Genomic DNA, 566,270 nt, shown 5'->3' on the forward strand with positions numbered 1-566,270 from the left:
CAGGAATTATTGCTGTAGCTGTGTGCTAAGCAGTCATAAAAATGTTGCAGAGGAATTTATCATTCCAGAAAACATGGAGTGAGTTTGAGTAGACTGTGTTCTGCCCTACCAAAGTCCCTTTAAGCCAGCTAGAGAAGAATGGAAGGGAACTTTTCCTGGCAGCATTATTCCAGCTACCTTCTGAATCAGAAGAGCATGCTGAGACCTTTTTTATATGGAAAAACCCAGGTGGAAGCCAGGGAAAGGCAGTATCTGGAAATGCAAAGAGAAACTGCGTTAGCTGAACGTCAGCACACGAGCTACACAGACTCTGTGGTGCCCTGCTCTGTGTTAGTCAGTGCAGATAATCTAAGATTCATGCCCTTTATAAGCCTTTATTAATTATTTTTCCATCTTTTTTTTTGATGTGACAGAAGATTTCTGGAGACAAACATCATGAGCATTGATGTAGCACCACACCACGCTCTGCCTCATTCATCTGCACTCCTTTTCCCTGCCAAGCCTCTCATGATTTGTTCACTTTTATTTAAAGCTGGGGAAAAAAAAAAAGTTCAGAAAACTAGCTCATATGGAAAAGAAAAATCAGGTCACTCAGACTGGTCTGCAGACTCAGGTCATATTCAGTGACATGTTTAAATGGAAAAAAATATGGGAGAATCAGTAAAATGAGAAGTATTTTTCCTATTCTGTTAATATGAAACCTCACTGTTCTTTTGTTTCAAAAATATTGGAAAGACATCTTGAGTCCAAAATACTAAACGGGGATTAAGCAGAGAAGGAAATGAGCCAGAAGCAAACCAAACACAATCTCTTTGCAAATAAAATGTCCTATTAACTCCCAAATGTCTTTTTGACTTGGAGAAATGAAAGACATTTTTAATTTTTAAATTAAAATACAGAACCAGAAGGCAATTATTTGCAATTCTGTCTCAGATGAACAAGTGAAGATTTGTTTCTAACATGTTTATTTGTTTATTATATTAGACAGGTAATGTTATACACATCCTCATTGTGACTTTTCTTCCTGTGTGCATGAATTCCTTTCTGGCACACAAAGCAAACAGGTGTGAGCCAGAGCAAGGTGTCCCACAGGCCATAACCAACAAATAACTAATTGGCATCTATGCTGCAACAGGGCAAAGATCCAGCCAAATTATGATGAGGCACTGTGCCATCCTAATAGACTCACATTAACAAGGACGCCAAGATCCCATAAATTTGCATTATTTACATTTAGTTAGAGCAGGATTCCCAGCTGGGAAGTTCCACATGGTTGTCCATCCTCATCACATAAAATTATGATGGAAAAAGACCTCTCTGACTAATCCAGCATCCTGAAATAGCTTTCAGCAAGCATTTAAATATTAATAATTACTTAAAAATGCTCCCACTCTTCTACCTCGATAAATCGTTGGGAATTGTATTTTTGTTGTCTTTGTACAAAATGAATAAAAATTTTATACAATTAGATTTCCTGGTTGAAGATCTATGAGTCTTTTCAGCTTGGTAAAATGGAAAAATGAGTTATTTTTTCTGCAGGAGCAGCAAGATTCCTGACTATGTAATAGCAAAGAAAAAAAAACCCCAAACTTCGAAGTTGCTTTTGTGAAAAATGAATGCAGAAACTGGTAACTTAAACCCTCAAGAAATAATTTGTAAAGACAAAAGTGCCAAGAGAGTGTGAACTACTGAGATGGAACACAAGGTGATGATATCCTCTTACTACTCCTTGAGGTAATGAATCTCTGACGGTTTGTCTTTCCTGCTAAGATGGTGAAGTACATCTAAATCCACACCCTAAGAAGTGGAGGGGCACAGCTGGTGAACATTTTCCTGCAGCTCGGAGTTCCTGTGGAGGGATGTGGGATGCCCAGAGGTTCTCCCCTCTCCCGGCAATGCGGGCTTGGGGCTTAGATCCCACCGTGTCTTGCAGGAGGAAGTCTGTGGCATTTTTCCGATGTGACTGTCTACGTGTAACACCATCTGGAAGGTCCTGCACCCACCTGAGATTTTCACGGACAATTAAGAATTTATTGACAGGGAAGTTGGATTGTGCTGGACATCTGAGCTGATCTCGGATCACAATCACAGCGACAGGATGACGCACAGAAAGTTCTACCTGAAAACGAGGAAGAACTTTACTCTGTGGGTGACCATACATCTGTACAGATTGCCCAGAGAGATTGCAGAGTCTCCCTCCCGGGCCATGTTCAGAGCCGTCCGGATGCCATCCTGTGCCCCGTGCTGGAGCAGGGAGCTTGGAGCAGAGGAGCCACTGCGGTCCCGTCCAGCCTGACTCACTCTGCGATCCACAGAATGGCAGAATTGTAGAATCGCAGAGTGACAGCACGGTTCAGGCTGGACGGGACCACAGTGCCTCATCTGCTCCAGCCTCCCTGCCCCAGAGCAGAGGCACAGGATCCAGACAGCTCAGGAACATCTCCCAGGAGGGAGACTGATCCTGGGGGACACAAACGCTGCCCTCGTGCCCGCACGACACTCCCGCAAAAGGCATCCTCATTGCACACCACTCAGCCTCCTCCTGCGAGGCAGCCCGGGCACGGACGCAGGGGCTGTTCCGCCCGGCAGGGCCACCGCTGGCCGGGACAGCCCAGCCCGGAGCCCGCCGCGGAGCCTCCCCCGGGACTCCCGCACCGCCCGCCCTCCGGGCCCGCGAGTCTCGCTCCTCCTCCCGCAGCTCTCGCGATAGCGGCGGCGGCGGGCGGGCGCGGGGCGGGAGGGGGCGGTGCCGCGGCGGCCGCGCTCGCTGACAGGCGGCGGGAGCGGGAGCGCGCGGCATGTCCGCGCCCGCGCGCCCCGCGCGCAGGTGCCCGCGGCCGCCCCGCCGCCCCGGCGCTCCGTGACCGCCGCCCGCCATGGGGCCCCGGCCGTGCCGCCGCCGCTGAGGAGAGGAGGAGGAGGGGAGGAGAAGAAGAAGAAGCCGCCGCCGCCGCGATGAGGAAGGGCCGCTCTCGGGGGGACAAAGCGGCGCCGCCGCCGCCGGCGCGGAGGGAGCCCGGGCGGGCGGTGTCCGGCACCGCGGCGGAGCGCAGAGCCGCCCTGCTGGGGAGCGGCGGCAGGAAGGAGCCGGAGGATGCCCGGGCCGCGGGGGCGGCGGAACGGGTAAAGCCGGGGCGCGGGGCGGGGGTCGCCGTTGTTATGGAGACGCGCCCCGCGTGGCGGGGCCGGTCCGCGCCCGCCCCGGGCCGGGACCGCGGCGCTCCGGCGGGGCAGAGCGGCGGGGGGCGCGGGGCGGGGGCAGCGGCGGCGCCCGGTGCGGCGGCAGCCCCCGAGCATCCTCGCTTGCTCCGGGCGCTCCCGCAGGTAGATGCCCCCAGAAGGGCGGAGGGTGGAGCGGTAGCGTGCCCGTGCCGGTGCTGACGGCGTGGCGTGAGCGAGTGAGGGCTGCGGGAGCCGCGGTGCCGGGAGTCTGCCCGCGTGCCGCGGAAGGCGGGGGAGGATGCAGTGGAGCCGGGTGTGTGCTGTGTGCTGGCTGGTGTTACTAATCGCAGAGTACATCTTTCTAGTAACCCTCTGTGGGTCACTCCCAATCGCGATGGTAATTATGATGCGTTTTTCAGCATTTTAGGTCTTAATTCCAGGAGTGGTTTGTTTAGGAAACATAGCGTACCTTTGCAGAGACTTGAAAATGCACAGGCTTGTTACAAGTTCAGCATGTCCACTTTCATGTCTTTCATACCCACAAAAATAGGGTCTACTGATGGGTGCTTAGGATTACACGGACGAGAGACCAAAGAGATACTAAATCAAGTTTAGGATCATCAACACTTTGGTTTGATAGTCCTAGGGCTTTCTACAAGAGATAAAAATGGGAGATGGCACTTTGCAGTGGAAAAATGCAGGTGACAACTAATGCTATTTTTTTGTTTATTTGAAGAGAAGGAGAAAGTATCACAAGTATGAAGATTCCTGGGATGCAGTAGTTCATTGCCGTGTTTAGCCATTTTTTGGAGCAAAGAGAAAACCTAGGTTCTTTGTCAAAAATGTGTTTTAAATTTACGTCATTGTTGCGGATGCACAGGTTTATGCTGTTTAAAAAATAATTTCTTAGGTTTTTTTCCTAGAAAAGGTGCATTACATAGCCTTCAATTATGGGGGCCTTGGATTTTGGCTTTGACTAGTGGATATCTCTTGAATACAGATTTATCAGACTGGGCCCTTGAAGAGGAGACATCTAGCATTTTATTCTCTAGTGCTTTGTTAAGCCAGGTGGTTAAGAGGGGCTGCTGCTTTTGATGTTTATTCTTTCCTGAAACAACTAAGGAATACTGTAGTCTTCATTCGGGGAAAAAAAATCTAAAATCAGAAGAGGTCACTTGGTATCTTCTCAGCTCTCTGTGAAATAGGCAAATTTGTAGAGCAACCAAATGCAGCAACAAGGTGTTTCTTGTACTGTTTTGACGTATGTTTATGATATTGACATGGAAATTGAAGGAAATTATTTCCATTCTTGGTGGTGTGAATGAAACTTACAAGTGGTACACACAGAACATGCTGCATCTGAATAATGTATTGAACACTTGGGCAATTTCACTGGAACAACCCCAATGGTGCAAACCAGGAAAGGCTGCAAATTCAGAAGTGTCAGTTTTTGAGATGCACCAGGCTTTTTAATGGGAAATAATGCCAATTTGTGTTTAACTTGGGTGCTCTGACTAGGACCTGGAGTGACTTGTAAGAGCAGATCTTTGTGTGCTGGCAGGGATTCGGTGTGTTGGAGGAGGAATTTTTCAGCTAAAGTTAAGAAAGCTTCTACTCAACCATGTGTGAGATACTCCCCAAACTTCTAAGGAGACGCTCTCATCCCCTCTTCCCTTTTGTCTTTCATTTAAGGTTTTGTAAGTGTGGTAAACAGCTGCAAATAAATGGGTGTGTTGGACAAATGTGACAAACAGCATTTCTGTCTTGAATACCAATAATTCAGCGTTTATTTAAATGTTGTTAGTAGTGTGTGTGTGGTAAAAAAGGCCTTCTGAGATGCAGAAGACAGTGAGACACACTCCATTTTCACTGATCCAGCGTGTAGCTTGACAGGTATTTCCTTTGGGGCCCTTCTGATTTAAGTAGCCCAGTTGTTCCCGAGTCTGTAATGTGCCCTCAGCAGTGCCAGTGCAACAGTGTGCACAGCTGCAGCAAACCATTCTGGATTAAATTCACATCTCTTTGTTTGCCATACATTTGCACAAGTTTGTGGCTGCGAGAGGCTGAGCTACTCCAGTGTTGAAAAATATCCTTATCAGGCTGTGCCTGCAGCAGTTAATCGCTGTACTGACCTTAAGGCCTTTGAAAATCTGGTCCTTTGCTGTGCTCGTAGCTCCGACGTGCCCACGATGAATGTTTGCGCTTTCTCGTGCGTTGTGCAAGAATTAAGAATGGCTGTAATGGGCACATTAGAGATCCCTCTCGCCCAGTATCCTGCCTCTCCCAGCTGCCAAGAACAGATGCTTGGAGAAAAGTACAGTGTATATTGAGGAAATGCCTCTCCCAGCCTCCAGTAATTTGTGGCTCATAGGTTTCCTGAACCAGAGGTGATATTTGTTTTTAGAGCCCCCAGTGGGTTTTTTCTTCTATGAATTTGTCCAATTAAGTGTTTGAAGCCATGTATGCTTGTAGCATCCACAACATCCTGTGGCTGAGTTGTAGGGCTTAAACACATTTTGTGTGGAAAAACCACTTATTTTTGTTTGCTCTTAAACTTTCTGCCTGCTTGGTTTCATGCCTTGCTTGTTCCTTCTTGTATTGGAAGAGACAGTGAAAAGGAGAATCCACGTTATTCCGTGTGCCTTATGGGTTGATGACTTTTTCTTGTATTTACCGTCCCTTGCTTGTGACTTTTCCAGAGGCACTTCAGAAAGAAGTTACTCTACCCCTTTCATTCTCCTTGCTGTCTTCTTTGCACCTTTTGCAGGTATGTTTCTGAGTGGAGACAGTGATGCAGGAATCCAAGGAACAGGGTTGGGTTGTAATAACCAGGACCAGCTACAGTATTTCAGCATATGCCACCCAGTAAACTTACATAGCATATTAGATTTCCTTCTTTAATCCTTTGCATGCCTTTTCTAGACAATCTTTAAGCATTGAGTTGGCACTTCTGTGGAACTGTGATAACTCCAGTCACTCTTTTAAGTGGTAATAACTAGTTCAAAACTTGTGATTGTGTACATATTTTTTAAATACTATGCATCATTTTACAACTACTTGCTATTGTACAGCCCACTTAAACAGTATCATTACAGTCTTCTTCAGATCTTTGGTCATTGCTTTTGCAATCTTCAGTAACTTTAAGCATTGTCAGCAAACTCTGTAACATAAGTGTCAAACTTCTTTGCTAGATTTTGCTTTAAAATATGGAAGGTGTTGACTCCAGGAGAGATCCTTGTGAGACTCCAGTGGTGATCCTTCTTTTTTGGGCAAAAGGCCAATTGCTCCAACTTGCTTCCAGTTCATCAGTCATTAACTCATGACTGAATTGTCCTTCTTACTCTGTGACATTTTAGTTTCATTGAGTGAGGGCATCTTTGTCAAACACAGCCCACTTGGATTTCAGTAAAGGGTCAGTTTAATCATGGTATGATTGCTGACTGCACTGAAGAAGAAAAATGGGAAGTTGAGGTGAAAGTGAATTTTGTTCATGAATGACAGTCACCCTCATCCAGAGGCACATTTCAAGCACTAGGCTGTTTCCATATCATGCTGACATAGTTCGTTTTAGTGATATTTATAGTGAAAGATTTGACATGGATCATAGCCAATATTTGTCAGAATTGCTTTTATTAGCATTTTTTTCTTCAGGTAGAAGACAGTCCTGATAGAAAGGATTCTTCAGTTTCTAGAGGAGATGGCTGTACAGGTTGTGATGGAATTATACAAGACTGGGGTTGGTCTGCAGGAGGTGGGTAGCAAACAGCAACTCACTGTGTCCTCTGGTATCAGGTGATGACTCAGGCTTTGCAGGAGGTGGATCTTCATGCTCAAGGTAATACCTGTACTTTGTATTTTTTTTCCCCAAGGGATGCAAAAGATCCAAAGGAGGCGATTAAGAGTGAACATTATTTAATAGGTAGGCTGGATCCACCTGAGCAAAACACCTGAAATCAGCTGAAATCTAGGAGAACATTGGAATGGGGCAAATGCTTGGTGCTTGCTTTTACTTGTCTGTGTGGAATGTCTGTTATTTTTTCCATGAGGAGTGGGAGCTAATGTGTCCCTAACAAATCTAAATGCTGTCTTCCTCTAAAAGCAGAGGGATGATAAACAGAGGTGAGGAAAACTGAAGTATTGTCGCAGGTCTACTGGGATGGAGGTTGAGAGAGAGTAAAAATAGAGCGTACTGGGCATCACTGAATGATATTTTCTGCTCTACAGGCATTCAGGGATCTAGGGAGTGCAACCCAGGGGTGCTTGCTTGGATATGTGACAAGGTGAGGGAACAGAAACAGACCCCATCACTTCTGACAAGCATCCCACTCTTGCTGTGGGTGGCCAGGTGTGCCACCAATTTCTGCTTGGATGCAAAGTATTTCCTGAGCTTTTAACAAGCTAACTGAGTTACAATCAATTCATTTAAGAATGACTGTCTATAGGAACTGTAGTGCTACAAATTTTCTCAGAGTAACAAAAATATTCATTTTTTTTTTCCCCCACCTGTCTTTGAAACATTTTAGATCTTTCTGTCCCAAAGCCAAAATGGAGCGCTGAGGTGGAGCTTTCCTGAAAGATAAAGTGAAACATCTCTCTTAGAAACTGATCTTATCTTAGCATTAGATCATGGTGTGTTTGTCACCTCTTCTGAAAGCTCTGCCAATGTTTAATTATTCCTGCAGTTAGAAAACTAAACGACATTTTGCTTCAACGCTTGTTTTGTCTAATGGCCAACTTTCAGCTGTGGAATATGCTTGTGCTAGCACAGGCAGTAAAAATTCTCTACTATCTGATCTCTTTTCCATGCAGAAGTATTTGAAATGTAAAATTGAGCTTTGGTTGGAACAGAAGACACTGAGTTCTTTTGCTTCTAGAACCGTGTGCATTTCCCTCTTGATTGTTCTTGGAGTGTTTGCCAAACCCAGGTAATGCTCTGGCAGCAGCCTGGAATAGTGTGATTGCAGACAAGCTTCCTCCTTCACTACTTTTGGATACTTGTCTTTTTGCAATTTTTGGGATTGCATTACCACAGTTGGGTGTGTCATATGAGAGAAAGTTTTGTAACATTATGCATATGTGGATGTTTCTCCTCCATCTATGAGTAAAATCATGCAAATTTGTCCAAGACTACTTGTAAACGATAGGTTACAAAACTTATTACTCCTTTCATGTTGTCATTATATTTTGATTCTTTTTTTTTTTTTTTTTCTTGGAAGGAATAGCAAAGGATCTTTTCCACTGACTTCTCACCCTGTTCTTTTTTGGAGAGCAGTCAGTGACCAGCAGGGAGAAACTGGCCAAACCCCAGAGTGCTACTCAGATTTATTTTGTCTCCACAACTGCAGAGAAGCTGTTACCATGCTTTCCTTGCTGCGTGGCAAGCCTGGAAACTGAAGAGATCTTTCTTTTTTCCTAATTGGAACTTCAGTAGTTCAAATATACTAAGTGTTTTCTTTTCTTTTCCCTCTAGGTGACATCAGTGCTAGTAAAGGCAGTACCCCTGTTGTGATGAGCTCTGTATGTAGACTGCAGAACAGTTTGGTGTTCTTTGGTTATTTCTACCATGAGTCTTCCCTTTTGATTGACAAGTGAAGAATAAAGTTTTTGGGGTTCAGTTGGCACTTTGCTTCTCAGTTTTCTCTACAGCTCTGACTCTCAGGTTGCTGATCACACCTCTGTTGCAGCTCTCCCAGTCATGGACCCTGTGGGTAACAGCTCACAACACTCAAAGCTGTTCTTTATGTCAAAGCCTACAGGCTGGGATGAAACTTAATCTGAAGAAGATGAAGGTTTATTTTCAAAATTCAAGCACATAAACCAAATCAAATGGACTTACTGTTAGCCATGCAGATTGCATTTGCAATCTAGTGTAGTTTGTACTATTCACATTACATATTCTATAAAAGCAACCATAGCTTAATCATAGCCAAATATATTCTGTAAACATCATTGCTCCTTTTATTAAAGGAGGGATGGAGTGCTGCTAACTTCTAGAAGATCAGGAATCATCTGTTTATATAAATGCTTATTACCACCCGTTATGTGAAATTGTTTAGGGTTGATTTTAGGGTAGTTCTGACCTATGTCTGTTTTGTCAAGGGTGCTAAAGAAATTTCCTAAGGAGGACATTGATAAAGACTCCTTTATTAAAAGGAGTTTTATTACTAAATTACAAGTTGTGATTGTAACTTTCCAGTGAAAACTCAGTCACTGTTTGCAGACCTCAAACTTCCTTTTCTCATCTTCCTTTGTTGCTGTCTAGCTCTTTTCCTTATGGCAGGAAGAAAGCAAAAAAAAAAAAGTGCTATTTTCTAATAAAAAGCACAATTCTAGCCTGTGGAGCTTCTAATATGGTTAACCAGAGTCCAGAGTGCATGGTTGGCTGGCAGGCATTCTTACTTATCCTCAGACTTTATTTTCTGAAGTTTATTCCCTTTTCTATGGAGAAATAAAGGTAGTCAGGAGGCCAGGGTTTAGCTGTGGAGGAATCAGATGTTTTCTTGTCACATGGGTGGTTCTATCTTTGTTTTCTTCTTGGTCCTTTCTCTGAGGAGGCAGGAAAAGAAACCAGAAAGAACAAACCCCATAGGTGTGTCTCACTGCCTGCCATAAGCTGATTCTTGTCGATGCCAGAGCTGCTTCTACCTGACTTCTTCATTAGCCCCAGTTTTGCCTTTCTGTGTCCTCATCAAACAGAGATGGCAGCTCCAGGTGAGCTCTTCCTCTGGGTTCACTTCTGTGTTCATACCAATATTTAAAAATATGGGGTGCTGAAAAAGTGACTGAGGGAAAGAGTCATCTGAAAGCAGGCAGAGGGAAATAGAATCAAGGGATCAATTCTGTAATGTGCTTATTAGATAATAACAGAACTGAGCCAAAAGAGAAATCCAGATGCAGACAAAAGGCATGTGGAGTCAAGTGACCAGCTCTGCAATGGGCTTGTTGGGTAAGAGCAAAGTGGCACCAGAGGGCTGATGGCACTTCTCTGGCCTGAGAAAATGGAATCATCACTTCTCTCAAAGTTGAGCATTAATGGACAAATTTCTGTTGTGTAAATCAATATTTAGGAGGCATTGCATCAGCAGCTTAGATGATTCAGCTTGCCCATGTGAGATTTCGATTTCCTGTCACAAGTGAAGAGTAAGAGCAAATATTGTATTAGCCACATTAATTTCATATCTTGCTTATTAGAATAGCTAAGCAGGCAGTGGAAAGATGCAGTACACTGCATTTCTTGTCCAAAAGCAGAATAGAAGTGAAGGAGCCAAGAGAATTCTTCCAGAAGTGCTAGGGTTTGGTGTGGCACTGCTTTTCTTTAGAATAATTATTAGCCTTAAGGGGGAAGCTGCTGCTACTTACTGTTTGTTACAGAGCACTTGAGGATAACAGTGGGGTGCTGTCCAAGGCTAGGATTAGGCTGCTGAAAAGTACTCAAAGATTTTGGATATATTCCTGACTGGATGCTTTGGGAAACAGAGTAGTATATCCAAGTGTTATTGTGTTGGAGGAATGGGTATGTGTTATTGACTTTACACCTAGCAGTTGACTTCTTGAGCAAGCTCACCTGCCTTCTTGCAGCCCAGAGTGTAAATGTCCTGCCTGTCAAGGTAGTTCTTAAAAGTCTTTAGAAGGGGCAGTTCTTCATTTCGCTTTGGTAGGTATTTTTTATTGCCCATGCTGCCTGCCATAAACCAACATTGCTTTAGTGCTATAAGAAAGGCAATGGATTATTGTAGATATGATGATAGGCATTTATTTGAAATGAAAATTTTTTAAAGTATTTAATTCCTATTCATGGAAGCTGAGTAGCTGAAGCTAACAAAGCACTGAAGACCACCAGGCTGGTGAACTCTTTTGAGACTAAACCAAAATGCTTTATCCACCAGCAAGACATTGTTCCTCAAGAACCACAATAGATAAATGGACAGGTCATATAGAGTCTCAGTGATTTCATTTCCACATCAAATAATGATGTGCTGTGGTTAGTGTATTTTTGTAGTGATGTTTGAAGTCTGGTGAAAATGCTGCTCTTTGAAGGAAGAAGCATGAACACTCAAAAGACTGCCTTTGAAACCAGATTTAGAACTTTTTAATTTGCTCTTCCTCTAAGCTGTGTCTTTTGTGAGTTTTTTATTTATCTTACAATTAGGTTCCACGAACCCCAAATCTAGTAATCTGTCAGAAGTTATTTTCAAATGTTTTGTTATAAATACATGTTACAGTGCAGTGAGGGAAGAGGGTTCAAGACTGATGGCTTGGTCTTGCAATAATTTGGAAGTCTAGCTTATAATGTTTTTTCTATTTGAAATTGGTCCAGTGTTAATGGAGTCTATTCTGTACATGGAAAACAGGATGATGCTATGTTTCTTTCCAGGAAAAAATACTGTCTTTGCTATTGGACTTGCATCATAAATATTTTCACTTTTTGTTATACGTGTAGTAAACATTTCTACCAATAAAACCTTTTAGTTGGTCTGGATTTTTATGAATGTAAAAGCAAGACAGCAATTCAAAACATTCCATGTACATGTTTAAATTTCCAGAAGCAGATGGAGCTGTTGAGGGTGGGCTCTGGGGAGTGTAAGAATTTTTGAGATGTAATTTCTGATTTAGTCTTCATGAGCTGTTTATATAGGAAGATTTTCTGTAATGATTTTTGTTATAAGGTGTGAGAAATAATCCACCATAAACATTCTCAGCTGTTTGTAGCCAAAATAAGTTGATTAGTTAATTGATTGATACTTGGCAAATTTTTGTCTTGACATTTACTGAGTCATGCTGTGTTCTGAAACTCTTGTAGGTGTTTAACATATCAGCTAATTCAGCTAATGCTAAAAATACTGAACAAGGGTTATAATAAGAAGCTGATTTTCATTGCACTTTTAGAATGCACCTTCCATTATCTGCTCATTGTCCAAACACCCAGCAATCCATTCAGGACAGATTTCCAGTGAAGTTTTTGCTTCTAAGGGGCTCATTCAGCTGGTCCTGACTTCTTGCAGTGGCTGTGAGCTGTCTGTGGAAATTGGCTGGATATACTGTGTGTGTTTATCACTTGGATATGTTAGCTGCTAGCACAGCAGCATTGAAAACCAGTAATAGATTGTTTAGGTCCTGCCATCCCTGTTGAATTTCCCCTATGGGATTTGATGGAAGAGTTCAGAGAGCAGATTGTCTTTCAGGATGGAGGAGACACTACAGAAAGGTTACAGTAGTAAACAAATGCTGGCCTGCAGTGTTCAGAAGGCAGTTTTGCTAAAGACTAAAATTATGTGTGCAGTTAGACCCAAACTTGAGACCCTTTTGTTTGGATTAACAAAGTACAACAAAGCTGAGTGGAAAAGGTACATCCACCAAGGAGTGAGGGAGCTTCAGTCTGTGGGATGAGAACTTGAGAAAACATTTCAGCTGCATTTCAGGAAGCTTGAAGACTTCTATGAAATGCAGTACTTGTCAGATTGATTAATTGATGCTCAAGCCTGGCTTCCTTTTATCCTTTAAAAATACAGCTATCATGTTTTGAGCTCGATAATAATGATTTAAAAACCTAGTTTTCTAATACATTAGTTTTCTTATATGCCTTTTTGTTGCTATGTATGATGGGAACTTTGTGCTGCTGCCTCTGCAGATTGTTTTCATCCCACTCAGGGTCATACGCGTGCAGAAGGACTGCACAAACACCTGAGTTAGACTCTGCAAGGGTTTTGAGCCTAGGTCCATGTTTCCAGGATGTGCATGTGGAGTTCTTTTGGTGGGGCCTCTTGGGATAGGACAAGGGGTAATGGTTTTAAACTGAAGGAGGGTTGATTTAGATTAGATATAAGAAGAATTTTTTACCAAGGGTGTGGTGATACACTGGAGGAGGCTCTCTAGAGAGGTGGGGGGTGCCCCATGTCTGCAGGGGTTCAAGGGCAGGTTGGAGGGGATTTGAAACAACCTGGTATAGTGAAAGGTGTCCGTGCCCATGGCAGTGGGGCTGGAACAAGATGATCCTAACCAAAACCAATACACAATTCTATGATTTCCAGGTATCCCACGTGCTAAGCTAGAGATTTGCTTCTCTCTGCATTGAAGGGCATACAGCTCAGAATGATCCAACTGTGTTTCTCTGCACTCTTAAAATACCATTTGTCATTATGAAACAAGTACACAAATGACAAAACTACCTTTTTCTTCTATGCAGCTTTCAGAGAATACAACTTCACTAATGCAAGCAAAGTGTTAAACTCTGGCAGAGACAAAACTGAACAAGAGTGTGCAATGTCAGCGTGGGGTGCTACTTGGAAAAAATGCACTGATAGTGAAATGATTTCATGTCTAGCAATGTTTCTTTGATGTTTGTTCTGTTAATCTGGTAGCTGTGTGTCCTCTGTTCACTGAGGACTCTCAGCAGCTCTCGTGACTGTCTCATACTCCAGTTTTATTGTAAAGGAGCTTTTATAGTGCCCCAGAGCAAGGAAATATCATCTCAAAAATTGAATGCCTAGTAATTAAAACATGTTTAGTAGTTGCTAAAATCACAGCATTCAATATTTAGTGTATTTACAAACATTTTATTATCATAAAAATAACATTTTAATATGTAGCCTTAGTAAAGACCTTTGGAAGGAAATGAAGGAATCAAGTCAGAACTTTTGTCAAGTGTTCTGGACAGCACCAGAAGATCAGAGAACAAATGAATAAATTATAATCACTGTTTTAGAGAAAAGCTTATAAATGAGTTGTCTGGCTACTGGGGTGACTGAAGGCATTTAGATATTTAAATATCCAGGCATAGATGGATCCAGTGACATGTTAGTAGCAAATAGGTCTTTATTAAATTGCACCTGTGCAGTATGAAGGTGGCAAAAATATGACCCTGAAAGCTAAATTGTTCATTAATTTAATTATTTGTACATTCTTTGGCATTTCCATTAATCTGTTTTTAGGACAGAAGAGAATCTATTTCCAGGGTTGTTTTGCCAGTTTAGCAGACACTTCAGCAGGAGTGTCTGCTGACTCCAGTCTTTGTCTTAGCTCAAGGCACGGTGCTGTTCATAAACCCAACACTGGGCATTGTTTCTGTTCTCAGGCAGAAGAGAAGAAATACGTCTTGTCCTTGAAAAAAATTTTGGCTTTTGTTCCTTTGTGATGGAACTGTATTACCCTGCTTGGTGAGGAGAAGCTTTTGTGCAGATTATAGAGTTTCCATTTCTTTGTGCAGACATTGATAAGAATTGTGAATTAGCTTATCTTTGCCATTTAATGGGATCTGTGACGAGAAGCTGAGGACTAAGCACTTATTGTGTGTCCAAGGGTTGACTTAGTTTTGTTTAGGTCTAAAGGCCACTGGTAATTTTAGTCACAGTTTTATAATAAATGGATAATTTTTTCCCCTGTTCTGTACATGCAGATCTGCTGTTGAATCTCAGGGAAAATTTTTTCTCAGGAAAAACCTCCCACAAGTGCTTCTTATTTTTGGCTCTGAATCGATGTGCTTATCTCATTTGTGGTAGGAAGTGAGAAGGTTGCAGCTGTTTTATGGAAACAAAAATATTGATGCCAAAGAATTGGAACTTCACAAAAAAAAGTTTTTTTCATGGTCCAAATAGAAATGCTCCTCAGTGATGATAACACCAGATTAAATTGCATCTTGGTCTCTCTTTGTCATGTATATGAACAAATAGTGTTTTAACTCTTAGCAGTCCACCAATTCTTGTTATATTTTATTTTGCCAGTAATCTCTGTCTAGCTACAGATGGTTTCACTACTGCTGCTATTCAGGCCATATCTGTGATCCATAAAAAATCCTGGGCAAAAAAATTAGTGCTGCTGAAGTGGATTCCTATTGTGTTTTCTGGTTTCATACCTTGCTTTGTGCAATATTTGTTATTCAAGTGAGCTTTAACAGTTATGATCAAGTCTTAAAATTGTATTACCCATCTGTAAGTAGCCATTCAATGTCTGATTAGAAAACCCCCTTGAGCTCGCCTGAGTGCTTCTCCACCAAAGTTCAGTGTATGAGTTATTTTTTAAATTTTCTTTGTAAGCAGCTTCATTTGAAATAAGCCTTGGGATAGCAGTTGGGCATGGATTTCTTTCCTCTGGTCCCCTTAGTCTTGGGACATATTTTAAGGCAATATCTCATACTGGACCAATAGATACTTTTATTCGAGATTGTACTTCAAACTTTATGAACCTTAACATTTGTCTTTGGAAATTGCTTTTTGCAAAACAAGATTAGAACTCTGTATTATTAGTAAATAAGTAATTTTTATACAGCACAAACATTTTAATACACTGTTATTGTTCACTGGTCAAACTTTGTATTTTCAGCTAGTATTTTAATTTAAAATATGTTTTATTTGTGCCTTAGACATAGAAAACTCTATATTGTTTTGGGTCAGGAATCAAATATTAATACAGATAACATCTCCTAGGTTTTCCAACTCAACCTGGAGGTTCCTGTCTGAAATCTATAAAATCAGATGAAACTTCCTTCCTGGTTCTATTGCTATGAAGCAATTGTTTGTTCATGTAAATTAAATGAACGTAAAACTTACCATTAGGTTTTGTTCATCTCTGTTCCTAAAAAACCATGGAGTTTACATTCCAAATAAAAATTAATTGGCTTGTAACATTTTACTGGGCATTAAACAGAGTTTACACAGGTATAGGTAGGTGTTTTATGTTGATTTGTTCTTTCCCTGTGAATGAGACAGTGAGACAATGTCATGTGCACAAAAATCAATATAGTTTGAGTTCTGAAAGCTCCAAAGTGAGCCATCAGAGTTGCAGGGAATGAAGGTGCCCTGCAGAATCCTCTGGTAAGTCTCCTTTTTATAGCCAATAAGAAATCACAGGTTTCTTAGCCTGCATAGATGAAAGTGCAGCTGTTCCTGCTCTGGCTCCACGAGCAGTTCCCATTCTAGTCTGACCCACAGCCTAGGTGTGCTAACAGGGGTTTAAATTCAGTGTTTTCTGTGTAATAAATATCTGAATAAACCTGTGAGGAACTGACAAACCAGAAAAGTTTGGCTTGCTGATACTGTGGATTAGGGTCTTCAGCAGATCTAAACATGCACCTCTATTTAACCATGTAAAACCTCATTGACAAGAATAGGGAAGATAAATGAGATGAATTTGATAACACACAGGATGCTCAAGAGAACTTGCAGTTATCCTAGTCAGTGATCCTGGGACTCATCACATGCTTGGCACATCTTTTGAGTCTATTGAAAGAAAATCTTCAGAGAAAAGGTGTTTTGATGTCTTATAAAATCAAATTTTATTACAGATCCCTTTTTTGGTGGGGGTCATATTTCTTTTAATCCTTACAGCATATGAGTAAGGATGATGAATGATAGAGTTGTTTTGTTTTATCTGGCCAGGAGTTAATTTCCCTGCTCAATACGACCTTTTAATGTTTGCAATACTCATGCTAGAAGAGCAATGATAAAGGAATGAGGTGGCCTTTAATGCTCAGTGTCTTTGTTCAGACTGGTTTTGTTGTGAGTGCAGCTACTGAGCCTGGTGTGGGGTTTGGAGTCTTGATAGATTGATAGTGGTGTCTTTGAGCCTCTGTGAAGTCTGATACAGACTTTAGAGGCTCTGTTTCTTTTTCTTCCCCTGATGAAATTAATTTGGCTTTAGGCATTTACGAGCTGAATTAAAGAATTACTCTTCTCTTTTGGCTGTTGGGGAGATCTTGAAGTAGGGTTGAAAACTTTGTTTAACCCATTTGTGTTTTCATTGTTTGTAAGGACCAAACATTCAGGCTGATATAATTTAATCATCAATTACCTTCTTTTTTAGACTGTGGTTCCATTAGGAATAAAAATTCTCTATTTCAATAGGCCTCAGAAAAGGGCTAATAATGTACACAGTTATAAATATTTACCTTTTCTTTTTAAAAAGCTTTTTCATGTGATCCTGCAGCTGGGACACTTCACAACAGAGTTAACAGCACTAACTTCCCTGATGAAACATTAAATCTTCTAATTCATTTGTTCTAATCAAACATGCCATGTAACTCCTGAAGAGTTAATAAGAAAAGAAATCTCATTGAAGAACAAGATAAGGAGGGTGTATCTAATAGTATGGGCTTCTGATACTGGGTCTTTTAGGGAACATTGATTTATTTTTCTTGTTTGTATGGTTTTCATGCTGGGATTTTTTTTTAACGTGAAATTTTGAGTTTGTAACTTTTCTGTCATCTGTGATATAACTGCAGATGAGTGTGCAGAGGAAGCTGTAGGTATTCAGAATGGTAAATGTGTGCATGATGTGTTCAAAACATCTCTGTGGCAAATAACACTTGGCTTTGCAGTCATTTTGAAAACTTAATATTGACACTAAGTTCAGTTTTTATATTTACTGTTGTAGGAATGTTGGAATTTATTGCAAAGTTCTTCAAATAAATCTACTACAGAGAAAAATAGCGTAGAGCTCTTTCTGCCTTTAAATACTGACCCTTTTATATAATGCAATACATTCTGTGAAGCTTTTCTCTGCTGTTGATGTTGTAAACCAATATATTATAGCCACTAAGAGTCTATGTTGATTTACTGTAATTTTCCTTGATTCTGCTGTCTCTGACATTTTTCAGGGTGCTGCTGGCAAGTACATGAGTTAAGCAGATACAGTTAAAAAGAAACTTAGTTGCAAATTCTTATTTAACGTATAATTTTGGTCACATGTGGGCTCACCCCTGCTTCCTTGGAAGCTGCTGGCCCTCTCCTCTCAATGTGTAATGCCCAGACTAGAAAGTTAAGGCAAATTTCAGTTCTAAATACTAAAGCATAAATACTATGGTTCCATTGCACTAATTGCTACTTATACAGATAGATATTTGGTCTGTGATCTGTTGTTCAGGCCTTTAATTTTCAGTGTATTTTAGAGTATATTAGAGCAGGCCTAATGACAGGATCAGATTTATCTTTCATTAAGGGTATGCACACAGATCATATAAAGTGATGAGGAAAGGCTGAGAAGAAAAAGAATGCTTCTCAGATGTGCACACAGCCCTGACACAATAAGCTTTTATCTTTTAAAGGACAAACAGTACTGTGTTAAAAAATAGAAAATGCAGCTTTCAATGTTGACTATTTTGGGTGCTTTCAAAATAATCAGAAAGTATTAAGTTTCCCTCAAGTTACATTGCTCATTGGTTATATTCCTTACAAGATGGGCTAATAAGAGTGAATTCTTGGCCAGTTTATTGTAGTTAAATTTTCATTCTTCCTTCCAACACTTTGCTAGGATTCACTTCCAGATGACCTAAGGTTGTTATGCTCATTAGGCTTCATAAAAAAGGCTTCTCATTTTTCTTACTAATGGATTTCCTGTTCATGGAAAACTTTTGTGTAGATTCTCCACCCCCTGGCTAACAGTTTAATATATTTTGATCTGCAGACTTGAATATTTGTCAGTCACAATTGAGTGCTTTTGCTTGTTGTAGAGATTGTGAGGCAGTTTGTGTTTGATTTAATTACAACACAGTTACATGCAAGGAAGTGCCCTTTGCATGATCTGTTACTTCTTAAATATAGGCCATAAAAACAGGGCTTGAGAAGTTTTATCCCAGCATTGGTCTGATGCTGATGTATGAGTCTTGCTGACTGTGTGATGCTTCACCTGGCAGTCAAGCAAAACAAATCCACACTTGGAGTATTCACCTGCCTTTTGGAGATTAAAGACCTGTGCTGCTCTCTTGCAGCACCATTAAATGAACAATGGTTAAACAAAAGAGCTCCTGACAGTCCTTGCAGTGGTTTAGTGCTTGTTCTTTTATATCCTGCTTTAATTGCTTGGAACTCTTCCTGTGCAATGAGGGCTGAGGAGGATCCTTGTAGCTGTATTCTGAAATTACCAGATCAGGTTTTTAACAGGGGATGCAGTGATCAGGCAAATTGAGAAGCACTTTTGGCTCCTTGTCTTTTGTCTGCATCCCCTGTGACAATCTGGTTCTGCCATCCAGCTGAGTGTGATAACCCCAATGTGAGATTTCAGGCAAGAGGAACAGACTTATTCCAGTATCAGAACTCTTTTAGTGCTTTTTCTGTGCAAGTGTGGTGAGTAACTGAGCTGAGAAATTCAGAGCCTCTTGATAGTCAAGGAAAGCTTTGCCCATTCTTCTTCATATCCTGCTATTTCAAGTTACATGAGCAAACTTTTGTGTACCTTTGTAGGGAGTGATAGCAATAATCTTTGCCTAGCAAGTCAAGATTATGTGATGCTTTTATCTTCAGCCCTAAGCTTTGCAGAAATCAGCTGTCTGTTTGAACCTGATTTTTAGCTTGTGGCAAAAGCCACAAGCCCAAAGTAATTTAAGTTCTTTATCACCTTTGAAAAGAAATGAATGGAGAGAGGCTCACAGTCCTTTTCACACGGTGTGGGCAAAGTGTTATGTGCTTACTAATGCTTTCATCTTTAGGGCTGTCAAATTTTTTTCTTTTGAAAAGTGGAAGTGGAGTGCTTAAAATTATGGCAGTTTGTTATATATAATCTATTCTTCAACCACTTGCTCTGATAGATTAATTTACTAGTTTGAAAGCATGTAAGCAAAATTTTGCTCTACCACTGCAAAGAGTTTCTTTATTTATCAATTAGGAAAGTTGTGTAAGATTTTTGTGTTCTTTGTAGGTATTGCTTTGGGGCAAGGACAAGGAAAAATCTTTTCCACTAGTTTTTTCCTTCCTTGTTTGAGAGTAGTAATGTAATCTACTGCTACTTTCATGCAGTTCATCTGTGATCTGCAATATCAAAGCAGGGCTTTGATGGATGAGTGAAGTAAATTGCAGTCTCATGGAAGACAGCTCTATTGTTATCAAGCTAAAACTTTCCCTCTTCGTTGTTTTTCTGACGCAATATGGACACAGCTCTTAGAAAATGAAATTTTAAATTGGCTGTGTTGCACTTAGCATTTTTTAAAACATAATAGGATGTCTCAGAACAGTGCACTTTGAAAAAACCTTTAAAATATCTATTTGAAAAGTGACTTTAACAGTGTATAAGCCTGCAGAATTTGATTGGAAGTCCTTTCTTCCAGACATTTAACACTTATGTAGTCTTCTGAACATTGCCCAAGTGTTTAATGTGCTTAACAAGAAAAGGGTTCATGAAGAGGTTTCCATATGTAATATGTACCAAATCCTTCATTTTTAGAAGACAGCCTGGGTTCTTTGGTGAGTGTGGGAAGCTGATTTTACCTTTCTACGATTCCTTTCTTATCTCTGTAGTAGTTTTGGTGGAAAGCTGAACCTGGGGACAGCGGTCACAGGGAATGGCTTTTTGAGAAGTAGCTTATGCCACTGGGCTGACCTCAAAGGTGTGTGTGGGCAGGGTGCTGGAGCTGATCAGATGCTGTGCCAGGAGTAGTTGTGCCCTTCAGCTGGGGAGCTTTTGATTTAGATATTATCAGAGCTACAGGATTTGTGTACTGTAACTCAAGAAGACACATTGAGAATTTGTAATTACTTTCGCCAATAAAAGGAGACTGTGCACAGAGGGAAAAGGGGAAGAATAGGGAAGTGGGCACATTCCTTGCCTGGTTAGCATTGTCTGCAGATTGTGGGGAAAGAGAAATGTAAAACACAGAAGTTGCTTCTAACATGACTTGGAATACTTTTGTTTCTGACTTCAGTGCCTTTCCTTACCTGGTGTCCCAAGCTGAAGAATGTTCTTATTTAGTTGCAGCTCACTGAGAATGACTGGTGAGAGGTTTGTGTGTGTGTTTGTGTTTGTGTGTGTGTTGAAAGGGAGGTGAATATGCACCTGCAGGGGAAAAACCAGAACAACAAAGCAAATGAAACCTCCAAAACACCAACAAACACCCCCAAAACTTTGAAGAAAGAAGTCCCAGTTAGAACACTTCACTTTAAGTTAGTCTTTGACATTTTAATTTTAACTGCTGCTGATGTGCATGGGGCCTTTCAACACATGACTAGTTTCAGGGAAGTAGCTGGATACTGAAGGATGCTGGGAATATTTGGAATTGAAGCATAAGGAGTGTGAGAGTGTAAGCTGGATGACGTTCTTAAGTAATTTGCTTGTAAGCTGGAGTGCCCATGTTCATTTTTTGTTTTTTGTTTTTGAGGCATGATAATTTCAGACTGTCACAGATGGTAAACATGTGCCAGATTTCAGACCCTATAGGTGTAGGACAGGCCTTATTAAAAGTGTGTACATGTTTCTGTATGTCTACTTACAGTCATATACACAAATATAACCATGTTCTGCCATTCTGAATAGAAACAGCAGACTCTCTGCCCTTGGCCTCTGCAGCTTTCAGAGTCCCCTGTGCTGGGGCACTGCTAATGCTGCAATTTAATATTATTTAGCTTACTCCCAAGTACAGAGAGAAAGACAGGTAGATGCCTTTTCAGCTCTCCAAATGTCAGAAAAGGAGAAGAGTACAGGCTGCTGCAAATGAAGGACTTCAGTACCTTTGTGGGGAAGGTCAGAGACAAATGAAAATGCGATGCTCTTTGCTCCAAGATGTGCACAAGGAACCATAAGATTGAAACAGTTTTTCAGCTGAGCGGTTTTCTCTATTTCCCCCACTCTTGCACCAGCACAACTGCTTGCAGCTGTATGGACTGGGTGACCTGACCTGCTCTGGTACCCAGCTGTCTCTGTGATCTGGTGTAGACCCTATGGAGACTGAAAATCTGAATTGTATCCAGAGCAGCCTGGGAAAGGTGCACCACTGAGGCTGATGTGGAGCAAAGCACTGCTGTCCCTCAAACAGTAATAAAGTTATTCAGTATTATGAAGTGCCAAAAAATTTCATGATTAGAAGGAGATGGGGTCTAAGAAAGGTTGTGAATGAGTGACTCAGAGCTAAATGAGAATTCTATTTCAAATCCCAAATATTTTTTTTTTTTCATATAAAGCCACTTTATTTATCTCCTTCCCCTCCCCTCTCTTCCCCTTGAGGTTTTTAAAGTGTGCACTCCTGGTCTGGATTTGACAGTTTGAGGCATAACACTGTAGACTGAATAGATTTGAATTAATGACTTTAGAAATAGATTTTGACTTGAATCTGCAAATTTTAATTAAAAACCGTAACTGGTAAACTAGTTTTTGATTTAAACATAATTTAAAATTAAGTTAAATCATGTGGTCATGCATCATGCAGGCAAAGTTTTTTTCTGCCTCAGATGAGATATTTATGAGGATGAGCATGGCCTGAAGTGCTGTATAGCTAATGAGAGGCATTTGAAATAAAATGGAGGAGTCCATGAAAACAAGGGGAGTGTTTCACACTGCAGAGAAGGGAGAACTTGAACTATATGGGCTATAATGGAAAGTGTCACCTCTTCAAATCCATATCTGATAGCAAAGCTTGTTGTTCCCCTTTGGGTGTGGAATGAGAGTTTGACACTTCCAGAACAATGAAAAGCATGAGGAAAGCACTCACAAGTGGTTGTGCTTGACACTGCTCTGCCTACGCTATTTTGACTGAAATCTTGCTGTATGCTGTGAAAGGAATTCACATGTGTGGGAGTGTTTCTGACAAATACATGTCTAATTTTGTTTGTAGTAATAACAAAGACATGACACAAAGGCTGATCCTTATCCTAGTTATTATTTGGTTATGCATATAGTCTTTGTAAAGCTATAACTTGTAATAGCAGTTTTGGGTTGCAATAGACATTGCAACAGCTGCTGTATAGGTATGTTACTCATAGGCTGGATGGAAGAAAGATTGAATAAGATTGGAGAAAGTACTTCTGCTTTAGCAGGAAATAGCTTTAATCAAAGCTGAGTTTTTTTTTTAAGTGCCATTTTGTCCTAAATACTGTAAGAGAAAATAACTGCTGTAGCATAATTGTGTTTTTCTGACTATTATTAATGGCATTTCTTGCAGCAGTGGTGTTCACGGACCAGAGTTGACAGGGACCTTGTGATGTGCTTTCTGTGCAGCTATGGGGCACCAAAGAGGGGGATGTTAAATGTTGGGTTTGTTTTTTTTTTTTTTTTGTATTTTTTTGAACAGTCTCCTTTATGCTTTGGAGATTGCATGTTTCAGACAGGGGATCCTTGGCTGGCATTAACAAAGTTTTTGCATGTTTTTCTCTCTCCAGGAGATGATAACAGAGTCCACTCCACTGCGTTGCAGGAAGCTCAGCAATCCTGACATCTTTTCATCTGCTGGCAAAACCAAGCTCCACCGTCAGCTAAGTCAAGATGACTGCAAGCTACGAAGAGGTAGCTTGGCAAGTTCTTTGTCAGGTATGCCATTTTGTAGAGTATGACACTTGGTTAGTATTAAAGAAAATTCAGCATTGTTGGCATAACAGTCATAATAAAAGATACTGGTAAGTCACTGGTAAGGTGACCTCTTGTTGGCAGGGCATACAAAATTTGATGTAAGAGAAAGATGCAAAAAGAAATATCAGTAGGGAAGAGTGAGAAAGCCTGGATTTAGAATGAAATTTTTTATATTGCCCAGAGTGAAAAGTTAAAAGCCAAGATTTAGTATGCAAAGTTAAAGAATGGAGTTGTGGAACTTTAGGTGACACATTGGTGTATTCTTACCCCTTTTAACATCAGCACTGAATGTAAACTTGCCCACTTTGCCCTTTTGCTTCATACTGGGAGACCGACTTTTGTATCATGTTTAAATGACTATTTAGTTTCTTTTTGGCTTCAAAAGCACTGTAGGAAATTGTCATTCAAAGTAAAAAATCTTGCTTACTAACTTGATGGTTTTTTCAGTTCATGTAAAATTTGTTTTTTCTTGTGAACGTGATATTCAGCCTGGTAATTGAATTTAGTTTGTTAGCTGTAGAATCATTGGAGCGAGCATAGGCAAGTAATTACCCAAAAATGGACCAAGTTCAGTAGTTTTCTTTTTTTTCAAAGCCTTTGTTACTGGGCTAGGGGATGGTTTCACAACTGTTTAAAACTCATATCAGAGTCTGTGGTGCTGGAATAGAGCACAGAGAGCTGCATGATCAGTCTAGAATGAAAGAGCTGATATGCCTGAGTGCCACTGTTATTCTGTAGGGTTAAGTTGCAGCCCATTTCCTCCCTAATTAGGCTGCTTGCCTATTTGCATGTTAGTGCAAGAAGTGGAAGAGTTGAAAATTCTCAGTGGGAGAGAAAGAGGAAGAAGGTGAAACCACTTTTTTTGATTTATATGATTGTGAAAATACATCCATCTTTTATCAAGGGAAGATAAATATTTTCATATTTGAGGTGTTAGGTGTAATAGAAATAAATAAGCAGTAAATTATGTATATTTTATTTTGGCTTGGCCTTGGCTTAGTGTTTTGTTTGTAGTAAGTGGATAGTTTTTGAAAAATGGAAACATTCATAATGTTTTGTGCATGTGCAAGTTTGTTCTCCAAGGCAGGTTAATCACTAGAGGAGAACAGAACTTCATGGACCACACAGCTGTTGACTGACTTCAATGGCCTAAGTTAGTACTGTAGGTTTTTTTTCCCTTTAAGTAGAAGAAAGCAAAGTAAATAGGAGGAAGCAGGAAAACTGGACGTCTGTTCTCTTTTAAAAATAATTTTTCTGTTTGGAGATTGTAATTTCAGAACAAGAAATTCTATATCCTCCAGAACCTGTTGGTTCATCTTGGTTACTTTTCAGTCTACTATACCTGATTCAGGAAGGGGTAAAGAGCCTGAAAAAGATCAGTCTGACCCAGCTGGGTAGAGAAAATGTACAGGTTTAGATGCATATTTTCAGTGTAGGTGTTTGGAATGTGTGTAGAACTTGAGGCATGACAGGGAAAGGCTTTAGCTTCAAGTTCCATCCTTAAAATGATTCCTGCTAATTTTTGTCACAGAATCAAATAAGTTTGAAGAATGCAGATGACTGATTGACTGAGATTTGACTCTTGATGGAGTTCTACCCTCCTGGATTCAGGTTTTGTGGAACAAAAGGAGATATTGACAACCATATCTTACAGAGATTTATATAAAATTATTCTTGTCCTCAAGCATGGGTATTTTAGACTGCTGGATAATTATATTATTTGACTTGCTGTTACAGGATATCTTTGTTAGTGCTGTACAGGGATAAATACAGCAATGTACATTTCTGTGGTTTTAGGTCTCTGCTGATGAGTTGTTTTATTTATACATTATCTTGAAAATGATCAAGCCATGAAAATCATGGCCACAGCTGTAAGCAGCTTGAGTGGAACCAGGAAGAGGGTGCTAATATGTTGTCTCTGTTTGCTTGACAAAGTTGGGCCTGCTCATCTCTCATACCCTTGGACTCATTCTGTTGGTGAATACTTGGCCCATTGCCTGTAACTATTACAGAAAATGAATCTTAACAAGTTAAAAAAAGAAAATACCACACCACTTCCACTCCACACCTTTCCCCAGCATCATGGCTGGTCACATTATGTGGCAGCCTTCCAAATATTGCAGCCACTGTTATGGAATGAATGTAATAATTCACATTTAATTCTGAGGTGCAGTTGAATTAGTAAACACCTTTCTGCTTCTGAGAGAACAAGTCTTTCTGCAGCATATTTGTGATTAAAGGTGTAGCCTTCCTGCTACTTACAGCAATAAATGTCTCAGCCCCCTGTGATTCCTGAGCATGTAGTAATCCATTGAATGCAAGAATCTTTACTATGGTTGGAAGAGGGTGTGTTATTTAGTCCCATAGTCCTAATTTTAAGGAACAGAGGTATTATCCACTTCCATTTTGCAATGGGGAAATTGCAGTACAGGGCTTGGCTGACCAAACTTACAGAGTAAGTCATGTGGAAGCTAATAACTGAACCCAGATTCACAGACTTCTTCACTTATGTGTTTTTAACCACAGAAATATCTTCTCTTTTTTCTTTGTGGATGACATTGTACATAAAAGGAAGCTGTCAAGCTCTGTGGAGTCAAAATATGACCTACTTTGACTTTGGTTCTTTCTCATTGTGGAAATTTACTGCTTGACATTTTTCAAAAACGAGCGTTGCATTGACTAGAAAGTCAGTGTTGAGCAAAAAATATCCATCCATTGTTCAAAGCAAGACAATATTTAAACATACACTATATTATGTTACAGCTGTGTGAAATGTAGTGCTCAGTGTTCCAGTAGTAGGAGAAAGTGGGGATGTCTACATGACCAAGCTACTTAGAAGAGACAATATTTTACAATTAGGAATCCATTTTCAAAAGAAATTTTAAAATTATACTAAGGAGGTTTTGCCTTCTTTTAGGACAGCAAATATTGTTTACTTTTTAGGGTGAGTGGAATATGGAAACTTATAAAGTGATAGAAGTCTATTATTACAAGGTTTTTGGATTTCCCCATCTTCTCACAATGTAAAGTAGATTTTTTTGGAAATTGTTAGTTATCAAACATAATGAATTTACTGGTGAGGTGTTCTTACAAATTTTAACCTACCAAAATCTTGAAATTGCTTTTTTTAATAATTGCTTTTTCTTCCCATGCAGTATTTGTTCTCACCTTTGTACTTTGAACTTGCAGACTTGTTTAGAAACAAGCTGATGGTATTTTGATTTTATTTTTAAAGGAAAACAGCTACTTCCCCTGTCAAATAGTGTCCACAGTGGAGTGGGGCAGACGCTGTGGCAGCCTCCTGGAGATACCTCCAACCTGGTCCGCATGAGAAATCAGTCTCTGGGACAATCTGCTCCTTCCCTTACTGCTGGTTTGGTGAGTGCCTCTGGGAATGAATACTCATGGTGCTTTTGTGCTATAAAAAGTGATGGGATCCTGTGCTTTAGGTTTTACCTTGTTTCCCCTGTTCCTGCTCAGTGAAAGCAGCATTTTGTTCCTGTGGGACTTTTTAGGCTACAAGGTGAGCCAGGAAGAGAATGTGTTCATCTTGCTTTGGACAGAAAGTAGGAAAAGATGTGTGTTGAAGAATCATTATATCATTGGAAGTCTAGGAGATGTAAGAATGGGAACCCAACCATTTCAAACAAGTTTAATTGGGAGGCAGCTTTCTGAATATCTGCCTCTGCCTGCTTTTCTAGGGAATAGCTGGGGGGATGAATCTGAAAGGGATAACTCTTATGTCCAAGTAATTGAAGAGCTGAAATTGACAAATGCTCTTCTTTGTGGTTTCTGTCAAGAGGTTTTGGTAAAAAACTTTTGGGAAAATATTTTCAAGGAATGTTGCATCTGCTAAATTAACATTTTCTGTATGGGGGCACACACTCAGGTGGCTACAGTCAAGTCTGAACTGCACACAAAAAGGAACACAGGTTTTGTTTGTAAATTTTTCTTATTATCTATAAAATTCTAAAATCAGTGACGTGTGAAGAGAAGAAAAATCCAAGGGTAGGAAAAGACAGTTACTTGTGAGCAGGCATATATGCAACAGAAATTGTTGGTAAGTAGTAGATTAAAGCCAAAGTTGAATTTTTTTTTGCTGAACATCTACTTGTTATTTGTATAACACGTTTTACTCAAGTGAGGAATTTTGGTGTGTGCTACTTATAGTGCTGCAAATAACTGGGTAAATTTATGTTTTATTGTAAGACTGCTTAGAAGCAATGACCCCTTAAGTTAATTCTTTTTTTAAATTCTGGATAAAGCCCTGAAAATTTTTTGGGAGTTCCTAGACAGTTTGGCACCACTGGGTTATGAAAGGAAACTTAAATCTTTAAGGTTCAAAAAGTCACACTTCTGTGTTACAACTAATTTTGATTTCACAATGAAGTAATTGTGGTCTTGACATTTTCAGACTTGTTACTATATTGAAATTCTTTTGATTTGGTTTAATTGTGTTGTGTCTTAATGTCTTAATTTGGTGCCTGTTCAGTGTTTGCCTTAAATTTATGCTCTCACCAATGTTTCTAAATTCAGTGGTAACAGAAAGGGAGAATGCTCACATGAACTTGGCTGTAAGTATTTATCTGAGGGAGATTAGAAAAAGTAATATGTTAAAACACAGGCCTGTTCTCTAGAGGCAAATAAATGCCTTGAAGCTTCATAGCTTAGGTTAATGAAAATAACTGTGCTTTAAAACAAAGCACTAATTCTCAGATATTTAATTTGGAGTACTAGGCTGTTGCTTAACAGCTGTGTACAGCTCAGCAAGCTGCAGATGTTTGCATGTTACAATTTTGCATCTTACTCATATTATATCCTGTGTTTTCAATTTGTCATAGCAGTGTTTGTGCTGTCTATCAAATGTTCTGATCTCAGACACAATGCCAATGAGTTATTTTAAAATAATTTTAAATTCTCTGTTTCCTAAGTAAGGCAGAGAAATTAATCTCTAAATCCAGTTTTTGTTCCTCTGTGATGGTGTTTAGGTGTTGAAGAATATGGTCACTTTCCTATCTCTGTATATTCTATGATGGGCTGTGTGTTTCATTACAGTTGCACTTAATTAAGCCTAGACATTACCAATTTTTATGTGAAGTGGGTTTCAAAAGCAGTGACTAAAGAACATCACAAGATGAACACCTAATTAAATGCAGTGAGTCCTGAGATTTTGGAGCCACTTACATGTTTGCAGCTGTTTTAATATGCTTGTGGTATTGAAATACGTTTCACAAATTAGAATAGCAAAAGGTCTCTTGCCAGTATAATTAATCTCCTTTGAAGAACAGCTCTATTAAGAGATGAGTAAGTTCAGTAATGCAGAGTGTCATTTTAATATGCTAGCCTTGACTGCTAGAGCATTTAATTCTTCTATTATTTGTTATAATGCAGTAGTTGGATAGCTAGAGAGAAGTGGAATGTGATTTAGGAAAGCCAGGAAAGCTGTGTGCATTGTTTCTGCTTCCTCTTTCTGGGTCTGCAGGTGTCAGTAGATTTTCCTTTGCTAAATTTCTTTGTGGCATTCAGTAATGTGTTTTTTTGATTTCTAACCACTACTAATCCTATAGGTTGTTTACTGCGCTTAAATTGCATTCTTTCGCTCTTTAAAAATATTTGCAAAGTTAAAAGGTAAGTTAACAATAGCAAATCTACAGAAATAAGTTTTCAGCTTCTGAAACAAGCCTGATAACTAGACTACTTATCAACAATGATTCCAGAACTGGGAATACATAAAATTCTAACTTGCTAAATTATATAAACACAGTTTATCGTTGGGCAGGATCTTTCAGCTTGTACATGTGTGATAATCTGGATTAATGTGCCTGCACAGCAGTTGCCACTAGGTCCTTGACTTGAGAAAGAAGCCAGGGCAGAGTGAATGCTGAATGCTGTCATTGTGGAGTGGAAGGTGTTGATCTGATCTGTGTGCCTTCTAAATATATGTGAGGATTTTAGAGGATGACCTTCAGCTCATCATCTACCTTAAGACGAATGGCTCTGATCCTATGAGATTGAATTCTGCTGGGGAGTATCCTATTTAAGACTTTAAATCCCTAAGATAGCTGAGGAAGTAATCAGAGGAAAACACACAAAGCATCATTGTGGGCAGCTCAGTGGGATTTCCTGCTGTCAAGACCCAAACACACTAAAAAAATTGGGTGGAGGGAATATGTATGGAGTGCACATTTAAGGAACAGAAGGGTAATTTTATGGAAGATTTCTTTTGACTTAGTTTTGGGGGTTTATCTGAGATCTTACTCTGTCATAAAAAGAGTTAGACCTTGGACTGTGTTTTTTTTAAGGGATGTAATAGAATCCTAGAATATGCTGAGCTGGAAGGGACCCACAAGGATCATTGAGTCCAACTCCTGGCCTTGTGCAGGACACCCCAAGAGTCACTCCATGTGCCTGGGAGTGTTGTCCAAACACTTCTGGAATTCAGACAGCCTTGGTGCTGCATCTCTTTCCCTGTGGAGCCTGTTCCAGTGCTCATCCATCTCTGGGTGAAAAACTCCTTCCTGATATCTGACCTAAACCTCTCCTGACTCAGCTTCATCCTGTTTCATTGAGTCCTGTCACTGGTGATGCAAAAGATCAGTTATGTGGGTGCATTCTCTTATGAAATAAGGCATAGAGAACATCAGGGTTTCTAATTTTTGAAGGGAAAACGACCTTGTGAAGAGATGGTTGTGATTGTTGTAGAGGTAGATTGGGAGTGTCTTTCTTGCAACTGTTAATTTTGACAAAACACAATGTAAATGAAACTGATTGCCAGGAGCAATGCCATAAGGTGCTAATATTGCATAGCTGAGCATTTATTGGTGGGCTAGGGGTGACTTTCCCCTCATTTTTATTAAGGGCAGGATGCTTAACTAGAGCACTACACTAATGCTGAATATGTTTCTTTATTTGTGAAGACTGATTCTGTGTGTGTGTCCCATGTCCTGGCCCCTCACAGAGAGCATCTCAAGCATCCTCTCCAGGGTTTCGTGAAAGAAGCATCTGATAATGTGTAACCCATTAATTAGGACTACATCTCTTATGCATTGCTCACCATCTAATGCCTGGAAAAGTTTGAGATGTTCCAGGAATAAGAAGCCATGCATGTTCCTTCTGCCAAGTGTGGCGATAGGAAAACGTTTGAAGAAGCCTGTCAGTGGAAACTTAGATATGTTTGTGAAAGAGACTTTGAAATTCTTTTTTTAAATACTTATAAACTCGAATTTTCTGAGGTGCTTCCAGTACTGAACTGAAACCTGTGGTACTTCTTGAACTGAAAAACTGGACATAATTTTAAAAAATGAGGTTGATGGTTTCAGCTGGGTGGTTGCAGTTCTATTTAGTGTAAACTTTTTTCCTAATATTCTGGGATATATTATGAGATGTGGTCAGAGCTGTTTCTTCATCTTCAGAGATGAAGGCTGCTGACTAAGCAGTTGGTGCTCTGTTAATCCTCTGATGCCAGACTTGTAAGATTTCCTTGTAGGGTCAGTCTCATCTTCATAGGATAATTTCAAATGCCTTAGGATTTTATATTTACTTTCAAACAGAGTGAAAGTTGAAACAAAGTGAAATAATTGCATGTTCATTGTGATTGTACACAGTGCCAGAGAGTTAATCTTTCCCTCATCTTGTTCTAGAAGAAATGGTTAAAGACCCAAGCCTCTTAGATTTTGAATAATGATCTGGAGGGTAGAAAAGCACAAATGCAAAGATTTGAAACAACTCTCAACTGAAGTATCTCTGTGGAACAATACTCAGTGTGATTTATTGTGAACATTCAGTTCCCCAAAGCTGTGTGGATTAGGCAATGCTGAGTGGAATGGGGAGAATGGGTCATTCTTGTGATGTTGGGGCCTTGACTTGGCATGTGCTGGGAGCTGGGAACAGACATCACACTGGGGCGTGGTACCTTTGGTCTCCAAGTTGGGGTATGCTTTTTAGATGTAGGAGATGATATTGAGTTATTATCTAAATTTTTGCTCCTTCTTTTTTTAAAATTTATTTCGTATTAGATATATATTAGGAATAGAATCAATTGTACCCAATATATAAAGTTCCCTTAATGGCATGTTTTCCCTGTGCAGGATGCTGTATATTAAAAATAAAATTAAAATGTATTGTTCCTGGCTAATTGGCTACAGGCTTGAGTTAGTGAGTGAGATTATTACAAGGTGGATGATTCCCCTTGAATTCCTGTGGAAGTGGAATGCAAGGGCTGTGCTTTCCTAAGCCTGTGCAGGGCTCTGTGGAGCTGGGTTGCCATCTGCTGGTGTGCCATGGCTGGGGACAGGAACCGCGAGCTCCACGATCCAAGTGAGTTTCTGTCAAACGGTGTTAGAACCCCAGTAACCATCAGTGATTTTACAGCAGGGCTCTGTTCTTGCTGGGACCCTGTCCCACAGCAACCCCTTGTTAATAACTGGCCTTTTTCTTCAGCTGGAGCATGAATTCGCTTTGTAATGCCGTGCTGTGGTTTGCAGCATCCTTTTTCTGGTAACAGAGAGATGATGGTTAGGACATTTACGAATTAAAAAAGATAAAATATTATTTGTAGCCGATTCTATGAATAAAATCGTGAATTTTGGGTGGCAGCTGTGTGAGTTGCGCTGCGGCCTCTGGCCTGGCGGTGGCGCTGCAGCCCCGGGCGTTTCGCGTGCCGCGGTTCCCGCCGGGAATGTCGGCCTGGCTGTGGGACGGGCCGGGGACGGGGATGGTTCCCGCAGCTGAAGGAGACCTCAGTGCTGTGTTGTTTGTCAGTTCAGTTGATAATTCAAGAGGCCTGGTGAAGTGCAGTGAAGCCAGAAGTTCCAGCTTCAAACCCCCTCCTAGTTATAAAGGGAAATTCCATCTCCACAGCTCCTGCTTGGCCCCCAGTGCTTTAATGCATTTATTATTTATTTATTTGTTATATCCTGTTTATTATTTAGGATCACTGCGTTCTGCAGGCACCTGGGCAGTGGCTGTTAAGCTCAGGGATGAGGTCTTGGAAGGAATGGGGTGGGCAGACACCAGACACAGCATCTGCTCTCCCACCACACTCTGCATCCACCTCTCTGCTCCTTGTGTGTGCCGGCAGTGATGTGAGTGCATGGAGCTTAGAGTTCCACCTCCTCACAAAAGAATTAGATAGAGTCTTTTTTAATTGTAAAATACAGCACTAGTTCAGGGACAAATCATTAATGCCAATTGTGCATAGTGCCACCTCCTGTGGATACTTACTACAAAACCAGGCGTTTAATCTGATGGGAAAACTTCATTTACGTTTGTGTCTTCTAAAACACACAGCTGCTCTTTACCCAAAATGTTTTGTCAGGGATAATGTTACTTTTAGTTTGCATTTTAGGTGGCTACATGTTGACTATTTAAATGTTGCTCAATACAGATAGAAATAGTTTTGTTTAAGAATAATCCTGAAAGTCGTGGGTGATGAAGGTAATAAATTATTTCATTTTTAAATTTCTTATTAGGGAGTCAAGAACATTCAATACTTGACTGTACAAGTAGTATTTGATATTTTTATGTTGATAGAAAAGGAAAAGACAGCAGGAACTATGGCTGCATGAATGAAGGGATTTTATTACTTTATGAAGGCATGGAAATTGCATTTTAAATTGGCAGTTGTAATAACCTGAGTTAGGAAGTAAGTGGATTTCCAAATTAAGAACCACGTGTGAAGTCTAAGTTTATGCATACTAATTAGATATTTGCATGGACATATGCTGCAGGGTCTGTTGGGGAATCTTTGGGAACATTATCAATTTTGGAACTTGGACAAGTCCTGAGAAAAAAGTATGGAGCAAGTTCTAGACATTTGGCAGTGTTTAGAGTGCTTGCAGAGACTCACCTTTGTCACAGCTTTTAAGATGTCTCTGGCAGGAAACCAAAAATGAATGTGCTGTGACTGTGTTTTCATGATAGATTCAGGACACTTCCTTCACACTGGCATCCAAAACTGGTAGTCCTGATTGGTTTTTCACTAGAAAACTTAATTCTGAATAATTAATGTAAAGAACAGAAAATTTTTGTGATAAATTCTGTACTAAAGTTATATTTACTATATAGTGCATATTACTAAAGCACAGTCAGCATCTTGCTCTGAAGAAACTTCAGCATATTACTTAAAACACAGTCAGCATATTTTTGCTCACTTCAGTTAAGTGAATTCCATTTTGGAGTGGACTCATTGGCTTAAAGGAGGTTTTCATTTTTGAAAGAAAATGTGAACACCCTCCTGTGTAACCTGAGGCTTGTCATTGTAGGAAATATGAATTCATAAAACTTGCCTTGTGATAATTGTTAGGCACTAGACTGTCAGTTTGAATGATTGCAGTTCTCATTATCTTCAGATGCTGCATGTTATTTTTTTTGTCTGTGAATATGTTGAATTGATTTTTGGCACATGCAGTCACTTCTCTTCCTGACAGCAGCACTATTGTAGGTGTAAAGTGAGAAACTGCTGTAGTGTGCATGGAAAATTAGCTGTTTTGCTTGGGGAGCTATGGGGAACTTAAAATACAGTTATTCAGACTGTCTTGAACACACTCTGTTGAAGGGTGAGGCTTTGTTCCTTGAGTGTTGTTCTGTGGTTCTCAACGACCTCTCTATAAACACATACTGATGTACACAATAAAAGTTCTGGGTTTTAATTTAAAGTAGTTGAAAATCTGCTGTTTTATTTCTGGCAGATATTTCCATAGAAAGGCACTGTGAGATGTCTGTGTTTAGTGTTTTAATATGGCTGCCTTCTGTGACTGGTAATATTTCTTGAAATAGTTTCCTAGGACGTGATAATAGGAGGATGGGTCTTAAAACATGAAATAGTTTGTTTGCTTAAGTTTCAAGCTGCTTTCTTTCAGAAATGCAAACTGTTTTGAGCCTTAGGACATTTATAAGAATCCCCTGTAGCATTTTGACTGAGCAAAAGCTTTGGACATGCTCTGCAATTAGTAGCATAATCCTCCATGTTTGGCTGCCACTTTTTGTTTGGTCTGTTTCCCTGCACTGTGTCACTTTGGTTTATCCAAGCCTTGCAATGTGTCTTTCCAACAATCCTTTTCCAGCCCCAGAGACACAGTGATTGTTTATTTTACCACTTTCAGGACAGTGGGAATACAGAGGTTTGTGTGCATCGCCTCTGAAGAGCTGCAGCTCAGAATCTTTCCTAGGAGTTAATCTAAAATCCTTATTGCCTCGAGATTACCAGGGTGGGAGAGGTGAAATCACTTGGCAGAGATAAGGGTAGCCTTGTAAGTGAAACACAAGCCTGGGACTTATGCAACATGCTGATATCTGAACTTTGATAAGCTCAGGTACAGAGAGGTTCAGTCCCTTGGTCACCTCAAGAGCTGAAAGTGAAGCACGTCTCACAGACTTTCTGTAAATCTCAGTTTATTAATGTTTAGCAGATGTTTGCCGCTCAAATGGATGGCGCTGTGGAATAATTTATTGCTGCAGTCACTGTATATAGTGTGCCAGGATAATTTTCTTATTTCTGACTGTGTTCATATTTAGATTTTCAAGTCAGTTGTTTAAGAGCTCAGGCATGCCATGATTTCTTACCTGTCCTTGCTGGGTTATTATTGCAAACCCGAGCATTTCCACATTAATTGTGAGTTTCAGACTCTTCCCTAGTGGGAACTGCAGAGTCCTTGTGCTGTGAGAACATGAAGTATGAAGTCAGAATAACCAATACATTACCAAGCTTGATTTAGAGTCAATATCTCTAATTCTTCCCTTATTGTGGCGTTTTGGATTGATCAGAATTCTTTTCACTGAAAGCAGTTGTGGCCAACTAAGTACAAATAATGTAAAATTTGCTGAGAGGGTGCCTTACTGACTGAGGGGCTTCTGCTTTTGTTGTTTATTGCAGTGACCAAGTTTCCATTAAATAAACAAGATTCTGTGTTCATCATGAATATAAAACACTGTCATGTTGAGACTATAGTGTGAGTATGCAAAAATGTGTCAGTGTGAACTCTCAGCTATTTGGCAAAGGGCAATGTTTATAGAAGAGGATTGAAAGATGTGCAGGGTTTCAGATCTGTCATAAAAGGATGTGAAATGTAATTAACCTAAAATAACCTTTAAAATATTTTTAAGCCTGATAAATTAAATGAGCTGTTGAGATAACTTAATGAGAGATTTTAATTTTATACCTTAAATAATATCCTATTAAAATCCTCAAGATTTTGCTTTGTGATGGAATCCACTGGGATTTATATTTTCACAATGACCTCATGATTCAGTAACATTGTTAATATATTTGGTGCATATTTGAGGGGGAAGGTCTAGGTTAATGGCAGCATTTATTCTTTAAGTGCTTGAAGCCACAAAGCTCTAATTGAAGATTGGAATGTTCAAACCTCATTATTTTAATGTGGTCATACAGTATAGTGACACTTAAAGTAGTTATATGATGAACTCCTATGGCAGGGTTCATAATTTGTCCATGAAAACAAATTATTATGTGAAACTTCGAATTAAAATTCTCTGCCTTGGAGTTTAAATAAAACATGAAACTTCAGGTCTAACATGGTTTCTGTATTTGTCTTTGCTCAAATTAGCAACAAGCATTTGCATACCTTTAACACAGAGAATTCTGCTGTGAATTGTTTACACAAAGTCACGGTGCATGCACTGAATCTCTCACACAAAGCTGCCTCAGTAGGTGCAGTGTGATGTTTTTGTTTCAGGTGGTTCAGCCTGCAGAGGTACTTTTGGCAAATCTGCGTCTCAAATTTTCTAAATATTGAAGTAATTGGAGTAATTTAATGGATGAGCTGTTGTCAAGGAAAATACATGCAGTGCTTATCACAGTCAGGAATCCAGGGCTTGGAGACAAAGGTCGGAATGTTCATTCCTGCTTGCATTTCATCAGTGCTGCCAGCCTTGGTCAGGGCACTTTGCACACTGGGCTGCCTCCACTCTGAGCTAGACCTCAAAAGGAAGGTCTCCTTTTGAGACCTTCCCACCTCTTCAGTGTTCCCAAGCTCTGCTTTCTCCCCTGTGTTCTCCCAGAAGTGTTTATTTTTCTCCATGGCTTTCCCTACCCCCAGAAAAAGCCTCCCCACAGCAAAATTCAGTTCTTATTTCTTGATGATAGTCAGAAAATTCTGGCTAATTGTGAATTTGGGCTGCTTTATGCACACATATACTTCTACTGTGACCTCTTTAGTCCCTCTCCACTGTCAGTTCTTTGGGCTATGGGCTCCTGGTCTGGGAACTGTGAGCACTGTAGAGTTGTATCTTGTATTGCAGCTTTACAGCTCCTCAAAATTTGCACTCCCCTTTTCTACTGTACAGTTTCCAGTTCTGGTACTACCTTTATTTCTTTAGTATCTCCTTGTTAAATGAACAGTGTTCTGAGTCATGAGCTTTTGATCCTCAAGCTCTTTGAGTCTGCTCAAATGACAGTAATGCAACAAAAATGTCAAATTTGTGGGTATTATTAAATCTATCAATAAATATTTGTTTGGTTTTAGGTAAGGTTCTGATGTTTTGCCTTAAATTTCATCTATCAAATATTTTCTTTAAAAGAAAGTAAAATGTAGCATGTTACGAATTTCAAATGCATACATTTCTTATCAAAGTTAATTCTTGAATTTTATTAGAATGAAATAGGCTACTGAAAGGGAGGTTTGGCAAGATAAATGATTAGGTGTTTGAAAGGAAAGAAGAACAATGTTTAATATGGCAAACATGCAGAACTTTCTGAATGGAGAGGAAAAGAGCTATGTCAGCATTGCCAGATCGTATTGATCAGGTATCAGCATCAATCCTGATTAAACAGGCAGCTGTTAAAGTGGTATTTTTGACAGTGACATCTTTTATTTTCTGTATGATTACTGGCCTGCTGACATGTTTACTTTCTCAATATAATTTACATATTGGGTTTAAAATGTTGCTGACTGAGAAATAGTTGAATTATACAAGGCAGAGTAAAAAGAAAATCAGATCTTCTCATAGCTGATATGAACATGTATGAATATGAGGTAATGCCTACAAAGAAACCAGTTGATTTATGTATCAACTTAATTCTAGAAGAGCACTCTAATATAAACTGAATGGCATACTTATCTTCTTTTTTTTTATGATAAAGGTGATTTAGAAATCAGTTTATACACACACACACACACATATATATATATGAGATTTAAAAAGAAAATGGGAGCACGTGTTTGTATAAATGAGAGTTGTTGAAACCCTTGGGAGACCCTGTTCCATGTGGTTTATTGTCAGACAAATTTGTGATATCAACTTCCCAGGCAAAGTGTGAAGAATGGATTAAAAACCATTTAAGGGTGCTTGGCTATTAAACTTGGGTCTGCAATGAAGTGATAGATGTCCCTTACAGTTCTAATTGCTGAATTTCTCTATTTTTCCATAAGCAAAAGGTGAACTGCTCTTCCCCCTGGCTTACTATAAATTGCAATAATTCCAAGGGAAATGTATGATGGTGCTTAGCTTCTTCAGTGGAGTACATTAATGATGTATGCCTTTCCATCTGCTTTGGATTTCTTTTTGTCCCATTATCAACAAGGATTTTATCATCAAGCTTTGCCTCTATTGAGTGCAATCTCCATCTGAGAATAGTCATGGACAGCTGTTTGTAATGGTCAGATCCATTTTTCTTTGCACATCAGGAAACATCCCCAATAGTTTGGGTGTTCAGAGGTAGGTAACCACTATTTCACATTCTGGAGCAAGCCATGAAAGGTTGTTTGAACTCCATTTTGTGTTAGGTAAAAAGGATAAAGTTGATTTAACTCCATTTCACCTAAGCTATATTATTGAGCTTATGCTTTGTGTTATAAGCTTCTGTTCTGTGTTGAATCCCCCAGTTCAGAGTAGTGGGAAGCCTATAATAATGTTCACTGCCCATAAGTGTAATTACTACAATACTGTACGTTTTACAGATAATTAATCCCATAAAATGCTCAACTTCTGTCATGGCTATGCTGAGGACTGCCTGTCTCATTCACATGCAGTTCTGTGTCCATTATCCTGTCCTTAAACTGCATGGGAAAGGTTATGGAGGCTGGAAATGTGGCTGGGTGATGCTGCATGTTTAAAGACCCTGCTCTCTGCTCCCTTTTGAAACAGGCAGAGCACACACCACCAAGCCTTGAAGCTTGGGTCTCATTAAGATGTATTAATTGTGGGGCCTATATTACCCACTGCATGGCAGGGGATGCTGACTGCAGTGTGCTGAGGAGGATTGGGCACCCTGGAACAAAATTTTAGTGGGAGAATTCACTTGCTTCTGTGTAGACTGGGCACATGCCATGATGAGAGCAGACTTTACATGTTCAGTGATGGTTTCATAAGACAGATCATGCTCCAGCAAAGATCCCATGGGAGGAGGAGCTGTTTGTGTCCTTAGCAGTGCTCAGTTCTGGTTTAAAAGGTAATTAAAAAAAAAAATCACCCTAAGAACTGAAATAGAAATAGAGGTATGCAAAAACTAAAAACAGTAAAAACACAGCCTGCTTTGAGTTTCAAAAAGATGAACCAATTTAGAAAGAGATGCATGAAGAACAAGGAACATCAGTGAAGAGACCTGGATCTTTATAGTCTTCACAGAACTGAACTAAGGACCACTCCTTCAAGTTAGCAGAGGAATGCAGAGTTCCCCTATCCTACCTATGAATAAAAATTAGGAATGGTTAAAAGGAAAGCAGAATGTTGAGGAACAGACCAAAGTAGGTTGTTAATTCAGTGATTAAAAGGAGATAATGACACAGCTTTAAAATAATTCAAAGATGAAATGTGTGAACTACTATTTGTACTGTATAGGCAATTGCTTAAAATAGTCTGAGGACTGGAAAATGGCAAATTGAGTACCACTATTTGAAAAAAGGGATCCATGAGAGATTAATGGAGTTAGAATTGCAGATGTTCCCTTCATGCTGTAGGTGCCTAAATCCCAATTCCTGTGGGTGTAATTTACCATTTGGTTGCATTAACACGGTACCTGCACAGAGCAGGTCCTTCAGATCACCCTGACAGTGCTGACCTCACTGTTCATTCTCTGTTAGAATTCATTTGTCATCAGTGGCTTTACTTTTAGGTCACCCATTCATATAATGGAATCATAGAATGGCTTGTGTTGGAAGGGACCTTAAAGACCTTTTGTTCCAACCCCCTCCCATGGGCAGGGACACCTTCCACTGGCCCAGGTTGCTCAAAGCTTCATCCAGCCTGGCCTTGAACGCTTGCAGAGATGTGATATGCACAACTTCTCTGAGCAACCTGTGCCAGTGCCTCCCCACCCTCATAGTGATAATGATTTCTTCCTCATATCTAATGTTATATGCATGGCTGTTTTTTTGACATAGAAAGGTCATATTCCCTAGCAATTCCACTGACAGCTACTTTTAAAAATTCAATTGATTGACAGGTTCTTAACCCAGAAAGTTTTGCTGTTTCCTAGGGATACATTTTCTTTAGAAATGTAGTTTTCAGTCAAGCTGTAAGCTCTGAACAATTCAGAGCCTGATGTTTACATGTTTACTTGATCAGCAGAGACAGTCATTTAAACAGCCCAACCTCTACCTCTCCCATCCAAAAGCACCTAAGAACTCTTCTCAGAAGCCACAGTGATTTATTTACAGCATTTTTTTTCCTATGAAAATCTCAATAACTAATTCTATGATGCTTCCCTACTTGTTCTTTGGAAAAGCTGATACAGGACTGAAATAATTATTTTGCCTTGGACGTTGTCCTAGCTGCTCTGAAACCTCCTTGATAATCTGCTTACTTGTTTGACTGGGCAGGACTGGACTTTGGCTTGTCCTCTGCTTCCTGTTGCAAAAGCAGCTTTGGTGGCAGTTCTGAGAAGGAAAGGGAGCTGCTAGCGTGGGAAATTCAGGAGCACAGGACAGAACAAATCAACTACAATCAACTGATAATGCTGATGTCTGATAACTCAGAGGTATATTTAGAATGCTGCTGCTGTTTTCATGTTTGTCTTTTGTTGTCCATTGCAGCTCACACTTTCATTTAGTTGCTTTCTACTTCAGTGACTTCGAAGGAAACCTAAGGAGACAGGGGTTTCTTCAGCTTCATTAACTATTCTGGAAAGAGCTTCTCCTTGCCTTGAATTCCACCTTGCCTGTGGACATTTGTGCTCTGCTATGAGATAATTCTGTCAATATAGGCTTGTTTACTTTACAACTTCAGCAGTTTTGGGAGGCTCCTTTCAATACTGAAACATCCACCTTTTGCACTAACAGGAGCATGGAACTGTGAATTACAACTGGTGATTGTCAGTGTTTCTTTCTTCTAGTAAGACCTAATGGTTTGGTAGAATTGAATTCTCTGTTTTCTGATGTAGTTTCCTGTGTTAATTGGTTTCTTGCTGGATCCTGTCAGCCTCACTGTGATACCAGCCTTCTGAGAAGCTTATTTTGTGGATGCATTGAGAAAAGGCTCTCCTCCTTTTATAGAAAGAATTTTCTCTAGGGATGCTGCCAAGTCTCAGAAGACCAAGAAATGATATGGTTTTGTATATAAGTGTAATCAAACTGGCATCCATGATCATTTTGTCTCTTTAGAGCAGGAACAGCTCTGTAGATGAATGTATATTTTTGGCATTGGCTTTAACCAAAATTGAAAATAATGGTATAAATGATCCTGACTGCCAGAAACACTGAACAGTAGTAGGGAGTCAAAGTTTCTCCAATTGTTCCTTCTTTCCTGGTAACTTCCAAGCTGCTGGCCAATTTCATCCAGGCTTGAAAAGAATAAGAAATGTCAAAAATAACTGTAATTGCAATACTGTAAGAACTGGAAAGCGAGTGGGAGAGACCCCCTCACATTCTCTCAGTGACAGTCAGTTTGTTGTTTATTGTGGTTTGGCAGCACTGGTTGACACTCAAATATGACAGTGCTGGATTAACTGGGGAGATGCTGTCTCCAGCTGGGTGGAGAGCAGAGGAGGAGAGCCAGAGTTACCTCTGTCAGGGCAATGGGAGGGAGCGGGAGACAAAAAGCCAAACTCAAGTCTGTAAGAAATTGGGCATCTTCAGTCCTCATTGTTGAAGAAGCAGCCTGTTTATACTGCAGTAATGAAAGAATCTGGCAACCTTCTGTTTGCAAGAACATGGATGTTCATGGCCTAACTCTGGGCAAGATTGGGAGGGCAGCTTTTGAAATGCTTCCCTGTAGTCAATTTGCTGTGGGAGGAGTGGTGGGATGCTGCTCCAGCAAACTGAAGATCTTTCCATGTGGTGGCCTTTGCAGTGTCCTGTGGTTGTCCCAGCCTGGGACTGCAGGGTCAGCACAAGGAGTGATGGATGTCTTCCCTGGGCTGTAAACCTGACCTTCCAGAAAGGAGGGAAGGGAACCCTCACGGTTCACTTGTGCATATTGGAGCTGAGCATACTTGTGGCATCATCTGCAGTTTATTTCTTTGCTTTTCACTACTAACAACATTACAAAAATTAGTATTCTACAAGCTCGAAAGACAGACTATTATCTAATTGGCTTTTGGTTAGGAGGATACTGATTTCTAGGTCAATGTAAAACAAATGAGCATTTAAATTGAAGAGGAGCAGCTGTTCCAAAGCCCCTTTCCACAGTGCCTGGTTTTGTTAAGGATAATTATGTCTAATTTTAAATTATGATAGCTTTGAGTATTGAGCTTTGCCTTGTTACATCCACTAGCTCATTCTCCTTCATCAGTAAGAATGTTCTATCATGGAGCTGGGTTTCTGATTGGATTTATTTTTCTGGGCCTTTTGAATTATGAAGAGAAATACAGCTTTAAGGATAGGGTTTTCAACACTTTCATGCCAATGTTACCACACTCACATTTTATTTTTCGAGGTCTCAAAACTGATACAGCGTGTCTGATTCCTGTGGAAAGATACTGCTGGGAAAATACATATTTATGTAAATGTGTAAGATTTTTGTTCGTATTTTTAGCTTGACTATGGAAACGTCAGACTCTAGTGCTGAAAAATCCAAGAAAGCTCTTGTCAGCCTTGGAAGGAAACATATGCTAAAGATGTCCTGTGGATTACATACTGCTTGTTTCAATTAACACATTGATATTCTCTGACAGTTCTAGAGACAAAAAGCCCAGGTGACAATTCAAATGATGCATGAAAATAACATTTCAATTTTTACTGGTGAGCTCAGATTTTTTTTTTAAACAAATAAAAAAAGATTTCAACTGTTTTGGTCAATGTTACATTAGTAACTCAATAGTATGTCTGAACTCTTTAAGGAACATATATTGTAAAGATGCTGCAGCAATGAAGCACATTTGTTTTCTGAAACATTTGCTTCTGGACTTGTATTGTGTCACATGTAAGAGTTTTGTGTTTGAATTTAATTTGGAGTAAAGTGTAAATGTATCAAGAAATGCAAAACGTATATATTTGACTTTATTTGAAATCCAAGCATTTTTTATCTGCTACTTTTATGAAAGGAGACATGTTTTCACATGCCTTTTAAAATAATTATTGTCACACTTTTCTTTTGAGAAATATTCTTTGAGTCTTTTAAGCCAGCAGTTTTACTGTCTTCTGTTTCTTCTCTCATGACTGAACGTAAATGGTTCTATTGAAAAACACCAAAAATGTTCAAGAGATTGCCAAATTACTATTATGTCTCTACTCTTTTTAAAATGAAAAATAGCTTTCAAATGAAAAAAAAAAAACAACCATGAGAACTCATAAAAATGGGAGGTCTGATGCAGATCCTGGAAAAAAAGGGAAAATTGAAAAAAAAAGTTATCATTGTACTGTAAATCCTTGAAATCCTGAATGAATTTATTATTTTTACCTTTCTTCCTGGTTTTGTTCCAGTTTAGTGGATAAATGTCAGAAAAAAAGGATATCTATAAAAAAGCTTTTAACTTGTCCAGCACTTTAGGGAGATGACAAAATTGTGAGAAATCAATAGCAAAGTTTTGTCTGAGACCAGAAATGGAAGAATAAAAACCTGTCAGAATCCATCAGTAAAAAACTGCTGTGAGTTGTCTCCCTGGATATCGATGTGAGCTTAGTCAGGTATAAACAAGGAGAGTAGGAGAGAATAAAGCCCTCTAGTTCCAAATGTTTTGGCTTATCTTCAAGTATTTATTTCAAAGGTGGTGTTTGATGTATATTATGTCGGTCTTAAGCCAGCAAAATGGCACAACCTTTGGAGTTTTGTTTAAGCACTTTAATGTCAGCGGGAAACCAAGGTAAAATTCATGGTATATATAAATGAATTCTATGTGGATTAAGTTGGAAAAATATATTCAGTGCTGTAGACTCTGTTCTGAGCAGAATAATTAAAGAAAAAGCAGTTATTGAGTTTCATGGCATTTTTCCTAATTTTTTTTTTCTTAATGACAGCGTGAATCATTATTTGTAACTATTTTACCAGTGTAATAGAAGAGGTTCCTTGTGTCATGAAAAATCAAGTGTTTGTTTTGAAGAAATGAGTGTTCAAAATGACAAATATCCAACAGATACAAGTGGGAGGAAGATACAGTGAAATACAGCTCAGTTTGGTCTCACACCTCTGCAATTTCTTGTCCTTACAACTCTTTAATTGAAAAGCGCCATCTTTCTATTAAAATTGTCTAGCTTGTACTTCAAAGTTAAATGTGGCTTTATTGAAGTAAGAGTTGGAAGCAGAAGTTTGGGAGGAGTTCACAGAAAAGGGAAGTGTGTATATGCAAACCACTGCTGCTGTGATGAGGAGTGTGGATAGTGAGGGAAATCTTTTGTGTGCAGTAAAATTTGGGGAGTATTTATCAGTAAGTGTGTTTGCATGAGATATGAGGTAATGCATCTGTAATTTGTAGCTTTATAGAGCTAGTTTCTAGGGCAGAATAGCTTCTGGGCTAACTGGATTCAAAATGCCTTTCCTGTGGGATTCTTGAAACTACAGCCTTTGTTTCCATAAGCATTTCAGTAAATGTCAATAGCTTCATTTGGGAAACACACAAGTTGGTATTGAGTCCTTGAGCTTTGGGTTTGTTGCCGTTCTGATTGGAATTATTAATTGCTGAGGTTTAAGTCCTAATGTCTGAAACATGAGGGTTGTCTTATAATAAAGTAAGAGAAACTTGATTTTGGTAGTCATCAAATGTTTAGTAAACAGAAATTATATTTTCTTCAGGTTTAAATTTGCAGCCTATACTGAGAAAGGCTGAGAAAAAACCATGTTTCTTTTAAAAATGGCATTGTGTTTGAAAGGTGGCGTGAGAGAAGCTGCTTTCCATTCTGCTCTAATGGCAGTTCAGCTCCAGAATATGAATTTGCATAGTGAGTCTCACTTTTTCTATAAATATGAAATTTAATTGGAGATTCCTTTCCAAAGATGTTAGCTTGAGCCAAGGTTCTGCCTGGAAGCTGGTGTCTCTTCTGCATGTGCCTGCTCTGTTACAGTATGGAAGCAGTTGTTCTGTAGATGAATGAACTCTTTCCTCCAGCCCTGTCGGCAGCAAATTTACATTTGTATGGAAGATGAGTGGGAGTGCCGCCTTTCATAAGGCACTGCATGTGGGGGATGGGGCAGTCTGGCCCGGGAATCTAAACCTAACAAACCGGGAACAGACAGAAAGTGTGCTGTGAAAGCCTGAGTAGTGTGTAAACCTTGAGGGTTTTCCACATTTTTTTCAGTATTTCTTTTTCTGGGACCAAGCCTCGTAAGCCGTGGCTCAGGATGAGTTCCTGCTGTAGTTCATTGCTAATGCACAGCTTTGCTCCAAAGGTCTTACTTTATCAAACTGAATCTTGTAAATAGGCAAGACATCCAGAAGAAATTCAGACAAGCTGTCAGGCGAGTTTCCTTAAGTTGGCTGCCAAGTTGTTGTTTTTCTTTTTTAAAAAAACAAGTTACCTCATCAACCTTCCTGGTTTTAGTATTCTGTCAGTGTATCTCGAAGAGACACATTTTAAAATCTCCAGATAAACACAGCTTGATCAAAATAAATAAAAAAGCCCCAAGCACTTAAGTTTCAGTTTGACAGCGAAACATTTGGCTCATTTTTTTTTGCACAGATAAATGCTACCAGAGACTTAAAAAAATGTCACTAAAGTTGTCAGCTTTTAAAATTTTGGAAAGTGATCTTTTTTTCCCACCAGACAATATGTTATGTAAGGAAATGTTATAGCTTTAAAGTTTCCCACAGCTTGATGTCTTGTTGCTTTTAGTTTTGATTAAATAGAGTAAAAACTATAATGAATTAGGAATGATGAAATTCATAATTTACATTATGAAAAATGTAAATTTTGAATCTCAGTATTTTAGATCAGGGCATTGGTTCAAAAAACTCCTTGATAATACAATATGTAATTAAAACCATTGCATCTTGCTGCAGAAAATTGAAAAGCTGTTGGTCTTTTTAGCCTGATTTTTGGATGGGAGCACTCTTCTTGTGGCAAAATGTGAATTGGTGATCATCACAAGATCATCCTTTTGTGCAGTGCTGCTGTCCTTCACACCCCATCTCCAGTGATGGGGCCCTGGTTGTGTGAGAGACTTTCTGGTGTTTTTGTAGTTATTATGAAATATCAAAAGTTTCTAAGTGGTCAGTAAAAGTGGACTTGGACCTCTGGAAGGACCTCCAAATTCTCTGGAGTTATGAATTTAAGGAGTGCAGCTATTGTATTTACTTAAGCTATTCTAGACAGCACAGACATTTTTGATCCACAATATGATGATTTGATTGCCAAGATGACCTTTACTGGTTTTGCTTTTTTGGTAATGGAAGGTTTCAATTCTGATGCAACGGTATAAACCACAAAAGATGTCAGGATGCAGTGCCAAGAACCTGAAATGACTAGGAAGTCGTAGCAGAATTATTTGCCTTATTTTAATTTGTAGTTTTTTCACGGATGTGGAGTGATACCTGAAATTCACTGCAAATATCAATTACAATTTCAGATAGGTAGTTTATATTCAGCATGGAAAGTACAATATGCAAACTGAACACAGCTCAGAGATGAGCCACGTGATTCTACACAGATATGTCTTTGTGCATATGTAAATGCACTCTGATATAGTAGATACAGACTCCATTCTTATTTATTCCCCTTTGCAGTTGCTTTGGTGAGCAGAAAATGTGAGTAATAGGGTAATAGCTTATTCAGGAATTCTCAATTATGTTTCAGTAAAATGTATTGTACACAGGAGCAATTGCACAACTTCTAAGTGACTTCCTGTGGTCATTGCTTTTCTGACTGTGAAATTGGTTTGTCCTTGGTCATCTTCCACTGATGCTATTTGAAAACCTGTGGGCTGCAGAAGAGCTGAAAGACTTGTTGTTTTGATGATACTGGAGTTAATAGATGGAAAACTCGTGTCATTTTCACCTTGCAAATGTTCCTGACCTCTCAGATTTTTTTCTTCCACAAGACAGAGAAGTGATAGGTTTTGGTAGCAGGCAGTGGAATGGGGTCTGAATCAGCATGAATGAGAAGAGATTTCTTCTTATCAAAAGACATAAAATGCTGACCAGAATCCAAGTACAGACCCCTCCTAGAGACCTCTGAGAAGTAGGGTTGTTTGCTGTCTACTGTGTAAAAAGTAAAATTCTAGGTCCTCTTAATATTCTTCAATGTCTTGTCATACATGTGGCTTTTCCTGGGATAATTAAAGGAGATTAAGTTCTTGAAGTCTTTTAACACTGATGTTTTTCTACCCTGGAAACATTTTATTTTGGATCATTCACTTTATCAATATTAATTTCAAAATATAGGCCACAGACATGATTTTCCATGGTGATGTCATCAATATTGTATCTAGAGACAATACCACTAATTCATGATGTGTAAGTTCTCTTGGTCTGTTCAGAGCTTCCTTGAACTGTCATAGGTAGACACTATTTTTAGAATTACATTTTAGTTTACAAATGCTGTTACACCTCGTTCCTTTTTGGAGTTTGGATGCCTTTTGGGATGCAGGACACTCCTGTCTTGGGCAAGAACTGCCTTTGGGCTTCTTAAACAAAGCCACAGAATGGTTGCACTGGCTGAGGCCAGTAGCTTATCTCTGATTGCAGGTGTCTAAGGCAGAGTCTCTTCCCAGAACACTCGCAGCTGTTTGTGACTCTGGGTCAACTTCAGTGTGTTTCCCTCTTTTAAGAGTTCTTGGCAGATTCTTCAATGCATTTGTCCAAACACTTCTGCCCATGCTTGTGATTCTTTTCCCCTCCAGCCTTTTACAGCCAGAAATAGCCCAATGTGACTGTTGTGTAAAGCAGTAGCTCCTTTTGTTTCTTTGGAAATTGCTCTTAGCCTGGTTTAATTCACCCCAGTACTGGCAAGTGATAAACTGCCCTTCCCTATTTACCAGGCTAATCCTTGTAGGAACATACTGGAAGTTCATGGCTATTTCCACTTCTTGATGTCTTCAAATCAACATTCAATTAAGAACTTTCTCAGAGCTTTTTCAGAGCACTGCAGCTCTGAATTGGTTGAATATGAATCCAACAGGAATTGGTTGGATTATGTCCAGGAAATCCCAATGCTACACTACCCTTTCTCTTTCCCTATTGCTGAAGAGCAAAGCAAATTTTCTCCAGATTTGTAAATTTGGTGGAGAGAGGAAGAACTGAGGAGCTTACTAAAGTTGTTGGTTAACCTAAAGTCCCTTTTTTAATCTCCCTTCCCAATTTTTTTAGTGAAGTTGGATATTAAGGTAGGTACTCTCATTCTTAAAGGATTCAAGTATTACATGACCTCCTTATTTTGATTTTTTTTTCACCCTGATAAATAGGTTTTTTGTTAGATCCTTTCTTGGTGTTGCCTGCATCTGGAGACTGGGAACTTTCTTCTAGAACTAACTTTTTATATAATTGATAAAATTACATTTTGTGTCCTTCAGTTTCTTTAATGTCCTTCAGTAATATATCCTTTAATGGAACGTCTTATACAATACTTTCTCATCACTAATTGGAGACTTACCTGCAGGCCTTTTAGGATGTTAAAATCACTGTCTAAGGGTGGCATAATATTTTGGTGAAATGATGAGTAAATTAAAATTTCTAAAGGTAGGATTTAGTAGAAAAAAATTCCATGTCAGAGAGTTGCTTTGAAATTCCATTTGTCCTTCGCTTGTTTCAGTTTGATCCTAAGTATTTTCTCCCATCTTCTTTCATTGTTGATTTTCTGTGGTAGATTTTGCTGAATGAAGAAAAAAAGAGTGGATGAGTCTTAACAGTTAAACAGGAGAGTAAGAAAGGTTGTTGCTCCATTTGTGATGTTTTTGGTTGTGGTTTTTGATCTGACATTTAAGCAAGCACTGAAGAAGGGAAGGGGACAGGGAAGCTGGAGGAAAAGCCATGCCTGTTTTTTTTTCCAGCAGCCCCAATTGGCTTCTCTACCCCAGAAACTGGGTAAGTGTGGCAGGCAGCCAATTTGAAAGCATCCTTCCCAAGAAAGCTTGAAATTTGGAAGAGAACAGATGATTCTCATGGTATTTCAAGACTCATGCCAGGCTCAATCAATTACAAGTCACTTGTGAAGACATATTGAGAATTGGCAATGTCTGAATATTACGGTAAATAATCCAGGAAGGATTAGATGTATATGTGCCAATAAGAATGCTTCCAGTTATGTTATGGAAATAAGTTATGGTTATATACTACTGTTATCTGCCTGAAACATTTTCATTTAGTGGTTGATTTAGGAGGAGAATACAATGGGAATGGTGTTGCATGATTGTTAAGATGCCTTGATTCCTCTCACAGAATGTGTTGTTTAATGCTGGTGCCTTTAGAAGAGGTAAGATCAGTGATCTGGTTAGTTCATGGTCTAATAGAAATATTTCTAAAATCTATTGTAGACTAAAATAAACTGCAAAGTGCATGTAATGTATGTGAGCATGCATGCCAAAATGTTTTGTTTCTATGCGATTTTCTTAGGTAAAAATAGAATTTGTATGGCACTAGTGTCTGGTAACTGAAGTTAGTGTTTTGTATTTTTTCCTGAGGAAGCTTACTTCATGGCAAAATGCAAGAAATTATATTGAAATCCATCATGAACATTATCCCAGTGAAGTCCTATGATCATTTTACATTCCTGTGTGCTTTTAAACAGCTTATTCTGTATTTTTATGTCGCTGTTCCCCCCGGTGGCACATCCTCAAGTTCTCCCGCAGAGTTTTGTGACTGGCTCGCAGTTCCCCAGCCCCATTTGCAAAAGCAGATGCTGTTCCTTTAAAATGAAGTGGCTCATGGAGTTGTTTTCACTAGCGCAGGTTTTTATATGGTACAGTAGGCTCCATGCAAATGAGCTCTGCCCTCTCCGGAGCGCACAAAGGCGCTGCAGCCCTCGTTCGGCATTCGCTCGTGTAAATCGGCAGATGGATGGAGGCAGGCACGGCAGCCGCAGGATTTATTAGCTGCTCTCAATAAAAGACCACACTCGCTCCGCCGAGGATCAGGAAAAAGCCTGGTGAATGGGATTGAGTTGTATCTGCTTTCAGCTGACTTTACAATGATGTGTTCAGCTCATGTGACTGGGTCACTCAGCACGAAGATGAGCTGAAGATTTCCGTGTAAATCTCCGCTGCTGTAAGCGCGGCCAGCCCCGTGTGCTCGGCCGGAGGCTCCTTTTGGCTCGCAGCTGTCAGAGCTGCGGGGACAGCGGCGCTGCCCGGGCTGGGCACACTTGAGGATGTCTGCCTGAAATCCCCTCAAAAACACAGCTCTCGATGAAGTTTGATGTGTGTATCTCATGAAATCCTTCAGAAGTTAGGTTCTTTTTAAATACAGTGTTTATATTCAGAAGTTATAAATAGACTCTCTTCCTAAGCTTCTATCAGGAGATGAAATCTGTTGCTTTAGCTTTCTGCTAAAACATTGAAGGTCATTGCGGCAATAGGTTGTTCATTATATTTGCAATACTTTCTTTTTTCCTTTTTAATCTAGAAAGAGCATGTGTAGGACAAAGGCTTCTTGACATGCTCAGAAATTTAAATGATACTGGGATAAACATACCTAGATTTTTGGTTTTACTGAAATGGTGTTCGGTATAGCTAGAATCATTGTTGTTTCATTTTTCCACACATGCTGTGTGCTTGTGTTTTAAAATGGCATTAGCATTATGGACCTAAAGGGGCAAAGCCCTTTTTGACCTTGCTGGAGTTGTGTGTGTGAAGGTAGCTGGAAAGCAGAAACTGCAGGACAGACTGAAAAAGCCTCAGCTCAACTGTGCTTTTTCATTTTTTTTACCCCCCTGCCTTTTTGCTATGGATGACGATGAGGGAAGGGCTACTTCAGACAGCTCTGTCAGTGATGAATAGATGAATGAATTCTTAAATGTTCAGGACTTGCAACATGTGTTGCAGACCCTGCAGCACATGAGAGTCGCAGGATCTCAGCAATGAGCTGAAGAATGTGCCGTGCCTGCTGCATGGAGGAGCCCAGCATAGCTCAGAGATAGCAGAAACAAAAGAATGTGTGACAGTATCTGAAGAATCTCACAGTTGCTTTGTCTTGCAAAGGAGTAAAGGAATTTTTCAGAATTGGGAAAAATAAAATTTCCATGGTTTTCATAGCGAGATTTTTCTGTATTTTTTTGGTGCCAGTGTATCGTCCTGTGTGCCCACAGTATTGCTTTTTTAGTTAGCGTGACTGTGTGTTTTTTAAAGGAAATGTGACCTGGATTTTGTGAGCTTATTATGCACAGTAAATGAAGGCAGCTGTTTTAGCTTACTGATCCCTTATAACAGCTCGAGTAAATTGAAATAAAGCAAAAATGCATGTGTATGGGATCTGAATTAAATTCCACTCTTTGGCCCTACGTGGAGTTGTGGATTATTATTATTATTATATATTTATAGACAGTTGTGTGTATGAGGGGAGTGAGACATCCAACCTTGAAAAGATTTAGGAAAGTCAAAGAGATTTTTTCAAATGTGACCTGCTAAATCTGCCACAAAGAGGCAGACAAAATTACATAGAGATAGTCAGAGGCTGGGCTGCAGCTCTTCCTGACAGGCAAGTGAAAGACCATGTCCTATTTTTAGCAAGTGGACGGAGGGCGAGTGGGAGGGGGAGAAAAGTTTGAAAATAATGGACTTCTGTAACAGTTAGAGAGCAAAGCTAGTGAGAAGGAAGTGAGCTTTAGTGATCAGCAGTGGAAATATGGATGATTCAAGTATTCTTCGAAGAAGAGGGCTGCAGGTAAGTGTAACTTCAGTCTTATTTATTCTTCTGCTTGTAATGTGACAGTCTCATAAAAATGCTGACAGTTGTTTGGTGTGAATCAGGTTGACTGAGAACATAACAATGATACTAGAATTTGAGTTTTTCTGTTTTTACCTAGTGTATATTTTATAAATTAAAAGCAGGATTTTGTATACAGTAATAAAATAATATTTTAATGTCTTGGATTATACCCAATAGTTTTGTTACCATTCCTATGGTAAGAAGTGAAGTATAAACTATGAGGCTTGCCTTATTTTTGGGACTTCACTTTTACAGGTACATAAAAAAATCTGTTACATGACTTGTCAGATTTGCCTTAGAGTAGCCATTTTACTTGAGCATTAATTAAAAATTAAATGTCAAAGCAGATTGAATATTCTCATTTATTTTTGACATATGCTTCTTTACTGCTTCAAATGCACAGTAATCCAAAACCAGAATGCCGTTCAACAATGCAAATAGGATTTATATTTTACTTTCAACAACTATCATTGTTGCAATAAATACTTAAATTTGTTTTGACCCCAAACATCCTAGTGAAGTTTTATTTTGTGTTGGTGCTGTGGAAGCTGGACTGAGTTGCACTGGTCTGACAAGCAGTAGTCTGTGCCAGTGTCAGTGGTGTGTGATAACTGAACTGATGCTTATGGAACAAAACTGCTGGAAGTGAGTGAGCTCCAAAATCTTGTGCAAGATGGACAGGGAATACATTTGTGCTTGAGAGCAACATATTCTTCCCCTCCACCCCTTTTTTCATTGTAATAGGATGGTATATAGCCTATTACATACTTGCTAGCATAAGTAATTGTTTATAGACCATGAACGTTGCCTATTAAATTAACCATGTCTGTCCCATTGTTTAACTTCCTTTGAGGAAAATAAATTTAATAGTTTAACATATTGCTATTCATGCCTTGCTGATGCTTTAAGGCAATTACAAAGTAATTGCTGCCTTATGTGAATATGTTCTACATCTCACCTTTCCATTTATTTATTTATTTATTGCTTATTAGTATTACTGAAATAGCTTGACACAGTGTGCTGCATGTACCTTGGTGACAGTGTATTAGGATAGTGCATTTCCTCATCATAAAATTAGCTGTATTTACTTTCTGTATAACTGAGTATACAGGAATAAGTAAGATTATTTGGGGGTGAATTTTTGGATAAATTGATATTTATTTTCAATGTATCTAATTAATCACAGTTTCATAAGCAAGAAGATTGTTTCTGTCCACAGGTAATCAAATTTTTTTTCAAGCCATTTAATGCTTTTCTGAACCTAGCATTTCTCGTGGATGTTTTATCTGTTTGACATGCCAGGGAGTGGTTCTCATGGTAATTCTTTAGGGGAGTATTGGAAAAGGAAGGGAGGGTGGAGGAGCCCAAATGTCCACCAGTGTCAGCAGAAGACACTGCTGGGGATGAGAATGCATTTCCCTGATTTGACTGTGTAGCATGGTGAAATTCCCTCATTTTGGTGGCCTTCAGTATTTACTGTCTAGATGTGGTGTTGTGTCTGTCCACAGTTGGGTAGGTATGTGTAAATGCATATATATATATATATATATATATATATATATATATAGGTGTAATCAATATCTACATCAGGAAATAAGGCAGATGTCCAAAAGGAAGTTAATGCTGGATGATTTTTCCCCCCCTCTGTATTTTGGAGTAGAATTAATTTTTGGAAGAAATTGTGGCTTGGAAAAGTGACCATTTTATAGTCAATTTCAACTTCAAAAATCAGGAAAAATTAAAGAGCTGTTGGGACACTGCCAAGGCAATATGTTTAATTACTTCCCTTGGAATGCTGTGTGATACTAGTTTGAAAGGCCACTGATAAAAAAAATCAGTTTCTTAGTTCAAGCTGGATGTTGATGGCTTTTAAAATGAACATCACAGCCCAAATTAGGTTTTCTAATCCAACCTCTCCTCTCAAAGCAATGCTCATTCCAAAGTTAGATCAGGCTGCTGAAGGACTTGCCCAGGCTGGTTTTGGAGATTTTGTAGCCTTTTTTTGGCACCTGTTCTGGTACTCAATCAAGTGCACTGTGAAAATCTTGTTTCCTTTATGTTTCCCTACATGGCACTTTCCGAATGCACACATATGTTTGCCCTGTGCTCCCTTTTACCTCCATCACCTGAAATGCTTGTGATGCCAACACTGTGATAAATTTGTCTTCTTGGGGAGCTCTCTCAGCCCTGATCCCTGCAGGAACTAGATGTGGACTAGAGGGAACAGATAACCTAAAGGAGCAGGAATGTTATAAATATATATATACATGCAAAATCAATATAGTGGCATGTGGCCCTTCTATATCACTTTCTTCATTTGTTCAGTTCTGCTTTTGTTGCATCCTGTTTGGTGCCACAAATTTGGTCTACAAATTTGTAGTGGTGGAATTTGTGGAAATTTCAGGTCCAGGAAATTTAAGGGGAGGCAAATCAGATTTCTGTGTACATGTAACTGTATATGTTTATAATACACACACATATAGCATGCTCACAGTGTGATGTAGCTCTGCAGTAGTATTGAGAAAAGGCTGAGAAAGAGCTTCTAATAATGGAATATTCCTTTAATTTCTAGACTTTCATTTTAGGTAATGAACTTGGACTTTTGACATGAATTACTGCCTAGGAACAGGTGCTAAGTGGTGGAGCTGTTTCTGCTGCTCTGTACAGAGATGTGTATTTGGATTTCTGATTTGTTTGGTGATACATAAAATACATTGTGATGTAGCCACACATGTTAGGAGGCTACCTGGGTTTGTTATTGCTCCCTGTACATTTGTTGTAGCTGGTATTTTAATGCATATCATAGCAGTAGTACCCAGTGAGTCCCTGTGAAGATGAACTGGTATTTTGATCATCTTGCACTAGAAAATAGTGGGGTCTTTGGTTTCTTTTGCATTGCAGGAGCTGGTGCATGTGTGCTTTTACTCTTCTCACACATGCAAGAAATTGGAGATTCTACCCCCAAAATCCTGATGAGTGAATGCAAGTAAGAAAAGTAATGGAGAGTGTGATATTCCAAATTTCAGACACTTGCACGCAGTTTATATTCTGCATTTGTGCTATGTAAGCCGTATTCACATGTGGCTGGACATTATCACCACAGTTCCCTGCATCCATATTTCCTTAGAGTGTGGTATCTCCCTTTCATTTTCTGCTGAAACTTGGGCTAACTTCAACTAGGTAATTTACTTTGTGGGACCACTTCTGTGCTTGAATGTGCTTATCTTGGCTAGTGTTTCTACTGCACAGCATGTTTGGCTAAAATATAATATACCAAAAACCCCATGCCTCCTAGCCCACCAGAAGAAAAATTCATTAGTTTTAGAGATAAATCTAACATTTTCCTCCTGGGGGCAGGGGAGAAATAGGGCATAGAGAGTATAATCTGAGTATTTGGTGGACTTTTTCTTGAGCTGATTTATTTTACTCTAAGGACTGAGCACTTTTTTTGTTTTGTTTTATAGGGAAAGGGAATCAGAAAATCAGTGGAATCTCTAAACTTCAATATATTTAACAATAGGAGGCTGACTGCACTGTACAGTCTAAGCCTTCTCTGACACACCTTTGGCCATAATTTAGAGACCCTGAAACTTGACTAGCTCTTCAGTTTTGTCTCCTGAAGAGTGTCTTTTAGAATTATTGAAGACATTTTTTGCTGGCTACAAAGCTCATTACAAGATCTGATAAAAACAGTGTTAGTAAGAATGTTGCTTTTTACTGTATTTTTATAAAAAAAATTAAAGTAGAAATTGCTCACTAAAAGCCTGTAAGTTGTTCACAGTGAAGGGAGACGCTAAATGGGACTCAAAATTTGATTTTTCTGTTCTGCTGTTAAAAATCTTTTGAAATACACATTAACTAAATAATTAATATCTACATTTTAAACTGAAAGTTACCTTTGTAAGTTTACCATGAAGATAGATGCATACATACACATGTAATGATCTTCAGATGTTACCAGTCTCTTGAATTTGAGTTTTTGGAACTGTGTGCTACAGGGCAGCCTGCCATGGGAAATATATTAACAAGACTTATTTTCTACTGCTCACAGATTTACCAGGAACATAACTGAGCCCACAGGTCAGATATCTGCTGAAGAGCTTCCGGCAGTGATGATGTAGGCAGTCACCACATACACTGACATCTGAGGAAGAGGTGATAACATGAGAAGAAAAATAAAAATGATTTATTCAGATACTGAAATTTTAAACTCAGCATACCAGAAAGTGCATGCCAGTTTTCTTTTTAAAAGTACTAGTTAAAGAAAAATAGTTTTTTCAGGTTGGCTTCCGAAAGAAGCAAGATTTATGTTTAGGCTTGGTTCCTGTTCCCTTGGTAAATTTCCAACACCTGAAATTAATTAAGAAGACAGTCTGAGTTGTTTAGCATCTGTGAAAATTGGCAGCTGACAGGAGGAGTGGGATGTGCGTTGGTGTTACCTGTGTGGAGAAGGGAAATGACCTTGCTCTTGTGCAGAGGCTGAGGGCGTCCAGCCTGTCTGGGCAACGTGCTCTGTCTTCTGCTGAGGAGGAGAGCTGGGGAGCTCTGACTGCAGAGGAATGGCTGCTAGAATTCATTGACTAGATCAGTCATAAGCAACTGGTTTTGACTAAAGCCAGTGGAAAAATGCTGTGAAGTTTCATTGTATGAGTCTGTTGTAATCTGGTGCTGGGATGCTGTGTGTCACACCATGGGAAAATGGATTGTTGTGAAATCTGTGTGGTGTATATCATTGTAGCACTGAGAAATCATGCTCAGACAGGTGTGAAGCCTTGTGGGTTTTTGGTGATGTCTTTGGGCATGTGAGCTTTCCCACTGGTTTGATTTCTCAGGATTGGTGCTTGTGGTCCACTTGGCAGTGGGGTAGGGAAGGGAACCAAATTTGGTGGGCGACGAGCTTCTGGCATTCACTTTGAGGACACTAGAAAATGTACCAAGGCAAAAATGTGAAACCTTGTCAGAATAAAAAGTCCTTGAAACATGGACAAGGAGAAAAGTTTAAATGGTTTGCTCAGGCAGAAAAGATGGCATTTAGCTGCTGTCTTCAGGGTACTGTTAAATTGGCTTGATAATTTGCTGTAGTTAATGCTTAAATAAGTGCTTTCAGTTTGTCAGTAAGGACATTGTGAATGCTTGTATAGCTTCATGAAACTATTTATTTTCAGGCTGTGAGGAAAGATAAAAATACTGGTAATTAATATTCTACTACTTCAGGAAGAAAGGTTTTGTTAGCAGGTGACTGCATGAAAGAATGGATGTATGTGTGTGAACCTGAGCGCAAGGAAAAGCTGGATAGAGGAATTCTTCCCAAAAATAAACAGCAGTACCTGTTTCACACATTTCATTGGCTTGAGCATGTCAGCTGGACTTGCTTGTTGCCATGAGTGGTGTTTGCTGCTGGTGGCAGGGGTGGCTGTGCAGGGAGTGGGAGTTTCTCCTCCTCACCATCAGCCACTTGGAATGTTCCACTGGTGTTAACATCGCTGCATTTTGTACTTGCTTAATCTTAAAGGGAAACCAGCTCTCCAGCCTAGCAACACAACATAATGCTGCCATGCTGCAAGACTGGTGTTTAATCTGCTTATCTTTAATAGTCTTCACTGCTTACACAGACCCACTTACCTCTTTAATGAGAAGAAATGTCCTGCAGTGAGGCACTGTGTATTTTGCTTCTAGGCTTATGTCATCAGCCTGGAAGTTGAAATTGGTTAGAGCACATTTTATTTTCCTGCTGTCAGTTCTGCTGGTTATGGTTGCCTCTTCAGTTTCTCAAAGACATTGAAAGATGGTATGGAGTGGTTTTCTGTGTGGTGTGGGTTTTTTTTTTGGTTTTTTTTTTTTTTTTTTTTTTTTTTTTTTTGGTAAAAGGAAACCTAATTAAAATGTGCCAAGTGAAAAAATCTAATTTTGATAAACTATCACTATTCATTGGGAGTAGGCAGTGCTTTTGTGTTTTCAACAGGTAAATATTAGTTATCTTTGCATTCTAAATATTTGTAAATTGTGGGTAGTAGTCACATAAATTACAGAAGATATTTTAGGAGTAATGGTATTTAATAACACCTAGAAAAGGATCTCTGAAGTGTCAAGTGATATTTAAAGTCAGTTGTAAATATGTGGCAGTATTTCCCATGTGATTTATCAGTTGGTCTTCTTTTATTTTGTATTAAATTGCTTTACCCAAGCCATTAGTATTTAGCTGACCTGTAGAAGGTATGGGATTTTATAATTTCTGAGATCAAGACAGGATAGGCTTTTCAGGGTTGGTGATTCTTGAATTTCTAGAAGCTACTATTAAAAATGTGAAGTAAATTGTGGACTCCAAAGTGTTTCAGTGTTATTCTCTGAAGGAGCTGATATTAAACCTTAAGATTTTTTTTAAAGAATTGAATACCCTGGACTTTTTGATGTGCATTCTTAGCACAACAGTGAGAGGCAAGAAGCTGGATTAGTTACTCAGCAGCTACATGAATAGCAGAGTGGTTTTGCCCACCAGAGCAGTGTGCAAATGCAACTGTTTTACTCTTGGCATCCAGAGTGGGTCAGGTATTCCTTGTAGTTTGTTTTCAGTTGTGTGGATGTATTCTGAATTTTCTAATCTGTGACTATAGTTTAGCAGCTTTTTCTCTTTCTTTTTCACAAAATGTTTGAAGTTTACATAATCCTTCAGTAGCTGAAGACATGGAGTTGGCTTTGGTGGAGATGGACTTAATATTTATTAAATTTTGCTCACTGAATCTTCCTGTTTCTAGTTGTTAAAGGTTTTTCTTAGTTATGTGACTTCTGGCCTGGCTATCTGTGACATTCAAAAGAATTGCTAAACAAAATAAAAGCCACCTAAAACTACAGTAAATTCAAGTGGCATGAAAATTATTTGCTAGACTAGGTTTAATGTGAGCAGGTATGCTTCAGAAGTATGAATTTTCACTTTACTCATATCTTGTGAAAACATTGGGTTTGTACTGTAAATAATGCAGCAGAGTTCCTTAAACTTGGCTTATGAGCTTTGGAATCATCATCTCTATTTAAAGATTTGCTATGAATCACACTTTCTAGTTTTGTGATTCACAGTGTGAAATTCTATTCCATGTTAGAAAGCTAATTTCAGCTTGAATTCAATTATTGTATACTGTAGTAGAAATATATAATACATGACATTTTACATAAATGCTTCTGTGTGATTAAACCTTGAAGTTTCTTTTGTTTCAAGGATCAAGAATGAGATCCAGTAAAAAGTATTAAGTTGTTTCAGATTTTGATAGCCTTTATTCTAACATTCAGCCTTTCTGTCCATAACTGTTGTCCAATATCAATTTTATTGATATGTGTGGAGGTAATCAGGGCCATTTTTCCATGCATCCCCATGTGTTTTCTGCTGTGGGGCTTTGGGTGAAGTGCTGCACTGCAGGCATGTCATAATATAGTGAATTGAGGGTTTAACTCTTCCACTTTCTATGCAGAATGCTTCCTGATAGATGTCATTGCTGCCTTTTGAATGAATTTCTTAAATAGATAATGGCATTTATGGTTTTGTATTGTTCCTTTTTAGAGATGAGGTATACATAGAGATCTTTGAAATCTGGACTTTGAAGTTATCAGCACATCATCTGTGAATACATTCTCTGCATGGAAAGTGGTTCAGCTTTGTTTTTACCTGGTCAAATCTATAAATGACTCATTTTGCTAATAGCAATGCTCCCTTCAAATCAAATTGTTGAAGCACAACAGATGCTTTTGTAGCCAAAGGTTTCTTTTTCAAAATGCTCTTGGGTATTAGTGTGATAAAATCATGTTTGGAATGAGGATGAATATAAATATTACCTATTGTATGGCACAGCTTAAACAACTGTAACCTGATATAATTACTTTTAAATTACTTTCCTCAAAAGATGAAAATATTAATTGCCTCTGACATTTATCACTTGTTTTACATCAGCATAGGCTAATAAATGTCACTTGTACTGCCAGCCAAAAAAAAGAAATGCTATCAGATGTCACTGGGGTAGGTTGGTGTATTCTGTGAAAAAGGCCCTTTCTGCTCCACTGGTCCATGAGCTGTGGCTTGTTCTGCTGGGGATGACTCCATGGTCTGAAATGGAGCAAGCCAAGCCCATGGCCATCACTTCCCAGCAGATCTGTGGCCCTGAGAGTGTTTCTGAGTGCTTCCAGTATTACACTGTTTTTTTCCCCTTAGGTGTATGTAGTGATCTCCTTTTAAAAATGTGCATTGTTTTTTTGCCTTATTTTTCATAATTACAGTGAACAGTTTGGCTAAGGTGGAAGAATGTGTGCTGACTGATAGAGAGATCCCCCGGGGGAGCTAATTGTGAGGTGCCTGTTGGGAGGCAATTAGGATCTTAAAAAACCTAAACAATGGGGATAAATTTAAAGGCTGAAAGAGGAAAGAAGAATGGATTGTGGTGAGCTATGGGCAAGAAAAAGATTGGAGGTGACTTAAACAGGGACATGAGTGATTTTACATTTGAGATTGATTTCAGATTGCAAAGGCTGTGGGCTGACAGTTTATTCTCTCTAATAGTCCCCAGCCATTTACTGTTTGTTTTCCTAGCTTTTATCTTTTCCTCTTTCAAATGTGAATGTCAGGCAGCTTCCTGTTCTGGGCTTGTTGGCTGTTTTGGTAGGCCCTTCCTTAAAACTCTGTGGACCAAGTTTAAACCTGGCAGTTCTGTTGCACTTTGTCTCAAAACATTTATTTATGAAATAGCACCCAAAACTTCTTGTACTGAAATGGGCAAACATTGAAGTTTTTTAAAAACAATTTTATAATCTGGGATAGTTTTGCTGTATAGTGACTGCCTGCTTGTAAATTTTAAAAGTTTGACAGTGCCAAGCTGATATTTTTCTTCCAAAGTGGCTACCATGAAGAAAGCCCCTCAGGGACATGAGACTGCTGGAGACCTTCAGAAAGCAATGTTGTGCTTGATTAAGTTTAGACAGATGATGGAGTGATGTAGTAAAATCATTTTTGTTAAGGCATAATACAACATAGAATCCAGTGTAGTACCATTGGGACTGATAAAAATGAAATACTAAAGAAAAACCATGCCCTTACATACAGCTTTCAGCAGCAGATGCAATAGGTGTAATTTAGTTGTGTGGTGCTGGGAACATAATATTGATTTACCATGAATCAAGAGAAATAGCCTGTACCTTGCCTGGCTGTATGGATTGCAGCAATCTTGGGGAAACCTGTTACCTAAAAATGGTGCTCTAACAGAGTCCCTTCTCTTTGATAGTGGTGGGGAGGGAGTGTAGCCAGGTGAAAAATCCAGTTACATATCTAAATGGGGGAGAGGGGGTAGAGGTGCTTACATGCTGCTGCTGGGAATTGCCAATTTTCCATGTACTTAACTCACACTCCTTGAAAAGAACAATTTCTTGAAAGTAATCCCTTGCATAACTTGCATAGAATTGAAGGCAGTGGAATGAGAGGGGTTTGGGGTAGATCTTGCCTTGTATTACTTGCAGAAATAACTTCATCCTTGTGTAGCATTTGTGTACCACTAGATAAAGATATTTTTTCTCTGTTTAAACAAAATATCACGTAAAAAAGCATTTGAGTTAAAGCTGCAGTGACTTCACAGAAGGTCAGGCTGGTCACTGTGGCATGTGAGTTCTTTCTGGGAGGCAGTACTTCTCTTGGTCTTTAATAGGAGAATTACTGGATGAAGTGATTACTGTTTGTGTTTTTTGGCAGACAATATAATGCTACCAAAGGGTTTTACTAACTTCACCTTTCAACCAGAAAGAGCTGTATTATCTTACTGTTTGAGGGACTGGTGTATGGCTTTCATTCATTTACCCCTTAATCCTCAGGTGACCTAGTTTATCCTGTAGTGAGATGGCTTTAAACACCCTTGACATAGACCCTGACACTCAAAACAAAGCACACCTGTGTTGGTGTCTTGGGTCTCCTTATGTGCTCATGACTGATATCAGGTGAAAGTGAGTTTTTCAAGAAACAACTATTCATTTTTGGTTTTGGACTTAAAACAATTCTCCATTGTAGGCAAATTGAAGCCTTGTCACAAGAGGGCTTTGCCTCCCCTCATTATTCCTCATTTATGCCACAGTGCAGATCCTTCTGCCAGATCCCAGTTGTTCCACAGGTGAAGTCAGACAGAACTGTGCATATTCTATAATGGGACTCAAAAGGGGCTTTTATAGTTGAGTTCCTTCTGTTTTCTGAGAACTTTGGAGTTTAACAACCTTCATTTCAATATTCTCTGCTTTTCTTTCAGGAAGTGAGCTTGATTAGAGGGCTGCTAAATTAACGTCAGCAGGGTGCATTGTGCAAATGAAACCTGACCACATTAGAGCAGAGGGGATGTTTGAAATGGAATAGTTGCCTTTTTTTTTTCCCCAGCTGGCAACCTTGGTTTCTCCCCAAATACTCCTGGTGAAGAATTAGTGCTTCTAAACTCCTAGAAGGCAGATTTCAGAAAGCATTAAAATGATTCCTGTTGGTATTTCGAGAGCCCCCTGCTCTCTTGGAAAAGAACCAAAATAAAACCCAAAAAATCAAGCCAGCAAGATACTTAGCTGTAGAAATAAAAAGAGGCCACCTTTGTACCTGGGCTGGGTTTTTGGGTCTTTGCTGAAGGTTCTTATGAGAATGGTTGATTTGGCTTTTGTTAACTTTATAAAAAAAGAAATTAACAAATGCTGTTTGTTTTCAGGAGCCAATGAAAGGCATAAATTTACATTGGTGTTGTGTGGAACAGGTTGTGGTTAGGCCGGGGAAGGATGGGTGAGCCAAATATGTGTGAAAGCTGCAAGCACTCAGTTTGGGATACTGAGTTAGTTCTGATAGAACACAAAGCAAAGGGAATTCCTCTTTAATATTTGTGTAACAAGCAGGTTTAGGGAGTATATTATGCTACACAAAGGCAGGGGAGAAAAACCTCTTTGCCAGTTTTCATCTTGGGTGTGTGCCAATTTTAAAAAAGCAAAACTAGAATACTATCCTATTATTAGTGTAACAGATCATGATTGATAGTTGTTATGGCTAGAAATTGGTTTTAAGCACTGTATTTTGGAACAGCTTGAGCAATATTATAGGCTTTTACCTAACATGGCTCTCTTAAAATCTTGTTTCTGCTCTCAGTCTTTCAACCATGCAATGAGATGTATTTGGACAAGGTATCTATTTTTTTATCTGTTTGAAATAACACTCACTTTACTGTTCAATAATCAGCCCTCTTTTTTTCCCCTCTGAATCTACCATTTGTTATTTGTGTAGCTCTAAACTGCTCCATAGCAGCAAGAAAACCATAATGAAACTGAAAACGAAAACTGATTATGAAGACAAAAAAAATTTGTAAATATATTTGAAGTAGTAGTTGTAATAAAAAAATGTACTTAATTGCTTGGACAAAGATTTTTCCAAACTAAGGCCATTTTGAAGATTTATGCTTAAAAATGTAGCCAAAGGAGTCAAAGTAGCTGTAAAGATCATAAAATGCAATAAGAGAGAGAGAGAGAGCAATAAGGTAGAGATAAACATTCATAGTATTTGAGCAGGATATTAGTTTTCAAAGGTTAAAATATTAAATAAAATTCAGAGGAAAAATTTTTTAATTAAAAATGAGGTAACGTGAGAAAAAATGAAAGTTGAAATAGAAGTTGCACTCAGAGTTGTGGTCAATGCTTGATGTCCAAGTGGAGACCGGAGGTGAGGAGTTTGCTCAGTTGGGGCTGAGCCTGTTTAACAGCTTTGTTGGTGATGTTGGATTTGGGCACCCTCAGCACATTTTCTGGTGTCACCACGCTGAGTGGAGTGGGTGACGCGCTGAGGGGAAGCGATGCCATCCAGAGGGACCTGGACACGTGTCAGAAATGGCCTGTGAGAACCTCCTGGAGGTCACCAGGGCCAAGTGCAAGGTCCTGCACATGTGTTGGGGCAATCCCAGCCACAGGTCCAGGCAGGGACATAACAGCTGGAGAGCAGCCCTGCCCAGAAGGAGCTGGGAGTGCTGTGGGGAGAGGCTGGACATGTCCCAGCCATGGGCACTCCCAGCCCATGATGCCAAATATGTCCTGGACTGCATCCAAAGCACTGTGGGCAGCTGGGAGGGAGGGAATTCTTCCCCTCTGCTGTGTCTGGTGAGACCCACCTGGAGCTCTGTGTCCAGCTCTGGGGTCCCCAGCACAGGGGGGACACGGAGCTGTTAGTAAAAGACAAGTCTATATTTGAGCTTGTGTTTTGGCTGAGTGAGAACTTTGTGAGGTTAGCAGGAAATTAGGGAGGCAGGAAGATGAAATCCAAATACCAGGCTGGGGGAATGGTAAGAACCCAGAAGGTCCAGAGCCTTTCAGTGCCTTCCCATGTGAATCTTTATGCACAATGTTAATTCTTGTTACAGTGAAATGGGTTCTTGAGTCAGTGACAGGTAAACTGAGCAGTTGAAATCCCAAGTAAAAAGAGATACCTGTCAACCTGCTAAGAGTTGTTTGCCTTTGTAAATTTAACAGAAATCAAAGTCACGGAAACAAAAATGAAAAAGTAGAAACTATAGATTTCACAGTTTTAAGATGCTTAGAGGTTATTCACCATTGCTGCTGTGAGGTAAACTGGTAGGTTATTGAATTTTTCTGTTTGGAAAAAATTACTTTAGAAATAATACACCAACTTCTAAGGTCAGGCAGGCTAAACCAAATGTTTTAAAAATTGATTTATCAAGTAACTGTCAAGTTGTTAGGGAAAAACACAGAATTAAAAAGAATAGAAACCTCATAGGTAGAAACCAACAAAATGCTACATCCAAATAATTGAGTAAGTTTCCATGAGAGAAATGCTGAAAGGATTGCTCTGGAAATGTGCTTCTTGTGTTTTAATTGCTCTGTCACAGAAGACGATCTCATTAAATTTTGTTTCCCATATTAAAATCCATGTTTGGGTCCTGTAAGTGGTTCCATACATCATCTGTTTCTATTATCTTTTACTAAACCTCCGAGTTGGTTTCAAATTCCTATTATGGACGAAAGGTTGCAGTAAACGTTGAATCTAATCATATGGATATACTGTCTTTTGAACATTCCTGGAAGCAAATCTTATTTTGCTGCTTTAATATGTTTGAAGTCCAAATTAATCTTACACCTAGATTAGCATTACTGGGATGTGATAATGGATTAAGTACTGATCTTTTCTGCCCCCTGTTTCATCAGCTGCTTTCTTCTGCAGGAGTGGTAATTGCTTTGGAATGGAAATCTTCAAATAGTATTCCAGTTGATAAAGATTTGTGCAATATCCATGCAGATATTCTTTTGCATTAAAAAGGATTTTTCTACTATTTATTTTGACACATGTTAAATAGTGTAAGAGATATCAGAATGTGAATCATAATTCCTTAAAGAACTCATGTAATAGCTGCATGAGTCGTCTTGCAGAAATAAAAAATCATAACATGGAGATCAGCTCATGAAAATCTTAAAGTAAAAATATGAGTACCAAATAAGAAATAGAACACTTATCCTACAAAATACCTAATGCCACAGGACTGACAACATACAAAGTAGCACTATGATAAGGGGACAATATGCAGTATTAGCTCAATGAGAAAAATACAAACATTAGTACTAACAATACAAGAAAAGTGCTAATGTTGCTAATGTGAATAAGGTCTCCTGTTTTTTGTTACTGGTAAAAATTCATTTGTACTATTTTGATCTCAAGCGTTCAAAGACAAAACTGTCAATTTCATGCAGCTTCAAATTGAAACTTAACATAATCACAGTTTTGGAGTCCAAATAGAAATACAAGCCAGCTTTTAACTTCAGATGAATTCTCCAGGGCAGGCAAGTGTTAAGAAAGTTAATTAAGATAATGTGAGTAAGGCTTTTAATGGACTTGCAGCTGTGCACATGGCCACCACTGCATCTGACTGAGATGGGGCAGCTTTGTGTCTTTGTGTCTTGTCCTTACCTGGGCAGCTCCAAGCATTTAACCACAGCCTGGTTTCCAGACAGTTTGAGAATTAACTGAGAAATAAGACCATTTATGCTGTTCCTCAAGGACAGTCTTGAAACAATGGGAAAAACTCAATTGCAATATTTAAGGGCAGCCAGTATGCACTGAGGTTGCAATAATAAAATTAGCTTGCAGGGAAGAGATTAAAACTTCACTAACAGCAACATATTAAATATGATCACTTGCTAAAAACAATTTGAACTTTCAATAGAGAAAAGACATAATTGTACAAGAAATTGATTTTTGTGCATGGGAGGTTGCATTCTGATGCACAAGACATAATAACAAGCTAATGCTAAAAGAAATGCAGGTTAGCTCCTGTTGTCCCCTGATGCTGGACAAAGTAGAACTTTCTCCAAAGTACATAGAATTATAATTTTAATTTTTGCACATAATACAAGATGCTGATGCATTACCAACACTGCTGGCAATCAGAGTTAGATCTGAAATAATCCTTTCTCAGCTAAGAAAGATTGCATCTTCATCTCCAGGAGCTGTTCAGGAGAGACCTGTCACTCTCCTCCTGTTGCAGCATTAATGGTGGAGATTAATCAAGCAGTGTATTTCCAAAGTCCATATTGTAAGTATGTGCAGGTCAGAATTCAAGTAAATATTTTCTCTGATTAACATAAAGGTGCAAATTCCTTTTTCAGTGGTGAAAAACCTCAGTGATTAGAGATGCAAAAACCTGAAGTAACAGCTCTTAATAGTTGCTGGTGGAATGGCAGTCAAATGACAAAGCCTTTGGATTCTTGGTAGCTCTTCCTTCTCTTGGAAGAAATCCTGATCCACAGTGTCTTCAGGAGTTTGATTCCTATTCCTGGAGTGCATCCTCATGTGAAAAGATGTGGTGATGTAGCTCCATCCATCCCAAATGACACATTTGTGGCATAAGAAGTATTTCAGCTGAGACTTCTCTGTATCAGCAGCAGATGGATCCCTCTGTAGTCCTCATTTGCTGGAAATTGGGGCTGAGAGTCTTGCAGCAAATCCCTCAGAAGTAAACTGTAGTGCAGTAGAATAATGGAGTGGAGTAAAAAGCCAAAAAGGTTGATTGTACTAAAGAGGATTCACTGAAGGTGGGCCATAAAACAAACAAAAAAGTGCTCCCACAGAAAATGGCAATGGCAGCCGTAAAATCAGATAATAAAGGAATCCTACCATGAAGACAAAAAAGCAAAAAACAATTAAGCCCCCCCAGAGAATCAAACTAAACAGAAAACAAAAAGCAAACAGGCTTAGGACAGGGAGACACAGGCACAGAGCAGCAGCCATGTTGTCACTAAAAAAATCCTGTGCTTAAGCAGATTAGGAAAATTCCTCTTGCCTTAAGCTCTCACAGTTTGCCTGCTATATATATTGTAGGCTGTTTTTGAATACCTCCATAAATTGCACATGTAGAAAATGCATTCCAGAAACCTGTGGCTTTCAAGCCTTTTGTTTTCCAAAGAAAGAATTCAGTTGTAAAAGAAGGTGTTGGAAATAATGCTGTAATCTGGGGTGCATCGGAGCAAAATTTCCTTCTGTGGTGTCTTTGAAGTTTGTATATATACAAAAGAAAATGTGTGAACTTTCCATTTATCCCAGGAAAATAGAATTTATTTGTGTCTGTGTATTCATAGAAGTTGTGTGTATGTATGAAATAATGTATATATATTGTCCAATTGTACCTCTTTAGTACTTAAAGAATTTAAGTACTTCATTGCTACTATTTTACAAGCGTACCCTTCTGAAAATCAGAAACTTTTAGTTTCCATTTGTATGGAAATGGAAACACACCTATTTGTATGCATCATTTCTTGTGCCAGCATTGTCCTTTGTTCTGAGTAGCTTTCCTTCTGTGAGAATTCTTCCCTCAATTAATCCATGAGACTGTCCTCACTGCAGCCAGAGACTTCTTGTGTTGAAATGATGGCTGCCAGCATTTGAATATTCATTTTAGATAGACTGGAGGCTCTCCTTGCTGAGCTGTGGAAGGCAGTGCTGTCACACTGCAGGTGTTTGAAGATACTTCTCCTTTGGCTAGAAAGAAAAGTTATTTCCTTTCTGATGAAAACCTTTTTCAGTAGGGATTGGAGGTTTTTTTCTAGCTTTAGGCTCAAGTATGTATTCCATAGGAAAATGAATTTCAATAACAGTAGCAAGCTGTCTTGTCCAGGAGTCTAGCATTTTTCTTTGTGAACAATGTGCCCAGAACCAGACATGGCATCATAGCTGCTGATGTGCTTCTGATTGAGCTAATGCCATTTTAATAATTTCCATATTATGTTCCATCCCGTTCCTGATGCTGCCTAACAGCCTGTTTGCCTTTCATTCCCCAATTAAAGCTGTCCATTGTCTTCACAGTTTGTCCTCTGTCCTTTTTCAAATTAGCTCTAATTTGGCTGTATGTGGGTGGGTGAGGAGTGAGTTGTGTATATCTGATTCTGGCCCTCTTGCCTAATAAATTCCTCACATTGCCAGGGTTTACAGGAAACCCACATTTGTTTTTGTGCAGTATCTACTATTGCAGTGTAATCTGGAATTAAGTTAGGAAAACTCAATCTAAATGGAAAACTCAAATCTCAAATTTCTAACATTTTGCAGTAATAAAATAACAGCACATTTTTTAAACTTCTGCCTTAGTTGTTTGGGTGTTTTTTTTTTTAGTTCTGTATGTAATATTTTTGTCCCACCTACAATATTAGCCAGCTTTCTGCCTGATCATCTGGGATGCTGAGAATGCCCAGCCTGTTCAGAGATGCAGGAGTGAAAGGAAAAGAAATTTCTAACTTGTATGTAGAACAGGGGACAATGAAAAGGGTGGCTGTCATCAGCAAAGAGAGAATGCCTCAAGTCAGCATTTAAGAAGAAGCCCATAAACTCAAAAAACTGAACTTGCTCTTGGATAGATCTCACCTATTTTTAATTTACTTAATAAAAGTAGAATAGATTGGGAGGAGAGTACGTTTAATTAATACTAGAAGGAGAAGCTTAATTAGCATCAGGTTCTAGTACCTAACACACTGTTAAACATAAGAGACAGGTAGAAATCTGGTGTCTAAGTGAAGGCTTCTCCAGTTTTTGCAGAGAATGCAGCTGACATAATGGAGCAGATCTTCAGTGTGTTTGGGTGTGTGGTTCGGAGCTCTCAGCACTGAGAGCACAGGTTTGCTCTTAAAGTGCCTGAACTGGACAAACCTAGTAGAGAGGCTCAGAGGTGAGACCTGCAGGGACACCACAGGGGCAGCCCCTCTGTGCTGCTGCTGAGGATGGACCTGACATTTCGGACAAGATCCACCTTCCAGAGAGTGTCATTGCATCCTTCTGGTCTGAGGAGGCTCCTGCAGCAGAGATGATGTCCCCAGGGATAAGGGGAAGCTGACTGTGATAGTGGGTGATTCTGTGAATAAATGCAGTTAGCTCAGGTTCTGTGTGGGAGGTTCAGGGAGGGAGGCTTCCAGGGTAACTCGAGGTTGCTGGAATACAAGATTTCTGTGATAACATTCTCTGTAATACCTGCCAGTTCTGTGTGTGAGAATCTGTAGACAAGAGATTAGCAGCCCACATGTGTGGCCAACATAAAGGAGTAAAAAGGAGGAATTAGGTGTGATGGGAGCTGATCACCTCTTTGGGATCAAAGGCTTCTGCCCAGGAGGAACACTGCACCCCAGTCAAGACAGAGTCATGCTGTGGGCACTAAAAAGCAATGTAGAAGGCTGAGGACAAACCCAAAACAGCATCTTTTTTAGAGATCAGACTGCTCTTTTGTTATCCTGGTGAAGCACTGGCCCAGATTGAAAACTTCCATTGTTGTGACTTGTTCTAACTTTGCAGCTTCCCTGATCTTATTTAATGTTTCCTGATTGTTACAATTGCCTTGAACTGAGAATTGGTAGCACAGCCCTGGAACTGTATTTTTGGCTCTTACATGCTGGGTTTCCTGCCCAAAGGGATTCTGTGATGCATTTCTTCTGTAATATTTTTATCCTGGTAAATTTCATCTGCAGAGCATCTTCCCTGCTCCCACAGCTTAATCCATCAATCCTGATAAGTAAATACTGACAGCGCTATCCCACAGATTATCCTCCTGTGGGCAGGTGTGTGGGATGCCTGTTACAGAAGTGGCTGTTTGATGCCAAATATACTTTTGTTTTATTTTCCAGGCTTCTAGAATTCATGTAGAAGCACTTGTAAGTTCTGCTTTGCTTTATGCAGTATTGCACATGGTAGCTCCCTGGCATTGTAGCCAGATTAATTTCCCTTTCCTGTATCTTGCTATTATATTGTTTATTATTTGCCTGTTGGCTTTTTGAGCCCTTTTTTTGCTCTCTGCCTTTCCCAGGCTCCAGAGACTTATTTGCTTTGATAGGAATACCTGAATCTGTGAAGCAAAAACCTCCTAGGCATGAAGGAAACCATAGATGGAGATTTTCAGACTTTACAATGAACCTAATTTCTCACCTTTTCCATTGAAATGAATGGACATTTGTGTAGTGAGGTTCCAATACTGTTTTGAAAATACTGTTTTTTGGTCAGTCATTTGCTTTAATAGTTTCTAGGTCTGAACAGTGGAATGCTATTTAACTACACTGAAGTTAGGAAAACTTGAAGTATTAAGATTGAAGGTAAGGTTTTGCTCTCCTGAGTATGGTAATTTTACAAACAATCCTTTCAAGTTTGTATAAGAGTACAGATTCTGCTTCCTGGAACCAGTACACATTTAAATGCTCTCTATCCATTTGCATTTAATGTTAAACTTGGGTAGAGAGGCTATAAATATTCAATTAGAATAAAATGAAAATGGGAAAATGAAAAGAATATTTTATTAATCCATAATGTCTATTGATTTTTAGGTGAGTAGGCATAATGTCTATTGATTTTATTTTTGTAAGGAGCATGTACATAGCAATTTAAGCACTCTGGACATAAATGCTGGCAGCTTCTTTCAGGTGGGGGAGGGAATATGACTTGAGTTGCTTTTCCTTCATCTGAAAAATAACCCAACACCATGTTAACAAAGCAATAGATTTTCCCAGGGGCTCACCTAGTGAGACACCAAGCTCACTACATCTGAAAAACTGCTTTTAAATGTTTTTGTTGCCCACTTTCTGATAGTTCTTGTGTCCAGGTGAGCCATCCTAGAATTTTTCTTAAATAAACACTAACCTGACTTTTACATTTGTTTCAAAGATAAATGCTCCTATAAAAATAAGTGATGGGCAGAAAAGAAATATTCATTATTTAAAAAGCTACTGTGGAATTAAAAACAGTGAAAGTAAAGTGATACCTGTGACACACCTTCTTTCTAATAATGTAAGTGAGGAAAGATAATTTGAGATGTTAAGTCTAAATTGTCACTTAGCACATATGTAAATCTGGACTAACCCCAGGGGCTGCGCTGGGTTTGTTTTGGGTGTGTGTGTGTTAGAGAAATCCCCCTATAGCCAGTCATCTGTAATTCCTTGAGTAGATGGTGGGTTTGCTTCCTGGTGTTAAAATTCTGAATTCAACAAGTACAAAGTTTGCATTAAAAACAAATCTTTAAATCTCCAAAGTTTCTTTCCTCCTGATTAAACTGAAATGCTTAAACTACAGTGGTGAATTTGGAGCAATGTTTCAGCTCCAGGAATAGGATTTATATTGGAATTTAAGTGGGAATCACCATCTTACCTATCTTTGCTGTACTTTTTACTTTGTGAGAAACTGGAAAGTGAAACATGTTAAAAGAGCTTTGAGCTTGTTGCAGTCAGACCACATTGGCACTATTTCATCAGTTTCTAAACTGTTTTATTGAAACGAAAATTATAATTTTTCACAGAATTTCAATTTGGAGGAGAATTAATGAAATTAATTCAATTTTTGTGTGAGCACTGAATGATTTTGCAGGATCACTTTAATGCTTTTACTAATCCTTTGTTCTGGCTGCTGAAGTTGCACTTCTGTTTTGAGAATTTGGGAGCACCAGGACAGCTTGTGGCAGCACTGCCTGAGAGAAAACATTGTGGAAATGGGGATTAAGGAGTTAAACATCTAAGGGAAATAAACCAAGAATTTTCTTGATGAAGAAGATAACTTATCATACCAAGGAGCATGGGTAGATGGTTGCTATCAGGAAATGAAACCTTGAGTCATTTTTGAAAGCTATTTAGGTTAGTTCTTCACAGATGGTCCCTAAACTTCCATTTTTTTGTTATTTCTTTGAAGTTTGGTCCCTCTCAAACAAAAATATAACAAGTTCGGTGAAAAATCTCATAAGGATTTTTTCCCCATTAATTATCAATAAGAATTGCTTTATTGTCCACAGCAAACATTCTTTTTATAGGAAGTCCTCTAATGTACATAGCAGCACATCAAAATTGTAACTTCTACTCTGAAAAAAGCTGTTGAGTTTGGGCTGATTGTTAGTGAAGTGGGATAGACAAAAGAAAATTGCAACAAAACTTCAAAAACAGCAGTGGGAAAGCTTGTGCACAGGTATAGACCATTTGTACTTAAATGCTTCGATGTACTGAAGCTTTTTGCCTGTTAGATAGTTTGCAGTTTCCATGCTGCTTTTTCTTTCCAGTATGAGTAGCTTTTTTTGTGGCTTTTATGAAATATGTATCAGAGGAGCAGGGACTTTGGTTCTGGTATTCAGGTTCTCCTACAGTACATTACAGACATCGAGTTAAAAACATTGTATTAAAGACTTTTTGGCTCCCCAGAAGCTATTCTGAGCTGAATGCTTTAATCATGCATTGAATTCAACCTGAAAGTGTGAACAAGGCCATTGATTAGACTTGTGGTTTTGAGACCTGTCAAGTTGAGGAAAAGCCCCTTCCCAAATCCTCTTTGAAGAAAGAGACTGTTCAGTGACAGTTGGTGATGAATTTTCAGGTACTGCGAAGTCTTAGGAAATTTTTTCTGTACCCATAAATGCAAACAGGAATATACCTTAAAACCTCACTTTGAAGCCAACAGCTGAATTAAAAAAACCCTTGCAGTTTCTTCTAAAAAGAGTAGAGGACGAAGAGGAATGCACAGCAGAGAAATTACAGTGCAGACAGTCCTCAGTACCTGCAAGGATTTTCCTGGTGATGAAGTCAGTGCTTGTTCTAATTTGAAGTATGGTAAAGGACAGAAGGCAGAAGTTTTAGATATTGATTAGTATCTTTTGTCTTGATATCTTCAGGAGAGTCCATATTTATAATTTAAATGCAACAGAAACGATCCTTGCCAGAACATGTCCTTGTAATAGAATCAGCTGTTTCTGTCAGCCCATTACAGAGCACAGTAATCGCCCATCAGAGCTAAAAGTCATTAGGCACAGTCTGCACTTTCTCAAATCTATGGTTTGGGAGCGAGTGCCTGGATTTTACCACTGCTTTAATTGGGGATGAATTTTTCTTTACTCTCAAACAGATCTCTTGGCACTGAGTAAACCTGAATTATCCAACTATATTAAATGTAGGGTTGTTCATAAATAAATCTGTAAAAGATGCTTAGATGTATCCCATGCTTTTTCATAGGAGAAATCTGAGTGATCCAAAAACTTCAGTTCTCTTGACATTTGAGAATTTATGATGTAACTGTAGGACAGAGTTGGATGTGGTTATTTAAAAATATGCCCAGGGATGAGGTTGGTCAGTGTCTGTGGTTCCTAGCTCACCTGTCTTTCATTTTGAAAGCAATAAATGCTGCTTTTGTGAGATACGTTGTCTCTTCTAAGCCTGCAGTTGTTCTTACCTACATGAGTAGAAAACTTTCCCTACATTGGGTTTGATCTGTAAATGAATGCTGGGCTTGGCCTAGAACCACTTTGCAGTTTCTTATTTTATATTCCATCTTAGAGCATTGTCACACTGTTGAACCCTTGAAGTTAATATAAGATTGTGATTTTAAAATTAGAGTTCAGTTGGTGATTATTACAGTTCTTTCTCGCTGAAATGGAGTGGACAATTTAATTACTTTTTTCTAATATATTTTTTTTGTCTTTATGATTAATTTAAATATGCCTAAGCAGAAAAAGCCCCACCAACAAGTTTGAAAGTATGAGTGAGAGATGATAGGAAAGCATCTTCCAATTTAATGTTTGGTTTTTTCACTGAAATGATTGTTTTTCAGAACTAATAATAAAAAGTTGTGGTATAAAGGGTTTGTGTTATAACTGAAATGAGTCATGCTAGATGTGTAACCACCTTATATATCCAGGGGGTGAATATGCTTCCTATACAGATAATATGTGTAAATGTCAAATAACTGTGGCTTTTGCTTTTGGTGAAAAAATTATTTATTTTTGAGGAATGAAGCAACAGAGCCCTTTCTTTCATCACTTTTGTCAAGGGTTTGTGCTCCAGTGTGGAGCCTAGCAGGCATAAGCAATATCCGAGGCTATTCACTTCTGAGGGCAGAAAGAGAAGTTAAAATTCTCTTGTTTGCTTACAGAGGTGTAAATACTGTCTGGCTCTGATTATTCCAGGTTTTCACATGGTGCTCAGCATGTGGATTTCTTCATTAAGTGGATGATGGTCTGTAACTATTCCTTTGCAGGAAATGCTCAGAGCACCCTGTCTGTCCCTCCTTCCGTGGTTTTGTGAGAAGCAGTGATTTGAGAGGGGTAGGCTGAAGTGCCTCATGTAGCTTAGCTAAGCAGTGGAAAATTACATCTGCTTGTTCTGTAAATAATGTCCAGTCAGAGCAGATGTAATTAACTACTGAACTTAATGGATGCCACGTGAGGTTACAGATGCTATCAGTCATAAACTAGATGAAGGCAAGGGAGCTTTATTTGCTTGGAAATCCTTTTAGGACTAATTACTAAATATCTTTAAAATTGATTGCTTATGCTTTCAATTTCTGAGAGTGTTTTCCCATATCTATGTGGAATGGATTTGATGCAGGTTTAAGGAGGGATGGGAGACACCTTTATTGTTGAAGTTTTTTGAGGAACTAAAAGATTTCTCTTCCCTGGGACTTTCTCCTAGAGCTTTACTGTTAGGAAACTTGGTGTTATTTTAGGGCTGGCCAAGCTGTCCAGCTGTCTGGCAGCACTGGCCTGACACATTTTTCTTTTTGTCTAAATTAATTGAGAAATAGACAATTGTAAAGATAAAATTCTGTTGATGTGTCACAAGTCTTAGCCTAACATTGACAAAGCAATTGGAGACATGGGCAGTGCCTCTCAAAAACAACCACCAAATTTAATTCCTGCCTGTTTGCTTTTAAACACTTCACAACTGGGGAGTGAGTGAGAAACCAGCCTGACAGACTTTGGGCTGGTGGGAGAGATCTGCTGCTGACATTAACACTGAACTGACCATGTGCCTTTTGTTCCTTCAACTATGGTATTGAAGAATGTCCAATTTATTTTAATATAATATAATACCAATGTATCTCAATATAATTTTAGGGGCAACCTTTGAATTTTGTTCATAGTCTGTATTGACAGTGCACTGAATGAATATGAGCTGATGAGCCAGGGCTGGAGTTTTCATGAGATGCTCATTGTTTTATATAGATTTTTGTAGGATAAACCAGAAAAGTTCTTGTGGAATCCTTTTGTTAGGCTTGGTTATTCAGTTTTAAAGAGATATTTGAAGAGTTTTAAGAATCAAATTGGTTGTCAGGTGGCCTTGATGACAGTTAATTTGTCTAGAAACAGCCTGTTAAGGAGTAGATATGTGTATAGTAGAAATATCAACTGACTTAATCATAGATTAATATTAGTATGAGCTACAAGGGAGAGAATAACACTGGATTTGTTTATTTGTAATGCTCTTGGCATTTTTAGCAGCTGTGACTGTTTCCTTGTGACCATTGCATGCCCAGTCTTGAAGGAATTTTTGGTGCAAGTCAAGACAGAGTAATTTTAAGAGTGGTTTCTAACAATAGCATTACAGCTGGAGCTCTGAGATGAGACTCTTCCCTGCATTTTCTACATTTTTGCAGAATGTGACCTTTTGACTTAAATTTCTGAAACTGTCGCCGTCTGGCAAAATGGAAGAGAATTTTGAACAGTTGCTCCCATTATTGGGGTGAGTGTTCAGTGCTGGGCAGGCTCTTTCACCCATCAGGAATCTGCTTCATGGCCTTGTAAAACTAGAATTAAGTAATGAGAAAGATTAATGAGCTGTCTAAGCTGTGTGCTTTATTACTCTCAGTATTCCTTTGCCTTTAGGCTAATTTGTGCAAAAATATATAAGGAAGATTTGGAGCATTTATTATTGGTGTTATTTCTCAGGTTTTAAAGTATTACCTTTTATTTACAGAGGACTACCATGTGTCTCACTTTTTATTTTGTTGCTACGCACACACACATTTTGGGTTGCTGCTGTTGTTTAATTTGGGGAATAAGTCATCATAATGATCTTCCAGAGCTGCTGCTGTTGCAATTTATGGATTGTCTGTTAGGAGAGTAAATTCATAGGTTTTTTTTCTGCTCTGCTGTTTTTTTTGTATGCTTCTGCATCACATCTAGGACTCTGGGTTAAAAATTCAAGCTGTAATGTTTAAATTTCCTTTTTCCTGCTAGTGAAATTGCACCTTAAAAACATTGTCTCTTATGTGCTCTGTAACATTTAAAAGTTTGGTAAGTGTACTTGAAGAGTGCTGCTTCTATGGTTGGTTTTATTTTTTTAGCCTTGAGGAAAGCAATCAAATTAATAGTAAATTAGTTTGCTGATGTCTGAGGATTGAACAGCTGAGTTACTGTACCCCTGTTATTGTGGCCAGGGCTTTTAGAGGTTGTCTTAATTTTCAGAGGCCACTCTTTGTTTAACCACAGCTGAAAAGCTTGGGATCGAATATAAATCTAGGAATTGTCTTTATTATGGGAAGAAAGAGACTTCTGCTTGGCTGAGGGCATGAAATCAGAGTGACCCTGTGCTCGTGGTCCTGAGAAACAGAGACAGGAACGAATCCTGTGGAGGAAATGGAGCTGCAGGACTGCAGTCACTCATGGCTGTGGCTGCTGAGGACGTGTGGGTGCCCTGGGCTGTGGGTGCCCACTGAGCTGTGGAAAAGCTGTGCCTTGTCCTGGGGCTGGTCCCTTCATCCCTTGGGAATGTGGTTTGCATCCCTTGTTTTTATTGCCATTTGCCAGCCATGACGTGTGGTTTCAGTCCTGTTTGTTGCCATGAGCAGTGGCCCATGGTGTGCGCTGTGTAATGTTGTATTTTGGGCTGGAAAACATGATGTAATGTACAAAATATGGAGCAGACACTCCAGCTTACTAAAATACATATAGATATAGTGTGTATATATATACATGGGAGTGGGCACTGAAAATATTCTGAGGAAAGTGTGAATTCTTGCCTGTTTTGAGATGTATTCTGGAATTATTTTAGGTCAAGTAGCCAAAATCCATAATCTTATGGAAAGCCCTGAGGTTAAGTGATACGAAGGGTTAGTGGGAAGCTCCTGGTCACATATATTCTTGACAGGTTAATGCATAGATGTGACCTGGATGCTTAGCTTTACTCACCAAAGAATAAGTTTCTGTTGCCCATTCAGAAGGGCCTGTGGGGGAGGGAAAATAATTTGCTGTGTTTGAGAATTTTGCTTGAAGTTTAAAGGGCTTTTAGCTTTATTTCCTTCTACAGTAACTCTAATTTGAAATAAATCCAAAGGCTTTTTATTTTGCTGACTAGTAAGGGATTTCTAAGCTGAAGAGAAAAGAAAGACTGGAAGATCTGAAAGCATGAAATGCATCATTGGCTGATTTGTGACCTGTGGGTCGAAAGACTGATATACACTGAATATTTAGAGAAGTAGGGCTGCCTGTTAGTTAAACAGCTGAGAGTTTTTTCCCCATTTGGTTTTATATGTTAGTTGCAAGTGGTATTTTTATTGTCATGCAGCTTCTGCTGAGGTAGAAAATGAATCAAAACAATAACTTTCTTTTGCTTTGAACTTGTAGCATGTTTAGAGTAGCACTGGGTGAACAGATACACTATGGACTATTCTGGTGTCACACACATTTTTCTGGAGGCTGTGGCCCTTCGCCACCACGAAGTGAGATTTCTTAGGAAAGGGTGGCTCCAGGCAGTTTGGGTGGTACTGGGAATATGGAGGGATGCCCTGGGACTGAGCTATCCATGGCATTTTAGAATTTGTGTGATGGCAGACATAAATTCAGTAGAGTGCAGAGAAAGGTCTGGGAATTAAATCCATGTCCTCTGAATATTTTGAATGGTATTGGCAAGAGGCTGGGTATTCGTTTTCTGTATTTTAAGTATCTCTGTAGCTAAGCAGATGAGCTCACAGTATGATCCTGAATTTAGTTTCTAGAAAGTCGGTAAATTACAGAAAATATCTGCAGCATATTTCATAGGTTCATCTGACCTTCAGTACAGATACGGTTTCAGTGTTGCTGTTTAAAATTCTTCACTGATGAGTTTGGGAAACAAGTTCAGATGTAATCATTTCTAGACAGAGAAATTGAGAAGTGCTGTTTTGAATAACCATTTACAGTGATATGGTGAAAAGAAGGAAATTATTTTTCCTGACAGATTCTGATAGCAGAAAGAAAAGCTTAGCATGGGGCATTTTTTTTTTTTCTTAATCACCATGAAAAATTCTTTCCTGTTAATCTGATGGATGGATTACAGTTTGTCCTTGCACGGCCAGGTTGTACTTTCCATCAGAATTGGAGATTCCAACCCTCATTATATCATTTCTGTAATGCAAATGGTTATGTATAGAGGGAGATTTAATTAATCCCCTGCTGGTTGGTAGTATACCCTAAAGCAAACATAGTCAGCAAAGGAAAAAAAATTAAAACAAGAGTGCATGGTACCAGGTCACTGACTGTCAGTGGAATTTCATCATCTGTGAAATATTAACTTATTAACTGAAATGTATTTACTCTTATAGCTGTAAAAATATTTGTCTATTGTCCCAACTGGTATGATAGTGAGTACCTTGCAAGGGAGCCAAGGTCAAAAGCAATCTCAGGAATCATGCTGTCTGCTCTGGCAAAAATATGGAACATCCTGTGTGGTGATGGTTCTCATTTTAATTTGCAAGGACTCCATTTAAGCTGCCATCAGTGCAGGCTCCAGCATCCAACTTTGCCTGTGGGTCTGTGCCATATGTGCAGATACATATTCAAGGACAAATTACAAGACTGAGAGAAAGTGACAAATTTGAGTGATGGGTTCCTGTTTTTTCACACTTTTGTAACATAACGGATCTGCTGGAACGATGTGGGCTGTATTGTAGGTCAGTGAACAAATAAATTTACAGACTTTATTTCCTCTCCATATTGTGTGCACACACCTATGCAAAAAGCCAGCACTCTTCCTGCTGCCTGAAACATTCCTGTTTTCAGGAATGAATAGATGTTTCAGTATCTATGTACTAAACAGTGTATTTTACAAAAAAAAAGATCTTTCAAATGACTGGTATTTTTTCTCTTTAGCCTCCTTGCTGCCTGTAAAATGAGAATTGAGTCTTATTGTGAAACCTCTTCTGTAGCATGATATGGTGTCCAACTGATTTTATAGCCTCATGATTGAGGTGATGAACTTAAGATAAAAGGAAATATAAGGAACTCTTTTGAAGGCAGACATTTGAGTCAGCTTTTTATAAATTCTGCGATGCTGAATTTCTTTCCCAAGGTTCCTTTTTAACTGCTCATCTGAAAATCTGCTGCTTCTTTTGTCTTGTAGAGATCAAGTTGCATGTTTAATAATTATGCCCTGAAATGTGGAACTGGTACAAAAAATTAACTTTCAGAACAGTCTGTTCTTGTCATTTGGGTACTGCAAGATTTAATACACTCCTTATTTTTTAGGATCTGTGAAAGTAGTTCTTTATTTCCACTTCTGCAAGTTCTTTGTGAATAATGTGCACCAATATTTTATGGTGTTCTTATGCTATTTAGCACTTCATATAAATCAAATATAAATGTAAGCCTCTGTTTGGAGGGTTATATTGTTGACCTAGAGAGCAGGTGGCATGGAGCTGGCTGGAGTAATAATGGTAATATAAATATAGCTGCTGGCAGCACAAGTGCTCAGGGAGGCAGATGTGCTGCTGGGAGGGGCAGTTTGGAATCTTGCAGGTTCCTGTGTTGTTCTCATCAGAAGGGTGGGCTTTAATGAAAAATGTCCTTCAGGATAAACTAGCATATTGAAAGGATTACAGCTGTACCCTTTAAATAGTGTTTCTGACCAAGGAGTCACAGCTCAGCACTCTTTTATTAGTTATCTCACCTCTTAAAATGTGATTTATTTTTTCAGGATATATGGAAATGTAATGCCAAACTCCTTTGTGGTGTGGGTGGAAACCAGTTAAATCATACCACCTACCTCATAATTTACTAACTAAAACATTTAATCTCTACTATAAGTGATACTATATATGATTCTGAGTAGACTTTAGTCTTTATAGGGTGCTTGTGGAATGCTGTTGGACTTACATTTTTCATAATTATTGAATCGCTGCTTTTGTAGTGCTGCTCCATAGGTTTGAAACCACCCTGTCATTATAAGATACAAACTCTCTGTTGGTCCCATTGCACACATTGAGGTACTGAGCTGTCTTAAGACCCAGCTGAGTCTCAACCCTGTGAGTGTATCCCCATCTCTGGGGGGCATTTTCATTGTCCCCTTGATCCCCTGGAGATCTGCAGCGTTCTCCTGGCAGTGGCATCCTCAAACAGGAAATAGTTCAGCAGTGGTCCGCAGTCTGCTCCCTCCTTTCCATCCCCAGATGTTTTCTCTCTGGGGTGTAACTTCTTCACACACAGACTCTGGTGATCTGGGAAAGCAAATCTCATAATTACACTGCTCGTGGCTGTGTAATGTCCAGCTCTGGTGCTTTTGCCTTGGCCCATTTTGGGGGATTTTAGGGGCTGTTACCAGCTCTGGAGAGGCAGAGAAGGGCAGAGAGCTGGGGTAATGCATTGTCATTTCTCCAGAGGCCAGGGAAAGTGCTGCAGAGGCCAGGACATGGTGGGCTGTGTGGCTGTTAGGGTTTGTGAAGGGGATTTTAAGACTAACATGAACTGAGGCACAGTGGAACAACAGGTATAAAAATTGATTGTTTTGATTGTGCTCTTTGTTGTCAAGACCACAGTGGTATTAAATGGGAACTGCTGCCTATTGATTCAACAGCTGCAGTGTGTTTGTCAAGGTGGTGGTGCAGAATGAAGACAATTCCTGCATGGATAGGATAATATTTCAATTGCATTGAGATGTCATCTGCCAGGACTTTGTTCCTTCCTTATTTGGAAACTCAGTTTCCAAGGGATGTTTTCAGGAACAAAGCCCCAGGCAGTCCTCCTCCTAACCTTGCATGGATTTTATCCTGAATTTCTTACATTATAGGAAGTATTAAAGGTCATATTGTTTGAGTAAAGCAAGAGTTCTGTAAGGGAAAGGATTTGTCCATTCCTGTTCCTGGGCCATGTTTCTTGTGATGCATGTCTGGTAATTACAAGTCACAATTACCAGAGCTGTGCTGCTGCAAGGGAGTGTTCCCTCTTTAAATGACTTTTCAGCTCTAATGACTAGAGCAAAGCTTGTAAAAATGAACCCTAGAAGTTAAAAAACTAGAAGGTAGTTAGATTTAAAGGTCACTGTTTTGCTTTTTCATCCAGTACTATGAAATTCCAGAGTTTTATACATACATTCTAAACATTTCTGGGGCGTACTGTGTTGGAATCAACAGAAATACATCATTTGAATAGAAAAAGTGCCTTCTGCCAAGAGGTGCCATCTTCTTTGAAAAGCATAAATTAAATACAGCTGCTCATATGATGAAAGAGATGTATATGCATGTCTAAGTAACACACTATCCAAAGAAAAAGGATAACATATAATCCCTATATCTTATCTGGTTTTTTTATTCATTTGCAGTAGCAAAAGCTGTCCTTGCTACATAGGTTTCACAGTTGGAAACTAATTCTTTCTAACAAATGAGAGTGGAAGAAATACCTTTTTTAGAATATAAACCACACAACCTGTTATAGATGCTAATGATTTATTATCTTACACACTTGAAGTGTTTTGATTAGATCTTGACAAGTTTGTCTGACGACAGGAATTTATTTCTCCATGCTGTAAGCTGTCAGCCTTGAGATAATTCACACATGGAATTTGCTCGGCACTGTTAAACTGTAATGAAATTTCAAATTATGGAGAACTAATATTTGAAAAGAATAATGGCATGTGAGAGTTATTTATTCACTTATTTGTTATTAGTGACTGTAACTTTTTGGTATCTTTGAAAAACTTCAAGCCAAATCCAATGTGTTACTGATCAGACCAGTCACTGCCTGTCAATAGCATTGTTAGTCATGTCAGTCAGCACAAACACTGTGGCTAAAGATGGAAAAGAGATTACCTTACCAGCGTTATAGATTTGATTTTTTTTCCCTATTGATTTTTTTTTCAATATTCAGTGAAAACACTGAATTTTTTTTCTTAGAGGGGATGAAAAACACATCCCGTAGATCAGTACCCTGACATCCAGCTGGTGTTGGCCGTGCTGGTGCTTGCTGTGCTCAGCCGAAGCCAATCAGCCGGGGATGAGCGCGGCCCGTGCCGATGTTTTGAGGAGAAAACCTCCAGAATCGGGGGCCGGGCCGGCGGCCGCGGCTGCCACCTGGCGGTGTCCGGCGGGAGCGCAGCCCCTGCAGCCGGGCGGGGCCGGGGACTGCGGACAGGGGACAGTGCCGGGGATGGGGACAGGGGACAGTGCCTGGGGATGGGCAGTGCCAAGGGATGCGCCATGTCCGGCAATGTCCCTGCCTGGGGATGCCCCCGGGCTCTCGTCTGCAATAAAAACGGAAAAATCCCCCGTCTGCTTTTGCTTGTGCTGCTGAAATGCAAAATGCTGCTAAAAATCGGAAATTGTGTTTGGCCTCGAATTTTTTATGATAATACATAACACAGCTAATGTGTATGTTTAAAAAAAAAAACCCAAATCGCCCCCAAGTGCACTCTATGGCACAAATTCTTCCTTTTGGTGAGAGTGCGAGCCCATACTGCAGCAGCTGCAGGCACACCACGTTCCACACTTCTGGAAGTGGCTCGGTCTGGTGCTGATGAGGTATGTAGGACAGAATTAATTACTGCCTTATCTGTGCTCAGGCTTGAATTTCAAAGTTATGTTTGCTCTGTTGAGTACTTATGATTTTTAACTCCAAAGGCAATGATTGTTTAGGCAAAATGAGCAACCTTCATACCCCAGACTGTGCATTGTGAATGTGCAGCAGCAGAGCTGTGCAGTTCCACACTGAGCATGCGCTGGGAAATGGCCAGCTCTTTATCCATTCCACCTCAGTCATTTATTGATAAATAAATCAGTAATATATAATAAAAAGTAAAATTAACTCTAGGTTTTCTTTTTTTTTTTCCAGAAAGAGCTCAGTCTCCCCAGAAGAGGAAGCTTGTAAGTATAATTATTCTTTATTCATACATTGGTTTGTTTTGAACATATATAGCTGTTCAGTTGTGGAAGTAATTTAGATGGGCAGATGCTCTGTTTTCTCTGTTCAACATTTTTGAGAATCTGTCATGGGCTTGGATTTCTGTGAGACTGAAGCCTCTATTCATTTCCTTAAATGTAGCAGGAAAAGCAGTGGTAGTGTAAGCTTACTTCTAATTACCAGCCTGAGCTTGCCCTGATACCAAAGGAGCTGCAGTGTTGAGTGCTGCCCCTCTGACACGGCTGAAGGGACTCCAGAGGAGCTGCTGATTGTTTATGTGCTATGGACAACTCTGCTCACTGCTCTCCAAACAGTGTGTTGACAGAAGTCTAAGCACACAGCTCCTGGGCCACGCAGGTCAGGGGTTTGTGGAGCAGGCAGCCTGATAGAGGTGTCTCAATAAAGTAGTGCATGTCAGGAAATGTAGGCTTTTAAAACTGTCATTTAAACAAACAGCATTTTTTTTAATGCATTATGATGCTTAAAGAATTTCAGCGAACTAACTTGGTGTTTCAATGGTATTATAAGAGCTTAGCTTCTGCTATGCTTACAGATTTATGGTGGAAGAAATTGCATTATTGATTGCATTATATAAAAGAGAAAGCTTTTGTACTGCCTGCTATTGCATTATGATTTAAAATTGTTTCCCAAAGCTTGTGGACTACAGACATGAAGCTCACAAAAGCTTATAACCTTTCTTCCTCAGGTTTCTGGTTCTAATGAGAAATGATTTTCAGTCTTTCAATGTAAGCGATCCTCTTTGTAACAGAAACAGTGTTTGGAAAATGCTGTGTAGAGCTTGTGATTCAGGGCTGAACAATACAGAGGATCAAAAGGTCTTTTTTTAAAAGTGGGGCATGACCAGACCTTTTTGTTTAGTTCATATGACAATGATAAACCAGTCAGGGAGTTATTTAAAGAACATGAAGCACTGACTGGTTTTGGAGGTTTTTTAACCAGTATGCCTCAAAGGCTGGCTTAACGAGATTTGAGAGCTTTCTAAGACAGGTGGTGTTCATCATTTGAAGATTATGAAGGTTCTTTGATCAAATAGTGGAGCAGTGAGTTACCACTGAGTTTTTTTGTTGAATGTAATTTTTGCACAAAAGTTTTGGAATTGAAATTGAGGATGCCAGAGATATTCCAGCTCATTCCAGCATGGAGGTGGGTATGACACAAGACTAGTCATGTATTTTCATTTGAGCTGTCTGAGATACAAATGAAGTGCTGCAGATGTGTAATGTTTTAGTTACTGGTAACTAAACCAAATGACTGAATATTTTATTTCTGTATTACTTAACTCCTGCAATTTTCATTACTTCTCTTTAGTTTTCTTCCACGAGTGAGTGCCTTTTAAGCTGTCACTATGTGAAGTAATTTAGCAACCTGTGTCAAGAAGATCCAGGCCATAAATTTTAAGCACAAGGTTGCAGCTATTAGTGAGACTAAAGATCTATGAAGAATTGAAATGTCTTAGTTGCCTGTGTTGTCTAGCTGATTATTTGATTGTAGTTTCTGGAATTACAGATTCTCTATCAAGTCAAGTACCAAGTGCAGTCCAGAACCAAATGATGTCTTGTGGTTTGAGAAGTGTTAAGTGTTCATGAAGTCAGTGTGCATTGTGGCTGATATAGATCTGTGTTGATGATATACTATGAAATGTATAGGCTCAGTGAAAAGGCTCTTGTGGAGTTGATCTGCTTGATTTTGCATATGCCAATATCAGAGTGCTTACTTGATTTTAAAAAAATCCTCTTTGTTTTTGAATTAGAAACTAGACAAATTTACTTCAAGGGAATAATTATAATATATGCATAGGGTAAAAATATACTATGTATAAATTTGTTCAACCATTTTGTCAAAAATAATGGCATTTCAACTGTAGGCAGTTTTCACTTCCTCAGGAGACTTTTCCTCTGTTGGAATCAACTTAACTGTGAACCTCATATTCAAAAATAAATTCTGAAAATAAAATTTATTCTGAAAAGCTGCTGTTGTGCTGTGCCTGATGAGCAGGGATAGCTATGGGTGTAGCCATGTCCTGATTCATTGACTGTCAGTCACTGACTTTTGATCACCGACAGAAGCAGAAGCAGGAATGGACAGGAGGATGAAGTACCTGGCTTGGAGCCAGAAACCCTCAAGAGGTGCATGAATTTTCTTCACAAACTCCAGCCTTTGTAGCAGTTGAGTAGCAATTGAATTATATACAAAAATCAGCCACTCAGCATTTTTTTGTGTGCTAGTCTGGAGGTTGGGGTGCACTTCTGTAAAAAATCTCCTACTGCTGACTGGTTTGGTGATTGCTTTGCTGGATTGTGAGTTACAAAGGTTTTAGCCTGTGGATCAGCTTGGGTATTTGTCATTGCTGAATGAAAAAGGATGAGCTATTCCTGAAAATGCTTCTAACTTTTTCTTTGTGTGACTCGCAATATTTCATATTTCCTGAGTCAGTATGAGTAATCTCTATTTTATTGCAGGGACTGATTATAAGCAGGGACAAAAAGAGCTGCTGTTCTTATTTGTGCTAAGGAAAAGGAGTGGAGTTACATGTCTCACTGTTTTTGTCAGGAGAACATGAGAACTTTTGTCACCTAAAGAAGCTCTTGGGTGGGAGCTGAGGAGAATGAATGGTGGGATGGAGCCTGTGAAGTCTGTTGATGAGTGTTGATGACTGTTTCCATATTAGCAGAAGGAAACACAGGCACGCTGTAGGGGATGGGTTTGCAGTTGGGTATCTTGCAATCCTAATTTTGAAATAATCAGCACAGAGTGAGCAGACATGTAAAACAGATGGGGGAATTGTATGCAGGGTGACATTAAGAGAAATGCCTGATAATTTAGATACCATTTTGTTGTTAATGTGCTTAAAGTGTTTGTGTTTCTATGGGGGGTTATGTTTAATGCACTAAAGGAGATGATATTCAGCTGAGTTGTAGGCTGCTGAGAGACTGAATAGTTAGAGAACAGGAATAAGTAGTTATATTTTGTCTCTGGTGTGGTTCAATAATCAGAGTTCAAAATTTTCCTTTAATGAATTATGCATATAAATGTATTGGTTATGTTTTTCCCCATGCTTTGTTCACAAAAGAAATAATTATCATTCATGAATATTTCCTTTAGTTTCAAATAGTGGATGTGGAGTGATAGACTCAAACTTTGATCTCCAGCCTATTAGTCAAAGTGGTTTCATTATTTTCAGCCATTATCCTGTTCTGTTCTCTGTAGAGATTGGTTTTGGTATTGTTGGCTGCAGCTTCCACATGGTTTTGATGTGCACCTGCACGTGAATCACAGCAGAGACGTTCCAGACTGGAAGGGACAAAGGTGGGGACTTGGCAGCAGGAGCATCCCGTGGTGCAGCATCCCTGTGTGTTCATGTGTCTGAGAGCAGTGCAGCACCCACAAGATCAGGCTGCAGACTGCATTTCTTCCTGGCTGCAGGATGCCCAGCACCAGCCTGGAGCTCACTATTGCTCCTGCTTGCCTCCTTGGCTGAGCAGTAGTCACTAAATCCAGTTGGGGTTGCCCTTGAGCCATGTGGTTTCTTGTTTAGTACCCCAGTAATAATAAATTAATTATAAATTCAGTTCTTTATAGCATGAACTTTATTGACCTGTTCAGGCTTTTTAATGAAAAATGTGGGTTTATATTTTAAATCCTCATGGTTTCTAAGTCACTGTTCATGGTTGCTGTAATTTTTGTTCTAAATGTAAAATTTTCTAAAAAGAAAACACAGCTTTCCCATATTATGTCCAAATTTGAAAAGAGTAATTTCCTTAGCAAACTAAATTTGCTAAACCAGTTTCTAACTTCAGCTGTAAGTTTTTTTTGTTAATTATTTCCTGCTATCAACCATCTGTATCAAATATACTTTAAAAGGCTGTATACAAATAGAAAAAGAAACTGGAGGCATAAGAAACGTGAAAAAAATAGTTTTAGTCCAGAATATATCCAGTAAAAATACACATTTATATGAACCAAATACTACACATTGCTGTTTTGATGGTGATTGGTGCTGGTAAAGAGTAGTATTTACCTGAAGCTTTTGTGTCTGTCTCTGAAATATGGTAAGCAACATAAAAGTGTTTGTTGAAGATGTGTGCAAGCCTTTTATGGTGGTCTTTATTCCTTCTAATCACTTTTTAAGGCAGCTTATGTCCCCTGTGGGACTTGTTTTCTCTCATTCTCTCCCCCCTTCTCTGCATTACCATTTTACTTTAAACCTCTGAAGATTCTTAGTTTCTGCTGCCCTAGACATTTCTGAGAGGGTTTCATTAAACAAGTCTTCATCATAATTTGTTAAACTTGCCCCCAGCTTCTTGACAGTAAAATAACACACAAACACACCAAGGCATTTCTTTGGGGGCATGTGTTGAACTGCTTGTATTTTTTTTTTTGAATGTTTAGACCTTGGAAACAATAAGAAGTTTGATGGCAGGAAAGAAAATTTCTGGCCTTTAGTGGTTTACGTCTTCGTGCTGCCATGCTCAGGTGCTGTGGGAATTTGCTCTGTGTCTGCAGAGAAATGGAGTGTATAATTCAGTTTCTGCTCCTCTTGGTGGGTGAGTGTTTCTGCTGGTGATGGATGGATGCCGTTTCCCTGCCAGGAGCCAGTGCTACTGTCCCAAGAGTGGGAAAGCCAAAGTGCAGGAAGTGGATGAAAAATGGTTCTGAAAAGGAATAGGGAATTTTGCTGCTTTTGTACTCTGTTCTGATTTGGATGTGGAAATAAAGTAAGAAATAATGCCTCCACTCAATGCATTCTCCTTGTGGTGCTTTATATAGATGGGGAGAGAAAGAGGTGCACTCTTCTGACCACCCCATCCTTCTCTGAGCATGTAGAAGCAGCTCACAAGCAGTAGGTCAAAAATAACCTGCTGCTCTTAAGCTGATCCATGGGGCTGGTTCTGGAGGTGGAACGTGCTGAATTATTCTTGTGGAGCTCCACAGCATTGCTGCTATTCTTGTATTACACTTGAAAAATTATTTGAAAGCATTGTTTCTTTAAAAGAAGTGATTTGGTGAATCAGGAGTATTTTAGTGTTATGTATAGACTGTAATCTCAGAGACAAAGAATTTATGGAGGTTTTCATCAAGGATTTAAAAGTGGAAAAAGTATTTAGTGCAGTTTTTATTGTCAAGTTTCCACTACTTAATCCAGGCTCTCATTTAATAAGTACAATAGAATTATTTGTAGCATACCAAATTTGTACTTTTTCTTGCTTGCTGTGTTGTCTGAGTGCAGAGGCACAGTGTGGGGGCAGGGGCTTTGGTTGTGTAAGGAACAGCGATCCTGGCCTTTCCTCTTCAGCCTGGCACTCTGCTTTCCTAATTGCTGAGAGATTGGGATTTTGTAGTGTGGGGCTGCGATCAGAATCGTGGGAAGGTCTGAAGATCAGAGTTGTCACCTGGAATTTGACTTGGTTGATGAGAATTTGTGAATGGCAGCCTAAATACAGCCTTTAGCACTCTAAAACCTATATATAGGTTTTAGAGTGCTAAAGGCTGTATTTAGGCTGCCATTATATATATATATGTAAAACCATATATATAAACATATACACATACATACACACATATATACATACATACACACACATACATATATACATACATATATGCATACATATATACATACATACATACATATATACATGTATACATACATACACACACATATATATGTGTATATATACATATATTTATGTATATGGAGACTTTTTTGAGGAAAGTAACATTCTTACGAATACACATTTAAAAAATGTTGGGCATCGTTTGGGGGCAGTTTTGTTAATAGCACAGAATTGATTTTGAGCTGCGTGAAGTCGCTGTTTGCAAGCAGAAGTGTGAAGGGTACATTTTCTCCTGGTGAAGGTGTTCCCCGGCTGCTGCGAGCGCTGCTGCCCTGTTCTCGCTGCTGGAATCCATGAAGTCTCTGTGTGGAGCACAGTCTGGGGGTTTCGGGAGGCTGCTTTGAGCTGCTGTAGCTGAGGGATTGGTTTCGGAGAGGGCTGGTTCCCGTGTCCCGCCGCCGGGCGCAGCTGCTCCCGCTCCCTCTGAGGGCTCTGCCGGGCTTCGGGAGCGAGCGCCGCTCTGCCCCACCGCCCTGCGGTGTCCGGGCTGCTCCGAGAGCCCTGCCAGAGCCCTCTCACTGTGCCGTGCCCCCCTTGGCTTTGCTGGGGGCGGCTGCTGCCGCTGCCGGCAGCCCCGGCGCTGGTGGATCAGTGGGTGATGTGCGGGGCCCGGCCGGAGCGCGGCAGGACCGCGCCGCTGGCGCTGTGACGGGTCAGATGGCCCCTCTGTGTCCCGGGCTCCTGCCTTTCCTTCTGCTGCCCTCCGCTGCCTTTCGCCGCATGCTGGGAATAGCCTCGCAGGAGATTTTTAAATCTGAATTTTTAAATCAGATTTTTAAACCTGAATAATTTTTTTCTTATAAAGAATTAGGTTTTTGACATGAGCTGTGTGATTAATCTGGACCATTGCTGAGGTGTCTGTGACACGGGGGTGTGTGAAGAGCTCGGCATTGCACTGATTGTTCTGTGCTCTGCGCTGGAGTGATAACAGTGGCCTCTCCTGCCCAGCCCTAAGCCTCTTAGGCTGGGAAGAGGCATATCAGTGTATCAGCACAATGATGAAGCGGAGGAAACAGAGGCTCGGAGCCCCATCTCTGCGGATCCAGTAAGGACTGTTGTGAAAAAGAAATTGCACTTAATCGTTTCAAATGGAAGCTATGAAGAGGAAAAACTGGCCAGAATTTTCTGTGGCCAATAGACGTTGCTTTGATTTGTTAGAACTTTCTTTATCTGTCATGCTTATTTGGCTGTACATGAAATTTCAGCTTTAGCATTTTACTTTTGGGGAGTGATGACCATGAAGTATAGCCAAGAAAAGAGCAATGTTTCAGTGTTTTTAACTGGGGTACATTGTGGCTAAATTTTGCCCCAAACATTAGCGTAGTCAAACTAAGTGTTTGTAACTATGTCTTTCTGGTTTGATCATTCTTCAGATTTAAAAAGCACTTTTAATAATCTGTCAGAAAGCTGTCACAGTGCTAAAATCTTCAGAAACCTTTGTTACCTTTGCTGTCTTCTAGAATTAAGAATGCTTTTTAAAACTTCTAGATTTGAAGCAAGAAGTCTTAGCTACATTGCCACATGTATTTCTAGAGATGGAATTTTAACAAGCATTTCCTTTTTAAATGCTTTTCCTTTATAAATGCTTTGAAATCTACTAATGGAAACTGCTATTTATGATCATAATTATATTTATTATTTCTATTAAGTAAAATTAAGGAAATTGTATTTTTAATACTGTGTTCTTAAGTAGAGGAGGTGAAAAGAATCTGCCGTGTAGTCAGTGGAGGGAGGAGCAGGGTAAGAGGCAGGCTTAACCTTTCCTGTCTGCAGACTGTAAAGCTCATCAGCTGTTTAAGCAGAGATTGTTGGTGGGGAGGATTTCCACTGTATAAAGGTTGCATTAATGATAAGTATTTGGATTCACCAGGAAATTTAAAGCTTAGGAGCATGGATGAACATGCTTGACTTCAGGACCCTAAGTGTAAAATATCTGAATTATTAACCAAAACAGAAACATGCCTCAAATTTCCATTTTGCACACTTTTGTGTTTAAATATGGTAAATAGAAACTTTTTTTCAGCCCTTAGTCAAATATCAAAGTTGGAGATATAAGAATACACTGGCACTAATTTGTATTCTAACACATAAGCACACTGTGTAATACCAATAATTGTAAGTTAACTTTTACTTTATTTCTAGTGAAGGACATCTCCTCGTGTATAGTTCACTAAAGTAGGTGTTAGAATCTCTGCTCTGTGTTTATGTACAAGTCTGTTTGCAGCTTTTTGAAAAGCAGCTACTTTGAGACCTTTTCTGTGCCCTGTGTGAATACAAATGTGCCTTGGCTGCTGAGCCTGCAAAAGCAGGAGAGTGCACAGAGCTGAGCACAGAGCTGGGCACCAGCACCCTCAGCTGCAATCCTGATGCTGCCATGGATGTGCTGTGGACATGTCACTAAACTTCTTCATGCCTCAGTTTCCCCACTGCTAAAATTAGAATAAAGCCATTTTGCAGTGCTGCTTTCAGGCTTAATTGGTTGTTGCTCTAAAACAACTGCCACCGCTAAATGTTGTTTTCTAGTTAATGGTTTGTGTCATTCATATTTTCACAGTTGTGTGTTTTGGTTATTGCCACAGCTGTGGCATGGAACCATGGCTCCCAAATTGTGAAGGCAGTGGTAGAAATGGTCTGTGTTTGCTGATGGTGCCATTATTAATTTGTTCATTTTTCTCAATTAAGCACTTTATGTTAGAGATTGACAATGGTGTGTATTCCAGAAAGCCTGGAAATCACTGCAGGAAAGGATTTGGATAATTCCAGATTGGAGGATTTTTGTAGTGGAAAAATAACATTGAATAGATATTAAATTGACTGAAAAGTACATTTTGGTTTGGATGATAATGGAAAAAAATGACTTTTGACCACTTAGTTTATTGCATTTGTTTAGAAGTTATAACTTGTATTTTGAAATTATCTTTTTTCTTTATTGAAACAGATGTAATATTGACCCTGATTTTTTTTTTTCTACTGTGGTACCTTGTCAGAATCTCCTCTCCTTTGTTCTCCCACTGCCGAGGAAATGATGTTCATCAGCACATGTTCTCTCCTACATCTGCTCCAGGTCTGCAGCATCTTAAATTCCCATTTAGTGCTGACTGTGCACTTGTCACTTCTCCTCTAGTATTTTACCTGAACTCACAAGCCCAGAGCAATCCATCTAGTCCATGCTACAGCCATCCTTTTCAGTGGAGGTAAGGACAGGTATCAACTAGGAATTTTTAACAGTTTGGTGTTGGCATAACCATCTATGAACTTAACAGCTTTACAGTTCAAGAGAATAACACCTAACAGAAGGAAACAGCTTCCTACTCACAGCTTACTTCCAGCCTTTTAGTGTTCAAGTTGATGTTGCGTTCTGGGACAAGTTTTTTGTAGTTTGCATGTAGGCCTATGTAGGGAAAAAGATAAATTTGATTTGGGAATGGAAACCTGTCTGGTGGTGTGTGCATGCCTGTTCCTGGTGGTACCTTGCACAGCTTGTACCGTGCAGCAGAGGAGCCCTCACAGGTATGTCTGGTGTCAGGAAAACCAATTTAAAAGTCAAGCAGCCTAAAGTGGGGTCCCTAAAAACCCCTGTTTAAGTAGTGAGTCTATGCTAAATACTGCACCCTCTTCTATTCCCTGGAAATCCACTCTGCTGTCTTACAGAGGCTGGCAGGCTGAAGTCTCCAGGCACAGGGTACACAAAGGATAAGGAGTAGAATCAAGCCTGTTGTTAGCAGGCTTGAGTGAAGGATACAAGAGTTTCCAAATCAAAAATAGCCCAAACCTGCTCAGTTTATATTAAAGCACTTAACAGCTCAACTGATATATTTTATATTTTCCCTTCAGGATTAGCTCTTGCTCCTCGCTGTGCTCGTGTAGGACAGGCACAGGCATCAGCCACCCCAGTGGAAACCTTCAGCTTCTTCTCTCAGGGGAAATGTCACCAGCTCTCAGGGGCACAGTCCAGGCAAAGGCTCACACACGCTGGAGGTCTTTGCGTGTGTGGTTATGAAACTGGAGCTTAGTGGTACCTACTTAAAACTTGAGCCAACGCAGCACCAGAGGGCTGGTTTTGAAGTTCACATGCTGCAGGGTGGATGTGGCTGGTCAAATTTCAGTTACTCATCAGGTGGTAATGCAATAGCCCCTGAATCGAGATGTTATTTCAGAGGGAGGTTGGTCTTGCTGGCCAGCTCTGGTGGGACTAACCAGAAAATGTGAAGTTGAACTATTTTAGGCTTCTGCCCCTCTAATGCAGAGTAATGTATACGACATCTGTTGAGTGGAAATCAGGTTGTCAGCAGAGGAAAGGGACGCTGCATGTGTCTGTCCTCACTGTGCATGGCCATGGGGAGAGGCTTGCCCAGCCTCTGCTGCTTTCCCTGCACGTTGGGCAGCACTTGGTGACAATTCTTAATAAGGTGCTCACTTTGGCAGCACTTGGGGGAAGTGAAGGGCAGCAACTACAGAACAGTCTCCTAACATTTCAATGTCATGGCTATCAATCTAATTTTAAATGAATTTTTATTATTTAAAGGCTGGTATTGGGTAATGTTCCTTTAAACAAGGGTGATTAAACTCGATTAAATGCTGTTTAGCCTTGAGGCTAATTAACAGACTGGTAAGTGGCAATTAAATATCAAGATTAGATTATTGTTAAAGTCAGCTGAGAACTGTTCTTTTTGGAGATGAGATGCTTATTGATTATTTTCAAAAACCTTTTTTGTACTTACTGCTTTTTCTTCCTCTGAGAAACCTTCAATTTTCAGAGTTCTGACATGGGTCAGTGAATAATTTACTCTTTAAGAACAGTTCATATAAAAGTCTTAATAGCAAGCTTTATTCCACTGTTACTATGGACTCCTTGATAATAATGTTTTTCACATATGGGGACCTTCCAGCCATCTGCTCTTTTAATACTGAATGGTTGATGATTCACAGATACATGGTTCTGTGTGAGAGCTTAGGTCGACTATAATAAGTTTTTATTTTTGTCGTTGTTGCTTTCACCTGTGCAGCTCTTGATCCTGTTTTATCCTGTTTTTCTTTGTTGTAGTTCTGTTTACTTGGTTACAGTGCCAGTGATAGCCATTCCTGCTTGCTTAGAGCAAAGGTTCATCTTGGCAAGTTCCCCCTGTCATTGATCTGCTCAGCTTAGCACCTCAGGTTAGCCAGGCAATGATTCATTTCCATGGCTATGCAGGGAACTGCTGGAAAATGTTACAAGAAAAACTTGTGCCTTCACTTTAAATTTTCCTCACTTTTTACCTTTGGTACATTGCATTTGCAAGAATCTGCACAGATTTTCCCTCCTTCCCTATATTTCGTGGTGCCATTGATAATTTTATGTTGACAGATGAACAACTGCTGGTGCATCTGATGTCAAGACAGATGGCATGGAAGTTCATGGCTTCTGAAAGAATTAATCTAATTAAGATTGAAAATATTTTATACATAACCTTTGAACAAATGAAAATAATGTAAACCTTGCAAAAGAGTAAAAGGAAATGTGGGCTGATTACAATAAAACCAAATTGATAACAGGTGGAATAAGACTGCTATAGTTGATGGAAATGTGGGTTGGAATTAAGATCATGCATCTTTAGGAAGAAAAGAGAATTATGTCCAGAATTAAACAAGTTGTGATTTCTGTCTTTGGGATCTGGCTTGCACTCTTCTGGGGGTAACAGGAAAGTCAAATTACTGAAGAAGAAAATGAGGCCATGGTTCACAGCTGGTCCTCTTTATGAGCTGGCAAATCTTTGTGCACCCATATTTGTCCTTTAATTTAATCAAAATATGAATTTACAGCATTTTTTGCTCTCAGGTTGCTTAAGAGATGTCATGAATTGATTGTTCTAACTTGGAAGTGATGAACCGTGAGATTAAAGGAGAATGCAATTACCCCCATTCCAGAAAATGTTACATTCTGTGTAACACCCTCAGTGAGATATAAGAAATTTTCAGTCATTCTAGAAACAGTTTAATTTGTTTGTGGTAAAAAGGATGAAAGTGTCCAGGTGCTGTTTTTCTGGCATCTCTGAGTGCTGCAGCTGAGGTGAAGTCTCAGTGGAAATTTGCTTCAATTTCCTAACAAACCAAGGGAAGAGTTGGCTTCAGCTGGATCATTCCAGGGGCATTTTCTCGTGCTATTTCAATTTCATGAATTCATGCCAGTTGTGGAACATGTTCTTATAGGGATGTATGGTGGAGGTTATTTTTATAGGAATGTTTTCCCTTGGAAATTCTAGCTTTAATGAAGTCTATTGGAAATAGCTATTAATTTTTTTATAGCTTTTCAGAAAAGTTTAATAGAATTTTTTCCTAGCCTGTACAAAATCTGGTCACCATTTGTGTATGTGATGGTGACCAGACCCTTGCTGTCTTATTTAAGTAAAACAAAACGGGAAACCTAATGTTGCTCCAAAATAGTCTTTAAGCACACTACATAATTACTTGATCAGTGTGTAATTACAATGTTATGAGTTTTATATAATTAGGATTTTATGGACATCTGTGATATAATTTAAGAATATATTAATTTATTTACATAAAAAGGCTATTCTAGGAAACAAGCCTTTCATCAATAATTGTGGTAAGTAACAAGAATATATTATATATAGGCATTCAGCAAATGTCCTGGAGGGCTGCCTGCCTTTATTTAAAGCCTTTTTTGTACAAGCTGTTGCAATGGGTGAGGGCAGACCTATATTTAGAGCTAGGGCCTGTTTGGGTATATGAGTGAGGTTGGGTGGGCAGTGTCCTGGGCAGGTCTGATCCATGGCAGTGAATCCAATGGGCTTTCCAGGTTTGCAGGGTGCTGGTCAGCAAACCCTCACCAAAGGGTGGGGATGGGACATCCACCTTCCTGGAATGGATCTCCTGTTAGACCATGGCTCTTTATCGTGTGTGTGAGGATTGCTGGTGTGCCTCGGTGGGAGCCTTGTAACTCCAGTCCTGCTGCTTCAGGCAGGTGCAGAAATCCCTTCCATAGCACAAGGATGTAATCTGGGCACACACATCCCCAGATCACCTGAGGTCTGGCTTTTGAAGACTGCATATATTTTACATCAGGGCCGTAGCTGTAAACAGAAGTTCCTTATTTTTAAGGAAGATCAAAAACATTTCAGAATTCAGACTTGATAAGTTTCTTTGTTCTTATTTTGAAATACCTCAAGGCTTATCAAAAGTTGTTGATGGTTTCCCATCTTTGCCTAAATTTTGCTTAGTGTAAAGTCATGTAGATTTTAAATTTTTTTTTTAGTTAGAATTTCCTATTTGACAAATGCTAGAGGATTAATGAAGAGGCCTATGTTCAGTTTCAATGACATTTGGAAATCATTCTTGTTTTGCAGTAAGTGTTATCCTCCTGGTTTAGTGCTTGATTTGGTACAGGTTCTGCTTTCTTAAATGTGCTAAATAATTGGTCAGAGTTGACTGCAAGATGGCATAATGTCACTTTTGGAAACAGTGTAGATCAGCAATTCAAAAATAATGAGAAACAGAACAACTTTGTGGATGTATCATTATGCATAATGTGAAATGATGAATTTTGAGTAGGTAGGCTTTTGGCAACTGAATTGTAATCTACATCTCACATTGAATGAATGAGTTTCCCAGAATTAATTTCTTTTTTAATGGAAATTTTTCTCCTTATTCCTTTTCCTTTGTACTGGTTATTATTCTTGGGAATCATTTTTCCCATCTAAGAAACTACATGGGAGGGACATACTGTTGATACTTGAAATGTGACAAGCTCAGATAACTTCTTGTGCATCTTGGGCTGACAGGAAACTGTTTGTTTAATATGGTTGGCAATATTGAGGCATGGTGGCCTGCATGGTATACTTTTTTCATGTGAAGGCATTATGCAAATGCAAAAATCCCTGCATCCTGCCTGGAGCTGCAGTAGCAGAAGAGTTAAACCCTGGGGTTTGGAGCCCGAGGTGTGAATTCTTGTCTCCTTCCAGGCTCACCATTTGGCTGCCCTCCATGGGACCAATTGTAAATCATAACCTGGTGGTTTGACCTGGGAAATTGGAGGCTCCCAGAGGGGAGCTTGTACTTGTGACTTTGGGAGTTGGAGAGCTTTGCTGTTTGTTGGCCATTTCACCTATAAACCGTATAAGGTTATGGTTCATAACTTGTTTTTCTGTATAATCATGTTTGAGGGCTGTGATCTGCTGGTGCACCTGTGTATGAGCTGACTCATTTACTCCCCCTGCACTGTTCAGAGTTTGGGATGCTTGGGGTAAGTCAGCAACTTCCAGGGAGGAACGAAGAGCTCAGAAGGTTCTTAAAAGACTGTAGTAAATACTGAAGCCTTTCTTTTTCTGTCCTTATCCTCAAATAACAGAGAGTTCCTCAAACGACAGTGGTGTGCTCCTTCCAAGTAGTCTCTCCTTCAAAGACTTTTTGATCTTGAATACAGATACAGAAACATCCAGAGCACTGAAAGATTCCTGGCACGGGAATAGTTCTGAGAAAGAAATAAATTCTTAACCAGACAGTCATGTGTTTATTATTGTTGATAGACAGGGCCATGCATTTTCCAAGATTTGTTTTTAATTGGACTATGAGGCAACCAGGGCCTATTTTTAGTTTTAATTTGGAAAATCAGTGAGTATGCAAAGAGGGCTGTTAATGTCCTGTGCTGAAGCACTGATAGTAGAGATGTCCTAACAGTGAGTAGTTGGTGTCACCTTCGTGGCCTGGAGCTGGAGGGAATCAGAGGTTATTTGACACAGCTGTGTGTGTCAGCCCAGGACTGTTCCTGCCCAAGAGCAGCAGGTTCCTTTCCAATGCGTTTCTTTAAAAAATTGCTTTTTGAAGATGTGTTACAGATTTTATTTAGTTAGATAAACCATTTAGTCGATCAATATTAACCTGAAGGCTTAAGGAAGGTTTGGGAGGTAAAGAAGGAAAGAGAATCTCAGGGTAACTTTTCACCAGTTTTTGGAATGGCAACCCATTTCAGCTATGTCTCGCTATCCTGAGCTATGGTGAACTTTTGTGTCAAATTTATGCTCTTGTTTGAATATTCATAACTACCATGCCAGAGAGCCTGCAGAGCTGCTTCTGCTGTAAATGGACCCACTCATGCTCTCTTTTCTACAGGCTGCATCTGTTCTCCCCTTTTTTCCAGTATCTCTCTATTCCTGTTTTTGTTCATTCATCTCAAATATGCTTCTTTTAGTGCTCTAAGTTCCCTCTTCCCCTCATTTATCTCCTGAAATTTTGCTACTTTGGCTACTTGTTATTATTCTGTCATTCAATCCCTTGTGTGGTACTTGAGAGCATAATCTTCTAACCTAGTTTACATTACACTGTCATTATGAATTATTAATGTTCTAAAATAAAATCTTCAAACCGTAATCTTTGCTGTGGTGAAAGAGCTCTGTGTGCTTTTGTTTCCTTCCTGTTCTCCCTGTCCTTTCCTTTCTTCAGACCTTTAGGTCTTTAGAGCAGGGATGTTATTGATCCAGCCGTCTGGGAAAGACTTGCTGCACTTAGAATTGCATTGTCACATCTCAGGGCTGAGATGGGCATTTATTATATAAACACTAAAAAAGCTGCTTTTGGAAGTAATTCTTTTGATTCTCATCAAAGACATGCTGCAAAAGTAGAAGTGATAATGTATATTTGGGTTATAGCTTGCCTGAGAAGGTGAATATTATTTTTTGTACTCTTCATTAAAATTTTATTTTGTTCCTCATAGTCTCACTTGTATTTGTGAGCAGAGGAGAAATTCAAAATAGCAGAACAGGTCAAGTGATAATTCTCAGCAAATTTTTAGGGCAAAATCTTCCACTGAAAGACAAAAGGTCCCTACCAGCTTTCTTCCACACTTCATTTAATGCAACTGCTTGCCCATTCTGCTTCTGAGAGAGTGGAAGATTCCAGAACCACGAAACGCCCAATTTTCCGAGCGAATCAACGCACAAATATTGACCAGAAGCGTTCCTTTAAAACCACGAGTGTCTGCACTGCCCTCGCAGGGAACTTGCAGTGACTTGGAGCCAAATGCAGTTGATTGGAGCTGCGTGTGTCTTTGGCATGGAGCAGAGGCCGTGGGGACGTGTCCCGGCCTGCGCCCCACAGCTGAGCGCGCAGCCTGGGCCGCCGCCGGCATGGATCCCGCAGCCGGGACGGATCCCAGAGCCGGGACCTGCTGCCTCTGCAGCCTCCCACTCCGCGTCCCCAGCAAGGACAGCTGCAGGCTGGGCCGCAGGACGCCGCACTCGCTGCTCTACATCGTGCTCCTGTGAGTGCCCTGCCTTTGGAGCTGTGCCGGCCTGCAGGGAGGGCTTGGTGTGCGCGCCTCACCTGCGCTCTGCCCGCTGGTGGGTTTGTTCAGGAGCCTCTGTGGGGTACTGAGCACTGCGGCCAGCTGGAAATAGCATTGGCTTTTCTTGCTGGCTGCATTTTAATCGGTAGCAAAGAAAATAGTTTTCTTAAAAAATATTTTTTAATATTGTATGTATTTGTGCTTAAATTTTAATTTTTTTCCCTTTCCGTAATCTCTAAAATCTCTATAGTGCTACATGTCCTAATAAAAATTTGAAAGAAAAGAAAAGAAAGTGAATACAAGATGGATATTCCCATTTATTAACACCTTCTCTTTTTCTTTCTCTTTTCTATCTGAGATGGCTTAAAAGGTCATTGCTGAGGTGGGTTATGAAAGTAATTTATTTAAAAACCAAGCAATTTTGTTATAAATTTTTGTTTCTAGCTGTATTATTTAGATTTATTTGTGCCATTTTTAATGTTACAGTAGAGTGTAGTAAGATACAGCATTGCAAATGGATAAATTTTAGTTTTAGTATTTATGAATGTTTCTCTGGAGACTGCGGAAATCATTACGAGTTCCATATCTGTCCATCCTGTACTTTATTTCAAAGCTGAGAATTCAGTTTGAGTCAATTTATCTTAATTTATTAAATCTGCTTCTGTGTTCTAACACTTATGTCTCCACTTATATATAGGTAGACACATTAAAGTCATATATAAAATGTCTTCATTCAAGACCTTCTAAATAATATGTGTATTTTAGGAAACCTTGGTTTTGTAATGAACCACCTTTGTGGGTTTCTCAGAATTACGGTAGAACAGTTGATAGAGTTGTATAGTTATTTAGAACTGTATAGTTATTTAGAGTTGTAGTTATTTAGAAATCTGTGGTCCATGCTTGTTCTTATGTTGGATCTGTTTGTATGTTTTATATTTTTCTGAGGCTCACAACCTGGAGTAGTTTGTTTGTCTGACAGTTGATGATATCTTATCACAGTTTTCCCAGACTTTAAGACTAAAAGCTAAGCTTTTGCTGTGAAGATTCATAGTATTCCAGAGGAATGGCTAAAATAGGGACCAATTTATCTTAAAAATGCATATCCAAATAAGGATGTAATTCTGCCTTTAAAACTAGATAAACTTTTTCTCCTTTTTTTGTGTGTGTGTCTACTAGCACCCCTGATGTTTCCCAAGCATGGTTTTGATTTCTCATGTCTCTTTTGTACCATGCTTATTTTGTAAAGTCTATTCTTATCCCATGCTCTAACTTCATTAAGAATTTATGCTTGAAAATGTAAAATTCATCCTCTTCGTCTGTTCATTACATTAGCATTCCCCTTGCTCCCAGAATAACTCTTCTTAGCCAACATCCTACAAAATAAGCTTTTTGTCTCAGAAAAGCCATGGTAAATGCAAGGGCTTTACAATATCCTTAACATTTCAGCTGAGCCCAAGTGTGTTAACCAGGGAAAGAGGAAACGAGCTGTGGAGTGGAACGTCCTGCACCGGAGATTTGGGTTGGAGCAAACAGCCTGAATTATACTGAGAAACAAATCAGATGCCAGGGCTTGTTTTGGAGTTCAGGCTTGATTTGGTCCTCAGGGTAATACACTGTGAAACAGGTGACAGCTCTCCCTGCTCGCTGCTCACCAGTGTGCCCTGAGCCCGGGGGCACCATGGTGATCCTTGGCACAGGCTGCTGCCCTGGGATGTGCTGGGGGTCTGTGGTCCTGCATAGATGAGGGGAACCCTTTTTGCTTTTGTGAGCTGGTAATTGAGAGTTGAGTAACTCAAAGCCCTCTAATTCACTCACTGAAATACAGCTCAGTTCCCTCCCTTTGTTGTTTGCTTTGTTCATTTTACCTTAATGACTTGCCTGTTGTCTTGGTTTAGTTTTAGCCATCCTTTCTTCTTCAGTCCTCACTCCCTATGAAGACACAAAGTCTGCCAGCCACCTTTGCTGCTGCTCTTACCCTAATTTCTCCTTTAGGCTCTACCCTGTAGCTTCTCTGTAAAATGGGGGGGAGGAATAACACCTGCTTTTTCAAATCTGCTTTGCTGACATAGTTTTGTTGGAGTGGCTATGGATCCTGTCTTGTCAAGGACTGTGTGTTACAGCTCTCTGGGATATGTACAAACCCCGTGTTACAGGAATTAGCAGTAGCCTGGTGGCGTTACTCAAGTACAGGGAGTCAGAGGTGGAAAAACTGCAAAGAGCTGAAGTGCTGTACTTCATCATGGAGAGGCTGCTGCAGGCTGGAGTGGCAGGAGAAGAGATTAAGCTGTCTTCCTGTTTGCAAATCCAGTTGCACAGTGAATTAATTAAGACTGTATTACAGGTTAAAAAGGAAGTTTTAAGTGCTTTGGGATAAATAATACATGAGAAAGATGAGGAAATGCTATGGTGGCAAGAGGAGGTTCAGTCCGTGTTTTTCCTTTGGATAAATTTTGGCTGGTGAAGAGGAAGAAGAACCTTTGGAGGAAGATGTTTGGGCTACAGCAGCACTCTGTGATGCTGTGTTTTCTGAAAGTGCTACTGAATGTCCTTAACTACATTTTGGATAAAGTGTTAGAAGACTTCTGTGTAAACAGGAAGTGACATTTTCAGATCTGATATTCAGTATTGTTGTTTTTCAAATAACATTTTTCAATTTTTATGGCATTTGAATCACATATGGAGGTTACATTTGATTAAATTGGACAACTGACATTTGAATCACACATGAAGAAGGCTGGGCTAGGGAAAGAATGCAAGATCCAGTAACTTATTTAAAGAGGATAATTGACCTTTCCATGGCATCTGAACCCAATTGTCAAGTCTGTGAGTTTGAAATTATGTTAGGCTTGTGTTATATTGGAGTAGCTGAACGTCTTACTAGTGTTGCTTGGGAAGGATAATGTTGCATGGAACATGAACATACTAATAAATGATATTTTTGTAAATAAAAATACAGAGAAAGAATATTTCTTATTAAATATTTATAGGATTTGGAGCACAATTAACTTGGTATTTAGCACTGCTCACTTATCACTTATTTAGTAGTGTCTTCACTTAAAGGCTGTGATGATGGAGCTGTGGTTGGCATCCTCTATATCTGAGTACAATTTTGTGAGGGTTGTTTTAGACTGAAATCAGAGCAGTTACTTGTGCTTAACTGTGCAGTGATATTGTAGTGCATTAGATAGCATTTCAGGCTGTCCTCTAGGATGGCAACCCCTGTTAGTTCAGTAACTGTGCCCAATTAAAGTTACATGAGGAGCTGGCAGCTTCCATGCAGGTGCAGTGCCTGATAGCTGCTTCAGTGAATGTTTCTGGTCCTTTGAATCATTAACTAGTGCAACCACTAGGCTGTTCCCTGCTTAGGGAATACACACCAGAGGGAAGTTTCGTTGTTCTTCACCCCCAAAACCCTTGGCCACAGCTGTTTGTTGAATCTCACACAGATACATCTTTGGGAGCCCTTTTATACAGAGGTAGCAACTGAAATCCTTGGGAGCCACTGTAGTAAAAGACTATGGCTCTTTAGATCTTGGGTGGTGGCTTGGTGATTTCTGCCCCAAAAGGGAGAAATCTGTGGTTTTGTAACTTAGTAAATGATAGAAAAGTGAACCTTGAAGATGCATCCAAGCTGATGTTTTCTGTCAGACTGTTGCTTGGGAGTCTCGCGATTGCAGGCGGCTCAAAGACAGTCTGTTCTTCACTTGCTTAGGTCACTGTTCAAATAATAATGATGCCCCAAATAGCTCAACACACATCTCCCATGTAATTTTTTTTTAAAGGAACCTTCCCTTTTTTTTTTTTAAGCATAAATGAAGAACTTTTTCCTCTCCCTCTATTGCAAGGCCAGTTTTCTGCTGAGGTTGTTACACGTTGCACAATTTTCAGTGTACAGTGATACAGAGTGGGTATCTTCACCTGTGTTAACTTCTGCTTATTTACAATGGAATAGTTTTCTGTGCTTGTTGGGCATACAATTTAAAGTTTAAAATCAGTCAATATGCTGTTTATAGAGATGGAAGGTATCTACTTATGTTGTGACTTCTCCAAAGAATTTGGCTTTGCTAACAAAATGGTTTTAATTTCTGGGTATTTCTAGTGAATAATTTGTGTACTTCAGTCTAATTACTGAAAAAAAAGTTACGTCCCAAGTATCATGTTTTTATGTGAAGCTTAATATAATGTAAGCATGCAAGTGATGGTGTAATTAGCAAGAGGTATGTTTTTCCCAGTGGCATTTCAACTGGTTTCCATTATAAGTTTTCCTTTACCACAGTGTAACTTGTGAAATTCATCTTAATTTGAAAACTACTGCACTATTACATGGTTCATCCTGGTTTAAGTGTTTAAAAATGTAATCAGTACTTTGTGGAAACTTTTCCTGATACATAGTCAACTTAAAATGTAGTCAGTCACAGGAGTTTTGATCTTTGGGATATTCTTTTTCAAAATTACCTCCTTGATCTGCTTGGTACCGCTTCAGACTTTTCAGGGAGTTCAACTTACTTCTAAAATGACAGATTTTATTTAAAAGATGATGATCTTATACCAAGGAAATTTATTTAATGATAAATGTAGCTGCTATAAAAAAGTCCAGAAAGCAATGGGTTTCATGTGGACTGTTTGCCTAATTGCATTCTCATTTAATGTCAGGCTTAATTAATGTCCTGCGTTGGTAATGGTAAAGATGAGAAATAGGGAAAGTCGTTGACACTGACTATTTATAACTGTCCAGTGGATGCAGTGTCATTAGGAGGGCTCTGGAAACTGTACATTTGGTTGACAGAGAAATACTCCATCATCACAGGAGCTGCTGAAATGTTCTGCAGGTGGTCTTTTCAGAGAACAAGTTGGGCATAAAGAAGGGAAGGTGCATTAGGAAGATTGATGGAGACTAAATATCCTGAAAGGTGAGTGAGAGAATGTTGTAAAGGAAGAGGTTTCTTCAGGCTTGGAATAATTCAGGGCCTGGAATTCACAAAGAGGTGTTAATGTTATTATGAGTTAAATAAAATAGAAAACTCATCTTGTAACCTAGTTGTGTGAGTGTGTTGTTGACATGTTCTCTCATATACAGATATGGTATATTTTTGAATCAGTGAGAAGTTTCTGGTCCAAATTTTCCAAAATGTTTTGCTGATTGTGCAGACAGTAAGGCAGTTCCTTCAAAGGATTTCATTTGTCATTGTAGGTGTGAGAAAATCCTTATGCTTCCTATATTTGTCGCTACTAAAGACAATTCTGCAAATGTTGACACTGTCATATTTTAAGACACGACTTATATTAAAAGCTTTTTGACAGTTTGTGTTCTTCTGTTTTGCTAGAAAAAACAAGTGCTTCTGCATCTCCAAGTGTGGTGTCTTCCCATTTTTTTGGGTACTCTGAATTTCTTGGGAATCTCTGGGTTCCAAAATGAGCACTTTGCAGGTGCTGATTTGCAAGATTAGAGTCTGTGACTTCCATGTGGAACAGGCATTTTGAAAAGCAGGAGTATAAAGTGTTAAAAGAAATTTCTGCTGGTTTTGAACCAGTGTTATGTAATTCTCAAAGTGCTTTTTGCAGTTCTTGGGTAAAAGCTCTGCAGAATTGTGTTAAATAGCGAGATGGGTAAATGGATGGGTTTCTGATGATAGCAAACAGGCCATCCCCTTCCCTGCTTGGGGTGCCCTGTGTTGCCCAGGAACAGCAGAGGATGGGCAGGGTTTAGCTGGATTAACATTGCTGTAGGGCTGTCAGTCACTGATGCCCATGGAGAAATGTTCTCCTAAAATGGCTTCTCCTTTTTGTGTCCTTCCTGCAAGAGATGTGAAAGTGCTGCTGCTGAGTACAGTGATAATGAATGATATGTCTTCAACTACTGAGTTTTCAATCATTTTTGTAAAAAGTGTGACTAATGCAGATTTAGGGGTGTTAGCTGATTGTGATCTTATTTGCTAACTATAAGCAGTCAGGAATTTATTTCTACTGTGATAGGTTTATTTTGTTAGTTAACTGAACACTTTTATTCCACCATTATTGCTCATGAATTTCAATTCATGTTTTAGCTGACAGAGTAAAATTTTCATACCTTTTCAAAACCAGGGTTTATTGGAATTGGAAGGTCACATAATGTCCTGAATATAATTCCAAAAGGCTAGTGTTCAGTTTCTACTTGATTGGTATATGATATTATGTGGACCAAAAAATGAGTGTGTTTATTCTTTCTCATCAGTAGTAGACAGTGGCAGAGTTTGGTTCACTTGTACTCTAAATTAACTTTGTGAAATCAAACCACTATGTGATGTAGACTAACTTTTTAAAAATGTTTAAAAGCACTAGAAAAGACGCTCGTGTTATGCGGAGTCTAAAAATCCCATTTGCCTGTTTGGAATTCCAGATGGAAGGGAATACTTTGCTCAACCAGACACTGTGATTCTTGATTAATGTGTGTATTAAAAATATGTAATTATTTAATGGAAAATTATGAAGACCATCTAATTCTTCCATGAGATTCTGCAGAAAGCTGAAATCAATCTAGTGGGATTTCTTTCTCCCAGACATTTTTGTGTATTTTTTTAGGGCTGTATTGTGCTTGGAAGGCTGTGCCAGCTGTTGATTGTCATCTTTCTCATGACTGTGATAAAAAGCCACTCAAGAAGGCTGAAATATGAGAACGTCATTAGCTTTCTTACTGGCAGAAGTGCTTAAAGAAGCCACAATAAAAAGAAAATAGATTGCATACTGAAATGAAAAAAAAAAAAAAAAAAAGCAGCTCCAGTGAGGTTTTGTTTAGACCCAAGAAAAAGGAAAAACATGGCAAGAAGGTTCTACAGGCATGAAGGGGAATAGTGAACTTGTGGCTAATGTGCAATGAGGGTGTGTGGGAAACGTCTGATGTGCATCACATGAGTCCTGCTGGTGTTTTGTTGTCAAAATTCAGCTGGTTGAGTTGTTTTTGGGTACCAGGTGCCACGTAGTAGTTTATGTTTACTGTGACTGACGTGGATCTGGTGTGGCTGACTTCAGGGGGAGGATGGATTTCTGTTTTTAAACTGATCTTAGGAGGCATTAGAAGCTTTTTTTTTAAATTAAAAATCCACTTGGGTTACTGAAAATGAAAGGTGGGATTTGTTTAAAGGTGGGAGATTAATTAAGAATAATAAGCAAAATGCCCCATATGTGCCTCATGTAGTTAGGAAAAGAAGAGCCACCATGTCAGAATAAAAACACAAACTAGGCAGGCAGTGGTGCTTTCTGTGCACACACAGCTTAAACCCCCCTGTGTTATTCAAGATTGCAAACAGTGCCCAGTTACGATTTTGAAAATACTGAAAATATTTTGCTTGTAATTAGATGAACACAAACAGATATATAGAAAGCATGTATGCTGTGCATTCAGCAAACTCCAGGTTTAAAGTGTATTAGGAAGAGAATAAATATCTCGTTTTGCACTGCCTCCTAAGGTGGAGGGAGGGAGGCAGGGATGGAGCAGGGAGAAAACAGAGGCAGTGGAAACAGCAGCAATATGTACGCTTGCCTGCCTGTCTCACATTAATGGAACAGCTTGCAAGGTCTACAGGGAATTTGCATTGGCTCTGTCACTGGTATTATTTAGTTCCTTATTTATTGCTAGTGGCTTGATTGTGCTGTATTTTCCCAGCAATGAAAGCTTTTAAAGATCATGTCTGACTCCTTTTGGACAGTGCTGTCCAATTTCTCTCTGCCTGCTACCAGCATGTTGAGACGATCCAAAAGGTAATCTAAGGATTTTCTGAGTTATTCTTACGATGTTTTTCTAAGCTACTTGTTTTAATACTGTTTAATCTTGCTTCTTTTTTTCCTGTTTTAACAGATTGAATCATATTCCTAGTACGTTAGATATGATTTCTTAATTTCTGAATGATTTGTAATTGTATTCATTGTAAAAATCATACTGTGCAGATCCACCGTTCGTTCTTTTTAAAGGTATTTATTTAAAGGCATTGTTCCTTCTCATACTATGTGAATATGATAAGGGGTTTGTTTCTGCAAAATGATGGATAGATGCTTACTGGAAGGAAGCTGCTTTATTATTTGAAGTAGCAAAACAGTATTATGTTGAAATAGGCAGCAAATGAAAGACTTGCAAATATTTTGACTTATAGCACTTACGGTCTTCACAGAGATATGCATAACCTTAAATTTTAAATAATGCTTAATACATTTAGCATCTTTCTTCTTATTATAGATGTGAATATGTTAATGTAGCAGTTAGTAGGATGAGTGTTTGCATTTACCTTGCTCTCTGGATTTTGATAAAATCCCATTGAAGTGTGTGAACTAATGAATGGTATCAGATCTGATGCTGTACAGGGTTGTCCCTTCAAGACTGGGAAATATCAACATAATTATCACTCATCAGGTGCTCTGTGAAGCTTAGCATTTGTAGCCTGAAAACTTACTGGTAAGACTGGTAGGTAGCTAATCCTGACTGAAGCAGTATATTCAGATTTATGAGTAAACAGTTGCAGCTGGTACCAGAATTTTGCAGCAGCTGGTTTGTTGATACAGTTAATAATCTGTGTAAGACTCAGAATATAAGCTTTGGCTTAGGTTAAGGATGAATTTTGTTCATCAGCTATCAGAAATTATATTAATCTTTTTTAGAGGATTAGCTTCTTACCAACTAATATTTCAGGGGACTCTTTAAATTTTGTTATTATTCCATATTTGTGATTTAAATTTTATTGAGGTTCTGTGCTGCCACCGACTTTTAGAAATCTTAGTGGCAATGAAGAAATATTTTGTAAATAAATAGGGATCTTAGTTGCCAGGAATTGCATTAGCAATGTTATTATTTTCAGAATTGTTGCCTTCAGCCTGTTTTTTAAAGTAAAAGAGCTCCTTGAGATTCAGGTTGTGTGTTGATGTCTCTCCTCCAAGCAGTAACTTTCACATCCATTGACCAGTTGTAGGAGTGGTTTCATAGAGTGACAGAAGTGACAAAGATGAAGCTTCACATTTTCTTACAGATTTCTTGAATTTGGCTGGGGAGAGGAAAGGGAGGCAAATTATTCTCCTGTGCCTCCATTTGCACAGGCTGAGGTAGGTTGGACTTGGCTTCCAGGTGCTCTTGGCCACCAAGCTGTGGGATGGGAGCAGCCTGGTGCAACGAGCCCTGGCTCGCTGTGGGAGCCAGGGGAGCTGGGCAGAGCCAGGAGCACAGGAGCTGCTTTGGGGCACGTGGGGAGGGAGCACACCTGTGCATAAGGAGATAACCTGTGTTAGACCTGCAGGTTCTGGGTCCTTTTATTATTGCTGCTTGTGCAGCTTTGGTTTCCTGAAGCTCTTCCACTACAGACGGTGTCTTATAGGTAGTATTTTGTGAAAATTTAGCAATAATAGTCTTCCAAAGAGAGTAGACACCCACAGTGTCTCTCACAACAAAAATAAACCTTCCTTGTCTTTCAATATCTTGTTAGTGTGCCATTTTGAATTTAAAATTACGCATCAAAGTCAGAAACAATTTAGAGATACTAACAAGGTTTCAGGTGTGATATTTTGTCAGAAAACTCCTACTCAAAATTTACAATTCCATTTATTGTTAGTAGTTGGAGTACAAAAAGAAAGAAATTGATCTGTAAATCCGCTGAGCGTCTTAATGGAAAAGAGATGACTTTTTATTGATTTAATCACATAAACGAGTATTAGGTATTTCAAAATGATCAAACAGCACTATGAGTATTCAGAGCAGAGAGCTGCTGCACGAAGTCATGTGGTGGAAATCCTATTTTGCACAGGATGGAAACTGCAGCCTTCAGCCAGCCTCAGCAATGAAATATTTGAGCATGTGTGACAGTTTGCTGGGAATATCACCTTCTGCCGAGCCAGGCTGGCCGCCTGCCAGCTCTTTGCCTGTGTCTTGGGGGAGATGGGTGGGCAGGTTGGGCTGGTCTGAGGAGTATTGTGATAAATCACTGCAATAATGTGATTCTTGCCAGGGTATCCATCCTGAAATCCCATGTCCACATATGCACTGACTGCTCCTGAGAGTATCTGGGCTGTGAGAGTGGTCACTGCACATGGAGTGCATTGCAATGCCATGACCTGGGTGGGTTTTTTTTTGTGCTAAGGTTCTCAGGATTGTGGCATCTGGACACTAAGAATGGAGTAGTCTATCACTAAATAAATAAATAAATATTTTTCAGTTTTAATTGGCCCCCTTTCGAAGCACAACGTTTGCTTTGTGCACTTCCTTTAAAAATTATGATTTCAATTTAAATTTCTCCTGTAACTTTGCAATCTTGGTCATTGCTTAACAGTAGAGAATTTTTTACTGTGACAAATATTTGATACGGTTTTCCCCTACTGCCTTTGTAAAACTTCTGTGCCGTCCTGTTGCATTAGTGATAGCTTGTGTGCTCTTAATTCAGGGCTTCTCCTCTTTGGTTTTCTCTCAGTTTTAATTTGGTTTCACATTGCAAGAAAGGGTTACTTGTGGTATTCTGCCTACTGAGCTACGGCACATTTCTCTATAATGGCTTCTGATATGTACTAAAAATCCTAGAGGGCTTGACTCCCATATGGCTTCCCCTGCATTAGGAGGCAAATGGGAAGGACTCCTCTTTCTGCTCGGTGCATTTTGTGGAAATGAGCTCTCCCTGCAGCTGGTGGGATTCTCGCCGCAGCTAATGGCTCTGGAAAAGTGAACCATCTGCTGCTCCGGTCAAAGTGCCTGCCTTGTTTCTTCTCCAGCCTATTCCCAGAAGGATAGAGAAAGTCAAGAGCAAACTGTAAATACATAAGTTTCTCATGGGAGGGGTGACATAAACATAAATCACATTTACCTGTCAAACTGGTTCTGTATAAATATTTATGAGTTTAAACTATAGGAGAAATATGAGAACTCCTCAAAGGGTTCAAAGGGCATATGGGGCTGGTATTCTGATATCAGCTCTACTGAGGCATTGCCTATTGAAATTTGATTATGGAAAGATAAAGCATAATTCTGATGTATTTAAATTAAATGTCTCTGCATTTAAGTCCTTTTGTTTCTTTACACTTTGGGCGTATCTTGAATATACTCTTGCAATGTGATATTAAGAACACTGTAGAATTGTGCTTGTTGTGTTTGCTGGTCTTGTAAAATTGACTTAGAATGCTGATTTCTAATGTTTCCTCATTTTTTCATTTTAATCCTCTCTGGGGTGAACCAGCTGTGGCTGTGGGTTTTAATGATATCACTTCTGTTTAGTGGCTTTCTCTTTGCAAAGTTAAGATGGGAGATTTGTAGGTTGAAGCGACTTGAAAGATAATTCTGGAGGATGAAAAAGGTGGATTTTTGTGAGGAAGGACATCTTGGATTTGTATCTACAATTGCCATTGATGCTTTAATTCTCTTTCCTCTTCTCCTTTTAATGGAAGGGCTTTAGCAGAACAAAAATTGGTTAAAATCACAAGAATTAACTGCTTGTAAAGTGTAAAGCAATCTTTAAGTAGCAAAATACCTCGAAGATCAGTGATTCTGTGGAAATCATCATATTTCATACAAACAGTTCCTTGGTAACTAAGAAAAATGTTTTTCATTATTGATATAGTCACCAACAGTAAGAGAAACCAGCTTTCACTGGGATGTAAATGGGTGAATGGCAATAATCAGGTGGCCAAGAACACATAAGTGGTGCTTTCTGAGGCATTGGTGTTTTTCTGGTAACTTTTCAGTTGCCATAACAGGACCACCTTAGACAGTGAGTCCATACATTTTTCCTCCAAATGTATTCAGTGTCTTTTTTATGCTGATTCATCTGGATTGACATTAAAAGCTGTGTGTGTCAGAAGGATGCCACCTCCTCCATATATACATTGTCACTTTGAAGAAAAACAATTAGTTTGATTCTAGCAGAATACTTACTTTTTTGTGGTAACATAAAACTAGCATTAAAAATGTGAGTCTATACTATAATTAACTTTAAAGTGACAGCTGTCTCACCACACATTTCCTTGCTTAAATGAATAACATAAGAAATATTTCCCTTATGTTGGGAAGGATAGGAAAGACCTGGAAATCTGATGCTTTTTATAATACTTAGCTCAATTCTTTTTGCCTAGCTCAGCATATTAAATGACCATCTGACACTCATAATTGGAGAGGAAATTTCATTCAAATTACTTCTGCTAGGTATTTCAATATGGCCTTAGGACAAAAGCACTGCTTGGGGGAGAAAAGATCTCCACCTTATCTTCTGAAAATCTCTTTATGACAATAGTCTGTTGGATTGCATGGAAATGTAATGCATATTTTGCTCACTAATGGATGAGTTTTGGGGAGCTTCCAATACACTCTCCATTACAGGATATTTGCACTACTTAAATACAATGAAAGAGTCTGGTCCAATGAACGGAAGGGAGGTCCTCCTAAAACCCCCAAACATTTGTAATGATTCAGGCAATCTGCCTGGACTGTTTGTATTTTCTAGTTTATGTGGGATTCTGTGTAAATCATATTTTATGTTGATTTTGAATACTGTTGGCAGATTCCCTCTTGACTAAAACCCAGGGAAAGGGTCTTAGAGGGTTAACATTGAAGTTTTGAGCCTTGAAAGCTTTTTGTTCAGATCGAAACTCTCTTGTATGCACATTTGGCTATTGCCCAGGACAAACCAGTTTTTCAAGTCAAAACCTTTGTGGAGAGGAAATGAAGCAACACACAAATTGCAGACAATTTCATGAATTATTTGGATCCTTCACATGAACGAGACTGCTGAGCATAAAATAATTTTTCACTGGTGTTTTAAGTGAGCTAAATGAAATAGTGGGGTAAAAGACTGGTTTGAGGAGAGTTATGAGGAAAAAGGAGATCCTGAACTTTACAGAGGACGTTCAGATCAGGTCAGTTCTGCTGTGGAAAGTAAGACAGAGAGTACACACTGGCACGTGATTGGCCTGGAAATGTGCAGTTCTTGTGTTTAATTGAAGTCGACACATTTGGGTGTTGGAATCCTTACAGAGTCTGTGCATCTGCTTGTTTTGACTGTTTTTTGTCTCTGACAAGCGCATTTTAAATCTGAGTGCCCACCAGCCTAAAGCTCTGGGATGGACTTGGAGATGTGTCTGGATGTGAGGAACCCCTGCCCATGCCAGGATGTCACTCTTTGCAGGCCCCTCTTCTTTGGGCAGGTGTGAAGTTGTGGTCAGGAGCAAACTAAGAGACATTCTCTGGTGCACCTGGGATTCCTCTTATTTTACTGCCAGCCGGATGTTGACCTTAAAAAGAACCGTACACCTTAGAGCAGTTTTTTTTTTTAATAAAAATGAGACTTTACTTAAGGAGTCAAGAGACACATTGCATGGCATGTCATCTTCTATCACCAGACACCTACGTGGCGAGAAATTACTTAGTTTTCAGCTGGGTGCTCAACACTTTGGATTGGCCACCATTTTAGTTACTATATTCAGCAAGTAAATATCTTCTCAAACTATAAGGAAAACACCTTTGAAGTGATTTGATTCTACATTTGTAGCTAATTATCAGATAATCCCTGAATAGTTTTTCTCCACTCGTAGCCCAATTATCTTTTTTTCCCTATTATTTTGAGGACTACAGATTAATACCTAATATTGTTCTTTATAATACCTAATTAATGTACCTAATTAATATCTTTATAATACCTAATGTTTTAATTAATGCCTAATAGTGTTCTTAGAGTAATTTGCTGATAAAATGAAACATACTTCTGTAGTGAAATGTCATAGGTTATTCCAGGCCTCTTAAATATTTAGTTTTAGAGTCTGTTTTTGTGGTTTTTGGTTTGTTGGGTTTTTTTTGGTTCTATGTCAGCTGAAGGTGGAAGGGTACAGAGAACTGGGATTCAGAAATCCAGTTCTGATCCTGAACAAATCAAATCCTGTGCAGGGGAGTCCTTGTGCCAGATATGAAATCCAAGCCACTTGATACCAGTCTCTTTTGTCTATCATTTTAGGCAATGCTATGCAGCAAGTTGGACGTGTTTTGAGATTGTAAGCTTAATCAATCACTATCTTCCCACAAAAACGCCTCAACTGTCATGTTTTATATGAGGACAAAGCTTAGTAACGTACTGAAAATCTAAGCAAGTGTTATACATCAGTATGATGTCTCCCCATATTCATTGCTGCCTGCTGTGTTTACGTAGCACTCAGCACATAATTTCAACTCCTTCAGAATTTACAGAAGATGTAAACGTCACTTGCCGTGTTCTGTTTGATGTTGAAGGAGTTCCTTGTGGTGTCATGCGACACTGGCAGTGAGCATGTGCCAGAGCAGAGGCTCTCAGTGACGTGAGGTAAAAAATCTTCTGCAGGCACACATGAGAACGGCCTTGCCCTGGATCTTTGTTCTCTGAGGAAGCAGGCTTGGATCCTGCGGTGCCATTTGAAATTACTTATTTCCAGTACATTGTGCGTTTTCCTGTCCTGTAATTTTTTTTTCCCAGTCTTGATTGCATGGTAAATTAGGATGTTACAATTAGCAGACCTAATTTAAATTAGGCATGATTGCTATGGAATTTGAATACCTGACTTTCTCTCAGTGTTTGCATTTGTCTTCCTCTGTGTCTTCATTTGTGTATGTTCTGCAATTTTCATGGGTCTCATTTGTTTTCCTGCTGGCCAAGCTGGTTTCAGTCTATGTGCAGAACAGAACTAGGGCAGCAAGAATGCTGGGATTTCACAACTCATGGCTCCCAGAAATGAATTTTACAACAATCTTTTACAGAAATAGGCTAATATTATTTAACAGCCCTATCTTTCCCCACTTTGTCTCACAGAAAATTTGGGCTGTGTTTTCCTGTGCTTGTGAGTTTCTGCTGGAGTTTGTTAGACACCATTTGTAAAAATAAGGCACAGATGTTCTTAGTTCCTTTAGTTATGAATAAGTATATAAAGTATTCAAAAATCTTTTAGCAGTTTCTTTGTTTGCATTCTGATCCAATTTTGCACAAGGTACATTTATTAAATATCTGCTTTTTTGAACAGTTGTGTAAATTATGGCTCTGATTTTACTAGGTTTTGGTTTTTTCATTCTTTTATGATTTCTTTTTGTTATCACTGCTACCATCCATTTATTTTTGATACAATAATATATTTATACGTACTGCTCTCTACCATCTTACTGGAAATGATTTTGATTTTACTTTTTAGCCTTCTTAAGTAGAATAGCTCTTAAAACAAGCACCCCTTCTTGACAGTGATGAGCTGCTTCACCCTTTGGATGTACTGCTGGTACAAGCTTTAGCTGTCAGCTTGTGACTTCTAATGTTTGTGTTTTTCTTCTGCTCCGTTTTGTGAATGGTTGTTCCAGCTTCAGTCCTCTAAAATTTCAAAACCCTGTGTGTGTGTGTATCTATTTGCAGTACACATTTGTATAGTTATTAAACGGGAACAGCCATCCTTGTATGAAAAATTGATGGCTGTTGGATAATGAACATTTGGCTCAGCAAGTAGGCTTTACACAAAAGAATGAGGTTTAACATGTAATCAGGCTTGATTGTTCCAGAAACTTCCCCTTGCTGCAGATCTGAGGGCTGCTCTGTGTGCCAGGGCAGGATCTGCACTCGGGGCCTCCCCTTCTCCTCCTGCCCTTGGTGGTTTTGTTGCTCCATTAACAGGAGATGACTTCTACAGGTGTATTTTCTTATTATTCTAGTAGTCAGCTTATTTGATCTGATATACACTGCTGTATAGCTGTCTAATGTGTTTTTGTAAATAATTTTTTCATGTCTTTTTAAGTGTGTTGTTTTTATCCAGGGCAGTGGTTTATTGACAGACCTGTCTGTGTAAATGAGTAAGGACCACATAAACTGAATGCTTTACTTCAACACTGCAATGTATCTCTCTACATGAATTTACACCAGTTTTAGTTGCTGCACTGAGCATTTTCAATGTCCACAGAACTTCAGCTCCTGTCTGGCCCCTTCTTTGATGTTTAGAGCCAATTCTTATCTCAGTAGCCTCTTTTCCCTCTCTGCCATTCTGTGAGTGCATTGATTAGAGAGGTCCCAAGCAACATTTCCCTTTCCAAAGCTGAAGGGAGCAACCTGAGCCATCTGTATTCTCTCTCTGTATCTGTTTTGAATTAAAGCACCACCTTGGCAAACACATCTCACCTTTGCCTGCTCTGGTAGGAACTGCTCTGCTCAGCCCTGGTGGAGTCCAGGCAGGCAGAGCATGGCATTTTCCTGTCTAAGCTTAGTCCTGGACAAATGTCAAAAGTTTTGTAGCCTGCCCACTGAGATTGCAGGCTTGTTTGGCCCGGGTATTTTCCTAATATATCCATTGGACTATTATCAGTCTACCTTAGTACACTCATGCTTTGCTGTTATTTTTTAGAGATGTTCTTGAGGATTTTTCTCCCATCTTTGTGTGTGTCTGTGCAAACATGAGCAACAAACTGTTTTCAGTGTTTCTCTTTGAAGGCCTTTAGAGGCTGAATTTTTGTGTGTACATGTGTATACATATTTTAATACTTGCACAGAAAAGTGGTTTTACCCTCTTGAGGAAATGAACCTTTCTTCCTTGGACTGTCTTTTAGAAGGATCCTGTTCTTTTTTTTCAAATTTTATTAAATTGATGCTGATATTTTTCTTTTGATTTTATTTTGTAAGAAACTGCTAAGAGTTGGAAAACAATATTGCTTTAGGAAGGAGAGGGTCTTGGTGATGAAAATAGAAAGCACATTCTCACCTTCTAAGTTTAGAAGCAAAAGTATAAATGTAAATGGTAATTGTAAGGTAGGCAGATGGAGACTGATTTTCTGCATCTATGTCATTACCTACTGCACCTTGCAACTGGGGATGAATTTGAGAATTGTTTACCTATTCAATGAATATTTTTCTATATATTCAAATTCTGCAAAGTTAAGAAAGGCAAAATGGAATCCCAATAAGATAAAAGAGCATGATTCTCATAGCAGGTAATGGTTAGGGCAGTGCCTGGGTCAGAAAGATAAGGAGGGATGAGAGTGTTGATGTAGCAGTGGTGCAAAGCATGGTAATATATATTTTGCAGCTTGCCTTGGTTTTTTGGGTATTTTTTAAAAGGTTAGATATTTTGGTCCCTTTAGCTTCTGTGTTGAATCCAAAATATCTACAAAGCCTTTCTGTTAAAAGATATGTAGAACTGAAAAATTGAGGGATGGTGGTTTTACAAAAAGCTGCCTAAAAATGGTGTGGAATTAGTTGCTGATGAAGAACCAGGGGAGTGGGTTTATTGTCTAACAACATGCTCTGTTTGTTGTCTGCTCTTCTGGCACATTTGTCCACATGTGGTGCCGTGTTCTGTTCAGGATTTTCTGTGCTCTGGTATGCTGGAAGCTGCTTGCAAGTTAAATACGCTGGGTGATGCTTAAGGAGGTTGATGTCGCAGAGCGGAGGATGGCAGGAAGTGAGGCTCATGTGCAAAAAGCAGAGGCACCAGGGCTGGAAGCACAGCCCAGCACTTGTCTGAAAGCCACAGCAGAGATGTAGTTCCAGCTGGGAGGAAAGCACATCACAAGTGTAACATTCTGCCAAGCAAGCACAAACCCTGACACTCTTCAGTTGGTCTCCATAGCTGGAGAAGATGAGTCTTACCAACAGAGCCAAACCTTTCCAGTGGAGCTCAGGAAAGCACCTTAAGAACTTGTATTTTTAAAATGTGCAAATAATTTGATTGCAAACATCCTAGTTTTGTTCAGAATGTTGCCACCCTGGTTATTACTCTACTGGTTGGCCGTGTGAAAATCTGTGTTCTATGCAGTAGAGGCAACTCCCTGGACAGTCTGGAGATTAATTCTAGAATAGTGTATTGTTAGAATAGATTTAAAATTAGATCAGTAATTAATGCTCATGCTGAGGTTTGGAACTGCAGGTAGCTGGTAATGAGCTAATTTGTAACATTTTTTGATTCTTAAACTAAGAAAATGCTCTGAAACAAAATGAAGAGAACTGATTGTGTTGCATGCTACAAAACAACCAAATGAGTTTTCTTATTATGTTATGTAGCATTTACATTAAACCTGAAAAACTTTCTTTCCATTTTCAGCTCATTTGCTTTTTTTGCTGGGTGCATCTTTGGGGAGAGTGTTTAGAGTAGGTTTGTTATATTGCACACCTGTATAAAATTGTACACTCCATGGTTAGAGGATTTGAAACAATATAAAATCACTTTGTCATTTCATTCTGGAATTTGTTTACTTGTATTTTTTGGAGGAAAAGAAATGTGATAAACCAGCTTCTGTGAGAATTGCCAAGTAGAGACTTATTTAAAAAGCAGCTATGCTATGTGAAGCATTTAATAATAGATTTGGAGGAAATGGGAAATGAAAGTATGCGGTTATGCTTAGCATTCATTCAATCAGCCTTTCACACTTTGTGATGTAACTTCATGGCAGTATAATGCATAACACAACTGAAGTAGGAGATAGGAGTGCTTGAGAAGGTTTGTTTTATGTTTTTGCCCATTAAATAATGTCTGTATTTGTTCTGAGATCTCTCTTCCATAATCAGAGATTTTTTTTCTTACTTTTGTTCCTTTATGCTAAAACAAAGATAGGCTTGGAGTGTATTCAGAATAAAGTGGATTTACGTAGTTGAGAACGGCTGTACCAGTCACTGTAATTTGTTGTGACATCTCATTTTGTTTGGCCTTGCAGAGTTGTTCCTGTGTTGTTAATAATGCAAAAGGTCTGGACTATACAGAGTGGTGTAAGCAGGTGTGCACCAGCCTCAAGCATTAGGCAAATTAGACATAAATTTGGTGTTCACTGGCAATTCCAGCCTTTTCTTTTGTAATTTCTTAGCTTGCGGTGATGCCGCTTCTTCAATTCGAGCTGTAAATGAAGTAGGAGGGCTTGTCTAACTTATAGCTTGGTTTAGATGAAAGGAAAATGGCCTTTCATGCAATAAGTTAATTCCTAAGTACAAAGATGTTAATTTTCCTTAAAACAAAAGAACCATCTGCACCCATTTTACTCCTTGCTTTGTGAGTCTTGCATTGCTTGACTCTGTGTTTACCTCGGTTAATGTGCTTGGTAGCAGGCTGAGAGATGTGGTGGCATTGTGGAAAATGATGTTTTACCCCCAAGCACTCTGGATATCTGTACAGAAGCACAACCCACACTTCAAAAGCTGACTGCATCTTTTTCCTCTGTGCTCTTCTTTTTTTGTCCAGTTTATGCTGTCTCATGGGCATCAAAACAATGGGCAGTGCAAATTTGAGTGGAGCCTGGCCTGCTGAACAACTTGCATCTGTTACTATGCTTGTAGTAATTAAATTGTAGGAAACGTTTTGTGGAAGAGGACCCTGCACTCAGGCAGTTGGTTTTCATTCTTGTTTTTATTTAAGTTCCAAAGTTAAATCCTATTTGAAGTTCTTCAGAAAGATGGTGGAAACAGGAATACTGTAATCCAGTCTCAAGATCATGGGAGTTAGGGATTGATTTTATAGAGGAGTGAATGGCAGGTACAGATTGTCCAGAGATGCACTGGATAAAGGCTCCTTACTTCTTTCGTCTGGCCAAATAACCAGGAAGGAATCCAAATTCAGGATGTTTCCTTCCTCCTGGGACATTATTGACAGTAAATAAAAAGCAGTTTTCCTAGGTGATGTTGTGAAGAAGATAGTTCTGTGTCTGTTGTGGTGGAGACTCTGCCTGCAACCTTTAAGAAGTTGCTTGTTGGACTCGTGCTTCCATCCTTCATATCTTAACCATGTGTAATTGTTTTTCTTTACAACAAAAGAAGTGTTTATTGTAGGAATGTGCAACCCCCCACACCTACACCATGAATAATAACACTTTCCCCCCCCCCCCAGTTATTCTAGGATGAATAATTCTTAAACTATTCTTGAGTGTGGAAAAAAAAAGAAATCAGTTGAACCAGATGCTTACTTATCTATTTTAGAGAACTAATTATCCCTGTTGTTGGTAGTGCTAAAGCTTACAAAATTGCTTCCATCTTTGAATTACTATAATTAAGACGATAACTTCCACATCTAGTTAACATTGCTGTGCAGCTGCTGCATTCATTGACATGCAGATTTTGGATTTTGTAAATTTTCTGTCATTGTGAATAAAAATTTTAAATACTTATTTTCATTTCCAAAATGTCTGTTTCTCATAAAGAACTCTTTGTAAAGCAAATCAACTGAAACCAAACTTCTGTAATATCAGAGGAGAATCTGGTGAAGTTTGGTTAGGTGATATTACATTTTAGGAAAATATGTAACCACAAATAACTTTAGTGGATATGACTGCTCTGAATTTGGATCCCGATTCATAGGGATTTGGGGTCACTAAATGGAGTGTCGAATCTGGAACAAGTCTGATGTTTGGCTTCTGAAATGCTATTTTGTAAGAAGTTAGTGCAGGAGTTAATCTGGCACTCTGACAACCTGAGGTAGTTCAAGAAATTTTAAAATTAAAATTTTTGGTTGAAGATTGGTCTTGATGATCTTGTAGTTCTTTTCTAATTTTAGTGATTCTATGACAAATCAATAATATAAATAAAATGCATTCATGAACAGTAACCAAAATGTGATTTAAGCTGTACTTTTTCCAAGTATCTTATTTCTTCAAGTTGATTTCTGCCCAAGTCAATGAGAAAGCTCATGCAATCAGTGTTATCAGTGTTACTCTGTTTACTTACATACTCCAGCAGTTTCAGCTACGAGAAATTCCTCAAGGCCTGTAAATTCAGATGGATTTTGAGAAACTTCCTTATCATTATTCATTTATAATAACCAGCATCCCTATGAAATTGCATGATGGTGGTTGGTTATTTATATTTACATTATTTTTTTCTGTGGCCCTCGCTTTCATTACACGGATGCCTCCTGGGCATTAATCCGTTTTGCTCAGTGAGTTGAAGATGTCCTCTGAGTAAACTGCTAAAACAAAGAATCAAATATCGATTCATGCTGAAACTGAGTCATTGATTTCTTTTCCAAACTGAGTAGGCACAAGAAACAAGGTGCACTCGTGTTGCTCATTTCAGAGGCTTGCCCTGGGCTTGGCCATGGGTGAGGAGGAGGAGGAGGCTGGTTGGGGTGCAGATGAAGAGCTGGGGGCTGCGTGCAGGTCGCAGGTACAAGGCCAAAAGTGCTCAGAAATAACTCTGGGCAAGGGTGCTGCCTGGGGGCACATTGCAGTGGGTCCAAAGGCAGTGTCCAGTTACCGGAGCCGTGCGATGTCCTGCGGGGTTCAGTTTCAGGAGCGCGTTGGGGACACTTCAGTACACGTAACAAATTATATTTTTACTGCAGGCAGAGAAGTTAACTCCAGAAACAGAGTAAAAGCTCTATTTCCATAGCTGTCCAAAGGCATTGTTTCAGCTGTTTCAATGTAAGATATCCATTTTACTATTTAGAATTAAACCGAGGTGCTGCTGTGATCTCACAGGTTTCTGGACGCGGGTTTGGCTGTGTGCGTGTTTGACCAGGGGAGGGAGGGCAGCACCTCCAGAGCTCTGCATGGGCTGGAGCTCAGCCCTACAGCTTTGAGCCCTACGGAAACGCTGTGCTTTTAAAATTGTGTTTTGCCTAAGCTGGAAGACCTGGAGGGGATTTGGTCTCTGAAATGATGAAGTGAGATCTGAGAAAAAAAAACGGTTAACAAGACCCATAGCAAATTGTGAGAGAAAAGGAGGTTCAGGGCAGGACTCACCTTGTGTTTAATGAAAGCAGCAAAACTTTGGCTTATAAACAAATAATAATGCTTGAAATCTCTGTGGACTGGTTAAAAACTGATTTTTTTTTTCTAGTTAAAAAGTAAGCTGTAGCCAACCTTCTCCCCTTTTACTTTCTCCTATTACTCCTGTTTTCTTATGTAGATTGAATTAATTTTTGAGCAAGAAAACATACAGTATTGTTTCAAGAATCCACAAATGGTAATAAAAAATAATTAATGCAATTTAAAGGATTAATAACATGATCTCCTCATTATCTTTGGCCTGGTAGCTCACTTTTGAGCCGAGCACTGTCTGTCTGGCTAAAATGAGCCTTCCAGGAAATAATTTTTTTTTCCAGTGGAATTGCTTCTGCCAACACTTAAATTGACTAGTTTGAATTTCTTTGGCACTAAGCCCTGCTTAAAGCCAGCTTTGCTTCCTTCATATTTATCTGTTCTTTAGGAGGTGCTCAAATGCTGTCATAGTGACTTGTGGGGGGAGAGCTCATCCCACTGAACTCTGCTCGTTACCTCCTCCCTTCACCCTTTTTTGTTTTAGTGCCTACCAGAACTTCATCACTCTTGTTCTGCATTTCCTCTAGGATTCCTACATCTCTTAAAAGCTTTTTCTCTATATGCAGAGAGCTCTCTTCCACCAGTAGAGAGTGTGATTGTACTTGTGTATTTTTCTCAACATAGAACATGAATTTGAGAAGCTGGGTGTTGTGTTTTTAGTCTCTGTGTTTAAGTTTTGCCTTATTGCCAACACACATAAGTCATAGCAATGGCTAAACAGACCCAAGTGATGTTTCTCTTTTGCACATGAGAGATCCAGGAAAATTAAAAGTTATCCAATGCTAAGGGTGCAAAGAGAGTAATGTTTTATTCCAAACTTGGGCTAGGCTTTCACTCCAAGCCATCCCCTCCTCTGGGTACATTTGTGTAAACCTGACCTATTTTAAGGGGTCTCAGCTGTGCTTGCTCTCCATCCCCTTAACCCTTTCTCTTTTGGCTCCTTATATTGGCAAAGACAGCAAAGAAAATGGGTTTATAAAACTCTGTTCAATTGGGAAAATGCAGGCAAGCAGTTAAAAAGCTCTGAGGCTCTGAGTTTGGGACAGTTCACTTCCCCTGTTATGCTGTGGTTTAAATATACCAAGTTTCCATAGTCAGCTCCAGACATTGCTGTGGTAAAGTGTGCTTTAGGAACTCTCTTTAGCAAAGAGATAAAATTGAAGAGAATGGAGCTCTGTTTTCTCACTGTACTAGTGGTTTTTGTTGAGCAAGATCTTAAATTCTTACATTATATTTGATACTAAATACCCAGGATTTTTTTATTTCTTACATAGTAATATATATTACACTAGAATACTAAGGAATTTCATGATTCAAGAAAGATTTTGTGCTAATGTAAACAATGATTATCTGGTATTAATGTTGGAATTGAATATTCTGTGGTTTTTTTCGGCAGTTACTGGAATAGTGTAACTGAAAACATGTTAAAAATATCTGTGAACTGGGATTTTAAGCTTCTTAAAATCAGGCTGTTAGTTTTTCCATGAGATGTGCACAATGGCAATCAGTTTTTGGATGGACTGCTGTTGAATAATACATGAATGTAAATGGAGATTGTATGGAATCAGTTGGATAATTCTGAGGAATGCTTTAAGTACACTAAAGAGCCTGAATAGCAGTTAATGGTGCTTCAACTTTATTACTGTTTATTATAGTTGGCAGTTCAGTTGTATTTTTTTCTGCGTCAAGTTCTCCAGTTTCCTATAGAACAGCAATAAAATAAGCTTACAAATAATAATAGTCAGATGCACTGTATCCTGTGGCAGCAAAATACTTTTGCATTAAATTGTAGCTCTTGGCAGGCCGAGTGTGTTTATTGTTGGGCAGCTTCAGCAGATCAGTCAGTGCACCAAGGACCTGGCAGGCGTCAGCATTTGGGGTCTGCAAGCAAAGAGACTTTTCCTGTGCCTGGGGAACCCAGTGTGGAGCTTCACAGGGCACCCCTGGAGCGGGGCCAGAGAGCTCCTTCCTCAGCCTTTGCTCAGCTTTCCCTGCTCCTGGCTGTTCTCCCACCCCCATCAGCACCAGTGGGATTCTAGGGACCTGTTTTGGGAACTGCTGAAGTGAGCAGGAATGTTTGTGCCATGGGGGAAGCAAGCTGGAGGCACAGAGAATGGATGAATGTAGCTGTGGTGCTGGGTCAGTTCTGAGATTTTGCTGACAATTTCATTTCTTCTGTTTAAACAGCAGGAGAAGTGGCAATCACAAAGGGATTTAACTGTCTAACTGCTCTTCTTCACAGATCCCATGATTTAAAAATGTTTCCCTCACCCACTGTGATTCCTTTTGTCATCTTCAGAGCTAAATGTTTGCTACCAGCAGTCACGAGCTGGGAAGCAAATGGAGGAACACATCCTTCTCTTCACTTGGCTCAGCTTTCCCAACAGGGGAAAAATAAATCTGAACTGTCCCATAAGAAGTGTCACTTTCCTTGCTGGAGCAAAGTCAGGGCAGTGAGTGGAGTTGATGTGGTGGAGGCGTGTCTGAAACTTGCTTTGCAGAGTTTTCCATTGGTATTGCCACATGTGTTCACAAAGAGTTTTGGATCCCAGGCTTTAAGTTTGATTAGTAATCCCACTCATCTTCTGGGTTGTGCTAACACTTTGCTCTGTAATTTTAACTCTGCCCTAAGGAATATGCTCTAGTTTCTTATAACCGAGCCAATAATTGTAACGGATTTATTTGCTACGTTGGGTATTGGTAGGAGTATCCAGAACACTCTGGGCTATATTACATTGTTTTTTGCTTTTTGTGCAAGTTGTAAAGCATGAGTAGCACATATTCTGTGAATCAGGAATAAATTACCAGCTATCTCCAGTGGCCTGTGCAACAAATGCTTCCAGAGTGTTGAAACACTTGCTGCTGACAAAGTACCTCTCTTCCCTGTACATTTCCTTCTTTGCAGGATCACTACTGAGGCCAAGAGTATGAGAAAATCCCACCCTAAATACAGAGAGATTCCTCCTTAGCAGAAAGAGATTCTGCAGGACCTGCCTTGAGGTGCTGTTGTTCATCTGACCATGCCTAATGTTTGGTTTATTTTTTTTCTTTCTTTCAGCTGTCGGACAAGCAACAGGAAGAGTTTGATTGTAACATCCAGCACATCTCCAACTCTCCCACGGCCACATTCCCCTCTTCATGGACACACAGGTAACTCCCTAGGACTGCTCCACCTGGGAAGCATCAGCAGTCACTCACTGCAGTGAGTTTGAACATACTGATACTCAGCATCAAAGTATGCCCTATGGAAATTACTGTCTGTGGTTTTTCACCTTATCTAACTTGTAAGAGGGTCCTTATAGTTTTAAAATAAATGTTTTATGTTCTGCACTTTCCATATCCACCCTCCACTCTTCCTGGGAGATTCAATCCTCTTACATCCTGCAAAAGAGCCTGAGATGGAAAACGAAGCCAAATAAAATTAGATAAATACATTTCAGTAAATCTCTTGTTCTGAGTCTCTGAGCATGGTTAATTTGTGCCAGTGATTTAACTGCAGTTCTCATGAGGAGGAACATCCTGCCTGTCTCCATGTGCCTCTGGCAGCCTGGCAGCTGTGCAGTGTGCCATCTTATGGTCTCTGTCTGCTCTTGATAGCAGCATGAGGTGTTTGGGAGTTTTATTTCTTTTTGACACTGCTCCAAATTTTACCATGGCAGCAGCTGGGAAATGCTCATTTCAGAGCACATGGGCAGGGGCTTGTTAGTCATTGGAGTGAAGTGTGTGGAGATGTTCTTCCAACAGAAAAAGAAGGAATAATTCTTCAGAAGGGGTCACACATGCAGATTCAACAGCTTGCCTGAACAGCATGTTCCCTTGTTTTTATTGCTGAGGGAGGTAGATGGTGTGTGACAATTTTGGTTTTGCTGTTTCAAAATGCCAGAGAGGATGACTGGGCTCCAGGTAGGTCCCTGATGGGCACCAGTCAGTAGCAGGAAACAGCTGGAAGGTTTGTGGCACATCACCCACAGTGCAGCCTCTCTGCAAACGCGTCAGTGCTGCGCGTGAGACAGGAATGTTGTTTTCATTGTAGTCACACTGCCTTCCTCCTACATGGCAGTATGTTCTGTAAATGCTTTCTGGAGACTGAAACTGAGGCAATGCTGAGAAAGAACAGCAAACTGATGGGAGCTCAGCTAGAAGGAGCCATCTGCTTCTGTTTGCAGAGCTTTGCATCCCAAAAGGTGATATCCATCCTGTTGAAAGGAAAAGGAAGGCTGAAGTTATTGTTCAGGGATGCCCATAAAAGCCTCATTCACTCTTAAGTTTTCGTAAAAATCTGCCACATTTTCTTGGGATGCTATAAAAAGCTCAGTCATGGAAAGCTAGGAAGATACTTTAAGTACATTGTTATTCTAAAATGATCCATGATTTTCAAATTAAAATGTTAACAAAATCTTACAGATGGTATATTAAAACCGTTTTCTGCTTCAGAATTTGATAAAAAATGCAGGGCCAAAAATGTGTACAGGACCGTCTCCTTCCACTTCAAACTCCTTTGTTGCTGTTGTGTGTGGTTATGGTAGCAATAATTTTGTAAAATTTAGTTTAAATGAGGCATTTTTCTTGGTAGAGTTTCACCATTTAGCTACATTGTGCTTTTTGCTTTGAATTCATATACATATATAGGTAGTTGGTTTCACTAAATTCTAAATTAGCTCTATAAGCCTTTTAACAGAGAAAAATAAATACCTCGGAAATTGCAACAAAATATTGACATGATCATTGGTCAGAAAGCAAATGCAGAAATGTTCATAATAGAAACATGTATATTGTATTTTCTTTTGATTTGCTTTTCTTCTCTTTTTAAAAATTTAAGGTTTTTTTGGCCGTTTTGATGCTGTTTCAGGCTTTATAAGCTTATAATTTATTAAAAGTATGTGAGTGTCTTCTGAAAGGAAGAGTACTCAGTGGTGTGCCACCTTACTTTAGCAGTAATTTTCAAATATTTCCTTTTTTTCCCTACTGTTGCATATGGGATTTAAAATTATTAATTGAAAGGGCATCCTTTGCTACCTGCAAGAGTAGCCAGTAGTGCAAAGGAAGATAAATTTATTTAATTTGGGTCCTCTACCAGCACTATATTTAGGAGTCTTCCCTGGGAAAAAAAATAATTTATTCAAGAGGCAAAAGTAGATGAAATTTAGAGTAGAGTTACAAATATTTTCTTAAGAAATATCATATATGAGGAGTGAATTTGAGAACAGGCTGTGATATTTGTTTAGTATTTGAACAGAATCTGTCAGTCTGTTTGTTCAGGCACACGCAGTGATGAGTTACTAAGAAATGCTGGGGCCTCTCCCCGGCCTCTTTTGTCTTGAACTTTTCTCTTGTCTTCTTAATGCCTATTCTGAGCCTCTGCTACAAATCAAAGGAACAGTAAGCATGCAGAGAAACCAGAGAGGCTTTCTAAATGTTTCTGTTCAGACACCATTCTAAAATAAATTCCTAAAATGCTAAAACAAATACACTAAAGTACAATGCACTAAATACACTGAAATAAATAAATGGCAGTAATGTCAGGAGTTACTCTGTTGTACATGATGTAAAAGTCAGTGGGTGAGGTCTAGGAGAGTTCTTTCTGTCAGGGAAACCTGGCTCCTCATGAGCACTGGTACAGGCAGAGGCACTTACTGTCCCAAACAGCATCCCAACAAGATGCCAGGCAACTTCATGTCCCAGAAAATGTAGAAGAAAAGTGTTACTTAAAGAGCTCTGAACATTTGAGAAAGAAGTACATCCAAACATTTTGAACCCTGCCATGAAATCACTTCTGAATCAAGAGCACTTAAGTGTGCTAGTTCAGTTTTCAGACTGTGTGAAACAGCATTTTCAGAATGAGCTGGTACTTTGGCATAAGGAGCTACAGATCGTGGGGAGGTCACTCTGGTGGTTTAGTCTCCCAAACTTGTAGTGGCCATTTTTAGGAATGCAAGTTTGAAAATTTTGCCTTTCATTCTAAATTCTTTTTGTTTTGAAATGAGAGGGGGAAGTAAAGAGGTACACATGTGTACTCCTTATTTTTTTTTTCTATTTCTTTGAATCCGTTTTTTAAAATCTGAAAATTACAAAGAGGTTACACCATAAGGATCATAACTAAATTGCCATCAGATTATATTTTAAATCAAAATCTTAAAATCAAAGATTGTAATTTAGTAGTAAAGAGATAGGTGATTACAGTGGGAAATTGAAACTCAGGCTATTTTAAAATTTAATTTCGACAGCTGTAAGTTACCCAGGTTGCTCTCTGGCTTCCAGTGGGGCACCTGTCACTGCTGGGACCTTTGCCCTGCTCCCCTCTGTAATTGCACATGGAGGGAGCTGCTCACAGGCAGCACTGTGATTTAAAGGATTCTGCTATTACACTGCAAGTTCAGTTCCACCTTGTGCAGAAAAATGGCTATTGCTGAGGTGCCTATTTATTTATTTATTATTTTTAGAGTGTGCAGAGTATGTAACATCCCACCCTAGATCCTGCCCTGGTTATCAAAGCTGAGGTTCACCAGCACATCTTGCTGTTATCCTTGGCTGGTCTGAGAGCACCACGGCATTCATTGTTTATGAGACTGGTGGTACACAGGGTGCTTTAAATACGGTCATAATTTTGAAATTTGTGTGTGCTGGAAGGCATCTAATTCTGTAGCATGTGCATTATCTTTAGCTGCCTGCTTTAATATTCAGCAAATAATTTGAATATCCTGCGTAGCAGACCACAGAAACTTAGCTTTTGTGTTTATTTATGAATTTTTATGGCTCTCAGAAGCAGGTTTTACAGCATGTTTCTGATGTGAATTTTGCGGTTCATGACCTGCCTGATGAATGTCATTCACATTTGTAGGGGATGTGTGAGACTGTCATTGCCTGTAAGGTCCAGTTTCATATTTTGAAGGTAGTGGATTTACAAATGCTTTGGCTCCATCCTTCTTCCTGTGTCCGGAAGATGTGAAGGTTCCTGCCTGAATTATTGGCATTGGTGTTGCTGTGTTGATTTACCTAATGGGCAATCATTCTGTGTAAAAGCCTCCCTTGGGACAGGTATTTCAGGTTCAGTAGTAGCCAGCTATAACCCTGGAGCAACAGGGGAATCTACCTTTGCTGCAGAATAAATGGGGTTTCGATCAGCCTTGGTGAACAAGGCCATTGCCTTGTTAAAATACCTCCATCTACAGCACTTGCAGCAGTGCTGGGAAATTTTAGGGAAAGTAGAAATTCCCCTTCTCCCTGTTGTTGTTTTAAAAGCTTCACCCAGACTTGAATTGAGTAGAAAAACTAATTGCTTTTCATTTTAAAACTAGAAGCAAATCACAGGGGATCTAATTAAAATTCCAGTGTCTGAAAGGAAATATGCCATATACATCTGAAAAAGTAGTTGCTTAAAAATTAGTAGTATCTCTGTACCACACAGTGCAGGCTCAGAACAGTTTGAACACCCACATACTTAATTTCAAAATTTAAAAACTGTCATTACCCAATTTGCTCAGTTATTCTGAAATTTCATTTTGATCATAGCCCAGAAAGTTCAAAGATTGATGAAGATGTAAAAAGGCAATGACAGTTCATTGCTTGTTTCTAACAACATTGGGCAATGAGGTTTTTGATCAAAACTATCATCTTGACACAGTAGTGTTCATTGCCAGTAAAGTTTGAAAAATGAGAAGGCAAAGACCAAGGTTTCCAGCAAAGCTGGCAGCCTTCCTTGCTTTGTCAGCTCATCTGAGTCACCATGGAAAGGCCTTACTCCTGCAGCATCCTAAAACGCTCCTTCAGCTTTCTGCTACCAAGTGTTTGGTGACCCTGACCCTAAAGTGTGTGCTGCTGCCAGGACATGAATTGTCATGCATGACTCAGTTCTTCACTTGGATTTCCTCAATCTCCTTGGAAGCTTGCAGTGCCTCCCAGACTGGAACTGTCAGACCTCTCCATCTTCTTGTGGTTCAAAAGCAGCAAAATGGTTCTGGTTTTCCACTGTGACCATAAGAATTAAAATGAGTACAAGCTTAATAAATGAAACAACAGAAGTTATTTAGCTATGGGCCTCTGATCACTCTCTCCCCTCTGCACTTGGGATATACTGGGAATGAGTTAAACAATGCCCAGTTTTGGATGAAGACTTGAATTGTTTTGTATTCAACTGTGAACTTGTTGTTAGTCTTAGCTAACAATATGAAAGGAAACCAAGGCAAAGGAAAACAAACCTGTTGCTCAAACTCTTTGTTTTTAATTTAGTTTACTCTTGATGAAGCAGATTGTGGAGTGGTCTGGAATTCACTTACCTCTCCAGTTCTCTCATCACCCCATGACACATGTTCCATCAGCCTGGGGCTGGTTTAATCTCAACCAGCTGCTATTCTTCCCCTTGCAGACTTGCAGACCAGATGGAGTTTTCTGGGCTGTGCTGCCCTGTGGCCATCCCCCTACCCCAGGAGGTGCCAGCCTGTTCTCCCTCTCCTCCTCCTCCCTCCCTGCCCCGACACACGTGCCAGGTGTGCACACCTTGCCCGCAGAAGCTGTGCAGAGATGCTGCTGCAGACTTTTGTGCCCCTTTTGTGAGGCTGAAGTGGGAGGGAACGTTGCCTTCAGCTGAGCACTGTGCTTATGTTCTGCTCCTGCTCAGTGGAACAGCAAAGGTGTGTGGATAACTTGGATTGAAATGAATGTGACTTAATGATAAGCTTAATTATAAGCTTCAGTAGGTTGCTGGATGGGACCGTAACCTCAGGATCACTGCTGCCCTGAGGGGCAAGCCGGGCAACTTGAGCTTCTGAAACAGAGACACGTCCTTCGCAGATGGCTCATGCTTTCGTTTTGACTTTTCAACATGGCTTTTAAAATAAAACCATTTTATATGGGATCTAAATTTAAAACCATTTCTGATGTACCTTGCAGTGTATTGCTTTTCCAGAATCTATTTCATTTTCCTGGTCTTATTTTAGTGCTATATTTTTGTGTTTGCACAAAGAAATTGCTGTTGACGCTTTTACTATGGATAGTTTCTCTTCTGTGCCTGTATTAATGATGGGACAGAGCAAACCACTTCATGCCCAATAGAATGCACACTCACTGATGTGGAGCTTCTAAATTCATCCATATCTTTGAAATATTTCTGTAGTTAGTTTGTAAATGATCCTGGCGTTCAGAAGGGCTTTCTGTGTGATGGTTGTTTTTATTTTGAAATAAAATACATTGCAATAAACCACTCACCATGATTACACACCATATGACAAAGCCCAGAGAAAAAAACCCACACCAAAAATTAACTGTTTGTTCTTCTTGTCTGTATAGTTTCACTGGTACTTTCATTTTCATGGTAAAGTACTATTTCAAAAAAGTGGTATTTAGTGTGAATGCTGATAGGTTTTAGCCCGATCATCTTACATATAGATAGTAATTTTATTATGTGCAGTTTTCATGGTATATCCCTTTTTTTTCTCAGTGCATTTTGCATTCAACCTTAGCATACATTGGGAATAAATGTTTTCTTACTGTTTATTTTTCCTGAAACTGTCATGTGTCTCTTCTAAGTCAGGTTTTTCATTGACAAGTGTTAGGAAAAGCTTGTAGATAGAAATTACTGCAAAATATTACACGACTCTATTGTCTATAGGTGGTACATTACTTACCTGAAAGTGGGAAATGAAACGTACCCTTTAAATTATTTTAAAAGGAGAGAAAATACTGGTAAATCTGTGTCAGAACATTTCTTTAGCAAGCTAATGCTCAAAACTCAAAGACTCAAAGCTCCATATTTCCAGTTATTATTGACTACAGTGTACAGTTCAAAGTCTTTCAGAAGACTGAAAACTTACTCCATTTGTTGCAAATGCGAACAAAATGGTTTTGAACTGTTAATTTTTGCTTTCTTAAACAGGTAGCAGCCCCTTGGACAGTCCCAGGAACTTCTCTCCAAATGCACCTGCTCATTTTTCCTTTGTTCCTGCCCGAAGGTAAGGCAAGATCTGTTCTCTTTGGGCTGGCAAGCAAATAGTCTGTGCATTTTATTTACTAAGGGCCTATGGGTTAGAACATTTTGATTGTGTTTTACTTTCTTTGATGTCTCCAATTTTGTTTTATTTTACTCCTTATGGCTTACATCTTGGCAGCACCAGAATGTATTAAGGGCTTTTCAGACCTAGAAAAAGATAAAGTAAATGAAGCAGTTAATGCTGCCTGAGGAAGAGGCAGTGTTCTCCCAGAAGAACGACATGTAGGGCATGTGATATGACGCATTGTTTAGTCAAAGTGACATTAAAGCCAGTCATGATTAGGGTAATTGTAACTTAGTTGTAGTCCTAAATGTTGCTCTCACTGAGGTGTATTGAAAATGTACTGATCTTCTTTGCTGTGTCTGCACAAAGGTATAAAAATACCTTAAATTAGGTGTGCACCACCCTGTGTCTTCATTCCCTGCCTTCTCACTGGTAGTGACTCCTGACTTTTCTCTGCTGTCTTGGGCATTGATGTCAAGAGAACATTACTGCTCAATGAGGAAAATAGCTGATAATTGAAATTGCAAGTCTAAGAGAACCTCTACAGGAGCAGCACTGAGAGACCCCAGTGTGGAGCTGTCATTTGTCCTGCAGCAGGGCTGGACAGGTGCTGCTCATGCTGTGTGTCAAACTGCTGGGAGGAAATCTGATCCCACAGTGGTGGATTTAGTGTAAGGAACAGGAATGAGAGAATAGGGACAGCTGGGAAAAGCAGAAAAATGGTGATTTGAATGTTGAGTCCCAGCAGGTAGGCAGAAATGGATAATGACACAAAGTTAAATTTTGTGAGAAAGAAAGAACAGGGAAATTAGAGAGCTCCAAGCAGTGCTTGTGCATAGGAGGTGGGTTATTAGATGAAAGTGTGAGGAAGGTGTTTTGGATTTATTAAACTCTGCCTTAGTTGAAAAAAACCCCAGTCTGTGTTAAAATGATCTGAAAATGGGAAATGTGTGATCATCCTGAGAGGAAGTAAGTTTTCTGAGAAAGATTTAGCTTGAGGACTAGTTAGAAAAAATGATAAGTCTCAAAATTTCAGAGAAGAATAAAGGGTTAGGATTTGATGGAATAAGGTGCATTCTTTATCTTAATGGTAGGAAAATCCTGGAGCATTTCTCCATTGAGCTGATTTGCTCGAAGACCTGGTGTCCTTGAATTCTGTGTGAAGCAGACTTTGGGCTTCTAGTCTTATGTAAGAAAATGCTTTTCAATAGCACATGAAATGCAAGAGACGGGATATGTACTTTCCTGTTGCCTCTGAGGGAAAATTAGTGCTTTACCTGTAGCTTAAACAACTCAAGTGGATTCATCCACATTTGTTTTTAAAGCCTGATCTGGATGTATTCAATAAGCTCTGTTGAAATCAACTGAACTCTTACCAGTTTTCACAGTATCTGAAGTATCTCACAGGAGTTCTGGATCCTGGAAAACAGTAGAAAAGTTGCAGCAGAAACAGCAGCTATTGTCAAACCTTAATGTAATTTTTCAACATCATGTTTCAACTTGATCCTTCAATATGGCTTTCTAAAACTCTGAAGAGTGCTCTTTCATACTTTTCCACTTTTAAAATCTAATTTTTAAAGAAATAGGTGAATAAAGGTTAAGCCTGTCCTGTTGAGTGCCGTGGTTCATTTTATAGTATTCATGTTCCTCTCTACACTTTTCCTGCCAGGGAAAAGAACACTTAAGCACTGCTTGTTTTAGAAACCTGTTTCTATTTTCTGCTTGCATTACAGCCTGAATAGCTATGCCAGCAGTAACAACAGATACACGCTGGATTACCCCATACTGGTATCAGAATAACTTCTATATGATGGAATTAAGGAATTACAAGTGTGGTGCCAGAGAAATGGATATTTCACAGTACCCTTTTCATTGGCATTGTGTGGGGCTTAAGAGATCAGGCCCTTGCCTGATTTCCTGCCTTTGCCATCACAGGAATTACTTGTTGCTGACTTTCTGCCTTTTTTAGCAGTATAATTTCTTCATTTATTATCCTGTTTGGACATAATTTGTGAATTCCATTCTTTCTTTATAGTCCAGTGATGAGTTCTTTCTTGAGATGGAATAGGAAATTTGTTTGGAAAGCTTGTGTTTTTGTAAAGCCACTACAATTTCCTGCAAGGTTGTCCTTAGTCTGACTTGTGATTAACCATAAATCCCTTGTTAGATACCCTTTCAATGATTGTGTCATAGCCACAACGCTATGGGCAGGAATGTATGGTTAAATCTGCTCATACTCATTAAAATTGATATTGGAGGAATACCAGTAACAGAAGATGAAGGGGTTTTTTTTTCAGAAATCACATGCATCATTTACTGCTCCCTCTCTCATAATTATTGTACAATTTTTTCCACACAGCCATGGACACAGAGCAGACAGGTAATGTGGATCCCATTGCTGCTGTTTGTGTGTGTGTGTGAACTGTGCTTCTGTGCAGCTAAGCTCGTGTCCCTAACAAGTTCATGCTGTAACAACCCCATTTAGGCATTCAGCTTCTAGTCTTTGTAGTAGAAACAGAAAATCTCGACATTTTGGCTTCAAATATGATAATCAGGTAGTGCTCTGGAGAAGATGTGTTGTTTTTCTAACTCCTTGTTTGAAATTGATCTGCTTCTTCATGAAATAGCATTTAGCTGCCATAAAAACACCTCCATAATTAACTAATTAAAATATCATTTTAGAGGCAAAATTTGTTGTTTGCATGTCTTTGTTGGGCTAGCAAAGCATCTATATTAAATAAAAAAACCTAAAGTTGTCATTGCAAGTGTCTTATCCTGAAGTAATATTGCACGTTGTCTCACTAAAAGTATGTTTATTAACAAATCAATAAAGTACTTTGAAATGCTTTGCATAAATGTAGGAGGAGTTTGCTTTAAAGGTCTTTTCCCCTCCCTTGATTTGGAAGATTTTCACTCTTGTCTCACTTCTTTCTGCTAGAGTAGAGCTGATATGTTTGTCCTGACTCTTAGCACATTGCTTGCCTGGATTGCATCAGCAGAAAACAGCCTAAGCATGAAGGGCTGTGCTGGAATTTTCTAATTGAGAAAGATATTTTCTTTTAACTTGGTAAAAATGAAAATTCTAAAGTTATTTCAATGCACCATTTAGGTAATTCAGTTTTTTTTAAAAAAATCAAGCTTTTCTTTTGCAAGAAGTGAATAACTTGTGTAGCAAGAAACAAAATGTTTTGCTCTGGGACTGAGGATCCAAAGTGAGGTTGAATCATTCACATAAATATTTCCCCAGAGCCCCTGTATGTTACAAGAAACTCAATGAAGATTATTGAAGTTAGATGTTCAATCCCTTACCACAGCATGCTACAACTTTGTAATGTGGATAGTTGTTGTTTTTCAGGGTTAAGAAAGGAATTCCATTTCACTTGAAACGATTTTGAGATTGTTCTTTTACATTTAATTGTCTTGCCAGAGAAAACATCACCTGTGGCTAAATGGGGTTTAACTGTAACGTAGGCATGCAATAAAAATCTGCATTACAGACTTATTATTTTTTTAATGCATGAAGCATGAGTCTTTTTAAAAATCTATTGACATAATATTCTTTCAGTGATGTGGAACAGTGAGTTTATTTCCCTCTCATTCTAAGATAGATGACAAAGAGAGGTGTGCACCAGTGCCTGAAAATAAAAGGAACTAGAGCTGGAAAAACTGTAAACAGGGGTTTTTGTCTTGGTGGGCACAGATAAAGGCACCTTTATCTGGAGGCTTCATGGGTATGGATAGTGGATGAGAAATATTACTGTGAAGATAACAGTTGAAGTTTTTGTAATCACTATTTCAGACCTGTACCAAATATTCTATTTTATAATGCACTTGCATAAATGCACTGTATCTGTGTGTACCAAAACTTCCCATGTCTCTCCAAAGTGAGTTAGAGCTGTTCTAATTCAGCTTCATGTTATGACCAGTTACTGATAATCTGCTGCAAGAAAAAACCCAAGCAAACAGAAACTGACGTGAGGAGGAGGCTTTTAACATCCATCCCACTTTGCAACAGGACGTGGTTGTCCATTTTAAGGACACAAAATGTGGGAAAATAGATCAGAGCTAGAAAAAGTGCTGTGAGACTGAACTGAATGTAGTTCAGTTTCCATCCTCACTGAGATTGGGTTTGGGGGAAGAAGAGGATTTCAGGGAGGACAGCGCTGATTCTTCTCAAAGCTCTTGTGTAGTTCCTCGGTTTTGACACTGGCAGAACAAGACCTTTCTGCAGTGTCACCACAATGTTTTGGATGTTTTCCCTGAGGAATCAAGATAATCAAGGAACAAGGAACATGTTTATTTGGCTACAACAGGGAAGTAACTGCTGATGTTATAGTGACTGGAGGAGAAAGGACCCTAGGTGAGATTTCTGTGATTTACTCGTGTATTTGGAGTGGGCCCCTTGGCTCTGTTCCTATCTGCTGGGTTTAATTTTCCAGCTGTGCCAGGCAATGTGCTGGGCAGGATGCCCTCTGAGTAGGTAAACAAATTAATCTGCTTTTGGTTGATTCTTGATCTAATGTAATTTTTTTGTCCTCAGTCTGAATCTTCATTTGGAAGACAATGAGCTGCATAAGTATGATAAGCATGAGTGTCTTTTTCAAAGAAGTTTGCAAGGAGCTGTTTTTATTTGTCTGTTTTAGGAACTCCAAGTCTTGTACAAGTACAAAGCATCCACTTAATGCAGGATTCTGGTGCCCCTTTGCTTTAGCTTTTCCGAGGTCACCTAGTTTTGCTTTTAAAGCTTACTCTAATTGCTTTTCCACAAGTGTGATTGTAAATAGGATACCTGATTTACCTGAATAACTCAAGGCATTAATAAAAGCGTGAGGTTAGGAGATGCAGAGGAGAAGCTTGCTTATTTCTCTCCAGAATTAGCCACACTGTGTTCCTGACTGTGATTTCTCTCGTGTTTTCCCCAGAACGGACGGACGCCGCTGGTCCTTGGCCTCCCTTCCTTCATCTGGATATGGCACAAACACTCCCAGTTCAACAGTTTCAGTAAGTGACACTGATTTTCCAAGCAATTCAGTTTCTACAAACACACCCTAACAAATCAGCTTCTGAGTCTCTACTAAAATACTGGATCTTTCTTCATTGTTTTGCTAACATTATTTAATATACTAATTATTTTTAAAATTGTTTTAATTATTGGTTCTGCTGCTTTTTTCCTCCATTTCCCAGCTCCTATCATCTTGCACTTTGCCTTCAGCATTGGTGAAATCCCAGTGCAGCACTTGGCTCAAGTGATCATTTGAGAGGCACAAAGTCTCCAAAGTGGCAGGACTCAGAGATAGTGCACAAATACCTTCCAGCTCTCAGCTTTTTGTAACTGGGGAATGAAATTCTTGTCTGCTTTCAAGTACTTAGTCTGAAAACCTCTTCTAGTAGGCTAGCAGAAAGAGAAATTGATAATCTGTTATTCAGCCCCAGTAATTTGAACCTCCTAATGAAGCTTTCCAGTTCTTACACCATCATTAGAAAGGTTGGCTGCAGTGTGCTTGAGTTCTGTGAGTAATACCACCAAGCTGGTAGCACCATGTTAACCCTTGTAACTCCGACATGCTTCCTAAAATGAATCTTATTTTTAGTTTAAGTCAGCTCAGCATTGTGGTTATCCCCATTAGAACCTTGTAAAGACAAAGATAGAAATATTGGAACTATAAAGTACAGACTTAATGTAACATGCTTTTGTATGTTTCTTATGGTGTCTTCAACTGTGTGGTAACAAATCACTGCCTCTTTCCATAATACTGATCATTTGGTTTTGTATTAATTAGTTAGAGTGTGCTCCTAATAATTGTAACACCTTCATTAATTAGGGCTCATTACTACACGTTATGCAAATCTTACACTGTATCGTTGTTTTCCTTGTGAACTGTTCTGAGTTCATCCATAAACTTTCTAGTGCCTCTCAAACACAAACTTATAAGATTTTTTGGGGGTGAGTGTTAAATTCAATCTATATACAAAAAGAAGAAATTGGGGTCAAAAGTTTCCTTTCAGTATAAATTGATATGATTAAAATTTGATTCTGCAATGTTAATCTTATCTCTATAACTTCATTTCTTCAGACACATTCTTGCAAACTCTAGTTCACACAATTTCTACCATTTGTTACTTTCTGAGGTTCAAGACATTTGTTTTCTTGTTGAGTTTGGGGTGCTTTTGTCTCTTTGGAAGGCAGGTGACCTGATTTCAATGTGCATACAGATATGTGGCCAGGAGCACAGAAAAATGTACAGGAAAAGATGTCCCTGGTTGCACTGCCACACATTATTATACATTCAAGCACTTAAGAGCAGCTGTTAAGAAGGGGCTCTGCTTTGGCCTTTATAGTCTTAGGTTAAATCTTTATGGGCATAATCCTTGTCTAAGTCCTCTTCAAGCTATGGGAGCATGGAGCAAGCACAGTTACTTTCCATGTAGATGGCATCCAAAATTAGCTTGGTCATTGGTAGTCACTGTGACAGCTTCCAGTTTGCTTGTGAAGATGACACTTTTGGAGGCCAAACTGTAGTTTTTAAAGAGTTTGTAGTTTGACCAGACTTAAAGTGGATGCCCATGGAGAGAGAAAAAGTAACAACACCAAAAATCTGTTGGAAGCATCAGTTCTTACTTTGAAATTGGGACATCAAGGCCACTTTTAGAAAGCTCTTGGCTTTCTGGCATGAGAAAGCTGAGAACTTTCTAAAGTTCTGTATTTTTTTCTGTACTCAGTCATCATATTTGTCTCTTTTCATGTTCTGAGAAATAGATAGGCCATTTTGATTAATGTTTTGCAATGAAAAAAACAAACAATTCAACAAATCTGAGATAGACATGTCACATAGAAAGCATCAGTTCAAATAGTAATTTTTCAAAGTGTCAGTAACAGGGAAGTGTAATGAGAAGCATAAAGTGATAGTTGTAGTTAGACCTGAATTTAGCTTCATTCAAGAAATTGGTTGAAACATGTAATTCCAAGGCTTTTATTTTTTTCCCCTAAGTGACTAAATTCCTCATCTCTAGACCTTTTGCTGGTTCAGTAGTAGAAAGACTTTGAAATGGGCTGTTTAGTAACAGTGATGCAATTGTTGGAGCTATTAAACCTGGTATTACATTTCTAAGCCAATCCTATTATCTCAGTATTTCACAGATTAGAATTAATTTGAATTGATCTGAATAACACCTCTAAAGTTGATAAGCAGTGTTATTCCTGCATAGACTTGGTAACTGAAGTAAGAGGCAGTGAAGGGGCTTGTGAAAAGGACACAATGAATTAGTGCTGCAGATAGGAATTCAACAGAAGTTTGGGTTTCCATTTCATATCATCAGTCCTCAAGATTGTTTCTCTCTCAAGCAAGAAAAGGAAGCCAGTAGACCTTTGCTCTGGTGGATGTGCCAGTGGGAAGTGAAATATCAAGAAGGGGCCAGTCCATTCTGTGTCCTGCTGGTTGAGTTTTTGTATGAGAGCAAGAGCTGACCCTCATCTATGAGATCAGAGATCGCCTGCTGTACCAACCTACTGAACAGCCCAAGGCATTTACCTGGTCCTAGGTCAGTGAGTGAGAACCTGTAGATTCTGCTTTACTTTGTACTTCCAAATGAGGGATGACACTTCAATCAAAACCAAACCACATTTACCCTTTTCTTTACAAATCATGAAGACCAGATGTAGCATCAGACCAACACTGAAAAAGCTGAAGAAGACCTTTCTAGTTAGGTGAATCAGTTAGATGGCCAGTATACAATTATTTTTAAACAGTTAATCTGCTCTTCATTTTCTAGATGCAGAGTTAGTTTACAATCAACAATGACATAGATTGATTTTTTTTTTTTACTGGAGAATAGTTGGCTAATTCTGCATCTGTAATTAAGACACCAGGGGGGTATTTGTATTAGTCTGCTGCAAATATTGAGTAGTGTGATGTGATTACCTGCAAATCAATACTTCAGAAGTGTTTCACTTTGCTTTCATGCTTTTTCACTGAAAGGTCATATGCCTTAATACTGCTAGAGAAGCCCTTGGCAGAGAATGTCCATGGTCTTTATCTTCAGGGCCTTCATTAATTATTATCTGGAATTCTAAACTTTGTGATCTGATTGCTTTTAAGGAGAGGAAGTGGAGGGAGGATTTTGCTGTGCTGTCCATGGGCTGACTAGCACTACTTCCCCAGTGATTGTGCTGTTGGGAAACATAAAGTTTTTAATGATTTTTCTAGATTATAAGTTTTGATTTTTTTTCTTTCTAATTCAAGTAACTATGTGCTAAACTAATTTGTTTTGAATCAGACATGCATTTCCAATACCAGAACTTGGATATCTGTTAATGCAGATTTTTAAGTGTCTTTAGTACGTCCTTTTCTGTAAAATGCCTCTGTGCAGTGCAGTGGGAGTGGATCTGGAGCCAATTAAATTTTTGTCTAAAATAGGATCTTTAGGCTGATATGTTCTTATATTACCAGATTTTCTGTTCCTTACAATACTTGGAATATCTACACCATTTGAACATTCTATGTGACTTGTTCATCTCAGATTTGTTGGTTGATTGGGTTTTTTCCCTCAGAAAATGCCAATCCAAATGATCTAGCTGTATGACAAAAGACAGATATGCTTTCTTTCCCATGCTAAGTGAGTTAAATCTTTGGTCATATGTGTTATATCATGTATAACTCCCTCCTACCAATACTTCTGTACTAGGATGTAGTGCTTCCAGTGCTTCTAAGTGAGGGTTGTTGTAGCAAAAGGAAAAGTTTTCCTGCTGGAACAGTGTACATAATTAATTTCATCAGATAATAAGGAGCTGTGGAACTTAGGTCAGGATGATGTTTTTAATAAGGCCCACTGGTGTTGTTCAGTGCTACTCTGATTATTCAGCACCTTTTTTTTTCATTTTCCCTTTTGTTTTTAAAGAGAATTTTTAATTTGTCCTTACGTAATTTATTTTCTTCTCTAAAATGGAAAGGGACATTGAAGAATCACACACAAAAAATACATTTGTTACTTGACCTTCAGCTTTTTCTTCTGGAATGTCTAACTTTGATGTTATTAGTATTTTCCACTAATATTTCCACAAGTACTTCTTTTAATCTCAGGTTTTATAAGGTTCACAAAACAACACAGTTTGTTTCATGTCTGTTATTATCACAGAACGTGTCATATAAATGCATCAACTTGTTTGCAGCAGAATAAAATGTTTAGCTCACTGATGAGAAACTTTGTTAGTCTTACAAGTCAGATACTTTATTTATTATTGCTTCCCTGGTTAGAGAAGAAGCCTGATGGGTAATGAAAAGGAGAAATAAAATCCTGATCATTTACAATAGCAATTTCCTGTGAGAGCCAATAACCAAAAAAATCTGAGGTCTACACAGCTCCATAGCATTTTGCATGCCATGAAGCTCCTGAGCTAAGAGAATATGAGGGAAAAGGAAAGAAAGTTGCTCACCACTCCAGGAACCTCCTTGTCCTTTCCTGAGTAGTGCTGGTACTCACGTGCCTCCCTTTCTGTCTCCTGATAGTAAATTATCTGCATGATCAGATGTGCTGGTTCCAGAATCAGATGCAATGGTTCCCTAGCCCTCTCCCAAAGTTTTCCTGATCTCCCCAGCTCTGTCATTGAATGTAAGGGTTGGCTTAGCCCGATGAGAGCAATAAAAAGAGGCACCTGGTCTGATAAATAGCTTTCTTTTCCGCTGGAGTGCGCAGTGTCTGGCAGAATCCGTTCCTCTTCCATTCATTAGCTGACCCCTATGCATGCGTTTAGTGCATTTCTTTTCTGTATTTTTTTCTGTACTCAGTCATCATGCTCATCTCAGGAGAAGCTGCACCAGCTGCCCTTTCAGCCCACGGCAGATGAACTTCATTTCCTGACAAAGCATTTCAGTACTGAGAGCATCACTGATGAGGAAGGGCGCCATTCTCCAGCCTTGAGGCCTCGGTCTCGCAGCCTCAGGTGAGCTTTGGATTGCTCGTGGAATTTTTTAAGATGTTGGACACATTTATTGCGTTTCTATATGTGCTTTCAGATCTAAGAATAGTTACTTGTAGTTGCTTTGTTACATGTGTTTGAAACTTTTAATCAGCATTTAACTCACCTCATCTGATCACAAAGGATTTTTTCTCACATTGCTGAGCTTCTGGATTGCAAAGTGGTTGGTATGCTCTGCTTTTGTATTTTCACAATAACTCTATGAAAACATGATCAGCAAGTGTCTCAAACTAAATGCATAGGGTGTAGGTTTCCTTTAGTGAAGTTTCTTCTCAGAATTTTGCTGCAATATCATAGGGATGTGGTTATAACCACTTTTAACAACTTTTCTGGCAGTGCTTCTGAGTAGATAAAGTCAAAACCTTAAATGGAGTTGCTCCCCATCACGATTTTTTAATAGTGCTGAAAATGTTTCTGCTGCATTAATAATTGAATAATTTTACTTTTGGTTCAGAGAACTGGTTGTTCAAAGATAACTGTCCAGGTGATTTCCTTGTGTAGTTGATTTCTCCATACATAAAACCAGAAGCAACTAGAATTTCATCTTCCACAGAATTACAGAATGGCTGAGGTTGGAAAGAATCTCTGGAGGTCATCCTGTGCAAAACCCTTTTCAAGCAGGCTGCCCAGGATCATGTCCATATAGCTTTTGAGTATCTCCAAGGAGAGAGATTCCACAAACTCTCTGGGCAATCTTTCTGCAGATCTCCAACAGTTATGTGGAATAAATCCACAAACATTTTCTGTCATGGCAAAAGCCTCAAGTTTTGCTGTGCCTTTGGTGCTGGACCAAGTGAACAAAAGTCTAGGGAAAGTCTAGACACACCTTGTGTCTAGAAAGAAAAGGATTTTTACAAGCAGGGTTGAAGGAGGTGAAGTCTTCATTCATCTGAGGATACTGGAGGTGGATATCACCTTTAAATTAATGGACAATATTCAACAACTCTGCCAGCAGGAATTGCTGAATCCGTGTGCCCAGCTCAGGACTTGGGTGGGAATTTGTAAAAGTAGGAAGTGAAACAGGCCAGGATAGTAACAAAACCCATGGGGAATATCATGTCATGGCAGAGCTGACCTTTCAGGATTATTTGTCATTATTTGTGTGTTCTAAACTTCAGTGCAGGCTGCATGGTAATTGCACATGGACCTGCTAAGTGTAATTGCACAGTAATAATCTACAGGAGCAGGTGAGTGCTGTGGGTAGTGGCACACTCAGCAGAGACCTCCTCAGTGCCATGTAGTCAAGACTAATTGTGAATTCTGTACTAAGTCCCTTTGAACCATAGTCCTGCCACTGATAACCCTGACCCTGCTGAGCAGTGGAACTGCAGTGGCACCAGTTCTCTAGGGGTGAGGCAGCTGCTGCAGACACACATGGTAAAGTAATGATTGTCCTCTAACACAGGTGTCAGCCTGGTGTAGGAGACACTTCTGCTAATGCAAGAATGATATACATGACCATGTAAAGAGCCCAATTTTATTTTCTTCCTTGTTAATATGGGTTATCAGGTTGCAGAGAGTTTTGCCTCTGTGAACCAATTTGAAGCAGACTGATCACGGAGTAGGTTTATAATTTGTGGTGGGATGAGATTAATTCAGTGTGTCATATAACTGATTAATCTTCTTCTTCTCTTGAATACCTTTTCTGGTTCTCTCACTGGTTTTCAGTGTGAAAATGTCCACCCTTATTGGTATTCCAAAGCTTAGAAAGAAGTAATTTAATTTTTTCAACTCACTATGCCTCGTTTGGTTTCCATTTTGCTTATTGCCAGTCCTGTGATGCTGTGTGACTCTGAAGCGCCCTTGCCACTACCAAGCATTCATGCTGGCCCTTGCACCTCCAAGGAAAATGGATAGGTCACTCCAACCAACTGCAGCAATGTTTGCAGGAGCAAAAACCCTTTCACAGAGGGCAGCCTGTGCTTGTAAACAAACACTGAAACACATGCAGACCAGACATTGTTCACTGCACAAAGCTTGCTTATTTATTTGCCCACACTTTAGAGTTACCCCACTTGGTGAGAAGATATTTTCACTTACTTAAAAGCTGAGAACAGCTTTTGTTTTTCAACATTGAATTCAATTAAGCAGTAATTTCCTAAAAATGTATTTTTTCACTCAGTGGTCTTGTTTGATCAGCTTTAATGAAAATCAGATGAACAAAATACATCAGACATTTCCCTTAATTGGCAGCCATGGCTTCATAATTTAAAAGATGGTGTCATAGTTAATGTGTATTCATTTTCCTTCCTATATGACTGCAGCCTTACATCTGTTTTTGAGAGAGGAAGTGGCATTTTGAGATGTCACTGCCAAATGCTGAGATTGTTTTTTTGTCTCTGTAATCCAAGATGTTTTTTTTAGAAGTGCAGATGATCCTTTTATGCTCCTAGGTATAGAATATTGCCTAGATGTAACTTTTGGAAAAATATATGTACTTTTTTGGCTGGAAATGTACCATTTTCTAGCTGCAAATGTTCTGTTCATACAGAGCACTCTTAATGATCAAACTGGATGATAAAACTTACAAAGTGTGCAGTCGTGGAGGGTGCACTGACAGATTGGTAGCACCTCTGCTTTGCTTGAGGTGTTCTGCCAGTGTGCCTTGAGGATACTCATCTTTTATTTAATCATGCTTTATTTGAAATGCCCAGAATTTCTGCCCTGAAGAAATGGCACTGGTTCTTTCCCAGCTGCTTCCCTCTGCAGGGGGAAAGAGGGAACAAGAGACCAGTGCTGGAATGCAGAGGTGTGACATCCCTATAAAGGTGCTTGCAAAATCGAGGAGCCTGTTCTCTCATCTGTCTCAAAAAGATCCAGTACTCACATGCTCAGTCAAAGAACATATTTCCATGTGACTCACCTGTTTAGGTGCTTGTAGTGTGTCTTCTGTAGAAGAAAAGACTTTGCCTGCGCAAGTAGTTCCTAAATATCATCTCTCAACTGTTCTCTCTCTTTTTTTTTATTTTTTTAAATAATGCAACCTTCAAATTCTTTACATTATTGACCAGCAGGGAGATCCCCAGGCTACATTTGTTTTGTTCAGATCAATCCTGGCTTCACCTGAACAAGATCTTTTCTCCCTGGAGTAAAATGCGTGAAAAGTTGTGAATACTTGTGCTAAACTTGGCATCATTACTCTTTTTAAGTTAAAGAGATGCTGCCTTCCATCTTTTCCCAGTTCTCTTCACTTGTCATCTTTAGCAGTTGCTCACATGTGGGAATGTGTGGATAATGTCAGAGATAAAAGTAAAGTTAACTAATAAAGACTTTTTCAGGAGCTGCCTTTGTGCAGTCACTCAGCCCACCAATCTGCCCATTTTCCTTGATCTCTTTTTGTATTTCAGAATAATGTTGTCTAGGTAAAAAGGGCAGAAGATTGTTGCAGTGAATTTTTATGTAGTTGAAGTAGATGAGATCATCCTTCTTCATCTCTTTGCTGGGTAGTGCTTTTAAAATGCAATCCCCCAGCCTGACTTTTAGCACACTGGATCCTGCTGTTAAGAATATACAGACAAAACAACTAGAAAATACCAAAAAAGACTCCTGATGATAAAATGCCCAAGAAGCAATAGGTGCTGTGAAAACCAGTGGCCCACACAGTCCATTTTTATCTTTCATCCTGCAGGCTCTGGGGCTCTCTCCTCTCAGTGCACTTCAGAGGCAGCTTTAACCACTTGAGTAACCGTGGTGTGTTCATCCCTTCACGCTGCTCTCAGGCAGGGCCATCCACCACAAGCTGTGGAGCAGGGATTCAATCCCCATGGATTTGGGGAAGGATAATAGTTTTATATTCTACAGCACAAGGCATCTGTTCCTTCTGAAAACACATTCTAACTGCATTACAGATAATGTTGGTCTCTTTCTTCCTCTCTCAAGACAGTGTGTCCTGTGAACTTGACTTGAAAAGGTTTTTCAAAGTGGTCGGTTTTATATTTATTAACTTTTGGGTTCACTCACCTTTTTCATGGTTTTCTGTTATGAAGAAAACTGGGTATCCTTATTTATTCTCTTTGCACTGCTCATTACTCCAACTTTGTGTTTTCATTCTAAAGCAGTCTCAGTCTTTGCTGGCATGCATAAAACCCCTGAAATACTGGAAAGCAGAAGTTGCAGCCCCTGCTGCTGGGGAAGTTTTCTGACTTCTAGTATTAATGTAACTTTCATTACCTCAAAAATTTAAATATTTATTTCTTGGGAGAAGAGGAAGGCTCACCTTCAGCAGAAGGCTTATTTTAGTGCCTACTTTATCCAACTTAAGCTCTCTAGTTTTCAAATTCCTTATTTTGTGTGTTTGGAAATGACAGAAAATTAAAGCCTATAGTTCTACATTTCCCATGAGAACTGACTTCGATCATATCCTGTAAATACAACCTAATTAAACCTTTATATACAGTATGAAAGCAGAGGGAAACACAGTGCTTTTTTGCTTTTTCCTAATAAGTATAGCTGTCATAGTGAAGGAAAAATTACCTATTCATAAACATCTCGGTTTTATTTAGTCATCCTTAAACTAGATTTTGTGAGATTTAAGTTATTGCGTAAACGTTGCTCCTCAAAATAGCTCTCTATAAGCTATTTTCACTTTGAAGCATCAGATAAGGAGACATGAGTTTTGACAGGTTGAAGGCAACAGAAATCTTTGTGGGAGATAGATATCCCTGAAAATCCACCTCCACGTTGTCTCATAAAGAGGAGGAAGCGTGAAGGAGGGGAAAAGGGAGAGTAGTTTTTCATTCTGCTGTTAAGCTTAAGGGGACAGATATTATTCTCCTAATGTCTGCTCTGCTGAAATGAAAAACTCACTGACAATAATCACTTCTTTGACCTACCTATCTGCACCAAGAAAAGGGAAGGAGCCTGCCTTTTGTTTTAAATTTTATGCACGTGCACAGCATGTGTCCTCTGTTTTGCAGAAAATAATCTGTTCTTCTCTGAGGCTTGAAATGTTAGATTGGTTTGGTTCTGCCTGTGAAATTTTTTGGTGCTGGATAGATGTGTGAAGCTTTTGCATTTGAAAAGATGTCATGCCAGTAAAATGTCTTAGACTCCTTTTATCTTATTTCTAAATTTCCTTGTGTTCTCCCTTGGTGGCATTCAGTTATCTGTCCAGTCCTTGTTCCTTTTTCACCTGGTTGTGTCCTAGAGGTGCTGTAGAGAACCTGGCAGTGCTTGGCAGACAGCCTTTAGTTAGTTAGGTATCCAGCTAATTAGTTCCTTAGTTTCCCAACCTAAGAATCAACATTAGAAATTATGGTGCAGTATATTATGTTGCAATCTTGCTATAGTCAGCTAGACATTTAATTTGACCTCGTATATTGAGCAAATTTTATTTTGGGTGACAATGTGCACCTTGATCTAAAGTTTTATCCAGAGATTTTTGGGTATTCTGTTGTTTTGGTTGGTAGAAAGTGGTAGAAGGTGAGAGATAAAACTGCAAATGCCCAAGGAAGCACTTTCTTACCAATTGGTGTGCACAGAAATTGTTTTGTAAACAAAAGCAAGCACAGTAAATTCTCCTATCATGGGTCTCCCTAAGGAAATTCTACATCTGCTGGCAGGACAGCTCAAGTAGCCTGATTTCTGCAGAGCTCTTAATTTCCTGTATCCATATGAATAAAGTGCCTTGAAAGCAAAAGGCAAAATCCCTCATGTTTTATTGTAGCCCTAAGACAGCAAATACTTAAGCATGTGCAAATTTTAGTGTTAAAGTGAAGTATGTGTGTGCCTTAGTATTTCTGTGTAAGTATCAAAGGGCTCATATATACTTGTAATTTATACCTCACTTAGATCACACAAAGAAGAATTACATCAGAGAAAAATAAATTCTTCAATAACTGTGTTCACCAAGTCCTCCAGCTCCATATGAAGTACCAGTAAACAAGTGTGGTGTTTGTGTCAGCATGTTTGGTCTTAAGAGAAAAAAAGGATAAGGATAGCAGGCTAAATGTGCAGGGGAATTTGCTTATAACTCTGCAATTTGAATGTTTTTACCCGAATGTTTAGTTATGTCGTACATTACATATGAATATAAATGTAAGTTTCTTTTTAAAGAAAATTCTTCTTGATTAAAAATAGCTATCTATGAAGCTAAGGGAAGTTGATGAAAATGTCTTTTTACTCGCTATTCATAACATCCAAATCAGTTTTCTTCTTCTTCAACATAAGGATTCAGTGACAGATTTAATCTGAAGTGCATTTTCTCAAGCTAAGGGATAAGCAGTAATAAAAAACAAGACATGATGTAATTCATGGAATTTCAGTACAAGGCATGAAAAGAGTTAGGTACTGCTGCAGTCTATGACACAATGAGTTAAATTTTCTTTGAATTGTTAATATATGTTGCCAAAAGAATGTTTTTTGCTCTAAATAGGTTAGCAGGAAGGTAGTAACTGTAATGCATTCCAAGTTTAAAATGCATTTATTCCATTTAGAGAGATCGATTTCATCCTTCACTAGCAAGTTTGAAATGTTTGAAGGCATTTAAGATAAAATTGTATCTTTTGACATAGAGTATTTTTAGGAGTATTTACTTCTCTTAAAATCATGAAGGCAATGATCATGTAAGATGCCAAATAATTGAAGCCCTTGTTTGTTTTGAACACTGAAACAAGGTAGCTGGAGCACTGAGCTGCTGCAGGCGATCTGTAGCTGGGGATTATCTGCATTACCTCATCCGCCTGTCCTTGGTGGCAGAGTGAGTCAGAGCCCTGCATACCATCAGATGTGATGAAACAAGATGCAACCTTTCTTTAAAAAACCCACCCAAACAGTAACATAAATGCAGCTCGTCAAGATTTACTGTCCTGTTTTTTTATTTTTTGAGTGCCTTAAAGTTTCTTGCAACCTGTGCGTAGATGCAAATGGATCCATGGTGTAATGTGCATCAAGGGAATGCAGCTTTCATAAAAGTACTCTGTCCCTGTTGCCTGTGGGATTTATTTTATATGTAAGATTTAGCTGAATAACAGTGCTTGTGCAGTATCCTTCAGACAAAGCAAAACAAATCACCCCAACTTCCTTACTTCCTATTGCCCTGCTCCCTTCTGGCACTGGAGACTCCAGAGCTCACTGTGATTTCTTTTGGAGTAGGGCTGCTCCTGCTGCCATGGAGGGCAGTCACAGGATGAAGGGAATAGCAAATGTATCTGCAATAAAACCACTGGGGTTCTGCAAGCTTCTGTTTTAGGGTTTGCATTCACTGGAAATGGAATAGGGGGATTTCTGCCAGAGCCTGTGTGGGGACAGGGATGTCAGCATCTCCAGGAGACTGCAGACTGCCACTGCTTGCCAGGATCTTCTCTGAGGTTCAGCATCTGCACAGCACTGAAGTGAACTCAAAGCTTTGGAAGGGCTACAGTCAATGTGGCAGCATTATGATCAGCACTGGGTTTTGAAGTTTTGGTGTGATATCTGTAAATGATAACATGATTTCTTTTCTCCTCCAGCCCTGGTCGCTCTCCAGTTTCCTTTGACAGTGAAATAATAATGATGAATCATGTGTACAAAGAAAGGTTTCCAAAGGTAAAGAAATACTTTTTGAATAATGCATTCAATGAACTTGTGTCCAAGCTCAGAATTAGTTTGTAGCGCTGGTTGGTGAAGGAGTTCAGCTTTTCAAGCAGTGATTGAGAGTTTGAAGCTGCCTCCTCATCTTCACATCTTAATTCTGCAGTAGAAGAAATAGATTTGTATATGTGGAGATTAAGATGGAAAAGGTTGAATTGTTTTTTTTGTTTGTATTTCATATTTGCTAAATTTTGATGTTGTCTATTGGCACGAGAAATTCTCACAAGAGTGAGAAGAAAAGCCATGCCTTGGCTTTTTAAAAAGCAGGATAATGAAACCTGTGGAAGCAAGTTAAAAGACAAAATCTCATTGAAATGAGTGTAAAAGATTGTGTATCCCACAGCTGTCGATATGGCCATTTCTTCCTGTTCCACCACCAGCAAAAATAGATGTTTCTCTGGAGACAGGATATCAGGGCTTATAGTGATAGAAACGCCGCGTGTTTCTTGCTTGGGGCGACGATTTTCAGCTTCCACAGTCTTGTCTGAAAGTTCTGAAAACTGCCTCACATCTTACATCCTTACTTTGGAGACCCAGGGAGGAATACAGCCTCAGGACCAAGATATTTTTTATGGTCATTTACATTTTCAGAAAGCATGTTTTGATTAATTTTTGCTGTTTGCTCATGTGAATATAACTTTTGCCTCTGATGTGCTATCTTGACTCTCAGAAAACACTACTGTATTTTGGAATATTTTTTAAGCCTCATGCCATTTGATATTGCAAATGTTTTTTTAGAACTCTGCTTGTTTATGCTTTAAGGTCTGCCTTAGTAAAATTCAGGAGTAATTTCTCTTTATTCTGCACTTTCAGGCCACGGCACAGATGGAAGAACGGCTGGCCGAGTTTATTGCCTCCAATGCTCCTGAGAACGTGCTGCAATTAGCAGATGGGGTCCTAAGTTTCATTCATCATCAAGTTATTGAACTGGCCAGAGATTGCCTAGATAAATCACGTGAAGGTCTTATTACTTCTCGGTACTTTTATGAGCTGCAGGAAAACTTAGAGAAACTTCTCCAGGATGTAAGTGCCCTCTGGAAAGTAGAATATATTATTTTGATTAAAACTTTAACCAATAAGCCAGAGCTTTCATTTTAGGAGAGACAGTGTGGATTCCAGGGGAGGGGCAGCGGGTGGGGGATGTCAGGAGATCTGAGATGTTCCAATCTCCTGGAAAAGGATCTACTATGGGTGGATTTGAGTAAATCACTTCACCTGTGAACTTTGTTTGTACAGAAATTAAATGTGAATATGAGTAAGTCAAAGGCAGTCTTTACCATTTATGAAAATTGGGTTTATTCAGCTGAATAAAATTACTGAAATCTTTTCTCATAAACTTCAGGACTCTGAATGACTTATTAATTACAGTAGAGCCTTCAAGGAGTGAAAATACCATAGCTATTAGTGTTGCTGTAAATTTTTCACAAAAGATTTTCTTGAGCTGAACGTAATCCAGTTGTGGGCTTTTAATACTTGGATGTGTTTTGTGGCATTCAAATCATATGAAAATACACAAGGGGGCGTAATTTTAATGCAGTCTCAGTATGCTTCAGCTACTCATTAAAAATTGCTCTTTCCCTTCAACATGAAAACAATATTAAATTTCAAACATCTCTTAGAATTTATGCCATAACTGTTGTGAAGAGTCTGTGCTATTGCCAATTGCTGAGTCCAGACCCCTGTTTAGGAATATCTTCTTAATCCTCTGCTTTAATGATACAGTGAGCTGAAAAAACTGATTTTATAAATATTGCATTTTCAGATAGCAAATATCACAGAGACACCTGGAAACAGAACATCTAAAATACTTTTTTTTCTCTTATGATTTCAATTTTATTTTATCTTTATGGATAAGTTTGCCAACTCACTGACATGACTTGCACTAGATTGTGTACCTTTGCCACTCTTTTCAGACATTAGAAAAAGGAAAATGAGTAAAAATACTATATTAATATACATTTGTTGTATTAAAAAGCTTTGTGAAAGCTGCAGGAACTTCCCTTGTATCAGCTAAATTTTTTGGCTGCCCCATTTATGTAAGTGTGACTGTAATTTTTCTGGTATTTGTTATGCTTGAGAGAAAAATGAGTCATGTTTGGATCTGTGGTGTTCTGCTTGGATGGGGAATATAATTTTGACAGACCAAGAGAGGTAGGGAATATGTTTTCAGGGTCTATATGATTGTCTGCCTATTGGATATCAGAAACCACTTGTGGATCCCCCTTCTATCTCCAGAGTCTGGAAGCAGAGTATTTGCACATGTCAGCTGTGAAATAAGGGATCAGGTCTCTTTGGGTGATGGTTTGGAAGCTGGGAAGGTTTCATTAAAAGTGACTTTGTATGCTCAGCAAAATCCTTTATGTTTCAGGGGCACAGGGGGACTACACTGTGTTTTACTGCTTTTGGTAGCAGACCCTTGGAGCCTGAAATTCTCCCTGTCCCTGACTTTCCTCCTGTGTGTGGACAGTGATTTCTTACACCATAAGAAACTGAGAGAGCCATAAATTAGGGCTGGACACTTCCAGTCTGCATTTTCAGTCCTGTCTTCTGGCCTGAAGAGGTTAATCAGGGTCTCAGAGAAGGTGTGGGTCAGATAAATCAGCTTTTCCTTTTCTCCCCTTTCCCTCAGAACAAATCCTCAAAATACACTTCTTAAATGTCCCTTCCCCCTTGATCCTACAGGCATTATCCTGCTGCTCTGAAATTCTGGGAAAGGTGTCATTGGACTGTGATTAGAGGAGATGCAATGGCCATCCCTGAGCCTGCTCAGGAATTGACATTTGGGGCTTTCTTTGCCTCTTCCTCCTTAACATCTTCTGTGAAGTGATAGTGAGAGAGGGGTCTGCTCTTGAGTGTGATTGATTTACTCTGGGAAGTAAGGTGGGCTAGAGGTGATTAAAGCAAAGTTTAGAGAGGCAGAACAGGCTGGGAAGAAGAGAACAAAGACATTAAAGACATTTCAGGAAAGCCAAAGGCTTCATTCCACATCTTTCTCATTTGTTTGTTTTTTTTTTTTCCTGTCCTGTTCCTTAGCTTATAATCTTTTAGATTTTAATATTTAAGAACTACTTGTTTCCTCTGCTTGCCTAGTCTGTGCTTTGCACTTCAGACTGCATTCTGCAAGGAAATAATTGGAACATTTTAGTCAAAATATATAGAAATTGGTAATATTACTTCCTTTGGAGGACTCACCTGAAGCACAGGACATTTTGAAGTCAAGTTTAAACTATTCCAAACTTGATGGCAGGATCTTAACCTTTGTTTAGGTTGTAAAGTATCATAAATAATAGGTACATAAATAGTACCAATTAGAAGGTAATTCAAAGAGCTGTTCAACTTGGGAGTTGTATGGTCTGTGTAGGAGGCTATGGAGTTTTATGGCATATTTTTATAACATACTGAAATATTGGAAAGATGCTTTATTGGTGAATAATGAGGCCAGCAAGTGGCAGAAATATCCACAGATTTTCTTACAATTTTACTGTGAAAGAATGGATTCTCTCTCTTAAAAATTCTTTTTAAGGTATTGATTTTAATACCTGCTAACAAACTAAACTTGCACAGCATTTCAAACTATAAAATGGAAACTTGATTTAATATATTGTAGTTTGAGTAAAAATGTAAAACAGACTGTTTGGGTATGCAAATAATGAGCTGTTTAAATGCACCAAACCAGAAAGCTTTTGGAAGATTTTTAGATCCTGGCTTTTGTAATAACATGCCAACAGATCTCATTAGCTATGGCAAATGAGATCTTTTCCCTTGTTTGGAGCATGAAATACTGTCTTTTAGCCAGAAGAACTTATCACATCATTGAAATAATCATGAGGTAAAAATGAATTTAAGAGATTTTCTTCATTTTGGAAAACATGAACTTGAATGCTACACTCCACATCAAAGTAGAAATACAAAAAAAGAAGATAAAGCACTGCTATAAAAAAGAACATGTGACATTCAGTTCTTTACCTGTTACCATGGGTTAGAATCTCAGGTTACTGAGGAACAAAAGGTTATAGGCAGTTATTCCTTGGCTGAATCACTGAGGTAGAAGTAGCCAGTTGGGCAAGAGGGTGAAGGATTACAGGTGTTTCTGTGAACAAAAGGAGTAGGGGAGGGTATGAGCATTCTACAGCAGTGACTGATGCTGCATATTGGCAAATGGATATTCCGGCTGGGGTTGCTTTCTTAGTAGGAGCCTGAATGTAAATTCATCAGTCCTTGGCTTTGCAGGTCTATTGTTTTGGTTTCCATCAGTATATTAGCTCAATTACAGCGTTGTGACTTGCATATCCCAGTTATTGGTCCTGCTGAAGCCCAGGGGAGGACAGTGATTTTAATTTCATGCCCCAGCAGCCACAGTTAGTGACGGATGGGTCTTTCAGAGGAGGGAATCGGTTTGTAAATTACCCATCGCTGCCTCCTGTGCACGTGTCACCAGCAGCGTGTGCAGGAATGGCATCAGCCCCTGCCCAAAGCCCGCCTGGGGACCGCAGGGAGCCCTGAGATGCCACCAGCAGCGCGGTGTGTGGTGCTGGGGCCGCGCTGCTGAGGTGGCACAGCTGGCACCGGGCTCATGGGAGCAGCAGGTGGTGCTTGGCTGGACACACCTCCTGCTCCTGGGCTCTGTCCGTGGCACACTGGGGACGAGGAGTCCGTAGGGATGTCCGGGCTGTGCTGTGGGAGCAGCAGAGAAGAGGAGGCAGTTTCACTGCGGATCTTGGAAGAGCAGCGCTGTGCAGAGATGATGGCTGAGTGGCTGTTACAAGTTGTGTTTGGTTTTTGTAAATGCTTTTTTTCTTTCTCCTTTTGCTTTTCTGTATCATTTGGCAGTCATGGTCTAGCTTTTCATTTTCAAAACAGACACCTGATTAAACTAGCTGCATTTTTAAATTGTTTTGCCTGGATTGTCAGAGATGAGAAAAGGAGAAAACAAAAGGACTTGATTTAAAAGACTAAGTTCTCTTTAACAGTACAAATGGGTGCAAAATGATGAATTATATTTATTATATTATATTTTTTGCATAATATAACCTATGTGGGGGGGGAGGAAAGAACTTTCCAATTGCATGGCTCAAGTTTAAAATATTACAAAGTTGTTGATGTTTTATCTATTCATTTCAGTGTAGCTGACCTCTGGTGATCTGGAATGGCTTTTAAAATATGAAAGCATTAATTTCTTTCTAAAATTTATATTGTAACTTGTAAGTTTGCATAATGCATTACAGAACACAAGGTGACTTTATCATTTTTGTTGTGATTATTTTCTATTTTATAATTTAAAAATTCTTTTAATTAGGAAAAGAAATCACAACTTATTTCAATATTTTTAAAATAATCTTTTTAAGGCTCCATAGCCAGGAAGGACCTCTATTGTTGTTTTTAGATAAGGAATTAGCAGGTACATCAATCTCTTCAAGGTTAAAATTCTAGCCAGTGCTTACCAGTGCAGAAGGACACAATCAACATTTCTATTCTGACTGGTGTCGAAATGAAAAATAATGAACCTCTTAATATTTTTTCTTTGGCAGCAAAGTATCAGAGATATGTTATATAAGATGCTGCTTTTGTATTTCTAGTTCTGAGTTTCTGCTCCCTGTGTTTGTATTGCTCTTTTAGGTGGTCACCAGTGTGATTTGACTTCTCAGACATATAAAACATATAAATATGTCTTCTTCTTAGGTGATTATAATGAACAACATTAAATGAACCTTTTAGTTTATTGCTACTTGCACTGTTGTTGATAAAATATCACTCCTATAAGTAACTGGCTCATTGCCAGCAGAGGCTCATTTATTAAGTTCTGGACTCTATATTTGTGGCTGTGTTAAAGCACAATTTTTAGACCTTGGGGAAAAATAGCTGTACTTTGTTTAAGGGTTTTTGCATTGCCATTTTTTTTTATCACTCTGCAATGAAATACTATTATATTTCTGCTCCAGAACTCATCATGCAGCCATTGTGTGCTTCATCAAGAGAAGGGTAATTTCTGAGGGTTTTTTTGTGTTGCCTTTTTTTTTTTTTAATTGTTATTGTTTTGGTGTGTTTGGTTGTAAAAAGACATCCCATCACACAAATACACACATACATCTTGAAACTAAGACTTCAGTTTATTCTGAAAACTGGTGAAGTAACAGACAGGACTAAATCCTCTGAATTAAGTTTTTATATGCTCTTTTCTTTGCTTGGACCTACATAACATACATTGCAATGATGGAGTTACTCAACAGGATTGATAGAACTGAATAAGGAGAAACTGAGATTGAGTTTTTCTTGATGATGAAGAGAAATTCTAGTTCAAATTCTAGCTGAAAGTAAAGCTCAGAAATATGTCTGTTAGTGATTACCTAGATGTCAGTGTTGTGTGGAAAGTAAAATTGAAAAAATCAATATTCCTCTGCTCATTTTAAAAAATAAACTGAGCCCACATTGTATCTGTTATAACTGATAGGTGATATAATACAAATAGAGCCTTTGAAATATCTCTTGCATGATAATGTGAGTCAGATGTGATGGAAAAGCCACGGCAGCCCTGAGCTCAGCCTGCCCTGAGCCAGCCGTGCTTTTGCTGCTGGGTTGGTCACTGAGCTGGTGATTGCCTTCAGCATGTGAGGCAGAGAAATTCAGAGTTCAGTGCTGGGCCCTGACGTGCTGTGTGCTCCCCACAGGCCCACGAGCGATCCGAGAGCTCCGAGGTTGCCTTCGTCACGCAGCTGGTGAAGAAGCTGATGATCATCATCGCCCGGCCAGCGCGGCTGCTCGAGTGCCTGGTGAGTGTGGGCCTGGCAGGCTCTGACAGCGCTGGGCACTTGAGGAGATGAGGGACACAAAGCCTGCAAAAGAGACCTTTACATGCTCATTAAACACTGATGAAAAATAAATTGATAGTTAAAAAGAAAAAGAAGTGCTAAGTGGCTTCTGCATTAATATAGAAGTAGTTCTGCAATGGACCGTCAGCTGCATCAGCAGCTAAATTGTGTTTTAGTACAAAGTTTATGGCTGAGGGGCCAGATGTAGCTGTCAACATCATTCCATGCTACTTGATGCCACTGGATGTTCCTCATGTTGTTAATAGCTGCTGTAAGGAGCCTGTAAATGTCTGTATGGGGTGTGTCCAGTGTCCAGGGTGCTGTGCTAAGGCAGAGCTGTCACTAAATAAGAAGTTCCATGACATAAATGATGATAGGGCTCTGGGACTCAAACCCTTCCTGTAGACCCAGCAATTGGTGAAACCTGGTGTCAGGTTTTCCAGCTGTGAACACACAGTGGGATACCCCCGTGTGAGAGCCAAGGAGATTTGGAAGCCTGGGTTTGAAATCCAGTTTGGTGCTATTGGAATACAAACAAAAGCAAGTTTCACTCCTTTCTAACAGGAAATATGTCTGTTTTTTAATTTGGCTAATAATAATGCATTTTTTTTAGTTTAGTGCTAGAAAATTCCAAAATTGGCCTCTGTCCCAAAGTTCTGCAACTACAAAAATATTTTCTTGTTTTGGTGGAGAAGCAGCTTGAAAACCTGTATTCTCACTGTCGTGCCATAGCAACAGGGTTAATATAAACATTCAGTATATATAGAAAGAGGTATAGACAATTGGAAGGGCTCAATTCAGTGACTGTATTTCAAAAGGATGTTGAAAAATTAATGAGAATGTAGGGAAGTCACCAAAAGTTGTGGGGTGTCACAAATCTACAATGGAAATTTAGGTAATGACCTGTGCTCCTGGTGTGTCGGAGCATACTCATGGTGGTTCTTTCTGGATATAAAAGTGACAGAGATGCTACAGATGTTTGAGACATCAGAGAAGCTGGAAGGATTAGGGATCTGTGGCTGGCTAAAAAACCACAGTTAACATGTGGGTTATGTTGTGGTCAGTGTGTCCATGGGTGAATTTTATCCCTGGAGTCACTGAAAGATGAATGACTTTTGTGGAGCTTTCTTTGACAAAATGGTCCAGTCTTTGAGACCAGTTTTTGGAAACACCTGCAAAAGTTCTGAGAACCAGTGGACTTTGGAGGGTTCCTTATTCCTCCTCCACAGCTGTCAGATGGATCACTTTGCTGGGAATCCTGCAGTGCAAGGAAGGCCAAGGAAGGCCACTCTCACTGAGGAAGTTGGCTGCACAACCAGCAGGACAGATACCTTCACTTACTGATTCCAGAAATCTCTGCCAGACTGCACTGAAAATCCTGGCCACAACTCCATTCAAACTGGGAATTCCTTGGTTTTAAGACCATATTTGTGATTTAGATGAGTTTTTGTAACTCCCACCTATCTTCTTCCAGCACTTCTTCAAAATTTATTTTGGCAGTGAAGGCAATGGAGAAAGGAGATAAATTTATACTCAGTGTGTTTGTATTTGCTGCTTTCACCATTGTCATTTTTGCTTGTGTACACTCATCATGTAGGAAAACCTGGGACCTCAGAAAGCCTTGGGAACCCATGTCTGTACCTGCTGAGTTCCAAACTCAAGGCAGCTCTTAGTTACAAGTCAAGAGGTCTCCAGGTCCTTCTATGTCTTCTCCACCTGATGTTCTGCAAAATGAGTGGGAGCAGGTGGAAGCAGTGAAGTCATTGAGATTTGAGTAATGAATTCCCAAGTATGTAGTGACAACCTTGACAATCAAGTGGCCAGACTCCAAAGTATAGAAATAGTATCTGGATCTGTGGGCTAGTCTTACCTGTTTTTTTCAACCTGCATTGCCTTTCTGGCAATTTTTTCTCCAAATATTTATTTTAATCTGGTGACATGAAGAACTAAATACTAATGTTCCTTTTGTCTCATAAAACAAGACATATAGTAATGAATAGTCAACTGTTTAAATAGTTTTTGAGAACTAATTTTCATTTTTATCTTTAACATACTTTTTTTGTCATTCAGTCTTTGGCTTCAGTTATATGTGAATTTATAAAAAGTTTTTCTACTATTTAGTATTAAGGTTAACTTTAGTAACTCAGCTCATTCTTCTTTTTTCCTTGTAAATTAAGTAAATGACCACACAGACAGTTCTTGTGATGATTGTGATTGTTTTAATGCAGTCAAAAACGTTTAAGTATTCCAAAGTTCAGCTATTTGCTTTCTGTTTTTGCAACACCTGTTGGACTATGAAATGTTTATTGGCAGACAATCTCTGAGACTTCGAGAATATGATAGTGTGGTTTGTGCATCTCTGAAACCATCTTTGGGGAAAAGTATCTAATTTTTTTGTTGTTATTTATTTTTCCATAGCACCCACCTCCCCTTAGTAGGGTTCATTCACCCGTATTCAAATGATTAAACCTACCATAAAGAAGTCAGAACTGGGATCTATATAGTTCCTTAATGTTTTGTATGTTAGGGTTTTTTGTCACCAAATTGATTTTTCCCTCTCTTTTACTGACCAATGAATGACCTGCAGTTATACCTGGAGAAGTCCTTCCCTGGCTCCACCATCCCTCTCCCTGCATTCTGGTGACCATCTCTCTCTGTGTCCTCTCTGGTCTGGCTCCTGCTCTCTGCCACTCCTGGGACTGTTGATTAATCCTTTTCCAGAGGAGTTGGGAAGGAACTTTGTTTCTCACATTGTTACTGGCTTTGATGACAGCATCTGTCCAAGCAGCATTGCTTGGAGCAGTCATAGAAAAGTGCATCTGTTCTCTGTTCAGGTCTCTTCACATCATTACAAGCTCTAATTTCCTTTTCTTGTTTGCAGTTCAGTGCTCTTTTTCTCTCATGTTGCTGACCACACAGCAGTTCTTTACTGATGCCCTCACTGTTATCTGTGCATGCTCAGCTGTTTGCTGAAACTCTTCCCCTTTCACCCTCCCAATTCACTGGAGAATTTTTGAAGAGTGTTGGTGAAGCTGCTCATTGCTGGTGAATTATGAGGTTTGTAGTGGGGAGAGCTAAAGTTAACTGGTAAACTTGTTCCTAAGCAGAGTGCTCCTGCTGCCCAAAGCTTGTTTTTTTGTTTCCTGCTGTATCTCTTAGTCCAGTGCACCTTCTATAACCTTTTCTGGCCTGAGAGATCACATGCATCATGACTGAGTTGCTGAAGTGATCCTGTACTGTAGAGTACAAGAAACAGGGCAGCAGTACTTCTTATGAAGAAAGTTGTTTTATTGATAATTTTATTAGCAATTGCTGAGGTTAGGACAGTGGCAGGATTGGGTGGGCATATGGCTTGATCAGAAGTGACAACTGACAGCAGCAAAGGCTTATCTTGGTTTAACTCACCTGTCAGATGGAGGTGGCAGAAGGTGGTGCCTCAGTTCTCATCACAGACCTTTCCCTGGCACATCTCAATGTGACAAAGCTGGTGTCCACACTTATCACTTAAGTTAACAGGACCTTTTGAAAGTTTGGGTTTGGTTTGTAGAAAGTCCCTATAGTCCTTGTTCTGTTTTGATTTGCAGATCTAAACCTGTGGACACCCCGTGGGATGTAACTTTGTGTTGGTTTTGCAGAGCAGAGTGGGAAGCATTGCCTTGCTTGTTGTAACTGGAAATGTTCTGCATCACTGCTGAGCCCAGAATTACCTTTGGATGTTTCTGAGGATTCCCCTCTAAGGGGGAGAAACCTTTCATAGCTGTAAAGCTGTGTCATTTACCTCTCTCTGTGTCTCTCACTGCTTTGCTGTAGGAGTTTGATCCTGAGGAGTTCTACCATCTGTTGGAAGCTGCAGAAGGCCATGCCAAGGAAGGGCAAGGAATTAAATGCGACATTCCTCGTTACATTATCAGCCAGCTGGGGCTCACCAGGGATCCCCTGGAGGGTGAGAACTCCTCTTATGTACTTTCCAAACTGTTGAAAGGATAGTCAGATCTCCTGGTCACTACATAGCTGAAGGATGCTTTTGTTTTATTGATTGAATTTCTAGGCCATTTTTCCTTATTTTTCTGTTTGCTGTCAAATTCTAGACTGTCCTTTTCAGCCACTTGTCTCAAAGGAATGTTGCTGGGGTAAGGATGGCACATCAATAGTGACAGTTCTTTACTTATGATGTTAATAATGTGTCCCTGTGTCATAGCTGAAACAATGTTAGAAAATGGATTTAGGATTTAACTGTTTTCTCTGTGCTGTTGGACAGTAAAATAAATTTACCTGTTATTTTTCTGATCTGCCTGGCCTGCTAGTGGCCTGGTTGGAAAGTATTTTGCCATCCCGCTTGATTGTCCTCCCTGGGAAAAGTGTATTTTTTGTGGTTTTCCATGAGATTACCACAATGAGTATGAATTTTTAGCTGGAGGTGAGATTGAAGTTTTACATCTTGTGTAGCAACCAAGCCAAAGAGAGCAATGTAAGGACAGAAACAGCTTTTCTGCAAGGTGCCAGAATTGCATATGGTAAACTTAATATAGACATACATTGGCCCAGAAGATTGTAACTTTAGAATTAGTGAGTTAATATTTCTGCCTGGCACTTTGCTGGCTGAAATGACAAGTTTTCTGAGCATGCACAGCTTGTTCAGCAACAATAGAAAGTGTGACAGAGACTGGAGGTTACTGCAGAGTATTTCAGTGATTGAACTATGCTTCTTGGTACCTCAGGAGAGCATAATTTTAACATAAATTAGTAGTCTGGCTGGGACTAGTTTAACTTCTCTGGTGTTTACTGGAATGACAGTGACAGGTTGACTTCAAGTGAAGAGCTCTTCGGGAAAATTTCTACCAAAGATTGCTAAATGCAATTTAATAGCATTTGTTGAAATCTGACATTAAAGGGAAATTTCCTTTGATCCCTGTCATGGGAGAGAACCTTTCCGTTGCTAATTCCCCTTACTAAAGTCAAATTTTCTTTGGAAATGTGGGGAGATGTCAAGGTGCCTTATTTCCTTTCTGTAAGGAGGGCACCCAGAAATGTCAGTGATGTCTGTTCAGAGCCTCGTAGCCAAGGTAGGATTTGGGCTTGCAGAATTTACAGCACCTCCTGCAACAGCTGAGTAGCCCAAACTGACTTTCCCCAGTTTGCTGCTGCTCAGTGTTTTGCAGAATCAGCCACATCACGTGGAGGGCAGCTGTTTGAAATGTGATGCTTTTTCTTCTTGGAGCACAGAGGTGCCACCAAGCTACATGCAGGCATATATGTGTGTAATAGGTTTTAATATTAACTAGACAGCACTTTCCTCAAACATGCATTTATTGCTTTTACTTATTATAGAAACTATCTAGAGTAAGTCAGGCTGAAATTAGAACAATTAATTATATTCATCTTTATATATTATACTGCCTGCAGCATACAAGATGTTAAAGGTTATCACTGTATAATTAGGGTGACTTTTTACAGAGGGAGAAAATGTCCTTCGTCATCTACAAGCACCTCTTAAAATCCTGTTTTTCCTGCATAAACAAAGAGAATAGTGTTTGATTGAGATCATTAGGAGTAATCTTTCCTCTTTCTTTTCAGAAATGGCCCAGTTGAATAGCTATGACAGCCCAGACACTCCCGAGACAGATGATTCAGTCGAGGTAAAGCAGTAATACACTCACTCTGTCTAGCACTTTTTTTTCTCTCAAAAGAAGTAGTCTACAGTAAAGAATTAATTATAAGGCAGAGTAATTGTAATTTAAAAAAAAAAAAGTGCAGACATTTAAAAGCTCATATTAAAACTAGAGTACATGCTCATAAAAATGTGAAAATCTTTTTACGGTGGTGGTAAAATGCTTAAAATATGCAAATAGGCATTATTACCAAGTTTTGTGGATTTTTTTTAATTTTTGGAGTTAAAAATGAAAATCATCTGGAGGAATTTTTTATATTCTTTATATTTTACATTTGTAAAATGTGATGAGTATTGAAAAGAGTTGACTTTAGTAAAACCACTGGAAAACTTTAATTATGTAACTGGCTAGGTTTCAAAGATCCTTATTTTATTGCTTTTTAAAAAAATGTAATATTAAGGAAAGGCCTGAATCTTCCAGTCCACTGACTTTTTGTGCTAATAATTTGTGGAGGGAATCTGCAAACACCCTATGGATACAGACAGCTGTCCTAAAGCTGAGGACTCCAGAAATTCAGAAATGGATTGAGTTTGAGTTAATGAGTGCTAAAGGAGAAAAAGACAAAAATAACCCCATATAGATTTAAGTCATTCATGCTCCTGATTTCCATTTTCTTGTTGTCTTTCCCCAGAGCCGTGGGGCCTCCGTCCAGTCGAAGAAAACTCCGTCTGAAGAAGAGTTTGAAACTATTAAATTGATCAGTAATGGTGCTTATGGGTAAGACTTTTAGACTTTGAATTAGAGGAAAATGCTATTATTGTCCTACCCAGCAAAGGGCTGTAGCAAGGTTTGGCAAATGTCTGGGTTTTGTGGGGTCCAAAGCATAAAGTAATTTCACTTCGGTCTTAGGTTCCAAAGTTGTTGTATCTTCTGCATTCTTCTGGGAGATGCCATTTCTTTCATTTATTCAAATTATATATGTAACATATGTGGCTGTTTGTGAGCACTTGAAATGCTTAAAGAAGTGATAGAATTACACTGGGGTAAATCTACTGTGAGGAGTAATACATGAGAAAGGCTATTAGATTTTATTATCCAGTGAAGAATCAAGTATGAATTCAGTCAGTTACAATTTTAACCACACACACAAACCTATCCAGAATTTTAAAAGGCAGTTCCTGACTCTTTACAGTTCATAAATCCTTACCAGTGAGGTCATTAGGCTGTTACTGAAAGGCAGTGATACTCAGTAGGTCATAACAACAAAACCTGAGCATGTGCTTGAGTGTTTTGTGGAAGTGGGTGCTTAGTTAACAACAAATCACTTTTAAAAAATTATATGTGGAAAAAGTGTAAGCATGGGTTTTTAGTGAGTGAAGACACAATGGAGCATGTTAAAGAGTCATTATGAGACAAAAAGATTTTAAATCTCTTCAGTCACATTTCTGCACAAGCCCCATGTAACTTTGTAAAAAGGGGAGAGAGAAGGGGTAGTTTTGCTGTTAGTCACATGTCTTTATCCTGGGTTTATTTTATAGTCAGTGGCTAGTGAGACACAATACCATGTTAAATGTAATGTACTCCAGAGAAAATTAAACAAGTACTGATTCAATAAGGCAGGCAGACTGGATGAAAATTTTATTTGCAAACTGTATTATTAATGTAAAGGAATCTAATGATCTGCAAATGATAGAAGTGTAAGAGATACTTTACTGAAGGAAATCCCTGGTGACAGCACTGCATCAAATTAATTTTATGGAGCTTGGAAAGAACTCCTGCTGATTCCATAGATTTTGCACAATTTTTTAAGCAAAGTGGTCACTGTAGTGTTGAAAAATGCATGCTGCTCTGCAATGGTGCTTATGGAAATTTGGTGTTTGAGATATCTCCTTGTTTGTCACATCAGCAAAACTGCTGTTTTATTCTGCAGGGCAGAGTAGCTTTGGGAAGGGAGCATCATGGGGCTCCTTCTTTTCTAGGGAAGCTTGTCACTGAAACAGGATTTTCTGGAGCCATAGATAAGTCTGTCAGGATCCATTCAAAACACTAACATCACTGTTTGAATAAACCCAACAAAACCACAAAGAACTCCAAACCTGAGCCCACAACAAAGCAGTTTGAACTGAAAATGGACCTTTTCCTCTCGGTGTGGTTTTGCAGAGCGGTGTATCTGGTGCGGCACAAGACCACCCGCCAGCGTTTTGCCATGAAGAAGATCAACAAGCAGAACCTGATCCTGAGAAACCAGATCCAGCAGGCCTTTGTGGAGAGAGATATCCTGACATTTGCTGAGAACCCCTTCGTGGTCAGCATGTTCTGCTCCTTTGAGACCAAGCGGCACCTGTGCATGGTTATGGAGTATGTGGAAGGTATGGTTGTTGGTATCCACCCCTCCAAAGGGGCTGTGAATCCCTGATGCAACATGTTGGCAGTGAGCTGAGCCTCTCTGCTGAAGCCAGAAGTCAGCATGAACTTTCCAGTCTTCATTGGAAAGGAAACCCTCCCTTCCTCCTGTGGGATGGCATGGCTGGATCCATAGCACATTTGCTTGGCATTCCACTTAGAAAAAGATTTAAGAGACATAAGTCTTTGTTTGTTAGCAGCCTTTTTAAAAATAAAGTGCCATTTTATGCTGGGGTTGGTTTTCTTCATTGTTTGATTTGCTTATTCTTTGAAATATAATTTGATTTTACTTTATCAGTATATCTTATTATAAGCAATATCCACTGGTGGATAGGATTAATTTCTTATGCCTGGCTTGCTTGACTGAATGTTTGAGAAATAAGATTATAGTTATTGTATCAGTGCTCTTTCAGATAAATTAGTGGAATGAAATCAGATGTATTGACAATAGGAAATTTTAATATTAATTCCTCTTTGCAAGTAGAAATGAAGGTCGACTGAAATGTGTGGCCAGTGTTCCCAAGGAAGCTTCAATCAGGAGACCACAGACTTATTTTCTTCAAGGCTTTCTTCAGTTTGCAAGTGGCATCTGTACAATTCCTGTCCAAGCCTGCCCAACATATATGGCTCTCAATTTTCCTAGGATTTTAATATTTGTTTTAAGTTCCAGACAGAGTACAGAGAGATCTTCAGAATTCTTCCTAACAGGGTTGTGAGAGACAGCCTTTAGAAAACCTGGTCTAATCTTGTACTGCAGACCCATAGCTGTTGTTTCTTACTGATATTTGCCATTTCAACATGACACATGTGCAACTGTTTTGTTTCTAGGAGGTGATTGTGCTACACTTCTCAAGAACATTGGTGCCCTACCCGTTGATATGGCAAGGATGTATTTTGCTGAGACTGTTCTGGCACTGGAGTACCTACACAATTATGGGATTGTTCACCGTGACCTAAAACCTGATAAGTAAGTCTTGGGGCCCTCAGAGGGAACAGATCCAGTCCTTCAAGGGCTTTCTCTGTTGGTAGCAGGACATGGGGGCTGGAGACAGCACTGATCTTCAACAGCATCTGTCATGTTGGAGGTTTTATGGAGTCTCTTGCACCTGATGTAGAAGCAGATAGGCACTGAAAAGGGTGGAAGGAATGTCCTCAGGTATTATCCCAAAGATGTTGCTACACTGATGGTGTTTTGGCAGAAGATATCCCATTCCTGGCTACCTTGTCTGCTCTGTGATATTTGGCTGCATAGGAGGTTTTTTCCAGGTGTTTAATGGGGGTGTAACACTGAGATCATCCTTTGCATTATCTTTTTGTTTGAAATTGCTTTTGGGAAACAATTAAATGAATGTTGCATTGTTTTACTTCTCTTTCTTTTAGTCTCCTGATAACTTCAATGGGTCATATTAAACTAACAGACTTTGGACTGTCCAAAATTGGGTTAATGAGTCTTACAACTAATCTTTATGAGGGCCACATTGAGAAGGATACCAGGGAATTCCTGGACAAGCAGGTAAGCTGAAAAATTTTGTCTGTTGATGTGGAATCAGATGCAGGATTCTGTCATGGGATAGAATCAGAGTTAGTAGCATTCCTTCTCTGCCTTGATGTTGTGCACTGTAAAATGGGAGGAAAACATACAAGTCCATTCTCATGTTTGTACATAAATTGATATAGTTTGTTATTTCAGCTTCTTGTTTTGGAGTCATGCACTTCAGCTCTTAGTTTAGGATGCTGAAAGGATGGCCCAGGCAGCAGTGCAGGTGTAAAGAGAAGTTGGTTTAGGGATGTAACATGGATTGTGCTGAAGGTTGTTCCACGATCTCCCCCTTCTGGTGCTTAGAAAGTTCTTGGCAAGTTTCTATATGTTTCTTGTAATTTTGTCTAACGGCTTAAACATTGATTTTTATCCCCATGATATTTACTAAGGGTCATTTTTCTCCTTAGCCTTCATTTTGCTAGGCTTAACCAGCTAAGTTCTTGCAGCTAACAAGATAGATTTTCCTTTGATGAACGAATAGCTCTTGCATGTAACTCCTTCTGTTTGAGTTGATATTTTCTGGACGTGGTTGAAGGAACTGTTCTGGATGCAGGCTCACCAGTGCCTTGTATAATGGGATTAAAAAATGCTCCTCTCTTCTGAAAATACCTAGGATCACAGCTGAATTTTTCAGCTGAATTCTTACTTGTGCCAAATGTTGATTCATAATTATCCTGTGGTGTTGTCTTCCTGTTGTCTTCTGAGTAAGGATGCTTTTTCTAACAGAACTCTCCTAGGTCATTAGATCATATTCTTGTACTTTACAGTGGTACATTTTTTACAACTGTTTTGTTATTGTTGTTGCTGCTTCTAAGCCCCAGGCAATTTAGATCTTCCAAGGTAATTTCCTTAGCCATTGTCCATGCCAGCTGTACCTCCCAAGATTAAGGCTGAAGTGTGTAATCATGCTGGGCTGCTAATTCTGCATCTGTGAAACTAAATTCTGTTAGCACAGAGATGTGAGAGGTTTGTCAAAACTCAGTTCCTGAGAGCTGTAGCTGTGCCAGCAGACATCCATCAAGCTGTCAGACCCCAACACACAGAATATGCATTTTTCCCATATGCTTTCCCGTGCATGCACCAAAGCACTATTTAGCTGGCATGTCCACACTAGGAACATTTAATTTCACGTGATGTTATTTCTGTGCAGGTAATGTCTTCAAATATAGACTCTTGCTCCATGGAAGTAGTTCACAGCATGAAGTGGTTAATGGCAAAACATTAATAACTTCCTTGTAAAGGTCTGAAGCGGGGAAAGAAAGAAAGAAAGAAAGAAAGAAGAAAAACAAAATAAGCTTTGACATGCATTTGGCAATTTGTAAATTTATTGCTCTCTTGCACGTTTCTCTTGAGGTGTGTGGGACTCCAGAGTACATTGCACCAGAAGTGATCCTGCGCCAGGGCTACGGGAAGCCCGTGGATTGGTGGGCCATGGGAATCATCCTCTACGAGTTCCTGGTTGGCTGTGTTCCTTTCTTTGGGGACACACCTGAAGAGCTCTTTGGACAAGTGATCAGTGGTGGGTTTCTGCTCTGGCTCTGAAGGGGTTTCCAAATGTGCTGTGAAAACATTGAGGATTCGCAGTTTAGTCAGGAAGGACTAGGTATAAAATAATGGGGATTAATTTCAGTGTTTCTAAATTTCTATGTCAAAGCAGCTTGCATCTGATTTCAGCTATGGAAACTTGTGTTGCTTAACATCTTCCTAAATATTTTCCTAAATCATGGTGTGGGAGTCATACAAATCCTTGTGGGATTGAGGAAAAATATTTGGGGATATTTCTGTTCTGTCTTTTAACTTAAATGATGGAGAATTTGAAAGGAGTAGCCACCAACTGGTCTATTTCAGGCTGATTTTGGTTATTGTTTTTGTAGGTCCAAATGCTCGTCAATTAGTAATTTTGTATTAGTGAAATGAAAGGAAATTCTGGGCACAATACATTGAAGTTGTTTTACTCAGTACCCTCACATCTTGTGGCTTTTTAAACCTTTCTCATGCGTGGAGTTGGACAGACAATTGCTTTGTGTTCACTCAGTGAATATGCCAGTGAAATAATTTTCTATTGGGAATGCTTTCTGAAGCAGTAAGTTTTTAACACACTTGGCAAATGTCCTTTGTAAAAAGAAAATTTCATCAAAGCACTAAATATGATGCATGAAATCGTTACCTGTGAATTGTTCTCTCTGTTCCAAGTATAACGACTCTGGAATGTGCAGGCAGGAGATACAGCCACAGTATTGTCACTGCCTTTGTTTATGGATTGTCACGGAAGTCCCATTTCATACTTTATTAATAGAGTCCTTAAAGCATTTTTTTTTTGTCTCCACAAGCACTGCTTGGATTGACAGCAGCTTTAGCTGATGCTGAATTTTATGCATTTTGAAAAATGTCAATGCTTGAATTATATTAAGCTGCTGAATTCAAGGTATTTACGCTTCTGGGGCAGTTCTCAACGCTGCACTTTGAGGTGTAGGACTATGAATGGTTATTCAAATTAGTTGGGAAGCTGGTGGAAAATGTCAAGTCTCTTTTTGTCCCCAGATGAAATTGCCTGGCCAGAAGGAGATGATGCACTGCCCCCAGATGCCCAGGACCTCATTTCTAAGCTTCTCCGCCAAAATCCCCTGGAAAGAATGGGAACAGGTAAGAGCCTTGTGCACAGGAAAACACTGCCCAGAAGCAGGGGATGAAGGCACCTTGCCATGATGCACACCCACTCGTGCTGAGGAATGCTCATGTAGAGCTGGGGAGCAGTTTATGCTGGATTCAGTGTGGTGGAGCTCTGGGAATTGGTGCCACATATCCATGAGCCAGGCAGATTTTACTGTCCTGTCTGGGAAGCAGGAAAGGGGCACTGTCAGCTTGGCAACATCACTTCTCTGATTTGTGCTGTTCCATTATTGGCTTGAGGGTTGTGTCTCCATTTGAGCAGTGTATAATCAGATTTCTTTGAAGTTCTCTTTGAGTAGAAGCTTAATCCCTGCCATGGATGTGAATTCCTGGGTGTAATAAAGAAAATGAAAACTTTCCCATTCCTAGAGGCCTGTAGTGTAGAATTCTCCAAACATCCAGCAAAGTCTGATAATCTGTTTGGCAAAGTCAGAGATGTCTGTCAGTCTTTCTGTATTATAATGTCAGGTTGGAAGTTTTACAAGCCAACAATTCTCATTTCCTCATAGTAAATAATAATAAATAACCTCTAGCTACATTCATGTTTTAAAGTAATTTGTGCAACACTGTGGTTTCACATGACAGCTCATCTTTCATTGATTTGATTAGTTTAATTTAATTTGGGATTTTCAATTCAAAACTACACTTTAAGGATAAAAAAAAGGCTTAGAGATAAATATATAACAATTCCAAAAGGTACATGTATTCAGCAGATTTAGCACATGTGCACACAAGGGTGATGAATAGATCATGAATTAATAATGATATCAGATGGTTTTCACATGTTCTTCTCTACTTAAAATCCATGTACTTGAAAGATGTTGCTGTCATGGAAAAGATGTAGAGTTTCTAGCCTTATAAAAGGAGTTGATGGACTGATTTTTTTTGATTTCTTATATACCTGTAGTGCTGAGACTGCTGTTTCATTTTGCATGTTGTAGTGCCACTGGCACTCAGCAAACCTTTTATCTCTTTTCCTCTGCTCTTTTCTTTTCTAAAAAGATGGTAGCATCTGCAATGAATATTAATTTAGTTTTAAAAAAATGCATAAATGGGTAGACAGATAGTCTTTACTTTTTCCTTCTGGGTACCCAAGCTTCTGAGCTTAATAACAATAGATACTAATTCAGGAAGATAGGTGAGCCCTGTCTTGTTCTAGGCACATGAATGAGTTTATTCACAACAGTGGAGTTGTGAGTTGTCACTCACATTCTAAGTGGCTCTTAGAGTTTGCTCTCTTTATTCAGTTATGAACAAGATGGTGGTCAGAGTTTGAACATTTTAAATTAAGGTGTTCTGAATCTTGAACTCGCTGTGGAATGCAACAGCAGATGCTGTCTTCCAGTCTCTGTGTTGTTGCTGAGCAGGAAGAGGAGGTGGGAAGGAGGAAATCTTGTTCAGGTTTTATCCTGCATGACCACTTTGGTAAAAGGATAAATTGTTTCTCAAAATTCCTGGAAAATGTGTGACTTAAAAATACTCGAGTACATTCTCTTAGGCTCTTGATATTTTTAGCGTTTGTTTTTCATGGTATGCAAATGCTGAAAGAAATACTCTGCAATAAAAGGTGCTTATTTCAGGTAGTGCCTTTGAAGTGAAGCAGCATCGGTTCTTTAAAGATCTGGACTGGAATGGATTACTCCGGCAGAAAGCTGAATTCATCCCACAGCTGGAATCTGAGGATGACACAAGCTATTTTGACAGTAAGGCTCGAGATTTGGCCTAAACAGCATCATATTTCTTGTGCATATTTCATTTCTGAAATTGTTAGAGATAAGTAATTTTAGAAATTGAATAAAACGCTTGATGGGAATTGCTTTAAAAAGTTTCTTTTGAATGCCAAGGAAGGTTTCTTTGAAGGCAAATTAATTTTAAATGAAAAAATGTTGCTGCTGGAGTCAGTTGGCCTTTCACTGGTGCCTGTGCTCCTGCCAGCCATGGGCCTGCAGTGAGAGGTGCTGCCATTGTCATGCTGGGTTCATTAAACTTCGTCCAAAGCATTTGGTAAATCCAAATTCCTTGAGTTTTTGAGCAACATGATCTTTCCCTAGTGACTCTTTTCAGCCAATAAATGTTTAAAAAAAAACCCAAAACAAGCCCTAGACCTTGAAGACAAGTATGTGGGGAAAATTCTTAAGAGATTTGAAGTAATTTGAATTATTTTTGCTGCAAGTGTATAGTTTGATTTTAGTATTACTAGCTCTAATGAGATATGAAGTGTCTGTCTGGTGTGTATAAATGTCTGGGAACTGCCATGGTATCAGTGCTATGTAAGGTTCCTGGTATTTCAAGATAAGCACCAGACAGAGTCAGTGCTCTTGGGAGAGAGGGGAGGAGCATCACAGGAGGGATGGAGAGATCTCTGTTCCCAGAGCCTCTGCTCCCTAACTTTTCTCATTTGACTTGGGGAGCTGAACAGGTGGAAGGGACTTGGTCAGGCTGAGGTCTTTCCCCCTCTCCAGCTGCACAATGGGATACTGGCTGTTTCAGTTCCCTGAGAAATGGAAGTTTCTGCTCTTCATCAATGGAATCTCTCCCATCTTGGCCTGGTTGAATCTTTGTGAAGCACATTTTTGCTCTGCTCCTGTGCTTTGCTGAGAGTGAAAGGAGGGAGAGAGCAGCTGCCTCCAGCCCCTTGGCTGTCACACTGCACAAGCAGTGATTCCATTTAGTGCTCTTCCAGTTTGGGGAAGGGGCTTTTAGGCTGGAGGTTGTTTGGAGAGGTAGGATTGGGAGAGAGAGGTGGGTTGGGAAATCTCTGTGGTTGCTGCAGAGAGCAGCTAGAGTCAAGGTGTGCAGAGGGGGCAAGGTGGGTTTTCTGCATGTATTGGGGTTGTACTGGTGCAGCATGCATGGAGAAACTGATGTGGTGGGCTGTCCTCACCACTGACTGCACTTACAGGATGGGGAAACTTTGGTCACTGAGTTGGGTCAGTGACTGGCAGAGGCCCAGTGCAGCAGCCAGGAGCAGATCCTGGTGGATGAAAGCAAAACCACTGGGTCTGTCAAGCCAGAACCATGGGAGACTCCCCAGGCGCCCTGGCACACTCAGTGTCAGGGTAACCTTGGTGTGAGTCCTTTATAAAGGCTGGAATTCTCACATCAGGAAATATCTCACATAGACACTGATAGGAGTAGTGTTGCTGTCATAAACCCTAATGCAGAAAATGTTAGAATGTATAAAAGTAGCTTTCTGGCTGATGTGGTGCAGTAAATTTGGCTCAGTGTAGTTATCAGCTTTCTGTAGCCAAACTTATTAGTGCCCACCCTACAAAATCCAGTGTGGCTGGCTTAGAAATCCAGTGCTGCAAATCTCAAAGCACAAAATCTCTTTGGAAGAAGTTTTTGCATTAAAAATAGCTTTGCATATTGGCTGCTTGCCCATTTTCTTTCACAAAATCTAATCCTTTTCCTAGTTGCAAGAGGGAAAAGAAGAGATTTTCTTTGGGGTAAATATTTTTATTTTTTCAAGTAGGCTTGTATGTATGTATGCAGGATAGACTTTGTATAATCAAAAAGCTGTTTATTGGGAAGTTGGACAGTGAATTGTTTCCATGTTTCCTTCCACATCATTGTTTGCTGTAGGGAAGAAATATCCCTACCATGGAAGGTCTGCAGGATTAGGCACCTTTTGAGTATCAGCTGCTTCCAGAATGGAATACAGCTGACAGGATAAGATAAATTCAGTGCCAAGGAGATATTCTTCACTGGCAATTGCACGGGATGAGCAAAAACCGGCTGGATATGTTTCAGTATTAAGGGAAATACCCTGCATGGTGTATAAACATTCCAAGTTCTTTAAGCAGACCAGCAGCAATGCTTGAGGTGTGAGTTGCCAGCACTCCCCCACTGATGGAAGTGCCATGTCTTGTTCCCAGCCCGTTCAGAACGGTACCAGCACCTGGATTCAGAAGAAGAGGAGGACACTAATGATGATGATCATGTGGAAATTCGGCAGTTTTCCTCGTGCTCACCCAGGTTCAGCAAGGTAGGGACATGCTAACTTGTTGAAAGAAAACAATCTAGAGAGGAACACCATTTCTTTGCTTTGTATGGGGCAGATTTTAATCATGTGGATGCTCTGTGGGATCTCATGGTAGTATTCACTGAGGAAAGAAAACACTGCATGAGTTGTTTATTCAGTGGTAGTTTGTCACCTGTTAGAAGGTGAGTACCAGAATAATTGGAGAATGACATTTTATATATCTTAATGTTTCACTAATATGCAGGGCATTGTGTAGTTCTCTTCCGCATCTGATGCAGTCTGATGTTTTCACCAATGATCTGGATGCTGGCATAGGGAGTATCCAAAACTTGCTTTGAGCAGTGTCCTTCTGAAAGGACCTTCCATAGGTGACAAGATGATTTTGGGAAGAAAAAAAATTCTGACATTTGGAATAAGGTCTAAAATCGAAGGGGTAAGAACATCAGTGAAGTTTACATCACTCACTGTCTCAAATACAGCCTGAGGAGCAAAAGGCAAGGTGACAATTTCAAAGAGAAGGGTCTCAGCACATAGTCCTTCACAAGTTAGATGTGCCAAATTCTGGAAGCAATAATTTTCCATACTGGTCTTACCAGTAGGAAGGCCATAGCTGGAGTATTTTGGTCTGTACTGGGCAACGTTCTTGAAAAAATGGAGTCCAGAGGAAAACAATGAGAATTACCTGAGTTCTACAAAACATAAAATCTCGGGTGTTTTCAAATACATAACTAAAAGGAAGGGACTACATTGGTCTTCCTGATAAAATATAATATGTTTGGGAGGGGCAGAAGGGAGAAAAAATGCTGTTTTGAGGAGGCAGCCACTTCATGAATTGCATTTCCCTCTTAGTGAGAAGGGAGAAGGAATTTTACTTAGGAGCTCTGAAAGGTATTTTGGTTTTTCACAACAGTTCCTCCAGTTTTCCACTGCTGAAGTCAGATTTTAAGGACCAGTTTGTTCTTTGTCCTCAACCAGGCTACAGTGGTTTAAATAACAGTTACTCTTAATTTAATGGAGTTGCTCCTGATTTGCATGACTAAAAGTATGTTTAAAATTGGACCTGAGGATTAGTTGGTGTTTTGAAAAAGTTCTCATGAGTACGTAAGAGTTTCTTTTCTCTGCCTTTTCTCACCATGAGTATTACTCATTTGTTAGACTGAAGCTTTTCTTTAGGGTTCAATGTTTTTGCCACAAAAAGAAAAAGTTCACTTTTAATGAATTTATTTTAAGACCTGGAAAATTATACAGCATTTGTAATGTGGGAGGCATAAAAGGCTCATTATATTTTGAAATTCTTGTCTGACAATTCAGCCATATGATTTATTAATAGTTATCTTGTTGATGCTCTGAATTTTTAATAACATTATTTTCATTAATCTCTTCTTATGTAAATTAGGTCCACAGTCAAGTGTAGTTTTAAAAGGATGGATTTTTTTGCTTAATCATTTAATTATTTGAAGACGGCTGTAAAACCAAGAAAGGCACTTTCATTAAGCTGTCAGCATTATAGTAGATTCCTTGAGGAGGGCAGGACTTTTTTGTTCTGAAATAAGCTTGGGGCAATGCTGATAGACTGATAATGAAATGGGGTCATGAGCATGATGCCTATCACTGAAGTGAATTTGTGTAGTAAGGTTTCAAGATCCAGATGCCAGCCTTCAAGAGTTGTGCAGCTGTCTTTAGCAATAGTTCCTCTTGGATTTGAGAATCATTAAAACCAAAAATCAAAGTAATTTCATGAAGTTTGTCTGTATTTCTGTTGTGTTTGCAAAGGAGAGGCATTGGATGCTGTTGTAGAAAAGCATTTTAGTGTTTCTGAGGCTGGGCCTTTTCCTTTCCTCCTTGGCACACCTTGAGCATGTCACACGTGCACTGTTACTTGGTCAAAGAGCATTATCAAGCTCAGGCTTTCAGGGGGGAATTTCAAGAGGAGATTTTTCCCCTTGCTCAGAAAAGGCCCAGGGTTGGTTTTCCCTGCTCAGAAGGATCTTTTGCTGCCCACAGGTGTACAGCAGCATGGAACGACTTTCCATCCACGAGGAGAGGAAGACTCCGCCACCAACCAAGCGGAGCCTGAGCGAGGAGAAGGACGATCGGCTGGACAGCCTGGGCGGCCTGAAGAGCCGCGACCGCAGCTGGGTCATTGGCTCTCCTGAAATGTGAGTGCTCTGCAACTGAGTCTTCACTTCTCCCACAGCAGCTAAGAAAAGCCAGCCAAAACTTTCTATGACCAGTGTTTAGTGAGGAGAGCTTCTTGTGTTGTACTTCTGCAAGAGAAGCCTGGATTGGATAGCTAAAAGTGAATGTGTAGAGCCTCTACAGTCCTTGAATGTATCTAGTTAAGTACTAACATCTAATTCTGTAGCAAATACTTTTAATGAATTTAAAGGTATTCTAACCTTAAGGGCAGATTTTGTATGTTACGTCAGACTTGTACCCACATCAGTTTTGTTTTAAATTAATGCAAATTCTGGTGTTGCCAGACTTTGACCTTTTGTTACAAAGCAGAGAAATCATTAGGAAAGTTCAAAGTTTCAGAAGTTCAGAATATGCCCGAAAAATCTTGTGCTCTAATAAAAAATGTCAGTAAAATATATGAATACCCACAATTTGGATACCTGCCATGTTTCTGGCATTACTGAAAGCTTACTTTATAAAAGGGATGTCTCTCATTTTGTGCAACCCCTGTAAAACCTTTACACTAATGTTTGGCATTACAAAAAGCACAAAATGTGGCTCTGACCTACTCTGTATGACTCCCTTAAAAATGTTTTACAGATTGCACTCATAACTGAGGTGCACTTCATTTTGCATTAGGGCTTCCTGGCTTCTAATTTAGAGCAACTTTGAAAGAAAAATTCAATGAATTCCAAAAGGAACATGGAAGATGATTTGCATTTTGCAAGTGTGATTTTTTAAGAAAATAATACTGAATACCATGTTCAGATGTCACTCTTGCACCGAGGTTGGGGCAAGAACAGGCGAGAGGCAGGATCGTAGAAAAGGCAAAGAAGGCTTTATTCAAAAGAACGGTGTGCTTTTTATAGAGTGGTATGATAGATTCTATTCTATTGCCTAACTAACAGAAACATCTTTCTCACTCACTGTCCTTGAGAGGAACAGAAAAATAATGTAGAAAAACACCACCTGCAAATTGTTTATAATCAACAAGTTATCACATCTTTCCAGCTCCCTAAAACTTCTCACAAGCCGCTGTGAGAAACACTCGCCATTGCTCTCTCTCTGTCCCATGCCATCCACATTCATTGTGTTGTATTTTGCTTTGAGTTTATCCCTTCCTTTCTTAGAAGTTGGAAATCTAAACTCAGGTGATGCCCCAAGCCTTTGTTGTTTCAACTCCCAGGGTTGTAGCTTGGCCATGAAACTTGACCATTAATTGGTTTCGTACGCATGGGGTTGGGTCTATGTCCTGTTTTCACCCTTCCAAGCTGGTCACGGCCTGGCTCACCCGGGCCCATATCTGGTTCTGCCTGCAGCCTGCGCAAGCGCCTGTCCATGTCCGAGTCCTCGCACACGGAGAGCGACTCCAGCCCGCCGCTGACGGTGCGGCGCCGCTGCTCGGGGCTCCTGGACATGCCGCGCTTCGCCATCTCCGCCGAGGACGAGGGCGCCGCGCTCAAACGGCCCCAGTCCGAGGGGATGCTCCTGTCCACGGTGCAGGCGCGCGAGGGGCTGCCCCTGCCCATCCCAGAGCAGCCTGTGGAGCACGAGCTGCAGCTGGACGGGGATGCTGGAGCCACCACCCCCTCCACAACCGCCGGCAGCTCCTCGGCACTGACAGGTATGTGCTTGATGTGGGGCGTCCTGCTCCCCAAGGTTGTGTTGCCTTGCAGAGATGAACTCTGTAAAGCTGGCTCTGGGTGTCAGGGGATGTGAGTGCCTCATGCTAAGCAGATATTTTGGAGTAGTTTTGTGGATGTGCTTGACTTTGAAATAACGCCAGTGGTTTCATCGCCTCAAAATTGCATCTTAGATTTCAGTACTGTCACTTCAAATTGATTTTAGGTCTTAGGTAATTTAGGTCTTCTCATGCTTGAGATTCATATGATCTATACCTACTTACAACCACTGGGTGCCCACCTGAGACAGCATTAATTTAAGCATTAATTGGAACAGATTACTGCTGAGTTGGAGCTGGAGAACGTGGGTGTCAGCCATACCAACAGATCCCTGCTTCCTGGGGTTTTGCTCATCCCAAGAGTTTGGAGAGACTTGAAATATGCTGGAGAAGTGGGGCTTGTGTCAGGGACATGCTACTTTTTTAACAGCCAAATATGCTGAATTTCATCCAGTTATTGTCTTAGAAAAGTGCAGCCTAAATTTAGTAGTGGCTCTTAGAAGTCAGTGCTTGATTTCTCAGCAACTTTGACTGTCCTGGGGCTTTTCCCCAGCTCTGAACCTTCCTGTGGTGGTGCCCTGGGCTGCTGCAGTGCAGGGCTGAGCTCTGGGTGCTGGAGTGTTCCCAGCTCCTGCCCCTTTCAGGGCATTGAGAGGACAAGGGGGTGAAGCTGCCTTTTCTGAGAACAGAGGAGGCCAGAGCTGGGAACTGCTGCAAAGTAGTAAGGAAAGGAAAAAAAGGAAGTTTGGATCAATGGAAGAAAGAGGGGAAGTTGAAATGAAGGTTGGCAAAAGAAAATTTGAGAAAGAAGGCATAATTCGGGGAAGGACTAGATTGTAGGGTTGAATAACAAGGACTAACTGGGTAAGAAAATAAGGAACAAGTTGCTGGGACAAACTGGGAGCAAGCAGGCAAAGCAATTGTGATGCATTGAGAATGGAGAGGAAAGGGTACTGAGGAAGCAGTCAGAATGGCAGCAAGAATGGACAAGGTGGAGGGCACCGGGCAGATGTGATGGGGGACTGATAGCAGAAGGTGGAAATGCCCTAGAAGAAATTTGCCTTCAGAGTAAAGCCAAAGATTCCTACATCTTATTGCTCCTCTTCTGCAATCCACTCTGTGAAATTCCTTCAAAATTGTCCCATTCCCCTTCATTGCCCATGCTCCCTGAAGGGGCCTGGTGCTGCCATCATCTAAAGATGAATTGCTGCCATCATCTAAAGGATAAAGGAAGGAAGCTGCCTCATACTTGCTTGGCATAGGTGCCATAAGTGAAATCTTGTTCTCTCAATTTCATGCTAAGAGCCTAGAAAGATGCTGTTAAAAATGACAAGAACACTTCCATTGCTAATTTGAGTATCTGCAATGTGAGATTGGCAAAAATGGAGTTCTCCTGGGCAGCCTGCTCCCCTGAGCTCAATACATTAGAGCAGTCTTTGATCTAGTGCATGGAATCCAGGGATACCAGTGCTTCAGTGTCCCCAAGTCAGAGGCTTGAAAGGAATTTAATTCCTGTCACTGTCTCAGACTGCTCCTCTAATTTATGTGGCACCTTTTCCCATGCAGCCTCCAAATCCGGGTTCCTCATTTTCTGGGAGCCTGGTTGGAAACTCTGTGCCTCTTAAATGTTGAACAAGCATCTGGTCCTGAGGTCTATAGGAATAGTGCTTCGAATTTTTATTTCATGATACTTCCTGCTTCACTTAGTATGCAGAGCAGTGCTGCCCACTTAAATAACGATGATCAATGTTTTGTTCTGTCCTCATTGTTCAAAATGTGGCCCTTAGGCTTTATTTATTGCATGCTGCTTAAAATTTGCTTTTGAAGACAGAATGATTAATTTCCCTTGTGGAGTTGCTGTGATGCTCACCACTTTCATTTCTAAGCACCTTGTAAATTCTAATTACTGTATTTTCACAGTGCCCCCTTAAGGTATCACATTGGGGGCCTTGAGTACAGGACCCCCAACCCTCAGCATCTGCTGTTGTTACATGCCCAGTCTGATCTTCAAGATTACTTTGCATTTTATATATATTTGTAGCAGGTTAAGTAATTCAAGACTAAATTGCAACGGTGCACAGAAGGGGGCAAATTGAGATTGTCTTTGCAATCCACATTTTTACTTCCCCTGACTTAGTATTCTCTTAAAGTGGATTTTTTATGTGCAACTCCAGTAGAACCTGGCTCTTCTATTACAGGCAGTTTTAACTTAAAGATTGACAGTTCTTGCTGGTTGTAAAAATGCAGCACTTTCTATAAACCAGTTTTCATCTGTGAACGATCCCATTTAAATGGTGTGCAGAAGTGCACCACAGCTTTAGGATTCATGGAACTGCCACTGAGCAATGTGATTTCATTAGCCAGCTTTTCCACTGAACAGAAGCTGCTAATTTTCTGTGTTCGGAATAACACCATTTCTGTAAATAAAAATTCAAGCCCTGGGGTTTCTTCTTAGGAAAATTTACTCTTGGACTTCATGTAAACATGACTTTGATTTAATGTATTTTGCCTGTAGGGGAATAGACTGTTAGGAATTCCCTGTGGTTCTAATCTGTTTTAATTTAAACTGTAGCTGGGAGCACTGCAGATTTCACTGATCCACGAGCTCGCAGTAATAGCAATGAAGGCCCAGACTTTACCACTCCAAAAGCCATCAGCGATTTGGCAGTGCGGCGGGCACGGCACAGGTTGCTCTCTGGGGAATCAGGGGAGAAACGCACCTCGAGACCTGTCAATAAAGTGATTAAATCAGCATCCGCTACTGCCTTGTCTCTCCTGATTCCCTCAGGTAAGAAATGCCTCGAGTGAGGCATTGTCAGAATCTGCAAGCACTAAACAAAAGGTCTGCAGACTGATCCTCCCCCTCCTGGAATAAAGCCTTGGCTGGCAGGAGGGGAGAGAGCTAACTTTTACAGTGGGTTTAATATTTCCTGCTCGCAGGTTGATGAGCACTGCTGTGCCACAGACGGCAGCGCTGTGCGTGTGGTCTGACTGCAGCTTCTGCAAATGGCAGCTGGGCCCCGTTCCTCCCCTGGTTTTGTTTAAATTGACTCCTAGCTGGTCTCTAGACAATGGTGCAGCAAGGAGGTATAGAGACACAAAATTATTTTAACCCTCAAGGTGCTGTGTTTTGGGGCCACATGCTAACTACAGTGCTATTTGGGAATGAAATGTGTCTGGTGCATTTATACACAGGGAAGTTTCAGAAACTCCAGGTAACTTGGTTGAGATTCAGTGCTCAAGAACCGAACAGTGTAAGTAACTCACTAAGTCAATGCTGAACTGTTCACCTTCTTGGCCCAGCTATGTCTACAAGGAAAACCAGACCTTTACAATTCCCAATGCCAGGTGACAACTCCTAGAGAGCAGCTCAGCCATTCTGAACTGTGACAGACTGGTTCAGCAGGAGGAGTTTCTCCCCACAGGGTTTTTGTCCCTTTCCAGAGGATAAGACCATGCTGTATTTCCAGGGCTATGCCTGTTCCTGCCTAGATGGGAGCAGGGAATGCAGCTGGGCCATGAGCAATGCCCACCTGTTCCTCCCAGCAGTGAGCTGGAGGCAGGAATGCACCTGCTCTTGGCAGCCTTGTGGTGATGCACATCACATTTCTTGTGCTTTGGGCATCAGTTGCTTTTTTAACTACAAACTCCCTCATGAAAGCCTCTAAAATGTGTATTTAATCACCCAGCAAAGGTTTCTCCAGAGTGGCTCTCATCTGCCAGGTAAATATGTGCTGGGCGATTCAGCAGGTGTTTCTTAATGGATTAGAGATTACCTTCTACAGCTGCATTTAGTATTCCTGCTCTTTGGGTTTATTTTACTGATGTTGACCAGCTTCACTTTAAAATGAGAGTTCTGTATTTGCTTTGTACTTTAAAAAGTGGATGTTGTTCTACCAGCAAGCAGAGTCAGGTAGTTTATCTGAAAGTCCAGCCCATGGCTTTTCATTTGGGAAGCTCACTCAAAAGTAACTTGTGAAGTTGCTATTCAGTAGCAAAGTCCCTGCAGTAGCTAATATTTTAGATATTTTTGCCCCTGTGAATTTAAAACACTGCCTAGATGTAGTTGTTGTCTGATCACTTACTCATTCCTTTTGTGTTGATACTAACTGATTTGGATTTATCTCAGCACCAGTGTGTAACTTGCACCAAGATCTAGAGACATCTGATTTTCTGGAGGAGGATAATACATGATAACCTGGAAATGGGGTTGCAGGATTGTGCCTAAAGCAAATGCTCATTGTAAATCTTGGAAAGAGAAGTAGAGAGCACTGTGACCCAACCATAATTCTGTATGAGCAGTGCACTAAATGTACACCTCCAAATGTGCCTTTTTTGGAAATTCTGCTATTTCTGTTACAAAGCATGAAGTAGTTGAAGCTGCAGACAGACCCAGCTCTGGTGAAGGCCACCAGCTTTAAGACCAGTAGCAGATACGGTTTCGTAGCTGTTCTCTAACAAGAATTTTCTCTCTTTTGGAGGCCTGTTTTCCTAATTTTTGCCCACCTTTATGTCATCACTGTAGATCACCACACGTGTTCTCCATTGGCCAGTCCAATGTCACCTCATTCTCTCTCCTCCAACCCATCTTCGAGGGACTCCTCACCCAGCCGCGACTTTTCTCCTGCTATCGCAAACCTGAAACCACCAATCATCATCCATCGGGCTGGAAAGAAATACGGTTTCACTCTGCGCGCCATTCGCGTCTACATGGGTGACAGTGATATCTACACTGTGCATCACATGGTCTGGGTAGGTCTCTGCTTTTCTGCACACAGGACCCTCGGGCCACAGATGCCTCTAGCCAGGGGTGTGGGGTTTAGCTTTAGAGATTGTGTTTTGCCACTTTGTTTTCTCTCTCCTTAGTCACACCCAACGTTGTCTTTTTGGTGGGAAGAACCCTAGATAAATAACTAAATAAATAAATAAATAACATCACTTTGGGTTTTCCAATAGTTTTCAAGCCCATCACAGAACCACAGCAACCTTTCTTTCCTTCTTTTCTCCCTGGTTACATGAATCCACCTTCTTTCACCTGCAGCACATCCTTTAAAGCATGTTTCTGTGTACATACCCTCTTTCTCTTTATTGGGGTTGTTGCATGAAGGCCCATTATAGCTAATTTATTCAGGCCTGTGTTAGTGATTATAACCTGCTTCTGATCAGTTCAGTCTGCTGGGGTTTTCCAAGCAGTCGCTTGGAATTGGTTACAAGCCTTAAAGCATCACTGCTGCTATGCTGATTGCCATGGGATTTATCTCTTGGCTTAGTTGTGAGCTGTGCTAAAAGGTCTGGTTTCCATGTCTGTATCGCTTCCTTCCCACTGCTGCTGGTACTTGATCTCTGTGTTCCTTTTGTGTCAGTGTAGATGACTTTTAGGAGTGATCCATTCCCTGAAGCAGTGTTGTTAGGATTGTGTAGATAGGGACATTGCAGTCAGGGTAAAGGTGATTCATTTTTTCCCTTGCACTTCTGTGTTCATTAGGTAATATGGACTTCGCACCCTTTGGTCCTTATTTAATACTCATTCTGACAGAAATAATCTGAAACTCAATTTTTGCCTTGCCCCTCCCTTGCTTTTCTTTAACAATGCTGAATTTACCAAGATACTAATTTGGAATCTTTTCTGGCTAGAGGGAGAGATATGCATTCCCCTGCACATCTGTCTCCTTATGGTGAAGGAGGCTTACATTCCAGGGACAGGGGAAAGGCAGTGTGTTCACAGGGGAAAAGTCTAGCATTGGATAGGTTAATAAAGGATGGAAAGTAGAAAAAGAAACTCTGTTTGGGATGAGATGCAATTAGGCGCCTTAAACATATGGCAGAGTCTTCCTTAAAAGTCTGTTGGCTACCTTTGGTTCCAACATGTACATGGAAGGATGCTGGATTTGAGATGGCAGAGAAATTGAAAGAGACTGAATGTTTGTCTGGAAATCAAGAGCATCTGGGTAACATTCCTGAGTGCTGTAAAATTTTTGGACTTGTGTTAAGCCTTTTGCTTTGGGAAGAGCTGGTCTCTAGGTCAGCTTAACCATCCTGGCTGCCTTGGATCTGGATAAGACTGGTGGGATGCTGGGGAGGGGTGGAACAGCGCAGGGTTTTGTGCTTGGCCGTGCCAGGGGTGATTTCTTTCCCCCATCTCAGAAGCAGCTGGGGCTGGCTGTGGCAGGATGTGACATGGATGGGCTTTGAGTCCCATCTGGACCAGGGGCCCTGCACATGCCCTTTCTCAGAGCAGTCACCCCTTGTTGTTGGCAGCACGTGGAGGAAGGGGGTCCGGCCAATGAGGCGGGGCTGCGGGAAGGGGACCTGATCACCCACGTCAACGGCGAGCCGGTGCACGGGCTGGTGCACACCGAGGTGGTGGAGCTGATTCTGAAGGTAAGGGCTCAGCACTGTTACAGTTTGGAAAACATGAGCAGCTTGTTTAAAATGTGTGTAATTTTGGCATTGTCTGGAATACAAGTGTGCACACAGCACCTGGTGGTATTTAAGAGCAGCTTTGTACTGGTTGGTGTTGAAATTATCCAGTTAAATTGCTTGTGTTTGATTCCTCTCTGAGCAGAATCTGTTTGCAGAAAAAACACCCCAAAGTTCTGGACTGTTCCAAGAGACAGACATCTTTGGGATTGCAAATAGAGGAGCGCTCAGTATTATTATTTTTTTAAACATGAGTGAGACAAGCCATGCTCTGTGTTGCAGATTCATCATGATAGATGCCTGATATGCTCACATCTGCCATCAGTCAGAGCATTGGGAATAGCATTGGTGACAGAATATCACTTTGTTCAAGTTTCCAAGTATTACAAGTATTAAATTGAGTCATTTGGGATCTCAATGGGAGCGGTCAGATGCTGTGTTCTGCCTGCTCTGGGAAGCTTTACCTACCAGCTGGGGTCTGAGCTAATCATTTGTGAAAGCCTGACTAACGAGGGCTCTCTCTCGGCAATTCCTTAATAAATGATAGGTGGAAATGCCGAGGGGAAAAATGGAGTTTGACAAAGGATTACAAAATGGCAGACAGCAATAAACTAGCAGCCCACCTGCTTTGCCTGCAGATCTGCTTCAAATAACCATGTTTTAAGCAATGTCTCTCTGTCTTGTGTCTGACAGAGTGGAAATAAAGTGTCCATCTCCACCACACCATTTGAGAACACATCCATCAAAGTTGGTCCAGCTCGAAAAGCCAGCTACAAATCCAAGATGGCTCGTAGGAACAAGAAGAGCAAAACAAAGGATGGTCAGGAAAGGTTTGTTTTGTTGTTTCTCTGTTAAAATTAAAGGGTAACCAAGATAATGTAAAAGATCCTTGAAGAGATCTTGTCAAATCTTATCAATTTGCAGATAATATATATCAACAGATATGTCCTTTAGTTCTTCCTTTCTTCCTTTTTTTTCTCTTTTACTGTGACACAAAATTGACTGAAATGTGCTAGTAAAGGTAAATAAATCATTTGGTCTTGTAAACACCTTTTGAATGCTCTTCCCCAGTAAGAAGAAGAGTTCTCTGTTGAGGAAGATCACTAAACAAGCATCGCTGCTTCACACCAGCCGGAGTTTATCGTCCCTGAACCGGTCTCTGTCATCTGGAGAAAGTGTGCCTGGCTCTCCAACTCACAACCTGTCTCCTCGGTCACCAACCCAGAGCTACAGATCCACTCCAGAGTCTGTACACTCAGGTAAAAAAAAAAGACATGAAACAAAACAAAACTAAGCAAAAAAATCCAGTCAAATAAGAAAAGAAAATGCTGGAGGAGACTTTTGCTGATTGATTAATTTTGGAAATAAAATACACAGCAGCAGGTAGCAGGTCTCTCTGTGAAGCAAATGACAGCAGTGATGTCGATTACCTTAAGGATGGATGTGTTCTTGTTCATTGATTCTTTTAAAAATGAAAATCCATACGTCCTTTTAAGAATGCACTTGCTGTACTACAGCATCTTCCACTTTGATGAAAATGTGTGTTATAAGTCGCAATCTTTTCGTAGCAGTTTGACACATTTTCTGTGTTCAGAGAAAAGAAATCAAAACAGTGTGGCAAAGTCATATTTGAAAATTGAATCAGCTGCTGGAATAAAGAGATTTGCATCCAGAGAATAGCAATGAAACACGTGGTTTGTCTGATCAAAGGGGGTTTTTTCCAAAAAAGTGTTCTTCATAGCTTAGTGTTTCTTACTGTGCTCTGGTGTTGGGTGCTAATGATGTGAATTTCCATCAGAAGCCTGGCAATGTTGCCTTCAATATCACTGCTGTGCTTTGGAGTAACATGGCATTGTGTCTTCACTTATTTTCAATAACTTGTTTTAATGGCCAAATATGTATTAATCGTCTTGGTATTTTTTTTCTTTGTTCTTATTGTTTGTTTTTTTTTTTTTTCTTTTAAGTTGGTGGCAATTCTTCTCAGAGCAGCTCTCCCAGTTCCAGTGTTCCCAATTCTCCAGCCAGCTCTGGACACATCCGACCCAGCTCCCTGCACGGCCTAGCACCAAAGCTCCAGAGGCAGTACAGATCTCCAAGGCGTAAATCTGCAGGAAACATCCCTCTATCCCCGCTGGCTCACACTCCATCCCCAACCCCTCAGTCCACGTCGCCGCAGCGCTCCCCATCTCCTTTGCCAGGACACTCAATTGGCAGCTCCAGTATCATCCAGTCTTTCCCAGTAAAGCTACACTCCTCTCCACCACTGGTGAGACAAATTTCTCGCCCCAAAAGCGCCGAGCCCCCTCGGTCTCCTTTGCTGAAGAGAGTGCAGTCGGCCGAGAAGCTGGCTGCCTCTCTGTCCTCCTCTGAGAAGAAGCTGGGCTCCTCACGGAAGCATAGCTTGGATATCTCCCACTCTGAGTTCAAGAAGGAGATGTTGCAGCGGGATCCCAGCCTGCAGAGCCTGCAGGAATCTGCCAACGAGACGACGGGCGGCAAACTGGGGCTGGCGGAAAAGGGGATGCTGCAGAAGCCGGGCTCGCGGAAACTGGGCGCCATCCGGCAGGACAGGGTGGAGAGGAGGGAGTCCCTGCAGAAGCAGGAGGCCATCAGGGAAGTAGATTCTTCTGAGGATGAAACAGATGATGGTTCGGAAGATAGTCAGGATGGGAGGAGGGTGGACAAGCCCCGTGGCAGTGGAGACCAAGGCTCGGATTCTTTTAATGAGGAGAATAAGTTTTCATCTAAATTGGAAAGCAAGGATAGTATTGAAGATGATGCCTTTCTACCTGAGGATCCAAAAGGTACAGAAGATGTGCAGAAGGGAAGTACTCCACAAGCAAAGCCTGTTTCAGAGCCACTGCAAATCAGTGTACACCCCTCTCCACCAGAGCTCCCCTCAAGAACTGCTCCAGAAAAACTAGCTAATTCAGAAAAGCCATCCCTAAAATCAGAAACAACTGCAAAGGAGCATAAATTGCCAGAAAACAAAACTTTGGAGTGTTTTGGTCCAAAAGACAGGCCTTCTGAAGCAATCAAAGATCTTGGGAGAACTCCAGGTACTCAAAAACCAGTAGATCTCACAGAACATATGCAGTGCCCATCTATCAGACTCCTGGAACTTGAAGAAGGTGATTCCTCTGGGGCCTCCTGTGGTAAACTTGACTTGAAAGAGCCTGTGCTAACAGAAAGCAATCAGAAAAACCAGGATCCCAAACCTCTGCTGGCACTTTCCTCGTGGTGCCCTGCAAACACGAGCACTCCTGTCGCGGTGAGCCCCCCAGACCGCGGCGAGAAGGGTCACAAGGAGACACCTCAGCCTGTGGAACAGCACAGCTCCTCATTTCTGTCTCCTGGGAGCGCCAGTGAAACATCCCAAAGAATTCCCAGCCCCGACAAGCAGCAGCCCAGCTCATCCCAGGCAGAGGGTGCTTTAACCTCCAGCAAAACCAGCCCAGCAGGACCCGTGTCCTCCCCACTCCTCATCCCCAGTGCCATCTCCATGTCCCAGTTGGTGCCCCTGGCCCAGAGCGTGCTGGGCCCTTTGAAGCTCAGCATGTCTGGGTCTGCAGAGGTGGAAACGAAAAAGGATTCGAGTGCCTCCTCTAAAGAGGAGAGAGATTTGAAACAAAAAAGGCAGGAAATTTCACAAGTAGCAGAATGTCAAGAGAAAGCCAAATCCTCTACCACAGATGCTCTGACCACGACGAGTGGGTCCTGTGCAGAGTCCTTACACCCAGCAAAGCCCTGGGAGGCAGCGTGTCCTGTGGGGGCCAAAAAGGAGGCAGCATGTCCTGTGGTGGTCAAAAAGGAGGCAGCATGTCCTGTGGTGGTCAAAAAGGAGGCACTTTTTTGCAGTGCTAAAGCATCTGAGGTGTTGGCAGGCAGCTGCAAAATCACTCCGTCAAAAGAGCTGTCTCATGCTCTTGGACCAGCAGCTCTGAGAGCGTCTCCTCTGCCAGATGGCAGCACGAGGCCCTGTAAAGAAGGGACTCTGGCACAAGCAAAAAGCAAAGAGGTTGGAAATCAGTTAAAAATACAAGACTTTCCCCTGTCACATGATGATGCTGTAAAGAAAACATAGCAGCATCGCTGGTACTCATGGACTGGAGCGTTCTACATTCAAAATAGAGACTGCATGTTTGAATTTTGTAATATACACTAATATAAAATAGAACTTGTGTACATCTATTTTTGGGAGGGTTTTTTTCATACTGTTTTTTGTGTTTTTTCATCCTTGCTATTCTATTTTTGTACACAGTAGTGCTTGCTGTTTGAGGTCTCTTTAGAACAGGGTATCTTTAAAGCAGGGCTTAAGAAACACTTTGGTTTCATGATTTTTCCCTTCCATGCCTTTTATTTTGCCTGAGTTTAGGGCCTGATGTGCTCTTCCCTCTAATTCTGCATTTATTTGAGATCCCAAAAATTCTGTGTGCAAAAAAGGCAGCTTGTTTTTAAATTTCTGCTTTTCAGCATTCTCTTTGAAATTCCATTGAAATTCACAAATGTCAAGTTTTTGCTCCAGTTTTACAATCTGATGTCCCTTGACAAGAATAAGAGCCTACCCTCTTGTCTGCAAGTTATTCTGAAACTACACACCCTCTTTGGTGCAAGTAAAACCTCTTTGTCACCATGTGTCTTCACAGTCCTGTGTCCTTAGAGGATGTGGAGACAAAGGACTTGGCTGGAGAGACTGGACAGAGAGAGATCCCTGTCCTCTCTTTAAAACAAGTATGAGTATTTTTCAATGGAATTGTCAGAAAGAGAAATCTCCAATCCATAAGCTGGCTTTTTTGGGGATTGTTTTTACTTATCTGTGTGGGACACATGGCAACTTTTCCTTCTGTTTTTAAAATTTTAGTGATGTTTTATCTTCCTTTCTCTGGCTTCAATTCATAACTTGCCCTGCCTCAGAGTAAGTGACCCCAGGAAAGGGGTGCCTGTAGGTTGGTTTTAAAGTAGAAAAATTTGTAGTTGCATATTCTCCAGTGTGTCTGGCAAAGTTATCTCAATGAAAAACGACCTTTGGAGACTTCTCCTTCTCTTGGTGAGTCTAAATAGGTAGGGATTTTAAGGTGTCCCTTAACATTTCTGAATTGGGGCTTGGGAAACTTGCTGAGTTTTCTGAATCTGCCCGTTTTAAAAACAAACCTATGAAGAGTTCAGACTCCTCGAGTTCTGCGGTCAAGCTGCAAGCAGACTTTAAAACACATGTGATATTTTCAGATTTCAGCTTTAATAGCTAGATCATTTCCACTGCTGAGGTCACTTTGCATTAAAAGCTTACTGTTTGCTCCTAGGTTTAGACATCACTTTGCTCTAAGTGTGACCGACTCTGGGTGACAGTGCTCCCTGCTGAGGACTAGACCAGTAATAATGCACCAATAAATGTGTTGAGTGGTGATACCTGTAGCACTGTAAGCCCTTTCTTCATCCAGTTAAAGGTTCCTGTCAATGAACACTCCCATCATTTGTCCCAGATTGTGCTCAGCTTGTATCCTAGTCTTGTCTGAGTGGATCTCCCTGCGGATCACCCGCGAGGGATCGCTCCCTGCTCACTGGCTTACTCTGTTAGAGGCAGAATGACTGTGCAACGGTATTCCAGGCTAAAACCCATCTCTGTTGGTCTGATTTCCTTACACTGCTGCTTCCTTCACTGTCTTGGCTTTCTCTGAACTTGAAGTTTTGATTCGCTTCCCCTGAATGCAAATATCTTTATTATATAGGAATATATTTTCTCTGTCTCTTTCAATCTGATTTCGGTACAACCCACAGCTCGAAAAAAATCTCTGGAATCTCACCCTGTTTCTTTCTGTGTAGCAGTTGATTCTCCCCATTATATACTTGATTTTGGCTGCTTGGATTTCATTTCTGGACCAAGGTTTGGTTTGGTTTGAGCTTTTCTTTTTTTAAACATGTTTAAATGAGTGTTTACTCCGTGTGTCAGTGTGAACATGTATGGTGTTGCTACTACACTAACCAAAGCCTCAGCGCTCCCAGGTAACACCTTAATAAACCTGGTTGTGGTGGTACTGAGAGCAGAGCCTGCTGTGCTGTCTCTCTGCTCTTTTCCCTGGAATTCATAGGCTGCTCGTATACACTTGGTTTGCAATTACAAACCACAGTATTTCCACTGCCTTGTCAGGGTCCTGGGTGTCTCCAGCCTCTCCAAGTGCTCTTGGTGGTGAGTGTCATTCAGTGCTGATTTAGAGCAGTAGCAAGTAAGGAACAGACTTGGCAGGATCTGGTACTTGCCTGGCTGGTTTTCTCCCTGATGGGTTGATCTGCTAAAAAACTGTTGAGAAACAGCGCAGGATATTATGGCATGGACAGGAGTAGTGAAAAGTGGATTTGGCATCCTGAGTCTGTGGTAATTACAAAGACAAGCCTCCTTGACAAGCTGATCTCCTGAGAGCAGCTGACCTTGGCGAGATGGAAGTGTCTGTGTAAATTAGGGAGTTGTGTGAGGATGTGGTCTGACCTGGCTGTTCCCTGGGTCGCAGGTCCCCCTTTTCCCTCTGTGTTTAAAAACATGAGGAGAAGACTGACCATGCTCATAGGAGGTGAGCAGGGGGTGTGAGCCAGGCTGGGTAACCTGGCTCATCCCCACGGGCAGGGTGGGACCCTGTGACGGTACCAGCTCTAAGCTGCTGACTCCCTGCCTTTGCAGCCACTGCTTCCCATGCTGAATTGCAGAATTATCCTTTCCTGGGCATAAAAGGAGGAGGGAAAACCTTGCTATGTCACAGCTTTTGCTGCTTTTGCCTGTGTTGGTCATAGAAAAGGTGAGGTATGTGTTTTGTTGCCTCTTTTGTAGCTACGGTACAGAGAGTGGTCAGTGCAATTAAAAATCCCTGGGTTTTTGGAAGCCAAAGCCAAACAGCATTGCCAGAAAGGCATTCTAGTGAAGCCTTGTGTCCCCTGCTCTTGCTCAGTCCTGCAGTTTCCCTCAGTGTGCCAGGTGCCCCATCATCCCTGTTCTACCTGCTGTCAAATTTACATGGCGCACTTTAGCAAAGGGTTTGGGCAAAAACACTTTCTCTCTTAAATTTTGATAATAAGCCAGGTAGATACACCAAGACTTATTCCTTGCTCTGCTGTAAATTCCTTAAACACCTTCTCAAAAAAAAAGCTTGCAAAATGTGTTGGGAAGGACCAGGAAGGTGGAAAAGCTGTGTCTGAGGGGCACGGGTGTGTTCCCTTGGTCTCTGTGGGTGATCCCGAGTCAGGCAGGCCCAAGGTGAGGTGTGTGTTTGGTGAATGAGCCGTGCATGTCACCATCCAAATATGCTGCTTTCCTGCTTTGTTTCCCTCTTCCCTTCTGTCAGCTTGGATGTGTCTCCTGCTCCTCACCTGTGTTGGGATGGTGGCGCCTAACGTGGCTCAGCCTCTGCAGCTCCTCTCTGCTCCTGCATCCCCGCCCCATGCCTCAGTGTTATTTCTCCCTTTGTCTCTTACTGTTGCAAACTAAGAGAAATGGATGATATTTATTGTAAATATTAGACTTTAGCGTTGTCCTGGCCACTCCTGGGTCTGAATGTTGGAGGCCTTTGGCTGCTGCTGTACTAAAGAGCGCTTGTGGGGGAAGGGGTAGGAGTGACCTGTGGGTTTGTTTGCCACACTTGCATTAAGGTGTGATTTGGAGTAATTTTTTTTTTGTTGTTTTGTTTTTCTTCCGAAGAGGGGAGGATAAAGTCTTTCTCTGGTTTTCTCTTACTGGATGTGAAGGATAATTCTGTACTTCTAGTAGAAGATTTGACAGAAGTGTGTGTTTACGTTGTGTTCGATTACCATATCCAGGTGGCTGTGAGAGCACCTCCTGCGCTGGGCTCTGCCAAGCCGTGTCACTCAGCACTTAGCTAGATAAGAGAAAGTGTGGAATTTCTGTGTTTTTAGAAACTTGAACAATTGCCACATAATAGCGGTGCAATAATTTTTATTCATGTTGTACCTGCATGTCGATGTTCAAATCCTCCTCCAAAATAAATAACTTTTTTTTTTTACATAAATCCAGACTTGCGTTTGTCTCTTGGTTGCTCTCCCCTCAGTTTCTCCTAGCTCTGGTGGTGGCTGTGCTCCCAACCTGCCTGCTCAACCAGCTGCTTGATGGGGCAGAAAATGGCCTGTGGAGTGTCTGGGTACAGGAGTAACTCTGCCAGGCTGTTTGGGATTTTCTGCTCCACAGACCAGGTGTGTGGCTAAGCCAAAGCTTTCTACTCTGAATCTGCAGCCCAGAATTTACCATCCTGTAAGTTTATAGTGTTTTGTGTCCCTGCTGATGCAGGTTCCTGATGGTAAAAACATGTAAGGGGTAAAAGGGGTAAAAACCTGTCAGACGTGAAACTTGGCTGAGCAAGATGAGGATGTGACTGGCCACAACTGCACACTGTGGGTTCAGGAATTAGATGCACAATAAAATCCAGAGGGCAGGGGCTTGCCTTGGGCTTGGATTAGCCATGGGGCAAGAGCCAGCAGGTGCTACACGGCCCCTTTTTCACCCACTCATTTGGGCAGCTTTGATGCTGCACCACCCAAAACCTTTCCAGAAACAGATCTTTGCTTTTAACATTTGCAGGTGTTGTGTGCCCTCCACATGGAAAAGCCTTCAAAGGCTATTCCTGTCCTTGGAAATAGAGCTGGGGAGACGTTCATGTCTGGGGGGGGGATTGAACTAATCCTCATTCGCTGCTGCCAAGGATGCTCAAAATATCCCGTGTCCCGTGCTCCGGAGAGGCTGCGGAGCGGGAATGGGGGCGAAGCTCGGCTCCGGCCACGGGAGATTTGCGGAGCCTCCGCCGGCAGCCGCTGCCCGGGCGTCATCGCTGACGTGCGCTCATGGGAGAGAGGGAGACGGAGACGGAGACGGAGATGGAGATGGAGATGGAGATGCTCCTGCCCACGCCGAGGGGCCCCGAGGGACAGCGGTGCCTCCCCTGGAACAGCCCCCTGTGTGTCATGGCAAAGGATCCCGCTCCCGACTCCAGCTCTGCCCCACAGCCCAAACCCAGAGCATCATCCCCAGCAACCCACAGAGCAGCACCCTGGATGAGCACAGTTTGGTGCAAGGGCTTTTCAAATTGCATTTTCATGGAAACAGATTTGGTTTTCTCCTTTTTTAAGGCTCGCTTGCTGGAATTTAATTGTGGTTATTTTAGAGATATTTTTCTCCTTTTTCAAGGCGCACTAGCTGGAGTTTAATTAGGGTTATTTTGCAACCCTCCTGTAGAGGTTTCCCCAGCCAGGAATAAGTAACTCTCAGTCCACAACAGTTTATTCTTCCAGAGGATTGAGCCAGAACAACTGAGGGCCATTTTAAACTCCCACATGGAAGTGGCAGCCCAGCACACTTTGGTGCTCACTTGTCAGTGCTGAGATTTGACTCCTTCCCCCAGGATCAGAGGGTGTGGGTGAGTCTCTGGGAAAGTCCCACTGCCAGCAGCCTGGCTGCCTGCAGCTGACCTGGAACCCTGAAGGTGGGAACTGGGGGGAGAGCCAGAGCATCCTGCACAGGTGCACTGTTGGTCAGAGCATGGAGCTGATGGGTTTGACCCCTGTATGGGCCATTCATTAACAACTGGACTCATGGTCCTTGTGGATCCCTTCCAACTCAGAATATTCTGTGCTTCTGTAAACAATCTGCCCGGAATGGAAGCCACAGCTGGAATTGCTGTTGGATGCTCTGAGAACTCCAGAGGAACCTGGGGCCCCTCAAGTGCTGCACTCCACATTGCTGTTCCCATGTGGATCCAGGGCACCGAGTGCAGGGGCTGAGCTTGGGGGGATGTGCAGGTGTCCGTGGCTCCACAGGGTTTAACTCTGCCCATCTGCCTCTCTCTGTGCAGCCTCATTCCCTGTGGCCATGGCAGCACCCAGGGCTGGCCTGCAGCCACCCCTGCTCCAGCCTCCCTCATGTGCCAGTGGGCTTTATATTTTAAATGCTGATTAGGGCTGACCTCATATTTCAGAGCTTACTTCATAGTCACTAATGAGGGATTAGGAATGTTAAGCTAATTAGCAATCAGCAAACGAGGGCTCAGTCAGTCTCCTCAGCCTGACACGCTGTCAATGAACGAGTTATTTGATGATTATCGTAAACCTGCTCAAACGGGCGCCTAATTCTGATGGGCAGCAGGGAGGGAGCCAGGGCGAGCTGCAGCCCAGGTGATGGCAGCTCACAGCCTCACACAGCCCTGGCCACACTGGAGGGTGGAGGACCCCTGCTCCTGGAGCCAAAGGATTTAAATAAGTAAAGAAATTGGGGTGGGGTTCTTTTCCTTCTCCGATTTGTTGAGTTATGGTCCAAACTTCCCAGCCTGACTGTTCTGGGAGAGGCTTTATCTGATGGGTCACCTGAGAAGAAATTTGGCCACCCCTGGATGCTGTTCAGCTCCAAAAATACCCTCAGACCAAACCTTCCCTGCTGGGAAGCCTCATCCCAGGCCAGCCAGAGCAGCCTGGCTTTCGGCTGGGTTTCAGCTCCCTGTGTCATTTATTATCCCATTATTTTGATTTTCTCCCACACTCCACCCTCCACCCTCCACTCCATGAGGGAAGCAGGGCAGCCAGGGGGTGTGGTGGGGTGGGGGGTGGGAGGGTAGCAGAGACCTGATCAATATTTCACTCTGGAAAGGGGGAAAAAGCCCCAAACCCTAAAAATTAAACCCCAGAGTGCTCGTGTGGATGAAGCAAAGGGGGAAATGAATGGCACTAATGGGCTGTGCTGGCCCAGGAGGGATGCAGGGATGCTGGGCACTGTCCTTCCTGCTGTTTCTCTGCTCTTTTCAGGGTACTCAGGACCCAGGGAAGCTCCACACCTGCTGATGGCCCATGTGGATGGGGTGCTCAGCCATGTGCCAAGGACACACTCCAGCTGTGCTGAGGGCAGGATGGGAGAGAAAGAAGGTATGGGAACCAGTGGCATTGCTGCCAGCCCAGTGCCACTGCAGAGGGTTGAGTCTCTGGGAATGAGGGAGCTGCCTCTGCCCTGGGCACAGCTGTGCTTTTTGCTGGATGATTCCAAACAGGGCCATTTCCATCTCCTGGATGTGGGGCTGTGGGTGGTGGCAAAGGCTGGATGGATCTGGGGCAGGGATGCTCCTGAAACCCATTTTCCTGCCTTTCTGGGTGAAAAGTAAAGCTTTCTCTTCCTTTGCAGCCAGTTTGGAGAGAGGTTTCTAGCCCCCAGGGCTCAGTGCTGGCCAGGACAGGCGGCTGTGACCTCCTTGCTGCTGCTGGGGCCGGATCCATCCTGCCTGGCGTCCGTGCCCTTCCCATGTGCCACCCCAGCCTGGCAGACTGGCAGCTAAAAATAAGCGCAATGCAGGGGATAACCGGGTGCCTAAATATATCCCTTCTTTAATTAGCGCCAGGCGACCGCCTCGCAGTCACGTCCGTCTGCCCGCTAATCCCGGAGCCGGGCCCGCGTCACGGGGCTCCCCCGCCGGCTCCCGTGAGCGCGGGCACGGAGCGTCCCCGTGAGCATCCCCTGAGCCGGCTCTGCCCCTCGGCCAGGGAGGGCGACACCGCACAGGGGTCACAGCACAGCGAGGAGGGCCGGGGGTGAGGCGGGGGCACCGTCCTGCCGGTGCTGAGCTGTGCCCGTGGGGGACAGGGTGCTGCCCTGTGCCGGGAATCCCTCTGGCTCTGGGATGCTCTCCCATGGCGCTGTTGGATGCCCTGGCGACTCCTCCTCTTGCCTGGGGAGCTGCTCTGTGCGGGGCTGGGGCTGAACTCGGTGGGGTCAGGCTGGGAGCGCTCCCTCCTGCCCCGGATCTCACCTGGAGCATCCCTGGCTCTCCTTGGCGCTCACCCGAGGCTGAGGGTCAGGAGGATTTAACCCATCGCAGCTTCATTGAGATCCGTGGTCCTTCAGGGCCTTGGAAGTTGGAGTTGCTGCTGGATTAGCATCTTTTTCTGTTTCTAATACAAACATATCAATAACTCTTTCTGGTTTGCCTCCTTGCAAGGGCACTGGATGTCATCAGGAAGGGATGAGCTAAACTTGTGGGCCCCGTGGCTGCAAACCCTTCTCTGGTCAGTAGCTCTTCTGCTTTCCTAAAAGGCTGAATTTTCCCCCAAAACAGGCTTCTGGGGGGCTCTGTGAGCAGCACAGTGGGGCAGCATCCTGAAGGGTTTTCCTTTGGGGTCTCTCAGAGCGTATGACCGAGCTATCCCTGCTGCTGGCAGCGAGGACATGGGGTCTCACTGTGTGAGTAACTCTGGGCTTTGCTCTGGGCACCCCTATTAATCCTGCAGCAGAAGGTCTCTGGGAAAGGTGCTGCCCTCCCAGGTCACTGCAGCTGAAGGTGGCATTCCCCAGTAAACAATTCCTGTGCTCATCCTCTCATCCCCTGACAGCCATGGTTGTTTTGCTGGAGGTGAAAAGGAGAAGATTAAAATGTAAAATGAAAAAGATTTTCAAGATTTCCAGCCCCAGGTCGTTGGTGTGACACCCCAGCCACTTTCCTGCTGGATTGCTCACCAGTGATCTTAAAAGTACCTGGCTCCTGTTGCCTCCCTCCCACCCTCCCCTGCCTTTTGAGAAGTTGAGTGGGTGGTGGAGCCAGCTCGTTAATTCTGGAGCTGTCATTAATGAGGGTGCTCCTTAATCCTGCAGGTGCTGTTGGTTGGTCCATGGGGCTGCTCAGGGGTGCACATTCCCAGAGCAGGGGGGATGCTCCTGTGGGACAGGGGGACTGTGCTGCTCCCCAGCCCTGCCCACATTCCCTCTCACTGTTACAACATGAGCATATTTAGAGTGGTTAGAATGGCCCTTCCTGTCCCCCCAGTCCTGGCATTTCCATGTGCTTGCTTGCCTGGTTCTTCAGCCATGAAGGACTTTGGGCAAGGAGGAGCATTCACCTTCTTGCCTCTTTCCCAAACCTTGGATGGGAAAAAAACCCTGGATGCAACAACATCCAGCAGAAACCTGTGGGGCTGAGGCTGCTGTCCCCGTTTTGGGGAGCCAGATCCAAGGGAATGGTGCTGGAGCAATGCTGGGGAGCAGCTGAGCCCCTGCCCTGCCTGCATTACGGTGCATGGGCAGCCCCACATCTGTTTTGCAGCTGGATGAAGGCCCCACTTTTCCCAGGAGATCTCTGTGGGAGTCAGGCCAGTGCTGCCCATGCAGCAGCGCCATGAGCCCTTCTGGTTTATGTTGAACTCCTGACCCAGCAGGCAGGAAAAGCCCTCCTGCTGGAGGGACACACACTCCAGCCCTGCTTCCCTGTCCTTAGCTGGAGGAGCAGGTGCTGGCACTGTGACAGGATCAGATCTGTTGATTTGGAGACCAAATCTGAATTTTTGGGGGTCTTTGGGGTTTGGCAGCTTGAGCTGCTGTGAGAGTGCATTTGGAGTTGGGCTGGAATTCCTTTTCCCTCCAGCCTGCTTGGGGTAAGGACATGCACGTGTGTGTGCAGGCACATCCCAAATTCAGGGCAATGCACTCCATCCTTCTCCAGCTCCTGGTCTCGAGGGAGCGAGGCTGGGGCTCCACCAGCACGGCTGCAGACCTGAGGGTGCTGTGGGCGGGTGTTGGGGAAGCTCCAGGAGGTGCAGGTAACACAAACAAGGGACACCAGGGACATTCTGGGCAGGTGCTGCACCCATGGGAACTGAGGGATGTTTCTCCTTTGGGGTCTGTTTGCAGGAGGGGGCATTTGCTACTCAAGGGGAGGGGGTGAACCCCAAAGAGTGTTGAATGTTGCTCATTCATTGAATGAAAGAGCCCTCATGGGGAGGGCTGCAGGGATGTTCCTGAGGATCTGGGAATGCAGTGCAGAGCCAGGAAAGGCCCTGTGGCACCTGCAGCCCTGTGGCATGGCCCAGCACATCAGGCTGGCAAGGGACAGCCCCCATGGCACCTCCACGCTGTGGAGATACCAACCCAAACCTTGGCACAGCAGAAAAGCACCATTCCCCCAGCGTGGGCTGGTCTGGGGCTCCCCTGGGGCAGCTGCTCCCCTTCCCAGCCCCTGCTGCTGTTCTCCAGCTGAACTCCAGTGCTGGGAAGTGGGGGAGCCGCAGGTGGAAGGCCGGGGCTGCCAGCAGCAGGAGGAGCAGGCTCTGGCTGGCGTCCTGTGCACAGACAGTGATGGATTCCAGGCAGGGCTCACCACAGCGTTCCTTCGGCAGCTGGGCTGCCAGGGCTGCTCCAAAGGCAACATCCGTCAGGAGGCGGTGCTGGGAGCAGGAGGAGAGGGATGAGGAGCAAGGGGAGGAGGAGGAAGAGGAGGGGGATGGTTTTATTCCCTTGGCTGCCACAGTGACCTCTCAGGGCTGACTCAGTTTCTCCATCCCATCTGTCTCCTCCAGGCCCTGCATGGAAGGCTGGCAGCAGCAAAGGCATGTTCCCAACTGCCTAAAAATATTTGGGATGTGGGCAGTGGGCAGAGGAGGCTCGGCCTGCCCTGCCAGGGGTGTCAGGTGTGGCCCACAGTGTGTGGGGAACCATTCCCTGGGCTGCAGGAGGGAGAGCCCTGGCTGGGTGGGCTGGGGCATCCCTCCCTCTGCATTTGGGGTGGGGAGCAGCTTTAGACAGGTGGCAGAGGAACTGGTTGGAAGGCAGCACGTTTGGAGGCTGTCCCTGTCACCTGGGGAGTCTGGGAGGCCACCTGAGCATGCAAACCAGTGAGTCCCCTGGAAGGGATGTGGTTTGGGAGGGAGGTGCACAGCTGTGGAGCCGGTTCAGTTTCCCATCCTGAGTGAGGCTGGGGTTTATCAAATGTATTCAGAAAACAACCTCTGAGCTGAAAATGATGGTGATGAACACTTGTGCCTCCAGTGAATCCTGGAGGAGGATTTTTCTCCCTCAGGAGAAAGGTGAAAGGGCTGGTCAGAGTGTGCATCTTGCTCCCAGCAGAAGGTTTCTCTCCCCAGAGGGGCAAGAAAATTCTCTTTGAAATCGTAGACACACACAAAAATTACACCATGAAGTAGGAAGGAAAAAAATTCAAGAGCAACACAAAGCAGGAAAGGAAAAACGCCAACAACCCGCCCTGTGCCCAGGATCAAAGCTGGGAGCCGTTTGGGAGCCCTTGGACAGGAACATTCCCTGGTTCCTCTGGCCAAGCCGCTGCTGTGAAAGGCTGCTTTGTTCCTGAGCCCTCAGCCTCGCTTTTCCTGCTGCGGACTTCGCTCCCACCGGGGCCTGGGCAGGTGAGATGGGGCAGGTGAGATGGGCAGGTGAGATTGGGCAGGTGAGATGGGCGGGTGAGATTGGGCAGGTGAGATGGGGCAGGTGAGATGGGCAGGTGAGATTGGGCAGGTGAGATGGGGCAGGTGAGATGGGGCAGGTGAGATGGGGCAGGTGAGATGGGGCAGGTGAGGCTGGGCAGGTGAGGCTGGGCAGGTGCTGGGAGCAGGGACACTGCAGCAGCAGTGCTTTGATGGGGCAGAGGAGCAGGAGGAGGAGCCCTGGCTGCTCCTCTCCCCACCCAACACTGAGGGCAAGTATAAAACACCCTGAGCTATTTATTCCATGAGTGATGTACATCCAAGTGCCCTTGCACTCCTCCTCACCCCTTCTTCCACCCCGAATCCTGCATTCTGCTCAGGTCTTCACAAACTTTAGGCCAAATTAACATTTCCCTTTTATTCATTTATTTTTTTTAAAAATAACCTGTATTTGTTGTCCTGGCTTGGTGTTGAACCGCGCCATTACATGACACTGGAATTTCCCTTCCACAGCTCCTTCTAGGTTATGAGGCCTCACCACCTCTGTCTGCAGTGCTGGGACAGTTGGGTTTGGCCAACATTCCCCTTGCCAGAAGTAAGGAGAAGCAAAAACCCACATCCTCCAGGTCTCCAATCTCTAGGGTCCCACATCCCCAAATGCCACATCCCAGAGGGGCTCTGAGGCTGACTCAGCCCCTGTAGCTCGGATGTCTCCCACCAGGGCAGCCCAAGCCCTGCCCGGGTGCCGGCGGTGGTCGCTGTTCCCGGTTCGTTTCCATGGGGCAGGAAGGGCGGCTCTGGCCCAGCCCAGCCCCGGCTCAGCCCGGCACTGTGGTGAAAGCTGCCAGAACAGACCTGCCCTGTGCAAAAACGGGAACTTGTGCTGCCCATGAACAGGGCTTTCTTTGGGGAGGATGTTTGTGTTTCCTTTGGCAGGGCGGCGGCGGGAGCGTGCACAGCACCTGCCCAGGGCGGCTGGCCCTGCTCTCAGTGCACCCATCCTGCCCCTTCCCTTGGAAGTGTCAGCAAAGGGAAATCTGGGAAAGGCTCCGGCCACAGCTCTGCTTGAAGCAGGTTTGTGACTATTGAGTGCCTCTCCTGGGAAGGCTGGGATCCTGCCCAGAAGCCCATGCAGGAGCACAGGGACATTTTTTGGGATACAGGGGCACACTCTGGCCCCTGCCCTCCTGGCACCCATCCTAGTCTGCCTGAAGATGCTCCACCATGGGCCATGCCTCTGCTTGCCCCCGAGGCCTTGTGACAGCTCATGCTCCTCTTCCTGCTCCTTATCCCTCTTCTCAGACCCTGAGTTGCTCCAGTTTGCATCAGGGCTGGGAGGCTGAGCCAGCTGGATGTGAGGAGCTGCCTCCTCCTGCTCCAAGGGAGAGGTCAAGGCTTTGCCCCTCATCTGGGGGGGATTTCTTGGGTCTGGTGGGGCCAGGGAAGGCAAGGGCTTGGGGCAGGTGGCTGTGCACAGGAGAGCTGGAACCCACACTGGGTTTTGCCCTGAAACACGCCAGTGACTGGGCAGAGGTGGCCAAGGTGTTTCCCAGGAGCCACCACCACCACCAAGGATGGGTTTGGAGGCAGGAGAGTGGGCAGCAATACAGCTCTGCAGCCTTTTCTTCTTCCTCCAGCACACCTTCTGCCCAGGGAGCACAGAGACACCATGCAGAGGGTGCCCCGGCATTTTATCCCCTACCCATCACTTCTCTTCAACGTCAATTAGATGTCAGCGAGAAAGATTTGCCATCAGAAAGAACAGATTTGATGAAAATAACAGTCAAGATAAAATGTGGAGAAAATAGTAGCCAGGGAAGTGGATTATGCTGGTCAGAGTGAAGCCTCTGTCCTTCCAACCCTTCTGGGCTCATGGATAACATTGATATAGAAATGCTGGTGTGGGACTGTGCCAGCTCAACAAAAATCAGTGTGGGATGTTTTTTCTCCCTCTTGAAAGTATTTTCCAGAGTCAAATTTTGTACATTACCATTTTGTTCCAATTTGGATGAAGCCTGACAAGCAAGACGGTGAGATTGCCCATGAAATGGGGATTCTGGGTCTCTGGCCAACCCTAATCCAGCAGATCATTTGAAAACTGCTGACTGCTGCTCCAAGCTTGGACTTGATGCTCCAAGGAGGGAAATGCTGCCTCTCATGTCTCACAGGGATGAACTGTGGGATTCAGGCAGCTCCCTCTATCTTGGGTATCTTTGCATTCACCCCAAACCCAAACCCAGTGGGACCGGTGTGAGAAGCAGCTGCTCCAGTTGTATTTCCAGGCTCAGGTGCTTCATTCATGGCAGAGGCACCTGATGGATCCCACATTCCAGCTGTGCATGTTGCACTGGGATGGAGGGGACAAAGAACCACATCCCTCATGGATTTTGGGCTGCACACTCACCACCCTGCCCTTTACTGATGACTGTGGTACTCGGAGCCATGGCTGTGGTTGTGTTGCTCCTGCTGCCCAGCAACACAGTGTCTGTTAAACTAAACTCTTAGACTAAAATAAGTCTGTTTTGAGAGATGAAACCAAGGAGGAAAAGTGGAGCAGCTTGGAGGCTTGCTGCAACAAGCCCCAGGTTTCAAACCAAACCCTTATGGCTGGGGGAGGATGGGCTTTTGGAGGTGTTTGGGATTTTCCTGGCAGATTTTTTTTCCCATGGGCAAGATCCTCTCATGAATCTCCCACTACAGTGGGTTCCTTCATGGGGGGGAAGAGAATCCCATGAAAGCAGCCTGGGGACTTCTGTCCATCCACCCATCCTGCAGCCCTGCCCTGTGGTGCCAGGCCTGGGGGTGCCAAGGCACTGCCTGCCCCTGGGAAGGGTCCTGTGTGTGAGTGGGGGGAACCCAGGGGGCTTGCAGGAAGGTCTGTGGAACTGCTGAGGATGGAAAAATCCTCGGGATCTGCCCTTTCTCTGAGAAGACATCTGAGCTGGGAGGTGTTTTTCTTTCCATCCAGTCAGCAGGGCCGCTTGGAAATTTCCTACGCCGGCTCTGGCTGTGATGTTTTCATAACACAACGAGCAGCCTGGCAAGGCCCTGGAAATCCATTCGCCAATTAGTGACTTACATCTTTCCTGCAATTCTGCCTCATTAGCCCTTATTAAAAAGAAATAAATTAAATAACAATAAAAAAGAGCCAGGCCCCTGGAGCACCGTGCAGAGTCCTCTCAGCTCCTTGCCGTTTCCCCATTGCTCTCCTCTTGCCTGGGGGTGCCAAACCCCGAGGTGCTGCAATATGGGGTGAGCTCCTTGCTGGGTATAATGGCAGATGACTGAGTGAGCCCATCAACTCACCATGTGGGTGCTCCCAGCTCCCCTGCACCATGATCAGGGGCGTTTCTGCCCACTTGGGTGCTCCCTGCCTGCTGGTGGAGGGGCCTCTGGTGCTGGAGGGAATGCTGACTCAGCAGCTGAAAAGGCTTACATGGCCCTGTGAAAAATGCTGATGCAGCATTTTTTTTAAAAAAAAGATTGACTCAGGAGGTTGGAAAAATGTTGCTTGTTAGTCTGCGAAAAGGTCAACTCATGGGGCTGCAAAAACCCCGAGCCACACACAGCCACAGCCACTGCCCCTAAATTTCTGAGGATGCTCATGTGGCATCCCATCTGACTGCCAATTTAAGGGGCACTACATCCCCCCAGGTCTGCCATCACCTGTGTTTGTAATGAAAGAGGACCAGCAACACCACCCCCAAACTCACTGATTTTCAGTTGTTCCAATGCCTGGTGCTCATGAAGGAATTGGGGAAGCAAGCAGTGATTTCCCAAAGCCCTGCAAAACCCAGGTGAGTGGATGCAGCTGAGCCATGCCTTTCCTAGGTCTGCTCAGGTGGTGCATGCCCTCCTCTCCCCCCAGCAGCAAGAGTGGCATCACCAAAGGTGGTTTCCCTGCTGGCAGAGGAGGCAGTGAGCCATGCAGAACACTGCTGATGGCTGCTGCTCCCTCGGAAGAGGCCGTGAAAGGAGCGCAGGGAAGGCTCCATTAAGGAGCGCGCGTGTGCTACGTGAATTCCTCCCTCCTCCCAGCCCCAGGAGGGGCTTTCTCTCCAGCCTAGAGGAAATCAGACCTCTGCAAGTCTTTTTTTTTTTTTTAAAGCTTCTGTTCGAGATGATGCCCATGGCCTCGGCTGGGAGACAGACACAGCTACACCAAGGCAGCCCAACCACGCTGCAGTTCGGAATTTATTAGAAACAGCTGTCAGTACATCCTTCTAAAACATTACATGTCAATGTGCTTTATTGCAATTTTTTTTTATTGCATTTTTTTTTGATCTAGAGCAAGTAGGCCCAGGATGCTTAGTGTCTGGGATTTAAAAGCCCAACCATCTAGTAAAAGAAAGTACAGCAAAATTGTAACACACCCGGTGACAAGTACAGTGTTGCATTACTGAGCTAGAAACTACAGAATGACTTGTCAGAAAACACTAACATACACTTGGTTTCCTTATGAAGCAGTTTGTTTCTTTTCTTTAAAAGTTAAACTACATGAATTCCTTTTTTATTTCTTTTCTTCCCCCCACCCCCCTCCCCGACTACACCATAAACGACAGAAGAACAGATTTTACACAAATAACAAACAAGAGTACCAAAGTTACATGCTGGAATTCATCTGGAAAACAAAATAATTCAATAGCTTCTGGAGAAGCAGGTTCTTAACAGATGCAGTTTCCCTTAAAGAAAAAAAGAAGTCAAAGAAAAGCAGAAACATTGATGCAAAGGTTGTACAAAGGAGTGTGCTGTTATTTCAGCCCTCGACACAAGATCAAACACCCACTCATGCTTTACATTGAACCACACCTTGTACAAAGAGTCCACTCACAAAGGGACACGCACCAACACCACCCATTGCACATCAGCTCTGGACAGGGGGCACTGAGGGGCCACTGACACGTGCAAACAATCACTGCATCTCACACGAGAGCAAGAGGGGTTTCTTTTGCTAAGCCTTTGCCTGGGACACGGTTGAATGCTTTGTCCCAAAGTAAATAACACCCCAAATCAACTCTGCTTACAAATATAGTAGCAACCCCCCCGAGGAAATCCAGAGTTCAGCATTTCAGAAGCACATATGCAAGATGAATACAATAAACTCCTTTTCGTTTGACAAGAAACCAACCCGATTCTGCCTAAACACGTGGCAGAATGTGCTAACAGTGAGTTTTGTTTTATTTTTAAGGGGCAGTGCCACTTACAGCTAATGCATATAAATGTGTACGTGAATATATTTTACATATATCTATATACATACAGTACATATACACACACACACACGCGCACACACACACACGGATGATGCAGACCATTACAATCCCATGGTGCAATAAACAGCCAGATATACAAAATTAACAGGTTTTCATCAAACAGATCTTTGCTGGATGTAGAAGTCACTCACGAAAACAAAACAGATTCAAACCCTGACCCAGCTGACTGAAGGTGAGCCCCCTGCCCCTGCAGCCAGCACAGACCTGGGGCAGCTCAGGGCTGGCCCCAGCATCCTGCAAGCCCTGCTGGGGGGTGACAGTCACCCTTAGAGACCTTTTCCTTTGTCTTTGGATGCAGGAACTTTCTCCAAACGATCCCGAGCCTCTTGCTACAAGCACTTGGAGAGTGCATGGCAGCGGTGCTGCTGGACACAGGGAATGTCCCTCCCCTCATTGCCAATGCCAATCTCACAGAAGCAATCCCAAGGGAAGGTGGTGGAGGGGGCACCAAATTAAAGCTGCTTTCTCTAATGCAGGTTGATCATCGAAGTGGTTTTTTTTTCTACCAAAAAGGGTCAGTCTCACTTTTTTTTTCCTTGCCTCTGAAGCTCATGTAACATTTTTTGAAGGCAAACTTTAGAACAAATGGCAAGTCTAGTCATAAAATAAGGTGAGTCTATGCCAATAGCAATTTTAAAAATGCAAATTCTGCATTAATTGTATGGAGCCAGCCCCAAAGACCAGCACTTCAAGCACTGTCATCATCTAAACAGTTAACAAGCTAAAGCTCCCAATCTCCCCCTTTGAACAAACAGGAAGGAACTGAAAAGATTTCAAGAGAGATTTTCTTTTTCCCCCCCATTCGGTGGAAAGTATTTCTGCCCACAGAATGCAAGATTCACAAAAATGTTGGCCAAACTTCACGTAACCCCGTCCAAAGCTGCTGCTCACGCAGGGCTGAGCTGGGCCAGCCTGCCGAGGAACAGCCAGCGCTTCTTTGGGCTGCTCCTTCCCTGCTCCCAGTGCCAAGGGAAACAAGGGATCAGCAGTGCAAGCTCCCTTCCCATACAGAAAGGGCAGCAGCTCCTCAAGGACTTGTACCAATTCCCTAAACCTCTCCTGCATGTGCATTTAAGGAGATTACAGCTGGTTATTCCAAAGGGAAGGGTCTGCTCTGGCATCTCCTCTTATTTCATGGTGCCAGGCAGAGGTTTCTGGTTCATGGTCTGTCTCCTGCTTCAAACTACAACCAGAGGGATGCTTTAGGGTGCTGATCCTTCCTCTCCACTAAAGCTATTTGCTTTGAATGCTGAATTTGAGCGAGCTTGACCCCCTCCCTTCACAGCATTTTTGTTCTTCGGGAATGTTATTTTGATTCTGCTATTGCAACAGCAGAGATTGCAAATCAACCATAAGGAAACTACACCTAAGGAAAATTGATTTTAAACATGGTCTAAACAAAACAACCCCAAACCCATCATAGTGCTTTGTAAAACTGCATTTTGAACCTGTCTCTTACCCCTCCTGATCCACAAGCAGTACCTGTTTCATGTCTGCACAATGCAGCAAGCATACAAGACTCACTAACATTTCAGATTTTTATTCCCTGTTAGTGTAACAAAAAATAAAAAAAATAAACAGACATTCAAAAACAGAAGTGAGATTGTTCAAGTACCAAATAAGGGGCTTTTCCAAACTTAAAGTGTGACACTCCTATAGCAATTCTGCTGTTTTAAACAGCCACAGCGTTCAGTTACAGACATGGTGCCACCTAAGCCTGCACAGAGCCCAGGATTTGGGGCAACCAAGACCCTCATCCTTCTCCTGTCCTCCCCAAAACAGCACTAAGTGTCAACATTCATTTCCACAGTTCCATCACAGTTGCCTGGCTTTGCAAGGGAAAAACTTTGATGTTTGCCCTGCTGTGACTAGAATTCAGCTGTGATTAAATGCAAGTTTTTTTTCCTGGGAATGGCTTTTGGTTGTGGAAGTCTTGCTAACACTAGTATCAGCAAGAAAAGAATCAGGCCCATCACATTAAATGGAAAACTTCTTGAACATCTGCCACCTCAAGAGAGAGATGAGTGTGGAAAGAGCATTTTATTTTTGGCATAAGACAAAGGGCTATACTGGATATAACTCTAGATTGCAACTACCAATGGTGCAAAGCAGCAACTCACTTCACTGCTAATGGGAATGAAATAAAACCCCCCAAAACTAGAGCACTCCAGTATCAGAAGGTGGCAATTGCACATTACTGCTTCACACACTAGTGAAGCATCTGTTGGGGTATCCTTCTTGTTTCTAGGTTGGCTATTCCCATGCTCAGATTACTTGTAATTAACAAACAAACTAATGGGAAACGATTTTTAAGTTACTAACTTCAAAAACATGGCACTCGTGGCTGATACAATGGGGCCAATGGCAACTGTGGAAGCAGACCTGATTTCCATCCATACCAACACAAAATACTGAAACACCCCTAATTCCCTGCAAATATACTTCAAAACAGATTAGAAGAAACTGTGCATATTCGAGTTTCAACATCCCCTCCCCCCTCCCCCATTTAACACTGTGCAAAAGTTATTTATTCAACTCTACATATATATTTAATACAACATGGGTCAGTGAGATCAATGTTCCTTTAACTGCAGCCTGGTACCAGATGGCTGCTACGACAGTGAGGCTACTTCCCCCCTTCCTCCTGATGTTCTGACTCTTAAAATTAAAACCTTCTCACATCTTACTGTTTTAAAAGAACTTGAGTTTCTTTGTTTTGCCTCTTTGTTCACATTTCCTGTATTTGTTTCAGGCTTAACAGCTGCTTTTCATCCTGGGGTGTAATCCTGCACCTCACAGGCCCATTTCTGATTTCTCAGTCATGCAAGTGTAGAGCAGCTCCTGGAAGCTGTGGGTTCTCTCACAGGTCTAATGCTACTGAGCAAACAGAACTAGGCCAAGCACAATGAGAGGTGCAGGACCAAGCCCTTGCCCCATAGATCACACCAGCTACACGTGTCAGTTGGTTTTATAGCAATTTTCATTTTTTCTGTGAGTGCAAAATAGTTGCAGAAAGAATCTGTGCAATAGCACGTGTGAGTCAATGGGGAACTGTGGCAGCAACTTCAGGTGCTTAAACCACACACAGGGAGAGACAGTGGCAAAACAGCCTCAGGAGACTGCTCAGAATAATGGAGCCAGTAGAAGGAAAGCAGGCTTGGTCTGCCCATAGCCCTGCTCTGAAAGTTTAGGCAAAACAGAACTTCAAAGAACACTTCAGGATGGCTTATTGGCCCTGGCTCCATCATTCACAGCAAATACATCACCTGTGATCAGCAAAAAGAGCTCGGGGAGCAAAGGGCCAAGAGTCCCAACTCACTCACACCACGATAAAGCCAAGCTACCTTCACAGATGCTAATGGAATTACACTGTATTTACCTTGGCAGAGCCAGGGCTGGAGCCTGGACCAGACCTCACAGGATCAATCAGATTCCACCACAGGGAGACTTCAGACAGCCCTGCTCTGCTATCCTGCTGCTGTCAGGACTGCGAGGGTGTGCCAGGATTTATGAGCCTGGAAGTAGAGCTGTGCCTGTTTAAAACAAATCTGAGCCCTACCTGAAACTGGGGCAGACCTGAAATTGGGGCAGATGTGAAACACTTTGGCCAGGTTACCTCTGTTACAAAAGCAGGGATCAGAAATATGGGTCTCATCAGCCTCAAATGTTAACACTGCCAGGAAGAGAGTGCAGAGAGATCACAAGGGCAGGGAAAATTCAGACACTCCTCTCACACAGGTTATTCTGCAGGCATGAGGCACCTGGCTATCATTTGTGCCTTTGAACTGATTTCTTTCATTGAGCATTTGGTCTCAGCCCAGCATCAAGGGAATGCTAGATGCCTGAGAGGTGTGAGAATGGCAGCTGTACAGCTACCAGATTAGAACTGCAAATTAGCCAAGAAAAAATTCCATGTCCACAGACCACTGCGGAAACCATTCAAGATTTCCACTAACAGCAAAGGCTATGCCTCATTTTTCCTTTTTTCCTGGGGAAGTAGAAGGGACACACAAACAGATGTGGTTCATTTTGACATAGCAGCTTATGTGAATTTTATTCTTCTCTCACACAGTTTTGAGATTTGGTTAAGCCTTGTAGGGTATTATTTAAATGAGAAAAGTGGCACCTACAGAATTCCTTGCCTGAAGATTGCACTCTGGCCAATTAGGAAGTATCTGGGATGCGTCAGGGTCATTAGTGCAAAATAAAAAATGTCATGGCATGCCAGGCAACCAGACTACCCTTCCTGCAATGGCTGTCAGTGCTCCAGCCTTGTCACTTCCCTACTTGTGAATTCAAGACATTCAGTGAAATAATACTTCTAGTGTAAACAATATACATCAACAAGCCTGGCACTACTGCCCAGGCATTACAGAAAAAAGCCATTGGAACAGGAAATCAGCCCCAGGGTCAGAAACGGGTCTCCAGCATTCTCAGACCTGCATGACTGTCTGCTTCCTGTCCTGCACAATGGGTGCATTGCAAGGGAAACGCTTCCAGTAATGGGAACAAAAGCAACTTTCAAGGTTGCACGCTGAACAATTACTTTGCCAGTTGTGCTTTGATGCCAAGTGGTTCAGTTTGCCAAACTTAGCTCTTTTTCATTTTAGAAGCTTAAGGAATGGAAATAAGCTGCTTTGTACACTTTCCAGGGAGGGGATTTATTTGATGATTGCTGTAGTTGATGAAGCCCAGGACTACCCGCTCCAGTATTTGACAGCAGCCCTTGCCAAAGGATGGTACCAGGCATCCAGTAACTGAGGAGTATGGCTCTCATCCCTTCCTGTGTTTTGCATCATGTCTAAAATAACTACAAGGGAATTTAGATTACACCAGAGTAAAATCTTGCTTGGCTGCAGTGGTGTGAGAGTTCAGAACCCAGCTCACAAAGAACAAATCAGAGGAGATCTAGGATTAGCATGCTCACTTCTTACAACTGGGAGTAACTATACCCCACCAAAGAACTGGGGACAATAAGCCATCCAGGAGCATTTGATTACACCGACCCCTTCTGTACCAAAATCAAGTGTTACAAGAGTCTGTCACTGTTCAGCAAGAGACCTGCAGCAGGTCAGTGCAAGCTTCATTCTGGTTTACATTCTGAAGCACAGTATCATTAAAACTCTGGAAACAGAATCCCAAGCTGAGGAACAGGAGGGAGAGGGAGTGAAGAAAGAGGAGAGTGAGCAATTACATCAGATCAGACAAATTTAGTGTTTTGAAGCCAGACAATGTTTAGCTTTTCCTTTTATTTGTTTCAAGTTTTGGTGCAGAAAGTATGTGCGGATGCTAATGCAACCTCCCCTGTAAGTGCTTGATCTAGCAACAAACAAAGTTTTGGCATGTTCAGTTTGGTTATGTTTCCTTTAAGCGAAGACCTGTAGTGCCATTGAAACCAAAACTTCGTTACTGTTGGCAAAAAAATAAAGCAACTTTCCTTTTACAAGCATTTTTCCATTTAAATAAAAACCTGAAGCTTTCCCACAATTCCTTTGGTCTTCTCTCACCAAATTCCACGCTACCTCAAGACAAGCCCTCTTTTGGAAGTCCAGCTGAATCGCAGTGAAGCTGCTAAAAATTAGCAGTGAAGAATTGCTGTGGCAGAGTTTCCCCCTAGTTTGTTGGGAATTTAAGACTGAAAGACATTACCAGTGCCTCGGCTAGAGGCTTCAAATTGTGTCTACTAGAACAAGAGAAAACAAAATCCAATTAGAAGTTCCACTGAAGGTGCCTGGCAAAAAATCATCTCCATAAAATGATGCTCTGCTTCCAGTATTTTCATATGCGTTGCGTTGAGTTTATTCCCCTCATAAGGAAACAAAAGTATTGGTGTAAAAGCACAGCTGAGCTTTTAAGGTAGCACCAGGACACCTACACCCAAGTTGTCGTCTTGTTGCTGCTAGGCCTCTTTTTGATTCACATTCACAGAATCACTTCTTGTGCAAAACAAGCAGTCTAAGGAGAAAGAATGCCCTCCGAGTTCTAATAAAAATCGTAGAAAAGAATCCAAGATAAGCCAACGCTTTCCTCCTCCCCAAAATTTACCTGCAGAGAGAGGGGGGCATCTGTGCGTAGACAGGATAGGCAAGCCTGACATTTAGGGAATCATTGTGTTGGACAAGGGATGTCTGCTGGTAATGAAGAACCAAATCCTTAAGTGTGCTGTACAGGTTGTACGGTTCTGCAAACCCATAACCTCTTGGAGTGCTGTAGATCACACAGTGTTTCACCTCTCCATCAGCTCTGCAAGGAAAGGAAAGAGGAGAGTTTAACATAAAAGGACAAACCCAAAGTGACAAGTCTATTAACAATTAACTAATGCAGCATCTCAGCCAGTCACCGGATTACATAATGGAAGACCCAGTAGATGCAAGTGGAGAAGATTAATATAGTCTGTGAAGAAACAGGGCTTCAGGGCATGTGATTAAGCACTCTTGCATAATAATCCACATAAGAGGGCTCTTCCATCCCAGCAGTACAATTCCCTACTGCATTGTTGTCCAAATGGTCCTTGGGAAAAAAGTCAATAACTGAACCAGGAAGATAAGCACCCGAAGTCAGCAATGACTTTGTGCTCAACTCACCTAGAAACCTTTCCACTAAGCAAAGAAACCAAAACCCACAAATTATCAGGACTTACAAAGTATTCCATGAAACACAGGGGCTAACCTTCCATGTGCATTTTTTACTGTTAAGCATGGGACAGGTTCAAGCTGATTCATTATGTGAAGCCATAGCGACCGAGTCTCTAACTTGGCAAAGCAGCTACCGGAGCACAGCGATTCCAAAGCAGCTAGAAAAATGTATCTGCCAGAAAGATCAGGTATTATGTAATCCCTCTACTGGAGCCTGTTACAATCCCAGTCACAAGTAGGAACAGGTTACTTTGTGCCAGCCCTTTTAGAGCCTGTAGCATGATCCCAACCAAACAAAAGCATCTGATGAACCCAACACTTGAGTGACTGCAATGAACAGAACATGGAACACAGCAGATATTACAGTCTTCAGTTACCTTGAGGTGCTAAACCTTCATATATTCATTTCCCAGACTTGTGCTCAGAAGCAATTAACCTCATGTGAAATAAATCAGTGAAAGCCATTTTGGACTCCAGGACAAGCTTGAAGGATTTTTAGATAATGGAGTTGGAGTATTTCTGACCTTCATTACACCAGCATAAAATGAAGTGAAATACAAGAAATCAATGCAAGTCTGTGTGAATGTCATCAAAGCTACTGCTCACAAATAATCCTCTGAAGCATCACCATTGCCTTACACATACAAGGAAAAGATCTAGAGTTGGGCATGTCTGAAAATGAGAATGGAGGATGCCACACCTTTATAGCCCTGCTTTACTTCTTCCCATGTGTCCCTTAGCAGGGAAGAATATGGGAGAATTGGGCCCTAATGTGGGATTTCTGGGCTGTTCAGATGGTCTGGGGAAAAGCCCAAAGATGGCCTTGGGCCCCCGGGTTCGAAAGGACGAGAGGAAACTTCAGATTTGTTCTTGGTCTTGGTGTTTATTAATTGCTTATCTAAAAGATTTTCTCTTGGCCTGACAGAGTTCTGCTCAGCAGTCAGCCATGGGCACACACTAAAGCCCCTGGGGCGGTCACCTATCTTTATACCCGGAGTTACGTATACAATATTTATCATTTTTCTCCAATACCCTCTACCCTTATTAACCAGTATTCCCCTAGTAAGGTCCAATCCTGGAGTGCCAACATCACCACAGAAGATGGAGGCCCAGAGGAAGAAGAAGAAGGAGAAGGGCACGCCCCAATCCCTCCATCTTGCCTCTCTAGACCCCCCTGTACAGGGATCTTAAACCCTGTATCTCACACTCCAATTAACTTGTCCCTTCACCATTCACCCCAGTGAAATCCTCCCGTCCTCATACTGATGTCATCTCCCATGTGGGATCAAAGTCCAGCCACCAGACATCTCTGGCAGCATTCCAGGACTCCCGAGCCCCCCAGGGGGGGTCTTGCTCACCCTGCACCCCAGTTCTGAGAGACTGAGATCCCACACCCTAACTTGGCCCTTGCTACAGAGCTTCAAGTTGGGATACTTCAGAACTTTGTACTAACTACTGTGGGAAGTGCAGAGGCTGCAGGACTACAGCTATTGCACATTCAAAGCACATTTTTGTTACAAAGCTTTTACCATGCCCATCTTCCTGCAAACATGCAACACATTCCAATGGGTAGGCCTAAGCAAGGCCTGGCTTTTTTCTCCAAAATAAAGAGCTTTGGTAGAGATTTATGCATTGAGTAGTTGAAATAAAAAGGAAAAGAGACTTACACCACAGAACAAGCATAACATCCTTTCTTGCTGCTCTCGCGAATTAAAAACGCTCCGTCAGGTTTCCCACAGAGCAAGTCTTCTGCTTGGACACGGTTGAGATCCCCGACAAACCAAGTCTTCTCATCATGATGTGGCAGGTTTTCATCTTCTTCATTCACAAAGTATGTGCTGAGAGGATACATTTGTTAACCAATGATCAGTAAAGGAGTTAATAAGCAGAGTTATTTTCACAGAAATCATACAAAGAAATACCAGAATTGCCCAAATTGGGAGGTTGGGCTCCTAACAAACATATATTAAAGGCTTCCACTTAGATCTTAATTTTAATCCTACATGTTTCAGCAGAGTTGCTGCCTCACATGACATCACATGACTCCAGTCTTTTATTGAGAAACTGGTAGTTTTTGTTACCAACCCCACAAGAGAAAACACTAATGGAACACTTCTCAATAAAATCATATGTATACTGACACTTACTCATCAATATTTTCATTTTTGATCCCCAGCCAGTCATTTATTCTCTTCTGTCTCACCCCCTTGTGATTGAGCCATCTGCCAGAAGAAGAGAACATTAATACATTAGAGAACATGTATGGGTTTTCTTAGTGAGCAAGCTGAAGCTCAGACATAGGAGAAACAGTCTGTGTCCAGCCCAGGGACATCAGGAGCTGGATAACAGTGGTGAAATCAAGTGTGTATATAAACAACATAACAGAAAAAAAGCACTACCATCTGTTGTATTAGCAATCAAAGGTTTTGTTTATAACTAATTTTTCTTAAATTCTTCATTTACAGGAGTTGCAGATTGTGCACCTAGTTGTGGCTGGCTCTTTAAATAATGAAGTCATGAAGAGGCCAACCAGCTCTCAGACATCCCCTGCCAGACTGTAGTACCTTAACATCAACAGAACTTTGGTTATGAAAAGAAAATTAAACTCTTATTGTCCTGATGGAAACAGCCATTAATCAGATTCATCAGAGACACTATTCTGAGGTATGGGTCAGGCTTACTTACACAAGATACTGATCTCTGATTTTGCGGAGCTGAATTAGGTCAGGCTTGATGCTGTTCATTTTCTTATCAGTCTCCCTGTTGTCCAGAGCTTGTTTCTTCAAGTCTTGTTCCAGGCGCATTTTACTGTCATGGATCTCACCGAGGCGTGATTTTAATTTTTCATAGTTCATCATTATCCTGCAAATGGGTATGAGAGAAGAGGTCAAACCAGCCCAGAAGGACTGAACCTACTGGTGGCACTTACAGAAGAGTATCAAAGTGCTACCATAACAGCAACTCTTCCCTTTGACCACCTCATCCTCACATGAAAATTACTGTATGAGTTACAGGAAAGACCTCTTGTCAGAGGGCTTGGAACTTTCAGTTTACCTTAATATATTTCCTTCTGGCAGAGACGCAGGAAGAAATTCTCTGTAGGAAGGTAAACTAGAACAGACTCCTCCCTCACTGACAGATTCAGTTTTTGTTGTATCAATTATGCGAGCCCAGCACAGGCATCAGCAATAGCAAGATTTCAAATGCAAACTTCAATTACTATCAAGAGCTACAAGGAAGTAATGCTGCCTGTCTCTTCATTCAAGATTAGTTTGCAGGTTTTGTGTGACTCAGGAAAATTACATTTTTTGCTTCTTAATTGTCTTTACTCAGAATGAAGCACCCCAAGTGCACAGTGAGATTGTTACAGGTAACTGTTTCTGGTCCAAAAACCTCTTTAATGTGGTTCATAAAGCACTGTGTCAAGTGAGGCATTATACCTGGCCTTTCTTTAAAGGCCCAGATCCAGCCTTTTCTGCTAATACCCTCTTGGAAGGGCAGTTTCAAACAATGCACTCACTGAATTTGTTAGATGACAGCTACTAAACAGTTATCTTCTCTGAAAGTGACCAAAACCAGCTACAGACAATGAGATTTATCAGATTTATGTACATTTCACAGTTTGCAGTTTGCAAGTACAGAGTTCTCTGAATTATATTCTGAGCAAATCCAAATAGAAATGGGATAAGCAAATTAAATCATTATTTCCTGTTCTTTCCTGGTCCTCATCCCAGTATCTTGATTTACTGAAGTTAAGAGAGGATAATCCAGAGATTTCCCAGCTCTGCAATTCTTTGAGAGAAGAGAGCTTTGCTGAAGGCTGAGATACCTTGAGGGAAGGTCTCAGAAAACACTGAGCTTCCAAAGTGGCTTATATGATTTCTATGATGCTGTAATGGCAGTGCCAGTGTGGACACCACTGTTTCCAGGTAAGCAAACAGAACCTGAGAGCTCACCGCTCAATTTCTTTGTCGTTGCCCTCCCTGCGGAATCGCTCGATGTATTCTTTGCTGTATCGCTCTTGTGAGTGGCACTGCTCCTCAAATATCTTAATTGTTTCATTAAATGCTTCGATTGCAGTTCTCTTCATCTGAATTTCCTGTGTGAGGAAAGAGTCCTTCATCATTTGTTCATAATACAGATGACAATGCAAGACTCGATTATGTTCCCTAAACTGACTGAGAAGACGATACTTTTCCCCCCCACTTAGTTAAAATAGGATTAATCAGCTTTAAATTCAGTCAAATGTCTGAGCAGGGTCAGGAAAGAACCAGGCAGACTTACTCCCTGTAAGTCTACCCTCCTCCCCTACACCATGCTCTCTATTAGGCTGCAAACCCCTCAAACATTTTAGTCATATTTTCCATCTTAGTTTGCAGGAAGACTGCCAGCAAACCTCCTCCCCATATATGAACTATCTTATTTTTCAAGAAGCAGTCCAAATACTGTATTCACACTTCCTTAATGCATAATATCTGGTAACTGACTTGCATATGATTTCACAAAAAACCTGGACAAAACCCTCTACAACTCTCACTGCAGCATGTGGCAGCTGGAAATACTCAGCAGTGTAAAGCTTCTAAGTGTTGGCCTTCTCCACAGCTTTTACTTTATACTAAAAAGTTCAGCTCCTCTTCTTTGCCTCACACCATACCTCTAGGACTATCAGCAACAGCAATATTCAGTGTTTCCATCAAATATGAAACTTCCTTGCTGTATTCCACAATTTACTAAGATTTTTTTCCTTATACTGCCTTTATTAGCCCTAACAGGGTTAAAAAAACTCTTTGCTTTTTAAACAACAATAAACACACTCCACAAAGAGCCAAAGCAGTACCAACCTGGGATGTTCTGGTATATTCTTCATACAATTTATCATACTCTTTGCTCTTTTCCTGATACTGAGCATGGTATTCTTGAAGCTTTTTACCTACTGCATCTATATTATCTTCTTTCACCAACTGATCCTGCACATACAAAGAGCTGTTAAGTCTTCAAGCAAAGCAGCTTTTCCTTAAGAGTATTCATTTGTCCACTTATGCATATTTGCATTTTACAGATATTAGCATCATGCTTTATAATCCAGTTTTTAGAGAGCACTCTGTCTAAATCTGCCTTCCTTTGTGAAACATGTTCCACAGTTTACAGACACAAGGAACTGGAACTATGGGACACCAAGAGCTGTGCCAAAATCCTAAACTTCCAAAAACACACCACACCTTACTTTCAGGATTGCTATCCCCAGTTCAAGAAAGAAGGAAGGAAACTGCTTAGAATCTTCAGTTAAAGATCAGAGTTTGGGGTTTTTTTTTACTTTTCTAAAAAGCTTTGCAGTTCTTTTTCCTTAATGCAAAAATGTGTTTTGGGCTGCTGAATAAAAGTTTAAAAAACGTTCTTGAAAAATTTAGATGGCTATGCACAGAGTGAGCAGCTGCACAGCTCATATGGGTCGCACTGGTTACAGCAGTGCTCAGGGGGTTCACCAGGGTCCATGGAGAAATTAAAAAGTTTCCCAGAGGTTCAACTCTGCTGCCTCTCAGGGTTTAAATCCTCTGTTGGGCTCAGATGGAGACTGGAAACCTGACAAAATGTAGCAGCTTAGATGGTTAGACAATTTGGAAGATGCAAGTGAAGCCAAATATGAAAATTTTGGCAAAAAAAATTTCCTGTTTTCAAAAAACCAACCGACCAAAACAAATAAAAACACACACAAAAATAAACCACCAATTAAAAAAATGATACACATCTGCAATTTTTTTCTGGTCTGCACTAAAAGCCATTGGGGTCTGATGAAGCTCTTACCTGCTGGTACCTGGACACAGGATACATCAACTTCACGTCGAGCTTGGGGTTGTACTGAGCGAGGGACTCATTGCGGTAGTGGTTAATGAGCTCCACCACGGAATTAAATGTCAGCGGATCAGAAAAGCCGTATTTCCCATCCCGATGGTAGATCTTTATCAGTTTGTTGTTGCCACCCTTCCTGTAAAGCACAGTCATTCAGAGGTTTTGCTGTGTCCCTCCCATCCCTCATCAGCACCAAGGCTGATGACACCAGTGAGATTCCCGGGCGAGCGGCTCCCACACTGCACACCTTCACAGAGATTCTTTACACAGCAGCAGCATTAAGTAGTTTAAGAGTCAATACACACAGAATTATCATCAGATTATTTGAACAGGAACAAAGCCCAAAGTAAATCTCTTCCTGTGTGTTCATTCTGGAGCCAGTTTATGGTATTTAAGTCCTAGCTTTGCCAGAAGTTTTGCAAGGGAAAAGGAGACTTCTGAAGGCTGAATAAAGGAGCTGTAATAAAACCCAAACCCATAATTTCCTGCATTTCAGGGTCACTAACAGTATGCAACAGAATACAGATTTATACAATTATTAATGAATATTTTTGAGTTATGGGTGCTAATACAGGATACATGAATTTACAATATCCTTTGAGGATTACAAGATGGTTGTACATGTCGTTATCCAGATTTATATATTCTACTGGTTTCCCCAAATATGGTGCTTATTTTTTTCCTTTTTTTCCAACAACAGACTGTTTAGACACTGTTCTGTCCTTCTCCTGTACTTACAATTTTGCGTCCTAAAGACAAAAATTCAGTAGAATTCAGTAAAATAACTAAATCATGCCAAACCTTGGCACACAGCCTGTGAACTTGGAGGCAGAAGTTAAAGCAGAATTTTAACTACACCCTTGGGATCAAACCAACCACCAAGGCAATGGAATTTCAAGGCAGGATCAAGTACCTGTGTATCACAGTAACTCCCAAGGGTGTGCCACAAAGGCTGTGGCTCCTGTGCCTCACCTGCCTGTCCCTAACAATCAACCTTGGGAGCCTGTCAGAGGCAAGTGGCTGGGCAGGCTGGGCAAGGCACCAGAGGCAGTCACATGAGGCTTCTGCCTAACTGCAGCAGATAGGGCTGGGGCAGCTCTGGGAAATCTGCCACGTGCAGACATGAAGAAAAGAACACGGCTCCAAATCAATATTCCCTAAACTTTGGATCAGAAAGCACAAGATACTCTTTTTACTAAGACATTGTGTTTAGTTCTCCAGAGCTGCACGCTGATGAGGTATTCAACACTCTCCCATTAATCAAAGGCCTGATTTACAAACACCTTTTACCTTAGCAGTTGTGAAACCATGAAGCACTCCTGAGCAGCTCTCCTCCCTGAGTCCCATCTCATCTACACAGAGATCCTCAGGGTAGCACTTAGTGAGGCACAGGACTCAGTGCACAGAGCAGAACTGACTGTCAGACCTGGCTCTTTATTTGCTTGTTCTGTGATGTGCACAACTGAGAACATCTCTCAGCTTGAGCCACATGAGCTTCACACAGCCAGGGCTGCCACTGGAATGGCAACAGCTCCTCAGGGCTTTGCTGAGGGGACCACAAGCGCTCAGTGCTCACCTCAGTGTCAGAGTGTAGTCTCCCTGCATCTTGGTCGATGCGTCGCGCACCAGGAATGTTCCATCTGGCATGTCTCGTAATTTGTCATTGACTTCTTCCCTGGAGAATGGAAAGGGAGGCAAAATTAGAAGTGCCAAGGACATGACCACCTTTGCCACAGGTGAAACATCTGACCCAGCAACACCAATGTCTGCAGAGTTCAATCTTCTGTCATGCTCAGGCTCTCCAGATTTTTAGGCCACCTAAAGCAAGTCTGAGCTTGTGTAGCTCTGCTGAAGAAAAGTAGCTGCAGTCAACTGCCACTTAGGAAGGAGTCTCTGTTTAAACAACAGTGGCAGCTGTGACTCAGTTCACAACCTTTCCCTTTAATCTGTTCAGGTTTTAAAGTCCACACTGGAACAGGTGCCCTTTGAGAAGCCAGTCCTGACCTCTTAAGACATGGTCTCTGGAATCACAGCTCAAAGGTGCCTAGAGTTTAGCACAGTTTTAGTCTCAAGAGGCTCATTATTGGCTTAACTCTGATCTTATTTACAGCCCTTTTAAACCACTACAACCTTGCTAGCTGCAGTGCAACTTTTCCTTATTTACAACTGAGGCAGAAGGATACTCAGTCCAGAGCTTTAAGCTAAACCAAGAAATCTTTTAGTGAAAGTGAGTACCTGTAGGCATTAAGAAAATTATTTCAGCTGAGGAGATATGCATCTTGCTTATGAGCATTTCACCCAGATTATGCATCTCACTTTATAACAGCTCCCTCAAAGGTTTTGGAAGCCCTAAGCATTTTTTAATACAATCATTTGGAAACTAAAGTTTCTCAAGTAGTCTCAACAATTTTAGGTGCTGTAGGAAGCCTAGCTGAATCTTACAAAGAAAAACCAAGAGCAAGTTTTTTTTGTTCAAATACTAAGGAACAAAAGTATTCAAAAGAGTAACAAAAGAATAGCCTTAGCTTTGATTTAGCTACCTGAAAACTATTTTGTTAGTAAAACTGACTCCCACCGAGTATCACATGTTCATATCCATTTACTCCTCTCGGACCATTTTACAGATTGGTCCCAGTTAACTCCTTTTGGAATGCACAGATAATGACCTGCAGGTTTGGGCCTGCAAGCTGCACCCTGGAGCTCATGACAGAATTTTCAGCCCAAGTTCTTGACTGAAGAACATTGCTCCTGCCCTGCTAGCCTGATGCAGCCTGTACCTGCTGGCTGCCAAACCAGGGTCATAAACAATTCCATCTTTACATAAGCGTGTATCAAGTTTAAATCTAATAAAGCCACTCCAATGCGATTTGCAGTGCATTAGCTCCTGCCACCGTGGGCACTGGTAATTGAGGGACAAATCCACAGTCAATAAACTGATACCAATATTGAGCAGTTTTAAACAAACTGTGCTTAGTGGGTTTTGTGATCAGGTTTTGCCACTCTGCTTCAGCTTAAAATTAACAGAAAAATATCTCTGCCAAGGCCCTTCAAAAGCAAGATCTATGAGGGTTAGCTTTATAAAAAGATAAGGGTGATACAATAAAGATATGAAAACTTTATCTCCCTCAGAACGTCAGTGAGCTCATGTGGCAAACACACTCTTCATGCCTCTATCTGCCAAAGTGCTTCAAAGTACTATGTGCACAAGTTTGAGCAATTCCTGATCACACTCCCAGCACACTTGCCCGTCCTCTTACAGCTCCAAATTCTAGACTCTTCAGAAGTGCCTTAAGAGGGTAAGAGATGACTGAACATTTCAGTCCTTTTATGCAATTAAGTATATAAAAACAGGTCTTTCATTTTCTGAACCTAGCCCAAGCAATCTATTCTCTCAAGTGCATAAAAAAGGGTTTTCTTAAGAGGCAAAACCTAATTTGTTTGGTATGTGTCTCTATCATCTGCTCAGTATAGCTGGGATGATGGTTAGCATTTGTAAGAGCTATTTTTCATATCACCATGTAATAGAAATTAATACAGCTGAAATTTTAAACAAACATTAAAGAAACCAAAAATAAGAATGCAACTCCTTTTATCCTGAAGTATTATTTTTATACTGAAATTTTGCTGAACTGCATGCATTCCAGGATTGCATGCTTACAACACTTCTTTAAATATCAGATTCAGAAGCATTTATCTTCTTTTTAAAGACTATATAGGTGTGCAAATTTAGAAACTCAAAAATTACTGTCACCAAGACTGCCAATATCTGCAGTAGAGGAGCCACAATTTAAATATCCTGAATCCAGCTGAATACTTTCACTTAGGTGCTTTGTCAAGCATGGTCCCAAAGCATTCCCTTCCAGTAAAATGCTGCCTGAAATAGGTATGCTCTTTTTGTCTTGAATTCTAGCAGGCTTATCCTACTTTTAACAATATATATTAATACATTTTAATTAATATGTTCTAGCAATACTGCTTACCTTGAGATGTCCCCCCAGTACCACTCTGCTTCCTGCAGAGAGAAACTGGAATTGTCCTTTATTCCATTTGTATTGACTGGAGTCATTGGTTTGGGGGGCTTTGGAGGAAGAGCTGAAAAAGAAAAACAGATTAACAGAAGGTAAACAGGAGGAAATAATCACTAAACTGTTAATGAAATACTACAGAAAAAAAAATAAAACAAGAGAAAATGTGCATCTTGAACTCAGCTTTCAAGCTCTCTCAAACCAAATGGAACTTGTAATCTTAAAGGAAGTCTGAAGTCAACTGTTCCAGTGTGATCTGAGATTTTTTAGTATCAAACGCTTGAGGGAGGGGAAAAGTAAGGAGTATGAGGAAATGTGAGTTTTTGTTAAAAGAAGACTGGTGCAGGCACGACTACAAGGGCAGGTGCCGCCTAAAGCTCCAAACAAATGACAAAGGTGTATTGTGTTGGAAAGCCACAGCCTGGAGAGCACTGGGCACCACCATGGAAAAACTCCAGTTGCTCAGGCATCAGCAGCCCCGAAGCCAGCCCACAAGAGCAAACAGTGAACTCTTCAGAGGGCAAAACACTGCTAGAGAGCAGTGGTGGCTGGGCAGGGCTGTGTCTGTCACACACCCAAGGTTCATGTTTTACCTTGGGTTTGTCATTTAGGCTTCTGTTTGGAACAAAGACTGTGACATGAGGTGATAAGGGAAGGGGACAGGGGATGATAGGTAACAGAGTGTCTGCACTGCTTTGCTAAGTGCAAGCTGAAGTGTTTAGCACAGGAAAGGGGATGCTACAGATGCCCAGCAGACAGGCAGAACTGCACACCTGCAGGGCTGGTGCATGCCTGCCCAGAATTCCCCTATCTGAATTCATAGCTTTTACTTCCATTCTCAAAATAGGTTACAAATGTAAGGGCATACAAGATACCAAAGCTGTTTCTGTTTGGCCGGTTTTTGCTCAAACAACTTTATCATGAACCTGACTGTAAGCCCTGAATCAGTTAATTCAGCAGCCACAGGCACGTTCATGTACTGGGAGAGACTGGTCTGTGAGCAGAAATGTATGATACGTTTTCTTTTGGAAAGGTGTCCTGAATGCTCTCCCCTGTTTTGCAAAGACTAGACGCTTCACCAGGAACATTGCCACTGAAAAAGAGCATTTTTAAGGCATTTCATGAGTGTTTTACAGAGGGACAGGTCACATTCTCATTCAGAGTAAGAAAGCAGCTACACACATTGATTTGCTGCTAGCAGGTTTCTAAGTCAGACCCTGAACATCTGCTTGCAGCCCTGTGCCCTCGCCATCAGATTACACAAGCACCAGCGAGCAGTGACACAGTGACAACAGCCATCTTTCAGATGCACAATCCCCAGGTACACACAGGAACACAAATAAAGGCAGCAGAAAGAAGATTTTGATCTCCTGCTGCAGCACAGAATGGCTCAGCACTGAGAGGTGTGCTACTTGGCACCATGCAGCTGCTCACCTCCGAGCCACACCTCCCACATGAAAGAAGAGAAAACAGGCTTCCAACTGCAGCTCCAAATACCATTTCATGCTGAATATCCAACACAGTAACTTCACTGTTCTCTGACAAACCAGTAGATGCTTTAATTGAGCCAATCTAAACTAAATCTGAACCTTGACCCAGACGTTTGCACCCTGGGGTTGCTGACCAAACACCTGATTCAGATAGCAGCATTCATTCTGCGGGACCAAGCATTAAACCCCAGCATACAGGTTCTTTTTATGGGGTGAGCTGGGAACTTTCAGGTGTGCACACATCTAGTGAGGCAATAACAGGTCTTGTTGTAAAAGGAAGGTGAAAACCTTCAGATTCAGTGAAGCAGCTTCCTGGTTAGGAAGCTTCAGTTATTCCTAGCTTAACTACTGCAGTTGTTTGTGTAGTGCACAAGTATTTGCACAAAGCACCATTGAGAGCGAGACATGGCTCCAACCCTACTTTGCTTGAAGCTCCCAGCCTCATCCAGGGTGAGAGGAACACATATCCAGGCTAAGCCTGTGGAATCAATTGCATTCTCTGTGCTGTTCCATCTCCCCCTTACAAAGTTCCTGAATTAGGAAATGTCATCAGGTCCTCCCTGCTCCCAGCATCACATCTGGGACAGGACAGCTACAGCAGTTCTGAGTCTCATCAGTGTCACAGAAAATCTGAGGTCAGAAAACCTGTAGACTCACTCCAGAATCTTTTGTAGGCTCTGAGTCATCAAAAACTATATTAGGTTTTACATAAAAAGCACACAAGAGTGCAGAGAGTTCTTAGAAAAGTGCACCAGTACCTGCAATTATTTCAAGGAGACCTTCAAATTAAGGCCTGGACATATCAACAACTTCAAGGTATTTTACAGTGTAAAAATCCTGTTCTACACTGGTAGTAGGGGCTTTCCAGAAGGGGCTTTCAAGTGTTCTCTAGAATACTTAAATACTTCTCTAGTCCTCCTTGTAAGATTAAGTCTTGCTCCTTTATACACTGTGGGATTATTTGGCAGCTTTGTTAGGGCTCACTCCAAAGCACTGGGTGCAGAAAAGCAAACTAACAAAGACCAGAAAGGTAAGGAATGGGAGTTTGGACTCAGAGCACTGGACATTACACCAAGTGTCCCTACTACAGGTGGGAGTTTCTCCTTTCCCTTTATAGGCAGATATCAGTTCTCACTATCAGGACGTTGCCTACAGAACTTCATTCTTCATGAGAAAACTGGAAGGAAATTCTTTCAGGGAAAAGAACAAGGCTTGGACCAGTTCCTGTAAAACCTGACTCATGGAAGTCAGTCCTTTACACAATAGACTTTTGAAAAATGCTTTTTAATAGCTTGCACATTTCAAAAATACAAAACTATTTGCAAGGGTGGATCCTTTTTCCAGAGAACTATGTATCTAATTCTTTACTTTCAATGCTTTGAGCTCTTTGAATCACAATAGATTTCCCCCTGTACTGGATGCAGAACCAGGCCCTTGCTCTTGCTTTATCCCATGCCCATCCATTTCAGCATTTCTTGGCTACCCTCTCAGCCCATAGACTTTAGTCTGTACAAATGGAGAACACTCACAAAGGTGGTTTAAAAGCCTCACAGCCCAGCCCCGTGATGACAAAGGGGAATATTTTGTAATGGCATGGCAAGTCTACTGCAACAGAGCAGCATCCACCACATTGCTGCCCTCATAATGCTGGCCAACCAGCATTGCTAGGAGAGGCATCCTAAAGAAGTTTTTACTTAGTACCTAGATGGTAGTAACAACCCTGCTAGGACAAATCCTGTGCTGTTTCTGTGAGAAGCTACAGAGAGCCTCAAAGAGTCCACAGATTTTGATTTTAAATTCAAAAGAATTCACTTTTATATACCTTAGTCAATGAATATTAGAGATCTAAAATCCTAGAATAAAGTAAGATAAGACTGTCTTGAAGTCAACAGAAATGCTTTCAAGAGCAGCCGTGTTTCTTTCCGTGTCACTGAGTCCAATTCTGATCTAGCCACAGGCACAATTTTACTTTATCTCAAAACCAGCTCTGATTAAAGCGAATGATCCTGATGGTTTCTTGCCTCCTTTTTCCTGGGAGAGAAACACTGATCACAAGTGATTAACAGCACAACAGATCTATCTGTTCTAATAAAGAACCTTCTCTTTGCACCAGACACACAAGCATCCTGCCCCTAGCATGTCTCTAGGACAGCTTTAGAGCACAGTTCTTTCCAAACACCAAAAGGTGACAGCTCAGTTGTACCCTTCACTCCCACATGAGAACATTCCAAAGATCAGGTTCAGCCCTCAGTGACCGCCTGGCAATGAGAGCAGACTGGCTCTCCCTCATGCATTCACGGGCATGTCTGGTTTTAATTTCTTCAGCAACTCTAGTTCCCTCTTTCTAGCTTTCCCAGGCAGACTAGCTTGAGCTAAATCCCAATGCTAGCTTAGTGTCACTTAGAAGGGGGAAATAAAAACGAGGTGGTGATGGAGCAGAGGGATGGCAGCCAATGTGTGCTGGGCGTGGGATCGGATGTTGCTGACGTCAGGCCCTGATGGCTGCTGTGCCATTTCCAGCAGGTACAGCCACTCTGCAGGGCCCTGGAGAGACAAGCCCGTGGACTGGGCTCTGCCACAGGTAGCTCTGGGATGCTTTCTTGACTGTGCAGAATTGTTTTTTGAAAAGGTGACTTGTGACTTTAACTGAGCTGGCTCTCTGAAATCCAAAGCGCCTCCAACACCCGGGCAGGCAGGAAAGCTGGCAAGTGTCTGCAGTCCAACGCTGCTGTGTTTCTTTTAAAGTCTCTCGTAAAAAATCCTGGGCTATATTGGTCCTCAATTTAACTGCAGTGAAGTAGGCCGTGACTTCAATGAGATACACACATTCCCCAGTCAGGTTTTGAATAAAAACTTTACAAGTTTACATGATCTAAGAGCCACCGAGCCCTGTGTGTGAGGGTTTTCAGTGGCACTGATTCAGGAGGAAAACAGGAAGAGTGCCTCAGTTATCCAAGCGCTATATCCCGTGCAGTACCCAGTCAAGCAGGCTGTTTCTTCTCTGGCTGCACTATTTGCATACAAAATTAACCTGCCAGTTAATTAAACTCTAATTTTCACTTTTAAGGCAGATGCCACTAAGTCTAAGAATGGCTCCACAACTTATTTCTTCCAGTATTTTCCAAGAGCTTCAAACCACATACTTAAGAGCACTGCAGGTTTAGATGCAGCATTACATCTACCTTACTGTTACAAATAATCACAACTACCAAGTACTCTGATAAAGTCAATTTTAAGTCCCTCAGCACTTTCATGGGCTTGTTTACTAGCCTTCTTTCTGATGCTCTCAATCTACTCTCTCTCTACATTGTGACAAGCAGAAAACAGATCAGAGGATTTCCAAGACAGTTACTCAGCTTCAAAAAGGCTGATGTACAGTAGATACCCTGCAAACTGTAATATAAAGCTCTACAAAGTGTCATTGCTATGGAAACATGCAAGTAATCTGTGGTTAGGCCAGCTAACATTTTAATGACATAGTCCTTGAGGAGAGAAGGGCTTTCCCTTTGGAGACATAGATGAAGACTTGGAATGAAAATGTAGGCTAGCTTTGTTGAAAAGAAAAATTCACCCCAATCTTTAACTGCTCTCTGCCATCTTATTCAATTTCTCAAGCACTCTTCTCAATTTCTCTAACACAGTTCAGGCAAAGCCTCAAAATCTTTCCCTCCCTCAGGAGTCCCGCACTTGTCCCTGCTGCATGAGAACCCCTCAAAGATATCTGTGAAAAAGGCACAGGTTTGTGCAGAGGCTTTCCAGCTGGCAAAGAGGAGGGTGGTGCACACCTGCTGACAGCAGCTGATTCCCCACCCTGGCAGGTGAATGATCCAGGCAGCTCCACATCTCAGCTCTCCTGCCAGACCCCTCTGCAGAGGGTTGAGCATTCGGAGCTGCCCTTCCTCAAAGGGCACCGAATGTGCACGGAGAGCTGCTCTGGGAATGGGGAAGGAAGCTCCTTGATGGAATTATTGCTGGCCACAGAACCTCAGGCATGCTCACATTTTCACCCTCCTCCCCCAAAATAGGCCAGATGCCAAGGAGTAAGACATATTCAAAGAATTGAAGTCTTTCAATATCTCATTACAGAAAACAGCAGACAAGTTGGCAGAAGGCCAGGCAGGCTTCCAATGAAAACATTCCCATTATAGCTTTGCTTATGTTTCTATGAACTTTCATAAAAAAAGACACCTTTAAGAAATATTTCAGTTTTTATTAATTGGCTTTTTTGATAAAGATCTGTTTTGTTTGAAAACTCCCCAGCTATCCAGCCCTCTCCCACACCTCCCAATCACTGTTTCACCTCCTACAACCCAACAGGCTTCTGCTGCACTCTGCTCCTCATGAGCATCCACAGCTACTGCACAGGCTAAAATATCATCTGCTCTGGGGCACCTGCAGAACAGGGGGCAACAACAGTCTGTGAAGAGGCTGGATCAAATTCAGCATTCCTTTGGGCATTTCAAAAGCATCGCTCACTACTTTGCAAGCCCTGTTACTTCATGGGCTCAGACATAAGAAATGGAAGATATTCACAGTCAGATAAAGGACATGGGGATCTTTGACTTCCTCCCCTTCATTCCAGCCTTTACATGAAGGTGCAAAGCCAAAAGTCCCTCAGCTTCCCAATTATTTTCACTGCCCAAAGAAAAATTGTTTTCCTTCCAACCCAGAGCCCAGTGTGACTGCTGCAGAGCTACAGCAATGTCACAGGTTCCATGATCAACAGGGTTGAGGTGACTGTCCCAAAATTAACATGAGGAGGATAAAAAGGATAAGTCCTCTTTCACCTACTAGGCATAATTAGCACACTTTTAATGAACTTGAGAGGTTTTAGAACTTTTATCATGTTTCATCACTCAAAGATTATCACTACTCAGTGTCACATGCCTGGCTCACACAAGGAAGGAATAATTTTATTATATAAACAGCAGGCCCAGGCTTTTGCCAACTCTGGATGAAAGTCCATGACAGATATTTTATTGCCATGAAAATTTCAGATATTCAACAAGAATATTGTACTTTACAGTATCAAATGTAAGGTCTAGAAGACTATACAGCAAAAGTAAATGTAAAGTGCAAGGAGCAAGGAGTTTCCCTTTTTGCTTTCTAAGTAAAGCAGCTCCTCATCTGCCCTCACAGAAGAAACACCACAGCAATGTTTTCTACTCCTCCACAGGCAGAGTCTTCAGAACACTATTAAAAGTACTCTTTGCTCAACATGCGGGATCAGATTTTTTTACAAGAGCAAGAAAACACAAAATTCAGAATAAGGCAAGAAATACAGTGATTGAGAATGAAGAACTGGCTTTTCATTGTAGAAGAGAGGGAATGAAGTCAGGCCTCAGGAGTGACAGCTATGGCTAGGAGACATAGCAAAGCCAAAAGAAAAAGATCTTTAAAATAATAACTAATTTTAAATAATAAATAATTTAAATGAAAACAGCTCAGGGCTGTTTCCCCAAGGTATTTCAAAGACTAATCATCCATCCAGATGTCAGGTATAAACTTCACAGGGGATCCAGTTCACAGAAATAACTGGTGCTACTGAGAAGTTGGCTGCACAAGAGGCTATTTAAAAATAATAATACAGCTGCAAATGCATATGATTCTTGCTGCTCTAAGCAGCATTTTATTTCAGCTTACCACTAGCTCCAATCTTTCAGAGCAGTATGTAAAATTGTTCCTCATACAGTACCTGTCCTTGTGCTATGCCAAACCATTTTCCAGTTACCAAAGCACAAATATTTCAACACCACCTAAATTGCTAAGAGTGAGCCATCTAAATCAAGATCAAAAGGTGCATTTCTAAATCAAGACTCCAGAAGAAATGTGAAGGTAAAAAAGTATTCAGAGGGAATCTGTTGTAGACTTTGTCATGAGTCATCTTTTTTGAGAACCTTGATCTTGAAGGAAGCTCCAATGAGGCAGAAGTCCCAATCCACAGGGGGATCCCACAGCAGAAGGGGAAGTTCAGAGCAGACATGGAAGAGTCAAGCCTGCCCATTGCTGATGCTCAGATTTAATCTCCTTACTCAGTACATGGTGATTTTCAAAGTATTTTCATGAAATCCATTTCAGAGCAGCAGCTTGACTTCTCTCACTGCCCCAAAACTTATCAGTGAGACTGTACTGTACCCTTCAAAACTGGAAGGATCTTCAACACTCATCTCATTGACTCAAGCTGCCTTGTATCCTTCAAGAGCACTCTTGGAAACAGGAGATGAACCAGGGCAATGAAGCCAAAACCACCAAAGACTTCTAATTGGGCACTTGGGAGCAGCTCCTTGAGGGACAATGACGCAGATTCTGACAATGTCCCCAGGACAACTGCACAGGGCAGAGCAGCAGGAGTACTGGAACACAGGGCAGAAATACAGCCTGGGAAATTCAATTGCAATGTACAAATTCAGGTTGGAACAGACAGAACTTACAGGTTCAAGTTCAATATTGTCAATGAACTTCTCATCTATTTTATCTCTAAGACATTTTCCTGGGACAGGTGTTGAGTGCAAGCCCTACTGCTCACACTTAAAAAGCCCCACACATCAACAGTGAGACAAGTTCCCCCCATTATAGCAATTTTTCTTGAACTCTATTGCAGCAGCTGCACTTTCAGGGGTTTTGTTTGGGTTTTTAAGGGGAGGCATGCAAGGAAGGAAAGAATTCCTCCAAAAGAAAATATGATTGTGTGCAGCATCAGATTTTAGGAACTCCAGAGAAAAAGTTAGGATGAGGCTACAGAAGGTAAAAACCTAAAAAAAATGGCTCCAGTATTCTTCTTTCAAGGGTTAGAGGAAGAAACTAACAGAGAGTAAGCAGTATTAATAAAAGGAAAGGATTATGTTTGGAAGGAGAAAATTGACCTGAAGTACAAGACTCACAAAGTGACACTGAACCAAAAGTCAAGTTATTCTGTAGCAAAGCAACAAACAATATTAAGGAGTGGATTGGTATTTTTATAATTCTTCCAAACTCACCAATTTTTGTGCAGAGAAATGTGATGGTTTTGAAGCTACTTCTAGGTAACTATTTGTCGTCTTTGGGAATATCTGCTTTTAGAAGTAACATTCCTATGAACTACCACTAAAATCACAAAAACTGGAAGAGTCTGGGTGAATGCTGGAAGCAGTCACAGCCTGAAGCAGCTGAAGTATTTAATCTCCTTTTTCAAAGTGCTCTGGATGGAAGGCATCCATCTTGAGTGTGCTGCTGCACTCAAAGCCAGGGAAGATCCTGGATCCTGTTCAGCCACAGGAAAGCTTCAGAGCCCTTTGTGCTTCAGCATCAGGATTCACCAGGCAGCTGGAGTCCTTTTTGGAAAGGGCTACAAGAGGCACCACCTGCACTTTTGCCTTTTGTTTTTTTTGTACTGTATGAATCCTTGTAAAGCTCCCTGTGTACAGACACTTTTCTTCAGAACTATAAAAACTTAAGATACTGGAATATATTCACTGGAACATTGCAGAATCTTTGTCTGTTGAGTGGAGGACACAGCAAACATGAAGGACAATGAAAATATCTTCTAAAGAAGTTACATCCCCTCACACTGTTTGGGGACCCAGCACCAGCTCATTGCTGTAGTTTATATTATGTGGAGAAATGAATTCTGGCTTACTTAGCTATTGTGCAGACTTTAACCTGTCAGAAGAAATGAGATAAAAAGCAGAAGAAAAAAAGACAATCTGACTCATTTCCATAGGGGCACTTAGTACATGAGCAGAGATTGTTCCTTAAGCATTACTCAGCAACCTACTTTACAAAAATGAGTTTTCCAAAAAATCCAGTAGAACATACCTATTGCGTTAATGGGACTGAAGTTTTACAGCAAACTGTTTCAACACAGTTAACAGTCTTTCTGACAATAATAAAGCCTAAGCTTTAAAACACACAGGGCATGCTGATAAAAGTATTCTTTATTCTTTCTAGCTCTCTGCCCAAAAAGTGACTCACTAAACAACCAACATGAGGTGATGTAAGGCACCCAACTGTGTTCAGTCCTGGGTGCAGATGTGTATGACCAGCTCTGCCTCTGTTTTCCCAAGCTGTAGAGCAAAGATAAGCACAAACAGCTTCAGTCTGGAATAAGATAATCATGCAGGCAATGGCAAAGACAGCAGACAGCTCTGCTGCTTGGGAAAGCAATAGCCCCACAGAAAACTCCAGGAAAAGTCTTCTCCTTTTAAACATGCGAGACAGAAGGAACACCGTGATTAACCCCTGTCAGGTACAGGAATCATGCAATACACAAAACTGTTTGTAACAACAATTGCAGAAATAACATTTGCTGCAAAAACACATGTTGAAGAGCTTAGTTTATTCTCAGAATGTTCCCTTGTGTTTTAGTTTGCATAAACCTATAGCTTTAAGAACACAGAGCTGAAAAACTCCTTTTAGCAAGTTCTGCCTCCCCAGCTATTTCTACATAAACTGAAAACTTAGTAATAAACACAAATGTCAGCCTTTTAAGGCAGGCTCTCTCATCTTAAGCAAAACAGCATTTCACTTTCTATTAATGATGCTATTTTTTGTGGTCATGTATTTAATTGAAAGCTGATGAGTGATATTCTTTAACAGTTAGGGCCATCAAAAAGAAAATGAAATGCAAGGACTGCAAAACCAAGCCTAAAAATGCAATCAGAAATAAAAGAATGGTTACAGAAGTCATTAAATAAAAAAGACAGTAGAGAACTCTAGGTGAAACAAGAAAAGAATAGAAGCATTTCACACCACTGTCCTCATAGAAGCTGATACTCCAATCCAAACAATTTTCCCAGATATGCAGAATACAGTGACTGAGCCTTATTTACTCCCTGCTGTACCCCAAATCAGCCTGCACAAACTTCCCTTATGTAACAGGGAAACTCTCAATCCCAAACATCTACTTTTTTTGAAATACAATTTCCTGCAACACTTTAATTTGCAAAAAAAGACAGTTGAAGCTACAGTGCTGTTGTTTTGAATACGTGCACTAGGAGGACTATTTTTTTTTTTAAGATGTGCAAGAACAGAACTTTTCTTTGATAAGCTTCTGGAGCCAGATAAGCTGAAGGACAACACTGACAGTGCTATTCAAATTTGCATCTGTTCTCCCACTGGAAAACTAGTCAGGCATAGACAGGAAGTGTTCACCTACATCTGGCTACTGCGAACCACAAACCCACTTTGAGAAGCCACATTCAGCTTCCACTGTAACACTGAGAATGATACAGCACACCTGGTATCCCAGTAAACACTGCCCTGGAGCTCAGAACCCTGTGTTTTCCAAATTACAATTACAGTATCGCTCCCCTAAAATAAGGGTTGTCAAATTATACATGAGAATAGAAACTATAATGAACAAATACAGCCTTTCCCTTGAATACTTGGCATATTTATCTTACTCATACACTGGCAGTGCTGCCTAAACTAAGTAGCCCACAAATTATTGCTCCCCCTGTTTAAATATCGAAAGATTTTGTAGCAACAGCATTGTTACAGCACATGAGGCAAGGCAAAGTGCTGTTCTTGAAAAAGACAGCTGGATCAAGTTATAAACGTAGTTAGTCATAATTCAGGGTTCAAACAGGTAGTTTCCATATAGCTTTAGGTCAAAGAGTTATTGTACTATCTGTTCATAGGCAGAGCCCATTCTGCATTAGGAAGCCTGCCTTAAACTTGTGGTTTTCTTCATAACCCACACAAAGGAAACTAACCTCTAATTTGTAGTTGAGCCAAATATCTTTGCTGACATCTGTATTAGAAATCCCAGCAGACCACTCTTACTGATTTTCATCCAACTGTGACAAAATGTATTCAGTGATTACACATTTTATCACCAACACAACTGATAATGCATCCCAGATCTACAGAGGGAAAGACTTAGCCCTTCTAAGTAGCAGTGAGGCAATGCATAGGTAGTTGTGCTTTAGATACTCTGGTAACTTTTGCAGTCAATTTGAAATCCTCTGTTCTAAAACTTCTGGCAGCAACAAGTTTTCGCAGACCTGAACCATGTTGTCAAGTAAACTAAATTCAACCCAGAACCTATTTTCTTGTCTTTTCACATAGCAAGACCCACAGCAACAACAAACATATGAGTGAACACCTGACAGTTTCCTAATGCCAGAGCCAGCACATGATGCTGTTACAGCCACAATACTCTAACTTAATCCACATCAGAAAGTTGAGAAGCTGTTATGTTAGCTATATGCAAGTGATGGGCCCATTTGTGTATTTAGATACTGAAAGTTTCTGGTCGCATGTAGTATTATGTGCCATAAAGAGATCCTCCCTTATGCCAGTGATGCATGTATAAATGCAAAATTAAGTGTAAGCACGAGGAAAAAGCAGGAGGTAACAGGAGTCACCCTTCTGGTTGTCACCACTGTGGTGCCTGTGTTGGTTGTACTGCTCTAAATTATGCTTTGTGAGGCTGGCAGAGCTGCATCCCTAGTTACACCTCTCTGTTTGGGAAAACTGTCCCAACTCCTACATTTAGGATGGATTAAAGCCTAGCAGAAAGCTTGCAGTTCCTTGTTACTGGACAGCCTCTGCTCGAGTTGAGAAAAAAGTGAGACAGGGGTATTATTACTTTTATTTCTGAACTTTAGAGCAAACCCTGTAGCAGAGAGGCTCCAGGACTGCTCTGAACATCCATTTACACCTACAGCCTGAACAGCAAACACAAGCACACTGATAAGCTGGTGCAGGTGCACTGAGGCCTGACAGAAGCTCCGGCTGCGCTGCAGGCTGCCTGCCATCACCAGATTTTATTTCTGCATTATTATTGGGCAAGGCTAAGGTGGGTATTAAGACGGCCTGCCAAGATAAATTAAAGGTCTACCGGCCCTTAACGAGAAACAGTATCCCCACCCTCGGCTCGGAGGTTACGGGTGACACCGCACATTATGCTCACCTTGCTTTTGTCTTCTGCCTCAAGTTTAGACGCAGTAAAATGTAATCAGGGGCAGCCATGCGTGAGCACAGACACTCGGCTCCCGGGATCCGCCACTGCCCGGTGCTGCTGCGGCACAAAACACAAGCGGGGATGTCTCGGCTCAAGTTGTGCGAACAAAGGAGCGCTCCGGCTGCCGAGGCAGCGGGGCCGAACACCGCCGCTCCCGGGGGGCTGCCGAGGCAGCGGAGCTGCACACCCCTGCTCGGGATGCTGCACACCCCTGCTCTGAGGGTGCTGCACACCCCTGCTCTGAGGGGCTGCCGAGGCAGCGGGGCTGCACACCCCTGCTCGGGATGCTGTACACCCCTGCTCTGAGGGTGCTGCACGTCCCTGCTCGGGATGCTGTACACTCCTGCTCTGAGGGTGCTGCACACCCCTGCTCGGGATGCTTCACACCGCTGCTCTGGGGGGCTGCCGAGGCAGTGGGGCTGCACACCCCTGCTCTGGGGATGTCGCAAAACCCTGCTTGGGATACTGCACACCGCCGCTCCCGGGGTCTGCACACCCCTGCTCTGAGGGTGCTGCACACCCTCGCTTGGGATGCTGCACATCGCTACTCTGGGGATGTCGCACACCCCTGCTCTGGGGGTGTCCCGCGCTGCCACCTCTCATCCTCCCAGGAGCTCCGGCCACGCTGCACCGAAAAACCTTCACAAATTTTTGTTGGAAGCGGGCCAAGTGGAGCTCTGGTTGTTACCGGGTGCAAAGGCGGTGACTTTATCCCAAGGCACGCCGAGGGTTTAAGCCTTCCAAATAAATTCCTCCACACTCCCCTTAGGGATGACCTATCATCCCAGGGCAGAAAATGCCTTCCCACCCCGCCTCTGGACAGGGGGAAAGCAGAACCCACTCTGCCACACTCTCCCTCCCTCCCCCTGCAATTTAAAAGTTGCAATTCCACGAAATCAGGACATACACATGGGGATTATCCCATGCATCATTTCCAGCTCTGCCTCGTCTAGTTTAAAAATATGAAAGATAAAGTTACTGAACACTTCAGGGATCAGCCTGTAACATGAAGTCCTTTTGCTAACGGGTGTTTGGACTGTGCAGATCCTTGATCCCTGACAAGAGGGCTCCAGTGATGGAAGCATTGGCATTATTAATGATAGAAGAGCTGCTTCTTAATGTAAACTTTGAAAGGCTCTGTGAGAATTTCGCATGGCCAAATTCTTGCAGAAACACTGGAAAGTTGTTTTCTAGCCAGTTCATTTTGCCCAGCCCCTTTTAGCAGCCTCCTTGTACTAAGCCATTCAAGGGGCTTTATTTTTTTTTTTTAAATAAAAGCCCCACACTAATTGCTTTAAGTCACCTACAATGGGACTTGAGTTTTTGTTCATTTGATACAAGCACACACAAATACTTACCTCGTGAATAGTTAAAAATCAAAAGCATTTACAAGAAAGATATCCTTTGAAATTCACAGAAGCAAAGTGATTTGACTGAACTTCAGGCTTTCAGGAGTAACATCTAAAAATAGGTATTGTCAGCTGTGCAAGAATTTAATGAGTAGTGGCCAGTGCTGTGTGTATGAGAGATCTGTCCATTTTTTAAAGTGCCAGAATTACCAAAAGAAGCAAGTACAGGTCCTTGAGATCCAAAAATCTGAGGATGATCACCTCCTCCTGTTTTAATTAAAGTACCACATACCTCCAGAGAGAAAAATACAGCTCACTGTGCTGAAACAAAGAGAATAAACCACACTTGCAGATACATGCCACGATTCAGGCACAGGTTGAAAAGCACATTCTGAAAGTACGTGCCCCATAAAAGACAGCACTTGGAATTACTTATTTGCTATCAATTTCTCTGCAGGCTAAGACTTTTGGTGGCTATTTTACTGTACCTTCTGGCTGTACAGATCAGAGACCTGAGAAGATAAAGGCCCTTCAATTACCTCACTGCTTCAGCCTGTTTGACTCTCACAGGTATAGATACAGTTTCACCAGTACCCATTTATGCTTACTTTAATTCATTTACCACAGAAAGACTCAACCTCTCCTCCTCACAAGCCTTCCCTCCCTCTTCAGACACAAAAGAAACTTTCTGCCCCATCTAAAAACTTCAGGCAAACAAGGGATAATGCATTTCCCCATTTTCAGCACTAGCAATCCATGGAGGGGGGAGGGAAGAAAAAGTGAATCAAACCCTTTTGAACAAGGTTATTAAGTGTTATCAAAGTAACTGTGCCTCCAGGGGTGGATTCCAGTCCGTTCCCAAGTATTATCCCCCCACCACCAAAACCCAGCGACAGCACACACCTCATCTCTCACTGCTGGAAGAGAGCTGCGGAGAAAAGGGTCTTGGAGACTGTAAAAGCGATTAAACTGGAACTGAATGGAGGTGGGTAAATCACCACCATCAAAGTGTTACAGGCACATAAAGGCACACAGGTGAAGAGGATAATAAAAGCGCTCCTCTAGGAGCGAATACAGCCGAAATATACGCTTTTCAATAAAGGTTTTCAAAAAAGGAGACACGGGAGAGGGGCTGCGAGCAGCTCCCCTCCTCCTGCCTCCTTCCATCTCCCAAAAGACACCATAAATTGCTCTTCTCCTCCCACCTCCCCCACGAAAAAAAACCCCAGTATTAAAATACTTTTGCCCAGGAGACAGCGAGCTCAAGTCCCTGGGAAGTTTACACAAAGTTTAACTACAGATATTAATTTTCACCACCCCCCCCCCACCCTCTCCTTTTATTTTAAAAGGGAAAAGTCGGCAGGAGGAGGGAGGGCAGGGATGGACGGCAGCCCCCGACCCGCTGCCAGGGGTGCGGGGCCAGCTCGCAGGCTTCGGCTCCCTACCTGGAGGGTCCATTTCAATGTAAAATATCAGCTCAGTGGAATAGGGCATCATCACTTCCCTCCAGTCCGTGTCATCGCGGTCCATATCCCACAACGTGTTGTACATCGCGACAGCCAAGTCCCGGCAGGGTTAGAAATAAGAGGTTGGATAGCTCGGCTTTTAATCGAGAGGTGGAAAGAAAAAAAAAAAATGGGAGGGATAAAAAAAAAGGGAAAAAAAAAAAAGCCGAGAAGAATTCACCTCGCTGTAAAATAACACTTCTAAAAAAAATTTAAAATCGCAAAATTCAACTAAAAAAAAAAAGCCTCCACGCAAGTCACCTCAGCAGCTGCCCTACAGGAACTAAAGGTAGGTAGCAATATATATAATAATATATATAGAGAGAGTGCTTCTTTTTGTTAAAAAAGACACCTTTCCACAGGAAAGCCACTTTCCTGAATTCTTTCTAAAAATCGCCGTTTTCGGGGTATTTTTAAAACATCAGCCAAACAAGCTTCCCACAGGGGGATGGTGGGAAGAGCGGATAAAAAGGGGCGATTTCAGTCTCTGGATGAATTCTTTCCGCCGGCGGAGGACGAGAAAGGAGGCAGCGGCGGCGGGCAACAATACGGGCGGGCGCGGAGCCCGAGCGGGGCGGGCGGCGCTGTGCCCGCGGTGCGGAGCGGAGCACGCCGGCGGGGCTGGCTGCGCGGGGCTCAGCGGCGGGCGGGCGGCCCGCGGCGGGGCCCGCCGTGCCCTGCTGGCGGCGCGGGGCGGCGGGCGGCGGTGGCGGCGGGCGGCGGGGCCGGACTCGGGGCGGCCGCGCTCGGTGACATTTTAAGCGGCTCTGAGGGGCCCGGCCGCCGCCACCCGCCTCTTGCCGGGGACCGGGCCACGCCCCCCCGGCGCCAGGGGGGCGGGGCTTCGCGCCGGCTCTTTAACCCCTTGGAGGTGAACGGGGGTGTGTGTGTGCGGGCGCTTCCACGAGGCAGAGAGAGGGGTGGATTAAAAAAAAAACACATAAAGGGGAAACGTGCCCCTTCGCACCGACGAGGCAGACCCAAATAGAAAGCTTAGCATAGAAAAAAAGTCTGCTTCCCCCCTTTTCTAGCTTTTATCCGGCTCGCTTTCGCCACTTTTCTCGACGCATTTTCGCACTGACCCCCCCGTACTGAGGCGCGCAGTGGCGGTGGTAGGTCCCCTGGCTGGCCGGCCGCCAAGGGGCCGCTGCCGCGGAGCACGCGCGGGGGGCGGGGGGAGCGGAGCGCAGTTGCCAGAGCTGCTGCCTTTGTCTGAAGGAGCAGCGAGCGCCGGGATTGGCAGGGGGCTGCGGGCGGCCCAGCCAATCAGCGCGCGGCGGGGCCGGCCGGCTCGATGGCGATTGGCCGCGAGCGCCGGTTACTAAGCGGGACAAAGGAAGGCGAGTGCTGAGGCGAGAGCGGGGTTCGGGGGCGCGGGGTGACCGGCCCCGCATTCCCGGCCCCGCATCCCGGCCCCGCATCCCGGTCCCGCAACTCCCCGACACCGCCAGCCCCAGCGCTGGCCCTGGGGAAACTCCTCCTGCCCACACCGCCGGTGGGGCTGCCCCCGCCCCGAACCGGTGCGCCGCAGCGCCGGGGCTACCTGGCACCCTGCAGCCCGGGCCGGCCGCCGTGTGGGGATGAGGGAGACCCGCGCACAGGGGACCCTGTGCAGGTAGAGCCGCTGGCCACATCCCCGGCGGGAGCCGGTCCTGGCTGAGCCCTCAGCCGCTGCACTGGCCACAATCACTGACCAAACACTGGCTCCCCTCCCTCCTCTGCAGGGCCCTGCTGTGTGAGCCACGTAATGTACGTAATAACCTGTCCATCTCCGAGGCACCGTAACTAGCGAGTGTGACCCGCGAGAAAAACCCGACGCGCTTTCGAGTGACATAACCAGCGGGGAAAAAAAAAAAAAAAAAAAACCCAAAAAAACAAACCCAAAAAACCCAAAACAACCCAAACCCAAAAACCACAGGAAAAGGCACCAAACTGGGTGTCTGTCTGTCACCAGGTTTGGGATAAGTCTGAGCGGCAAACACGGCCGAAATGGAAGCTCAGCCTGCCTGGCAGCCGCATCGCGATGGGCAGCCACAGCCCGCAGGCACCGGCGGGAGGCAGGAGTGCAGCCAGCTCGGCACTCAGCATCGCTTTTGGCGCGGCGGAGCATCCTTAGAGAAAGGCTGCTGCTGAGAAATTAAGGAAAAGTCCTTTCCCGAGACTCCCGACCAGTGTCAGAGGCACAAGGGTGGACAACACCTTGATCTGCTGTGGAAATCTCAGGGAAGGTTGGAAAACCCAGCACTGAAGTTGTCTGCTTTATTTGCACTTCAAAGCATAGAAGAGCAAGTGACGAATAATTTGTCCTGCTCTGGCATTAGCTCCTGAAAACACCCTCCTGGCTTGGCTGAACCTTAGGGTGACTGCGACATTGAATAACTGAAAGGCTGTACCCGATGGAAGAGTGTGAGGGAAGATCTGAAGTTTGCTGATGTATCACAGCTTCCACAGCAAGCAATTTAGAGCAGCCTGCTCCAGGAGCAGAGCTCCTTGAGGGATGGATGGCTGCAGAAGAGCACAGGGCTTTGATTCAAGTCACTCACTGTACATAAATTAATTTTATAAACCCATCCACAAACTCTGATTAATCCACGATAACCAGATATGATTCCTTTTTCTAATTTTTAAATTTAATTATTGAGCTGATACCATGTATCAGCTCCAGCTTCTTCAAAGGGAAATGCCCTCCTTGGAAGCACAGCTGGCTCCTCCAGTGAAATTTAACTTCGTGCTTTGTGCCCAAGCCATCAGCTGCCCACTGGCAAGGTGTGGGGCATCCCACAAGGGTCAGACATGAAGTGGATGCTGTTTTGCAGGCCCTGCAGAGCTAAAAACTGGGGCTGTGGTCCCTATGGCAGCCCCCAAACTTAGATTAGCAGCTGTGGCAGAGAGGGGGAAGGAGGCAGACTCAGGTCGAAATTCATTTTTCCCCTTCCTGCACCTCATTATAAGTTCCACCCACATAAGACCTAATTACTTGGCTTTTATGCTGGCAAAGTGGATTTCATCCTTGCTGTTTCCCATGGTGGTTGCCTTCATTTTCATGGCGGCACTGATGGTTACAGCTTATTGATGTTTTCACTTTAGTGATTTAAAGCAGAATACATTTTGTTATTAGCACTGGTTTCTCTCATTGCTGCTTTAATCAAAGATGCAATTTAAGGCAGAGGATTGTGTGTAATGGTAAACACTAGGATAATGCCTTGAGAGAACAGAATATTAATGTGTTTTTATTTCTCAAAACTGTGCTTATAATTTACCCAAGATTGCTTGGCTCCCAAAACACACATAGGGGGTGCTCCCTTTCCTACCACACTGCCTGCCCTGCGCCAGGGATGAGCATGGTGTGCACGTGTGTGCCCAGGGGGGAGAGGGAGGCACATCTGCTGCCTTACACACTGCTAAAGCCCCTCTGTGCTAAAGCCCCTCTGCCTGTGCCTCTCCCACAGGTCTGAGCATCGGAGAGCAGAGACAAAACCGGGAGCACGCCGAGGGCTCGGGGATGCTCCAGGTCTGGGAGTGCTCCCACTGCCAAAACCTGGCCATGCAAACCCAACACGTCACCCCAAGATGGGAAAAGCTACATTCAAACACTGAAACAGAATAATGGTGATTTGGCAGTGCCTGAGCAGAGGTCAGAGTGCTGGAGGAGGGGACCTGGTGCCCCACTCTACAGCTGAAAGACAAGAAGTGAGCCCAGTGCCTGCTGCCTTCCCAGCATCCCCACATCCCGTGTCGATGGCTGTGCATTTGCTCACTTTCCTCTCCTTGGATCTGACAATTTGCATTTCAAGGCAAGATTAAATATTGAAGTTTTGAGCGCTTCCATGTGCTTCAGGAGGAGCTGAACAGACCTGCACTGGAGCAGACTGAACACAGAAAAGCCATTTGTGCCAAACTGCTTGGTTTCCTCTTTGCCGAGCCATGATAATGTGATATCCGACAGCTGAATGTAGGCCACAACAGGCTTTTACAGTTGGAGGGCTGCAAGAGGGAGGGGGGCTGGATCCACAATGCTGCCAGCCAAATGCATCAAAAGGATGAGAGACTTTTGGGGCAGGCAGGAGACTCCTGGACACTCCCAAGATCCAGATATTAGCTGCACTGTTAGCACGAGCTCAGGGCCTGCTGGAGGGCAGCTTGGAGAAGGCAAAACTGTGTTGACATCAGCAAGGACAACTCCCTGGCCATCAGTAGATGCTACATGAAATTACTGGCCTTTTGCTGCACAGACACTGGGATTTTTGGAGAATGTGCCAGCTTCCCATGGGGGCAGCCACACCTTGCAAGGAATAGCACAAAACAACCAGTTACGGCACTTTGGTTTAGTTAAGGGATTTTTTCTGCCTCTCAGGAAAATTTTTCCTGCCTCTCTTCTGTTTCTCAGCTCCTGGTGATGAGGAGATGAGGGAAGGCGTGAGGGCTTGTCTGCTTTGGCTCAGATGCTGCTGCTGGGTCTCAGCGTGGCTCAGCACACTGCAGACCAACCCTGAGGCTTGCTGGCAGGAGAAGAGGTGTTGGGAATGGCAGAGGTTCATCCTGCCTTCCTGAACCATGGGGACAGTGCAAGCACCATCTTCCCCTTCAGTTGTACAGTCTGAGCCCCAAAAGTGCCACAGAGACCACAAAGCTTTTGCTGCAAGATTAAGAGTATTAATCCCTGCAGGGGTGAAGCAGCAGCAGTTTGCTCCTCTGCATCCTCCAGAACCTTCATGTGAAATGTAATGGGTGTTTTTAACAAGGACTGTGCTTCCTCTCTCTGCTTTATAGTCATTTTATGTCCTAACAGGCTGCAGAACAGTTGCCTCACTCCACCCCAGATGCGGCCACATTTCTGTGGTGAGGAAAAACTCTGGCAAGTGTGCTGAAGTCGGGTGCTTTGGTTTGAAAATTATACATTGCATTAAAAACCTGTATTAAAGAATAATATGCGGTCTGCAAAAAACATTCAAATGAAACACTTCAGTGTTAGGAAGTGTCTTATTTACAGCAGGGAGAGCAGCTTGTGCCCTTTTCCCTCCCCTGTCTGCTGGGTAAAGAAGGAGTTTGAAATAGGGGCTCATGTCCATAAAGGTCGGAACACAAGGCATGCACATAGAGCTGAGCTTGTGAGGAATCATACATTAGGCATTTCCTAACTTAAAAGCACTTGGCTTTGCATTGTAAACAACATTCTTTTAACATAGGAAATAACATTAAAAAAAATAAATAAAGAAAAAGATCTTTTAAATAAATGTCTGCAGTGTAGGTTGTTGCAGCTGGACCTAAGGTATTCCTCAGCAAGGCTTGGACTGGCCTATCTTCACTGCTCCAGAGGCTTCTGCCCAAAAAATTTCAGGAGTAACGGTCTGGGATGGAAGCAGAGAGCTGCTCTCCTGCAAGGGGAGAGGAGGAGGTGTGTGTGGCTTTTGCAGCTGGACAGTGGATGCCAACCCCGTGCTCTGCACATGGGTGTCTGGGGTGGGCACATCTGCACCTGGAGAGTGCCCGGGGGTGGACGAGGGGGTGGGCACGGGGGGGAGGGTGAGGGAAAGGGCACGCTGCACTGAGCTGTGCTGAATTGCTGCTTTGGCAGACAGCACCGGGCCAGCTCTTTAGAAAGTTCACGTTCAGTTATTGTTTTGACAGGCTGCCAAAGTTTTCCTGAGGAATGCAGGCAGCAGAAGGGAAATGGTGATTTTCAAACTTTTTTTTTTTATAACTCAGCCAAACCAGAATGGAATTTCATGGGAAAAGTGAAAGGTACATCTCTAGCCTCGGGGCATCTTTGCTGCCAAGTTTCAGGGTCTGGCTGCAAACAATGGAGGTGTCGGAGCATCTCCAAAGCGGAGCACCCTTGCACGCACTCGCATGTGCTCACGCACACTCACACACACGCTGGAAGCATCTTCTCTAACGGTGACTGCTCCCAGAAAACTGACATTAACCCGCAGCGCTTTAAAAAGAGTATGCGCCGTGTGAAACCCGGCGACAAAGCAGCTGATGAAAGGTTTGCGGCTTGGGAGGACATTTCGGTGCTCTCCCCAGCCCGGGCCTGGCATGCGGCCAGCCGTGGGGGCACCGCTGCTCTCCACATGCTCTTCACTAGGTCAGTCCCCGAGCCACGGGGTATTTTTGCAGGTCTCCCTGCCCCTAGGAAGGGCAGGAGGTTTAAGCTCCCCTCCTCCTCCTCCTCCTCCTCCTCTTCCACAGAGGAGGAGAGCAGCCGGTGAGCCGGGCTCCAGCGCTGCAGCACCCCGGGGTCTGCGGGGCTGTGGAGCCGGGCTGGGGAACTGCCAGTTACCTTATATTTTCCAGTACACTAATTTCTCTTGTCATCTTGCCAGTGACAAACAGAGAGAGTTAAACAGAGCAATCCATTAAAGAAGCAGCCTGACAGACCGATTGTTAAGGGTTTCAGCGATCCCCATTTACACTGGCTTGAAAAAAATTTTGCCTCGAGCAGCTCCAATTACAGAATTATCGGACCACACTCTGGTCCCTTTGTGCACTTCGCATCTCTGTCATCGTTCCAGGCCTCTCTCTATTTTGTTGCTTAGAAATGGTGAGCAAAATGGAAGGAGACTTGTAACAAATTCAGAGAAATTAGAGGGGGGATAAAAGAGAGAGAGAAAAGCTCCTTCCCTGATTCTAATGTCTTAAGCCAGGACACTTTTAAAATGTAACACTGTATAGGAATTTGAAATATTTTTCACTTCCTCTATTCATTGCTTTAATGCACTGGAACTACTTTCTTAGATTTCCCCCCCTCCCCCGAGGAATGTACAATAACCACTCTGTAAATTCCTCAGGTCTGATTTTAAGAGGTACTGCAGAACTTTATTCATGGAGGAAAGAAATAATCCCAATACCTTCCTGCAGTAACTCTTTTTAATAAATATGGCAGTGTATGTTTTGATCCCAGCCAGTGATGCAAGCAGCAGGAAGAGGAAATCAGCATCACCTCTAGGAAAAGCAAGGTCTCAGCCCTGCTCTGCTGACACTCCACTTGGTGACCTTCAGGCTGGATTGCCAGCACGGATTGAAAGTGGCACCATTCCCGGTAAGAGCAATTCTGAAAAGCCCAGAGGATTTTTACTTCCGCAAAGCAAAGCTTGAACTCTGTAGATTTGTTATTATTATGAAAAAACCCCCAACACAATTGTTTCCCTACCCTAGGATGCACAGCTGAAGGGTTTCCTAACCTTTCACCTTTGGCTGAGTGAAGCATGGCCCCCATGATGCAGCAGCTACGTGATGTGGACATTATGCCCCCAACCCAGTGTGCCATCACCTATTTATCTTCCAGCAAACTCTCCCATTCCTGGCCTCCCAAACACTGATTTTACCATCCCTCTGCCAGCATTATTCTGGTAGCAGTACCCTCATAAGTCTGCAATATGTAAGAATCTCCTTCCTTTCCTTGCAGTGGAGATCATCTGGTTTCAGAGGGAGGGAAAGTGAACAAAGCCACCCCTGGGCAATGCCAGCAGAGGCTGAGATCAACCTTCAGTCCTAATGCACCAGGGAATGCTGCCTTCCCTCTGGCCCAAAACAGAAGGAAGTTTCTCATGGCTGCGTCCCCAGTCCTGCCATGCAAGTCCTTTGCCCCCATCCCTTTCCCTGGGATTTGATGGAACTGACCTCTTCATTTCTCTGTGTCCAGGGAACCTCACTGCAGCACATCCCTACTTGGAGCTCTGCACAGCTGCAGGAACAGAGACTTCCCACCCCAGACTTTGGGTGGAGATGGAAAGCAGGACAAAAACTCCCATAACAAACCAGGGAGCTCTCAAAGATATTGAAAAGTCCTCTCATTTCTTCTTAATCACTTAGGCCAAGAACTCAAGTGTCGGCAGTGTGTTGGCCAGGGTTGTTTTCCTTGCAGTTATCCACATGCAGTTCATGCCTTGGAAAATGACCCATTTACCATCATGCATTGTTGCTTAGCTACACACGCTTTCCCTCTAAGTTTTCCCAAATGGAAACATGGCTCTATTTGCTTTGGAGATCATTTTCCCTGGCTTTCTCTGCTTTACAGTAAATAAGCATAAGAAGAAGAACCTCTGAATGCTGAGTGGAGGAGTAAAACAAACAGCGCGGTGTAGGGTGAGCATTTAAAATCCGGCATGTGAATGCAATGCCTTCCTTTTCCAGCCAAGGTGATGGGCAGGGAGGGTTTTAGCAAAGGCAACTGGCAGGTCAGGTTCATTAAGACCTTTTTTTGTCAGTCATTTGCATAAAGGTTCTTTCCCTGCTGAAGATTTCCAAACAATTTGGTTGAATAATTCTGGGTTCTCAAGAGAAGAGTATTATTTCCCTGGAGGACAGGTGAGACTTCGGGGCACTGAGAACTCACTCTGTGTCTCTGCTGCCATGCTTGCCCTCTGGAATCCCAGGTATCCTCTAGAAACATGCAGGAAAACACCTCCCTTATACCTGCAAGCCAGCACACTACTTTGAGCCACTAGACAAGACTTTACCCATCAAACCTCAAAATCTCCCACGTTCACTAAGTCCTGACTGCACTCTCACAGTGCATGGTGGGCACAGGCTGGCAGATCAGCCACTGCAGCATGAAGTTCAGCTTCCCAGCACACCAGGTCAATCTTTGGAAATCCTGGAATTTGCTGGAATCTTGAGCCCACCAGTGCCTATGCTGCACAGATGTCCTCAAAACACGCAACAAATCCAGAGATTTTGGAAAGCACGAGCTTTACACCCCATGGACAGAGAGACTGTGTGGCACAAATTCAGCCATGTCCCTGGGATCACTGGTCTTGCTTAGCATATGCCTTAAGGCTGAGTTGGTGCTTGTGTCCAGGATTTCCAGATGTCCAGTAGTTCATCTGTTCCTCAAGGATCAGACAAAAGTTGCTGCATCTTCAGATTTTGCTAAGGACAAAGCTTTTGGGTAAAAAGGCAGCCAAGTGTCTCTCACAACACATAGGTCAGTAGAGAACTCAGGGAAAAACCTTTTGTTTCCTGGTGCCATGAATGTGCTGGCCATGAGCTCTTTGTGCAGAGCAGACACAGCCGTCAGCTGCCAGAGCTCCCAGGAGCAGGACGCTCTGAAGGGTGAGCTCTGCCCTGCCTTCTGCTGACAAAGCATAAAATCCATATTGTCTCTGAGCAGAAAAAGGGGGGAAACAAAGTAAGTCATGTGATGCTGGTTACCAGGCCAAAACACTGAACTGAGGTTTAATACAACAGTTTCCAGAGAGCCAGAAAGTGAAGAGGGATATTGTGCCTATGCAAATCCTGGCTGGTGGGCTGACACGTCCCAAACACTGCACTCTGTGAGAGCTGCCAGCACCTGAAGAAGCACCTTTACTCCCCTGTCGCTGGAAAGCTCTTATCTTGCTTCGACCAAGTGTACACAATAGAGCTTTGTTTTGGGTGATACCTCCCAGATGAACGGCCTCTTAGAAGTGCTTTGAGGAATTAAATGAGTGAAAACAGTAGGAGAGGGAGGGGAAGGGGAGCAAAACTTGCTGCTGCACTACAGGTGGCAAAGTCGGTGCATACTAAACCCACTAAATAAGGAGCTGGGATCTGTATCAGACTGAAAGAAGCAAATGTGTGACCCAGCTCCCTGCCACCAGAGACACCTCATGACAATGTCTTAGTCCCAAAGTGGGAATCCACTTCACTGCCCCCTGTGCAAGGGTGGGGATGCTGTTGCTTGCAGATGCTGCCCAGGTCTGTGGTGTTCCCCACACACCAAGCTCAGGCACCTCATCCTCATGGTATGGCTTCCTGGCCCCATTTCTCTGCAGTGGGTGTGCTTCAGCACAGGCATTTTGGGGTGCCCAGCAGGTGATGGTATCAGTGTGTCCTCTCCTGCCCTTTGCCATTGCATTTCTGCAGCTGAGGCCAAACCCTGCTTCTTGCAATCCTGTCTGCTCCCTTTGGTTGATGGGGGATGCCAGGTCTTTCTTGCCCTGGGTGAAAGGATCACTCTGGCTCAGGCTGGGCACCTGCCTTATGTCCTGGAGCTGAATCGGGCCAAGGGCAGTTTTCACGAATGGAAATCCCCCTGGTTTTATTGTCTTTGAAGCCTGGAAACACCTGCCTGTTGTTCAGGGAAACAAGGCAGTCAGGATAAGGGTCTGGCAGTACCTCCCCTTTGTTCTGCGTCCTTCCTGGGCACCCTTTGGAGCCCAACCCTGCCAGCACCCTGTGCCCCCCATGGTTGGTTAGGAGTTGGCCGTGTGAAAATCAAACATCAAAGGGCTCTTCCAGCAAGGGCTATTTCCACATCAAATGCCTACCTCCAGTCCTGAGCCATTGGGGAAAGAATTCTTCATAAAAGGAGAGGGAAGATTAATATTATTTTTCAGAAGTATAATGGGAGGTTTCCACTCCCCAAGCACTTCAGAGTTGGTTTTTGCACAAAGCTAGAATAATTTCAACCCCAAAGGAAAAAGAAAAATACATAAGAGAAGGTTAAAAATGCCTGAAAAAATAGTTGGTCTGAATAGAAATGTTCAGGTCACTGTCACTTCAGGGGCTGGAAGAGGCTGCTGCTGGGAGAGCCTGAATGCATGTCCTCCATCCTCACTCACAGAGCAGCCAGCTTGTTCTGGATGCCTGCTTGAGCAGGGGAAGCAGGGAGAGCCAAGGACAAGCTGTCAGAACTGCAAACTGGTGAGAAGAGGAAGGAGAGGACAAGGGGTAGAGAAGATGCTGGAAGCACTCTGTTGGGCAAGTGGAACAGGAAAAGCCCGCTGTGAGTGCAGCCCTCGCTGAGACTCTCCAAGAAAAGGCGGCACGGATCCGGCCGAGCGACGGGCTGGCAGCGTGCCTGGAGCGTGGCAGAGCTCTGCCTTGGAAAGGCACCTGCAGCCTCAGCATCTTCCTCTCACAAACATGCCACAGCATCACGGGGGAACCACAGTCCTGCAGCCTGACAGCCAGTTTCTGCTCTGTGAGCATGAGCCATTGGGCCAGACGGGTGTATGAACAATTATTTGATCATTTCCACTGCAGGAACCGACTTGACAAATACCTCCGATTCACAAGCTCGCAGTCTGCTTCTGAAAAACCAGACCAGAAGCAAGATTCCACCCTGGAAAATCCCTTGCCTGTGTCTGCTCTGCATCCTTTCCCATGCTGGGAAATGTTGGGCCAAATGCAGAAGGCACCACGGAGCTGGCAAAGCTGCTCTGGGGCAGTGTCCCCAGGCTGGTGGGTCAGGGGTGGCAGGGCTTAGCCCCTGGGATGTGGTCTGTCCTTGGGTGACTTAGTGCCTTGCTTCTTTTCTGCTTCTTGGTCATTCAGTAGAATGAAATTTTGCTAGTGTGTACCTCACCTTCCTCTGGATTTGGGGTACAGATGTGAAGCAAAGCGTGGAAGTTATTGCAGCCCCAAGCCTCACAGTCTCAGGTGACATGCACCCCTCAGTGATTTTCACTTAAAATGGTGGTAGGAAGAAAATATTTGTGGATAAGGAAATGCAACATATGCTCCTGAGGGCTCAGGAAAACTGTTGGTTAAGCCAAATCTTGCCTTTTCCCAGTGCTTGAAGTTACCCATCTGTGAAGACGGCTGGAGCAGGCATCTTCACTCCATAAATCCCACTTAAGCCCTAAAGAAAATGGTGCTTCAGGTTCATCTGCTGGCCGCCACAGGGACAAAGGCTTCACACTGTCCCAAGCAAGCAGAAAAATCCCCCAGCCCCTCTGCTGGAGATTGGAACTGATGGCCAGAGGGCATTGATGGGAGAAAGCAGCAGAAAGGGTGGTTGGGCAGCAGTTTGTAGGACTGTGCTGGCATCACTGTGTGCCCCAAAATCCTTCTTCACCAGCTTTCCTGTGCACCTGGAGCCAAAGCAGGGGGGTGATGGCGATGCTTCTCCCCTCCCCCAGACTGTTACCAGGAAGGTGGGGGAGCCCCGGGGCAGTGGCTGTGTGCTGGTGCCGGGGTGTGACACCGGCGGGGCAGTGCTGGGAAAGCCAAGGGGAGCGCTGGGAACGGGAGACGCCTGCGGCAGACGCCGGTGCCAGGAGGATACGGCCGGTTCGCTGCCTGCGGGACTGCCCAAAACAGCTCGCTCGCATTTACTGTAAGCGGCAGCCAGGCCGTCCGTCCGTAGCTTGTGGTGAACATACCAGCCCAGCCTGCAGAAAGGGCTGCGGAAGCCAAGCTGGCCCCTTGCCCGGCAGGCTGGAGGAGGGGAGCGGGGGGGCTCTGCAGCCCTGCCCCGGCACGGCACCCTCAGCCCCGCAGACCCCAGAGCCTCCTCTGGGAACACACGAGCTGGATTTTGTCTTGCCGGTGCTTTCTGTGTAAGGAGGGGGTGATGTTGTGGATGGAACCCCCTGTATGATTCCACTGCTGCAGCACTGGGGCAGCTGGACGAACGCAGGGAGTTCCTGACTGTGCAGAGGCCCCCTATAAGCGGCACCGCAAGGGACTCAGGCCGGGCTGGGTGCCGCTGGCTGGCAGCCAGCTCATCCCTGGGGCACCTGGGGCCACGGCCGAGACGGGAAACCCCCCGGCTGCGCCCGGCTTCCGGCCTTTGTGAGGGAGCCGCTGGCGGGGCGGTGGCAGCGGGATGGCTGCCATCGTGTCATCCTGGTCCTGTGTGCCTGCGGCCCGAGAGGTGCTGCCGGATGGCGGGACACCATGCAAGGCCTGGCCGAGGGGACCCTCCGTCCCCTCCCACGCAGCAGTGCTGGGAGGGAAATTTCCGACACTGCTGGCTTCCCAGAAGCCAGGGGAGATTTCATCTCTGGCTCTGCTGTCTCAGCTCATGCGTCTTTCCCAGCTCAGGCTGTGACCCTGGCATGCGAGGCTTAGTGCCAGGGTGTGGGGTGAGGCCGAGGGTGGGCAGCCCAGGCTGTGTGGAGCCAGGCACAGAGCTCCAGCCCTTCTCCTGGCTGTTCTCCCACTCAGACCATCTTTGCTGGTGTGTCCCCTACAGAGTTGTGTGCTGCCCAGTGCCAGCCAGCTCAGTGACATCAGCATGTGCCACATCCCTGTCCCCTTGCCCCAAAGCCTTGCACCAAAATCCCCTTTTGAGGCACCATGGTCCCGGCAGTGTTGGGGTCACTGTGCTGGGGCTGCCGTAGGGATGTGCTGCAGGGCCAAGGACCAGGGGGTTTGTCTCGCCCTGTCCTGGCATGGATGCAAAGCATCCTGTGAGGGAATGCCCATCAAGGGAGGGATTCTGCTTGGCACAGATCTCTGTGGCATGAGGGCTGGTGCCATAGGTGTCCTGGGCTCTGAGGGTCGATGGGCCTGGCCCTGTGCAGGCAGTGGAGAATGTGGCTGCTCCAGGGTGGGATGGGGGAGTCAGGGGACACTGGCCATGTGTCAGGTGACACTTGGTGTTGGGAGCATGATCATATCCTACAGCAGCCATCCCAACCTTCCCCAGACACCCAGCACTGGCTACAGATATTTTCTGTACTTACAAGAAATCCAGCTAAAAACAAGGGACTGTTCCAACCAGGTGACTCCCCCAGAGCTTTTTCCTCTGCTCTGTGTTTAAGCAGCAGTGATTTTTGCTCAAGAATGTCCAAATCTTTTCTCTGCATAGGCTCTGATTTAGTGCTCCCAAGGACTGAAGGGCTCCTGGCACCTTCCCATCCCCTGCCTGTCCTGACTGCAGGGCCTGTTGCCAGAAAAAAAACTGAGCCTGGAACTTAAATGTCCGGCCCAAACCTGATGTGCCTGAGAAGGAGGAGCTGTGACCCTGACCCTCGCAGCCCTCCAGCACCCGCTCGGGCTTAACTCTCTCCTCTGCAGGAAGATTTGAAGCCTTCCAGTTAAATCCGGGAAGGAGTTAGCAAGTCTTTGTGGCAGGCGGATTAGAGGCAGAGGTAAATGCTCCTGCTAAATGTAATCTGGCTGGTTAAAAGCTCAGCTCAGCCTCTATCCCAGCATTGTCCTTGCTTCTGATAAATACAACAGGCAATTCTGCAAACACAGGCTTTTCCTATTGCCACGCAAGGGAGTGGTGAGAACCTGTTGTTCCACCCTTCTCCCCAGGATATCATTAGGATTTATTACCAACCCCCAGTGCCCTCCTTTCTCTGGGATGGGTTGGACACTGGCAGCCTCTGATCCTGCGGGTGCAGCAGGAGGGGGATTACGGCTCGTGGGGCCACAGGTCAGGGCAGGTAAAGGCAGCAGAAGCTCCTGATGCTGGGGAAATGGGACTGGAAGCAGAAGCAGAGCCCTCTTTCTCCCCATAAACCAGGGGTTCCTCCAATCCCATGCCCTGGGGAGCCCTCTGGATGGAATGGGGCAGGAATTGTAAGGGGATAGGAACTGGGAGGCTGGGAGTTCGGGTCATTGTGGAGTATACAGCAACTCAAAACAGAAATGAAAAATGATCATAACCATGTAAAAATAATTTACACTTACTTGGTTCTCTCTGAAAACTTCTGGAGCTGGTGGCCCTAAGGGGGCACAAGAGGGTGGCAGGAGCCACTGGCCATGTGGCAGAAGCATCTGTATCCCTGCTGTTCCCTGCAGGTGACAGGACTCCCTGGGCAGTACTGGCCAGGACCCTGCGTGCCAACCCCAGGAGTTTGTGGGTGCCCTGGAGAGAGTCCCTTGCTCCCATAAATGGAGGGTGCACAGATGACCTCTTCCAGGGGATTATGGCTGAAGTGGGGGGCTTTCATGGGAAGCATGAGCAGGCAGGGATCAGGGTCTTACCAGGATTAAGGTATTTTCCATGCATTTAAACTAGTTGTCACGAACCCAGAGCTGACCCAGAGCACAGCACCTGGGGGACAGGGGACAAGAGGGGGGAGAAGCTCATGCCCATTCCAAAACCCACCCCAGGCCTTGCAGGGAGCAGGGGGAAGTTGGTCACAGAGGCTTGGAAGCCCCCAAAGCCCCAGAGATGATCTCTGGTCCCCAATTTGCAGAGGTGAGCAGGTGCTACACAACCCCAGTGAGGTGCCTGCTGATGGACGAGAGCCTGGAGGGCTCAGGGGGGACAGCACCAAGTCCCAGGGAGACAGCAGAGCCCTGTGCCCTCTCTGGGGCCAGGACAGAGGGGTCCACTGTGGGAGATGTGAGAGCTGGGTGGCTCCAGGAGCTTGGTAACCTTAATCCTCCCTTGGATTAATGCTTAGGGGAGCTGGGGACAGTGTTTAAACCTGCCAGAGTGAGCCCTCGTGTTGAGCACAGCCCTGTAGTGGGGTCGGAGGGGGACAGAGGGCACGGGGTGAGGACAAGAAGGGGTGCAGGCAGCCGTGTGGCCTGGTCTGACATGCAGCCCCAGATTTTGTGGGCATGTTCCTGGGCCCTGCCCTCGCTGGGAGCAGAGGGATGGGCAGTGTGAGGAGCAGCCCGGTGACAGGGTCACTTCTGGCTGCTGCTGCTCTGGCTCTGCAGGGCCACTGCAGGCTGAACCCCTTGAGCCTGGCCAAGGTGGAAATCATCTGCCCTTGGAAGGGTATTCTTCTGGGGGAATATCTGCCTGTAATGAAGTCTCTGGGATGAAATCCCTCTCTCAGGATAAATTGGCTTCCCTGGGGCTGAGCTTTCAGCCTGGCTCAGAGGAGCAGAGCGAGGATGCCAGGGATGCTCAGACAGCCCATGTTCCTGCCCACACAGACCCCAAACTGAGCCCAGACCCCAACAGAGGACCCCCTAGCTTGTGGCAATAGGAACCACCCTCCTCTGTAGCCACTGGCCATGCTGGGGGTTTGCAAGGCCGTGCAGAGGCAGAGCAGTCCCAGCTCCAGCTCTTCCCCTGAAGCACCTGGTCCCAGCCTACCACACCAGGTCCCTGTCCCCAGCCCCAGCTGAGCAGCAAATGCCACATGGATACCCTTAGAGGATGTTCCCACCCCTGGCAGTGTGAGTTCAGGTCTCTACCAGGCACCTGGATTCAGCATGAAGGTGCCCCTGGACCCCAAGCACCAGTTATACCTCCTCCACCACTCCCAAGGCTTGGCCCCTCATGGGAATCCCCTGTCCTGTGCCTAGTCCAGACCATGTCCTGCCCAAACCTGCTGCCAGTCCCAGGGAGCTGCCACAGGACATTGTCACCCGTCCTGATGTGGCCAGTGTCACCTTGGGTGTGTCCCTGGCAGAGTGGGACAGGCCTTGCAGGGGCTGCAGATGCTGTGTGCCTGTCCCCTGGGGCGGTGAGGCAGGATCGGGATGTACTGTCCTAAGTGGCATCTTAACTAGATCTGATCCAGTCTTGCAAAGCCACAGCGCCTTCAATTCCCTTAGCGCTCCAAATCTGCTACTGTGCATCTAAGCGGATTATTTTAAATACCCCATGATGGACTGCTCCTTTGTAATATAAACCAGCCTCATGTGTCCCATTCCCCTCCTATTTGCTGTTATTTAGCTGCAGCTGTGACAGCTAGAAGTCTCCCCTTGTCCCCCTGTTCCCTAGGAAACATCCCTTGTACCAGCCCCTTCCCCAAATCCTCTCTCCTCAGTGCTGCTGGATCCTGGGGATGCTCCCTCCACACAGCCTTTAAGCTCTTGGGGTGAGTGATGGCTGTGGGATGTGCTGCCCCAGAGCTGCTTCATCTCTGCCCAGAGTTGAGCCCTGCACCAGCATCTCCCCCACCTGCACCTCGGGGCCAGGCCGTGCCTCAGCTGCCTTCACCCACAGAGGGGCCATGCAGGAGCCCTTTTGGGTAGGTTTTGCCAGTTTTCAGGTTTTTGCTCAAGCTGACTTGCTCTGACACCTCAGTCCTCAATGAAGTCAGCCAAGAGAGAATATCCTGCCTCTAAATCACACTGGAGGGGGGTTTGGGGAGCACAGGGGCTGTCCTAGAGCCAACCCAACCCCACTCTCAGCAACGGCAAAGAAGCTGCCACTTTTCCAAGCACTTCCCTTTGGGGCTTGTCTGATTAATGAGGGCTTGTTATTTCCAAACTGTTTGAAATCGTGTTTATTTTATCTGCCGCTGGATTCCTCTGACTCAGGGCTCATCGTTAACTGCCAAAGATGAGTGACAGATCCTGCTAATTACAGCTAATGATGGCCTTAAAGGATCTCTGCACACACACATGTGTTTGTGTGCACACATGCCAAGGGCCATTTATAATTTAAAGTGGGGAGAGTCGTTAGCATAAACCATGCCTGGATTAATTGCAGAGAGCAGCCTCTCCAGGGAGGATGCTCACCATGAGGTTGTGGTTTCAAGCACTGGATGTTGAGGGCAGCACAGGCTGCCTGGGCAGTGGCAGCGTGGTCCTGAGCTGAGCGTCAGCCTTGGAGACACCAAATCAAATCCACCACACAGGAAGTGTTTGGCACAGAGCAGTTGGGAGGGACCAGAGGACACCAATATGTGGCATGGACATGAGTGGTGGCTCAGAGCCATGCAGGGATGATGGGAGCTGGTGTCCAGCCCCTGGAAGAGCTCTGTGGGGTGTTTTCCAACTGTGGGGAGGACCATGCCCAAGAGACCCAGTTCTGCCCCAGTTTCTGTAGGAACAGGCAACTGGAGGAATGGGAGACATTTTTTATGGCTTTACTGAGGATAAAGCTGCAGGAGCACCAACCCCTTACTAGGCATTAGAAACCTCACCCAGGGGGCTGGGGTGAGCAGTGCCCACTGCCCTGGACGTGCTCTTCCCTCTTCAGTCCCTGAGTAATCTAGCCCTGATGTGGTGACTTTGCTTTTATGTTTTTCCCCAGGAGGAAAAGAGAGAAGATGGAGACAATGAGGCTTTGTCTGCCCCTGGTCTGGAAAATGCAGAATGAGAAGCAGTGGCTGCAGGATCTCACGGCCACCACCCTGCCAAGGGGATGGGCAGAGTGGGCACATGCCATGGATAGCCTGACTGGGGGCTTCCACAACCTTCCACAGTGAGGTCTGTTCCAAGCCCTTCCCTAAATCAGCTCTCCATTTGCCTGGGATGACTTTCACCCACCCCTGTGAAGAGGGAACACAGGGACAGACCCATGTGTCCCCTGACTCCATCTCCTCATCCTTCCTCTCCCTCGGGGTCCTGGGGAAGGATGTGATGCCATTGCCCCTCTCCCTGTCCTGCCATCTCATGGAAGAGGTATCCAGAAGAAACCCAAAAGCTGTTCCAGATGGCAGAAAGACTCAACAGAGCAGAACAACTGTTCCCCAGTCCTTACATTTCTGCAAACCAAATCCACCTTTCTTGGAAAAATGTAATTCAAGCTCCTCAGCCTTCCTTGGAGCTGGTGAGCAGCAAGAGCAAAGTGCCAGCACTGGCTCCCTGGGGAGGGAAAGTGCCATCCTGCAGAGTGCTTCTATATTGGTCTCTGCCATGAGCAGGTCTAAATTGGAAGTGATGGCAGCAGCAAGCGCCAGGATGCTGAGATGGACTCCGAGGCCTGCACAAAGGGATTTCAGGGGCTGCTTGTGCTTGGCCTGGGGGATGCCTGCCAGCACAGGACACTGCAGTTCTAATCCCACTAAAAGCTAGGTGGGAACAACTTGGACAAAGGCTTTTGTCTTTCTTGCTGAAAAAAACCAGATTCCTGTCAAGACTGATGGCTTGTGAATTTGTCTAGGATTTCTTGAATTGTTCTGGTCCCCAAAACACTCAGGCTTCTCCTTCTGAAGCACCCCTAATGTTCAATTTAAGGCTCTTGCAGAAGCAGCTGTCAGAAGCTGCAGAGCAGAGCTTCCTTCAGACATGTGCAGCCACTCAGTGGTTGTGACTGCTCTTGAAACTGCCCAGGGAGGGTATTTGGTCAGGGCCAGCTCTTGCTTGTGCTTTTTTCATTACCAAACTCCTGTCACTGTCCTCCAATCCCTGTTCACAAAGGGTCCTGGGGGCTTGTGCTCTCCTGACCCCGTTCTCCCCCTGGCATAGTTTCCTTTGCCGTGGTTCCCCACTGGCATTTTATGAAGCCTTCTCCAGGCCACCTTCCTTATAGCTTTAAACCCCACTGTAGCAGGGTCAGGAGGTTACAGGAAAGATGCTCTGGAGGAGCCACAGGCTGGGAACACAGGAAGGACTGTCGTGGAAGCAAGAGCAGTGCCAGCCATGCTGGGCACCCACTTCACCATGCTCAGTGCCATTTTGCCACAGATGCAGAACTCTGGTGGCATTGGTGACCTTGGGGACATTAGTCTGCAGAGTCCATGTCTATGGTACATGGAGCTGTACAGCCCGTGGGAAATGGGTAGCTTTGAGGTCCCAGGGCAACTTTGGGGTGTGCAGAGCTGAGCAGTCACCCCCAAGCCCAGGTGATGTTTTTCCCTCTATGCTGTGGCCAGGGAGGGTCAGAGCTGTGCGAGGTGTGGGGCACATGGCAGGACAGGCCAACATGAGGCACCACACTACAAGCTGCTTGCTCAGCAGCATGCTGAACCCTGCCCAAATAGCCTCTGTGGTCACCATCACCCAGTGAGAGAGCCCAATTGCAAAGAAAATAGGGAAGCAGCTGAAAAAATAAAGTGTTACCATGGCACTGTGTGCGCCAGGTCAGAAATTTGGGATGGTGCCAAAGCACAGCCTCAGATGTTCCTCCTGCCCCAGGGTATGAGGAGCCAACACAGAATGGAGAAAGAAGTGCCAGGAGCCAGAGGGAAGACACACTCCTGATGGCACCAGGGTTGGCAGTCAGGGCCTGTAGGTCCTCCAGATACTTGGGAAGAACCAGGAATGCTGCAGCCACATCTGTGTGGTGTGAGGTGAAATGATCTAGCCCTTGCTCCCTGTCTCCTGAGCATGACACAGTGCCAGGCTGCTCAGTGAGGTGCCAGCCTCGGTGGGTACCCCAGCCCCTTCACCACCTTCAACCCTCCCCAAATGCCAGAAGTATCCAAAAGACAGAGAAATCTACTTAACCAAAGAACAGCCACAAGTTCCCAGAGACAGTCCCATGGGGCAGTAACTTAATTTTGAGTTGAAAGATGAACAGAGAAGAACTGAGCAGACACAGCTTTGCTGGGAGAACCGGAAGGTGATGCGGCCTCAAAATCAGGATCAGAGGCAAAGCCTGCCTCACAACCCTGCACATACAACTGCCACACTGAGACCACCAAACTCCTGCACCTCTGCCCTGTGCCTCTGGTTATCCCCAGCATCATCTGGCCTGTGCCAGGACAGGTCACAGCCCGGCTCTGTGCCCCTGGCCCTGCAGGCATGGGCAGGGTGTGGGTGGAAGCAGCAGTCCCTGCCCTATCTGCCAGCCTGTGGGATTAGCTGTGCACATCGGAGCAGCTCTAGCAGTGCCTGGGTAAGAACAGATAGACACAGATAAGGCAACCTGAATCCTGGGGAAGGCGAGCCAGCTGCATTAATCCCCGTGCATCCAGGCTCTGACTGGAAGATGCTATCATCCCCTTTCTCTCCCCAGCAGCTTGTGTGTGGCTGTCAGTCCTGCCTCATGCAAGGACAAAATCCTGGCGCTTGCATGGGTGGCCCTCTCTCCCAGAGCTGCTAAGTGGCTCCCATGGGGACACTGCTGGTGCAGGGATGCACAACCCACACAGGGATAGAGCTGGTACAGGTGTCCACAGCCAGTGTGGGACACTACAGCTGGTACCGAGAGCTATCCTGGTGCAGCCAGGATGGAGATGGCCAACAGTATGAGGAACACAGCCAGAATGGGGACCCAGCTGGCATGGGGACACATGCAGGGGGACTCTGTAGAGCCCTGGGACATAGTGATGCTGCAGGACAAAGGATGACCTGCAGTATCGCCCACCCCTGTGATGGCTCGGGGTTATCCCCACACCCCTCCCCAGGCTCCGGCTCTCCACTGCAGCGAGCAGGAGGGTTCAGCTCTGTGCAGGCACATGGAGGGAGGGGAGCCCTGCCAAGTCCCTGCTGTGTCCCCATGGCTGTCATGCTGCACGGTGTCGGGGGTAGCACGGCACTCCCCATCCCGTTAGCGCTGGCATGAAAGTGCCGCCGCTGCGGCAGCTGGGCCTGGCCACCATCTCCACTTCCAGGTAAACAGATGAAACAAGCGGCTCAAATTCCCTCCCCGCCCCGGCATTCCCGGCCACACAGACCCACCATTCAGCCCCGCCACCCCGAACAAACCTCCAGTGTTTGGGAGAGGGCTCCTGCTCCCGGCGGAGCGCCGTGGGGGGGGACACGCTGCGGCCGGGCCGTTGACACCTGGCCAGGATGGAGCGCGGCCAGGGGGCACAGAAAGAGGTGCTGTGTTTTTGGCCGGATCCTGCCGTGCTGGGGCAGGGGCAGAAAGGCCCCTTGTGTGCATGGACCCAGGGATGCCCCCATGGCTTGGCTGCAAACAGGGTCCCATTAGGCCGTGGCAGTGGGCACCAGTGACTCCTTGGAGTGGGAGCCCAAAGGGGTGAGGGAGTCAGAGGTAGGGATGCCCATTCACAGGATTTGCAAAAAGTCACAAAAAGCAATGGGGATGATTGGCCACATGCAAGTGATGGCAGAGGCAGGAGCAGGAGGCAGCTTTCCCTGTGCATCACCTTGCCATTTATGAGGATGTGAGAAGAGTGCCAGCTCCTGCCTCTTGGACTTTTCTCCTCCAACCTCCCAACCTTCTCCCCAGATTTTCTTTGGCTGGGGGTCCATCCTGCAGCACATTCTGGGATGCTCTGGCCATGGACAGGGCTCAGAGGGATGCCCATCCCTCCAGGGAGCCTGACACTGAGTTGAGCACATCCCTGCCTCACCCATGACAGTTACTGTGGGGCCAGGCTGAAATGGAGAGGGGAAGGCAGGAGGCAGAGCCTTGATGCTCCAGCATCCCAGCTGTTCTTTCTGCTACCTCCATCATCCAAAAGCAGCCGTCAGTGCTGTTCCCGGGGACGTTGTCCCCTCCTCCATGCCTGACACCTTCCTCCCTTGCTGTCCCTGAGAAGGTGGTTTTCCTCCCCAAGGAGTGCAGGGAAAGCATTTTCCACCATGGCAGATGAAAATGGATTCCAATCCAATTTTACCCTAGTACCACTTCAGTGATTTTGATGGAGCTGCTCTGGATGGGTGCTGGTTGGAGCCAGAGGACAGCTGTCGTGGCTCCATAGACCAAGGGTTTCTTATCTGTGTCACCTTTGATTACTGTAATTGAAATCCTGCTCTGATCTGAGCCGTGCCCGAATGTTTGTGCTGCCTGTACGGCTCTCGGCTCCAACAGCAAAATGACGTTAATAGATTTTAAAGCCAGGCAAGGCCTGTAAGAGCATTTCTGCCTGACCTCCCGGATGGCAGCCGACAGCCACCACTTACCCCAGTCCCGCGCTCGCTGCTGGCACAGCCCTGTCATCCCCCTGTGACTCATTTTCCCTCCTGGAAGCACAAATCCTGCCTTTCCCCAGAGCTGCTCGTGTGTCTGTGCTGGGTAGCCTGCCTCCTCCCACCCCTTTGGAACAGAGCCTGCTCTCGAGGGAGGCAGGGTCCAGGGGTGCTGGTGGGATCACAGTGGGATCGGCTTCCCTACTCTAGCATGAAATTCCCCATGGGAAGCATTGCCCTTTTCTGGCATCTCCTGGCCAAAAGGGCAGCAGGGGGACCTGCTGCCAGGCAGGAAGCAGGGGATGGAAATGCCACTGCACAGTCGAAGATGCTCCTGGCTTTGGTGCCAAGCTGGACAATTGGCTGTGGCTGGTGGCGTGGCCGGCGCTTTGTCACCCTCCTCATCTTCTTTTGTGAAGCTGCCCGTGGTGTTTGGGCAGAGCTGCTGCGGCAGAAAGGGTGACGCCAGCGCAGACAGCGTCTGAGGGCAGGAGCCGGGAGGACACGCGCGCTGGCACACACATTCCCGCAGTCTGGCTTGGCCAGCAGCCGGCACAGGGAGCGAGCCAGCCCTCACCACTGTGGGACAGCAAAGCTGCTGGCTCCCTCTGGGTTGGCGAGGTTCTGCTCAGCCAGCCTGGCCTCTGGGAGCTGCCCTCTGGGACAGGCAGAGGTGTCCCAGGTTCAAAGCTCCATCCCAAGAGGATGAATTGCAAATCCTAAGGGCCAAACCCTGCCCGTGCCAGACAATCTCCCTGAACCCCCAGGTTTTTCATTCTGGCAGCTTTTTTCATGACCATACATCTGAGAGCCAGTCAGCTCTCTCACACAGCAACCTGGGCTGGCACCAATCTGACAGAGCCATCCCAAACCTTCATACGCTGGCCAAAGGGAGAGCAGGCTGGCCAGACAGCAGGGCACTCCAGCACCCCACCACCGGCACACAGTCTCCCCCTGGATCCTGGCTGGCCGAGCAGCAGCGTTTCCTCTCACGCTGGCGGGTCATGGGCCGGCAGAACACACAATGCTGGGGGTTATCCAGGGCTTATCAGCTCTGGCCATGCAGTGCAGGCAGGAAAAGGGTTTCAATCTCAGCCGAGCCCTGTTTCCGTCAGGAGCCATTCCCTCTGTCATGGGGGAGGGCTGCACCATGCTGTGCTTTTGACATGGGGACCAGTGGAGCTGGGCTGGGGGGAGAGCAGGATCACAGGGCTCTCATGCCCCAAAAGCATTGCCAGGCTCTCTCCTTTGTGCTGGGAAAGCTGCCTGTCTCCTGTTCTTGCCTCAGTTTTACACACCAGAGCTGGTGAGTCCCAGGAAAGGGGTTGCCTTTAGGGCATGCACCAGAGGTCTGGGATGGCTGAGACATCCTTTGCTGGGGGTCACTGCTCCCCATCTCAGGGAGGCATTCCAGAGCTCTGACATGCCAGGAAAATGCCTGCTCAGAGCTGTACAGGCAACCCGAGAAATTCCACAGCAAAGGTCACCAATGCCAGCCACAGGGGGGAAACTGAGGCATGAGGAGATAACATCCTTCCCAGGGCTGCTCCAGCCTCTTAAAGCTGACTGGAGGAGAGGACTGTGGCACAGGGTCTCTCAGTTCCTCAGCCCAAACCCACAGGATCAGGGAGTACCTGGCCCCTGCTCCTCCAATCCCTGCAGCAGCACACAGGGGTGGAAAGGGGAGGCACTGGCAAAGGCTGGGCTTGCTGCAATCCCCTCCCACTCCATGATTAATTGAACACAGGCTAAAATTAGCCCGGAGGCAGCACCCCTGGGGTCTCCCAGCAGCATCCCACTGCCCGCCGGCTGCCTGCAACTGGGTCAGGCTGCAGCTCCCTCCCAGCTGGGCACCCTGGGTGCTTGGGGGACCCCCGTGCTCTGCTGAAGGTGGGAGCATCGCTCCTGGCTCCACGGCACAGCTCTGCACCTCTCACCTCCCCCTGCCGCCCTTCCCGGAGGCTTTTCCCTCTCTGGATTCACCGGGCAGGGCTGCGTTATGAGGAGCAGCTGGGAAGGCACAAGGCTGCCTTTTGGGATGGCAGGAGTGTGGATCCCCGTCATGTTCCTCCCCATGCCTTCAGGGATCTGTTATTTTTAGCCACTTTCTCTACCTCATGTTGCTAGCTCGGCTCTGGCTCTTTTTCCTCCCCTTCCCCAGCGTTAATTTGTTTTCTCTGTATTATTTGCAGATTCAGAGAGGCAGAACGAGGTGTTTTGACACAGGGGACCATGTGCTTCAGCCATGGCACAGGGGACCATGTGCTTCAGCCATGGCTTCTTCATGTTTCTCTCCACCCAGGGTTTTGGTTGGGTTTTCTCACAGCTATTTTTAACCCACACCAGCAGATCTGAGGGGATGAAACACCAAGGGGTAATGAAAATTTGAAGTTCTCTGTGGTCTATGTGACAAGCCAGGTGGGAGGATGCTCATGGTTGTGCAGGGGTGCTCCTGGGGAGGCAGGGCAGCACCTGGACACAGCCCCCAGCTGCACCCTCCGTGCTGGATTACATGCAATGCCTCCTGCTCCCTCCTGACCCCCCGCACATCTAAGTCTGCAACCTCCCCGTGCCACATCAGCTGGGGAGAGCGGGGAGGCTGGGCTTTTCCCTTGGATCCAGAAGAAAGCAAACAGGGAGAAAGTTAATTAAAAACTTCAAAGCCAGATCCTTCTAATTTGGCTTAACACGGCAGTCCTGCTCAGCATGGATGCTGTCCCAGAGGTGCCTGCTGGGGCTTGGGCTGGGAAGTGCCCAGAGTGTCACATCACAGGATGTTCATGGGATTGTCACCCACCACTGCCACCCCTGTACCCCTGCTGAGCCCTGGGGATGGCGTGCCACAGAGCTGGGGCTGGGCACCTGGGCGCCAACCTTCCCAGGGACTGGATTCTGAAGCCACTGGAAGGGCGATTCCATGGGGAGGCTGTTCCTCAGTTTCCCCATGGCTCAGGGCTGCCAAGGGGAAGATGTTTTCAAGGCACTTGGGTGGTGCTGGTCCCCATATCCTGGCATGATACCACTGCCCCACGTGAAGCAGGGCAGGGCTGGGGCTCCTGGGGGGAAGCAGAGGGTGGCCAGAGTCCAGCAAAACAGTGGCCCTTGTCCTAGGGTGAGGACCTGGCAGCACGGGTTTGACCCCTCCAGCCACTGCTCTGAAGGAGGTAGGGGACATCTTCCTTGCCCAGTTGTCACTCCTTTCTCCAAAAGGAGCCAAAAGTCCTCTGGTTTTTTCCAGAAAGCTACGTCACAGGACAGCGATGCTCCTGCCCAAGCACTCTGCCTCCTGCCCCTGCTTTCGGGATTTTTTGGTGGTGGGTTGAGGTTTTTTTTCAGAACTTTTGGCTGCATGGTGAGTAAAGGCATCCTGCTGTCTGAGGGCTAACGGCTTGTTGGAGAGATAATAAAGCAAAGGGGAGTAAATTAAAGTGACTATAAATAGCACCAGGAGAGGAAAAGGAGATGAAGTCATCTTCCTTCAGCTGAGCTGGTATTTGCATCACTCCTTCCCTTTGCCTTCCCCTGCCCCCTCACCCTGCTCGGGAAACAGTCATTCCCAGACACTGGGATCCTGCTGTGAGCTCTCTGTACTCTCCTGGGTCCCCATGGGGCTGAGAAATGTCCCCCTGGGGTGTCTGCCCAGTGCTGGGGACTCCCTGGAGACCACAGCGAGGTGCCAGTCACTTGCCCCAGGCTCTGTGGCAGCTTCCCTAGGATCTGTGGCTTTGCCCTATGCAAACCAGAGCATGGCCCTATGCAAACCAGTGCCTCCAGCATGACCCCAGCGCTGCATCCTAGAAATAGCTTTCAGGAGCCATCACAAACCCATTTTCTCCTTTGCAGCTCATAAAACGGGCAGCTAGAGAGACCCCCAGGAGCAGCGCCTGGAGGAACAGATGCTGCAAACCCAACAACAGCAAGTTCACCCAGAGAAGCCCCTCCAGGAACCAAATTCCATAATTCATATTTTTATTCTTTAAGATTTTAACATCCAAGACTCAAAAGCTCCCCCATCAGTCCCAGGACACATGGGAGAGGAAGGATCCTGGCCCTGCAGGAGCCTCACTGGAATCAGCAAAGAGCTTCAGATCTCTCCCCAAATCTCTCCATGCCAAGGAGGCCACTGTCCCTGCAGCCCCCAGCAGCCCCAAGCCCCCCAGCTGCCCCCTCACATGAGGTATATTTACATGAGTCAGAATGAGGTCACACCACGGTTTCCTTATGTCAGCTACCGACTCCTATTCCTGTGCTAGGCACACACACCCGTGTTATTGCAGGGTATTTATAGCTATTTTACATGTATAATTATAAAACCACAACTCCACACACACACAGAAATAATCCCGGTGCTGGGATGCAGGGAGTGGGGCCAGGCTGATGGCAGCAGGAGCAGGACCTGGACCGCACTGCTAATAATAATTCTTTGCACTTTATATATAGCCCCTTTCATCCACAGCTCTCAAAATCGCTTTGCAGGCATTTAATTAAGCTTCCCAACATCCTAATGTGATGACAGCCAAGTAATAATATCCTCGCTTTTAGGTACAAAGAGAGGGGGGGTGGCAGGACTTGCCTGAAGTCCCACAGCGAGTCCAGGTGTCCTGTGTCCTGCCCCACACTTGTGGGATGACCACAGGGGAGATTTTGACTCAGAAAGGGGATGAGGACCTCAAGATCCTGCTCAACCCCTCTCCTCAGTTTGGGGTGGTGACACAGATGACATTACAAAGTCTGGGGATGGCAGCAGTGACCCCAGGGACTGCTGGGCTGCAGCTGCCCATCAGCTGGATCAGCAGGTGGAAGAGACAGATGCATCCTGACAAACTCATGGGTGTGAGCTTGGGGGAGAGCAATAAATGAGATGACAGGTCTGAAAGGGCTGATTTATGAGGAATATTAAGAGTCGTAATCCAGCCTGGCCTGGCCATCCCCCAGGGAGGCAGGGTGGTGACAAGGACCCAGAGACATCACAAACCAACAGGATTCACTGGGGCCAGCGCCAACATATCTCCAAGCAGGAGGGCTGGAAGCAATTGTGCCTCTCAGGCATCTGGGCAGCTCAGTGTGGGGGAATAGATGGGTCTCAGTGACATCCTGGAGATGGAGGATCCCACTAGAATGGGTCTCTGTGTCCTCCAGGTCTGAGCTTTGTGCTCCCTCCCATGTACATCCCTACTTGGATGGACCAGTTGCCCCCATCCTTGGGGTGCTGCAGAGGGCACAGGGAGCATGGGCTTTAATTTTGGACCCTGATGGGATCACAGCTGCCACCCAGCAAGAGGGACACAGCAGGAGAAGGTGGCAGCAGAGCAAAAGAGTGAGGAGGTGCTGGAGACAAACACTGGTGTTGGCAATGAAAGGGGCAGGACTGCGGCCCTGGGGGTGAGGCTCACTAACATCTGCAGAAAAAGCCACTCTCCTGACTGCTGCCCATGCATGGAGAGGTGGGGGCAAGTGCCTGTCCTCATCCCCACCCTGGGGAGCAGCAGTGGATGCAGTGTGATTCTGCACACATGGGGACTAAATGTGAGTCAAAAATCATAAACCCTGATTGGATCCTGTGGCAAGTACCATCCTGCCATTTTATGGTCATGCTGCTATTTTTTTCCTCCCAGATTATATCCAGATCCCTGCTCTCTGAAACAAGCTGCACATGAGCCCCCCACCAAGAGCCCCCCGCTCATACCAAGCCCACAAGGTGGGGGACCAGAAGCTGTTTGCATCACAAACCCGGGGATCAGAGAGCAATGACAGAGACATGAAGCCAGAAAACATCTGCAAACCTTCTGAGGGGCTGCAAGAAATGGCCCCAGATCAGAGTCTCTGAGGAGAAAGGAGAGAGGGAAACGGGGCAGGAAGCCAGCACGGCCTGGGCACTGCCACAGGGACACAAGCACCTCCTCATCACTGAAACTGCCCCGTGGCTTGCTGCTGTCACTGCTCTGAATGCCACACCTGCTGTCCCCCCTCCACCACCAGCCAGATGTCTCTTACCAGGAGCTGCTGGCAGCTCTGCCACCTCGCTGGCCATGATGAAGGACTCGAGGATCCTTGCACGGAGCTCAGGGCCTGCCTCGGTGCTGAGAGGAGAAGGAGAGGGGTGTGAGGAACCAGCAGTTCCACCTCCCTGGAGACCCCCAGCTCCCTGGAACAGCAGGCAGCTACCCCAGCGGGTCTGCTGTGGGACTGAGGCAATGCTATGGGACCAAGGCAATGCTGTAGGACTGAGGCATTGCTATGGGACACAGGCAATGCTGTGAATCCCAGTGTGTGCATCGTGCCTGCTCACTTTGGGAACGGGTGTGATGTCTGAGCACCACAGCTGGAATGGCAGCTCCCACATCTGGCCTCCCCCTACGGAGAACGCTGTGCCTGGGGCACTGGTGGGCTGTCATACAGCAGAACCAGCTTGGCTGGGAGCAGCCTGTCCATGGGCACCCTCCTGTCACCCTCCCTGTCCCGTGCATGGCAGGGCACCTCACCTGGCGGCCCCAGGGCGCAGCAGCAGCTCCCCGAAGAGCTCCCCGAGCAGCCGGGCCGAGAGGCGGCTGCGGTGGCCGCCCTGGCACAGGTGGCAGAAGTGGCGGGCGAGCTGGCGCAGGAGCAGTGCCTGGGGCTGGGGCAGGGCTGGGGGGGCCAGCAGGGCTCTGGCTCGCTGGCCACACTCCTCCAGGCCTGGGGTCTCTGTAGCAGGAAAAAAAAAGGGTCAGTCTGGGAGGTTAGGGGCCTCCCCGTGCCGCTCATGGGAGCTCAGCACCTACCGGCACACAGGGCATGAGCTGTGGTAGTTCTCTGCTCCTCCTAGAGACCCAAAAAAACCTGACCTCAACCTCTCCCACCACTATTTTTTTACAGCCCATCCCTTCCCAGACAGGCCATGGGACTTGTGGATATCCCAGGGTCTGCAGAGATTATTTCTTCGGGGTCTTGGCCACTTCTTTTTAGGGTTTGCCTGCCCCATTTACCCAGTCACACCACCCCAGATCAGGCTGTCAGGTGCCTGTAGCACATTCCTTCTGTCAGCACATCCAGGGAGGGAGCTCAGAGGGCTGAGTTGCTCACCTGGTCAGGGCTGCACCTCAAAATCCCTCAGTGCTGCTCAAATGGAGAATATTCCATGGTGCAGAGCAAAGCCATACTAAAGGCAGAGGTGGGAAAAACGGCACCAGCTTGAAGGTCTGCTGAATTTAAAGGCTCAGCCCTCCACTGCACAAACAGTGAACTGGGAGGGAAAAGGGGTTTTAGGAATTAAAAATAATGTGCACTTGGGCTGCAGGTGGGGCTGCAGTGAGGCTCCTGCAGCCCCCTGCATCATGGTCTCACTCCCCATGAAACACAGCGCAGGGAGAGCTGACAGGGGTGCAGCTGCTTCCAATGATAGTGGAATTGCCCACATGGATAAAATCAGACAATGGCATTGCACATCACAGAACAAAACCCAAAACCACTTGCTGCCAAAACCACTGTCACGGGTGCCCTGAGCAGCCCACAGCCCACAGCCCCCACCATGTCCCCAGTGCCCTCTGGCAGATTTGGCCGGGGCTCTCTGGTCTTGTGAGCTGTGAGCTCAGCGCCCTGGGACTGCGATGCTGCCCCAGGCACAGGAAACAGCCACTCTCCAGCCATCCTCCATCCCTGCCTTGTCCCAGCCCTTTTATCTGCTGGGGACAGGGAAGTCCCCAGGGCTGGGCTGCTCCCAGCTGCCTGCAATGCCCGGCCGGGCCGGGGGCTGACTCAGCTCCCCGCGGCTCTTTGCACCAGGACTGAGGCTTGGCCAATGCCCAGCCAGCTCCTGACATCCATCCTTGGAGCCAGGGTGCACCAGAGCCGGAGGGGCAGGGGTCTGGGATCCCCTCCAAAGCGGGTCTGCAACCCAGCCGTGTTTGTGATGGGTGTTGGTGAGCCCTTGTATCCGACAAGCTGCTCCTGAGGGATGTTTAGCTTTGCTCCAGGGCCTTCCCTGCCGTAATTCCGCTTTTTTTGCACCTTTTTGCACCTAGAGGATCCTGCAGGAGAAGTCTCACAGCCAGAGGGGGAATTTGAGGATGTTTTCCCCTTCCTTTTGAAGGGGGTCATCTTGCTGCTCTCCCAGCTCTCAGCCTCAAGCAGGGCAGAGGAGCCTTGCAGGGCAGGCTGCCAGAACCCAGCACCGTCTCCTCAAAGACTTACATTTTAATTTTTTCTTTTAAGCCCCAGAGAAATCCTCTTCCCATTGGTTTCTGCACTGTGCTGCCCCCTCCTCCTCCTGCCCCTGTTGTGCCAGGAGCAGAGCCCGCTGCAGCACAGGCTGCAGGGAAAGGCGCTTCCCTTTGAAGTTGCTTAACGAGGCAACCCAGCTAATTGCTTCCTAATTGCGTTTTTATCCTTGGAAGGGAGACAGCCTTTGATTTCTCCTCTGACGGGTGAGGGGAAGGCAGCTTCTCTGTGCCACCAGCCCCAGGGGTATTTCTTCTGGCTCTGTGTCTCAGCACAGGGCAGGGAGGATGGGGTGGGAGTTATCCCTCACCTTCTCCCTGCGTCCCTTCTGCCTCGATGGAGGCCACAAAGAGCCCGTGGTCTTTTCCCATCAAGACATAGTAGGAAAGGCCACACTTGTCTGGGTACTGGTGATCTTTTAGTGCCTCTTAAGGCAGCCAAGAATATGATCTGCCCAAGCACTAATCTGGTTTAGGATGGGGAGGTGATGCTCAGGGATGGAGGGTACTGCAGCAACTGGCAGTGAGATGAGGGCTGCTGTGGAAGGGGAAGAAATTCTGGTTTCATGAGCAGCAAGAGGTCCAGGTCCTGTTGAACACAGTGGGCAAGGGTTTCCTGTGTGCCTGGTGATGCCCACGGGCCCTCAGGCTGGGAGGGATTGAGTGGCTCTGTGGGGACTCACTTGAGATGGGTTTTGGTCCAGCCTCACTGTTGGGATGGGCCATGGGCTCTGCTGACTTGGGTATGAGCCCCGCTCTGTTTATTTGAAAAGAAATCAAATAAAACCAAAACCTTGATGGTCTCCTACATTTGCACCGAGCCTCAAAACCTTGCAGGGATCTAAAGGCACTTCCTAATGGCACTAAGTTGAAAAAGCTGAGAATTTTTTGTGCCCATATAAAGCCAGGAGTTAATGAGATTACAGGAAAAAATTCCCAGGCAGCAGAGCCAAAATATTATAATAACTCTTTCTTCTGGGGCCAGCATCACCCAGCCTTGGCAGCTGCCCATCCTGGCAGGCAGCACCTCCTCCTCCAGGCACTGCAGAGGGAGAAGACCACGCTGTGGTGGGGGCAAAGCAGCCCCCTGGATCTCCCTTCTTTCCTAGAGCATCTCCCAAATGATGCTGTGCTGCTGCAGCACAGGTGATGTTCCCAATGGCCTTTCTTAGAATCTGCCTTTAGTACAGCACTGGGCAGGGGATGGGGTCTGAGCCACCCTGGAGATGATGGGAAGCCTTTTTAGAGGCTTTCTAAAGTTTCTCCAGCCCCACAGAGGTCCCAGGTGTGGGGGCAGCCCATGTGTGCTTACCTTGAGCCATGTGGACCAAGTCACTGTAGAGAGCTGGAGGGATGAGGGGTGTGGGGAGCTCCTGGAGGTACCACTTGAGGGCATCTGCCAGTGTCTGGGCCTCGTACAGGTCCATGTCCACAGCTGAGGCATCTGGGGAGAGAGACACAGGGAGCCCTGAGCCCGTGGTTCTTCCCTCTGGCACAGAACTCGGAGCTCTTCATCCCTGTGCAGACATGGGGGCTGATTTCTGTGCCCATGCCCCCCTCTCCCCAGTGGGGCAGTGCAGGATTTCACTGCCACCACTCACCCAGCAAATATTCCTGTCCCAATTTCCACTGACCCCGAGTTCCACGTGCCCAAGGAGAGCACGAGGCAGCATCTCTGCTCTGAGTGAACTGTGCATGGGACAGGGAGCCTCACCATCCCACTGGGGTCCCACTGCAGGATAGGACCCATGGGAAGAACTGAGCAACTGCCCCAGGAACCTTCCAGTTTTCAGGGCCAGGTGCCCTGTGCCAACCCCAGCCCAGCAGGACCTGCTTGGAGAAGGCATCCATGGAATGGGGTAATGGTTCCCAGACAATTCAAATTGCTAAAGGCCCATGTGACCCCCAGTAATCCCAAAATGGTGTGAATGTGCCCCAATTGGCATCACTTCTCCCAGGCCTGAAAGGTGCTGCCCTGAGGAGGTGGTGAAGGATGCTCGAGGAATGGGGAAAGCACAGGAGGCCACACAGCCTGGGCTCAGGGGCTCAGGGCTCAGGGCTCCTGGGATCAGGACAGGGGCAGTGCTGGGAGCAGAAATGGCCTGTCAGGAATCAGGGGGTGGGATGTGTCTGTCTGAGCCCCACGGCCAGGCCAGCACAGGGACATTGCTTCACCCTGGTCCAGGGGGAAGAAGCCTTTCAGCATCCTTTGGTATTGCCTCATGTGTTTGTCTTGGAGGTCTCCCATCCTGGCTGGGCTGGGTGGTGGCTGTCTGGAGGGTGATGGTGCCTTTTGCAAAGATCTGAAGGTTTCAAAATCTGGCTTTGGTTCAAACTGGACCCAAATGCAATGTTTTGAAATTCTTCTTCTTGGAGAGTTTGGAGGGCGAGGGGTACAGGAAGTTGGGAATAATTTGAAAAATGAACATATTTGAGATGGTCTGAAATGTTTAATTTTTAAAAAAAGGAAAATCAAATTGGTCATTTTCTTAAAGATGCTGTGTCAGGCCCCAAATGGCCTGGAATGACAGAGAAGAGTGTGGGCTTGCTCAGAGCAGGCTCTGAGCCCCCTTCACTCTGCTCACTGGATCTTTACCCCCTCAATGCACCTTCACTGAAATTGGAGCCATTTTGGGAGATGCTCCATCTCCCAGCCCAGCATCTTCCAGCAGAAAATGTTGTGAGCCTCCAACCACTCCAGCTGTGCTTCCTTCTGGGGCAATAAACCCAAAAGAGGGGAGCAACCCTCTTTCCTAGGACAAGGCTTTAGAGGCACACATTCAGCAGGGCTGGGATGGGGAGCAGCTGGGAAAAGCTGTTTTTGAGCACCTTGACCTTGATCTCCTCTGGCTGGAGTGTCCCTGCTGTGCAGCAGGCAGCCTGGGAGCCTGCCTGCCTGCGTGGGAACACCAAGCTGCAGTGGGTCCCTTATGGCCAGGGCCTTCCATTTGGCTCCCAGATGGAGAGCAAACAGATTGGCCAATGCCCGAAGGGAAGCCTTTAACCCAGCCATTGGAGACGCTACCTCACTGTCAGCAGCTGGGAGCTGTGTCCCGGGGCAGCCTGGGGACAGCCGGGACAGATGCCACCATGAGCCATCCAGCGTGGCCAAATGTGAGCTAGGGCAAACGGGGTGCTGCCCTTCTGGCACCCCAGGAAGTCACAGCATCTGCCCTTGGCATCCTCGAGGTGGGCAGGGCTGTGCCAGCTGCACCCTGGCCCCATTCTGGTCCGTGCTCATGCTCCCATCTCCCGGCCACACTTCTGGCCCTCCTTGGCTGGCCAGAAGGGTTATTTCTGCCAGGTTTGTGGGAGCATGACAGCCAGGTCCCCATGTTTGGTAGCAGTTCCCCTGGAGCTGTGAGCTGGCAGGTTGTCTCGAGCTGGGCAGGTGGAGGAGAGTGGGGTCAGGGATCCCACAAAATGCTCCAACGCCTGGTTTTGGCTGAACACTCACAGTGCATGGCTAAAACCCAGGGATGCTGCTGGGGGTCCCAGGGTCTCATTGCGCTGCAGAGAGCTTTTCCCATCACTGGAATGCACCGAGCAAACCCCAAAGCCCACCTGCCACGAGGGTTTCTGCAGGGACCTGTCACTCGCCTTAAGGATGCTGGCACGGATTGAGGAGAGCAGCCACAAGCTGTTCCTGTGCAGGGAAGGGGCCCTGCCGGGCGCTGGCCCCAGGCGATCAGCCCCGGGCTCCACCGTGGCCTAATTAGCTTGTTTGCCTCGTTAGGCATGAGCCTGGGGGGGTGTTCAAAGGGAAGGCTCAGCCGGTTTCAAAGCGAGATTCAAAAAACATCTTTACACCCGGAGAGAGGCGCGATGGGGAGAGCAGGGGGATTCACACGGCGCTGACAGAGACTGATTGCTGACAGCACCGTTCTCCGTGGCACTGCACTAGAAGTAGCCATTAGCCTGCTGTCCCCGTCCTCCTGGAAATGCAGTGGCATCCTCCTGCCCCAGGAGGAGTTCTCCTCCTGCCCCAGAGGCTGCCCTGCTGAGCTGGGCTCCCCATCAGGCTGAGAGCACCACGGGGATGCTCCGAGCTGTGCCCCAGCTGTCCCGGCAGCTCGGGGAGGCTCAGCCGGCAGCGGGGGAAGGGTTAACCCCGCAGCCTTCCCAGACAATTACCACCGGCCTGACCCCACGGATGCTGCTCTCTTCTTATCTGAGGGAAATGATAACCAGCTATAAGAAGTTAATGAAGCTGCAGGATGAGTCAATGCTCTCCTGCTGCTCTCCAGATGTTCCCATCCTTTCCCCAGGGGAATGATAGAGGAATGACGGAGGGATTCCATCTGCCTGCCATAAATAGAAGGAAAACACCCCAAAACCCCAACCTCGACCTCATACCAACCCCCTCCAACACACAACCTGCTTGCTGACCTGCTGGCAGAGCAAGCATCTGGGGACCAGCGGCCAGCATGCCTTGCCCATGGAGGGGTGAAAAGCAGGAATAAATTTTGGACTGGGGACAGGGTGTGTGGGATGACCACTGGCCCAGGGGGAGGACTCCCACTGGCATTCCAGACCCCACATCCCAGCAGAGGCAGAAAGGTGCTGCAGCTTTGGGCTGAGTCAGGCTGGGCAGGAAATCCAGGAGCTCTCCCGCAGCTGCGGCCGGCCGGGGAGGCGTGAGTAAGGCTGAGTTTCGGTAAACGAGGAGGATGTTTGGCCACAGGGCTGTGGGGGAGGCGGGGGCTGTTTTGAAGGAGAGGCTTCAGCAGGTCCTGGTAACCAGCTGTCCCCTGCATGTGGCCACAGGTGATGCTGCTCCCAGAGCCCTGAGCAGCTCGTGGGTGACAGGGTGCCTGCCCTGCCCAGCACCCAGGGCCCCCCTCCCTGGATGGGAGAGAGTCCAGCAGGCTGAGGTGGGCCTTGGCCACCGAGTGCTGCTGCAGTGAGATGCTCTCAGGTGTGTGGTCCCTGTGACAGAGGGGCACCCAAACCAGCCTGGGGCTGACTGAAATACCGACCTGGGAGTTTCCCTACCCCTTGCAGACCTTTTAGTTTTAGCTGTCCCTGCGTGCTAGAGAGATGTCCTTGCTGTCCAGTTGTGGGCTGTACGTTCCCATCCGCACGGATGCTGAGCAGGCACTCGCGCTCCTGGGCATCCCACAGTGAGGGTTTACTGGGAAACTGTGCACCAAATCGGGGAATATTTCCCAGCTTTGACTCAGCATCATTGTAACATCTCCCAGCCAGCCTGCTGGTACCTTGTGCTGGGACTTGGCAGCTGCCAGGACACCCCCTGCCCATGCACAGGAGCTCCTGCCAGCTCCACACACTCTCCCAGCTGGGCTTCACCCCACCATACCCTTGGCTTGCACTCAGCCAGGGTGGGGGTGCTGGGATCCCGTTTGAGGCTGCCCACTGAGACTGCCTTCCCCCACCTCACCTTCCCTAAGGCAATCCCCTTCCTCAGTTTTCCCAGCTGCTATGGGAGGGGATGGCAAAAACTCACCCCCAGTTCTCTCTGATGGGTCTGGCAGGGATGTCTCTGCTGCTGCCGTTTATTTACCCTTCTTTCATCACCACCAAATATAAGAGATGAGCTCATGCCTCTCGCCAGGCTCTGACGACACGGGGTTTATTTCCACTGCAGGTATAAATAAAAAGCAGTGCCGCAGGCACCGGGGCGCCTCACGCTCGGGAGGAAAGTCATCCTGGTGGAATGAGCTTGCCCAGGGGAAACCAGAGCCCTTGGGGGCCTCCGATGCCCTGTGGCATCCCAGGGATGAGGTTGGGGATGCGCTCCCTCCCCGCGCATCCAGGGGCAGCGGCGTGAGCCCCCCAAGCCGCTCCTCGCTCCCCGACCCTTTCTGCCTAGCAGCAGCTCCTGGCAGCCCCGGCGCAGCCCCGGGACCCACGGTGTGTCGCTAATCCCCACCGAGAGCTGACCTAATTCCCGGGCACGTGAGCGTGTCTCCAGGCAGAGCGCAGGGAGCGCGCAGGGCCGGCAGCGCGCCCGGCACGCCCGGAGACACCGGCTCCAATCGGCCGCGCTCTGCCGCCGCCTTCCCCGGCAGCCCCGCCGCTGCTGCCGGCCCTGACAACAGCGGAGCCGCTTCCCATTGCTGCGCTTGTATCTGGGGAAGGGTCTCCGTGTGTGTTTACAGCGTCTGCAGCTGCGCGCCAGAGCCCCGAGCAGAGCGCGGTTATCCAAAGCGCGGGGGAGGGTTCGGTGCTTCGCAGCCATCCCGGGAGGGCTCGGTCCCACCGGAGCCATGGGGAGCACCCACGGACCCCCGGGGTGAGCTCTCTGTGCACCGTTCCCCGCCAGGGAGGAGGGGTAAGGACGCAGACCTTCCCTGTAAGGGGTGGCAAAGCACCGCCCGGACATTCACACAGGACTTTGCAGCCATTCCCAAGCCAAACCTCCCCCAGCTTGGGTCCCTCAGGTCTGAAGGGCTCCAGCACCCACCAGCCCACCCACAGCTCTGCTGCTACCACCCCAAGAACGTCCCAAGTGTCCAGCAGCAGCAGTGAGAAGGCTCCCTGCCACATCCCAGGTGTGGACAGAACCTGGAGCAAGCCTGGGGGGAGAAGACATCAGGTCGAGCACTGAAGGGGCTCCTACACCTCATGTCCCCTGGCATTGTGGGGTTTGTGGGTGATTTGCCCCTTCCCCGTACCCCAAACAGCCCCTGAGCTTTGCGACAGCAGCCCAGGGACACAGGAGACAGCAGGAGTGCTGGCAGCTGGAAACTCTTGGGGTCAGTGTGAGGCCCCACACCACAGAAATACCCCCGGGCATGAAACAGCTCCCACCCAGGCACTGCAGGGAGTGCTGTGGGCAGCAGGGTGAAACTCTGCTTTATTCCTCTTTTTCAGCCCATACTCTTACCCTGACACTGCAGCAGGGCTCCTGGCTGGCTGATCACCTCCCAGCCTTTGCTGATCCCCTCCCAGCCTTTGCTGAGCTCCCCCCAGCCCCCTGGGAAGCTGCAGCTTTCCTTTAAGTCCCTTTTTGGTGCCACCATGTGACTCTGATTCTCATGTTCAGTGATGCTGCGTGCCCCCCTTCCCTCTCTTAATTGTTCTTGCAGCATCCATGATGGAAATACCAATTTTGGTGCACAGGCTCTAGACAGCAGTCAGATGCCACCGACCTGCAGAGTGTCACCAGTGCCAGCATGGGGACAGGCTCAGCTCAAACTGTGGAGCCATGAGGAGCCACTCTGTCCAATGCTGCCATGAGGATGGGAAGCCTTCATCCCAAACCTGGCTGATGAGCAGCTCAGGGACTGCGCACAGGTAAGATCCCCCACAGTAAGGGCTCTAAAAGGGCCAGGGATGGGGAAAGGGCTCAATCAGCACAACTCAGACCTGTGCCTGCACTGCCAGCCCATGGAACACTGTGCCCACGGGCTCCTAGGGACAGCCAGGACTGACTTGCACAGCTCCTTGTGTCCCAAGGTCCTCCTCTTTCTTCCCACTGGAAATTCAGACGCTCTTTTAGTGCAGAAAACAAGCTGAGTTCTCCAACACATTGAAATATGGGGGTTAGAAAACCAACATCTGAACTTTTCCAGCCCTTGCTCCTCTTCCCTTGCACTCTGTAGCAGCTTTCCTGCCACCCCTGCCAAACACCAGTGGGATTTGGGCATTCACAGGGAAGCTGAAACCCCCTGTGGGTACCCGGTTTTCCCCCCAGCTAAGATGTGGTTTGGTTCCAGCAGCCACCAGCCCTGGCTCTGATTTAACCCATTCCCTAGGATGAAGCCTGTCCTTTGCAGGCAGAGAGGGGAGGCTGGAGGGACAAACCAGCAGGAGCATGGGAGGAAGGGAGATGTGACTCTGTCTTCTCACCCACAGGGCAAGCAAACTCCAATATTCCAGCAGGGCTGTTCTACTCCACCAAATGCAATGAGGGTTTGTATGGGAGACAAAGCAGAGATGCTCTCCTGCCCTCCCCAGCCCAGAGTGGGCTCCAGCAGGGTCCTGGGGAAGCACCCCTGGCTCTGTGCTCTGCAGGAGGTTGCAATAGGAGCAGGCTGCCAAGCTTGGCCTCTGCTGGGATGCTTGACTCGGGCAGGAACATCATTCCCATCCTGCTGCAGAGCATCCCTCTGGCATGGCTGAGCATCAGCCCCTTCAGCTGAGAGCTAATAGGTGTGAGACCTGTCCTTCCCCCTCTGGGGAGCTCTGGCTTTGCCCAGCTCCGTGTTGCTGAGCTCAAGGGGCAGCTCCCTGCAGTGCCCAATTAAAGATTTCAGTCCCAGAGGAGATGTGGGCTTGGGAGTACCAAGTCTCCCAGGGCTGCTGGTGTTTTTTAAGGGCTTTCAAATGTTTTGAAAACCACAATGGCATTTCTCTGACCGGTGCTGGGCCCTGCCATGGGAGATGGACAGACCTGGACAGACCCACCAAGTGCCCAAGGCTCTGGCCAAGCCGGTGGGGTTTGCCCTGGGCTGGGAGGGTCTCCTAAGGCTGAGCAGGATTTTGGCAGTAGCTGCAGTGGTGCTGCTCTGTGGGGAGCCCTGGACCTGCCTGGGACGCTGCACCAGCTGCATGGGAAGAGCAGAGGACCCATAACTCCTTCATGCTTGGAAAACAAGGCATCCTTCTCGTGCTGGTACTGCTGCCCATGCCCAGCCTAGGCACCACCAGTGCCCAGGGCAGCCAGCCCAGGGAATTGCTCTCGGATGCCTGCACCTCCTCCAGAGCTCAGACAGTAAATCTGGCCCGGGCTACAAGGCTGTGAAGAAAAGCATCCACAGGAGAAGAGTGGGGTGGTGGGGTTAGCGCCCCTCAGCCCCCAGCCCCCATCACCACCGCAGCCCTGCTCGGGCAGTGGGGAAGGAGCATCCCTGCGAGCTCTCCTCTCCTCTCCTGCATCCCTCCTTCCCCGCCCGGCGGGACTCGGCTCCCGGTGCGCGGGAAGCGATGAGGTCATGGTGCTTAATATAGCGATTTCATCACAGCCCTTCTCCCCAGCAACACCGCCCGGCTCCCGCCGCCCCCCGGCCGGCAGCGCCCGGCATGCGGCGGGATGCGGGCCCGGCCCGGGGCTCGGTGGGGCCGCCCGTGCCTGGAGTCACAGTGCCGCCCTCTGGGCACGGCGGCCGCAGGATGGGGATGCTCCCTGCACCCCCGACCCCCCAAAAACCCAGATCGGAGCGGCACGCTGGATCCACCGCGTCCCTCCCGCCCCGCCGTGTGCCATCCGATCCCAGCCGCGGGTTTAGAAGCAGGTATGGGGAATTGTTTTTCTCCTTCCCCCCACCCTGCTCATGCCCCTAAGTCCTGCAAACAGCTTCCTATTCTCGTAAATAATGAGCGTTACCTTTTCTCTTTCTTTTCCCTGTCCCCAAGACGCTTTCTCCCTGCCCTGCTTCTTAGATACAAACCCTAGAGATTTAAAAATATCAAGTATTTTTGTCCCCCCCCCAATCCCCCAAAAAATATTCTCTTAAAGCGCCCCTGCCCTGCACCTGCATCACTTTTATCTCCATCACACGGGGAGAAGAGGGGGTCGGCATGCAGGCAGGGCCGCACAGAGCTGGGATTAGGGGATGTTGGTGCTGTAACCCCTCCCTGCCAGGACAGCATCGCCCCCACAGCCCCCTTCCCTCCGGGACTCACCAGCCAGGAGCGCCTGCTTCAGCTCCGCATCCCCCAGCGCGGCGGGGCCGGGCCTGTAGAGCACCTCGCTGTCGGGCCCTGCGACACAGCCGGGAGAGAGGGGTCAGTGCCGAGCCCACCTCGCCCTTCCCGACACGGGGCAGGCGGAGGGGCCGGGAACACCGCGCTCCCACCCTGCCCTGTCTCGGGGCTGGGCAGAGCTTTGGCTCCGCGATGCTCTTGGGGCGCTCTGAAGCGGGCAGGGCTCTGTGGGCACCCGGGTGTGCCCTAGGCTGTGCCCTGCGTGTCCGTACCTTGTTTTTCCAGCGCCTCGATGAGCCTGGCCACGGTGTGCAGCGCCTGCTCGGGCAGGGCCGGGTGCTCGCTCAGCTCTGCCTGCCCGGGATGTCCTGCGGTCAAAAGAACGGGAGAATGGGTTTGGAAATTCCTGCCCGCAGGAATTCCGCTTTCCTCAGCTGCCCCAGGACAGGATCAAGCTGCTGCTTTGGCACAGCCACAACCAACACTTTGGCTCATGCACGTCTAATTTTGGAGCACTTCTCCCTTTATTTTATCCTCTTTTTGCAATAAGAGTCACCGTTGGGGGCTCAGCTGCTTGCTGAGATGCAAAGACCTGCTCAGGCATGTGCCCTGCCCGTGGGGAGTGTCCCATCTTGGGCACGGAGATCCTCCAAGCCCAAAGCCCTTCCCCACCTCTGTTGCCAGGGCAGTGGGATGAGACTGCCCCTGCCATCGCCCACAGCCTGCAGTGACACGAGGCAGGAGCTGGGGACACAGAGCCATGCCCAGCACAGACAGGGCTCTCTGCAGCTCTCACCTGCTCGGGCTCTCTGCTGTGCACAGCAGGGTTGAGCACAGGCCCAGGGAGGAGCCAGCCTGCCCTTGGCTGGTGCAGACCCCCCTCAGCCCCTAAAAACCCTCCAGCCAAACAGGGGTCAGCACAGACCCCCGTGTGCTGCTCACTCCTGGCTTTTAGAGCAAGGAAACTCAGTGCAGACCATGGCAGAGAGGAGCAAAGCCCTTGGCAGGCAGGAGAGAAGCTGCCCTTACCCCAGGGCATGTTGTATCCATCCATCCATCCATCCATCCATCCATCCATCCATCCATCCATCCCCTGGCAGGGCAGTGCTGGGATTTCTCCCTGCTCTCTCTTGGGTGGCCTTGAACACCCAGAACAGCAGGGGCAGGGGATGACAGAGGCTGCACACACAGGGCCGTGTGTGGCTGCTGCACCATGGACAGCCTGTGGAAAGGCCAAAATTAATATGAGAGGGACTTTGGGCAGGGCCAAGCTGCCTTCAGTCTTCTGCAAAAAACCCAACCTGGCTGCAACAGGTAGATCCAGGCTCTGATCCTCACCATGGTGGTGCCCTGGTGCTCTCTGGAGAACAGATAATGATGCAAACCTGCCACTCCTGGGTGGCTGATCCAGTCCCCAGGCATGGCCACGACCCCCAAGCACAGCAAGGGGGTCCCCTCTGCCACCCGCTGAGGGTGTGTTGGTGCCTTGGGAACAGGGAAGATTTCAGGGTTAAAAGCAAAGTGCATCATGTGAAGCTCATGCAAAAATTCCCCACTGCATGAGTGGTTTCATAATTAAGGAAACTGGGCTTTTCCTCCAAACCAGTGGCTTGGGGAAGAGGTGGTGACTGCAAAAAAATAACTTTATCCTGACTGGGAATGGCAGGAATGGCCCCAGGCTGTGCCACGCTGGACCCCAGCATCCTGATGCCCCAGGGGAGGTGGAGGTGGTGCCTTGGGGCAGTGGTGCTGCCCAGGACAAGTCAGGGGCAAAACAGCCAGCGAGATCCCCTGGGACTCGGATCTGCTGCAGAGCCATTTTCGGGATGTTATTTAATTAAGAGAAGGACCATTCCTCCCTGCAGAGCCAGCCCTGGCTCGAAGGCATGGCTGGGACATGCAGTGTCTGTCATTCAGGGCTTCCTCCATGGCCTGAGCCAGCCCAGGGTCCCTGAGTGGCACCAGGGCTCGGTGGGAACTGAGGGCACTCGGGGGTGGGGGGAATGGGGTATGCTGCTGCTGCAGAAATATAAATTTGAGTGCTTTTTTGCCAGAAAAACGTCCCTCAAACCTCGATCTGGAAATGGAATCAGTATGGGAAGAATTCAAAAAAACCAAAACCCACCAAACCAAAAAACCACAAACCAAAAAATTCTCAAACCAAAACAAAAGTACCTTCTCTTCCAAGAGGACGTTGGAGATTTTTACTCGAAGGGGAAGCCTGTGAGCTGGGAGGTTTGGGTTTAAACTGACACAAAATGGCACACACTGCTCCTGTGCTGCAGGAAGACGTGGTTGTGGGACAAAACATCCTCTGGTGAGGAGCCTGCACACCCTGGCATCCCCCCAGGGAGGGGCACCCCATGGCACAGCACAGGGAAGGCAGCACCCAGTGTCCCCCTGACAGCAGGGCTGGACACCTGGTCATGGCCAGAGCACGTCCTGCAGCCTCCCCAGCCTACCCCGAAACCTGGCTGTAGGGCTTTTTTCTCTACTAAAAACTATGGATTTGACATTTTTAAAATGTTGTTATCCTTTCACCTGAGTGCACGCAGGGCTGGGGTGCCTCCACTGAGACATTCCTGGTGGGCCGGGCTCTCCGGCCAGGACGCGCTTCCTGCTGCGGACATCCCTCGGTTTGCAGGGAATATCCACATCCCCAGCACCTCTGGGCAGGGGTCCCTGGGCACATTTCCCTCAGAGAGGAGCCCGTGGCACCCCCTGTGTGAGAGGCAGCAGAGGCAGGAACAAGAAGGCGGCTTCACCTTCCCTGTGAGCAGGGCTGGAGAGCCCCGGGGTCTGCTCCGGTCTGCCCCGAAATCTCCACGCAGCACTGAGTTCTCCAGGGCTCTGCCTGCTGAACACTCAGAGGGCTCACCACTGAGCTGGACTGGCCAGGGGGCTCAAACCCCTCGTCTGGCAGGATAAACACCCACAGAAAGTGGCCTCCACCCTCCTGCAAATCCAGCACGTAGCTGCACATGGAGCCTCACCAGTGCTGCTGGGACTGCGGCTGCCGTGGCGCACTGGTCGGGGAGGAGCACCTGCATTTTGGGGAGGGGAGGTGTGGGGGGGCCCAGCATCCTTCCCATGTGGGGAGCTGCATGCCAGGAGCTGCATGGCAACCCCACACATGGACATGGATGGTGCTCAGCCCAGGAGCCAGGTGGTCCCCCCTCAAATCACAGTGACAAGAGGGTTCCTGAATCCTATTTTGGAGGGAGACAGGCTCCTCATCAGTGAGTGCCCCTCTAAACCCAGACCCAGCAGCACAGGGGCTGCTCCTTTGGTCACCACACTGGCCAGGAGGGTGTCTGGGGTGCCAGACCAGCAGCTGGGCAGGTTCTCCTGCCACGGCTGAAGGCGATGCCGCTCTCCCATCCCCAGGCCAGCACCGACAGCCATTTCTGCTCCATCCATCCCGAGCAGGGGAGCACCATGGCTTTGACTGGGGTCACTGGCAGGTGCCTGGCTGGAAGGGGGCATTCTTACTTTGGTTTTATGTTTTTTTAGCTCGTGTACACTGTGGAACTGCTGTGAAATCCCCCCTGGCCCCAACACTTGGCCACGGTGAGCGGCGAGGGCAGAGCCGGCTGCACGAGCTGGGCAGATCCAGGCAGAGAAATGGCTGCAGGCCCCTGTGCCAGGAAAGGTCCTGCCAAGTGTCCCCCCAGGGCTCTGCTGCAGCCCCCAGGGACACAGGAGCCCCCCAGGGACTCAGCACATGGCTTGCCAGGATTGTCCCCTGTCCCAGCTTGCACAAAGTGACAGTGAGGCTGGAGCTGGCCCAGGGCCAGCGCTCGCCCGGGCACTGAGAGCAGCCTGAATCAGGTGCCGCAGTGGTGGGGAGAGGAGCACTTGGAGAAAAGGTCTCTGGAGACCACCATGGGGCTTTCTGCTCCTCTCTGAGGGGCCAAAGAGGCCTTGCATCTTCTCCTGTGCTGTCATGGATGTGCATCCCCTTGGACACTCCATGCCAGCACGGCAGCCAGCCTGGGATGCTGGTGAGGAGCCATCCCTGCAGCATGTTTAGCTGTGGGGTAGCAACACTCTGGTCATCCCCTGCCCCTCCTGAGGCTGCCTCCATACACCAGGGCAGATAATTCCCAGCACAACTTCTTTTTCTGGGGCTGGATCCCCGTCCCGAGCGTGGTTTCCCACCAAGCCACCTCAGCTGCAAGCATCCACCCCACTCCACACCACCCTCACCATGAGCTGAGGGGACACCCACCCGTGGGCTCCCATCGTGCCGCTCCCCTCACACTCACCCCAGGGCGCGGGGGTCCCCGCGGGCGGCAGGGGCAGCGGCCGCGGCCGGGCCTTGGCGGCGCTGGCGGCGATGCGGGCGGGACCCAGGTACTCCACGTAGGTGCCGGGGAAGTCTCCGCGCTCCTTGGTGCGCTCGTTGACGCCGTGCAGCCACCCCTGGGGGTTGCGCTCGTCCCCGTCCTTGTAGTTGGGGCTGCTGAGCAGCCCGGCCCTGCTGACGGTCAGCACATCCCCGGGGCACAGCGCCAGGTCCTCCTCGCGGTCCTTCTGGTACTCGTAGAGGGCCCGGTACTGCAGCCCGTCCGAGGAGGCCATGGCGGGCTCACAGCGGGCCCGGCCCGCCGGGCATCGAGGCCGCTCGGGGCAGCTGCGGCCGGGCTGGGGCACTGCGGGGCTGGGAGCGCTCCCTGCCCTGCACACACACGGGGAGAACCTCGCTGGTGGCAAATCTGCGGGATGGAGAGCGGCTGCTGACCCTCCGAGCCCAGAACTGCTGTGGGGCCTCACCAGCGCCTGGGACTCACTGACTCAGGCGAGGGCAAGGAGCAGTTTCTTCACCGGGGCACACGGAGGGGAGCGAACGAGGCTCTTGGGGGTACAGGGGACGATCGGGGTCCTCGTTAGCCTGGCTTCATCCGCACCGTGCTGGGGACATCCCTCCCTGCCAACAAGAGAAAGGCAGCGCGTTAGTGACCGAAGCCGTGCCCTGGCCCTCATGCCCGGCTCCCGGCGCAGGGAGAGCCCCGCGGCTCCCTCGGCTCCCGCTTCCCGGGGAGCTCCCGCCAGCAGGGCTCGGCCACTGCACGCAGGGAAAGTACCGGCAAGAGTCTGGAAAGTAGGGCAAGAGATCACGCCACGGGTTTTTAAAATAGACATATGTGCTGAGAAACCTCCTGCCGCACGCAGCTCCCCTCCGGCAGCTCCAGCCTGGCACTGCTGCACGGAGCTGGCAAATGAAGATGTAGATTTTTCATATGGGTTTGGTTTGGGGTTTTTTTTCCTTTTTTTTTTTTTTTTTTATTTTTTTGGTGCATTTTTATGTATTCCTCCAAGAGTGACATCATCCCTGGGGGGAAAGACTGTGCTGCTGCCGCCCCACTGTCCCCCAGCTTCCAGCAGGACCCCGCGGAAGAGGGATGGAGGGATGACGAGCAGCAGCCGTCTGTCTGTCCAGCCATCCATCCGCCTCCCAGAGCCCTCCCGCCGCCCCTCCAGCCTTACCGGGCGCGGTGGCTCCAGCGGCGGGAGCGAAGAGCGGGAGCGGAGCGGAGCCGGCTCCCGGCCCCGCCGAGCCGCGCTCCGGCGGTGATGTCAGCGTCCCTCCTCCTCCTCCTCCTCCTCCTCCCGCTCGGTAGCCGGGTGGCCCCCCCGCCGCAGCGCGTCGGGGGGCGGGGGGCACCCGGCTACCGAGCAGGAGGAGGGAGAATTGTAGGAGTAGGTGGATGACTTCATTCCCAGATGCAGCAGCTCTGCTCCCAAATTGCATCCTCTGTAGGATGGAGATCTCCCATCTGTGGGTCTCCATCCATTCTCAGGGGTGCTAAAGGACAGGAGGGGACCAGCACCCCATGGACACCCCCCTGATGCCAGGCAGATCTCCCTGTGCACCCACACAGAACCCCATTCCTTAACCAGGCTGAAAAACACGCACAGGACAGGCAGGAGACGTCATGGAGAATCCCAGCTCAGGGATGCTCTGGTTCCTCACTCTCCTCCTGAGCTTGGACAAGCTATCCCAGTGTTTGTCTGTCTGTGAGGCACAGGGAGATGGATGTGATGTTCCCAAAGGCTTGCTTTGGTTGTTGTTCTTTTTTTTTTTCCCCTAAATCCTTGTTTCTCATGCTGACTTCTCTGAAATGGTCGTGGCTCCTTGTCTTTGCTGCAGGTTGGACATCCTAAAAATAGATGGTACCTAAAACACGGGCTCTGGGAAATGCACGCTGGCTGAATGCAAGCCACTGCAGGCAGCAGTGCAGGGGTGGCACGAAGTCCAAGGAGGAACACCAGGTTCTGGGAAAACTGAGGAAGCAGACTCAGAGGCCAGAGCAGTGCAGGAGATGTGTGACCCTTCTCATCCATAATTTCAGCAACTCCCCTTCCTTTTCCTGTAGTGCACAGCTGATGGTGCAGGGCAGCAGCATCCTGGGGATTCCTTCTCAGCTGCACTTCCTTGGGCAGCACACAGCCCCAGTGCCCAGCTGGATCCAGCCCACCTGCTGGTCCTTGGGGATAAAAAGGGATTTTTCTCTCCCTTATCCCATTTCTGCTGGCACCGTGCTGCTGTCACTGCTGGTGGGACAGGGTCAGAGGTGGCTGTGAACAGCCAGGTGCTGCTCTGCCCATGGTCCTGCTCCCCCAGTCATGATCCCTGTGCCCCACCAGGGATGAAGAGGTTTTGCTGAGTGTCTGGAGCCCTGCCTGGTGTCCCCAGCGTGTCCCCAGGGCTGTGGATCAGCCAGGCTGAGCACAGGGCCGGTGGTGCTCTGGGGGCTGCCTGGGGAAAGGCAGGGAGGTGTTTCCCTCCTGGGACAGGATGGGAGCTGGGGAGGCTGGTGGGCACATCCTGGTGTCACACCCATCCTGCCCCAGGATCCATCCAATACACAGCCGGGAATCAGCACAGCCCTGCAGCCCAGGGCAGGGGAGCAGCCTGGCATGAACCCCTCATCTCCCCAGCCCAGGCTGCTGATGGCATCCCTCCTGCCCAGGGCAGGTATCTCCATTTCAAGGGAGGCTCCTGCCTTCCTTAGCAGACATCTGTCTTTCCAAACCAAGACAATCTTTCCCTCCTGATGCACCCTCGAGGTCCCCAAACACAAAGGCACCATTTCCTGCTGGGGCCAAGCTCCACTGCCCTCAACCCTGCAGTGGTTGTGTGGTGCTGAGCATCACCCCAGCTCTCAGTGGCTGGTTCCTGTCTCAAGAGCCCCCAGAGCAGCCCTGACACCCCATTCCTGCTGCTCTGCGCCAGGATCATCCCCCAGAACTCTGCACCCTGCCCTCACTCTGTGTCCCCCTTACCTGGTTAATTTAAACCCCCTCACCACTGCAGCCCAGGGTGGGCACATCCCCCAGGGTGGGCAGCGGGCCCTCAGGAGCACCCTGTGAAGGCTGCAAGAGGTGCTCCAGACCTTCTCTGCTATTGATTGAGCCAGAGGAGCTGCTGGTCAGGCCCTGATTAATCCACCCTCGCTGGATTAATGAGCAGCACTCATGGCAATGAGAGCTTTGCCGAGGCTTGCCGGGCCTTGGCTGCTCTGTGGAGAGCGGGAGGAGCTGTCCTTGCTGCCTTCAGGCCCCCTTTGCTCCCAGTCTGGGCAGCCTGGGATGGCTCTGTGGGGAGGAGAGCAATGTGTCCCCACTGGGGTCCCCATGTCCTTCTGCAGCTTCTCCCCTCCCCTGCCTGGAGGGACAACCCTTGATGGGAGCATCTCCAGGGAATGCTCAGCTCACCTTGGCTGCCTGTCCTGGCCTCTCCAGAGTGGCAGGGGTCCCACTGCTCCCCTCTTTGGTTTTGGGGGCTGCCATGCTCATGTCCAGGGCAGTTGGCCACATGGCTGTGAGTAAATAGAGCAGAAATAGAGCTGTTAACATGCCCGGCTGCAGAAAGTGAGGCTGCAGAGTGGGCTGAGCCCTTCCCAGCCAGAAAAAACGTAGAGAAAAGGTTTTTGATTTCTTCTGACATTTCACAGTTGGCTTTTTTGGTATCACCACTGTTTCCTCAATTCGGAATGGGCCTTGCTTTGCTTTCTCTTTAGGAGCAGGAAAACTCCATGAATCTTGGTTTTCTTCCCAAGTGCCTAGCATTGAGCTCCGTGGATTCTGATTTAGGGAGAGCCTCTTCAAACTGAGGTTTCCCAGCGTGGCATCCATGGACAACCTCTGGCCACTCGCTCCCACCACCCCAAACTGCCTGCTGGGCTGGGGCTACCCCAGCCTGGGGAGGCAGCACAAAACCCCAGGGACACAGGAACAGGCTGAAGGGGCTGCTGGGGCTCTCTCCTGCCTCTCTGCAGGGCTGAAGCTTCACAGCAAGGCAGCTGCCAGGAGCTGCTGGAGGGGGTGCTGCAGGGCACCCCAGCCTGGGGACACAGTGCCACCTCAATGCCACCTCAGTGTCACCTCTCTGGGCAGCAGGAGCGGGGCTGGGCCTGGTCCCACACCCGACCTGGGTGGGAGCAGGAAGCTCCAGCACCCTCCAGGCCCGGACACCGTGTCTGGCGAGCCGGCACAGCCGGAGCAGCCCCGGAGCGGCGGCGCTCGCTCGGAGCTGTCCCGGGGTGACCCCTCCGCATCCCCGGCGCTGCAGCCGCCGATCGGCGCGGCCCTGGGTAGGGAATGCAGGGGGATTTGCCGGCCTGGACACGCGTGGGGAACAAGGAGATGGGATCTGGGCTGGGGGGGACAGGCGCGGGTGGAAGCCCAGCCCGGTGCAAAGGAGGGATGCTGCCATCGGGCCCCTTGTTGGTTATCAGCGCACAGCTGGGACAGCACCGCGATTAGCATCACATCATCATCCCTGTGAGGCTCAGGGACAGATCCTCCCCTGAGGGACACGCACAGGGGTGGGAGGCACTGCTGGCACACACTGGCACACACTCACACTGCTGGAACACACTGGCACTGCCCCTTTTCACCCCTGGGTTTACGCCCCGGCCCCACTGGAGAGGTGGCAGCACCAGATGGGGCAGCTCCTGGTTTTGTGACTCCAGCCGTGGTTTTGCATAGCCACAGGAATGAGGAGCGCTCCCCCGGAAGCGGGAGCTGCAGCCACAGGGAAATCGGTGTGGTCCCATTGCCTGGTCCATCCCAGGGCGGGGGAATTCGGATTTCCCCAGCTCTCCAGCCAAAATGCTTTGACTCCTTTCGAGGCTGAGAACTGAAATATTTCAAGACATCAAAAACTTTTGGCTGATGCAGATGTTTATTTCTCTGCATCAGGAGGTGGGAAGTGATGAATTCAGCACAAATCTGCAACATTCAGTAACTTCCATCTGCAAGCCCAAAGTCGGGTTCATCGCTGGCACGTTGCCGTGTGTCTGTCCATCCTGACTGTCCTGGTGTCTGGACAGACAGCTGGGTAGATGCTGCCAGCCCAAAACAGACATGGGAAAGCCCTTTGCAAGGGACTCACCTGGCTGGGGATATCCCAAAATGCTGTCAGTCACAGACCTGGCTGGTCTCCATGGCTGGTGATGCCTGGGGCCTTTTACCCAGTGCTTTACCAGGCGGGACACTGAGGCCACTTCCCTGCTCTCAGTGTCCCAGGGAAGCTGCTTGGGGGAGCTTTGCTGCCCCTGCCCTGGTGAGAGGCATCCCCAGGCTCCAGAGAGGGGATGCTGCGGATCCAGCTGGGCTGTGGGAGAGGATGGGGACAGCAGGGAGACAGCGTGGCCTTGCTGGGCAGCAGGGACATGGGAATGTCACTGGACTCGTCCTTCTGTGGTCAGGTCAGGCCTTCCCAAAGAACCAGAAAATCCAGCCCTGGCTGCCTAATGGGGCTCAGGGGGGGGGATGCTGGGGAGCAGCCGAACCCCAGGCTGTGGCACCAGGCGCTGGAGAAGGTGAGGGGAGCAGTCCATGTCTTGTCCTCGTGTTTCCCCTATGGCTGGCAATGACTGAGAGGGACAGCAAGTATTCATGTATTTGCCAAAATTATTTTTGTGGTGGTGTTTGTGTGCAGCAAAGAGGGCCAGGCTGGGATGGGGCAACTTTTGGGAGGTATGAGAGGGGGTTTAGGAACAGCTGTCCCCCTTTGGGAGAGGAATGAAGGTTTGGTCCCAACTCTGAGCAGCTTCCTGGCAGAAAGGGCTGAGGCTACAGGCACTGAGGGGGCGAGGGCCACAGCCCCCAGCTGCAGCAGGGGCTGTGCTCATGCCCAGGGTGCCTGGCAGGGTTAGAGGCTTCCCCCAAATACCACTGTGGTTTGGCTGGAGCCAGTGGGGCTGACTTCATCCTGCTGAAATGTATCATTACAGCCAGGCAGGGAATGTGCTCTGGGGTTTTGGGGGAGCTGGGTGTGGGGTGGAGCGTGCTGAGCACACAGAGCCTGATTTCCTGCAGGATGAGGTCTCCCCTGCCTCCTGCATTGTGGTTTAATGACAAGTTGAAGGGACACGCTGTGGGTTCTGGTGAGGGCACCAGCACCAGCTCCTGCCCCAAAGGAGCCCTTGGACGGTCAGGGACCACTGCCAGGGCCAGGCCTGGTGAGGCAGCATCCCCCTCTGGGCTCTGTGACCCTTGCAGTCCCCCTCTGTGGGAAACCAGCCCTTTTTCAAAGCGTCTTTCCAAACAAAATCACTTTTGGCAGCCCTTAGGCAATGGCAGGTCTCCGCTGACTGCTCCAGTGCTGGCATCTGTCATGGCTGTCACTGTGTCACTGTCCTCTCCCGCCTCACCCTGTTGTGTCCCCGCCAGCAAAACTCCACCTGGCTGTGCAGCATCGGGGACGGCCGGTGCAGCTTTGGGTTCTCCTTCGCAAAGCAGCTCCTGGGGCCGTTCTCCATTTGCCAGCTTCTCTTTTGGCCCAGGATATTGGAAATTTGGGGTTTGCAGAGACCCCTGCGGTGCTGAGGAGGGGGAGCAGCAGCTCACCCCCAGAATCGGCCTGCGGGGATGGGGTGTCCCAGCAGAGAGAGGCCGGGGTGTGACCCCATGAGTGCTGGGGTGCCCCAGCCGGGGATCCCCGGGCACGGTGCCCCAAGGACGGTGCCCAGGACGCGGCGCGGTGGTCGCGCACGGCCGCGGGGACAGGCAGGGCTCAGACCCCGCCGGGCTGGCCCCGCTGTGCCCTGGCAGTGTCCCACGGCACAGGGACCCCGCGGGAGCCGGAGTGTCCCGGGGAGGCGGCAGAGGGCAGCAGGGCTCCGGTGCGGCGGCCCGGGGGTGGCCCCGGCGGGGCGGGGGGCGCGGGCGGCGGGGGCGGCCCCGGGCGCGCCCCGTTAAAAGGCGGCACCGGCGGGGCGGGGGAGGCACAGCGGGCTGGGCAGGACGGGACGGGACGGACGCTGGGATCTGCTCTCCCCTCAGGTAAGTTGTGTCTGTGCCTCCCCGCCCGTGGGGACACGTGGAGGGGCGCTGGGCTCTGGGGAGCAGCGGCTGCGCTGGGCGGGGGCTCCCCCGGTAACCTCTCTGCTCTCCGCAGGTGCAAAGATGGGGTGCTTCACCTTTATCAAGGTCATGATGATCCTCTTCAACCTGGCCATCTTCGTAAGTGCGCCGTAAGGGGGCTGGGGTCTGCGGGAGGGGTCCCGGGGAGCCCCCGGAGCCGGGTGTGGGTGGGTCTGGGTCTGGCCGTGCTCTCTTGCCCTTTCTGTGGGCCGTGGGGTGCAGGTGTGGACAGGTAGATGCAGGTGGGACCTGCCGAGCCCAGCGGGCCGTGCCGTGCTCCGGGGACAGCGGCTGTTGCATCAGGTGCCCCCGTCCCTCGCTGTGTGAAGCTCGGCAAGCTGCTGATGCCCCAGAGCAGTGGGTTCGCTGTGTCCCTGCCTGGGGGCTCTGCCTCTGTACGGGAGCAGCCCCCGTGTGTGACTGTGGCTTTGGGGTCCCTGGATATCGGGAATTCAGAGCGCTGAAGGCTCTGCTCCCACCGGGGCAAAGGGAGTGGAGCTGGCAGGAGCTGCCCTGGCCCTGCAGGAGCCACCGGGAAGGGGCTGTGGGAGGGGAAGGAGGGGGTGCAGAGCCTCCCGGCTCAGCTCGCTCTGCTGAAACACCCCCTCTGTAAAGCCCCTGCCAGGATCTGAGTGTGGTGGGGAAGGTCGAGGGGGCAGAGGGGAGGGCTGGCACAGGCTGCAGGCTGCCCAGAGCTGACCTTGCCCAGGAGTACACGGCTGCCTGGGCTCAGGGGCTGCTCAGCTTCTCCCCTGGGTGGGCAGGCAGCCGCCCTGCATGGAGGAGCTCATGGCAGTGGGATGGTGGCCAGAGCCTGAGCTGGCCCTGTGGGATCGTGGTGGCCCTGCTGCCTTGGCTGCTCCACTGCTGGCACTGAAACCCCTCAGCTGTGACACTGCCCAGGGGATGTGCTGGTGGTGTTTCAGGGTGCTGACCCGTCTGGCAGTGCCCTGAGCTGCCTGCAGTGCCACAGAGTCTTGCTTTGGTGTGGTGAAAAACCGCCAAGGGGAGAAACACCTGTGCCAGGGCTTTGCCCAGGTATCAAATCTCGTGCCTACCTGGAAGCTGACATTGCCTTTCTCCTCCCAGCTCAGTGGTGGGACCCTCCTGGGAGTTGGCATCTGGGTCAAAGTGGACGGAGAGTCATTCCTGAAAATATTTGGGACGCTGTCCTCCAGCATCCTGCAGGTTGTGAATGTGGCCTATCTCCTCATTGTCATTGGTGCCATCCTGCTGGTCATCGGCTTCCTCGGGTGCTACGGTGCCCAGAAGGAGAGCAAATGTCTCCTGATGATGGTATGGACCTGGCTGACCTCCTTATCAACCTCATCTGAGCTGGGTCTGTGGTGGGGGAGGCCTGATGGGCAGATTTCTCTGGGGATGTTTCCATGGGGCGGCAGTCTGGGTGGGCCTTGGAAAGGCAGTGCTGGACTCAGTCTGCCCCAGAAAGGGTGAGAGGAGGCAGGAGGGTGTGCTGAGCTGAGGTCCCTCTCTTGGAGAGTGTGCAGAGAGCCCAGCCCCTTGCAGGTGGACGGCTGGAGGACCCCAGGGTTGTGCTGCTCCTGCCCAGGAGCAGAGCTGAGGGCAGTGGGGCAGGAGGGCTGGAGCCCTGGGGAGGCAGATGGGTTCCAGGGGTCCCTGAGGATTCCGGCTGTGGTTTGACCTCCCTCCCCTTGCTGTGTCCTAGTTCTTCTCAGTGGTGCTGATCATCTTCATTGCTGAAGTTGCTGCTGCCGTGGTGGCTCTGGTCTTCACAGGTCTTGTGAGTGCAATCCCTGAGTTTTGGGTTGGGCTGATCTGGGATGTGTCCTGCCCCTTGGGAAAACAGGAGCCATGGGCTGGCAGTGCTGCCCAAGGGTGTGGCTGCTCAGGGTGGTCAGTGCTGCAGGAGGAAGGGATGTTGGGATATTGGGATGTCGGTCACTGCTGCCACCAGCTGTGTGGGCAGGCTGGAGGGGCCTGAGGGTGGTGGGAGCAGGGTTCCTGTTCTACCATAACCCCATATTTTTAGGACAAGTTTTGCCCACTTTCTGTCAAGCCCCTCAGTCCCAAACCAGTTCAGGCCTGACACCTCCCCACCTCTGAGGGTAGGAGCCACTGGAGGAGGAAGTTCCTATTGCCTCATGCTGAGCAAACTAACCCTATTATTAGGCACCTGAGAAACCACCTGGGAAGAAAGGTGACTGCCTCATTAGGCACTGGAGAAGTCAGCCACAGGGCAAACTCATTCCTGGCTCCCTCACTTAACACTGCTTATCAGATGACTCAGGGCATAAGTGACCTTGTGCCATAAAGCTCTGCTTGGTGGGGAGGAGGAAAACTCTCTGTGGGTCAAACGGCCATGGTGTGACTGCTGGCCATGCTGGGTCTTCTTGGTCTTCTCTCCATAGGCTGAGACCAGTATGGGGGTGCTCAGCCCTGTGGTGCTCCCCAGGACCTTCTCTGATGGTGTTTTCCTGCCCTTTCTTCCAGGCAGAGACGTTACTGACAGGGCTGGTGACCCCGCTGCTGAAGGAGAAGTATGGGGCGGATGAGACATTCACACAGATCTGGAATATCACCATGACAGAGGTGTGCTGAGCCCTGTGGACCTCACCTGAGGGTTGGGATCCTCCCAACTTGGGCTCAGGTGGTGCACATCTGGGTGGGACAGTGAGAGGGAAGTGGGGACACATCACAGTCCTGGATGTGCTGAGCTGTCACCACCTCCTCGATTCCTCAGGCTCCTGGGAACTGCCTGCTTGGGGCTGGTGGGGTGGGAGCTGTGCGTGATGGTGTGTGGGGCAAAACCCTGGTGCCAAGGTGATACTGAGCAGGGTGGAGCTGAGTGACCCCTCCATGAGCCAGTGGGGTCCAGATGGTGTCAGAGCATGGAGGGAGACCTGAAGGATGCATCTACCCAGGGAGGTGGTGGAGTCATCATCCCTCGAAGAGTTTAAAAAAAGACTGGATGTGGCACTTGGTGCCATGATCTAGTTGAAGTGTTAGAACATGGGTTGGACTCGATGATCTTACAGGTCTCTTCCAGCCTAGAATTTCTGTGATTCTGTGATGCTCTTCCCATCCCTTCCTCTCTGTCCCTCCTAGGTTCACTGCTGTGGCCTGAATAACTACACAGACTTCAACAACTCCTACTATTTTGATACACACAACGGCTACCCCTGGCAGTGCTGTGACATGCAGGAACCCTGCAACAGCACCATGGCTGCAGAAATGGCTGTCCAGGTATGGGTGTGCTGCTGGCAGAGCCTGGCTTGGGGTGTGCCTGGGCACGGGGAGGGAGACCTGTCCTGTAGCTCCAGCCCCAGCTCTGCACATGGTGGTCCCACAGGCTTTCAGTTCTGGGGGGAGGCTGTGGTGGCCTTGGCTTGTCCCTGCTAGAAACAAGTAAAGCTGTTATGTTGTTCTGGTCCTAAAGGGAATAGGGTGGCATTCTTGATGCTGGCATGAACCCAGGCACCACTCTGCCTTTTTGGCTGATTTTCCTGCTTCTTCCCTTCCTTTCCTTGCTCCCCACCCAATATTTGGTCTGAGAAGTGGCCGAGTTGCCCCTGTAGCCTCAGACCTTCCCCATGGCAGTGTGCTCTGGGTTGGAGAAGCAGTCCCTCCCTTCCTGGGGGATGCTGTGCCCTGGCAGTTGGGCTATCACCACTCTTGCCATCCTCACCCGTGTGGTTGCCCCGTGCAGGGCTGTTTCAAGCAGATCCTGGAAGAAATCAGGACCAACGCGGGGGTAGCGGGCGGCGTGGCAGCCGGCATCGCTGCCTTGGAGGTGAGTGCCTGAGCCCTGCTCTGCTGCTCTCCTTGTGCCTGGAGGAGGGGCTGGGCCAGCCTGGGGGCCCAGGGGCTGGTGCAGCTCCAGATACTGAGCCTTCTTCCCTGGGCACATCCAGCCCTCCCCTGGTGCCCTGGGCATGGTGGGCTGTGCCCCAAAGCCCTGCTGGGAGCAGGAGGGGGACTGCACATCTGAGGGGGCTGATTTGCACCTTGCCACCCCCAGATTGCAGCCATGGCCGTCTCCATGTACCTGTACTGTCGGCTGGATGAGAAGTGACCCCCTGAGGCAGGAGATGAGCTGCCACCCCCCCCATGCTGGGGTGCACCTGTGACGTGCCATGCTCTCAGGGGGACCCCATCCCTCCCCGGGTCTGATGCTCTCCTGTGCACTGTGATTTGTAGCTGTATTTTGATCTACTGAGCTGGGATCTGTAGAGTTTGTGTATATTTTTGTACTGATATGGCGTACAGAGCCTGTACATAGAGATTTGGGGTGGGTTTTGATTGGGAGGGGATGTTGGGAGAAGCTGCTTGGTCTGTTTGGCCGATGCCAGCAGGAGGTAAAGCAGCACAGGGGCTGTTCAGGGCTGCTGATCTGGCAATGGCACAGTGATGCCCTTCCCTGGCATGGAGACAGCCCTGGTGGTCCCTGGCTCTGCAGGGTCTGAGGCTGCCCTGTTCCCCATGCCATTTTGTGCCTGAGCCCCTCTCCCTGCTGTAAAGAAATGCAAATAAATTTTTCATCTTGGATACAAATTATTTTCTGGAGTTGATCTTGGTGCTGCCTTTAATAAAGACCCTCTGCTGGGTTGGGGGTGCAGAGGTGAGGGCTGCCTCACCTCCCTCTCCATTCCCTTCCCTGTCCTTGCAGGCAGCACAGCCCTGCCCACAGCCTCCCTGCCCTCCTTGCCTGTGGCTCCCCACCTGTTCAGGTGCTTGGAAACAGAGCAGCCCTGTGTTTGCACAACAGACAGGGTGCGGGGAGCACACCAACCTTACAGCCCCTGCCCTCTGCAACAGCCACTGCTTGCTCACAGCACCCAGCCAGGCACTGAGCAGCAGCTTGGCTTGAAAGGCAGGGCTGGCTGGGGGGTTCCTGTGTCCCCATCAGCTGCAGGAACCTGGAATGGGGTGGTGGAGAGGTGAGGGTGGCAGGATCCATCCCTCTGACCATCTCCACCCCAGCGCTGTCCTGCACTGCCTGTGTCTGATGCACCTGCCCTCCCTCTATGTGTGGGGATGTGGGAGGTGTGGGTGGGCTTGGGGGGTTTCCAGACACCTCTACTACTCCTCCCTCTCTGCTCCTGAGGATACACTCACTCTGCCTCAGTTTCCCCATTGCAAAAGCACAGCCAGGGTGGTGTTCCCAAGGGCTCCTTCACCCTGTTTTTGCCATGGCTGTGGGGCAGAGCACCAGGGCTGTGGGGCAGGGAGGTGAAGGACAGGGGTGGTGGCAGGAGGCCAGTGTGCACACAGCCTCCCCAGCCCTGCCTCGCTCTGTGCCTGCTGTGGCACCCCCTTATCAGCTCCTGCCCGGTACGAGGCTGCACCGAGCGCTGCCGTGGTCTGGCATCTCCCTGGTGCCATCCAGTTCCTGTCACAGGGACACTGGGACAGCATGGCACCCACTCCCTGCACTGGGTCACTTAGCCCTGAGGAGAGGGCATTTGGCCTGCCCCATGGCAGGGTGTAGGGGAAGCTGTGAGAAAACAGCCTTGTCTTTCCCGGACAGGCGAATAAGTAGGTCCCAGTTCCACCATAAACTGGCGCCACCTCATGGGTGGTGTCAGGGCTTTTATACCTCTTATCCCTCTACAAGGATGCAGGAGCTGCCAGGAAGCCATTCCTGGAGGTGTTGTGGTGCCCAGGAACCAGTTGGCACAGAGCTGGGCACACCTGGCTGTGCCCTGCTCTGCCCCTGTTTTTGGGATGCCCTGCAGAGCTGGCTCCTGGCACACACCCCCTCACCATCACCCCGTGGGGCGGAGCAGGCTCAGGGGTGAAACTGCTGCTTCCACCTTTGCAGCTCCTCCCACCAGGGGTTTCCATGGGTCAGAACAGGCTGTTTCTGTGGAACTGAGTTTTGTAAATAGCCCTGCAACCACTGGCTTGGTCCCTCCCCTCCACCTGCTGGGAAAACTTGCAGGACCAGTTTCTCCTCGCGGGTGCGGATGCGATTCCTCCCAATTGCCCTCCGCGGCTCTTGGCTGCCCCAGCAGCCAAAATCAGAGTAGTGGGGGGTAAACTGGACTGGCACAGCCTCCCTGTGCTCCCACTGTGCCCCTGCCCTCCACTTCCACTGCCCAAGCACTGCCACAGCCTTTGGGCTCTCCAAGGAGATCCCGTTCCAGCTGCTCCCCCTGTGGCACATCCCAGCCCACCACCCACCCCACCAGCTCATGTGGGTGCCTCCAGGCACCTCTGCACTTTATATCCCTTAGGGCTGCCCAGTTCTCACAGACTGGCACGCTGGGACAAACAGAAACTGTCAGCACAAGGCCAAAAGGTCCCTGAGGGATTATGGTGGCAAACAGAAACTTCCTTATTGCCCCTGGACAGATGACAGGAGATGGCTCGAGAACCTGGCACATTGGGTGTGTGCCAAAGTGGGGGTTCTTCTTTTCCACCTGGGATACAGGGTGAGGGAAGGCAGGAGGGCAAAGTCTCCCTGCAGGGACCTTGGGCAAGCAGCCAGTGCCATGACGGGAGCTGCACAGAGACGAAAATTCCTGGAGATTTGCAGGGTGCAATCTCCACCGGCATTACTTGCCCCAGGGCACAGCAGGTGAAACCCTGCGTGGTGCAGGCGCCTGTGCTGGCAGGGAGTGGGCAGTGATCGGTAATTTAGGAAAGGAGCCGCCCCCTCCTTCCTGGGAATTAGCATCGATGGGAACAGGTACACGAAAAGAAGGAGGAAGGAGCTGCACCTCTTTGGGTTTGTGCTAATAAAGGGGGCAATAAGAAGCTAAAGCAAACTCATCCAGCATTAGTTGCCAAGGAGTGCCTGCTGTGGGGAATTACCCCTGCCTGCTGTAAAAGCTGGGACAGGATGTTCCCAGACTGGGGAGAAGAGGCTATCCTTGAAGGGCTCAGGCTGGTCCTGGGGAAGAAGTGAGGCAATACACTCTTTCCCTGGCACAGACTGCCTGCCTGACTCCCTTCTCCTCAGAGATAAACCGTCCTTATTGCCAGCCTGACCCCAGCAGTGCTTTCTAGGCAGCTCACTGCCCTAATAATTTAGTGGGGATATCAGAGGAAGCGATGCAAGCGCTGTTCAAGAGGCAGCAGGCAGGAGCTGCCACTGAACGGTGTGTTAATCATTAATGCTGCACCGGGCAGGGACGGCACAACAACCGTCACAGCAATCCTGGCACCCAGTTGAAGATTAATTTGCCACCTACCTTAAATGTGGGAACAGGAGGTGGCAGCCCTGTGTCTGCAGGCACAGCAGGGAACAGGGACAGGAATGGGCTGGGTGCAGGGAGAGGACCCCCCCTCAAAGCTGGGAACAAGGGGAGAAGCCGAGCAGAGCCCCTTCCTGGGAGCAGTTTGGGCACCTTGGCATTTATGAATGCTTTTTTCATAAATGCTTTTGGCATTTATGGCTTTTTATGAGGCAGAGGGTGCTGAAAATTTAGGATCAGTTCCCTGGGCTGGGATGCAAGTGGCTGGGCACAGCATCACTGACTCCCTCCCACGGAGGGAAGGAGACGGGGCCAGCACAGAGCATCCTTCTAGTGATGACATCTCTCCATTCAAGGGGACTGGGTGTGTTATCCCAGAGGACTCTGGCTGGAAGGCTCATCCCTCCATCTGAGGGGCACAGAGGAACCCATGTGCCATGGGAAGGGTCAGCCTAGACCTTGTCTCCCACATGCCAGCTCGTCATCGGAGCACAGGGACTTCCTACTTCCTCAGATCTCCAACAAAAAACTATGATGCATAAAAATAAACACCACCGGAAACTATGCAAAACTCCCCACCCCCCACAGGCTCTGGAAAGGTCAAGTTTCATGCCAACGCTATTTTGCTTTTGTTTAATTATCAGCCAGCTCCTGGGAGGTGGGGCAGCCCGGACAGGTTCTCCTTTGTGGTGCTGCACAAAGCCAGGGAGGCCGGGCTGGGGGGGCTGCAGGGGCTGGGTGAGAAATGCAGCTCGGGCAGCACGTGCTGCAGCTGCTGCTGCATGGGGCTGAGCCGGGACAGCCGCTGGGTCGGACTTCAGGGCGGGCAGGTGAGGGGAGAGCTGCCCAGCCAGCTCCTGGGATTGCCAGGAATGCTCCAGCACCAGCAGCGTGCACCAGGAAGTGAGAGAGATCCCCCCAAAAGGGCAGGATGATGAGTGACCCGGCTCATCTAACCAGCGCCCCGGGGTGATGAACCCTGGTATCACCAGCACCTGGAGGGCCGAGGCTCTCCATGAGCCTGCACAGGTTCTCCCCTTCAAGGGGTTAACCTGCTGCTGCTGTCATGCCTCTGTTTCAGGAGGGGATGCTCCTATAACCGCGGTTTGGAGGTGTCAGAGCTGAGCCCAGGTGCTCTGCAGGGCTCTGCCCCCAGCAGGTGCATCCGCCTCTCGCCCACGGTGCCCTGGCACAGACCGGGTGCCGCAGGGCTTGGCGCGGCAGGCGGCGGATGTGGAGGTGAGAGCCCCTCACCAAGGCCCTGGCACTGAGTAACCAACTGCTGCCAAGGGGTTGCCCTGCCAGAAAGGTCCTGGGGAGGGGCTGTCAGCCCGGGCTGGCTGCAGGGAGCAGGCAGGGGAGCAGGAAGCAGCAGGTCCATGCTGGTGGCTCACACTCTCCCCCTACCACTTTATTTCAGTCCTGTGGTCTCTGCCCCAGAAATGGGTGCATTCCCAGCCCTCCAGGATTCCCTGCCCCATAGGGGCAGACATTTGGAGTGGTCAAGAGTGTGACAAGGCCGTCGTTCTCAGGACACAGCAGCTGGAGGTGGCAGGAGGAACACGGAACGAGTCACCAGGCAGTTCGTCAGAGTTTCCATCAGTTGATGAAGATAAAAGCGATAAAGCTTGAGGAGGAAACAGCTCGTAAACCTGTGCCAGCCCTGCTGGCACTGCATGGCACCACACAGGGGACCTCTGCTGGCACAGCCCACAGCCAGGCCTGTCAGCCCTGGGCAGAGCAAGCCACCAGGGGACAGGGGTCTGTCCTTTCCAGGCAGGAGCCCAGAGCCAGGGACCCCAGCCCTGTACCCTGCACAGGGCCAGCTATGAAACACACGAGGCTCAACAGCTTTGCAATGTTTACTCTTGAAAAAATAATTCCATTCAGAAAGCATCAAACCCTGGTGATGCCACACACCCAGCCCTGCCACGGTGCCACTCCTGAGCTGGGGGGACAGGGAGGGATGGAGAACAGCACCCCGTGGGCCTGGCATGGTGTGTGGAGAAGGGGGAGCCTAAAGCCCACCAGCTGAGTCCTGCTGTCACTGAGAGCAGGGAGCCACAGCCCTGTTTGGCAGGGGAGGAGAGGGAACTCATGTTTAGCCATCCCCTATCCTTCGACCACCTTCCCCAGCCCCAAGAGGAGCTGGGAAGAAGCCAAGCCTGAGCCCTACCTGAGAAGGGCAAGAGGATGCATTTAGTTTCCAGGGGAAGAGAAACTGAGCCTTGGGAACAGAGGTGCCAGGGAAGGGCAGTGGAGAACCATTGGGAAGTTCTGCCAAAGCAGGGGATGGGGAGCAAGCTACTTTTCCTCAGAAAGAAGTAAAATCCCTTTTCCATCCTCATAAAAGCCCTGCCCTACCCTGAGGGCCAGCACAGGGGCCACCTGCCCACTGGCTGCCAGAGCACAGTCCCATGGAAGGGCAGCACTGGGGAGGGCAGGGCTGAGCCCCAGACCGGAACTGCAGCCTCAAGGCTGCCACTCTGCACAGTCCTGTTCCCTCTTGCATCCATCCCATCCCATCCCTGCTGCTGGGGCAGGTGTGCAAGGGACTGTGAGGGTCAGAGTCCCTGCAGCCATGCCAGAGCTGTGCTGCATCCACACTGGGATCCTCCTGGCCAAGAGGAGTTCCCTGCTTCACAAGTTTTCATTCCTATTCTGGGCAAGGGAGAAAAGCAGGGAACAGAGGGTGGAGTCAGGGGGACAAGAGACAAACATCTCATGGCTGCACCTGAGCAGGCTGGGGGCTGCCAGCTCTCCCTGCTGCTTCCTGTGATCCATCCCTTCCCAGGAGCAATAAATAAATAAGTTAGTGTAGTGTAGACCCCAATGCTCAGTTCACAGTGAGAAAATGAAGAGGAAGAGCCCCTGTTACCTCAGGGAAAGGGCAGAGGATGGGTCTCCTACAGCAAGGATAAGAGGAGGAGCTGCACTGAGCAAAGGGACCAGGACTGTCCCCCAGGGTGCAGGGACATTAGTACCAAATGGCTGGGGATGGGAGGGGGCCCTGGCACCTTCCTAAGGCACGGAACCCCCTCCCTCTCCCTCTGCACGAGGGTGTACCACAGAGGGAGGGCCAGGCTGCCCATCCCAGACCAGCTCATAGCTTCCCTGCCAGCAACTTACCACAGTAAGGGGTGGGAATTCAGGAGAAGAAACTCCCTCTGCCTTCAGCAGAAGCAGGGGGTTGCAGGGCAGGGAGGATGGAGAGGCAGGGTACAGTACCACAGGCAAGGACCATGCAGCATCTCCTGCTCCAGATGACCCTGGCCCACCCAGCCCCTGCAGCCAGGGCGTGATGCCTGCTGACTGCTCCATTCCCACTCTGCAAGGCACTTTCACCCCCTCTCCCAGCACCCAGGGGCAGGGCTGCTCCCCACACAGAAGGTGGGTGAGGACAGTCTGAGCCAGAGCACACGGCCTGGTCCACTCCACCTACAATCACCTCCAGCTGCCAGAACTGACCGCCCTCGTCCTGGGTGTGGGCGTCCCTCTGTGTCTGCAGCAAGTCCAGCTCCCCTCCAGCATTCCCCTTCCTGTGAGCTGGGCTGCACCAGTGCCTGCAGCCCATGCAGCAAAGCCAGTGTGCAGGAAGATGTCCAACCAGCACACAGTCTTCAAGGTGCATCCATCGTGCAGGTAACAGGAGAGATGCTGGAATATCCCCTCTTCAGCACTGTGCTCACCATGGGGCACAAAGCCAGCAGGCAAGAGTTAATAAATAACACCCAGCTGGCAGGCTGCAGCACTCACACCATGCTGCCTTCTCGGAACTTCAGGGCCAAAAGGGAGAGCAGAGGTGTTTTTTGAGGCCTCCTCCAGGCTGCAGTTGAGCATCTCCTTCCTCCAGCCTTGCCCAGCCAGGGGGCAAAAGGAGCAGCGTTAGTAGAGTGTTTGTGTTAAAAAAAACAAGTTCCTGGGATTGGGGTGCATCTACAGGGAAGGACCCTGTGCAAGGGAAAGGGAGACCACAACGGGGGGCTGGAGGGAGCCCAACATCTGCTTTTGCAGCCCAAAACAGGAGGCTGTATCCAGTCACCAGGCTGTGAGAGCTGCTGCCAGCTGTGTCTCTGCACCGTGGGGGTCTCTGTGCTCCCCTGGTCCCCTTTGCTTCCAGCTGCCAGCCTCACGTCTGCTCTGCTGCCACTGCTGCTGCTGCTGGCGCTGCCACCGCCCCCTCCTCCTTGGCAGGGGGCTCCATGTAGATGGGTGTCACTGACGAGGGCTTCTTGGACCTGCAGGTGAGGGGGCTGGATGGGAGCAGGCACAGCTGATGGGCCCCCTCAGGACCCCAGTTTCCAACAGCACTGCCTGGCATCATCTCCTTCCCACTGGGACATCCTCCTGCCCTGGGAATGTATCCCATCCCTCCTCCCACCACACTGATTAAGGAGTGAAGGTATCCCCCAAGGATTGGGCTGGGACAGGAGTGCAGGATGGTGTGTGCCAGGCAGGGGACAGTGCCATAGGATGGGGCATTGCTGAGCCCTTTGTGTCCCTGGTACTCACGAGTAGGGGGAGGCAGGGACCCCCACCACAAGGAAATGGTTCTTCTTGCGGAACAGCCGCCACAGCCCCTTGTGGTTCCCACGGACGTCCAGGTCCCAGATGTGGAGGCACTGGGATGGTGAGGAGGGAGGAAAAGGCATCAGAGCCTGGGGATGGACACCAGGACCAGGTGTCCCCTGGCATGGGAAGAACCACAATCCCTGCCCTGAGACATAGCTGTACCCCAAGACCAGGGTGGCACAGGGCTGCATCTCTCCAGCCACACCCAGAGCTTCATCACCACCCAGGGACAGCAAGAACCCATTTGGTGAGCTGTGTCATTGCCATGGGAAAACCCAAGAACAACAGCCAGATGTTTCCCAGTGACACAGAGATCAGTGCAGGGCTGAGGACAAGCCATGTCAAGGCCCTCACCTTGGCAAGTTGAGTCCAGGTGGTGAAATCTGCTTCCTGCTCCATCCTGATGAACATGACGTAGACCTTGCCCTCGGTGTCGGGCACGAAGGAGTCCTCACAGGGGTTCTTGCTGTGGTCCAAGACCTCAGCCTCACTGTGGAAACGGAACAAGGAGTGAGAGGGGACCCCACCTTCTCCCTCTTCCCCCTTCAGACATGCAAGATGTGGCTGGGGCCATCAGGGCCACCTCCATCCTTCCTTCTGTTCTGGTTGGTTCACCCAGTGTGTCTTGTGGTCTCTCCACCTTCCAGCAGGCACTCACCCCAGGAGCCGATGAATTTCAGTCTCATAGTTATCCTTCCTCAAGCTGTTGGAGGAGGAGAGAACACAGAGATCAGGGCAGAGTCAGATAGTTTGATCCAAATTTAAGACTGTCCCAGTGTACCACTAAAGGCAGCTGGAACAAATAAATGGAGAGCAGGGACTGCCACACATTCTTGAGATGTGGCAGCAAAAACCAGGGACTCTTGAACATGTCCACCTGGAGCACAGGGTAGCCAAACCCAACCTTGCAAAAACCACTGCCAGAACTCCCCAGCAGAGGCCAGTGTACTGATGCAGGAGGTTATGGCCATTCCAGATGGGAGATGACTCCAGCACAAGGAGACAAGGGTCAGACCAAGCTACTGTTTCATCAAGGTCTCATTGTGAGCAGCACTCACCTCTCCACATTTTTAAGCTGGACATTTGGAACAGTGTTGAACTTGTGCTTCTTGAAATAGGCTTCCTGGGAGAAAGAGAGGGAGTAGGAAAGGAAAACCAGGTTTGATTGTGGTCAGCAATCCCTGGAGATGACCTCAAGCATCCCCAGTACTGGGGAGGTGTGTGAGTCAGAGTCCAGCAGCAGGACAGGGCCTGGGGGCTGCAGAGGTCACTCACATGGAAGTAGCCGTTCATGTTGAGCCCCACGATGCCAAAGTGGTAGGAGCGCGAGATGTCCGGGATGATGCACTCCCGGCCCTTGCGCTGCTCAGGCATCCGCATCCACATGTCCCAGTCCCAGAGCTGGGGAGGGGAAACTGCTGCTCACACTCAGCTCTGGGGCCATCCAGGGACCTTTCTGGGTGCCCACACCAGGTCCAGCCCCTTTGGCCCCAGCGCTGTGGATGGTTATGTGCCTCCTCAAGTCACTGTCTGTCCCAAATCCATTCTGCTTGGGCATCCTCCCCAGTATAAGCACAGGGACAGTCCCTTCAGGAGCTGTACACCCCGGGGCTGGGTGAAGATCAGGGCCTGATGGTGGGCAGAGATGGGGCTGTAGATGAAAGGGTCATTCCAAGGTACTCACCTTCTCTGGGGTTGGCCACTTTGGCTCCAGCTCATCCTTGTACAGGCTCTTCCGGAGAACCCATCCCAGGCCTGGCATGGTTTCCACACGGTACAGGAGTGATGGGTCCTCAGCTGTGTGCTCATAGCCCTGCAGTGTTATGGGGAGTGTTCAGCACCCTGAATGCACCTGTGCCCCACCAGAAAAAGGGAGGCATCGGGCTCCATTGAGTTCCTCATTATGTAAAGAAAGGAAGAGCCACCGGGAAGCACATGGCAGGGACAGGAGGGTGATTTTCAGGGACACTTCTGAAGAGTCCAGGGCTGGCGGAGACAGACCCACTTAGGGTGGCCGTGGGGACACACACCCTGCTTTAAAGGTGGAACTTGCACCCCAGTCTGACACAGAAACAACACAAGGCAGAGGTGGCCCTGCTTCACCATCCCTCCCTGACCCACCTGGTCATTCCAAGCAGAGATGCAGTACAGGCTCTCATCCTGCTCCAGCAGGTGTATTGACTGGCTCAGAAAGCTGAGGAAAGAGTTGACGCATGTCAAACACCCTTCTACCATGCAAACCAAGGCAAACCCTCCACCAAGAGATGAGCTACTCCCAACTGCTGGAACTGCTTATCCCAATTTTTGGCCTGAGATAACTGATGCTGGTGGGAGACCAGGGGAGGAGCACCCAAACAAGCTAAGCTGCATCTCACCATGGGGAAAGGACAGCATTGTCTCCTGCCCATCAGTCTCTTCTCCTTAAGAAGGAACAGATGCCTCATTAGACACTGCCCCTGTCCTCTGACTAGGGGGCAGCTCCAACCATGTGAACAGATCAGTGTCCCCAAAAAGTCAACCAGGAAGAGATCCCCAGCCCTGAAGTCACCCTGCACTGATTGCCAGGACAGTGGCCTCAGACTCTGAAGGCAGAGCTCAGTTATTGCTTTTGCCAGGGGTCTGCTCAGCCTTAGCTAAGAGAGCTACAGCTGGCAGGGATCCAGCCTCTCCTGAGCATCCAGAGAGGCTCCTGAAAATGATCCCACACAGGAACCCCCAACTTTACCTGAAGAAGTCAACAGAAATGTCAAGATCTTCCTCCAGAACCACAGCAAATTTGGCATCCTGTAGGGCAAGGAGAACATCAGAAGGATGGAGACAAACAGGACAGAGCAGAGACACAAGCAGTGTGCTGTGTCTGTGAGGTTCCTTGCCCTGGAGGACTGATCCCAGCTACTGTGGGACAGGGATCACAAACACCAGGGGAAGGCTGTGCTGCAGCAGCCTCACTCACCGGGAACAGGTTGAAGGTTGCAGTCAGACTGGCTTTGTAGTGCTACAAGAGAAGACAATCATTGTCTGTGTTAGCATCAACCTGGCACAGGTCTGGGGCTAAGCCTGTCTCCCTCAAATGCTATTCCAGGTCCCTGGAAATAACTGTCCCAGGATTTGAAAGCTCTCTCACCTGGGAAACTCTGGCGTTTTTAATGCTGATGGGAGTGTGCTGTATTCCTGAGAGGCCAAACAGCTCCACAACATCCATTGGCTCCTGCAATGGAAAAGTGCAAAGCTCATCAAATGTGTGGGTCCATTCTCCTCTCCCCTGCCAGTGTCAGCTCCCCAGGAGAACAGGAGCATCCCCTGCATGTGGCTGTCTTCTTGGAGATTAGTGAGGCTCAATACAGACCCTGCAGCACAGAACTTGCCAAACCCTCGTGGCCCTCCAGCCCTTCAGTATCATCATGACTTTGTTAGCACTTTTTGCAGACACAAAGTTCTATCCAAGAATATTTGGGAGGTCCCAATTCCAGCCCCCCACAGACAGTGCAGAAAGCAAACAGGTATAGCCAGGACCTCCTAACAGCTGTTTAATGGCAAGACCACAATCAACCCAACTTTCTCTCACATTTGCCAAGAAAAAGACCTTTCTGACCAAGGACGGAGTCAGAAGTAATCCAAATTTGGGCTGAGGTATCCCACCCCAAGAAGGAGCCACCAAGGCCTTCTCCATCCCCTTACTGTGCATCCCACCTCCTGGCCACAAAAGAGAGAAGGAGCTCCCATTGTACCAACCCTTCCCCCTTCCCCAGGTATCCACCATGGCAGCTCGAGCATCCAGGCTGCCCCCTCGTAGCTAAGGGATGCTGCTCCAGTTGCCATGGCAATGGATGCTGCTATCTTTAACTGCTCTGATGTGGTGCAGCAAGAGCCTGCACAAACAAGCCAGCTCCCCCAGCCCCACAATGTGGCAGAGGTGGGAGAGACCTGCAAGGGAACAACTGTCTCCATCCCAAGGCAACCAGGCAGGACCTCACTGGATGCTGCAGAGATGAGGCCTAGCAAGCTCCTGAGAGCTACTCAGATCCCACAGGCCTGCCCCAGAGTACATTCCACTGCCAGACAGACATGGCTTTGAGTGGGACTCTCCAGGGCTATGCAGGATTGAGTGAGAGGAAGGTCTTTGCCTATAAAGGGCCAGTTCTCCACCTGGCCCCAGCCTTCATGAACCTCAAGCTTTGAGCCTTGGGAAAACACTGTTTTGTGTCTCTTCATCTCTTGTGTCTCTTCACTGAGAATGGTGCTGGAGTGGTTTGTTCGTCTCCATGTGAAGCAGCTGGACAGGTGGTGTTACATCCAGAGCCTGCTCAAGGGGCTGGCAATGCTCATCAAGTGAGAAAAGGGGATGGGGAGAGCTCAGCATGACCACCATGTGCCATTCCTGCACACCAACCCCCTCCTGACATGGGGATATCAGTCCTGGGCTTTGGGAAAGGCCAAGGCAGCTTTACCCACACCATGGCTTGGCTCACTTTGGCTGGCTTTGTGTAGGAGCAGGTGAGGAGCAGCGTGACACACAGCAGAAGAAAAGTGACGAGGCTCTCAACTTGCCACCCTCCAAGGACTGGGCCAGCACTGGGCTGGGGGAGCAGGGAGCTGGCCACAGGGATCTCTGGCAATGCTCTCACCTCGTAGTAGCCATCAATGAAGACTGTGATCATCTGTGGATTGACACCCTGAGCTGACAGCAAGGAACGCAGCATCCTGTGGAGAGACAGAGGGGCCTGAGCACAGCACAGCCCCAGTGGGTGTGGACCCCTTGGGATGGGCAAAGTGTGCACCATTAGGGAACAAGACCCACCTATGCCTTTCCTTCCCCTCCCCAAGGTCTGCCCTTTGTGCTCACACACCCCAGGAGGAGGCTGGACGCTGCCAGAGGAGAGAGGGAAGGGCCAGGGCCATGCCTGGTCTTGTGCAGGGAGCAGAGGAGCTGTGCCCTCTGGGAATGCTTACCTGTACAGGTAGTTGGGGCGGTTCCCTGCAATCACAGCTACTGGCACATCAAAGACTTTATTGTCTTTGAGCTGGAAGAGAACAATGTGTGTGAGTGGGGGTGGGAGAGGCCATGCAAACCAAAATGATTCTATGCCACTGAGAGCAGGATCCAGGGGGTAGGGACCCACTGGTAAGACAGCAGAGCTGCACAGTCCTTCCTCTTGGCTCAGGGCCACACCAATCAACCAACCAACCAACCAGGATACCCTCAGCACAACTGAAAACCCTACCAGCTTCCCTTCTTCACCTCACCTCTGACCCAGCTCCAAAATCCCAGTTTGCCTCCACTCAGAGACCCATGTCTGAACTCTCCAGCACCGTGCCAAGGACAGCCCAAAAGTCCCAACAGCTGCTGTCTGTAGATATTGAGGCTTTGCTGCTCACACTGATATCCCTAGAATAGGGTAACTATTCCTGGCAACTCAGAGCAAAGGAATTTCGCTGCCCCAGCATGACCTGGCCCCAGGTACTCACCCCACCTTTGCTGGGGCTAAGGGCTTGCCCAGGGGCAGTTTGCATCACTCAGCTAGTGCTTAAGGCCAGGGCTCTGCATCAGCTGCAAAACACACCTGGCCCAGCCCAGCCCTCCCTCCTGGAGCCCTCCTGCACTCACAGGGTCAGGGTTGAACTCGATGGGTGTGGGGTCCTTGCAGCTGCAGACGCTGCCGTACCCTTCCACTTTGCTGCAGAAGCGCTTGCGGCGCCGGTTCAGCTCCGTGTCAGGCCAGTGGCACTCAGCATCTGGGGGCACCAAGGAGGACAGACAGACCTGTCACCCTCACACACTCACCCTGGCTGCTCCAGGCTGGGAAACAACACACGTGGCTCTCCCTGGGCTCAGCCAGCAAGCCAGTCCCTGGCAGTGAGCAAGCAACGCTTTGGATGCCAGACACAACCCCAGGAGCCATTCAGAGCCCAACCCCATCTCTGGCCTCTCTGAGCAGCAGCAGGTTGCTCAAGGCCAACAGTCAGAAAACAGACCAGACCAGGTCTGGTTTGGAGAGGTGACAACTGGCCATGCTCCCTCTTCTCCATCCTCACCTTTCTCAACAACCATGCCTGGAATTGCCATGGAAGTAGGAAGAAAGGGAGCTAAGCCCATTTTAGAAGTTACCATCATCATCTCAAAAAGCCTTAAATGGCTTTGACTTAAAACCAGGCAGCAGGGAGATGTCTCCCAGAGACACCATAGAGCTGTACTTCTTACCTTCCACAGATGTCAAGTGAACTTCTGTCTTCAGCAGAACGGGGTCACCCCACGTTGAGAGGGCAGGTGACTTGGCATGCTTCTCCCCATACACTTCTCCTGGAGCAGGAACACAGGGTCAGGACTGCCTGGAAGGGCCCAGCCCCACTCTGCCATGGCATGACAAGGGGCTGTCAGCCTGGGGGACAGCTTGGCACCTTTTCCCACTGGCCTCTGGCAAACTGCTAAAGGAACACACTTTGCCTCCATACCCCCAGGTGTACCATCCTCACCCCCAGGAATGGAGCTGCCACTCTCTGGGATTTGTTCCCTGCTCATAGAGCCTGTTGGGGATGGGCTGAGTTTCTCTTCACCTGGCTTCTCCCAAAAAAAGGAGCCACAAAGCCTCTTCAAGACTCACCCCCCTTCTTGCCCACAAATGTCCACATGTCTCTCCAGCTCAGGAAGGGTGCAACTTGGCTCCCCAGGCTTTTCAGGACATTCTTGGCTGTCTCCTTGAGGTGAAAGGAGCCTTCATCCTGGAACAAAAGACAACCCTGCAGCTGAGGTCTGGCTCCTGACAGGGAAGTCTCCCATCAATACCAAAGGGGTACAGGGCTCACTCCTACCCTTGAACCAGTTGAGCCAGAAACCCTCAGAGTCTCTGTGCCACTAAAGCTGTCAGTGGCTTCATAATGGCCCACAGGCAGGTCAGAGGAATCATGAACTCCTATTTCCTTGAGACCAAATTGTTCTCAAGCAGGGCCATGTGTTAAGCAACACTTCACACAGCTAAACACAAAAACCTTGAAGCAGCACAGTGTTGCTTGCACAGCAGCCCAGACCTAGCACAGTCCACAGGGCCCCTGTAAAGCCTGGAACTGGGAGCCAGAAGGATCACATTGTTATATTTCCTCACATCCATTCTCCACCTAACCCCTTGCCTATTGCTGTGGGCTCTGACACATCTGCTTTTTGTTCTCCTGCTTAGCTGGGCACAGCAGTACCTGCAGCCAGAAGGGAGAGCAAGAGGACAAGGGAGGTGATCCAGACAGGGAGCCACAACTCCATGGGGATATGACATTTAGTCCTGGGAATGCTTGATGACATTTAGGAGGCTACTGCCCAGAGGAGCTTCAGGACATCCTGACTCAAGATGACTTTTTTTTTTTAATATAAGAGTCACACCTACCTTAATGGTGAAGATTAGGATCCGGCCCCGGGCAACCATGTTGAGGAAAAGTACCATGGCTTCATCTTCATGGGGGGAATAGGTGTCAAAGACCCTCTTGGCCATCACATGTCCCTGTTGGTATTCATACGTCAGATGGAGCTTAAATACTACATGGTATGGGCACACAGAATTATGGAGATCTGCCTGGAAGCCTGAGCAACACAGGGAGTGGCTTTTCTGGAATGCCAGGGAGTCAGTCCCAGAGTTGTCCCCAGGCAAGCTCAGCCCTCAGGCCTTCCTGCACAGAGGTCCATGGGCAGCATCACCCAGCCCCACAACTCCTGCCTGCCCGCTCCCCAAGGACAGCACTCTCTGGATGACTGTGCCATGCTCTGCAAGCTGCACACAAAAAGCATTCAGGGCCTTCCCTCCCTCCTGGCTGCCCCTGGCCTCAGGCAGCCAACAGCTCAAGACAAGGACAAATAGTTCAAGAGCAAGGACAAACAGTTCAAGAGCAAGGAAAAACAGTTCAAGAGCAAGGACAAACTGCCCAGTTTAGAAAGACACAGGGATGTTTTACCGTGGCCTGATTTAAGACAATGACATGGATCCCTCTTCCCTGCTCCCGAGCCTCATCTTCCAGGACCTGCAAGTGGATAAATGATGAGAATCATATGCCAAGACCTCTGCTTATTCCCTGCCCATTCTGTGCAGCAGAGCCCCCAGACAAGAGGCAAATCTCTTTGGCTTTGCTGATGGCAGTGATATGTGCCAGAGCAGAAGTCCTGGAAGCAGAACTTCTTGCCAGTCCCTGAAATGCTCTCACCACTGCTGTTTGTGAATTTATCCATTCAGCTCTGCCCACAGGACAGCCAGCACCTGCCACTCACCGTTGTCCCATCCACAGCCACATAGACCTTCGACCTGCTGGAGTACACCTCGACATCCAGGACCTTCTTGTTGTTGACAGGGTGCCTGGGGACCTCCACATTCAGCATCTCATCATCTAGAGCAGAGAAATTCCCAGTTTCAGCCAGTCAAGGCACCTCCAGCTCATCCCTGTTCCATGCTAACCCACCCAGAAGGGAGTGCCCAGCAGGCACCCCAGGCAAGGAGTCATGGGTGGGAATTTACAGGGATGTTAGGTAAGGGGAAATACCAAATGACAACAGCTCTGACCCCACAGAGATCTCTGCAACCAAATGTGCTAAAGCCTTCAGTAGACAGATCAGGAAGGGAGCAGTATTCTCTATTAATTTTTTTTTAACCCACATGTACAGACTTGTTCTTCATGATGTAGCTGGTCACAAGTTAGCCCTGACTTAAAGAAACCCTTGGTTTCCTTGCTTTCAAAGCACAGCAGGATGCTGCCCCTCACCATAGTCCTGTGCAGACTCCTCTTCCTCCTCATAAGCAGCTCTCCTGGTGTCCAAGATCAGCTTGATGTTCACAATTACAGTCACAAGCAGGAAGAGGACAGCACCTGTCTGCAATGCAGGATGTTCTGTGTTAGAAATTTGTAAGTAACAACCCCAAAACCAGCCTGCCTTGGCATGGGCTGCAGGGCATCCCAAGGAGATCCTGCATAGGATCACAAGCATTTCACACTTCCCCTGATTTTTTCTGAGAAAGAAATACAGGTGACTGAATTTCATGATGAAATGCATTCATCACCTGGAGAGCACTGACTCCTTGATATGTGAGAATTAACCCACTTCCATCCAACGTGTCCCTGCTTCCAGATCTGTGAGCAGATTGCTGCTAAATTATTGCATCAAGCTTGAGGGTCCCTGCAGGCAAAGAGTTTGGTAATTCAGAGTTACAGCTCCCAGGGTAACCTTAACTTCTGCCTCTGCTGCAGCATCACTACTCTCACCCATCCCTCTGGAACCAGAGGATGCATGCAGGGTGTTCAGAGGAGAAGAGATGCTGTGCAGCTGAATCAAACAAAGGGAAGAAGCTGAGGTCTGATTTCAGGAAACTGCACTGTACCACAGGCTGCAGAGAGCAGCCTGCAGCCTTGCTGTCTGCAGCAAACTTCAACTGCAACCCTTGTGGATGCTGACACAGAGGGCTTGGGAAGGTCCAGGGGCTGTGGAACAGACCCTTGATTCTCTGAGGTCATTAATGGGGCTGGGATCACACACTGGCCTACCCTTGGTGAGAGGCACTAAAAGGATTTCTGCCCTATCTGCCCAGCCACTGCCTCAGAGCTCTGTGCTGCTGCTATCCCTGCCAAGCAGGGCCAAGGAGTAACTGAGGAAAATGGAAAATCAGCAATAAGACAACACCATGGTAAAAATGTCACTATGGCATTTTGGCTTGTTAATTTGCTGTTGACTCAGGACTATGAGCACCTTTTGGGATCTGTGCACAGAAAGCTTTTAATTAAGCATGAACAGAGCTCTGGGCTCATGGAGAGGCAGCAAGGCCACCTCACCAACGTGTCCAGACCTTCTGCCCTGATGAGCATGAGGGAACAGCCCTGGTGACCAGAGTGAATAAGGCAACAAGGAATAAGAATTAAGCAAGACCAGCAGCCAGGTCTAGCAGAGCTGGCTTGGTCAAAGCTAACTAATGAATGCTTGGCTGCTGTAGACCTGGCTATTCCATACCTGCAGCACTGGTCTACTTATTTTAAGCCAAATATTCATCTGTGTTTTAAGCAATGCCACAAAGTACAGAGATGTGTGCAGGCTCTAGCTCATTGCCCTAGCATGGTGAGCAATGCCTGCTTGAATGACCAGACCCATTCCCAAGCCTTCAACACCCTATCAGACACAGAACTGAACAGACTTCTTGCCCAGGTAGCCCTCATGACCCTTTGTCCTCCCAGACACGTGCAAAACCCTCCCCTGCTCCCTCCCACAGCAAACAACTGCCAGATCTCATGAGCTCCTCTCAGGAAAGGCCCCTTTTTCTGTGTTTTGCTGCCATGGGGTCCAACCTTCCTGTCCTCACAGCCCCAGACTCCCCCCCAGGACGCCGTCTCCACCAAGGATTAGCTGTTTTACAGCCACAAGCAACCAAGCCTGAGGCTTTCCCAGACACCAGCTGCCTCTGGGGCATGAGATCCTATTACCAAGCCCTATTTTCTCTGTCCACCTGTTGTGCCTTATACCAGGCTTGGTTTGCAAATCAAACAGCTAAAGGCTGAGCCCTGCAGCAATCAGCATGGGTCCAGAGCCAGGTTTCTAGCTGAAAGCTTCCCAAGGCCACCTGGATAATTGTATCTCCTCCTATAGCCAGGCCTCAACAGGTCTGCTGGCTGCTGCAAGGAGCTGCTACACATGGCAGACCCTTCCACACACAGGCACTTGGGGGCAGCTTCGTGGGGAACAAGTTGTGCTTCCTCAGCATGTCAGGTCACCCAGACTGCCAACAGACGCACTTCCACCCATGCAGCTGCTCTATAAACTTGTAAATCCTGTAGATTATCCCTCCTAATCTGCCGCAGGGCCGCGGGTGACTCACCTGGCACAGCTTCCGCAGCGCACGCTGGTTCATCAGCTTGTACTTCCAGGCGAGGTACCAGCTCCGCTTCTTGTGGGGCTTCACGGGCGGGTTGGGCTTCCACTCCTCCATAGTCCCGGGGCTGGCAGGGGCAGCCGTGAGGGGCGGGGGTCAGGATGTGTGCTGCTCTCCTCTCATGTCCATCGGGGCTCCCTGCCGGGGGGAGAGAGCTGCCCTCAAACCCCCTCCCCAGCAAAGACAGAGCCTGGCACAGGCAGTGGCCGTGGAGTGCACTGATGTGCCATGAGTAAAAGCCCTTTGGAGCAGAACTGCTGGGAGCAGTGCAGGAGGCCAGGCTTTGCTGCAGGGTGAGGGGAAGCCCCTGAACTCATCGGCCAGGGGCTGCCTCTGCTCCAGGCCAAACCTGGAGCAGCGGGGCTGCTGCAGTGCCATGGGCCCTCTCCCACGCTCTGGGAAAGAAAAGCAGCCCAAAGCCACAAGCAGACAACAGATCCATCAGTTGTTATGGAATGGGCCTCACCGGCCGTGTGTGCCAGGGGTCCCTGGTGGAGAGACACCCTGCCCACCAACAGCCCATGCCCGCTATGGGGGTGCAGCCAGCCGGACACGGGGAGCAGCACGGGCCCAGCGTCCTGCCGGAGCTTCCAGCAGCCCGGGCACAGGAGCGGTGCCAGCGGGAGGCCTGCGGGGAGCAAACGCTGGGCCTGGGCGGGCTGCGGAGCCCCGGCAGTGCCGGGGACCTGTCTGGAGCACAGCGCGCCCCAGGCAGGCCAGGCAGGGCGGGGAGAGGAGCGCTCAGGGGCCCAGAGGCACTCGGGGGGCGGAGGTGGCGAAGGGCCGGGCGGGAGAGCTGGGTGCGTGAGGGCGGCAATGAGCGGCGGCGAGGAGAGGGGGACCCAGGCGCTTGGGGACGGCGGGGAGGGCCGGGAGGCGTGTGCGGGCCGCGCTACTCACGGGGAGGCTGAGGCGGGGCCGGGCTGGGGCGGGCAGGGCAGGGCCGGTCCCGGCTCGGCGGTGCCGCCGCCGCCGCCGCCCCGAGCTCCCTCCGCGCCGCTTCCGGCGCCGCAGCGACACCGCGGGGGGCGTGGCCGGCTCTGGACCCGCCCCCGGCCCCGCCCCGCGCCGCTCCGCGCGCCCCGGCGGCTCTCGCTGGTGCGCGGGCAGGTGGCGGCGGGGGCGGGGCCGGGGGCGGGGCCGCGGCGGGGGCGGGGCCGGGCGCGGGCGGCGGTGACAGCGCGGCCGCCGCTGCCCCACCCGCATGGAGGGCGGCGGGGAGGCGCTGCCCGCCGACCTGCGGGACCTGGCGGGCAAGGTGGGCCGGCGCCCGCCCGCCGTGCTGCTCCGGGGGCTGCGGGCCGACACCGCCCCCGCGCCGCCCGCGCCGCCCGCGACACCCGCACCGGCCCGCGGTGCCCACCCGCCGCTCGCCGAACGCCTGCGGACGCTCCGCCTCGAGCTGGTGAGTGCCGCGGTACCGGGAGCGCTGCCGGTAACTGAGCGGCCCGACCCCGGGTCACTGCAGCCGCCTCGGGCAGCCGCTTGTCTCCCCGGTGACAGTCCCCGATAGTGCCCGCGCTCTGCCTGCATTCCGGGGATCCCCCCCTGCTCCTCCGTGTCCCCATTAACAGCCCCCAGCTCACATCCCCTCCCCGGCCGCTCTCTGCCCCCGGCCCACGCAGATCCATCCCCGGCATGTCCCTCGGCCGCCTCCGTGCTGCCCCCTCGCAGCCCCAGCCCCAGCGCCGTCGGGATCGCGGTGTCCGGGATCAGAATTTAGGGCAGGGACCTTCGCCAAGGGCATGGTGGTGGATGTCGCGTCCCCCGGGTGTGACCCCCAGGCTGACAAGGCACAGGCATGGCTGGGAGCTCTCCCGGGGTTCGGGGCTCTCGGGTGGCTCTAAAGGGCCGTGCTGCGGTGGCAGCCCTTCCCGGGGACCGGGGCAGTGCCGGTGGCGGCGTTCTCGCCTCCCTCTTTCGTGGAGGGAGCAAAGACCGGCGGTGCCTGCGCCTCCGGGAAACGTGGCGAGGTTGGGCAATGGGTTCAAGTGCAGCTGGGGGAAGGGACTCTCCCACGCACCAACATGCCGAGCGGGTGGGAATGAGCGTTGTTTCCATAGGGAAACAGGCTAAATACGCCCGCATCCCTGCGTGCCCCCGGGGGAGCGGAGCACCACCCAGCCCGAGCCCTCCGCTCTGGCTGATTCAATATTCCCATCGGTGCGGGAGCTTTCATCCTCCCTCTGCTTTCATCCTCCCTCGGCAGGAGGCTGCACCCTGACCGGAGGAGAAAGGTCTCTGGGGCAGTGCGGTGTTCGCCCTGCCCAGTGCGAGCAGCCTCAGCCTGTGGCCAGCAGGGCCTGCCTTGGGCCGGGCTTTATTCACCTTGGCTCAGAAATGCATTTCCTTGCCCTGCCCTGGCTCTCCTTGCTGGCCAGTGAGGAGCTGGGGACACCTCACACCCACATCAGCAGCTTGGGATCGGAACCCGGTGCCAAAACCCAGCACAGGGCTCTCCTCATCGCCCCATCCCCGTGAACAGGGACCAGAATTCCGACCCAGAACTCCACCCCTCACACCGAGCAGCAGGAAACCAGCAAACCCTCAATGCTCTGAGGATAAGCTGGCCTGGGAGTGGGCGGCGGGAGGAGAATTTAGCAAATTCCCACTCCTGCCTCCTGATCTGAGGAGGAAGATTTATCCCTAGGGCTAGGTATCTTGAAAGGAGAAGGCGCCTGAGGTTTCCTGCGTGCTGGGGAGGGGAGCAGGGCTGTATCTCTCTGTGGAGAGCATGAGGAGGAGTGTGAGAGTCCCCTGCACAGCCCGTCCTTGCTGCGAGGTCGTGCAGTGAACTTGAGTGCATCTGGAGGAGTACAGAGAGCAGCCTGTGCTGGGTCTCCTCCCACACTAACCATGCCTTGCTGGAGAGGGGGGTTCTTGGAGTGCAGAGGGGAGGTCAGGCTGGTGTGAACTAGCAGCAAATCGATGGCTATCTCCTTCCAGCAAGCAGTGTGGAAAGCAGGGAGTGTTATCCCACCCTCTGCTTTTGGGTTGGCTCCCCGGGCATCTCTGACAGCTGCAGTTCTGCACGAGGCAGAGAAAAATGGGGAACCCCCCACCAGGGGTTTCCAGCTCTCCTCCTCCTCCTCCATCGTCTCCCTGCCAAGGCCAGATGCTTTAGCAGTGCGTGCAGAAAAGTCCATTGTAGGCAGTTTTTGAAATAACTTGCCTAGAAAGGAAATTTCTGTACTTGGAAGCTGGCTCCTGCCCCAATCCGGGCACATCCCTGCTATTTTTTATTTAAATCCAGCTTGAGGAGCACGAGGGGGTTGGTGGGAGGGCTGGTGCTGCGTCTTTATAAATCTTTGACCCTTTTTTTTTTTCTGTCGGCTGGAGTGAGAGGTGTCACGTGCTGAGATCCTGGCTGGAGTTTTCCCAGGCTCCTTCCTCCGATGCTTGTGTGGCTGCTGTGGCTGTGGGACCGGAGGCAGGGGTCTCAGGAGGCTGTGGGGTCACCCGTGGGAGGGCAACTGACTCCCAGGGTACAGGATGCTGAAAAATGATCCCTGGGGAGCACATGGATTTCTGTCCCAGCTTGCTGATGCTGGGCACAGGATGTGTTTGTGAAAGAGTCCATGGGCATCTGCAGCCTGCAGGCTGCCTGTACGTGCCCTGCAGTGGGTTTTCTCCCTTTCCCCCCATCGTGGCCTTATTTCCATTCCTGGCAAAATATTTGTGTCCTGTGCGGGGGAAATCCAGTGGCTTTTGGCGGCCAGTATCATACAGACAGGAATGTCTTGGCACACGGGGCTTTCCATTAGGAAAACAGATGTTTCTGCAGCAGCTGAGGTTTGCAAAGAGCTTCCCCAGGCTCGAGGGGCAGGAAGAGTCGGTGAGGCGAGTGGTGTGATCAGCAATGCCTGTCCTCCTTGTCCTCCCGTTTTGGGAGTGATTTGGGTCTCCAGATCCTGCTGTGTGACATTGTCACCAGGCTCGGTTCAGACCCTGGAAGGTGAGAAGTAAAGCTATGAAGGGACCAACCTGGGGAAGTGCTGGTGGTCCAGCCAGACACTTGCACTGAGCAATGCCTGATCCTCTTGCCCTGCCAGCAGCCTCCCAGGTCCTGGAGGATGCTCTGGGATCAGACCTGCATCCAATACCTCCAGTTCCTTGCTTACTCCTTGTTCCCATAGAAGATATCAACACAAGTGCCCTGGATTTTTTTCCCTGAGGGGGTTGGTGGCTGGTGGAAGCCATAAGTTGTTGGTCACCAGTGGCCATGTCCCCAGGTCTTGGACAGGGACGGTTCCCTGCGCGAGATGTTCTCCCATACCCTGCTTTTTATCAAACCGCTTAGCAGACCTGTGGCCACCAGGGTGACACCTCAGCTGGGCTGGGACACGAGGCCCCTGGGTCACCTCAACCCCCCTGTGCTGTGTGTCTCCCCCCAGGCTTACCTGCGAGCGGTGGACGTGAAGATCCTGCAGCAGCTGGTGGTGGTGAACGAGGGCATCGAGGCGGTCAAGTGGCTGCTGGAGGAGCGGAGCACGCTGACCAGCCGCTGCAGCAGCCTGGCCAGCAGCCAGTACAGCCTGGTGGAGAGCCAGGAGGCCTCCCGGCGGGGCAGCTGGGACAGCCTGCAGGACCCCAACGACAGGCTGGACAGCATCTCCGTGGGCAGCTACCTGGACACGCTGGCCGATGACATGGACGAGTACTCGCACAACGCCGCCGAAACCGCCGCTGCGTCCACGGCAGGCAGAGCCCTGGCCAGGGCAGAGCAGGATTGGGTCAGGATCGACCTCGAGAGGGGTCCTGCAAAGCAGGAGAAGGACGCAGAGGAGCACGAGTGGCCCCACGTGGACCTCTCCCCGCCTGGGCTGCCCCAGGATCAGTGGCTGGCCAAGGAGCCCCAGGTGGCCAATGGGTGTTTGGGCCAGCAGTCCCCCTCTCTGGAGGCAGACAGAGACACCAAGTCACCACCAGGGGCCAGGGAGAGGCTGGGGAAGGGAAATCCAGATGGGAAGGCTTGGAAAGCTGAGGCTGACCTTGAGAACTGCAAACTCAACAGCAAACTGCACCTGGAGTACGATGCCCACTGGCGCTGGCTCCAGTCACAGGATGATGTGACATTCTTATAGCCCCTGGCTTTGCCTTCCCGGTCCAGCTCTCCCAGCTGCCCACTCTGCTTCACTTCTCTGTGCTTGGGAGAGTTGGGGTGGCTGGAAAGGGGGCCAGGCTGGCTTGGTGGGTTGCACTGTTCCTCTGACGGCCCAAACAGCATTTGGTGATGCAGTCATAGGGGACTGGGTGCCTACCCTGCAGCACGTTTCTGGGAGAGGAGGGGTGAAGTGGGTCCTGGTAGATTTAATCCTTTGCTCTAGGGTGTTGCTTGCAGGTGGCTGGACACCCCTCTGTTGTCCTTGATGGTGGTGGTGGGGAAATCTGGGACAGTGGTGTTCTTGGGATCTCTTTCTCTAATCCTCAGCTTCGTTTTGTAAAAACTGGGGACCCTTCCCCCAAAATGACTACCCTGAGAGGACAGGAGGCACTGCCATGCAGCCACAGCTTGGTGGCACCAGCATGCTCAGTGTGGGGCAGGACCATCAGCAGGGCATCCCTGTTGGATCTGCTCATTTCCATCATTGTCCTCAAGGCCAGTGTCCATCCAGGGCAGGGCAGACCTGGGGTTTGGCCCCAGCATGTTGTGGATGCTAAACCACCCTTCCCTGCAGGTGCAGCCCTGCCTGGTTTAGATGCCTCTGTGAATCCAGGCTGAGGTGGGGCTGGGGAGCCTCTGTCCGTGCTCTGCAGAGGAAGGATGATGGTGCAGGCTTCCCAATGTGATCACATGAGAACAACAGAGCACTGGGTGGGAAATGGAAATCCAGTTCTCCAGTCTGTTCCTGGACTGTCTCCCACCTTGGGAGCAGTCCTGCAGGATCCCTGGATGTGGCAGCACACGTGCAGAGCCTGCAGGGCTCAGGCTCAGGGGGGCTCCTGCTCTCCCCTGACACAGTGGGGAAGGCTGGGTTTCTCCATCTGTGGGATGAATGGTGCCAGGTCTCTGCCTTCTGCCAGCAACCAGAAACATGAGACTGCTCTGTCGGGGTGGATTTGCAGTGACTCTGCCCTGGAGACATCTCTGTCTTTGTAGCCTTGGCTTCTGCCTGTGCCTTTTGCTGTCCCCAGCATGCCCCTCGCTGGCTTGTAGAGCATGGCTTGCAGCTGGAGCTGTGTGAGAGCTTGGGCTGGACCTTCTGCCTTCACTAGGTGATGCAGGAAAGGACTTGAGCATCCTGATCCACGGAGCCAAGCTCTTCCACATTTGTGGATAAGCCTGGAGTGTCCTGAGTTCAGAACCCACGGGTACACCTGTCCCCAGCCCAGTGCTGTGATGGCTTTGCTCTCACCCTCGTGCTGTTGTTCCCTTGCCTGTGTGGGTCACAGCTTGGATCTGTCCATGCTGGGATGGCAGGAGTGAGGACAAGGTCTCAGGATGTCAGTGGGAAGCTGAGAGAGAGGGAGGTGACTGGCTGTGATTTCCAGATGAGAGATGTGAGCTGGCTGTGCTTGGGAAGGTGGTTGGGTGCACGGCAGGTTCAGCTTGGTGTCTCTGAAGCAGCACCTTCAGTGGAAATCACCCTCTGTTCTGAGAGCCCCAAGCACCCTCCCTTCCCCTGCAGATCCTCAGAACCCCCCTGGATGGATGTGGAGAGCAGGACAACACTCAAAATTCTCAGAGATGGTACCTGCTGAGGACTTGGGTGGATCCCAGCAAACTGGGAGTGGGTTCCCTTATGGAAAAGCATCCATCTGCCTGCCCTGGAGCAGCTGTGCTTGCCTTGCCATTGCCTGTGAGCAGCTCGTGGCTCCCTGCTGACACTGAGCCACCGTGTCCCCAAGGCTGGCTGTCCCCTGCTTTGCTGCTAACCCTGCATGCAATGAATCAGCTGAGGGTCCCTGGGGGAGACAGGGTAAGTCCTCTGGCGCTGTTAAAATAATTCTCAAAAAAAAAAAACCATAGCTGGCTTAATAAATGTTTGTGTTTCTCCCAGGCACGCTGTCAGTGCTTTGCTGAGCTCACCGGTGTTTCCAGGGAAAGGGGAGAGGCTGTGGGGTGGAATGCCCTGGGGCCTCTGGCAGCCCTGCAGAAGGGCAGGTTTAGCCCCAGCCCTGAAACAGGCACAGTCCAAGTGTCTGGGCATCCTCTCTTCTCACATCAGTGATAAAAGTCACTTTTCCTGAAGCAGCTGGGTACCAGGGCACATCTGCTGGGAGCAAGGGTGACTGCATTGATCTCGGCTGGACTATGTGTCGAACAGCACCTTCACCCTTCCTCCCCCATATTTCCAAGGAAGATCACTTTTTGCCAGCCCTGTTAGCTGTGCTGGAGTCTTTGCTTCCTGTGTTCTGCAGTGGCAGCTTTGGCTCCCATGGCTTCCTCCACCCAGCGTGGATCTGGGTGTAGAGCAGAGACTTTTCCACCCCATCCGGGCTGGGAGCAGCACAGCTCTGATATCAGCTGGTGGTATTTGCTCCTGGGTGGATCCCTTTAGAACCACTGGAGCCAGTGCTCATACAAACATCAGCTTTTCCAAAGCAAATGCAATCAGCCTACCCAGCCCTGCCATCCCATCCTCAGCATCCCTTCCAGCTCACGGCCTCGACACCGCGAGTGTTTGCAAGGGGGGAACTGGATGCTGGAGCCAGCAGGACTCAGCAGGATTTCCCCAGTTTCTGCTGGGCTGAGGTAAAAAATAGAATCATGAATACCGTAGACATAAAATGCCCAGCCTACTCCTCTTACAAACCTAGACCTCAGCAGCTGGATGACCCTGTATTGCTGCAGAAGAACTTTTGCTGGGGCTTCCTTGGTCATGGACCCTTCAGCCTGGCTTATATCAACCCAAGGTGCCCATAGTCACAAAATCTGTGTATCCCTCAAATCCCAGCCCTTGGAGCTGGAGGGGTGGATGGGACTTTGTTGTTGTCTCCCTGCTCTGTCTCTGGGCTGCCTGGATGAGGGATCCCAGGCATGTGCAGAGCCAACTTCCCAAACCTCCCCTGGGGAAACACCTGCATCTGTCTGAAAGGTGGGTGCAGCAATGGGGTGCAGAGCACGTGTGGGTAGGAAACAGCCCACAGCACGGATCCTCAGCCTTCCTCCTGGCCTGCCTGGCCCTGACCCTGCTGCTGCTGCCCTTGAGCTGCTCTTGGGCTGTTCACTGCTGGTATCAGGTAAGAAAACAAGCAGATAAAGCAGGCGGGATCCCAGCAGTGCCAGAATACACCCACCTCTGTTACAATAAAAACACCAGCCAGCCAATTTTTTTTTCCAGATATACACAGAGATTAGAGTGCCTTAACGAGGCAGTAAAACACTTCAATAGCTCTCCTTGCTTGTTATTAAAATGTCCCCTGGGCTTTCCCTTGCCTGCGTGCAGCTCAGCTCCAAAAGGGCCTGTCCCCAGAGCCATGCAGCCATTTAAGCAATTTCTGTTAGTTCCTGTGGGGAGGAAGCATGAAAATATCCTTTTCTCAGGGGAAAAGGTCCCCATGGTCGGAAGGGAGGTGGCTGAACTCCGTGTCCTTTGCTCTGGTGGCCCCACACCACCCCATGGGCTCTGTGGCAGGGGGAGCATCACTGTGGGGTGACCCTGGGAGGGGGTGCAGGGGGTGTGTGGGTGCCAGCACAGCCTGTGGGACTGGATCACAGTGTCCCCACCCTCCTCTTCCTCGGAGATTGACCTGGTTATCTGTAACCCTTCCTGGGGAGCAGCACTGTGAGCAGAGCTCTGGTTTTGTGCTGCCTGACCCACTGCAGACAGTGTGGGGCAGGAGAGGCCAATAAATGGGACAGGAAAGGCTGAGTGTAGCCCCCAACCCCTGCTTTTGGCAGTAGGGATGTTCTGATGGTCTCCTGGGCACGGCTGAAGTGTTGGTGCTGGTCCCAGCACAGTGGTGATCCCCAGATCCCTCCATGGAAGAGCTCCATGATCCCAAAGCTGCCTCCAGTTTAGGGCAATTGAGTTCAGTCCACTGCTTCGGGGCATGGTACGCAGGCTGGCCCCATCAGCCAGCTCTCCTCCAGGCAGCACCCCACAGTGCCCAGGGGACACTGGAACCTACACCAGGGACCCCCAGTCCTGGGTTAAATCAGCAGGATTTAAGAAGGATCCACAAGAACCACAAGAATCCAGTGTAGGATTCTTATGTCCTGAGTTTCCAGCTGGCTTCCAGCTTTTCCTTCCCACTGCCCCAGGCTCACAGGTCTCCAAAGAACCTCCTACAAGTTTTGTGCAGAGAGGAGAGCGAGAGACATCTCCCTCCCTGTGCCTGTCTTGTGCTGAACCTCTACAAACCCTGGAGAAGCCACACTGCCCAGGGGATGCTCTGCCCAGGGAGGCTCAGACACCAGGTGGGGTCTCCTGGGAACCTCCTGCCTCCTCCCCACCTTTGGGAACCTCTCCTGAGGTTCCTGGTGTCTGCACTGAGTGAGTGTGAGGCTGCTGAACGGGGTGCAAAGTCAGAGTGTGACCCAGGAACGAGCTGAGCCTTTGGGAAATGCCTCCCCAGGCTGTTTGCTCCCTGCCAGGGGCTGGCAGCAGGCCAGGCCTTTGCTTTGGAGAATAATCCGCTGGCTTTAGAGCTCCCAGCACTCCTGGGGAGTGAAAAACAAGTGTGACTGCTCAGGGCCTGCTCAGTGGGTGTGTGGTGGCACGGGTGGGTGACAAGGACAGGCTCAGGGCTTCATTCCCTGCCTGTCCCAGCCCAGCTGGGGGCACAGCTGTCCCCTTCCTCCTCGCTGGGTGCTGGGCACCACCCTGGCCCTCACCATCCCTGATATTCCACCTTCTTCCCACCTCCATCACCCATTGCTGGGTGAGAATCCCCCTACACTTCCCACGCAGGACATGGATCTGGGGACGTCCTGCTCAGTGCCACCCCAGGGGTGACGACCAAAACACGTGTGTGCCCAGGAGATCAGCGTGCTCCTGGCACCAGCCTCAGTCCCCAGCAGGGAGCAGCAGAAAAATCTGAATTGCTCTGCTGAGAAATTAATCTTCTTTCCCTGTCTTAGCTCAGCCTGACCTAGAAGAACCACCCCCCCACACCCCCCCCCCCCCCCCCCCCGTTTGTTTTTTTTCCCCTCTGTGGGGTGTTTAAAGGGAAAATTACAGCAAATGTGTTGCAAAGAAGCTGTGGGAGACAAGGGCCGGACCTGCAGCAGGACAAAGTGGTTTCAGACAGGATTTGCCAGGCTGCCCTCTGCTGAGACCCTCTGAGCTGGGGTGGGTGGGCAGAGAAAATGTCATCTGCCCAAGCATGGGCAGTAGAACAGAAACAGCGAAAGGTCAAGAGCTGTGCTGGGTTCCTCCTGGCAGGGTGCAGAGTCAGGGGGACTTTTGGCTGGAGAGAAGCAAAAGCAGAGCTGCTGGAGAGGGCAATGGCAATGGGAATCAAGCAGCTGCAGTGCCCATGCCCTCCCGTGGTGGCTGTGGTCCTGGGGTGGGGACAGGGATGGGACTGGCTGCAAGGACAGCACTGACCACCAGGACAGCCACAGGAGGTGAAATGTGCCTCTCCTGCCCCACACCAAACCTGCCACTGCCCCACTTCACATCCCTTTTCCTCAGTCCCTTCATGCTCAGGGATGATGGCTCAAATGCCATCCATGGCTTCACAGACACAGGCTGGGTGAGGGAAACCAGGCAGCCTGACACCAAAATGATCCTGGCAAAGTGCTGAAGCTCACAGTCTGGGGGTTGCATCCAAAGAAAGGCTTCATCTACCTTGGAAGCTCATCAGCTGCCTACCCTCATCAGGGTTAGGGTTAACCCTGCTCCCTCCCTGCCTCAGCTTCCCTTTTGTAAAGTTGGGGAGATAGAAAGGAAAGAACCCCCCAGACTCCTCTTGTGCCTGAGGGCTTTCTTGTGGCTGTGCTGTGGGGTTGGTTCCTGTTCCACAAGTCCTGGAGGAGAGCAGGGAGGCCAGGCAGCTGTTCTGGTGCTCATCCGTGTGTCTCTGTATGTGTGTCTGTCTGTCCCTCCATGTCAGAGTGCAGCACCTGTGGCTGTCCCACCCCTCCTGAAAAGGGGCCTTGAGTCCAGACCCACCCCTAGCTGGGGTTTGTGCACTGGGAGAGGGGCAGTGCTGGGAGACAAAGGGTTTTGAGGCATTTTTTGGGCAGCAGCCCCGTTTTGGAGGCTCAGCCCTGTGTCTCGGGGCAGGAGGTGCAGGCAGTGTGAGCAGCAGGGATTATGGCTGCTATAAAAAGCAGCAGCATCTCTCCTCTCTGCTCCCTAAGGCGCTTAGGGGAAGAAGGAGGGAATTAAAGAGCAACCTCCTGCACTAAAGAGGTGCAGTCAGAATAGCCTGGCACACTCATGAAACCCCCTCCTCCTCAGCATCCCCAGAAATCCTCCCCTGGGCAAAGCAGCCCCTCCATGCTGTTGGATCACCAGAAACTTGTCCCCTGCTCAGAGGGCAAGGAGAGGGCTCAGGAGGACAGCTGAGCCTGCAGAGGGGGTCCTGGTGGGCGAGAGGAGCACACGAGAATGCTGTACCATTGGCACACCCCAAACAAAAACGTGGAGAACTCTCCTCACTCATCTGCCTGGTCCTGTCCTGCCACCCTGCTTCAAAGGTCCTCTGAGGGTACTGGTGATGCCCTCCAAAATGCAGCCAGCTGCATGGGTGCATGGCTGGACAGACAGACACTGAGATCTTGGAGGGACAGGGGTTGTGGCAGCCCAAAGCCATGCTCTGCCTGGCAAAAAGGCTCCGTGGTGTTGGGACTCTTGCAGGCTCAAGCTTAGCACTGGTGTGGGCTCTGGTGACATCTTTGGGGACAAAGCAGGGGGAAGATGATGGCAGGGATGCAGGGAAGGGGGGATGTGAAGGGGGGTGGTGTGGGGAACAGCTGCCCTCTGTGGTGTTCCCCCCATTCCTGGCAGATTCCAGTGGGGTCAGTTCCAAAAGCAGCCCCGGGGTCCTGCAGAGCTCTGGTGCCAGCCCTGACTGTGGCATTGCCCAGGTTGGTGTTTCCCCTCGCTGTGGGCACTGCAGCAGCATCACCCAGTGTTTGGTCATTCCTGGAGATGGGCACAGCCACAGGACCCCCCTGGCACCCCTGCGAAGGGGGATTTCAGAGAGGCTGAGCGGAGGGCTGGGGGCGCTTCCTGCCAGCCCTGCCCGGCTCGGGCGGCCACAGGAGGGAGCTGGGCTCCTTCCTTCGGCTCCTGCTCCTTCCTTCTCCTGGGCTCCTTCCTTCTCCTGGGCTCCTTCCTTCTCCTGGGCTCCTTCCTTCGGCTCCTGCTCCTTCCTTCTCCTGGGCTCCTTCCTTCGGCTCCTGCTCCGAGGGAGCTGGGCTCCTTCCCTCGCCTGGGCTCCTTCCCTCGGCTGGGCTGCTTCCTTCTCCTGGGCTCCTTCCCTCGGCTCCTGCTCCGGGGCAGCCTCCCCAGCCCAGCGTGCGAGCCGCTGCTCGGTGCGGGAGCATCTCCTGGAGCCAACCCGCGTCCTGTGGGACCCCGAAGGTCTCCGGAAGGGAGCGAGAGCCCGGCTGGAGTGCAGGGGGCTGCCTCCATGCCCAGGGAAGCCTCCACCGCATTCCCAGCCGCTGATGGGTGATGGGGCTGCGGTGCAGCCGTGGGGGGATCGGTTGTGCCCAGGGAGTGGCGTGTCCCCATGGTGAGCAGTGCCACTGTGACACACGGCGTGTCACTGTCCCTCGCCTGCGTGACCCCGGTGTCCAGCCTGCTGATGCTGAGAGAGCAGGGGAGCAGCAAACCTGTACAACCTCCCTGCACAACCTGCTGAACCCCGGGAATCTGGAGCTTCCCGGCTTCCCCAGCCCACAGCCAGCTCTGGTGCTGCAGGGGGTTACTGCAGGGGTGACAGTCACTGGGGGGACCGTGCCCCAGCATCCCCCTTGTGCTGATGGAGCATCCCTGTCCAGCCCCAGGAAGCCTGGCAGGTGCCAGAGCAGCCGCGCTACAAACCCAGGATTCAAAAAAAAAAAAACAAACAAAAAACCCCAAAAAACCCAACAAAAACAAACAAACAAACAAACAAAAAACAAAACAAAACAAAATAAAAACACACAGAGAAAAATGACGGTGGCAGAACACAGAACACTATCAGATCGGAAATGGTTAATAACGGGGGGACGTCTGAGGTACTGTCCTCGCCTTTGCTTTCTGAAAAGTGACAAAGCCCCAGCCCAGGGTGGGACGGCTGGTAATGGCTCTCATTAAAGCCCTTGGAGCAGGAGTTTGAAACCACATTCGTCATTTTCCTTAAGCACTTTCAGAAGGGGAAGATGCTGTTCTGGCCCCTGCTGTTTGTGGTGTGCTGGGTGCTGCAGGCTGGGAAAAGGCAGGACTTGCATCCCTGAATGCACAAGTCTGGACCACGGCCTCATCTCAGCATAACGTTTTTTTTAAGTTCAGGGAAGATGCAGAGAGCAAAGGGATCTTCATAAGGGAATGGCACAAGGAATGAGCTTGGTCCCTGTGCCTCCACTGTGCTACACAGAGAAACTATGGATCCTGGTTTAAAACCCGTATTGAGGTTTTAAAGAGCTGGTCTTAAAACAGCAATGAAACCATCAGGATGCTCTTTTTCCCACATGGTTTGGGAGCTTGCACCACACATTTGCTGTTGCTGGCTTCCCCTGAGCCCCTTAAACAGTGAGGAGCAGGGATCTACAAATGGGGAAGGATGTCTTTGGGCACAGAGAAGGGCAGTTTTGGTTGGTGTGCTATGGCTGGGAAGAGGAGGGCATCCAGGGAGAGCAGAGAGGTGTCCCTGCTCCATCACTGCACGTGGGGCTGGCCCCAGTACAGAGCCAGCACCCCTTGGGGTGGCAGGAATCCTGGGGGTGATGTAGGAGGTGCTCACACTGGGATGGGTCTGAAGGATGCAGACATACAAGGGCTATTTTCCCCCAGAAAGAGTTTGGATTTCATGCAGATGGGTCCCTGTCTTCCTCTCCAGCAACATTTCCTCAGAAAAAGGGGTTGTACCTGGTCCCAACAGGGCTGCTCCCTGCCAGGGGGTGCTGGGCTCAAGCAGAGGTGTGTTGGAGGGAATGTGATGGCCCTGGTTTGGCTACAGGCCCAGAGGAATGAGGCTCCCTGGGCAGCTTGGGCTGTCACCCTGCTGTCCCGGAGCCACAGGACACACCTGCTGGACAGGGCTGTGAGCTGGAGCTGCAGAACTGAAGGCAGGAGTGATGGCCCAGGCAGATCACCAATGTACTGGGGGATTTGGCCCCTGCTGACCTTTCTGTGCCTTTCTGCAGCTCCCAGCTCCCTGCTGAGCCCTGGGCTTGGCCCCAGAAGTGCAGACACCACATTTCTCTGCAGCCTCCTTGTCTCCTTTGCCCTTTTCCCCACCCCATTCCCACACCACAGGACAGCCACATGCCGAAGGACTGCCCGGCCTCTCTCTGCAGCTCATTTCTCTTGCAAGCTTTGTCTGGTGGGTGTATTTTGCATTTGCTTTTTCTTTTTTGCTATTCACAGGGAACAAAGAGGGGGTCACAAACCCAAGGGCTGACAAGCCTGGGAAGAAGGGGTGATGCCACCCACCCCCACAAGGTCCTTAGAGGCTGGTACAACCAGGGGGAGGAGGGCTTTGCTCCAGGGCGCCGGCTCTGCCCATCCCATCCTCTCCCCGCCCGGCCCTGCGGGGCGGCTGCTGCTCTGTTCCACTGCTCCATCCCGCTGCTCCATCTTTCCTCTGCATCCCGGTGCTCCTTGCCGATCCCGCTGCTCCATCCCGCCCGGCCCGGGCGTGGCGCCGGTCACGTTTGCTGCGGCAGGTGACAGGTCTCGCTGATGGCAATGACCACGTCCTGGGGCTGCCGCTCCCGGGGATGCCGCTGCGGCGCCTCGGGCAGCTCGCTCATCTCGTTGACGCTGTTGCTGATGCAGTTGATGTCGCTCTTGTTGCTGTTGTCATCCGGGTTGGGGCCAAAGATCCAGTCTGGAGGAGGGAAAAGCACAAAAGAAGCCCTTGGTTGCCTCCAGCTCTTTGCCCAGAGCTCAAGGCTGAAAATCCTAGAGAACTGCTGCCTCCTGCTACACCCTACCTCTGGCTCTGGGTGCTTCCCCCTCCAGGAGTGTTCCTTGCCCACCCCTGCCCCTTCAGCTCCCTCCACTCCCCTGGAGCTGGGATCTCTGCTCTTCCCAGCTCTGGGCTGGTTTTCAGGCTGATGGTTTCTGGAAGCCCTCCCAGCTTAGGCAGATGAAATCACCCTGTTAATCCCAAAAATGAGAGTGAAGTGCCTCCAAAGTGAAGCGTGCATCTGGGGTCTCCAGCAATCCATTTCCTAAAGTGGGATTTTGCTGTCAGAGAGAATAAGTGATTAAATGTGTCATCCAAATGGTGTTGGAGATGTGGCTGGGACATGGCTTTTCTGCCTTGAGAGTACATTACAGCCATGCCAGGGCCTCAATCCCTCCATGGCAGTTTTGGGGCTGTGCTTCTTGCACCAGGACCTGGTTCTGAGCTGATCCACGACCCTGGGGGTGACTGATGCCCCTCCAAAATGCAGTGTCACTGCTGGATGGCAGCGTGACTGGAACATCCCCTGCAGCACCAGGGATGGCAGCTGAGTGAAAGCAGGCAGTGCTGCTTCCCAAACTGCTGTCTCTATAAAAACTTGGCTGTTTGGGCAGTGAGAGGCCACAGCCCACTGAGATGGGAAGGCACCAGCAATGAGGAAATCAAAGCTGGGGAAACCCAGGTGAGGGAGAGCAGCCCCAAGACCTTGTGGCTGTGGGCAGTGGAGCACCAGCACTCCTCTGCTTTAGCTCTGCTGTCAAAATAAAGCAGAGGAGGCTACTAGGAGGCAGACAGAAGGACCAGCCTGGTTTTGTTGTTCCTGAGGAATTCTGCTTACTTGCCCCTGGATCTCACAGAATACATTTTCTCTCCTTTGTGCTGTGGGGTATTTTCTCTCCCACAGGACATTCCAGTTATGGTTTCCTGAACAGGAACACAGAAATGCCATCCCAGTGAGATGACGTCTTTCTCATGGGCTGTCGAAAAAAGTTTTGCAGCAAAACTAGGACTGAATAATGGCAGATGCCAGGGTGGGATGCCAGGTGTGAAGTGAATGGAAGATCTCATTTCTCAGCTCACCAGTGGTGGCCAGACATTTCTTCAGGTGTGAGCAGAGAGCCAGGAATGACCTGTGGGCCTCTCTATGCTCAGTGTGTGCACTGCAAGTCAAATTTTGGGCTTTTTTTGAGAGACCCAAAACTTCTCTCTCTTATTTTTTTTTTCTTTTAAGAAAAGTCAAAAGTTTTGTTGTTCTTGCTATGCAATATTTGATTTTTTTCCCCAGCCTGAAGCCATTTGGCCACAGCATCCCCAAGAGAGCAGAACATGACTTTGAGGGTGATGCTCACGCTCTGGAGCCAGGGTAGGTGACCACCCTGGCAGGGACAGGGAGTGGAGGAGTTGTGCCCCACTGCCAGCATGGGCTGGCTGGAAGAGGGGGCTCTCTCCAAGGAGGGTAGAGCTCTGTAGTGACACTGGGCACTGGCAACATGTCCAGAGAGGGACAGCTTTTCCTTGGTTTTCCTATTTTCTTCACCTTCATCACTGTGCCAGCAGGGTTTGCTGGCTGTCCAACAGGAAAGGCAGGAGAAGAACCACAGCTGCCTCAGCCACCGCTGGGCTAGCAAGAGGGATTGGGAAACTCAGCAAGGAAGTGGTCCAAAGGTTTTTGGGGAGCCCTGAGTCTGCCCTGAGTCCCAACCAGGACATTCAGCTTTCCCTTGCATAACCCACCTGAGGCTGGGCTCCCCATCCCAACCCTTCCCCAAGGAAAATCAGCCAAGCCCAGAAGGCTCATTTAGGGCTTTTTTCCTTTACAGCTTTGATTTTGCTTGGCTTTACTGGGTTTGGACTGAAGGCCAAACACTCCACCACCTTCTCTGTGGTCTGGTCCATCCCAGACAGAGCCTCCTGGCCCCAGGACCTTGCAGGCTGCTGCAGCCCCCACGCAGAGAGCTGCCTGCCGTGAGGAGAAGCTGAAGGCAGTAACAGGATTGCCTCCTACAAATACTATTACAGTTCCCAGCTCGCCTTCCTTGACGTCAGCCGTAAAACTCCAGTGGGAGCTGCAGGGAGGAAGGGGAATAATCTCTAGAAAAAGGAGTGATGGGTCCTCAAATATCCCGGGAGCTGCTGGAGAAGGATTGCCGTGTGCAGTGAGGAGCAAAGAGCGTTGCATGCCTGTGAGCAGGGGTGAGTGGCATCTGGTGGCCAGATGATGGACCCCTGGTGACATTTGTGGGCACAAGGAGAAGCAAGAGCTGGATGAGGCACTGTGGTAAAGGCAGAGAAATGCAGGGGGTGGGTGTGTTGGGAGAGCACCAAGGGCACCAGCAAAAGCCATTGGCACGGGAGGAGTGACACAGTGCATTGTCACCAAAGGGGATGTGGCTGCGTGGGGCTGCCACAGTCCAGCTCCTGGGTGAGAGCAGGCTGGATTGTGAGTGCTAATCCGAACCACCGCTTCCCTGGGAATTATTTCTGGAGCCTGCTGGATCTAATTACCCAGTAATCTGCAGGAAGATGTAATTAGGCTGTCATTAGAGGGTATTTACTGCGATGCCTTTATGATTTGACTGTGTAAGTAAGGAGTGAAGTAATTACACAATTACATGTTATTTGTGGCCATTTATGGCCTGTAACTTCAGCGTGTTGCCATGTGTGGAAGAGGGGAGCGAGGCCCCGTGGAGCTGGCAGAGGATCTCCTGCCAGCAGGACCCTGGAGAAACAACCATAAAAATGTCAGCGCCCTCGTGTCCCCTGCCAGGCACTGCCAATTCCATCCCAGCCGGGCTCCATCCTCCCCAGCAGCTCCCTCTGGCTCCTCTCAGTGTGAGGGGGAGGAACCAAGGTCTCCTGGGGTCACCCATGGCGTGTCTGGGGAGGGATGAGGGAGGAGAGAGAGGAGACCTGCACATCTTTGGCGTCAATGGGATTAAACCTCGCTCTGATGCGGAAGGAATTTTGCAGGGGATGGGAGGCACAACCTCATGTCATGTGCCAACACAGGCTGGAAATCTTGGATAATGAACCCTGCACAGGGGTGTAATTGGGTAAGGGGGGTGGCCAAGGGCTGGGAGCCCAGGGGTGGTGGTGGTGACAGACCAAAGGAACCTGCAGCCCTCAGCACCATGTCAGGTACTTATCTCTCCATCCCTTACAGCTGGCAGGGGGATGCATGAGCCACAAAAAATATACACACAGAGGAAAACAAAATCCTCTTTTGGGTCTAAGCCCACATATGGGTTCACACATTCTCCAGGTGAGCAAAGTTAGGCTGAATCTAATGACACCTAATGGATCTGGGACAGCTACAAGCAGAGCTGGGCTGAGGAGGGATCCCACAGTGTGCTCCTGGCACATCACACCCAGGACAGTCACACTTTGGAGATAAGAAGAAGCATTGCCTGTCCCTACCCAGCCACTGGAAGGAGCTCATAACACATGCTGCAAAATCCAGGGCATGTCCACAGGTGTGTGTGTGAATGTCTTGGATAAAAGAGAGGAACAAAGTGACTTTCTCAGCCAGGCTGGGGAGCAGCATCTAACCCAGAGACACCTCTTCCTGCTGGTCAGGTGCTGCTGAGGATCAGTGGGCCTGCTGGGGTCTGCAGGGCCAGTGGAGAGGTGGGGTGAGATCGATAGGGAGCGATTGATCCAAAGCAGCTGGAGAGAGGAGATAAAGCAGACTGGGCACATCAGCAGCTGTGGAATAGCAATTCTGTTATTATTATTATTATTATTATCCACAAGTAGCAGAGTGATATGGCACGAAATGCCCCTGCACCTGCCTGTCTCTGAGTCTTTGACAGCACCCCTGGAATCAGGACCTCGGGATTTGCTGTATTTTTGGGGACACAAAAACATTGGGGATGCCCAGATGTCACAGTGTGCCCTTCGTATGAGCAGCTGGTCCTTGCCCAGAAAGCCCTGACAGGGCAGGCAGCAGAGAGCAGCCTCCTGCTGTCTGGGTGCAGAGGGGCACAGGGTTGCTGTGTGCCCAGTGTCACCCCAAGGGGGTGGCACGGTCCCCTGCATTCACTGGTGGCAGGGTGGGATGTCTGTGAGCCATTTCAGCTGCTGAAAAAGAGACATCCCAGGCAGAAGAGCAGAAGGGGGTGGGAGAAAGGGCTGAAATTTAAATGCAGCCTGGTGAGTGAGACATTCACAGTCCCTGTAGAGATGGAAACAGGAAAGGAAGGGGCGACATGTTCGATGAACAATCAAACTCGTGCTCTAGTTTTGCTTTAAATGGAGCTGGGTGTGAAAGCAGCTGCTAAAAAAGCTCTTTTCCCATCAGCAGGAGCAGAAGCACCTCTTTCTTTGAAACAAGTCCTGACCCAGCAATCACATTGCTCTGCAGCAAGGCAGGGCCAGCTCTGGCCGGAGCATTCCCAATGGAGATGAGTTCAAGGGTATCCCTCGTGTCTCTGACATGATGCTGCAGTCACAGCTGGATGTTGTAGCTGTCTCATTTGCTGGACAGATTCTACTTATCCATTAGCAAAATCAACAGATAACTCCCAGGTTTGTTCTGATGGAAAATCCCTGTCTGCCCCTGGCAACAGTAATTTGTTAGAAACCCCCCTTTTCCCCTCACTTTTTTCTAAATGAAGATTCACTTATTTCTAAATGAATTTGATGTTAGGATTTGTTCTTCGTGCCCTGCTTTGCAGAAATTTCTCAGCTTTGCTGTGCTGGCTGAGTCAAAATTGTCCTGCACCCCAAAGAGCATGGGGAACACTCTGCTTTGCTGGTGGACAGGTAAGGACGCTGCTCCTCTACAGACCTGTCACCAGCAGGAGGCCTCTGGTGGGAGAAGGGGTGACATGGAAACGGCACTCAATTAATTATTATATTCTCTTAAGAACAGCTTCTCTGCATGCACCAGAGCAACCCTGGACCAAGCCTGCATTTGATGCCAGTCCCACCCATCAGGCAGCATTGCAGCTCCAGAGAATGGGTCTCTGAGAGGTGGTGGCTCAGGTGTGGTGGGCGGGAGGCAGGCATGGTCCTGGGGGTGGATATTTGCTGTCCATGTCTTCCAGAGGCAGAGTGAAGGTGACCAGAGAGTGAGGAGCCTTGCTGGGTCCCAGCTCAAGGGAGAGCAGTGCCTGCAGGGCAGCAGACAAACACAGCCCATCCCTGGACCTGGCACAGCCCATCCCTGCACCACATGATGGCAGGAATGGGAAGGCTGCCGTGGGATGGCGCATCCCTGAGGCCTTGGTCAATGCCTGGCAGTGTGTGCTGGAAGCCATTCCTCTCCTCCAGCTCTGAGCTCCAAAGGTTTGGCCTCAAATGCAGCTGTCCTGGAGTGGGCCCCCTTTGCAGACCACTGTGGCTCGTTGTCCAGCCCCAGCCTGTGAGGGGAGTGGTGAATTATCCTACAGTAGCCACTGCTTCCCCAAACAACACCTCAGGAACTCCTGATGCACCCCCATGCACCAGAAGGGAAACAGGCAGGGGATCACTGTGAGAGGTGGGTTAGAACCAAGATAGAAAAGCAGAAGGGAACCTGACGTGGTTACTTCCCACAACTTCGGCAGGCAAAGGAATTATCCTCAAAACAGAGCTGGAAAAGAAGAGGTATAAGTCCTCTCTGATGGACCTAAGATGCTGTCTGCAATCCCTGCCTGGGCTGAATTATCCTCAGAGCCCTGTGGTTCTGTGTGGAGCAATTAAAAGTGGATCCCGTGTCCCTGCAGGATCACCCAGCAGCTATTTTCAGCAATGCCACATTCATGCACAGCTTCTTTGTTCAAGGGGACCGTTTCCTAAAGAAGCCTGAAATGTGGTGGCTGGAGATAAGGCTGAAAAACAAAAATATGGCTGGTGGGTCAAAAGGGCAAAGAAAAGAAAGACCCTGCTCCAAGGATGGCGTAGGGCTTTGACCAGCGCCAAAGCCATCGACCAGCACAGTCTTGCCAGTGCCAATGAACCTGCTGGGCATCTGCCCTGGGCCCATTCCCGAGGGAAAAGTTCCCTCCAAGGCCTGCCTGGAGATGAGCAGCCCGGAGGAGCCCTTGGCCGAAGCGGGGGACAGCAGCCAAGGTCTCCTGCCAGGCGCGGCTCCCACGCAGCCCAGCAGAGCCTTCCTCCCGTGCAGGAGATGATGCTGTCCCCTTTCCCGGCCACCACACGCGTGCAGTCTCCATGGCAACACCTTTGTTTCCAGTCAAACTTTTTATTTTTCCCCCCCTTTCTCCTCCTTTTTTTTTTTTTTTTTTTTTTTTTTTTTTTAATAACTTTTAAATAGGAGCGATATTCAGCGAGCTGCCGGGGCCGGAGGAGGGAGGGCGGGCAGATTCCCGGGATTGCAGTAATTAGGCGCCTCGTACGGCGGTGACAGCCTTGTCATTTGCCAAGCCCGCTCCTCGCCGCAGCGCCGGCTCTGGCAGCTCTCCAGCGCTTCAGAGTTAAGCAGCTTTCCAAACGCTTCGACCCAATTTGCCTCGACTGCTGGTGGGGTCTGAGCCTGCTCACGCAGGAGCCTTCCTCCCACCCTGCTCGGGGAGATCACGTCCAACCCCAAGCAGAGACATCGGATGAGTTTTGGCAAAGCCAAACGTGAGACTGGAGAGAAATTGGGGCTCTCCAGAGAGAGCTGAAAAGGGGCTCTTTCAGAGCTCTCTTATCCACACCCAGGTGCTTTGCCTTCCTGCTCTCCAACAATGCATCTTTCCTCCTTCTCCTATGCAGCATCCCATTTTCCATTCCTCCCCAGCCTGCTGGGCATCACAGCAGTGCTCATGTCCCCCTGGCAATGCCTGGGCAAGCTCTAATTGATTTTTTAAGAAGCATCTGCAAATACCCGTTCAGGTTTCACAGGGAGAAAACCTTGGCAGCATCCCAAGAACCCCTTCACCGTCCAAAACTGAGCCCAGCACCTGCTTCTCATTGCTCCTGTGGGAGCAGGGGCCTGGCTGATGCTTTGACTCCCCAAGCCGTGTCCCACAAGCTGGTATTGAGGAGTCACAATCATCCCCGCTGCCTCCCAGTGACTGTTTAAAGCAGCGATTAACTATTGCCACTTTAATCTCCCTGAAACAGGCTCCAGCCCTTTGGCATCTTATTTCCATCTCTCCCTGTGTATTTCTGAACATGATTAGTGCAGAAATGCTGATAGCAGAGGCTGGAGCTGCTGCTGAGTATATCAATCCAGGCATTGTGTTAAGGCAGCTAATAGAGCAGATTCTTATTTACTGTTCCTTGGTCTCTCTGTCCAGTCCCTAGAGTAATTTTATGCAAATTCATTCAAATGAAACCCCTTCTCTTTAAAGGCTGTTCCTTGGCAGTGTTAACAAACATGGTCTCATTCGCTCTCCTCCGAGGACTGGCTCATTTTAAGTGTAAAAACTGTGGGAAGATGGGCCTGGAGTGCTAACTAGGATGAGCTGGAGGCAGCCTTAGGCACTGAGGGGTGCTGCTGGAGTTTGGGAAGTGCCTTCTCCTCTCTGCCTGGAGGAGGAAGAAGCTCACATATGGATTTCTGACCTTAACTTGGAGAGATATTACCTCACCCCGGGGCAGAGAGGATGCTTTGCCCTCAGCCAGGGGTGTTAAACTGGGAAAAGGCTTCTTCCAAAGTGTCAGGAAGCGGGCAGACCCCAGCGCTGTCTCTGTGCTTGGTGCTGTGAAAGGCTGTGGCAGTCCCTTTGCAAAGCACTTTGCAAGAGAAGGAGCACCCTGCTGACCTCATCCCACGCAGAGGGTCAAGCTAAAGGTCAGCAGGGAACACTGGTGCCAAGCTGGAAGCAGCACACCTGGGCCCAGGTGTCCCTGACTGCAGCTGCAGCCCCTCTGTGCCTGCAGGGACAGGGCATTTCTGTGGATTCTGCCCTGCTTTGCAGCACCCACCCAAGGGATGCTTTGAGCACCCACATCTCTGCTCTCCTGCATCAGGGGCCACAGCAATGGGGACAGGGGTGTCTGCTCTGTGGGGACACTGGGACTGGGCTGCCCCTGCCTCGGGGGAGTTTCTGACCTGGCTGGCCTGGTCCTTTGACCTTCTTGGGGCAGGAGCGGGGATATTTTTAGGTGCTGTCCCCACTGCCTACCTTTGTGGCGAAGCCAGCACAAAATCAGATGAGCACAGCCCCAGCAAGCTGCTGATTAAGTGTTAAATTTAACACTTTAAGACAATATATCCGTTTCCTTCCATCTGGAGCGAAGAAAAACTCCTCAGCAGCAGCTCCCTGCAGTTTTCTAGGCTCAGCCTCATGTGAGACCCCAAGTACTGCTCCTGCCAGGAGGTTTGACCTTTCTTGTCCCAAATAACCCCCTCTAAATCCCCTCTGTCCTGGAGCTGCTGGCCCTTGCCCGATCATGACCCTCTGCCCAAAGGGCTTGGCTTGCCCTCCCCTCAGCAAGGCAGGGTTGCTGCCCACCCCCAGGCACTGGCTGGAGTTTTGGCTGCTCTGTGTCTCCTGTGTCCCAGGAGCAGGGAGATAAAGGGGAATCATGAATGAACACGTGGATTTTGTTCCAGATGAGTGTGACCTCCCTCCTCCTGCAGAGATGGAGCCTGCAGGGCTTCAACCCTGATTGAGGGTCAGGCTCAGAGCAAGGCTGTGCAAAGAGATTTCTGCCTCCTTTTCCTGTGCAGGGCATTGTTGCCAGAGCTTTTGGGGATTGTGCACATCTGCAGGAGCCAGGAGCTCAAATCCCTCTGGGGATCCCTTCTGGATCCCTATCCAAGCTGGAAAATTGTAATTGAAGCAGGGCCCTGACCCTCAGAAGGACACGATGGCTGTCAGGGTGTAGGGGCCAAAAGTACCAGGGGTTCAGGTGGGAATTGGGCACATTTGCACTCCCCAGCACGACCAGCCTTACAAATTATGGGGAAAAGAGCAAGAGTATCATTGAAGGCTTGTCACAAGCAGCCAAGCAGCTGTGCCTGACCACAGCAGCCAGCAGTGTTTGTGCTCTCGGCCCCTATGGAGAGGGACAGCATTCATCAGCAACAGGATGAATCCAAAGAGGAGGAAGCCAAATCTGAAAAAAATGTACCCTCTTTGGGCTGTCATTGCATGAATTTGTTGCAGGGCTGTGATGACTGTTCTAAGGCAACCAGACTGCTGAGCTGTGTTTCCTAGGAGTTTGTAGACTCACTGGTGTCTAATAAGGGGTTAAGCTCATATGGCAGATTTTCTTTCACTATGCACTAGTGGGTTGTTATCTTGTGCTCAGGTAGCTGTTGCCATGAAACTTTTCGTGTTGGAGACCTCTAATTCAAGCTCAGTTGAAACAGGCCAAGGGATTTTACAGACATTTGGCAACCCAGACTCACGGACACACATTTATGCACACGTACACAGGCACAAGATCTGCTCCTTGAGGAAGGGGGCTAAACTTAAGGATTTTCTCTGGGAATATGGTCAACACAGAACTCAGTTTGGAGAACCCAGCACATTAAATAAACCAACACTCTTGCAAATGTGAAAGGGTCAAAGCTTGGTCTAAAACCCACCCAAATCAAAGGAGACACGCAAGGCAGCAGGTCCAGCCTTGGCACCAGGCTCTTTTTGGCCACAAGCACTCAATGTATGAAGCCCACACTCACCTACGAAGTCGTAGATGAGGTCCTTGATGAGATGCCCGACGATGGCGTACGCCACTGCCACCACCACCAGGGCTGCCATGAGGAGGTAGAGGACAGCCTTGGGCAGAGGAATGGCATCTCGAGGAGGGGGTTTGTACTCCTTGTAGAGCTGGTCATTGTCCGAGTATGAGTACTGGAACAAGTGGTCCAGGCCAGCTGTGAAGTTGCTGGAGTTCATGGACTGGCTATTGGACAGGTAGTTGTCCTGCTCGGGGTCCTGGAGGACACTCACCACCGAGCTGGTGGTGGCTTCCACTTGCTGTACCAAGTTCAGAGTCTTGTTAACGCTGGGGAGGATTTGGGAAAGGAAAGTGCTCCAATCTTTGATGGCACTGATGTTGCAAATAATCATAATTGCAATGAGGAAAGAGGTCTCCAAGCTCAAGAGACTTAAAAGGGAGAGAAAGAGGTGAGAATTGCTGTGCTTACACCAAACCATGTACTGCAAAGCGGGCAGAGAAGGTCTGGATGAGGTACGTTTCTCATCTGCAAATTCTTACATGATCCGGTAGGGATGCATCTGTGGTCCCTCGCCTCACTCCTGGAAATGCCCGCAGAAAACCCCTATGGGCATGAAGTTCCTTAGGAAAAAGTAGGTGCTGGAGTGATTTTGACCGATATCATTTTTGTTCCTCAGCCGCCTGTCCCTTATGCTACTCACTGATGAACACCGGAGAGACAGGATCCTGTAGATATTTTCAGTCATCTGGAAAAGAAAGATAAATTGCCCTTCTCCAGCTTTATTTTTTTTGTTTCAGAGGCGATGGTCCTTGTTGAGACAGAAACCCCCGTTGCCTCTGCCCCAGGCTCGGTCAGGCTCCCGGTGCGCGGTGCGGTCCCGGCTCTCCCGTTCGCAGAGGGGACAAACGCTCAGACCCCGCAAAGTTCGGCTGCTCCGCTGTGCGACGGGGCCGGCGGCGCGCAGCCCCGGCCCATTCCAGCCTGGCTTTCGGCAACTTCTTCTACCGGCATCTCCCGATCGATTCCTTTAAAAACACAACCAAGTCAGAGACAACGAGCACGCCGGCAGAGAGCCCAGCACCCGCTCCAGAAGCGGCCGGCCTCGGGTTTTACCTTAGAGACTTTTCCAAGCGAGCAGATCCTCTCTCCCGATGCTCCAGCTGGTTTCATTGCGGGCTGGGTCCCTGCGGAGCTCCCCGCACGCAGCCGCCGATCCGCTCCGCTCCGCTGCCGTGTGCTCTGTGCGTGTGTGTGTGACACTCCTCCCCGTCCTCTTCCCTGCTGTCCCTTCACCTGCCGGCTCTCCCCATCCTCCCCGGCCCCGGCTGCGAGGGGGATTAGCTGCCGGGAGCTTGGCTCCGAAACTCCTGAGCGTGCTGGAAGCAGGCTGGCAGCGTGGGCTCAGCCTCCGCCGCCGCTCCCCGGGGAGTTAATCCTTGCGGTGACAAAAGATGAGCTCTGATCCGTCTGCGGGGTGTTCGCGGGGAGGTGCAGGGGAAGCTGGGGAGCGCTGCCGTGGGTAGCCCAGGTCCAGCCGCCCGCAGGCGCTGAGCTCAGCCTTTGTCTGCGAGCGGAGCCGGCGGCAGGCGGGAATCACAGGGCGGGCGCTGCCGGCAGCGGGGCGGACATCATCCATCCCACCGCCGGCATCCCGCAGGAGGGATGCTGCCCGCGGCCCCGCTCCCGCAGCCCCGCAAAGTTTGGGCATCGGAGGGATGACAGCTTTGCAGAAAGCAGGGAGGGCTTGAGGCTGAGCTCCCGCACCGCGTCCCCTCCCTGCTAAGCTGTTTGTGCCAACTGGTAAGAGCCAGCCGCCTTGGTCACCTTGATAATGGTCTTAAACTGGTTCGTGTTCCCTACACATACAGCTCATCTGCCTTAGTGTAGTGGCGGGATCTCTGCGATCATTGAGTTGCTGGCTTGGTTTAAAGGCAGTGAAACATATTTAAAGAGGAGGAAATTTTAGACAGGGAGAAATTGTTTTTCTATATTTGGAGGTGAAAATAAATCACAGCCCCCCTGTTTTTTGTTTTGTTGGGGTTTTTTTGTGCTGCTTCCCCATGTAAGAAACAGCTGTCACGAGGGCAAGAAAATCACCACAATAAGCCTGAAAGCAGCCAAATGGAGCTTCTGAGAAACAACACCAAAAGATTAACTTTGTGTGTGTGTGTGTGTGTGTGTGTGTGTGTGTGTGTGTTACCAGCCATCAGCAATCCTGCCAGCTGCCTGGGGGCTGGAAGAGTATAGAATAAAATGGCAACATCTCCTGTGCAATAATATCACCAGGGTTTGGGTTGGTGATGGACAGAGTGTACCAGCCCAGGAGCAAAGAAGATGCTGAGGAAAAAGCTTTTCTCCCTGGAATGTGCATGGACTGTGTCACAGTCACTTCTGGTGCCCAGAACCATTGAACAACATCCTAAAATTTCTTCTCACAAGTGACAGAGCTGTGACTGGTTACAAAAGAATATCTGGGCAGCTGCATGGATACATATCCTGCAAAGGGATAGGTCCTGCTGTGCCCCTGCCCCAGCATCTTGATGTCCAGAGTTGGAGCTGCTACTCTGCCTCCAGAGCAGGAAGCTGCAGAGATGCTTTGAGGGCCAGGGCAGGAGTCAGGAGCTAAGGGCAAATGGCTCCTCTGTCAGATTCTCCACACCAGATTTTATCTTTCCAAGATGGAAAATATGGCAATATTATTTTTTTTTATAAAAACTTTTCAATGTGAAGTGAATTTTGGGCTCTGTGCAAGGGTGGCACAGTGCAGTCTGGCTTTGCTCTGCTCATCCTTTGCCTGGGGTTCTTAGGAGGAGAGAACAACCCCCAGGGCATGGGCACTGGTTGTTGGGGACTGAGCCTGCTCCAAAGCTGTCCTTTCACCACAGCTGTTTGGTGCTAGCAGTTGCCATGGCACCAGTGCATCAAGCAGAGGGAACAGGAGAGCACCTGGTCCAGCTGACCCACCCCTGTGCCTGCCTTCAGCTGTGGCTGTCCCAGGCAGGCTCCCACCATGCTGTACCCCTGCGTTCCCAGGAGAGGATGGAGCTGAGTGATTGGAGGCAGAGGGTTTGCAAAGGTGTGGGTACCTGGGGAGATTAATCAGAGCTGGGGGCAACAGGGCAGCTCTCTGTGTGCCTGGGGACAGCTGGTGACAGCAGCCCAGACCTTGCTCCAGTGGGACACAGGGCAAACCCCCTCCGTTTCCTAGAGATCCACTGAGTACTTGTGGGAAGAGGCTGGAAAAGCACTTGGGGAAGCTCTGAGTTCTGCTGCAGACACTGACTCCATTAAAGGGGTTTAGGGCAATACCACAAAAACACTCCCCCACCATTTGTATTTCTCTGCAGCGGAAATCAAGTTGGCTCCTTTCATTTTCATTAAAACCCTTATCAATTCAAAGTGACTAAATAGATGCTTAACTGTTCATTATACACTCTCTGCATCTCCGCTCTGAAAGGGAGCCTTTATTTCCACAGTTATGGTTTCCAGCCCATTACAGAGGGAGAGAGCATGGAGAGATACACAAGTGTGGATTTTAATAACCTTATATTTCAATCTCTCTATTATTAAAAAAAATGTTTGCATTTACTGTGATGGGGGGAAGATTAAAAGGATTGCCATGGATTCCACTTAGGGTACATTGCTAATGATTTCAATAAATCACTTTAAATAAAAATCACAATCTCCACAATTCCACCCAGATGCCATTTGGCAGAGGGGTTGATTATGGAAACAAAATGAATTTTGGAATTAGCTGCTTGTCCTAATGCAATTGGACAAATTAAATTTAGGGATACACACATATCCAATGACACACATATCTCATGCAGAAGAGCTGTGTTTTGGCCCCTGGGAAAAAGAACAAATAATGTTTTAGTGGGTTAAGACAGATCTTGTCCCTCATGATGGATGTCAAGTGTTTGTTACAGCTATTTCCTTAGTATTTTTATTTTATGGCTTACCCTCTGTGAAGCTACAAAGCACTGGTGTTTTATTTCCACCAAGGCAGGATCCAACTGACCACTGGGACATGACTTTGATAATGGCTGTGTCCATGCAGAGCTGAAAAACCACTCTGACACATCCCTAGCAATGCCCAGAGCAGGCAGTCTGGACTCCTGTCTGTGACTGGGACCAGACCCCAGGATCTCTACAGAGGGTGAAGCCCAGGTTCTACACCAGATGTGGAGATCTGATGCTGCTCCCAGCTCCACTGCTGGCTGCGTGTCCTCTGTTGTGACACGTGAGGGACCAGGAGGCCACAGGCTGTGGATGTGGCAGCACCTGTCAGGTGCAAACAGAGCTGTAGGGGTGGAGAGCAGAGCTGGAGTTTATTGCTGTGCGCTGTGCTGTGGCTTGGGAGGGCTTTGTGTCTCTCCCTGGCTCACAGCTATGCAGAAGTTGGCCCAAAATGTAGCCAGGAGGTGCAGCTCCAGCAGCAATACCTCCATCTGTACTTCTGAGTGAGACATTGTCTGCCCAAGGGTTGTTTTTACAGCCTGAAGGGTTTTTTGTGTCTCTTTTCTGTGCTGCTGATGACTCCAAACCCTGATCCCCACCAGAGAAACCTCTGCACCTGGCCAGAAGAACAGGAACAACAGTTTACACCCTCATATGGCACAAGGTAAAACACATCACAGGACTCCTTCAAACCACTCAAATTTTATCCAGATGCTGGCTTGTGGGGGCTGCACAGCTCCTGCTCCAGTCCCTGCAGCCTTCCCCTGGAGGAGGCACAGTGACCTTCATTCATCCCTGCATGGGCCAGATGCTCTTCCCTGCCTCCCTGCCTGGCTGTGCTCGGCTGCTGCGCTACACCCGGAGCTGCGACTTCATCTCTAAGCAAATTCCAGACCTGCACCAAAGTTTTGACAGCAACCTTCCAGCATGACAAGAAGTTGTGAAATTTAGGCTTATCCTGTATTCCCATTCCTGGCATTCATCTTGCCCAGCGATTTCTGCTTGAACAAAACAAACAAACAAGGAGCAGCAGCAATTTTTAGCAGATGAATCACAGTGAGCTATCTTTATCTATCTATATATAAAAACACCTTTTTAAAAACTTCTTTTTTTTTTTTTGATGCTGTATTATTCATGTATCCAAAACTGAAGGAGTCCAGATTATTATAATAATAGACATAATAAATATGCCCTATTAAATGCAGTGCCTAGGAAGACTCTTCCCTGTCTGCTGTCTCTGGTAAGCTAAGTAGGGTTTTAACTCTGCGTGTGGCACCATCTCATGGACAGCTTGGCTTATTCAAAGGACTTGAGAGGCTGAAGGCAAGCACAAAATTATCCAGCATGAAAAGCTTGCTTCATGAAAGAAAAGGGAACATCTCCCAAATAAACAAACCCAGGGCAACAGGAGTAGTTGCAGTGGAGGTGAGGTGAGAAGAATGAATTACATGTTTTGTTTGCATCTCTAGAAAGTGCTGCTTGGGCAGAAAATAGGTAAAAATAGCTGAAAAGCATTTGTGGGAGTTATCCGGGTAAGTCTGACAAAAGCAGAACAGGAAGGCCTCATCCCAACAGGTGGGAAAGTACTATTTTTCCACATCTCTCTCCACTCACAGCTTTGCTGTCCTGAAATCCAGTGAGAAGGTGAACATCTGACACCTCCCAAAGCCTCTCAAAGGGATCTGGAGGGAGAAGCTGGCAGTCTCTACATTTTCTATCTTCTCTGCCATCTAAGCTGGATATGTAGATCCAAAAAAAAAAAAAACCACCCTCACCTGCTGTTTCTTTCATGAAAAATGGAGAAAAAACAGTATGGATGTAAACCTGTTGGAGTTTTCAGAGAGCTTGAAAGGGCAGGACTGAGGTTCCTGTCCATCTGCTGATATCCGGGCTTCAGGAGGAAACTTTAGGCATCAACAATGGTAGAGGAAAGGAAGAAACGAAGGAATTGAGCAAGGCAAACAGGAAAACTTACCTCCTTCCCTGAAATATCCCCCTCATTGCAGGCAGAGGTACAGAGCAGAGACCTCCCCAGATGCCAGTCCTCGTTCCCCACAGACGCACCCAGGAGGGGCTCTGCTGCCTGCCCCTCACCAAGTCCTTGCTCCAGTATTTTCTCCTCCCAGAGCAGGGTCTGTTTTAACGAGTGACATGTAAAGTTATGCTGGTTTTTCAGGTGTGGAGAGAGAGCTGGGTAGGGTTGAGAAGCGCTGCTGGGTTGCCAGGCAGGTTACAAATGCACTCTGTGACTCCTGATTAATCTGCCACCTCACACGAGAGGTGATGCAGTGCTCTCTTCTGCATTGCAGATTGTGCTCCCGCCGTGCCCTTTCCCCAGCACCTTTCAGAACCCTCACCTGCTATTTCCCAGGCACTCATTCATTGTCTCACAGTGCATTCATTGCATGCCTGAGCCCCGTGTTGCTGCCTGCCCAGGTTGTAACTGTGTCTGCAGACTGATCCCAGCCTCACAAGTAGGAAAACAGCCCCTGAGGACATGTCCTGGCCATCCCTGCCACAACAGGCACACTCACATCAAAGGAACTCATGTGCCTGTGTCCTGGATGGGAGCGAGTAACGCTCCTTTTCCTGTGCTCCAAAGCCACATGTGCAGATGCTGGATCCCAGATGGGAACATCCAGCCACTGTGGGTGCTGGAATAGAGGAGAGAAGTGGGCACAGCCCTCCTGGATGGAAGGCTGACAGTGGCTGAGAGCATCCCTTTTCTCTGTTCAGGTCTGGCAAGGTCAGCCAACTCCTGGTGAACTGTAGGAGCCCTGGACTGAGTGACAGGAGCATGAAACAGCTCCAGCCTGGGCTGAGCTCTGCAGCATCCCAGCAGGGGCATTGCCTGGAGCATCCCGTGGTGCTCCAGCTCTAGCAGCAAGCTTCTCTTGTCAGCAGCACGAAGCTGTGATTGGCAGTGGCAGCAAAACGCTTGATTACTTTGGGATAGGAGAAACTCAGGAGCAGAACCAGGAAAAGAAAAAAATGTTTTCAACAAGTATGAAACCACTTTTAATCTGTGCATAACCAGAGGTGGGATTGCATTCCTTTCGTCTTTATTTTGTGATGGAAAGAAGGCATGTTGTTGTTTTTTTTCATTGCTACCAAAGAGTAATTTAGCCAGGGAAACGTTCACTTGAAGTTTGAGCTGAATCCCCAGGAAAAGCCTGAAATTAAGAGTGAAGGTGACATTCCTAATGAGCAGGGCAGGATTTTTTTAGCATAGGCTGTTAACTACATGGAGACAGAATCCTTTGACTGCTGCACTTTACTGCTATGAAGGAATTAAATGTTTACTAATGCTTTATGAAATTTTTCACAGCTCACCAAAGCTCTTGTTTTTTAAAATGTTGGTTGCACAGTGTGTTCTTCTGGCTGAGCCTGCTGTTCCCCAGATGAAGGACGTCTCCCATCAGTGAGAGCTTTGCACTGGGTTCCTGTCCTTCAGTATTGAGTTATGGCTTTTCCTGGTGAATCCAACTTGAGTCTTCTTCACTGCAATGGGAATCCACATCTTATCTGTCCCATCAAGCACAGGGAACTTCACATTTCCTTCTTCCCTGGAGCACTCTTTGATGCTTTTGACAAACAGAACGATCTATAGATAAGTCTAAAAATTACTTTACATGCTTTATTTCTTTCATCAGAGAGAAGAGCAAAAAAACTAAGCCACATCCCCTAAGTCCATGCATATTCAGACAATTCAGGGAGAGCAGGTGAGTGATGGAACAGCAGTTCATGGTGATGCTGAGCTTCAATGACATTGCACCAGACCTTTTCTCCAGAACTGAACTCTGCTGAAGGTGACCCTGGGATCTGGGCAGCGAGACAGCCCAAATGAGGAGGTTTCTGTCTCAAAACCAGTTCTGTCTGTGGAGTTGCGCCCCAAGGAAAAGAAGCTTGACCCCAGCAGACAGACATCCTATAGTTCCCATCCTAAGCTATGCCTGCTTCAGTTACCCTGTGCAACGACTGCTTGCTCATGCCAATGAAGCAGAACCCTCCCTTTCCAATGTCTGAGTGCACTCTGCTCCTCTGCACATCTCCTCCTATTCCCTGACCTGCCTTCCCTGCCCCGAGGCATCCTGCACACTGACTTTCTGTGCTCAGATTTGTTTTGCTGTTGTGTTTTGTCTGTGCCAGCCTCTCGGCCCTTCATCCACCCCTTGCATGATTTATAACCCTGCCAGCACCTCCAAGGCTCCCAGTCACCACAGGGGTTAATGGCTGCTACCAGAAGACTTTGCACTTTTAGGCTTTCTATAACAAGTGTCCAACATGCACCTGAAATGTAAGTGCTTTGTTTGATTATTCTTTCCTTCAGCTCAGTCCAAGGTCAAAGCCAAGAACAATACAAAGAAGCAATAGTAAAACACACAAAAGCCCTCTGCAAACTTCTCTGCAGGGCTCCAAAGCACGAGTGTATTTTTATTCTCCCTGTGGCTTTCAGAGGGAGGCTGGGAACAGTGTCCCTGTGTCACAGATGGGGACGCTGAGGTGCACAGCAGCTGAGCCCCAGAGCCCAAACTCATTCAAAACAGGGATTAAATTCTCCTTGGTTTCAGTTGACTTCAGTTCCCAGAAATTTAGGTGAGATGCCCAGTTTGTTCATGATAAACAAGCTTTCCTAACCAAAACCAAGGCTGTTTCTTTAATGCAGGAAAGTAGCAGTGCTGGGAGGGAAGGAAGCATGGCAGTGGAACTGAGCTGCCGAGCCTGTGCGAGGAGGGAGAGGCAAATAGAGAGATCTCATATCTGAGACCCCAGCATTAATTCATATGTTGATGAATGCCATAAATTAGATTGCAATCAGCCTGCATTCTCCAGGGACCTATTCCATGTAACGAGGCAGAGCCAAGTCTGTTCCAAACCCAGAGAACTTCTGGCGACTCCGAGCGCGGTTCCTTCCTCCCCACCCTCAATAAATAAATGACGTTGAAAAGGAGGAAGGTATTAGCTGTGAATGGATTTTAATTGACGCAATGGTAAATTCATTTAATAATCTTTAATTAGCAGAGATGCTTGCCGGAAATGTAATTTACGGGAAACTTGCTCCTTTGCTTGGAAATCACTGGAATGTCCTGGTGATGGTGGTGAAAGGGGCTGTGGATTCTGTAAATAATGCAGGAAGGCCCAGGATGAAGGAGTTTGTCTCTGAAGCAGGCAGAGCAGACAGATTCTGATCCTGGCTCCAGTCAAACTTCAGTCCAGCTTCCAGCTGCAGCTGAGAATCAAGCAGGAAAAAATGATTAATGTCAGATGATGGCTGGGCTTGATGGTCCGAGTCTGTGGTTATCCAACCTTCACACACACAGCCCCTCTCCAGCTCCTGACCTTATCCTGAACCTCTCTGCTTCCTGCAAGCTCTGTCCCCTGTCCTTTTGTTTTTCTTAGTCTCCTGAGATCCTGTGGATCTCCTTCTCCTGCTGCCTTCCAAGAACCTGGACCCATACAGGTCCCAGAGTCCATCTCCTGGCACAGCTGACTTGATGAAGGGGACTGAGAAATTTTCCAGAGCAGACAAGAGAACAAGCAATTGCTGAAACTACTCTTCTTCCTCCAACATGTTCTCTGCTGCAGGAAGCTTTCTCACCTCAGGACACATTCAAAGCTCATCACTTTGGGAACAGGACAGATCATGAGGGAACCCAAGAAAACTCTGAGAGCAAATGATGAGTGGTTGAATGGGAGACATCCAGAGGTCCCTTGCAGCCAATGTGCCTCTGCTCCTCTGAAACCAAATTACCCTGTCTGGAGCTCCCAGTGAAAGAAATGGCAATGAGTCATAAGTGGTGATTAAGGACAGCTTTAGGTGCAGAGACTCAGAATAAAATCACAGTGCTCGCTTCTCTGCTTGTCTTCTCTCTGTTCATGCTCCACTTCTTGCCTGCTTATGCTGGGATGAAAGCAAGCTTCCTTTTATCTCAATTCCTAGCAGAGCTAGAGTTGTCCCAGCAAAGGGAATGTGAGCCGGTTCTACTCCTGATGTCTGTTGACATGTTGCTATAAAAAACCCCAATTATTAGGAGAGGAGAAAGAGAAAGAAAAGATATTCTGCTTTTCCATGCTGAAAACTTCATAGGGTGTAATTGAGAGATCAAAACTACCTTGGCAAATAATTGGTGCCAGCTGGGAAGAATTAGCTTGACGTGTGAATCCCATGTTGGGTTTGTTAAGCCAGTCATGACAAACCAAGTCCTTCCCTGGTAATCTGAATGCACTCTGCAAGGAAACCATGGGGAAAGCATTCCCTGTGCCTTTTAATCAAGCATGTTCTGTATAGGTGTGTGTAACACATCCCCTGTCCCTCAGTTTCTCCTTAATGGCACTGAATTTCTGGTGTAGAGCTCTTGGGGGTGTGGGTGTGGTTGGAGTGGGGTAGATTTTGGTATCCCATATCTGCACCCATGGCCAGCAGCCTCTGCCCACTGGGGTGTGGGCACAGGGAGTTATCCTAAAGCTGAAGAGCAGGGAGCACAGCAGGGACTGTGCTTTTGGGTCCCTGCCTGCAGGGAGATCTTCACTTGGGTGGCCTTGGAGCATCCCTCATGAGACCCAGGGATGGGCTGCTACAGGGATGGCTAGGTCCAGCCTCCGTCAGTCCCATAAATAAAGGGAAAGAAGCAAAGCTGAAAAGAGATGGCTTTCTGGACGCAGCAGGGAGCTCCAGTTTTCTTTCCCCTTCATTAAATACTGTGTTTTCCTCTAATGAAGGGGCCATCCAGAGCAATAATGAAACTCTTCTCACATCTCAGTACCTCAAATGCCACTTCCTCTTCCCGCGCTGAGAGGAACCCAGGCTTCAGCAGCTCCGAGGGAGGGCTCCTTGCTGCTGCCTCACTGTTTCTCTAGCAAAATAAAAGCAAAATTAGTTCCCCTCCAAGAACTGCAAAGCACCCATGCAGGGGGTTGTTTCATTCATCCCTTCTCCTCCTACATCAATAATGCCTTAATCTCCTCCCCGCTGGGCTCTGCCGCGTGCTGCCTCAATGGAGAAGGGCAGCATGGTGCTCCTGCAGGGCTCGAGTGCTGTCTCTTCCACACACAGCTGCTCTGCCACCATCCATGTAACCCAGCTGGGAGTCACCACTGGGACACACACAAATATGTGCTTCACTAAGTCTTGGTTTGGGGTGTGCTTCCACAGGGCATGTCATCCCCAGGTTTAGGGAAATGTTACATTTCCTGGGTTACCCTGGACTCCTGGTGACACCTGAGCAGCCCAGCTCTCCACAGCATCAACAAATGTCCCCTCTTCACGTTAGGGGTGATTATGTCCCCTCAAAGCTATGAGCATCATCATTCCTGTTGGAGCTTCAGCAGCTGGTGCCTGCCTCCTGAGAGCATCTGGGAGCTGCAGAAAATATGAACAAAAGCAATGTGACGAGCCAGAGGGTGCTTCAGGAAGAATGTGTGCCAGGTATCTCATCAGCTCCAGGCATCCCATCAGCTCCAGGCGTTTGCCCCTCAGATATTCTTGATTTTGCTCAGGATGGGGCAGCCCCTCTGCTGTGAGGATGGCAGGGATGGCAGCAGATCCAGGAGTGACTGTGCAGACACAGCTGATGGCCTGTGAGTGTCTCCTCATCTATCATCAACACGAAGTTCAATTACAGCCTATTGGGGTTTTCTCGATTTGCCAGTTAATTAATAAAATCTGCATCGCAGATGAGTTCTATTTACATAAGAGCTGAAGGAGGCAAGTCTTCATCTTAATAGCAGTGAATATTCAGATGTGATATTAACTCATTGCTCTCTGCTTCAAATTGTTATTTTCTTGGTTGTGTTTTAAAGATGAATCTGGATTTCCACTTTCTTATTGTGAAAGAGGCAGTAATGGGATGTTTGTTTTCTTGAGCCCTGGTTGTTTTATTGAAACAAGTTCCAATAAGCTGCAAAATTGGTTCTGTGTGAAGGGAGGACCCCCTGGCTAGAACAAGAGATGCCTAAAGGGACAATGACAGAGACCTCTCATATCATGGATAGTAGGGAGCTGTGAGGGAATGATTGCTGCTCTTTCCTCATAACTAGGTGTTTCTGAAAGCAGGCAAGCAGTAGATTTGATACACACTGAAGCAAGTCCCTTTTGCATTTCCATGGAGTGTGATTGATAATTGACAATGCATTGGTGGATGTTGAACCCCATAAGCTGAGTATGGCTTTGAAGTGATGAAGACCCTTGAACCACAGACCACCAAAGATGGGAAGAGTGGGCCAAGACCACTTCGTATGTGCCCTATTGCCCTGGGTTTCTTTGCATCTGCTGCAGCCGCTGAAGAAGCTGGGTGGGCCATTTGGATAAGCCATGAAGTAATTTCTACAGCAATTTGGCTGACAATTTGAAGAAAAGGCAATATGGGGCCCTTTGCTTCTACAGTTGCTGGGAATCAAGCAGATATGTCTGAGGAGAGCAGTATGTAGGAACATTCTGAGTGGTGATGGGTTTTGATCTGCCTTCACAGTTGTCATGAGCAACATTTTAAGGTGACAATGCCACTAGCCAACCCACTACCAAGATTAACACAGTCCAGGTGAGAGCTTCCCTTTGGCTATTACCCACATCTGACCTTTGCTACTGCCTCAGCATTGTCCTTGTCTGATGAGTTGCTTGAAGGACTGAAGAATTAAGAGGTTGTGGCAGTGCCAAAAGAAATTAGGGAATGTGATTGGGAAGGAAACCTGGGAAATGAACCTTGCTTTTTAATCAACGTACCAAGCAAAGTAGGGCTAATCAGCATTAATCAAGTAGAGCGCTGTTGTTAGATGGAGGCCCTGCTTTAGAATAAGGGCTCTCCTAATGACCCAGAAAAAAGCAGGAGAGCCTTTACAGCTAGAATTCCCTTGCCCAAGACAGTGATTGATCTGCTGATCAGGTATTGATCTGCTTTCCCAAGTGCACAGCTGCTCGGGCTCTGCATCATTTCTTCTTTTTGCAACAGAAGTGCCTGGTGGCCTCCCCTGGAAGTGACTCACATGGCAGCAACCACCAGTCAGGCAATAAAACAACATCCAGTGGGAGCGAGGCATTTTTGTTTTCATTATTCAGACAGCATGTGGGTGTGTGGCTCTGCCCCAGCAGCAGCTGTCATCTCATAGGCAGTACCCGCACTCTGCTGGAGCAGGAATTCCCTTGGAGAGCAGCCACCACCCCACAGAGATGCCCAGGTGGTGTGGGAGAGGTTGAACACAGCCATGCTGAAACCATTTCCCTCAGAGCTGATTTCAGCTTAGCTCTTCCTGAGCCCAAGGTGGACATCTGCAACCTGAGCTGCAACTGGGCAGCAGGGACAGACAAGAACCTCCTCTTACCTTCAGGGTGTAGAGACTGCCCCAGAGGGGCCATGGTGACCAGATGCACACCAGGCCTGGGAGAGCCAGGGCACAGGCCCACAGTGGTCTGGCCTCTTCCATCACTGCTCCCAGTAAACATCCTCTGGCCAGTGGCTCGGCCCAGCCATGGGGACAGGCAGGCCAGGACCCCTTCTCATGTGACAATATGGGTAAAGTCACCTGGTTCTGAGGAAGCTTTTGGCTTGACCCTCGGATGGGGGCTGTACCATGGCCACTGGCCAGCAACCAGAACCAGGCCTGTTTTATTTGGGTGGCAGAAGATCAAGGGGCTGTTGTGCTGGATACTCTCCTCCTGCACAGTGGGAGCCATTGCCTGGTGAAACAGTGGAGAAACAGGCACAAACCAGTTAAAGGACTTGCCTGCAGTCAGCGGCAGGAGGAGGATCTCAGGCTTTCGAGGATGTGCCACATCCCTCTCTGCACCTAACAGGAACCTCCAAAAGTGGATTTCACCTTCTGAGATGACATTCTATGCTGCCTTTCAGTGAGTGATGGGGGTGCTATCTGTTCCACATCTACAATTAATTGTTTACAAATGATTACTGCCAGTGCTGCTGGGCCTGGCAGTGTGGGTGATAACCTGCAGTCTGAGTGCAGTGGGGAGGCTGAGACATGTTCTGCTTTCCAGATGAGGCAGCTGTAATTTCTGGAGCCCTTGTTTCATTCCATTAGGAAAATTTTCCCCCTGCCTTGCTGTCCCTGATGTTTGAAGTGCCAGGCATGAAAGCGAAGGCAAGTCAATCAGATGAGCAGAGGCCTACTGGAGATAATTGCCAGGCTCTCTCCCAGACAGCTGAGTCAGCTGGGGAGAGGAACATCACAGAAGTGATGTCACCAATTCCTCTGTGATCTCTCCTTCTTCCTGAGCAGAAATGGTCTGAAAAACAGCTTCTGAAAAAGCCATGGGGAAAAAAACAAAGCTGGTCTTAAGGGAGTTGGGCAGATGGGCCCATCATCTACCATGAGGGGAAAGGGAGGGCTGTCTGGGCAGTGTGAGCAACCATGGATGTGCTCAGGAGTCTTTTGAAAGGAATTGCTAGGGAAGTCAGATTTGGGCTCTTTGCAGTGGAACAGAGCAGGAGAATAAGCAGCCATGGATATCCTGTGGAACAAGAGAGGTTCAGGCTGGTTATGTGCACATCCTCCTTATACAACACAAACTTTGCATGTGAGGGCAGTCAAGCAGTGGGACAGGTGCCCCACTGTGAAGGCTGTGCAGTCTTGCCCTTTGGAGGATTTTAAGCCCTGAGCAGACAAAGCCCTGAACAACCTGGTCTCACCTCAGAGCTGACCTTGCTTTGGACAGGAAGTTGGACCTAAAGACCTCTTGAGCTGCCTTTCCACTCAAATTGTCCTATGGCCTTAGGAGCACATCCTTGTCAGAGCCCGAGGGGACAGGGAAAGAGGAGGTTCAGAGACTGAGGCTGAACACCCTCAAAGAAAGCTCTTCCAGAAATATGGCAAGGTAAATACAGAGATACCTTGACATGGAAAAGGGCTTTTACTCTTCACTGGAGATTTCTAGGAACTGACTAGATGAATTAGGCCCATGTGGGCAAACTTAATGTGACCTTGTGTGCGCCTTCATGTGTGAACCTTGGTATCTGAGGTGATTGGTTCCTGGTCTCCTGCCACCCAGCACCATGCTGGACCTTCCTGAGGTTGAGTACTGCTCCTCTGCCTTTCACCTTCAGCACTCTTGGGATCTTGGGGATGTCATGCCTTTCTCAAACTCCCCTGACCCCCTCTCCAGGTCTGCAGCCACCATCACATGTTCCTACCCTTCACAATGAGCATTGCCAGTGCTTTCCAGCAACATTCCCAGTACTTTGTAGGAATCTCCATTTCCTTTCCTGACATTATCCTGGAATTTTCCTGATTTTTTTTCAGGAATTTCCACATGGCTTTCTAGGAATGTCCCAGCACATTTTCCAGGAATGCCCCATTGATTTCTAGCAATTTTGAAGCAATTTCAACAACTTTTTTTTTTTTTTTCTTTCTAGGAATTTCTGCTTTGTTTTTTTCTGAATGTTCTGAAGTGTTTTTTGGGAACATATCGTAAGTTTTCTCTGAATTTTCCAGAGTTTCCACAAGTTTTCTCTGAATTTTCTTTCTAGGAAGAAAATGTTGCAAAAGTGTTGCTTTCTGGAAAGTTCTCAGGTTGTTTTCCATGAATTTTCTCCCAGCCTTCTAGGATTGTCTCCAGTTGCTTTCTAGGATTTTCACATTTGACTTTAGAAAGTTCCCTGATTTTTCTAGACATTTTACCACAGTAGCTACTTTCCAGAAATTTCTTCTCTGCTTCCTAGAAATGTCCCAGGATGTTTTCCAATAATTTTCCTTTTCCTGAACTTTCTCCTTTGATTTCTTTTGAATTTTATCAGGATGTTTCCAATGAATTTTTTTTGTTCCTTCCAAGGAATATCTCCATATAATTTCTAGAAATTCTCGTATTACTTTCCAGGATTTCTGACATTTCTTCCCAGAAATTTCCACATTGCTTGCTAGAAATCTCCCCTTTGCTTTTCCACATCAATGTTGTTTTCAAGCCATTTCTTGTTTTGCTTTCTAGAAATGTCCTTGAGTGATTATCAGGAACTTTGCAAATACTTTCCCAGTTTCTTCTAGGATTATTTGTAGGAAAAAAAAAAAAAATCTGTTTCCTATGAAATTATTTTCTTTCTAGGAATTTTGTCACTTCATAGGATTTTGCCTGTATGCTATCTAGGAATTCCAAAAATCCCTTTTGGTTGTTTTACTAGATCCCTTCCTCCTTCACACATCTTTTTGAAGCTATTTTCCCAATATTGGTGTGGGGAACTGCCCGAGGTGGCTCCATGGAGCCAACTTTGCATTTTTTTTTTTACTCTGCTAACTCTTGTGTGGAAGTGAGCTTGTTCACCATTTGTGAACATGGTTCTTGGGGTTCCAAGCTGTGAAAAGCAACACCATCCTCTGCTCTGCCTTAGCAATTGAACCAGTGCTGAGGGGGGTCTCTTTTCTTGCTCACAAAACAGAGGTGGTTATTTATCACTTCAGTCGTGTCCAAGCTGCCCAGGTGCAGTGGTCATAAAACATGCTGGATCAGCAGTGTGGATGATGAGGCAACCACCAGTTCCTGTGCAATAGGGTCCCATTAATCTCCTACAGAGTTAATGTAGCTTCCATGTAATGCCTGAGGATGAAAGATGGGCTGGAGGTTTCAAGTCATTAGTGAAATCCTGGTGTTACAAAAGGCAATAGCAGATGCCAGTGAGGAATACAGAAGTCATCCTATAGTTTCAATCCTTTGATGTGATGGTGATTTAGTGAGTGACCTTGGTTATGACTTTGGTTTCCAAGCAGCTTTAGGCCTTACCTTTCTCCTTGTCTCTATTTGTGTCTAAAAGGTAGCAGATCTATTGAAGAGAAAACTTTTTTTTTTTTGGGGTATAAAAAGAACAGTTTTGACAAATGTCTTGGTTTAAAAAAGAGATCTCAAATTCTTGAAAAGTCTCCCTTTGACAACCCAGATTTTTAGTTTTCTAATTTGTAATGCCCTTGTTCTGCAATTTAAGCTGATATTAACAGCATGTTCAGAAGCTACTGAAACAAAACATTTTAATTGACCCAAACCAGGTGGCTTTATTTCTGTTTAGTTTCACAGGTGCTTGAGATTTTGATCTTCAGCTGGAACAGGAGAGGAGAAAAGAAATCTCCAGGAGCTTTGTGAAGTAAACCCTTTTCCCAGCACTAGTACATGGAAGAAAGCCTCGTGTCTTTGCATCTTTGCCTGTTGTCGGGCTCAGTAAAGCTCTTCTCTCCCAGCTAAGTAAGAAAGAAGCTCTCAGCTGGCTGTTGTCTTGCAAGCAAAGACACTCAGAGGTGACCTGAATGAAGCCATGCTCACATCTCTTTCAGCTGCTCTGCTGGCAGGTGACATCTCCCAGTGTAGCAGGCAGGTATGCGGAAAAACTGCATTATCCCCCAAAAGGTTCCTAACCTGGATTTCCGAGGTTGCTGTTGCTGTTTCCTCCATGGGAAAAAGAGATAAAAGCCTGTCTTGCCCTTGCCCTGCAGGTGCCTGCCCGGCTCCCTGGCAGGCTCACACAGGAGGAGTGCAGAGCCCCCGTGCAGCAGGAGCAGGTGACCTTTTGTTGTGCCCAGCCAAGTGTGTGCAGCGCGGCTCTCGGGGCCAGTGTGGCAGATGTAAACACGCAGCTCATCTGAATGCTGAGCCCTCCTTGATGGCAGAGAGCACTCAGGCAAGCTAAGGGGCAGATATTTGTTTTCCACAGCCCACCCTGAGCTTTCCACTTAGCCAGGGAGATGGTGGTGAAGGGATCTTCCCTGGAAGCAATCTCACTGCCTGTGCTGTCCCACACTCTGTGCCATGGGGTGGTACAAGGTGCAGCTCTTTCCTCTAGCCAATACTCTGGAGGGAAAGCCCACCAGCCCCAGCATGTGAACACACACCTGACTGAGGAAAGTCAGGTCAGCAGAGCAGTGTTTGGGCAGATGTGCTGTGCTGGAGTGCCAGGAGAGCTGGGTAACTGCAGCAGGGAGGTTTCTGGTTCTTTGAGCACCTGATCTTGGCGGTGCACTGGGATATCCACCAGGGAATATCAGCTGGGACCATTCCTTGAGCTGGTGGCACTCCTGGAGGAGATTCAAATAGGACTTTGACTTGATATTGGGCACAATGGGTGGTATAGCAGGTCTGTCAATGTGCCAGCTTTCTGCTAAGGTCATCCAGAATCTATTTAGCATAATTTGGCATTTCACAACTCTTAAAATTCTTTCCTATGGTTCTCTAAATGGCGTAGAAACAAAGACTTTGGAAGGAGGAAATAATAATAATAATTAAAAAAAGGGCAAGTTAACAACCTTTTAACAAAAATTATGCACAGGGCTGCATGGCAGAGAGAGATATTCATCCCCCAACTGCTTCACTTAATATGGAAATAAAGGGCAATTGATCAGAGCCAGTCACCCCCACAGCGCTGAGCAAGGAAAGGCCAGGCTGACAGTGTGGGGGAAGACACAGCAGAAAGAGGCAGCTTTCAATGTTTCATTTTAGTGTTCTCCCCCTGTAGCCCTTTCTGCCTTTTATGCAGTGCCTCTTCTCTTCCAGGTCTGCTCAGGGAACTGGCACTGGCCTGGGGAGGTGCAGCTGGCTAGGGAGGGGCAGTGGGCAGCTTGTGGGCCAGGAGCTCACAGCCAGAAACCTGGCACAGGACCCCTGTCCCATTAAAAACTTGTGCTCCTCATGAATCTGCTCTTCACCTGAGACCAAAGTGCCCTCAACCCAGAGGGCTTTCTCATTGAAGCACAGCTTTGTATTTCATCGGTTACTTTCAGACAATTTCTTTCAAATTTTTGGGATCTCTCTGTGAGGTGACAACTCAAGGTCATGTTTTCAAACCCTCGTGGTCCCAGAGGGAAGCTTCCAAGCCAAATTATTGACTCCAGCAATGCCCAAGCCAGTATGAGCATCCTCTTGAGTGTGCCATGCTTGGGGCAGCTTTGTAGCCCAGCCAAGGGCAGAGGTGACAGTGCTTAGCAGAAGCTTGACATCAGCTTAGGTAATGGGATTATCTGGGGATGAAGAGGAGAGGGAAGATGAATGGGAAGATCAGAGCAGGAATGAAGGGGGAGAGGGAGGGCTATGTGCTGTCTCAGGGGAACCTGTCCCCAGGGACAGTGAGCCTGCCCTGCTGTCACACAGCTCCCCAGTGCTGCTGTGGGTCCATCTCTGGGACTCCCTCCCTGAGAAGTGAGCTGCTGGCAGGCAAGCACTTTGTAAGAGGGCCAGAGAAATATGCTCTGCTCTAAGTCTGTCTCCAGAGGCTGTGAGATACAGCCAAGGTGTAGGAAGGACACAGTCCCATGGTTCCTTTCCTCTCTGCCACTGACAGTCCCTGTGACCTCTGGAAACTCACTTTTCATTTTCTGAGCCTTGATTTCCCCAGCCTGAAAAACACTGCTGATTATTCTCCTTTCCTCTGATTTCCTGGCTGATTTCTACTAGTTTTCAAGGAGGTAAATTTGACAGAGGAAATAAAGACTTTTTTTGACTGCATAGCAGCAGCAGGGCAAAGTTTATCTAAATCAGGAGGCCAGGAGGAGGATGACAGGCAGACAGCTGAGGAGAAGAGCTCAGGTCAGAGTATCAAACTGTGAATGACCTTGTTTTTTTCCCCTTCCCTGTTCCTTAATCCTGGCTATTAGTTCTTCTGTCTGAGGCACAGGTGATTATTTCCAAAAACCCCAATCATTTGAAAAGGAGCAAAATATTTTCATCAAACAGGGAAATGCTCATGAGAAGAGCATGAAACACGTGAACATCACAGAAACCAGGGGTACCAACTTGTCAGGTTCAAGGAGGCTGAGAGTATTGGGGGGTGATGTGACACAGAGTGAGTTCAGGGGACTTGCTGCTGTGCTTCATGCCTGGATGCCCAACTCACACCCAACTTCAAACCTCCCACTGCTGCTGCTGATGGCATTGCTCCTGCAGCTTGTGTAGAGAGCAGTGCATCAGCTCTGGGATAAGATCTTTGTGTCAGGGATGATGTTAAGTGATGGGTTTTATTAAGGTGATGAATGGGGGTGGGCTTGTTTCCATTTTGCCTTAGTTGACAGGAGGCAGATGGTGAGTGAAAAGCAACTGGTTGTTGACTGTGATTGCTGTGGAAACGTTCAGTTGTTCAAGAAGCTTCAGCTACAGTGCCAATGTCTCCATTTACAAACAACACAAACTTTTGGAGCCATTTGGGTCATGGGAATGAGCAGAATTCAGTGACACCTGACCCAAGAGGAGCCCAGTGTGTTCAGCAATATGAGCAAAAGAGCCATCTTTTCCACTTGAAAATAAATCACATTTGATCTGAACCCTGGTGGCACACCACAGTGTCCCTGTGGAAAGGGCTTTCACATCAGCTCACTTTCATGTAATTTTTAATGTATTTTTGCAGAAGTGGCAGCTCTGAGCAGAGCAGAAATCCATCCTGATTCCACCCACAGAGCAGCTCCAGTAGCCAGAGCAAATTCCCTTTGAACTGCTCACAAGACTGTATCTGCAGGGAGAACAAACACTCCAGCTGTAGACATGAGGGAAAGTACAAAATTACTCAAGGCCCAGTTGAAGGTGTTCTGTACATGTTCAGTGGCAAAGCTGACACATGAGTGATTCCAGGAGCTGGGCCATGACAAACTAAGCTCACCTGGCAGAGGAGCCATGGTGGGCAGGGATTAAACAGCTCAAAGGGGGCTTGCAGGGCTCTGACCATGCCCAGGCTTTGCTTTATGCTCATGCTGAAGGACAGAGGTTATCTCCCAGCAGTTCCTGGGAGGTTTGGTCTCAGGAAAATGAATGGATTGGTGTTGGTAAGCAAGAAAATCAACCCCTGGCTCTAACATTCACGCCATGCAAAATATCCTCTTCTTTTTTTTTTTTCCCCTGAAAGAGGGTGAGGTGGGTGTTGCTATCCCTTTCCAAGTAATAAGTGATAGAATGAGAGGAAAATGCCTCAAGTTGTGCCAGGTTCTCCCAGCAAATGGGAGCCCAAGGAAGTGGGAGCTTCAGCTAGTGAAAAGTGTAGGCTGGCTCTCCAACGACCAAATAAAAGTATGGATGGAAATTGAATGCAAAAGGGGATGATAATTTGAATCCAACCAGCCTGTGGATGGTGTTATAAGTAATCTTTTCACTTTCATCCCACTGATTTTCTGAGGGATGGTGATGAAGATGGTGCCCTACTCCAAAGCAAAGACAGCCAGGAATGTAGAGGGGCTTTATGAAGCATAATCAGTACTTGTCTCCCACTGAAACCTTGTTTGGAGGGGTCATTAAACAAAGAAGTGGAGGGAGACATGACTTTTGCATGGCTCCTCGTGGCCATTTTGAAGATGGTTATGTACTCACCAGCCTCACCAGTGGGATGGCTCCACACTGCCTTTGATCCAGGGATCTTCTGCTCAGGTGTAAACTCAACCTAAGCCAGAGAGCAGCGATGTCTCCAACTGGGATGGCAGACCACCAGAGACTAACATTGCACAAATCAGTCCCTAAAGCCAAAAATGCATTGCCTTAATCAGAACAACACATTGCATGTCCAAGGAAATTAGGCTGTTTATTATTCATCTCATATAAGGGAGGGGACAGTGGTGGAAGAGGGACACTGAGTCGGTGACTGAGCAGGGAGAAGAGCCCAGTCTGACCAAGAGGCATGAAAAAAACATGGACATGGGCCATGGCTCAGGCTCAGCAGCACCTCAGGGGAGGAACAAGGGGTGCAAAAGGCCAGCAGGGCAGCTGCTCCGAGCCAGTCTGCCCACAAAGCCATAATGCAGCTTAGTGGTGCCATCCCAAAATAGCCTCCCTGTCCGGTGAGGAATGCTCTCAAATCGGCCGCCATGTTTATTTAAGGAGACACTAATTTCCTTCAGCCCGGCTTCCCTGGCTGCAGTGACCAAATAATCACCTGTCAAGTGGCTTACACGGTGACAGACTGGAGGAGGGAGCACACAGCAGCGAGGAATCATTGCTCCAGGTGATTTTTAATATCCAAGAGGCAGTGGCAGACAGGGAGGTGATGGAGAAGTGTGGGCAGTGGCAACACATCTGTCAGGAGCTGCCTGTCCTGCAGGCAGACAGATGGGCTTTTCAGCACTCTCCATCAGCAGAGCAACCTGCTACATGGCATGAAAGGGGAGAGAAGAACCAAAGGGTGAAGACCTGTCCAAGGGGGACAGGGCACCTGCAGCCAATGGGGCCTGAAAGAGGCTGTTTGATCGCTTCTTATGAAAACATTGGCAGGAATTGGGCTGGATGGAGCCCAAATAATGATAAATTTTAGCTAGGTTTGGGTAAGGAGGGTGAGGATGTTTGGGCAGTGCTTCTGGGCTGGGGTACAGAGCCTCCTTCCCCTCTTTGTAGACAGGGGTAGCAGGAGGGGATTTTCAGAGTGTGAATATCTGCTCATGAATATCTTGATTTCGTGCTATTAGGACCTTTTCTACATAGTCAGCAAGAGGACTGGGATTAACTCACTCCCACACAGGCTCAGTAATACCTTCCTTACCTTCATGTGCTCCTTTGGGAGCTTTGCTCCAGCCTGCAGGTCTGGGTGCCTTTGAGGATCTTGCACCTCAAGCTCCAGTTCTGAACTGTCCTTGCAGTGCAGTATAAGGTGCTGTTCCAGGGTCTGCACCTGCTTCCTAATCCACAGTCTCAGCTGTGTAAGGCAAGAGGGCTGTGAAGGCAAAGTTCCCTGGACAGTCCCAGTCAGATGCTGCTTTTGCAGCTTGTACCATGCTCAGTGTGTCATACAGGCTGTCCAAGACAGGGCCCACTGGGAGCATCTGAACATTGGCTTTTACTGCAGCTGAAAGAAAGCGTTGCCCTGAATCCCCAAATCCAGTGTTTTGTTTCAAACAGTGGCTAAGCCACAGTAAATGTCTAGTTACTCATTGCCATGGCATCCCCCAGGCTGAATTTGCCTGGCAAATATCAGAATGACCAGTTCACCAGTTCTATTGAGATATTCTTCCAGAAACATATCCCCCTTTTCTTTTTTTTTTTCTTTTTTTTTTTTTTTTAGTGAACACCTCAATTTTTGTCATGACTTTGGGAGACCGCAGCTATACTTTATTACTTTTTCCTTTTCTAACCATCCAGGGAAATATGTTCACAATTCAGATCCAGGGAAATATGTTCACATTTCAGGGCTGAATGTACCTTAGAAACAGATTTTCTATTTCATTACCCTACTCAGCACCTCTGAGAAGGTGTGATGAGAAGTGAATTCTTCCCTCACTCTTATTTCTGGCAGGCAATAAGATATATAAAAAAATCTGGGAACACCCCTTGCTACTTTAGATTTATTTTTACTTGTCTCTCTGGGCCTGAGTTATCACTTTGCCTTAACTGGGTTGTCAATGGACCTGATATCAGCCCCTGCTCAGGTGCTGGGGCTCCCCCCAGCTCTGCTCCCAACTCACTTCCCTCAGGAGCATCTGAGCTCTGGGTGCTCTCTGCTACCCAGTCTGCTTTTGTTTCCAGCTGAATTGTGATCAGCAAATGCACAGACATAGCTGTTAGCGTGACTATTTACTGAAGGGATTAAGTGTCCTTCCACCTCCTCTTTTTTTGGTTACTTCTATCCCATTACCTGATATAGCTCTGGTTAAACCCCTCTCACCAGTTAAATGGGTGCTGTCCTGCCCCTCGCCCGAGAGCAGCACCTGGACCTTGACCTCCAAAGCTGGTTATTCTTCATTGGGAGCTAAAACAACAAGTGTGCTTTTATCTTCCTCCTGATACAAGCCTGAATTGTCTTTTTCCTCAAATAAAACTTCCCAAACTGTGTGAAACTGTCCCCTGTGTGAAAAGCAAACTGAGCTGATCTCAGCCAAGAGATTCTCCAGGTGGACTGGTGTCAATAAAACAGAGCTTCTTCCATCTGGGTCCTGTTGGTGCCATTAGCATTGAAGAATATTCTTAATTACAGCAGGATCATGCTCCCATGGCCTGCAGACAGATGATCCTAGGGAAGGCCACAGACACCTCACTTTCCCCAAGGGCCCTGACATTGATTTCTCCTCTGGGAAAGTTGTTTTTCCCAAATGCAGGCCTTGGGAAACTGGAATGCCTTGTTCTCTGAATGTCTGGGGACTGGATATGTCCTCCTGGCTCAGAAAGGAATTTTTGCTGAGTTTTGATCTTACTGTGCCAAACAGCTCTGGTGCTGCTCTGAATGCATGGCTGTATAAATCAGAGAGACTGGGCAGGAATAAAGGAGTTGAAAGATGAATGGAGGGGTGGATGCAGCAGTAGAAAGATGAGTGTGGTGGAGACATACCAAAGTCTTTCAGTGTGTTACAGGGTCCCTTGCTCCACTTGAGAGTCTATTGGCTGGGACTTTGTCTGAGACTCCAGAAGTAACAGGGGGAAAAGCTCCTGCCTGACTCCAGCAGGATTTGTTCAGCTGCCATCACTGTATCTTCGCATTTCTCTGTGTATATCCCAGTCCTGCTGCCTGTAACAGGATCTGGCCAAGGGGAGGGTGTTCTGACCCCGAGCAGAGCACACATTCCTCCCCAAAGCACCTGCCTTTCTCTCAGGTCTATTTCTGTCCTCCAGTGTCCTTTCATCCCCACTTCCAGGGGATGCTCTGACTCTGTGACTCTGTTTTCTACTCTTCTTTTTTTTTTTTTTTCCTTCCCCTTGGTGTTAAATAAGCATTTTACTTTAAAGTGAGAAGACAGAGGTGAGCAGAAAGGTTAAACCAGTGACTCTGGCACCTAGTGAGAAACCCATTCCCATTCACACTGGGGAGTGTATTATTTTGACAGTTGCTCCAGGTTGCTTCACTTCCTCATTCCCTTTGGGGAGCTGGCAATATTATTAGATTTGCATCTGCTTTGCAGATGATTTTGCATATCTTCCCTCTGGTGCCTGTCTCAGAAGGTTCTTCCCAGTCCCCAGCTCACAGTGTGACAGGAGGGACTGTGCACTGTGTGGTGCCACCTGACACTCAGGGGCCTCAGGGTCACCAGCTCCAGGCCCCTTCTGCTGTTTGGGGTGTCTGACATGGGGAAAGAGAGGGATGATCCTAAGCACCAGTCCCAGGCTCAAGCTCAGCTCTAGGTAGTGGCTCCAAAAGCTTTTGAGGAGACCTAGGCATCTTCTGGGGGTTGTGTTTGAGCTCAGACCCCACTGCCAGCAGGTTTTTGATTTGGGAGAGGGGAAATAGGACTTTTGGCAGGGTTTAGGTAACCCAGCTGTTGGGGAAGGCAAATTCTGGGGAACAATTCTGGGGAGAGGCAAATGACAAATGACAGCAGACACGAAGTGCCACAGTGCTCATCCTAGGCCAGCTGGTGCCATGCTGGTTTCTGTGCATCCTGGGCTCAAATTCATTCTGAAAGCATCTCCTTGGAGCTGACATCAGAGATGCTCATGAGGCAAGGACTGCTGGCACTACATGTGAGCCCTGTCACCCACCAGGAGGTGGGGTGACCTCCCAGCCTCACTGGGGACAGGGAATGGCTCTTAGCCCAACCCTGCCTATTCATGAGGGTGAGGAAATGGCACCTCCACCCTGTGCCCATGCCAAGGCTCCAGCCATCCAGAGAGTGCTTCTGGGCTCTGCAGCCTTTGTGGTGTGCAGAAAGTTTCTCTTCCTGATCACCAGGCTTTAACAGGGCTGGAGGTCTCCTCCTTTGGGCTCTCAGCTGTTCAGGCCACTCAGGCCAGTGTGGAAGTCACAATCTGTGCTCTTCTGTTCCCAGCTGACCGCTTTAGAGGCTGGTGCAGCTGTGCAGCTGCAGCTTTTTCAAGGCAGACTCTCCCCCAGTGTCTCTTATTTGCACCCAGTGGAGTTTATTGCTCACAGGCTCTCAGCTCGGAGACTTTGCTCTGATTTTCCTCTCCACAACCCCCCACTGGGTGCTTTCTGGTCCCTCCCCAGCTCGCTCTGTAATCAGATCAGCTCCCTGCAGGGATCCATGGAGGGACACTCGTTCTCAGAGTCTCACTGATTGGGTTTGTTTCAACACAGGCTGATTGTGAAGAGGTGTTCTCAGGGCTGTGTGGTAGCTCAGCCTTTGGAAAAGGAAACGCCCTGCTACTTCAGCAGTTAATGATGGCCCTTTGCTGATGAGCCCTGGCTGAGCTTTGCACAGAGGTTTTGCTTTGGAAGGTTTTTATTCCAGGTGGTGTGGGTCGGTGTTTTGTGGGGTTTTTTTTTCTTTTTCTTTCTTTCTTTCTTTCTTTCTTTTTTTTTTCTTTTCTTTTTTTTTTTTTTTTTTTTGTGTGTGTGTGCATGTATGTAATATATATTTTCCTATTCCCTCTCCTGTCTGAGGCTGCAGGAAGAAACAAGAAAAATATTTGACCCGCAGCCAAATATCTTAGCTTGACTTCCATGGTCAGATTCTTCCTTTTGGAAGATGTGAGCCTGTGAGCCTGGGGCCGATTTACTGTTTTCTTGCTTTGTACCTTGCATTTTGAAATGGCTCTCACCTGGATCAGAGTTGGTTCCTTCTTTAATGATCCTGTTGCAGGTTTATTCAGAGGTTTCAATTATCCATCTGCATCTTGCCTCTGGTCCTATGCATTTCCTGTCCCAGTCACACTCCCATCTGCCACGCAGCAGAAGCACCACGCAGTGATGACAGCAGAGCTGAGGCATGAGCCCAAGCTCCAGCTGGGTAGAAGTTTTCTGCCAGGGTGGTTGAGCTCGAGATCCCACCTCAAGGCTGGAAAATGTCTCTTGGTGTTCCCTGTGTCAGGCATGATTCTTCGTGCATTGGAAACTTTTTGGTCTTGTAGAGGGCTGTGGAAACTCAGTTTCCAGCTTTTCCCAAAGGAGGATGTGTTCATTAAATCAGGCTGTGCTCCCTGCTCAGTCTCCAGATGATTGCATTCCCCTCATGGGCTTTCCTGTTGTTTAAACCAATAGTCCAGGCCTTCTCCCAGAGAGCTCAGTCTCCTTTCTGCTGTTTCTATAGCAACGTCTTATCCTAAAGGAGCCTGAAATCCCTTTGTAAACACAGCTTGAGGATATGCCCACAACCTTCAGGAGGGCCCCCAGAGCCCAGAGGGGCACCCAAGAGGAAGTCAAGAGTCATCCTGTGCCACTCTGGTTTTACAGGCAGATTGGAAAGATTTATTTTTGCCAGCCTAGCTGGTGTTTTAATCTGCTGCTGCTCTGCGCTCAGAGGAAAAGGGTCAGGAGGAGGCCTGTGGTGCCTAAGTGCCTGTGGCTCTGGGCTACCACAGGGCCTTTATGGCTCACAGCCCTTGGTCTCCTCCTGGCAGCCCTGCATGTAAGGAAGCCTTGATCCAGCATCCCTGGACAGCACAGAAGAGATTGAATTTCACAGGGGTAGCCCACGTGGAATAAGAGTAGGGCCCAGCCTGCTTTGCCTGGGAGACTGTGAATCCAAGCACAACGGATTCCACTCCATTGGAATGGAAACAGGGTTAGCAAACTCAAATATGGTCCTATATTTGTGATGCACCATAAATCCTTGTTGCTCCCCTGGATAAATCCAGCATGGATCACAACTCCTTTGAACACAGCTTTGCTGGTGCTCCCAAGCTCCCCAGTGATCCTGAATCTGGCTGAACACTGCCCAACCAGTGTGTGCTGAATGCACTTGCTCATAGTTTCTGTTTTGATTTGTCTGTGGTGGCACAAAAAGGCACCAAGGTTGGTGGCAGTCTGAACAGCAGATCAGACAGATCTGCCCTCAGGGATACAGAGCTTCATCTTCCTTTTGGATCCATCTGGGATCCTTGAGCTCCTAAATGGCCCTATGGACTTTATCTACTCAAGGACATTTTTCTACCCTTGCCTGTGGATTTTTGTCCTGAAATTTTCTAGAGGAAATCTCATGGCATAGAGAGCACGTTGTCCTATCTCCTGCCTGGGATGGATAAAGGGATGGCGTAAATTCCTCATGAGTGCTCTGAAAGAAAGCTTCCTGGTCCCTCATCACCACTAAGACCAGTAAGCAGTGGATGGACACCCAAGATGTGTTTCCAGAATGGGTTTCATGAGCCTGTACAGAGCAACAGGTTTTCCCCAGCATGTAGTCATTCCAAGCCATCTGGAAGCTGAGATCAGTGTTCGATGATGAAAATGTCAGGAAAGCACATCTATAGGGGTGTCAAATTCTGCTGTTCCCAGGCAGGCATGGTTGACCATACATGTGGGTAAGCTGATGGGATCCTTTCAGAGCCACCCCAGAAGAGGCACCCAGCCACAACCTCTTCTCAACAACTTTGCCCTCAGAGTCCTCAAACACTGACTGTGCTTGACTTTTTATGTGCCACTCCTTCTGAGGATGTGCTTCTGCCCGTGCCCAGCTCTGTCACAACATCAGTTGTGTGAATGATTCTCAGGATGTGGAAGTCGTGGTTCACGACTTAATCAATTCCATTAAAAGGAGCAGAGGAGTTGGGTAGCAGAGGAGCACAGAATATCTGTGGTGTCAAAACACAAAACAATTGGCATGAAATTATGCTGATTATTCATGTATTAATTGGAAAAAAGACAAGCTCTGGAGGAGGCTCCGATTGCTAATTTCCCTCCTGAGACAGGCACAGAAAGGTCTCTTGGAGCAAAATCCACCCCCTAGGGAGCTCTCTCTCAGCCTAAGAGGAGGAACATTAATGATACAAACCCAGAGAACTTGTCCTGGGGTTAGTGTGACTGTTTAGACAGGGTGAGGTGGCAGTGTCTTATCACACGCTTTTTTTCCACTTCCCTTCCCAGGGATAAGTCTGTGTGGAAACAAGAAACTGTCTTGTTGACACTTGGGCACCAGCCCAGACACTGTCACCATCTGTTCAACCCTGGAATGGGGTGGGGAATCTTTGCAGATGGAGGATGAGGGCTGATGGTTAGACACAAACCAAGAGCTGTCACCTCTGCAGGTGAAAAGATCGTCCTCATGCTAGACTGAAGCATCAGCCCCTGCCAGGCAGCCCTCGCTGCAGGGAGCCTTGTTTGTTCCTAAGATCTCTGCCAGCTGTGAGGTGCTGCAAGGGGAGCAAGGTGGAGAAGACACGGTTGTTGCTGGGAGACAGGGAAGATGACAACGGGAAAAGTCACTTCCCTGCTTTGTTGGCTTTGTTGTGGATTTTTCGCCCCCTTGCAGATTTGTGACTCTCTGTACCTGTGAACAGACTCTGAAAGCCAAAACACAGGAGAGAGGGTGGTGTGAAAAGCCTGACCTTAAAGCTGCAGAGTGTGATTGTTTCGGTGACTTCATTTGTTTTGCTGCTTTACTCCAAGGGTATGCTGCTGTGCAGCTTAAACCCTGGCCAGAAGTTCAGCTCCATTTTAAGCCCTTGGTGTAGACTGACCTTTAGTTCCCACTCCTTCTTTTTCTTTACAGTAGCTTATTGCCAGCCCAAACAGCCTGGTGCTGAGACCTGCTTCACCCCAGAGGTGATTTAGGCCCTCGGGGTCTCTCACTATAAGGAAGTTGATCACCCCTTGAACAATGTTTTTTGTGCACAACAATTTGGTGTGGGTCAGGAATTAAACTGCTGGGCAGGGGGAGGTTGTTCCTTCCTGCCACCACTGAGGGGACAGGAGAACTTCAGTCATGGCAGCAACAACTGAGATTTTACTAGAAAAAGGGCAGTTATGGAGGCCTCAGTCTGCCTCACTGAGACTAATATCAGGACAACTTTGCTTTCAACAAGCAGCATGTAAAGTAGCAAGAGCAATGCCCCTCCTCCTACTAAAACAGATTATTTGCCTCAGTAATGAAGAAAATATGAGCAAAACCAAACTGCTCCAGACCTGCTGCTTAGCCTGTGCACATGTGTGACTAAACAGAGTGAGCAGCCTGGCCACAGCTGTGTGGGAGTGGGCTCGAGTGACAGACCAAAATGTGAGCTGCAGGTGATGGATGGAGAGCTCTCCCTGCTCCTCTGGGCTGAATTGTGCCCGTGGCTTGGACTGGCTTCAGCTTTCCATGGGAAACCCTGCCTGTCCCTGCCAGCCTGGCTGTGTGCCTGGCTGTGTGCCTGGGTGATGGATGGTGGCTTGGATGTCACCCAGGCAACGAAACCTTGCTGGTGTGCTCCTGGACGTGTGGCATTGCCTGGGGCTGTATGTGGGGACTCAGATTTCCTGCTCTTCCCCACGGCTCCTGAAGGACATGAGCAGCTCTGACCTCTCTGGAGGAGCATGGAGGGATGAAATGGGAAGCCTTGGAGAGCCAGTGCCCAAACAGGTGAGTGGGAAGCATGGTGTTGGCAGTGGGGCTGTTGTGTGTTGCAGGAATGACCATGAGGAGGGATGGCTGATTGCTCAAACCAGCTCTGGGTCCCTCCAGAGGAGCCCTGTGCAGCTGCTGAGCTTGGGTTGGGTGTCCAGTTATCCCTGTTCAGCCAGCCCAGCCTGGAGGCCTGAAAATCCCTTGGGAGTCCCTCTGGGACATCGATGTGTCAGTGTTATATCAAACCAAGGCTTTGGGAACTGCCTGCTCATAGGGACAGGACAGATGGCGACAAAGAGCTCAGGCCCTGCCTCCCCTGGGTCCTGTACCTTGGTGCTGGCTCAATCCTGGACCAGGGAACCAACAAGGGCTTCAAACAGCCCACACCTTGTCTTTCTGTGTTTCTCTGGAGTTTAAAAGGTATGAGCTGGGGATTGTATGCTTTCTTAGGGTGCTCTCTGGTACCTGGTAAGGGGCTGATGTGTCCCCACAGGCTGTCCTGCTGTCCTGCAGCTCTGCCTGTCCCTCTGCCTGTCCCAGTGGCACCAGCACAGACCAAGGCTTCTGGCAGCCTCCACCTTTCGAGCCCTGTGGGTTGAAATGAGCTGACCCATTAAGGAGTTCTGAGGGTGGGCTGACACACTGGTGGGTACACGTGGTGTTCTGTTGCCTTCCTTCAGAAAACCAGGTTAATAACAGTAATAAAGCCTTCAGCTTTGTTGCTCTGGTGAGGTACCAGCGTGCTGTCATGCTCTGATGGTAAAACACTTCAATCCAAGTGAGCAGAAGGTGATGGCCCTGTGGAGAGACATATGTTCCTGCTCTATTATTTTTATTGCTCTTAACAGCAGTGTTTTTAAAAGCCCTCCATTTCCTCATCACACCTCCAAGTGCCAAAAGCCAGTCTCCATGGAGGGGGAGGCAGGAGGAGCGACCTGGAGGAGGCAGGCACAGGCCCAGCCTCTCAGGCAGTGCCTGTTTAAGCTCTGTGACTGTGGGCAGAGAGGGATGCGCTGTGGAGATCTCAGTGTTCCCAAGAAAGCTCTTGCTTTGTGCCTCACCCTGCCTGGCTGCTCTGAGCAGGGTGTGCTGTGGGAGCCCTGCCATGCTTGGTGCCCCATCTGTGTCCAAGCTGCCTGAAGAGCACTCAGCTCTCAGCAGGCCAGCAATGGCCCATTTGCACTGATGCACAGGCAGAAGGAGCACCTGGGCTGGTTTCTTTGCTGTCCTCCCCAGAGCCAGCATTGGCACCTCTCTCTGGAAGCACCAAGATCTTGGCAGGCAGCTCCAGCTCAGCTGGCATCACAGATCAGAGGGGGCTGAGGTGCATCCAACCCCTGCTGCCCCCAGCTCCTAATCAAAGCAGGAATGGAGCCTGCAGCCCCCCCAGCAGTCTGATGGAGTAGGATGCTTCTAAAACTGTATCTTTTGCTGAGAGCTGACAAATTTCCCCGTGTTGGGGGTGACCAAATAATTTAGCTGAGTCAGGGGCTGGGGTCCCTCACTGTAGTGTCACTCCAACACTCACTGATACACAGAATGTGGCCCATGGGCTGTCACCTTGGTGGGGTGGAAATCTGCTCTGTGCTCAGGAATCCTCAGAAGCTGCTAAATCAGAGATACTTGGAGAGATCAGAAGGAATCTGTAATGCCAGTGCTGAGACTTTTGGCATGCCAACGTCCACTTCTAAGAATTAGAAAAAAAAAAGTCCCCCTGAGATGGCAGTGGGGAGTGCACCTGGCCCTGGGCTGGTGATGAATTGCAAATCAGTGGTGTTTTGTAACAGGGCAGCTTCTGGCTCTTCTCTCCACCCTCAGGAAGAGATATCTGTGCTGCAGATCAAAACAAAATAGATTGAAGTAACAGTTCAGATGAAGGAACCTGTCCACCCAGGGAACCCTGCAAATTGCTCTGCCATCTCCCTGAGAGAACAGAGGGATACACATGTATTTTCTCTCCATTTCCAAAGAAAATGAGATGCAGTGAGGTTTGGAGGCAGGGAGATGGAGTTCAGAAGAGACCTGCCTGTGTGGGTGGAAGCACTGACAAGCAGGAAACCTCCAGTCTAATGGAAAATGCTACCTGATGGATGCATTAATGACAAGGAAATCTGGGGTTTCAATGCCTGACAATCAAATGTGGGAGTGTGTATGGATGGAGGCTGCTGAGCAGAGTCTTGATCCAGCAGCTCCTGTGTGCAGGTGAAAGCAGCATCTGCCAGGGAGTCTAAAGATAAGCCATGCCTAAGTGATGGTTTGAGCTGAACTGGCTCATAAATGGGGAAATGGTCCAGCCTTCCCCAATAAATTCAAGATACTTCCTTTCACATTCATTAGCAGAGGGGTCCCTGCCCATCCCATGCCCACCCTTATTTGCAGCACTGCCCCAGTGCCTGGGCCAGGCTGTCTGAGCCCAAAATGCAGCGTGATCTGTGTGACCTTTCCAACCTTCATGGCCCACAGCCAGGGTATTTCATTCTTTTTTTTTCTCCTGCTGGCCAATGCAAAAACTGTCCTTTGCTCTGCAAAATGCTCGGAGCACCAGCAGGAAGAAAGAAACCAGTTTTGTCTGAATGGAGGAGGAAAGGGAGAAATGAAAGGACATGTCCCTGGCACTCTGTGAGCTGGGCTGGTTTCAGTGATCAAAGGTGACATTAGAGCAGTGCTGGGAGAGAAGCTGCTTTAAATAAGTGGGTTTCATCTTAATTGCATCTTTCTAAAGCCAGTGTAGCTGTTGTGCAATGAAACCTTTCTGAGCCAGAGCCCGATTGAGAGGATGGAACAAAGGAAGAAAGAGAAGGGGAAGAGCATGGCTGTGTCCCCAGCATTTGGTGAGGGGGGCTGGAGGAAGCTGAGGTTTGCCAGAGCATGGTGGTGTGTGTTTCTCTGGCACTCTGCTGTGCTGGGGTCTTGGTTTTGAGATCTCCTTGGGGACAGCTGTCAGCATGGCAGACCCAAAAGGAAGAGCAGTAGCTTCTTCAGGAAGTCTGTGGGGTCTGCAGGTAGCCCAGGGGGTTTCTGTCCCATGTCACAGTTGTGAAGGAGGCAGGATAAGATCAATAGCGACTCTTCTGCCTGTGCAGGGCCTGACTCTTGGAGCTGCCACATCCATAGGGGCATGGAAAGGAGTTTGAACCAGCCTCTGCTGGCTCCAGCACTGAGGGTCCCTGCTACCTCCAGCTGAGGGGTCAGGTCTCCCAGTGTCCAAAATTGCCTGTGTGAGAGTCAGAGGCACAGCTCTGTGGTGATCAATGCACAGCCTGAAAGAGGCTCACACCTGCTGGGATGAGATTTGCTTGCCAGATCCCAGCTGTGTCCTGGAGAGCCCTTCCCCATCTGTGAGCAAAACCAAGTGGGGACAACAGCAAAGCTGAGGATCTTTGACATCCCTGGCTGACAGAGTTGGCCATACACCATGGGGCTGGTGTTTTATCAGCTGAAGCCAAGCAGCCCTAATGAGCAGCTGATTAGTATAATCACAGCTTCACCTGTTCATCAGGAATGGAGCATTTCCTAATCAGCTGCAGGAGGGGCCCCGAGAGGGGTCCAAGGTCAAGGAATTTGAAAAATAGCTCAGCAGGCAGAAAGGGGACACTGGTCTTTGCAGGAGTTGGACACAGCTCCATTTCCTTTTTTGTTGTTGTTGTTTAGGTACCCTTTAGGTTTGGTAGCAGCCTGGGAACATTTGGTCAGAGAGCACTTCTGTTACTTCTCTGTACCAAATTGGTTGGAGGTCACATCCAGAGGCTGTTGGTCCATGGCTCTGGATGTCAGTGATAAGTGGTGTCCCTCAGGGGTTGGTGTTATTTAATATCTTCATTAGTGACACAGATGAAGGGGTTGAGTGCACCCTCAGCAAGTTTGCAGGTGACACCAAGCTGAGAGGTGTGGGTGACACACCTGAAGGATGGGATGCCATCCCCAGGGAATCTCAGGAGGTTTAACAAGACAAGGTACAGGGTGCTGCATGTGGGGAGGGGCAATGCCTGGTATAAATCCAAGCTGGGGGATGAAGAGATGGAGAACAGCTCTGCTGGAGAGGGCTTGGGGGTGTTGGTGGATGAGAACCTCTGAGGGAAGGCTGAGAGAATTGGGATTGTTCAGGCTGGAGGAGAGAAGGTTTCAGGATAACATGACTGAAGCCTTCTAGTACCTGAAGGGAACCTGCCAGGAAGATGGAGAGGGACTATTTACAAGGGTCTGGAGTGACAGGACAAGGGGGAATGGCTTCAAACTGACAGAGAGGAGGTTTAGATTAAATATTAAGAAGTTCTTTACTGTGAGGGTGGTGAGGCGTTGGAATAGGTTGCCCAAAGAAGTTGTGGATTCCCCATACCTGGCAGTTTTCAGGGCTGCACTGGGTGGGGCTCTGAGCAACCTGGTCAAGTGGGAGGTGTTTCTGTCCATGGCATGGGAGTTTGAAATGGATGGTTTTTAAGGTCCCTTCCAACCCAAACCATTCAATGTTTCTATGATTTTTGCTCAGGACATGTCTGTAGTCAGAAATGGGAAATGCTTTATTTGCTGCAAGAATGCAACTGTCCCAGGGAGCAGCACCACATTTCACATCACTGAGAAGTGCTCAAGAATTGCCTTAGGGTTCAAGGCACAGCACTGTGCAGTCTCTCTGTGCCTCAGTTCCCTCTGTGGATTTGATTGCTCCTAGAGGTTGCCCAGAAAGTGCTCCTTTAATTGAAACCACCAGACCTGGTGCCCTGGGGGGGAGCCCTAAACTGTGAGGCCCCCAAACTCTGCTCTGGGTCTTTTGTGCCAAAGCTCAGCTGGATAGGAAGGGTTGAGCCTTATGCCCTAAGAGAAGCTTCCAATGCCTTCACCCTCACACACAGGCATCTGCTTTGCCCTGTTTTTACCTCCTCTGGCCCTCAAGCCCACTTGCCCTGTGCTGTCCTGCCCCTGAGCCCCACGCTGTGCCTGGTGCCAGCCCGGCTGTGCCACTGCGGGAGGACAGGGACGGTTGCATAAGCCACTCTCTGTCCTCCTGCATCGGCATTCAAGCTGCACAGCCCCTATTATTGGGCTTGCAAATGACACTAATTTCCCTTCCCAAGCCCTCCCTATAATTTAGCAGCAATGTCCTGTACTCAGATATTATTAGCTGTGCCTTACGTGAACAGTTGCCCTCTTTCTGTTGGTGGGGGGGAGATAATGAATTTGATAGGGAGGGCAGACCCGCACCAAGAGCCTTTGTCTTTATTTTTTAATTGACCTGGCTGGCTGGGTTGGAATGGCATTGCACAGGCTCTGCTGCAGCCAGGCTCCTTGCTCCTCAGCTGTCAGTAGCAGCTCAGAGGGGATCCCCAGACCTCTGCACTACAGGAGCAGGATGTACCACAAAGCAGTCGGTGAAGGCAGTGGGCAGAGGGCTTTCTGAGCTCCAGGTAGCTGTGATCTATTTAAAGTCTCTTCACTCCTTGAGAGGCTCAAAGCCACCCAGCTCTTTTGTTATACCCCATTCCTTTAAGATTTCATTGTGCTGGGCTGAATACAAGGTGACCTTGACCTTAGGCACGCCACACATACACCTGAGCGTGTTTTGTTCAGAGTAGAGAGAAGAAGGAATTGTGAAAAGATGAGCTGCAGATACACTGACCTGCCCCAAGCCAGGGCCATCCATGCTGCGAGGAGCTCAGCCCATGCTGTGCTGCCCTCCTGGCCCTTCCTGCCCATACCTCCTCTCCAGCCAGCACACCCTTTCTTTCCCACTCCAGTCCAGGATGCTATACAGGGAATTTCTGGTGGCTCCACAACCATGTAATAACTCATAGCTTGGCCTCCAGTTCCTCCTGCTCCTCCAGCATAGATCAGACATGAGAACAGACAAATGCCGTCAGTGTCCTCCACTATCCAAGTGACACTTTATCCTTGCCCCAGCAAGAAATGAGGTGGCCATGACAGGTTTCTACTCAGGAGTGGTCACTAGGGTGCTTTTCTAGTTCCCATCAAGGAAAATAACTCCAACCAACAGGCAGGAGGAAGCAGGATTGTCTCCAGCAAGCACAGGATGCCCAGGTGAGGGGTCTGTATCCCAGGCCGCTGTAGCTCTTTCATCTGCTTCTGAGCACACTTTGACACCATATAACCTGAATATCCTGAGTTGAAAGGGACCCACAAAGATCACTGAGATCCAGCTGCTGGCCCTGCAATGGTTTTGCACTTCATGCCATTCCTGTGTTTTGAGGCTCTCCTGCCTTAGTTCACTGGCCATGGGCAAACTCTGCTGCTGGGTGTGGGCAAGGGCAAGACTCAAGCCCTGGGGAGCCAGGGAAGGAGCAGCCCAGGAGCAGATCAGGGAAGGAGCAGCCCAGGAGCAGATCAGGGAAGGAGAGCAGCCAGTGCAGACAGGGAAGCTGTGAGGTGCTGGACAGGATTTCTTGGTTGGAGAACGCTGTTGGAAGCTCTGCTCTGTTTCCCCAGACACTGGAAAGAGTTTTCATTCTTCCCATGCAGTCACCAGGAGTCTTATACTGGCAATAGATGAGGAATTGATGCTCCAGCTTTGTTAATTTTCTGTGCATGCTTGTACTCAGCAGTGCCATGAGTTTGCGAAAAGGATTTGCATCTGGCTAAGTAAACATATTAGAGATTCAGTCTATAGAGGAAGACTTAGAAGATCATCTTCTGTTGACCCCTCTCCTCCTGATTACCAGCCCTCCCTCGAGCAGATGCTCAGCTCTGCAGCAGGGATCACAGATGCTGGCTTCTTCTCAGCTCAGTTTCTGCAAGAATATCATATTCCTGCTGATAATTAAAGATAAAATCCAGGGCTTTGCTACAGGCTATCTCTGCTGGTGACCCAGGAACTTAATCTGAGGCTTAGCAAAGGTTTTGCTAATTTTAAACCTGGAAGGGCTATTGGGCTGGGTTCTGTGATGGAGGGAGGGAGAAAGCCCAGACTGAGTCGGATCAGCTTGTGCTGTCATTTCTTCTGGCTTTGATTCAGTTCTCCTGGGAAGACACTCAGCTGGGCCCTGCTCCTTTTCCATGTCACCTGAGGTTGCTCTACCAGCTGGCTTCAAAGCTTCAATGCTGGCAGAAATCTCTTTGAAATATTCTGTGTTCACCTGAGAATATAAAAAATAAAAGGAAGAGGAGGAAGAAAGCAGGGAGAAGAAAAGCTCCGTGGGCTTTTGGAAATGTGTGATGGATGTGCCCCCTGCCAGCTGTGTGCTGGATCAGCTGTGTAAATCCTGGGGGCTTTGAGGAGATCCACCCACCTGTTCTTGAAAGGATTCAGGTTGGGAAGAGAGGGCAGAGTGGGTGGAGAGGACAGCACCAAGCACTGGTGTCACCAGAGCCCTTCCAGGACCTGGAGTCCTTGAGGTTGCTCGAGGCAGTCACTGACAGGAAGGGGCTGAGACTGTTTGGCTAGAAGGGGTCAGGCAAGGACCAGGACTGCAGGGAGGAGACAGGGATGCCAGGAGCTGCTGTTGTTGGGAGTTTCAGGCAATATCACAGCTGTTGATCTCTAGTGTCTGCCTGAAAGGATGTGGTGGTGATGACAGCTCCTCTTTCCTGGCCAAGATCCTTCTGGGGATGGATTAGCAGTGGTCTCACTGCCTCTTGGCATATTAAGAAACCTCCCAAACAAACGAGTGAGTGAATGGAGGAGGTGAGCTCATGCTGGTGTTTATCATCACTCCCATCAGAGACACTCTGCAATTGTGTGGCCTTCCTAGGAGATAACGAGGTGATCTTTATCAGCGCTGAAATCAGCTGGGTCTATCCCTCGTGGAGGAGGAGAAAAACTGGGCAAACCTTCCTGTCTCTCCTGCTGGCCAGCAAAGGCAATTAACAGATCGAGTGGGTGGTGTGTGGAGAAGCATCTCTACTCCTGATACCTCCCTGGTGCTGCCAATGGCCTCCACCCCTCTTGGCAGCAGGGTTTTATTTTTCCCTGTTAACCTTATTTTCCCACCAGCATTGTGATACTGATGCCTCTTATCTCCTGGGGGAAGAGGTGGAAATGCCTCTCTAAAAGTTTTGGTTTTGGTCAGGTGATCTTGCAGGATGTTTTCCCCTCTTGCTTTCTTCAGAGTATTGATAGAAAAATCCTTCCCCTGTTCCCCAAATGACTAATAGTCAACCCTTAAAAGCAATAATCTAAAGATATGAAATTTTTCAGCAGCTATAAATAGATTTTAACATAGCTTTTTACTGTTTACACTGGTTTGGCCTTTTGCATCTGGAGTGGGCAAAAAGAAAGATTAAGAACAAAAAAAAACCCAACAAAACAAACAAACAAACAAACAAACAACAAAAAAAAACCATTGCCAGCAGCAACAAAAACACAAAAGATGAAAAAAAACCCAAAAAAACCCCAAACAAAAAACCACTAAAAAAACAACCAAAACCCCAGAGCAAATGAACAAACAAACAAAAAAAAACCCCAAAAAACCACAAAACCCCCCAAACAAAACAAAACAAAAAACCCCACAAACCCCCAAGATTGCAAATACCTCATTTTCCTTCAGCTGGAGGAGGACAACTCCTCTCGAGGCCTTCAGCCCCTTTCTCTGCCAAAAGACTCACAGCTGCACATGAACCTTGCAGATTGTCTTCTGATCTTCTGGTCCTAACATCTAAGTAAAAATATGGGCAGTGAACAGGGGAGGCCAGCAGGACCAGACCATAGGGATGCTGTGTGTGGAAAGGAGCTGTTGTGCTAATGAAAGTTAGCTTTTTATTGCTGTTAGAAGTGTGGAAAGTTGGGAGTTGCTGCACATTCCCTGTGGGGGTGTCTGGGCTTCTGGAGATTGCAGGAGCTGTGGGGAGAGGATCCTGAAAGGGTGGGATTTCTTCTGAAGCTTGGTCAGGAGTTTGGAGCTGGATCTCAGCCCTGCTCCATGGTCCTGGAGAGTTGCACAGGTTGGCAAAGCACTCTTGTGACCTCTCGTGTTGCTGCAAGGAGTTATTAAAGGACAAAAGAGAGCAGGGAATGTCTCTGAGCCACTGTACAAATCCATGAATGAAAATCTTGATGATTTGATTTCCTCCTCACACCCAAAGTCCTCACCTCCAAAGGCATGCAGGACTGGGAGAGGCAGTAAGGATGGCCACAGTGTGCGAGGTGGCTGTGCAAAGGAAAAAGGAGGCAGGGCTGTTTAGTCTTGGAGCGGAAACATGCTTTAACCTGTCATATTTTCTCTTTCTCAATGCTCCTATTATGAAAGCAAATGTGCCTTGATTGAGCAAAACAGTGAGAAAGTGGAAGATGCATAGCACAGGGCTGATGATAGGACAGTCTCTCTTGCTCTGTCCCTTGGGGCTGATTTCCCCAACCTTGCCGTGCACTGAGCTCCTCCAGAGAGGCAGGAGATGCTCCGTGCAGCAGTCAGACAGGGAGCTCTCCCCGGCACGTACACAGCCTGGGAGGGATCTCTGAGTTTGTTCCACCTGGGAGGTGGTGCCTGCCCCCCGAGCCTGCAGCTGGAATGTTTCAGGCAATGGAGGCCAATTACCTGACACGTCGAGCAATTTGGGAGTGATTTCACGCTCCCTGGGCGTACCAAAGCTGTGCCCCGAGAGCCCGTGCTCTTCGAGCAGGGATGCTAAACATCAAACAGGACTTGAAGTTTCCAGCGTTTAATTTCCCATTTAGCCAAGGCAATTAAAAGCATCACCATGTAAAGTGGAGGATTTTCTCCTGCATTTTTATTTTGCTGTGTCCTTAAAGAGAGCAGCTCATCCATCCCACTGCAGCAGGAGCAAGCCCGTCTGCTTGCCCCTATCAAGGACATCTGAATCTCTGCTCTGTATTTTCATAGCCCTGCACTCTAAGAGGATGTCCTAATCCACCTGAAGAACCACAGTGCAGGCACATCTCCACATGACATGGCTCTTCTGATGCTGGCAGAGGCAGCAAGGCAGGAAGGGAAAGAGGATGAGAATGAATTTTGAGAACAGGGCCACTGATTGGGGTGAGAAGGTGGAGCGAGATTCTTCTCGGAGATCCCAAATGAAAGGAAGAGTACAATAGATGCAATTTGTGACTAGTGAAATTCCAATTAGACATTAGGAGAGAAATTCACCCTCGGGATGGTCAGACACTTGGGACAGGGGTCCAGGAAGGTGGGGAGTCTCAGTGGTGAGATTTTCAAGCCTTGGCTGGACAAAGCTGTCCCTAGCTGGTACAAGAGGGGTGCTGGCTGGCCACCTTTGAGCTTTGCTGTCTGGGTTATAGGTCTGAAGGCATAAATTTCTCTCTAAAAAAGGGAATGGCACTGATGACTGCAAAACTGGTGAGAGGCACCGGGATGGGATGGTGAAGGTGCCCCTGGAGCACCGCAGGAATAAGCCACCCCCCCAGGGCAGCGGGAGCTGTGCTCCCAGGGCAGCTCATCCCTGCAGCTGCATTCCCTGGTCACTGCTGTTCCACTGGGCACACCCAGGTATTTCCTCTCAGGGCTGGCTCTTGGAGGGCTTTGAAGTGCATTTCCTTCCACTCAGTGATCTCTGGGAGCTCTGGAGGATGGTGGCAGAGGTGGCTGCATCACTTCATTTGTTCTCCAGTGGGTTTTTAACCAAGTAATTAAGGGTTGTTTTCAGCTGTACCCGAGAATCAACCAGCCAGGCAGAGATAAGGTAATGGCATCACAGCAGGCCCTCCACTGTTATTTCTGGCTATGAATTAATCACAGCCACTGAGGCACTGTGAGGAAGTGCATTGATCATTTGCTACAACAATAAGAATTTCAACCAGTTATGCTCTTTTCTCTCTAGAAATACTTTGGAAACTGCTGACTTAATGAGCATGAGTCCAGGCTCTTCCCAGAACACTAATAGCATCCATTAAGAAAGAAAAAAAAATCCAGCCCTTTATTTTGTGGCTGCTGAAAAGCCTGTTGCTGTTAACTGCCCATGTCTGGGGTCTGCTGAGGGAGACTGAACTCTCCAATTCACAGGAGGATCCAAGCTGTTCCCTCAGAGAGACTGGGAAAGATTAAAAGCAGCTGAAAGCAAACCATGCTGGCTTGATGAATGGCATTTTGATGCTGTCAAGTTGTGGCTGCTGGCATTGTCCTCCTTGAGAGCTGTAGCATGAGCCTCCTAAAAACCAGTGCCTGGGGTAAAGCCTTGAGGAGCCTCAGGGTGAGATGAGGATCCCACTCTGCCTTTTTACTTAAGAGCTTTGCACTGATGAGATCCCAAATTGAGAAAAGGTAGTCAGATGATCCCAAAAGACTCAGAGAAAAAAAAAAAAAAAAAGAGCAAAGTGGATTATTATGTTTTGAAGCCATGCATGTGCTTTTTGAACCTTTGAATTTCACTGCCTGGGGTGAGGGAAGAGGGTCAACTCAAGACTGGTCATTCCAGAGAACGACAAGCCTGTGCCTTGGGACTTTAATACAAAATATTGTTAATTCAATCATCACTGCCCTCAGGGATGGTCTCCATGGCTGGGATGCTGTGAATGTGTATGAGGGCAGGATTTGTCACTCCTGCTTTCCAGAAAAGCAGCCCTGATGGTGCTGAGCAAACAGCCCAGTGTGCATCCCAACAGGAATGACCCCAGTGTGTGCTCAGCACCTCACACCATCCCTGCCACACTCCTGGGAAGGGTGGCACAGCTGTGAGTGACAACAGGGACAGGCTGGCTGGACCAGAATCATCTCCAGATGGCTGCTGTCACATGTTTATATCCTCACGTGGCTTCCAAGCAATAAGAGTGATTAACCACAACTGGAAAAGCCACATTTAACAGTGGCTCCCTCATCCCTAAATGGGTACTTGAGAAAAAAGTTCATGCTGCTAAAGGATGTTTTGGGCAAGTTTTTTCCCATGTGCAGGAAGGGTGATCTACTCAAAACAAGGAACAGATTCAGAAAATCAAAGCTGAGTTCTGTGCAGACTCTCTAGCCCTTACTGAAATTATCAAATCCCAGATTTTAAGGCTCTGGCCTTGATTATGGACTTGGTAAAGCAGGGCTAGCAATGTGTGGTTTGTGTATTTACACTGCAAACACTTCCATATCAAGATTACCTCCTAGCTTGTCCAGCTGGGAATTGTTGGTCTAATTTTCAGATGGAAACTGGGCACATGTATTTTGTAGCAAACAGTGAAGAGAATTCCCACATATCCCTAATGACTCAAATAGCCAGGATTATTCACTCAGGTTTCCCACCCAAGCAAACAGAGGAAACAGCTGTCACAACTAAAACACCTTTCAAGAGCTCAGAAAAACTTTCCAAGCGTGGGCTGGATTGGAAAGCTGACCACTGACTTTTGTTACACTGCCAAACAACTTAACCCTCAGCACGGGTCAAATAATAGATTTCTTTTAGATACTCTGATATATTTTATTTTATTTTTTGACAGTTAAACTTTATCTGAACTTTTAATTTACAAATTAAATTAATTAAGTTGAAAAGATGAATATTTTTTTAAAAGCTGATGTATGAAACTGTATTTTATTTCTACAGCCATATAAAGAAAGAATGTGGAATGAATGTTGAATAATCTGCCTTATTTACCAGACAGTGGAACCCAGGAAATTCCTTCACACTCAAGTGGCAAATATTTAAATAGTGGTTTCACCAGCAAAGAGCCCCTGGGTCAGAAAGGACTTTCTTGGTTTATTTATTTGTTAATAGTTTTCTTTTATTGAACACATCTGTTCAGAGAAAAAAGGAGAAAACATAGCAACACTAAAGGGGGAGCTGCCCAGACATCCCAGGAGAATCCAGACTTAGAAACCTTCTTTTATCACCAAACAGTAGGGATTCAGATGAGAAACACAGAAATTAGTGCTTAGAAGTTCTTCTGCTTGAGCTTAATGTCTGTTCTCCAGAGATGCACAAAGATGTTTGAGTTAGAAATAGGTCAAATTAAAATTAAAAAATAAAAATTTTCCTGGCCAATCCAAGATAAAGCAAATCACAAATAATAGCATTTTCTTGCATAGTGTTTTTATATACAAAATGGTGGGAGAGAAGCCTCAATAATCTTGAGTAGCACAAAGAAATGGCAATTAATAAATATATCATGCTCCTCACATCGAAAAATAAAGGGTACCAGTGAGAATCAGAGGATTTGAGACAGGCAAAAAAAAAAAAAAAGTTTCCCCACATAATTTGGTGATGAATGTCATTGCTTCAGGCAAAAATGTAATAGATCCAAAACCAGCTTGGAGTTTTCATGGGAGAAGCACCAGGGCCTGTTAATAGCCATGTGTCAGCGTCCATTTCAGGAGTCCATCAGTCATAAACTGCTTGAAAGAAGGAAGGAGTTCCAAGGAAAAATCATTCCAAACTTGAAAGTTTTTTATTTTAAACATCTTCCTGCTAGAATTCCCTACCAGTGCCAGATCCAGGTGCATGATCATATGGACTTCTGGTAATCTTTTTTTGGTGTATGCTTTTCATTGGCAATGTCTGAATTCCTACCCATGACAGCTTTTCCTTCCACTAGGCTGGAATTTCTCACCAGCATGTGGCTGGTCCAATGCCAGGAGGAACAGGCTCAGCCCACCAAGCCTTTGCAAGCCCAGGCCCCCAGGATGCAGTTTGACTTTGGAACCATGAACGCTGAGCTGAGTTCCTCCTGGTGACCAAACCAGGTTTTGCCCAAAGCTTGTGCTCTAACATTTTTTCAGTCCTGACAAGACCAGGAACTTAGATTTTCTTGCAATTAGGAGACAAAGAAGTGCCAGAGCACTTTGTTCACATACCCAGGTACCACAGGCTTCTAAATGCAGCCTTGGAACCAACCCGGCTCCTCTCTGGCTTGGCCATGTTATCCAGCTCCCCCTTGAAGGACCCAGGGATACTGAGGCCATTCTCCTTGAGTTTGCTCTTCCCCTTTATCTCCCCTCTGTTAAAGATATGCTCCCCGTGTCTTATTTGCATTTGTCTGCCTTCATCTTCCAGCCACTGGCTCTTGTTCCGGCTTTCTCTGATAGATTAAAAAGCTCTTTAGAAACGGGTGTTTTCTTCTGCTGACGGCACTTAGGCACTGTAATCAAATCACCTCTTGACCTCCTTTCTGATAAGCTAAATAGACTCTTTCAAGGTCTTGTTGAAATTTTTTCTGTTGCTCTCAGATTATTTGCAAGCTCTCTCCTGCAGCACTCAGCCTGTATGCAGCACTCCCGGCCTCCTCCTAGGATGGGGAGATGGAATAGGTTCTTTTTTTAAGAAATGGGAAAAGTTGTGGCATAGCTGAGGCTTTGGCTTGGGGTCTGACTTTTCTACAAGGGCATCTACCTGCCCACAGCCTACCTGATACCCATGGCATGCTCCTCCTTTATCCACACATACCCAAATTCTCCCTTCATAAAATAACTTCTTCTTTTTAGGGCACAAATGGTCTGATCACATGTCAGCCCCAATTCCCAGGCAGGAATCCTTCTCTTCACCTGGAGCACTCAACACCCACTGAACAAACCTGCCAAAGTGTTTCTTGTGGATTTGGGACAGAGCTGTGCCCCAGCACATCTGGTGCTTGCTGCTCCTCTCTCCACTGACCCATTCCTCTCTTCTCCTGCACCCTTCACAGCTTCACCCCCTTATGGGCCTGCACCCTTCTCCTGAGGACACAACAGCAGCATCCTCACCCTGCCCATGTCCCTTGCAGAGTGCCTCCCTCCCTCAGTGCCCTTCCTTTGCCGCAGGATGACCAAGCATCTCCTCTGCAGCATTATGAGAGCTGCAGGATATGGGAGATGCTGCCTTTTGCAGCCAGATGTTGTCAGCCTGTAGTTATTAGAGATCCTCCAGTGCTCCCACAGCCTCTGCATTTTTTCATTGATGAAGCAACGAGCTCCAGATTTGAAGCCCATCCTAAGTGTGTCAGACTTGGAATGACTCCACCAGCTTTTCCCACTGCTCAGAGGCATTCAAAAGATATTTAATTAAACCCACATAAGATTGCTGTTAGCAAGCTTTCTCCAATTAGCAAGGTGGAGAGGACTATGTGTCATGGGGGGAAATGAGCAGACATGAAATGGTTTTGTTGCCTGTGCCTTCCTCAGTGTCAGATTAATTGGCACTTTTCTTCCAATTTGAGGCAGAGCTCTGGGTGCACGCGGGTCACAGCATCACAGAGCAATCCCATCCCATTTTGTAGTTTCCTCTCTCTCTCAGTATGATTGAAAATTTCCTTAGGCACTTGAATCATGTTGTGCTCTGTCTGCCAGAGGACAAAAAAAAAAAGGAAAATTAGTGGCGCTCAGACTGATCCTAGGCAGGGTTCTTTCAGGATCTCCACTCTCCTCTTCCTTTACCCATCTGTGTACAAGTTGGCTTTTTGTGCTCTTTGAACATATGCCCCAAACCACAACTGGTTGAAATCAACTTCAAATGAACTTCCAGTTGTTCAGGCCCTCCCTGTATGAAACAAGTTGAATTAGTCAGAGGGTGCACCCTGACTGAAAATCTGCCTCTGTGTTTGTCACGTTGAACTTGCAGGGATCAGCTGCAAGGAGAGCTGCTCCTTCAAAAGCAGTACCAAGAGATTTGTCCTGTGATCCCAAGGACCTGCTGGCTCTCAGAATGTGTGTGACACTCATTTAAGTCTTTCCCACACTCTGGTGCTGTGTCCCAGTTGGGGCTGAGTTTGTATCCTTGGAACTCCTGTCCTAAGGGTGTTGACAATCAGCTCCACTTTTCCTCCCACAGTCACAGTCCCAATAACAACAAATTCTCTTCTATCAAAGCAGGGGACCAGGCTTTGTTTATTATTTGGAAATTGCAAACCAGACCTGCCTCGATGTGCGAGACCGCGATGGGGACATGCTGCTATGACAACAACATGAGACTGAATCATCCAGACAGACGAGACACACATAATTGTGTGATCACCTGTTCCCACTTGTTCAAAGGGAATTTTATTAGTGCTGCTGAAGGTACATTAGTGAACAAAGCATAAAACATCCACACATCAGGTGGGGCTCAGTTAATCGATGCAAGCATGGCCTGAGCCTGGTGCCTCACTGTTTCTGCCACTCAGCATTTCACAGGATCCAGAATAGAATTTACAGGAACCTGTGTCTACATGTGAAGGATCAAGAAAAACTCAGTTTCCACTAATATGAAACATTTATACCTCTTGTGTTCTGTTGAGAACATTGGAGTTTTGACTGTAGGATATTTGTGGTCAGTGAAGGGACAGTCTGGATCCAGGAGGATGGTTAGAGAATGGGCATGACTCTTTTTAACATTAAAAATCCCAAACCAACAATAATTAAGAATGGTAGGTGGAAGAGGAAAGATGATCTGCAGTACTGCAGACAAACAGGAATATGCAGGGTCATCATTCACTCAGCCACACATATAAATCTGAATGTGTTTGTGCTGTGCAGGTGCATCAACCACAGCATCCATTTCCAGCTGCTGAGAGCACAGTTCCACTTGTTTCCTTGTTCCCTTGTTCCTCCTAACATGAGGGTGCCAAAATTACAATTCCAATCATAGGGTTGGCTTTGTGTGTCCTTTCTAAAGCCATACCCATGTGCCTGGGCAGCACAAAAAAATGGCTTAATGTCAGTTCCAGAATACCCTAAATGGGAGTGTCTGGTGCTTCTTTTTAATGATTTGTCTTTTCCAGATCTGTTGGTGGTTTTGCTTCCTTAAATCTTTCATACCTTAATCTTGTTCACTCAGAAGACTCCAGCAGGTATAAAGAGCAGGTCAAGCGGAAAAAAAAGCAGCCCATTGTGTTTGTTAATCACACTCTCTTTGACACAGTGGTCAAAAAATTCATAAGGAACGTTTTTTCCCCAAGCTTTTTGTCAAGATTTCAACACATAGTGACAAAAAAAGCCATTTCAATAGGGTATTTACAGCATTTGAAGATTTTCTACCAGGAGAATCAATGGCATTTTTACATGAGTTGGGGAATTTTCTGCCAGTGCTCCATTCTGATAGTGCCCACATAAATATCAGTCAAATTTCCCCAGGAGCTGACAGGGGGCATTGTTGGCAGCAGCAATAAGACCTGAGATGTGGATATTTGCTCTGTAGATAATGCACATGCATGAGTGTCTCACTGAGAACATTTCCATCTGCTCCATGGTGAGCGGAAAATGTGGGTATTCCACGAGAACCATGCTGAGACCACTCAATCAACCACTAATAAAACCAGCCCTGGAGTAATCTGAAAACAAGAGGCTCAGATGCACAGACATGAAACATTGCTGGATGAGCCTGTGCTACAAACCAGGGCCACCCCAGTGACAGAGCACACTGTGAAGAGCAGCATCTCTCCCACCTGCCCCTGGATGTGGCACCAAGGCTTAGCCAGGTGTGAGGAGGCACTGCTTGAAAATCAGCTTCAAAAGGCATTGAGGAAGGGAAAAAGTCCCAGGAGGGAGAATAGTGAAGTATAACAACAGATTTGCAGACAAAAGCAAGACCTCTGTGTTGAACAGGGAGTGAAATGCATTGAAAACTGTCTGAAGGGTCATTCCAGGGGTTGCCCATCACCAGCACAAGGTCTAGTTGGAATCCAGCAGGTAACAGTGTGTCCCAGGGGTCAGTACTAGACCCAATCCTCTTCAACATCTTTATTAATGGTGTGGATGATGGGGTAAGAGTGCCAGTCTGCTTATCCTCAGTAAGTTTGCTGATCATACAAGACAGGAGGAGTGGCTGATACACCTGAGGCTCCTGCTGCCATCCAGAGGGGCCTTGACATTCTGGAGAAGTGGGCTGACAGGAACCTTATGAAGTTCAGCAAGAATGAAAAGTCCTGCAGCTGAGCAACTGCCCCAGACACCACCAGTACACTTTGGTGGTTCAGCACTGGTACAGGCTTCCCAGAGTAGAGTCTCCATCCTTGGAGAGATTCAAAAATTAACTGGACATGGTCCTGGGCAAACAATTCTAGGTGTCCCTGCTTGAGCCATGCAGACCAGCTGACCATCAGGCCCTGACAGCCTCAACCATTCTGTAACTCTGCCATTCTGAGGAGATTTGAAAGGGGAGGTTGAACAAATATGTGTTCAGACTCTTTTGGGAGGATGGACTAACCTTGTGAAGGCTCTCCCAGTCCTGCCTGGGTTTTGGCTGGGGTTGGGGGATCTTCACACCAGGTCTACACCAGCTGCAGTGTCTCTGACTGCCCCTGGCCCACACCTAGCAGCTGTGTTTGCTCAGTGACACTGTGCTGTTAACAGGAACCCTCAAGAACAGATGGTGGTGGAAGATTTTTACTTAAGAATAGGGGAAATCTTGACTGCTTTGTTAATATTTTAACTGAAAGCTGTGTGGGGAAAAAAAAAAAGCCATTGCACTCTCTGATTTTGGGTTTTCTGCAACTCCATCTCCAGTCAGAAGATTGTGATGTTGCTGCACAGCTACAGAAGAAGAGGGGCACCTGTGGGCACGGCTCTCATCTCTTTGCATGTTCTTGGTGCTACAGGTTTGAGTTAGAGAGACAAATTCTCAAGAAAAAGACATGAAGTAATCCTATGACCTTTCACTGCTTACAAATCTGGGGACACCTTTTGATGGCATCCTCTTGCCACAGGTGAGGCAACCTTGTGCATTAGCCCTTAAGCTCAGTTTTCTTTCAGAGCTTGGCAGATGGATTTCATGATTTGGAAAGTCTGAATAAGCTGCAGAGAAGGAATGTCCTGCAGATCTCTGCCTTGAACCCTTCTCCTGTCAAACAAAATGCAGGAGATGGACACAGAGTGAAGTGTGGGGGTGGCTGTCATTCTGCCACGTTGTGTCATCAGTCATCTCCTCTCCCCACCAGCCTGACTTGGGGAAGATGGATCCTGAACAGAGCCAGGGGAACACACACACATGCAGCAGAGAACAGAAATAACCTAACCTGGCAGAAAGCAGGCAGGCTGTCACACCTCCAAGGGGAAAACTGATACAGCCTCTTGCTTCTGTTTCAAAATCAATTTCAAGCTGGTTCCACAAGAGAAATGGCATAAAGGGCATTAGATCTGGCAAGAGAGGCTGCTGTTCCCAGGATGATGTATGGGAGATGAGTACAATTACCTGCATGCCTAAAGCTGGTACACAGCCTTTTAGGTTCAGCAGACTCTGGCTGTCCTTTCCCATCAGCAGGAAGATGAAAACAAAGTCTCCAAAGCCTCTTATGGGGCTGGGCTTGTCTCTGCTCCTGCTATGTTGGAGAACAAAGCAAGGAGCAGCAGTGGCAGCTACTCAGCCAGGACCATCTGTAATGCTGTACCAAAGATGATCTGGTGCAGTCATGCAGGGGAGCCTCTTGTGCAGCAGCAACGCAGTGCCATGGCTGCTCTGCCACTCTTCCCTGTGCCTGCATCTCCCCTTCCCTTCTGCACCTAATGAGAGAAGCAAAGCAGAAACCACAAGACACACACCTACACGCCTTCTTGCAGGTGCCACCTTCTTTCCTGTGAAGGCTCACCTGGAGTTGGCATGGAGAGTGGGACCATCATGAGCTCGTGGGGAAAGAGATGCTGAGGTCCTGGCACCATCCACTCTGCCTCCCCAGTGGGCCTCCCCAGAGAATGGGGGACACCTGCTCAGGAGTTGTGTGATCCTCACACAGTTGGATGTGCAGCAGGTAGGACATGATACAACAGCTGAATACCCCTGGATTTAATTTCTGTGGAAGAAGGAGACATAGGCAAGCAATGGTTGTCCCCATGAGCAGCAAGGGCTTTGCATTGGCTTCTTCTCTCTGCTTTTGTTTGGAGGCCAAATGCAATAGGAAATACCAGAAGGTGGAAGTTGTCTCCAACTGGAGGCTCTGGTTTTTCTCAGACTGACAAAAGCTTGGAGATCTACAGCCCATTTGGGACAGATGGGGCTGACGGTGTCTCATGTTATTTGGTGAAATTAATGAAGTCTAATTTTTTTTTTTTCCTTTTGAAAATTGAAATGCCTTGGGAAAACAGTATCCTGTGTCTCGTGGCTACAGGCAGCTCTCCTGAATAAGCTATTGTCAGGCCTCAGAGATGTGAGTCACAGCATCTTTAATCTCTGGGCGGGAGCATTCTCCATGGCTTTCATGCTTTGGAATAAATCTTCAGAGATGTTCCCAAATTAAGCACGATTCCTTTCTAATCTCCTTGCACTTCTTCCTCTCCCCATTTTATCAGCCAGGCTCAAACACATTTCACATGGCCTACTTCGAAGCAAACTGATTAATGTGATCGCTTCAGGTTTTAGGAGGGATCAGTGCTTACAGCACGGGAAAGGGCTCCTACTGCTGCTGGCAGCCCCAGCTCCACAGTGGCTTGGGTGGCTCAGAGGGATCTGCCTGTGAGCAGAGCTGACAGCAGAGGCTGGAATCACAGACTCACACGGGCACCTTCCCAAGTCCAGCAGGACTCAGTGTCCAGGCAATTCCCTGTGCCCTCAAGGATGAGAAGCAGCATCATGCTGTATATAATGTGGCTGGTGCCTCCTGGGCTTGGGGAGAAGGAGGGAGGAGCTGCTGGCCTGCAGAAGGGATGTGCTGTGCTGCCCAGGGGCACCTCTTCCCTTCCCGGGCACCACAACCTCCGCCTGCTCCTTCAGCCAGGGGCAGCTGAGCAGAGGATTGCAGCTCGTGCTGCTCTGCTGCAGCTGGCACACAGCTGGTGCAGAACAGAGGGTTTGGGTCTGCATCCCTGCCACCTGTGATTCAGGCCTAGCTGTGGGGTGTGAAAAGCTTGAGTTGGGAAGCAGTTGTCTGAATGTCAGTCAGGATACAAAGGGATGTTGGAACGGGGTGGTGAAATGCTTTGGAAAAACACTGACTGTGGATCCATATGAGTGTATTGATGTTGCTCACAGAGAGAAAACTGCTCCTCTTGGCTTTTGTGAATCAATTTTTCTGATAAAAGATGCAATCTCTCTCTGCCAACCTGCCTGTGTTCAGCTCATGCAGGTCATCCTCTGTTGTCTGACAGAGGGGCTGCTCGCCTGCGGTGTCCTTGGACAGCCCCCAAGAGCTCACAGCCCACACAGACAAAATCTGTGCAGCGATCAGCTGTGTTTTACAGACAAGGAGCTAAAGATGGAAGAACCAGGAAGGAAGGAATCTCCCTCTGCAACTGCAGTTTTGAAGCAACAGAATCCTGAATCCAGGGCTACATTTGCCTGGGGCTGGGAGTCTCAGAAGTAAAAGTGCCCTTTGATTTGCCACCAGCTTCAGAGTGGGACAGGCTACAGTTTCTGAAGGTGAATTAAATAATAACTAAAATGTTGAAGTAAAAAACCGATACATCTTGATGGGTAATACCAAATGGGACATTGCCCGTGGAAAGCTGAACCTCATGGAGCACCACAGAACTCATGAAGCAGAGTAAATATTGATGGCAGAGGGGATAGGAGAAACACAATGAAACAAAAAAAAAAGGGTTTTGAAGGAGTGGGGCTCCTGACACTGCTTGTTTCCTGCTGAATCTCTGCCTTGAGCAGAGCAGGGTGATGAGGAGCCCTGGAGCTCCTGCCTTTGCAGTCTGGCCCAAATGCCTACAGTCTTGTGCATTTCTTCTTCCTTGATTGACAAGAGTGAAGGACCCTCGTGCTTCAGTGAGTGTATAATGGCTGCCTTGATGTCATTTATTGGAGCTTTGGAATAGCTGTGCTTTCTAATTACTTCTTCCCACCTGCCTGAAGAGCACCTTTTGCTTTCAGATTAACTTCTTGCTGTCTCTTTGAACTTGTGCCTCTGTACTCCAGGCACCCTGGGTTTTGTGAGATCAAGGCAGGCTTGGTTAAGGTAAAAGGCAAGTAGTGATCAAGGTGGTTTTTATTTCCTTTCCTGCACAGAGACGTGCCAGGTTTGCTGATCAGACTGTGTGTGGCACAATCAGAGCCCTTGTGCCTTCAAAGGGACCCTCCAAGAAGAACAAGTCAGTGAGTGGCCTTTGAAGGGGAAAAGCCTTCTTCCTAATCTTCAGAGGGGCATCAGCAGCGTCCAGCATGAGCATCCACATGCACTGCACATCTATCCTGGATGTGTGCAGTGGCTTCTTTGCTCCTGCAAGCAGAGAGGTCTGGGGGCTGTGTGATAGGTGCTTCCTGTGTGAGTGACCTTTTCAATTCAAGCTGCAAGGGCTGATTTGCTGCAGACACTTAAATGTCCTGGAGAGAAATGCCAATGTCCAGATCCAGACCACTAAGTAGCGGGATAGTGGTTTGACTGAGTTAAAATTGGCAAAAAATCACATTGTTCTTACTGAATATGGATTCAGTGGAGCTTTTAAAATGTTGATCCACTGTAGTTTAGTGGTGGCATGGAGGCAAGTCCTAAGGTTTTCCTGAATACACATAAGACATTTAGGCATGAATAATAATCTGGAATTTGCAGCATCCTTATTGTCTGAAGCAATGGAGCAGGAGTTCTCCTTGGGCTTTGTGCAGCACTGAGCACACCAGGCAGCCTGAAAAAATTACATTCTCTCTTCTAAGACTTGTGTCCTGCCCATCTATTTCAGAGCATTAAGCTGCTGGTGTCTCCTCAGAGATAGGGATTTTTTTATGGAAAACTAGAACTTAAATCAAGAGGGAGGTCTAGGGGTCCAAAGCATAAAGCCAGGTGAAGGGTGTACTGCCTCCTCTTAAAAACTGCAGCAGTTGAAGGCCATCCCTGTCCAGACAAAGTTTTCCCTAATTTCTGACCCATACGTATACTCTTGAACTGCAACTCGAGCCTACCACTTTCCTTTCTTACTTCCCATCACACAGAAGATGCCCTACTTGGCAAGAACTTCTTAAAAATATGCAGATTGATCTAATTTTCCCCTGTCCCAAGTTTAAAACAATCACATCCCTTTCAGTTTCCCTCTGCACTTCCTATTTTCAAGGGTTTTGATAATGCTGGTCACTTCTCACCTCCGAAAACACTGAGACTGGGCATGGAATTGCAGTGTTGAGAGAAAGGATGCTGTGTGGCATCTGATGGTTAATGCCTGATGATGCAGTCCAGGATGCAGCAGAGCTCTTTAACAGCTGCACATGTGGTGGCTCCAGCAGCTGAGGACTAAAGGAGCCCTGAGCACGACCTCCATCCGTGCTAGAAATTATTGCTGCTTGCACACAGGAATTGCTCAGAGCAAACTGCAAAACCCTGCTGTAAAGCAGGACAAGTTACTTGGGAATGGTAGGTGGCACAGCTTGTTTCCCATGGAGTTATTCCTGAAGGCTGAGTTCTGCTGGGAGTCTGTGGTGTCCTGTAAATGAGATGTTTCATGCTCCGGTGTGGCTGTCAAGAGGCATTTTGCACTAGCAGAGTTTTTCTCTCCTTTCCCCAGCTGCCTGTTTACTCCAGACCTGTCAGAATGGCATGTCTGGTTCCCCTGTGAAAAATTTGGTGCAAGCAGCCAAAGGATTTAAAAGTTATTAGGAAAAAGAAAAAAAAAAGTAAAGAGAACAGCAGAATAATTCTGCTTCCTTCAAAAATAAAGCTTAAAAAAGATGAAAGGTATTTGCCTTCACTCTCTTGTAGGCTCTAACTCGGCAGCCAGCTGGAGAGAATTTGGGAAAGCAATTCCAGGAGCCTGGAGCTCTTACTGTCAGTAAAACCTGCCACTGGGACAGCAAAGCCATCTCACTGCAATCCGCTTTCCTCTGCTTCCTGGCAGTTTCAGCTGCTTTTTTATAGTGTTTTCTTTGAGCTGAAAGTTCCCCAGTAGCTTGATCCACTTCCTGTACAAGATGGCAAGTGATTGCCCACAGCTTGCAAGTCAATTCCTTGCCTGGCACTCCAGGCTGTGGCATTGAGGTTCTTCCTTTTTAGTTTTTTTTTCTTTTTTTTTTCTTTTTCTGCAGAGACTCATAAACATTCTCATACAGGAGGAGAAAACAAGGTGTCAGAATCTCGAAGTCTGTGTTGTGGTGGGGCTTGGTGTGTCCAGCACGGTGGATGAGGCACCCACACTCAATTATTCCTGTCCCTGCTGTGCACAGAGCCTGAAAGTTTCAAAAGGTTCAGGCCCACATCTCTTCCTTGCAGAGGCTACTTCCTCCATGACTGTAGATGCCACTGCACATCCCAGATCTCCTTCCATGACAATCCCAGGGCACTGAGAGGCATTAGGACATTTTTCATCAGGGCACTGAACCAGAAGGCTGAAAACTTGAGTTAGTGTGAGTGGGACAAGGGGTTGGGGCACCCATCCTCAGAGATCTTCAAAGTTTGACCAGAAAATGCCCAGAGAAAACTGATTTAATCTTTGAAGCTGGTCTTTGGAAATTGAAACGAGAAGTTGGACCACAGACTGCCAGAGGTCCCTGCTTACCTAAATGAGTCTGTGATTGCAGGCATGGCTTGAGGTAAAACTCATCCTTCTGGTCCTGAGGTCTCCATCTCCAGTGGAGGGAAAGTCACCTTCCTGATTCTGCATTACCCATCCAGCTGAAATCATAAAGCGGAAAGTCAAAAATAAAATACCCAATCCCTTTTTTCAAGGCTGGAAAGATTGTTGTGCTTGTCAGACATTTCATTTTTTTTGACATTTTCACTGATTTTTTTTTCCTGAAAATGTTATTGCTTTTTAGCTTGACTGAAAACCCTCCTTTCAGAGAGAACTTCTCAATAGTCAGCTTGGTAATGCTTTCTGTTGTTTTTTTAAAAACCCCAAATGATTAAAAGCCCTCATTACAAATGCTGAAAAACCCCTCACAGTCTGCCTGTTTTGAATCCAGCAAAATGAGAACAACAGATAGTTCTGTATTTTTCACAAAATAGTTCTTCCTCCGTATTTTTTTAAGTCGTTCCATTCAGGCTGTGAGCTTTTCAGGGCAAAAATTGCCTCTTTAACAATGTCATTTTCCAGCTCCCACTTCACCAAGGTTTTCAATTTGGATGGGAGCTCTAAGTCAGATAATCATTCAAGACCACAATGTCTCTGGTTCAAAGCAGTGCTGACTATTGGAGCTCACAACTCTAAACTAAGACTTTCAGTTTATTAAAGCCCTAAGTTTGATGGGTTTTTTTTGGTTTTTTGTTTGTTTGTTTTTTGGGTCTTCTTTCCCAGTAGCCTTGTTCACTGAAGCCCTGTTTGTTTTCCAAGCTATTATAAATAAGCAATTGTTTTTTTCAGGGAGATGCTGTCAGTTCTTTGCTTTTCAGGAATTGCAGATGTCACAAATGAAGCCTTAGTGCCTAAGAGATCTGTCATGCCTGCCCCTTCCCTGAACACTTACAAACATGTATCATGTTGATGAATTTAGATGGTCATTTAAAGGCAAATTGCTTGTCCTACTTTTTGCTTCTTATTGATTGTCATATAATTAACTGATTCATTTCGTTAATATAATCCAGAGTGCCTGTAACCCAGTTAATCAGCAGAGCCTGATCGGAAGGCTTGGGTTTAATTAGACTGCTCTAATTGCCCCGGTGAAATGATGTTTCCTCTGTCCTAAGCCATTACTTATAGAAGCCACATTTTTTTTATTTTTATATTGAGATTTAATCAAAGGGACAGAGAGAATAATATTTTTCCTCCTGCCAGAGGGAGGGCTCTCCAACCCAAGACAAAAGTGTTAGGGACAGCAGTCCCACGTGGTTAGGGGTGACACATCCCTTGTTACCTGGTGAGGGCCCAGCAGGATCAGGAGCTGTCCAGGGTCCATAAGGCTGAGATCTGCCCTTGGATTTGCTCTGCAGCTCTCTGAGTGCTCTCTGAGTGTCTGAGCTTGGTAAGGAAAATTGTAACTGATTGTAAATTTCTTGCAAAAAAATGGACCTTCAGCAGGGCTAAACCAATTTGCAAAATCAAGCTGAATTTGGGAAGTCATTTCAGCTTTCCATCCTCCCCATGAGAAAGGAGGGATGTGATTTTGGAAGTGCCAATATAGCTTGATTCTGATATTTCCTAAATCCAAGCTTTTTCATATTCACAGGTTGTGTTGTGGGCTTGCATGTGCTTATAAAGATGAGCAAGATAAGACTGGCTAATTAGCTTGTAAACAAAATAGAACATTTTGCTTTGCATCAAATGAAGTATTTTGGGTTGCTGAGTCAGACTTATGCATGTTTAAAAACATTCTGGCAAAAAAAAAATTAAATTAGACAGAAAGGTGGTGCAGGGGAAAATACCCTGTGGGAATTGCCTTCCACCTGAATGAAGGGCTGGCTTCTGAAGCAGTCCTGGCTAGTGGGAAAATGCCTGAAGCACTCAAGCTGCTGATGTTTTTCTCTGAGTGAGGGGATATAACTTGGTGGGTGAGCCTGTGTTTACAGGTACTTTTCAGCCAGTGTCACGAGCCTGAAGAGGAATCAGCTGATTAATGAGCAATTAGTGCCAGAGACTGTGATTAATGGTGGATGCAGGGTGGATGCAGGGTGGATGCAGGAGCGGTGGAGGTGGAGGTGGAGGTGGAGGTGGAGGTGGAGGAGGAGGAGGAGGAGGAAGAGGAAGAGGAAGAGGAAGAGGAAGAGGAAGAGGAGGAGGAGGAAGAGGAAGAGGAAGAGGAAGAGGAAGAGGAAGAAGCCCAGGGCTTTGCCTCTGGAGGAAGTTGTTGCACTACCTGGAGGCCATCCCTCTTCCTGCTATCCCACTGATCCCACATTCTCCTCCTGTCTCTGTGCCACTGGTCCATTATCCATCTCATGACATGGCCTGTGGCTCAGCATGGTGTGCAGGTCTCTGTCCTCCATTTCCAGCACAGGGACAAGGAGGTATTTGGAGAGGGATGCAGCAAATCCATGAGGAAGAAAGTGAGCTTGCAGCATTTCTGGGGCTCAGAGCTCACTAGAGAGATTTTTCCCTGCTCCTTTTGCCTTTGCTGTGCTAAGGAAATAGGATTTTGCACGTTTTCCTTCCTGCCTGCCTTTTTTGTAAATAAACACAATTAGCAAAGATTTATTTTTTTCTCTGCTAACAGTAATAAGTGTGAAAAATGCATGTATTTTATGATTGGCTTTTCGCAAATATTAAAATGAATATTATATGTGTTGTGTTAGAAAATAATGCTGTATTAATTTGCTTAAGTACTGTGTTAAATATAGTTTTAGGTTATAAAAATTGTTAAAATAGAAACTATGCTATGTAAGATGCTTTGTTTAACAGAAAGGGCTTGCAGCGAGATAGCAGCCACAGGACACCTAAATCTTTCAGAGAAAAAGAATTTATTGCCTTCTTATCAGAAGAAACGAACTTCTTCCCACCTTGGAGGCGCTGTTAGGATTACAAGGAAGAAGTTGACACTGACCAGACAGAATCCTGTGTTTGAATGGAATTTATGCATCATGTATGAAGTGTATGAATATGCAACAGGCTATTGTTCTTAAGGGTTAATCCTTTGTTAACGGGTGTCCTTTTTGGGCCTCGTGATGCCCAGAGAAAGGTACCCGGACCGTCTGTAACTCTTTGTTTTTATTGTCTCATATTGTCTTAATTCAATTTGTCCAAAATGTTATTATTCTAATTGTGTTACTATTTTTATAACCATTTTATTACTATTAAACTTTTAAAAATTTTAAAAACAAGCGATTGGCGTTTTTCACATAAGGATTAGGTACCACAGGAGCTAAAGGGACAGGAGTCAAATGAACCAAAAGAAACAGTAATGTTTGAAGGGGAAGAGCCCCCAGAGTGACTGGGACAGTGTCACCCAGCTGTGCCACCCCGCCGAGGGACACAGAGCTGTGCCCTGGTTGCAGTGGGTGATGGAGAGGGTGGGATGAAGGTCAGCCCTCCCCTGCCAGGCACAGCTGTAAGGGCTGCAGGCTGTGCCAGCTCAGCACCCAGACTGGCTGGGGGTGGGATGTGCATCAGCGCTGACTCACATCGCTCTGGGCTCCTGGCTGTGCTCTGTTGGGTGTAACATGCAATGTGCCAGGAGCAGGGCTGGGATCTCCTGCCTCCTTTCAGCCTGTGACCTGCCTGGGTGTGGAATGGCACCTGGCCTCCAGAAAGGAAAAGGATTTCTCTCCCTGAAGTTCATGTTTTCAAAGCACTCGGTGTTTTCCCTCTCAGTAAGTTGGGAGGGCAGATGAGCTGTCTCCGGTGGTGATGAGATGGGATCACAACTCCAGCTGGCAGTAACTTTGTATGATCATTGTCAGTTTCCCTCTCGTGGTTTGCAAAGGAATTAACTGGACGGATATTTAATTACTTTCTCAAGTGAATATGGTCAAACCATGCTGGTGCATCCTGCAGTCCTGGTCCCTTCAGAGCTTCATCTGAGAAAACCCAGGTGGCACTGCTGAATTTTGTTAAAGCTGTACCTCTGCCCTTCTGGTCATAATTACAGATTTTAGCCTCTCCTTTCCATTGCAGAGTGGCTGGAGCTGTTAGACAAGGTCTGAGGTGTCCTTCCATTAGGAGATATTTTCTTGTATTATCTCTCCTCATGCTGTTTTCTGCCTGCTACAAAGGTCACAAGTTCTCTTGCCTGTGAAGAGCTGGGTTAGAAGCACCAGTTCTTCCACAACATTTCTTAAAATTTCTGTGAGGAACGTTTCTGGGGAATGCAGGGGAAGGCCTGCATTCCATAGAAAAGGAAGGAGCCTCAAAAATAAAAGAAAAAAAAAGGGGGAGGGTGTAAAAGAAGGGAGATCCCACGAGTCAGGGAGGTCAGTGGAGCACCACAGCACCCACAGGATGTGAGTGTATCAGTGGTCCCAGGGAAATGTGGTGGTGGCTGGTCCCAGGGAGTGCCATGAGCTCATACCATGGTGGTGACTGGAAGACAGGCTCTGTTTGATGTGGACCAACAATACAAACAATAAATATTTTTGGACTGCTTTTTTGCCTAATTCTAGAGTCCCCGAGGAAGATATTTGGCATCCTCCCCTCTCCTTGCTTGTGCTGGAGGGACTCAGTATCCTGCAGAGACAGCAAGGGAAATGACAGGATTATTCCCCATGGTGATTATCCTGTGATCTCTCAGGGCTGTATAAATAGGAGCTGATTACAGTAGAAAAGGAGTAAATTGTGTAATTAGAGAAGGGAAGAGGGGAGAACTTAACCTCTGCCTGAAGGTGCTGGTTTGGAGAGGAGAGTGGGAAAGAGAAGCTGAGCAGTGCCTGTTTTGGGACCCACAGCCCTGACCTGGTCCCTGGCTGCTCCTGTTGCTTTGTGAACCCCTCTGATCTTCCCTTCTGGAGAAATAACAAAAATATTTCTTTCTGCTGGACCTCTTGGCCAGTTTCTCTGTGAAGGAAGTCCCTCTTGCATGTCCACCCTGCCCCAGGCCTGCAGTGTGGTTGCCTTATGAGGGGACTGGTTGCACTCAGACATTGGCATCACCCCAAATTTCCCTCTGGGACTTGTCATGAATGGCTAGAAGAGAAAAGCCATTGCAGGATAGAGCCCACAGCAGTTGGGTGTAAGAAGACTAAGATCTTTCCTGCTGCTCTACATGGAGCAGGAATTTTGCCTCCCCTTCGCTTTATTATTGACCCAGCATGGCCTGGGCCATAAAGTGTGTCTGTTCCCATTGCAGGGAAAAAAGCACACAGCAGAACTGCTCTCAGAGCCATGCAGAGGGAGGCTATTATTGTGAATATTATTCATGCCAGGAAAAATAGCCAATTACCTTCCTATAGAACCACTCTCTGCCCAGTGAGCCAGTAATTGCAATATCTGACATTCATCATGGAGCTCTGAAAGAGCTTTGGGAATAAAATACTGGTAAATGGATGGACTTGAAAAAGACAGGGGAAAAAAGTAAAGTTAAGGCCCTTAACCCTATCACCCCTAGATATTCAGGGGGTGATCCATGCCCACTTACACCTCAAGTCCTACAGATGCAAGAATTTGGCTTTGTCTTATATCCACTTTATTTTATGTTTTAAAGGTAAATAACAGTATTAGTGTAGATGTTTAATAAACTGAATAGTGAAATAGGCTGTTAATGGAGGTGGGGACACTGCCAAAGGTGCTTTCTTGATGTGGGGCAGCTGTGGCACTGATAATTTCTTGCATTTATTTCCCAGGTTTACCAGTGAAACAACCAACAAAGGGGAAATCCATCTTCCCCTTTCTTGTTTTACTCCTTGGAGGAGGGAGAAAAGACAAAGTCCAAAGAGCTGCAGGGTGTTGAATATGTTTGCTCTGCTGGACTGCACTAAAAGCCACGTTTCACTCCCTGTCTGTCCCCAAGGTGATCCATGGACAATGTCTGGTGATTTGTCAGGTTCCCCAAGATCTATTAATGCTGTCACAGCTTCTGAAGCCTCCAGGAACCCGCAGGCTCTGGAGGATGTGCTCCAAGACCTGCAAGCAGCACCTCTTCCCCACAAGCTGCGTGGGAATCTCATCCTGAGAAGGATGCCTTTCCTATCCGGCAATGGAAGTGTTAACTGCACGTGTCAGAGGACTTGGCTCCTTGTTTGGGGTTTTCCCTGTGTAGCCAGAAGGATAATTTAGCTGTGGTTTTGCACCCTGTAAAAGTCTGTCCTTTAAATTGCTTGCTGAGCACCAGCCCTCATTTATCATGTCAGCTGTGATCCCTGCAGCAGCCAACGCCTCGCTCCTTCCTGGGGACAGCCGCCCTTCTCTTGGAAGGAAAACAAATCCACGCTGAAATTGTTGCTGCCCTGAGTTTGCTTTTTTGCCCTGAACCCTCAAAAATCGCCTTTAGGGTGCTCTTTGTTCCATGGGTGCAGAAAACGATGCTGGCCCATAATCAGAGGTTTTGGGTCAGCCATCATGTCATACACAGTATAGGTAATGTCAAACCTGTCGGAACAGGGAAACTCACAAAACGTGAAAACACCAATCACTTGTTTTTAAAATTTTAAAAGTTTAATAGTAATAAAATGGTTATAAAAATAGTAATACAATTGGAGTAATAATAATTTGGGCAATTTGAATTAGGACAATATGAGACAATAGAAACAAAGAGTTACAGACCTCTGGGTACCTTTTTCTGGGCAGCATAAGCTGAAAAAGGACACCCATTAACAAAGAATTAACCCTTAAAAACAATAGCCTGTTGCATATTCATACATCTCATACAGGATGCATAAATTCCATTCAAACACAGGATTCTGTCTGGTCATCATCTTAATCCTAACAGCATCATCCTGCCCAAGTGAGATGGGAAGAAGTTCATTTCTCCTGATAATGGAGCAATAAATTCTCTTTCTCTGAAAGATTTAGGTGTCCTGTGGCTGCTATCTCAGTGTGAGTCCTTCCTTTAGAAAAAAAGTATCCTACATAGCATAGTTTCTATTTTAACATTTTGTTATAACCAAAAACTGTATTTAATACACTATTTAAGAGAATGAATACATTACTTTCTAACACAACACACATAATATTCATTTTAACATTTGTGAAAAGACAATCATAAAATACGCATTTTTTCACACAAAATAACCTAAGATTGTGCCAAATTGAGGCAAAATTGTAAAGGCACAGCTTCCCCTTCTGCACTGCTCTTTCCTGGTGCCCACCATGACAGCCAGGGCTGTAATTCCTGCTGCCAGCATTCACTGCAGCCATGGCCCTGCTCTGGCCTTCACACCTTTGTGTGGGGATGGCTCCCTTCCCCTCACTGCCAGCACCAGAGATGCTGAAGATCCAAAGAAATGGCTCAGTTGCTTATTCCTTGTACTGATGGCTCAGTTTATTCTTTGTACTGAATCCTGCTACAGTCTCACACCCTGACTCTTCTGGGGCGCAGCTTCTGTGGGCTACTCCTGCTTGAAGGGAACAGGACATTTCTTTGGACAGAATTTTTTTTCCCTCCTTTTTCTCTCCCAGTCCCCCTTTTAACACCTCATGATAAATCTCAAATCCTTTTATTCTTATATATATATATGTATATTTAAAGGTAGTGGAGTGCATTTCTTTGCCACACGCTCCCTCCGCGGAGCCCCGAGCGGGTCGATGATGCGGCTCTGGTGCCGCTCGGCGCTCGCTTGGCCATGCCTGTGGGCGCGGGGGGGCGGAGCCAGCCCGGCGGTTTTCCCGCCAGCGGCGCGCGCGGGCTGTTACCGCGTCCGCGCGCTCCCGTGAGGCGATGGTGGGTACGGGGAGGGGGAGGGGGGGGGGGGGGGGGGAATGGGGACCGGACCGGGGGTCTGTGTCCGTGTCTGTGTCAGTGTCTGTGTCAGTGCCAGGAACCTCCTGGCCCCTCACTGTGTGTGCTGTGCCTCTATTCCAGAGGAGGAGCCTGGCCCCCAGCCAGCTGGCCAAGAGGAAGGCGGGCGATGAAGATGAGGAAGAGGAGGAGGAGGACTGGCGGCCCCCGACGGTGAGCGAGGGGTGCCGGGATGCGGCCCCGCGTGTCCCCGGCCCCGTGTGAGCCCGCCGCAGCCGGGGGCAGGGGGATGCGGGCGGCGCTGCCCGAGTCACTCCCGGTGCCTGAGCATCCCCATCCTCTGCTCATCGCGTCTGTGCGGCCGTGAAACTTTGTGTCTCGGCGTGTGGCTGGTGGAAGAACTTCATTGTGTACAGATGGTGCTTCGTGGTTGTGGAAAAACTTATCCCTGTGAGAGCTTCGAGGGCTGTGTGAAAGGAAGGGTAATGTTAAGAAAATTAATCTACAAACCCAGAGGTTTATGTCCAAAAAGGAGACAGAGGAGTCTTTTCTGACTTTATTCGAATAAAGGGAGAGGCCATGGGGCATTCCTCTGGGATCTCTCAAACTTTTGGAGGACACAGCCTCTTTTTTATCTTAATTTCCCGGCCGCATTTCCCTTCTCTCCCTATTGGCTGAGGTACTTGAGAGGTACAGACTCTCCAATGCGCTTGATACCAAAGATTCCCCTCTGATGATAATCCTCCCCTTTCATTTTTAATTCTTACGGAATTTAGGGGTTTTTCTTCCCCATTGTTTCTTTCATCTCTCAGTGTCTAATTTCGTTTATCAGCAAACCTAAAGCTTATTTGTAAAAGCAAATATCTTTTTCTATTCATCAATCAGTGGAATCCTTCCCATTGTTCCTTTATCTCCTAGTGCTAGTTTTGTCTACCAGCAGACCCACAGCTTGTTTGTAAAGACAAATCTGCCATTCCTCTCAGTAACTAGGCTGTTCAAGACAGAATGTTACATATTTTTGTAACAGGACAGGGGGAGGATCAGTTTCACTGATTATCTGTAAGAGACAGTAAAGACCTCGTTTAGGCATTTATAATGATACGAGTACCAGCCCTAATCCTAATTTACAGTAATGTTCTAGATTATACAAGTTAAAGAGTTTTATGCAATGTTTTCTATGTCAGATCCATTTTTTGTGCGCCAGCAGGTGGTCGAAACCATGCCTCACGCTGAAGAGGACTGTGTTAAATCAGGAAACAGATCAATAACTTATTTATTTTCATGCTTTTCTAAGTGTCTGAAATGTAGGATTCAGTGCAAGGCCTTCCACCTGCATAACACCAGGTGCCATGGAGCCTCTGGGGACTCTGATGTAGTTTGTTCCATGCTACTGACCCTTCCTTTTCTTAATTTTGTTTTTGCTTTTGAGTGGCGGGACAGCGCAAATGTTAGTGTGCACAAGCCTGCCCTTTTACAGGTTAGAAAGTGGTAGTTATTTTCTTAACTAGGAGAATGCTTTAAGCTTTATGTAAATCAAACTCCAAGGTTCAGTGACCTTGCTCTGTGAGTTTGGCAGCGGAGGTGAGTGATGGCTGCGTGTGCTCAGAGCTGCTCCAGTGCCTGGGCAATGGTCTGTGTGCTTTGGTGCTTGCTGAGCGTGGCTGCAGAGCATCTCTGCTCCCCCTGAGCTGTTTGGGTCTGTTCTGTGTTCCAGGGCCCGAAGAGGCAGAAGGCAGCTGCTGAGGCAGAGAGTGGGGAGTGTTACCGCTCGCCTTTCCGCAAACCCTTGGCCCCGCTGACCAACAGACCCCACTGCCTGGACAGCAGCCAGCACGTGAGTGGGGTTCTGCTGCTGCTGCACACACTGCTCACCCAGCAAGGAATTCCCAGTGCCTCCATGGCTCCTTTTAAACTGGGGCATTATGCAGACACAAAGTCTTTTGGAGAGGCTTTTTGCCAGCTCCAGCCCTTTATTGTTGAAGGAGCTGTGCTGAGCGAGCTTGCTGTAGTGGAAATCCTGAATGAGGGAGTTCTGTAAAGCCCAGGTGAAGGACAGTACCCAGAGCTGTGAGTTGCTTTGGGTTAAATGCTGTCTGGCTGCCCAGTTCTCTCTGGGCTTCCACTGCTGGCCTAGCTGGGTGCTTGCTGATCCAGCATGGATGTCCCTGCACTGGTAACTCAGCTCCTTTGCAGGAAATGAGTTGCCTGACTAAATTACCAAGCAGGGAGCAGTAAGTTTTAAAGAAGTGAAAAAAGCCAGTGTGTTTAGGAAGATGGGAGCTATGAAAAATCAATTTCATGTATTAGAAAACCTAAAGGAAAATAGTTTTGAAAAGTAGAAGTGGTGGAGGAAATTGTGCTGAATTGTGACTTTCTTCCTTTTGGATAGTCTTGAAAGTAGTTGGAGTTGAAGCTTGAGTAGATTAAATAGAGGGACACTGAGTACTTGGCAAAACTGAGTTCTCAAAAAATGTCCTGGACTTGCATTCTTGAGCAATCTCTGATTTCAGACTTTTGAAATGTGTTTTCTTTCTGAATTCCTAGGAGGCTTTTATCCGCAGTATTTTGTCCAAACCCTTCAAAGTCCCCATTCCAAATTATAAAGGTAAGATGAGGAGGTTTAAGGATTGTCTGTGTTGGCTGACTTGGGTAAAACAGATGATGCTTAGGCCTGTCAAATATATCTGTGGGGATTATTGTTATTTTTTGCACTGATGCATATGTTCCAGATATCCTGACTTAATTTTGAAAGAAAAATACTGCCATATTAGCAAAGTCTTCATATTTCTTACTAGTGTTTAGTTTGGATAATCCTACATTTCAGAATTGGATTTTATAGTCTTAGTGCTATGTATTTGATGTAGTGCCAGGAGATTTTACACTGTATCACAAATACAAAAGCAAAATGAATTCCAAGCCATGAAGGTTTGTCATTTAAATAATGATGCTAACAGACAGAAGGCTGTGGTGAAAAAGATTGTATGTGCCAGTTTTCTTTCTACTTGGCTTGGAGTGTTGAGCCTCAAGGTGATCTTCAAAACGAGATTGTTTTGAAGTTCAAAGCCTCGGCTGGTTTGAATCAGTGAAACATAAGATCTCAGAAACAAATGGGCCTGTTCATGTCCCCTGCTTCCCCTTCACCCTCCAGCTGAAAAACTCAAATGCAGAGCAACCAATTTCACTCAAACTTTAGTAATAAAAGTGTCTGTAAGCAGCCACTGAATATGGAATGACAAGCCCCAGAAGAGTTTGGCAAAACTCACTGCTGGAGAAGCGGATTTGTCAGGAGGCTCACAGAACTGTAACTGGGAAAGCTGCTTTCTGTGGCTGTTACCTTGCTCTCTTAATTAAGGAAAGGGGCTGTTTCTTCTGCTCTTTTTCTCTTGTTCTGTGTGCATTGCTGCCTCAGCTTGTCGTACACTCCTGTTTTGCAAGGAGCTTTAGTAAACAGTGGACAGATAGACTGATTGAATCTTTTTAGAGCAAAATCAATCCTGGAAGCACAGTTGCCTGAGTTTTGATGGGAAAAGGAATTCTTATGTATGTTCTTGTGTTCATCTCTATTTCAAAACTGTGACATCAAATACAGTACTAGGAAAAGGGACTCATGCTTGGTTTCTGCTTTTCACAGAAATTGGCTCCAAGGCCAAACATCTACTATTGCTCAGCAGAGAGAAAATAATGCCCCAGAGCAGGTAGTGACAATATGATATTGGCTGTGGTGCTGCAGAACTCCATCCCTGTTAAAGATCAGTTCCTGACCTTGCATCAAAGATACAACTCTAGCTAAGTCTGGGTTAGGTGACCCCAAAAGAGAATTTCACCCAGCATATTCTATATGTAGGAGTGTATTTGTTGGGCTGTTGAGATGTACATTCTGGAACCCTCCTTGGCTTTCAGAAAAACTAGAACCACCACCTTGGGTAAGCAGTGCCATTGCTCCCTCTTTGTCTCTGTTCCTTGGTTCTGTTTTTTCCTGCTGCAGAGCTTCCCACTGTGCTGCCAAACAACGGCCCTGCTTAGGTTTGCTGTGTGCACCAGCTGTGCGTGCACCTCTGCTCCAGCACCCAATTAATTCACTGTTCCTGGGTGTGATCAGACTCTGCTGCCAGGCCCTGCTTGCTTCCAGGAAGATGTTGTTGTTTGAGCTGTGCCTTTGTTCCATTTCAGGGCCCCTGGGCTTGCGCTCGCTGGGAGTCAAACGGGCAGGAGTGAGGGGTCCTCTCCATGACCCATTTGAGGAGGGAGCTCTGGTTCTGTACGAGCCCCCCGTGCTGAGTGCCCATGACCAGCTGAAAATAGACAAGTGAGTCATCACCTGGCATGAATGCTGCAGCTCTGACCTCTTTCTGGCCGTAGGTTTATGTGCTTTTCTCCCAAATGTGTTTGAGATGGGGTCTGATCATCAAGGGGATTTCTATTCCAAGTATTCTGCCTGAATTGGTTCAGGTATGGTTACAGTCAAAGAAGGAATGTACCCATGCTGGACTAGTTTGTGTTGTTTGTGTTCTTTCACTGACTGTTACATCTCTCATGCATCAAAAATTTAAACCTGTTGCAGGGAATGAGCGTACATGCATGGAGAAGTTGCTTAGAAAATCTCATGCCTTAGTCATTAGTCAGGAAACATCAGCATCTAAGGACAAGCAAAGGGAGATGACTGTCAAATATTAGGCTGCCTACTGTTTTTTTTTCTGAAGTAGTTTCTTTTGTGCTATTGTTATAACTTAAGAAGGCTGTCAAGTGGATCTTCATGGACAGAGGGAGGAGTTTCTTTCTCCAGAAATTTAGTTACGATATTGTTATAGAAACAAGAAAAACAATACTGACTTTTTAACTGTGTCTCTGAACCACATTCTGCCCTTGTTTTAACCACAGCCCACATACATGGCTTTGCTGATGTTTCAGACTGTGGGCAGGTCTCTAACTTCATTCTCAGAGCTGAATTAATCCATTTTTCACTTTCTTGTTTGAAGTTGCTTTCCCTGTGCCACAGGAGAGTCCTCAATTATAACAATGAGATTTACCAAAACCTAAACATGTGCCAAATTCCTCAATCACGCTCTCTTCTTCCTTGACTGCCTCCTGCAGGGACAAGGCACCTGTCCATGTCGTGGTGGATCCTGTCCTCAGCCGTGTTTTACGACCCCATCAGAGAGAAGTAAGTTTTCCATTGGGACCTGAGGGTGTGGCTGGAGGATTTGTTCCATTTCACAAAGCCACATTTCCTCTGCTGGAGTTGTTATAGGTCTGCCCAGACCTCACAGACTGACATCTAACAGATTCCAGTCTTTTGCAAATTCCAAGTGAGGCATTTGTGTTAAGCATCCTCTGAGAGGCCTGAATGATGACAATACTTCCTGTCCATTTTCAAGCCAAGAGTCAGGGCTGAAAGTCCTGCTTTTACTTACATTAAAGTCTGGAGATGTAGCTCTGCTGGGTAGAATTCAGTGTGAACGGTGATGGGGTATAGTGGCAATAAGCTATACTGCAGTCCAGTTTTGAGTCAGGCAGGGCAAACTGTCCACCACTGTTTTACTGCTCAGCAGAATTGATTGGATCTGCTGTCCCTGAGCCAGGAAACACTGAGGCTCCAATTTCTGGTACCATGGTTCCTAACAAAGTGTAGAGTAGGCTCCTGCTTCAGTGTGCTTTGTTTGGAGGCTGCCCTTGGTAGGTGTGAGCTGTGCCTGACCTATGCAGACATGAAATTTGATGCAGGCTGCCAAAACCATTTTATGTTGTAAATATGTGCAACATCATAAGATGGCAGCAGTGGCTACAGCTCTCCAAATATCTGATGTATCTTCTGGACAGCTGGAAGTTCATCCCAGGTGCAATATATTATCATTTAAGCCTGGAGGGAGCACAGATGGAAGCTGTGATTGCTGATCTTGCAGGCTGAGCAGGTAAAGCTAGATGTGTCCCTGCATGGGAGATCTTCAGATGGCAATGAAAGCATGGTAGGCTGCTCATGGCTTGTAGTTTTATCTCGGATCTGGCAATGAACCTGTGATCTGGTGTAATTCTCATCTCTGGGTGCATAGCTGGAGGCACTCTGGTTTTGGGTAAGCTGCTGCCTGCTGGTGCTTTTGTCAAGTAGTCAAAATTATGTTGGTGTCCTAGGCACACTGGTTTTGGCAAGTAAATGTTGATGATAAAGCAATTTCTGCTTTAGCCTGACTAATAAGTCTCTGCCTGCTAGGATTCCTATGCTGCTGTATTCAGCTGATGCTCCTACATAGCTGTACAGCTTTGCTTCAACTTTGTTGTGACTTTTGCCCAGGTGCTGGTTCTGCAGCAAAATGTAGTCTTATAGTCAGTAATGAAGTTCAAAATTGTTCAACTGGCTTAAATTCCATTAGCCTGTTACTAAAAGTCTAAGAAAGAAAGAAAAGGACTTGAAAGTGCAGGTAAAGGTGCTCTATCTTCAAGTCCTAAGTAGTGGAGAGGATGAATCATTGCAGGTGTGTTTAGCTTGTACATTCCCAGCACAATGCCCTGGTTTTCTTTGACTCTCTTATCATCATATGGTACAAGAACATTTTGAAGTTTGTCTCTTCCCCCCCATCCCCCCTTTATCTCTCTCAGTGATGTGTCAGGGCCTAATGCAGGGCTGAGCTCTTCTCCCACCATGTGACATGGGTTAAAACCTCAGCCCTGTGTCTTCTCTAAAGCTAAATCTGCTTTGGTCCTTGAGCCCCCAGGTGAGTCACTGCTTTTAGGCAGAAATTAGAAGGGCTGATAATGGTGTTCTGGGAATTATTTGGGCAGCAGAGACAACCCTACTCACTCTGATTCTTTGAAATTACCTGATTTGGTGGTGTTAAGATGATAAACCTCTTTGAAATGATTGATGCATGTTAGTTCATGGCCAGGCCCTGTCTAATGCAGCCAAGGGTAGAAATTTCTGGGAATTCATGTTCAGAAGTTGGTTAGAATTGTACAAGAAAAATGTAGCAAGATTTTGTGCATGTTTTGAGGTATTTGTTGGCACCAGTAGTGCTGTTTACTCCAGATGTGGCAGCATTTTAGCTGTGCCTCGGATGGTTTCCCTCTGTCTCATTAGAACACTGCCTGTCCCCAGGGATGCGCGTGCTACACGGATCTGCTGTTTGCTGTGCTGTCAGCCCTGTGCATTGTGGTAATGAAGTTGTCACTCTGCTGATGTCCCCATCCTGCTCTGAGAGAACAATTTTTTGGCAGGGGGTGAAATTCCTCTGGGACTGTGTGACGAGCCGGCGGATCCCTGGGAGCCATGGCTGCATCATGGCAGACGAAATGGGGCTGGGCAAAACTCTGCAGTGCATCACACTCATGTGGACGCTGCTCCGGCAAAGCCCGGACTGCAGGCCCGAAATCGAGAAAGCCGTGGTGGTGTCTCCCTCCAGCCTGGTGAGAAACTGGTACAATGAAGTAGAGAAATGGCTGGGGGGAAGGATCCAGCCACTGGCCATTGATGGAGGCTCCAAAGAAGAGATTGACCGTAAACTAGGTACAGAAATGTTTGCAGTCTGGGTATTTGGCGGTTGGGGTCAAAGTCTTGCATTGGAACAAGGCTGCAGCTGCTCATGGAACATCTCTGAGCAGTCACTGGATCTCTGCAGACTGATGGCTGTCTCCCCACTAACGTGTTTAGATCTTGCATGTTTGGTAATAAAATCACAGAATCACAGAAATTCTAGGTTGGAAGAGACCTTTAAGATCATCGAGTCCAGCCCATGTTCTAACACTTCAACTAGATCATGGCACCAAGTGCCACATCCATTCTTTTTTTAAACTCTTCGAGGGATGGTGACTCTACCACCTCCCTGGGTAGATGATTCCAGTATTTGACCACTCTTTCTGTAAAATACTTCCTCCTTAATTCCAGCCTGTATCTCCTTTGGCGCAGCTGGAGACTGTGTCCTCTTGTTCTGTCAGTTGTTGCCCGGAGAAAGAGACCGACCCCCAGCTCACCACAGCCACCCTTCAGGAAGCTGAAGAGAGTGATAAGGTCACCCCTGAGTCTCCTTTTCTCCAGGCTGAACAACCCCAGCTCCCTCAGTCGTTCTTCATATGTTCAATAGTTCATCTTTTGCCATGCAAATCTAGTCAGGTGTTGGGGTAGTCCAGGAAAGGAGGCAGAAGGGACGTGGAAATGTTAATAGTTGTGGGGAAAGGAGAATGAGTATATATGGGTGGAAGGGTTTTCCTAAATTTTAAGGCAAATGTTTTGACCATTTGACCTGTTTTCTATTAGTTTTCCTCATCCTTTTTTTTTTCTCTTTTCCTTTTCTCCCTTCCCATCTGCAGCTGGCTTTATGAACCAGCATGGCCGGCGAGTGCCCTCACCCATCCTGATAATCTCCTACGAGACCTTCAGACTGCACGCTGAGGTGCTGCAGAAGGGCACTGTGGGGCTGGTCATCTGTGATGAGGTATGGGGGCACCTCTAAGGGGAATCCATTCCTGCTGTTTTCTCAACATCTGCGTGAAACTGGATCTGCTTTCTTAAAGCAGAGTGGACAGTGGGATACAACACTTAGCTATGGACAGCACCCATTCTGGTGTTTCAGAGGCTCTCAGTAAGATCAATCATACTGTGTGAGCCTGAGTGGGAGAGATGTCTTCATGAAAAAAATCCAGCTGGTGGTAACTGCATCCACTTGTAGATCCATGGTGGGTCCCTACTAGGGCCCTCTCCATGTGAAATATGTACCAGAAGGGAGGTCCATGCCTGTCTGTTGGTAGTGCCCTGGCTTGCTGGTTTTCATGCATTGGTGTGTGTCCAGCTCTGCTTTCACATGACCAAAACTGAGTTGTTTTTTCATTTGTCATTCCCTATTTGTGGTTATAGGTAGTGAAAGCCAGAGTTGCTTTGAAGGACAAAATAAAACAAGTGTCCTCTGCCTCCGTGAAACGATCAGGCTGGGACCTGCAGGGGTTGAGCTATCCTCTGCTGCTGGGTAGAAGGAATTTATTAAATAGGGGTGCCACCCAGTGGTTTGACTTTGTATTTGCCAAAGCAGTGCCAAGTGGGTCTTAAAAAGAGTGTGTCCTCAGGAGTGTGGCTCCCATAAACCTTTTATCTGTGAGCCCATGACTGCCTACACCTCTCAGTGCCTCTGGAATGAGGCTAGCACCTAGGGAATCTGGAAACCCATGTCCTTGGCCTTGTGGCTTCTATACATTTCCAAAAAATAACTCACCTCTGCTGCAGTCTGGCACTCATAAAAAGCATCTCATCACATGTGCTTGGTCCTACCCAGCACTCAGATGCTAATAAAGTTGCTTTTCCCAGGCATGAGAAATGGGGCCTGTGTTCAGATTACCACTGTAAGAGGTGAAGAACCTCTTTTTATTAGTGTGCAAAGGTCTGGCAGTCCTCTGTATAGTCCTCTGGATAGGTGATCTGGGTAGTTAGTGGTCTTGACCTTGAATTAAACAATTTTACTGGTCCAGAGTTCAGTGCTGACAACATTCCCATCTTTGAACAGGGAGCAGTTCTTAGAGTTATAAGTTATATTGTGTGATGGTTGCTGTTTTCATGGTAGGCTTTCTTGCCTGGGTGGAGCTCAGATAGTCCTGGTTTGGGAAGCTTCTAATGTCTTGTTTCCTCACACAATGGCTAAAGGTTTTTCACTAGATCCTGGTCCTTGAGACAAGTTTGTTGCAACACTTACTCCCCTACCAGGAATGGGCAGAGTGGTGAGATGCCTGTTATCAGTGCTGATATGGCTCTCCAAGCTGCTTCCTTACAGGGCCACTGGATTTATCAGCCTTATTCCTTTTCTGGTTTTATTTTTTTTTTACAGGGCCACAGACTGAAGAACTCTGAAAACCAAACCTACCAGGCTCTCAACAGCTTAAACACACCTCGACGAGTCCTTATCTCAGGCACCCCTATTCAGAATGACCTGCTGGAGTATTTCAGCCTGGTGCACTTTGTCAATTCAGGCATCCTGGGTAAGAGATGGGAGGCAGGGGAAGGTGCTGGCCAGGCGTCCCTTGATGCCAGCAAAAGCAACAACTGAGATGTTGGTGAAAAATGATGTCAGGGGTTTGTAACTAGATGATCTCTTAAGGTCTTTTCTACTTCAAACAACTCTGTGATTCTGTGAGGCTTCTCTGGATACAAACTCTTCCAGTTTGTATCCAGAAAGCCTAGGTCAGGGTGCCCTGTTCTAGGGACTATGTGTCATCTGGGCTCTGTTTAAACAATATTCTAATGCAAACCACACCAGTCAAACAGGTATTTTGGAAGGGGTATCAATTAAGGTAAAATGAATATGTGAAACTGAGTGCTAATGTCAATTATTTCTTTTTTCATCTCCCATGATCATCTCAGGTTGTTGGGCATCCAGTCCAAGAGGCTTCTCATTAATTCTAGTGCATGCCCAACTCTAGTTAAACACAATTCATCAGATTCTTAGTCTTGCAAGCAGAATTTGAGCTGTGTCTTTTTCTGTTGAGCTGTTTTGCCCCCAGGAGTTCTCAAGGAAGGGATGGAATGGGCTAGTAGATGTTCTACATCTGCTTTTTCTGTGTGCTTCAGTTTTGTGTAGTAATTACAGGGAGCTGATGGGATTTGCAGCTGCCCCCCTTGACCTGTACTTTGGGCAGGATTACTCTCCCTGTACTTGCAGTTCATTCTTTCTGAGATGAGGTTAATGGTGTAAGTACTGCAGCAAAGCTGCATGCACTCAGGAGGCATTTTTCTCACTTTCAGCCTGTGGCCAGTAATAAGCAACTGATTACAGATAATTTTGGAGTAGGCACAGATAATGCCTGTGCTGTTGTTTGCAAGGACAGAATCTGGGAATAAAAGTATAACTGGAATGTGAGCAAAAGCAGTGTGTGTGTGACTGTTTAAGTAAAATTCTGTGACCTTTGGCTTTGCACTGTTGTTGGAGTACAAAATGATTATCTGTTAAATTGATTTGTCTGCCTTGTGTGAGTCTTGCTTGACTAGGAAAAAACAAACAATCTTATGGATGGGATGAGGGTTTGTTTTATCTGCTGGGCCCAGTGTTTGGGGTGGCTGTGGGATGCTGATCAAAGATTCTTTGGTAGTAGTTGTCACCTTTTCACTTCTGTTTTATACAGGAACTGCACAGGAATTTAAAAGACATTTTGAAATGCCCATCTTGAAAGGAAGAGATGCAGATGCAAGTGAAGCTGAGCGACACAAGGGAGAAGAGAGGCTTAAAGAGCTAATCAGTATTGTGAACAGGTGAACTTCATCCCTCTCCTCTTTGCAGAGCATTTGCCTATAAGCCCTGCTATATTTCCAAATTACAGATGTAGCTATGATGAATTCTCTTGCTTGTTACATCTATTCAGAAGTGATTGTGCAAGTATTTATTGCCAAAGAAATCCACATAGGATGGGGCTTTAGTCTGATAAATGGAACTGATGTGGCACAATCAGCTGCCATCACCTCCAGGCAGTACTCTCAGGTACTGGATTATTATGACTCCTATGTTTCTGTTTTCTCCTGGGATCTGAATAATCAGGCATTATTCTTTTATTTATGTCATCTATAAATGTGGGCTGGATTAGACTTGAGATCCATCCGACCCAGATGTTGAGGAGCAGAAGGAGTATAAGGAATGTCACTCCATTCTGCTGTTGATTGCCCAAGTCACAGAATAACCCAGCTCACACTTACACAGTTTTGTTGGCTCTGTAGGGCTGATAGGACAGACTACAAGTGTCAGAGATGGGACTTCTGATCCCCAAGATGCACCTCTGTGATGTGAAGTGCTGTCTTTATCTTTGGTTGATTTGTGGTACCTGTTCAAACTTGTTTGCTCTTCATGAGTACAATCAGTTTATCCATGTCTGCTGGCAATCGCTCAGCTCTCTTTAAGAACTTTCTAGAAAAGACTCTTGAATTCTCAGCATTGCTGGTTGAAGACACCAGGGTTTTTTTCTGATTGTTTGTTTTTTATGGCTTTTATTTGGTAGTTCTTGGTTGCTTGGTTTGTTTTGGTTTTTTAATCTGATCTTTTTGTATCCATCACAAATACAATCCTGCAGTTCACAGTAATGGTAAATTAAATTTCACACTAAGTAGAGTCACTCCATAGAGACAGTCCTGACCTTGAATCAAATCAGCTTGCAGAAGCCTAAGAAAATGGAAAGATTGGGAGGAGAAAAGCTTATTCCTTCTCAAGGTGCATTTATTTCTTTTTATAGTTGATGAAAAATGGATGTAAAATTGTGTTCAGGAATGCCTGTGGCTGGCTCTGTTGAGGTCTTTGTCCTTTCCTTTGTTGTGCAACAGTCATGATACACAAATAGGGAAGACAAAGCACAAAAGTAGTAACAGATGAGTCTGTTGAATTTGGTAGGAATTGCAAATGGGTCAGTGATGCAAAGACGTATGGAATCATAGAGGTAAGGCTGGAAGGGCCCTGGAGAGGCATCTAATCAGCCTTGCTGTCCTAAGGTAGAAGGTGTTAGAACTGAAAACCTAAACCATCTCTTAACCCCCACCCAGCACTGAATACCTTGCAGTTTTCCTAGGACACCTTTTCCAGGGCACTGCTGTCTTTGCAGTTAGAAAAGGCTCTTAATGTGTAACATAAATCTTCCTTACTGCAGTTTAAGCCTATTACTTTTCATCCTGCTGCTTATGGGTTCGGAGACCAGATTATTCTTTTATTTACCAGCCTTTGACTGATTTTGGGGTTGTCATATATCCCTGCTGTCTTTCTTCTATAGGTTTTGTAACAGACTTTTGATGCTTCCTGGCAGAACTGGGTTTCTGCACCTCTTACTGTGGTTGCTCAGCTAAGCACTTTTTCTAGTCCATTCCACCTTTCCTGAAGTGTGGCAAAACTGCTGCATGGGGCATTTCCAGAGGCCAAAGGACATAGGACATATCCTTTACTGGAATCTTGGGCCAGGCCATGAGCCCATCTTGGCTGAGGATGGCTACTGAGGACTAAATGGGGAGTTGCATACCTGTACTTTGGTTTATACCCACAATTTGTGGTGGTTGATCCCTGTAGTTGTTTGCTGTCATGCTGCTGCTCTGTTGTAGCTCAAATTGCAAATGCTGTTGGTAGTCTGAGGGAGAGCAGGGTTTCTCTTGTGACTGAGCTCTCTCTGTGTAGCTGGCATCCTGTCTGTTGACCACATGAGGAATCATCGTGATAAAACAGAATTTTATCAGTAAAAGTGATCCAAGAGCCATCCAAGAATCTGATCTTAATTTCTCTCCCTGCAGGTGTTTAATTCGGAGAACTTCAGACATCCTGTCTAAATACCTGCCAGTGAAGATTGAACAGGTGGTCTGCTGCAGGTACCAAAAAGCATCTGCTGTGTCTGGGAAATAGTGGAAGCAACAGGAAGGACTGAAAAATTGCAAAAAGCCCTTCAATTCTTGTGGTGACTGCTTCCCTCTAGGAGTGATGTTGCAGCCATTGGCAATATGTTGCTTTTCCTTCTGAAGCTACAACCCACTATTGGTGGTTCTGCCAGCCAGCTGGTGAGCTCTGGGCAGCTGTGTAGGGCTGAGCCCTGGGCTGTGCAGTCTCTGCAAGCTTCTCTTCCAGCTCTGGAAGATAGCAATACTCTACCAGCAGCCTTGGGGGCAGTTCTAAGCTGCCTGTGCTATAGCTAGAAAAACTGAGCTGAAAGGAGCACTCTGTATAGATGGAGCAGAGCTTCTGTTGGACTGCAGGCTGGGACTGCAGAGCTCTTGTTGTGTTTCAGACTGACACCTCTGCAGACTGAGCTGTACAAGAACTTCCTGAAGCAAGCCAAGCCAGTGGAGGAGCTGAAGGAGGGCAAAATCAGTGTTTCATCTCTCTCTTCCATCACGTCCTTGAAGAAGCTCTGTAATCGTGAGTTGTTCATATGGGTTTGGGTTTTGCACTGTTGGTGCAGCTTTTTTTGGGTCTCCCTTGTGCACTCTAAACAGTCTCTGAGCTCTGTTTTTTCTTCAGATCCTGCTCTTATCTATGATAAGTGTGTGGAAGAGGAAGAAGGATTTATTGGAGCCCTGGGCTTGTTCCCTTCTGGCTACAGCACCAAATCTGTGGAGCCCCAACTTTCAGGTATGGTGGAACTCAGCAGTACAGATGAGCTGCCTAACACAGGCAGCCACGAGACTGTGACTTACCAAGTGCCCCTCCAGGGTCTGCAATTTGGGAATCTGCTCTAGCTTTTTCTTTCTTTTCCTTTTTATCCAGGAAAGATGCTGGTTTTGGATTACATCCTTGCTGTTACCAAAAGCACCAGTAATGACAAGGTGGTTTTAGTGTCTAACTACACTCAGACACTGGATCTATTTGAAAAGCTCTGCCGGAACAGAAGGTTTGTCTTTGGGTTTCACTGCTTTAATCCTGCTAGACTGTACTGTACTTGTTGCCTGTGCTGTAAAAGAACTGGCTATTCCTACACTTTCTCTCAGCAGGAACTTGTGATCTGTCTTTCAGCTCCGGTGTTCCTGAATTGGAGCCAATGTAGCTTGTGCTTTGTTTGCTGGGGTCACTCAGCAGAAAATCTCTGGCCCTCTGCTAACATTTCTAAAGCCCATTCTGCTGTTACAAGGCTGATGATGACAATTTTCTCCTTTAATAGTAGTAAATGCTGTATGTTCCAGGTATCTGTACGTGAGGCTGGATGGCACCATGTCCATTAAAAAGAGAGCAAAGATCGTGGAACGGTTCAACAGCCCCTCGGTGAGTAGAACCTGCCAGATGTGAGCAGCTCTCCTGCCTGCTCTGAGTGCTGGCAGTAAAAGCATGGCTGCCTCCTCAGTCTAATCCAAGCCTGCCTTTTTGCAGAGCCCTGAGTTCATCTTCATGTTGAGCAGCAAAGCAGGTGGCTGTGGTTTGAACCTGATTGGGGCCAACAGGCTGGTGATGTTCGACCCCGACTGGAACCCGGCCAACGACGAGCAGGCCATGGCTCGGGTGTGGAGGGACGGCCAGAAGAAGATGTGCTACATCTACCGACTGCTCTCGGTGAGAAAACTCCTCTCCCCTCCTCAGCATGGAGCTCTGGGTGCCAGCCCAGGCTGCAGCTGCTGTGATTGGGGCCAGAAGGGAAAGAACCCTTCTGTGTTGGTGACCAGAATTGATTGGAACTTAATTGCTTCCTACCCTTAGATGTGTTGCCATGGAAAACCATGAAGGTTCTAGCTGGAGGGTCATTACTGCAGCCCTTGCTTTCTTGCAGTGGTTGGCTTCTGAGCAATAGAAACAACTGTGGCTTTGCAGATAAGATGTTCCTTTGAAGTCATTTAGGCATCTGACTTCTTTAATTTCATGGGGTGTCTGATGCAGTAGTTGCTGTTTTTCAGTCAGGCTGCAGTCTGTTTTAGTTGGGTGTACATGTGCTTTAGAAACAGCAAATAGGTTTCTAAATGCTGCTGGTAATTCCAATTCCTGGAATTTCCAGCAGCATTTGGGATGGAGCTGCCAGTGAGCAGATGGGATAGCTGCTCTGTAGAGGAAAACCATGAAGGAGACTGCACTTTTCAGGTTACTCTAACAACTTGGTCCAGCAGTGCCAGTAGTGATTGCTGCTTCAAAGTGTCTCCTCTGCCCTTGTTCACTTCTCGTTAGTTCAGACTGTTGGGATTTTTGTTTTGGTTGGAGGTGAGAGGGGGAAGTTGTTGGGTAGTTTTAATGTGTGTGGTTTTTTGTTTTGTTTGGGGATTTATTGTATAAGCTTAGGCTCCTTTGTCAATTACTATTTTTACTTTGAGAAAACAGACATTCTTTGCCCATCTTTCCTTAATGGAGTTCTTCTCTGGCCTTGCACTTGGAAGCAGGGAGCTCCTTTGCTTTTAGAAAAAGGAAATCAGTCTGCAAATCATGACTAATTACCCCCCTCCTTGGTGTTACAATTGTTTGCAAAACAGACATTTTGCTCTTAGATTTTTACCTTAGAAATACAGCATGCTGGGCTTTCTGCACATCTGTTCTGGAAGCAGACATCTCCCTCCAGGCAGGATGTGATTGATCTGTGTGTGGGTGAACCAGAAAATAGTGCTGATGCTCGTGTCACCCAGGGCTAGACCTTGTTTCTGCTTCTTGGGGAGACTGTAGTTGGGATTTTTTGGCAGGGAGCAGCTGTAGCTGCTCAGCTCCTTTCCCTTCCTTCCTGTCAGCACATTTTGGTGCAGTGTGTGAGCTTTAGCCATGAATGGCAGTTCTCCCTCTTCCTCATCTGTATCTCCACTGGATCCACTCCTGCAGCCACAGGGAAAGAGAAGCAGAGTTGAGTTAGATCTGCAACAAAACACATGCGGTTAGAGTGCAGCTTCTGAAACTTGCCTGTCACCTGTACTGGTGAGGCACTGAGTGGTCCTGACAGCTTTGTGCCATTTGATCTGTGACTTATCCCATGCAGAGCTCCTTTAACACCAGTGTTCCAACTGTGCTTCATCTCTGCCTTGCCTGCAGACAGGGACCATAGAGGAGAAGATATTCCAGCGCCAGACCCACAAGAAGGCCCTGAGCAGCTGCGTGGTGGATGAAGAGCAGGATGTAGAAAGGCATTTCTCCCTTGGGGAGCTGAAGGAGCTCTTCACACTGAATGAGACCACCACCAGTGACACCCATGACAAGTGAGTATTCTGAATGACTCATGGCTGGGATAGCAGAAGTTTGGTTGTGTAATTGAGGGATCTCCCAGGCAGCAGGAGGATGTCTAGAGAGTGAGCCCCAAGTGTTTCTGCTTCTGAAGCTGTTAACCGCCTAGACATGAGCACTTCTTGCTGTCCTGCCTTTTTACTATCTAGAAAAGCTGTGCTGGCTGGACAAGTGAGCAAACTACCTTGTAGCTACTTGTTTTGGAGACTGAAATACTGCAGCTAATGAAAAGAGCAAAACTGATCAGAGCTGTTCAAGGTGGAGCCTAACTTGGTCCTTCCTTAGTGCTCTCCTCCTGGTGAGCAAATGCTGAAGTGCTTCCATACTAGGGCTTCTCCATTGGCTAAGAATTCATGAAGCCAGTCCAAGTGCTGTTCTGGCAATGGAAATAATACTCTTCTCCATTGTCTGCCCTTCTCTCCCTGCCCAGAGACCTGTGGTATTACAGCCACCAGAAAGAGGACAGGGAGTGCAGGGAAAATGCTTCACTGTGAAAATTAAGACTCTTAATTCAGGCAAGAAGTGAAGAGGATTAGTTTTAAGCTGTATCAAGGCTTAGCTCAGTATAGGTATCCATTCTGCATGGCAACAGCCCTTGCTGGCCTGGCTGCTGGCTGCTCTTTGTCTCCTTAAGTGACAGCTCAGTGGGGCATCTCCAAAACAGCCTGAGCACAACCTGGTACCTGTGGTGGGAGCCAGGATGGAGTGTTTTGGAGCATGGTGTGCTCTTTGAATTTAGGAGTCCTGATGCAATACTACTAAGGTGTTAGCAGCAGTCACTTGAGATCTGCCTTAAGCAACATCCCACACCTTTCAAGAGAAACTCCTCCTGAACTTCCTCAGGGTCTTGCTGGACCATTTCCAAACGGTTAAACATGAAAATGGCAACAGAACCCCCCCAGGTTTTCAAAATGTGTGAATCATTCCTAACCTGTTATGCACACCAGAAGGTAGTTACCTGTTTAAATGAAATGCAGTAGTAATCCAGAACTGAAAATCCAGGGGAGTTAATCCGAATGTTCCTGGGCTGCGGTTTTGAGCAGCCCAAGGCAGAGCCAGCAGAGGAGCCTTGCCCTGACGTTGCTGTGCCCTTGGCAGGATCAAGTGTCGGCGCTGTGTGAACGGGCACCAGGTGCGGCCCCCTCCCGCCGGCTCCGACTGCACGTCGGACCTGTCGCAGTGGCAGCACTGCGCGGACAGGCGCGGCCTGCAGGACCCCGTGCTGAGGGCGGCCTGGGACGCTGCTGTCACCTTCACCTTCCATCACCACTCCCACGAGGAGCAGCGAGGGATTCCCTGACAGGTTACTGTCCCCTGTGGGGACAAGGGCAGGCTCTGTGGCAGCCTGCCCCACTTGGATCCCTTTCAAGGAAAGGGCGGTGGGCAGCTGTGCGTGCTGGACTCTCGTGTGGCTGTGGGATACAGAACAGCGTGGCTCTGGAGTGGCTGCAAGGCCCTTGGCACTGTTCAGTCTGCTGCAGCAAGGGGTCCGTGGCTTTTTCTTTGCTGTTGAATTGTGTGCCTGAAAAACAGCCCCTTGGGAACTGTTGGGAATAATGGGACCTTGCATGCTTGATCACATTTAGCACTGGTTCTCCTGTCTTTGGTATTTGTGCCTTCTACTCAGCCAGATTTTGTCTTCAGGGTTAAGTTGAGCCAGGAGTTTTTTAGCACGTGATGTGCAGTCAGGTTTTTTTCTTTGACAACTCTGGCTTACAGTTGCTGATCAAAACTTGCAGGATCTGTTTTTGCTGTGAAATGTGAACCTTGCTGATTACTTGGGAAGAGGAGGATTTTGTACAGGGGGAAAAAATTTTAGCTCATATGTCAAACATCTGGCCTGAAAAAGATCATGAAAGCAGTAGGAAATCAGGCTCTATTCCAGTAACTCCATTTCTAAAACCACTTGCTTTGTTATGGGCAGGATCCCCATATCTGGCAGTGTTTTAATGAGATCACATTACATGACAGTAATAAAATTCACTTTGGTACATTATGATTCTTAATTTTATTAGGAAAATGTTACAAAATAACAAACTATTCAAAACCTCTGTAAAATGACTGCAGACACTGGAAAAGGGCAGTGTGATTGCAAATAAACAGCAAGCTATTTGGTACATAAAGAATTTTTTGGTGTAAAGTACAAATTTTCAAGTGGAAAAAGGTCAAGCCTGGGGGCTTTGTTAGCTTGTTTTCTCCTCCCTTTAGTGGAGGGAGGAGTTTCTATTTCACAGACCACAGAATGAAGAAGTTGGAAGGGATGTCAGGTGATACTGTCCAATACTTCTCCTCAAAAACAAGAGCACCTAGACCTGGTTGTCAAGGACCACAGCCCGATGGCTTTTGAGTCTCTCCCATGCTGGACATGGTTATTGGTGAGACATTAGCTGAAACAACATGAAATTTGTCACAATACCCAGTGATGTAAACAGCTGTTTGTTCAGAAGCTGATTTGATGTATGTCCCATTTATGATACTCAAAAAGATGGCAGAGTTGGATCACCTGGAAATACAGCAACTGGCCCACGTGCTCTGCTGTGTCATGGCAGTGTCACACCCCTTCAAATGAACAGCAGAGTGAAAGGAACAACTCTGTACTGCTTGAAAGGGGGAAGAACCCCCAGCTGTGCTGTGAAATGAGGTGGTGATGGATTTCCCCTGCTCCTGTGCCCCTCACATGACACTGATGTAGTCAGCAAAGGCCTGGGAGGAGTCCCAGGCGTCGTTGACCACGCTGCACAGGGCCCTGAGCCGCCGCAGCGCCTCCTGTGCTGTCTCTGCGTCCTGGTCCAGCCAGTTCTGGAACAGGCGCAGCTGTGTGAATGGAAGCTGTCCCCCTCTCTGCTGGATGTGGCCTTCCAGCTTCTTGGTGAACTCCAGGAGCCCATCAGGTTTGATGCAGTTTGAGCTTTCCAGGGAAAGAAGAAAAAGAAAAAAAAAATAAACAGTAATTACGCGTTTAAGCTCTAATTCAAGCAATTTAAATTACTGTTCCTTCTAGTAACTGCCAGTGCAGGTACCTGAGGAGGTTTCAAGGCCAGCTGCACCTTTTTTCAGCAGTACAAAATCTAAGCATTTCTCATGAAAACCAAAACTGAGTATGAAGGGCTGGAAACCTTTTTAAACCAAGGTGGTAACAACTACCAAGTTATAGTCATTATCCAGACCTCTTACTACTGATTTAAGCAGACCTAGCTCTGGCCTTAAAATGTTGCAGCTGTCAACTCTCTGGACCAAGGGACCTGGCCCAACCTACAGGTCCCAGTGCAAGTGATCATTTATGTCTTCCTGCTGAGAAAATCTGAAGGGCATGTGCCAGATCTTGTTATTTCTAGGAGATTAAAAGGTCAATTCCCATGTAGAGATGTGTAAATAAATATCAAGTTGCATGCTGGATTTAAACCTTGTCAGAGGCACAGTAACAATCAGGCTTCAAGCCTGTTGAAGGAGTGTGGCCATGGCTGAATAAATTGTCAAGCCCTATGTACTTTGAGCTACCTGAGCCATGAGGATGTAAAGAGGGGGCAGAATCAAGCAAAGCAGTTGTTAGTAGTGCAGAAATGCCACCCCCATGTGCTTCATGAAGGTTGCTGCCTATCTGTAAGGCCATTCAGGGTCAAGAAGAGAGCAGCAGTTCTGACTGAAGACCAGTGCTGAGGAAAGGAATGCAGAGCCATTCCCAGGATGTGCCAGGAACAGTGACAGCATTCCCTTGCTATGAAGGGGCAGTGGGAACAGAGCTGTTCAAGAATAAAAGAAGGGATGTTAGTCCCAGCCTACAGCCCAGGAGGCTCCCAAGGAAGCAGCAAACCAAATCTGCTGTAAAGGTGGAGCTTGACTCCTAAAGGTGAAATGTCTCAGAGGTCCTGGAGGCCCCTGAGGGTGTATGAGCCCACTGCAGCATTCTCTGAGCTTTTCCTGGGCACACATTGTCTCCAGGAACAAAGCCATGCTCAGATTCTCCTGCTGTCACAGCCCAGTTCAGCTCTCTCCCTCCCTCCCAAAACAAGGAATTCAGTGTTGAGAGAAGCAGAATACCTGACATCCAGCTGGCAGAGAGAAGAGGAGGAATCTTCAGAGAAAATGTCTGCAAGGGCAACCAGCCTGTGATTCCCTGAAAGGGAGAAATGCACTATTAGATGCAAATTGGAAATGATCTTAAAATTTAAACTGTCATAGGGCTGGGATAATAGTGCAGAAAAGCAGTCTGTAAACAAGTGAATGCAACACAAAGAGCCCACCTCTGGACCCTCAGTGACATCAAGTGAGTTCACCCCCCTGAGCACAACATTTGAGGCAATGAAAACATTTGCTGATAGGGTACTTTGTTTCCCTAGAAAAATCACAGTTTTGTTTGAGAAGTCCAGATGCAGCTTTGTTTTAGAAATTACATGTATTCAGGTTATCCCAAGCTTCCCTGTTTTACTTTGTTAAAATAACATAAAACAATATTCTGGATCTATCTGCAATTAATTTCTCAAACATTTCTACTTGGCCTATGATTCAAAAACCTATCACTTCTGTAAATTCAGTTCCAATTATTTGACACAAATCCTCCTTTACTTCTTCTCATCCCTCCAGTGGCTGCCAACAGCTGTTGAGACACAAACTGCCCAAACTTGGCAAAATCTGTGCCTCTGAATCAGAAGCAGTGCATCCAATGCTGGATCTGCTCCTGTTAAAGTCTGAAGCAGATCAGTGTTCAGTCAAATCTGGAGATCTGCTGGAACCTGCATTTGCTGCAGAGAAAAGCAGCCATAATTCCTGCACAGTACCTTGGTACACTGCTGAATGCAACTGAAATTCTGCCTTTAAAACTGGATCCAGTGCTCCTCATTTTGTGAACTAAATCCCAGTGTTCCTGCACAGGGTAAGTTCAGCACTGCAGTCAGCAGCTCTCAGTGGTCTTTCCTGACTCCAGCCCCAGAGTTCCTGCAGAGAGCTGCCCCAGGGCCTCACAGTCACACACAGCATACACACCAAGGCGGTTCCCAGGCAGTTTGAGGCTCTTGAGTGATGAATTTCTTTTCACTGTATTGATTATTTCTGACAAAAACTCAGTAGTAGAGCTTTCAAACAGCCGGCAGAAGGAAAAGGTGATTTCTGTGAAGAAATGGATTTACAGTACATGTGAGTACTCCCTGTGCTTCAATATTCCATAACTGCATTCTGCAGCCAGCTCCAGCCCCTAATCCATGTGTAAGAACAAAGCTCCCCCAGCAGTGGATTGCATATAACAGCACTTCTGCTGTGTCAGGAGGAGAGCCAGATCACTCCCAGTTAAAGGCTGATGTGCTCTGCAGGTTAAAAATTGTTTTAGAGCTGAGACTGCAAACACTTCCCTGCAGGATTTGCCATCAGCTCCTCTGCTCCACTGGCACAAAGGCAGCCATGTTCCCACTCTGACAACACCTGCAGATCTGCTCCAAATGTCTTTGACATTGGACACCTTACACATCCAAACATTCCCCTCTTAAATGCCAGTCAGCCAAAAGCAGCCACCCACAGCACTTCTCCAAGCATCCAGGAGCTGGCTGTACCTTGTAGGCCAGGATCCTGAAGCAGAAGCAGAACTTCTTTCTGGTGCTCAGCCAGGTTCACATCATGAAAGCTCAGTTTATTCAAATTTGGAGTACACTCTAAAAGCAAAACAAGTTCTCAGGTAAAGCACTGCACATCCTTGGGACAAAAAGCCCCTGACCCAGCTACCAGCTAACACTCAGAAACTGACTTAGACTGGGTAATTTGTGCTGGATTGTGGATAATTAAAAAGGAACCATTGTGCTGTGCAGGATCATCCATGTAACACAGAACATGGGATGGTTGACACCCATTTCCTTTTCTTGGGAGACTTCAAGGATGTCCATGCTAAACAGATGGACCCACCTAAGCTGCTTCATGATAGAGGATGGAAGACCACAGCATGGAAGTTACAGAGTGTGTGCCCCAGTGATGCTGCCTATGGGTTAGAATACCTTTGAGCACCTCCAAAAGGAGCCCCAGCTCCTGGGGGCAGGGCAGGGTGGCACTGTCAAGGGACAGCTGCTGGAGGGACTTGGACGCCTTGAGCACCGGCAGCAGGAGCGCAGCGTGCAGAGGTTCTCTGGGGAATCGGATCTCCAGCACTTCCAGGCAGCTTTCTAAGGGAAGAAAAACAATGCAAGAGTTTGCTGTGGAGTGCCTGTCTCCAGTGTAGCTACAGCAAGCAGGAAGCCTGGATGCCCAACACCACCATGCTTTAGGTTGGTAGAAACTGCCCATGCACCATGCCCTGCCCTGAGGAGCTCTGGCATCTCAGACCTGGGGCATGTCAATCACTCACAGCTCACTCCAGGATTCCTGCCAGACTATGGGGCCACCAATTTCTACTGTGCTCACCAATGCTTGAGAAAAGGTCACCCTTTAAGGCACGAGGCAGTCAGTACCTTCCCAGAGCACAGGTCTTTCCTGACCCCACTCCAAACACACTCAGGCTTTGCTCGCTGCTTTTCTGGCAATTCAAGGGCTAGTAAGGGTGATGGGAGACCTGTGAGCTGAGCACCCACTGCTGTAGCTCCCAGGCTGTAATCCAAAGGCTTGAGCAGTGCTTTGCCATCTCCTGTGGTACTGTGATGATCTAAGGATGCTTTCCCTCTGCTTAAGGGGGTGTCTAAGGCTTACAGCCTCACAGTCAATGGGATAGACAAAGTGGAAGCTCCCAGTCAATTTACAGATCTGGTAGGAGATGATCGCCATGGACAATCACAGGTAGCAGGTTGTGACTGGCCCTGCACAAAACTGATGTTGCAGCATGCTGGGATACAGCAATAAAACATTTTCTCCAAGATTCCAGCTCCACAGAACACCTTAGACTGCAAGGAACAAACTGCAACAGGAACTAACTGAGAAAGGTAACGCTGTAATTGCCTAAGCACAAACCACCATAATAGTGTTGAGTGAAGCCTGTACCAAGCCTTTACAGCTCTACCTGCTGCCAAGTCCTGGCCATCACTCAGAATGAGGATTCCTACCTGGGATTTCTGCCTCACTGCAGCTCGGGCTCGCCTCTGGCCTGGTGGCCTCCAGCGGGTATTTGCGGTCGAAGCTGATGGAGAGCGTGCGGAGCTGGGGCAGGGCGCTCAGGGCGCAGCGCACCAGCTCCGTGCAGGGCATGTGCGAGAACGTGTCGCTCACGCGGAGCACGCGGAACCGGCACTCGGGGTGCTGCGACAGGGCCCGGAGCCCGGACAGGATGTAGGAGATGTTGGTATTCAGGTCTGCAACAGCATTTGTACAGAAGAGTGTTAGCTGTGTGTGTAGGAGCTGCAGCAATGGCAGCCCGAGTCAAAGGCTGAACCCACAGACCGCTTTATCCACGCATCCTTAAGCTATGCTCTGTGCACAGGAGATGCAGATCTGGCTCTTCCCTTTGCTCTCTCTGAAAGGTGTTTAAGAACAAAGCCAGGGGCTGCTCTGGGACAGAGGGATCCCATTCTCTCCCTTAAGTCCTCACACTCATTAAATCTCACCCAACACCTTTCTCAAGATGGGGCACCGATACTCCTACAATGCCCCTTCCTGTGAAAACTAAAGCAGGGTAAGCAGTAAGCCAGACCATTAGAGCGGGGCTAGAAGGAAGTGTACTATTCACAGCACTGACCATTGTAGGACAGAACCAGGTTTTCTAAAGACACCCAGGAGCTCAGCAGGTTACTCAGAGTCCAACATGTCACCTCATTCAAACGAACGGAGAACAATTCCAGTGTGGAGACACTTCGGAAGCGGTGACCACCTTTCAGAGAAAGGGTTGCAGCAGGTCCTCCTCTTTTCTTACAGCCAACATGGCCTGGAGATCCTGAGGAGGAACTAGTCCAGTTCTCAGTGTTCTCTCCCTCTGTGGTCCTGGTTTTGTCCAGTAACCCTGAATTATCCTCTCTAGCAACAGTAAAAACAAAATCATAGAGATCTTCTGGGTCAGCATAGTGTCCCCTGCTCCGCCTGAGGCGGCGACGTTTCCTCCCCGCTGCAGGTTTCTGCCATCTGCGTGTCTTTCGAGGAACAGGGTGACAGGACAGCTGCTGTGAGCTGGAACGAGGGGAAGAGCCCCCCTGAATGTTGGTGTGGCCACAGGGCACCTCACTGCTTGTCTCTTTACATGCTGGGTTTCGCAGGGGAGGACTTCTGGGGCCAGAGAGGACAGAGGTCATGCAAGCATCAGCCTCTTCTGGGGATCTCTTCTGGTTCTCAGCACCGCTCCCCTCCTGCTCAGCATCACAGCCCCTCTCTGCTCCCTCCTGTGCTGACTGCTGGCTTTGGGCTAGGTCCTCCTCTCTGCAAAGGCGACACGGGCTGCCGTCACAGGCGATGCCATGTCCCACGCGCCCAAACCCAGCGCTCATGGTGAGGATGAGGATGAGAAGAAGCGTGTCAGAAACAGGCCAGGAGCTCATGGACACCTGGCTGACAGAGCCGTGGTGGATCAGCCGGTGGAGGAGCAAAACCAGCGAGCACCTGATGGACTGGCTGCAGAAGAGGAGGTGCTGGAACTTCAGGACCCGCAGGGAGGCAGCCAGGTTTTCCAGCACCTCGTGGTTGTGCTGGGCAGTGAGCTCCACAGCCCCCTGGAGCATGTTGCACAGGGTGAGCTGGGAAACGTGCGGGGAGCTGTGCAGCAGTGGCGAGAAGTGACGGTCGTGGAGGCGCCAGTCAGAGGAAACGTCCAGGACACCATGGAGGACATTGGAGAAGAATGTTTCAAGGAACTTCTTCCTCCAGCATGTTATGCTCTGCAATTGAATAACAGAGTGTAGGATTAAAAAGTCAGCATCCATTTTTCTTGTTCTTTTTAAGTTAAATTATTGCTGTCTGCTAACCTGGTGTCCAAAAAACCCCTCCTGCTAGCTCCACTGAGACCGCCTCTAGTTCTCAGCATGCTTCCTCAGTGTACTCCTTGAAAACCTGAGTGAATCCCATTGCTCTCTTCATCCTCCTTCTGGCCTAATTTAAACACTCAGTGATTTGGAGCTGGGCCATTTTTTTTGCCTATTAAAAAAAACACGTCACCAGCAATTTTCTTTCAGCATCTATTTACTGGCTGTCGTTAAGTTGTTTGTTAATGATTCTTCTACGATGATGAAGCAATGAAGCTGCTTCGGTTTTTCTACATAAAACCATTCTCCAAAATCACTATCTTCTCTATTTTTTCTCATGCTTTCTAAGACATCAGCATGTTTTTTTTTTTTTTCCCAGGGTAGGTGTAAACATGATAGAATATACTGTTTTTATCCTCTGTTTCTGTGAGAATCTCTGAAGACAAAGATTTGCTCTTTTGGCAAACTCATTGCTGGGAGATGAAGGGTGTGGCTGTGCACTATGCTTCCTTTATAAATCCCATTTCCCAAAATGTTTGTATTACCAGGGTCATGCCTTGGTCCGGAGCTCTACGAACACTTATAAACAAGTGCCAGGAATTGCTTGGAGGCAGCCAAAAAGAAAACCTCATGGAAAACACCAGAAACAGAGCTCCCGTGTCGAGCCCCTTCTCCCACCAGAGAGTTTCCTCACCTCCGAGTTGGGCGGCCTGGTTTTCATCACATCGTCCCACAGCTTGCGCCAGATGGGCTGTGTCGAGAGGCCTGGGGGGAAGAATCATCAACCGGGCGCTTTCACCCCTCTCCCAGTGTCGTGCTCAGAGCTCGATGGGATGCCGGGGCACAGCCCGAGCCCGTCCGGGTGTGGGACAGAGGCGGTGTCCCTGGGACGGCTCTGGCTCGGGGCTCCTCTCTCCAGCCGAGGGTCCCCGCGCTGTGGGCTCCTCCCGGGCCATCCCTCCATTCTCTCGCCCCATCACTTTGAGGGGCCCGTCCCTCCCGCCCGGGGGTGTCCCCACGAGTTCGCCGCCGTCCCCGCCGGTGTCACCTGCTCTCCGCGCGGCGTCCTCGGCCCGCTCGAGGTGGAAGATGGTGAGGAACGGCAGGAGCCCCCGCAGGACGTGCCCGGGCAGCGCTGCGGAGAGCCAGAGGGAGAGGGCGGCAGGGTGCGGGCAGGCCCGGGCCCCGCGCCCCGCCGCCCCGCGCCGCCCGCGCCTTACCCCAAACGTCCCGCTCCAGGGCGGCCATGCTGCGGCTCACGGAGGCCGCGCTCAGCGCGAACAGGCTGCGCGGCCGCTCGGCCGCCATCACCGCCTCGGGCACGGACCGCCTGCACCGCGCAGCCATCTTGGGGAGTGGCTAAAGCGGTCGGCCATGTTGGGGAGGTCGTGCCGAGAACCGGGCGGACAGACCGACGGTAACAGCCCCGCCGAGCCGCTTCCGAGGCCGAGACACACAGAAAGAAGGGAGAGGAAAGGCGGGAGCGCAGCAATGCCCGCCTTGGCACGGCAACACGCACAGGCACTGCCGGCTGCCATGTTTGGAAGGGCCGCGCCCCGGGCCGAAGCACCGCCCTGCGGAGGGAGCGCTTCCGCTACCGGCGCGGGCAGCGGCGCTTCCGGCGGGTGACCCTGGCGAGTCCTTCTGTGCGGCGGGAGCGCGATGGGGCAGCGCGGTGATCCCTGTGCCGAGGTGAGCGCGGGGCGCCGCGGGGCTGTTTTGTTCTCCCGGCCGGCTGGCAGGGCCGGCACTAACGCTGTGCTTCTTGTCTTTCCGCAGGAGGAAGAGGAAGAGCAAGAGCTCGTGGTAAGACGAGGAGCCGCGGCGGGGACTCGCAGCTGCCAGAGCCGGCTGCCCGGGGCCGCCAGCGCCGCCGAACAGGCTCGGGGGGCTCGGGCGGGGCCGCGCTGGGCCCGCGGGCCGGAGCTCCCTGGGGAGGCCGGGCTGCGGGGTGGATGCCGGGCTCCCTCTTGAAGGGGCTCGGGGGAAGCGGCGTGCGGGGTTGTCCCGGTGCTCACCGCAGCGCCGTGTCCGCAGGACCCCCTGACCACGCTGCGGGAGCAGTGCGAGCAGATCGAGAAATGCGTGAAGGCGCGGGAACAGCTGGAGCTGTGTAACGAGCGGGTGGCATCCCGCTCCCACACGGAGGAGCAGTGCACTGAGGAGCTCTTCGACTTCCTGCACGCCAGGGACCACTGTGTAAGTGCTGCGGGCCTGAGCAGAGCTGCCTTCTGTCCCGCTGTCTTGTTTATTGTTTAGTTCCTCCTTGTTACAGCAGGTTTAGCTGGGATTCTGTGCTTATTAAACAATGAAATAACTCAAACCCAGTGTTTGTACCCTGCAAATAGCACTTAGCTATTTCTGTCTTGTACTTGCCATTTTAAAGTTAAAGCTTTTGAACCTGAGCTGAAGCTTTGCAAGGCATCTCAGTAGCATTCTTGAATGACGTTTTGCAGAGCAAAAGCAAGGGCTGTGAAGCTGTGTGCATTGTTGGCCCAGAAAACCAATAGGCAACAACTTACTGATTTTCATCTCTAAGTTATGAGTTACTGAGAGCTCTCTTTCTCTCCAGGTTGCTCACAAGCTTTTCAGTAAGCTGAAGTGAAAAGGGGCATGGTTGTCCATCTGCTTCCACAGTCGGTGCCAGCGGTTCCTGGATCACAGTTCTGCTTCCTGCAGTCCATCCTCCGTGCTGAGCATGAATGAAACGGCTTCCTGGCAGCCTGTCACTGCCTCTGTGCTCATGGAAGATGTGCAGCTTTGCAAAAACAAAACAAACAACGTGTTGATGTTCTGTAATTTTCCATATTAAACATTGAGAGTTCCTGTGGAAGTGCCCTGTGTTTATTTCCTAGTTCTCGTGCTTCTGACTTGCACTGGGTTAAGATGAAATCAGTGGGTGCCGGAGCCCAGTTAAGGGCAGGAGAGTTTTTCTCACTTGTGGGAATGTCATTTTTGGTGCTGCCATGGTGGACAGCTCCTGCAGGCCAATCCCATGGGGAAGAATTTTGTCTATTGAAGCCACTAAGATTATTCCTAAGCCCTTCAAGACCAGTGTTGTTCACATAGTATGTTCTAAGTTAGACTGAAGGGAGTGACCATTTTATGGAGAGAGAAGTTTGTCACACCCTCAGGGGAAGGCTGTCAGCTGTCCCTCACTGTCTCCTGCTTCTGCCAGGGGCTGGCAGAGCCTCCTGCCAGCCGCCAGCTCTGCCTTCTTGCCCAGGAAACCAACCATGTGCCTGTGCAGGTGCATGGGGGTGGTTCAGCTACTCACGTCCCGGTCAGGGTCACCTGGGGGGAGCTAAAGCCTTTCTGTGTGAGTTACCAGCCTGTTCTGCTCACCCTGTCCGTGCTCTGCCTACTCCTTTCTCAAGAGAGAATGGTACGAGGAAAACTAGGGTATCTCACGGCTATTCTTCAAAGTGGAATGAAAGCCACCACCTTATAAATTTGGCTATTGTTTATCCATATAGTGGTTCATGGTCCTTTTGCTGACGGATTTCAGGCTTTATTGGGTTAAGGGAACCATGTAGGTTCCAGCAGGTTTAGGTTATTGTTTTTTCCCCTGTGGCACAGGGCAGGGTCCAGCTGTGCCTGTGCAAAGCGCGTTTGTTGCCGGACCGTTTTCAACAGCCAGCTCAGAAATGACCGGACGTTTAGGTTGGAAGGGACCTTAGAGATCACTGAGATCGGCCCCGCTCCCCGGGCCCGGCCGCCCGCATCCCTTTCCGAGCGCTCCCCGGTCCCGCCCCGGAAGGCGAGCGGCGATGGCGGCGCTGGGCGGGCGCGGGCGGGCGGCGGTCGGGCTGCTGCGCCGGGCACCGGGGACAGGAGCGACACCGGGAGCGGCGCCGCGCCGGCACCGGCACAAGGAGAAATGGGTGAGCCGGACCGGGGTGGGACCGGAGCACGGCCCCGCACGGCGCTGCTTGCACCCCACTCTTGTCCCCGCTAACCCCATTGCACCCGGTGCAAATCCCCTTCTCATGCCCCCATTTCACCCCTCGCTGCACCCTCCTGCCGCCGCTCTGTGTGCAGGCGTGCCCATCCCGGACGCCCCGCCACATTCGGCCATTCACAGAGTCCTGGAGTCACTGAATGTGCCCATTTGGAGGGGATGCCCCAGGATGCAGCTCCTGGCCCTGCACAGGACACTCCCAGCAGTCCTGCCCTGTGCCTGAGAGCATTCTCCAAATGCTTCTTGAACTCAGACAGGCTTGGTGTGGGACCCCTTCTCTGGGGAGCCTTTTCCTGTCATACAGCAGTCCCCCCCCCCGTCACAGCTTCATGCCATTCCCTCCGGTCCTGTCACACACTCCAGAAAGGCCTCATGGACTTCTGGCTGCCCAGAACCCAGTGCTGGATTCTCCCAGAAGAGCGTGAAGACTGAGGGGGGGTGCTGGGTGTTGAGGTATTTTAATACTTCTGTTGTTTTGCCCCCCAGGCTGCCACGGCCCCACGCATCCCATCCACGCGGCTGGCGCTGCATCACTTCGACACCAGCTACAGCCTGCACCTGGGGGCCCTGTGGCCTTCAGTCCGTGCTGGCCTGCTCTGTGAGCAGAAATATGGAGCCCTGCTCAACAACTTCGCTGCTGCTGACCACGTTCCTGAAGAGCTGGAGCTGCTCAACGCCACTGATTTCATTTCCGAGGCCCTCCAGAAGGCGCAGCAATGTCAGCGGGGTGCGGCTGTGGGGGAAGCGGCCACAGGGTGCCAGGAGGGCTCTGGTGAGGGCAGGACTGGGATGCAGGCAGAAATTGTGGCACAGGCAGAGATGTCCCCACGACTCTGCACATCCATCAGCTCCAAAATCAAGTGTTACACCTTCCCCAGGGGTGACATCACGCGCTTTCGCCCTGCACGGTGAGACATCCCTGACTGACCACCCTGGTCTCTGCCAGCCTCAGGGGCTGCTTCCATTTGTCACCATCCTCACTTCCAACTGCTCTTTTACCTTCTTTTCCCCTCCAACATTTGCTTTTGCTGTGCAAACTGATGATTTCCAGACCGGATGGGCTGGGGCTCCTCGACTATTACCTCATGGATGCAGCATCTCTCCTGCCTGTGCTGGCACTCGACGTGCAGCCAGATGACTTTGTCCTCGACCTCTGTGCTGCTCCGGGTGGGAAGACTCTGGCTCTGCTGCAGACTGGGTTTTGTGGTGAGTGGGGATGGGTGTTCCTTTGTTCCTGTGTTAAACAGGGCTGGAGCTGTGTGCTGCACCCATTCCTGCCTGACCATTAATGATTCTGTGTGTAAGAGCTGGAATCAGGTGTGTTTCTGCAGAAGTGACATCCCAGTGTACCTGTTCTGTCCTGCAGGGCATCTGGCAGCCAATGATGTCTCCGTTTCCCGGACAAAGAGGCTGTACCAGATTCTCCAGAGCTATGTCCCCAAAGAAGTCAGGGACACTGTGAGTGTCACATCCTACGACGGAAGAGACTGGGACCAGGTGAAAGGAGGCACTTTTCATAAGGTATGTGTTGGATAAACCCATCAGGTTCACTTCCCTCCTCTTTTTGAGAAAGACAGCAGGTTATCCTTCCATATAACTGTGTAGTTTTCTGTAATCATACATAAAGAGAGGGAACACCAAGCCACATAAGGAGTAATATTTCCTCCTGCTGTCTACTTCCTGCAGGATTTGGTGCATATGTGCATCTAGAGTTGTACCTTTACTTGCCTGTGTAACACCCTTTAGAAATCTTGTTCTTGTCCACCACCTGGAAGGGGTTAAATGTGAAGATTAGGTAATTCTGGCTTCTCAGCCATGTCCAGCCACAGGGGATGGGTTTGGTGTTCCAGGGGTGGGTTGGGTACTCTGGGAAGCTGCAGCAGCAATGCCTGTGTGTGCTGCAGGAGCATTGCCAGGGACACACACAGAGCAGGGACATTAAATGAGGACATGAGTTAGTGCAGGATGTTTTCCACCATTTTTGCACGTTCCCAAAATGCCAGAACAGCCAGGTGGTTACAGTTCAGTGTGGTGCACATCTGTGTTTGGGCACTGAGAGCTGTTGGCAGGGTTGGAGGAGGTGGGCATGGGGCTGGCTGCAGGAGAGGATTTGCTGAGCTTGACCTGTGCAGGGGACTGAGGTGGGACCTCTGCTGCTGCAGGTGCTGGTGGATGTGCCCTGCACCACAGACAGACACTCTGCCATGGAGGAGGACAACAACATCTTCCACAGGAGGCGAACCAAAGAGCGCCAGATGCTGCCCATGCTGCAGCTGCAGCTGCTGATGTGAGTGAGCTCGGTTGTGTTGTGTTCTCTGAAACCTCTCCTTACTCTGTCCCCAGCTGGGAAATATGGAAACCATGTGTAGTTTTCTGGCGGTAGTTGGAACGTGTGAAATCACAGTAAGTGTAAGAAATTGCAGATGTTCTTGGTCAGATCACCAAGGCCTGACCCCCTTGTCCTTCTGTCCCCAGCAGTAGCTGTAGGATACAGGGAGAAGGTCTAAGGAGCAGGATGGGTACAGGTATTTTAGGTGATGATCTCCTGGGTCCTGGCAGTCAGCCCTAGAGGATTCCAGCTATCCCAGGACATGGGAGGACATGTGGTGCTGGGAAATGCCACAATTTGTCACTGCTGTGGCAATAAGGACGCAGATTAGAGAGCCCCATGGCAGCACTTGAACTGCAGGAATCTCTTCCCCTGTACATATATCCCATTCCTTTGGATGTGACTGCAGAATTACACCTTCCAGCTGCTCTGCAGCAGCATCTCCCACGTTAAATCCTTTATCAATATGAGTGCTGTTTGACTCTTTGCCCAAAGCACTGCTCATGTTGCAGTGACCCAGACTGCCAAGCCTGTGGAGTTCAGTGGGGGCTGTCTGTCCCTTCCTACGAGTCCCCAGTGTCGGTGGGTGGGGATGTCCCTTGGTGCCCTCTGGTGACCGTGTGTGTGCTCCCCGTGCTGCAGGGCGGGGATCCTGGCGGCCAGGCCGGGAGGAGCTGTGCTGTACTCCACGTGCTCGCTGTCCCCGCTGCAGAACGAGTGCGTGGTGGAGAGGGCTCTGGACGTGGCACGAGCCCAGTTCAACATCAGCCTGCACCCAGAGGACCTGAGCCACTTCAGGACGCTCTTCCAGGACACCTTTTCCTTCTTCTCGGAGTGCCAGCTCGGGGAGCTTGTCCTGCCTCACCTCACAGCCAACTTTGGGCCCATGTACTTCTGCAAATTACGTCGGGAGTAGAAGGGGCAGCAGAGTCTGTCTGCTGTCAGGAAGTAGCCCAATATTTAAGGGATAGCAGAACTGCTTTATATTTATTTTTCTTTCTAAAATGTCCCAAAGGAAACCTGCCTTTTTGCTGCAGACATGGGGAATAAATGAGGAAGACCCGCTGTGGTGTTTCCTGAATGCTTATCTGTTAGAGACTGAGGTGTTTAATCTAGGACAGAGAGAGAGGTTTTATTAGAGGGAGCAATTTATCCATCTGTGTGGGATGGGATAAATGGCCCTGCTCTCTTCCTCCTGTCTGACTGCTTTGATCCTGCATAAGCAGGTTTGGGTTAACAAACACCATCTGGGGATCTCAGCCTTTCTGTCCCAGATCTCACCATCTGCATAAATGAGTTGCATCTGTCTGTGCTTATCTCCTGCCTTCAGAGAGAGCAGCCTGAGGTCCTGAAACCAGAGGCTCCTAGGAGTGCCCCTCCTGTGGGGTTGGAAATGTGCTTGGGATGCTGGAGATCTGGTGCTGTGCAGAGGCCAATGACTGTTGCTATCCCTCACAGCCAGCAAGGCTGTGGATAAGTGTGAATATTCCCATGCTAGATGCCATTTAATGTCTAGTGAGCAGGTGCTTGTACGATTTTGAGTAGTAACTTTGTTTATAGAATCATCACCATCAGTGAAGGATTACTGGAATTTATCATGGGAGTTGCTTAATAGTTACAATTTTATTTTTGTGAGCAAATTACAGCAGTGGGAAGTGATGGACACGGCTGTATTCCCCATAGTTCCATCCATATGAAGTTGCTCTGCTGCCAGCAAGAAAATACTGTTGAACTTCTGTAATCCTTTCCACCACCCTGCTTCTGCAGGAGGCAGCACTGGTGGAAATAGGGATGAACCCACATCCATGGCCATCCATCCTTGCTGGAAGTGCAGTTCCTACATTCACCACTGTTTGAGCCTATCCTCAGCCAGTCCTGCAGGGTTCCTTACAGGATCTGTGTTTATTGGCAAGGAGAGGGGGCAGGAGGTGGCGTTTCCTTCCTCCTCCCGTCCCCAGTGCAGTCTGTGCACTGCTGGTGGCAGTCGTGCAGCACTGTCCCTTCTCCCTGGGGACCACGGTGACTATGCCACTCTCCTGCCACCACGGCTGAGGGTCTCCACCTCCTTCATGAAGCGCAGGCACAGCTCCTCCTGCCACGGCAGGGCCACGCACTGCACGGCCACGGGCATCCCCACGGCTCCTGACACAGCCTGCAGTGAGGGGCATGAACAGTCAGGGGCCATCCAGGGACCCCTTGCACCTCCAGCAGGTTTTGGGAGCTTGGTTTGGGCCTGTGGCTCATCCCACAGCCTGGGGAGGTTGGAGTTTGAGCCCTGTTAGTGTGCTGGGCAGAGGGAAGGCTCTTGCCTTTCTCTGATAGAAATGGTTGCCAAAATCTTGGGTAAAGTGTTGGAGACACTTTCCCCCACACACACCACAGCCAGCTCTGCCTTGGGCTGTCCTGTAGGCAGATCCCTTTTCCTTCAGCATCCTCGTTCCTGACCCATGCTCCACTGACGGCCTGGGCCTGGTTGAAGGCAATGTGGAACAGGAGGAAAGTGCAGTGCAGTGCTGTGGGCTGTGGCTGTTGCAAGGACCTGCTCCCAGAAGCTTTGCTGCATGACTTCTTGATGCTTCAGCCTGCCCAGCCTGTGGGAGATCCTTTAGTCCCCCCAAACTTAGTGACTTACCTGTTGGGGGCTTGGGAGAACAGCGTGTTCATGGTGGGTTTGGGGATAAGCAAGGGGTGTATATGAAGATACGAATTTTTTTGTGGCCATACTGATGGAGATACTTAGGAGCCCCTGATCCCATGGAAACTGTTACCTGAACACACATCAGCACTGTCTGCTCCACCATTTCCCATACCTGTTTCAGTGTCCGGTCCCAGGGGTCATCACAGCATCCTTTGTACAGCTTTAGCTCTTCCTCATCCGCCTCTGTCACGGTGCTGACAGGGACAATCCCCGCGGGGAAGTTCAAGACGTTGTACAGCATCGTGGAGGAGATGGCACCTGAGAGAAGCAGGAGAGGATGTCACAGCCTCCTGCCTTTAAACTTACACATTCCATATTCCCTGAAGTCCCTGAGAGCTGTGTCTGTCTCCACCTGCCCAGAGAGCTCTGTGTAGTTACTTTTCCTTCCTAATGCTTGGGTGGATAGTGAAACTGCATGGTAGTGGGTGCTTCCCTCCAGTCTCAGCCACTGTGTTTCTCTGCCCTCCTGGGAAGGGCCCAGACTCACTCACCGAGGAGTTTCCTGGGGTATCCCGTGGTGAAGGCAGGCCCCAGGACAGGGCACAGCACCACGTCCAGCTGGAGTTGCTGCCACTGGCTGAACTGGGAGCGGTACACCTGGGGAGGAGAGGGGCATGTCATGGAGCCATGGCCATGCCTGCAGCCTCTCAGCCTCTCCAGGCACAGCTGAGGAGGCAGCAGCAGGCAGAGGTGCTCAAGGGATGGGGCAGAGCAGCCTGTGTTTGCCCCCACTGCGTGTGGCCAGGAATTTGGAAGGTCCCACTCTGGCCATGCCCACTCCCAGGACAGCCTTCACTGAAGCTCTGTCTGGGCTGACTCAAAAGCCCATCCACCCCATTCCTATCATTCTTTGTGCCTTTCCCTCCATCCTGTCTCCTCCCCAGCAGCCTCTCCCCTGCACAATCCCTTTCCAAACTGATGACTCCCTCTGACCTGGTGCTTGCCACAAAGCCTCAACTTGCAGCATGATGCCAAAGAGGAAAGTCCTCAAAACAAACCTGTATTTGATGCTGGTGATCCCACATCTCCTGCACTGACCTGCAAGTGGAAATCATAGCAACATCTTTAAGCTGTAAGAGGAGAAGGAATTGCTTAAATAGTCCTCTGGGTTGATAAGCCCTGGTGATTTTAGCAATTGCTTGAAACAATACAGCTTTCACAATCTTCCTAAAGTTTCCTTTGGCATCTGGCCAACCAATTAAGCAGCAAATGTCTGGAAGTGCTGGAGAGAAGGCTTTCCTGATGGGCCTGGATTTAATACTCATCTCTTCCACAGGCTTCCTGTAATGACCTTATCCATTCAAGTGCCCCATTCCTGTCAGGATTTTGCTAGGGGCAGTGAAGCCATGGCCAACAATGAGGGACAGCCCCTGCAGGGAGAGATCACAGCTTTTGCTGTGAATCCAGTCCCCCCCAGCCAAGGACACCTGGAGGAGAAGGTATCACCCATTTCCACGGACATCCCTGGGGACAATTCCATCTTACCTCATTCCAGCCATGGAGCTCAGGTGGTCAGCCAGGCGGGGGAACTGGAAAGGCACAAGGTTCCTTAGGGACATGACATGGGGCTGCAGTAACCTGTGTCACCCCAGGAAGCCCCTGTTCCTGTCCTGAGGGACAGGCACTCACCAGTGGTTTAAGAAGCAGAGCCAGCAGCTTCTTCACCAGCCTTGGCATCTTGCAGGAATTCACCTGCGCTTTCAAGCCTGGATCCACAATATTTCCTGTGCTGAGAGATGACAGGAGGATGAGGTGATTTCAGAGAAGCTGTTTGCCCTTTCTCAGAGACCTGAGTGTTGCCTGTTTGGGGTGGGAGAGCTGGGCTCCCTGTGCCTGTGCCATGCTCATGGCATGGGGATGGAGGTGTTGGCAGCACTGCTGCCACAGGGCTCCTACTTACAACACATCCAAGAAGGCACGGCCTCCATCAGCAAAAAACGTCTTCATAAACAGCTCATTCATGACATAGGGGATCCGAGGGGGAGAGAAGGGCACCAGCTGCACCAAAACACAGGATTATGTGGCAGCCTGGGGATGTGAATAGCTTCCAAGACCCAAATGTGGATAATCCTGAGAGGCAGAGCAGCACCTCCCTGGGCTCCATGTGCCAAGAGAAGCCCTGGTTCAACCATTTTCCATCCAATAATCTCCCCATGAGATTATTCCTGCTGGTTGCCTATGGGATGCACTTCTCCCTTAGGCAGAGGGGTCTCTGTGGCTGGAGAACCATAATCCCATACCTCAGCCAGGTCATTTTCCCCACAGCTGTGCTTGGGAGCTGTGCCTGGTTTCTGAAGGGTGATTTCCTCAGCGAGGAGCGAGGCTGGGGACACCCTGGGGATCAGGGCAGGGGGTGGTGGTGCTCACCTGGTGCCCAGCTGCCTGCAGAGCACTCCTGGTTTCCTTCACTGCCCTCCTCATGCAGGGGGGCAGAGGGAAGTAGCCGTCGGTGTCGTAGTACCCGACCCGCAGGGGAGCGGAGCTGGAGTACACCTGGAGCAAGGAGACACCAGCTATCATTCCTGTTCTGTGGAAACCCAGGGCACCAGGAATATTTCTCTGTCTGCTCTGGGGTGCCCTGACCCTCAGGAGAGCACTGACTGACCCTCATCCTTGGAGAAAGTTTCCTAGACTTCAGGATAGACCGGAATCCACAAAAGTGTGAAATGGATTATAGAGAGCAGTGTAAGTGTATCACTTGGTGAGAAATTGAGGTTTTGGGATTTTTAGTATGTTGTGGATGGAAGCAAGATGGAGGGCACAGGGTATTGTCCTGGATTCCTTCTTCATGCTTCTTCTTCCTCCTTCTTCATGGGTTTGGGTGGCATTTTGTAATTGGGCAGAAAAGTCTACATTGTGGGCTTTTGGGATCAGTTATTGGGTTAAAAAGCAAAATAATCTGGGTGTCAGTTCTTAACTGGATAGTTTAGTCCTAAAAGATCTTGTAACAAGAGATTGTTGGCCATTTTGTGCCTTCTGATGAAAAGCTGCTGAACCCACAGTAGTGAGACTGTTTTACTGATAAGAAATGATAAACACCTGAGTATGAACATGAACTACTGTCTCAAGTGCCTTCAGTCCAGACCCAGAAAAACGCACAACTGAGACCCCCACACTATTCCTAATGGGATTGCTATGAAAATCCTTTAGACATCCACCATTGACCAGGTCTGGGACTAAGACTGGATGCAGTGGGAGGGTCTCCCCTACTCCTTGTATTTCCCTATTAAATTCTTAGATCTGAACTGTTGCCATTCTGGGACTAGGATTGGACTCAGCTGTGCCTAGGCTCTGTCAGGAGTTTAGAAAGCTAGGGGAGTCCTCTCTGAATCCTGTGACTCAATGGCAGGGTCTTCCCTGCCCTTTGCACCCTTGTCCTTTGCACTCCCAGTGTCCAGGCAAATCATTCCAAAGTGACACTAAGCTGATTTTCCTTTGTGTGCTCCATCTTCAGAATAAGTAACAGAGTGAACCCTGTCATTGAACTTTGTCACCCTTTATGCAAATTTGTATTAAAACCTGCTTTTTGCAGTGATTCTTTAGGTGACCTCAATCTCTCATTTGTGACATCCACCTTCCCCTGTTGGGGGAAGGTCTGCTCCCACACTGACACCCACTGCAGAAGGGGGCAAGAGCTCCAAATGCTAAGGAGTGACTAATATTCTGGTTTGCTATAGTTACCCTTTCCAAATGTTTACCCCTGCCTTTTTCTCCAGGCCCTCCTTCAGGAGGAGCACAGCCACTCCAGAAAAGGGGATTCAACCCCTGCTAAAAAGTGGGGAGGTATAAAAACCTCCTGAAGCTGGTCTGCTGCAGAGAGAAAGGGAACACTCTCAGTTAAGAGATTTGCTGCAGCAGTTTCTCATGCTGTCACATTATTTCCTAAAGATCTCCAGCCATTTGCTCCTCGTGTTGCCCTCTTCCCTGCTCTTTCCTGGATGCTCTCAATTCAATAAGCAGCATTCCAGCTGAGAAGACAGACAGGATAACTACTGATTTGCCTATTTTTTTTCAAATGAGAATTATGAATTCTGCCCTCTAAGAGAGCTGTTTTACTGGAAACCAGTCCTGTAAAGATAACTGGACCCTTGAAGGAACCAGGGCTTGCTGAGTGAGGCCTCACCTCCTCGTTGAAGGGGATGGGGGGCACACTGGGGTCCAGCTGGAACATCTCCTGGCAGAGCAGAGCCTTCATGCACAGGGCCAGGCTGTCCACGTCCCGTGCCATGGGCCCCAGGGCACAAGGGACTGCATGGGACAAGAGCAAACACCCACAGTGAGCAGATGGATGTGCCAACCCCAGCCCACCCCTCTGCACAGCCACATGAGGGAAGTTTCAGATGGACTCCAGACAGGACTTTGCTGTCTCAGGTTTTCTCCTGGCCTGCAGGAGAACATCAGGCTCTTCACAGGATATAGGGAAAAGGAATTCAAAATTCATGTACCTGCCACGATGCCATTGACAGGACCAGTCACTCCAGACAGGCTGTGAGAAAAGAAGAAGTACATTGTCATTATAATAACGGGGAAATATTCACAGTATGTTTGAAAAGCATGTGGGGTCTCCAGCTCAGGACCAGAAACAGAAGGAAATTATTTCAAAAATTTGAATTCAGTAGTGTTACTGCGATATTTTATGAAAAATCTCTTTGTTAAGATTTCTTCTCCTGGGAAGCTGAGAAGCTTCAGCTTCTCCCTGTTTTGCTGCTTTAGAATGTGATTTGGAGAATTATTTACCAAACATGTAAATTGTTTTTAATTAATAGCCAATCACAGCCAGCTGTGTCGGACTCTCTGAGTCTGTCACAAGTTTTTATTATTCATTCCTTTTTAGCTTTCTGATGTATCTTTTTTCTTTCTTTAGTATAGTTTTAGTATACCATTTTCTTATAATATTATATAATAAAATATAATAAAAATAATATAACATAATATATAATATATAATATATAATATATAATATATAATATATAATATATAATATATCAGCCTTCGGAGAACTTAGAGTCAAATTCTCATCTCTCACCTCATCCTGGGGACCCATCAACACCACAGAGTAGTTCAAACCAGGAAATTTTGGCCAAAATAAGCAAACCTAAACCCCAGCAGATCTTAGTTTTGGTTTAACCAAAACTGTTGCATTTTGGCATTTTTTAACCCCTTTAACTCCCTTTTACTTTAAACTCCAGGCTAGATTTACAATGAAAACCTGCCCATTTCCCACTAAACCTAACGGTGCCATCTCCTGGGAGAGGTTTGGAGCAAAGCAAGCCACACTTTAAGATCCACCCACCCTCCTCCCTCCAAGCACCCACCCAGTGCTTTCCCCTTCAGCCCAGCCTGACCATGAGCAGGTTGGGGGGCAGCCCCATTGAGATAGAGTAGAAATTCTGTGGGCCAGGGTGACCTGCTCTCACAGCAGTGTCTCTGTCTCTCTCTATCACCCTCTCTTCCTCCTTTATCTTTGTCTTTCACTGAAGCAGTTTCTCTGAGCTTAGGCTTTTTGCAGTCACACTAAATAGCCGTGTTTTCAAACTACAGACTTAACTCAAAGACGTACATTTCACCTAAACCAAAACGGATTTTTACTCTGGAGAATTTCTACTCTGTCTCATTTCTTCTCTTTTTTTTTAGAAAAAATAAATAAATTCCTTTATTTAATGCAAACTCTTATTTTAGATTTTATTTGCAGTTGGTGACTACTTGAGGATTACCTGAGTCTCTCGGCTGTGGGTTTGAGGCCGCAGATCCCGCAGAAGCTGGAGGGCAGGCGGATGCTGCCGCCCATGTCCGAGCCCATGCCCAGGATGGAGCCTCCCCCTGCAATCAGAGCTCCCTCCCCTCCTGAGGAGCCCCCGGGGCTCCTCTGAGGGTCCAGGGGGTTCAAGGTCTGCCCAAAGATGGGGTTGCTGCATTCGTAGCTGGGGAGAGCAAAGAAAGAAAGGAAAGAGGCTGTGAGGAGCAGCCAGTGCCTTGGGTTTGTTTGTGTTCCTCTGTGGAGAGCCTGTGGGGCACAGCCAACCCCATCCTTTCATCCTGAAGCTGGGCTGCTGCAGAGAGAAAGGGAACACCCTCAGTTAAGAGATTTGCTGCAGCAGTTTCTGATCCTGTCTCATCTTCCCCTAAAGATCTGCAGCCATTTGCTCCCAGTGTTGCTCCCTGTAAATCCCTCAGGACACAGCACATTCCCACGAGCCTCTGCTCTCCCTCCCAGGCACAAGTGCACTCCATTTCTCTTAACTCATGGTAGGCTTTCCCCCCACTTTATCTTTTATCTGACAGCTTTTTCACTTGAGATTGTTGCCAGATAATGGAAAAGGGACTCTCCAGGACACGTCTCAGGAGCCTGTCCAGGGCCCTACAGGCTGGGATTTTCCTTCAGAAGCACAACCAGATTTTTGATGATGCACGTCACCTGAAGAGGGATTGTGGCACGTTGGTCATTGCAAATGGGATGGCCCCTTGTTTCTTCAGGACCTTGACCAGGACACTGTCCTCCTCCATCACAGTGTCCAGGCACTGCATGAGCCCACAGGTTGCCAGGTGCCCCTGCAGAGAGGAGAAAGGACAAGAACACAGTCAGTGCACTTCCCTTGCTCTTTTGGAAGGATGCTCTGGCGTTCCTTCAGGGGTTGTGTTTTGTACCAACCCGCTCCTGTCACAGACATCTTTTATGAAAAATCCTTTCCTTAGGATTTTTCCTCCTGAGATGCTGAGAGGCCTCAGGAACAAAATGTAAACATTGATTATCTGCTGCCGTGGAATGCAACAGGTACATGTGTGATTGGTCTCATGTGGTTGTTTCTAATTAATGGCCAGTCACAGTCAGCTGGCTCAGACTCTCTGTCTGGGACACAAGCCCTTGTTATTCATTCTTTCCAATTCTATTCCTAGCTAGCCTTCTGATGAAATCCTTTCTTCTATTATTTTAGTATAGTTTTAATATAATATATATCATAAAATAATCAATCAAGCCTTCTGAAACATAGAGTCAGATCCTCGTCTCTTCCCTCATCCAAAAACCCCTGTGAACATGGTCACACACTCCCTTGAGAGCCCTTGCTCGAAGGACTCCCTCTCCTTCCATCCTTGGCAGAGGGCTGTCAAGCACTCACTGGGTTAGAGCTTCTCCTGAAGCTCTCCTTGCTCTTTTCCTCACTCCTTTCCTCCCCTGACCCAAATGCAGCTCCATACTCCACAGGTGCACCAGCTCAGGATCAAACCCAGCATCCTGCTGTCCAAGTGAATCCACCAGTGGATGTTCAGGGAAGGAATAACCTCAGGTAACCAAAATGTGTGAGCCTTTTTTAGTTAGCCTTTGGTATTTGGGGCTCAACTTTAGTGCAGCCTGTACTGTGTCATGTATCAGAGGAGAAATCATTTGTGCCTATAACTATTCATCCCTGGTTTTTCTCTGCTGATGGAGGTTTGTGCTGCTTTTGGCTGGGCTAGAGTTTATTTTCTTCACAGTAGCAACTACAGGGCTGTGTTTTGGATTTTGTGCTGTAAACAGTATTGATAACACATGGATGCTGTTGTCATTACTGAGCAGGGCTTGCACAGAGCTCGTACTGCCTCACCAGTGAGCAGGCTGGGGCTGAGGGACAGGGAGGGGACAGCCAGGACAGCTGACCCCGAGTGACCAGAGGGACATTCCATGCCATATGGAGTCATGCTCAGCATAGAAAGCTCAGCATGTAAAGCTGGGGGAAGAAGAAGAAAGAGGAGATGTTTGGGTGATGTTTGTGGTGATGGTAACTGGGAAACTTGGGGTTTCCCATTTATCATCACACATGATGGAGCCCTGCTCTCCTGGGGGTGGCTGAACACCTGCCTGCTCAAGGGATGTGGTGAATTAATTCCTTGTTTTGCTTTCCTTGTGTGCAGAGTGTACCTAATAAACTGTCTTTATCTCAACCCACAAGTTTTCTCACTTTAACCCTTTCTGTTCTCTCTCCCACATCCCACTGTGGGGGGAGTGAGTGAGTGAGTGCCCACTGCAGCTGCCTCAGACACAGCCAGGTTTCCTGTGGTGCAAACAGAGAAGGATTGGGTCCCTTCCCCATTGTCCATCTCCCACCACTTCCCCACCCACGCTGGGACATCCAGAAGCACAAAGGGAAGCACCTTGTGGCCGATGTGGTCCTTGATGCTGACGGGGATGCCGTAGAGCAGCCCCTTCTCCGTGCGCCGCTCGATTTCCCGGAGCTGCTCCTCACACTCTGGGATAAAGTGTCGCAAGCAGTTTGTCTGCTGGGTCACTTCCAGGGCCTTTGTTGGGAACAGGTGATGGATAAGAACAGCATCGTTACACAGCTGCATTCAGCAGCTACCCTGATTTACAAAATACAGCCTGAGTGACCCCCTCCCCAGAGCATCCCAGCTCAAGCCAGCTCAGAGGATCTGACCCAGGAGACAGAGCATGTTTTTCTCTCAATATCTCCTGTATTAAAGGCTGGTCATAATCCAGCTCCAACGAGCCTTTTCAGCCACCAGCACACACAGTGTGGCATGGAGAATGTCAAAGATTTGCTTTGTCCATCTCACTGTGGATGGACACTCACCTTCTCCAAGTAGGTGTAGAGGACGGTCCTGGGGGACAGAGACCCTTCCTGGAGTCTTCCAGAGAGTTCCAGCAGGGGCAGGGACAGAATGGCATCTCTCTGGGCACTGGGGACCTGCAGAGGGAAGGTGAGGGGGATCCAGGGCAGCAAGTCCAGTTATGTGGCAGTGTGGAAAATGGATGGTGTTTGCTGCTACCTCCAAAAGAATCTTCTGAGAGAGCTGCTCGGGCAGGCACAGTCACTCAACCCACACTCACACCACAGCTAGGTCAGCAAAGAAGGACAGAAGGGGTCTCTGTAAGAGTTCCAGCAGGGTTTATTATAGAGCCATGCTGAAGGAGTCCAGGGACAGAAGATGAGAAACCAGTGCAATGTCCTGGGGTAAGTGTGGGGTCAGGACAATGGGCACAGGGGCAGTACCAGGGCAGGGCAAGGGGCAATGACCTGCAGGGAAAGGGCAGATTAACACAGTGCTGCAGAAGCCCCTTTTGCTCACCCCAAGCACTGAGGCATGCTCTAAACATGTGACAAATTCTTCCAGCACATTAGTCTAGAAGTTCCCTTAAAAGGCTCAAAGGCCTCCCCGCAGTTACCCTTTGGCTCAGGAAATAAAGGCTGCTAAGTTTTGTCAGCATTATCACCAAAGCTTGCTGAAAGACAGATCCTGCATGTGAAGGCTCTGACCTTGAGCTGCCATGTGTTTTATCCTGAGTTTGAATATCACAAACAGGATGCAAACACAGGAACCCAGGTGCTGAAGGGCCTTGTCCATGCACTGCAGCAGAGGACAAGGCAGTGCCTTCCTCCTGGCACAGTGGGACTTAACCACTGACCAACACATAACCTCAGCTGAGCAAACACTGCCTGGGGCACAAGGTGCCAAAGTCCTTGCACACAAATCTCAGGCTGTCCTTTCATCCCTCAAAACAGACACGGGCAGTGCAGGACAGTCTGGGCTGTGAGCAAACATTGAACAGCTCAAGCCCATCAAACTGCAGGGAAGTCAGCAGGGACTCACAGGTGGTCTACTCAGGTAAAGAAGACTGGCAGTTCTCAGTGCCACAGGTTTTTACAGGTTTTATATCATATATTTATATTTATATAGATCTATATTTAAGAAAAAAGGTTGTAGATATATGTATCACTTGTAGCTGGTGTGCTTTATTTCCAGGTGTGTTATTACCCGTATAAACATGAGCTGGTTCACCCAGTGTGTATTCAGAAGTGAATGGAGCAGAAAGGAAAGGGGGTTAGAAGTGATGTTGCAGTAGAATTCAGGGCTGTGCTGGGTGGATGCCTGGCTCAATCAGCCCCGTGTCATGTCCTGGTTTCTCCCAGGGGGCACTGAAAACCCTGTGTTTCATCAGTGTGAGGTTAGAGCAGGCACCTTCTGGGCAGCCTGATGGGAGGTGCCACTGGCTGAGCATGCTGCTTTTGGAGACACCCCTAGAGCTGTCCAGAAGACAGGTTTTAGAGCCAAAGGTAGAGGGGTGTGAACAGATGTGCAAACTTAGAGTTAAGCAGAGAAAAAGCTCTCTTGCTTCTACCCATTATTGGCAAGAGACATTCCCAGGTCATTAAAGAATCGGGGTTTGGATCAATGAAGATCCAGTGCATCATCACCTGTGTTGTTCAAAAACAACTTCTCAGTGAGTAATTCACATTCCCCAAGCTGCAGACTCCCACCACACCTCATCCAGCTCGAGGAGGGCAGTGACCTCCCTTTCTCCCAAGGCAGCCTTTCCTCTTGCTGGGGGCTGCTGGCACATCTGCTCCTGGTAAAGCTATGGGGCCATGAGCTGGAGGAGGATCTGAAGGACAGCACCAGCAGACACCCCAGTGGGACTCAGACCCCAAGGAGGATGGCTTACCTGCTCCCTGAACTGCTGCACAGCCTTTGCCATCTTCTTCATGCCCTCCTCCCGGGTCCTCCGAGCCTCCTCCATTTTCCTCTGGATCCTCTTTCTGCCCAGCCATTTCCAGAGCCCCAGGGCTGCCACGGAGCCCCCGAGCAGGGCGAGGGCAGTGCCGGTGTCCCCCTTCCCCTCGGGCAGGAGCTGCCTCAGCTGCTGCTGCTGGAGCATCACGTGCACCTCTGGGCTCTGAGGAAGGACACGGTGAGAAGGAAAAGCAAGGCAGGTGCAGGAGAGCTTCCCTGGCTGCCCAGGCCCATCCCTCCCCCCTGTTATGAGTCAGCAAACAGTCCAGAGAGCTCAGGCTAAAGCTGAGCCCTGCAAAGCTGCTGTAGGTGGACTGTGCAGTGAGAATGATTAACCATGACATGGGGAAGGTAAAGTTTGGCCAATGAACCTTGTCTTCTTTGGGGTGTTGGGTTTATAGGGGCTTTCTGGGCTGTGGGAAGTTCTCTAGGATCAACCGAACAAATGCAGCAAGGAAATTGCTGCTCTCCTATTTCCTGTGTAGCCTGAGAGAGCACAATGGGAGAAGAGGAAAAAACAGCTTGAAATAACAAGGTTTCCCTGCACAGGACTGGGGAGTGGTGTGCTGAGGGAGTGCATGGCTATGGGGTACCCTGGGCTCACCGAGTCCCTCCTGCTGCCGCCATGGTGACCACAGGATGTTTTGGCACTGCTGTGGTGTCCTCATGCAGCAGGAGGAGAGGCTGTTCCAGCCTGTGACAAAGCACGTTGTATTGAGTGGAAAATCCCACAGGCTTGCAGGGCAGGAGCAAACCGACGCTGGAAAGGCTGGTTGTTGGAGAAGATGAAACAGGAAAGCCTTATAAATATGATTGTCTGGCAAAAGATTTTGAGAATATAGAAGCTATAAGTGAGATTGAAATGAAAGCAAGCTTTGAGATTTTTTAGTTACTGAACAATGGGAAAACAGTGGTGTGGCTGGACTGAAGATAATCTCTTTTTGATGAAACAAGATCTTCTGCTTGCAGGCAAGTCTAAGGGTCTGAGCAGATCCTGCCAGCTCGGCAGAAAGGGTCTAAAGAGTAGGTCCCTTCTGTAAAATGTAACAGAGTATGATAATGTAGTGATTCTTATAGGCTGTATGTAAATGCTATAGGATTTGTATATTGTACTAGATTGGTTAGTGGGAATCAGAATATTCAACACAGAAGAAGATTTATTGTATTGTAACAGGAACTTTGCTCTCTTACTCTCTTACCCTTTTATGCTCTTAACCCTTTTACTCTCTTGTGCTTTTTCTCTCTTGCCCTTTTATTCTCTCACCCTCTCATCCTCTCTACCTCTCTCTTCTCTCGGGCCTGCTCTGAGCTGTGGCTGCAGCTCCCAGCAGGGCCTTGCACCCAGGCCCTTTGCAATAAACCCCAAATCCCAGCAGGGCCCTGCGCCCAGGCCCTTTGCAATAAACCCCAAATCCCAGCAGGGCCCTGCACCCAGGCCCTCTGCAATAAACCCCAAATCCCAGCAGGGCCCTGCACCCAGGCCCTTTGCAATAAACCCCAAATCCCAGCAGGGCCCTGTGCCCAGGCCCTTTGCAATAAACCCCAAGTTCCAGACTGGCTGCAGAGATCTCTTGTCTCCGTCTGTCCCGATCGTGCTACCCCTCAATGCCCCTACAGCTGGTGTGTGAGGTCCTTCCAGCACAGATGGCTCCCACTACAAGCACCAAGAACAACACACTGAGCTGAAGGCCACAGCCCAGCCAACATCAGTCATGGACTGTCTGCAGTCTCCTCTGTTGCTTTTGGATGGTGGATCCTCCCTATGGGCCCCCTCCTTGGAAAAGTGTTTGGGCAGCTATGGATTGTGCATTACACAGCTCTGCAAGCTTCCAGCAGAGTGTGGAACTGGATATGGAATGGAGGCTGAAGAGCCTCTCCCTTCAGGGCTAAGTGGTCCTCTAGTGCTGAGTTTTCCATTGTCACGTCCCTTCTCAGCAGTTGTAAGAGCTGACTGCTGCTTTCTGTCACAATTTGTGTCAGCTGGGAATGTTCTTATCTCAGTTCTTAACTAGAGAATTTTATGGACTGTGAACAAATCTGGCTTTGGTGTCCTCAAGGAAACATTCTGGATCTGGCAGCAATGTGGTAACAAATTGAGCTGGCCTTTTCCTGTGTCCATTCCAGTGGCACCTTTCCTTGGGGAGCCCCCTCAGCTCTGGCACTGCTGGTGTGACAGAGCTGCAGCTTGAGAGGATGCCCACAGCTCATCCTGCTCCTGTTCCATGATCCTGGCTGCAGCAGGAGCTTCCAGAAGGTGCAGAGTGAGGGATGTGAGCAGAGCCAGCCTGCAGCCGTGCCCAGCCCTCTCCCAGTCCTCATCCAGCCTCCAGGAATCCATGCAAGCCCTTCCTGAGAGGTGGGTTCTTTGCCTGTGTGACAGCACCACAAGCTCTGTGATGGGCTGAGCAGATGTGGAAGGGTTTTCTGCCTGTGCTGGGAAGTGTCAGGGCATCAGCCTCCCACATCCTTCCACATCCTCCCACATCCTCCTGGGCTCTGGGATCTGTGCCCCGACCCTGCCCTTTAGACACTTGGTAAATGTTTAACCCAGACAGGCACAGCTGTGCCTGGACTGACCTGGCATTTCAAAGGGCACATTTTTCAGCAGGCACAGCTGCATTTCCAGATGGCTGGATGCTGCTGGGGAAAACCCTTCTCCTATCAATGTGGCAGCTTCTCCACATCCTTCCTGAATCCAGGGTATGGCTCCTCCTGCCACACAAAGCCACAAATCCCGGGGAACCTAAAGGAGGGAAGTAGAGGGATGTCCCAAGTCAAATCTCTACAGCAGAGGAGACAGACCAGCCTGACTCACAGGTCAATATTCACTTCTCCACATTGATTTTGTCACCTGAACTGGTCCAAGACCAAGGTCAAACCCATTGGTGGAGTTCAGATGGAAGCCATGACCCTTTTCACCGGGAGAGTCAGCCTGTAACAGCTGGTCTGGGATTTCATTGTGGCATCCACAGCATGCCCTTCACTTTGAGCATCCCAGAAAAAGGCACTTAAACCAAGTCAGAGAGTCCCCTCCTGTCCCCAGCAAGACCTGCACCATCTTTGCTTGCAAGAGCAAAACTGCACTGATTCACTCTCAGCAGGTTTGGCAGGCTGGGTCTCTTCTGAAATTCCTATAACTGAACTGCTTTTCCCCTAAATTGGTAAGAAACATTTTTGTCAGCTCTGACCCCATTCTGATTGAAATGACAAAGAATAAATCCTGACAGCTGTTTCTTGGTGCATGTACTTGTAACCAAACACTCTGATGCTCCTTTTAAAACTATTTACAAGATGAGGCATGTTAACTATGCTGCTCTAAAAGAATTTAAAAGACATTTTACAAAATGCTGAAATCATAGTGAAATGGGCTGGACCCCTCTGGGGAACTTGTTCAAATTGGCTCAGAGGGGTGAATAAATGTTTTCTGGGAGCTCTCCAGTTTCTGACTCATTTCAGCCTGGAATATCCATTGGAAGCATAACACTTTCCTCAGATCCAGTCCAACTCCACCAACACTCACAGAACATAAGAGCTGCTGAGAAACCTTCCCCTTCCTAAGCTGCAACTTTCCAAACACCAAGGACATCAGTTGAGAGATGAGGCTCTGTCCCTAAAAACCCTTTTTCACATTGCCCAGCCAGGACTCTGTTGGCTTTTCCTGAATAAACTGTGATAGGACAGGAAGAGAGAAGTCCCACAGCTACCCTCAGACCTCTGGCAGCAGGGGCTGCTTTCTCTCCTGACCATCCCGACATTTTTCTCACTTTGTGGGTACTGCATTATTTTCCTTCAGATTTTCCACAGCCATGCTGTATGAATCCTACTTAGAACTTGTCCAGCAAGGCAAAGGCATGATCAGAAAGGGTGCTGCAGAGAGCTGTTTGCTCTTCACCACAAGTCCAGGAGCATTCCTATTTTGTTCATCGTGTCTGGCACAGCTCTGTCCCCACGGGGTGGCAGCTGTGGCTCCAGTGCCTGATGGTGAGGGGCTGGGATGTTCCCAGATGCTCCATGACTGGGCACAGATCTTACAGCAGGAACCTGGCTGTCACTGGTCTCCCATGGGCAAGCAGGGAATGTAGGAAGCTGCAGAACAGAGACAGGAAAGACAACAAAACAAAGAGTGAGCAGGGTGAGACCCTGCTTGGAGGGGTGGGGATTTGTGCAGCAAACAGCTGCTTCAGAGTGAAAGATTTACCAACCCTAATTCTTGCAATTTTTTTTTTGTGTGTTTCAAGGGTGAGCCTTGTTATGTTCAGGTGTTTTGTTTCACCTGCTTTTTGAACATTTGATTTAAGCTACTCCAACTACCACCTTCCTTGAAAATTCTTTGAAGTGAATACCTGAGATCCTGGGAATGTTTGTGTCCCTAATTTTCTCTGCCACTGCCTGTTACATACATAGAGAGCTCTGTGTATTTTGGATACTGTAAAGGGACACCTGACTCCTTTTAACCACTCTTGTTCTATTTTATTTGCTCCTGGTGTTGTGATTATGCAACAATGTGAACTACCAACTAAAGAAAAAGTCCTGCAAAATAAAGTCAAACCAAATGAAACCCCTGGATTTTATGATGTCTCAATCCCTCAACCTTGCTTGGTTATTTATCTGGCCACAGAATGAAATATGGATTAAGGAGGGCAGATTTAAATTATTAAAATCAAGAGGGAGGAGGAAAAAGGATCAAAGACCACAGTCGGGATATTGTGCTAAAGATGAAAGAAGCTAATAAAAACAGAGCCCTTTTGTCCCAGTCAGCATTTGCACATAATTCTCTGGGACAGACCAAAGGCTGGACTTTGGTCAGTGCTGGGCAGCTGGTCCAGCACTCTGCAAACACCCAGTGCAGGGCTGCACGGGCTGCTCAGCCCCAGCCAGCAGCTGGGTGCACACAGTGCACTGTGCTGGTGGGTGGGGAAGGGGCTGACATTCTTTTTCCAGCTTGGAGGAGACCTGGAGGAAGAACTCTGCTGAAAACTTGAAGTTATGCCCTGCCCAAGGCCTTTCTCTGCCAGTGTTCCAGCACCTGGCCTCACCAGAGTGCTCTCAGCATCACCCTCCCCACTTTCCCGTACATTGATGCAGCAATGGCAACTGATGGCATGAACAACCTGGCTGGAGAAGGGCCCTACATCTTACCCATGAAGGTGCTTTGCTGTCTGCCCAGCTGAGGCACTTACCTCATCTGTAAATAGCTGAACAGACCCCTAAATCAGGTCCAAACATGTATCTTATTTCCCTCACACTTTTTCAGCATTCTTCTGGATTTCTTTTCTACCTCATCCACTTCAGCACCAGGAGAGCGTTATCTGAGCATCCACGCTCTCTACTTCGGCATCTGCTGGATCACAGGGAGAAATTCCCTTTGGCTGCTGGATCTGAGATCTAGTGACTGGCTGGAGGCAGGCTAGAGGAGAGCAGGAGGAACAGAAAACCCCTTCTAGATCCATCCACAAGGAGCATCTGGAATGCAGAGCACAAGTATGCTGAGAAAAGACTGAGAAAACCAGATGAATTTTCTCATGGCTGACTTGTGAGACTTTAGGGAATCGTAGAGAAACGATGATAGCTTGTTACTATGAACAACCTGCAGGTGGTGTTTTCCTGCTCTCTGTTTTCCTGTTTTTCTCAAAGATTGTTTATAAGAAAGGTGTTTTTGTTAATTAGCCAGCCAGGTGAAATGTATTGATTGATTGACCAATCTGGTCTGTATGTATCAAAGTCTATGAAAGAGAGAATTTTGGTATAAAAGCTGCTGCTGTGCAAACCAGCCTTCTGGTGAGCCTGTGCACTTTCTTACCCAATGGCAACAGAAATTCCTTTTAGAAACAGGACTTTTCACTTGGTTCAGCCTTGCAAAGGGATACAGGAGTGAAGGACACAGACCTTTCCTTGCAAAACAAGGTCTGTGCATGCTCAGGTCTAGCCAGGGATGCTACCTGGGCAGATTTCTTATTTAATGAGGAAAATGAAATAATTTTCTTATTTAATGACCTTTCCTTTGACAGGACAGCTAGAGACCCTTTGCTCCAGGCCTGAGAGGGTCAGGGTCACTCCACAGGCTGTCCCCAGCAGCAATCCTGCAGGGGCAGAGCCTCTCCTCGGGGCAGGGTGTGCCATGGAGCCTCTCTGGCTCCCCACGGGCCAGAGGGGTGACTCAGGCTGCGTGACTGTCACACTCCCGGTGTGACTCAGAGCTGACTGCGGCATCCCTGCACTGCCCCAGGGAGGCAGATGAGTGCCAAGGGCAGGGTCACCCCTGCTCTGTCCCAGCACGCTTGGGGAAGGAATCACCTTAATGATCATTGCTAATGATCGTGCCCTATTTCAACACACACGTGCTTATTCAAAGCATCTCCTTCATCATTCCCCCTTTGTCCTCCAGCCTCGTCTTCCACCTTGAGAGTGATGGATGGGTCAAGAAACGGCACACGATTGTCAGGGTGTGGCTGGAAGCACCAAGCAGTGGAATGGCCCATTTCTGTAGCCACAGAAATGCTTTCTCAGTTTTCCCTGAAGTGTTTGTGGGATTTAAACTCCCATATTTTCCCATTGCTTAACTGGAAGAAATAATGAGGAACAGGAGTGATGACAGACCAGCTAACATTTCTCTCAGCTTATGGTTATACAGAGAACATTAAGCTTTGCAGGACTCCCTGCACAGCTAAACTGCTGGATGGCGTGGAGATCTAGACAGCAAATGAGTTCAGGAAGGGGACAAGTCTGTGGAGGAGAGCTCTCTTGGCAGCTATTTAAACCCATGGGCTGACTGCAAACCTTTGCCAAAAAGTCTCTTGGCCAAACAATGGCACAGCCAGAGGGGGAATCCTGCACTTACCAGGTTTTACTCTCCCACAAACATCTGCTCCTGCCAACTGTTGGAAGTAAAATATTGCAATAAACAGCTCTTTGGTCTCACACCATACAATAAATAATATTAAACTGTTGTTATTGGATCCCTTTGGTCCAGCATTAACTTCGTCCTTTTGTTTTTTTGACTCAGTTTAATAGCAAAGGACAATTTAGACAGACGAGATTTCTGCTGGCTATATTTAAACAGAATTTAGGGCCACTTCATTAAAACATTAGTTTAGAGTTTTCAACTCACTATTACTTTGCTTCATATCAGGTAGAAGGTGGCTGGAGTGAGGGACAGGGAATGAAAAGCCATCTCACTGGAGGCTGTGTGGTGGTGTTTGCAAGGGTCCAAGGACGAGGAAAGAGATGGGAATCTTGACTCCATGTTTCAGAAGGCTGATTTACTATTTTATGATACATATTATGTTAAAAGAAAATGATATATGAAAACTTACTCAAAGAATAGAAGAAATAGATTTCATCAGAAGGCTAGCAAGGAATAGAAAAGAATTATAATGAAATCTTGTGACTGCTCACAGCCTCAGCACAGGTGGCTGTCATTGGTTGTCAAGTAAAAACAATTTCCCATACTGGGTAAACAATTCTCCGAATCATATTCTAAAGCAGCAAAACATGGAGAAAAGATCCTAATGAAAGGATTTTTCATAGAATATGTCAGTGACAAGGCTGGCTCCCAGAAATCACCCACTTCTCTTGGTGCCACGGGCAAGAGCCTCCACCTCCCTCATGAAGCGCAGGCACAGCTCCTCCTGCCACGGCAGGGCCACGCACTGCACGGCCACGGGCATCCCCACAGCTCCTTCCACAGCCTGCAAAAGGCCAGGGAATGCTGAGTCAGGGCACCAGGGCAGGCACGGGACAGGGCCGGAGGGAGGGCACAGGAAGGCCAGCGAGGGCACAGCTGCTGGGCTGGCAAACAGCAGCGTGCTGCAACAGCGGGTGCCAACCGCGCTGCTGTCGGGACCCAGTGCATCCCTCCGGGTGTCCAGAGTTGCCGGGGCCCCTGCCAGGGGGCTCAGAGACCCTGGCACATAGCCCTGTGGGTTTGATTATGACCTGTGGAGCAAATTGGCAGCTTTGTTTGAGGACCTGAAAGTCACAGAAGTTTAAATAGTGTAATAATAAAATTATCACTGGGTGAAAGGGTGGATTTTGGGGTTTTTTGGAATGGGGGTTTTGAGGACAAGATGGAGGGACTTGGGCGTGCCCAGTCTTTCTTCTTCTTCTTCTTCTCTACCTCCATCTTCTGCCATGATGCTGGCACTTTGGGATTGGTTTAGAATAGAAGTTCACTGTCTAACACAGGTGATAGGTATTGGAAAGTAAATGTAAATATGATATATGTAGTTTGTAGTATAAAAAGAAAACACTGCCCCAGGGGCGGTCAGAGTGTTGCTGGCTGCCCTGCTGAGCAGACCTCAGCTGGGCAGGAGAAAAATTGTATAGATAAGATACAATAAACAACTTTGAGACGGAAAACTGAAGAACTCCAGCTCATTCTTTGGATGCATGGGCCAAAACAGAGACTTTTCACAATCTCGGGGCTGCAGTTAACAGCAAAACTCCCGAGATGCTGCTAAACAAGCTCCCACTCCCACTAGGAGATGTAGACCAGCCTTGGGACCACGTCCCAGAGGTGTCACTCTGCTGGTTCTAAGACCTGAGCTCTTTTGCTGCTGACCTCTCTCAGCCTCCTGTCCCAGGGGTCCCCGTAGTGCCCTCGGTATTGCTTCAGCTCCTCCTCGTCGGCCCTCGTGACCGCGCTGACCGGCACCACCCCAGCAGGGAAGTCCAGCACGTTGTACAGATGGGTGTAGGAGGTTGCAGCTGCGACACAGAGCATGCAAAATGGCAAAATTTAATGTGCTGGGTCAGCAATGACCTCCAGATGGTAACCTGAGTTGCAGGAATTGCAGAATGGAGTTGCTGGTGCAGAGGAGGCCTGAAAACATGCTGCCGCAAAGGGACTTTTAATGGAGATGTCTGAGTGACAGAGAGCAGAGTGACCTGTGCATTCACCTGTCACTCTGTGAGGGAACAATTCAGACTCTGCATCTACCCCTGGGGAAAAAAATCCCAGCTACCTTTCCAAGATATTTCTGAAGTCCAGTTATGTAACATCACTGTGGGGATTTTGGATCCCAAAAGATTATTGCTAGAGGGGCGGGGGACCCTGACTTGCTGGAAGCTATAAAAAAAGGCCTTTTTCTGCAAGTCACATGCAATGAGCCTTCCTGCTGTTTGCAGAGTTTTGGGAAATGTGAGACAGCTGCATCCAAAAGAGCCTGGTCCTGTACCAAAATCTACCACAGCTGTCCTCACTGCCACTCTCTGCTGCAGGAGCAGCTCTGGGGCTTTCTGCAGCAGAAAAACAGGAAAAAATCACCAGTGAACAGCTGGGACAGAGGGACCACTTATTGCTGCCCCAGAATTACCCACACACATCTTCAGCTCAGATGAGGTGGGGTGTGAAAAACCCACCCAGTGCCGCTCCTTTGCTTTCTCCCTGAGGGCAGAGCCAGCACCCTGCATAGTTTGGGGAATGTCCATGGGAATGTCCATAGTGTCCTGCTGCAGCTCTGCCCACAAACACACCCTGGGTGTGTGCAGGGACACTTGTGTGCCCTGTGTGTCCTCAGGGACGTTACCAAAGAGCTTCCCAGCGTAGCCATGGTTGAAGGCTGGCCCCAGCATGGGACAAAGGATCACATCCAGCCTCAGCTGCCTCCATTTGGTGATGAACTCCCTGCGGTAAGCCTGGAGGGAAAGGCACAGAAGATGTCAGGGGTGTCTGTTGGACAGCAGTGGCAGATCAGTGCTGACACAGGAAAAGGAGGGAGAAAGTCTTCCTGGATACAGCAAAAAAATTATTTAAGATAAAATCTGAACTGTGCTTTGAAAGGGTCAAGGGAGTTTGTTCTTCCATTTTTAGGTTTCCTGTCAGAATACCATATGCTGCCCAGACCTAGACATGAATGCTAGGTGTGTGTTTCGGAACTGATTTACTCGAGTATTAACCCAATCTTTTCCATGAACAGCTTTGTTTTAGAATTATATTGAATGGAGATCAACGGCAGCTTGTTTGGATGACTAAAAAGTCACATCTCCTAAAAGCTTTGGTTATTCTGGTATCAGTATTAAAAAACATGAAGCCAAAATACTTCCACAAAACCTTCATTCATTCTACATGAGGATACAGGTAAGGAAAGAAAGGAGCAAGAGACATTTGGGCAAGCCCCAGGACATCTCCCACAACACAGTTTCAGGATTGTACTGCAGCTCCAGGAGAGATCCAGATTTGTAGTCTGGTTTAGCACAGCTTTGCTGAACATCAGGCAATGAATGAACCCATCCCCAAAGAGATGTCCCAGTTTGTCGTAGCAAACAGCCACAGATGGAACCACAGTTGTTTCTGCAGCCATTCTCTGGCTACAGGGACACATCTGTGCCATGGCCCAGCCCCTGTCCTGCACAACCCATTCACAGCAAGTTTTCTGTACAAGAGTCTTCCAGCTCTCTCACAAAAGGCCTGGCCTTGGGGCTATTTTCTAGTCTGACCTCAATTTCCACCTGCAGTCTGAGATCCTTCCTGCTGAAAGTTGAACAAATGATGAGTGTTTCCAGGAAATACAGTCACTGCAGCTAACCTGATTTTTTTTTTTTTTTTTTTCTGAGAGAAAAGCTGGTCACTAGCCAAAAGTTTTGAATCGGCTCTTGTTTGCAGTAGATAAAAACATGTGAATGTGGTTTCACTGAGCTGTAACAATTCAAAATATCTCTGAAGCCATCAAATCTTCTAAAGTGTGTTCTTTTTGGCTTTTTTGTTTGTTTATTTGTTTTTGTGGTGACTCTTTTTTGTGTGTGTTTTGTGTTTGTCTGTCTTGGGCTTTTTATGTTTATTTGTTGGGTTTGGTTTTCTGTGGGGTTTTTTTTTTCAGGAATGGGAGAGGAATCTGTTTTCACCTTTAAAAAAAAAACCAAAGCATGGCTATTTCATTTCAAACACTCCCACCAGTGACCAGGCAGCTTTTTAGGAGTTTTTCCTGTGCCCTATAATTTGTCAGCCCACAGTGCACATGCATGGAGTGAGTGGCACTGATGGAGGCTGGTGGTGCAGGCTGAGGGGATGCTGCTCCTCGGGGAGGGTTGTGAGGGTGTCCCAGGGAACACAGATCCTGCCTTGTGGGAGGACACCAAAACAGCCTCCTCAGCGTTGCAAAACACCAGCTGAAAGAGGATACTCTCTATAAATAGAGGCAGTGGAAAATACCAGAGAGGAGAGGTGCTATTTAAACCCAGGGACAAAAATAAAATAAGGATAAACTGGAAGGGAGTAAAGAGCAAAGGAAACACGGTGGTTTCCAACCATCAGAGCAGAGACAAGAGGAGGCAGTAAATAAAACTAAATTGAAGCATAAAACTCAGCTGGTTTAAAAGAGGAACCTGGTCAGCTTGTGGCCGTGCTGGATGCAGTTGTCCAGGAAAAAACTTCCTGTCTGAGGTTCCTGATCTCAAACAAGTTCATAGGGAAGCTACCTAAGTCACAGGGTTCATGTACAAAATGTTTGACTCCTAATGTCTCTGCTTGATAGTTTAAGCATGGCCTTAGGTCAGAACAGTGACACCTAATACCTGAAATGAAGAATTCACAAGAGACAGAAAAGACGAAGGGAAGCCTCATTTTTAGTGGCTGTTCCTATGCTGTTTTTGCTTAGACAGTGCAGGGCAAAGTATGGTGAATAATTTCCAACCCCAAATCCATCACAGAGTGCAAAGCAATTGCTTAGAAACATTGGAGACCTCTCACTATAGTAAGAAAAATAAAGTCACGTTACCGCCACTGCTCTGTGCTGATCCCAGAGGTTTTTGGCAGACCTGGAAAGGTGACAGAATTAATGAGCTTTGTGGCAACAGAAAGCAGCTAAGAAAATGCACAGAGAGCCCATTTTTAAGAAAACTGCACAATCCTCCTGGGAACAAGCGATGGTACCACCCAGCTGATCCCCTGGTGCACACATGCTTACAGGTACATCAAAAGAGCTTTTGTTAAAGCATGCCAGAAGACCTGGATAAAAATCAGTGTTCTAAATTCATTTGCTACCAGTTTGGTGTGGTGTGTCTGTGCCTCTCTTGGAGGTGTAGATGCCTCACACCACACTGCACGTGCAGGCAGAAACCTCTGCATTAACACGTGATGCTCTGGGCACCACCCAGACAGGGAAAACAGCCCTTATCTCCTGTGCTGGTCTCCAGGGATCACTCTGAGGATCACCTGTCACTCTGAGCATCCTTAAGCCCTTAAACACCCCCTGGCTGAGAATCCCTGGATTAGCCAGCGCTGAGCCCGGGTGGTGCAGAGGCAGCACACCCCACCTGGCTCAGCCTGTGCCACCCAGCCCCATGGCAGGGCTTTGCCCAGCTGGCATCTGCCTGCACAGGCAGGCACATCCCCTTTCTCCAGAGCTACCCCAGGGTCCTTACCCCACTCCACAGAGAGCACCAAGATCCCGAGCGATGCGTGGGTACTTTTGGAGGGAAGAGAAAAACCTGGGATTAGTCAACAGCAATGCAGCTGGAATAGCTAGGACTGCTACCCTGGGACTGCTACCCTGGGACTGCATTTTGGGCATCTGTCTTCTCCTGGCACAAGTGGCACTGAAGGACAGGCCAGTTCCAGTGAAGTGGGTTTATTCCCACAATAATTTACACATTTAATTACTACAACTCTTACAAATAAGGCTCTAGACCACACTAGTAGTCCTGGAAATCATCTTCTGGATGTGGGAATGCTGTTTAGATCCTTGCTAGTGATATCCTTTCTCCTGGAGCTCATTGCTGGAAGGGCTGTATGCTCACAGCCCATCATATTTTAACCTCACCATGCAAAACTCCCACAAAAGGCTGTCAGACTCACTTGATAAGTTCATCTTGGGTTTGAAAATGAAATGTATTTCATTATGAAGCCCATCAGGCAAGCATTCCTGGGTGGTACAATTTACCTCCCTGCACGAGGAAGCCTCCCCACCTTGCAGATCTCCTCTAACACAGGTGAGGCACACCCACACACTTACTATGGCCTTCAGAATGATAGCCAAGATCCTTTTCAGCAGAGCAGGAAGCCTGTAAGTGTTGTACTGGGATTTCAGGTTGGGATCCACCATGTCTCCTTTGCTGCAAGAGCAGAGAGTGAAAAAGTCAGGACAAGTCACCTGTGGACAGAGGAATAGGAACAGCAGTGCTGCTCCCAAGGCAGGGCTTGTCTTGGAGGGGAGCTGCTAGAAGAAAAAATCTGCCCATTTCAACAGAAAACACTGAGCAATAAATGCTGAGGTATAAATGTTCATGGCAAAAGTGACAGATAAATCAGTACTTCAATTTTTTTTTAATGGCCCCTGGGTCATCAGGGCCATAAAAGTTCTGGGGGGCTTTGCAGTGGTGGGGCCATGCACAGCCCTGGGCATGCTGAGGTGACAGAGTGGCACGGTGGGCACAGAATGTCAGCTCTGTGTGTGAACAGCCTGCTGCTCGTGCCAGAGTCACCCTGAACTAGAGAAACTGCTCCTCTGCTGCTCATTGCTCAGTGTGCACACAACAGCAATGCTCCAGATGCACCCACTGCCCTCACAGTTGCAGGTTTCACTGCAGCCCACACAGCAATGGGTTTTACTCACAAGCAGTCCACCAGGTGGGCGGCTCCATCTGAGAAAATCCCTCTGGTGAACAGCTCATCCACCATGTAGTCAATCTTTGGCGGGGCAAAGGGAACAAGCTGCAAGAAAAGCATCCCTGTCCAAGAGGCAGCAAGGGTGAATGACTCAGAGAGCCCTCTGTGAGCCCCCCTGCCTCACCAGTGCTCACCAGAGCTCAGTGGGAAGTGGTGGGAGACTTACGCCTAGGCAGGGAGGCTGCTCTAGGACAGCAAGTTCTCATTTTCATCTGCCTGCTGTCCTTTCCCATTAGCCCTAGGCAAGGCATTAATACATATTAGACCTGGCACTCCTCCACATTCTTAGAGAAGAATTCTTAGACACTTCAAACCACCAATATTAAATTTTTTTTAAAATTATTTTGCATCATTGGAGCAGCTACCATAGAGAAATTTCCACTGGTGGAACCACAGAAAAATGTAGGCTAAAATAAGTCCCTGGAGGGTCAACTGCTCCAACTTCCTTCCCACTTACCCACCAGGAAATCTACAGGCTGTGTTTAACAGCTGAGGGATCACTGAAACTGTTTTGAGTTTGACATTTATGAGAACACCAAGCACGATGGAAACAACACTGCTTGGTGTGACGTGGAGATATCTGAACATAATTATTATGTCTGCTAGGCCAGAAATATAAACAAGATCACTCCAGTTTAGAAAACGAGCTGCTGCATTTGCCTTTCTCTTTCACAAGGAGCCAAAGTGGAGATGGAAAGTGATTTATCCAGACTTTGTAAGGAGCAGGGTAACAGCTCCAGGCACGGACACGCACCGTGTGGCCTGCATCCTGGAGGAGCCTCCTGGTGAGCTGCACAGCCCGAATCATGCTGGGCGAGGGCTGGAAGTACCCATCCCCTTCGTAGAACCCGACACGAAGGGGCTCCGAGCTGCTGTAAACCTGCGAGAAGGGGAGACACAACTGCATCCAGGAGAGGAGCCAGGCTGGGCTGCCCCCAGGGCTCAGGGCCCAGCACATCCCTCTGGCTGCCCAGGATGGCCGGGACCCCTGCCAGGGGGCTCAGAGACCCTGGCACAGAGCCCAAAATGCCCCTGTGGGTTTGATTATGACCCGTGGAACAAGTTACCAACCTTACATGAAGATCTGCAAGCCATGACAAATTAAGTGGAATGATAGTGAATTTATCACAAGGTGAAAAGTAGATTTTGGGGTTTTTAGAATGGGGGTTCAGGGGTTCAGGGATCTGGGCATGTCCAGTCTTTCTCCTTCTTCTTCTTGGCCTCCATCTTCTGCTGTGATGTTGGCACTTACAGGTTGGTTTAGAGTAGAAGCTCACTGTCTAACATAGGTGACAGGTATTGGAAAGTAATTGTAAACATTATACACATAGTTTTTAGTATAAAGACATAACACCGCCCCGGGGGCAGGCAGAGTGCCTGGAACTGTCCTGCCGGATGGAGAAATAATTTTATAGATAAGATACAATAAACAACCTTGAGACCAAGAACTGAAGAGCTCCGACTCCTTCTTTGAGTGCCAGCCTGGGAAAAGAGACTTTCCAACTTTTCTCGGGATCACTCTGACCAGCTAAAGATCCTGACATCAGGGAGGCACCAGCTGAGCTCTCCTGGGCTGGGGGGAGGATGGGAGGAACAGGGCTGGTGAAAAGCAGTGTTGTCCAGACACAGGTCTGCAGCAGTGTCCTTGGTGTGGTCCTTTCCACACCATCTCCTGCATGCCAACCCTGCTGTGAGGCTGCTTCTGGGGTCACTCGTGCTGGGTGTCCTCTGTCCACAAAGGTGTGTGTTTCCCTGGGTCCTTTGCCATCTTGGAAATCTAGGAATTTCTGGAGATTGTTGCTGGGCAGGTGGAGACATGGGAGCACCTCTGAGCCTTACCTGGTCATTGAAGGGGATGGGGGGCACGGTGGGGTCCAGCTGGAACATCTCCTGGCAGAGCAGAGCCCTCATGCACAGGGCCAGGCTGTCCACGTCCCGTGCCATGGGCCCCAGCACCCCTGTCACTGTGAGCACAAAGGGCCTGTCACCTGCCACTGCTGCCAGGTGGGCTGCTGCTGGCACAGAGCTGCTGGTGGGGCTCCAGCATGGAGGAGTTTCAGGTCAGGGAAAAGAAGTGGGGAATGAGGGGAATGAGCAAGGAGGTCCATCAGGAATGATCTGTCAGTCTCAGAGCAGAGGCAGCCTAAGGAGCCTGATGACCCCCTGGGCCAGGCTTCTGCAGATGTGAGGAGAGAGGGCTGCAGCCTTCCACCAATGCCTGGGTGGAGCTGAAGCTGTCAGAGGCTCCTGGCAGCATCTCCAGTGAGACATCCCAGGCCTTTGGCATGCACATCTCACACCTCTCATGCCTGGCATCGCAATGCCTGGTTCCATTCCATCATTGCACTGATTTCATCCTGCTGAGGTTCAGCCAACACCAGCCACCACGCAGAACAGAACCAATGGTGCAAAATGTCATGGCAGGAGGCTGCTTTAATAATCCCTGCTTTGGCTGGCTGTGGGGCACAGAGCAGGGCAAGCAGGCCTGCTGGCATTTCAGCAGTTGGAGATGTAAGAGGCAAAGGTTTGATGTAGGAACATGCCATCATGGACTTACCTGACTGCATTCCCATGAGAGCACCAACGACTCCCTGTTTGCTGGGAACATAATGGGAGAAGAAATTAGCAGCAGGCTGTAGGGCAGGTCACCATGCTGAGCTGCCAACTTCCCATTTGCCCACAACCGAATCTAGGAGGGATTTGGTTCCTCCTTTCCTTTCCTTTCCTTTCCTTTGGTTCCTCCTGGTTCCTTTCCAGTTCCTGCAAAGACTTGACACTTCCTAGGCTATGAAGAAGACGTACATGGTCTGGAAGATGCTAAGGACTGTGGTATTGCAAAGGACATTATTTATTCATCTCTTTTCCCTGCTGTAACTAACTCCTTATCTATGGGCAAGCCACCTCTGATAAACAGAAAACTCTTACAATAAAAGCAAGGGATGGCAAACATCTGAAAAGGAAATCATCCTGTAGCATTTGCTTTCAGCTTCTTGGCCAGAGCTATTAAAAACTGAATAAGTCTTTGTTGTGATACAGATTGAAGTCATCTCGTGTTATTAACAGAGCGAGTTCAATGCTAACTTAACCCTGGAGGAAACCACGGGCACTACCACAGTTTGATGCACTGTGGGGACACCTTGCAGCCTCCACAGTGTGTGGAAGAAGGGGACAGGAGCTGGGATGTACCTGATCCTGTTTCCCGTGGGTTTGAGGCCGCAGATCCCGCAGAAGCTGGAGGGCAGGCGGATGCTGCCAGCCACATCCGAGCCCATGCCCAGGATGGAGCCTCCCCCTGCAATCAGAGCTCCCTCTCCTCCTGAGGAACCCCCGGGGCTCTTCTGGGGGTTCAGAGGGTTCAAGGTCTGCCCAAAGATGAGGTTGCTGCAGTCGTAGCTGGGGAGAGGAAGATCAGCAGGTGAGTGAGGTGCTTCTGCCTCTGCAAACCATAAACGCAGGGCGTAGAGCACTGTGCGGGGATGGGTGTGGAATTAAGGTGGAATTGGCACGAAATAGATTTCTTGAGACAGCTGAATTTAAGAAGAGGGAAGTATCAAATACAAGAGAAATAATTTTAGATCAAAGTAAGGAGGCAATTAATATGTGCAATTAACTTGGACAGCAAGAGGCCTGTGTCACAGTGTTTCCATGAAGGCAAACATGGCATTACTTTATCATGGTCTGTGGGATGTTGGTTTTCACAAAGGGGATTCCCCCCTGGTGCTTTAGGACCTGGACAATGACGCTGTCTTCTTCCTTCACTTGGCCCAGAAATTTCACCATCCCTCCAGAAGAGATGTGGCCCTTGGGGATGGGAAACAAAGCTCTTTTTAGTGCAGGAGAGATGCTGCTTGGAGCTGTGACAAAACCAGACCTAATTCATCATGCTTCTTGTGGCAAAGCTCCCACCTCACTTTTCTCAGAGGCAGAACAGGACCTGACTATCCCAGGGAAAACCAGATCAGAACAGGTTACCAGTTTCTGGAGAAAACAAAATTTTAATCATAAGAAAAGTAGTTTTGCTGGTACCACAATATTGGACCCAGAACATCCTTGTCTGAGGGAACTCTTCTCCAGTCCTGATGAGGATGGGACATCCTGGCCTGTTCCCAGACCCACAGCAAAAGGCAGAGGAACTGGGGAGGTACCTTGCAGTTAATGTGGTCCTTGATGCTGATGGGAATGCCATAGAGCAGCCCCTTCTCCTTTTGCTTCTTCAGTTCCTGGAGCTGATCCTCACATCCATGGATGAAGTCTGTGACACAGTTCACCTCCCGATTCACCTCCAAAGCCTCTCCAGAACACAGAAGAGCAGCAGGACAGAGGAATGGATGGAAGGAGACATTACATACTGAGTTTTCAGGCTGAATTTTCAACCTTCTCAAAGCTTCAGCATTATTGAGATTTTACCTATAAATTTAATATATTTCTTTCTGAGATGTTTTTCTGCCCTGGATTCTGTCCTGCTGTAAGGCAGCCTTCAGACATAACAGTACCAAAAATTGTAATCCCTAGCATTGCTGGTTCTCTCAGCAAATGAGCTGATTTTTAATTTGAAAGTCCCACTGTAGGAGAGCCCTGCAGCATCTCTGCCATGCTGGAGGTATCACCCACCTTGTCCATGTAGGAGTAGAGGACACTTTCTGGGGACAGGGACCCCTCCTTCAGCTTCTCTGCCAGCTCCACCATTGTCAGAGAGAGGATTTGGGAGCTCTGGGTGCCTGGGTTCTGCAAAGGGTGGAGAATTGGGTGCAGAGGGAAGAAAAAGAAAAGGTTGGTTAAGTCTGCAAATACCCAATTCTAACATCTGCCCAGCAGCCACCTTTAGTGGAAAATTCTAGGATATATGCCCTGTAAACATGCAGACCTCCCACAGAGCACTGTGTGTGCTGGAGTGGGGAATTTGCAGATGGGGAATTTGCCGAGTCTGAGTTCATAAAACTGGAACCAAAACAGGCAGAAAGCTGCACCTTGACTGGAGAGTTGCATGAACCTGTAGGAGTGGTTAGACCTGTCTCTGTTTACTCTCTTACAGGCCTTCACTCCCCTTCTAACTCTAACTCACTGAAGAGCAGTTCAACCAGCTAAAGTTTTACAAAATTTATCATTAACAAGGGTGGGGGGAAAAACTTGTGGGCTGTTTGCAACCTCCCTTCCAAGAAAAGAATAGCAGGAGGTATTTCTTCTGGGTTTAAGACAATTCCAAAGGCCTGACCCCCTAAAATCCAGGTGCTTCTTTACCTGGGCATGGTCAGGAGGAAATTGCTTTTGTTCACAGATGTGCAGATATTGGAAGGTTGTGGAACTCCCTTGTACTTAGAGGATGATGGGGCAGACAGATCCCTATGGAGGGGCAGAGGAAAGAGGATGGGAGAGGAAAGGCTTGGCAGTAGGGATGGATGAGGAGAATGGGTGTGGAGGTCTGGGGTGGTGACCTGATTGAGAAGGTCCCAAGCTCCAACTTTTCTTTCATCCTCAGCATTTCCTCAATGGGTCTGCATTGAGAAATACCTAATTTACACAGTCTTTTGTGAGAGGGCCTTCTGAGGCAATGGATAGTGATGACCCTCACAAAACTTTGGGTTGGTGATGCTACAAAACATGCCCTGTCCCAGGCACATTCACAGAGGGATTGATCAGAGATCCCCCATTTCTTTTGTTACCCAAATTAGCATCCCTTCCCTGCACATACCCCAAATTTACCTCTTGTTTAAGCCTGCAAGCTGCCTTCTCCATCCTCTCCAGGGCCAGGTGCCGAGACCTCCTTGCCTCATCCATCTTCTGCTGGACCTGCCTCCTTCCCAGCCATCTCAGGAGCCCCACAGCTGCAGCTGAGCTGCAGAGCAGAGCCGAGAGGGCATGGAGGTCTCCCCAGGACGGATCCAGGACCTGCCACAGTCGCTCTTGGGTCATGATTTGTGTCTCTTCAGGCCAGCTGCAGACACCTGGCTCTCCCACCTACTCCTCAGAGGGCTGATGAACGCAGACTGTGCTCGCCTACTGTGCAGCATCAGAGTTGCTTTAACAAAGTCCAGGAATGGACTTTGCAGAGCGTGGACTTTGAAAGGGTCTGGCTGCTGGAGCAGCACTGAGGGTCAGGCTCAGAGCTGTGTGCTCAGCTTACTCAGCCTGGGGGGTTTCCCCAAGGCAGGGGGGTCCCCAAGGCTGTGTCCCCCCAGCCAGTGGCTGTGGCTGTACCTGGCTGCACACAGAGCTGAATGCCAGCACAGCCCAGCTCTGGGCTGGCCCTGCCATACCCACGTGTAGTAATTAATGAACACTTAATTAATGAGCCCAATGGCAAGCAGTGCTCAGCCATCATCCTTGCCCCTCAGGCAGCATCACCTGCAGCCCTGTGAGCCTGGGAAAATGTAGTTCTGCTTGTCCTGGGACCCTCATGTAGGGAGCCAAAGGGTCTCTGTGGAGAGATGGGAGCTCAGGAGAACCAAGAGAGGTGCAACAGTGACTCCGGTAATGCAGTGTGGGAGGAACTCTCTGAAGGTGCCTTCAAGGAATGACTGCTCTGTATCATTTTCAAGAAAAGCCCCTTTGAAAATCATTTTGGCAACCTGAACCAGACAGCAAGCAGTGTTGGGAAATCCCCTCTGATGGATCCAGAGTCTGCTCTCCTGTTTCCAACCCATCCTCCAGCCAGCAGAATGCCAAGATCTGGACCTGTAGCCAGACCAGCTGCCCCTTACCCATCCATGGGTGCATCCCTGCCCAGGACTGTTCTGTGGCTTAGTGCAAAAAGAAGAGGCTGAAAAAATTAATTAACTTCTCTCAGTTCTCAAGCACCTGCAAGCCCACCGGAAAGGGAGAGGGATGCCTCTGAGAGCTCATTGCCAAGAGGGAAGGCAACCCCCCTAATTCTGGAGATGTTCTGGCTCTGCTCCAGTCAGCAGGGCAGCACAGCTTGTAAGGGGAGAGCATCCTGAGTAACCCTTGCTCTCTGGAGGAGGGGTCTCATTTGGGAACTGAAGCCAGTGGTCGTGCTGCTGTATCATGTTCCCTGCTTGCCTGTTACAGACATGTCCCGTGGGATCATTCCTGTGGCAGCAGGGAGGAAGTTGAGGAAGGCGTGAGACCTTGCAGAGAAACTGCTGACAGGAAAACTGAGGAGGATCCTCCCTGTTTGGACAGGGCAGGCAGCAAAATGAGCCATGCAGCTCAGTGGGGATGTCACCAACCTCTCCCCACTGACTGGTCTTCACTGCCCCATCCCAGCCTTCAGTGCTGCCACTCACACCAACCTCTTGCTGCAAGCTGGCCCTTGGGGCAGCCTCAAGTCCCCAGAGCCACCCAGCAGCTCCATCCCTGCCTGGTGCACTGTCCCATGGGCATGGCTTGCTGGAGGTCTTCACTCAGGGCTTCCAGTGAGAAATATAGGTTCAGGTTCACTGGTTTGGACTCCTGCCCCCTGCCCACCCCCATGCCAGGGAGAGAGTGGTTAAGCTATCAATGATGTGGTGCTTGGCTCCAGGAGCAGGGGTGCAGGTGGCACTGCCTTTCCTGGGACAAGTCCTCCAGGCTTAAATTTTGAAACAAACTTATAACCTCATCCAGCATTTTCCCCATCCAGTGTGGGAAGAAAGCACCTGTAACCCCACCCAGGCTCTTCTGGGCTTGGCTTTGCATAGCATTCAGTCGTGGGATGCCTGGAGCTCCCTCCCTCCTGAGCCTGCTGATAAAGAATGGGGGTCCTTGGGGCCTGCTTGCTCCTTGGCTGTGATAAACACTAGTCCAAGCCCCTGAAAACACTCCATGCTTTTGCATAGTTTAAACTATGACAATACATTAAAAACCCAAACATTAATCCTGCCAGAGCTTTTTTACAATCTGCTTTTGGCATTCCCACACTGGGAAAACACTTTTGCACTGTGGTATTCCTTTTGGAACACCCTTGGAAACCTGCTGGGAACAGCCAGTGCTGCCAACCCCAGCGACAGGGGCTGCCAGTGGCTGGAAAACCTGGCATGGGCCAAAGGGGAGGAGAAGATGTGCAGGGTGTTCTGCTCTCCATCTGACCTTGGCACGCTGCTCAACACAGGCTTCAAACTGAAAGGGGTGGATTTAGGCAAGATATAAGAAATTCTTTCCTTGGGGGTGGTGAGGCCCTGGCACAGGCTGCCCAGAGAAGCTGTGGATGCCTCATTCCTGGCACTGTTCAGGACCTGGTTGGGTGGGGCTCTGAGCAAACTGCTTGCTCCTAGTGGAAGGTGTCCCTGCCTGTGGAAGGGGACTGGAAGGAGATATCTCTAAGGGCCCTTCCAACACAAACTGTTCTGCAATTCCATGATTTCTCCTGCATGCTGTGCAGGGTGCCAGCAGCCCTGTGGGAAGTGGGCCAGCTCCATCCCTGCTTGCCAGAGTCTGCATGGAGGCTCAGCTTTCCCTTCTGACTGCTGGTCTGTGCTAGGGAAAACACCAGATTTCATCCTCAGGGAGCTCAGAGCAGAGGGGAAAATCCCTGTTCCTACAGCAGCCCAAGGAGTAGTCTGAGCATCTCAGACAGAACCACAGCCCGTGCCCCAGTTTCCCCATTTGTAATAGAAAGGTCACATTCTCGCATTTCCCTGGGGTGATTAAAATCCACCCCAACCCCACACACAAACACAGACTTGAAATAACAGACATAACTCAGTTAATAAAAAGTACTATGTTAGGACAACGATTGGAAGAGCTCCACCACATCAGAGCTCGCCTTGCTTTCCCCTTGCTCCCACATCCAGCAGCCAGCCCAGCCACCACTGCATCCATCCTCCCTGAGGGGAACCAGAGTCCTCTGGGTCACACAAAGGATGGCCCACGCTGCTGTTAGCTGGCATCCTGCTCTGCCTGACCACCTGGGGCTCAGGAGAAGCTGTTCTTCTTCAGGCTGAGGGTCTCCACCTCCTTCATGAAGCGCAGGCACAGCTCCTCCTGCCAGGGCAGGGCCACGCATTGCACGGCCACGGGCATCCCCACGCTGCCACGGAAAGCCTGGGGCACAGAGACAGGGACAGGCTTGGGGACATCCAGAGCAAGGACAGATGGGGGAGCTGGTGCCCCTGCAGAACCTGGCACTGCTCACCTTCGCGAGGGTACGGTCCCACCAGTCCTGGTAGTATCCCTTGTAGCCCTTGAGCTGCTCCTCATCCTCGTCCGTCACCAGCGTGACGGGGACAACGCCAGCGGGGAAGTCCAAGGCGTTGTAGAGCATGGTGTAGCTGACTGCCACTGGGGGAGAGGGGGGGGGTTTGCAGTGCCAGCCTGCACAGGGACAGCCTTCACCCCTCTGTGTATGCAGGATTGCAGCTAATGGGGTGCTGGGAGCTCAGGGGCTGAGGGATGGAGATCGGCCCTTTGGCTCCCACTGCACCGGGGGCTGCTCCAGGTGCACCCCATGGGCTGTCCCAAGAGCTGAGCTCTTCCTGCTGCTGGCCAGCAGCCTGGGCATGTGAGGGAAGCAGGAAGGCTGCCCATGGGCCCTGGCACAGCGCCACAGCGAAGGGCAGTGCCCTACCTGAGAGCTTGGCAGGGTAGCCGATGCCGAGAGCTGGGCCTAGCATGGGGCACAGCATCACATCCAGATTCAGCTGCTTCCACTGGGCAATGAACTGGTGGCAATAGTCCTGAGGAGGAAATGTGCTGGTGGTCAGTGGGGTGGGTGTACTGCCCCACAGCTGCTGGCTGACGCTCTCCTTGGGCATCCAGCTGGGCTCCTGGCTCTTCTCTGGCAGCAGCCAACAGGCTACGTCAGGCCTGATCCTGCTAAAATCCAGCAATGCTTTGCTGCCTGGACAATATTCCTCCCAGGTCACAAAGCACCCTCTTCCTGGTAAACTGGAGGTGGGCAAAGAATAAGTGCACAGGCATGTGGTGACTTGAGACACGAGCTTTTGTTTTTGGAAAACCAGAAGAGAAATAAAGGCATGTCTGATGATGTATGTTTTTATATGCAGGTGTCAGAAATTCAGGTGTGATTTGGCATCATGAACTTGTCTATGTGTTTAAATATGCTGAGAACTTGCACACCCAAGTGAGGTCTGCTGAGGAGTGATGCGTTCCCATCTTACATCACCAGAGACCTGAATAATTTCCTAGCATTGGTGAGTGCTGAATCTGCCTCTCCCCAAAGAGAAATCAAACAAAAACTATTTAACACCAAACTGTAATACTTTACCTCAATTTCCTGATGAAGGCTCCAGACTTCATCCACTGTGCTGTAAAAGGAAACAAACCCAATGAGAGGCATCCTTCCCTGTGCACACCTTCTTTCTGCCTTATGGCATCCCTAACTCTTGGCATGATGGATGCATTGACCAGTGCTGAAGCCAACACCACATTTCATTCCCACGGGCTTCATCCTTTTCCTAAGCAAAAGGCTATAACCCTGCTCTTATTCCACCCTCAATTTCCAAACAGTTTTCCAAACCCAACAGGGTTATGGTGTTGACACAAATTGCTCTGTTTGCTCCCACCCTTGCATTTTCTGCCTTGCATTCTCTCAAACACACACAGCTGCAGCAATATCAATAATGTAGCAAACACTGCTGCAAAACAAATCTTCACACATTTGCTCAGGCTCAGATTTACTCACTTTTCTTTCATACTTCTTATGATACTTGAAGCTCGAGGCACCTGAACAGGAGAAAATGAAAAAAAATAATGAATCCCACCTCTGTCCTGAGACAGCTCAGTCACAAACAGAAGCTGTTTCCTCAGTGTTCAGGCTGCATTTTCCCCAAAGTGGGGAGAAAATGAACAGAAATAGCATCACTCCAGTTTGGAGATGTGTCTGAGAACAGCCAGATAACAATGCCCAGAGACTTCTCCATGAGAAAGCCTTACTGCAATGGGAGACAAGTTATTCACATACAGCTGAACTCTGTCTACACCAGAAAGAAATGGACCTTACGAAAGGTTTGGAAATCCAGGAGAGGAGAGTTTTCAGCCAGTGTGGTGCCTTTGCCAGCCAGAAGAACAGCCCTGAGCCGCCTTTCTCCATCTCCCCTTTGCTGAAAGGGAGAGGGAGGGTTTAGCTGAGCAGTGGTAGGAATCAATCACAGCAGATCAGCTTTTCCCAGGCAACCCCTCTGAACAGCATATCCAAGTGACAAAAAGAGGTTTGCTCCATTCTGCTGGGCAACACTTGATTCCCACAGCATTTAAAAGATATCAGCTCCCAGCCTCCTTCCAAGGCTGGTAACAATCCCAAAGAGAACCAAGGTACACTTGAATCACTTAATATTAAGCCTCCCCCACTGCCTACCAGCCACTACCTACATCCACTAGATCTGTCACCTGTATCCTGAGCCCAGCCAGACCCTAGGGAGGACTTTTATAGCCAGGCACCAATCCCACCAAACCGTTCCAGGCCACACTTACAAGTTCCTGGCGAAGGAGCTGCCTCCATCTGAGAACATTCCCCTGACACAGTAGTTAAACATCACGTACTCCACATTTGTGAGTTCAAAGGGCACCAGCTGGAGGGACAATGGAGCAGGGTATCAGTGGCACAGGCACTGCTTGGGAGAAGCCACTGAGGGCTTGAGGCGGGCTGAGGATTTCCTGACAAGCCCACAGGAAAACCTCCATCCTTCCCTGAGAACAATGTTTTCCCTTTGAGCAACAACTGCTGAGTCAAGAGACACGGGATGGGCTTGTTCCCTGTCCAAGCAGGGGACATCCACTATCCCCTACCGTGTGTCCAGCCTCCTCCAGGAGCTGCTTGGTCTCGCGGACGGCGCGTCTCATGGCCGGGCTGGGCATGGTGAAGAAATCCGTCTCATAGTAGCCTATGCGGAGGGGTTTCGTGCTGGAATACACCTGCAGGGAGAGGGAGAGGCTGGCTGGAAGGGTGCCAGGGCAGCCAGCAGCACAGCCATGCCATGGGGTGAGTCTGGAAAGCAGCACTTGGCTCTGTCCAGTGCCCACCCATGTGTTTTCAGCCTGCAGCTCTCCCCAGAGATCTGTGGCCTCTTGGAGGCTCTGTACCTCTTCATGGAAGGGGAGGGGTGGCACTGTGCTGTCCATGGCTGAACATGGCAGCTCTCCCCAGAGATCTCTGGAGGCTCTGTACCTCTTCATTGAAGGGGAGGGGTGGCACTGTGCTGTCCAGGCTGAACATGTCCTCGCTCAGCAGCGCCCGCAGGCACAGCGCCAGGCTCTCCACGTCTTTGGCCAGTGGTCCCACTGCTGCAGCCACTGGAAGAGACCACAAGAGAGCATTCATGGCTGAGGGTCTTCCAATGGCATGTTCTGCACAACCAGGACCTCTTGACATTGTTTTGTCTTAATGTAGTGTTGACAATAGTTCCTCTTTAAGAACTGGGCAGGGGACGCCCACAAGTGTCTTCCCACCCACAGGTCCATCATTATGGACTGAGCTGCTATCCATTAATGTGCACCCTGACGTCTCCATTTCATGACTTAAAAAAATAAACAAAAAGATTTGTCAATCACACACTCCCTTTGGCTGCTAATCCCACCCTCACGAAGCAGCGACAGACAAGGCCACGCCCTGTGGGTAACAGGTTGTATTGTGGTTTATGCTACACAAACAGCTCCTCTCAGCTCATGTAAAAAAATAAATAAATCCCTGAAAGGCAACCTGCTTCTCTCTAAAGGTGATGGAGAAAGTGCCCCAAAACCAGCTGAGGGTCCTTCTCACCCCTGCCCGGCTGCTGGGGGACAGACATCAGCTCCTACCTGCCTTCTGCCCAGCGACTCCAGCCATTACTCCTCTTTTGCTGTAAAGAAAAGAGACACAAAATAGAGCAGCTGAGGGGTTTTCATTGAAGGGAAAGGCTTTAAGCAGAAGCAAGCATTAATTAAAACTGCAGATGTGAAGGTTGGCTGAAGGAAGGGCCAGGAGAAAGCTCAAGAGACACAGGCTAGGCCTGAGTGGTTGAGGCCTTGTCAGCCAGGAGGAACCATCCCCTCAGCATGCAGATGAAGAGGCTCCCCCACCTCCATTCTGGGGGAACCAATGCTTCCCTCCGTAGAGGCCTCAGATACTGCCCAGGCAGGAAGGATAAATGAGCTCTTCCCAGTTCTTCCCAAGTTTCCCTTGCCCACAGGAGTAGGAACATCCCAGCACAGTGGTCGGTAGAGTGGGTGTCACCCAGAGACGTTGCTGCATTTCTCACAGTACCTGAGTCTCTTCCCTGTGGGTTTGATTGCACAGACCCCACAGAAGGCAGCAGGAAAACGCAGGCTCCCTCCTACATCTGTCCCAATGCCCAAGATGGACCCACCACCTCCTACAAGTGCTCCTTCCCCACCAGAGGAGCCTCCGGGGGTTCTGGTGAACATCAGAGGGTTGCGGGTCTGACCAAAGATTAAGTTCTTGCAGTCATAGCTGAAGAGAGAGAGAAAGAGAGAGAGACATATTGCAAATAAGGAATTCAGGTATCTGCTGCTGTGGAGCCCAGTCACCACTCAAAGACCTTGAAAAGGCAATCAGGTAATTCACCAGCTGTTACACTGACATGGTTTACTGTGGTTGTAGAGACCATGAGCCTTTTCCTGGTGGTCCCAGGACCTGAATTCACTGACAGCTTATTTCACTGACATTAAACCTATTGCAGAGAGAACCTCTGGCAGCACAAATACAGCAACCCTCCTGGAAAGTCTTCCTGCTCAGGTAGCCAAGTGCCACAGGTCACCCAAAGCTGAGCCCCTGCTTGAGCACAGGCCAAATGCCAACTGCAGAGATATTTGACACTAGACTTCCCCAGAAAGTGGTGCAAAGTCTGATAATCCCTGGGGCAACCTCTTTGTGTGGCTTTTTTGAACTGTAGCCAGCCATTACCACATCACCTTGAGGAAGGCATTTCATAGGGCTTGGGCAATGGTCACCCACAGAGGAGCTTTGCCAGAGTCACTTGGCAGGACACAGGGACACTGGAAGGGTGGCTGTCCACCAGAGCACACCTGAGCACACCACATATCTGTGACACCAAGAGAGGTCTTGCCAGATAGAGCAGGAGGTTTGGGGGCAGAATAATTTAAGCCATTAGCTTAACTAGCTTCCCCTTCCATGAATATGTGTTTGCATTTTAGAATTAACAGGGACATCTTTGAGAGGTTAATTTTAAAAAAGATAAAAACAGCTTCTCTCCTCTTCTCTCCTCCTCCTCTTCTGCTTCTTGATTCCACGTGGAACTACAGATAATTTTTTTTCTCTAGTGGAACCAGAGATAATTTTATCCTCAGCATAAATGTGTTTACTTTTTAAAGTGAAATTTATAGACACAAAGAACGGAGACCAGGTGTTGTTATATAAAAAGAAGTGGGAAATGAGAACAAGACCAGATAGAAACCCTCCCCTAAGAGGAGGAAGAGAGCACTGCTGCTATGCTGAGGGAATGGAGCACCCACCTACCTGATGAGGGACTGGGGAACATTGGTTTTGACAAATGGAATGGCCCCCTGTCTTTTGAGCACCTGCACCACCACGCTGTCCTCTGCTGCGGGTTTATTGAGGTTTTTTATGAATCCCAGTGTGGAGTCATGACCCTGGGAACAGAGGACAATGAGGTTTCCAGTTGGAGGACTGCAATTCTCCTTGCCCCCATACTTTTATCTACATGTTTAAGTGCATACTGCACCTCCAGCAACAAACCCATCACACACACATTTCAAGGCATGCTGATGGCAAACCTGACCACACTCCTCTGTTGGCTCACATGGGAGACAGGGAGTACAGCCCCTCCCCTGTCCAGGCAGCCCATCCCACACCAGCTATGACAAAGTCAAGCCAGGTGCTGAGGTCAAAGCTGCTCCCTCCCCAAACTTCAACCCCCAGGGATTTCGGGATACGTGTGGAGTTGTGCTGGGGGTACCTGACAGTTGATGGAGTCCTTGATGCTGACGGGCACCCCATAGAGCAGACCCTGCTTGTCCATCAGCTTGGCTCTGCGGAGCTGGGTCTCGCTCTCCTGCAGAAACTCCGTGACGCAGTTGGTTTCTATGGCAATTTGGAGGGCCTTGGGGAGAGCAGGACAAGCCCACAGGTGAGTCATAGCCCACGGTGCTGCACAATGAGCTCTGTTCTGCAAAGGACACCTGCTTTTTCTTCTTCCCCATCTGCACAGCTGGTATCAGGGCAGCCTTTGCTGCTGCTTTTCAAGCCAAACTCCAAGATGGACACAGTGGGGCCATAGCACCAGTCTGTGTGTGCTAAAGGAGGCACTCAGCTCAGGTGAATACCACAGATTGTCCTCTTGTTTGAGCTTCTGGGATGGCATAAATGATAGTCCCTAAGAGGGAACCCAGGAGGTGAACAGAACATTAGGGCAAAAGTAGAGACTGAGCACGAAAACTGACTTTTTGAGGTTTAACAATCCATTTGGGGATGGAGGGGAGACAACAGCAGCACTAGCAGCACTCTGCCACTTCCCTACAGGTATACCTGCCCTAGGGAAGGTGTGGGCTCTGCAGATGCTGCTTGCTGCTCCTTTTTCCTCCAAACCAAGCTGAGAGCTATGGCAGCCAGATGCCCAGCTCTCTAACCACTCACAGAAAGCCACAGAAGGGCCCACCACTAACCAGTGAGCAGTGACAGCAGCACTTGAGCCAGGTTTGAACCTTGTGTTGGGCTCCTCCCAAAAGAAGCCAGCCTCCACCATGGGTGAGGTGCTGCCCTTGCTCCTCACCTTGCCCACGTAGGCATAGAAGACGTGGTCCAGGGGCAGGGAGCCATCTCGGAGCTTCCTGGAGAGCTCCGGCAGGGGCAGAGAGAGGATGGAGGCCACCTTCACAGAAGGGTTCTACGGGAAAGGTGGAACAGGCAATGTCACACTTCTACTGCAGCTGATGGGCTCCTCCTTTCTCCTTGGTGCCCTCTGTAACTCACCCAAAAAATATCTGCCATTTAGTCACTGAAGGTGGTATCTGCCTCAAGACCACATCCTGCCCTACCTGACACCTGTGAGCACGGTGTGAAACCCTCAGGGCCAATATTAGCCCTGGCTTTCTCAGCCCTTCTTCCTGTTCAGACCAGTCACACCAACCACCTACTGATTAAAATAAAGCCATTCACACAGCCTTGTTCAGACAGGTCATGGCCAGGCCTGGGGGAACAGCTTAGTGCAATGCTGAATTACAGTGGGAGCTGGTGTCAAGGTTTAACAAATGGTTCCATCAAGGAATGAAACCAGAACCGGAGCCAGTTCTTCTCCTGGCACTAAAAGATATTTACACATGGAATTGCAAAAACCAGGGGGGCCCTGGGCTGGTAATTTCTGGGTCAGCAGAGGTTTTTTCACCATCATGAAAAATGTACCAAACCTCACACATCCGAGCTGGACTCTGAACCTGAGCGACTTTGCCCCAGCCCGAGGCCGGGACCACGGGGCTGCATCCATCCCTGCCCTACCCTGCAGCTGCACTTTGGCCTCTGCTGATAACACACACATCGTCTGTCGCCTCTTCCTGCTGCCTCCCCGCCAGCCCGAGCCTCCCGCCACGGCCACGGCGAGCTTCCCGACAGGGATTTCCCTCGCCGAGCTTCCCGACAGGGATTTCCCCCTCCTCGCTGCCCGTGACTGCTATCGGGATAATAACGGGTTATCTCCCGCTCCCCATCGCCGCGATGCTGAGGGCCCACACACACTGACTTAAAAGCGAAAATAATAACAACACTAAATCCCCGTGGGTCCATACAAGGAGCCGGCAGAGCACCTGCCAGGCGGGCGAGCAGCTGCCCTTCGCAGGGAGGCAGGGAGGGCAGCACGGGTCAGGCTGTGGGGAGGGGGCCCAGGTGCGGAGCCCCCGGGGCAGGCTGTGGGGAGGGGGCCCAGGTGCGGAACCCCCGGGGCAGGCGATGGGGAAGGGGCCCAGGTGACGAGCCCACGGGGCAGGGTCCCAGGTGAGGAACCCCCGGGGCAGGCGATGGGGAGGGGACCCAGGTGAGGAACCCACGGGGCAGGGTCCCAGGTGCGGAGCCCCCGGGGGATGGAGCGGGGCCCGGCGCTCACCTGCTCCCGAAAGCGCCGCGCCGCCGCCTCCATCCGCACCAGGCTGAGCTCCTGCCGCTCCTGCGCCTCCGCCACCTTCCTCCAGAGCGCCCGGCGCCGCCGCCATCGCAGCAGCAGCAGCAGCAGCGCCGAGCCGCCCAGCAGCGCGGGCAGCGGCACCCGCATGGCTCGGTACCGGCAGCACCGGCAGCACCGGCAGCACCGGCGGCGGCACCGGGGCAGCGGCAGCCGAGCGGCCGCAGCCCGCTCCGCCCCGCCCGGCCGGCCAAGGGCACCCGCCCGCGGGGAGAGCGAGCCAAAACCCGGGCGGGATCGGGAGCTGGACAGCGATTTAACCGGCTGGCTGCCGGGCGGGCGGCGAGGGGGAGGTTCGGCGGCAGGAAAAGCTGCGGGATGACAGCTCGCTCCTCCCTGCGCTGGGTGGTCTCTGCCTGATAAGGTTTATGGGTTTTATTTCCGTGCGCTCAAGGGAGCCTTTGATCTCCCCGTAATTTCTCAGCCCCTCTAGGAACAGTTTTGGCTTGCAGCACCCAAAGGTACTTGAGTCTCCTGCATTTCCTGGAGCCAAGCGGCTGTGTGGGAAAAAGGACCGATAAATGTGGCAGGCTGTGCCCAGCGGAGCTCACTTGTCGCTGGCAGAGCACGGGTGTGCCTCTGCTCGCTGCGGCTTCCAGCAGCGCTGTCTGGCATCCCTGCTCTCTGCGGCCTTGCACTCCGTGTAGAGTGAAACTCCAAAGGAATTTCTTCATCACCAGCCCCACAAGAGGTCTGTCCTTAAAAAAACCCCCTCCATGACTTACAAAAGTCTGTTGGAAAATATTTCAAGCTATCCAGTTTAGATATTGCCCGTAGGATTGTGAAAAACCTGTTGGGAAGAGTCTGGGATGTTTTCTCACTTCCCAGCAGGATGAGCTGTTCCCAAGCCACCCCTGGGCAGGTGCAGAGCTAGAAAATGTGATGGAGCTAGATGCACCCAGACTCGATTTTCCTGGCATTATTGCTCAGGCCACTGACTTTATTTATTTCAGTCTTCAGGGCTCCTCTGGAAGCACCTGAGCTACCCATGACAGAGGCTGGTACCCTTGGAGGGAGCTGCTGTGCATCCAGTGTCCTGGGGTGTGCTGGACATACTCCATGTCCTGGGGCTCTGCTGAAGAGCTTTGAAGCCTCAAAAATACTCAGTCCTCATGAGCTCCACGTCTTCTTGCTCTGAAAATAAGCAGCTGCCTGTTGTCTGCGTCAAGGAAATCACATGCAAGACCAGCAGTTTTCCCAGCAGTTTTTTTTTTCCTTTAACTTCTTTTTTTTCCTTCCCCTTCCCTGCCCTTTTTCAGATTATGGGGCTCAAAGAGTTATACAAGATTGCAAACTCCCAAGGGCACTGCAGTTGGCTCACAAGAGAGAAATGGGTTGGCAGGAGTGCCCTTCCCATGAATCAGGAGGATGTAATCAGCTCAAAGCTGGCAGAGCACACCATGGCTGTGATCCCTATCTCTCCATTCCTTCCTTCTCACTCTGGAGGCTCCAATCTCCTGCACTGATCTCACCACAATGCCAAAACGGGGCTGTTCCCTGGCAGGTTGTAAAACCGTGTGCACTGAGGTCTGTAAAGATGAGAACAAGAAAGGTGGGGGACTTTGGAGAAACAGAAATTAAAACTAGTTCTTGTGGAAGGCAAAATTACTTCTCCGGCCTTCTTCCCCCTAATTTAAGTCCTGCTTAAAATCTCTCATGCAAGAACAATTTTGAACTTCTGCAGTTCAGTTTGTGAAAGGGAAGAAAACAAAGGAGGAGAGTTATGCCTGGAGCACCTGCACCTCCAGGAGCTGCTGCTGGAGACTCCTTCCTCCCTTTCCTGGAGGAGTGTGTGTGGGTGAATAAGTGGGGTTAAGCATCAGTCAGGGCAGTGGTAAGGCTTGGCTCTCTGCTGGGGCCAGCCAGCTCCAGGAAGGTGACTCAGGGCATGGGAAATCCCAAAATGCAGCAGGTGCAGCTGCGGCCCAGCTGCCAGCAGAGATGGGCCAGGAGCCAGGGCAGAGGATGGGGAGCTCCAGCCTGTGCAGGTGCTGGCTGGTGATGCCCTGCCCAGGATGATGTGCCTGGCACCGGCTCAGTGAGCTAAAATGGGTCTGCTCTTGCTCCCCATGGCCTGGGGTGGTGGCCAGCTGCTGGCCTGTGGGCCAAGTGACGCCCTGGTGTCCCTTTGGGACACTGGTGTCTCCTTGCTGGATGAGCACTTTCTTGCTGTTATGTCCATAGAGCTGCCCATATGCAGGGGCTTGAATCTTGGAGTGCTGGAACTGAGGACTGATCCTACTCCTGCTCCTCCTTCTCCACTGCCTGGCAGGGCTGGAGCCTGTGGCTGAGGGAGGACACAAGGATCTGCTGGATCTGTGAAGGGTTCTTTCCCCATGGCTCACACACCTCCCTGTGTCCACAGGGCTGTGGCTGGGTGGGTGCCACCACACCCCGAGACGCTGCAACCCTGCAGTTACCAAAGGAGGGGCACAAAGCTGTCATCTTCTGTCTGAGACAAGTCACACACGGTCAGCCAGACTGGCTGGGGCTGAAGGACCAGCTAGTTCCTGCTCACCTGACACCAGAGCAGTGCTCAGGGCACAGTAAACACCCAGTGGTGTTTTCCTTAGCACTGTCTCCTAGCATCCGGAATGCTGCGGCTCCTTTGGACAGAGGTTGTCTTGGAGTGACTAATAGCTGTGTGTGTGCTCACACAAATATTTCTTGAATGAAGCAATCTGATTCTGGCACTCCCAGCATCCTGGAGCAGGGAAATCCATGGTTTTGTCTGTGTGCTGTAGGGAAGCAGCATCTCCTGTTGGCCTCCCACAGCTGATTTCATTTACTTTTCTTGTTTCCAAGGAGGAAATAAGAAATTGTTTGCTATTCACCCAGGTATTTTACACTTCTGTTCTTCCATTTCACCCTGCTGCTTTTAGACCGTTTCCCAGAAATTAACAACCTGTTCCTGCCTCCAATTGCCAGTCACCTGCTCTCTGGAAAAAGATCCAAGCAGTATTTACAACAGCCAGCCTCTTGCTTCATTCCTCCTCTCCTTGTTGGTTCCTGACTCTTGAGTGGAGTTAGACCACATGAAACTGCAAAAAGGTAAAGCAGCTCCACTCAGAGCTGTTTAACCCCTGCAAGAAGATGGTTCAGCAGCTTGAGCAAGAAGCAGTGCCCCATGGGACTGATTTCTTTTGTCCCTGCCAGAAAACTGCATATTTCAACCAAATTCTTCACTGGGTGATGTTTTTATTGTTCACTTTGTAGGCACAAAGGTGTTTGTCCTCCTGACTGCCTGCTCCCCAGAGCTCTGTCAGTGCCAGGGCCTGTTGCTCCCAAATCATCTTCAGGCTGGAGTGTGTGAGTTACCCCAATCAGTTCGAACACATAGTTTGTTGCCAGCCTTGTGGACTCTGTTCTGAAGCAGATTAGGAAGGGCTCGCAAATTTCTCCACCAGCAGAGTGGAGGAGGAGCTGCCCTGGGAGAGGACCATGACTTGCACATACAACTTGCATTTCCACAAACTCTCTTGCTCCTTGTGTACATGGCAGCTGTTGCATGGTAGCTTGAAGGAAAAGCTGAAGAGATCATAACAGAGGGATCCCTGGGGTGGGAAAGACCCCTTGGGAGATCCCTGATATTGCTGAAGGCACCTTGAGCAACAGTCTCTGAAAAGCTCCTTTCTATATAAATGAGGGAGTAGGGACTTATTTTTAACAGCATCTGTGTTACAGGGATCTGAGTCCAAACAGCTTTGCATTAAAAAATAAATAAGGAAAAAAAAAAGTTAAGTGAGTAAAATTACTCCTGTAGCTGTTTTACTCCTGTAGTTGTTTTACACAGCTCAATGAAGATAATTTTATTGGCAATCATGAGTGATTACAGTATTATCTGCCATCAAAAAAGTTATTTTTTGAACGCTAAAGGAATTAATGATACATAAAACTGTGCTTAGATTGACTGCATTCATCAGCAGAAATCAGCTCGTGGTATCTGCTGGCACTGCTGCACTGTAATTACTCTGTGTGCTCAGAGGAGGAGAGCAGGAGGTGGGGGTGTTGTGTGTAGATTTACACACACTGACACACTGAGCAGCTGGGGCAGGGGGGAGCACAGCCAGGGCAGCAAAGCTGGTGAGCAGGGAGACAAGTTTGACAAGTTTCAAACATCCTTTTTCTTTTTTGTGCATTACAGAGTGAAGAGTGGGGGTAATCTCTGTTTAAAACTTTACAGGGTGAAGCCAGTATGGATAAGATGATTAAATGCTCCTCAGAATATCAAGGGATGAGTCCAGTAGTTGAAGGATGCTGCTTCATGGTGGGATCAATTGATAAAACCAATCCTGGGGTCACAGGCAGTCATTGCCCAGCCCTGGGAGACTGATGGGGATGGTGGGAAGGGCAGAGGTGCTGTCCTCAAGGGACATCTGCTCATCCATGTGCTTTGGGACAGCCCATTGTGCTGCCTTTCTGTGGGGCTGGAGCATGGGCATGTCTCAGTGGGGCTGGGGTGAAGAAATGCAGAAGAAATTCTCCCCAGTTTGCTCCCCACCCTGTGGCCCTTCAAGGGAATCATGATACTGGGGGGATGTTTACAGGCTGGGGCATTGCAGGAAAAGCTGCTTCAGGGACTGTGGGCAGTGAGTGCAGAGCAGCAGGATGCTTTCCATGATCCAAAGGCTTTGGAAGGGTTTTTAAAAGAAGTGCGATGGTTCCAGCCCCTTTTCAGAGCCCATGGGCTCTCTGCAGTGATGGACCCATGCTCTGCTCAATCAAGGAATGTAAAACCCTCCCGTGGTCTCCATCTCCTTGTGCACAGCTGCCTTCTGAGCTCAACCCTGACCCAAATGAACAAAGGGCATTTGGGGGAACACCGGGTGAGCATTCCTTGCAGCACCGAGGAGAAATCGCTGCTGGATGCGTTTGGCTTTTCGGGTGTAGCCACCAGAGAGCAGGATTGAGCTGCTGGCCTGGCAGGAATCCTGTACGCAGAGACTTCTGCACCCTAAACCCTATGGGATATACTCTGAACTTAGAGTACAGCGCAAAGCAGAAAGCCCTTTTCGGGCTGTCTGTGTGATGAGACAGGCCAAGCTTTTGTGGGGAGCAGCACTTTGATTTCAGGTGGTTGTAAGTGCTCTTACGAAGTGCTGGAAGTTCTGCTGTTGATCCATTGGGACCACGTTGTTTTTGCTAAGGAGAGATCCCAGCAGAACCTGACCCTGCAAATTGTCAGCTTTGCTGCTGGCAGGATTTGTTGCTGTGGCCAGGACCATGCCTCAAGCCTGGCAGGCTGCCTGCCCTTCCGAGGGGAACCATGGAATCATTTGGGTTGGAAGGGACCTCTGGTGTCACTGACTCCTTCACCCAGTACTGCCAAGAACACCATGAAACCACGTCCCTAAGTGCCACATCTGGACATCTCTTAGGGGCCTCCAGTTTTTGTGATGCAGCCACTTCCCCAGGCAGCCTTTTCCAGTGCTTGACACTGGAAAGGATTGAATGAGCAAGGGCATCTCCACCCTCTCTGAAGGCACATTGTAGAGAAGGGGAAACACTTGATATTATTTGTGTTTGAAGTCCCATGGCCCAGGTTTTGAGGCTAACAGGGGCTGTCCCAAGTTTAAAGCTGACTGTCTTCCCCAGAAGTGATATTTTTCTGTAGTGTGGAGTCTGGATTCAAATGGGGTCCTGAGTCATAGCAGGGTCCTCAGCCCTGAGTGACTGGGCTGAACCAAACCTCCTTGGCCACTGACGTTGTGGGTTTGCTTGCCTGGCAAAAAAAGTACACACACACTGAGGTTTCCTTTTCCTTTTCCTTTTCCTTTTCCTTTTCCTTTTCCTTTTCCTTTTCCTTTTCCTTTTCCTTTTCCTTTTCCTTTTCCTCTTTCTCGCTTTCTCTCATTTTCAAGATCCCTACTTTCTGAACGGGCCAGGAGAGGGAGACAGGCAGCCAGTTACAACACAACCCAGATTTCCAGCTCTCCCTGTTTGCCCTGGGATGGAAGCTAGCACACTTTGGATACACACACTGATTTTCCCAGGGAGAAGGTTTCATCTGACCTGCAATTTCCATTTACACAAGCAAGACAGGCCCAGAGCAGGAGGGGAAGCTGAGGCACAGGGCAGGACCATGCCTGGAGGGATGTGGTTAGTGGCATCTTGGTGCTGACCTCCTGGGCCCTACTGCAGGTTGGGATTGCTCTTGTGGATCAGTGCAAACATCCCTGTGGTCTGAGGCGGGTTGTCAGGTGGTCTGTGCGGGTCCATGGAGCATCACCACAGATGTCACCTCTGCAGGGACACTCAGTGCACAGCAGGAGTGCACCCCCTGCCCCGTCCATGCTGAGTCTCTGCAGAGTCTGTACAAGCAGCAGCTGGTCCCTGGCTCAGCCCCCTGATGGAGCAGTGTGGGCAGCCCTGCCCATGCCAAGGTGGTTCACCCCATCACTGTGGAGGCTCAAGGGGCAGAGATGTGCAGGGCAGTGCTGGGGAAGCCCTTGGTGACTCCTGTCATCTTCCCAGAGCCATTGGAAAGCCACAAATCATCATGGCCAGTGGGCACAGCAAACACCTCAATGGATTGATCAGCCCCTCCCAGTGCCTGCATCTTCCCCTCTCATCCCTCCTGGGCCAGCACCACCAAAGGGCTGGTGAGATCACCCCTGTGCTGAAAACAAATAAATAAATAAATAACCAAATAAAAATGCTGACGTGGAGAAGTCAATCAGCTTTGTGTGGCCTTGTAATATCTCATTTTATCCGCGCCACGCTTTATTAAATTCTCATAAACCTGTCAATGAGGACAGATACCATTTCAGTTTACCCCATTAGTTCTACACAATGACATCGGGGGAGAGAAAGACGGGGAGGTGGTGGGGAGCCACTCGGCGTGGAGAAAAGAGGAATGAATTTAAAGAAAGGGAAAAAAAAAGAGAAAATCAGAGCCAAAACTCGCCTTCGTGACAATAATGTAATAACAGCAGCGCTCAGGGAAAGTAATTGAATTAAGTGGCCTTTGTTAATGGTGTTAAGATTTAGAAATGTAAATAATAGGTAGGACTCTTTAGTGGAACTCCAGTTTAGGTAACTGCATCCCTGAGAATAAGAAATGCTTTGCTGTTAAATGTGATGTCAGATAGTTTTGTTACTCCTCCGGTTTCATGCCTGCAAAGCATATTTTGCAGTTTTAAAGCCGGGTGTGTTTATCATCTTTCCTTTCTAACTTCAGACGGAGCTTAATTCAGGAGTATTTGCATGAACCCTTCTTAGCCAGTCCCTATCAGTTATTTGCACCGCCAGGAATAAAGTATTATTTCTGCCGAGCAGCTTTGGAGAACTTCCTGACTGCAGGGTGACTCTGCTCCGAAGCCTCCTGTCTATTTACATGTTCATTAAAGGCAGCAGCAGCGCTGCTCTCTGCAGCAGGGCCAGACTCAGCCCCTGGAGTAAAGAGCTGGCAGAGGGACAGCAGTTACACCGGGCTTAGGCCAGTGGGGATGGAGAATCCAGCCGACAGGTAGGATGAGCCGGGCGATTTAGAAATGACTTTCATGGGAACTCGTTCTGCTTAAAATGTTATTGGATTTTCATTTAGCAACCTATCAAAGTGCAAGAATAAAGTCTGAGCTGCCTAACCCACATAGGTCTAAACAAACAGTCCTGCCTCCTACTCTGGGATCTGTCGGCTCGCGGATTGGAAAAGGTCCTTCGGTAAGGCACGGGCTGAGTCTCAGGGAAACCCACTGTGCCAGGCAGAATACGGGGCTTTGCATTTATTCAGGCTGAAAATCTTCCCCTTTGCAGGATGAAGGCTCTCCCTGGTCTGTGCCACAGGGATGCTCCATCCCCACTTGTCCCCTTAACTCTGCCTGCAGCTGTGTGGGCAGAAAAAGCACGGAGTGGAAAAAGTTCTCCCATGGCTTTTGCTCCAGTGTGGGCAGCTCTTCACACTCCAGATCACTCTGGCATGTCCTTTGGGGACCTCCCTTCCAGCTTCACCTGTGATCTGCCCTGATCTCTGCCAGTGATGGCTTCAGCTCGGCTTCTGTGGCTGGAGAGCTTTCCTCATAGCTGCCAGCTGCTTCCCATTCAGGAATCTCAGGCCTCACACAGCCTCAAACACCTCACAAGCCTTCTCCCACCACCTTCCCCAGCCTTTCCCTGTCACCTTTATAGGCTTATCTGGAAAGAACCTTAATGTCCCAAGTCCAAGCCAAACCTGACCCAGCTCATGTGGGCAAAGGAGAGAGTTGTCAGATTCTTAATGCGAAAATACAGGGTTCAAGCAAGTAGCACATTTTCCTCGGGGTGTTTCTTAAGTAGGTTGTTTCCAAAAAAAAAAAAAAACAAAAAACCCAAAAAAACCCAAAAAATCCCCAAACAAAAACACAAAAAAACCCCAAAAACAAAACTAGGGAAAAAAATAATACTTCAGTCTTCCTGGAGAATTTGATATTTCTTACTACTGTCCATTTGCCATATTGCTGTAAAGGGAAGCTGGGGTAGAACAGAAGGATTTGTTTCTTCCCTTATGGGAAAATAAAATAATAATAATAAGAATATTGTAATTAAACAAATTAAACAAATCCTTCACTACTCTCCCTGCACTAGAAAAGAAAACCCCATCACCCTATTAATGATCAAATTCTTAAAACCAGCCCCTGACTGAGCAGCATCCCTCTGACAGATCCCTTTTTTCTGACCACACCTCTGTGGCAGAGGCAGCTCCAGGCTGGGCTCCTGCCCTGGGCTCTCCTGAGGATGCTCTGGCTCTGTGCAGGGTGCTGGGGTGGGATCAGTGGCTTTCCCTTCTCTACAAACAAGTGGAACTCTGCCTCCCTGCCTAGAAGTGGGACAGTTTGTGGCTCTGCTTTGCAAATTGAGGTGCTCAGCAATGCAGCAAGATAACAGCTGGAAGGAGACTTACACAGCCCTATAGACAGGGAAGGACTTTTTTTCTTGGAGTGTCATTAAATAGTTTTCCATGGCAGGACCCGGGCTATGCTATTTTCTGCAGATAAAAAGCAGGTTATTTTTCATTAGCTGCAAAAGGCTGCTGGTGGTGGCAAACTTGCCACTAGGTCTGTAGCTCGACACAACATGAGCAGAGAGGAACAAAATCATAAAAATAACTGAAATCCACTGAGGGCTCTGTTGAACTGCCTTTTTAAGTGCATCAGGTGAAGCAAAAAGGAGTGGGATAACCCTGATTCAAGAAGTGGTGCTGCTGGACTGGGAAGTGCATACACATTGAACAGGAGATGTGAGCATGCCAGAGCCACCCCAGTCTGCTGGAACTGCATGTGGATGGGAGCCTGGCTGCAGCATTTTGTCCAAGCAAAACTGAATTGAAGTTTTTCTGGTGGGACTGTCCTGATACTGTCCCCACTGACAAGGTCCCTGCCGAGCCAGGAGCCTATTGGAAGCAGACAAGGAAAGAACAGCTCTGCAAGCCAAAGAAATCAGACTCCAGATGATTTACATGGAGCATGAGGGGCACCAGAAGGGCAGCCAGCCCAGAAAATGAGATTATAAACTATCATCCCCTGTTACACGCTGGGACGTGGCTGCAGGGTGGCCCTCTGGCATCATTCGGGGAGGCAGCCGTGGTCTGGAGTTGAAAGCAGAAGGCTTTTGTCCTGTCAGATTGGAAAAGCCCACATCCTGAGGAGTGTCTGAGAATGTGTGCAGTCCTGCCTTCCCTGCTGCAGCCTTTTCCTGACCTGTGTGCAGTGCCTGACACCTTCAGAGGCCACAAGAACATCCCAGCTGCTCCCTGCCACGTCCTGCTGTCCCCATGGTGTGGTCTGCAGAGGGATGTGAAGAGGCAGTCTGGTGGACTGAGGTGGTGGAAGAGAAGAAGCCCTTCCTCCAGGTGGCCAGGCCCTACAGAGAGCAGTGCTTGAGGTGGACCCACTCCTGCATTCTTGCTGCTATGGGGCAGGTGGTACCTGCAGGGCATCACCCAAAGTAGTTTAAACATTGACTTTTTTGGGGAAAGGAGAGGGGGAAGGAACCTGGAAAGGGGATACAGGGGCCTTGAAGTGGATGCACCAAGCTCCTTAAACTGGTTTAGGGTTCAAACTGGGTCAGTGTTGCCTCTAAACTGAGAAAAAGCAAAATATTCCATTTGGTGATGCAAGCCTGCTGGTAGAGGCTTGATTTTAATGTTCTTCACCTCAGTCATGTGAACCCCCAGGAAGGGAAAAGCAGCATGAAAAGGAGTCCTCAGCAGAGGCAGAGCCTGGTGTTTTATCAGAGCTGGCATGGATGTGGTTAATAAGATAATCTGCGGACCCTCCAACACAAAGAGAAAGTGAGTTTTCTGATCCATAAAGGATCAGTCTGCAGGAAGCCCCATCAGACTCCTCAGCGTGAAATTACACCACAGCAGGGGGGTACAGTCCTGCTACTGTACAACATTAGAGAGATGAATTAGGAGTTGACATTCATGTGCTTAATATGCCTATTCCTGGCCTTATCCCACAAGGACCAGTCACCGGCAAGGACTTACGGTCACCGGGTCTAGGGAGGTATTTAGGGTTGCTCATTTGCTTCCAGAGCCAGGCTATCAGGCTTCCCCATCTAATCTCTCCTCATCAGGAGCCAGGGGGGGAGCACAGCCCAGCTCTGCTATCTCACAGCAATCTGGTCTGGGGAATAACCACCAGGTGCTCCCTTGTTTCTCGAATAAATCACAGCGATCCTCTGGACTGGTGAGAGTGGAACGAGGGAAAAAAGAACACATAAAAGCATGACTTGGTGCTCAAGAAGCTGAGAAAAGGGGAAAGAGCCAACCCCAAAAGTATGTGCCTTGCATAGTTGCTGCTAACAAAAATAAATATTTACTGGAAAGGGAAGTCGTCTCAGCAGGTCTGTATTAGGAATTATTCAAACTGGGTCTGCCTCTCCGGTGTTAAACTGGTTGGAGGTGTGCCTTGGACGGACATGGGCACTCTGAGCTGCTTTACCAAATGCGTTTTGTCAAGAAGCCAGAGTATTTCCAAGCCCCAGGTCTGGGCTGTGTGAAAATTCCTGCCTGTTTGAACTCCGAGCCAGGACAGAGTGCTTTTGGTTTGTTTTTTATCCATGAAATATTTTGTTGAGAACAAAATTTTTGGGGAAGGGGGAGAATCTACTCCAAATTCTGGAAGAAATAAAAAGAAAAATGTTGGCTACGAGGCTAAATAGTTTTTGAACTGATCATTTTCCAAGAAAAAATCCAAATATTTTTTTTCAGAGAGTAGCTGTCCTGCAGGAAATTCCTGATTTCATGGACGTGCCGCACTTCTGGCAAGTGCGCTTGTGATCAAACTGATTGAAAAGCCATTTAATTGGAGCTGTTTTCAGAATGCAGAATGAGCTCAAACTTGGCAAAGCTAATGGGGGGAAGCATGGACAGACCCAGGAGAAATAAATGAGAAGCAGAATCCTCCCAGAAGCTGATTTTGCAATGGTCTGGCATGGAGAAAGGGCAAGAGCCTCCCCAGCGTGAGCATATCCTTGTGGCTGTGATCTCATTGTGTGGCGTGTGGGCACTTTGCAGCTCACAAATCCTGCTCCTCCAGCTCTCCTCTTCAACAGTGTTCCCTGGGAAAGGGGAGCAGGAATATGGTGGGATCCTGGCACTTATCTGGCCATGGAAGAGATGCTCAGCCTGAACATGCAGGATCAGTCCTGAGCCCAGCCATACAGAAACATCTCTTGTTCTGGACCCAGAGAATGCCCAAATTTGTAACCCATTTCTACAGCTCTTTGAATATGGGCACATTCCTGCTTGCCCTGCTTGAGGAGGGATAAAGCAGAAAGGTCATGAGACAAATTCAAGGAAATTAAGTGAATTGGGACTCTGAAACACAAAGCTGCTGCACCAATATGGGGACAGCATCACCATGCCCCTTGACTTGGTTCTTCTTCTCTCCGTTAAAACCATGGGGGTGGAAATTAGGATTTCCATGGGCTCTTTTTCCATTAAGCACAGATTTTGTGGGAATATTAAATCTAAGTCAGAGCTAACGTTGTCATGAGTGAAATCAAATAACAATGTGTATACCCAGATATCTTTAGTGTTTCCCATGTGATGGAATTTCTGGATCTGGGGTCCTACAGCCTGACACTAAGCCAGGCATGGATATGGTTCTTGGGCTTATAGAGCAGACTCTGGAGAATGCAGTTGCCATGGAGTTCAAGGCTGAGGTGGGTGGATTACCCATCCCTATGGACAGGATGAGCTTTTCCCTGCTGTTTCCTCTGCCTAGTGGCACCATCTCAGTGAGTGATGTGTAGCCACCCCTCCATCTCCCTAATCTTCAACAAACTAGTCCTCAAGTCCAAATAAATACTTCTGGGATGCCTTGTGCTCAAGGAGCCTTGAACACTGAAAACCACACAAGGTTTTAGTTGTTCTGTTATCCACACAAGCCAAACACAAAGTATTCCCAAACCCATTCTGTTGATTTAAAATAAATCCCAAGAAAAACATCACTAAGTAAACCAATGTGTGGAGGCTAATGGAGCACTTCCCACCTGAATGATAAATTCCCATTCTCTGAGGGAGTGACAATTTTTTTTTAGCGTGTTTGGCTTTTGTCTTCTGTGAAATCAGAAGTCTCCCACTGAGGGTTGGGTTTCATGTCTGGGTCACAGTTTCTACTGAAAGGAATTTTCATTAGGGCCTTGGAAACACTTAAGCCTCCCTGTGCAACTGATCTATCTGAGCTTTTCATATCCATCAGGACCATGGATGCCATCAGCAATCAGGGGTGAAATCTCAAGCAACCCGAGAAGGAGGTATGAGCCTTAGGATGAGACAGGATCTCATAGTGAGATTAACATGGGCTGAGAGGGTAATTAACCACAGTAATTATTTGCTGAAGGTGAGGTGGGTGGTACCTCCTTTTTGGCAGACTTTGGACTGCAGGATGGATTCCTTGTTTCAAGGGGGAGACAATTCTCTGAGGTCCTTTGGTTTGTGATGTGCAGTGACAGACTAGATGATGAGGCTGAAACAGAGGTTTGGGGACCAGTCTAGCAACAGCTGAGTCCTCAGGCTACACAAAGTGTGAGAAGTAAGTAACTATTCCCGAAGTATCGAATGACATGAGGGAGAGAGAGAGCATCCCAGGGAGACAGGAGACCTAGGAAATGTTAACATGGCAGAAAGCCTGGAAGTGTTCTGATCAGCAAAATTCAAATACTGTATTTCTATGCCAGGATCTTGCCCTGTTCTTTGAGAACATAGTAAAGGGACTAGTTCCTGTCCTTAACAGACCTTTATATAGTTACAGCACCCATGTACCTGAAACTCACTTTGCTTTCTCTTTCCAGGCTACACAACATCAACAATCTTAATTTTTTTTTTTATGGATGCTGTTTTCCAGATATTCTCATGATTTTTTCTCTGGACTCTCTCCAGCTAATACACATCTTTCCTGCACTGGTTCTCAAAATCAGACGTGTTTTTCCATCTCAGGTTTGACCAGAGATGAGCAGAAAGAATATGCATTCCCATATCCTATGACCTCTCTGAGGGTTGTCCATGGTTGTAAGAGTACTTCATGGGTGTTGTATGGCTTTAATCAAGCAGTTACACCAAAAAAAATCTGAGACAGGGGTTGTGTAGGCTGGAAATGGAACACTTTTGTGATTTTCTCTTTCTTGTTGAATGTGATGGAAATGAGGAATGTGTCTCCTCCCACCCACCCCCACCCCCAACTTTCTCTGCAAAGGTGAGATGCCAAAACCACAGAATGAGTTATAAGAAAGCAAAATAACTATTGTAAGGTGGATGTCTTCATCACTGTTCTATAGTTAAAGGTTTTCTGCATCCAATAAAACAGGTTTTGACATAGAATTGCAAGATAAAAGAGCTGAAAGGACTCCACCATCGCTCCTCCCCTGATAACTGGAGATGATTCATCACACTCCAGGTAGGCCCCTGAAATCTGGGGTAAATCTGACAAGCTGTGAATCTACAGCACCAATAAATGCACAAGGATATTCAGCCTCCTTTGACAAACAGGAAAACCAGAACCAGGAATGTGAAGCTTTTGCTCCAAACCACATGTAATGGGGCAGCAGAGACAGCAGTAGCCAGTCAGGCATCTCTGCCCTGCTCAAGGTCAAGGCTGCCCTGTTTCCTAAGAGAAAGTTAATCCTTTAGCTTGGGTGGTGGGAGCTCTATTTTTAGGTCTCTCTATTCTTTTACAGCTCATCAGATTTTTACCCCCTGAAAGCTGCTACACAGCCTCAGAGTGCTCCTCTTGAGACAGCACTTTTTAAAAAATTATTTCCTTCTCCCTTCCCAGGATAAAATCTCTTTTTCAACATTTGGGAACTGAGGAGCACATTTGGGTGGGGTTAGGGCACCTGTGAGCAATTCAAACCCACCTCCTGCCCAGAGCCAGGCTGTTGCCAGCACCAGGTCAGGGCTTTGTTTACCCAAGTTTCACAGCTGCTAGAAAGGGCTGGTGGAGTTTTTGTGAACAAATCTGTGAACCAGCAGGAAGGAAAGACCCATGGGGAGTTTGTAAGGGGATGCTTCTGCAGTGCTGGGAATAAGTGAGCCATCTCAATTTTCTGCACTCTCTTTAACAACCTGATTTTTTGTGCCCTGTTGTGAGTCAGTTCCTCCTGAATCACAGTGTTTAGAGCAGTAATTTGGGTTAGAAGGGGTCTTTGGAAGATGTCTGGTGCAGGTGTCACCTCGGCCATGGGAGGCAGCGTGTGAAGCTGGGGGTGGTAGGAGCTCATCCTTCTCCACCAGCTGCACAGTGAGCAGAGAGCAGCACCCTGATTTCCGGAGGACTGAAGTGAGACAGGATGGAAAGACTGACACTGTCCTCAGAATCCCACCTTTTCCTCAGTCCTGGAGGTTACACATCAGAGGAGACCCAGAGTTCTGTGAAAAATGTGAATGGCCTCCCATGGGCTCACAGGGAATCTCCTTCCAAGCTGGTACTGCCAACCTGCTGGAAGCTCTTTAGGGAAGACCCTGGGGCCGTGTCTTGAGTGCTGAAGGCTCCTGCAAATTATGGGAATTACTGGGACCCCCCAAATGATGTTCACTCATTTAATTCCTACAGCAGACTTCTCATGTGCTGCTGGGCAAATCCATTGGTTCTCCCCATTTCTGCTTCCTACCAGGAAAATATCCCTTCCTCCTCCCATCTCCATCTTCTCTGTTTAGGTGAGAAGGGGAGAGGTGTTGATTTACACACAGTGTACAGAGCTCTGCATGACCAGGCTCTCTTACTCCCAAGGGGAAAAAAAGCCTCAAACAGGATAAAAAAACCCCATCAAAATCCTACAAATGTCACTCTGCTGAGCAGGTTTGGGGGGCTGCTCTGCAGAGAGGAATGCAACCAGAATGCAGAGGGCAGAGCCAGCCCTCTCCAGCGGCCCCCACCTGCCCCTCGTTCCCCCAGTGTGTGAACCTACTGTAGATTTCTTGAATTTCCCTTTGATGTTTATCTCCCCGCAGTAATTCTCTTTGGGGGATTTGCTGGAGCGGCGTTGGAAGAATACAGCCTGGACGAGGGCGGCCGAGGGGCGAGGGAATGTTGGCAACAGGATTAAGATCATATTCTACAAGCGCCTGTCAGCCGCTGAATGGGGCTAGAGTTTCTTATCGGCCCGGGGTGCCAGAATGCCTTGGGATTCCTCTCCCCTCCTCCTCCTCCTCCTCCTCCTCCTCACAGGGCTTTCAGCCTGCTGGGGAAAGCACAATCGTGGCCCTCAGTGGGGAGGTGGGCTCTGGGGAGCATCACCCCACGGTGCAGGAGATGGGAGAGGGGCTCAGGGCAGGGCTGGGTCTCATGGGCAGCCAGAACGGCAGCTTGGGAAAAATAAGAAAAAAAAACAACAAAAAAAAAATCCCCAAAAAACTCAGCAAAAAACCAAAAACCAACCAAACAAAAAAACACACCCCAAAACAAAACAAAAACAAAACAAAACAAAACCCCCAAAAAAACCAACCCCCCCCAAAAAAACCAAAAAACCCCCCAAAAATCCAAAAAACACCAAAACCAACCAACCAACGACTCAACAACAACAAAAACAAACAAACAAAAAAAAAAAACCCAAAAAAACCCCCCGAAACCCCCAAAACCAACCAAACAAAAACCCACAAAAAACCCAAAAAACCCCAAACAAAACAAACAAAACTCCAAAACAAACAAACAAAGAAACAAACAAAAAAACTCCCCAAAATTTTTTTAAATCCCCCAAAAACTAACCAAGCAACAACAAAAACAAACAAACAAAAAACCCCTAGAAAACCCCCCAAAAAACCCTAGAAAACCCAAAAAAGCCCTACAAAACCCAGTAGTAATGCTGAAATGGCTGGTGGATTTTTAGGTGCAAATCTCTATATTAAGAGGAGAATATTCCCTTTTGAAAGTTCCAAGTTTGGTTTCTTGATTTCTTTCTTTCTTTTTTTTTTTCTCTTTTTCTCTTTTTTTCTTCCTTTTTTTTTTTTATTTTTTTTTTTTTTATTTTTTTCTTTTTTAGCATGGGGTTTCATGGCTTTTACTGGGTGTTTTAGTTGTTGGGGTTTTTTTCTTCTTTTTCTCCTTCTTTTCTTAAGGTGGAATTGGAATCCTGGTGAAAACTTAATTGGAAATATTTGGGGCTTGCTTATGAACATTCCAGGTGGTAGGAAACAGAAGTTCCAGAAAAGCAGAACAATTTTGAAATAAGGAGGGGAGGGCTGGGTGAAACCAGAAAGTGTATTTTGAAAACTCAAAGAGTGTTTTGAAAAGCAAGAGGCAAAAATAGTTGCGAAAGAGAAAAAAATTTGGAAAGTTTTGAAGCTACTTTCATATAAAACAAAAACCACAAACACACAGAGCTTTCCTGGGGAATGGAATCAGTATCAAATTCCCCTGTGTGATCATTTCAGAAAGCTAAGGACATGCAGGCTTTTGATGTTTCCACCTGGAAGATGCTTTTGTCTTTTTATAGTTTAGAACCTTGTGACAGAGAAGATTTTGAAGGGACCAGTGTCCTCACTTTTCCCAGCCTGAAACATGATGGATGGACCTGTGTGAGCCCTCTCAGATCTGTACATTTCAGCAGAAAAGAAGCATTTCTGGTAAAATATTCAGATCCATTTAGGAAAATCTGGATTTCGTTTGACTCTGTGGGTGTGGAATGTTTTTCACTTGTTCTGCACAAAGCAAACAGAAACCTTGCCACTGCTTCTGATTTGTTTTGGAAAAGGAAGTCCTGCAGGTAATGTCATTTCTGGGGTGCTGGGGAAACAGCTGGGGAAAGGAACAACTTCTGTCTTTTTCACCTTCTGGATCATGACCACCTGTAGCTATTCTATAATGAGGATTTGTGCTTTTCTAGAGCCCTTGCCTGATTGAAAGCATCAGGAAAACTTTGTCAAGAGACCTTGACAAAGGTCTGCTCGTGAGTGAGAACTTTGCTGTAGAAATCCAGCAAGAGGAACTCACTGCCAAGAATTTGCACTGGATTTTGGGGAGTGAGGGGGTGAAAGCCAAAGGAGTTAAAATCCAGCTCCTGCACACCTGTGAATATTAAAACAAATCTGCTTTTAAATGAGTTTTTCCCTTGTGGTTTACAGAAATTTGACAGTCAACTACAGAAATGAAGTTGTCCTTTAGGTACATGACAAAATCTCATTAATTATTTTAGAAACTTGAGAGTAACTTTCTTTATGCTTGTGGCTGGCAATACCATGCAACTTGAGAGAAACAGAGACTGAGTGACATTACCAGAAGCAATGGGGTTCAGGAAAGTTAAATAGTCCACACAAAATGATGTAAAATAAATGAAGACTTTTAAAATTCCTCTGTTTTTCATAGTCTTTAACAAATAATGCTTTCAAGTCAAATTACAAGGCAACATTCTGTAGTTCTTATTGATTTCAATTGTAACTTTGCCTAAATAAAATACGCCCGCTTTATTTTTGACTCTTTAAATCCATCATTTCTTTGCTATTATTCCTAGACTTTGCCAGCTCACTCATTGCTGGAATCAGCCCTTGTTGTGTGAGGGCAATCTGCTCTCACACCCTAAGAGCTCCTACCCTGAGGACCTGACAAACTGCTGCATTTTTGGATTTAAAACTTGCATTTCCAACCCCTCCTGTTCCTTTGAAGTGTGAATAGAACAGAATATGAACAGGTACTGCTCATTCAATTCATGGAGAATTGAAGGATGTAGGGTTTATGGGAGGAGAAGGGATCACCACAAGGGCTCTTTGGGCAAAGGGTTCTCTGAGGTCCATGTCCACAGGGATCACTTTCATGTTCCATCTCCCATTCTGCTCCTGGCTCAGTGTTTTTTATGTAACTCCAGGGTTTATGCACAGTGAATAGATTATGCCAGTTAAAGGCAGTGTTATTACCTTCCTCTCACAGCTGAGGAAATGAGAGCCCCACCAAAGAAAAGTCAAGAAATTGCAGTAACTCCTTGGAGTGAGCCAGGGTGCAGGCATGCTCCTTCCTCAGCAAACTCAGCAAACTGATGCCCAGAAATATTTCCAAGAGCTTCCCTCCTGTTTTCATTTCTGTGATTGTGCCACCTTCTCCTGAGCATCCAGTCCTGAGTGCAAGTGGGACAAGTCAGGGTCAGCTTTCTGAGGAATTTTCCAACTTTCAGAAACTTTCTCCAACTTTTGGAAGTCAGCTGAATGCAGAGCAGGGCTGGGCTTGGCAATGGTTGGTCCAAGTGATCTTAGAGGCCTTTTCCAACCTAAATGACTCTGTGATTCTGGATCTGGTTCCTTAATACTCACAATCCCAGTTTTACAGCAATATCTACCCCTTGTGCAGAGGCAGGTTCATGTCCAGTCCTCTCTGTGATTCAAGACTCAAGCAGGTAAAGCAACATCAAGAATTTCATGGCACACCTCAAAACACATATAACCTGTTTTGTCCTTTTAATTTCCTTTTTTTTTTTTTTTAAATCAAGCTCGAGACATCATAAAACAAGCAGTGGCACTTTTGGAAGAGGAGAAACCTTTTCAAGATACGCTGGATTTGGGACTGTCATCCCAAATCCATAAAGCACAAGAAGACTGGTGTGAAATTTCCTTTTACCCCATAAATTTTTGATGCAGCCCTCTGCCTTTAGCTCATGCTTGTTTTGCCAGCAGGGTGCAAAGTGCTCTCCCCATCCCTCAGTGTCACCACGAGACTCATCCAAGCAGAAACCCAAAAACTGAGTTTCTTTCCCCAGAATGCTGGGCTGTGGCCATCTAGAGCCATTCTAGGGCTGCTGAGCTGGGTGGTGACAATCAGCAGAGACAAACACAAGGGCAGTGCTGGGTGACATTCAGGGGGACACCTGGGAGCCTGTGAGGGGGACAGCAGGCTCTAAACACATGCTTAAACACGGCGCTTTTTGCCCAATAATCAGTAACATCGAGAGGGCGACATTAAACAAAATAATAAATCGTGTGCTGGCCCTCAAATTGGATCCCTTTTTTTTCTTTATTTGATTTTGCTAGGATTTATTCCCTTTGACAAACCATGCTGTTTAGAATACAATAGTGGCATAATCACAGCCTGGGGCCCTCATTCTTCAAGATAATGGGATACTTATTCATCTAAGGCAGGTACAAGTCTGTCCTTGGCTTTCATTTTACAAGATTACTTGTATTTCTGTCTCATTTGCAGTAGGTGATATCTGTCAGAAAGCAATTTTCACCCAATTTGGGGTTCTTAATATTTTCTCTTTAAGCTCCTTTGTTGTTGATTTTTCCTCCCCCCACCCCTTGACGAGCATTTTGCAAGCAACCCGTGGACAAGCTACCTTTTATTTCCCCCCCTTTTAAACAAACAAACAAATAAATAAATACATGAAGAGCGTCCCTGGCCCTGTTTACACAGCTCGACAATATATGATTTAAGCGTGACAGCACAGGAATTTTTCAATGTAGGAGGCAATGTCCTGGCTGGTGTGGGCTCCACTTCACCCTCCAGAAAAAGAGAGCAGTGCTCACTTTTGTTTGGCCTGACAGCCTGAAAGTTCAGAGGCAGGAGCCCCTCGTGCCCCCAGAAATGTGCCAAAAAAGCAGAGTTTTAAAGGCCAACTGGAAGGCCTAGGCTCAGGTCCTGATTCAGCCTTTGAAGGCTTAACCTCAGCATTTTTTTCAAGTAAAGATGAATGAAAAGCAAGTTGTTAGGTTTTGGAGTTTGGGTTTTTTTGTGGGGGAGGGACTTCTGCAGGTATTGTTGGGAAATTAAAGCAAAAAAATATTGGTCCACTGGCAAGATTCTACTTCATGCTAAAAAGAAGTATGTGGCTGATTTTTTTAAAGTTAAAAATGAAGCGAAATAGGGAAAAGTATGTGATGATGTGTTTGGACCTAAAATGCATCCAGATAAAATTCCAACTATTTGGGATTTCAGCCCTTCCAGATTCCCTGTGTGAAAAGCTCCTCTCCTTTCCTTGCTTTCCTGTTTTCCCCTGCTTGCCCTGCAGCCCTCCCTGCTGCTTTTGGATACCCCAGGTCGATTTGTCCCTAAATTTTATTGGCGAAGTGCGGTTGTTCTTGCTTAAAGCTGCAGGAAGGTGGGCAGAGGTGCAGCCCCCTCCCAGCCCTGGCTCCTGTGCTGAAATTCACACATTCCTGCAGGTGACAGCCCTGCAAACGCCCTGGGAGGTGCAGGGACTTCAAAACCCAGCTGGAAGCAAAAGCAAACAAATAAAATTTGGGAAATGGGGCTGAAATCAAAAGCACATCTCTCATCTCTCTCTGCTTAAGCTGTTTAGAGGAGCTCTGTGTGCAGAGGAATTACTTTGAGGTAACTCAGACACCTTTCTTTTCTCCATGGGTGTCTCTGAAGGTGAAACTAATTCACTTCTGCTCCGCCAGGTCTGCCCTCTATTGTTCCCCACTAATGTAATTTTTTTTTTTTTGTCTTCAGAAACATTCCTGCTTGTGTAATCATCTCCAGCACAGGGAGCAAAGAGAGGAAATTAAGATGTTATTGAGGGTTTGAGAGATATCTCATGTTTCAGAGTGGATCAGAGGTCTTTTTTTTTTTTTTTTTTTTTCTTTAAGGTGCCTGTTTTGGGGAGATTAAGTAAATATGGTGTATGGTTTGCTGGGGTGAAGCAGGGCTGCTCTTCAGGAAGCTGTGACGCTTCTCTCTTCTCCTGACACTAAAAGCAATAAATACAGCAATATTTATCTCCACAGCAATAAATGTGTCCTTAATTCCATGTGTGGGTCCCTCTAAGCAGGTAATCCCCCTCTAAGAAGGTAAACTTTTCTGGGGGAAGAGTTTTACCTCTGGTGGTCTCCACAGGCCAATCCCAAGAAGTTTTTACTAAACAGCTCCGGTTTCCCTGTGGAAGAGAGGACTGGACTATATGAAATATCAGACAAGATTTTTTTTTTTTTGGTGACATGAAGCAAAACTGAAGCTGACAAATAATTTGTGAGTATTTTATTTTGTCTTCAACAAGGCTGAGCTGGAGGGAGCTGAGCTGCTTCCACTAGGCGAGTGATTTATCTTGTTATAGGAGAGATCATTTTTTAACTAAAGAATGCGACTGTGCACATGAAAATCCATCAGCAAAGGTTTTTCCAGGGTAACACAGTGTATTTCAGCTTTCCTCATGTTTCCCAGGGCAGCTGTGAGGACCTGCATGGAGATTTTAAGGTGGCTTTGAAGCTGCTTTGTGTTTCTCTGCTTCTTCTTGTGGTGTCATTGGAGAGATGGTCTCCTGTCCCCAGCTGCCACACTGGCCATGGCCATCAAACCCCTGAGATGACACTGGGCTTAACTCACAGAGCCTTTGTGATGTTTATAACCTACTCATTGACTCCATAAGAAAAAAAAAATTGGAAAATTAGCATAATATTGCATGTCAGACCAAACTGCTTGCAGCTGCCTTCCAAATAAGGGGGGGTGTAAAGTTTACTGCACAAAAATTATGGATAAAAAGTCAGCTCGGAAATCACAGGTGCCTCAGCTGGGCTTGCTGATGGTGGTGTGCTCTGCTGAAATAACCTCACCCTCCTGTGCATCAGTTTGCCCATGCGTTTCCTTGTGGACATGTTGTAATCCTACACTGATATTTCACCTTACTCATGCAGAGAGAATGTGCTGGAAAGAAAGCCAAGCTGAAGGAAATCTGTACCTGACTTTTTGCATGTGTGTGTGAGAGAACTAACTTTGCTTTAGGCCACTGCATTCCCTGCTCAGCACTTGTTGGGGGTGATTTGGAAAACCATGGAAAAGAGTGGATGCTGCTAGAAGCTCAAAGGTCTGTAACCATCATCTCTGCTCTGGTGGCTTCCAGGAAAAGCACAGCTGAGAAATGGACTTGGCCTGGAAAGTCAAGTTGTTTTCCTGTTTCCCAGCAGGAAAACAGCTTGGGGTGCAGGTTTGTGAAAGAGGAGCAGGATTAGGGCTGCAAGGGGGCAGCAGGGTCACCCTGCTCCTGGTCCTGCAACATGGACCTGAGTCTGGGACTAATTGGGCTTGGCTGAGGATGGGTCTTTGGTAAATCAGGGCTTGGAGAAAACTCTTTCCCTGACATCTGCTGATTTTTATGGGAGTCAGAGAGTTAAACACCTTCTGGGCTCTGTGTCTAACCTGGTGAGCCTGGTGCAGGCAAGATGCAATCCTACCATTCCTGCAGCTGGGCACTGTCCCTGCACCCAGGAATGGAAATATTCCCCTTCACCATCTGCAAAAGGCAAAGAACAGGCTGCAGTCTGACAGTGGAGAGGCTGGGATTCATCATTGCCATCATCCCCATCATCTCCATCACCCCCATCACCCCCATCACCCCCATCATCCCCATCACCCCCATCACCCTCATCATCCTCATCATCCCCATCACCCCCATCATCCCCATCATCCTCATCATTTCTATCATCCCCATCACCCCTATCATCCTCATCATCTCCATCACCCCCATCACCTCCATCATCCCCATCATCCTCATCATCCCCATCATCCTCATCATCTCTATCATCCTCATCATCCCCATCATCCCCATCACCCCCATCATCCCCACCATCCCCATCATCCCCATCACCCCCATCATCCCCATCACCCCCATCACCTCCATCACCTCCATCATCCCCATCATCCCCATCATCCCCATCATCCCCATCACACCCATCATCCTCATCATCCCCATCACCCCTATCATCTCCATCACCACCATCATCCCCATTATCCCCCATCCTCACCTGGGGGTGCTGCTGGCAGAGACTGGAGGGTCAGCATTGAAGAATTTGCTGAGCTAAAAGCAGCTTTTATCCAGAAAGGGGCTGCAAAGCATGGAGACAGCAGGTAAAACTTAAGCAAGAGCCCCAGGTGATGTACAGACAAAAGCTGCAGGAATTTAAGCCACTTAGGCATTATTAACAGCTGGGTTTGTCCGACATGTGCCTTGCAGCAGGTTAAAATAAAACCCCAGCACAGTCCCTGCTGGACTTGGAGCTCCTGAAAACAGAGCCAGCCCCAGTGTATAATAGGATCTTCACTGCTGTTCTGGGGCTTGAATAACATTATGGTGACTTTGCATAGATTTTTTTGCCCTTAATGCAAATAGGGAAATGATTTTCTAATCAGGTAAGATTAGGCTGAAACATGATAGCTGGAGTTTGGTTTGTTAATGAAATACAAAGAAGTAGCCTGTACCTTTGTAAACTATTCTTAAAAATAATGCAATGTTAAAAAAAACAAATTGGTTTCTTTGGCTAGCAGTCATGTGAGAGAGCCTTGATGCAAATCTTTGTAATGAGTGCATTCTGATGAGCGTTTGAAAAATATATATGTATTTATTTGCATTGATATGTTTATATGGCTTTACATATCAACTTAGTCAGGAAAAATTGAATAAAATGTCTCAGGTCTGGGAAATGAGAAGAGATTATGAAAAGCAGATTTAATATAGCACCGTTTTTTGATGTTTGTGGCACATTTCATCATATTGCCAGAGACACCCAATTACACAGCTTGCAGAGTAATCAGCAAATGGGGAATCCGAAGGAGAATATTAACTCTGGTCTTTTTTTTTCCCCTTCCTCTCCTCCTTCTTTAGCAAATATTATGTTATGCCTTATGGAAATGGATCAAAATGCCACATGTGCAGTTAATACTGAGCTCTGGAGCTCTTTCAAATCTTATTTTTCCCCTCACATTGTATTTTTCTGGAACAAACCTCCTGATAACTTTAGGACATGGTCTTCAAGGCCAAAGCACCACCTTAAACTTCCTGCAAGTTTGGGTTTCAGTTTTAGCTGGTGGCTGAATTTACCTCATCAGCCTTGTGTGAGGGAAAATTTGAGTTATTAATTGAAGATTACCACGTGTAAGGACGTGATCATAGTTCATCCATTTATTTCCCTCTTTGTGAAGGCAGGAATTTACTGAGCAGTTTGATGTCCTTGATGGTCACAGACACTCCTCACCCACATGGTTTTTAATATTCAAAGCAGACCTGTAACTGCAGTGGAAAAGGAGATCTAATGATTAATATTTCCCTTATTGTGGATTTAAAAAAAAAACAGCAATGGCTGCAGTGTAGGGCAGTTGTGGCTGGCTGATGTTTTGGGTGCATGTGATCAAACAGTCTTCAAAGGCACTGATGGAACTGGGTCAAAACTATTAGCACTAAAATTTTTGCAGTCTCTGCCCACATTCCCACTGTTCTGGTTCTCTGCCTGGCTTAAGAAAAAGCCACTTTTCTTGAGAATGTCTAAAAACTTATTAATCACTGTTACAAATGCACTTGCATTTCCTCCCAGATTACTTTTCCCCTTCTATGTGTTTCCCTTTACAATATTTCTACAGTTGTGAAAATAAATTGGGAAATCATATTAAGGGGGGATGACATTCTGAAATGGAATAATCTGATTTTTTTAGAAAGAGCTTGATTATCAGATGACTTCAGGAAAATATTGATAAACTCAGAAATATTTTTTTTATCTGCTTCACCAGGCATCAAATTGTGCCTATACCCAAGGTGAAAATCCCATTAAATAATTACCAACTTCCTGCCCATGAAGCAGTTTCACCTTTTAGGTTCAAACTAACTTTAAAGGAACAGGAGGTGCAGGAATGAGTTTGCAGCAGCTTTTCTGCCATCTCCTGGAGCACACCCCACTATGGCTAGGTGTAGAAAAGGGGACAGGACCTCCACCAAAAGAACAGAAGCATCCTCAAAATCACACAGAAAGCCCAATTGTTTGAGAGTGGTCACATTTATTGTGCACCACTGCCTTTAGAGATGTGCTGTCTGGTCAGGTCTTCCTTATCTTCACCTCAGCAGGCAGGAATTTTCCCTGGGTTGGTGACAAGAGGTGCTGCAGCCACTGCAGTGGTGTTTTATGGCCAAGGGTCATTTTCACCTGCCACCCCAACAGCAAGAAGCTGATATTCAGCACCTTCTCGTGCACCTTTTCTGTGTGGCCCCAGCCTCAGGTTAATTAATGATTCACAAAATGCATTTTTCTTGGTTTTTTTTTTTTCCTTTTTATTAGCTGAGTATGAAAACAGGCAATAATTTTACAGAAAGCAGGACTGGCACAATTGGTACATAGCATCATGCTGCAGCTTTTCAGAAATGAATATAAACTCTTTTTTTTCTTCTTCTTCTTCTTGTTCATTTACCTACCAGAATAAATAAATATGATACACATTTGAGTTCCTCAATAGTGAATTCTAAAGCACAAGGTCTTACACTACAGCTCAATTTTACAGCGATCTGTACAGTGTATTACTTTGATTTCCTTTTTGCAATTTAAAAGCCTTTGTTCCTTTGCAAGATGGGTTTGACATACAAACATGGGTACACTTTGGAGCTAACTGTACACCTTGGGTCAGAACCAGGGGAAAAAAAATAAATTTACTTCCTCTTGGCATGAGAAAATAAACAAAAAAGTTATTTTCCATTGCACAGACACATCTAAGGTTCTGCTTTATGGGATGGCCCCACTCAATGGACAGAGCAGTTAGGAAAGGCTTTGGCCATTCATAGAGCATCAGCTGCACCATTTAATTTGCTGTGGGTTTAATGTGCGTCTTACAGAGGTTCTGAAGAGGACTTCTAGCCCGGAACCCAGACTATTAAAAATATAATTACATTTTTTTGTTAGTATACAGAAAATTATATATTCTTTACAAACCAATGTGGGGGTTGAGTGCTGTTCCCAGCCGTGCTCCAGCGAAAATGGTGCAGTAATTCCACTCCAGCAAGTGATGGGGGTCCCAATTTGTGCACCTCAGCTTTTGCATCTCCTCCCCAGGAGCCTGGGACAGCCAGGGCCGGTGTGGATGCTGCTGCCTGAGCTGCTGGGGAGCAAAGAGCCCCCACAAAGCCTTTGGGGAGCACGGGAGGGAACCTGGAACGCGGCGGGAGCGTCGCAGCCGCGCGCCAGAGCAGGGGATTTCTTTGTTTGTTTGATCTTGCATTGCTGACATTTTTGGGGGTTGTTGTTCATTACACCAACCTCTTCTTATCCTTCCACTGTGGATTTGGGCTGAGGGCAGACCCACGCAGAGAAATAGGCTTTTTTTTCAGTCAAAATTAAAAAAAAATTAGATGTATTCTGCTGCTCTAGAACAGATCGTAAAAAAGCAGCAAGGGGCACATGGAGGGCTAAGAAGGGGGGAAAAGAAAAATCAACACAGCTCGTAAAAACCAGCAGGAAAGTTCTGTAATTGACTTTTTTCAAGCTTAATTGAATTATGTTTCAGAGCTACTGTAATTAAACTAATAGAATATGGTGGATTTTAATTTGCATTCCTTTTCTAGAGAGGTTTATTTAATCTTTTATGTATGAACTCTTCAGAAATGTCCTGATGTTGCTCAAAATTGTCATGTCAGTAGAAGTACCGCACATGGAACACAGGGACAGAAATAATTACAGTTCCCACACTTGTGTCCACCCACTTTGGTTTTTCTTCAGCAAAAATGAGCATCTCTCTGGCTGGCTGCAGTGGCAACACATACCTACAGCTCATTAAAAATTCTTCACATGGTGAAACAGCTAAATGAGAAAGGAGATGTGGAGGGATCTGCCTGCTGATGGTTATTTTCATATTTGGCAGCATTTTTTTGTGTTTCCTACACAGCAAATGATGATTTTTCTTGGAGGAAATAGAAGGAAGAACAATATTTCCCTTTATTCCCATATTCACCATCAAGGACATTTCCGCCTTTTAACCTAAAATAATTTTAAAAACAAAAAAAAATGGAAAAAAAGATGTTTCAGCTTCCCAGCATCATTACTGGATACTTTCTCATTTAGCATTTCTTCTGCACTGTTTAAATATTTTCCTTTTTTATTTTTTAATTAACACTTATTAGACTTCTCTTGCATGTAGAAGACATTTAACTGCAAACTTTTGCCCTCAATATCGTGACTGATTTTCTCCTGGGACTTGGTCCTGCAAGGACTGTGTATAAAACCTTTATAAATTTGCTAAGGAGGGTTTGGAGCTGTAGCTGGTTCACCAAGGAGAGGCAAAGCAAACAAAGCCATAGGAAGGGCAAAAGGTTGGCAGAGGAAATATCCGGATCTATAACCTGTTTCCAAATAGAACTAGGGAGACTTCATCCAGATTTTCCCCCACTCTTTTTAAAGGATTTGGCAAATTCTCTTCCTGGCCTATGTGCCACGCTGTGCATTTGTCTGGCATTCCTTTCAGACATTAAAAAATCAACTTGATCATCTGCCCCACAGAACACAAAAGGCTGCTTCCCTTCTTACATTTCACCTCCCCGTGGGTGGAGCTGTCCCAGGAATGCCCTGCCCTGCACCAGGCTGGCACAGCACCCAGAGGGGATGGAAAACTCTCTTCCTCCCCTATAACAGCTCAGCTGTAGGGTTACAACTCTCTGTGTTACACTCCAAGCATTTTATGCCTGTGATGGAAGAAGCCTCGTTATATCCAATTAAAATATTTGTTAAGAAGTGTCAGATCTCTGTCTGGAAGTGAGGAGGGGGACCTCAATCTGTATTGATTCTGAGACTGATATCAGTGACTTCATTTTCCTAAACAGCTGGGGCTGGTGGAAGGCAAGGGGACAAGCAGAGCTCACATCCCACATCAGGACATTTGCAGGGGTTTTTCCCACCTGGAGAAACATCCAGCTAAATTCAAAGAGGAATGATGCAGAATCACTCCTTTCAGCCTTCCCAATACATACACAGGATTATATTGCTGGGGGAGTTTCTCCCTATGTTATTTCATTATTTTCTTTCGGTCAGAAATAGCCCAAGAGCTCAGAGACCTTACAACAATATGCAGGCAAGATTCAGTTTTGACAGATAATTAATTATTATAATTTTGCAAGCTGTGAGCCGAGATTCTTGCATTTTTGCATTTCCAAATCAATTCTGGCTTTTCAGGTCAGCTCACTCCCCTCATGGATGTTTAAGGTTGAATGTAAGAAGGTAAACCCCAAACATCACATAAAATACTTTAGGGGCTCATCTGTATTTAAGAAAACCTAATTTTTTCTGTTTATTTTTAAATTTTAGGTATTTTTACCCTGGTTCAGAATGGGAGAAAAAATCTCCAGGTGGGAATGACTCACATGCCCTGGTCCAGGAGCAGCTGCACCTCAGTCAGCTGCTGCTCCTCGCAGAGGCAGATGAGTATGGTGCTGAACAAATACCCCTGGGGACTGATGGAGATCCAGGTGTCTCCTCTCCCCGTTTGCTCCCTGAGCCTCACCCCAATGCTGGTTTTTAATGGGGTGAGAGATGCTCCACTGGGAAGTTCATGGTAGCAGATCCAAGGCTCTGTGAAGAACGAGATCAGCAGAACACAGGGATGAAAGGGGTCAGGCTCCAGGGTCAGTTGAGATGTGTGAAGGCTGTGAATGTTAAAATGAATTTTTGCATTGAGGCACAGGGAAGAGTTTCCCTCCGTGGCTCAGTGGGGAAGGTCTTGTCTCCCTCCAGAGGATCATGGCAAATCTAGTGCTGGATCAAGCTTATCTCCTGTGCTCTGTGTCCTTGCCTTGCAGGAGCAGGCCATAAATCCGGGTGTTCTGACCCTCCTGTGGCAGATGCTGTACCATCGTGAGCCATGGTCAGGCTCTGTGTGCCCTGGTGGGAGCTGATGCCTCCCTTTCCAGCCCCAAGGGCACAGAAGAGATGCCTGTGCTACCTGGAATGCTGCAAGAGTGACTACAACCCCGTGCTCTCTGCCTGACACACCACTGACATGAGCTGCAGTTTCATGGGCATCTTAATTAATTAAAAAGAGCTCAAGTGCAGATCTGATCTCACACCCAATTACCTCACTTGTTCACTGGCACCAAGGAACAACATCAGAAGTGGTGCTCATTAAATTTGTGTTTGCCCTGCTCTGGTAAAGCAACTCCATGGCCTACAACAGTGCAGAGGTCAGCAGGGCACAGAAAAAAATATAGGTAAATAAAGCCTTTTGAGGAAGGAGGAGGAAAATTAAAGCTTTGTTTGGGTGTCCCTGGCTTGGGTGACAGACAGCAAAAACTGAAAGCTGGGACTTTCTTTCTGGACAGAGTAAATGTGCTTTGGTGGTTTTAATTTACTCAGACTCCTTTGAAAGCGGCAGCCAAAAATCTGCTTCCTACAAATACATTTGGTTTTGGCAAAGTGGAGAATTCTGCCGGTCACGGCGGCTGATTTGACACAGTCAGGAAAACTAAAGCATGAGAGAAAAGCCCCAAACTGAAGCGTTTGGCACAACAGAAATATTTATGGAAGACACTCCATTTTCCTTGGAAGCTGGGGCAGTTGATGAGCTTCCCCCTCCCAAGGTCTGCTCCTGCTACAACTTTATGAGGGATAAATCATTATTTCTCATCAAACAGCTGGTCTTACATCTCTATTTGTGGGAATTGGATGGTTTTTCAAGAAGTAATAATGTAGCAGAAATCACTCTTTCCCTCCAGTTTTAAATAGGTAATTTGACCCCCAGTACGAAGCAAGGTGGGAGTAAGAGGGGCCACACTTGGGTGGCTATGGGTCTACACTTCAGGTTAAATAAATTCTGGTTATTTGCAGAAAGACAACACAGATCTGCCCAGGCTGTCAGTGACACACCCAGTTGACATTCTTGGGACACGAACATGCCACCTGCCCCAGAGTCACTCTGGATTTTTTAATCCTAGGCAATGTTAGAGAAATCTGAATATCATCCCTCAATGCTCAGAGGAATAGCAGTGAGTCTAAAATGTTTATTTGGATTTGGTTAGGCACAAAAAAAAGGAAAAAAAAAAAGTGATGATTTAAATTGGCAGAAACATTCCTTCTGAAAAGAAAAACCACCCAAGGGTGAATGATGGGTCATTCCACTGAAATGAGACTGTAACTGTTCAGTGCGGTAATTCTGAAGCTGGTGAATTTTGGTTACTTGCAAACCCTGCATTTTTCCAAGTTCATCTATTCCCCCTCACCTCCCAAGAGAATATAAGGCCCCTGCTTACACCTGCTTTGCCTCCAGCAGTTCAGCATTTTTCACTTGTTACATTTTCACTTGATAACACTTTCTGGACTGAGGGCCTGAGAACAGAATTTGGAGATCAGAGATTTTTTCCTGGACACAGCTTGCATTAATCAAGTTTTCTGTCAAAGAACCATAAAGTTCATGGTGTGTGAACACACCAAGAGTCCATATGAAATTTTTATTACTATCTATTATCAAAGTAAGACCAAAATGCTCTCCAAAAAGAAAACCCTGTGACTTGTAAATAAAGTTTACACTTCTCTGAAGATCAAAGAGGAAACAATATAGATCAAAAATAATCTGCAAATCTGGCCTTCGTTTTCTCCCAGCCAGCAGCATTTGGCCAATATTTTGTCCTCTTTGAGCAAATGCTACTAAAAAGAAAAAGAAAAATGCTTGCCTTATAGGAAGTGCTTAAAACAGGAAATTCACATTCAGATCATTTCCCAGTTGTTAAAAAATTAGCTTTAGCAGAGAAAGGAGAAGTGGAGTGGTGAAGTGCACGATCATGTCTCTTCCTCATGAACACCTTTAGGATGCTGACCCAAGAAGAGCAGCTAGCTACCAGCTGAGGTCGAGGTGATGGCTGATTTGTAACTCTGATCCTAGCTACTAAAATTGAAAAGGAAAGGGGAATAAAAGCAAAAGAGGTCACAGTTCTGTAACACTGACAGTAACACACAGATGATGGGTGCTGCCAACATTATAAACTATATACAAGACGAAGCAGGACTCTTTCTTCCCCCAAAGAACGTAACAACAGCAACAAAACAAAAGGTGAATAAAACACAGTTGGCACCTTATCGAGGGGATGAGGAGAGGGGGCTCCTCCTGAACGTTACAGGCTGAACCCATGGCAGTCCAGAGCACAGTTCATCTGTCTAAACACAGATCCTCTCCCCCTTCCTCATTAAATATTTAGTGAAGACCAGGCCAGTAGCAATGTCTGACGCAACCGTGGTGCTAACAGGACGCTCATAAACACAAAGTTTTCCCTGCAAGGGAGCACCTCACTCCAGAAGAGGTGGGGGTGCTGGGGACCCGAGGAGTGCCAGGAGTGGTGCCAGCCCCTGGGGCACCTTCTCAGGGCAGTCAGTTGGGGAGGGTGTCCAGCCCCAGGGACGCCGCGTGCTGCTTGGCCCGGAGCCTCAGGTTCTCAATGCTGGTGGTTTTACTGTTCAGGCTCGGCAGGGAGCTGGAGGCCTGCAGGATGGGGGAGGACCAGACCTGCTGAGCGTGGGACAGCGACTGGTAATAGGACTGACAGTGCAGGGAGCTCAGCGGGGCCATGTTGACGTTCATGCCCAAGTAGGGCATGGCGGACGGTGTCCCCATTTCGAAGGAGGAGTAATGGACCAAGTTGTTGGTGGCTGCCATGTGCTGGCGGAACTGCTCCTGCAGGCGGAAGAGGCTCAGGGGCGAGGAGGAGTAGGAGTGAGTCTGAGCCAGGCCGCTGCTGGACGACGGCGTCACAGTCGCGCTGAGAGGGGACTCTGCGGCAGGAGACAGAGGGGATGGGGGTTATTCCTGCAGGCTGCATAAGCTGGTGCTTATTCACACCCCAGAAAGGCTTGGGCAGCAGCACGGGCTTGTCTCTTGCAAATGAGAGAGGGTGTGACAGCTCATGAGAGCTCAATGTGTGCCCTTCCCATACCTGGCACCTCAGAGTGTAGAAATGGAGCTGAGCTCTCTGCTGCTGGCCACTGCTCTCCCCAAGATCTAACTGGAGCAGTTTGCTCTTTCAGCGCTCCATCCCCAAGATCTAACCAGAGCAGGTCTTTGCTCTTTCAGTGATGAGTGAATACTCATTGAAGTGTTCAGCTGACTAGCCACACTCCATGGAGGCACAATCAAATGAGATCCCCCAATACTGTGAGCCCGAGGATTCATCTTCCTGTTCACCATCGGAGGATTAACAGGGATTGTCTTAGCAAACTCCTCACTAGACATTGCCCTACACGACACCTACGACATGGTATCCCACTTCCACTACATACTGTCAACAGGGGCAGTATTTGCAATCCTAGCAGGCTTTACCCACTGATTCCCTCTACAAAACATGAGCTAAAGCACACTTTGGTGTGATGTTTGTAGGTGTAAATGGACATCCTGCCCTCTCTGGGCCTGTTCTGTGCTGAAGATAACAGGAAAAGCCCAGGCAGCCTATCCATGAGCACCCACTCCACAGGGAATATGGGACCATACCCAACCACCAGCATCCCCCTTGGAAAGGGGTCCTGACCACCAGCCTGCCAGGTCCTGACATGACCCCCACCAAGACTCTGCCCCTCACCTGCTTTTGGGCTGGCTCTCTTGCAGTTCAAAGCCTTGCTGTCCACACCAGGGCTCTTGTCCACTTTGGCCTCATCCAAAGTGCTCTTGAACTCCTCCTCCCTGTCGGTCTGGTCCTCGGGAGCCGACTCGCTGGCAGACTGCTCCGACAGGGTCAGGTTGAGGTCGGTGCCCACCTCGCTGGGGAGGCTCTGGACCTTCTCAGTGTCCGGGGTGGGAGCCTGGGTCTCCAGCACAGGGGGCTCCATCTTTCCCTCGCTGTGGCTCCCCTCACAGTCCTTCTGCTTCTGCAGCTGCTCCTTCTGCAGGCTGCGCTGCTTCTTCCGGAATTTGGCTCGCCGGTTCTTGAACCAGACCTTCCGTGCCACAAACAGCAAGGGAGAAAAACCAGTGAGAATTCTGCTCAGGGCCAAATTCAGGATCACTCAGCCTCAGGGCTTCAGGGGAACCCCAAGCAATGAGGTGCTGCAAGCCCACTGTGCCCAAGGCCATTCCACTTTGCTGGACCTTAGAGCTCGACTGTTTCCAGTGAATCTACAATTAACATTTCAAATAAACTGAAAAGCTTCCAGCCTCTATATTGATTCTTTAACAGCCTCCACTGCTGTTTTTTGGGTTTTTTTCCCTAAATTTGTTAGGCACCTCATCCAAAAAGCATGTCTTGCAGCTGTAATGTCTGATGACATTACACTGGCTTACAGTCTGTTAAGTTTCTAAAACAATTTGGTTATAAGTGTATTAAAACTATGATGGCAACACTTAAAGTAAGTCATTACAGGCATAAGCTGTTGTCTGGGAACTGCATTTAGGAAAGGAGGAGAGAATTCATTTTTTTTTAACCTAAATCAGTAGACATGTATTAGAAGAAATATATTAGCAAATCATGTTTGTTGTTTGCTTGCTTAGATAAGGGGACAAACAATTTTTTAGATCAAAATGCCTTGATACTTGTATAAAAGAACAAATTTTTTTCCATAACTTTTTCTCTTCGCAGTTAAAAATATTTGCCTTTTAAAAGACAAGAACTGCTTCACCAGCAGGTTATGAACTAGCACATTTCACTAATTGAAACTAAAAAGCAAACAAAAACAAAAAGCAAACCCAAACCTTGGCCTGAGATGTTACAAATATTGACACTGGTGGAAAAGAGCAGCTGGAATTACTTGGGTCTCTACTTTTTTGAGAAAGCCAGAAAAGCCTCACAATTAAATAAATAAATAGACTTCTGTTGCTGTTTTTAAAATTTCCCCCAAAGAAATGTGAAAGAACAAATGAAAACCAGCATACACTTCAGACAACCCTAAATTTGAAAAATGTGCGCGTGGATTAGAAGTTTCTTAAGCAGATGTGTGACTTTGGATAATTTTACCCTCCCTGCCCCTGCCTTTGACAACTTTACTGCCCCAAAAATCTTTGCTTCCACTGCAAGAATCCTGGAAGGTCGAGGGAGCTGTCAGCCCACTGGGAGCCGGGCTGTGTTCTTTTAAACATCCCCACTGGCAAACCCCCAGCGTATCAGTACCTGGACCCTGGCTTCAGGCAGGTTTGTGCACATGGCCAGCCGCTCTCTCATCACCACATCTGGGTAGTGGGTCTTCTGGAAGGTCTTCTCCAGGGCCTCCAGCTGCTGGGCGGTGAAGGCCGTGCGGCTCCGCCTCTGTTTGCGGTGCTGGGATCCATAACGTGCCTCCAAAATGATGTCTTGAAATGTACAGCCGTTGGAAGACAAGGAAAGTGGCCAATTTAATTATTGGAATTTGTACGTTGACAGTTGAATAAAGCACTTGCTAACATCAGACAAAGCTATGGAATGTTTTTTCCATTGCTTTGGAGCTAGTGAAACACATACATATGGATTTTACTGGTTAGCTGAGGTGTCCAAAGAGGTAAAATCATAGCAGAGGGGTTAAAGCTAGATGACCTTTGAGATCACTTCCAGCCCAAACCATTCTATGACTCTGAAAGCCTGTTCTGGAGAGAGAGCCTCTTTCTGTGACAGCTGTGAAAGCTGTTGAGACTCCAGTGCTGAATTTGGCTGAAATAACTCATCCTGCCTCCACATCAGCAGGGCAGGACATACAGATGCCAGGACCCTACCAGGGCATAAGCACCTTCCATTAAGAAACACAACTAAAAATGATGTGGGGACATTCATTCTTGTACTTTTTTAATGTCTTTGCATGGCTCACTGCAGTCTTCAAGGCATGATATTGGAGAGCTGTTCTGGGCTCCAGTTCAGACAGCATTTAATCTCATGTGCTTTTGTGCATTTTGCTCCAAAGCACATCCTTCACTGAGCACGGACACTCTCCAGCATCTGGGGTGGAAACAGCAGCCAAGGCCACGTCCAGCCCCACTGGTTGCAAGCCCAGAGCTCATGTGCTGAGCTCTTCTCAGCAGAGCACCTACTCACAAGGTCTGACTTTGCAAACCAAGCTTGGAAAATTGAGGGCAGAGAAGAAATTCAGACCGGGGGAAATCTGAGGCCAACTGTAAAGGGCTTATTATTTTACCAGAGGGGTTAGTATTGCACAACAGTTAGTGGGAGTAGAAAGATCTTAAATCAATGAAAATAAGTTACTTGAAAATGAAAAAAACCCACCCTTTATTATGCAAGTTGGGACATGCTGTGCTACAGCCCTGGAATGAAACAGTCTGGCAAGAAGTTTGCTCTCATAGAGGAAATGCAGAAAGAGCAGTGTCTGGTATCATTTTTAATTCGGTTAAGAATGTGACTTCCAGTAGAAGGGAGGAATGAACACACAGGAAAACGGCAGAGCAGGGAGCAAAGCCGGGACTATCAGCACACAGAGCCCGGTGAAGGCTCTGGCTGCTGTTTGTTTGCGCTTTTGTCACGAGCGTCGTGACATGAATCCAAACAGCAAACAAAAACCTGCTGTCCCCCAGCACCACACAGCCAGGCCCCAGACCCACTGGCTAACGAGCATAGCAAATCAGCTTTGCACTGCTCAAACATTCCTCTTCCAGAACTTCCAGCTGTTCCATTCTAGGTCAGCACTCGCAGCGCCCTTCTGGGGCACTGCCAGAGCTGCGTGGTTTTGGCAACCTGGCAGAGATGTGAGCAGGCTAAAGGTCTTCAGCAATATAGTGCTGGTTGCATACAAGAGAATTTTGTGTTTGAGGAATCAGAGCTCCTTGGGGAGTTCAAATGCTGGTGATAAAGCTGCCCCTGGGGAGGCAGAGGGACCATCCTTGTGCATCCAGGCACAGCTCACAGAGCAGCCAGGCGAGGAGAAAGAATATTCCAGCACAAGAAATGAAACTGAAGCTGCCCCAAAACGTTTTAAAAAGCTAACGTCTGTGTTTCAAGTACACGAAAACAGGAGAAAGGGCACTGGTTAAACACCCTACCTAAACACCCTACCTGCAGGCTGGAATATTCCCAAATTTCTAGAGTAGAGGTTACACCTACCAGCTCCCCAGAGGCAGCAGCTCATGCATTAAGTTTGGCCACTCCAGCGAGAGGCAACCAGCAATTATTTTAATGTTTTAACTATGTTTTCAGGCTTTGTGCAAGAAGGAGAATATAAATTGCAGGTGAGGCTTTGCAGTTACCACCAGAAACCTCTGTTTTCTGACTTAAGGTCATTTGCTTTTGTGCTGCTTTATTCTGACTGTCCCTGGAAGGCAAATGAGATCGATAACCTGCACTGAAAGATATTCAGAAGTAACAGAATGTGAGGCAACTGCAAAGGAAACAGCTTGTAGGTATGTAATGCCTACACTGCCAATGATAAGCAGACAAGGGAACTGTGGGATTTAATCTGGAAAGTCTTCCAGGTGGGTTATTAATTTTAAAGATAAGAGGTCAGGAAACCAATTGAATCTTCCGATCAAGAATATAAGAATAGTTTTTTTATTATTTTTTTATCTTCCTCCGCTCTAGTCTAGTTAGGACCAAAGACATTAAGTCCTCCATGCTTTACTTTAAAAGATAGAGATCACAAACATCTTTCAAGAGGTCCTTGCAGTTAGAAAAGGGACACCTTGAGATGCAGGGTCTGCAAGGTACATTGCAGAGCTCAGGGCCATCTGCTTCCATCTAAAACCTGCACAGTGAAAAGGGGCAGGGAACAAGGGGATGGATGACCAGGATAAGGACTGTGGTCTCCCCATCACTCTGCAGCCCAGCAGCAGAGCCAGGAGAAGAGTCCAGCTCTCTTTGCTTCCACTGTGGTTGTTTATTGGTGAGGACAGTGACTCCTGCTCTGCCCTGTGCCACCCCAAAGATCCCACAGGCCACTTAGAACCATGCTAAGAAGTTCACAAATAGCAGCAGGGTAAGGGAACATTGGTGGCACAAAGATCTGACAGACAGCTGTGGATCACTGATCCAAAGAGTCCAAGACTTTTGTCATCATGCCTTTGTGAACTGCCCACCTGCGAGGACATTCCTCAAACTTCTGCATCCTTATTTTGGCTTAAGCCGTTTTTTATTAAATTTAGCCCACCAAAGGTGTCGGGACAGGTAATTTTTTCCACCTACTCTAGACTGGAAGGAATCCCTCTACAATTTTTTTTTTAAAAACTTTAATAACAGACAACTAGAAAGCTATCTTAGAACAGATACACATTTTCAGAGAGTCAGGGGAGATAATTCCATTCTTCGTGAATATGTTCACTCTGCCCTTATTTACTAACAACAAAGAGAAATTCTTTGCTGTTTTCTGTTCACTTGTTAAAAGACATTTCAGTGTCTTTTTACACCTCTCTTTTCCATCCCATATAGTGGAGCCATGTCCCATCTCTCCCCTGAGCTTCCCAGCTGCCTGAGTCCAGTCTGAATCAAGGTGCCAGCACACACGGGAGGGCAGGTGTCACCTGAGAGCCTGGCCACAGGGACAGCACTGAGGAGCACACCATGCCCCTTGGCCCTCTCACACTCCAGAAGAGTTCAACTCAATGCAAGCAACAAGGATTCTTTTTTTGCGCTGGGATTTTTGGTTTCTTTGTGCGTGCGGCTTTTTTCGCTGTTGTTTTTTTGGGGGTTTTATTTTGGTTTTTTTTGGGGGTGGGGTTTTTAGAGCCAGGCGAGGGCACTTGCCACGGGTTGTTCTTACCAGCCAGTCTCTCAGCCAGGGTGAGGGCGTGCACGGAGGGCCGGTAGTCGGGGGCGTGCTGGGCCTGCTGTGCTGCCTGCTGGTGCAGGTTGTACATGGCGCTCAGCGAGTTCATGGCGTGCAGCGAGTACCCGTTCACTCCATAGTGCTGCATCCTGACATCAACCTGGAAAACAACACCCAGGGAGACTTAGGGACCTGCTGCTCCAGTTGCCTGGTGGCTCAGCAGAGCTCTGGAAACGCTGAGCTCAGAACTGAAGTGCTGCATGCAAGGCTTGTGGCTGACATCTCAGTTCCAGCAGGCTCTGGGACAGGACTGGAAATATCTCCTGTACACCTGAAGCACCATCAACACAAGGCCAGCTTCCAAACCTAAAGCCCAGGATCTGCTGTGCTGCCTGCTGGTGCAGGTTGTACATGGCGCTCAGCGAGTTCATGGCGTGCAGCGAGCAGCCGTTCACTCCATAGTGCTGCATCTGATATGACCCTGAAAAACAACACCCACAGGAGACAGGGGCTTAGGGACCTGCTGCTCCAGCTGCCTGGAGGGTCAGCACAGCTCTGGAAATGCTGAGCTCAGAATTGAAGGGCGGCATGCAAAGCTCGTGTTTAACCTCGCAGCTCCAGCAGGTTCTGAGACAGGAATGGAAATATCTCCTGTACACCTGAAGCACCATCAACACAAAGCTTCCAAACTTAAAGCCCAGAATCTGACTGTATCTCACTCACGCCGATCAAAATATGGGAAATTAATTTTTTTGCATACCACAATGCAGTTTATCATATTACAGTGACTTTTAATGCATTGTCCTAGTGCTATCTCAGGGCTAGCTGGGATTTTGCCCCTATCACTGCCTACAGTGGACTATTTGTAATCCATTACATGTAGTAATGGATTACAAATAGTCCACTGGAACGTCAAATAATGTTTCTCATCTGAACTCGCTCATTTATAATTTTTTTCCATTCATTATTCATTTTTCTAACAGTTCTTCTTAAGAAAACACAAATGGCATGGTGGGGAGGGGGGGGTGGGAAAAGAGCATGCGGTGAAAAACAAGATAAATCTGCACCATAATAGCACCAAAAATGTTATGGCTAAAGAGGGAATAAGTTTTGCAATAAATACCGACATTTCATAGCTCAATAGCAAGGAAATTATTTCAGAAAACTAATGGCTTTTTTTTTTCTAGTGTGGGCTCTGCGTGAAACTTCAAGCTCTTTTTCCTTACAGACCATCGGTAAAACTGAGCTAATATTGATCTCAAAAGCCAAGCAATGCTTCATTCATCCCTGTTGTAAATGACTGAGGGCCTCCAGGACGTCATTTCTGCAGTTTGTAAGACATCAGAAAGGAAGTTGTGAAACATTAGCCACAAAATAAATTTTTTGAACCACCGTTTACATCAGCAAGTCACCATCTGGCAAGTCAGTGCAATGAACAAACGCTCAGGGAAAGAGGGTCAGCCGGACTAACTTAAGGAAAGCAGGCATCTTTTCAGGCAGCCTCTTAGAAAACAATTGAAACACTGGAGGGAGGTGATGATTTCAGGAGAAACGCCCATGGTTTTAGGAGGAATGTGAAAATTTGGAAGAACAAATATCTGTTGTATTTTCTGTACTGCAAAAAGAACTTTGTATATGCCCATAAATTATTTATACCATGGAGGGACAGACTCATGGTGAAGAGGCAGAGATGGAAATGAGTTGGTGCCACTGCCCCTCCTGCTCTGAACTCCTGTTCTTTCCACCTTGATGTAAGAAGTACAAACATGAAGTGGCCTCGTGTAACAGCCAGAAACCAAGCAGGAGTTCCTCAAAAAGCAGCTGAATTTAGCACACCAGGGTCTGGGGCATCTCATGGCTTCACCCTGACAAGCATCTCTGCACTGTGGTGCCCAGGAACAGGGGAGGGAAACAAGCAGCTGAGTTTGGTAAAACACTCTGCCAACCCAAGGATGACCCTCATGAATGTGAGTTCTGGTTCTGGGATTGTCTTCTCAAAGAGGCAGCAGAAATTACAAACCCGTAATTTTGGAATTTAGCACTCTGCTTCATTCCTGTTTCCCCAAGTCCCTCATGCTCTGCCACTGCATCATTTCAGCACTGGGTGCCAGTGGAGGGTGACAGGTCCGGGTGTGGTGACACCACAAAGATCTGACACACACCCTGATGCCAGCTTCCTCTGCTTTGTGTCTGCCTGTTCACTCACTCTGAGCTGATTCCCCATTCTTCAAAGATAAAATGTGAAAATGGACATTGTTCAAAGCTCACAAGGGTGCCACAGCTCTGCTCTAATGGAGCTTAGGGAAGATTTAAGCAATGACAAAATTGTTTGCTGGTTCTCTGATCAAGGACTTCACACACCAACAGATTTTTGGCATTCTTATCTATTTTCCTCACAATGAGATTCACAGCGAAATTACAGCTGTGATGTTGCTTTCTGGGACTGCGAGGTTTTGCTGCTGGTGGCACGTGTTAAGGGACATGTCCCAGTGACATGGCCACAGAGGACATCTCCCATCTGACCTGTGGTGTAGCCTCACCCCATCCTTGGTGTGGATCATTTCCCAAGAGCATCGTGACACCCAATGCAGCTGTTCACTGCTTTGCTGTCACAGACAAGGGCAGGACTGTCTTTTCTGGCCAACATAGGCAACAAAAAAAGATCTGCAACTCCATTCTGCCTCCTCCCCTCTCACCACCTCACTTGTGAACCAGCTGGCTGGCTGCACCAGCTCTGGCCAGCGGGGTGGAGGTCTCAAAGCTTGTTAAGTTCCTGCGTGTCTCGTGAAAACCATCTGAGGACACAGAACCTATTAACTGCCCTGGGCTGCTGCCAGACCTCTGTCCATGACAGAGGCTGGAGAATCCACACCGGGCTCAGCCTTGCCAGGAGATACGTGGGAGGCCAAGTGTCTTTGACTCCCAGCTCACAGAAATGCCTGTTTTTCTCTTCTAATCCCCCTTGCATGTCATCGGCTGTGCAGCAAGCTGGCACATTAAAGGAAAAAGGAAGAGGGAGAGGAGGGGAATTTTCCCATACCATACAGTCTTCCAAGGACACTGCCAGTGGTGTTGTGTCTGCAGCCCAGTGTTTCCACTGAAACACTCGCTCCAGGAATATTTTGGTGGTTTTGATTGTTAAAAGATGATTTTATGTATACATTTTTCCGGTGGCTTAGAAGAAAGCGTATTTAAAAAAAAGAAAAAAGAAAAAAAGAGAAGGACCTCACAGGGGTGGACTCAGGATGGGAGTCAATGCCCATCACAGCTTTGGTGATGCAGTGCAGACAACAGGCAGAACTTCTACTCACTTGTGCAGCAAATGTATCATCCCAGATTCTGTATAAAAAAATGAGGGAATTTACTGACCGAGACGGTTCAGCCGGGTAAGCAAAGTTAACTGAGACCACAAATAGCTCCTGTTTAACTGTCAGCTCCCAGCTCACTCCAACTCCAATAAATTAAATATTTAAAAGACATCATGCAGCAATTTTTTTTAATGGAGAAAGCCATTCATCAAGCCACTGCTGTGTTTCACAAGCTGTCGAATAGTGCTTACACTGGTTAAAATAATCTTTATATTTCATTAAGCAACCAAATAAGCTGATCCCTTCCCACTGGCTGTATAGATGGTTTTAATTTTCAAAATCTGCAAATGCATCTTTTATTTCTCTGCGTGGCTGGAGGGGCCTCAGGAACAGCCACAGCCAGGAGCAGGATGACAGCAAAGTTTGAACTCCTGCTTTCTTGAAGGGCATGGGCTTGAGCAGCTGTGGGTAAGCTGGGAGGGTGACAGGGTCCATCCTGAAAGTGGGGATTTCAGGAAAGAAAGGGGATTCCTCATCCTGATTTTGTGCATCAGAGATCAATGAAGAGTTAGGAGCAGTGAAGAAAGGAGATGAAGGCTGAGGAAAGGTGCAGGAAAACAATAGGATGCTGTGGGCAGTGCCTGGGCTGGCGCCTCCTGGGCTGGTGGTGCCTCCTTCCACGGCCCCTCAGGGCAGCAGCAGAGACTCTCCCACCCCCAGCATCCCAACCCAGCCCTCTCCCAGCTCCCCACATTGCTCAGCACCAGCTGTGATCTCTCCTCACATGCCCCGCACCAGACCCTGCCGGGGCTCCCTCTCCTCCTGTCTGTACAATCCTGGCATTGCTACCCCAGGGTCAAAATCCCTCCTATGGCTTGCACCTCTCATTTATTGTTATGGAAATAGCAATAAATAAGATAGCTCTCAGTTCTTGCTATGGAAGGCTCATGGATGCTGTGCCTACCTTCCTTCCCAAGCCTGCAGACTTCTCAGAGCTCAGGAGCCGTGTCCTGCCAGCATCCAGCCTCACAGACAGCACGTGGGATTTCCCCCAGCTGTAACTGCTGCTGTCTATGAGAAACCCAGCTTTCTCCATTCCTGCATTGCTCTGAGGCCAGGCAATGCAGGATTCTGCCCATCCCAGACTAATCCCGGGACCCCACCACTCTGTATTCAGCTGCTGCTGTTCAACTTGATGCAAAACCTGCACATTTACCATCCAGAAAGAGAACCCTGTTATCCCAGGGCAGAGCTGCACTGCTCCAGCCAGCCTGGCTCCCATCCATCCTTCCCACCACTGGTCTTCAAAGCCTCAGGTGCCTCTGAAGCCATGCAGCACAAAAGTGCTGCAATTTATGGTGCACCATGTAACAGCGCAGCATACAGGGGAGATCTGACCCTGGGTTTTAATATTCTTGGCTTTGTACAAAGCTTTAAGTTTCCCTATTTAGCTGGCAACTAATTTTATATAATTTTGCATGTAATTCTGTCCTGAGAGAAGATGTGAAGAGAGATCCATGCATTTCCTCATCAGCTGAAAACCCCATTCCTAGTGGCTTCTGTATATGTGGAATTCAGACAGATCTGAGAACAACCTAAAAAATGAGGTGTTTAAGTTTTCTGAAAAGTACCTGGTGAGAAAACACCCATATTTTCCCTTTTACCAGGAAAAAAACAAACCAACAAATCATAAAACCAAAATCACAAACAAGACATTTGCCCTTCTCAAGCAAACTCTGTCAGGTGAAATGAGGCTGGATGTAGGACATGCTGCTTTGCAGGGGCTTTGGACCACTGTCTCTTTTCCCTCCAAATAGTGAGTTATCCCAAATTCAAAGAAATACTGTAAATCCAAAATTCATGGATTTACATGAGACACTCAGGTGCCATATAGAGTATGGCATATCTATTATAAAGAAAGGGGTAATAAAACCTAGAAATACTGAATAATTCCTAGAGATTGCAAAAAGAGGATGCCAGTCTGCTTTTGAGTGGTGGGCACCATGGGGTGTTTCTTTATCACTTCATCAAAGCTGTCCCTGAAATGGGAGGGTTGGTGATGGGAGAGAAGGTATATAAGGCTTTCTTTACGTGGGAAATAAGCTGTACAAAAAGAAAACTAAAAAATAAAAAAGAAAAAAATTAAAAGAAAAGTAAAATCTGGACCTTGGGAAGTCACTTTCAGAAGGGAATTGCAACAGTGTAATTCATTGCTTATGGAGACATTCACCATAGATGCATTTAAAGCGTGGCACAGCCTCGGGTCTGTGCCCTGATGCAAGGCACAGCTTGGGCACAAGGAAAAGATCAGTTAAAAAAAAAATCGAGCATGAAACCGAAGTCTGGTGCACTTGATTGGTATTCAGGCTTCTGCAGGTGACAGAAATAAATAGATAGCCCTGTCAGGTAAAAGGAAAGTTGTGGTCCTCAGCTTAAACACCTGCAACGGTGCTACAAATCATTGCTGGTGTTTATGCAAAGCACAGGAACCCACTGCTCATTACTAACAGGGAAAAACAGCAAATGGTTTGTGCTGCAACATCCTTTCCCCCTTATTACCACTGGCAAAAAACATCATTGAAAATAGAATCACAGCAGAATATTCCCCCTCACCTCCCCCAGAGCTGTTCTGGGTTATGATTTTATGCTTTAATTCCTTATTCAGAAACACTTCAAATCAGAAAGATAAATAACAAATCTTTGACTCTGTGTAACTCACATTCTAGGAAAACAGGCTCACTCTATAGACAGATATTTGGTTTATATGTATTTGGTACCAAATGAGTTACATACCTGGGGGATTATGGATAAATCATCTTAGCAAGAGGTTTTCTTCAATCTTTTTTTTTTTATATCCCTAAATCTTTTAGATATATAAAGGCCCAAAATAATGTAAGATAATACCCAACATGTTATAAATCAGTTTTGTTCCTCACGTGAGATTACCGAATATCTAAGGAAACAATTTCACCTTTGTAGTGGATGAAATATCGATAATTTGAAATACTGTAACACATCACAGTTCCTCATTCAAACGCCAAAGTCTGAGAGCAGCATGCACTATAAAAACAGGCTTCCAAAAGACTGTTCTTGTAACTGAAATAAGGCACTGAGAACAGCTCCCAAAAAAAAAACCCTGCAAGACTCTGCATTTCTAATCTTCCTGAAATATTTTTACCCCTGTGAATACTCCTGGATTTAAATAAAGTTAATTTCTAAGGGCAGAGAGAGATGGTAATTAAGCAGGATCTAGTTAAACCTACGTGACAATGCACGGAAAGCCAAACCTGACCAATTACACCAATTCCTGCAGCTCACACTCAGCTATTCCCAGTGCCCTTGGTATAAATAAAGAGATATTTTTTCTTAAAATCAGGAGGATTGCTAGCAGCTGAAATCTGGAAATACTTCCAGTTAGGGACAGCGTCACCAGTTTTGGGAAGACCTTGTCAAATAATTGACTCTGAGGCCGTGCTGATGATGAGCACAGCAACTGTGTTTGTAACGCTCATCTATTTGCAGTGGAAACATAACAGGATGCAAGAGGGCTTGGAATTTTTGCAAAACAAACCTCAGAGCATCCTGCTGAAACAACAAAGTTTTGTTGCAGGACCCTAGAAATTCTCAAACCAGGTTGTGAGCAGCTGAGGTAACAGAGCTTGGCAGACAGGGGTAACTCACATAATTTGCTGTGACTTGTATTAAGGCTTTTGTGGAATCATCATTTTTCACCCAAAAGATAACGGAATTAAGTGACTGGTTAGACACTTCTTAGCAAAAGACTTTCCAATGCCTCTGTCTGCAGAGGCATTCCTCAGGGGGCAGGACTTCCAGGTACAAAACAATGAAAATAAAATAAAGACATCCCTAAAGGCTCTGCTTTTGAGTGGGGTGTAAGTTTCAGGGCTTGGAGCCCAGCAGTTTGCAGTGTAGAGCCAGGAGTGGCACCACTGAACATCACTGCAGTGCAAAATCCCCTGCTTGTTGTAATTTGTAGGAGACAAACAGTGCTAGCAGATCTAACCAGGACAAACCTCCCTTCTCCCCTTCAGAGCATCACTCAAACCTCAGGGGAAGCTCTTGGAAATTACATTGAAGTGGAGCACTTTCCTGGAAAAAGAAAAGCTCTTGATATCAAGATCACTTTGACTCTTTTTTCTCATCTCATTCTGCTTCCAGATCAGTCAGCAACAACAACAACAACAACAAAAAATCATGCATTTAAGATTTCCTGTCATTGACAGCAGAATGGACACTGAGCCCTGCATCCCAGCTGTGCCAAGGCTGCTGCTGCAGCTGCACATCCGTGGGTGTGAAACGCGCTCGCATCCCGCTGCAGCCACGCTCGCGTGTTCCTGTGCTGCTCCCCCCTCTGCAGACCCCACAGCATCTCTGCCTCTGGACTGCCCTGAACTCACAACCTGGAGTAACCTAAAGCACCCTGCAATCAAACTGCTGGATTCACAGACTGCTTAAAGGTTTATCTTTGGTGGTTTTTAATAAAAATAAAAACAACCAAGTACCTGTGCAGTCCTTCGCCTCGCTTCTGTGGAAAAGGCTTCCTTGACAAGCATAATTTTTTTTTCCCTTAACACTGGCAAAGAGAATTTTCCAAACCAAACTCTGCCCTTTCCCAGGGCTGCTGGAAGCATGAGGGTGGCTCCCTGCTTGCTCTCTGCCCCCAAAACAGCTTTTGCCTGCAGTGTATTTGATTGCAGATTGTTCCCATGTGCAAACTGACTGTCTTGGAAGGCAGCCTCTTGGGACTTCTGGTTCAGGAATCTCCCATTCCTGGAAAGATGGAGCAATATCCTGGAGGATTTTACCCATGACAGTCTCATTAAGAAGACAAGGATCTACAGTTCTGTGTCAAAATATGTTTTTAAGCCTGTAACCCTCCCTGTGTCTATTCTGACCACCAGAACCACAACGCTGATCTGACAATCTAACCCTGAGCCCTAACAAGGGAGATCAAACCCTGCAAGAATCGCACGGATAAGCTTTGTAAAGATTTCCTGAGGCAGTTTAAGACATTCCCAGCTCCTCTCCTGCTGCTCCCAGGTGCTGCAAGCCAGGCTGGCAGGAGGGAACGCAGGCTTGCCCTGGGTAATGCCTCAGCCCAGATGCTGAGCTCCACGGGCAGGCACTGGGATGAGGCACACAGGGAGGGTGATTTCTCCCCCATCACCACTACTCATCAAGTAGAAAGTAAAAAGTTGAAGCTGTAAGTTCTGGGTGTTAAACTGAGGTAGTTTGGTACCCACACGAGGCGCGGAGCAGCGTGTCTGTGAAATGCAGAGGTTCCTGCCACACTGCTGGAGTTTAACCCTGAGGGCACAAAAGGACTTTCCTAGGGGCTCTTTCAGCTGATCAGATGGAGGGGTGTGAGGTCATGGTGCCAAGTGCAATTCTGTCTGAAGGTGATTTTGAGAGATAGAAAAAGCAAGCAAAACTTGAGAGCAATAGAAGCTGAGAGCTGAACTCAGGATGTTTCAGCACGTTCAGCTGGACCCTGCCTCTGCTGATGATTCTTGCAGCACTCCAAACAACAGCCACAAAACACAGGATGGCAACTGCTCCTGCTCAGACTTAAATCAGCTATAAGGCAAAATGACAGACAATCCTACTTTGGTTTAAAAGGAAAAAAAAAAACACTGAAAGGCACCTCTACAAGCCATGCAATTGTGGGAGACTTCTAATACCTTAAAAGAATAAACCAGAAGTTTTAAGTTTTTCTTCTCTGCAAGTGGTAACACCAATGTTCATCCTACCACTAAAAAAGATGCTTGAGCTCAGTGGCTTTTACAAGGAGGGGCTGGGGTGGGGGAAACACTTGTGCCACCTTAAACCAGGGCCACAAAACCGAGTTAGTGGCAGCAGTGCCAGGGGCTGGGGAGCAGCATGGGCACATGCAAGGCTTCCCTTCCCGTAAGCCTTTGGATCCCTGCACCGAACTCAGCGTGCTGCCAAGGCAAGCAGTGTACTTTGGCCACCAGCAGGTGATCTGTGCTCTGAAGAGCCGCGCGCTGTAAAGCAGGCAGAGCTGCTGAACCTCTGCTGGGTTTGGTGGGGAGACTGGAATCCCTCAGCAGAGGCACGTTCACCCACCTCGGGATAAGTAACACATGCCAAGAGCTCCCAGAGCTGCTCCCTCCGGAGCTCGGCATGGCTGGAAACACCAGATTTCCCTCGGGAAGAACATTTCCTCCCTGGCCAGATCCATCATCCCCCAGTGCAACTGTGGCTCTTTCTTTGGAAGATCCTAGTGGAGTTCCCAACCTCGCACCCACACTTTCAGCAGCATTTCTCAGTTTTACAGCAGCATTTCTCAAATCAGTATTTGCTCAGGCCGTATGCAGAGGCTGCTGCTGGTCCTAAGAGAGCTGTGCCAGCCACCCACAACTCCTGGTGTAAATATACATTTCCCTCCCTTCGGAGGACTGCTGGTCCATCCTGCTCCCAGACTCTCTCCTTCCCATGAGCTCTAATTCCACCAGAACTGCTTTAGGAAACAGAAGAAGTCTGATCCAAAACCTAATGAAGTTAAAAGGAAAAAAAAAATCAATTTCAATAACTCTTAGAGTGAAATAAACTGACGGGAAAAGACCCAGGGTTTGGCTAACCCCAGTGCACCATGAATTAATTCTTGACTATTTGGCTACATTTCCAAATTCTCCACCAGCACATTTTGATGGAAATTCCTCCAAAGTAGATTAGTTTATTAGTAGCTGTATAGGATTGGAAAATTTGGGATTTATTGAACCCCTGTTCTTCAGCATTTTTCCTATTCCTATATTTTTCCAAATGAACCAAGGTAGCTATAAACATTCTGTTCAGACACAAGCTCTGGAAACCAGCACTCAACCTTTTGAAAGGGTTTAAGCACAGATGACATTCGTCAGTGCCTCAGTAGAGGCATTTTCAACTTGACAAGCTGAATTTTGAGATGCGCCTGGAAAACCACTGGAATCTTAGAAACGGTGGACTAGTTCTAGCCGAACAGTTTACCTGTAGTGTAACCAGTAAAACCAGCAGGGATCTATATCAGAAGAGCTGGTCCAGGACCTTCTCTGCAGCAGCTTTGTTTTGTCAGGGCTGGTTGTGAAAATGAGAGAGGAAAAATAAACTCTTTGCTCTGGCTTCTTTTAATCCAATTTCTCTCTTTCTCAGCAAAATATTCTTTTAAAGGATAAAGACACCGGGAACCAAAGCCACTGCAGTCACTCCCTCTGCAACTATATTGTGCAAAACTTGCCTGGCAAGCCTGCCCTTCTGTGATTTGTGGGAAACTCCTGTGACTCTGTTTCTTTGGTGCAGGCAGCGACACTGGCACTAAGGAAAAGCAACATTTACACCAGATCCACGAAACACAGCTGTGCCTTCTGATTTGACAATAATATCACTTCTCATGTGTGCGAACATGAGGAGAATCTCCCATTTAGACACCAAGATCTCTTTAAATTAGCAGGAAAATCTGACCTAAACCATCTTTCTGTGTACTGGCGGTACAATTTTGGGTGTATTTTTGTACTATGTTGACACAATTTAATACAACCTCTCATCAGTCACGGGGTAACTCAGGGTTGAAGCCACTCTTACCCTTTCAGAAATTTTGTGCCCATTGCAGTTTAGTTAGAATGGAATATCTGAACCTAGAAACACAACCCAAAAGCCAAAGGGTTGTAGTAGGTCCAAGTCTCTCTGGCTGGGGCAATCAAGGAAGTGGGATTGACTTGCACCAATTTACCCATGGGTGAAAATGAACACGGAAGGGATAAGCTAAACAGTGAGCAAGCCAGTTCTGAGATGTGCTCAGGAGAAACACAGAGCAGTGAGAAAGCACAGATTTACCCTCTGCCAGCCACTGCACGGGGGTGTGGGCCAGGGAGGGTGGAAAACCTCCCATCCTCAGGGTGAGTCCCATCCTGCTCTCCCTGGGACGGACAGGACAGAGGAAAAGCCTGATCCGCACTAGGGCACCCCGGGGGGCTCAGCCTTTGCCCTTTATCGAGAACACCACCCATGTCCTGCAGGTGGATGAGGTTCCCAGCAGGGTCAGTTGTCCACAGCTTGGAAACTCAGGGAGGAGAGGGGGGAAAAAGCAGCAGAAATTGCTTGGAAAGCTGGGGAAGGTGGGTGCTGAAGGTACCCGGGCAGGCTGGGACGTGGCCAGCGGCTCCCCCAGCCCGAGGAGGGTCTCACCCCACCCAGCTACGAGCACATTTCGCTTCTCTTTCGCTTTGTGCTCCGTGCAGAGGTGAGGGAGGGAGAGGGTAAATAAACCCCGAACCCTCCAGCCCTGCCTTGGGGGAAGCGGGAGGCTGCTTCAGACAAAACTGTTATCCATTAACATCCAATTATCACTTGGTCCAAGCCATTAATTATAAATCAGCCTCCTAATTGGGATAATTAGCTCTCTGCTACTTAATGTAGTATGACTGATGCGTTTGGAAAGAAGGTAATCAGTCCATTTGTTTAGCGTTAGGCGAACAAATCCAACTCTCATGGTTTAATTTCAGCCTCAGCCTTCCCCGCTCGGCCCAGCATCAGCATTCAGAGTCCATCGCACTCCGTTAATTGTTGGGGAATCGCGGCAGGGATGGGCACACGCAGCTCCGCGGGGCTTTCGGGACAGCAGCGCCCAGCCCGGGGGTGCGGCCGGACTCGCCCTCCCTCGAGGGGAACTGCTGGGATTTTGGGGATAAGGTTAATTAGAGGGGACGGGTTTGAACCTGAGCGCGACCCCACAGTCGGGATCGTTCCGCAGGAGCGAGGGGCTCCTCTCATCCCCCCGTCACCCCGGCCGGGCCTCGCCTCCAGAAACCATCTCAGGGAGAGCGGAAAAACTTTCCTCTTTATTCTTCCCCCCCTCCCCCCCCCCCTTCCCCTGGATGTCTCATTAATGCCGGCTGCTCGGCGAGCCGCCGATAGCTGCGGGACATGATTAGATATTTATTACTGTCATTTACATGGAAAACTTGAGCTAACCAAGTGGAACTGGAGGGGGCCGCCGGAGGGGACGGGACGAGGCGGAGCGGGGACATTTCTTTTCCCCGGCGGAGGCGGAATGCGGGACACGGCGGAGCGCGGCCGGCCGGAGCAGAGGCTGCGGGGACATCCCCGCAAAGCCCCGGCCAGGGCCGGGGGTGTTGGGCCGAGCCCTCCCCGGGTTGCGGCTGCGGTACCGCCTCGCTCCGGCCGCGTTTCGTTTCCGAAGGCAGCGGGCAGCGCTCGGTGCGGGAATCCCGCCGCGAAACGGGGGATGCTGCCCCTTCGCTCCTTTCTGCTGACGGCCTCGGCTCGGCGACCCTCGGGGACACCAAGGACCTGTCCCGAGATGCGCTGACCCCTTTTTCCCCCGAGGCTCCGGGAAACAAATGGAAAGCGCAGTCGGGAAAAGCCACGGACCGCGGGGAGCGGTCGGCTCCGTATGGGGCTCTTCTTGTCCCTTCTCTCCGCAAATAAAGGGACAGGCACGGCGAGTGTCGCAGTCAAACCCCACTTCCATCGGAGGAGAAAGTTCCCGAGGGCCTGGCTTTGGGCTGGAGCAGCCCGTGTGTCCGGTCCCCCCAAGGCTTTCGGGAGGTCACCCTCGCCCTCTCCTTGTCCCTGCAAGGGGAGCGGGTCCCGGGTGCCCCGGGCAGCCAGCACCGAGGGGGGACACGGACTTTGTTCCGCTCAAGTGCCGGCCGCGGCGGATACAGCCCAGCCCCCTTCCCTATCTGTTATCCCATGGCCCGAGGGGCGACTCTGGCGGAGATGTATGAGATCTCTCGCGGTAAAAATATGCATGCGGATCCCCATTTGGTTAGCCCTATAATGGAGGTGTAAATAGGTTTCGACTGCGAAGCCCTTAATTTATCAAGAAGGGCTGACAGCGCAGGTCCGGGATTTATACGCCCCTTAAAGAGGGAGTATGCAGGGGGGCCGCAAAGACCGGCCTGCCAGCTCCTTACGGGGGGCTCCCCGTCCGTTCTGCCGTCTAACCTCGCAGCGGGGCGATGCAGGGGTGCGATTTGTCCTAGAGAGGTTTCCTAGCGCTGCCGGCATCTTGCCCTCCCTTCCGCACTCAACTTCCAGCCGCGCCAGAAAGAAAAACCAAACTCGCAGCCATCCCGAGCAGGGCCATGGCCATCGTCCCCGGCCCCTTTCGGGGCTGTTTCTGCCCTCGGCAGCTCTCCCCAGGCTGCGCAGTTTACTAAAACATCGTTATGTAAATAGAGAGAAAGTTGCGCTCTCCTCCCGCGGAGCCGGCTCTCGGAGGGATGCGCGCCCCTCACCGCTCCCCGAGCCGGGTTACAACCCTCGCACCCCGCCAGCTGCCCAAACCCGCACCGGAGCGGGCTGGCACTGGGAGTCGATAGGAACGAGGCCCCGAACTCGTGGGGGTTTGAATTATTTTTCTTTCGCGGTAGTTTGGGTTTGTTTTTCTTTCTTTCATTTTTTTTTTAAGCGCAGTATACTTCAAATAAACAAGAAAAAAAAAAAAAAGAAAAAAGAAACAAAGAGGGACAGGAGGACAGAGAATTTGCGCTGGAGCCCGGGCTGGGTTTCCCCTCGGCGGTGCGCGCATCCCTGCCAGCGGTGCCTCCGCCGGCCGCGCATTCCCCGCGGACAGACCGATTCCCCCTCCTCGCAAGCAATCCCCCAAGTCCCCCTCTCTCCCCGTCGGAGCCGCGCTGCCCGGGGGTCCTTACCTGGGGCGGCGGGGCAGCCTCCCGGCCCGCCGTGGGAGCGGGGACACGCGTGGGAGCGCGGCGCTGCGCCCCGGCCCGCCCTACTCCATCCGCCCGCGCTGCCTGCGCGCCGCCTGCGCGCCCGGCGGAGCTGCCATCTACCGGGAGGCAGCATTGCAGAAGGATTTTTAAAAGGAGCTTCATAGCGACCCGGGAGCTACCCAGCAAGATTTTCAATGGTCCTCCACCCTGTCAATCAAAACGGGGCTGCTGGTACACCCCCCACCCCCCCAGCGCTTCTTACCAGTCATTTACTCCAAGCCGAGGTGTAAACGCCTAATTAAATCCCTGGAAGCGGACGGGATGCCGGCGGAGGGAGGAGGGCTGGAGCCAGGGCCGGGGGGGTGATGGGGTGCACCAGGCGCAGGGAAGGGAAGCCAAGCCGTGCCTCTCCCCGCGCCCCCGCTCAGCACCGCGCTGGATCAGACCCTGACGTTCCCCTCTCCCCCGACGGCCCCTGGGTGGGGATGCTGGTGGGGGATAATCTCCCAATTTAATTACACAGCGACCGCGGCCCCCCACCCTACTCCCGGCCGCTTGGCTGTCCCGGCTTTGCCTGCTGCACCCCTCCAGTACTCTTTAAAATGTTGGGGGAACGGGCAGGGTCACAATGCGGAGAACTAAAATAGGAGCGGTGGAAGGAGCTCAGAGGAGCGCGGGGCGAGAGATTCGCCGCCCGCCCCGTCGGGAAAGCTCAGCCGGGAGCGCACGGGCGGCCCTGCCGGGCCCGGGGAGCCGGGCAAGGGACAGCGGGCACGGGGGGACCCCGCGGAGCTCCGACGGGCGAGGAGCGAGCGCTTAACGCACCTCCCCGCTCATGATTTTTATTTCATACTTTTTCCCCTGAAACACTTATTTTCTTTCCTTCGGTATGTAAAAAGTGGGAAAACCCAGCTTTTCCTTTCGTTGCATTTCCTTTTCTTTCCCTTTTTACACTCTCTGCGGGATTTTCGCAGGTACCTTCCCGTCCGGCGGCCGGGCTGGTTATCTGGCAGAGCTCACTAACTGGAGCGGTGGTTGTGTTTGCTTTTCAGCTTTGCCATGCCTTCGCAGCAGAAAGAGCAGTTTAAAGCCTTTAGAGAGATTGCTAATAGATGCCAGTTCCTTGCCTTTAGATTCTCTCCCAGCCCAGGAGGATTTAGGATGGGATTGGGAGACGAGACGCCATTTCAGGCTCCAAAACACCCTGTTTTAAAATGACTGCGGGTAAGAGGATTAAAACAATAATACCCTTCTCTTCTTGAAGGTTTTTTTTTTCCCTCTCTCCCTCCTATAGAAAAGATTTCTTCTCCCAGAGCAAAACCGTTTAGACAGGAATTAAGGGAACAAGAAAGAATAAGAGGGGGGGCAGAGGACCTTTTAATTTGAGCTTGATATTTTGTACAAATTCTGACCAAAAGAAAAAAAAAAAAAAGAAGGGATAGGTCTGGCTCGGGACGCCAGAAGGTTCCAAGTGCCACTTTCTTGTATTTATTTTTATTGCATATATTTATTCTTTTTCTTTTAAGCAGAGGTTATGGGGTACCAAGTGATCGTCTCGGGAAAGAGAGGGAGGGGGTGAACCCATTGAAATCTATTCCAGCCTATTCGTGCCGCTGGCCCCCAGGAGCGAGGAGCGCCCCTCGCCCCGTGTTTCCCCCGCACCCTCGAAACCATCCACCCGCTCCTGGCCGCGAAACCGATTGGGCGAAACTCGGCGCAATGATCGCCGCGATCTCTTTTCTCTTTTCGGGTGCGTTTTTCGGGGACCCGACCCCGGGCTGGCCTGGGCATCACCCCGCACAAACACCGCGGAGTGTCCCTTCGTGCTCGTTCTGAGGTGTCCCTGCAGAAGCCACCAGCAGTGCCACCGCCCCCGAGTGTGGCACAACCACTGATCACAACGACTCGGAGCGGGGCACGGCGGGGAGCCGGCTGGCGACGCTTCCCAAAATTCGTCGTCCCCCCTGGAATCCCCTCCTCGCCCCTCACAGCCCGGTGGGGAGCACAAACATCAACCCCGGCGGACAAAAATCTGCCCAAAGCCGGCGAACTCTGCGGGGCTGCGGCGCTCAGAGCAGCGGGGAAGGGGCTCCGAGAGCGGGGGCTGCGCCCGTCCGGGCCGGGGCAGCGCCTCTGCTCCGTTCTTGCTGAATTGCCGCAATTCCCAAGCCCTGCGACCGCGATGTCACCATTGTCTCGACTCCCTGCTCGCTGAGAGCACGGGAGATTTTGTCATGACTTCGACGGGAAAGGTTGTTTTAATTCCTGCCTTCCCCTCGAAGAAATAATAAAGAGTTTCCCCTCTGTCTTCGGAATATATTCCCGAGCTTTCCAGCGGCGGGATTCCTGCCGTTTAACCAGCCCGCATCAATAAATAAATGCGTTTAATTCGGCGTTTATTCGCAGAAACGAGTAAACAGCGCGATTAGCGCGGCTCGGAAAAGTGACCCCGGTTTGTGAGCGAGACCGATTTATCACATCTCCCCCCGCCCCGAGGTATCGATGGGGCAAAGCACCGGGGAATCGGCACCGCTCGTGCCCGGATTACAGGGGTTTCTTCCCCAAAACGCGGGGGAGCGAGGGAGGGATGCGGAATGTGCAGGAGGAGGGAAGGCAGCCCCGGGGGGATCCCCCAGGAGCATCCCCATCCACCCCGGGGCTCCTCAAACTTGTGTCTGGCACCGGCTCCGACACAAAACCCCGGCTCGGCTGGGCGAGAAATGGTTCTTTTCACCCCTGCCAAAATAATAATAATAATAATAATAATAATAATAATAATAATAATAATAATAATATAATAGCAGCAGAACTAATAATAACAATAATAAACAACGGAGGAGACGAGTGTAGATACCGGGCAAATTTTTCTCTGTGAGTTTTGCCTCACAGAACAAAATGAAATATGGAAATAAATAAATCTGCCACCCAGACTCGATGCTGCACTTCGAGACAGGGTGGGAGGAATTTATTAGTTCGCCATGCAGCAAGGAAATTTTAAGTTTCCATGATATTAACGGTAATATTTTTGGCAAACTGTCTGGGACTTTACATGTACCAAAAAAATCTCCTTCAAAGACAATTGTTAATGTTTTTCCTAAGTAAACCGTGAATTTCAGGCTTCCGTGTAGGCTCTAAGCCCCCTCACCTGCATGATGGGAAGGACAGCTGCTACTTTTAATTTGAAAAACTGCTTTTTTTGTGGGGGAAAAAAAACCCAAACAAAAACCTAACCAAACAACAAAATAGTGGAACGATCAGGGTATAATGCTGGAAGAAAATTGTGGTTTTCTCATTTTATTTAGAAATATATATAATTTCCCTATCTCGGGTATTGAACACACACCACTCCATCCCCATCCCCATCCCCATCCCTGCAGAATAATGTGTTTGCATTTGCACAGAAATCGTGGTCCTTTCCTTCAGAACAACTAAAATCAAAGCCAGGCTGGTTATGTTTTAAACAGCTAATGCATTAACTCCATCCCTCTCTCTTTGTGGTTTCTTTTTTTGTTTGTTTGTTTTTTTGGTCATTTGGCTTTTTTTTTTCTTTTGCCCTTTTTTTTTTTTTGGTGTGAATTTTATAATATCTCGTGCCAGGATAGTGTTAAAGAAGTGAAATTTTAATTATAGGCTGAATAATGAGAAATAAAGCTTTATTTTTGGAAGATGGTCAAGGAAGAAAACTCAGACCACTGACAAACCTCCTAACCCCCCCGGATCTGTGGCAAATACAGTGCAAGGCATTCCTACTTGCCTCAAATTATAATGGCAACAAGGTCTTAAAATAGCTACTTAACTAAATCAAGGCCACTTTGCTGCTTGGTTTTGTTTTGGATTGTTTTGGGGTTTCCCCCCCCCAAATCTCTCTCTCTTTTTTCTTTTTTTGGTTTTTTCTTTCTTTTTTTTTTTTTTTTTCATTTTGGTATGGGGCATCTTTGGGGGTTTGAAATGTTCCAGACATTGTCCAGTACTTTGTCCCCGACGCCAACCGCATTCGTGTGAGACCGAAAGGGGATTAACTTGTGAACTTTTAAAAATCAGAACTTAAATGAGAGGCAAATCTAGGCCACAGCTCATTGTGGGAACCGTTTCTTAAGCAATTAAAGCGAGAAGAAATTCCTCGCAGCCTTTTTCCTTAAAGCAGCTTTCTGAAGGATTTAAGGAGGACTAGTGTCCGGTCCATCAAGAAAGATTTAAACTGCACAGTGATATAGAAAATCTCCACTTGCTCTTATTTAAAGGGGCACTATCACCATTTCCATAAGACCCTTGACATTGTTTCTTTAATCTTGTTTATAAACTTAAACAGATTTAAAAAGTTTTTTTTTTCTCTTCTCTGCCTCCTTCTTTTTTTTTTTTTTCATGAATTCATTGAAAATATATTTGATGCAGCATTTGAAAAGAGACCAAAATAGGCTCTCAGTTGGCTCACAGTTAAGGATTTTCTGTTACTAAAAAGTCTCAAGCCACAGCTTGCTGCATTTCTCCTTTTGCTCTTGGAGGTTTGGAGGAAAGTGAGATTAGTGGGAAGAGGAATTTATATTTTTTTTTCCTCTGGGGTCAAGTATGCAATAAAAGTTTCTTTCTCCCCAAATTAAGAGGACACAAAGCACCTTTCCCCCCCGAAATCGACTCAAAACTTGATGCAATATTTGTGGTTTAGCACATTTTCCTTTGGCTGAGGGTAGAATTATATTCTAAGCAGCCTCCTGTAATGTCAGGTTTCTTTCTTTTATTCCCTCCTTTCTCTTTCTTTGCCCCACTAGTGCTCCCTCCTTAGTCCTGGCTGTTGGGGCTGGTTCCTGCCCATATTTAGAGGTCAGCCAGTATTTCTTACAGTTTTTTCCAATTTGAGCTACTTGACAACATTTTCTGCGCTGCATTCAAAAAAATACCTGCTAACCTTATTCCAGAAAAAACAGTTATTCCCCTTTAAGTCTTAAAAAGAAGAAGAAGGGAAAAAAAAAAAGAGAGAGTGAACACCTTGGAGTCACCAAAGCTTTTGGTGCTTATAGCTAATTAATAGCCCTAATGATATTTTTCCAAGTCCATGAATACATTATGTTTGCAATCCAAAAAGCGTTAGCCCCATTCAAGGGTACTCCAACATCTGCTCATTTAAGGGCAATTAATCATTTTGATATATGGTTTAAAATTGACTGCTTCCAAGGGACTTTTTTTTTTTTGACAAGAATAACAAAGCAATTTGCCAGGAGCCATCTTCTGGACATGTTATTAGCAGAGCCTTCATCTTAAAGAGGGTTTAAAAAAAAAAAAATCCTCAGATTTAGGTACCTGCTTTAAAGGGAACCCAACACCTTCTCTCTGCTGCTTGCTTTCCTACACTTCCTCCAGTTCTTCATCCAGATTTTCATTCCTCTGTCAAGAGTTAGAGAACACTTCCATCCAGACCTAAAGTTTAAACCTGGACTGCAGAGGCATGTGAGTTTATAATTTTGCCCCTCAAGGAGAATGTGAGCTGAATATCACAAAATGCAGAGCAAGCTCATCTCCTCCTCCCATTTCTGCTTTCTCTTAATTGTGATAATAATTAGTTTTACGATTTTGAGTTTAAAAAATGCTTCATATTCCCTCATTGGTCTCAACCTTCTCTCAAATGCAGCCAAGGAATTTTGAATTTATTTTGTTTTTTGCTATTAACTGCAGTTCGTAACTGTAATAAGCCATTCCTTAGTTTAGCCTATTTTTCAAATAATACCTGTAAGGAATCAAATCTACCAAGAGCATTAGGTGAAAACAGCCAAAAAGATCAATTTTTTCAGCCTGTGGTTCCTGGTAAAAGTGTTAGCTGGGAGAATGTAAAGGGGAAGTCTCTCCCGTGCAGGGAATTTAAAGTATAGTTATGACAGGTAGATCTGCTTATTTATTTATTCACTGAATCCCAGCTGTGTTCAGAGGCTCTGGCCAAACAGGGGGCCCTTTCCAGCCCGGGAGCTGCAGATGAAGGAGGGCATCCAGGGCAAAGGAGATAAGCAGGAAAGGTGATGAGAAAAGGCAAATAAACAGAGGAGGGATGTGCCCAGCAGAGTCCAGAGGAGAGGCCTCCCTCAGCTGAGTCCCTGCCCTCCTGGCAGAAATGGATTTCAGGGTCCATCTCCCCTTGGGGACACTTCTGCTCTGCTCTGTCACAAAGGCACAGGTGTCTCTCCCCCTGTCTTTTCACAGCCTGCCTGGAAAGAACCAGCAAAATCGAAATTTTTGTGTCAGGAGGGCTCCTCTTTAATTTAAAATGTTACTAATTTACTTTCTGTCTGGATGCACCAAAAATTGCCTTTTTGTTAATACCTGGGTTGGATTCAGAGCCCTTTATCTGTGGCTTTATTCTGGTCTGGGGCCATCCAGTGCCCAAGCTACTCCTTATGCTCATGCAGTTTTTATTCATCAGTCTGCAGCCAATGAAATGCCATTATTTGCTTAAAAAAGGTTATGTAAATGAGTGGAGGTGATTTAAAAAACATCCCACTTCTGGAAGATTTGGGTTTTTATCAGGAATTTGAAGACACCCTCCAAGTAACTAAGCAGCCTGGAAAAAAAAAATCCAGCCAGGGGAGAAATGTGGGTGGTTCTGAGTTGGCCCTGCTGCTGTGGTGTCTTGCAGTTGTAGTTTGGGTATGAAGCATCTCCTGTTCTTTGAGGATGGAGTGGTGGGGGCAGGTGACATCCCCCAGGCCATGTTGGGGACGCAGCATGGATGGGAGGTTGGTCCATCAGCCACCACACGGCCAAAAGGACCTGGGAGCTCCTGGGATTTTAGATCTCCTGAGAAAAATGTTCCTCCTCCCCAGTGGGGCTGCAGAAGTGACAATTTAAAGTCATTGTAGACCCTCCACCTTTGTATTTTGCTGGGTATTTTTTCTTTTTTTACGTTTTTGCTGTATTTTACAGACAAAAGGCAGGGAAGCATCTGAAAACAAGCCACTTTCCAGCCAGGCCCACAGATGAGGAGGGCTGGAGCACAGGCTGAAGGTTCAGCCCATCTGCTGCTGCTGGAGGAGGAGCTGGGGAAGCTCCTTGTAAGGGGTGGGCAACATGGTGGGGTTTGGTGTTTTTTTGGTGTCTGTCTCACCCATGGATTAATTTAGGGGAAAATAATCTCTTGGGGTTTTACTGAAACCTGGTCCAAACCTATCCACCAGGCAGCTCCACAGACATCCTTTATTACTCGGGTGTGACTGGAATTTCAATGTTCTCCACACTCAGGGGATGCAGGTTGGGATGCTGCCTCTCCTCTGGCAGGTGTTTCCTGGCCAGAAAAGCCTTTCCTTGCCTGTTTGAGGGGTGAAGAGCTCTCCATTGTTATTCAGACCCTGATGGGACTCGTGGAGATAAATGTGAATGTTTCAGGAGGAAGGCTGTGATAGGGACATTACAGCTCCTGGAGGGCTGGAAATGTTATCCAAGCAGAAAACAAACTTCAGGAAGTTGTTTATACTCAAGCTTGGCAGGGAGAGACTGCATTTTCCAGCTTGAGACCTTTTCCCATGAGAAGCAAAGATGGTTAAGTAGCAAGGCAGTGTCTCTGCTTGGGTTCCCTTTGCAACACTCCATAATGTGGGCAGACGTCAACAGCTGGGGGATTTTTTGTTTGTTTGTTTGTTTGTTTGTTTGTTTTGGGGGTTTTGGTTTTTTTGGTTTTTTTGGTTTTTTTTGGTTTAAGAGTGCAAGGTATATCCATAAGAGGACCTGCATCGTCTGGGTACAAATGATGCACCTGCCTGCATGGGCACGAGTCATGCAAGGAGTTTGGGGCAGTGAAGGTGTTTCTGACCCTGATTTTCCTTAAGCCACTGCTGTATCAGCCCTCTGTTCCTTTATCTGAGGCCCAGCTCTACCCTGTGGGTGCTTTGAATCCAGCATCATTTTCTGCTGTGGTTTATCCCCCAGAGAGCTGCTTCTCCTTGTCCCCAGGAAAGACATTACTCTTGCAGCTTGGCTGCTCCAAGTGTGCACTCAGGCTCCATTTATAGTGAGAGCTGGGTTATCCCAGCTTTCCATCCCTGAAACCACAGGGGGGCTTTGCCATTGGCACCCAGGATTTGTCCCTCAGCAGCAGATCAGACCCAGAGCTCGATCTCCCCAGCCATATCTTCAGAAAGAACCCCAAATATTGATCTCTTGGACAACTGCAGGCTCTGCCAGCCCTGGCAGTGAGGCTGGATGCAGCTCAGTGCTATTTTGCTGGTGCAAACCCCAAGTAATTTATTCAAAAGCAATGATATTTATCTAGATTTACATCATTTAGCACTAAGTTCAGTCCTTCGGTAACGGATGCTCAAATGCATGACTGCATTTATTTTGTCCCTACCTCTGAGCAAAATGACAGATACGTTTCCTGGGGGATAAAATCCATCTCCCAGGCACACAGCCAGGCTGGCTGTGTTTTCTGCAGCACGAATTTCAAGGGCATGAGAGGACTGGGGAAAAGGAACTTTTCCTCCCACACCAGGAGCATGGCCCGTGCCACCTCCAGCATCACTTGTGCACCAGTGGCTCCAGCCTTGTGCTGGGGTGTTGGAGCAGCTGGAGGAAGTGTTCCATCCCAGTTTCCCTGCACTGGTGCCAGTTTTGGGGATGTGCTGGCTGCTGCAGGCACCAGCCAAGGCTGTGCCATCCCCTGTGCCACCCCACCTCAGTGGGTTTTGGAGGGGAGAGGAAAATGAGCCCTGCTCAGTTTTGTGTAACACATGACATGAAATATGTTAGGTAAACACCTTATTAGAAATGATTTGTCATCCCTCTGCCTCTCTCAGCTGCATGTAACTCTATCTCCAGACTATTATAGTATCAAATATATTTTACAAGAGTTTTACCTACAGGTGACTTGCTCTTTATTACTGGATGTAGGCAAAATCAATATTTTAGTAACTAGAAGATCATTTATTTTGCTTTTTGAAACATTTTTCAACAGTGGGAGAGCAGCTAAAGCCTGTGAAGCTATGATTAAGAGCCCCAAACTCTACCTTCCTTTCCTTCTATGCCTCCTAACCCATTTATTGACTTAAATAGGTAATTTCCAAACCCAGAACATCATCCTGAACAGCCACTGCTGGTGCATGAGTTTGGGTTTTTTTGTTTTTTGTTTGGTTTTTTTGTTTGTTTGTTTTTCCCCCCCCCTTGCAGACAGATAATTCTTTAAACTTGGATGATTTCAAGAGGGAATCAACTTAATATAAATACACCTGTCACTGGTTGAAATGGAAGCAGATTCTGGCCTTTCAATGAGGCCACTTCTGCAGTCCCACACTGGGGAGAAATCAAAAATTGCTCAGAACTGATAATGCATTCCTCCAGCTCCACAGCCCTGATGGAGTTCAGTCAGGCCAAATACCCTGGCTGCTTTTATGTGTTTATTTTACCTTCTGATTTGTTTTGAAGGTCATATGATGCAAAGATGATGGAGGGGAAGTGCTTCTTGTTGAGGGAGGTTTGTCCCTGAGTCGCAGTGCTCTGCTGCTGGCAAGTGCCCCACAAGGAAAGGAAAATGCAGCTGGGCTGGTGCACAGGAGAGAGAGAGGCTTCTGCCTCTTCCCCCCCGCCACAGAGGCTTTGTTATCCTTCAGGTTTGTGGCTCCTCTTGCTGCTGATAGAGCACTTCATCAGTAAAGAAATAATCTCAGGCTGAAATGTCCGCGTGCTCCGATGCCTGGGACTTGGAGGGAACAAGTGACATTGCTCTGTCCATGGGGGTGAGGGCTGCTTGGATAAAAACTCAGACTTTAGATGCCCAAAACCAGCAGAACATTTGTACTTTACATCAGCCTGGGCTTTTATTTTCCCTCCTGTGAGCCAAGGAGAAGGACATTCCCTGTGCAAAGGTGGGGAGGAGCAGCCAAACACCAGCTAGGATGATGAAAAATACCCTTCCTCCAGAGAATCATCTCTCCAAGCACCTTTCCCCCACCCTGGGATGCACTTCTCACCCATCCCACCTCCTCTGGCCCCTCTGCAAACTGCTGGACCCTGTCATGGGGTTACTTTTGTTCACTTTGGTGTCAGCCAGCCCACCCAGGGTCCTGCTCCCAACCCATTCTCCTTTCCACCAGCAGAAGCAGGATTTTCCTTATGGCAAAGAAAAAGGGAAAAGCAAAACAGAAGAGATTTTTGCTCATCATCCCTTTGGTTTTAACAAAACTTCTCAACCAGCCATTTGGTACCAAGCGAGCAAAGGTGTTTGCTTAAAAAAGTACATATGCACATACTGGTGTGCTCACATTCAAACACATGGACAAAGTGTATAACCTACAGCTTTTAGACTATAGCATTTATCATCTGGAATGTCCTTTGATAAAGTCAAAGACCTTCTGTTTCACTCAATTTTCCTGATGTAATAGTCTACTTGTGACAAGAGGGATTTTTAGGGTTTCTTTTTAATGGGTACTATCTCTTTAGTGAAATGCAATTTCCTGTTTTGGAGGGAAGAGCTTGATTCCCTTACTCATTTAAGCAAGGATACTTAATTTTTTTCATTTTGGTACAGCTGCACGGGGTCACACACACTGGGGTTTGGAGGATGAGGATCCTTGAGGCCCTGCACCCCAATATGATGTTGCATCTGTAGTCTCATAGCTTTGCTATGAGTGCCGTGGGCATCAAGGTATGACCCCATGTCCCCCAAAATCAAGAAGGAGCTGGGGACATACATAAATCCCCAGAGGATGGAAATTAGTTGTCATTCAGGAGTTTTGCTGGATTTGAGTTGGGGTTTATTTTTTCTTGCTCCTCGTCCCTGCTTTTGAAATGATCTTGTCATGCAGGAAGGGTTGGCAAGTGCAATGGCCCTTTGTATTTTGATTTGGATAGGGGGTAAATCTTCCATATGTGTAAAACCTTAAGGTTTTGGAGGTTCTCCCTCTCCTGCCAAAAACCCCACAGTCTCTCTTCTAATGCTTGGAAATCCTGTTGGCAGAGAAAATGAAATGCCATCATCACCTGGTGCTCGGTCTTGATTTATTTCTATTTTACTTACAGCTTCTTTTTGCAAGGCTATCATCACATGAGCCTTTTCCAGCTTGTTCTGCTTCCTACCAGAGTCAGGGCAGAGGACCTGGGTCTGGCTGCTGGGGACATCTCACCCAGATTTAAGATTTAAGCATCTCCCAAAGGTGGGAAAGCTGAGGATAACCATTCCCTTACACAGCTGGCTGGTGTTTGAATAAATGAGATTCCCTCATCTCCCAGTGCGTCTGGAGCAGTGCTGTGGCTTCTTTTCACCATGTTTGCTGATGGTGGTCCAAGTTTCACTCAGGAGAAATGCAAGTTTCACTAAGGACAAATGCTGCCCAAGCCCTGGTGAGGCCTTGCCTCCCCTCACTCTTCTCCTGCAATCTCCACTGAATTTTGGCCATTTTGTGGCAGGATCCTGGGAGGCTCAGGCAGCCTCACCCCCTGTGCCCCAGCACCCACCGTTCCCACTGCAGGTCTGGCCATCTCGCATTCACAACGTGTCCAGCAAAGTTTGTGTCAGGGGGTTTAAACTTCAGATTTGTGTGACCAAGGAATTCCCAGTTCTGTTGCATGTGCTCCCCTGTCTCTCCCTCTCCCCCCTGTCTTTCTCTTGGCTGTGAAACAGCACAAGGAGACTCTTTGTATGCTCCTAATCCTGAAGCAACACAGCTTTAGCAACATCCAGGGATAAAAGCACCATCAAACCACAACTTTATGGGGGCAAATCTCCTCTAATCCCTCGCTTTAGCTAAACAAAGCTTCTTGCCCTAATCCGCTATCGCTTTAAAAAAAAAAAAAGCTCAGATTTTGTTTTTAGTAAGAAGATGATCCAAAGGACTAATTTTAAGAGAGACTAACCAACTCTGACAGCTTTTAAAATAGACGACAAGAAAATAGATGCAAACTTTCCTCTCAATTCAAGGGTTTTCAGGCTATGCAATAAGAAAAATATCCAGGGTTTAACTGCTTTCCTTTAAGCTCACTTTTATTGTATTAAATGCTCTGGCCAACTCAGATTCAAATCACCAGGCCCAAATGCCATTTGATCTTTAAAGAGAGAGTTAAAAAGTGTGCATATTATTCCCAGGAAGGCAGTCCAAGGAAAATCAATTATCATAAACAAGGATTATATTACACACACGGTCAATATGGAAAAACAAACACGATGCTGATAATGTGCCGAGGAAGTGGCTCACATCTGAGGCCACTTTGACTGCATTAAAGATAGTTCTTTATTAATTTCAGAATGGTTGCGTGCAAGTATGGTAATGAGGAGAAGTCAAGCTCTAAAACAGTCAGGCCAAGTTTTCACTCCAAACATGAACCAAGTGTTGAATTTTCCTTCCTTTTAAAATTTATTTTCCTTGTGGGATATAGAAGTGTTACAGTCTGACTTGGGGGCTCAGCGTGTGTGTGGCTTAGTGCTGCTTGGCTTCAGCTGTGGGAAAATGCTGGGCTTGGAGGAATCAGGGGTTACTGCTCTGGTTCCATGGGGATCCTGCTGGTCTGAGCCCCTGCAGTGAGCAGGTGCCTGTCTCACCCCCATTGTGTCCCCTGGTGCTGCAGGAAGCCAGCTAACCCCATTGGTTTCTTCCCCTGGCTTATATCTCAGCACTTACAGTGAGGAATTTTCATTAGTCTGACATTCAGCATTCTGCCTGCAGGATGAGGAGGATGAAGAGTGGGGTCATTGCAGCATCGTGGTTTCATCCTTACTCATGCTTTTCTCCCAGAGAACAAGTAAAATGTGCACCCATATTTTTCCAACACGTTTGATGCAGCCTGACCACCTTGCTGATGTGAGGAGGGGGATGCTAGCAGGTCTCAGTTCCCTCAGCACACCTGGCTGGGAAGGGATGGAACCTCACCCATCTACTGCCATGCTTGTGACCTTGCCCCAAACTGGGGATGGGACCTTTCCTCCTCAGAGATCCTTCCTGCAAGCTGGCTGGGGAGCAGCACAAAAACCCAAAAGAGAATTTCTCTCCCCAGAGGAGTTCCAGTGCTTTGAAATGTGCTTTGGTGCAAATATCACTGGGAAGTCAAAATGATCTGTGGATAATTTTGGCGTTCTGACATCACATCAGGATGTGAGCAAACACCAAATACAGCACAAACATGGTATTCAGGAAAACTGAAGCTGTAGGAATATTTTGACATGGCATAAACGTAGAAGCTAAACAAAGTGAGGAAACTCCCCACCGTGTGGAAACTTGCTGAAATGAAGCAGTTTTGATGCTTGGTGTGCAGAGGAACTCTGGGCAGATTCCTTGGATGTTCTCCCATTATGGGAGGCTGTCAAGCATGACATCTTTTTGCCACGTATCGTGTGATTGCAGTCAGATGGGGAACAGTTCTGCCTGACTCCTTGGGAACATTCCCCATAAATCCAGCTCGTGGGGGAGCCCCAAGCCCCTTCTTGCTGCAGATCAGCCCAGCCTGCACCAGTGGCCGTGGATCTCCCTTTGAGGGAAGCCACTGGTGGTCTCCCAGATGTTCCACCTGATCCCATGCTGGCATTGCACCGCTGGCTGCACTTGACTCCCTGTGCAGCTGTGACAGGAACGTGTTTCCCGAGGCCCTTGCCTGCCCAGGAGCTTTGTCCTCGGCCACAGGGACGTGCATAATCTTTGGCTAAGCTCCCCCAGGACCCCCAGCCTGGCTCTGCTCAGCCACACTGAAAGGGCCCTTTTGAAGTCCAGCCAGCATCGCGGGGTGCGTTTGCCCTCGGACGGCACATGAAACCAGCAAACACCATTTCTGGGCTGAAACCTCAAAGCCCACATCCTTTCAGCCTTCAAGTTTCCCTTTCTCATTGACCTGTGCCCAGAAGTGACTCCTGATTTGAATAGCAAATAGTGGCTGTCTTTCCCTCCACAGCTAAGCTGATTTCTTTTCTTCCTCCCAAAGCAAGGTGGGAGCTTTTCACTTCCCTCCTTAGGGGAAGGGAAGGGAAGGGAAGGGAAGGGAAGGGAAGGGAAGGGAAGGGAAGGGAAGGGAAGGAGCAGAGTTGGTGGGTGCTGAGCGCAGTCCCCATCCTGCTTGTGCAAAGAGCCTTTGTTTGACCTGTTTTCCCCTCTGGAGGTTCAGGCAGCAGTGGTTTTCCACCAGGTGATCACGACCCTGCAGAAGTGTTGTGGCACAGTTGGGATTTTTGGAAGCAGCCTTTGGTGTGGCCAGCATGGGTCTGGACTGCTCAGGAACAGACTGATTTCATAGCACCTTGTGTCACCTGCTGGTGTGTTCTATGTTCACAAAATACATGGAATGGGGAAGCCCCAGTGGAGGAGAAGGATGATCAGCAGGAAACGTTAACATTTTGATCCTCAGAACACAGCCAGAGTGAAAATACACCCCCACCCCTGTCCCAGCCCCACGCTGCAGAACAGGAATGAGACAGTGGGCTGGGTCTTGTAGCCCACGGCCAGGCCCAGGAGATCAAATGTCAGGTGGGACAGAGCTTTTGAAAAGCATTAATTTGATTTTATTCCTCCCCAATATGCTTCTCCTCCGTGCTGGCCTTTGGAAAAACTGATTTTCACAAGGCCTGGAGGATGCAGCCCTGGGGCTGGGGACTCTGCCTTTCCCAAAACAGCCACGGGGAGCTGGCAGGTGAAGGGGGCTCTAAGGAGCTCTGCTGTGGAGGTAATGGGATGTTTTCTGTCCCTCTGATGGGGCAGCCTGGGAGAGTTTCCACAGGTCACTGGCACTTTGCCTTTTCAGTGCTCTTCCACTGGAGCAGGACAATGGGGAAAGCGCCTTCATTTGCTTTTGTGCTAATGAAGTCAAACAAGCATCAGGGAATTTGCACTGGGGATCTGTATTAGGGGTTTGATCTGTATTAAAAAAAAAAAAAAATGGTTCTTTGGGTAAAGCTTATCCCAAAAAGCATCTGGTAAGCTGAGGGCATCTCCTTTGTTTTCAAAAGTTGGGTAGTGACTGGGAGTGGGGAACATTTTTCCCCTAGATTTAGATTTGAATCTATATTTTTCCTTTGTTCAAGGGGGAAGTGATGGGATGTGGGAATACCCAGTTTGATCTCAATGCTGGTAATCAATCTGTTCGCTGAAAAGAAAGTTGCAAAAGCCTGCAGCCTGGTGAGCAACCCCATTTGTTCTCCATCCCCAAATCTCCAGGTCCAGGAGTCATGTGATGGTGCTAGACTCTTCACTTTGGCTTTTAATCAAGCTGCAGGAAGGGACCTATGTATCATTTCAAAAGCCTGAAAACCAGAAAGGAAATGTGTGACATTATGCTTCATTTTTCCTTTTTATGCTTTATTTTTCTTTTTTATCTCTTGACTTTAAGGTCCAAGCTATGGACAAGGGCACAGAGCATTTTTAGGCTTAATGCAATTATTCAGCATGATATTTTGTAAGATTGTAAAATCCTTTTCTTTGTTGTCTAGATGAACCCACCTGAAATCTGCGGAGTTCACTGTACTGGTGCTACTGTAATATCACTTTTGCTTTTCACCCTAAAAAATTGACTGGGAGCTGACTTTCAGCTCCAGGTTTTGAATCTGCAGCCTGGAGCATCCAGCTCTCTCCTTCAGCCTTTTCTACTTTCTATTGCTTTTCTTAACACTGGATGTGAATAGCTCATAAACCCCCCTGCAAACAGCAAGCAGGCAGCAAACCCAAACATGTCCCCATTGCAGCAAATGCTGGAAGAAATAAATTTAGCTGAAAAATCCCTGTCTTGGTTTTTTGTTATATTTCTTTCTCTTGGATAAGGCAAAAGAAGGGGGAAAAATTAAAATCCCTTGGTTGCAAAAATGCCTTCAGTCAAGTTCTCTCTCTTACTGACAGCTCAGTTCCAGCTACAGAAGTCTTAATGATATTTTGCCCATAATGCCGAGAGAAGCAAGAAAGCCCCTTCAGACACCGGCAGCTTTCACCGAGTGGAGCAGTAAGAAGACAGCTGAAATGTATCTCTGAACCCAGGCAGGCAAAACTGGTTTGCTGTGGTGTCCCTTCCTGCTCCTGCTGCCCACATCCGTGTCCCCAGGCTGGCACAGCAGTGCTGGTGGCACCTGAGGGCTGTCCCCACACTGTGGAGGGCTGGGTGCCACCAGGTGCTCCTCTCTCTGAGCTGTCTCCTTCTCCTGGCCTTGAGGTGCTGGTAGGACACAGTGGGTGCTGCCTTTGGCATTTTTAATAATGTGGCTTGTGCAGGTGTCCCGTGGCTGCAGAGCTCAGCCTGGTCACCCCAAAAACATGTGCTTCCAAAGGTTCCTGTCACAGACATCTTTTATGAAAAATCCTTTCCTTAGGAGTTTTCCTCCTGAGAAGCTGAGAGGCCTCAGGAACAAAATGTAAACATTGGTTATCTGCTGCTGTGGAATGCAACAGGTACATGTGTGATTGGCCCATGTTGGATGTTTGTAATTAATGGCCAACCACAGTGAGCTGGCTTGGACAGAGAGCCGAGCCACAAACCTTTGTTATCATTCTTTCCAATTCTATTCTTAGCTAGCCTTCTGATGAAACCTTTTCTTCTATTCTTTTAGTATTGTTTTAATGTAATATATATCATAAAATAATAAATCAAGCCTTCTGAAACATGGGGTCAGATCCTCGTCTCTTCCCTCATCCAAAAACCCCTGTGAGCACCATCACAGGTTCCCCAGTGGAGGAAAGCAGCTGAACTTCTCCTGGCCATAAAATGGTCACCAGTGCCTGTCTCGGTGAGCTGTGGCACCTCTGAGCATTGGTTTGTGTTAAACTGAGGTTGAACTAAGGGAGAGGAGGCTGCTCTCTCTCCTGTACCTCTGCCTGAAGAGGCTCTCACAGATGTCCCCTGTGTCTTTCCCTTCCTTGTGTCTTTCCCAGGACTGAAGGCAGCACCAAGTCACCTGGAAAAGGTGATACCAGGTGATGGTATCCCTGATGCCAGCCCTGACGCTGCTGGGCTTTGTCTCACCCCTCCTGGGTTTGGCAGTGGGCTGGGATGCTCAGTCAGGAGCACAACCACAGAGGAGAAGCCCCAGGCTGAAGAGAAGAGTGTTGTACTTGCAAGGCTTTGCGTGCTCACTGAAAGTAATTTTCAAAACTGATCTTTTACCCCTTAATCAAAGTCTTTATCCATATGTTATGGTTGCCCTCAGTTGCCCTTCCTGCCCTTGGGCTGGAACCATTTGCAGATCTCTCCTGGCTATTGGCTGATCCTAAGTAATAAACACTAATATTTGAGCTTCAAAATCACTTGCAAAGTTGCAGTCTGGTAAAGCCATCTGGTTGAAATCTGTCAGTATTTATTATCCACTGGAAGTTTCTCTTTGGGCAGCTCTGATGCTGCCTTTCATTATCATGGAAAGCTGATCATATTAAACTAATTACAGGGAATAGCTGATGACAAGTTGCTCTTTAATCTGCTATATTTTTTTTTGGATCAGAATTAAGGTCATTCTCCAAGACCTTGATTTTTGGAAACTCCCTGGCAGCAGTTGTTAGCTGGGTTAAAATATTTACAAATCCGCATATCTTCTGTTGCTCCCGTTAGGAATGAATAAGCAGGGATTTGTTGGTGGGGCTGCAATTCCCCATTGTTTTAGAAGGTACTAAGTGCTGTTCCCATGTGCTGCTTGCACCACGAGGGGTGGATAAGAGAGGCTTTCACTCATTCAAGCTTGCCAAGTCAATTTTTCTTAGGCAATGTTAAGTTGTCTTTAAATCAACATAATCTGTTTCCCATCCCTAGGGTTGGACAAACCACAGTAATGCCAGTCTGGTCTGTAAATTCTTCTCCACTGTGAAGAGAGAGCAGCCTCTGTGCTGGATGGTCCCTGCCTGACTCCTTGCAGATGGGGCAGCTTGCTGGGCCTGCTCAGAGCATGCGCTGAACAGGAGGTTTGTGACCTTGCAGGAATTGCAAAATGGATTGGAAGGGGCCCCTGTGAGACCTGTGGATGGCTCAGGCTCTGCCTCCCTGGTCTGCTTGCTCGTGGGTTGTGTGTGGGATGATGTGCCTGCTGCCTGCCTTTCCTTCCTTGGAGTTAAATTGAATCCCTTGTGGGGAGGCAGGAGGGAAAGCTAGGCTTTTAGAATCCATTTTCTTTGGATAACACTGTTTGTAGGTTGTTAACTATCTATGTCCAAAGTTTGGAGGCTGTGGGTCTATCCCTCTCTCTGGATTTCAACAGTGTAATGTTGCTGCATCTGCTCCCAGCCTGCTGTGAGACCTGGGCAGCAGCTCCTCTGCCATGGCACTTCACCTCCCCACCTGCCTCCTCCCTCCCACGTGGATTTACAGGAGACGAAGGTTTTGGTTCTGAGTGTTTACACAGCCTGGCGAGGACACAGCTTTCCAATTACCTCCATACTTCACAAATTGCTTTCCTGTAATATGATGCAATTTACAGCTTGAGCCCACTGCCAGGTCCCTGGGATGTAACTTGGTATGGCTGCCTCCATCCATGCAAACAGGAGCAACTGGAGTCCTTCCCTTAGGGCTTACTCAAATACACTATATTTAATAAGAGTTAATCCCTTTAACACAGTTGCTGGCCTTGCCTTTTAAAATTGGATTAAGACTGATGCACTATAGAGAGTTTTTAATGCCAATGAACCCAACCTGTTCTAGAAAATGGAAGTTGTAAACATGGTATGGATTCTAAGATCAGTCTAACCTTAGGAATTGGCCTTGGGAAAGGCTGCACAAAGGCCTTTTTCACACCTTTAACTCTGCAGGACCTGAAGGCAAATCTGTGGATAGATGAGCAAGGCTTTGAGGAGTTCAGCTGATTCTCTGCTGCTCTCTCACAGGCACAATTAAATGGCAGCAAGGCAGAGAAAACACTTTGAGGAGGAAAAGCAGCAGGATTAGGGGACCAGAGAAGCCAAGCCCTAAAAGTGACCTTAAAACTGAGTAAAACTGATGCAGATCTGAATTATTGCTGGATCAGAAAAGTGAAAAAATACACAATGTGTGTGATTGACAAAGGGTTGTGACATCTAAAACAGATGTAGAAGAAATAGTTCTCTTTCTCTTAGAAATGCCTTTGAGAAAAAATGCTAAGCTACATGCTTCTGAGTTAATTTTCTGAAAAGTTTATATATCCTTTTGTCCCATGTTTGGGGACAAAGTATTTTACCTGTAAATTTTAAATGTAAGTTATGGATTCATATTTGAGCTTGGAGGCAGAAATAAGGGCTTAGCCCTTACTTTTCACCAGGGCTGATTGCTTGAACTCTAATTTACTCCTCTCCACAGCACTGAAGCTTTTCATCTTATCCCCTTTTCAGAGCAATGAGGATAAAGAACCACATGTGGGTGGCGTCTGTGCTGGATCTCAGGTGCAAATGGAGCAGGATGGAATCTGTCCCACGGACAACACCTGGAATGCACCACACAGTCAGAATTGTTCATGGCACTGAGCAAGGCTGGCATGGACTGCCAGGGCTTGATTTCATTAATTTCCTCCATACCTTCCATGCTTTTAAAAATATCTTTCACTTTCTGAAGGGGAAAGAGGTGTTTAGCCTCCTCTGTTTGCCCCATCATTTGTAGTGTGGAGCCATAAAATTAAACCCAGGGTGTCTTTATCCTGTTGATAGGCACTGCCAGTCGCACATCCCTTTCCCTGAATGGAAGGGACAGCTCACTCACACAAGGAATCGCAGACTGCAGTGGTATTTGGATGGAGGGGAAAAAAAAAAGGAATAAACAGACCTGGGGAACTCCATTTTGACATAAAAAACAACATGATGGATAGTCCACAGTGACCACTGGCTCTAGTGGCTGGAGGACAAGGAAAAAAAAAAGGCAAGCAAAAACAGGGAAAAAAAAAAAAGCCAGGACAAGCAATCTGCAACCAGCCTAGGAAGATTACTGCCATAAAAGCAATGCTGGAAGGGGCTAGTTATCAAGTGGAAAACAAGAAAGTACAACTTGCTCCCCAGCCACCAGATTTAGGGGACTCTGGTTGGAAGGTTCATACTCTGGTGGGCCATTAGAGCAGAAACAGAAATGGATGCAGTAATCCAGAACATATTGAGTCTCTAGGTTGCCATGAAATATAATGCAGGGAGAAATGAATTATTTTCCAAGGGAAGCTGTAGAAAGCACATATATAGACTTTTTTTTATTGGGACTGTGTTATCAACAGTCTCTCTTAATAGTCGAAAACAGCTTCTTATGTTTTTTATGGAGTTTTAAAGATCCCTCTGGACGTGTCTGGAGGGGCTGGATGGGGGGACCTTCAGGAGGAGGGAGCAGGGGAAGAGGAGAAAGGAAGGAAGTGCTGTAAGAGTGAGCACAGGGCTGATTTCCTTGTGCTGTCTCAGCATCTGGGTGTGGTGCTGCATTTCGCTGATTCTGCCTCGTTCCTTGCACAGAAACAATGTCACACATCCATGCTGGCCCTGGGTGTTTTCCTTTGCAAGAAGGGGAACCAGCACATCTCCAAAAATTAGATAGAGGTAAAAAAATGTGACTTTATAGTGTTTTCATCCACCCTGGAGCACCTGCAGGGGATGGTAGAAAGGCAGCTGGAGGAGCCCATGGAAAACTAAACTCCTCCTGGTTTTGGAGGTTCAGGATCATCTAGTTCTCCTAAGCCCACATTTAAAGAATGAAAGAATCTTGTCAAATCCATCTCATGACATTGATGGGACTTTAAATGTTTGGAAGTGAAAATATTAAGGCAGATCTAAGACGTTTTGATGGTTTTTTCCATGCACAAAGAGCGGTTTTATACTTTAACACCTCCATCCACTTGTAATACTAACTTCTGGTGAAAGAGCTGCTGCTGGTGACATGAAGTTGTCACAAAATGAATCTTGAGATTATGAAAATATTGTGTAGTAAGGTCTCTTTTGCCCTGTCACCTGACTTTGAGGCTCTGTCTTGTTTGCAAGGCTTTTTGGCAACCACAGGTAAAACAAAGAGGAAAGGGAAGGGGAAGGGACAAGAAGTGGGTAGATGCCAAGCAAGCTGAATTGTCTGTTTCACAGGAGCTGAGGTTTGAAGAGATCAGAGCCAAGGACTCAAATCATGAGGGCTCATAGCAGAGATTTTTAGTCACAGCAGAGTCCTTCCAAGGAAAAAACCTCTGAGTTCCCATGACGGACAGAGCACACAAAAGCATGAAAATCACTTTGCTTTGCAATAGCCTGCCTGTGTCTGGAATTGGGAAGCTGCCTCCAGAAGCAGTCTCTGAAATGTAAAGACTGCTGCATGCAGGAACCAATCCATCAGCCAGGAGTGCAGGGATATTGTCCTCAAAACATAAAGTTGGACTACTTGGAGTAAGAGATAAAAATTTTTTAAAAAAGAGAATGATCAGTCTAAAACTCAGAAATTTCTTGAAAAAATGAATTATCTTGGATAGAAAATTTGATTGATGCTCTCTGTCTGACCACTTAACGCCCCTGTGCTTTTTTTCTCCCTGTAACTCCAACAAAGCTGTTCAGCAGAAGAGCTCATAGCTGCAGTTTTTACTGTTTCAATATTTTTTTTAAACTGCCTGTCTTATTAGATTCCCTAAAGTTTAGCTGATGATATCTATCTATCTATCTATCTATCTATCTATCTATCCAATAGATATCAAAGAATATGGCAGGACAGTAAATAGAGTCTCATTCCACTGCTCCCTGGGGAGATGCTGGTGGCAGGATGGACTAATATATACAAAGTGAATTCTGCATCAAGTACTGACCAAAATAATTTCAAAGACCCAGACCCAGTGATCTGGCACACTGTGCAGTCTAAATTACCTTTTTATTTTAAAGATGCAGAGAGGTGCTTATCTCAGCTTAGCATTCACCCCTTGGGTTGTATCCCTGCCGGAACAGGGATTCTTGCCCCAAGAGCCAGCCCACAGCTGTGGGTAGATGGGGACCCTGGCACAACCCCAGTGGGGAGCTGTGGGATGTGGATGCTGCAGTGGGTGCCTAAACAGGCACAATTCCTTCAGAGGAGGGGGCTCCTCCAGCTGCTGGGACAGAGATCCCGGCGTGCCACGTGCTGGAATTTCTTTCTTGCTGTGCCAGTTTCCAGGTCTCGTGGGAGCATTTGGGGTGGTGGTGGGGGCAGATTGGCACAGATTTATATGCCAGCCTTGTCTCCAGCTCTGGCTCTGCTGTTCCGCCTGGGCTTCCTTCATTTAGAGCCCTTTGTTACCAAATGTAATGGATATTGCCCTAGGAGCCATTCTCAATTGCTCGTGACCATGCAAGAAACAATTAGGCAAAGCATATTTTTGTTTATATCCTCACTGCCTCCTTTCCTAGGAGAGATTTAGAGATCCCTGGCTGGTTGGGTTAATAAAATGTTGCTCAGTCTGAATCTCACAGCCTGGGTTGGGGTTGTGGATCCCCCCAAGCTGCATAGGGGTGGGAGGAGTAAGGTAAGGGGAGAAACAGGGACTGAAAATAACAAAATGAGTGGAAAACCAGAGAGTTTAATTTTTCATTTTCTTCCAAAAGGTTTCCAAAGCTGCCCTAAGGGTGGTTTGTAGGCTGGTATTGTTCTACTGAGAAAAACCTGCGTGGGGCACTTCAAACTGTGCCCTGCTTGGACCTGGGACTGGAATTCACATTTCAGTGCTCGTGGCTGGTCTGGCAGAGCTCCTTGGCAGATGATCCAGGCAAGGGTGGAAAAAGAGGTGGTGTTGGAGGAAGGGATGGCAATGCTGCAGAATGGTGATGCTCAGGGAGCCTCATGGCTTGGGCTGTCCATCCCAAGCTGGGCTGAATGTGAATGCAGCGGGATGTGCCTGGACATGGGATCCTGGTCCTGTGTGTGTTGAGGAGATACAGAAAGGGATTGAGAAACAGTAGGGATCCTTCTGCCTCTCTCGCTCTCCTGAGGGATTCTGATGAGCCGCCTTGGGTGTTCTGGGCTAGAAAAGCGTGCTCTCAGCTCAGGTACCCACCTGGAAGTGTTGTCAGGCAGGTCCTGAACCCAGGGGGAACAAGGCCAAGGGAGAGCCCAAGAAGGAGAGGGGCTGATGAATGGGGGAGGAAGGGGAGAAAATCCCACTCACTGCTTAGGAGGTGACAGAGCCCTGAGCAGCACCATGAGCAGTGGGGTGTGAGTCCATGACTGAGTGTCAGGACAGGTTCTGTATGAAGATGTCTGAGAAAGTGATCCCAGAAGTTGCTGGGGCCTTCCAGAGAGGACAAGAATCAGGGATTGCTGTCACATGGGCTGTGGGGACACCAGGCTTGAACTGATCAGGCTGATCCCTCCATCCTTCAGACGGATCTCTGCTGGATGTCACTGGTGGCCCATCTCCTTCAAAGCAGCCCAAACGAAGTGGAGTCATCCTTTGGGAAGAGGGCTCTCCATCTAGCTGCGTTTGGACCCTGCCTATAGACAAAACCCTAGTCTAGAACAGTGAAAATGCTGCTGCTCTGTGCAGGCAGAGGCAGAGCAGCCCATCGGGGAGGGCAGCCCCTTCATCAGCTTAACAACCCCACAATCTGCATGCAAACACGGGCAGGAGGGGGGCGGCATTCATCGGGCAGAAAGGGCCGGGAGATGCTCGCAGCACATGGCCTGTCCTTGGGAAATTGTAGCCCGAGGATAACTCAGCGTTCGGACCTTCATCTGGCACAGGGAATAAACTGGAAGCTGCCTGCCCCAGTCATTTCAAATAAATCTCAGTTACTGATACAAAAGGCTCTCAGGGGGTCATTGATAAACCTCAGTGTGAAACCCAAACAGCACAGCTACCTCCTGGTGGGGAAGGAGCAGGTTTAGAATGGGTTAATTAGAAAGATAATGAGCTAACAAGGCTTCATTTCTGTTCAGTGGCTCAATGAGGAATTCATTAGAAAGGCTTAATCTAACTGAACAATCCCAGGGCTTAGAGAGATTGCCCATTGATTGCCAGCCCAAACTGTTTATTTACAGGTTTTTGCTGGCTGAAAGGTCTCATTCCTTTATTTCTAAGGCCATAAGGATGCTGTGCACCCAGCAAAAAGCAACAGCAATAAAAATCTGGCAGTAAAGCCAGAAAGGAAAGAGAAAGGCATCAATGATCCCAGTAACACCAACCATGTAATTTTGGTGTGTTCCCCCAGCTAAAGATGAGGGCAGGGGAGTTTATACATAGGGTTTGGGTGCCACTGGAAAGAGAGGAGAATTGAAACATTGAGAGGGGAAAAAATGGAGCACAAACATCATGTGAGTGGGGAGAGGGGCTGGAGCTGATCCCTCCAGGCTTTTCTATTTCTCACTTCATATCATAAAATGGATGTCATTTTGCAAGTCTTTTTCGGGGGCTTTCAAACACCCTGGGGAACCTTCTCATCTTGGGAGTGTGAGGTGCCTCCACAGGGTCAGGGAGAAGCCAGGAATGTGCCACTGGAGGAAATCTCCTAATTAAATCTCTGCAGACAAATCCCCTTTCCCCTCGGCCCTCTAGCAGCTCCATTCTCTTCCTTCCTTTATGGGAGGAGTGGGAATTTGCAGGGGCAGAGGGATGGGCACCTTTCCCACCACGGGACAGGAGTCCCCAGCACACCCGGCACCAGTGAGGTTCTCTGCAGCCCCTCCTGTTCCCTGTTCAGTTTGTAAAAACATAAAAACATGCCTCTCGTGTTTGTACAAACTGAACTGATGCTGGGCTGGGCTGCGCAGACATCCCAGCAGGATTCTCTGGCTGAGATCAGCTGCTGATGGTGCCTCTCTCCTGAGAACTGGCAGGTTGGTGGCATTTCAAGGCAAAACCCCCTGTTTTGGTAATCTGGCTGTTTTGGAGATTTTTCCTTCACAATTATGCTGGGTTGTTGGTGTTTTGTTTTTTGTTTTGTTTTTCCACATGGAAGCAAAGCTGTGTGTTCTGCTGGAGACCAAACCAATTTGTTTCACGTCCAGGAATCCTGGACCAGAACTTCATGAGTTTCTTCATGGGCTCACACACCCTTTCCATGGTACTTTTTAGCAGCATGTGACAGGACTGTGTTTAGCAGGGAAATGAGTGTCCTGGACGTGGGTATAGCCCCTTTGACAGGACCATCTGCCACTGTCAGAGAAATGACAGGATGATGAGCCTAGACCTGAGCAAAGCTGAGAGCTGGATGATCTCAAAGATCCCTTGGGTCATCTTCCAGTGCTGTAAAAGTGGAAAAAAAAATCCAACCTTGAGTGCTTTTAAATACCTGGGAGAGTGGTGCTGACCTGCCTCCAGTGTTTTTTCAAGCTTTCTGTGGTGGGTGAACAAGACCTGTGCATCAGAACCATTATTGCTTGTGCCACTGAAGCAGGCTGGTAGTAATTTCTAGGTGGAGTAGGTTAGAGTCACATTATATTTGCTGAGCTTTTAAAAATCTTGCTAGATTAATAGCCTTTTTAAAAAAAATCTATTTTAGTGCCACATTAACCACAGGCCACAGTGTATTAACTGACAAAACCCAAATTGTTCTTTAATATTCCTAAAGCTGGTGTTAAGCACAATAAGAACAATTTTGGCTTTCAATAAGAATCTGACCCTGGGTTTGCCCTCTGCCCTGACCTGGGTCTTTCTCTACAACCATGAGGGACCATGTGGAGTCATTCTGTTCTCCCTTGAAATGATGATAATTAAAAAGCATTTGCTTTCAGATTTTTCTACCATCTGATTATCTCTTCCCCTTTGGTCTCTATTCCCTCCTGGATGTGCAACTGGATTTTCTGTATTTTTTTTATGTGTTACTGGTGAATTCCTCTGTTCTTCTGGTGAATCACAGCATGCAGCAGTCCAGCTTTTATTTACTGCTAGATTGAGCTTCCTAAGGTTTATTTATGGCAGAGGGAAGCAGCACAGCCCACTGTACAGTGTGTTATTCTGCTGATGTGCTTGCTAGCTCAGGGCAAGTTAATGGCTGTCTCTCACCTCAGTTTGCCCATGCTGGGAAGTTTGAACACCAATACCTGTCTGGAAACCACTGTGAGGTTTTAACTGGGTGACTTTAGCTGTAATTACAATGAAGGAGGTGTAAAAAGTAGGAAAAAAATTAAGAATAAGAAGCAGAGGTTTTTTTTTCCCTCCTTGCAATGTGTTATTGAAAGGAAGAGCTTCATATATGTCTGATGCTGATATCTGGACATTTTTGTGGTTAGCCTCAATGACAGTCAATGATTTGCAAGGGACATGAAACCTCCTGCTCCAGGGTTTAAGCTGATCTCCAGGTGTTAGGATATTTCTGTGTAGTCATGGTCTGTGTGCCACCAAGCAGAGTTACAGCACCTCCTGCTCAAGCCACTGGTGCTGGTTCCTGCTTGGGGTGGGAAATGTGAGCCAGAACTCAGTAACTCCTGCCTACCTGAAATTGCAACCACGGGGGGAATATTTAGAGGAAATAATTAGTTTCCTAATTACATCAGTTACATCATTGCTTAACAAAACCTGTCCTCCAGCACCATGAAGCAGTCACCTTCCTCCCTGCCTGCTCTGCTGTCTTTCCCTACCCTGTCAGTGCTGGGGCACTGCTGTTATCTCAGTGACCAAAACAATGAAGCTTAAAAATGCCCTTCTCCTTCTCCTTTGCCTTTTCTTTCTTTCTTTCTTTTTTTTTTTTTTTTTTTTTTTGACAGATTTAATCCTGGATCAATTGGCTGATCAGCGTGGAGGGGATGGAGGGGCAGAAACTTCTTAAGCCAACCCTAAGGAGTGGCTGAGCCTCCCATATTTAGAGCAACTGAGGAAATCAGGGCATCTTCTGGATGGAGAATTTCTCTCTGCCATTTGGAATTAGAGCAGCTGTTACACATCTTGGACAATCATCCCTTGGAAATGCTGAGAGGAAGAAAAAGGACTTGTAGCATCCGACTTGTTTTCTGAAGTGACTGACAAATTTGCATGCTTCAAAAAATAAGTACAGAAAGCAGAGCTTGGCTATACAAATAGACCAAAATAAAAAAGGGAAAATAAGTAAGTTCATTTACTGATTTATTCAGAGCAGAGCAGACAAACACTGCTATTGTCAGTTTGGACAGCTTCTGTAAGGGAAAGAAAACACTCAGATTTCAGCATTTCTGACAGTATACTTCTTTAAAATCCTTTAAAGTCCTGAGCCTGGAGCTCCCCTAAGAGCAAGCTGATGTAATTCACTTCCACAGTGACTGTGGCCAGGGTCTGTTTTATGGGTTTGGCTGCTGCAATATAAAATCAGTGTGGGTAGATTTGTATTTTCTTCAACCAGAGGACTCGACAACGCTGCGCTGGTACAACACTGCAAAATATTTACTGAGAAGAGCAAGGGAAGAATTCTTGAAAAATTATTGATGTTCCTAACTTGAAGTTTTCCTTGCTCTTGGTTTTGGGTACCTGCTCCCCAAGAGAAGTGGTTGGGGGGTGGAAAGAGCAAAGCGCATTGTCTCTGTGTTTCCCATGCATTGTTCCCTATGAAAGCATCTCCCTGCAACCTTTACCTTCTGTTCAGACGGCCCCAGCCTGTGAGGGGAGAATGGCAGATTTGTGCTTTCTAAGCTCCAGATGGGGCTCCTTTCTTCTTCCTCTGTAAGTTAATGGTGTCTTGCTGAGACCAACTGGGCATGTAAAGATTTGGGCAAAACTCACAGCAGTGGTCCCATAACCTCAAGGCTTTGCAGCCAGTGACGGCCGGTCCCCAGCGGAGCTGGGCTGGGGCTCTCATGTGGTGCCAGAGGAGATGGGGAAGGTTCTGTTGATTACATCTGTTTACCAATGGTTAAATAAATTAAAAGCCCATTGCAGACCACCAGCAGGCTCTGCTTTCTGCCCAAGGTTCTGTTTGGATGCTGACATGGCTCTCTGTGTGTCAGTGTTGCCAGGTTGGCTCTGGTTTGGTCAGGATGAATCTTCACAAGTCAAAATAGGTGAGATATGAGCTTCCCCCTTTCAGCAACACCAAGAGCCAGATCCTCCCATCACAGCGTGGTCACACCAGTGAATTCACTGCCTGTGACTTCAGCTGGACCAGCTCCCTCCTTGCCCATATCCTATGCTAAAGATAAAATGGGTAGACGCATTTGTGGGATCTCATCTAAGACCTTGGCAAACCCTGGAAGAGGACAAAAATCCTCATGCAGAAGGACTTTTCACTGTTGGCACAGCATGGGAAGGGTCTGCCCCTGATGGTGGTCCCTGCAAGCTGGGATTTGTGCGAAGCCACTGTGAGGGGCAGTCACTGTCCTGAAGAACACGTGGCCTTGCTAAGTGAGAGCAGAAATGAGCCAACAACAGAGGTGGCTGCAGTGATGGGAGGGTGGGGAAAAGCTTGGAAGAGGTTGTGATTTCCACCCATGACTCTGATCCAGTACTGTCACTCCAGCTGGCAGAATCCTGTGGGAAGGAGGCCTGGAGGGTGAGGAAGAGTAAGTGGCCAGCTAAGGCTCCTCTAATTTCTTTGATTCTCTGAGCTAAGCCGTCAGATCCCTATTTGAGGATTTTTTTATAATTCATTCCTAAGAAGCCAGATTACCAGCCATATGGACAAAGGATACTAGAGAAAGATTATTAAGATTATTAAAACAGATTATTTTTGCCATGGAGTAGAAGTTGTGATCAATGGGAAAAGCTTGAGCCAGGCAACTAAGACAAGAGCTTTCATACTTTTACTTGCCCAGCCTAATCTCAGCACTGCTGGTGGTTTCTTGAGCAGAGCTGTGTAATCTGTTCTACTGGGAAGTCTCTGAGAGGCTGATATCAGGTGTTGCCTGTTATCAAAGATGGGGAAAGGGCTGTTCTCCAAATCTCAGATTTGCCCATACATCACTGTGTGCATATATGGAAATTATATGTGTGACTCCTGTTGGCTCTTGTAGAAACTTGTGTTGCAGGAAACACTTTTGGGAAGAGAGAGGGAATCTATTCTTTGCTTGCTTACCCTTTTGGAGAGATGATTTGCCTTCTTTCCATCACTGTATCTTATGATTTCCCATCTTATCCATCTCACAAATCTTATGATTTCCCATCTTGTCCATCACCATATCTGTGATGCCATAAGCTGGGACAGCTGACCCCAGCTGACCAGAGGGACATTTCAGACCCTATGACATCATACTCAGTATATAAAGCTGGGGGGAGAAAGAAGAAGGGGATGAAGTTTGGAGAGGTGGTGCTGTCTTTGCCTTTTCTGGAGTGTTACGTGTGATGGAACCCAGCTTTCCTGGAGATGGCTGTCCATGGCAAGTGGTAAAGGAATTCCTTGGTTTGCTTTGCTTTGCTCACACATGTGGCCTTCACTTCACCTATTAAACTGTGTTTATCTCAACCTGTGAGTTTTTTCACCAATTCTCCCTCCATTCCACCTGGGAGAGGGTGAGTGGTGTGTGGGGCTGAGCTGCCAGCTGGGGTTAAGCCATGGCAGGAGGCTCAGCCTCTACAAGTCACTGCAGAGAGACCTGCAGGGCTACCAGGCACAGACGTTGTTATTTTTGGTATAAGTGTTCTTGTTTCAAGATTTTTCAGGTGTGAAGTTTCCCTGTTCGACAGCCCATCAATCACGTAGGGGACACCATTAATAAATCTGTCCATGATTCTCCCTTGAGCTTGGAGAAAGAAAAACTCCAACTGTTAACAATTATTATAGAAAATTAACTCCATGGCTTTAAACAAAGGCTTTAAATGCAGGCTATTTTTGCATCATAAGGGTGGGAGGGTGGAAATCACCCTAAGATCTGCAATGAGATGTATTTAAATTTCTTTGAAAAGCCAGACATCTGACAATAGTTTAATCCTGGAAGCAGAGGCAACTTCAATGGCTTCTCATACTGTTCTGTTGAACCCAGCTCCTTGCTGGCTCCCTTTGGTGGCTGGACACTGCAGAGTGGCATAAAGGGAGTCACCAGCATTCCATTTAAACAGCCAGCAAGGCCTGCTGCAGTTTTCTAGGTCACCCCATAAAAAATGTTTCCCCATCCTTCCTGAATCTCTCCCTGAATTTTTTTTGGCCATGCTTAGTTATGTGTTTTAGAAAGCCTCTGCTGCCAGTTTCCTGACTGTTAGTAATGAGGAAGGTAAGTGATGGAGGGTTCCAACTCCCAGCAAACCAATGGCTAATTACCTTGACTGCCAGTGATTTGGACTGGTTTGAACCTTGTTGGTTTCAGCTGCCAGCAATGGATGTTGTTGTGTCTTTGTCTTCTGGATTAAAAAGTGCTTTATGCCACATGAAGGAGCCACAGACTGTGGTTCTGTCTGTGGTTTATGGGAAGCGGGAAGGGTGTTATATCCATGGGTGGCAGTCCTGTCATCCCAGAGGCTGCCTTGGAGAACAGCAGGACCATGCAGGAAATTTGCTGGGATTTTTCATGTATTTATACCTGCTCAAGGACTGGCCTGACTTGGCTGTTCTGATCAGGGAGCCAAGATTGGAAACACAGGAGCTGCTGTGTAAGAGGTGCAGTTCCCTCTGCCCAACACCATTTCTGAGCCACCACAGATCATCAGGCTCCTCCTTTGCCCCCAAACCCTCTGGTTACCTCTGCACATAGCAGAGGTCTCTCCTTCCCACCCATGTGGTTCCCAGGAGCTCATTGCAACCTTCCTGTGTCCCTGCTCCTCCCGAATCTCCCTGTGCAGTGTCTTTTGCTTCCCTCTGTCTCTGTCAGAAGCCTTCCCTGTGCTGATGAATCCATGCACAGCAGTAGGTTATATTCATTTGTCTTCTTCTCCAGTTCATTTATCACAGTGAATGCTTTGTGGTGGAGAATCCTGATAGAAAGTCCTCTTATTCTCCTGGGTGGCTGAAATACGGCATTTCAATCAGCTGATTGCTTATTAGTGTGACCTTGCTGGCAAATCCAGGCAGCACCCAGAAGGGTGGGCATGGAGGTCTCCCTTTGTCACTCTTCTCTTGTGGAAGAATGACAACAGCATTTTCCTTTCTCTCCTGCTGTGTGCTCTAAAGAGTTTTGCCTTGCCTTTTATTTTCACATTGTTTATTTCCCCCTGTAGAATCAGGCTGGTTGTGGTTGTGGCAGGGCTTGAACACCTCCAAGGATGGAGACCCCACCTCTGGTGTCCTGTCTGAGTGCTGCACCACCTGCATGGTATGGAATTGTTTCCTGCTCTCCACCATTAACCCCCCAAGCCAAGTTTGTGGATATTTCTCAATTTTGTGTTGTTTGGTACTGATGAGAAGTGTTCTAGTCCTGTTGTCTTTCTAAACAGCCCTAGCTAGCTGCAAGAAGCATTAGACCCCGGGTCAGAAACCCAGAAACAAGTGACCTCCTCAAGTGCCTTCCACCTTATCTTCTGTGAGTAGGAGCCCCACCCTGTGAAACCATCCCAGCTTGGACAGGGACATCTACAGAGCTGCTCCATGGTGTCAATGGGAGTGATTTGCCCTGATTTTTTCTAGCCCAAGTGATGCCTGCTCATGTTTTGGTTTGTGTATGTGACACATTTTCCCTGTCACAGCCACACTAAGAACCACATCAGTCCTTACAAAGTACATATTACCTGCAGGTTCAGGCTTGCAAATACATGCATGGGTTTAACCTTAGGTATGGCAGTAGAAGGGATATTTGTACTGTTCGATAGTGCATCTCACCATGCTATAAATGTGGACACTACTCTTTAACACTTCCCCCTGCATCCATCCAGCACAATGCAGCCTGAGCTCTTCCCCATCACCAGTGAGAACAAATGGATTCCAGTAGCAAAGCACACCGTGGCTTTATCATTCTTTTGACAGGTCATTTTCTCCCTGGTGAATATATCTGAGACTCCCTGAAAACGCTTCTCAGTGGCTGGAATGAAGTTGTTTCACTCCTGGCAGCAAGGAATGAGCCTGGCAGTGGCACTGGCTTGTTGCTCTGTGTCTGTCTCTGAGCCCCACGCTCCTGAAAGGCTGGTGAGACTCTTTATTATCCCCTGATCATGTCAGGTGTCCTCACTTGCCTGCTATGACCATCAGGCATGTTGTTTATTACAGTGCTTTTCCACTGACCTGTTGTGGGCCCTTCTCTGAGGCATTTCTCACACCACTAGGAGATAACGTTCTGTCCCAAGAGTTTGCAGCAGAAAGGCTTATTCAGCTGTAAACTCAGTTAAGTGCTGCCCCTCACTCACTAGCAAAACCAAAATGCAGATTCAAGAAGGACTGTGGTGGGCTACAGAATGCAAAAAAAAGCAGATACAGCCTCCAGTGCAGGGAAAATTGACACCACAGGTTGAAATGAGCTGGTAGGGATGTACTGCAAAGAGAAAATTTGGCCAAGGAAATCGGGGAGTGGGCCTAGAGAGAAACTGAGGAAAGAGGTAGAGGGTACAGCAGAAAATCTTAGGCTATACAGTAAAAACAAGGAAGATAATGAGCTCTTACAGGAATATGAATAAAAATAGGCTACCATCTCAGGCTCTCTGGAAGTTTTCAAGCTCTGGTAGCAGAGGGGCTACAGGGGTGGCTTCTGTCAGGAGCTGCCAGAAGCTTCCTCCATGTCCAGCAGAGCCAATCCCTGGTGGCTCCAGAAGATGGACGTGCTGCTGGCCAAGGCTGGGCCAGCAGCACGTGGTGGTGGCGACGCCTCTGTGACAACAGATTTGAGAAGAAAGAAAACAAGTTATTGTGCAGTTGTGACTGCGGCCGGAGAGGAGCGGAGTGAGAACATGTGAGATGAACAACTCTGCAGAGACCAAGGTCAGTGCAGAAAGGGGAGAGGAGGTGCTCCAGGCAGAGCTGGGATTGCTCTGCAGCCCAGAGTGGAGACCATGGTGAAGCAGCTGTGCCCCTGCAGCCTGTGGAGGAGACCCACAGGGATCAGCCTGAGAGGAGCCTGTGAGCCCATGGGAGACCTATGGAGACAGAAGCCCACCTTGGAGCAGCCTGTCCCTGATGGAAGAATGGCCCACGCTGCAGCAGTTTGAGGGGGATGGACTCATGTTGGAGAAGCTTGTGGAGAACTGTTGCTTGTGAGATGCTCTCATGTTGGAAAAGTTCCTAGAGAACTGTCTCCTGTTGGAGGGACCTGATGGTGCAGCAGGGGAACGACTCCTCTCCATGAGCAGCAGGAGAAAGCACAGGTGATGAAGGGACCATAACACCCTCTCTGTGTCCCCCTGTGCCTCTGGGGTAGGAGCTGGAGCTGGGAAAGAGGGACTGGTGGAGGAGAAGGTGTTTCCAAGGTTTTCTTTTGCTTCTCATGATCTGATTTTGTTAGCAGCAAATTCAGTTGATATCTCTAATTCAAGCCTGTTTTGCCCATGAGGATATTTGCTGAATGATCTCTCCTGGTCCTTATCTCAACTCATGAACCCTCTGTTATGTTTTCTCTGTTATATTTTCTCTCCCCTGTCCAGCTGTGGAGGGCAGTGAGAGGGAGGCTTGGGCAGTGTCTGACATCTGGGCAGTGTCAGCTCACTACATCAGCACAGGGCCAGCTGCCAGGGTTGGCTGCCTTGGTGATGGGGAGAATGCTGAATGGGGGGAATGATGCCCCAGGGAGCAGCTGAGGGAAAGGCAGTCTGTTCCTCTTTGCAACTCCCAGCATAGCTGGGCAAGGTGTGCTGGTGGGTTGTTGGCCTGGAGGAGCCCAGGGAAGGGGCAGATTGGGCTGAAGCACCAATCCCCTGCTCTGTGCACCCCTCTCCCAGGCCTCCCCGAGCCCCTGCTCCCCAGGACACAGCCCCAGCCTTGCAAGCCTGGCAGCTCTGCTCAATTTGAGCAGAGCTATTTAAAATTCAGCTTAGAGATGGGCTCCGGCTTGTTACAATGCTGTTGCTGGAAATAGAGTCATCACTGGAGACTATTGCTTTTTACAACTTTAGGTATATAGATTTCCTCTCAATTCAATTTATTTTTATATAGCGTCTTTAATACAGTGTCTCTCCAAACGCTTTAGCAGATAGAATTGAAATAATGAGATAACGCTTTGCAGGAGTGTGTGCAGCCGCTCTCAGACAGGCAGCGGGTGAGGCAATAGATGGAGATGGAGCAGAGAGTGCAAGGTGGAGGCTGCATCACTTGGAAGCAGCAGTAATATGAGCAAACATTCACACAGACTATTTATGGTGAGCACAAGGGCTGATGGATATGAAGAAAAGCAAGTAGGCAGGTGTGATGGAAAAAGGAGGAATTAAGGAGTAATTTCCATCAAAGAAAGATGGCTCTAAAAGGGAATGAATTGAGGGGAGGGATGTTCTCAGCCAAATGGATCAAACGCAGTGAAAGCAATCCTTGATTCTCTCTGTTCATCAGGAATGGAAGCCTTGTTACTCCTCCACCATTGCAATATAAACCAGAGATGGACACGGTGTGCTGCAGCTCCACACAAGTGCTGAAATTGCTGCGTTGCCCTATTGACTTGCCTGGAAATGGCCAAGTGTGCAAAGATGCAAATGCACCCAGCTGGAAATTTCTCTCTGAGCCTGTTTTCGACAGATAATGAAGATATGAGAAGCGCAAAAGGTTTTAGAGGAGCAGAATCATCCAGAAGGGGAAACTGTTTCTGTCTTATTAACACAGGAGTGACAGGACAGACTGTGACAGGACAAGTGTTGGTTAAAAATAAACATAAACACAAAACTCTTTGGTGAAAAATGTACACAAAATTGAAAAGGAAACTTAATTTCATCCACCTCGTGTCACTTATACTCAGCAGGGAAGAGCAGCATGAGAAATTGCAGCACTTTTTGTTTTCATTACAGTTTGGACTGGCAGGGAAAATGAAATCATCGGTTTTCCTGTGAAAGGGACACTTCTGTCACCTCAGCCACGGTGAGTGACGGGAGAAAACTTGAAAATCTTCCTTGGACTGGGATTTCTGGGCCTAACCAGTGATGACTAAACTCAAGGGTAGTTTCACTGGGACTTAAGGGATAAATCTTGAGTGACAGGAAAAGCTGTGAGCAGTCAGAGGCTGCTACTCAGAGATCAGGTAAGAAGATGGAGCAAACTCATGACACTCTCTGGTGCCAAATGGGTTCAAATCTGGAAAGGAGCAGGGAGCTGGGAGGTTGATGAACACAACTGGTTTACACAGAGACAATATCCCCATGCTGCTGTAGGTATGGGCCTGGGGAATTGAATTATTGATGGTGCAAACCCAGGGTGACTCTGTTGTTGGATTTTTTGGGGAGCCTGACATGCTGGCTAGGTTCCCTTCCCAAAACCCCCTGCACTTCACAGGACACAGATGTCTTTCCTCAGGACTTGGTGGCTCCCAGCAGAAGGATGGATGGATGCATGCATGCATGCATGCATGGATGGATGGACGGATGGATGGACGGATGGACGATGGATGGATGATGGATGGATGCATGGATGGAGGGATGGATGCATGCACGCATGCATGCATGGATGATGGAGGGATGGATGCATGGATGGATGGATGGATGGATGATGGATGGATGGATGGATGGATGGAAGCTGCTACTTCTCCTTTTCCAGAACTGCCATGAAGAGCTCACTGAACATCTCATATTTGCTCTGAACACACCCATGTTCTAGGTAATGTGAAGGTGAAAGGGACGTTTCCTGCACAAGAATTCCAACCTGGATCTCCATTTCTCAGCGATCTTCAAAACTTGAAATAGTTTTATCCTTGCAGAGGATGGGTGGAAGCTCTGAAAGCAGAGCTGAGCCAAGCTGGGAGCATTGGGATGTAGGATTCTGATTCGAAAATAAAGGAAAAGGTGCAGATATGTGAATTTTGATTATGTTTCATTTAATGAGTTTTGAAAAGATTTGGAGCTGAATTAAAAGTAACAAAAAGCCATGGAGATGAATGACCCTTATATTAAATTCAATTGGCTTTTGTGCAATTTGTTGCATAGACAAGCCTCGTTAATACATTTTGCAGGTGGTTGGGTCATTTGTCATCAGAATCGCACTTTATGGAAAGCCACTTTCCTCCCTCTTCAGTTATTTTGCTTTGAAATGAGTTTCCCTGGGTCCTGTCTGCTGGCAGGAGCTGAATTGGCTTCAGAGGAGCCACAGGGTTTCATGGAAAAGAAGAATCTGGCCTGTTATTTTCTATATATTTATAAGTTATCGTTTTATAACATGGTCTGCAGTTAATATCTCACATATATGTAGTCATAGTCCTCATCCATTAGAAAAAGCCTTGCCCTGTATTACAGTTAATAATATTTATTGTTTCCTTTTGTTTTTCTTAAGAGCCAGAGCAGCTTCCCTCTCCAGAGGGAAGAAAGGCTGAGGAAAAAAAAACCCCAAACAAATACAAAAAGCCTATTTCGTTTGCATTTTCCTAATTTGCTTTTCTCTGGCTCAGACATGTGTTGCCTATAAGCTATTAAAACTCTTTCTCTAGGGTTATTCTCCCCCCTCCATCCCCCATCTGATATTCACAACTTCATTCTGCCTGGATCAATGACTGCAAATTTGCTTTATGACAACTTGAACAAACCCATGATGGATCAGAAAGGACCTCAAAGTAGGCTGAAGCCTACTCAAGTCAAGAGCAGCAGACACGTTTGTTAAAGACCTCATTGGCCTCTGATCCTTGGGTTGCTGCAGTATTGATTTTTAGGGTCTGAGCTCAATTGTGCTGGCAGTGGAGTCATATGGAGTCGCGTGCTCGTGGGGGAGACAGGAGCTTTATAATGGGAGCGGATCGATGGGCAATGATTTAGCACGGAGGGAGCTGCAGGCTTGGCAGCAAAGTTGAGCAATAATCGAGCTCTGGGCTCAGAGCCGTCTCAGGCTGGCGTGCTGCCTGTCTCAGGCTCAGTGCAGGGCTCGGGGCTGCTCTGCTGGGCTGGCACCGGCCCTGCTGGGGCTGTGCAGGGAGGCACAGCGCCGGTGCTGCTGAATTTTTGCTTCCCCAACACTCTCTATGCTTAAAATCAACCAAACTGGGCCCTCAGATGCTGTGCACCAGGACCTGGTGGTGTTAGTGTGCTGCAGCTCTGGGCTAAACCCATGAGCAAATCAAAAGAGGCAGAGACTGAACATGGAGAGAAGAGAACTTGAATAAGGAGCACATTTTGTGCAGCCCTGTAAATGTGTTTTTGTTTTTTTTTTAAACTGTGACTTTCTTGTAAACAGGAAGATTTCCCATTCTCTAACCGTGCTCTATCAGTATGGATGAAGAATGAGAGACACTTGGGCAGGGATTGGCTCCCTTCTGTGTGCCCACATGCAGCATTCTGGGGCTCAGGTCTGTATTTGAGTTACTCCCAAGTGATATAACACAGAAATCCAAGCAATTCCACTAGAAAGAAAAAGAGACAGGTCCAACTTCCATTTCCCTCTCTGCTGCTGCATGCCTCAGTTTACCTCTGTCGATGTGCAAGTAAAGGCCTGCTTTGAGATGCAGGTGGCACCTCTGTGTATGACACACAGAGGATTTTCTAAAGCAAAGTGGGTTTATGTCTAAGGTGACTGTCAACAAATTACCTCAAGGAGCCTTTCTTTTATTTCTGAGCACTCAGGTCATCAGCAGTGTGGCTCTGCCTGATCTATGGTGGCATATCTGACCTCATTGAAGCCCTAAAGGTTTCAGGGAGTGGGGAGTTGTCAGAGATGGAGCTCAAGCGTTAAAATCCAATCATCATCCCAGCAAAGTTCTTCCTCTTCTGACTCATTTTCAGGGGTGTTGAGATGCCCCAGTTCCAGCCACGAGCCAGGATTTTCCCACACAGGGGTTCTGGCACAGCACAAAACTCATGGGTGGAGGGGGAGATGAAATGTGCAATAGGAGCAGAAAAGAGGCTTTTCCTGCTCAGCTCAAGTGCAGGTAATTTCCTTCTTCTGTGAGAAAACTGGGCCTGGATGTAATAATTAAAGCTATATTCCCTACCAGCAGTCCCTCTGCAGCCTGTGCTGTGCCTGCAGGCACTGAGGCGGATGGGAGGACAGACTGAGGCTTTTCCAAAGGGATGGAATGTGCACAACTGCTTTCCTGCAGCACAGTGTGCACGTGGGGTGGGTCAGGTGAGCTGGACAGAAGCAGATTAGTACTGATATTCTGGTCTTTCTCCCCTTCCCACCCCATTCCTGCTCACCACCACTCCTGTCATCCATGTTGTGTAATCTGTTAGCCCTGTAAAACGGTCCAGAGTGGCTGAGGGTTCTCCATCCTTGGAGACACTCAACACTCAGCTGGACAAGGCTCTGAGCAACCTGATATAATGCTGAAATTGGATCTCACCTAGAGTGATCCCTATTTGCAGCAGGAGGTTGGATAAGTCCATACCCATCTAAATTATTGTTATCCTATCAAAGCTGTACCTGAAGCTTGGTTTGATCGTTTCAGTCCCTTCTGCTCCAACAGGAAAGACTGGTTCAAGGTTTTTCTGTTTCTGAAAACATTCTTCTTTCCCAGTCTGAAGATATTCATGATCACTTCCCAGCTACTCAGTGTCCCTTCTCAACCTCATCTACCCGTCCTGTGTATTGGCAGAAACAGAGTGAATCTCCCTAACGTGACAGAGGAGAGTGGCAACACAAGCTGGCTCAAAGCCCAAGGAACTCTAAACAAAAACATCTTGCCTAGATTTGTTTAGACCTCATGTTCAATTTTCAGATGGTTAATTCTAAGTGTGCCCACATTTCCCCCTGTCAGTTTATGCTGCAAATAAATGTATTTCCCTGGTGCATAATTCCTGACAGCATTTCTCTGAGGCCCTTTGCCTTTCCTGGGTAAACAACTTGCTCCATGCCACTGATGCTAAGTGACTGCTGGTAATGAATGCAGCCTGTGAGAGCAGGTGGAGGGATCTGGATAAGTGCAACTAGCAAATCTTTGCTTGGCAACTCACAATATTTTGGGGAAAAAAAAAGGAGAGAGAGGTGTCTTAGTGCAGTGACAGCTAGGTGCAGCTTGTGCTCTGAAATCTTTGCTAGAGGTGGGAAGAGGCAGCCAGGTTTCATGAGGACGGGCAGATTAGGAAGTGTGGGGATTAGCAGGGAGTAATTACAGAGCCTCCACTGTATATTAAGTGTGTGAAACAATATACAGGCACTCAGCACACGGCAGGCATTATGGCTGGGTGTCATAGTTGACGTTTTTAATATCCATTATTCAAAAATTGATTCCATGCCTGACTATCAAGCTGCATCCAGCCATAATATGGGTGTAGCACCACACAACAGCACTGTCATCTGCTAAGAGCTTTACAAACATTAGCTAATTCTACCTACCCTCTCCATCAGAGACAGGTAAGGGCTGCTCACTCTGACTGCCAGAATCCCCAGGGAGGGCTGGGCTTCAGTGAAGGTGTTCTGGGAAGCTGCTGTAGATGATGAGGCCAAAGCAGCCACGGGTGTATGGGAGGTGAGCAGCACAGACAGTGGCCATAACTTGGAATAACTCCCAAATTCCTCCAAACCCAAGGAAAAACACTTCCAATACTCAGAAATGCTGAGTACTGATTTAAGAAATCCCAAGTTTTGTACTTTTTTTTTTTTTAAGCATTTGTAGGGAAGTTTTTCATTCTGGCATTTTGCAAGAATCTCTACAAAGAAAGGTTTTCATCTGGAAATCCTTTTCTGCCTATGTTTGTTTCCATTTTTCATTTTGGCCCTCAGGAAAAGAAGGAGCAAGAGCAAAAAAAGTAGGGAAGCCAATAAGCAAATGAGACCCAAACAAGAGAAAAAAAGATTTTTCTTGATTTAGTGGAATAAATGTGCATTGTCAAAAAGACATGTTTTTTGGGTTTGTTTTTTTTTTTTTTGCTATTGAAATTATCTGATTTAGAAATTTAAAAAAGCTTCTTTCCTCTACTGAAAACACCTATGACTCAGAAGATGAACTGATTTTATGGTTCCTAAGTGAAGGCAGCGGTGTTAACTTAGAGAGCCTGGCTGATTTTTGGTGGGTCCACACCTCCCTGGTGGCTGTTGACAAACCAGATTTCATCTTCCTCTTCCACCCTGACTTGACTCCAGGAATTTCCATTCCCAAACCTCTTTAGGCAAATCCTCTCTGAAGATTACCTACATTATCAGCTTCTCCCTGGAGACAGCTTCCTCTCCTTTGCTATCAATTAACAACAGCTCTCACCAACCCCTCACTTTAATTGCACCATCTCTAAAAGCAGCCCTGACGTTGACATGCCTTTTTCTCCTATTTTAGTTTCTCCCTCTGAATTATTCTGTTGCTTCTGAGTGCAAACGCCAGCGCTGAAATCCTGGGGGATTATTAATGGACTCCTGGCCTCCTCTCTTGGCTCTGGGAGCCTCCTCCCCACAGGGGTGCCAGCACCTCCCAAGTCTCCATGGTTTGTACCTCAAACTCAAGCAATCTCAGGAAACCAAAGGGATGGTTGTGTGGGAAAGCTGTTTTCCAGTGGTGTAGTCCTTTCTGCTGGGGATTTATCTGGAGGTTGTGTGAAAAGTGTGTGTCTGTGTGAAGGGTAGGCTCTGGCCTACCCCAACACTCTGCACTGAGGCTGAAAATGTGAAATGCAGAGCCAGTGAAGGATCAGGTGGGATCTCAATCACAACAGCAACAAAAGAAAATGCAGTGCAGACTCTTCATAACCTGTTTCTACCAAAACCAGGGTCAGACTGCCCCTTGTGTGCTCCTGTTGCCTTCCTAGGTTGCCTCTCTCTCCTTTTGGAGCTGCTTGTGCCACAGGAAGGTTGGGAGTGAATTTTGCTCAAATACTTGGCTACCTCAGCCTTTCAAGACACATTCTTTCCCCCGAAAGGATGGTTTTCCAATGGGAAAAACCAATTGGCTTTGATGAAAACTCTCTGTATCGGCCCGGTTCAAGCAGAATGAGGCCTGAATGCCCTGCTCTTGTGGGGATTTGAGGCTTGATGTCTCTTTCCATGTGGGGTGTCAAGCTGGAAGGTGAGGACAGGGCCCCCCATACCCACCAGTGCACCCCAACTCCTGCTCCAGTGCATTCACCTCCGCTACTGCAAAAAAACACAGACCTGCCCTTGGGTCCAGCCTCATTTGAAGGTTAAAAATAACACAAAGGTGCTTAGAGAAGTTAAAAAAAAAAAAAAGAAATTAAACCACCCCCACACTTGAAAGAAACCTACCCCTTTAAGAAAGGATTGAACGTAATCTATTTCCAGCGTACGAGAGATCGGTTAAGGATTGCTGGGACATTTTCACTGACACAAATCTACATAATCGTTTTAAACTTCTCACCATTTCTTCCGATTATTCTCTTTCTGTCACTTTAGGAAGCTCTAAAACTGATTTTCTCTCCGTAATCTTCCAGTATTGCTTAGCACCCAAATCTCTAATATTTTAAGAAGATTATTTCATTTATAATTGATTGAGTGTATTTGCCAGTTTGCTACTTCAAAGATGTTGTGCTTTAAGGGGTTCAGGTAGAGCATTACTAAGTTCCCACCCCTTACCCCCCAATCCGAAAAAAGAGGCAGAAAAATTTTGCATCCTGCCTGACACTTGATGCTTTTTTTTTTTTTTTTTTTGCTTTTTGCTTTTTAAAAATATTATTGGTATTATTTACATTGTCAGCATGCTGAATAGCTAAAAAAAGGAATCTCCAGAGATGAAAGGCAAATGGAGCTGTCTCCAGCTGCAGGCTCAGGCCATTGCAGTTGCGGGAGCAGTTTGATGAGCAGTGATTGCAGGCACTCCAGCAGCACCACATCTCCTTGTGTACCAGCCTTCCCTCCCAGGGCCTGGCTGCCCACCTCGCTGTTCTCACTGCCAAAGGGACTGGAGAACTGTTAGAGGTTAAAACATGTTTTAGTTTTATTTTTTGCCTTCCAATGGACAGGGCATTTCCAGCCGTATCTGTTCCCTGGGGTTGTTTTCTGCATGGATTCAATGCACAACACTGTGGGGAAGAAAGGGGCAGGAGAAATGGGTGTGGGCAAAGGGAATTCCTGAACCACCTTGCTGCTGGGAGTTGTCCTTATCCAGCTCAGGATTGGGCCATGGTAGCTGCTGCCTGTGGGCAAATGGCCTCCATCACTCAGTGCTGGATGTTGCCTTGCAGAGTGCTGAGAAAGGGGTTGAGAGAGGGGAAAAGGGTGCAATGGGCAATATTTACTGGGGGCAAAGGTAGCAGGACATCTGCAAGCAGAGCTGTGGAGGGAGAGAGCCCATTTAATGCACTCCCACTCCCCACATAACCAAGAAACCTCAGAAATAAGAGGGAAATTTCCCCATCCTCAGCCCTGCTCTGCTGTTCATTCTTTATCACTTGTGAACTAGCGAGGAGCTGCATGGCACAATGCTCAAAGGAAAGCTCTGAGCCCTCTTTTAGGGCTGGCAGAGTCTTAGTGATGCTCTGTCACAGTCATTTCGGGAATGGAGCAGCTATCAACTAACAAGAATGAATTTCAAGGCTGATCACCTGCAAGCCAGGGATAATGGGAGGTCTGCACAATCAAACACGTCTCCTGTTATAGTAAAACAAGCAACACTTGAAAAAGACATGGAAACAGGCTTCTTTAAATCCAATTCAGGGATTTGGAATCCCCACTAAACGCTTAATTAATTTTTGATTAGCTGAGAACCCATTAAACAGACTGATTCTTCTAGCTTTATAAGTAACGGCAGCATGCTGCTTTAATTAAATTAATACTAAGAGATGTTCATTTTCAAATCCTTATGTTGGTTATTTGAGAAAAAATCATTTCATTCCCTTCCCTAAGAGGTTTACCATGTTCTTTTATCCCAATGCTGTATCTCTTCCCATTCTGTTTGTATTGCCCTTGGTTTGCCTGGAGGCAGGCCCTGAATTTGTTCTGCCCAAGGGACAGGGGGGTGCCCCCGAAGTTTAGGACCAAGAACCTCCTATTCCTATAGGGGTTCACCATATGGGTATGAGCAGTCTGAGTGTTTGGGGTCTCACAGCCACTCTTCCCACGGAGCTATCACTGGCTATTTCCTATGTCAGGTACTGGACATGAATCCTGGTTCTTCTTCCACAACACAGCAAGCAGTTGTGAATTATCACCTCCTCTTTTGAGGGTCAGAGCCTGTCCAGGTCTCTGCTGTGACTACAGCGTATATCAGAGAAGATGCCATGGCCTGTTCACTCCTGGTTTTCAAACCCCTATGGATTTCTTAGTTTCTCAGTGGAAGTCAGAGTTGCTGTCCATCCTTGGTTTCTTCCCCAATGACCAATACTTTCCTGTGTGTGCTGAATTCACTGGTGATGGGAGGGGTGCAGTCAGGCCTTGGGCCTTTCCTTGATGATGGAGATGTGAAATGAACACAGGTAGCACTGGGTGTGATTAGGGAAGGAACATGGACTCACTCTTAGAGCAACTCTTTGTACAGGAGGATTCAAAACCTCCCCTCTGCCCTTTCTTTGTCCTCCAGCAAGATCTGAAACTGAAATTTGCAGCCTTCTCCCAATGCCATAATGGGTGAAAAACTCCTCCCTGCTCATTTCAGGGTCAGCATGTTGAAACTGGCAGCTTGGGGCTCTCCTTGCTTCAGTCCTGGCTCCTGCCCAAACCTCTGAGCCATCCACCAGTGTGAGACCAGTGTGAGCCTCTGAGGTCCTTGGCTGTGCTGAACAGGGTCCATGAGCACCCAGGGAATTTCCACATCTATTTATTCATGCAGGTGCACTGTGCCCAGCTCAGAGACCTCCAGCCACACCAATTCCCTATGAGGACATTCTTCCATGACACTGCTGAACAGCTTTGCATTGATTATGATCCCCTATGTAGGAATCCTTCCCTATCGTTTGAGGGTTGGGATTATTCTTTTCCTTTTTAAGCTTCTTCCATTTGGCAGAAGAGGAAGAAGAACTTTTGCAAAAGTGGCTCACAAGAGCCCACTGCTCGGGCGAACCACTTGGGAATAACACCAGGCTCGGAACAGGTGTGATTTCCCTTACACCATCTCCGTGATGTTCTGGCTTGGTGTCCATCCCTCACTCCATTTGCTCTGGGCATGTCTGGATTAAGCAGAAAACTTGTTTCACTCCTTTCTCTGTTTGTCCCAACAAACGAAGGGTGAAACTGGGCTTTCAAGCCACCAGTGACCCCTTCACTACCGCAGAGCTTGGATGTCACCTAGATCCCAGCTGCAGAAACATGCTGGGCTGGTCCCTGAGGATTTGATCAGCTCGAACCACCTAGTGCTGCCATTACACGGGATCTGGGGAAGGGGGCTTGGAGAGCAGCCCAGCCCCTCATACCTTCACCCTGCTGCTAAGCTCCCCTTGCCTCCCCTCTCGCACTGCCCAGTCCTTGTTAGGAGCTGTCGGAGGCAGCTGGCTGCTCGTGCATTAAATTAGCAGATGTTGCTGCTACACAACATTAAGCACAACAATGCTGTTAATGTGCCCTCCCCAGCCCTCTGCCTCCTCCTCACCAGGCCTCGCCAGACACAGCCTCTCCGGAGGCAGATTAATTTCAACTCTCTGGATCATAATAAATTAATTTTTATTAGAAAAGGCAGCGGGGCGGGGGGGGGGGGGGTTCAGGACTGATCTCCTGAGCTGAAGAGATTTAAGCCAGCTGTCGACCGTCTCCTGGCATTTGGGTTAGGAAGTAAATACAGAAGGAGGGGATTTTCACAGCACCCATCAGCCCTCCTTGCTGGGAGGAGTGTGAGAGAGGCTTGGAGGTAAGGGAGGAAGGTAAGGGAGGAAAACCTGTGCCATGGGGTTAATGCTGTACAGGGTCCAGGGCTAAACAAACTGGAAGGGGGATATTTTCCTTCTCACTCATGGGGAACACTTCCATCACGTTACCCTGACAACAACCCTGCCTAGATGAGAGGCTGTGAGGTCCCACAGTGAGTCCCCACATCCCCACAAGCCCTCCTTTGCTAAGCAGCCTCTCTCCCAAGATGCTCATTGGAGCAGGATTTACCAGCTTTGCATTGTCACCAGTACCAGAGGAACGTGGCACAGTCCTGGCAGTGCCTGGAGCATCCCCACCCCATCCCCAGCACCTGCTCCGTGCCCAACCCAGCTTCCCAGCCACAG

The 566,270-nt window shown here is 46.7% G+C and overlaps 14 protein-coding genes and 1 long non-coding RNA gene across 23 annotated transcripts; 6 read left to right on the forward strand and 9 right to left on the reverse strand.

Moving 5' to 3' along the window:
- Window positions 1-2,955: 2,955 nt before the first annotated feature.
- On the forward strand, window positions 2,956-189,409 carry MAST2 (microtubule associated serine/threonine kinase 2). 5 transcript variants are annotated; one of them, XM_054285560.1, is made up of 30 exons: window positions 2,956-3,123; window positions 23,232-23,379; window positions 26,654-26,796; window positions 82,921-82,952; window positions 123,672-123,763; window positions 130,482-130,557; window positions 132,959-132,979; window positions 135,522-135,600; window positions 140,382-140,536; window positions 148,021-148,096; window positions 148,955-149,164; window positions 154,807-154,908; window positions 158,758-158,890; window positions 160,522-160,583; window positions 161,248-161,333; window positions 162,717-162,925; window positions 163,788-163,926; window positions 164,340-164,472; window positions 165,853-166,018; window positions 167,041-167,142; window positions 168,750-168,872; window positions 171,048-171,157; window positions 173,159-173,313; window positions 174,652-174,956; window positions 177,586-177,801; window positions 179,539-179,765; window positions 181,272-181,394; window positions 182,127-182,263; window positions 182,505-182,692; window positions 183,398-189,409. In XM_054285560.1, the coding sequence occupies exons 1-30, from the start codon at window positions 2,956-2,958 to the stop codon at window positions 185,515-185,517; spliced, it is 6,036 nt and encodes a 2,011-aa protein (XP_054141535.1). In that variant the 3' UTR covers window positions 185,518-189,409. The 5 variants fall into 5 exon arrangements, with proteins under 5 accessions (XP_054141535.1, XP_054141537.1, XP_054141536.1 ...); XM_054285562.1 differs by lacking the exon at window positions 2,956-3,123 and adding an exon at window positions 9,818-9,873; XM_054285561.1 differs by lacking the exon at window positions 2,956-3,123 and adding an exon at window positions 21,526-21,600.
- An 11,374-nt stretch (window positions 189,410-200,783) lies between these two features.
- Window positions 200,784-278,251, reverse strand: PIK3R3 (phosphoinositide-3-kinase regulatory subunit 3). 2 transcript variants are annotated; one of them, XM_054285582.1, is made up of 15 exons: window positions 277,883-278,251; window positions 273,887-273,982; window positions 273,594-273,671; window positions 265,315-265,446; window positions 262,290-262,491; window positions 261,802-261,887; window positions 218,343-218,454; window positions 215,939-216,037; window positions 214,318-214,498; window positions 213,357-213,482; window positions 212,472-212,614; window positions 211,201-211,377; window positions 210,663-210,737; window positions 210,183-210,353; window positions 200,784-208,123 (listed from the first exon to the last, which is right to left on the reverse strand). In XM_054285582.1, exons 1-15 carry the CDS (start codon window positions 278,196-278,198, stop codon window positions 207,922-207,924), a joined length of 2,196 nt encoding a protein of 731 aa, XP_054141557.1. In that variant the 5' UTR covers window positions 278,199-278,251; the 3' UTR covers window positions 200,784-207,921. The 2 variants fall into 2 exon arrangements, with proteins under 2 accessions (XP_054141557.1, XP_054141558.1); XM_054285583.1 differs by lacking the exons at window positions 261,802-261,887; window positions 262,290-262,491; window positions 265,315-265,446; ... (1 more) ...; window positions 273,887-273,982; window positions 277,883-278,251 and adding an exon at window positions 233,617-233,787.
- Window positions 278,252-285,035: 6,784 nt separating this feature from the next.
- On the forward strand, window positions 285,036-289,047 carry TSPAN1 (tetraspanin 1). Its single transcript, XM_054286217.1, has 7 exons — window positions 285,036-285,092; window positions 286,083-286,289; window positions 286,681-286,755; window positions 287,466-287,564; window positions 288,081-288,218; window positions 288,682-288,765; window positions 288,994-289,047. Exons 1-7 carry the CDS (start codon window positions 285,036-285,038, stop codon window positions 289,045-289,047), a joined length of 714 nt encoding a protein of 237 aa, XP_054142192.1.
- Window positions 289,048-296,116: 7,069 nt separating this feature from the next.
- Window positions 296,117-308,603, reverse strand: POMGNT1 (protein O-linked mannose N-acetylglucosaminyltransferase 1 (beta 1,2-)). 2 transcript variants are annotated; one of them, XM_054285722.1, is made up of 22 exons: window positions 308,527-308,603; window positions 307,573-307,764; window positions 305,477-305,585; window positions 304,989-305,104; window positions 304,679-304,744; window positions 304,117-304,230; window positions 303,346-303,463; window positions 302,946-303,044; window positions 302,352-302,479; window positions 301,697-301,767; window positions 301,372-301,447; window positions 299,871-299,954; window positions 299,700-299,741; window positions 299,472-299,530; window positions 298,868-298,940; window positions 298,431-298,559; window positions 298,022-298,147; window positions 297,805-297,869; window positions 297,405-297,449; window positions 297,101-297,236; window positions 296,687-296,796; window positions 296,117-296,412 (listed from the first exon to the last, which is right to left on the reverse strand). In XM_054285722.1, exons 2-22 carry the CDS (start codon window positions 307,681-307,683, stop codon window positions 296,304-296,306), a joined length of 1,986 nt encoding a protein of 661 aa, XP_054141697.1. In that variant the 5' UTR covers window positions 307,684-307,764; window positions 308,527-308,603; the 3' UTR covers window positions 296,117-296,303. The 2 variants fall into 2 exon arrangements, with proteins under 2 accessions (XP_054141697.1, XP_054141698.1); XM_054285723.1 differs by lacking the exon at window positions 308,527-308,603 and having other exon boundaries at window positions 307,573-307,929.
- Window positions 308,604-308,830: 227 nt separating this feature from the next.
- Window positions 308,831-313,829, forward strand: LURAP1 (leucine rich adaptor protein 1). Its single transcript, XM_054285820.1, has 2 exons — window positions 308,831-309,031; window positions 312,021-313,829. The coding sequence occupies exons 1-2, from the start codon at window positions 308,831-308,833 to the stop codon at window positions 312,708-312,710; spliced, it is 891 nt and encodes a 296-aa protein (XP_054141795.1). The 3' UTR covers window positions 312,711-313,829.
- Window positions 313,830-313,917: 88 nt separating this feature from the next.
- LOC128943051 (uncharacterized) lies at window positions 313,918-315,311 on the reverse strand. The gene is made up of 2 exons (XR_008483668.1): window positions 314,456-315,311; window positions 313,918-314,408 (listed from the first exon to the last, which is right to left on the reverse strand). It is a non-coding gene; the product is annotated as an uncharacterized LOC128943051 (long non-coding RNA).
- A 6,720-nt stretch (window positions 315,312-322,031) lies between these two features.
- On the reverse strand, window positions 322,032-332,997 carry LOC128943141 (uncharacterized). Its single transcript, XM_054285974.1, has 2 exons — window positions 332,210-332,997; window positions 322,032-322,563 (listed from the first exon to the last, which is right to left on the reverse strand). The coding sequence occupies exons 1-2, from the start codon at window positions 332,685-332,687 to the stop codon at window positions 322,382-322,384; spliced, it is 660 nt and encodes a 219-aa protein (XP_054141949.1). The 5' UTR covers window positions 332,688-332,997; the 3' UTR covers window positions 322,032-322,381.
- A 61,076-nt stretch (window positions 332,998-394,073) lies between these two features.
- Window positions 394,074-413,037, forward strand: RAD54L (RAD54 like). Of its 2 annotated transcripts, XM_054285740.1 has the most exons (18): window positions 394,074-394,132; window positions 394,274-394,363; window positions 395,865-395,984; window positions 396,695-396,755; window positions 398,321-398,456; window positions 399,242-399,311; window positions 401,357-401,645; window positions 402,446-402,570; window positions 403,948-404,098; window positions 405,239-405,365; window positions 407,370-407,444; window positions 407,858-407,988; window positions 408,091-408,201; window positions 408,337-408,460; window positions 408,750-408,828; window positions 408,934-409,113; window positions 410,560-410,723; window positions 411,847-413,037. In XM_054285740.1, exons 1-18 carry the CDS (start codon window positions 394,130-394,132, stop codon window positions 412,046-412,048), a joined length of 2,238 nt encoding a protein of 745 aa, XP_054141715.1. In that variant the 5' UTR covers window positions 394,074-394,129; the 3' UTR covers window positions 412,049-413,037. The 2 variants fall into 2 exon arrangements, with proteins under 2 accessions (XP_054141715.1, XP_054141716.1); XM_054285741.1 differs by lacking the exons at window positions 394,074-394,132; window positions 394,274-394,363; window positions 395,865-395,984; ... (1 more) ...; window positions 398,321-398,456; window positions 399,242-399,311 and adding an exon at window positions 400,804-400,857.
- Window positions 413,038-413,123: 86 nt separating this feature from the next.
- LRRC41 (leucine rich repeat containing 41) lies at window positions 413,124-421,153 on the reverse strand. Its single transcript, XM_054285739.1, has 10 exons — window positions 420,818-421,153; window positions 420,646-420,732; window positions 420,292-420,362; window positions 418,388-419,513; window positions 417,759-418,004; window positions 416,724-416,888; window positions 416,289-416,387; window positions 415,729-415,851; window positions 414,787-414,862; window positions 413,124-413,656 (listed from the first exon to the last, which is right to left on the reverse strand). The coding sequence occupies exons 1-10, from the start codon at window positions 420,942-420,944 to the stop codon at window positions 413,422-413,424; spliced, it is 2,355 nt and encodes a 784-aa protein (XP_054141714.1). The 5' UTR covers window positions 420,945-421,153; the 3' UTR covers window positions 413,124-413,421.
- A 47-nt stretch (window positions 421,154-421,200) lies between these two features.
- Window positions 421,201-422,430, forward strand: LOC128942996 (cytochrome b-c1 complex subunit 6, mitochondrial). The gene is made up of 4 exons (XM_054285742.1): window positions 421,201-421,289; window positions 421,377-421,403; window positions 421,635-421,796; window positions 422,170-422,430. Exons 1-4 carry the CDS (start codon window positions 421,260-421,262, stop codon window positions 422,200-422,202), a joined length of 252 nt encoding a protein of 83 aa, XP_054141717.1. The 5' UTR covers window positions 421,201-421,259; the 3' UTR covers window positions 422,203-422,430.
- A 937-nt stretch (window positions 422,431-423,367) lies between these two features.
- On the forward strand, window positions 423,368-426,943 carry NSUN4 (NOP2/Sun RNA methyltransferase 4). Its single transcript, XM_054285501.1, has 6 exons — window positions 423,368-423,481; window positions 424,045-424,466; window positions 424,610-424,764; window positions 424,925-425,079; window positions 425,721-425,845; window positions 426,530-426,943. Exons 1-6 carry the CDS (start codon window positions 423,368-423,370, stop codon window positions 426,801-426,803), a joined length of 1,245 nt encoding a protein of 414 aa, XP_054141476.1. The 3' UTR covers window positions 426,804-426,943.
- Window positions 426,944-427,910: 967 nt separating this feature from the next.
- LOC128942858 (vitamin D3 hydroxylase-associated protein-like) lies at window positions 427,911-441,708 on the reverse strand. Its single transcript, XM_054285502.1, has 16 exons — window positions 441,666-441,708; window positions 439,021-439,331; window positions 437,150-437,263; window positions 436,713-436,856; window positions 435,001-435,134; window positions 434,300-434,506; window positions 433,031-433,071; window positions 432,709-432,833; window positions 430,953-431,078; window positions 430,486-430,583; window positions 430,215-430,314; window positions 430,071-430,114; window positions 429,584-429,623; window positions 429,077-429,182; window positions 428,698-428,843; window positions 427,911-428,039 (listed from the first exon to the last, which is right to left on the reverse strand). Exons 1-16 carry the CDS (start codon window positions 441,706-441,708, stop codon window positions 427,911-427,913), a joined length of 1,908 nt encoding a protein of 635 aa, XP_054141477.1.
- Window positions 441,709-446,556: 4,848 nt separating this feature from the next.
- LOC128943108 (vitamin D3 hydroxylase-associated protein-like) lies at window positions 446,557-458,733 on the reverse strand. The gene is made up of 15 exons (XM_054285913.1): window positions 458,392-458,733; window positions 457,303-457,416; window positions 456,837-456,980; window positions 456,359-456,492; window positions 455,878-456,084; window positions 455,249-455,289; window positions 454,531-454,655; window positions 453,446-453,571; window positions 452,639-452,736; window positions 452,039-452,138; window positions 451,449-451,492; window positions 450,803-450,842; window positions 448,616-448,724; window positions 447,649-447,794; window positions 446,557-446,776 (listed from the first exon to the last, which is right to left on the reverse strand). Exons 1-15 carry the CDS (start codon window positions 458,599-458,601, stop codon window positions 446,648-446,650), a joined length of 1,767 nt encoding a protein of 588 aa, XP_054141888.1. The 5' UTR covers window positions 458,602-458,733; the 3' UTR covers window positions 446,557-446,647.
- A 2,598-nt stretch (window positions 458,734-461,331) lies between these two features.
- LOC128942970 (fatty-acid amide hydrolase 1-like) lies at window positions 461,332-469,846 on the reverse strand. Its single transcript, XM_054285707.1, has 15 exons — window positions 469,656-469,846; window positions 468,333-468,446; window positions 467,520-467,663; window positions 467,060-467,193; window positions 465,827-466,033; window positions 465,382-465,422; window positions 464,753-464,877; window positions 464,374-464,499; window positions 464,059-464,156; window positions 463,589-463,688; window positions 463,271-463,311; window positions 462,854-462,893; window positions 462,194-462,302; window positions 461,762-461,907; window positions 461,332-461,670 (listed from the first exon to the last, which is right to left on the reverse strand). Exons 1-15 carry the CDS (start codon window positions 469,818-469,820, stop codon window positions 461,542-461,544), a joined length of 1,719 nt encoding a protein of 572 aa, XP_054141682.1. The 5' UTR covers window positions 469,821-469,846; the 3' UTR covers window positions 461,332-461,541.
- A 31,377-nt stretch (window positions 469,847-501,223) lies between these two features.
- Window positions 501,224-521,669, reverse strand: DMBX1 (diencephalon/mesencephalon homeobox 1). 2 transcript variants are annotated; one of them, XM_054286166.1, is made up of 5 exons: window positions 521,516-521,669; window positions 507,505-507,670; window positions 503,946-504,124; window positions 502,425-502,779; window positions 501,224-501,624 (listed from the first exon to the last, which is right to left on the reverse strand). In XM_054286166.1, the coding sequence occupies exons 2-5, from the start codon at window positions 507,656-507,658 to the stop codon at window positions 501,224-501,226; spliced, it is 1,089 nt and encodes a 362-aa protein (XP_054142141.1). In that variant the 5' UTR covers window positions 507,659-507,670; window positions 521,516-521,669. The 2 variants fall into 2 exon arrangements, with proteins under 2 accessions (XP_054142141.1, XP_054142142.1); XM_054286167.1 differs by lacking the exon at window positions 521,516-521,669 and having other exon boundaries at window positions 503,946-504,141; window positions 507,507-507,676.
- Between the last annotated feature and the right edge of the window lie 44,601 nt (window positions 521,670-566,270).

This window comes from Melozone crissalis, unplaced genomic scaffold (genome assembly GCF_028551555.1).
Source record: "Melozone crissalis strain CALT ecotype California unplaced genomic scaffold, PUWL_Pcris_2 ptg000045l_1, whole genome shotgun sequence".
Classification (NCBI taxonomy): Eukaryota; Metazoa; Chordata; class Aves; order Passeriformes; family Passerellidae; genus Melozone; species Melozone crissalis.

Bases quoted from the DNA above. Each gene is read 5' to 3' on its own strand.
- LURAP1 (XM_054285820.1), top strand. From the start codon at position 308,831: ATGGAGGGCGGCGGGGAGGCGCTGCCCGCCGACCTGCGGGACCTGGCG. The intron at 309,032-312,020 runs GTGAGTGCCGCG...GTCTCCCCCCAG, and splicing joins GGACGCTCCGCCTCGAGCTG to GCTTACCTGCGAGCGGTGGA.
- LOC128942970 (XM_054285707.1), bottom strand. From the start codon at position 469,820: ATGCGGGTGCCGCTGCCCGCGCTGCTGGGCGGCTCGGCGCTGCTGCTG. The intron at 468,447-469,655 runs GTGAGCGCCGGG...CCTTTCCCGTAG, and splicing joins CGCGGCGCTTTCGGGAGCAG to AACCCTTCTGTGAAGGTGGC. The intron at 461,908-462,193 runs GTAGGGCACTGC...CCTCTCCCCCAG, and splicing joins CTACCCTGCCAAGCTCTCAG to TGGCAGTCAGCTACACCATG.
- DMBX1 (XM_054286167.1), bottom strand. From the start codon at position 507,658: ATGCAGCACTATGGAGTGAACGGGTACTCGCTGCACGCCATGAACTCG. The intron at 504,142-507,506 runs TGGTAAGAACAA...CTTGTCTTCCAA, and splicing joins ACCCTGGCTGAGAGACTGGC to CGGCTGTACATTTCAAGACA. The intron at 502,780-503,945 runs GTACTGATACGC...GTGGCACGGAAG, and splicing joins TGCCTGAAGCCAGGGTCCAG to GTCTGGTTCAAGAACCGGCG.
- LOC128942996 (XM_054285742.1), top strand. From the start codon at position 421,260: ATGGGGCAGCGCGGTGATCCCTGTGCCGAG. The intron at 421,290-421,376 runs GTGAGCGCGGGG...GTCTTTCCGCAG, and splicing joins GCGGTGATCCCTGTGCCGAG to GAGGAAGAGGAAGAGCAAGA. The intron at 421,404-421,634 runs GTAAGACGAGGA...CCGTGTCCGCAG, and splicing joins AGGAAGAGCAAGAGCTCGTG to GACCCCCTGACCACGCTGCG.
- RAD54L (XM_054285740.1), top strand. The intron at 407,445-407,857 runs GTACCAAAAAGC...GTTGTGTTTCAG, and splicing joins GAACAGGTGGTCTGCTGCAG to ACTGACACCTCTGCAGACTG. The intron at 408,461-408,749 runs GTTTGTCTTTGG...TGTATGTTCCAG, and splicing joins AAGCTCTGCCGGAACAGAAG to GTATCTGTACGTGAGGCTGG.
- PIK3R3 (XM_054285582.1), bottom strand. From the start codon at position 278,198: ATGGCCTCCTCGGACGGGCTGCAGTACCGGGCCCTCTACGAGTACCAG. The intron at 218,455-261,801 runs GTAAGAGACATC...TTTCTTTTTCAG, and splicing joins AGAGCTGCCAGCAGCTCCTG to CTCTTCCTCCAAAGCCCCCC. The intron at 213,483-214,317 runs GTAAGAGCTTCA...TTGTATGTGCAG, and splicing joins CTGTGTCCAGGTACCAGCAG to GATCAGTTGGTGAAAGAAGA.
- LRRC41 (XM_054285739.1), bottom strand. From the start codon at position 420,944: ATGGCTGCGCGGTGCAGGCGGTCCGTGCCCGAGGCGGTGATGGCGGCC. The intron at 420,733-420,817 runs GTAAGGCGCGGG...GGCTCTCCGCAG, and splicing joins CCTGGAGCGGGACGTTTGGG to CGCTGCCCGGGCACGTCCTG. The intron at 416,889-417,758 runs GTAGGAATCCTC...TTCTTCCCTTAG, and splicing joins CAGTGAGGCAGAAATCCCAG to AAAGCTGCCTGGAAGTGCTG.
- LOC128943108 (XM_054285913.1), bottom strand. From the start codon at position 458,601: ATGACCCAAGAGCGACTGTGGCAGGTCCTGGATCCGTCCTGGGGAGAC. The intron at 457,417-458,391 runs GTAAATTTGGGG...CACCCTTTGCAG, and splicing joins CTTGCAGGCTTAAACAAGAG to AACCCAGGCACCCAGAGCTC. The intron at 446,777-447,648 runs GTCAGCAGCAAA...GGCCTTTTGCAG, and splicing joins GGGACAGGAGGCTGAGAGAG to GCTGTGGAAGGAGCTGTGGG.
- MAST2 (XM_054285560.1), top strand. From the start codon at position 2,956: ATGAGGAAGGGCCGCTCTCGGGGGGACAAAGCGGCGCCGCCGCCGCCG. The intron at 160,584-161,247 runs GTAAAGCAGTAA...GTCTTTCCCCAG, and splicing joins AGACAGATGATTCAGTCGAG to AGCCGTGGGGCCTCCGTCCA. The intron at 171,158-173,158 runs GTAGGGACATGC...TGCTGCCCACAG, and splicing joins GCTCACCCAGGTTCAGCAAG to GTGTACAGCAGCATGGAACG.
- TSPAN1 (XM_054286217.1), top strand. From the start codon at position 285,036: ATGGGGTGCTTCACCTTTATCAAGGTCATGATGATCCTCTTCAACCTG. The intron at 286,290-286,680 runs GTATGGACCTGG...GCTGTGTCCTAG, and splicing joins GCAAATGTCTCCTGATGATG to TTCTTCTCAGTGGTGCTGAT. The intron at 288,766-288,993 runs GTGAGTGCCTGA...TGCCACCCCCAG, and splicing joins CCGGCATCGCTGCCTTGGAG to ATTGCAGCCATGGCCGTCTC.
- NSUN4 (XM_054285501.1), top strand. From the start codon at position 423,368: ATGGCGGCGCTGGGCGGGCGCGGGCGGGCGGCGGTCGGGCTGCTGCGC. The intron at 424,467-424,609 runs GTGAGACATCCC...GATGATTTCCAG, and splicing joins ACGCGCTTTCGCCCTGCACG to ACCGGATGGGCTGGGGCTCC. The intron at 425,846-426,529 runs GTGAGTGAGCTC...CCCGTGCTGCAG, and splicing joins CTGCAGCTGCAGCTGCTGAT to GGCGGGGATCCTGGCGGCCA.
- POMGNT1 (XM_054285722.1), bottom strand. From the start codon at position 307,683: ATGGAGGAGTGGAAGCCCAACCCGCCCGTGAAGCCCCACAAGAAGCGG. The intron at 303,045-303,345 runs GTGAGTCTTGAA...TTCCTGCTCCAG, and splicing joins ATTTGTGGGCAAGAAGGGGG to GAGAAGTGTATGGGGAGAAG. The intron at 302,480-302,945 runs GTAAGAAGTACA...TGGTGCCCCCAG, and splicing joins TCACTTGACATCTGTGGAAG to ATGCTGAGTGCCACTGGCCT.
- LOC128942858 (XM_054285502.1), bottom strand. From the start codon at position 441,708: ATGCAGCTGTGCCTGCTGAAAAATGTGCCCTTTGAAATGCCAG. The intron at 431,079-432,708 runs GTGAGGCCTCAC...TCCTTGCTCCAG, and splicing joins CCATCCCCTTCAACGAGGAG to GTGTACTCCAGCTCCGCTCC. The intron at 429,624-430,070 runs GTAAGATGGAAT...TTCCACTTGCAG, and splicing joins AGCTCCATGGCTGGAATGAG to GTCAGTGCAGGAGATGTGGG.
- LOC128943141 (XM_054285974.1), bottom strand. From the start codon at position 332,687: ATGGTTTGGTGTAAGCACAGCAATTCTCACCTCTTTCTCTCCCTTTTA. The intron at 322,564-332,209 runs GTGAGTGTGGGC...TCCCTCCTCCAG, and splicing joins CCTCATCTACGACTTCGTAG to ACTGGATCTTTGGCCCCAAC.